General features: G+C 44.4%; 20 protein-coding genes and 5 long non-coding RNA genes across 130 annotated transcripts; 13 read left to right on the top strand and 12 right to left on the bottom strand.

Annotated features, from left to right (window-relative positions):
- The first annotated feature begins 12,669 nt into the window (after positions 1-12,669).
- On the top strand, positions 12,670-19,219 carry LOC125751727 (nicotinamide riboside kinase 2-like). Of its 5 annotated transcripts, none has more exons than XM_049030914.1 (8): positions 12,670-12,914; positions 13,167-13,257; positions 13,678-13,726; positions 13,882-14,062; positions 14,141-14,212; positions 14,585-14,691; positions 14,777-14,876; positions 17,570-19,219. In XM_049030914.1, the coding sequence occupies exons 1-7, from the start codon at positions 12,889-12,891 to the stop codon at positions 14,863-14,865; spliced, it is 615 nt and encodes a 204-aa protein (XP_048886871.1). In that variant the 5' UTR covers positions 12,670-12,888; the 3' UTR covers positions 14,866-14,876; positions 17,570-19,219. The 5 variants fall into 5 exon arrangements, with proteins under 5 accessions (XP_048886871.1, XP_048886872.1, XP_048886875.1 ...); XM_049030915.1 differs by having other exon boundaries at positions 14,777-14,871; XM_049030918.1 differs by lacking the exon at positions 17,570-19,219 and adding an exon at positions 15,051-15,269 and having other exon boundaries at positions 14,777-14,871.
- LOC125751728 (uncharacterized) lies at positions 15,513-19,788 on the bottom strand. 2 transcript variants are annotated; one of them, XR_007400784.1, is made up of 4 exons: positions 19,630-19,788; positions 18,645-18,758; positions 17,294-17,412; positions 15,513-15,588 (listed from the first exon to the last, which is right to left on the bottom strand). It is a non-coding gene; the product is annotated as an uncharacterized LOC125751728 (long non-coding RNA). The 2 variants fall into 2 exon arrangements; XR_007400783.1 differs by having other exon boundaries at positions 17,294-17,490.
- Positions 19,762-28,545, top strand: slc30a4 (solute carrier family 30 member 4). 50 transcript variants are annotated; one of them, XR_007400756.1, is made up of 10 exons: positions 19,762-20,395; positions 20,738-21,275; positions 21,881-22,027; positions 22,505-22,658; positions 23,726-23,903; positions 25,984-26,089; positions 26,174-26,308; positions 26,748-27,564; positions 27,661-27,692; positions 27,723-28,545. XR_007400756.1 is itself a non-coding variant. In XM_049030912.1 (8 exons), the coding sequence occupies exons 2-8, from the start codon at positions 20,879-20,881 to the stop codon at positions 26,894-26,896; spliced, it is 1,266 nt and encodes a 421-aa protein (XP_048886869.1). In that variant the 5' UTR covers positions 19,762-20,395; positions 20,738-20,878; the 3' UTR covers positions 26,897-28,545. The 50 variants fall into 50 exon arrangements, 3 of the variants coding, with proteins under 3 accessions (XP_048886869.1, XP_048886868.1, XP_048886867.1); XR_007400758.1 differs by lacking the exon at positions 27,661-27,692 and adding an exon at positions 27,565-27,596 and having other exon boundaries at positions 26,748-27,532; XR_007400767.1 differs by lacking the exon at positions 27,661-27,692 and adding an exon at positions 27,565-27,596 and having other exon boundaries at positions 26,748-27,532; positions 27,787-28,545.
- Positions 28,546-35,374: 6,829 nt separating this feature from the next.
- Positions 35,375-36,886, bottom strand: LOC125751770 (normal mucosa of esophagus-specific gene 1 protein-like). Its single transcript, XM_049031031.1, has 5 exons — positions 36,715-36,886; positions 36,458-36,533; positions 36,275-36,363; positions 35,964-36,024; positions 35,375-35,721 (listed from the first exon to the last, which is right to left on the bottom strand). The coding sequence occupies exons 2-5, from the start codon at positions 36,494-36,496 to the stop codon at positions 35,653-35,655; spliced, it is 258 nt and encodes an 85-aa protein (XP_048886988.1). The 5' UTR covers positions 36,497-36,533; positions 36,715-36,886; the 3' UTR covers positions 35,375-35,652.
- Positions 36,887-37,443: 557 nt separating this feature from the next.
- On the bottom strand, positions 37,444-41,709 carry spata5l1 (spermatogenesis associated 5-like 1). The gene is made up of 8 exons (XM_048969432.1): positions 40,465-41,709; positions 40,182-40,367; positions 39,898-40,056; positions 39,238-39,447; positions 38,848-39,075; positions 38,563-38,697; positions 38,321-38,446; positions 37,444-37,656 (listed from the first exon to the last, which is right to left on the bottom strand). The coding sequence occupies exons 1-8, from the start codon at positions 41,536-41,538 to the stop codon at positions 37,516-37,518; spliced, it is 2,259 nt and encodes a 752-aa protein (XP_048825389.1). The 5' UTR covers positions 41,539-41,709; the 3' UTR covers positions 37,444-37,515.
- A 4,094-nt stretch (positions 41,710-45,803) lies between these two features.
- Positions 45,804-77,674, top strand: atp8b4 (ATPase phospholipid transporting 8B4). 3 transcript variants are annotated; one of them, XM_048969286.1, is made up of 30 exons: positions 45,804-46,395; positions 46,953-47,030; positions 51,581-51,648; positions 55,671-55,765; positions 57,140-57,198; positions 59,977-60,090; positions 60,352-60,450; positions 61,547-61,608; positions 62,173-62,245; positions 62,449-62,519; positions 62,680-62,762; positions 63,995-64,153; positions 65,076-65,164; positions 65,491-65,687; positions 66,237-66,445; positions 66,564-66,607; positions 67,210-67,375; positions 67,775-67,963; positions 68,190-68,305; positions 68,863-69,027; positions 69,122-69,233; positions 69,345-69,450; positions 70,024-70,171; positions 70,772-70,955; positions 71,359-71,582; positions 71,912-71,995; positions 73,019-73,264; positions 73,991-74,129; positions 75,984-76,114; positions 76,522-77,674. In XM_048969286.1, exons 4-30 carry the CDS (start codon positions 55,672-55,674, stop codon positions 76,789-76,791), a joined length of 3,633 nt encoding a protein of 1,210 aa, XP_048825243.1. In that variant the 5' UTR covers positions 45,804-46,395; positions 46,953-47,030; positions 51,581-51,648; position 55,671; the 3' UTR covers positions 76,792-77,674. The 3 variants fall into 3 exon arrangements, with proteins under 3 accessions (XP_048825243.1, XP_048825244.1, XP_048825242.1); XM_048969287.1 differs by lacking the exon at positions 45,804-46,395 and adding an exon at positions 46,566-46,701; XM_048969285.1 differs by lacking the exons at positions 45,804-46,395; positions 46,953-47,030; positions 51,581-51,648 and adding an exon at positions 53,959-55,594.
- Positions 77,675-82,591: 4,917 nt separating this feature from the next.
- Positions 82,592-98,579, top strand: LOC125704016 (NAD(P) transhydrogenase, mitochondrial-like). The gene is made up of 22 exons (XM_048969289.1): positions 82,592-82,731; positions 83,290-83,459; positions 84,557-84,786; positions 86,158-86,375; positions 86,676-86,763; positions 86,956-87,044; positions 87,134-87,321; positions 87,401-87,534; positions 87,651-87,842; positions 88,260-88,413; positions 88,796-88,957; positions 89,323-89,433; positions 89,660-89,805; positions 89,934-90,129; positions 92,004-92,237; positions 94,319-94,479; positions 94,874-95,053; positions 95,148-95,307; positions 96,628-96,709; positions 97,233-97,351; positions 97,804-97,919; positions 98,295-98,579. The coding sequence occupies exons 2-22, from the start codon at positions 83,330-83,332 to the stop codon at positions 98,439-98,441; spliced, it is 3,237 nt and encodes a 1,078-aa protein (XP_048825246.1). The 5' UTR covers positions 82,592-82,731; positions 83,290-83,329; the 3' UTR covers positions 98,442-98,579.
- A 433-nt stretch (positions 98,580-99,012) lies between these two features.
- dtwd1 (DTW domain containing 1) lies at positions 99,013-101,399 on the bottom strand. The gene is made up of 4 exons (XM_048969294.1): positions 100,727-101,399; positions 100,215-100,358; positions 99,723-99,975; positions 99,013-99,560 (listed from the first exon to the last, which is right to left on the bottom strand). The coding sequence occupies exons 1-4, from the start codon at positions 100,967-100,969 to the stop codon at positions 99,331-99,333; spliced, it is 870 nt and encodes a 289-aa protein (XP_048825251.1). The 5' UTR covers positions 100,970-101,399; the 3' UTR covers positions 99,013-99,330.
- A 61-nt stretch (positions 101,400-101,460) lies between these two features.
- On the top strand, positions 101,461-140,268 carry LOC125704023 (uncharacterized). Of its 4 annotated transcripts, XR_007381014.1 has the most exons (4): positions 135,029-136,299; positions 137,361-137,457; positions 139,103-139,263; positions 139,642-140,268. It is a non-coding gene; the product is annotated as an uncharacterized LOC125704023 (long non-coding RNA). The 4 variants fall into 4 exon arrangements; XR_007381013.1 differs by lacking the exons at positions 135,029-136,299; positions 137,361-137,457 and adding an exon at positions 101,461-101,532; XR_007381012.1 differs by lacking the exon at positions 135,029-136,299 and having other exon boundaries at positions 136,669-137,457.
- Positions 107,573-118,228, bottom strand: fgf7 (fibroblast growth factor 7). 3 transcript variants are annotated; one of them, XM_048969297.1, is made up of 4 exons: positions 117,774-118,228; positions 116,720-117,284; positions 110,511-110,617; positions 107,573-110,344 (listed from the first exon to the last, which is right to left on the bottom strand). In XM_048969297.1, the coding sequence occupies exons 2-4, from the start codon at positions 117,003-117,005 to the stop codon at positions 110,126-110,128; spliced, it is 612 nt and encodes a 203-aa protein (XP_048825254.1). In that variant the 5' UTR covers positions 117,006-117,284; positions 117,774-118,228; the 3' UTR covers positions 107,573-110,125. The 3 variants fall into 3 exon arrangements, with proteins under 3 accessions (XP_048825254.1, XP_048825253.1, XP_048825255.1); XM_048969296.1 differs by lacking the exon at positions 117,774-118,228 and adding an exon at positions 117,502-117,759; XM_048969298.1 differs by lacking the exon at positions 117,774-118,228 and adding an exon at positions 117,435-117,759.
- Positions 140,269-145,830: 5,562 nt separating the features above from the next.
- Positions 145,831-153,333, top strand: LOC125704019 (COP9 signalosome complex subunit 2-like). The gene is made up of 13 exons (XM_048969293.1): positions 145,831-145,942; positions 147,634-147,747; positions 147,869-147,946; positions 148,044-148,169; positions 148,813-148,902; positions 149,008-149,085; positions 149,971-150,145; positions 150,746-150,924; positions 151,318-151,370; positions 151,929-152,026; positions 152,117-152,199; positions 152,298-152,356; positions 152,585-153,333. Exons 1-13 carry the CDS (start codon positions 145,889-145,891, stop codon positions 152,727-152,729), a joined length of 1,332 nt encoding a protein of 443 aa, XP_048825250.1. The 5' UTR covers positions 145,831-145,888; the 3' UTR covers positions 152,730-153,333.
- Positions 153,334-154,981: 1,648 nt separating this feature from the next.
- On the top strand, positions 154,982-169,654 carry secisbp2l (SECIS binding protein 2-like). Of its 2 annotated transcripts, XR_007381011.1 has the most exons (19): positions 154,982-155,167; positions 159,641-159,828; positions 160,617-160,938; positions 161,015-161,144; positions 161,224-161,444; positions 161,648-161,672; positions 161,766-161,875; positions 162,057-162,188; positions 163,433-163,531; positions 163,646-163,813; positions 164,286-164,427; positions 164,553-164,722; positions 164,827-164,959; positions 165,098-165,260; positions 166,670-166,890; positions 167,234-167,388; positions 167,460-167,679; positions 167,794-169,443; positions 169,480-169,654. XR_007381011.1 is itself a non-coding variant. In XM_048969288.1 (18 exons), exons 1-18 carry the CDS (start codon positions 155,147-155,149, stop codon positions 168,411-168,413), a joined length of 3,240 nt encoding a protein of 1,079 aa, XP_048825245.1. In that variant the 5' UTR covers positions 154,982-155,146; the 3' UTR covers positions 168,414-169,654. The 2 variants fall into 2 exon arrangements, 1 of the variants encoding a protein (XP_048825245.1); XM_048969288.1 differs by having other exon boundaries at positions 167,794-169,654.
- A 2,664-nt stretch (positions 169,655-172,318) lies between these two features.
- Positions 172,319-184,272, top strand: LOC125704018 (SHC-transforming protein 4-like). The gene is made up of 12 exons (XM_048969292.1): positions 172,319-172,530; positions 173,120-173,719; positions 176,090-176,160; positions 178,634-178,697; positions 178,941-179,060; positions 179,298-179,351; positions 180,205-180,256; positions 180,414-180,540; positions 181,558-181,735; positions 181,841-181,913; positions 182,582-182,835; positions 183,253-184,272. The coding sequence occupies exons 2-12, from the start codon at positions 173,165-173,167 to the stop codon at positions 183,382-183,384; spliced, it is 1,680 nt and encodes a 559-aa protein (XP_048825249.1). The 5' UTR covers positions 172,319-172,530; positions 173,120-173,164; the 3' UTR covers positions 183,385-184,272.
- Positions 184,273-202,050: 17,778 nt separating this feature from the next.
- Positions 202,051-263,814, top strand: LOC125704013 (fibrillin-1-like). Of its 4 annotated transcripts, none has more exons than XM_048969280.1 (66): positions 202,069-202,506; positions 202,766-203,049; positions 204,730-204,812; positions 205,402-205,500; positions 205,949-206,044; positions 206,240-206,335; positions 215,920-216,117; positions 217,687-217,812; positions 219,253-219,378; positions 220,677-220,829; positions 221,326-221,511; positions 221,914-222,054; positions 222,143-222,262; positions 222,423-222,548; positions 223,045-223,167; positions 223,973-224,095; positions 224,732-224,884; positions 226,705-226,758; positions 227,124-227,249; positions 227,350-227,475; positions 227,550-227,669; positions 228,408-228,545; positions 228,667-228,717; positions 229,046-229,171; positions 229,620-229,847; positions 231,317-231,442; positions 231,568-231,696; positions 232,254-232,379; positions 233,838-233,963; positions 234,050-234,172; positions 235,690-235,815; positions 237,848-237,973; positions 242,954-243,076; positions 243,440-243,562; positions 244,330-244,455; positions 244,628-244,750; positions 244,878-245,000; positions 245,300-245,467; positions 246,933-247,001; positions 247,115-247,240; positions 247,721-247,843; positions 247,998-248,156; positions 248,253-248,324; positions 248,449-248,574; positions 248,715-248,837; positions 249,500-249,625; positions 249,766-249,882; positions 250,017-250,142; positions 250,647-250,766; positions 251,898-252,023; positions 253,224-253,376; positions 253,517-253,579; positions 253,658-253,783; positions 253,869-253,988; positions 254,080-254,202; positions 254,723-254,854; positions 255,457-255,582; positions 255,838-256,044; positions 256,132-256,257; positions 256,779-256,901; positions 259,105-259,221; positions 260,039-260,167; positions 260,301-260,420; positions 261,126-261,357; positions 261,452-261,623; positions 262,218-263,814. In XM_048969280.1, the coding sequence occupies exons 2-66, from the start codon at positions 202,877-202,879 to the stop codon at positions 262,596-262,598; spliced, it is 8,622 nt and encodes a 2,873-aa protein (XP_048825237.1). In that variant the 5' UTR covers positions 202,069-202,506; positions 202,766-202,876; the 3' UTR covers positions 262,599-263,814. The 4 variants fall into 4 exon arrangements, with proteins under 4 accessions (XP_048825241.1, XP_048825237.1, XP_048825238.1 ...); XM_048969281.1 differs by having other exon boundaries at positions 202,069-202,326; XM_048969283.1 differs by lacking the exons at positions 234,050-234,172; positions 235,690-235,815; positions 237,848-237,973; ... (10 more) ...; positions 248,253-248,324; positions 248,449-248,574.
- A 1,499-nt stretch (positions 263,815-265,313) lies between these two features.
- Positions 265,314-268,097, bottom strand: dut (deoxyuridine triphosphatase). The gene is made up of 7 exons (XM_048969295.1): positions 267,827-268,097; positions 267,169-267,274; positions 266,731-266,822; positions 266,578-266,622; positions 265,973-266,047; positions 265,547-265,617; positions 265,314-265,453 (listed from the first exon to the last, which is right to left on the bottom strand). Exons 1-7 carry the CDS (start codon positions 267,975-267,977, stop codon positions 265,397-265,399), a joined length of 597 nt encoding a protein of 198 aa, XP_048825252.1. The 5' UTR covers positions 267,978-268,097; the 3' UTR covers positions 265,314-265,396.
- A 422-nt stretch (positions 268,098-268,519) lies between these two features.
- slc12a1 (solute carrier family 12 member 1) lies at positions 268,520-285,486 on the bottom strand. Its single transcript, XM_048969291.1, has 26 exons — positions 285,009-285,486; positions 283,666-283,797; positions 283,205-283,280; positions 281,905-282,000; positions 281,614-281,753; positions 280,785-280,895; positions 280,399-280,510; positions 279,937-280,064; positions 279,304-279,388; positions 277,228-277,379; positions 276,990-277,097; positions 276,662-276,785; positions 276,175-276,276; positions 275,691-275,846; positions 275,474-275,573; positions 275,165-275,276; positions 274,708-274,848; positions 274,363-274,469; positions 274,193-274,275; positions 273,741-273,857; positions 273,290-273,418; positions 270,959-271,070; positions 270,777-270,863; positions 270,557-270,692; positions 270,264-270,331; positions 268,520-269,483 (listed from the first exon to the last, which is right to left on the bottom strand). The coding sequence occupies exons 1-26, from the start codon at positions 285,297-285,299 to the stop codon at positions 269,348-269,350; spliced, it is 3,141 nt and encodes a 1,046-aa protein (XP_048825248.1). The 5' UTR covers positions 285,300-285,486; the 3' UTR covers positions 268,520-269,347.
- Positions 285,487-288,563: 3,077 nt separating this feature from the next.
- Positions 288,564-288,809, bottom strand: ctxn2 (cortexin 2). The gene has a single exon (XM_049031482.1). It carries the CDS (start codon positions 288,807-288,809, stop codon positions 288,564-288,566), a length of 246 nt encoding a protein of 81 aa, XP_048887439.1.
- Positions 288,810-293,544: 4,735 nt separating this feature from the next.
- Positions 293,545-300,522, top strand: myef2 (myelin expression factor 2). Of its 2 annotated transcripts, XM_049030521.1 has the most exons (18): positions 293,545-293,743; positions 294,440-294,636; positions 295,399-295,451; positions 296,440-296,447; positions 296,709-296,802; positions 296,934-297,125; positions 297,234-297,387; positions 297,464-297,513; positions 297,606-297,666; positions 297,770-297,874; positions 297,966-298,007; positions 298,102-298,197; positions 298,282-298,374; positions 298,773-298,859; positions 299,071-299,139; positions 299,413-299,591; positions 300,009-300,060; positions 300,156-300,522. In XM_049030521.1, exons 1-18 carry the CDS (start codon positions 293,640-293,642, stop codon positions 300,317-300,319), a joined length of 1,800 nt encoding a protein of 599 aa, XP_048886478.1. In that variant the 5' UTR covers positions 293,545-293,639; the 3' UTR covers positions 300,320-300,522. The 2 variants fall into 2 exon arrangements, with proteins under 2 accessions (XP_048886478.1, XP_048886477.1); XM_049030520.1 differs by lacking the exons at positions 293,545-293,743; positions 299,071-299,139 and having other exon boundaries at positions 294,495-296,447; positions 298,102-298,374.
- A 565-nt stretch (positions 300,523-301,087) lies between these two features.
- Positions 301,088-305,192, bottom strand: slc24a5 (solute carrier family 24 member 5). Its single transcript, XM_049030519.1, has 9 exons — positions 304,970-305,192; positions 304,559-304,738; positions 304,374-304,457; positions 304,178-304,281; positions 303,626-303,726; positions 302,940-303,223; positions 302,605-302,811; positions 301,746-301,847; positions 301,088-301,528 (listed from the first exon to the last, which is right to left on the bottom strand). Exons 1-9 carry the CDS (start codon positions 305,124-305,126, stop codon positions 301,206-301,208), a joined length of 1,542 nt encoding a protein of 513 aa, XP_048886476.1. The 5' UTR covers positions 305,127-305,192; the 3' UTR covers positions 301,088-301,205.
- A 1,630-nt stretch (positions 305,193-306,822) lies between these two features.
- Positions 306,823-370,323, top strand: LOC125751548 (uncharacterized). Its single transcript, XR_007400667.1, has 3 exons — positions 306,823-307,053; positions 369,108-369,184; positions 369,842-370,323. It is a non-coding gene; the product is annotated as an uncharacterized LOC125751548 (long non-coding RNA).
- sema6dl (sema domain, transmembrane domain (TM), and cytoplasmic domain, (semaphorin) 6D, like) lies at positions 321,885-338,442 on the bottom strand. Of its 9 annotated transcripts, none has more exons than XM_049030510.1 (19): positions 338,180-338,442; positions 334,078-334,216; positions 333,391-333,502; positions 333,145-333,205; positions 332,941-333,003; positions 332,711-332,812; positions 332,504-332,594; positions 332,088-332,207; positions 331,793-331,881; positions 330,965-331,182; positions 330,534-330,665; positions 330,230-330,385; positions 329,960-330,133; positions 328,566-328,706; positions 328,378-328,455; positions 328,155-328,216; positions 327,755-327,811; positions 326,900-327,067; positions 321,885-325,682 (listed from the first exon to the last, which is right to left on the bottom strand). In XM_049030510.1, exons 2-19 carry the CDS (start codon positions 334,187-334,189, stop codon positions 324,382-324,384), a joined length of 3,237 nt encoding a protein of 1,078 aa, XP_048886467.1. In that variant the 5' UTR covers positions 334,190-334,216; positions 338,180-338,442; the 3' UTR covers positions 321,885-324,381. The 9 variants fall into 9 exon arrangements, with proteins under 9 accessions (XP_048886467.1, XP_048886466.1, XP_048886468.1 ...); XM_049030509.1 differs by having other exon boundaries at positions 334,078-334,243; positions 338,180-338,439; XM_049030511.1 differs by having other exon boundaries at positions 328,155-328,213; positions 334,078-334,243; positions 338,180-338,438.
- Positions 370,324-371,943: 1,620 nt separating the features above from the next.
- On the top strand, positions 371,944-432,090 carry LOC125751549 (uncharacterized). Its single transcript, XR_007400668.1, has 3 exons — positions 371,944-372,328; positions 372,462-372,493; positions 431,827-432,090. It is a non-coding gene; the product is annotated as an uncharacterized LOC125751549 (long non-coding RNA).
- Positions 432,091-512,528: 80,438 nt separating this feature from the next.
- Positions 512,529-542,419, top strand: dmxl2 (Dmx-like 2). Of its 4 annotated transcripts, XM_049030673.1 has the most exons (45): positions 512,529-513,182; positions 516,527-516,652; positions 516,735-516,806; positions 517,367-517,445; positions 517,660-517,804; positions 518,259-518,325; positions 518,721-518,893; positions 519,130-519,310; positions 519,405-519,579; positions 519,777-519,986; positions 520,108-520,370; positions 520,524-521,205; positions 521,610-521,731; positions 521,826-521,915; positions 522,005-522,116; positions 522,203-522,322; positions 523,840-524,067; positions 524,555-526,210; positions 526,734-526,844; positions 527,131-527,300; positions 527,424-527,521; positions 527,622-527,787; positions 527,902-528,166; positions 528,499-529,571; positions 529,796-529,987; positions 530,125-530,201; positions 530,585-530,715; positions 530,991-531,239; positions 532,755-532,796; positions 533,692-533,876; positions 533,990-534,120; positions 534,243-534,328; positions 534,484-534,685; positions 534,786-534,903; positions 535,651-535,716; positions 536,274-536,360; positions 536,772-536,893; positions 536,984-537,122; positions 537,894-537,954; positions 538,314-538,441; positions 539,360-539,437; positions 539,573-539,664; positions 539,759-539,811; positions 540,159-540,376; positions 540,840-542,419. In XM_049030673.1, exons 1-45 carry the CDS (start codon positions 513,096-513,098, stop codon positions 541,047-541,049), a joined length of 9,138 nt encoding a protein of 3,045 aa, XP_048886630.1. In that variant the 5' UTR covers positions 512,529-513,095; the 3' UTR covers positions 541,050-542,419. The 4 variants fall into 4 exon arrangements, with proteins under 4 accessions (XP_048886630.1, XP_048886633.1, XP_048886634.1 ...); XM_049030676.1 differs by lacking the exon at positions 535,651-535,716; XM_049030674.1 differs by lacking the exon at positions 532,755-532,796 and having other exon boundaries at positions 512,530-513,182.
- On the bottom strand, positions 541,929-549,449 carry gldn (gliomedin). Of its 29 annotated transcripts, none has more exons than XM_049030707.1 (12): positions 548,961-549,433; positions 546,714-546,765; positions 546,494-546,511; positions 546,229-546,300; positions 545,573-545,662; positions 545,465-545,500; positions 545,285-545,356; positions 544,991-545,077; positions 544,456-544,533; positions 544,243-544,368; positions 544,009-544,159; positions 541,929-543,905 (listed from the first exon to the last, which is right to left on the bottom strand). In XM_049030707.1, the coding sequence occupies exons 1-12, from the start codon at positions 549,330-549,332 to the stop codon at positions 543,440-543,442; spliced, it is 1,620 nt and encodes a 539-aa protein (XP_048886664.1). In that variant the 5' UTR covers positions 549,333-549,433; the 3' UTR covers positions 541,929-543,439. The 29 variants fall into 29 exon arrangements, with proteins under 29 accessions (XP_048886664.1, XP_048886661.1, XP_048886658.1 ...); XM_049030704.1 differs by having other exon boundaries at positions 545,429-545,500; XM_049030701.1 differs by lacking the exon at positions 545,465-545,500 and adding an exon at positions 545,501-545,536 and having other exon boundaries at positions 545,285-545,392.
- Positions 549,450-552,491: 3,042 nt separating this feature from the next.
- Positions 552,492-555,729, bottom strand: LOC125751628 (uncharacterized). The gene is made up of 2 exons (XR_007400717.1): positions 555,167-555,729; positions 552,492-553,178 (listed from the first exon to the last, which is right to left on the bottom strand). It is a non-coding gene; the product is annotated as an uncharacterized LOC125751628 (long non-coding RNA).
- Between the last annotated feature and the right edge of the window lie 8,881 nt (positions 555,730-564,610).

A 564,610-nucleotide genomic window follows, 5' to 3' on the forward strand; every position in this document is an offset into this window, starting at 1 on the left:
CAACATTATAGAAACTGCAGCGCCATCTAGCGGTGCATATATTTATTGCCATGTAATCGCGTCACCTATGTTGATCTCGCCAGTAGTTTGAAATTAATATAAAAAGCAATTATTAATATTGTTTTGTAACGACTTTGCATGGCAACAGACACAATGTTGCAAGGTTTTAATTTATTTAAAGTTATAGGATGTTTATATTTTCATCAGTGACATAATTAAATTAAACTACAAATAATATACTGAACCAGAGAAATCAACTTTAGTGAATATTTTATGCTCATGAGTTAGCAATGACGTTTTCTCTATCGCCCCTTTGCGTTTGACGTCATGACCTGGTTTATCACTTATACATCACGGACTATGCGTTTGTTCTCATCACGTGCTGCGCAGGTGACGAAGACTGTCCTACGTTTATTATGACAGATTTCTCCCACCGTTCTTTGCAATACTAAGTAGTTCACAACCTCTGTTGTGGAGGAAGTTACTATATATGCACGGACAATTACACTATACCCAAAATGAACGTATGAAGTTCCCTCTTACGCACAAACAGGCTTATAAAACCAGACACGATTCAATGTTTGTATATTCATTAGCTGAGAGAACGTATGAAATGATATCTAAATATTTTTCACGTCGACTACATCTGTATCGTCACTAACTACCTTGCATCCATTATGTATACCGCATGCACGTTCCTGTTACATGTAGAGTTTCTAATTTAAAGTCATCGTGTGCCAGGGAGAAATCCATATTTAAAGGGATATTCGTTGCATATCAGGTCAGCTAAGGGTACATTTTAACCGAATATAAAATTCAGCAACAATACTGAACATTCAATCAAAAAATGAATGAATTCAAAATATATACATCCTGAAAGTGAGTTTTTTAACATCACTCACATATTGGATATATGCTTAAGAGCTTTCAGAATTACAGATTCCTAAAAATCTCCTAGACATAATTTTTTGTGCCGCTTCCTGTAGACACCCACTGTTCTCCCACTTGTCAGGAGAGGAACAGGGCAGTGTTTGTGCACCCTGACAGTACCTGTCTTTATTCCCGCGCACTCCAGAGACCACAGTCGTGCTGACACTGAATACAGCCAGCACCGGTGATCTCATGCAGAAATGTTCTCAGACTGGAGAGGCCGGTAACAAAAAGTTGTGTTGATGCTGAGTTTTGGAGCCAGACATCTAACTGTCTGAAAATACTGCCTAGTTCTAATGTCAGCTAGAGAAATACTTCATACAAGTGCTGCTTAATGTTTACGGTGGCCTATGATGTCATAAAAATATATGTAGAATATTTGACTGACTGAGAAACTAGACTGCCCTTATAAACATGCAAAGACACATTTATTTTTCTGTCTTGATGCTAATTCATAGTAAGGACCCAAACATGTGTAGGTTTGCCATTTAATTCTCTCTCAATCCTTTTTGGCTACATTTTTATATTTTACTTATCTTGCAGATGTTCATATCCAAAGTAACATTCATTCTGAGAAATCCTTAGAGCAATTGGGTTTAAGAGTCTCACTCGAAGGTCAAATGGCGAAGTCACACTGCTAACCCTGGGCTTTGAACCAGCAACCTTCTGATCTGCCCCTTATCCAACTCTTACTTTAATAGTTCTCATGGAAGTGTATTATATCCTATGAATGACAGTGACTGACAGCATATGAGGATCCCAACCACTATTTTCAAATATCCATTCCTGACAGCACCACTGGTATGGAATCACCTATACTGTACTATTCACTTTTCTCACTTATTTAGTAGATGGTCGTTATAATAGTATATCGTTCCACTTTCAACCATACCACCATATATAGTTACATACACTATACGGACAAAAATACAGACACACACCTCTCAATCACTGAATTCAATCGTTTCATTCAGACCCATTGTAACAGGTGTATAAAATCATGCACTTTGCCATGCAGTCAGGGTTACAAACATTTGTGAAAGAATGGGTCATTTTGAAGAGCTCAGTGAAATCAAGCTTCGTACTGTCATAGGCTGCCACCTTTGCAATAAATCCGTTTGTGAAATTTCTTCCCTGCTAGACATTCCGCGGGCAACTCAAAGTGGAAGTGTTTAAGAACAACAGAAACCCAGCCACAGAGTGACAGACCACATAAAGTAAGAGAGCGGGTCGCCGAGTGCCAGGGCACGCAGTGTGTAAAAGTCGTCAACACTCTGTTGACGCAATAACTGCAGAGTTCCAGACTTCCTCTGGCATTAACACCAGCACAACAACTGTGCACTGGGAGCTTCACGGAATGGGCTTCCATGGCCCAGCAGCTGTTTGCAAGCCTCTCAGTGTCAGGTGGAGTGGTGTAAAGCACGCTGCCACTGGACTCTGGAGCAGTGGAAACGTGTTCTGCGGAGTGACAAATCACGCGTCTCTGTCTGGCAGTGTGATGGATGAATCTGGGTGTGGCGGATGCCAGGAGAATTTTACCTGTCTGACTGCATTGTGCCAAGTGTAGTGTTTGGTGGGGGAGGGATAATGGTATGGGGTTGTTTTTCAGGGGTTGGGCTGGGCCCCTTGATTCATGAATGGAACTCTTAATGCTTAAGCACACCGAGGCATTTTGGATTCTATGCTTCCAACTTTTTGGGATCAGTTTGGGGGGGGGGTCCTTTTCTGCTCCAACATGACTGTGCCCCAGTGCACAAACCAAAGTCCAGAAAAAAATAACTAGGTGATTGGTTTGGTGTGGAAGAACTTGACTGGCCAGCATGGAGCCCTGAGCTCAACCCCACCAAACACCTTTGAGGTGAACTACAACACAGATTGCAAGCCAGGCCTTCCCGTCCAACATCTATTCTTGACCCTACAAATGCTCTTTTGGATGAATAGGCAAAAATTCTCACAGAAACACCCCAAAATCTTGTGTAAGGCCTTCCCAGAAGAGTGGCAGCTGTTATAGCTGCAAAGGGGGGGACCAAATTCATACTGATGCCTATGGATTTGGAATGGGATGTCATAAAAGTTCCTGTGGTTGTAATGGCCATGTGTCCCAATACATTTGCCCTTATGGTATATTTATCAAGTATTGCAGTTTTATAGTTTTTTCTAAAAGACAGCAGACTGCCAGCTTGCATCTTAATCTTCTCATCAAAGGCTAGAGGCCCATGATTTTACATACTTTTCCGATTTGATCGGTAGTATGGTACACAGAGAAGTATGTGATGAGATATGAACTTAACTAGCTTGAAAATCGATATACACAGCTGACATATTTAGAAATAAAGCCAATAAGAAAAATAAATTTTATTTAAAAAAAAGAAAATAAAAATATATCAAATGGATATCTACACCTGACACTCATCATTCCATCCACCCTTAGAATAAGCTGCTTATCCAAGAGAGGATCACAGCTGTAGAAATCACATGACAATAAAAAAAGCAAAGGATTATGGTCCCCATACCCACAGGCCCTGATTATTCCACAGAGCATCTCTGATGTAGATGATCTACAGACAAATCACTGGAACAGCCTAAATTTTGCATTAAAATGTACATTCAGCCAAGTTGAGTGCATTTTTGGAAACCAGGAAATACATGAAGAGTTTCATGGGAGGAAAACCTGATCTCTTACACACAGCAGTGTGCTTGTGTTTTGTTTCACTTTCATCTCTTTGGTGGCCTTTTCTCTTGCTTCAACAACCACGACAAAAATGGGCTGCGGCGACAGAAAGGCTGCGCTTTAATCATCCGGGTATTTACACGTGATCAGGCTGATTCCCGTTCCCCGCCGTGGCATGAGAAGAGCCACTTGTGGGAGGCAGCCATGGGAGCCCGAGCTGAAAAAGGAGAAGATAAACGGGGTCGTTAATGTAAACGGGGTCAGGGGTTGTTAAGGTAAACGGCGTTAAGGTTTTTAAATCATCAGAAACACATGTTTTTGTGTTGACATTGTCGTCACATAACTGAATACTAAAATAATTCGCTCTGTTGAGATAACCGCTATCCATTTTAAAGGCTATATTGTCTTTGTATGTTTTAATTGGTTTGTTTATGCGTTTCCTCCTACTGTGGATCTTGAAGCAGGAAATGACCTACGTACTCAGGCTGTCTTGACTGGTCAGCCTTGGACATCTTCTGCTACCCTGGTATTATAACCACCTTTTGATTTCATTTGGTTCTGAATGGAATCTACCTTCGAAAAGAAAAGAAAAAACGCAGGTAAAGGGAAAAGAATTTTACATTCAAATGGTTAATGCAAACCATCAGGTGCCACTAATTTTTTATTAAATCAAAAGTTGTTATATATAACATTATACTTGCATGCGCATTTAAATAATTTATCCAAAGGGTTACCGATAATTTAGCTACTGGGAAATGAGTTAAACCTGAGAGGGTAGGTGGTGAGGCTTCAGGTCACCAATGGTCTAGAAAGCATGACCTTCGAGTTGGTTGAGAGATGGATGGATGGATGGATGTGAGACTTACTGAAAAATCCAAACCCATATCCCCAGACCCCACATGCGTGGTGTGGATGAAGTTCGTGGGCTCGCCAATCATGGAGCGGTCTATTCGTCGCCTTCTCTTCTGCAAGTTGGAAAGGGAAGACACAAGATACGATGACTCGAATGATGTCTCCCCCCTTTTTTTTAAAGAAATGTATAATTTGAGGGAATACTGACAGGCTGGGGCTGTTCTGCGATACAGCAACTGAAGCACACCCAAAACTCCGTCATGCTGCCTGGGCCGGACCCCCGTCACTCCGCTGCCTCTTGCACAGTTGCCACGCAGGTTCCGCACACGAAGGTTCTGCACACGCAGGTCCCACGAGTGTCACTGGCCAGGGAAAGGGTACCCCAGACGTCTGCCACCCAGCAACTGTCCCACCCCGAGACCAGCGACTGACATAACAATGAATCCTGGAACCTGCAAGACATAAAAGATGGACACAGTGTTTCGAGAGTTACCCATAAAGTTACCTATAAATACATACATAAAGACACAAATTCAGCAGATATGACCTACGGAACATTTCTACACATACCTTTTGTGACTTTGGGGTTATAAATATTTACTCAGTTTTTACGATAAGTATATCTGTGTGACTGTTGCGATTAGCCTCATTCCACTGTCAAGCACTTTGTCACTGCCGTTTTCGATAGGGATTCCTATTTCAAGTGTTATGTCACTGCTATCGGGTCAGCCCCCTGTGTCCATAGTAACGGGCTGCCACACGATTCGGGATCACCGAAAATGGAAAGGAACATCTGCGCATAGCCCGAGGGGCTAATAGTGGACACATACGTCAGTAGAGTCAGCTCAGTCTCCATGAGCGTGTAACTGCATATCGCCATGGTGATGACAGTGTCTGACACTGCTCCACACTCCCACTTTCAAAATTAGCCGACGCAGGTCCCGAGCTAAACAGGATGATTCGGTTAAAGATATTTTTAGTCAAACTTATGCTTTTTTTCTCTTGTTGCTTTCAGCTATTTTGTCGTCTCTCATGCATGAATGCAAACCACTGAGTGGGTACAGATGTCAGAAGCCAGACGGAGAAAAATACGGCTGATGGACTCACTGAGGTGAGGAGCGATGGCCAAAACACCAACCAGCTCATCAAAACAAAGCTCTTCTGTCCAAACGTTTTAAATCTGTTTTTCTGACCTGTCAACATTCCATTGGTCTTTTTTTTTTTTTTGCCAAAATAAAACTCGAGGCCACTGCAAGAGAAACTGGACAAAACAGCACAATTTTTCAACTATTATTCTTTATGATTTTTACTATTCATGGGAAAATAGCTTCTACAAAAATGAAGATTACGAAGATGAAATGCCAACATTTAAACTTGAGAAATCAATTCCCCTGTAACCAAATGATTCTCATTAATTCACATTATAATGGGGAATTAATTCAACCCATCATCTGGATGAAGCATCATCAGCTAATATTGTGTTTTTAAGCATGTGTAGCTGTATACGTACAGGCACGGCTGCAGGGGCACCGTGGGACCTTTAGAACCCCCCAACAATTGTACCCTAGTGCAGTGTTTCTCAACCCGGTCCTCTGGGACCCTCAGACAGTCCACATGTTTGCTCCCTCCCAGCTTCTAGTAGGAGCAAAAACATGGACTGTCTGGGGAGGCCCAGAGGACTGGACTGGGAAACCTAGTACCCTAGAGCATGGGAAGAAATCCCCAAAACGTCGTACCGATCGCTCTGTAACCGTTAGTCTGATGGCAGGCCGCGAACACTTTCCTTACAAACAGGAAACCTAGACCACAAATTCTCATTTACAACTTTGCACCAGACATCAGCAACAGAGCACTTTAGTTTAAGATACACGGAGACAAACGCAACAGGTTCTCACATCAGACACTACAGAGACCCCTGAAAAAATACAAACAACGCAAGTGCAAAACAAAGCTCTGGTATGGGCTTGTGTGCAAGAAACTATCACAGCCTATTCTACACAGGTAACGTGTCAGAACAGATACACACAGAAAAAAAAAAATCAATGGAAATCAAAATCTTTCACTAATGCTGAGACTCACTTCTTGTATTAAAGAATGGCGTGCCTGATAGATTTACGGTCATTTATTCGAAAACAATGAACATTTGAAAACAGAGACCAGGCACTTCTTATGTAAATTAACTTATGTAAATGTTCTCTGTAAGCTTTACATCCTCTCCACCTCAATCCTGCTCTGCTCCCACAGTGAATGGCTTAAATGCTTAAATATAAGAAATCTAATTCCAAGACCATTTCAATCCCATCATACAGTCGAAATATGCAAGTTTAAAGAACTTCCGTAATAAACGTCTTTAAAAATCAAGTCACTCTACGCACAAGGAAAACTACGGCGAGCTTGGCTGTTTACTGAAGGGGTTTAGCCTGTTACACCAGCCACCCAAGACGTGGACAAGTGGCTATTATTCTATTTTCTTTAACTGACCAGTGAGAACACAGTTTGTGCTTTTAGAATATGGACACCGTGCAAACACCCTTATCTCACATTAGATATCAAGCAGGCAGTGTCTTTGTGCCAATGCCTGTCCGAGGTGTTTTTACTGAATGTCAGCGTCGAGCCTCATTAAATCTAATTCGTGTAAAGTGCTTCGTCGGAGAAATTGTCAGCAAAGTGGTAGCAAACCAACGTCTATAGGCCTATATATATTTCTATAATTTTTTGTAAGAGTTTCACATCAAGTTAGCATCAGCCCGAGTTTAGTTCCGGTCCCAACGACACTTAATAACGACTTAAATACTTTCTTTTCCGAAGGTCCCAGCCTAGCAAAAAAATAATAAAAAAATGGTAGAGATCGCAAAAATACAGGCTACTAGCATTCCAAATTTAACTAAGTCATTAAAACTTCGCACTTAAGTGTCGGTGTACGAAGAGCTTACATATAACGTCATACCACCTCCTGCCTTGGTGCAAGCAAAACGGCACATTCCTGCGCAATGGCAATAATAAAGTCAATAGTGGGGTAGATTTCTGCCTTAAGTGGGCCAGCTGTGCAGCGTGAGGGACCCCGAGCAGCAGATCGAGTCCCTAAAAGGCCATAATTATGGTGACCGGGAAGCTACAAAACTGGCAATAGCTCGTCATAACCTCCCTCCAGACAGGTGGATATGAAACAAAACAATGGATGAAGTCTACATTTCTGTTTCTGCTGATATTTTTTTAATCCGATTGCACGCCTCATACCACTAAATTTAAGTAAGATCAGTAATTAAGGTAAAACACACGTACCTGCTTCCAACTTCCGTGTGATGGTACTCGGTCCGGCTACCGCAACATCCGCTGTGAACTATGGCATTTAAAACTGTCAAAATGCGTCGGAGTCTGTCCACGTTTCAGTTTGTGCTAAAGTTCCACATTATATATATATGGAACAATTACAATGCATTATACCGTCTTTCTCTTTTTGTACTTGAATTATATGTTATTATTTTAAATGTGTTTTGTGTTTTAATGTTTTAAATGATACAGAACCAATTGACCACCCACTTAATTAAGCACTCAAGTTTTTCGACCTCAGCCTATTTTGATAAATGTCATCGTGAATGTAAAGAGTGTGAGACACTGGGAATTTCATAAAGAACGCTGAGATTGTGTCCTTGATGTAAGCCGGGTTGAGGGTTAAGTAATTACCCGTCATTCTACATTATCAGAGAATAAGTTGCGCAGTTCATTCCAGTAACGTCTGACGAACGTAGGTGGGTCGAGTAACATGCTTCTGTGTGCAAAAGTCAAATAAATTAATGATTAAGCTCGTTTTGATCAGTTTAATTTAAAGCAGCCGGAGGTCTTTTTGCATATAATGTGCTATAACAATGATTTAAAATGTGAAATGTAAAAATAATTGTAATTAAATTACATTCATATGTAACCTAGAACATGGCACAGGTTTACATTATGCCGTGTCTTGCTTATATGCAAGTAAATGGTACGTCATGTCCCCCCTTCAACCAAAAGAAATTCCTTGTACTTTTTGTACTTGGTGAATATTCTGACTCAACGATGCGCAGCGTTTATCGCCTACACTCATATGCATTACCCTGGACATTTCCTCCAGGGGGCAGTATTTGTGCAACTTCGGCCTCCAGGTAGTAAAGTTCTCTATTGCAAACAAAAGCATTGATTCATTGTTTTTAATCATTCACGGAAATTGACTTTGCTAATATCTTGAAATGCATTTTAATTCAAGACGAGTTTGGGTTACCAAAGAAAGCTTTCTGTTGTTTTATTCTTGGCGGTGTTCCTCTGGCTGCAGACCTCAGGATAGATTGCAGTTTACAGTTATAAGTATCGCACTGGATGGGGCAAACACAACCTCAAAGTGAACTCTGTGTTATTTTCACACGTCTGTCCTTCACGTAGATGGTAGCCACAACCTGTGTAATGAAACTGTGATGCCGGACAAGCAGTACTCATGAATGGGCATGTCTGTGTACAATATTTCCTCTTTTAATGACCCATTTTGCTGGTTGATTTGCATTTTACATCATAACTGAAGGGTGGTGTGGTAGTGCAGTGGTTAGTGCAGTGGTTAGCACTGTTGCCTTACACCACTGGGCCAAGGGTCTGAGTCTCCACAATGGCCCCGTGTGTGGACTTTGCATCTTCTCCCCATGTTGTTGTGGGGTTTCCTCTGGGTACTCCGGTTTCCCCCCACAGTCCAAAAACACACTGAGGTTAATCCATCCATCCATTTTCCAAACCGCTTATCCTACTGGGTCGCGGGGGGTCCGGAGCCTATCCCGGAAGCAATGAGCACGAGGCAGGGAACAACCCAGGATGGGGGGCCAGCCCATCGCAGGGCACACTCACACACCATTCACGCACACATGCACACCTATGGGCGATTCAGTAACTCCAATTAGCCTCAGCATGTTTTTGGACTGTGGGGGAAAACCGGAGTACCCGGAGGAAACCCCACGACGACATGGGGAGAACATGCAAACTCCACACACATGTGACCCAGGCGGAGACTCAAACTCGGGTCCCAGAGGTGTGAGACAACAGTGCTAACCACTGCACCACCATGCCGCCCCCACTGAGGTTAATTAGACTGCCAAATTGTAAATGCTGGGGGTGAGTGTGCCCTGCAATGGGTTTGCGTCCCATCCTGGGTCGTTCCCTGCCTTGCATTCCAGGATAGGATCTGGACCCCCCCGTGATCCCGAATTGAATATGTGGTTACTGGAAATGGATGATTGACAATTGAAAATTCCACGTATATTACTTTGTACAGACTTAAAATTAGTGATTTAAGTGACTGCAATGAACAACTGGTGAGGTTACTGTTAGGGTGTGAGAATAGCATGCTTTTTATATTCACTGACACAAATACATTACAGCTCTGCATTGATAATAATCATGATGTTATAATGGGGGGGGGGGGGGGCAAGCAGTAAAACAGCCACAAATAAGAGCCTTTTGAGAAACTGGGTGAATAGGACAAAAAATATACGTTAAATTACCCATATCCATCCATCCATCCATTTTCCAAACCGCTTATCCTACTGGGTCGCGGGGGGTCCGGAGCCTATCCCGGAAACAATGGGCATGAGGCAGGGAACAACCCAGGATGGGGGGCCAGCTCATCGCAGGGCACACTCACACACCATTCACTCACACACGCACACCTACGGGCAATAAATTACCCATATGTCACCTTATAATGTGATTGTGTTAAATGAAGGGAAATTTGCACCCAAAACATGTTTTCTAAATTACTTCTTTTTTGCGACTATTTCTGAATACGCTGCACAAGGAAATTGCAGTTTTACCAAAGCAATGGGAATTAATACACATTTGTGTTTTTTCATAAACTGCAAATTCTGTGCATTTTGCTAATATATACCAATATTTATATGACACTGACCTAGATCTTGCAGGATGATAAAAAAAAAAAGTTTTAAAGAAAGGTAGTTATTGTCTGTTGCTAAGTTTAAGGTGCCTTATTTAGCACCGGTTAAGAATGTTGAGTAATGGAGATCATATCATACGGATGTGAGTCCCATATTGTCTTTTTTTGGACCGAAAAACCGTAACTGTGGGCCGTAAACATGGGGCTGGCTGTTATTTTGGTTTTAGCCTCAAATGACAGCATCGCGGTTTTACTGAAATGCTTCAAAACAAAGAATAAACTGAGTTAGAATGGCTATAAAGAAAAGTTAAACATATAATATGAAGAAATAAAATATTTTCATGATATTTCCACATAAAAGATCTAACAAGAACAGCAAAAACAACAATAGTAATAATAATAATATATTTGATTCCTATAGTACTTTTCATAAACAAGACTCACAAAAACAATGTATTATGCTTATTGAAGATTAATCAACAAAAAAAGGTTTTAAAAAAATCTTGCTCTACTACATATAATATTCAGTACTCCTGCTTCAAATGACTGATGTATTGGTTCCTTGCTTATTCATTTTAAGTCGGTATTAGTCAGCTGACCAGAGTATTGCGGTGGCACAAAAGAGGGAGACGACACCTGTCTGAAAGACGATGTGCTTTATAAGATCAGCCCTTAAAATAATCATAAGCAAACAACAACCACCAGTCCATCACAGGTACCGGTGGAACACAAGGAGGCCTGATGCTGGATTGTCAGGCACACACACGGTAACAGTTTACAAAGGGCATGGAAACACGCGAGTCACTGGCACAGATCTGGCCACTCAGAGGCAAACACATTTACATAAACTAAAGACACAGTACAACTATTTACAACAACAATTACACATGGGGCTGTTTACACGACTCTTGAGCATGCTGGGAAATACTAATAGGCTCCGATATGTGAAGGGCACTACACTGCCCCCCCCTGAGGACCACCATACCCTGCCCCCCCCCTCAGCTCTGAAACGAGTCCTAGATGTCTGGTGGCAGCCTCTAGTGTGCCGTTTCCAGTGATGGGTGAGGCAGAGGAGACCGAGAAGCTGTCATGCGCTGGCCCTTCACCTTGCACGGCTTGGTGGGGCTCGTTGTCCTTCCTGCTCCTTGGATCAGGTGGCCTCGCGCAGCCGCTTCCTGCAGGCCATCTCCACCCGCAGCTTGTCCAGGGTGCGCTGCCCCTTCTCCACGTCCACCTGCATGCCGCCCGCCTGCTTGGCTGCCGCGCTCGCACTCCCGTCTAGCCAGCCCCTCCAGCCGCTGCTCATAGTCCTGTTGGTTCTACTGCATGCATCTACTCCATGCTGCTGCTCTTTGGGTTCCTGGTGCTCCTGAGCCAGCCAAGCATCCAGTGTGCAGCACGCCTGCTCGCGGCCAGCGAGCTGAGAGCCCCCCCCACCCCCCGGCCAGAGTCTCTGGAAGCTCCCGTCTCCCGCGTTCGCTGACATCGTCTCCAACGGGGGACCATTGAGCTGTTAATGGCAGCTTCAGGATGCCCTGGAGAGGACCAGGGTGATGCCTGCCTCACTGGACTGCTCTCAGCTCGTTTGCTGGTGTGGGCTTCTGGTCTCGATAGTGTTCCCAGTGCCCCTTCTCCCCTTAGCACCAACAAATAATAGCACCATGCCATCCAGTGCTGGCCTTGCAGCAAGGTGGTCGCCACTGCTTCTCCAGTGCCGCCCACAGGTTTGCCAGGTTGGAAAGGACTTCCAGAGTGAAATGCAAGTGGACTAGCTTCAGTAGCACCAGTGGGGCCACTTCTGGCATCTCACATCTGATACCAGTATAATAACTGGCAAACCCCAGCATCACATGGTAAGAACAAGAAAAACGTTTTTTAAGGCAAGAAACCTGTCTTTATGAAAATCACACATAAATAACCACAACTCTATGCTGGAACACATCTGACGTTGGACTGTAAGGCATACACATGGTAACTATTTACAAAGGGCACTGAAACACACGAGTCACTGGAACAGATCGAGACACACACTGGGAAACCCATAAAGCGAAGACAACTCTTCACAACAATAACTGTACACGGGGTAGTAAGCCCGGCTATGCGCAGCCATCTCACCGTCGAAATACATTCAACTTAAAAAGACGTGGAAAAAAATTAACACCACTTGACCCGCAGCCGTATAGCACTTCTGAAGCCTTCATTGGGTGGATATTCGGGAGGGGCAAAATATATTCCTCTCCTCCTGGTTGGCTGTAAATATGTCGTTTCCGCTGGGGGGCTACAGTTTATATAGCCAATCACGCACGAAGTTACATTGTGTGGGAAAAGTGACTTTTCCTCCGTTCGTCTTCAGCTGAGAGTTAGTAACAGATCTCGCCCTGCTTTCTCCGCAAAACACGCGATGGAGGAGCCGAGTAGCTGACGTTCTCCTTTCGCCTCTTCTTGCACGCTTTCGTCCGTCGCTGCGCTCCTCCACCCCGGCTCCATCAGCGGCTTCCTGGACTTTTGCGCTCGCTGTCTGACTTCAGGGATGAAGTTCGTCATCGGCATCGGCGGGTGAGTCGTAGAGAATGGGTTCGTAATTAAAGTAGGGGTAGAATTACCAGCCCGTTATACCAGACAGCAGATTTAATGTGCACGTGTGGCATTAACGGTATATGCAGACTTATGCACGTTTCTGAATTTCCCATCTGATGCTGCGCTGGTTCAAACTCAACATTTACTGCGCAGGAGCGGATTTAAACAATATTAGTGTAAATTAAAATGTCTTCCTGTTACCTAACGTAGTATGTCTTTCACACCTCACAGGGTAACAAACGGGGGTAAAACTACCCTTACTAACAAGTTAATGGAAAACTTGCCCCACTGCTGTGTCGTTCATCAAGACGACTTTTTCAAGGTGAGTTCTTTCAAACTGCTGGTTCACCCGATCAACTTAACCACAATTTAACCACATAAATAAAATAGGGCGAAAGTGAGCACACTGTAAATATATATTAGTTATTTAATCAATGGCAGTTTTTTTAAAAATCTAACTCCCCTATTCATAATAACGTAACAGCTTTTTACTCATTCGACCGTATTTCTATGTGAGTACTTCACCCATTTTGTATATTAGACGTCCCTTACAATTTATATCAGAAGTTTTTTTTATTTTTTTGCTGTAGCGCATTGCAGTGGGATATTTTAAACCTCGTTCCTCTTTATCTGGATCGTTTTGGGCTGGAAGGTTAAACCTGCCTGTTTAGTTGCACAGAACAGTCTTCAGGGCATTTGCCTTTTAGATTGTACAGGAGTATCTCATCCATGTATGTTTCAGCCCCAAGATCAGATTGAAGTGGGTGAAGATGGCTTTAAGCAGTATGATGGTAAGCTGGCCCCTCTTCAGAGGGGGTTTTGCCCGCACGCCTGTGTGTATGAGCGACACGGGCACCTCGATGCATTTGCATGGCCCACATGCAGGACGCCTGCTGAACATCTGTCCATGTTCCTTTCTCATTCTCCTGTTCCTCCCCCGCCTCAGTGATCGCCGCTCTGGACATGGAGGCGATGATGAGCACCATCCACGCCTGGCTTGAGAACCCGTCGAAGTTCGAGCGGTCACATGGCATCGGCAGCGCTTCAGAAAGGGAGGGGGCCCCGCAGACGTCGGACGCGGAGGTCCACATCCTTATCGTGGAGGGATTTCTGCTCTACACGCACGGGTAGGTTGTGGGCTCACTGCCCTGCTCTCCTTTAGCATGGAGCTCAAGTCCTTGAGTGTTCTTTGTGTTTCCTCCCAGACCTTTGATCGACGTTTTTGACCAGCGCTACTTCATTTACCTCCCGTATGAAGAGTGCAGGAAGAGGAGGGGGTGAGGTTATTACTAACATGCCACAGAATATTCTAGTGACGTTAATCTTGTAATTTTTAAATCTGTACATTTCTGACATTTTTTAGAGTGACTGTTTCTGCAAAGACCGGTGTTTTCCAATCTGGATCTTGGGGACCCACAGACAGTCCATGATTTTGCTCCCTGCCGGATGCCCCACATTTTCGCTCCCTTCCAGACAGTCCAAAATTTTGAGAACCAAGAATGTTGACTGTCTGCGGGTCCTCAAGGACTGGATTGGGAAACGTTGCTGGAGCCTGTCAAACAAGCGCTGAACAAAGGATGGATACCTGCTTTCAAAATGGGCAGGCGGGCTCTGCGTTGTTGAAATCTTCATCCATCTTCTTTCTGTAGGTCAAGGAAATACCTGGTGCCAGACCCACCAGGACTGTTTGATGGTCACGTGTGGCCCATGTATCTAAAACACAAGGCCATCATGGAGGAGACTGGGGTTGATGTTGGTAAGTTCATGGTCTCCTGAAATGCCTGATTTGGATTGTGTGCCATTTTAACAGTTGTCTAATTTTGAAATCTCATGTCCTACAGTGCAGCTGGATGGGACCATGGCAAGACAGCAGCTGTATAATGCAGTCTTTGGAGAGATACAAAATGCTATCCAAATGCGACTGCAGTGAACGAGGGTGAGGTGTGTGTGAGAGACTGGGGGGGGGGATAATTAAGAATATTATATATGTAATTCTGTTCAGTTACTGGTTACTCTTGCTAAAAGTTTCCTTATTTATCATTGCTTTATATTTAGTGCCTTTCCAAAGATAGGTTTGACAATAGAGCAAATAAGTGGCTGTTTTTTTTCCTTTAGGTCACATGATCTGCTGAGGGAATATATTCTACATGTGGGGGGAGACGGTGCTTTGCCTTAAGCTTTAAGTGGCAGCCGCTTATTAAGTTGGCTGAAACTTTTAATATTTATCTCGTGTCATTTACTGGTTCAGTTTTATATCTGCCGTATTTATTGCTTTGACACTTTGAAATGGTTTTATCTAAATTGACTTGTCAATAAACTCTGCCTCCTGCTCCAGTTTTGGATTTATTTTTATTATTCATTTCACTTAATGAACCGCTGAACGTTTCAGTCACTAGGCTGAAAAGGTTATGGAATTAAGGGGCACAGCGTCAGCCCTCCGGGAGCGTGAGTGCAAAGGTTTCAGATTCTAACTTCATTTCTCTAGCAGCTGTTGGTTTGTAAACGTTTTCTATCTGTGTGTGGGGCTGTGTGACTGTGTCCCAAAATAAAAATGGGTCACGCGTGGGCACTTACCTCAGCGCTCGACTTTAGACAGAAGTTCTTAGGATTAAGCCATTGCTCTCCTTTTGTTTTCTCTCTTTTCCCCCTCAACCTAAATGAAAACACAGATCATCTGGCCAATAAAACCATGTGTGGGAGTATGGTGGTAGGAAAGACCCCACCCAAATATTCCAGGGCAAACTGCTCATTTTGACTTTCTTTTATTAAATACTGACTCATTCGCTTCAGACTTGAGGTAAATTCCATTTCTCCATCCACCCCCACGTTACCCCGTCTGCCACCATGTTTTGTATGTATAATCGGCAGCATCCGGCCTTGTGGCGGCGTCTTCTGCCCTAGGAAAGGTGGTCCTTTTAAAAGATGGAATCTCATTCACGTTTCTAAAGGGAACACATTCGTAGGTCGTGTGTAACGGCATTGAAGGGTGTGTTTTCTTCTAAACTCTGAGTAACACTTGAAGATCTGGCACTTTCTATTCCTTGAATGTGCTGTAACATTTTTCAATTCATGGGAGTTTGATTTCCTTATTTTAAAGTCTATTATTGTGGATAGTCAAACATGCCCATGGACTAATAAAGGAGTGCTGGCAGTCACCTAGGGTAGGTGCATGAAGAGCTTTCGCTAAGCTGTTTTCAAGCAAATCTGTTCAGACCAATGTTGTGTAGCGAGGCCCCATTTATTTGTTAGGTGATGGCCAGGTCTGTCTGTCCCCCCCCCCACAATGCAAGGGGGCGGTCACCCCAATTCTGTGCTGGGAGTTCCCTGGGGGCTTTTGATCACATGCACACTTGCATGAATTTCAGCTTAGAAGAAGGAAGATATTTATTTCATGCTTTGTCGTATATTTAGCCACATTAATCAAACCTGGTCGTCATAATGTAAGAAAGGGACCCTGAAAAATAAAGGAAATTGCATTTCGTAGTGAACAGTGAGTTTTCACTTACAGCATCTAAAAATCAGTACTCAGATTGAAGTGACTCCAGGCCAAGGAGCAGAGTAATGCATCGTCCATTTGCAGTGACGTGATGTATTTCCAGTTAACAAATCTGATATATAAATATATTCTCTTAGAGTTCAAATCGTATTGAAGCAGAAAGGACACAGGTTTTTAAGATTAGTCATTATGCATGTCTGTGTCTTTAGAGCTGTATGCAACAGTATGCATGTCTTTCATTGTCTCTCAAATGTCTGATCTTACATGGCCCCCCCTGGTTCTGTGGCGTCCACCTACTTTTACTCTTGGGGTGTTGCTGAAAACTTTGGGCCCCATGAAAGCATAGCATATTGTCCCCCCCCCCCCCAGTCCAGACCAATCTAGTTACTGTCCAAATTTTTTAGGCCCCCAGTCACTCAGTGGCCCTTGGAATCATCCTAATCCCCCCCCCCTTACAGCACCCCTGTACACACTACTGTGTAGTATTTTTCTCTAGCCCCAGACTCACAGACTGAATATACTGCATCGAGTCGTGTCTGCACACATCTAACCAGGGACGTTACTCAAAGTGTCTCATTCGTATATTTAGCAGATACTTCTGTCCGAGGCCACATGCACGGAAGAAAAGCAGGATAAGCCAGCATCCATGGGGCAGTTAGGGTTAAGGGCCTTGAGCCCACGACCTTCTGGATACAGGCTGAGAGCCTCCCTAACCCAATGAGCTAATCACTGCCCCAACTAGACATGTTCCTTCAACTAACGGTTTGTGTGGTGACAGTATTTCAGCAACAGCAACTTCAAACAGGTTGTGGTTCAGACAAGTCTTAGGGCAAATGTCTCTGTATAGGAATGATTCACTTACTGAGTATTAAGTGAAAGAGCCTTCCTTTGTGGCGAGTGTGCAAGGTGACACCAGTCCTGGTACTGCAGCTCTTCTCGAGGGTTTCCATGGCGAAATGTGTTGGATAAACCGCCCACAGCCTGCTGAATGGCATGAAGGCGTCACTTTTGGCCCCCAAACGTGTGGTAGACAGTGGGCACACAACTCGCTCAGGCCTCCTGTGGTCGGGCCAGATATAAAATAAACAACACAATAAATCTTTACACAAGACATTTTTTTCTCCCCCATATGGTTAAGGCGGACGTGCTGGAGGGTCTCCACTGGAGAGATTCAGACAGCCTGCTGGAGAAAACAGCCACTAATCCACTCAAACCACCAGCAGTCCTATGGCTACTGAGGTAAGACTTGAAATGAGGGCAAAACATCTGTTTAAGAAAACAAAATTCCACCAACTACTTTCCTTCAGAAGTCAACAAAACAGTACCTTCCGCTCTCCCATATACATGCAAAACACAACCGCAAAGGCGGGCAAAAGTGGTTTAATTAAATTCTCCTTTTTCATTGAATGTGAAATGACATGTCAAATTAAAGTATTTTTTTGTGTCCCCCCATAAAATATAAATCATATTTAGGCGAAACTGACGACAGCTTTTCTGTGGACAGAAAATACAATCGGCAATAGCATGAGCCCATTTGGCTTAGTATTTGAAAACATTTTGTGTTGATTATTTACTTCTCATTTGTCACCCCTCTTTGTTGTGAAATAAAGATATTTTATATCAGGTCCAGAAATTAGTGGCTCCGTTACATTTCATTGATCAAAATGACGAGTATTAAAGCACTTCCACATATTAAAGACAATTATTTGCTTCACTCAAAACTCTTATATAAATAAATACATAAATATGGTGTTACCTTTTCGTCCGAAGTAACAAACCATATTTTATGGATATATAATTTGACTATGAATGCATCTGGAAGATTGCCTTCTGAAGGTTTTTTTTTTTTTAATGTATTTGGGTTATATGTTGATGAAATATTTCAGGTCCACTTCAGCTCTAAGGTTTGAGAAAAAATTACGGTGCAAGAATAGGCGGTCGAGAGACTGAAGCCATGCTCTTAGCTGGCCGTTTTTTTTATTGGAGAGTTCCTTCAGCTCCAGAGAGAGCCGAGGTCACCCTACTTGTCACCAGGGTGATTCATTGTTTACTTAGACAGAACGACAGCCGTCTTCTTCCACCGCTTGCTGCTGAATATCTGTGGAGTCGGTGGCTTGTTTTTCCCTCACAGCTGAAGCCATAAACGGAGAAGCAAGTTTAAATGAGAACCATGAATCGTGGGGGCGAGGAGGGGGGTGCGGAACAACACTGACCTCAAAATCCTCTGCTTCCGCAGTCCTGTCTGGCTTCTCAAATACTCCCTGTGCCCCCTGAACTCAAGTCTGGCGTGTCTGAGGTTTGAGTTCAGTCTCCCACAAGGGTAATTTCTAAATCCAAAAGAACGTAAACCAGAAGTACAGTAAATGGCATTGGCTGGGAGCCATTTCCTGTCTGTAGTAAGATTAAAAATAGACAGTTTATAGAAAGCTGAGAAGGGAGATGAGGTAGGCCAATAATATTTTTCTTCAAAAAAGAAATTCATCTTACATTTTGTCAACAAAAATGCCAGGATTGTTTAATCTTCAACGTTAAAATTATGTGGTATGTGCCCCAAAAATTGGAAAATTATTGGTATTTTGCAAAATGTGATGCTTTTTAAAGGTAATGTATACTCAAAGAAAATGTTTAATGACATTTCTCTTCTATGCCAACAGCTTTGGTCCTGGGTACTTATAGGATTTCAGCACTGCAACACCTTGATTGACAGACAATTAAAACTGATTTTTTTGTTTGAATCTCTGTGTTTATCGAGTGGAAACAACACTAATAAATGGAATAATAAAACATTCCTCTGAAGTCCTGCATCACCAAATCGAATAAATTACTGCTTTATACAAGTTATACACATTCACAAAATAAAACAATCCTTTTCAAAGCATATTCATCAGTTTCACAGTTGTAGAAAATGCAAACTTGAATTTGAAAATATTGGCAGTAATTTTAGGTCTCTGCTACCACCTAGTGTCAATTTGTCAAAACACATCGTTCACCAAAACTCCGTGTCTGCATTTTTCTAGTCTGCAGAGAAATTGCACCTCGAATTATTTATCTATAAATAATTTTTAATTTAAATTATATTGAATCCTGAAATAACCGCCTCCATACTGTGACAATGTATTCAAACATTTCTGCACCTAGTAATTTAACATTAAACAGCCACACAGCTTTCTTTACATCATGGGAAAAGTCATCACCTACGTGGCAAATTCGTCCGAATAAGAATTTTAAATATATCCTTGGTATACGCATTGAAAATAAAAGAACAAAAAAGTTATTTGCATTTTATCCGCCGTGTCTAATTCTTAAAAACCACTTTCTTTCAGACCTAAGAACTGTCAGCTTTTCGTCATACTGCGAACAACGTGTCTTGGAATGTATAGTTGAACTAGAGCGACGTCATGTGACCATACCAGCATCATGTGACCACACCAGCGTCATGTGACTCTGATTGTGTACAGTCGTAAAAATGTGTTTTATTAGTCTCAACGTATAGCTGGTAAGATACAATAATAGTAATAGTAGATAGTATCTGTTATTGGTGATTACTGGTGATTCGGAATCTGGTGTTTTATTTAGATAGTTTATACATAAATTATCATATTTATTCTTTCGTTTTCATTTTCTGAAACAGGAAAGTGCAAGTCAGGTAATACTGGATTCGGGCGCTGTGCTGTTTCGGCTATTTTATTATACGACGGCTGCTTTGCATTGGCTGCACTTTTGAGTCGCTTTGACATCGAATAAGTGAAAAAGGAGCGAATCGGTGTCCGCTAAGCTTTTTTGTATTTCCTGTCGCCCTCAGTCCGCACTTACGTTGTTGACTGTAGGCAGCCAGCTAACCGGGCTGTTCGTGTCAACGGGGCAGCTCGGTACCTTCGTCTCGTTGAGAGTAACCTGATAACTGCGGAATGACGAACGAACACGGGTAGCTAGCTGACTTTCCCCCTGTAATCGGAGAGTGGACGTGAGTACTTTAACGTCTTTATCATCTGCTGCCTATATTTTAATATATTGTGTTGTTGAAACGTTTGTTTAGAGTGTGGCTTAGATAATTGTACTACATTTAGATCTTTCTTCATACCTACAGATTTGACAGACGTTTGTGTGAGTTAGTTAATAATTACTGGACTTGTTATCATAATAAATTGTGACTTATTAGTTACTGCTGAGTGATGCTGAAAGAAATCGACTGCTTGCTTAATGATTTAGTCTGTGATCGATAGTGCCATGGCCGTTTTGTATAAATAACAGGCAGAGACACGTCTGTAATATACATAACAACTTACTTTTTTTTTTGGTCCTCTAGGATTCCACTAACTCGTAAGCCATTTTAAAGGGAGTGCAACGTTTTGCTACAGTATTCAAAACCCAACATATATGACAGCCAGCTGTCTGGGGAAGCAAAGTGTTTGACTCGTACTTTCAGGTGTGCTAGAGGTGTGAAGTCATGGCAGGTGCAAATTTTCTGGGAAAGATGAAGACCTTCTTTAAGAAGGAGCCCACTGAATGGGACCTTAGCGACACGGCTAGTTTTGATTTCTCACATGACCGGACTGAGGATGATGACGAGGACACCCCCACATTTAAGAAACTGAAAGTTGTCATTTCTGGGGAGCCGGATTGCCCAGCGGAGTCCCACGCCAATGGCTCGCTGGTAAACACGGTGGTGGATGATGACGAGTCGCTCCTGGATTCGTCGTCCCTCGGCGGCGGTCCGGGGGTGATCTTAGACCCTTGTGCGAACTGCACGAAGAGGAAAGAGAAGGTGAAGCGGAGCAGGGTGATGAAGAAGCTGGGCTGTGCTGCCCTGCTCTATTTCCTTTTTATGATAGGCGAGCTCATAGGTAAGGGAAGCCGTTCAGGTTCCAGCACACTGCAAGTAAAGCGTTGTGTTATGGAATATATGACCAAAGCATCCTGAAAATGAAATTAAGATGAGTGATGATAAGCACATTTATTTCAAATAAAAGATCTGTTGAGTATTACACTGAGTTAAGTGGACCGAGGGATAGATCAAACCGCAAACATCCAGATGTAGCTGTCTGTCTTGGACTGTAATAAATAACTGGCACATAATTTTTTTTAGGAATGTTGCCATTAAAATGCATACATGACTTCCACTGTAGGAAAACGTACTTGACAAGAAATGCATAACATCTGGTGTTGGGCTTCCAGAATCTGTTCTTTTGGGATGTATTCTCACTCTTCACTCTGTATCTGTGGTTGGTGTAGCAGATATTTAAGTCTGAGGAATCTGGCAAAACTGCTTTTTAGGAAGATAGTTGGTGGGTTTGCTCCTGTAAGAGGTAAGAGCGATATTTGTGCGTAGTTTAGATTCTGTTAATAGTGTTTGGTCAATGAGATACGAGATCTGTAAATGAAATGTGAATGTGTGTCGTGATTTTTCGTGCCACATTTTAACCAACTTCATCGTCTCTCTGTCTTTAAGGTGGCTATGTGGCCAATAGCCTAGCGATCATGACCGATGCGTTGCACATGCTGACGGACCTTATCGGTATTCTTGTGTCCCTGCTTGCACTCTGGTTGTCCTCAAAACCCCCAACCCAAAGGTTCACTTTCGGATTGCACCGTCTTGGTAAGACAATCACTCGACTGGTTTGACATTTGGTGATGTTTCGGGAAGTACCCTCATTCAGTGAGGACTGTTATTGTGAGTTACAGGAATGAGCACAAATGGACTTTTCGCATGGCTGCGATTGTAGGTGTGCTGTGCCAGATCTTGTTCTCCTTTCTGTGGAATAATGAACGACACATTGTCTGAGGTTCAGAGCGTGAAGTAGCACGGGTCTTTCCGCAGGGATATCCCATAACCACAGGTTGTCATTGTATTTTCCTAGCTGTCAGAAGCACATAGTTTTGTCTTTTTTTTTTGGCAATCAGTATGTTGCTGTATCGCTTAAGCCTTCTTTTAACTTGCTTTAATGGACTCTTAAGTACGCCTTCCTCTGTGGGGATGTTAATTGTCACCGAATGTGATGTACATGTTTGATGGCCTAAGAATGCTGGAGTATCCTTCCTACTCATTAACGGCATTCTTCATTTTATTTTACAGAGGTAGTCTCTGCCGCCATCAGCGTGCTGCTGATATACATCCTGACTGCCGTGCTTCTGAACGAGGCCGTCCAGAGGACCATCCATCAGGACTTTGACATCGATGGGGATGTCATGCTCATTACCGCGGCAGTCGGTGTGGCCGTCAACCTAATGTGAGCGGATTGTGCTGCAGCAAATTTTTATTGATTAAAGCTGTGAAGCCCTTTTCCTTCTCTTGGAGAGTCAGATGTTGGCCTGTACAGGTGAAGAGGTGGATCCTGAGCCTGATGTGCCTGATGTGTCTGAGCCTATCGAGTTAGATTTAGCCACTGAGCACAAATTGTGTTCCTATTAAGGGCACCAGGTGGCATAGCGGTTAAGGACTTGGGCTCTGAGATTGTTCATTCAAGTCAGCTGTAGTCTTTGTATTGGTGTTTAATCTGAATTGCTCCTGATTAATAATAGATATTTATTGGTTAATACTACATACTTACAACCTATGACTGAAGTTTTTTTATTATTATTATATTAAGAAAATGAATGTAAAAATAAATTTCAGGGAGCCATATGCCCATCGGCGATGCGGAACCTGTAGCGATTGACAAAATGACATTTCATGAACCATTTACTGTATTTTTTGATCCCACTAGATGGTGCTCTTGGTTTGCTTCGGCGCATGCTTCCTGCCATTTTTTTCCTGCCAATATAGAGCACCATCTAGTGGAGACAAAAAATACAGCAAATGATTCATGAAACATCATTTTGTCCATCACTACTACCTAGTGTACGCTGCATGACGTACAAAGGTTGCCGTGGGAAAGTTCTGTTTGTCATTTTCACACCTAAGTCAGTGTGACTTTATGTCATCAATTTCGATGGTGGAACCCAGTTGTAAGTCGGGGACTGTAAAGGTAATTTGAATTTGTATGATCACTATGCTGCCTGGTATCTCCTCGGCGGCCCGGAGCACAACCGGCCTGCCCAATTTGGCTCCAAAAGAGTGAACAAAAAATGAAATACAAATGTTTGCATTCTGTGACATTACAGTTATTTGATGTAGGCTTGATATTTTGCTACTTTTCTTGTTAGCAGCCTGATAACTTGTGCTACTGAAATTTGTTTTATGTAAATGAATTAATAAAACCTGTGTTCGGCTGCTATAGGGCCTGTGGTGCTCGGCAGGTACAGGTGTGGCGTGGCTGCTGTGGCGTTACTGTTCCGTGTTTTTCCTCTTGAGCAGAATGGGCTTCCTGTTGAACCAGTCGGGCCACGTCCATTCCCATGCTCACCATCAGACCTCGGGGCAGACAGCGCACAGCCACGGGAGCCTGGCGGTCAGGGCGGCTTTCGTGCACGCCCTGGGGGACCTGGTGCAGAGCGTCGGCGTGCTCGTGGCAGCTTACGTCGTGCGCTTTAAGGTACAGTGGGGTGGCTCCCGCTGCCGGGGATTGCACTGGTGCTCTGCATCACGGGCATTTAGGAATTCTAGGGAACAAGAAAGAAATAAAGTATCATCCAGAGTCTATGGGTCAGTCCTAAAAAGCATGGGTGTAATGACCATCTCAGGAGTCACACTGATATGCACATTGCATCATCCATCCCTCCGTTTTCCCCGGAACAGTACTGTGGGGGGGGCCTAGAGCCCGTACCTGGCGGGAAGATCAGGGTAGGATTCAAAACCCAAAACTTGGAGGTGGGAAGCAGCAGTGTGACAGTGAAAGTCCGGATGAAGTGTGAAATTCGCAGCGGCACTAACACAATCATTCTTAGGTGGAAGCGGCACCTATGGTAGCGGAAAGTTCAGCTTTACCATTCAGCTTTTCCCCTGGGTTAATTTCGTAGGCGTGACCATCTGCTGATGTTTGCCCACATTCTTAATGAAGATTTAACTTTTCCCGTGTCAAAAAAAAAAAACAATATGAAAGAAGCGACTGAATAATATGATGCCACTTGTCTATCTGAGTTAAAAAATAATCATGAGTTGCTACTAATTCTACACTTTCTCAGTATGAGTATTTAATATATTTGGAATTTTTTGTACATTCTAGAATCTTTGTAATTGTAGCCCTTTCCGGGAGTTATCCAGCAAACCAAAGAGACATGTTCAATTTAAATATGTATAATTGTACATACTCATACATTTACGGTTAACGTAGATGCAAATGTAGTGGAAAAGACGTCTTACATAAAGTCTTTTCCTGAGGTTTTAATTATTGTGAAATCCAGTCAAATATCCAGTCAAATGTCACATTTGTATGAGAGATTTAACTTCTATATCTGCCGGTGATTATCATCCGCTGAGTAATTAGCTAAAAGTGGGAATTGCCATAACTCAAAATACAAGGGAGGACAAAGTAAGGTCTTATCCCAGCCGTCCAGGAAGTTTGGTGTGATCTGCGGGTAGAACCTTCTCATGTGAAGCTTCTGCTGTATTTTTAGCCAGCTTATGTCAAATTGGAGCTGCTCGGGTGCTCAGAGGGGCCAGATATTGTGCTTCCGGTGGCTGTTGTATAGCCTGCAGAACGTGCCTGGACTTAGAGTGCCCTCTAGTGGTTGATTGTCATGAGCTACGTTATAGCATCCTGTGACCTCCCAGTGGTAAGTGGGCATGTGGCAGATGCGTCCAGGGCATCCTGTGGTATTTTTGGAGGGAGTTAAGAATACAGGCCGTGGGGCGTCCCTGGGGGGTGGGGGGTGGATTAGGCTGTCGTGGCAGCCGTAGTCCCCCTACTGTATTCTGGCATGTGAATAATCTGTTACTGTAGATATTATCGCTTTTGTCAAGAGCTGATTTCCACGGTGTCTAAATTCTTTTTTTATATAAACTGTATCTATCACCCTCCCCCTGGCCCCCCCACCAGTGCCACTAGCACACTTTTCGTTTCCAAAGTACCGGTGTGGGGGCTCAGTGTGTCGTTCTGCTGCATCTCTCCCGGATTCATTAGTCATTAGTTCAGAACTCTGGCCTGGTACAAACGTTTCGTTGCCATTTTTAACTGTTATTCTCCTTTTAAGAGTGTTACCTTAACTAAGGTAACATCCTTAAGGTCTTGCTATGGACTCTGTGACTCTGCATGCAGTTTCCCGTAGTGGGTATCCTGGACACGCTCACATCGAAACATAACATCATTTTTAGTTTTTTTGTGTTAAGTTTAATTTATTTTTATTAGAAAAGGAAAAAAAACAACACATTAAAAAAAGACATAATTAGGACTATAAAACATGTATAACCTACGCAATTCTTAATGGTGAACGATTTCATTTGAATGTATAGTTTTAATGCACATTACACTATTTTATTTGTATATTAGCACATTACTTCAAAAATGATGCATAGATTATGATCTGATGTTTAGCTATTTGTGCTCAGAAAAGGGTTACTGGTGTTAAAAATGTTGTAGGATTAACAAATATGCGATTCTGATGATTAATTTTAAAAATTCTTTCCCACTTAAGCCACAAGCGTCAGTTTTAAAAACGTTTTTCTTGGTCTTCCAGCCTGAATACAAGATCGCAGACCCGATTTGCACGTATATCTTCTCAGTGCTTGTCCTGTTTACCACAGTAAAAATAGTAAGAGACACTGGGATCATTGTACTTGAAGGTAAGCTGTCCGTTTCGTAATGCTGGCTTCAGTTGTTTACATGATGACGCATCTCATGCGTTGCACGTATCACCATAACTTCAGGGGTTCCACGGCATTTGGACGTGACGCGCATTAGAGAAGACCTGCTGAAACTGGCGGAGGTGCATTCGGTGGAGGATCTGAATGTGTGGGCTTTGGCGCCGGACAAGACGGCCGCGCTGGTCCACTTGTCCCTGGGTAAGTGCGGCGCGGACCTGCTGCTTCCGGGGCATCGGTTGAGACGCGGGCAGGTGGCACTGGCTGGACCTCAGCTGCCAAGTGCTGCATCCCTGGGGGTCATCGGCCGCGGTGTGGAAATTTCCAGAGCCGTGCATGTTTTGCTCACCCTGAGCTGTTAATTGCTTTGTGAGGTATGTATTTGGATGACGTGAGACCTCGCCCAGTGTTTGTCATTCGGGAGCTAATTATATGGTTCCCTGATACCCACAGGTCTCTCGACCTTGATGCCAAATACTATGCCAGGGCCTTGAGCTTAAGGGTTTTCAGAAGCAGGTTTTGCACTTGTTAGTACTTGTTGTCGGATGAACATCTGCGGATGTGCTGGAAGCGATCTCCCCCCTCCCCCGCCCCCTGCTGTGAGCTAAAGGTGTTCACTTCTCTCCCTCCCCATCCACAGTACCATCCAGCAGTAACGACTGGGAGGAAGTTCAAGCGAAGGCGCGACATCTGCTCACCAGCACGTACGGGATCTCCAGGTCCACTATCCAGCTGCAGCGTTACAGGGAGACGTCACACGTCACGTGCCTCAGCTGTCAGCTGACCTGAGTGCATGGGAACTCTTCCGGACCTGTTCCCCCCCCGCCCCCCCCAACCAGTCAGGCCCAGCTGCTCACAGCTAGTTGCTGTTCCTGTGTTCTGCGGTGTTAAACTCAACATGATTTATAAAGCGCACAAGATGCAGTAGTTTTACTAATGATTGCCAAAGGACATTGTTTTAATGTTAATTAATGCACATTCTGAGGCAGGATTTCTCTGGTCTTTAAAATCAAATGTCTGCATTTTTGAACATACTGACAAATGACAGCCTGAATGCCTGTAAAGTCTGCACAAACGTACAAGTTAGAGTTTCTCTGTTTTTTGGACACAATCAAAAGCAGTATTTGATGAACATGCCAGAAAATATTAAACGAGGATGGTGGACTCTTGACAGACTCTTTTAAAGACTGATTTCCAGCTATGTTTCCATACTCTGAGACGTTCAACTGTCCCAGGTCCGGGTGGATTTGTCAGTGACAATGTGCAGGTCTGGGTGGGTTTCTCGGTGACTATGCGCAGGTCCGGGTGGGTTTCTCGGTGACTATGCGCAGGTCCGGGTGGGTTTCTCAGTGACTATGCGCAGGTCCGGGTGGGTTTCTCAGTGACTGCGCAGGTCTGGGTGGGTTTCTCGGTGACGATGCACAGGTCCGGGTGGGTTTCTCGGTGACTATGCGCAGGTCCGGGTGGGTTTCTCGGTGGCGATGCGCAGGTCCGGGTGGGTTTCTTGGTGGCGATACGCACATCGGGGTTGGTTTCTCGGTGACTATGCGCAGGTCTGTGTGGGTTTCTCGGTGACGATGCACAGGTCTGGGTGGGTTTCTTGGTGACTGCGCAGGTCCGGGTGGGTTTCTCGGTGGCGATGCGCAAGTCCGGGTGGGTTTCTCGGTGACTATGCACAGGTCTGGGTGGGTTTCTCGTTGACAATGCGCATATCCATCCCCGTGTCGGATCCCTGTTGAGTTCGGCCAGCTTGTTATCAGGAGGAGTGACACGTGTTTGCTTATGTTTAATATTTTTGAATAACATGAACAGGGTATATTTGCAATAAAATTTATGGTGTAGGATAGAAATAGTTTTTTTGTGGATGAGCTTCCGTCTTCCAGGACGGTGCTCAAAACGCAGATTTACCACAGCTCTCCACTGAAGGAGATAACATGCATTTTTACTCACTCAACATTCAAAATATACGTTTTTTTTTAAACTGCTGTATGAAAACATCCTGGACGATACGTCCGTAAGCACTTATGCACTCTGTAAACATAACAGCAATGTCGATACACCAAGCATAGATATATTACATTTTGAGATACTTGGCAGTGTTGTATGTAACAGGTTGTTAAACCTGAGTATATACTTAAATGAAAAAGTATATAGAAAACTTGTCATCCTAACCATTGTGAAGACTGGCTTTTCTTTGGTTTTCTTTTTGCAAACTTAAACGTTTTTCATTATCTACCATAAGAAACAAAATGAGTCCTGTTTGAGATTCATAATGCAGTTTGAATGTTACTACTTTAAAGTTTATGTTTATTCTAAGAAATATTCATGTTGACATTTGTGTTATTCTGCCTTTTTTGCATAAATACAACTGACATACCGCTGAGCATAGAAATGAAGACTGTGATAAGTAATTTGAAATAAATGTTTTTTTTTCCATATTTTGTTTAGTCATTTTTACAAGGCTTTGAACATCCGCCTTCGTTTCCCCAACTGATTCTGAAATGGTAGCTCTTCTAAACCCCTTTAATGACCCCCGTTTACAAAATCTCAGTTAAAAAATTAGTACACGGATACTAATCTGCCAGTAGATGGCGCCAAGTCCTTGTAAACTAAGGTGTACATACTGTACTAACTTCTTGTACTGCCATGAGGAGTGTACTAGAATAGACTCTTTTTTTTTGCAGTAAACTAATTGAAGTTGAGTAAATTTGCTGGTAAATTATGTTGTTCTCATATTTAAAAGTTTACAATTTTAAGGACACGCACAATTAAACACCAGATTTTAAGACCATCCACATAAAGAATCCTCTTTAATTTCAGGTTGTATTCGTGCATTCAGAGAAGTCATGTGATGTTTTAGAAGGCATCATTTTTTTTGGCAGCGGTTTCTAAACAAACCCGTACGGGTTTTTCATCTCGTGCCTTCCTTCCTTATGATCACCAGGCCAGAACAGGCTCCTCCCTCTTGCCAGTAGTTACAATGAGTTAATCTTCGACTGCAGATGAACCTGAAGTTACAAGCAGACCATGAGGCGGTTCGGGACTGTTTAGTTTCTGGAAATGTGAAGCAACAGCAAAACATGAATTTTGCTCTTATTTTAAAGGATGGTGATAATTTGGTGCCTCAGTCTCATCATTAACTTGTACCTTGAGGGCTGGAGATTTGAGCCCCATATTAGACTCTCATCATAATCACCATGTAACTTACCTCCGTGTGCTTTTAACTATCCCCTTTAGTCGGTCATGATTTGCATAATAATCTTGACAGTTGCTTGGCACTGTAACTCAGTGAATAGCTCTCATGGTTTACACCTCGAGCTTTTGCAGTGTCTCTGAACTAATCAGAAAGTGTGTCTGATTGCCCCAGCCTTCTGCACTATGGTGCCTGTCTCTCACACACTAAATACTACATGGAAATTTTGTTTTACTGCTGCCATGCAGACAAGTGCACAATATTACAAGCAAAACACCCAAGTTTCAGCTGTTCACTCCGGTCCGTCTAGTGCGGTTCATGATATTCAGCTGCCATTGTCACCTGTTGCCCGAGTGACAAGCTGTGGCAAATAGTTGCATAGATTCAGAGTCTCAATAGATCCTAGATGGCTACAACCCTGAGGACAGTCAGGCTTAAAGGTCAGACATTAAAGGTGACATTCTTAAAATTTGGTTATAATTTACAATAAAATACTATACCAGGCCATAGATCAGAACTAATAACTAATGAGATTTCTGTCTATTCGCCTTCCAACCGCTTAACTTGGTCAGGGCACTGAGGAGTTATTAATGTTCATCACAGGGCACAAGACAGGCATTTTAGAGACGCCAGTTAGCCTGACTGCATGAAACAGTAGCTTTGTTGTACTAGCTGACAGATTAGCACCCTAAGTGAGAATTATGATGACGTGGTTCTGGATTGTTTAAAAAATAAAGCTCTTTATTGAGTTATAGGGCACTTTCTTGCTTTTAAAAATGAGCAACTTCTCATTCAATTTCTATAATTGAATTTTATTTTTCTAAAAATATCTAATTTCAAGTTCTTGTTTAGTTATAAAACAGCGGCCTGTTACTCCTTGTTCACAAAATAACTTACAGGGTGTGTCTATAACCATTTTTCTATGACAGGCAACATGACAGGCAGTTATGGTATGTGACTAAACTCTGTTTTAAAACTTTAGGTCATATTTTGACCTAGGAAATCCTGCTCAGAACAGAAACAGCCTAAACACAATGTAACTGTGAGTCCTGTTTTTGTGACTTTGCTGCCGATGAGGAAGTGGGTGTCTGGGCTGCGGCTTGCAGTCTGGGTCTGGTCACATGACTCGGAATGTGTGCCTATGAAAATGCTGTGCTACTTCAGCCAATCACGTAGGCAGCGTGGAAAAAGGGTTACATTTCATTTTCACCCGTTCGGTGTCAGAAGCGCTCAGTACATGAACGGCTGTTTCCATGGACATAAGCAAAGTGCCTCTCACCTTGTTTATATTTGGTTAAAAAAAAATCAGTTTTCAAAACCAACATACGTTTAGACTTTGTTTACATCCTCTGAGGTGCATCAGCACTGATATTTTCAGGATTTCAGGTGAATAAACCGCAAACATCAACACACACAACCTATGTTCATCTTTACTTATTACTTTACTTTAAGGAGTTTCTGTCGTACCTCCAAAATACCTGCTTGTCTTGTTTAAACTACAGAAGTGGGGAAAAAAACTGACTTCCTGGACACATTAAAACATTAAAGCTCTATGATCATATGAATTGGATAACAAATCTATAACAAACTGCCACACGGCAATTTAAATTAATCCTTTAAATAGGAGTTAAATACGCTATGTGGACAAATGTATTGGGACACCTGGCCATTACACCCGCAGGAACTTTTATGACATCACATTCTAAATCCATAGGCATCCATATGGCGTTGGTCCCTCTTTGCAGCTATAGCAACTGCCAATGTTCTGGAAAGGCTTTCCACAAGATTTTGGAGCGTGTCTGTGGGAATTTTTGCCGATTCATCCAGAATCCGATTTTTGCCGATTCATCCATTTGTGAAGTCAGGCACTGATGTTGGATGTGAAGGCCTGGCTCCCAATCTCTGTTCTAGCTCATCCCAAAGGTGTTCAGTGGGGTTGGGGTCTAGGCTCTGTTGGTATGCGGTCCAAGACATTTTAGATAATTCTATTTGTGGGATCAGTTTGGGGGAGACCCTTTTCTGCTCCAGCATGACTGTGCCCCAGTGCACAAAGCAAGGTCCATAAAGACATGGCTGAATGAGTTTGGTGTGGAAGAACTTAACTGGCTCACACCAAACCCTGACCTCAGCCCGCAGAAACACCCCAAAATCTTGTAGAAAGCCTTGGCAGAAGCTGTTATAGCTGCAATGAGGGACCAACTTCATACTGATGCCTATGGATTTGGCTCCTGTGGGTGTAATGGCCAGGTGTCCCAATACTTTTGTCTCTATAGTAAACATTACATTTACACACTCAGCAGATGCTTTTGTCAAAAGCGACGTATCAAGTGAGGCAAATAGCACATCGTAAGCATTTATGCTATCAAGGCGTCAACTAGATATCAGTGCAGCTAGGCTGAGCTTCCCAGTCAATGCCCAGGTGCAGGAATGAGCAGTTATTAGAGCAGGAACTACACAAAGAGCTGTGGAACTGCACATAACTCAATGGAGGAACCTAGTAAAACTATGTGCGAGCCAGTAAATGCTACATTCATGGAGTGTAAAGAGACGTCAGGCCAGCGGAGGAATCCGTGGAACAGATGGGTCCCAGGTTGTTTCATATAGATGGAGAGGGAGTCTGATGGCCAGATGCGATTAGCCAGCTCCTTCCCCCACCGGGAACCACACAAGAGAATTTGACGCGATGCTTCTCACATGGTGGAAGGAGCTCCAGGCATGGATGAATTGATCCAAGATGAACTGTGATGTCATGAAGACCACAAGGCTGGGATGTTGTTCTTTTTTAATGGATGGAATGGATCAGTAGTACAGTGTGGACCTCACTCCATAGTGGCACCCGAGACGGGAATGTATTTTTTTTGCTAAAGGTGTGTCGAGTGCCGCTTCTGTATCCTAAATGAATCGGCTCCGCCCCCAAGTCTTTCAGGTTTTCCTTCTTCCAAAAAAAAATGCAGAGTCATTATTAGTCAGTGGCATTAACATTAATGTGTAGGATAGGAAGTGCTTTAGCCCGTCTGAAGGCCAAAGAACCTGCTTCACAGGGGTCTGTTTCCCTTATGCCAGATAGAGAAACGGACAATTTTGTTATAATCATGGGCGTCGCTGCCATTAAATCTGAGGGGGACGTGCCCCCCTCACATTTCATAATTATTCGTTTGCCCCCCCAAGATTTAACATAAAATATTAGTTTTCTGCACCACCATGCCACCCCTGAAAATCCTTATAATATTTTTAATTTCCATACAAGCAGATGCACTGGGACACTACAGATTCTATTCCAAATCAAAACATTAAGAGAAATTCATCACATTTGTGTTATTCCTTTACAGGAAGTGAAGGAAAGGGAATATTAGGCTGCTCAAAAAAATAGCAGTATGAGTGGAAGAATGTTTTAAGATTTTATTTTCCTTTGAATCCTTGAACTAATATTTAGTTGTATAACCACAGTCTCTGAGAACTGCTGCGCATCTGTGCTGTATGGGGTGTATGGCACCTGCGAGCAGGTATTCCAGCCCAGGATGACTGGACCACATTCTACATTTCTTCTGCATTTCTTGGCTTTGCCTCAGAAACAGCATTTTTGATGTCAAACCACAAGTCTGCTATTGGATTAAGGTCCAGTGATTGGGCTGGCCACTCCGAAACGTCAATCTTGTTGGTCTGGAACCAAGATATTGCTCGTTTACCGGTGTGTTTGGGGTCGTTGTCTTATTGAAACACCCATTGGAAGGGCATTGCCTCTTCGGCATACGGCAACAGGACCTCTTCAGGTATTGTGAGGTATTCAAACTGATCCATGATCCCCGGTATGCGATAAATAGGCCTGCCACCGTAGCATGAGAGACACCCCCATATCGTGATGCTTGCACCACCATGCTTCACTGTCTTCACAGTGTACTGTGGCTTGATTTCAGTGTTTGGGGGACGTCTGACAAACTGTCTGCGGCCCCTAGACCCAAAAAGAACAATCTTGCTTTCATCAGACCACAAAATGTTGCGCCGTTTCTCTTTAGGCCAGTCAATGTGTTCTTTGGCAGATCGTAATCTCTTCAGCACGGCTTCCTTTCAGCAACGGGACTTTGCGGGGGCATCTTGCACATAGCTTGGCTTCACACAGGCGTCACCTGATTGTAACAGTACTTACAGGTAACCTTAGACCTACTTTGATCTTCCCGGAGCTGATCATTGGCTGAGTCTTTGCCACTTTGGCTTTTCTTCGATCCATTCGAATGGTACTTTTTCATTTTCTTCCACGTCTTTCAGGTTTTGGTTGCCGGTTTAAAGCATTTGCGATCATTTTAGCTGAGCAGCCTATCATTTTCTGCAGTTCTTTGTATGTTTTCCCCTCTCCAATCAACTTTTTAATCAAGGTACGCTGTTCTTCTGAACAATGTATGGAACGACCCATTTTACTCAGATTTTCAGAGAGACATGCACTATAACCAACATGTACAACATTTGCTGCCTTCCTTACTTAAATAAGGCCTATATTTGGCACCTGGTTTCTCACAGAACGAATGGCTTCACTAATTGAACTTCACAATGGTATTATTTTGAACACGCCCCTTTACACAGCCTGTAGTTAGAGTATGGAAGCCTGTAGTTAGAGTCTTCCTGTTCAAGTAGTGCAAATTATTTGCCATGTAGAAATATAATTTTTACCAAAAACAGTGATTTATCAGGTTCGCGATGTCGGACTGCTACTATTTTGAAAACTGAAATTTCTTATGAAGAATGCATGGGCATATTTTAAATAAAAATATAAACATAAATTAAATAAAACATTTTATTTCTGAACATTTTTGGAATTTTAATGAAGAGTGCTGTAATGAAGTGTGTTTTGCCCGAGTTTACAGGCTGTACCAGGCAGTAGCTGACATGTAGAGACAAGTTCCTGCCCTCTCACTGATATGGAAAAATGATTTTAAGGCCAGTGGAGTCCCAGTTTGCTGGCTGACTTCTGCTGAATGCTTAAGGGGGATGTTTCTGAGGCCAAGTGATACGCTTGATAAATTGTAAATAAGTCACTTGCAATATGGCACATATTGTATACTAGCATGATAGGTAAATTCTGTTTAGATATTTGAATTCAGCACAAACAACACTATAAGATCTTGATTTGTGAAACAGAAAGTAAAAATTTCTCGATCAGTGTAATAAAAAAGATTATATTTGAAATGATTAGAGATTTTTCATAATGTTACTTGGTTGAAGCTTTTACCCAAAACCACTCTTACTTTACCTAAGCAGTCTGATGTTTTTCTACATTAATTAAGGCTAGGATTCAACAGTAAGGACCTCGAACCAACAACCCTCAGGCTCCAACAATAATGACAACAGGTGACCCCTTCATCAGCATCACCCAGCAAACACTTTTTTTTTTTTACTTATTGGTAATTCTTACAGCTCTGTAACAAACAAACACACTAAATGTGAACTCAGTAAACTAGAAAGTGAGCGTTTCTTCACTGCAAGGTAACAACCCATTTTGTATATACTTCTGTTTATGGGAATGGTGATTAACTGAGGCAAATCACTTTAAAAATTGGTCCATATCCTCGTGTTGTATTCTAATTCAAAACACTTCCTTGATAAAAGTGAAAGGAAAAAATATGAGCATTATTATAGTGAATTTGGACTGCATCCCATAAGCAGAAAGCACGTTCATTACTCTTGTGCATTAGAGTAATTGAAAACACAACAGAGAGTGATATTTTAATCTGTCTGGGAGAATCAAGCTACGGCACAGTAAAGGAAAATTATAATTGCACTTAACAGATGGATGTTTGGCAGACATTACGACTCAATGCCATCTCTCTGTCTTACGTACGGTGAAATTTATATGAATGTTCTTTGCTTGGATGCCATAACTCTGACTGGAATCTGGATGTTTTCCACAGTGAAGATTTTGCCAAAAATGCAGTTTAATCACAATGAGGAGGACAGTGAAGGGAGGCTGCCCCTAGACAGACACTAGCAGACATGCATTTTATAATTTGTGAAGAGTAGTTTTGTTATTGCCTGAATGCCATTTAGTGATAAATCTGTTGCAACAGAAAAAAGAGGCAAAAATGTCAGGTAGAATAATTTATTTCACATTAATATTATCACGTCATTTGTGGAGTCATATTAAATAAGTACAGGAGAAGGTGCATATGTGTCCCAGGAGCTAATTTAAGCTCCTTGCTTGTCCTGCAGAGCAGAACTGAGCACGATTGGACCCCACCAATGCAGCAGAAGCATTTCCGCACACTGATTTACTGAGTTTAGTCTGTGCAGAGATGATTCCGATGGACTGATGGGGAGTTGGGGTGCAGCTCCGTGGCCCAAAGCCCTGTGGCGAGGGTAAATCTCACTTCGTCAAACTCTTCACCAGCTGCAATTCCTCTACTGGCTTCCACTGCTGATTGATGGTAATCAGCTACGTAACACCAGGAAGAGAGGCCAGTCAGGACACCGAGCTCCTAGCGGAGGACCTGCCCCTAAGTTACAATTCTGTATGCTTCTCTAGTAGAGCAAAGTCATTCAAGGTCGTTACTTATCGTCATGCTCATAGCATCACGTAGAGACATTTTGAGCACACAGTCATAAAGAAAACAAGCCTGAAAAAAACACTCGGCAAACAGGTGTTTAATTAAACGGCCATTACGTGCCCACATTTACCTTCTGAGGTTTGGAAGGATCCAGGCACTCCCAAGGCTCTGGGTTATTTTTCTTGTTTATGCTGAAAAAATGTTTTATCCGGTTATTTGTAAGGTCTATTCGACTCTGAAAACTGAATGTCATTTTACTAAAAGTTACAATTATTTTACAAACGCGAAAATCATTCACAGACAGTTATGGTTAATATGTAATGTACTCCGCAAGAATATATATTTTATTTATGGAATAAATAATTAATTATAAAACACCACTGAATACAACCGAAGGTTGAATTGTCTAAAAAAAGTTCCAGATTAAATGAGCGCTCTTACATTACATCTGGTTTTGTGAGTAAGAAGTAAATTGACGCGGATGTGGCTCCGGTCGCTGCAAACACCATACATCCAATCAGAGGGATCAACTAGGAAATAATTACATTCGATATAAATCAACATCAGCATCATCTCAACACTTGCGAAACCTCTAATTAAACACGATTATGGCAGAAAACTCACCTCTTTCTTTTTTCTCAACATGGCAAAAAATCCAGACATTTTGCTCCAGTGATGTGCTACAATATTCCAGTGATGTCTTTAGGGGAGAGGATTATTTTATTTAAAAAGTTAATGTCTGACAAGATGGATTTACTATAATTTAGCTCATCTGAAGATAAATACAATAACGCTTGCATTAGATATATTTTTACGAAATATTTCCTGATTTTAACAATTATTCTTAATAAATAGCTCAGGTCCCTCTAGCCACTACTTACCTACTGCTGCGTCAGGTGGCTGTGAGCGCTGCGTCCTGCTCGCGCCGCTTCCTGCTCGCGCGTGCTGATATACCGCGTCCCCGAGGTGATACGAGAGCAAAGGCACGTAGACAAGCTTCGCGTCGCATATCGAAACTTATCGGAGGAGACACATCCTCCTATTTTCAGTTAAGTCGGTCAGTGATGAACTGGTCCAGAATCGACCTCGAGCTCCCTCTTCTGGCGTCAAAGGGCACTGCACCCGAACCAGCCGCTGCGCTCATTAGCTGCATGTTTAATCACCTTACAGAAGCCTGACCGCTGTAGCAAGCATTAGTTCCGGACGGCAATTTTTTATTTTTTTTTAAATCCTTCAATCATTTCCCAATTAAAACTGCCAACTGCCGCCGATAAACTTTAAGAGAGTCCACCAAAAACAAGGTTTGTACACTACCACCTGTCAGATATGTTATAGATTTTTGTCCAAGATTTCCTTTGGTCGCCATAAATATAGTGGTGCCATAAAAGGGAATATATTTTTTATAATTTTACGTAATAACAACGAACGATCCAATTACCGTGACTTAACCAAATGTAACAAATTATTTAAAATATATTTTATGCCAATTATATTAAGGCAAAATATATGCTGGTCTCAGCGGTAAAAGTACCGTGTTATTTCATGAAGACAAAACCAACCAAATTACGCATACATGTATCATCCAACAAACATTTCGGCAGACAGAATCATAAGAGATAAAATCTTTATTATTATTATAAACATCTGCATACACCACAAATGTAAAAGGTAGCAAACGACACTCAACTCGTGAACAAATGTTTATAATGATCTAGCTGCTGGGCATTTAGGGAAGGTTTCATGCTTTGGAATGATCTCTGAAAGTATTCATGTTTTATTTTGGGGGCATCCATGCCCTCGTATTGCAAGGTCATCAGGGCTGCCTAAAAAGAACAGAAATACAAAAAAATGAGATAAATGGGTTAAAAGAACGACTAACAGCTTTTACATGAGCAAATATTTCAACCTCATCAACTAGGCGATTTAAGCTAGAACATGACTTTATAGATCCCTCATATGTAATATTAAAAAACAAATAAGCAAAGACAATAAAGATGAAGCACAGAGTGGAGTGTTGATGGTACAAACAAGGAAGAAGATGAATAATTTAGTGCAGGTGCGATTCAATACTGGTGAATCAAAGGGAGCAGGACCAGTGACCTCTAAAGTGGGTGGGGATGGGAACACAGAGCCTGTAAACATCCAAAGCAAAAGGTGACTGTGGAGGATTCCGTGAGGCCCATGGTGAATGAGATCATCATACACCGTCACGCAGGGACATGCTGCATCCCCAGGGTCTCTTTGGGTTACACTGGCCTGCGACTGGCAGTGCAGGATAAACATAAGCTCTGTGGGCATCTACACCTCATTTCTCAGATCATTAGTTGTCAATCTGAAAAATTACTTGTTTCTTTTTAAAACTATCCAACGTGAAACACCCCACAGGAAATATGCTTTTTGTAATTCTGCCCATTCGTCCATATTCTATACCCACTTGTCCTATGTCATTCTTCTGGGTTAAGTGGTCAGAAGCAAAGATTTCTTTACCTCCTTGCAAAGGTTCTCCAGGTCAGCGCCGGAAAATAAATGGGTGTGTTGAGCCAACTCTTCCAGAGACACGTCCGCCTCTAACGGCATCTTTTCCGTACAGATCTGCAGAATGGCTCGTCGTGCCTGTGAAATACACCCAGATCAACATCGGCAAAAGCCTCCCTTGAACCTGCAATCTGCTCGTATTAATCAACAAGCAGATACACTTTTAAAAGAAACATGTTGTTTGAACTGCCTACCTCCAGGTCAGGGGGTGGCACGAAGATGATCTTATCTAATCTGCCAGGTCGGAGCAGGGCAGTGTCCAAGACATCGGGTCTGTTTGACGCAGCAACTACTATGACGTCCTTGTTGCAAACTTCATGGAAGTCCATCTGAAACGTTTACAAGGTTGTACAAGGGGGACGTCAGTTTTGAAGAATGCATTGAGCAGGACCCTGCGTTACAGAAGGTAAATATCAAGAAGCTGTATTAGTGCGAAAGCATTCTTCTAATGGCACGTCTGGTGGAAGTCACACGGTCACCTGCTGCTCTGGGCAGAGATCGATGGAGCCTCCTGTGAGACACAGCTGCCGCTCTGAGCCCCTCCTCTCCACGGCCTTCAGCCCAACGCCATCCATCTCATTCAGAAGCACAGAGAGCACCCTTGCCTGGACACTGTGAGCTGTGCTGTCCTCTCGGGAGCCGAAGAGGGTGTCAATTTCATCCAGAAAAAGGATGGATGGGGCACAGGCTCTAGCTTGACGAAAAAGCTGTAGAGATATTAATTGTAGATATTACAGAGATATTACACATTGTTCACATTAACAGTAACCTAAGAAATGTAAACGTTAGCTACTACTTAATTGAATACGGTCAAAGATGCCCAGAAGGTCATCTGATGTCAGAGGTCAAAATTGTAAAGAGCAGCAGACCTGAGCCAGAATCTTTTCAGAATCCCCAACAAATGGGGAAAAGAGATCAGCGCCGCTGACAGACAGGAACGCGCAGTGGGTGGAGCTAGCCGCAGCCTTCACCAGTGTGGTCTTGGCACACCCTGGGGGGCCGTACAGCAGAATGCCTCGTGGGCGTGGCAGACCAAGTCGCACAAATGCCTCAGGAAACTTCATCGGCCATTCAATACTCTTCCAGAAGACAAGAGCATGCACATATGTAAGAATACAGTGCAACAATGTTAAACAGAGATTAACGCCTTCCAAGGACATTAATCATTCACAATTAATTTTAATTACCTAAACATTGTTTATTGATTAATTCATTTTATTAGCTTATATGTGCCCTTGAGAGGTAAACTGGGCTATCCCACAAAAACAAAGTTTTGAGAAAATGACCTCCAAAGTTGAAATTTTTTTTAGAAAAATCAGTGTGCCTATATCCTACAATTGATATATATCATAGGTAGCACAGAGGTATGACTTAGATAATAACAACTTATCCAATTGAAAATATTAAATAAAAAGGGGGTAGGGGTCAAAAATGTGGGATAGCCCACTTCACCTCTCAAGGGCACATATATAAACATTATATATTGTTTTAGCTTAAAGGGTTTCATGTAGAACATGCTGCTTCAATACCTGTTTCATTTTTAGTTTGACATCCTCCAAACCACCTATTTGGTCCCAGCTGAGAGGCTTAAACTCAGTCAGACCGATGCTGCTCCTCAGACAGGATGGCTGGACCTTTTTGAGGGCCTCCAGAAAGTGCTGCATGTCCAAAGAATAACTGTCAGCGCCCTGCAGAGGAAGATCAGAGGTCAGCAGCAGTCATATTCATAGCATCGTCATATTAACAACCCGTGCATCTGTTAAGGAGACAGAGCCTGTGTCCTCCTTGGCCTGCCTGGCAGTTTGCGTGGTACCTGCGAGCCCCGGAGGACGGCGTGCAAAGCTGCTTCCCTGCAGAGGGCGCTCAAGTCGGCTCCCACGAAACCTGTGGTCATCTCTGCTAACGTGACCAAATCCACATCGCTGGACAGGGTCATTTTTGAGCCCAGCAACTCTAAAATAGATTTTCTCTGATGAAGCGTAGGCACACCAATGATGACCTAGGCAATTAAAACAAAAAAACCCCGTCGCATCATAAAGTCATTTGTGAGAATGACAATATTTACAACATTGCAACAAAACAAAAAATGTTTTCACCTCTCTGTCAAATCTGCCAGGTCTCCTCAAGGCAGGATCTAAAGCATCTGGTTGGTTAGTTGCTCCAATGACAACAAAATGCTGTTCTCTGCCAATACCATCCATCAGAGTCAACAGCTGTGCCACAATTCTGTTCTCAGGTGCATTGCTTGAACTGGCCCTCTTTGGGCATAAGGAATCAATTTCATCAATGAACAGAACACACGGACCTTCAGAAGAAGCCTCTTTAGCTTGCAGAAACACACCCCTTAGATTTTCTTCACTCTCTCCCGGCCTTGAACCAAGAATCACAGGCCCACTTATTGTGACCAAGGAAGCACCGACCTCTTGAACCACGCTCCTTACCAGCATGGTCTTGCCAACCCCTGGAGGTCCAATAAGTAACACATTTTTAGGATGGGAAAGGCCCAGCTTCTGCAATGTCTTTGGATAGAGAAGTGGTAAATTAAGAATTTCCTTAAGTGAAGCAAACACTTCCTCCATCCCTCCTAAACTGATGCTAGACATCTTGAATTGCTGACTTTTATATCTATTGTGAGTCTGTACCTGCTGTATGCTGATGCTGGTTTTAGCGGTGATAAGACCTCCATCACTGGAGCTCGGATCTAAACACTCAATAACAACCAACTGAATTGGAGTTTCTAGATGACTCACGCTTACAATGTGCTTCTCCGACACGTAAGTGCCTTTGAGCATATCTTTAACCAGGTCGTGAATTAAATTGGGTGATAAGCTGTTCTTGAACTCCATCGTTTTAAGAACAATTTTAATTATCACATTCTTCAGTTTCGGGCAAGTTAGCGCTGTCATTTGGCTTCGGCTAACAGAGAAGTTTCTGTGAGAAAGCGGGATGAAGGCTGCTGTGGCACATTTATTGTCGAACTGCAAAAATCCCTCAGCAAGATCACTTCTTGGCCATGCCGTACACAAACAATCGCCTCCTGGAGTCGTAATTAGAACAGGAGATCCAATCTTCAGCCCTAGATATGCCATCAACATCGGCCCCATTCTGCATCTTTGTGTTCCTATGTCAGGTGGATCCAAAGGAAGAACCTTCAAACTGATGTCCTCCATGGAAAAAGGTTCACTGCATTAATTATGAAAAGAATGAATTACCCCCAAACATAGTGTTCTATAACCAAAATAATGCAAACCGCTACACGCGTTCATCTTTAAGCTATCCCTACTGACAACGTTTATGTACTAATGTAAACAGCCATGCGTTTCTAGCAGAATGAACTGGCCAACCATAAGCTTAACCATGATTTTTTGGTAAAATTTCACAATTGTATATTTATATTACAAAATTGCAAGCCAATTAAATACAATTTATATCACACTTACTGCGATATTACTGTTTAGGACCGTAAAGTTTGTACCGAAAAAGAAATATAATATAAAAAACAATACCTTGAAACCGTACAGTTATGGACGGCCAACTTTTTATTTCCGATTGGTCCTTCACTTCTCGCGATGTCTAATTTGAACCCCATTCACGTCTTCGCGCGGAATGTACAGTGGAGGTGATTGTAATGAAGGTTATTGTGGAAAGTATACTTCTTATTAAATGGCATTACTTTTTGTAACAGACTTCAACGAAATCGGAGCCCGTTTAATCAGTGAATATCATCGAAACCACTTCATGACAACCAAAAAGTTTTACAATATGAATAGTTAGGTAAATATGTAATTGTACTATTTAAGTTTTAAACACGAACACTACTTCAGGTAAAGAAAATTACAAAGATTACTGCCAACGACATATTTCTTTCCAGTGACTCCGAACTGAGCTGCGCTGTACTACATTCGAAAGGGAATTTTAATTTAAATACATATCCATACGACATGTTTCTAAACCGGTGGTGCAGTGGTTAACACTGTCGCCTCACACATCTGGGACCTGGTTCGAATCTCCCCCGGGTTACTGTGAGCGGAGTTCATATGTTTTCCCCGTGTCGTCGTGGGGACCCTAAATAGGACTAAGCAGTAGGAAGTGACATGATTTATATTTTGCAAACAAACAAGTATTTGAGAGTACAATATGTTGAAGTTACCAAAGCGTCACCTGCCTGGCAAGATTAGTTGTACATAGAGAAACATCTGGACTCTCAGGTTTCTCAGTCTGAAAATAAGACCGAATGACGAAAAGCTACATTCCCGTGGTACGTTGGCGCCATCTAACGGCTACTAGCAGTGTCGTTTTAGATAGAAAAAAGTATTGCAAGTAAATAAAAAAAATACATAAATAAATATAAACATTAGTATGACCACACACTTATTGAGATGACTGACCCACAATATTAGGAATAAGTTAGGTAAGAATTAGATACTATTATGACCATGTACTGTGATGACAGAATCATAAGCTAAATAGGTAATTAATAAGTACATAAATTAATCCAGGTTTTGCCTCTATACATTTACAGTTCCATCGGAACTCTCAAGAGAATTCCTCAGAAATCTAGGCACGTATTATTAAAATGCTTGCGGATCATACTTAGAATCATTTATTTATTTTATGTATAAATTCACAGTGTTCCTGTTATGTTTAATAAACCAATAAGTAAATGTACTTAAATAGAATTGCAAAAATAATATAGGTTTATTGTTACTGATGGACTGTTGGGGGGGGATGTTGGAATATAATTGGACTGGGCTGGGTTGGGGGCCCAGTGTGATCGGCCTTCATGGGGTCCAAAACCATGGGGTTTGCCATTAGATTTTTGTTTATTAACCATACTTATTTCACCTTTACTCCAGTACATATCGTCAAGGTTAAAACAGGACTGGCAGGACTGCAAATTACTGATTCGTGCAGTAACTGTCTGATTGCTTTACTTTCTTCACTTTCTGTCTCCAAAAGTGCCAAATCCCATCAAAGTGTGTGGATATTGTAATCAGGGACTGGGCGCATCAATAAACCAGGTCCTTCGCAGCTACAGAAACAAGGTGGTGTTACGGTAAAGAGGTTTGGGGTTTGGAAGAGAATGTCTGGGCAGGAAACCGAAATGCTTCACATTCTCTTCTTAGCGCTTTCTTGTGCAGGGTGAAAGTATCTAAGTCACTTGCAGTGTGGTATCAAAACAGGGTACTGACCACTGAAATTAATACTGAAACCAAATAAACTAAACTGAAACTAGAAAACAAGACTGAATCTATTTGTACATTCTTAAAAGAAACAAATTGAAGTAAAACTGAACAACAAAATGAAAAACCAAATAGTTATAAAAGACTAATGCAAATTTGAAAACTATTATAACCCTGGTACATGTGAGAAAATGTGATAAGATAATATACTGTCAAGGTGCTGCTATGTCTGGATCATCTCTAGTCGACAAAACAATAGCTGAATAGCCCAGCTGACTCATATGTTTTCCTTCTTTTTAATGGATCCTTGAGGTTAGGGTGGATTACATTGGGTTACATTTATTTAATATTAAAAGATAAAGTTGAAGATTGCCAGTGATGCCACAATATAATTTAGAATACTGATTTCCATTGTTATTCTTGCTGGTAGATAAACTTGTGTGTATAAAAACGTGCATCTATTCCAACCATTTAAGTTCTCTGTTATAGCCACATTCCCCCCAGAATGTTCAGATGCCAAGAGGGGCTGATTCAGTGTGAGCTGTAACCTGGACACCATACTAGTGGGTGAGGTAGGTAATACAACAGGTTTTCCATAAAGTTAGAAAGATTGAGTTTTATCAATGATGCATTACGAATTAATGTACATTGCACTTATATACTAGTGTAATTCTGGCAAGTGGTATCACATTGTAGTCTCGATGCCTAGATTAGCTGTCTATTGTAGTCATAGGCGTAAATTATGGGGGGATGGGGGGGTTATAGCCCCCCCCCCCCCCCCAATAAATCAAAACCATGGGGCCGTGGTTGTATTTTGTATTAGCTGCAGCTAATACAACCCCTGCCCCCCAAATCCAGCCAAAGTTACGTCCTTGAAAGTAGCAGACGTCCAAAAATACTTGCCCAAGGAAACAATTTTAGGATAATTGGTTCCGTTACCCTGCAAAAGGTGCTGCCTTTATTTTTTACCCCTGCCCTTATCTTCAGTGCCACATTTTACTCACTCACATAATTATTAAATGTTTAACTTCTTAAATAACTACATTTCTGTAGTCTACTGGTTAAAATACATAATAGGTTCAGTTGCCAGTTGCTTCCTCTACTCTCTTATTCACTTTTTGAGGTTGGGGATATTGAGTTTGTAATTATTAGGCTCACCATTAATAATAAAGTGCGAAAACCGACCGCACGAATTCAGGATCGCGTTTAAACACTGAGCTGCACTGTTTTTGACGTTTTCATAGCGTCAGATATCGTTTAAGCTGCAGTGAGACTCGCCATCGGACGAGGGCGATACACAAGTACATACAACCATGAACACGCCGCAACACTTTCAGTACTGAGATCTGAACGGAGAGAATAGAAACGGCCTATGACGCCAGTGTGATATTCTTAAGGACACATCTAGGCCACAGCAGAACGTAAAAATGTCACTTAGATAGAAAACTCATTTGCTGGTAAAAGGCATAACAAGATGGTTACTCTGCTGTTTCCGATATTAACTGTAATTTATATAATTAAATAATGATTATAAATAATGCGATGTCGAGGTGATAATCCACAGAGTGAAAATGCTTTATATCTTATATGTTCTTATTTGTGTCTGTAAGCATTTGAATGAATACATTTAGAGTTATTGATTTTTTTTTTTGCAAATCGCTTTAAGTGAAACGTCCCTGAAATAAAAAGACAACAACAATGCATCATAATATACATGTACTAAACCCATGTTTCTATGGCAACCAGGACATCTTAAAACTCATATAGAAGTCAAAGATTGCTGTCATTGTACAACTGCTCATGGGACGAATGCGAAATGCGTAGCGCACAGCTCACGTTACATTCGATCGCTTTCCTTTATGCTTCTGTTCTGATAACTGGAGCTTTGCGTATAGCTGATGAAAACACACTATGCTTATGCACGCGTGTATATGTACACTATGATCGATAAGCACTACATGTGAGACCACGGCCTCATAGTTATCTATCCAAAGCCGCATGTCGAATTACAGGCAAAGACTGGTGCGTTTTGGCCACGGTGACAGCAGACATCATTAGATGCAGACAATAAACTAAGGCTCTCTGCTTTGATATATTGTCTGGTTCATCAAACTATGTTGCTGCGGCTAGCGGTTACCATAGAAACCGTCTCTTCGCTATATGTACACCCAAAAACGGTCTTTGGCTGGGATGACTCCCGAACTGGGCGTCATGGTTCGCCAGTCCCAGAGTTTTGGGTTTTCTCAGACCCTATAGGGCACTTGGTGTCCTTAAGGTGATAAAACTATCAGGTTGAGCACGTTTGATTGAATGAATGGCGATCGAATTATAGCGCACCTTTGCTTATAAGATAGCGGGTGATATTTAACCAGGATAAATGTTGCAACAGATATGAATAAACATAAAGGCGAGTGTCTCGGAAATGCAATTATCCCTCTAAAGTATCAAAATTAATCCATAAAGACAAAAGTAACTATCCAGACTATCAGCAAGAAATGAAATGCGAGGAGGAGCCTTATGAGACACTTTCGCTTTAGTTTCGGAAAGACGCAAACGAAAGACGTGAACCTCGCGCACGTCAACGCACGTGTGTCTTGCGTGGAAATTGTGCTTTTTTTGCTGCGACTGGTTTTACTGCTCAGATACCAAGGTTGCCGCTGGTGAAGCACAGCCCATGGGCGCGGGTGGAAAGTGACCCGAGGACTGATTGCGGCGCAGTGATGGGTGAGGGAGTGCCGGGGCAGGGACGCCTTCTGCAGGGACGCGGCGCCGCTGCACTCCACTGCGGTCTGCTGCAGCCGCGGCTGTAGAATGGGACGGACGTCCACCTTTGCCTCTGATTTTGTAAGTATCAAAGTGTCGTGTTTTCACACCATAATCGACGCGCCTTTGCCCATCTGCTGGCCCTATTGCGGCGAATCTCTCCCCACTTTGCAGTACAGCGTTCTCATTTCTCCACATTAACGACAGATCTTGCGCTGGCGGTGAATTGTGCAACCGCTAAAGAGAATTTCTCATGACTTTTTATATTTAACAACACGGAACAAAAAGAAGAAGGAAAAAGACATTCCGTTAGTCGCATGATCTGGATGTGTGATATGATCTCAGATACTTGCACCCTAAACGTTACAGAGGAGACCAGCAACCGTGGTAATTGTAGATTGCTTGTTATTATCGACTAAGAATGTATTTCATTTCCAGTCGAGACGTATGTTTCATTCAATTTAGTACCTTAACATTTCGTAACTCACTCGTATTCGTTTTGTTCTGCCGATAACATTTACACCTGCGAGTTTTTTTCCCACGACCAACTTCCATGATGCAATCAGTGTTTGATTCGACTTAAAACTGAAGTGATGCTATTTGTACGTTTCTTTTAAACGCTGTATTTCCTGTTGCAGATATTGAACCATTTGTCACCGCTGCATGCGTTTGAACAACTGGAATGACATCTGTCCAGAGAAGGCGTATTCTTTCAGGTAAATGAATGGTTATACACCAAGTCTTTTATACTCGTTTATTTTTCAGGTTTTTGTTGCTATAAAAAATGGGTAAATGAAGTGTGCTGACGCCGTGACACCAGTGTACTGTAGGATAAGCAGATGAATGACATCGCTTTACACTTGCATCTAACGCATGAAGGCCTCTGCAAGCTCAGTTTGCTTCATGTGGGTATCAGCTTGTCATCTGTCATGGTGGTTAGCATCACTATACTGTTACCATACCATACAACGGACTGAGACCCCTGATTTTGAATCGCAAAACTGAGCAAGGTGATCAGGAGTTCCTTAACACTCAGTTATGTGGCATGACATTCTAAGGACAAGATGGTCATATTACTAAGAGAAACTAATGGACTGTCAGGATGCAGTAGGTGGGCAGTGTCTCTCAGGCACATCAAGGCACATGCAAGCGGTACTTGTATTAATATCCATCCATCCATCCATCCATAATCTGTTCGTTCATTCATTAATCTCCCAACCGCTCAGATATTTGTTTGTATTGAGTAACTGCAATTGAAAATCTAGTTATTTAATCTGCACATTCATTCCAAATACAGTAGTATTTTATTATTTGTCATTATTGGTCAAAAACTTTTGAAATAGCATTTTAAGGATGACAAAAGCTTTCTATGCGCCTTATTGGTTGCATTATCCTTTAGCGTGTTTCCTTTTTAATGGGCATCACATGTATACATTTGCAGACTTTAAAACCCACCAGAGATGCAGCGTGATGCACCGATAATGCAGATTGCAATCAGAAGCAATTTTTTTTTTTAGTGGTCATTGGGGATCTGTCCTGCTGCGGACGCAGTAGAACTGCGTGTAAAACTGTTATGCATGGCTGATTCCCCCCCCCCCCCATTATAATTATATAAGGTGTAAATGAACATGGAAAGATGTCATATGATAACCGTTGTTGGCCAGTCCTTGTAGGAGGCTGAGACCAAGTAACAGCTTCCAGCAGAATTCCCAGTTGAAGGAGCTGAGTTCTGAGCTCCTCTGGGTTTTAATTAAGGATGTTTGGAAAGTGCAGAGTGTGCGTGAGACTGCAGAGTGGATATTGGCTGTGCTGAAAGCACAGGGAGGGCAGCATTTAAGAACGACTAAGCGCAGTCTGGCCGTAAGCTGCATCACAGCTTCTACAACCAGAGGTGCTTTGGCGACATCAAAGTTGATAATGCTTATGAAATGTAATTTTTTATTATTGCGCTTTATAATGTAATATTTTGCTTATAAGATCTCCCTAAAATTTGATATATAGCATTGAAATACATGCAATGAATTTCTGTTTGTATGGCCAATAAGAAGGTTGGAGAAATGAGCAATGAGATAAACTTTCTTTAACCACGATAGAACAGGCTGTATATCTGAGTGTTATGGTTTATGGAGTAAAATTTTGCGAAGCCCGTTTAAGGGCCGGCTTGTGTATCTGTTGTGTTGTGGTGGTTAGTTAATGATGATGATAAATGAAATTCGGCGTGACATGGCTTTCACACCAGAAGCTGGATTCTGACTATGAATGATGGGTTGCTGTCCTGGATGAGAAGCTCAGTGGCATGATCTCACAACATGGTCTGTTTAGGCAGTCAGATGTAACCCTCAGCACAATCTACTGTAAACGCAAGTTCATGAGTGCCAGCTTGGCCATTTCAAAAGATCTCTTAATGTCACCACAGTAACCATCCCATAAACCAATGCATTTTGGGACTCAACCACTACCCACCTTGTTTTGCAAATGATTAATTAAGGTGAAATTTAACCTATAAATGGAATGACTGAGACGTCCCCGAGGAGAGCTTTGGGAACTGAAGCGGTGTTCATCTAGATTTCAGTAACTTTTTGGAGAAAACGAGGATTTCCATCCATCCATCCATCCATCCATCCATCCATCCATCCATCCATCCATCCATCCATTTTCTGTAACCTCCTGTCCTCTTCAGGGTTGCGGGGGGTCCTCCAGGTTTGGGGAGCCTAACCCGGAGGCTATGTGCACAAGAGAAGAATTTCTTATGACTTTTAATTGTGTTAATTTCCACATGTTCTAATGTTTTGGGTTTTTCTAAACAAATATACTCTTAATACTACATTAGCATTATTGGAACTATGCAAGTACGACGCAGGAGTTTCCGCAAACCATAGTTCAAACTACGGAGGTAACGACACTGCGAACTTACGTAGTACGATGCATCGTTAAGCTACACAGGTGTTTCCCAAAACCACTTTAGTAGAAGCTTTGTTCCGGGTGACAACGTCATTGATGGTGGAAAATGCAGTCGATGGAGGGTAGACGCCATCTAAGTAAGCTGAAAATATTAAATAATCTCGCTGTACAAACATCAGTAATGTCAAGTGCTTCGAAAATGTAGTTGTAAGAGTACTTTTTATCTACTTCTCTGTTCATGAGTATGAAACGATTTCAGAGGATGTTGTTTATCCAACTTGTTTGTGTTTTATGGTAGAATTCATTACATAAATAAATATATATTTAGGGTTGCATGATTATGACATCGCAATATCACAATATCAGAGTAATATTGCAATATTTATAAAACCGAATACAAGATTAAGTTACCTGAAATAAGCTATTGCCAAATAGAACTTACTGTATGTAACAGCAGAGTGTGTCTAGTTTATAAGCGCTTATAGTGTGATTAAAATAAAAATAAAATAAATGTTATTACAGATAGAGCCAATGTCACTAAATGCATTATAGCCTAAGACTCAATAGTCCCTGCTGTACATGAAGCATCATACAAGTATATTATGATTATATTACCTTCATGTATCCGTAGCTGCGAAGGACCTGGTTTATTGATGCGCCCAGTCACTAATTACAATATGCACACACCTGATGGGATTTGGCACTTTTGGAGAAAGTAAAGTCTACCTATGTGTCCCCCAGTGAAAAGCCCTAGGGGGGTAGTGGTTAGAGAGGGAGGGGGATTATTTATAAAAAAAGTAAAGTAAAGCAATGAGATGGTTATTGTCCAAAGAATGCTGAAACAAAATTCAGTAGACCAATTTCAAAAACTCCCATTACACTCAAAATGCCAAAATCGATAACTTTTCACTCAACACTGAATGTGTGACAGATTCTCGCAGTAGTTTGCGATTCCACCAGCCCCGATTTAACCTTGGCGATATGTACAGGAGTAAAGGAGAAATAAGTGTCATTAATAAACATAAATCTCACGGCAAACCATTAAACAAAGCTTGGTAACTGCAACAGTCTCATATTTTGACAAATGGAGTACATTTTCACTTACATATACTTACTTATAACCACACAGCACACGCGTGTGTCTTTGAAGAATGAAGAACGAAGAAAATGCACAGTGGCTCTCCCTAGAAAATACTTAATCTCTCCGTTCTGGATCACGGTTATTAATAATTTTTTGGGATCCTAATGAATCCTTTATGTTTGTCGTGAACACTGTTAGTGAAGCTAAAAACACCACACGCAGCCTTGACCGGCCCATAAAAACAGTTATACACGAGTACCTTGGTCAGACGAGAAATGCACCAACATGGCGGATAACAGTCTTGGCTTTCTGTGGGCGGTATGCTGTCATGTGAATTGCAACTCAACCGCAGTGCAAATTGAGGGCGTGAAAATGAAACCGAAGGCGATTTTACCAGCATTTCTATTTCGTTTTAGTTAGTGTTGCATTATTTATTTTAGTTTTTATTTAGCTTTCTTTTGTTTTGAAATTTAATATTTATTTTTTAGATATTTTAAAATATTCCGATTTAAGACATCATTTTTCCGCTCCTAGTTTCAGTTTTCGTTAAGTATAATAACCCTGGTTTGAATTTCCCAAAAAATGTTGTTTGGCATTTCAGTACTAGCACTATGTGGTAGCTAAATTTTTTTAAAACTTGTATTATCTTTCTTATAATCATAATCCATCTTCTAATCGCTTATCCTTCGTCACAGTATTGTGGGGGGGGGGGGTTTGCTAGAGTCTTTCCATGGCTGCATACGGCACAAGGCCATGGTACTTTCTCACAGTCAATGGGTGCATGTCAAAGGAAGCCTCCATGATGTAGGGAAAACATGTGGACTTCAGAGCTCAAACTCTGGAGGTGTCGTGTCAGCGCTTCCCACTGTGCCAGCCAGCTGTCAAGATATGGAGGCTAAAGGGCTACGCTAACATATCAGTAGACTGCGGTTAGTTCATTTTTAATGGGATTACTGCGATAAGAGCTCATCTTTTTAAGTTTTGACACTTGGGTGTTACTGAGGCTCCGTCGGAAGCACTGCTACCTCACACCTCTGCTGTTTGACCGTTGAATAGCCCTTCTGCACTCTGTGTGCAGTTTGCATGTTCTCCTGCTGTCGTGCGGATTCTCTCCCGGCATCCCGGCCAGGTCATCCCCCGGCCTTATACCATGTGCTCCCTGGGACGGCCCCCTCCACCAGGACCTGAAATGTGGATGGATTGATTCTAACGAATGTTACTGGTCTGTATGCTAACAGTTAATGAAGTATTCCGTGTGATTTTTTTTTTTGCTGATTTTTGCAGAGAGGCCCGTAGACTTCGCCAGGAGTCCCCTGGTGCTATGAGGCATTGTGAGAAGAGTCGACACGCTGGTAAGATCAAAGGTTTTACCTCTGTCTTCTTGTCGCTGAGCTGTGTGTCACAGCTTCAGTGTGGGACTTGAATTAAAAGGCCGGCAGTTGGAACCTCGCCTTACTTTTCTGCCGAGTGTGGCTGGGGTGTGAGGGCGTCGCACGGGGTCCATGGGAGCCACGGTGCAGAAAAGGGCCCGTTCTTATCGCCATGGCATTGTGGTCTGCGCACTCTGTGCAGGCTGACGACGCCCTCCTCTGTGTACGCTGCCATGCGAAAAAGGTGCAATTGGCTTTAAAACTACAAAATATAAAAATTGATATTCACGATTTAAATAGTTAAAGATAAAATTCACCTTTTTTGATTTGAACATGCCTTGATCATGTTTCAGATTTAATTAATCAGTGTGTCTAAAAAGCTATATTTTGTTTTTTTTTTCTGCAGTGCTTTGTGTAATTGATTTTGAAGAAATACACTCTCCAAAAGCAATACAGAATACACTATAAGCGTATGTCTGATGTGCATTTCTAAAAATGAGCTGACGTGATTAAGTACGTGAGAAGAATGTGACCGTTCACCTCACAGCTGTCCTACGTACAGCAGTAAGATGCGGAGTGGTAACGTCAAGTCACTTTTCATGCCCTGATGTTTATCTGATTTCCTGGAAGCAGACTTCTTTAACAGCGTTAACGTTTCTAAATCAATATTTGCGAAATACAATCTTGGAATAGGTGCCCTAAATTTAGTCTCCTAACCCTGTGTCAGAATTTGATAGCTGTTTCCAAAGACTGTGCCGAGATCTCGTTGCTTGGGGAGCTGCACAATATCATTCTTTCCAGGAGATCGAAGCTCTTGTTGTTTTGAGCCCCTGTCTCGTCTCAGAATAGCAGGACAGAAAGGTGGGAAAGTGATGCATCAGTGTTTGACAGGTGGGAGATGCTGAGTGACCTTTATTGGGCAGAAGTCAGGTCATACAAGCTGACCGGGGAAGACGTAGCCCTGGATATGTGACCTGACAGCTCTCCCCGCATGAGTTAATGGATGCAGATGAGTTCAAGAATACAAAGCACCTAGATTTTGTGTGTTTTTATTGAGTCGTGTAACGTGTCTCTTTAACTCCCCCGTGACTCTGTGTGCGTGTCTCGGATCGCTTCATCACAGGCCTCGCAGTGCTCCGAGTGACACGCATCCAAGCACTCCCTCTTTTCATTGGCTCTCATCTGCTGGCCGTTCAGTTCTCTGATATAGAAGACGCTTCCCTCATCCAGTCCTCCAGTGTATGGAGGTTCCGGTGGGCCCGAAGGAGCGACGTGACTGTGGTCCGTCTGGAATTTTCTTTTTTGCTTTAGCCGGGACTTTAGTGAGATTCTAATAATCTCCATTTGTCGGGTCAACAAGGCGACTTGCTGAACACTGGTGTGCATTTATGGTGCACTGGTGCTGTGACGTGTTCAGTTGCAGAGACGATATGACAGGTAAACGTTCACTGTTTCGCCAGTGGCTTTCGTTTGGTTTCTCTGCATTTGTCTGTTTGTTTTTCCCTATTATGCGTAAGTATCTTGCAGCTGGTGTTTTGGCAGGGAGCTGCTATTTATATCAGAAGTTGGGATTTGCAGTGTACAAGCCCCGTGGGTAGCGTGTTTTTGCATACTTAATTGCAGCTGCTCTCCTCTGAACCGCAAAAGTGAATGAGTAAACGGGAGGCTAACAACCAACACTTCAATTATTGGTCTGGCAGGGCAGGGGTAGTGCCACGAAAACACACAGTCAGAGCACTGTTATTTCACGGAGCTTTAAGGTTAATCATGCCTTATTCACCAAGAATCTTACCGCTGCCCTGTTTTCCTTGGCAGGCAGAATGTACACAGTAGAAATTAAGACAAGTTGAGCTGAGTTTTAGGGACAGACTCCTTCAGATGTTGCAAGATCTTGTGCAGGGAGATAAACTTTATCTAAAACAGCCCCCAGCTTACTCTGTCATTCACAAATTCTTCCACAGCATAAAGGATTTTCTCACCTCATGAATTCAGGCAGCTTATGTAGTAGGATACAGTGGCAGACCGAAAGCTTTCTAGGGGGTTGAATAGATGCAGAAACGGTAGGTTTATCACAAAGCTTATTTTAGGCCGTAACAGTTTGAATTGCGCCAAGCAGGACGATGAGGCCATCACGTTTTGGTGAATTGCGGGACCTCATATTCGATTGCAGCACAGTCTGTGTCAGTCGTATGTCTCTGTGGTTTGAGTTGGCTTTCTGTCCTGCTATTCTGAGACGAGACAGGGGCTTAAAACGGTATGAGATTCGATCTCCTGGAAAGAATGATATTTTGCAGCTCTCCAAGCGACAAGATCTCGGCACAGTTGTTTCCACTATATTGCCAATATTTCGATTGACTCGTTAAATGATGTCGCACCGAAATGTACTTCTGCTGGTAATGACAGAACCCCTGAATGAGGTGCAGTGACGTCAGTGCGTGGGGCCAAGCGGCTCAGCCTGACAGTGATCGATGGGCACTTTGTCATGCATTACTTTTCAGGAACTGGGAAGGAGTCATGTGACGTGACTGTGGGGTAAAAAGATCTAACAAATGATCCAATTAACTGTGTGGAAAGTCTTACCTTGCCAGGCTTGCTGTGGTGTGTGAGTCGCACGCATGGTGTGGGGGGATGTTAGGAGAGAGAGGCCTAATTGTCTGCAGTCACATATCCTATCTCTAGGTAGTCAGTGTCCATGGAGACTAACCATAGCTTGTAGGCTTTCATGTTCTTTTTTGTAACACATAGGCTTTACATTTCTTTCCAGTTTTGATTCAAAAATGCTGTCTGGCTTGTTGGTTAATGAATGATTGTTTCACTGCTGGCCGCTGGTTTGCTTTGACTTCCCCGGTCGTTTGTTTGCTTTGGTCACCGCTGGCCCGGCACAGCGGACCGGAACGAAGCCATCTAAGCGTGAATGCACGATTTCTCAGTCTTTCCGGCTGAAGTGGGTTCAGGCTGGGAAGGACCTTTAAGGAGGCCTTTGGAAAATCAACAGTAGGCTAATGTCAGTGTTATTTAAATGGAACTGATAAGTTACATTTATTTCTTTATTTGTTTACATAAATTATGCACCAGTCTCATTGAGTAGTCAGGTTACTACAGCCATCTGTGAGCGTCATTAAGTATATTATCCATTAACTTTGGTAATTCCCTAAGTCTTTAGCTCTCTTTGCTGTGGAAGGAATTAATGAATCTACAGCTCCCACATTTCATAAAGGTAATGAGTAATGGTGATATTTCAGATGGTGATATTTCCTAATGATATTTCCATACTTGTAGGTAAAATCACTAACGTTTTTGAGATGCTAAGCCCAGTTAAATGCCAGGTCAAAGGTCACACTGAGTGTCAGTTCCACCCTGTTGCTCGTACCACCAAAGTACACAGCTTTGCTGTAACGCAGTTGCAGTCGTAACAGGACATGCCTGAGCTTCCCCAGGTAAAAAGGAGAGGCTATTCCCGACTTTATGCATCAGAGAAACCTAAATGCCATGCAGGGAAATTGAGGGGGAGGGAACTAGATTTATGTTCAGGCTGGAAAATGATTAACTTCAGAGATGTCGGAAGACATCACTCTAAACCATTTCAGCCCATTGCTACTCTGCTGTCTTGCTGGGGGGAAGAACAGGCGCAGTTTCTGAGCAAATCAAAATCCGACTCGGTCAAGGTGTATGTACAGCGAGTGAAAGGGGGGGGCCCGGTTCCCCATTAAAAGCAGGGCAAGTACAGACACCTTCAGAATACCAGAACGACCTTCCAGCTCAGCGACCGCCTCGCAGAAACACATCACCTCAAAGCGTGGAAGAACACAGTTGTTCCTGAAATCTGCGGAACGCGAGCCATTTTCAGGGACGGCCGTCCCCGAGAGCTGAAGGGCATGTCGCTCCTCTGAAGTGGCTGGCTCGCCATGATGCGCCCCCGCCTCGCCGGGTAACGGCCTCGCCGGGTAACGGCCTCGCCGGGTAACGGCCTCGCTAACACTGACTTATCGCGTTGTTTACACAAGGATGACTGCACCAAAGGAAATGGCAGAGAAATGGCTGAGGGTGTTAATGCCCTGGAGAGGAGGCCAGTCGCCCCCAAGCAAAGACCCTAGACAAGGTAAGGCTTAAATACAAAATAATAATAATAAATTGTATGGTGCAGTAAGCTGGATGGTGGGGGGTTAGATTGGCACACTACTGGACACATATACTATAGGGCGGCGTTTCTCAATCCAGTCCTCAGGGACCCACAGACAGTCCATGTTTTTGGTCCTACCAGCTCCTGGTTGGAGGAGTAAAACTGTGGACTGCCTGGCAGGGAGCCGGGAGGGAGCAAAAACGTGGACCGTGTGTGGGTCCCAGAGGACTGGATTGGAAAACACGGCTATAGGCAATATTTTGGAAATACAATATTGCACAATCATGCACCTTAGGAGCACGGCTCAAACTGTGAGGAATATTTCAACTGAAAAGAAACAGCTGGAGTGCAATGAGAAAAAAAAATGGACAAGACTGATGGATTGTCTTGCAGTTTTACAGTTTCAGCACGATTCGTAGTTTATAGCCACGCTTAAGCTTAAATTATGTCCACAATTCGTGTTTTTTTCTGTTTCTTGCTGAAATACTTTCAAGAGAAACAGTGTCGTCTTTATTCTGGACTCTGTCCTCTGAGGGAAAACGTTTTGATGAATTAGTGGAATTGAAACTTTGATTCCAACATCGATTTTCTGTAAGATATGGGAAAAAACAAAGACCTTCGGTTTTTAAATGTATCTTTTTTTAAAATGCTCCCTGCCTTGCGCAGGCCTGAAAGCGTTAGAGTTTAGACTGAATAATTTAATTTGTAAAGATCCTGAAGTATTGTGTTTCACCTCAAAGGATGTATTGCAGAAAAACAAGTCAGCTGAACTGAATAAATGTCCTTTATAATCATATAAATTGCAAAAAAATGTATTAATTACAGCATCTTTGTCCTTGTCAGTCAATACCTGTAGAAAAGGACTGATCATCTGAACTCACTGCCTGCTGTTTTGAATTCAGTGTCAGTGACAAGAGAAGTAATTAAAATAATCATTCATACTCGCAGCGTGGAAAAGCTGCATTATATAAAAAGCTCTTGGGAAGTCTGTTCATCAGACAACATAAAATCTGGGCAGTAATGCTGCACTTGAATTTCAAAAGAATGTCTCTTATATGTAGGACTTATTCTTTATTGGCTGAATATACATCCATCGTTCATTCATTTTATATATGATTAGTATTGAACCTAAATGTATTCATATCCTGTTTCTGTGTGACCTTCTCTGTACCATTAGAATAAGTAGAGATTTGTGGCAGATTACACATCCAGTAATGGGGAGCAGATGGTATATTGCTGTTGATCTGCAAAGTAACTGTTCTCATTAAAATTCTCACTGTATAGACTGGCCTTTTGATCATATGGTATTTAAATTAAAGTTTTAGCTAATCCACTTTGTTGTCTGTCTTTCAGAGGAGGAACGGCGCGTGAAAGCCAATGACCGCGGCTACAATGAAAAGTTTCTGTACGCCGTAAGTACCTCTGTATTTGTTCTTGCTGAGGCGAAGGTGGGCCGGGCGATTCGGTCAAAAACCCGCGGTGAGGGTCGGCGTGGCGCCCTTAGAAGGAATGTGGGAATAACTTGATGTAGAAAAGAATCTTTGGGATAGAAAACGACGACGGCTCCAGGGCGGAACTTTGGGCTCAACACGGGACAGGATCGAGCTCTCCACCCATTTTGTGATTATTTGGGGGCTGGTTTTAATTACTGGGGGGATACAATCCCCGGCCCCCTGTAATTTATACCCATGCTTAAGCTTAAATTATGTCCACAGGCTCTACTCATATTCACAAATAAAATAATATGTGATATTTGATTACATGTTTTATGTGTGTTATTTAACATCAGGCCTTGTTTAATGTCATTACCAGTGATTTGAGCTTTGGTTGTAATGATGACCTTGTCTACAGTGTGATGTTCATGCACTGAATAAGGTTCCTTCAGTGAAACGAGCGGGAAAGTCAGTGATGATCACTTCTCCAGTCAGGAGGGCAGACAGAGTCACATGACACAGTGATGGGAAATGGGAAAGGGAATTTCCCCTGTGTGTGTTACGGGGAAAGACCCACATGGGCGTTTTGAGTAAGAGAGATAGCAAAACTTGCGGGGGGAATTGCACAGGGAAGCGGATGGGGCTGACTTATTATGTATGTACTTAGGCCTAGTGAAATGAGGGACATCTGGATTGACCAATCACAGCCCTCTGAGTGACTTGGCTCTGTCCCCTTCCTGGCATTTGCTGATTAGCCAGGAGTGTTTAGTGGAAATGCATATGATCAGGGATTCAATAAAAAAACCAGAGGAGAATCACAGGACAGTCAACAGTACAGAATGTATTGTTTGGATTACAACAGCTTGTGACAGTCAAGTTCTTTTTATTAAGATTCCGCCCACGCAAATCTTAGACCTTTATTCTCGGAAACATATTTGCACCGTTATTCCATCGTGACGGGTGTGCCGGCAGATCATTAAATGGAAGTGACCTTATATCAAATTAGATGACAGCAAAGCTGAAGCAGAGAGACTCGCAGCAAACTGCACGCACCCACTGTGCAGGTGTCTTAGTCTGTGGGTCGGAGAGGCTAAGACTCGAGTGACCGTAGTGGATATCCCACCCGCACGATCTGGGGAGTCTTTATTCAATTGCATGTCCTGATAATGGGTGGGGCAGCATGGTGGTCCTGTGGTCAGCACTGTCGCCTCACACCTCTGGGACCCGGGTTCGAGTACCTGCAATGGCTCCAGTGTGTGGAGTTTGCATGCTCTCCCTGTGTCGTCGTGGGGTTTCCTCCCAGTACTCCAGTTCCCCCCTCAGTCCAAAAATGGCCAAATTGCCAGTAGGTGTGTGAGTGTGCCCTGTGACACTTTGGCGTCCCACCCCCACTTTGCGTGTAGCCTTCAGGATAGGCTCCAGACCTCCTGCCACCCAGCAGTTACAGAAGATGGATGGATGGAAATGCTCAAACTTCGGTACTTATTCCAGCTATCCAGCTGTGAATATGGGTGATAATTGCTTTCTAGCTGTCCTGCCTTGTGCTCTCTGTTTCCCAGCACAGGCTTCACACTCTATTTGACCTGTACAGGATCCATGTACCGCACTTATTTCGTAGATTTGTTTTGTAGAAGGAATCTGGTTTGAACTCACGATTCTAAAAACATTCCAACTGCAACACTACATCCTGCCCAGCGGATCGCTCACTGGTGACTGCATTTAAAAAATTTCTGGATACTTATTTGATTTTGCCATATTTAGCATTTCTGAATTTATGTGTTGCTTTTGTGGGAAATGGCACTTTAATATCCATACCAGGCACTTGCGGTGGGGGGTGGGGTGGGGGGCTGGCAGTGCCTGGGCACCTGCCCTTTTTCGCCTGCAGTATTAGAAGTGGCTCTCTTTGAAGTTACTGACTGCCATTACTGTGCTTTTTCTGTTTGAGCACCGGCGACCACCGACTTAACAAACTGCCAGTACCCCCCCCCCCCCACCACCCTCTGGTGTACAACTTTAACCATCAGGCGCCTCCCCCTCAACACCACCCCAGACCGCGTGGTAAAGAACAAATAACCGTCTACGTTCGTGTAAATGACAGGAAATTCTCAAGGTTGGGAGGTTTCTGACCACAAGGGATTCAGCAAAGTAGGTCATTTGTTTTCCATGCTCTGTCCTTCTAAAGAACGCCTCACCTTGCTTTTTGGTGATCTAGGTCATCATATTACTCGTAGCTGCTGCATCTCACATGATATGCTGATCTTCAGTAACTCCAGAAAAAGTTCTCCCATCATCTACTCAGAGATCAGGTTATCCATAAATAATGTAGAACTAAGGGCCTCATTCTTTTAAACAACTGCATTGGAGCAGAAGTGCCGGTCATTGTCTTGAGATAAATTAATAATCACGATGTAGTAAGTATTCAGACAGCCTTAAATTCTAAGCAAAATAAGGCTTTTTGTTTTTAATTTAGTGACTCTCCACTCTTTGCAAAGAAAAGGCCCCATATTTTTATGGGACTGAACCCCCCCCGCATTTAAACTTAATAATTTGAGACGAACAGTGTGGCAGTCAGATCTTGAACTACCTTCTATCAAGACCATTTTCTGATATAAACTCAGTCACATCAATAGGTCAATAGGTCAGTGATCTTCCTAAAAATATTAATCTATATATCTGGCCTTACAAGATCAGGATTAGAGCTGCTAAAATATACTGCGAATTGTCGTATATTAAATTATAAACAATTTTCTTTTTTAGGACAATCGCATCAAAACATCAAAGTACAACATCTTCACCTTCCTGCCCGTCAATTTGTTCGAGCAATTCCAGCGTGTTGCCAATGCCTATTTCTTGTTTCTGCTCATATTACAGGTGAGTTTAGATTACGTGGATTCATAAATAAATAAGTGTGATGTGTCTACAAGCATGAGTCTGCTGTCTGCTCAGAAATCTTGGCTGCCTGACAGGCTGCCTTCGAAGCCACATGTCCACTGACCAAAATGCGTTATTATTCCTTCGTAAATTGGTGCACACACAGTAGGCCATTACCCACACCACGCATGTCTGCCGGCGGGTCCTTCGGTGACCATTTGGTGATGATCTTATGAGACTTCCCTGCCCGTGCGCTTGTAGCTCATCCCCCAGATCTCATCGCTGTCCTGGTTCACCACCATTGTGCCTTTGGTGTTAGTGCTGACCATCACGGCTGTGAAGGATGCTACGGATGACTACGTGAGTATGGCTGAAGGTCCCGTTTCAGGTCCCCCCTGTATTGACGTCTCGAATGTGTTTGACCGCCATTTGTCCCTGCACGATCGTAATGTTATCATAATGTTAATGTGCTCATGATGGGCTGAATGAACCGTGAAATGAATCTGTTGTGATGAATGTTGTTATGGCCTGCTTGTTGCATAGCTAGACCCCTCGACTCCATATTGATGCATGCATCGCTAAAATTGATAATATTTTGTCATTTATAGTCCTGCACTCTTCTAATGTAAACTATCTGAGGGTTTAAAGGGGTAGGAGATGCTTTCCGGGGGCGGCATGGTGGTACAGTGGTTAGCACTGTTGCCTCACACCTCTGGGACCTGGGTTCGAGTCTCCGCCTGGGTCACATGTGTGTGGAGTTTGCATGTTCTCCCCATGTCGTCGTGGGGTTTTCTCCGGGTACTCCGGTTTCCCCCCACAGTCCAAAAACATGCTGAGGCTAATTGGAGTTGCTAAATTGCCCATAGGTGTGCATGTGTGAGTGAATGATGTGTGAGTGTGCCCTGCAATGGGCTGGCCCCCCCATCCTGGGTTGTTCCCTGCCTTGTGTGCATTGCTTCCGGGACAGACTCCGGACCCCCCGCGATCCAGTAGGATATGCAGTTTGGAAAATGGATGGATGGATGGAAGGAGATGCTTTCCTTCTCATCTGTCGTTCGTTGTTCCCAAGTTCACCATCAAAAGCTCATAGACACTACACACGCTCATAGACACTACACACGCTTATAGACACTACACACGCTCATAGCAGAACTCATAGCTTTGGCAAGTCGGATGTAAAGATGGCTGCATTTGGCCAAAATATTACATGCTGTTTTTCTCATTTTCTTTAGAACTCATTAAAGGCAAAAAGCCAATGCAATAATCAACGTTCCCAGTAATATCAATTTAAATGAATCTCATTTACAGTATCATATGTTAATTAGTTGCGGAAAGGAACAGGATATGCCATAAACTCATGACACATGTTCAAAACAATATAATGTGAAACTCTTAGTGATATTTCTCATATTTTCATGTGCACAGTACCTCTCAATGACCTTTTTTTGGGTTTCAGTTCCGTCATAAAAGTGATCAGCAAGTGAACACTCGCCAGTCTCAGGTGCTCATCAAGGGAAAGTAAGTGTGGGATTTCTTCTGCAGTGTCACAAGTTTCTGCTTTTGTTCTACAACGCGGCCCATCTTTTAGGAACGCGGGTCACATCTACAACAGCATATCTGACCATGCCATCCTGTGGAATGGAACTGTGTGTTTTGTTATCTGCCAAATGATACTAAACTGTAACCAGAGGTGGATAGTTTAGCTCCAGAAAGTAAAAATCCAGACCAAGAATTTATTTCAACCAACCAGTTGAGCGTAAAGCATCACAGTCACTGAGTACTCAACTGGTTGGTTGAAACAAAAACTTGGTCTGGACTTTCACATTCTGGACCTTAACTGCCCGACCTCTGGCCCCCTGTGACCCTGCATATTTGATATAGAAATGGATATAGAAAATGGATGGATTTATGGTCAAATCAGTACTGTTACAGTATATTGTATTCCAGGTACAATGTCACACACATCATGACACACTATGAGTAACAGTAAGCATGGATGTTGAGGATGTTATGCTTTGACTGGCTGTAGTGGGCCATCAGACAGCCAGAACTTTATCATTCATTGCCTGGGCTCTTTTGCAGGCTGCAGAATGAGAAGTGGATGAATGTCCGTGTGGGAGACGTCATCAAGCTGGAGAATAATCAATTTGTGGCTGTAAGTGGGAACATCAGTCTGCATCCTGGTGGGGGGGGGGGGGCGGGGGGGGTGAGCGACTGCAGGATGTCCCAGAGTCTGAATATGACCATAATAACGTAGAATTTGACATCTTGTTTGGGTAAATAAGACCGTATTTATTGCTATGACTCTGATGAAGATTGGCTCAATCTGCTGAGAGTGCTTGTGTCTGAATCCAACAGGCTGACCTGCTTCTCCTGACCAGTAGTGAGCCTTATGGACTCTGCTACATAGAGACAGCTGAGCTGGACGGGTGAGAAGACAGGTCCACGCCGCGCCTTCTGGTCGCTGTAGCCCGTTTTCAGAGGCGGTCTGAAGAAAAGGAATACCGAGCTTGCGACTTGCAATAAACCGCCGCGCGTGGACAGTCGGCCATTCTGTTTTTGGACTAATGTGTGAATTTCTTTAACCAGGGAAACCAACCTGAAGGTGCGACAGGCTCTGTCAGTGACTTCAGAACTGGGAGCTGATATTAGCAAGCTGGCTGATTTTGATGGTAAATATTGTTTATTTGATTAGTTGTCCTGCAGAGGTCAACATCTCAACTTGGAACCAAGGCTGAATTTAATTATAGTGTTTTGTCTTTTTTTCCTGGCCCCTGGTTAATTGTATTTCTGGTGTTTGGTATAGAGATGAAGTTCTCAAAATGGTTGTGTAGCTAATCCTTGCATTTTAGTTTGAGGGAAGTTTGGAAAGTAATGATGGTGTCCATCGTGGCAGCAAGTGCAAGGCCTGTTTTCATTTCGGTGTTCAGGTTTGTGAAGCAAAATGACTGATCCTGGACCAGTTTGTGATGTTGGAGCTAGCCACCACTTTTCATCTTCCAAAAGCCCGGCCAACCTAAGAACACCAGGCTTCAGGAAAATATAACAGGAAAAACTAGGTGCCCTAGACACACCAGCAGCATGTCACAGGTCCCACACTCACACGTACACCAGACAGTTGCAGAAAACCAGTGTTCTAGCTAGCACCCAGCCCTCAGCCCACGAGGTGTGAGGCCACAGTGCCACCCACAGCGTGCGTCACCCCCGCCGAAGGAACTGAAGCTTGTTTGAAGTTTGAAAACACGACTAACAGCTCGACCAGCAGGTGTGAGGGCTCCTTGTTCATGGCCTGATGCAGTGATGCAGTGATGCAGTTGACATTTGCATCTCCTTCCCTGAGACAGAAATCTGTTTATAAGCTCGCATGCTTCCCAGAACGGCAGCGCTTAGTGGGAATTATTATGTTCTTTTTATTAGTGTAATGATAGATTTTAGGCCTAACAAAGTAAATCTACTCCGATTAAACATACGTTATTGTGACTCTCATTATTTTAAACGCAGAAGGGTAATAACTGCCGTACCACGCTTCCTTTTGCCTGACAAGGAAGCCAAGCAGCCATATGCTGAGACCAGCATTAAGGTCAGAGAGATCTCACCCCTGTAGTGTACATGCCTTTTGGCAGATGAGCCTGTAATTACTTTACGTGGCCTCCGCATTTATACCTGAGCCAAGTGAGTCAAAACAAAACTGTAGTCTGGCCTATAATGTATGATACTGCCCAACACTGTATGCCACCACGAGAATTGTGTAACATGTGATCTTTCTGTGATGCGACTAGGTCGTTTTTGGGTGTCATTAACACGTTTCATGTAAAAGGAGGAGTTCCCGGTTTGTGTGGCCCTTGTTGAAGCAGCATGACATTGTTCCCTGTGTGTGTGTGTGTGTGTGTGTGTGTCCCCACAGGGGAGGTTGTGTGTGAGCCACCCAACAACAAGCTGGACCGATTTGTGGGGACGCTCACCTGGAAGAACAACAAGTATTCCCTGGACAATGAGAAGCTGCTGCTGCGGGGGTGCGTGCTGCGCAACACTGAGTGGTGCTTTGGGCTGGTTGTCTTCGCAGGTACGCTGCCGCGCTCCACTGCGACGTTTACGCCAAATCCCCAGAAGGAGAACCCGCTAACACATGTGATTGGCTCAGCATAACAAGTGCCCTTCTCATGTCCCGTTCATCTTTCATTGGATAATGTGTAAATGGGCTTGTTCAAAAATGTCCTTTATTATTTTAGTCAGTGGGGGTTCAGAATCACTGTCATAGCAGATTCCCACAGAAATTTGCATGTGTGTATGTGTTTGTATGTGTGGTCCTGGTGTACATTACATTGTGGGGACCAAATGTTCCCACAATGTGATACAAACCTATTATTTTGACGTGGGGACCATTCTTTGGTCCCCACAAGAGGAAATTCAGTATAATAAAAATCTGTGACTGCAATCAAAAAAGTAACAATGCCAAAAGACTTTTGTTTTGTTTAGTATTTTGTTTGGTTACTTATGGTTATGGTTAGGGCTGGGTTATAGGTATATGTTGGGATTGGGGTTTTGCCCATAGGAATGAATGTAGGGTCCTCACAATGACATAATTACAAACCTGCGTGTGTGTGTGTGTTTTTGTATTTGTTTGTGTGTGTGTGTGTGTGTGTGAGAGAGAGAGAGAGAGGATTGTCTCATTTATTGTCATAAATGTTATATAACGTTCAAGTACACAGGTACGCAGTAAGTGAAAGTAATTACATTAGGATATTCATTTACATGTGCTTGACAAATGTTAGTAATCCATGTGTATATTTGTATGAATTTGTCTGCACAAGTAATTTTTTAAGGTCAGTCAGCACTAAATATCCTGTGCGTGTTCTTGACAGATTGTAGGCAGTTGTTGATTGGAGCTGTATGCTTACGGTCATGACGGGGGCGTGCGAGCAGAAGCGGGCCCCCAGAGTGGCACAAATGTCAGTGTCTGATTACCAGTTTCCTGGTTTTGTTAGGACCACAGACAAAGCTAATGCAGAACTGTGGGAGGACGGCGTTCAAAAGAACCAGCATCGAGAGACTGATGAACACTTTAGTGTTATGGGTGAGCCGATTTGCCTTTGCTTCTCCCCGGAGCTCTCCTCTATAACTACTGGTGGTAATTAACATGGCATGGTAAGTGTGGATTCATTAGCGGTAACTGGCAAAGCGAGCAGCCGGTTTTCGCAGTCCAGGGAGCAGTGGATCACACTTGCATACACTGGTTCTGTGTAGATGTTCGGCCTCAGGGCCACATAATCCAACTTACTATCAAGTCTTACAGGTCATTTTGTACTGATGTGTTACAAAGCCCAAATATTTATGCAAAAATAACAGATAGACCACAAAATGTGCAGTTCTGAGAACCTTCTTCCAACTGCCTGTTGTCAGATATTTGGGTTCCTTCTGTGCATGGGTGTCATACTTGCCATTGGGAACTCCATCTGGGAAGAAAAGGTGGGCGGAAAGTTCCGGGTGTACCTGCTGTGGGACGAAGTGCTGAACAACGCCGTCTTCTCTGGGTTTCTGACCTTTTGGTCTTACGTAATCATCCTCAACACAGTCGTTCCAATATCCCTCTACGTCAGGTAAGAAGAACGTGGCAGATGCAGGGGTGAGAGCCTGCTGTGTTATATAATATATACTGAGTATATAGTGTAATATATACTCAGGTATACATGTAAAAGCTTAAATGTGACTGACTTGGTGTGTCCTGTGTTCATATACTGGGTATATTGCGTATTATATATTAGCTAACTAGCAGAGGTGAATGTTTCAGGTCCAGAAAGTAAAATATACGGACCAAGATTTTGTCCGACTGTGACTCTTTATATTCAAAATCTTGGTCTGGATTTTTGCTTTCTGGACCTGAAATGCTTGCAGCACAAATGCTGCGGAAAGCGATTGAAAGTGTGCCAGTATGTCTGTTAAATTATTAACGTGCTTCTTTGCTAATTGAGCATTTGTTGGATGGCAAACTGGAATGTAATGGGTCTTAGGGCATGAAATATGTATTTAATGTGCATTGACATTAGGTGTTAGGTTAAAATAGTGAAATAGTGAATAATGTGTGTCTCTTGGTGGGGTTTGCGTAACTTGTGTCTGCGTTGCTCTGATTTGGGCGTTCGGCCCAAAAGCGTGGAGGTCATTCGGCTGGGCCACAGCTACTTCATCAACTGGGACCGGAGGATGTACTACAGTCGGCGGGACATGCCGGCGGAGGCGCGCACCACCACGCTGAACGAGGAGCTGGGCCAGGTCGAGTACATCTTCTCGGATAAGACCGGCACCCTCACGCAGAACATCATGGTCTTCAACAAGTGCTCCATTAACGGAAGAACCTATGGTACGTCCTACAAATGTCCGGCCTACAGTCTACGAAATAACAACCAAAAACGAAAAGAAATATAAAACCTGGCGAGAGCTTTAGCTTAGAAAATAATGATTTTTCTTCTTTTGTTAAGGTGACATTTACGATGAATTCGGGCATAAAGTGGAAATCACAGAGGTATGTCTTTGGGTGATTCATCCTGAAGCGGCCAGATCTCCTTATCTAGAGCTGGGCTGAACTGTTGCGAAGAGAGGGAATTGATGAACCTGAAAATAGAGTAAATGGAAAAAGCCCAGATAATGAGCAGATATGTTGCCCAGCAACTGAAGGGATTACATGAGACTATTACATGAGACACAAATCAAAGAATTTCTGGCCTCTTTTTTGAAGATAAAGTCTCTGAATTCCTGTATTAGTCAGCAGCTAGAATAGTTATTACTGATGAAATAACAGCATGACTTTATAGACATCGATATAATTTGTATAATGACTTGTTCTTGGTCATATGGCATGGTGCACTAAAGATATTTAGAACTGTTTTTGCCAAGATATTTGGTTCATTATGCATTGTGCCAGTAGGTGTTCAGGCTTGTCTTACTTTTAACAGTAAGAAACGCAGTTTAACATGCTTATTTTTACCCCAGACTTGCTAAAGCCTAAGATGTAATATGCTTCAGGCAGTCTGACACGTGTTTGGCTACGATCTTTTAACGCGGCTGGATTTGGTGCCCTGGACAGCAGGGGAATTATTCCTACACGTTTCTTTTTGGTAACTGTAGAAATCCCCCTGTGTCGACTTCTCCTTCAACCCCCTGAGAGACAAGAAGTTCCGATTCCATGACCACAGTCTGGTGGAAGCTGTCAAGCTGGGTGAGCCGGCAGTGGAGGAGTTCTTCAGGGTGCTGGCTCTGTGCCACACTGTCATGCCCGAGGAGAAGAATGAAGGTGAGATGTCAAACGAACGGCCACAAGTGTGGCGAGTGTCACTTCTCATCAGAGACACATGCTTCCTGATTGGAAGGTTGATGGAATGAAGGAGAAGAATGTTGATCTGTGATTGGAATGAGCTGGTTTCCATGAAATACTGTGATATCTTTGCATTTCAGAAACACGCCAACCTTCCTTTCTAGGCATTGCATTTATTTTGCGGACGTCCCAGGCTTTAAAAAAACATACATCTAAGAAATCAGGGTTAAGGGTTTTGCTCAACAGTGAAAAATCACTGTTGACCTGATGACCTTCCAGTCACAGACATGTAGCTCATTGTGCCACACATCGCCATAGTATGCAAGTATGTTGTTTGTAGATGGTATCTGTGAGCTGTGGCCTGTGGTTTCCTCTCAGGGGAGCTGATGTACCAGGCGCAGTCACCAGACGAGGGAGCCCTGGTGACTGCCGCTCGCAATTTCGGCTTCGTTTTCCGAGCCAGAACCCCGGAAACCATAACGCTGTGCGAAATGGGAAAGCACTCCACCTACCAGCTTCTGGCCATCTTGGACTTCAACAACTTCCGCAAGAGGATGAGCGTCATCGGTCAGTGAACCAGCATTCGCTTCTGGCCCAGGAGAGAGACGCTGGTATCTTTTATCCCCGTGTCGTCATTCCGTGAGGGCAAACGAGGTTCGGGGCATCCGCTGAGCTTTAGGGCGCTGTGCTTTGTTCTCTTGTCAGCTTTGAAATTGTTTCTTTTGACGCTCCTCTGCCTCCGAGCAAGAATTGAGCTCGAAGATAATGGCCACCCCCCTCTTCTGTGACTCAGTCAGGAACCCAAAGGGGCAGATCAAGCTGTATTCAAAGGGAGCTGACACCATCCTGTTCGACAGGCTGGCTCCGTCCACTGAAGACCTCATGTATACTACCTCAGAACACCTGAACGTAAGTCGCGGCAGCTCTCTGCTGCTCCCCCAGCTACTCTGATATATACACACACACACACATTTATATGCACACACTATGGTACTGTGCTGTTGTATAGTATACTACAGCCATACTCAGCTGTTTTTCCTGAAGCTGGGTTTCTTTATAAATTGTGTTTGTAGTTCCATTTAATAACTTCAGCTTACCTAAGGAGTACTACACCTAATGTTTTATTATTAGGTTGGCAGGTAATTTATCAAGATTGCTTTTTTTCTGCCCTCTGCTGCAGCAGGAAAGCTGGTTTAATTTACACCGAAACATACCGTGCATTCAACAACATCAGCAGTAAAGAGGCGTTCTCTGTCAAGTACGAAAACACTCCACTCTCTAACATAGACAGTGGCCGATCCGAGCATCCGTTTGTCCCAGAAGTTTATTTAATGTCTGCTGGGATTTGCAGGCTTTGTGAGATAAGCCACGTGTTGGTTTTGTGTCCTGTCATTGCGGTTCTATCATTGCAGAACGCAGATGTAGCTCTTTATGATGACTTTCCTGTGTCTCCTACTTGGCGATAGGAGTTTGCTGGAGAGGGCCTGAGAACGCTGGCTTTGGCCTACAAAGACCTGGAGGAAGACGTCTTTGCAGAGTGGATGGTGCAGCTGCACGAGGCGAGCACTGCGCTGGATAACCGCGAGGAACGCCTCGCTTTGCTCTACGAGGAGATCGAACAGGACATGACAGTGAGTTTCTGGTCGGTGCCTCGCGCTGTGGCCGAATATGACACCCCAGATCTTTTTGTTCCTCGAACCCAGACTCTGCCCTCTCCTTCCAAAGCTGTTAGGCGCCACAGCCATAGAGGACAAGCTTCAGGAAGGTGTAGCTGAGACCATCGCCTGCTTGACTCTGGCCAGCATTAAGATCTGGGTTCTCACAGGAGACAAATTAGGTAGGCTTTACGTGGTAATGGGAGGTCCCGTGAGCTTATGTGGTGTACTGTATGCCCTGAACCCATAATCTGTTAAGTCTAACTGCAACCTGCTTTACTGTTGCCACGCAGAGACAGCCATGAACATCGGATACTCCTGTAACATGCTAAGGGACGACATGAGCGACGTGTTCGTAATCACCGGGCACACGGCCCTGGAGGTCCAGCAGCAGCTCAGGTCGGCAGACGCTGAGGGCCAAACCTCTGTGAAGCAAATACTAAGGGCATGATCACATTAGGAAAGGGTGCATCTAATGTCCGTGTTTGAACTGTAGCTTGACTGCAGAAAAGCTAATTGCAAACCACGGAATTCTCCTCCACCGTAATTGTCCTCTTCATCTTTTATTTTGTAATGGAGGATCTATTTTTGCTAATAAAGGTGTCACACTTTCTGACTCTCACACTCACGTAAGAAATCTTACGGCAAATCAATATTATTCCATTATAAACTTAAAATTAGCTACATCAAAAGCGTTGGGGTAGTTTGCAAACCCTACAGACTATTCACAAGGTAATTAAACGGTTACATACACGTAAATGAGCGTGCAGACTCGTCTCGAATTGAAAATCTTGCGCCAGCCAGCTGACTAACGTCCTCAGACTAGAGGAAATGCCAAACTGCTCGGTAAATATTTAGCTTGTGTTTGTGGTAGCGAGCAGCGTCTCTCTATGAGCTAATCAAAGGGTTACGTATGTAGATATCTATGATATGGCCTGATCTACGCACTGCTCTCTGGGTTCCCACGTCAAGGTCAGCCAAGGAGAAGATTCTTGGCCCCACGCGGGAGATTGCTAATGGCGAGAAGGACTTGGAAAAAATGGACCTTTACAGGAATGACTCCGTCTTTGAAGAAACGATCACGTCGGAGTATGCATTAATCATAAATGGCCATAGCTTGGTAAGGTCTTTGACAGGTGGACAGTATTTCTAAATGTGAACAAAGAACTTCTTCACATTTATTTGTTTAGTCTGTTGGAGAAGGCTGTAGCCAAAGCAGCATTGCATAGTCACAGTCTAGCCATGGTACCCTTATCAGTGGATAAAATTGGATAAAATTGGGGAAATGTCACTTATTATGCAAGTAAACATAAACATAGATACAGATGGCGGCATTAGGCAAAAAGCATGAATATATTTTCAGCTGAGAAAACAAAGACAATGAATGTGTGCGCGACGTTTTCTCTGCCTGTGTGATGTGTGTGTTAATACTGCCGTTGCTTCTGCTTGTGGTTATCAGCTGAGAGGACTCTGATCTGCTGTTCTGGGAGTCCCTAATTCCCAAGGCTCTTAATTAAACTCACAGTCCCTGCTGGAGAAACAGCCTCCCTGTAGTGATCCTAGCAGACCCTGGGGGTGGCTGGAACTACCATGCAGTAACAGGACCCAGTGAATTCAAGCACATTTACTGCCATTGTAATGTCTCGATTTGAATCTCTCTGTGGTGATGTCATCATTGGGGCGGGGCTTGTGGAGCTTACCACTATGTGGCACCCAACAGGCCCACGCCCTCGAGGCTGATCTGGAGCGCCTCCTGCTGGACACAGCCTGCCTGTGCAAGACCGTAGTTTGTTGCCGTGTGACGCCCCTGCAAAAGGCCCAGGTGGTGGACTTGGTGAAGAGACACAAGAGGGCCGTCACGTTGGCCATCGGGGACGGCGCCAATGACGTTAGCATGATTAAAAGTAAGTGTGTTTCACGCCCCCTCAACCAGGCCCATCCCCCATCTCACTGGAGCCAGTATCCATCTGGTGTCTGGATCCCGTCAACATGACATACAGAAAAGCCTTATTGTTGTTTTACGTTCTAAATTAAATTTCAGGCGCGGTCATGTTAGGTGTGGACATTTGTATGAGCTTGTCCATTTCACAGTGAAGACAGGGTTGTATCATGTTATGTCTGTCCTGGAAATAGTTTAATCGCAAAGCAACTGACCTGCAAATGAGTGATAATAGCTTCAGTCAGTCCTATAGAAACAATTTCTGTTGTCTTAAAGAGACCCTGTGTGACAGAAAACGTGTTGCTCCTGTAGTTAAGGACTGGCAGCTGGTAATTCCTTGTTGAGGATGATGTATCTTGCCTCCACAGCGGCCCACATCGGCGTGGGCATCAGTGGACAGGAGGGCATGCAGGCCGTGCTGGCGTCAGACTACTCCTTCGCCCAATTCCGCTACCTGCAGCGCCTCCTGCTGGTCCACGGCCGCTGGTCCTACCTGCGCATGTGCCGCTTCCTTTGCTACTTTTTCTACAAGAACTTCGCTTTCACCCTGGTGCACTTCTGGTTTGGCTTCTTCTGCGGCTTCTCTGCACAGGTGAGGTCACTGACTGACAGTCACCCGTTGCATCCTAATATTGAGACAAGGTGTAACGTATGCAGCTATATAATAAAAGACATCGTTCGTGGAAAAATCTAAGCTTCGGTATTGATTATTGATTCATATTATACCTTCAGCTTAGGTATTGTTCAGCTGAGTGGAATACAGGTCTGTCTTATGCTCTCAGCTCATACTACGTACACAACCATGGCTGAATTCCTTAACTTCTGAAAAACTTGGCAAGATTGAATGGAATTACACATTTTTATTTGTGTAAGCATATCCATTACTGCTACAACCCCATATTTCTCCTTCTTTCGCTACAGACCGTATACGACCAGTGGTTTATCACACTCTTTAATATAGTCTACACATCCCTGCCAATTCTTGCTATGGGACTGTTTGATCAGGTATGCCTTACTACCTATTTGTTGTTCCAGTAAAGAGGAGAGATTGTTTGTGCATCTGTAGATCAATATTTTATTGAGTGCTTGAAGCTGTGTAGATACCTGTAAGAGGATATGGCATTACTAAGGAGTGTAGGGAATGTGATGTCAGACAGATGCATAGATCTTTCTGTTGATGTATCGATATACGTTAGATAGCATGTATCACACAGGTTTGAATGATTTGTTGTGAAATATGTCTACACCCTGGGGCTGGGAACCTCCTTTTAAAAAGGGCTTCGAAATTTAATAATATATCTGATATATCATTCGATGAAATTCGAATATTAAATATACAATTCTTGTACGAGTGCTGCCCTTCATCACACCGTAGTCAGTGTGCAAACAAGTATGAAAGGTGAAACCCGAAATCTACTGTTTTAAGTAAGGAAAACGATGAGCAGGCAGTAATATATAATAATAAGGGCTGTGAATTGAGTAAAAAAATTTACGAATTAATCTCACAGTGTGATTAATCGCGATTATTTGCGCTTAATCTTAAAACGTATTGTCATAAATATTTATACACTGAATCCCCGGATGAATGTAGAATGAACATAAAGGGGTATACAACTAGGAAGGAATATTATAGGTCTCTGTTAAATGCTATCCGCGTGTTAATCTCCGATTTGTGTAGCAAAATCCCGCATGTGTCAACGCGATCAAAAAAAAGAAAAGCATTATGACTTAAAAATTAATGCAACATGTTAACCCTATCCTTGCAGGATAGTTTCACCCATTCTAGTTAGTTGGATTAATTTACAGAAATCTGCTGCTAGTGGCAGATGCCTTATTCTACATCAAGAGACAAGGACTGTTAAGCAAAACAAAAATGAATAAATGTGTTTTAGATGATCAGTAGTCTACATGAATCTTCAAAAATTCAAAAGCCATTGGATATGTAAATGTTTTTGTATTTCGAATTTTATTCAAATAACAAAGTTCGACCTCCCAGGCCTGATGTATACACTGGTTAATATCCCAAAGGATGTGAACGAGCAGAACAGTCTCCGGCACCCCAAGCTGTATGAGCTGGGCCAGCTGAACGTGCTGTTCAACAAGCGTCAGTTCTTCATGTGCACCCTGCACGGCATCTACACCTCCTTCGTGCTGTTCTTCATTCCCTACGGGGCCTTCTCCAGCAACGTCAGGGATGATGGCTCCCACATCGCAGACCAGCAGTCATTTGCCGTCACCATAGCGACATCCCTGGTGATCGTTGTAAGCGTCCAGGTGAGCACACGCTACTCGGCTGGGGTGATGTTACTGCAGCTCTTGGGGTTTGCATCGTGCTGCATCTCCACCTACATGTGCCTTGTTTAACCACTAGGGGTGTGCATCTCCATCACTTATGCACCCTACTGCTCACACTAATGCAGTCAATGCATTTCGTTTACGATAAATATGAAGCAATTAATGCGATACAATGTGATTCACCCCTATTGCGATGCATTGAGATTTGATGCGATTTCATTCAACGCGATGTGATTCAACTCAACATGATGCGATGCGGAAGAATATGATGCGATGCAATTCAATATTGTAGAGATAGAGAAACAGTTTAGAGAGAGGGAATCAGTTTAAATATAAAATTATTGGTCAAAAATTATTGGTCACATTGTTAAATAAAGGAATAAGCCCTCGACCAAATAATTATATATTAATTAATCAGATTTTACCAAATCGGTTGATTCAAACTTGCCCTCTCTATTAACCGGCGGGTTCCAGCGGTTTTGGTTGGCAGAAGCAGCAGTTAGCACCCTTGAGCAAAGTACTTAACCTGAATCGCCGCACTAAAATATTCAGAGGTGCAAACAGTTTTTTTTAGACCGTTAAAAATTGCCAGTGGGAAAAGGGGTCAGCTAAGAGTTTACATGTAACAGCTTGAAAATGAAAATCCCTGTTTTGTCCTTGAAGGCCTGAAAAGTAACCACCTCTTCTGGATGCGTTTTTCTCCAGATTGGACTCGACACTAATTACTGGACTGCTGTGAATCATTTCTATGTGTGGGGGAGCCTGACTATTTACTTCTCTATATTGTTCGCTATGCACAGTAATGGTATTTTCACTATATTCCCAAGCCACTTCCCTTTTGTTGGTAAGTTGCATTTCTAATATTTTAACTTTCAGCTAAGATACAGTACAGGCCAAAAGTTTGGACACACCTTCTCATTCAATGTGTTGTCTTTATTTTCATTACCATTTACGTTGGTAGATTCTCACTGAAGGCATCAAAACTATGAATGAACACATGTGGAGTTATGTACTTAACAAAAAAAGGTGAAATAATTGAAAACATGTTTTATATTCTAGTTTCTTCAAAATAGCCACCATTTGCTCTGATTACTGCTTTGCACACTCTTGGCATTTTCTCAATGAGCTTCAAGATGTAGTCACCTGAAATGGTTTTCCAACAGTCTTGAAGGAGTTTCCAGAGGTGTTTAGCACTTGTTGGCCCTTTTACCTTCACTCTGCGGTCCAGGTCACCCCAAACCATCTCCATTGGGTTCAGGTCCGGTGACTATAGAGGCCAGATCATCTGCCACAGCACTCCATCACTCTCCTTCTTGGTCAAATAGCCCTTACACAGCCTGGAGGTGTGTTTGGGGTCATTGTCCTGTTGAAAAATAAATGATCGTCCAACTAAACGCAAACCGGATGGGATGGCATGTCGCTGCAGGATGCTGTGGTAGCCATGCTGGTTCAGTGTGCCTTCAATTTTGAATAAATCCTCAACAGTGTCACCAGCAAAACACCCCCACACCATCACACCTCCTCCTCCATGCTTCACAGTGGGAACCAGGCATGTGGAATCCATCCGTTCACCTTTTCTGCGTCTCACAAAGACACGGCGGTTGGAACCAAAGATCTCAAATTTGGACTCATCAGACCAAAGCACAGATTTCCACTGGTCTAATGTCCATTCCTTGTGTTGCTTGGGCCAAACAAATCTCTTCTGCTTGTTGCCTCTCCTTAGCAGTGGTTTCCTGGCAGCTATTTGACCATGAAGGCCTGATTCGCGCAGTCTCCTCTTAACAGTTGTTCTAGAGATGGGTCTGCTGCTAGAACTCTGTGTGGCTTTTATCTGGTCTCTGATCTGAACTGCTGATAACTTGCGATTTCTGAGGCTGGTGACTCGGATGAACTTGTCTTCAGAAGCAGAGGTTGCTCTTGGTCTTCCTTTCCTGGGTCGGTCCTCATCTGTGCCAGTTTCGTTGTAGCGCTTGATGGTTTTTGCGACTCCACTTGGGGACATAATTAAAGTTTTTGCAATTTTCCGGACTGACTGACCTTCATTTCTTAAAGAAAATGATGGCCACTCGTTTTTCTTTAGTTAGCTGATTGGTCCTTGCCAAAATATGAATTTTAACAGTTGTCCAAAAGGGCTGTCGGCTGTGTAGTAACCTGACCTCTGCACAACACAACTGATGGTCCCAACCCCATTGATAAAGCAAGAAATTCCACTAATTAACCCTGATAAGGCACACCTGTGAAGTGAAAACCATTTCAGGTGACTACATCTTGAAGCTCATCGAGAGAATGCCAAGAGTGTGCAAAGCAGTAATCAGAGCAAAGGGTGGCTATTTTGAAGAAACTAGAATATAAAACATGTTTTCAGTTATTTCACCTTTTTTTGTTAAGTACATAACTCCACATGTGTTCATTCATAGTTTTGATGCCTTCAGTGAGAATCTACCAACGTAAATGGTAATGAAAATAAAGAAAACACATTGAATGAGAAGGTGTGTCCAAACTTTTGGCCTGTACTGTATATTCTCTTAAAATTTTGCTGCTCTTAAGATGATCTCTACAAAGGATTTATAATGATCTCAGGTGCTCTTGAGCTACGTGTTGGTTGATGTCAATGTATTAAGGGTTTTTTTTGGTGTCCTCAGTGTTTGAGTTCCAAATTGTGCTAGCTGACCCCAGCTTTGCTATGATTGGCTCCCAGGCACTGCACGCAACACCCTGACCCAGACGGGCGTCTGGTTGGTTATTCTCCTCACCACTACAGTGTGTGTCATGCCTGTTCTGGCTGTGCGATTCCTGAGAACTGATCTCTACCCAACTATGACTGACAAGGTACGATGCAGCGCGTTTTCTATGCGCACAGAGGAAGCATGGCGCATAACCGCGGGACGCAAGCAATGCGAGAATTAAATGCGGACTGGAAACAACCACCTTTAACTGTTGAGAAGAGCCACAAATGTTAAAGCGTCCATGAATGTTATTCTGCAAAATGCTTTTTGGAAAATTTTCTCTAAATGTATGTTCTTGCACTTCACTGATTTTTGTTTTGGAATTCTAAAAAAACTATTTGCACAGCAATTTACACAGTCAAACAAAATACGATAAAAATCCCTGTTTCTTTGAGTGAGATTTACTGCCAGCTTTGACCATGTTGTTTTTCACTTTCTTCACATTTTGGCGTTTCCTGCCACACTGACATTTTTCTGGGCTTCTTAGCATATTTTCACTTTGACTTCCAGGTGCGCCACACTCAGCAGGCCAGCAGGAGGCAGCGTCCACAGGAGCAGAACCTGAAGCGCGTGCGGCGGACCAGCTCGCGCCGGTCGGCCTACGCCTTCTCCCACCAGGAAGGCTACGGGGAGCTGATCACGTCGGGGAGGAACATGAAGGTGGCCGTTCCCGTCTTCAGTCTTCTGAGGAAGAGGGGGGAGCCGGCCACTGGCGCTACTGTGGTGCCCTGGAGCAGTGGCTCAGGAACCAGGGAAGGCGAGAACACGCAGGGCCAGTAAGGGAGCACTCACACCCCTGGAGGCGCCATCCAGATGGAAACACTGACTCCAGCTCAGTTTCTGAGGAGTATTTGGGCAGTACTTTAACTCCTTCTGGCCACTGTGTTTTTACTATTGCAAGTGCTGCACAAATAGCCCAGCATCCCTTTTTAAAGGCAGCATTTGAACCAGGTGTTGCACTGTAAAATACTGGCAAGATTATTGCCACACTCTCAAAACAATGCGTTTTTAGTACAGTGAATGGTGTCATACTGGTGGTTCTCCTACGCGAGGCTAAATGGCCATAAAGTGTGTGCGGCCAGTTCAGTTTTATTTGGTCATGTGACCACTGGTGTGACATTTTTGCTGGGTATTGCAGTTGGCAGACAGCAGAGTGTACTGTAAATAATTTTCACCAACCTCAGCTAATGAGCTACAGTTGTCAGACTGGGTACTTCAGGGGAACACACTAAACATCTGGAAAGACTTAAGAGTTAAGTCGTTACAACCGAAAGTTAGAGGATACCACTTAAAGAAGGCCTCTTTCAGCACAACTAATATAATAAATTGCCTTTGTAAACATTTTTATCTTCAAAAATACACAATTTTGTCAGCTTTTGCAGATGGCCAGTGTTGTCGGCGTAAAATTTTTACTCCATGCCAATCGGTTTGGCTTGCTGCTTCCTGCCTCCTACCCCGGTGATAAATGAACAATCGGCGAGTATCATTACGGTGCACAGAGATCCGAATCAGCAAAAACGCAAGAAGGATCTCGAAGGGACTGCAGGCTGCTTCAAGACACGCCTTCAGCTGATTCCCGAAAGCTCCTGGGAAAGTCACTGGAAAGTCCCACTGTGTGAACATCGGTGAGAAGCTGCTCCCTGCACGTGTGTGTGGGGGTGGGGGGGGGGGGGGTTCATATGCTGCGTGTCACTGCATCACATGGGGAAAGTCATTTTTTACCCTGTACTATGAGCCTTACTAAAGAGCATAGATCTCCGCCTGTGAGTATCTCACATGTGACGATGGCTTATTCTCTCAGTGTTTTACAAAGCATTGTGTAACGTTCTGTTGCCCTGATACTGTCCCTTGTGAACGGAAAATGTCAGCTAATTGCAGATTGACCATTGATTGTACATACCTGCATGGGTTTATATATTTATACATAAAGTGCCACTTTTTATAACATGATGGAAAATGTATGTAATTTCTTTATTTTTTTTTAAATGATTTATTTGAACTGAGGCCTTCCCTGTTTAAATGGAATATATGTGTGTATAATCAGAATTCACATCCCTGTGTTTATTTGCCTCCACAAGCCGTAGAGATGTTCACCTCCCGTCACACGTACACCCTGGGTAAAGGCTCTACTACTGTAAATCTGCCTGTCTCAGCCCCACAGTTGCTCCTCTTCAGGTAAACACAACTCCTGCCATCATCGCACTTCGCCTGGGACTATTTACAGATTTACAGATCTCCTCCTCGCCTTTTTTGGATTTTTTATTTTTTTTTTAATTCCTCTTGTGCAATAGTGCTCTGACTCATTCGATGACTCATTCAGCCTCTGATAAAGTCACATCTCTAACATGCTTTTTAAGCCACGCCGTTTCAGACGTGACCTGATTTTCTACCGCGCCACGTGGTCAGTGAACCGCGAGAACTTCCAGCGATGCCTGCGTTTTCTAACCGCCTGTCATACTCAGGGTCACCTCTCTTAACTGCGGAAGGAAGCCAGGGTACCTGGATGGAACCCCACATGGCCTACAATACGCATGCACAGAGGTTTTTGGTCCGATGACAGTGTATCATTTTGGGCCCTCAACCCAGACCAATCCAGCTGTGTGAACATTTTTGGGGCCCCAGTCTGTCGGGGGCCCATGGGGTCGCCCTAACTTTCCCCCAAGTATGGAGCCTACCCCAGAAGCTACAGGGGCATGACAGGGACTAAGCAAGGATGCCGACCCATCGCAGGGCACATACACACACACACACACTATTTGGTAATTGACCTCAGCATGTTTTTTGGACTGTGGGGAGAAACCAAAATACCAATGGAAAACCCCGCAATGACATGGGGAGAACATGCAAACATCACACACATGGAACCATGGCAGAGACTAGAACCCAAGTACCAGACACATCAGAGCTAACCACTGTGCAAACACGCTGCTACATAAGAAATGCTATTCAACACATCAGCTTATAAACTGAATTAAAATAAAAGTCTTGGTGCTCCCATTAACAGTGCTTGGCACACAGCCTCACCTGGGACCTCATTTATCAAACTTAATGTGAAGTTCAGTGTGAAAGTATATGCACACCAAAAGCCACAAAACAGCGTGCGTAAACAATAAAAGGTCTGATTTATTAAACCTGGCAAACATGTGTAGGGCTGCACCTAAAAATTATTTTTTGTGTTGATTAAAGTCGACTATGACTAATTTGTGGAATAACCAAATAAAAATTGACTACTATGTTAAAAACAATAATTAAATACCAAATGCAAAAATTTAACACCATCAGCATGTCAACAATTTATTGTCTAATTACAAGGTACAACAAGGCATGCATACTAAAAACCTTTCCAAATGAATTGAAATAATTCCAGTAAACAACTAAAGGGCTGATAGCAAAAGTAGGGCAATTAAACAGATGTAGTGCAGTTGAAGCAACTTGTAAGCTTTGACTGGATATCAGTCCAGTCAGGGCTGTTTCCAGAAAGCTACTGATCCTAGTGAATGACAAGCAAGATAACAAAGATAGGTGCAGAACAAGTGAAATCTATGAGTATTTCCCATAACTTAGTGTCATGCGAGGCATCCTCTCCTGCTGGAAATTGTATGTCGTTGTAAGCATGATGCAACAGAAATGTGATCAACGCACAGATTTGGACACAGCAGCCTCGCTGAGGCCATGTGTATCACTGATGGCCTGCAGGAGTCCACCAGTGGTGTAGAAACTGCACATATGTGAGGTAAGGTATGGAGCGTGCGCTGACACCCACCACACGATGAACCACCAGCCGTGTGGCGGGCGATACCTCATTTTTTTTCCCCAATGCCTGGATTACCAATCCCCCACATTTTCTCTGAAAGTGTATTTCTATATGAATTGTTTATTGTTTACCATCAGGGAACCACACAAGAAAACTATCTGCAGTGACACTTCTCCCACGACGGAAGGAGCTCCAGGCGTTGTTGATTTGCTGACCAGAGGTGGCGAGATGGGACATAGGTCTCGAGGAGCCTTTTTATGAAGATGAGTGCCAGCCCGTTGATGCACCAAGCACTTGAACTTAATGCGAGCGCCAATAGGGAGCCACTGAAGAGAAACAAGGAGAGGTGTCACATGAAAACGTTTAGTCTGAATGAATATTAAACATGCTGCCATGTTTTGAATCATGATCATCTATAGTGGACTGACAGCACAAACCGGTAGACCTGCCAGCAGAAAGTTCCAATAGTCTAATCATTAGTGACAAGTGCCTGGGCTAGGAGCTGAACTGCATACTCAGAAAGAAAAGACCTGATCTTCTTGATGTTCTACAGGGTAAACCTGTAAGATTGGGACAATGCTCTTATGTGCTCAGCAGAAGATAATTGGTCGTGTGTCATTAACTCTAGTTTCCTGGTAGACCTTGAATAATCAAGTCATTATGAATTGTAGTGCTGGCAGGGAAGACGAGAAGCTCATTCTGAGAGAGATTAAGTGGAGGTGATGGTCCCTCATCCAGGCTGCGATTTCAACTTAGCGTGGACCGACAGAGACTATGGTGTCGTCAAGAATGAAGATCAAGTAGATCTGGATGTCATCAGCATAGCAGTGGTAGTAGAAGCCATGTGACTGGATCATCTGGCCTAGACAGGAAACATACACAGAGAAGAGGTGAGAACCAAGATCAGGGCCTTGGGGAACACCGCTTGTTACCTGATGTGATTTGGACACATCTGTACCTTAAGCCACCTGTCAGTTACGAGGTATTAGTCAAACCAGCACTGAGCAGTCACTCTGATGCCAACCAGCATAGAGTCACCATGATGGCAAGTTACGAAAGGGTAGCCAGAAGACTTAAGGGGGGCATTAAAAGTGGAATTAAGGATTAGTTCTGGGATTGGGTAGACTGGAGGAAATAAGAAAGTATGCAATACTGAGTTCTCTTACCCACAAGCTATCCATCACACATAGTGATGGGGCCCAAGGCTTCCATTGACCCTGCCGTGTTTCCAAGCGAATCATGAATTGACCCAGACCATCGAGCTATTACACATGTCAATTTCATATTAGCATCATAGATAATTTGTGTACTAATAGAATTACACTCCTTTTTACTGACAAACTCTTCATTACCAATAAGTGGCCATATTGCATTGGGAATACAGTTGATTGGTCCAGGGATTTACATTAGGGAACCCGGACTGAAAATTTAGCTTTTATACGCTTCCCTGTTCAGGGACAGCATATGGAAACATACCAACTGAGATCGTGCCCAATGCAATCTGGACTTCAATCGCTTAGTGGAATTAGTGCCAATTACTAACAATCCATGGGAAGAGGTGATAAGACTTGGCAGCTGAAATAGCTAATTAAATTCTCCTAGGCAACTACATAGTCTCTGGGTTACAAATGAACAGAAAATCGATAAATCCCACTTAACGTTTTACACTTACTGTTTGTCACGTCATACGTGATAAATGTAGCAACATGAGTTATTTGCAGGCGTACGATCAATCACCTGGTTTTCCTGCATTTTCCTGCTTTTCCTACTTCATCCAAAATACTGTAGACACAGTTTTTGTAAACATACAGGTTTTCCCATCTAATATTGTTGAATAAATCCCGGGTTTTGGCTGAGAAGTTGCGTATGTACATTTTGGGGTTCTTTTAGTGCGTAGCTACTGGCCGCCATAATGGCACTGAGCCTATTTGTATGATAGAGACAGGGGACGTATTGAGTTAGACAAGCTGTTCAAACCTCACTAGCTCAAACTCACTAAAAGCACCGTTATGGAAGAGAACCTTCCATATGTTGTGCCTTGACATTCTGTGCTCCCTGCAGAACATAAGTGCCTACCTCCATAAGATTCATAAAGTATAGTGTCATCACAGCTCCGCTCCGTTTCCTTCCAAGATATCATTTATACAGGCAATTTACCGTGATCTAACTATCATCAAGAATCTCTGTAACCAAAGTTTAATTTACCTCAGTGCTGGGACACGTAAGTCTTGGGCTAGTTTGTTGGTTAAATAGGCCTGTCTCTTTGTATTGGCGGATAACACCTATGCGGTAGGTCACAAGTAACGAGGAAACCTTTAAGAACATAGTTTCTTCGGGTGCTAGACATCTACACATCAGGCGAAAGCGCTTTAAATCATATATTTGCATCTCTATTGCTCTTCCACTAGTAGTTATAGTTCATTATTGTGACCAGAAGGTGGCACCAAATTTCAAAGTATAGTCTAAAAAAAATTCAAAATCAAGCGAAAAGTTAGTTGGATAACTCTTAAGTGCTTTGTGGAGAATATAAATAAAGCTATCTTTTTTTTACCAGTTATACTTTAAAAAATGGCTTCAGATACACGCTTTTTCTTTTTTAAGCGGGCTGTAATATTTAAAGCTCAATTACTGTAATTTATATTTGTAAAATAAATCCTGCGTGTGTTACCTTTATACAATAATGAACGGGGCAACGTTTTTGTTTGAAGACCGTATGGAAGTCGGTCTAACGCGGTGTTTGAATTACGCCGAACTTGTGTCTGTTTTCGGCCGCGGACGGCATGTGAATCACGTGGTTCCACTATTTATAGAGGTAAAACTAGCTACCGAAACCCGAAGGGGGCACCTTGACGTCAAGGTCACTATGGACCATAAAATCTGCATTTACGCGTATCTGTATTGACAAAAAACCCACCACGGGGCCCCACGGGGGTCATTTACATTAACAGAAGACACACTGGACCGAGGTTAGTGAGATTTGAAATGCTTCCTTGTCGCTGTTAAACTTTTTTTCTTACTACTCCAAGTTGCTCGAGGTTCTGTTTGTGATAAACATCAGAAAATACTGAAGTTGAAAAAAGAGATAATTAAATTGCCACTCATTTTTTCCCCCCACTAACATTAAATCACAGTTTCCATGTATTTCGCTGCAAAACCTTCGCCTTTTTGAAATATTTTTCATTCTACTATAAAATTCTTATCTTTACTAAGCCCGTTAATGTTTTCTGCAGCAGACTTTATGTGTAGATATGATCTAAGTGCATATTCCAGGCTGAAGTAGAGTAGAGTTTCTTGGCTCCGTGTCACCCTGCTACAGTCGTCACATTTCCAGTTCTCGCGAATCTGGAGTGACCCACATGACTGGCTGGCACTGTGTCCTGGAGAACTATAGTGTCACACTGCAGTTCCTGGGCCTGTGAGCCGACAGTGTGCGCAGGGTGACTGGGACAGCTTTCTGCCTGAGAAAATATGCCTTTTGACATCTGATTGCGAGCTCCGTCTCAGATATCGCGCCTCTCCTGTAGCACACCTGCACCTGTAAAGAGCAGGACAGACGCATGAAACATGTCCTCCCTGCTGCGATGTGTGTCCTGCTGCTCGGTGCCCTTGCTACATCCCGGTGCCTTGCAGAGGACCTCTGGAATAAGATACTTCAGAACTTTCCCCGTCCTGTGGAACCAGCAAGCTTCCAAAGGTATGGAACAGATACCCTTGGCAAATACCCTGTTTATTCCATTTTCGGTATGAAGTCTTCCTGCTGAGTGCTGTTTACTTTCATTCCACTTCTTTGTGTTTATTTCAAAAGTTTATTAACAAATGTTGTCTAGATCTTGAACAAGTTAAATCAGTATAAAGCGTAACAGAGAATTTTGAAAAGTTGTGGATGATGTTAATTTAACGCTGTGGGATTAGACCCCCACCCCATCCACGGAGAAACTGGCTGCTGCTTGCTGGTGTTTACTTAAGTTTATATTCAAGAGAGGTCGCATAAAGGTGACAGCCACATTCCAGCCTTTTGTGTTTTTTTTTCGTTCTGGTCCAGAGCACCGTTGTGTCGTAGGAACCTTGAGGCAAGGTCACAGCCCTTCCGCCTGTGTGAGACTCCCGGTCTGTCTCTAGATCCTCCGCACGTTAGTTAAGGACAGGGACTTGTAAGCTGGCCAGGCAGGGGAGGCCCGGTCCGGGGCTGTGGGAGGGGCAGGCTGCCAAGCAGCTGCTAATAATGTCTAGCTGGCGCTGGAAGTTCACCATGCCAATTAAGGACAGATATGTGAAACTGGACCCTGCATGGAATATATCAGCAGGCTGAGCGAGGCCTGTGAAACAGGGATTGCGTTCGTCTTGTCGTCTTTTGCTGTACTTTTTTTGAGGTAGAGCTTAAAACAAGAAGCGTTTTAGAGCAGGTGGTGGAAGACTTTGTTTTGGAACCATTCTTCTACATTTAGCGCTTCTTTATATTGTGAACCCACCCCCAGCTTTTGAGTGGTTTCTTCCAATTCAGTGTTTGCTGTCCACACAGCACCCCCCCCCCCCCCCATCATCATGGTATAGTCAAGTACTACTTCCATTCAGTCATTCTTTAGATAATCTGGGTTCGCTGCTGTGGTGGAATGGAGTTGTGACCTTTTGCTGTTGCAGTCAAGATTCAGGAAGTGACTCGTTACTGAATGGGGCTATTAGTAACTGCCATCTAATCTTCAGTGTCATCTTCCCAAATACACTGGTATTTCTTGGTAGGTGGGCCTCAGAGTGGGACCTTAGTATGAACGTTGCCACGTGTCTGCTTCCCAGGTGTTCGATACTCAGACGTCCTTGTGGGCATCCCCAAGGAAATCTTCAAGAATGAGCGGAGAGTGGCGGTGTCCCCGGCCGGCGTGCAGGCGCTGGTCAAGCAGGGCTTCAGGGTGCAGGTGGAGACAGGAGCTGGGGAGGAGTCAAAGTTCTCGGATGAGCATTACAGGGAAGCTGGAGCCACCATAGTTGACACGCAGAGTAGCTTCGATTCAGATCTTGTCCTGAAGGTGAGTATTATGTGCATCTAGTTTGACATAATTAAAGTGTGACATTGCTCGAGATAAAAGGATTCCCATGTGGATCCATCCATCCATCCATTCATCCCTCTCACCAGCATGTCCTCTAGCCCCACTGGGGGAATTCCAAGACAATTGCAGGCCAGCCAAAAGATATAATTTCTCTAGCGTGTCCTGGATCTGCCCCGGGATTTCCTCCTGGTTGGACGTGCCCGAAACACCTCCGCAAAGAGCCGTCCAGGAGGCATCCTAGATCGATGCCCGAACCACCTCAACTGACTCCTTTTGATGCAGAGGAGCAGCGACTTTGAGCTCCTCCTGAATCTCTGAGCCCCTCACCCCATCTCTAAGGCTGAGCCCAAACACCCTACAAAGGAAAAGCATTTCTGCCGCTTGTATCTGCAATCTTATTCTTCTGGTCACTACACAAAACCCGTTAGGTGAGGGTAGGAACGTAGATTGATTGGTAAGTCGAAAGCTGCGCTAATCCACCTGTCGATCTCCATTGTACCCTCATTCTTAAACAAGACCCTGAGATACATAAACTTCTCCATTTGAGGGAGGCTGGAACTCAACCCCATCCTGGAGGGGGCAGTACACCCTCTGACTCCCAGGATTCTCATGGCCCAATCAGTAGTCAGCGTCTTGATCCCTCACACGTCCTGTTCCCTGTGTCTGAGTGGCTCCCTTCAGGGCGCAGGCCTTCCTGTCCAGGTTGCAGGACACAGAGGAGAAGGACAACCGTTATCCTCAGGACTGTCCAGCTACTAAAGTCTCAATGTCAGTGATTTGGCGTCACATTAAAGGAACTTTTAATCGAAGTTTTTAATGGAGCTTTATCAGAACACACAGCATTACGTTTGCCTAACAGAGGTGCGCCTTACCTTTTATGTGTGTCCTTTTTATTCTGTATTTATTGTCATGTGTGAATGGCTGCTGTGCTACCTCATGCACCTTTTTAATTGCCCCTTGGGGATAAATTGAATTGAATTGAATTGAATTGAGACAAGTCAAGATGAGATCAGACGAAACTACGCCAGTGTATGCTGGAGGTTACTGCTCTTTGAAGTCAACAGGAAAACATATGCAAAAGGCAAAGATGAGATCCTGAGGTCACCAAGGTGAACACCCTACACCCCTTGACTGTGCTGAAACATACTATCCATAGAAATTATGAACTAAATCGGTGACAAAGTGCAGCCCTTTCAAAGTCCAGCACCCACCAAAAGCAAGTCCCGTTTGTTGCAGACAATGTGAACCAAACCATTGCTTCAGTTATGCAGGGTCTTAATGGCTGGTAATAGACCCACGTGGGTCTGTAATGGAAATATCTTTATGTTTTCATTTTGCCTCTGGTTGCAGGTACGAGCACCAGTGTTTAATGACGCCATGGGGAGGCACGAGGCTGAATTGCTCAGGCCCAGGTCCACGCTCGTGAGCTTCATCTACCCAGCACAAAATTCTGACCTCATGGAGCAGCTCTCCGGCCAGAAGTGTACCGTCCTGGCCATGGACCAGGTGCCGAGGGTCACAATAGCTCAAGGTTACGATGCACTGAGCTCCATGGCCAACATTGCAGGGTGAGATAATGTATCTTTATGGGAGGACCAGCAGGAGATGCCGCCTGACATAGTTACATCTCCAGAATGTTTGTGCAGGTTTCCCCAGGCACTCCAGTCCAAAAACGTGTGATCTGATGAGTCAATGTCTCTAAATTGCCCATATTGTTTGAGCGAGTGCCCAGCCTTGGACTTGCATCTCATCCAGGGTATCTTGAGCCCTGTGCCTCCAGGGATAGGTTTCAGGTGTGACCCCCTACTGCATACATTGTTATGGATAGATGGAAGATTGCTGCCTTGATTGGGCTTTATTTTGTTTAGGTACAAGGCTGTTGTCCTGGCAGCCAATCATTTTGGAAGATTTTTCACTGGCCAGATCACTGCTGCTGGGAAAGTACCACCAGCCAAGGTATGGACCCTCCACTCCTGTGTCACGTCTAACCGTAATGTGGGATCATGCACAGGAACCTCTATAACATCAAAGGCAAATTCGGATTATCACTGTGTCTGGAGCACGTATGAGGTTGAGATCTTGGTCAATTTGTCACTTTATGTTGGCATCTTGGTCTCTTTCTGTTGACCCCTTGGTCCCTCTGTGCAGGTCCTGGTGATCGGTGGTGGGGTTGCAGGTCTGGCTGCAGCTGGAGCTGCCAAATCGATGGGTGCCATTGTGAGGGGATTTGACACCAGGTGACCAAGGCGTGACTTTTTTGAACTACCTTGCAAACAAGGTTTCCCCTCTTCTGAGTATGTACTGTGCTTCATATTCCTGCTCCCAGACCTGCTGCCCTGGAGCAGTTTAAGTCATTTGGGGCGGAGCCCCTGGAGGTGGATATGAAGGAATCTGGGGAGGGCGTCGGCGGCTACGCCAAGGAGATGTCCAAGGAGTTCATCGAGGCAGAGATGGTGCTGTTCGCCAAACAGTGTAAAGACGTGGACATCATCATTAGCACTGCGCTCATTCCAGGTGAGCACCACGACGCATCATGACACCATCCATTCCTCTCCCAACGGCATGCTCCACGTCTGACATTCCCCTCCCGCAGGAAAGAGAGCTCCCGTCCTTATCAAGACCGAAATGGTTGAGTCCATGAAAGATGGTTCCGTGGTGGTAGATCTAGCTGCTGAGGCTGGGGGCAACATAGAGACCACAAAGCCTGGAGAGCTGTACGTTCACAAGGTGAGCATCTCTTAAATATCTCCTCATATCTGGCAGGAAGAAGGAGAGGAGTGAGATCTGGAGGATGTGGTTGCAAGTTGTCTGCATTGTGTGACTTTTTTTTCGTCTATTGTCAGGGCGTGACACACGTTGGGTACACAGATTTGCCAAGTCGGATGGCCACGCAAGCCAGCTCACTGTACTCAAATAATATTTTGAAGTTACTGAAGGCCATCAGTCCCGACAAGGAATACTTTTACTTTGAGCCCAAGGATGATTTTGATTATGGAACAGTTGACCATGTCATTCGGGGCACTGTGGTCATGAAGGTAGGTCTGCTGTGTTTTTACAGCAGGGGGCGACATTAAGTCCCTTTTTCAACTATAAAATTCCTTGTCGGTTTGCCCACCTCAAGCCCTGTTTCTCTTTGTTTCTGAATGGGCTAAACCATCCAAACCGCAAAATGTGCTTCTTTTATTACCAAAACAAGGCAACTGGCAAGGCACCTGGGAATGTAGTTATAACTCAGAAAACAGAAATTAATAATACATTAACTGTTTTTAAATGTAATTTTCAATTATTTTTATTGTACTTTAATGTGTTAATTATGTTTTCCAAGCAAGCTCCCCACTGTGAAACAATGATAGATAATGGGATTGTCTAACAGCCTGTGCTAGATGAACAGGAATAATGTTCTGAAATGTCTTCTGAATTTAATGACTTTGTTTTGATGTTGCACTTTCTAGGATGGCAAAAATCTTTTCCCATCTCCATTGCCAAAGACTTCCCCTCCCCCAGCGCCGCTCAAACAGAAAACGGTGGCAGAACTCGAAGCCGAGAAGCTGGCTGAGATCTCCCCCTTCAGGCGAACAATGACGTCTGCCTGCATCTACACGGCAGGTCGGTGGTGCTGCGCCCACCCTCCGCCGCCAGGGCCTGTGTGCAGGGTCGGTAAATAGCGTCATAATGCCCATGTGGTCTCAGTAACTGGGGCCTGGAGGGGGATCCTCAAGAAAGCCAGATACTGCTGTTTCTAAATCGTTTGGTCTCTAGGTACTTTCTTGTTTTTTAGGACCAGGCATCCAGGTTTTTTTTTTTTTTTTGCTGTTCACCTTGACTGTGGGTATGAAAAAGTAAACAAAATACAAAATGTACACGTGATGTTGTTGTTAGATGCAGCTCGCAGAGAGCACTGCCAGGCCAATTTTGGCCCTTGTTAGGAACCTCAGGGTCCAGGACAGGAGACGGGGCTCACGCTTAGGCCCCCTCCTCTGCTCCCCAGGTCTCTCCGGAGTGCTTGGACTTGGTGTTGTCTCCCCCAACGCTGCCTTTACACAGATGGTGACCACATTCGGCCTGGCCGGGATCGTGGGCTACCACACCGTCTGGGGGGTCACCCCTGCCCTGCACTCTCCGCTGATGTCTGTTACCAATGCCATCTCAGGTCAGGGACTGCGCTCCCGTGTGTGTGTGTGTGTGAGAGTCTGTGTGTGTGGATTAGGTTTATATTACATTGTGGGGTCCTGCACAATGTGATGAAATTTTGTTATTTTGACGTTATGGGGACCATTTCTGAGATCTCCACAAAGATATGTGAATGTAGTCAAAAAGGGAAAAATGCCAAAAGTATTGCGTTTTGTTTGATTACTTATGGTTAAGGTTAGGGCTGGGTAGAGGGTGGTCGTCATTAGAGTTTCCCCCATAGAAATGAATGGAGAGTCCCCACAAAGAATCAATTGCAAACCTGTGTGTGTGCATTTGATTTGGATGCAGACGAATAAATTTGAAAGGCCACATTTCTCTCTGCAGGCCTGACTGCGGTGGGTGGTTTGGCACTAATGGGTGGGGGTCTCACCCCCTCCAGCATCCCGGAGACCCTGGCCCTGTTGGCAGCCTTCGTCTCCTCCATAAACATTGCGGGTAAGTGTCCCCTGCAGGGCTGACAGCCTTACTGCGAGGCCTGCCGCGTTTCCCAGCCATTTGCTTAGGTTATCAGCACACTACACTTTCACTCTCTTCACATGTGACTCCACACCATGTGACCGCATATCATGTGACTCCATTGTGTATCTCCGTCTCATGTCCCCACATAAAGTATAGTACCTCCATATCACATATCTTGCCTTTTGTCACTGTCTGCCTACAGGGGGCTTCCTCATCACTCAGAGGATGCTGGACATGTTCAAAAGGCCCACAGACCCCCCCGAGTATAACTACCTGTACGCCATCCCTGGCGCTGCCTTCGTAGGTGGATACGGCGCTAGCATGCTGGGAGGCTACAGCATCGAGCAGGTGGGATAATACATCAATAGGTAAAAGAGTGACACAGCTGACCAGAAACATGGATTCAGTGGAGTAAATACTGTATGTGAGTAACAGACATGAGACAGGTAGTGATGGCTGTGCGTCCCCCTCTGCAGATGATGTATCTCGGCTCTGGGCTGTGCTGCGTGGGGGCGCTGGCGGGTCTGTCCGCACAGGGCACCTCCAGGCTGGGAAACGCCCTCGGCATCATCGGAGTGACTGGGGGCCTCGCCGCCACCCTGGGGGCCCTCAAACCCTCCCCCGAGCTGCTGTCTCAGATGTCCCTGGCAATGGCCAGTGGGGGAACGATCGGTGGGTACAGCGGCTGTTTGATTCGCTGCCGCCCGACGACGGTCAGGTGTTTAAACTGCTGTCATTATTGAAAACTGAAATTTTAAAGCAGGACAACATCAAAGGACAGACCTGACACTTTATCACTGCACACTTAAGGAAAACCTCAAAATCGCAAGACATCGCTGGATTACATTAACGATGCCTCAGATATGAGCACGACCAGTCAGACTGATTAAATGCGGCATTCAGCGACATCGTAGTAAACAGTCAGTGCAAATTTCACAGGCATTTATGGCATTTCTACATTCATAAGGGTTACATTACATTAAAAACTTAAAGATAGGGGATAAAAGAGGGCATTACCACTCGTAATGCTTTAAAAGCTCAGTTAATCTCCTGCCTTCAATGTATTTAGGTCATAAATATCACAGCCTTTGATGTTAATCTCGTAATTTTCTTGCTGTTCTTGTTCCTAGGAATGATGAAAGATGGAAAATACTATATTTTAGCATTAATCACCTGGGTTGGCCTGCAGTGTAGCTGATGTAACAAATGAGCATTTAATTCTCTGATGAATGTAAGCAGCTGGTAGAAATCAGTGGGTGCCCACAGATACCTTCAGATGATTAAGCCTAGTGCGTTCTTACACTTTATGATGTTTGCATTTGCCTTAAGTCCACATCGTATGCCGGTCTGTGGCCTTTGATGTTTGTAATTCTCTGTCATGTTCATTGCTAATTGAGTGTCTTCACCATGCACTGTGTGGTAATATAGTAGTAATCTTCAAAGCAGTGTCTTTAAGGAAGTTTTTGTACCTACCACTTTAGGGATGTGTTACAACATAAAGGTAAAAAAAATAAAAATAATAACGACAAAGGTGAAGATGTGGAGGAGAGATGGCGTGTTGGAGACGAGTATTTTATACCTTCAGACTCCGTGTTTCTTATCTTAAGAGGCTGTACGTTGAGAGGCAGGTGACTTTTTGTGTTTACGTAGCTGGCAGGAACGGAAAGGAACACATTTTTTTATCTTACTGCTTGGCTTGTCTTCTCCACTTAATCAGGGGCCTGAAAGAGGTTCTCCTGGAGAACCAGGCAAAAAACGTTTATTTTTTTTTTATATTGATTAAAACTTTGATTTGTCGGGAAGAGGAGGTTGACAAAGTCACACCCCAAACATGTGATGTCACCTTAAAGCCTCTTAAAGGAACAGCATGACTTAATAGAGCCGCATGTATTGTATGAAAGATATCAGCAAGAACATAATGTCTTCTACGGAGGACGCACCTTAACTAGTATTGTGTCATTGTCCAGCAGAGTCCAGTTTAGGGTCTGGTACAATGGAAACTTTACATTTTTTTATTTTTTATTGGGTTTTCCAAGTCGACTGACTTTTTAAAAGCAGGAATTCATGCACCAAAGTGTACTGTATGCACAGCAAAAAATGTTCAGTATCACTGGACAGTGTTTTCCAAACCGCTCCTCCAGGAACCCCAGTCCAAATTTTTCTTTCCAATATAGACCTGTTTGGTCTCGGATAACAGGAAGCTTAAAAGACGCTTTACATTTACATGTGGACTGGCTTTTTAAAACTGGGACTTAACATGCCAGAATATTCTCTATATTAGAAAATGTTCAGTTTCATAGAACACAGTTCTTCCCAACCCAGCGCTCAGGGACCCCCAGACAGTCCATGGTTTTTCACAAAAATGTGGATTGTCTATTAGAGAGCTGGGAGGGAGCAAAAACATGGACCATCTAGGGGTCCCAGTGGACCGGGTTTGGAAATCATAGGATATTTGGAAATTCAAATGCATTTACCTATTTTTTTCCCTTGTCCCTATGCTAAGTAATTATAATTCTGTCATTCTGTTTTATTGTTCTGGTCGTCAGGCCTGACAGTCGCCAAACGCATTGAGATCTCCGACCTGCCCCAGCTGGTAGCTGCCTTCCACAGCCTGGTGGGACTGGCAGCTGTGCTCACCTGCATTGCCGAGTTCATGATCGAGCACCCCCACCTGGACACGCACCCTGCCGCCAACATGGTGAAGACTGTGGCCTACCTGGGCACCTACATCGGGGGTGTCACCTTCAGCGGCTCCCTGGTGGCATATGGCAAGCTTCAGGGTGCGTTTCTCTCCACAGCTAGCCAGCTTTCATAACTGCACATCCAGTAGAGGGCGACAGTGAGGATGGGAGCACAGGGCAGGGACACCTTGGATGGGGTGCTGGTCTGTTGCAGGGCAGACAGACAATCACACGTTCTGGGAATTTTAGAGCCAATAATATCTATGTGCTTTCGATAACTGTGCAAATTATCAGGTTAATACAAACAAATTAGTTTGTATATATAGTTACAGTGCTGTTTAAAGGGCAAGTAAAACCCATTTCTTTAACGGATTGAGTTCAAATCAAGATCGAGTCCAGTGGGGGGGCAAGTCCGAGACATGAACGAGTCCAATTTGAGAAAAACAAAAGTTCAGTTCTAGGCCATAAATCTAAAGTCAAAGACCATAAACTGAAAATTTAAACAAATAGCTCACATTTTTATATTTAAATGATTTTACTTTAAATGGCCACCAACTAAGAAACAATTGTTTTCAGCTAAAAAGTATTTGTCAAACAGAAATACAATAGAATCCCACCTCCACTACATCCTGTAGCAATTATTAATTACATGCTTACAAAACTCCATCCTGCTGAACTGTGGCTAAAACTGATTAAGATTCGGTGCATAAAACAATACAAAGTTATTTTGAACTTATTAACGTTTCGCAGTTTCTTAAAACTTCACGTAATATAGATAAAGTATTCACACGATGTTCAGCGGCAGGTGTGTTATGTGTGATATTGCTATGACTGGGAGTCTGCACACTACAATGACATGTTACTTTTGATAATAACAAGTGCTGTGAGCTTTACAGCTCCTGTGTCAGAACAATGGCTGGTTTGATTCCTGCTCTCAGCAGATCAATCGCATCACCATTAGGCCCTTGAGTAAGACCTTCAGATATAATTACTGCAGGTGTTCTGAACACTGGATGAAGCTGTGATGTGAGATCTGATACCTCACTTCACTCTCAACTGTGTCTCTCTGGAGACCAAGGTGGGCGCTGTGAAAAAGGGATTAATTAGGTAAAACAATAATTATTATTACGGGATATTGGCTTACTAGCTGGATAGCTATCACTGGAGTGCTATATCCCTGCCGGCCCCTTGAGGATGGGCTCCCCCTTTGAGTCTGGTCCCTCCCAAGGTTTCTTCCTTCTAGGGAGTTTTTCCTTGCCACTGTCGCCTATGGCTTACTCACTGGGGGCTTAGGGTGAGGATGCTGTAAAGCGCTTTGAGACAATGTAATGTTGTGATAATGCGCTATATAAAAATAAATTTGTTGTTATTGTTGTTATATAAAACAAATGTCGGCTGGACATTTACTACAACTGAGCTTGCTAGAAGTATGTACCTGTCTGTGTGTTTCCTTTCCAGAAGTGGGTAGAAATTCGCACCTCAGTAATTGACGATAATCATGAGTGTTCAAGTGTTAGTGAACATCGAGCAATAATTCACTCGAGTGCATGACAAAACCAAATCAATTCATATGTGGACTCGAGACTGTACTCAAGTTCCACAACTCCATGTGTTTATATATTCGTTTTGCTCTGTTTTAACTGCTTACGGTAGGAGAGGCCTGAGTTGAATGTTATTGATTTGTGAGAAGTCAAATCTGGAAAATTTCTGTGATTTTATTGGCAGTCCTACGCTCTTCAATTGGGCTGAAAAGGTCAGTTGTATTAAAAAAAACCTGTAAAGGAAAGTCTGAGATTGCGAGCTCAGAAAGATGGCTTGAAACAATGTTCATGTAATTTCCGGGACCCCAGAGGAAATAACAAAGTAATTTTTCTACGAAGAGCAGACTTTGGAATGCCTCTAGGTATTTGGTCTTCCAGTCTGATGACTGACTTGGGTTTTTATGACAAATTTGGGTCATATTAGTGGGATCGATAATGCAAAGCAGACCTTCTGGTGCATCTCCACGCTGTTGTCTGTTATCAATACCGGCCCTCGCGGAGTTCCCCTTTCCTGGGAAACGCGCACATGTAGGCCGATTGAAATTCCATCACTGATCTTGAGTCTTGAGGGCCACATCTCCCCCGCTTTCATCTCCTACCGTGTGTTTTGAGATCCTTGTCTTGTGCTTATGCCTCTAGGCATCCTGGACTCAGCCCCACTGATGCTTCCTGGCCGGCACATGCTGAACGCTGGTCTGATGGCGGCCTCCGTGGGTGGCCTGGTGCCCTACATGCTGAGCTCCAGCTACGCAACGGGCATGAGCTGCCTGGTAGGCGTGTCTGGGCTCTCTACCATCATGGTAAGACCGCGGGAGGTTCTCCGAAATACTTTACATCTTTCTCATAAACATGTTTTCCTAGAACATTAAAATGCAGTAAGGTGGTGTGTGTACCTTGTGGTATTCAGCCGTTGATGGAGATAAACAAAGTCCCAGGTTCTACAGACTGGGCCATCAGAGATTCAGCGTCTTCAGAGCATGTACCGGGGCACCTCTGCCAGCAGGACCTGGGTCGGGTCCGTAGATGCCTATGGATGGAGATCCTGGAGCTGGCAGTCCACTTTGTTTGCTAGAGCTTGTTCTGACTGAGCTGTTTAATTATCCTTGAATGCACTCTAAATTGAGTGAACCAAATGTTTTTAAATCTGTCATTGCTTAAAGTCCTGTCCTAGCCAATGTGCCATGCTGTCCTCAGGGTGTCACTCTGACTGCGGCCATCGGGGGTGCCGACATGCCTGTGGTCATCACAGTTCTCAACAGCTATTCGGGTTGGGCGCTATGCGCGGAGGGCTTCCTGCTGGACAATAACCTCATGACCATCGTTGGGGCACTCATTGGCTCTTCTGGCGCCATCTTGTCGTACATTATGTGTGTGGTGAGTGCATTCACTCCAGGATAGTGCATCTTCGCTGAGAATGGGGGAAGCCTTGGCGCGTGAACTGTGACACTAACTACGCATCTCAATACAGGCCATGAATCGCTCCCTTCCCAACGTGATTCTGGGAGGGTATGGCACAACGTCCACGGCCGGTGGGAAGCCAATGGAGATTGTGGGCACTCATACGGAGGTCAATGTGGATCAGTCCATTGAGATGATTAAAGAAGCAAACAGCATCATCATCACGCCTGGTAAGAGACCTAACCAGAAAGCTTCTGTCATGTTCAACCAGGATGGTGGTGGAGAGATGACAAAGTACTCTGTGACCACTAGGCGGGAGTATTTTCAAGCGCAAACGCTTTGTGTTTCACTCAAGTGCGTGATGAATATATGGGTAAATCCGTCACATGCAGCCTGCAAAAATGGTCAGAGATGGTCAAAGCGGATGTCAAAGCCAGATGATCGTTTTCAGAACTGCATGATTAATGTGGGTGCTGTTTGCGGTGGCATCCTGAAACAGCAGTTGGTCGAGGTTTCCTCTATTAGTGCTGCTTCGGTTCCTTTTGGTTGTTTTTAATAAGAGGGAAGAATTAGACAGCGGAGAAGCCCCTCGTGGAAAGTTCACAAGCGAAAGTTCAAGTGCACAGCAGGAAACATGTGGCTCAAGTTTGCTTTTCTTGCTCTTGTTTGTAACAACACTGCAAAAGAGTCAGGGCCAGTTCAAACGTGTTGAATCAATTAGCGAAGGGAGGCAGCTGAAGGAAAGACCTAAAGCGTCAATCCCAGTTTTCTGCTTTATCACGGAAAGAGCGCAGCAAGGCACAAGCAGCTCATTACAAACAGGGAATGGAGAAATGGAAGGATATGGCTGCTTCACTGGCAGGTGACTGCCCCAAGGGGATCTCCTTAAGAATTAACCTGCCGTTCCCCCTGTATCTGGCAGTAGTGGTCACCCTGACAAAGTGAGCAGTTAGCATCTTGCACGCAAGCTTGCGTAAGGCTTTGGATATGTTGCCATCAAGGATTGGGGACAGGAAAAGTCTAGAAACAATTCATGAAGAGAGGCGCTCCGATTGGGCTGCATGTGTTTATATATGACCATGTTATTTGCTGTATTTTAACAGCATTCAGAGTGTAGATATTTGATCAGGACTATGACAGTGCTTGCATTCTGCCCTAGATGTAGGTAAACACAAAATCAGTGCAGATCCAGAACCACAAAACAGAACTCTTTAAACGTGGCCAAAAATTAATATTATTTGCGGAAAATTGCAGTATAAACACTATAATTATTTTTCTTCTTTCCAAAAATCTAAATCAGCTGAATGTGGAGACATGAAAGAGATATTTCCAGTTCCAACTCAAAATCAGAGTAAAATGCAACCAACTTGCAGCTCTGGTGACGGCATGTCAGTGCAATAATATGTGGTCTAAAATGTATTGAATGCTTTATGACCACATGTAAATACAAAATATTAAGCAGTTGTGGAAAATAAATGGATGGATGGAAGGATGGATGGATGGTCATAATTATACACAAGTGTAACAAACTCCTTCTGACATTCTGATAGGCTGGGGTTTGTGTGCTGCCAAGGCTCAGTATCCAATCGCTGACATGGTGAAGATGCTCAGAGAGCAGGGGAAGACGGTCAGGTAGGATGGCTGGTAAAATAAACACTGGGAAGATCTGAGAAAGATTCTATGACCGATTACAAGAAAAAATGTGATCAGAAACATCCCGTTTTACTGAAATTGATATTTTCAGGTCTTTGACCACAGCTTGATATATTTTATGCCCGTGCCGTTTAAGGCATGTAGTCGCATATGACAGACATTTTTATACTTTCACACTACAGATTCAAACCAAGAATCACTACTTTGTGCCATCATAATTTATAAGTAAGGGCGTTAAAATACTCTGTTATAAAATTAGATGGTGCTTGTTCAGTTCACAAAGTGATTAATGACTTTTTTATGTGCAGAATATTTGTCCAGATTTATGTAAGAAAATTATCGAAGTGAGACAAAAGCTTTGGAAAAGCTCCTATGAATATAACAAACAAACGCTGTATCTATGGGCTGGACCACATCTACCAGACTACGCGTGACGTCAAAGGTATTCTTGGCCTCACTATCAGTAATGTTGTGGAACTGAATGTGGCCTTTTTTGACCCAGGTTTGGCATTCACCCCGTAGCTGGTCGCATGCCGGGCCAGCTGAATGTGCTTCTGGCCGAGGCAGGAGTCCCGTACGATGTCGTGCTGGAGATGGACGAGATCAACGAAGACTTTCCAGGTTGACAGAATAAGCTTGTGTCTCGCACTCTCTCACGGACCCAGAAAGGGCAGAAAAACAGATCGGCTGGGATGGCTGTAGTGTCTCATTTTTGACAAGCTGCACGGCCCCGTGCAGAAATTAGTGCAAGCATTTCAGATAAACGGGGTTTTTCATGTGGAGCGAACCAGCAGAAAAACAACTCTAATACTTGTATTATCCAGGCACATTTTCAGGTTAAAGTCGTGTAATTCAGATTACACATGTGAGGCCAGCAGGCAGCTGAATATTAAGGTAGTTTGGAGTGAACTGCCCTGCAGTGTAAAGCTTACATGTGGTTTCATTCATGTTGCATACAGCTAGCTGGGTGACGGTAAATCGCTGCCTCTTGGCTGTTTCTCTTTGATTGTGCCTGTTGGGGTCCTAAGTTACTGCAGCTCCGTCGAGATTAAAGGTCTCTTTTGTTGGTGCAGAAACGGATCTCGCACTGGTCATCGGTGCAAATGACACTGTAAACTCGGCGGCCCAGGAAGACCCCAACTCCATCATAGCAGGCATGCCCGTGCTGGAAGTCTGGAAGTCCAAGCAGGTAAAGGACTGGCAACCCTTCTCAGCTTGAGTGATTAAGTTGTTCCTTAATTACAATGCTCTGGTCAGCGGCCGATTTCAGGGGAGCTGGTGCCAACCTGGCAACCCCACTGGCTCTGATACTGGCCCTATTGTCATTAATACAGGTACCCATCGTAACTGCTATTAGACAATCATTCACCTATCATTCCTTACATCCTCTCCATCAGAAGATTGTGGCTATTCACTGCTCAGAAAACAGCATAATAACATTTTTAATAAATGCACTGAACAAAGTGTGTAGTACCGCTCAGTAATATGCAACACAGAGCTGGTACAATCTGACAGCATCTTGCCTAAGTGCACCGAATTAACGGTTACCATCCTCCTGACACAGGTGATCGTGATGAAGCGCACACTCGGAGTGGGATATGCTGCGGTGGACAACCCCATTTTCTACAAAGCCAACACCGCCATGCTGCTTGGAGATGCCAAGAAGACCTGCGATAGCCTGCAGGCCAAAATCAGAGAGGCCTACTACTAGGCGCTGGACTGACTCCAAGTCAATTATACATTTATATATATATTTATTTCCCTTTTCTTGATCACATGTTGATTTATGGCAGTGTTAAGCTGATTCCAATATGCAAGTTTTAAATGTAATAAACTTAACTTCTCCTGATGCTGTATGCCTGTCTCTGTAAGCCACAAAAATATGGGGACCTTGTAGGGCAGGAATCGAACTCACAACCCTAGCGGTGTGGAACCACTGCGCTGCGCTCTGATCCAGAGAAAATCAGATAGACGACGAGGAAAAAGACGATACCTCCGAGTCATTAAACATGCATGAGGACACAGCAGGCAGCATTGCTGATGACCTACCTACTTCACTATTTTATCATCCATCTTCTGTAACCGCTTATCCTATTCAGGATCGGGGAGGGTCCGGAGCCTATCCTGGAGGCTACGGGGGCAAGGCAGCGAACGACCCAGGATGGGGTGCCAGCCCATTGCAGGGCACACTCACTATTATTTATCATACATTTCATTAATCTATTATACTGAAGGGCAACGTCGTGGATTAATAAGGGGTATCTACTTTATACAGAAAGATTCCTAAATGAATGTTTTTTTTTTTACTTTTTATTTCCAGATTTGCATTCCCTAGAGAAATGAAAAGCATGTTCTGTGCAGCGCTGATCGCACTCCATTTCTCAGCTCCAAAATGAAATCAGAATTACAATCTATTAGTGACGCATTTGTAAAAACTTAATGTAAAAAAAAATACATTAAATATAACAATCAGGACAGTATGTACAGTCATATCTACAACAGGACAAGTATTCTGCAGATCTTACGGCCAATGTCTGCCTGCACAATAAAGAAAAATGCAGGAGTACAGCACATCCCACTTTGGGACACGTAGGCTCGCCTTACAGCCTCCCTGCAGCGTGCTTAGCACTGTTAATCAGCTTGTGCAGATACGCAAAGAAGTACAGGAGGTTGTCGTAGTCTCCTTGATAGTCCTGTGACAGGCAGAGCACATGGTAATCCTTCAGGAAGTAATAGATGGCCTCAATTGTTGCCAGGTATGTGTCTGGGGACCCCTTCTGGTGACGCCAAAAACAGGTTTTCCTTGTCTTCAGTTCAACTCGCAGCAAGGCTGAGGAAAATGAGCAAAGACTTTACTTTCCCCGTGGTCTGAACAAGCACAGCCCAGTACTTTGCTGTGCATTTGCCCTCACAACTCAATAACTTGGTAAGACTAAAAGACAACACTGCAGCTAGGAATATCTGAAATTCTGCCACAGTTATATATCGTTACCTTGAAGCCGCTCATCTGAGATTATTTTATTTGTTTGATTCCATGTGCTATCGATGAAGATGACCTTTTGGAGCACACAGTCTCGCTGTTGCAATTTTGTGCTCTCTCTCTCTTCAGACTCATCATCTCTCTTCACCCTCTTTGGGGAGGGCTCCCCAGCAGAAGGGGCCCCACCTTTACCAGGGACCCTAAGTAGTTCCTCCATCATTTCCTCTACGGTCACTGAACCCGGACCAGGAAAGACCAAGACAACCTGGGGACACACCAAGAATGAGTGCCGCACAAAGATGGCCCAGGACCGGGCCATCATGCAGTGCCACTCAGCAAAATTTATTTAAAACTGCTTCAATCAAATGAGGCACTTAAAGCAGAATACGTTGAATGAATAAAAGTACTTGAGATACTAATGCAACGTTTCAGTTTCTTAACTATTGTAATAAATGTATATATCCAGCATTTTACTGCGTAAGTATTGCGAAGGAAAAAACGTACTTTATATTTTTCATTCTCGTACTCCGGGATGCAGGGGTAGGTGTAAACGGTGACGTCATCAGGCGCAATAAGTTTGGCGTGTACCGCGGTGCTCTTTCCGTCAGTTTCATGAGGATGCTTAATGATGTCTATTTTAACTGGAAGCTGATGGGGGGTTAAATGCTCCTTTTAACTGACAATACTGATTATTAAATCATACATTTGAAATATTTAAAATAGTCTGTACATCGCAGGCACCTGAGACTGCCATTACTTCATTCATTTTGGGTGCGATTTATGTTTTACAATTTAACCAAGTGCCTTTTCTTTTTAGAGTTCAGTACAGTATTCCCACAAACAATTCAACGGTTAGGTAAAGGAATATCTGACAGGCAAGAATATCTATAAATGATAAATATCAAAGATATTGCACTGAAAATAATCCAATACACGGCACCGTAGATCGCAAACGATTCTGCCTACATCTACGCTGCTCTTCCTCATTCATTGGTGAGGCATATCTTCATACTGACCTTGATTTTGGGTACGTCATCTTGGCTCACACCTACTAATGAGAAACATGTGTAACAATAAAACATCCTTGAACCGTTACACTTGGGGCACTTCGACCTGCCCGTCATCTGGGCTTTTTCCAAAACTTCATGAGATGCCAGTTTCAAGCCATCGAAAGGCTTTCCCTTCATTTCAGATGCATCACCTAAGTGACTACACTCATTTTTCTCCTTCTGTTTCGTCGACATCCCAGATTTTTCCATGATGTCCAACAGTTTTATGGCTAATAGCTGGCGTACCCAAGTGTGTAAGATTAACAAATGGATCTAGAAAATATCTGGCTTCTTTTGCTGGCGAAAAATAAAGCGGCATATGCAGCCCCCTTCACTCATGAGTTCGTGATTCTAAATCTACACTAAGGCAACATGCATGCGTAACCTGATTAAATACATCTTCCACATTTCCAGTACTACTCTGCCCTTGCGGGTAGCCACACAGTCATCACGTACACCAACTAAGCCAGCTCGGTCACAACTTGTCTTACGTCCAGTAAGACAATGCCAATGGTTGACATAGCTAAATAAAACAAGCCAAATGTAGTAGATTATTTTAGTCCCAGAAAATCAACGGCTATACAGATCAAACGCAAACTCCACGCGCGCTGTCGGAAGTGCTTCCTCTCGTTAACGGAAGTACAATGTGGTTGGCTGTTGCCTAGCAACGGACACACGCCGGCGCTTATCATGTGACTTACGTTAAACAGTTTTCGACATCCGATGTTCTTTTACTGGAGCCAAGCTAATTAATAACAGAACACGCTAAATGGGTAAGAGTCTGAGATACACCTTTATATTGCGTAACAACGATTATCTATATTTTAGTATCTCATGTAAATAGCGGTGATGCACTTCTGTTCTAAGATTGTTTGGTTATTGACTCTTGCGTTTATTGTATGCGCTCGCTAGTAGGGTGGAAGTAAATGTCTTTCCGACAGCTGTGTTAAATAAAGCCACAAACCACAGACGTTGTGTACGCCGTAAATGAAAAAGTCATGGTTAGATTACAGCTTCGTTGTAATGTGCCCGAAGAGTTTTACAATACAAACATGGTCATAGCTAACTATTGTGATGGTATTGCAAAATACGTTGAGGTGAGACACTGGAGTTTATAGAGACAATTCATACTGACAGGAAAAATATGTGGCGTAATATGCTCCTCTAAAAAAGTAAGCCGTGGGTCCTGCCTCTCATAACTGACTGGTTCCTGTACTTGTTAAACTAAACACAAGAACATCCACTGTGAAATGTCCCATACTGTGTGAAAGATAAACTTTCAGTATTTCAGACCCCGAGCCGTGTATGTCCAGGTGCGATTGCAGATCTAAAATAAATCAACGGTGTTTGTGCGTTTGTTTCTGTAAATGCTGTGCGTAGGCGTTTTCTTTCAGTTTTGTAGAAATAAAAATGGTATTCCGCTTTTCTGTTGTGTCCAGTTGATCGCTCAAGATCTCTGTAAACCTAATTACATGAATTTAATCTGAAAATGTGTCTGCTTGATGTTAGTATTAGTATGAAGTATTAGAGTCTTGTCCCATTGCAAAGTGTAACCGTTACATCTTTTTGTCTGGGGAGCCTTATGCAACAGCGACTCAAAGGAAGATAATTAAAGTTATTGACTAAATACAAACACATGATTTTGCTTCCCTTATTCCTCTAATTTCATACTCTGGGGGAAATACATGTAATTAATAACTCTAAAACCAGCTGAGAAAAAAGGTGGATAATTACAGTTTGGTATGTGATAATGTCCCTCCAGTGTAATCAGTATGATTTAGACATATATATATTGGTCTACTGACATATTAATATCCAGTTTTCTTTTAATGTTAGCTGTTGTTAGCTTGATGTTAATCAGAGTTCCCTGTTGAAATGTTATATTGAATAAATATGGGTTTTGGGCCAGCTGTCCACTACCTTCTCCAGGTAGCGGAGTTTAATGTGTAGAGCGTACAATGTTAGAACTTATACACACACATGTTTGAATTCATAGAAATTTTATATGAGGAAAACCCCAATCCCATCAATGACTCCCTTAACCCCTAACCCAGCCCTAACCTTAACCCCCACCCAGCCCTAACCTTAACCATAAGTAACCAAAGTACAAGTTTTTTTTAGTTCTTTGATTGCATTCAGAGATTTTTTATAATAAAATTGAGTTTCCTCTTGTGGGGACCATGTGAAAGTAACAGGTTATAATCACATTGTGGGGATATTTGGTCCCTACAATGTATTATATACATGACCACACACACACACACACAGTGGGGTCTCAAAGCGTGAGTCACCTGATTGTCTCCTGTGGTGACACTGTGGAAAACCAACTTTGTTATTTACACACATTGAGCTTATTTAATAATTCCTGTATGGCCTAGATTCCTTTGTCATACCTAACAATAGTATGAATTTGTAAGGTATATTATTATGCTTAAACCTGCTTGTTGTTCAATCATTTTGACTATACATTATGAAACAGATAAAATATATCAGTGGTATGATGTGATAAATGGTACATACAGAATTACAGCAAAATGCCAATCTGCTGAATGATCTTGAGAATATTTAATGCATTACTGCCCACACTGATGGATTTGCACAATTCACAGCACATTTGTAATGAGTCCCGATGTCTAAAATTAACTGCTGTGGTCCTGGAAGCCAAAACACACACTGATGTTACAACCTATTATGAAAATTTAACTGAAGCAAACGCAAATATTATCTTCACTTCAATTAGAGGACTCTATCAGTCAAGAAAATTAAACATCTGGTTTAATTTCTATGTTATCATTTGCAACAAAACATGGAGCTGCCTGTGAGGGAGAGTGACTGGAAAAAAACAGCCTAAAATGAAAGATCTGGGGGTTATTATGGGGTGTCTCTGGGTCTGCTGCTTCCGTGTGGTCAATAACACGCAGTCTTCTCAGAGTGATGTGATCCATTAGGACTCAGTCCAGATGTGTTGCTTGGGTAATGAGTCTTACGTGTGGTTTTGGGAAATTGTACCCAAGTGACCTTTCTAATTCGTCTTTAAGGCAGTTGCATTTTTGTTTTTAACAAAAATTGTTTATGCTTAAAAGGCAAAACAAATCATCAGTGCACAGTTTGTGTCTGGGCTTGGGTGAATAAGATTAAAGAGGCCTTTTACTTTCAATACATGATGATAATTTTTTCTTGAGGGGAAGTGAATTCAACATCTTTCGAGCATCAGAGAACAGCTGACTATAAAAGCCATCTTAAGAAAGTGACAGAAAGGGCTGTCGGTGTGTTGTGATTGATCAGTTGTTGACTGAAATACTATGTGTAGATTCTGCAACATTTGTCAAAGCCTGTATAAGATAAATTTTCCCATCTGAAACGAATGATAGTAATTGCATCCAGAGAGCCATTCCAGCACACTGTATAGATATAAGATGCGATCCTAACTCTCTGTACTGCTCCTTGGCCTGATTTATGATTATAGAGCAAATGTGCTTTTTATCTGAAGTTTTCCTAAAGGTAAAAGACATGCACAAAGATGATCTCTAAAATTTCAGTTTCCCAACCCGGTCCTCTGGGTCTCACAGAGGGTCCATGTTTTCTCCCACTTCCAGCTCCCTGCCAGACAGCCCATATTTTTGCTCCCTACCAGGAGCTGGGAGGAACCAAAAACGTGGACTGTCTGTGGGTCCCTGAGGATCGGATTTGGAAACACTGGTGCGAATGATGACCAACCCCTCAGCATACAAATATTAACAAAAACAGCTTCTCTATCTATCAGATGGGAATTTGTGGCAAGAACCCTGCTCATGGAATTACTGACACTCTACATGCATTTAACCATTAAAATGCAGATTCTATATCATCTACCAAATCATGCTCTTATAGATCAAAGGAACAGATCCTATCAGATTGAAAACAATCCTGATATCTTGTCTGAACCTTGTTGTGTACAGGGGTGACTTACGACAGGGGTAGCCCGGAATGTAAACCTGATATTAGCCATGAATAATAATGTCTAAATATCAGGCTTTTTAACTTAAAGTGGCCTAAAAATGACCTACCATATATCAACCTTAATCCAAGGTACAGTATATGTTATTCACTGATTACACACCAGCCTCATCTGTTTTAATATATTAGGTAAAATATATACTGTATTTTACTGAATGATATGTGGGATATCTTTTTATCCTTGTAATCCGATAGATAATGCTGTTATATCCATGGAAACGTAACACCAGACATAACGCGGAGCTGCAGCTGGAAAGTTGCCAATATCTATTCAAAAATCTTGTATGGGGAGGGAGTTGATATACGGCTAAGGAAGTGTTTGGTTGTATAAGTGAAACACATTGCATTAAGATGTTGCATAACATTAACATGCTAATAATAGATGGATATGTCAGTTGCCTTGTCACATGTAGCTATACTATGTTACGCCTGCGTCACCTTGCTCTGGAGTGGAAGTAGAACTTTGCACATCTATTTGTGATGTCACATTCTAGGTTTAAATAAGGACTGCTGAACTAACTTTGGTAGTATCTGTGTATTGGCCTACAACCTAAATATCCTTTCCATGGTTTGTTTATTATGTTTTGTAGACATGAACAAAGAAGAACTAAAAATGAACAACAAAACAATTAAGCTTTACATGCAAATCCAATTTTTATCTTTGGGTTTCAAAAATATTATCTAGGCAAGTTTGCACTCATCCAAGGCAGGTTTAGCTTCACAGTCTCTCCATGGAAGACCTTTCATTCCTGACAAGCCGTTCAGCGTACCAGGAGTGCTTGGGGATAACCTTTGGATGTAAGGCTGAATCGCAGCCAGGGTGAGACATGCTCCCTGTTGGATTACCAGCATCAGTTTCAACAACAAGCTGATGTGACTGGAAGGTTGCCATTGCAAATATACCTTGGCCCAGACCTGCCTTAGCTTCTGCACTTTTGGGCATTGAGTTACTGATTGTAGCTCACATATTCCTGACATTCACACATGCTTACTCATGCTTACTCTGCTTACTCATAGTTACAACGCATCACTCTGTTGATTACAATTTCATAAAAAAAAAATAATGTATAGATTTTAAGACATTTGTTTAAATTTAATAAATGGCTAAAAGAGATCATTTTTGAATATAGTGGTAAAAACGTTACCATTTAAAGCATTAAAAAAAATGTAAGACATTTTAATTAATTAGCTACACAGTAGTTATAATGAAACTGGTGTAGGACTATAATAATAAATCTGTATATCCATTAAACTGTACTAGCTTCTGTTCCTGTTTTCAAATGTATCTCATATATCTGCAGAAGATTCAAGTCTTTAGCCCAGAGCTGAAAATGATGTGTTTACATTTCGAGTATGTTCCGAATTATCTGCTCAGACAAACGTTGCGTGACTTGGCAAAAGCCTTCACCTTATTCAGACATTGTTTAGGTCAAACTGATTCAGAAGTTTGCACTCACAATTTTAGACTTTCTATCTGTCATTTCTCTGTGATCCAGATGTGAACTCTAACAGGAGGCAAGGCTCTCGTCCGATGTGCTTCTCCATGTGTGTGGCCGTCTGCCAGCGTTCCCCTATGGTCATTCTTAAATTTCATGTATCATATTTCATTTAGCGAAATATGCGCACTTCTGCCCAGCACAAAAAGAAAAGGATTTAAAAATGACATTTGGTGAGCATCTTACCTACTGAAGTATCTAGGAATATATTGTGGGCTTATAGTAATTAAGACAATAAAATGAATTGTATAAGGCTCAACAAAGTAAACAAAACGAACTGCAAACGAACATGTGGAGGAGCTGTGCATATTTAATGCATATTTTAGAATCTCATATTTAACCTCATACAAATGCATGGGATCTGATTAAAAATGGAATGGAATCCAATAACTGAAAATAAACCATTTGCGGGGGGAGTTAAGCTACCTGGGAGACGGGCTGTGGTCCCTTGGTTAACACAATGATTGCGCTGTTTGTCAGCGCTTGGCTCGCGTTTTGTTATCACTGTGTGTGGTAACCTCAAATGACTTTATTATGGTTTGTACAGTCAAACAGATAGCAGGGTGGCATCAATCACATCATGGCTATAGACGGAGGTTTTAAATAGCTTTATAACCACGCTGTAATGTTGATGCCATTCTTTGTTAACAGGCGGCTGCATTTTGGGGAATCGACTTTGTTTTTCCACCCACACTTATACATTCCATAAATGTCTTTTTCCTTTCGGTGTTGTCATTCGAGGTGATTAATTGTTTATTGTTGACCATTCTATTCAGTACATCCAGTGGAAAATCCTGACACCATTTTTAAAAGATCATCTTCTTAAGCTACTTCCAGGACTGAGGTTTTCGGTAATGGATTTCAGAACGCAAATCTGTTTGTAGGGTAATAGTGTGTAAATGACCACACCATAAAAAGATACAGAGACGAGGGCAGGAAAGGTAAATTACCCTGCTGAAAAAAACAGCACAGACCATCCCAATCTCCATGCTGATTCGGTGCTGGTTAGTTGCTGGTGTAGCTGGTGGACCAGCATAGCTATGCTAGTCTACCTGCAGAAGAAGCTGATCCATCCGCAATGTTTTATTAACGAGGCTGGTCCACCAGCAACAAAACACAACATATGCTGGTGATTAGCTATGCTGCTTTTTGCTGTTTTTTTCCTTTATTTGCATCTTTGTACCTTTTAAGTACATCAGAATTATTCTTTTTTATTATTATTGCAACTCTGTTGTCGTGGTTTGAACCTTCAGCTGCTTCCTTTAACGGTAGGGTGGAGCCTACATGTAAGCGATATCAGGAAAAACAAAAACCAGGCATGTTTCAAACATCTTACGCATTTTATAATATATAAATTATATAAATAATGTAAAACAATAAAGAAGAACACGGATGTATTACCATCGTCAGGAGAAAATGCAGCATTGTATTATACACTGAGCATATAATGTCTTTGAAGGATTTCAAGGTGTGAGAAGCATTTCTTTGCATTATTATGAATGAGATAAACCCAAAAATATAATATAAAGAATGCAGGAACATGATGAATAATGTATGGTGAATCTTTATAAATACCATGTAAGCTAAATTGTGATTGGTGAGATCACTGATAGACATCACTTCAGAACATATTTGGATGATATTCACTAGGAAGTCTGTGAGAATGAGAAGCGGGATGCACAGAGGGCTTGAATGAGCAGTGCTCATTCTGTGAGAATGAGAAGCGGGATGCACAGAGGGCTTGAATGAGCAGTGCTCTTTCTGTGAGAATGAGAAGCGGGATGCCAGAGAGGGCTTGAATGAGCAGTGCTCATTCTGTGAGAATGAGAAGCGGGATGCAGAGAGGGCTTGAATGAGCAGTGCTCTTTCTGTGAGAATGAGAAGCGGGATGCACAGAGGGTTTGAATGAGCAGTGCTCTTTCTGTGAGAATGAGAAGCGGGATGCACAGAGGGCTTGAATGAGCAGTGCTCATTCTGTGAGAATGAGAAGCGGGATGCACAGAGGGCTTGACTGAGCAGTGCTCATTCTGTGAGAATGAGAAGCGGGATGCAGAGAGGGCTTGACTGAGCAGTGCTCATTCTGTGAGAATGAGAAGCGGGATGCACAGAGGGCTTGAATGAGCAGTGCTCATTCTGTGAGAATGAGAAGCGGGATGCACAGAGGGCTTGACTGAGCAGTGCTCATTCTGTGAGAATGAGAAGCGGGATGCACAGAGGGCTTGACTGAGCAGTGCTCATTCTGTGAGAATGAGAAGCGGGATGCACAGAGGGCTTGAATGAGCAGTGCTCATTCTGTGAGAATGAGAAGCGGGATGCACAGAGGGCTTGACTGAGCAGTGCTCTTTCTGTGAGAATGAGAAGCGGGATGCACAGAGGGCTTGACTGAGCAGTGCTCTTTCTGTGAGAATGAGAAGCGGGATGCACAGAGGGCTTGAATGAGCAGTGCTCATTCTGTGAGAATGAGAAGCGGGATGCACAGAGGGCTTGACTGAACAGTGCTCTTTCTGTGAGAATGAGAAGCGGGATGCACAGAGGGCTTGACTGAGCAGTGCTCATTCATGGAACCTTATCAACAGCTTCAGGCTCTAATGCGGTAGAACTTAACCACAGCTGAGTTAATAGGGCTAGCAGCTATTAAAAAGGCATTACACGTTTATTATGAAACAAAAAAGCAGGTTTTGCTTATGTTTATAAATAGGGTTACATCTGTTTTGCTGTTATGATCCAATTTTGACCATTATCTTTATATATATCAATATATATTCTTTCACTTTAAATGTTGAGTTCAGAATGCACATTTTATGAAAAAGCAAGTCCAGCTTGTTTACTTTTCAGTAGTTCCTGCAGCCAACCATTATATAACAAACCATTATAGAGTCAATTAATCAAAACCATTATAGAGTCATTGGATGTTGCTTGACTAGCGCAGTATAATAATTTTGTCCAGTGATGGACAAAATGTTAAAAATATTAACTGCTGTGTCTCACTGTTGGTGTGTTTCAATTTTGTTTAATTTCTGAAAATCTAGTAATGGAAATAATAGGACTAATAAAGAAAATAAAATTGTAACTTTACAATACTTATAATTGTCAGTGCATTGTCTCCTTTTGAATTTAGTACTGCAGTGAAATTTCGGCTTAGTAGTACCTAATATATAGAAAAATAGTCATATGTTTTGAATTTACTTCCATGCATATTCTCTTAGATAAAAGCACAGCTTGCATTCATTCATACAGGTACAGCTGTCGTTTGTATAATGATGGTTCAATAAATGCTAGACAAAATATCTGATGTTTACAAAATACCTGTCTTAACTCCAAATTAGTGCAGATACATATAATATTGAGTGACTTGGCAAACCCATAATAATATTTGAATCATGATTATATGTGTGTTTGTAGATTTTATTTTACACGTCTGCTCCTGTCACATGCCCCTGGAACAGACCATGCTGGTGGATAAGCCGTTACCTGAAATGCAACTGGGTGGACCCTGTCTAGCATTATTATACCTCTATTATGTATATATTGTATCATAATTTATCTTATATTTGTTACATATAGCGACTTGTAAACAGGGTGCTATGGTTTTCATTTGGTTGTTTATAATAATAATAATAATATAAGTAATCTATAACATTTGAAATGAATAAGGGTCTATTTTCAATGAATCTGTCTAAAATCTGTGAAATGTGTTATCTGTAATGAATTAGTATTCTTCTTATAGCATTAATGTTTATTAATGTTTATTTAGCAGGTTGGGGTTAATGGGATGGAATCGTGCATCAGCACTGACATTCAGACCAGCTGGGTAGCCATGTACTGTATCCCTTATTCGCCGCCAGCATTGAGTCCGCTAGACGCCTCATTGGCTCTAGTCCGCTCGCTTGTCCTCTTCTCTGCACTTCATGGGGATGAAATGAGATGATATGTTCTCTTTCCTCGTCTTCCTACCTTTCAGGGGCTTCCCCTTCTGGGATAAAGCGATGAACATTTCTTTGCCATTTTGTTTAGTCCACTTTGCTGAAGAATAAGCGTTGAAATAGTTTTCTAGAAAGACCTCCTTAAAGTTGCAGTTTTCATTGTATGTTTTCTGAAAAGGTAAATAATCGCAGTAAGTTAGGTACTGTCTGACTTTAAAACACGAAAAAACGATTTATCGAAATTTCACAGTGAAATTCTGGGTTGCACACTAGAAAGATACACCATGTGAGACGTATTGTAACAAAGTATGTATAGAAGTAGCGAATGTTTCTGACCTTGCCTTGTAATACTCCTGTCTTGTTCATAGATATGTAATACTGACTTTTCACCCCTTTGATGGCGAGGATACCACCTTCGGAGACTGTGCGTATTTCAAGGATACCTGCAATGCCGTCAAAGCAAAGTCAGTAATCAGACAGACGAAAAAACTCGCTAATAAAATGCGTCGCGCCCTTTGAGATCAGAAACCATCCACTTCATCAGAACAAGTTGAGGTCTAATGAAGTTAATCAGTTGCTGGTTTTATTTCAGAGTTGTTAAATGGTTTGGGTGGCCATCCCAGAATGCAGTGCTCGTGAAGCTGCACATATGGACAGCAGATTAAACGCTGTATCCTGAGGGTAAAAAAAAAAAAAAAATGTCTGTTCCCATTAGCTTTGCACGCTACATTTCAAAACAGACGCTGAGTGGCTCCATTTATGGAGAAAATAAAACAATATCTTTTGGTCTATTAGTCCAGTCATAGTCCAGCTATTGAAGAAAAATAAGGCCTGTGGTATACTGCCATTTATTGGAAAATATGTCTACAAATTTATGAAGGATTGATTTGTTAACAAGGGGTTTTTTATTATTATTATTATTATTAATATTATTAATCCAGATATAAGCAGCTGCCTATTCACATGACCTTTGGCTGCTGTACTTAAGCTGGTATCAGTTATTCAAAGGTATTAACCTCAATGATGTTTGATAGGAAACACAAATGCTCTAAGCCATTTATTACTTCTTGAATGAATGACAACAAAACAACTTTCTTAATAACTGAAAACATGGCTTTTGGGATTGACACAAAAATTGGGGTATTTTAGAAATTCTTGTTTATATTTATTCTCGGGGATTTTCTGGAATTTCTTTATCACCGCAACTGTTTTTAGCTGTCCCTAGAAACTAGAGGCTATAATTAGGCTTGTATTAAACAACTCAAAATCTGTCCTTGTACATTGTCTCTGCAAACCGAATTTATGATCAGTGTAACACATATTTTAAACATGTAACTCCTGCTGTAAAGGGAAATTGTTTGCACACATTATACCTCTGAGTCAGACACAGTTTATTCTGAACTGCTATTAGAAATGTAGATTGGGTGAGTTTCACCCCCAGGTCTAAAAGAACTTCCAGCGATGGTTTCTGGGCTTTTATGTCTGATCGTGATTTATGTGCAGTACTTGTTCCTTTACATTGGCCAGCTGCACAGATTTACACTGCAAGATACTACAGGGCCTGTAGTTAGTTATAATTAGTTGTTTGTTTGGTCTTATTCTGTATAATGGGTTCTGCCCCATTTAGATGATGTACTGGTTTGTGGATGTTGCTTCTCGCTTGAGTGGAGGTGTGACACTGAGCTGAATTATGGAGTTTCGGATTCATACAGTAGTTCTGAAATGCCGTATAACGCAGATGACTGTCTAGTACTGTTGTCTTATACCTCAAGGGTTGGGGGTTCAAATCCACCTGGAGGATTTCATTGGCATCTGTAAATTGCCCATAGCAGTGAGTGTAGGCCTGTCTGTGCCCTGCAATGTACTGGGATCACGTTAGGGCGATTATTTGGCAACCGGAGGGTTGTAGGTTCGAGCCTCGGCTCCTCCTGACCCCATCGAAGTGCCCTTGAGCAAGACACTGAACCCTAAATTGCTCCCGGCGTGCAGGTTGGCGCCTTGCTCGGCAGCCTCCGCCACCGGTGTGTGAACGTATGTGTGGATGGGTGTGTGAACGTGTGTGTGGATGGGTGTGTGAACGTGTGTGTGGATGGGTGCGTGAATGTGAGGCAAACTGTAAAGTGCTTCGAGTGGGGAAAAATGTGCTATATAAATGCAATACATTTACCATTTGATTTTATGTCTAGAGTGTTCCCCTGACTTGTGCCCTCACTGTCTGGGATAGGCTTCAGAACCTCATGTGACCTTTTCTGGAGTGAGTGATTGGAAGATGGATGGATGGATGGATAAAAGAACAAACCTATGAACTCCTTTAAGAGAGTAAATGTTTCCTGCTAACACTGATGTCCAGATTACCCTGTGGATGGTTAGCAGAACACACAGTTCAGTAACGTGTAGCAGCAGAGGTTGCTTGCCTGCTTCGTGCCTCAGTAAAAGCTTAAGGTCCATCTAAGGTCACTGTCTTTAAATGCTGTCTAAACTTATAACATTTTGAATTAAGTAATGAAAAGATCCAGATGCGTGGTACCTTTTTTGGCACTGACTCTTTTGCAAAATTACTTTGGAACCATGGATCAGCCAACATCCGTCCTTCTGTATAAACTGTTTCAGATTAAAAAGCAGGTTTAACAGCCATGTAATTTGCTATAATCTCAACGGCATATTATGAGCATCAGTGTCAGGTTCATGTTTTGTTCTTCAGTTAAAACAACCTGCTGTTGTGATGTTTATGAGAGAAGCATAAACGTGAGAAGAAACAACACTGTTTGAAACGGCCGAATTTATATATTTCCCGTTTTTATGTCAATTTTCAGAGTTTTAAAATATGTTATTAAAATAATAATTCAAGATTTTGGTTCATATATTAGTGTTAACACTATTAAAACATTAAGATATAGGGATGGCATTATGTTCGCACACCTCGAAAGCCTTGAGTTTAATTGCTATCCAGGCTCTGCGGTTGTGAATCTTGCATGTCCTCCCTGTATTTGTGTGCGTTTCCTGTCACAGTCCACAAACATGTGGTGTAGATTGGTTAGTGTCTTTAAATTGCCCTTAGTGTGGAACTCGGGGTGAATATGGATCCAATGATGGATGGGCGTCCTGCCCAGGGTGCCTCACATGTGTATTGCAATTAGCTCCATGTTCACTGAAAGGCCGATTTGGATGAACAGTTATGGGAAATGCATGGATTATAGCGTAATAATCACCGACTTTCAATTTAAAAGGCAATATGAAAACATTAGGCCAAATGATCCAATAAATAAAAGGACTGCACAAAAACAAGCAAAAAATATATATAATTTTCTTCTTTGTCTCTATTCCTGAAACTGCATTTTTTCTGTAATTTCATCAAGACGAGGATGAAAGTTCCAGGAGAGAATATGGTTACCGCTGCAGATGTTTCAGGCCAGCCAACGCGATGTTGTACAAAATTCGGGCCCTGAACAGCGGCACAGTACCGCTCTGTTTTAGCAACTGTAACTGTTTAGCTGATACGAGGAGACACTAATGCACACACGGGGCGCAAATGGCATTCGGGGAGCCCTAATAAGGTTTTCCCCAGCTTGAACAAATTTAGCTTAGTGTGCTGTGCTGCCCCAGCCTTCGGCTGAATCTGCTATTTGTGGCTGGTTCATCATTTTCTGTTGCCCGAGTGAAGGTGATATTGTTTACATTTTTTATATTGGTGAGATAGTAGTGAAAAACCATAACTGTAACTGTGTAGTATGCGTGCTATTCTTCTTATTATTATTATTTTGCTCAATTCTTTGGAATGGTGTTCCTGTTCATCTTCAGTGTTATAGGCCTATCAAATTAACCAGAAAGCCTCTATATATATATATATATATATATATATATATATATATATATATATATATATATATATATATATATATATATATATATATATTTCAGATACTTAGAAGGTGTCATCTTTAATATGGCGACAGTGCGAGTTTTCGTAAATCACCTTGTGTTTTTACTATATTTGCTATGTATGCCTTTCCCAGACAGAAACACATGTTTGTAATTCAGCACATAAATCAGAACAGACATTTTAATTGGTAACTGAAACCCAGTTCATTACCTACAACACATCATGGCTACATGTCAGCTTGTTTTAAAATGATTGTTTTCGCGCTCTTGATCTCGTCTGGCTGGTATTTCCCATGAAAATTCATTCTGTTTTTTTGACAACAGTTTTTAGTTAAGGTGAGAAGTGATTTGTTTGACTGACTTATATAATCTGACGATATAATTTAGTACAATGCAAAAAGATACTTCATTGTCGAAAAAAAGGGTACAGCCCAGGTATAATTTTTTTTCCCGAGGTACAAACAACATTAATGTACCCCCAATGGCAGAAAAATGCTCCTCAGGGTCTATACCTTAAAATTTACAATTACATACAGCTAGGGTACAGTTGGCAGACCCTTGAGGGTACAGCCCCAGGGACAAGTAATTGTACCCTCAGAGGTACAAATTGGTACTTTTTTTCCTGACAGTATACAGACTGGCTGTGCACTTGTACAACATTACATACGCTGATAGTAAACCCAACCCCCTTTTCAGTTAATTGATGACAAAGAAATGCGTTTCTGGAATCCCCAATTCTCTGGAACGCTGCAATGACTCAATCTTTTCCCCATGTTTTTCATTTGGAAAAGAACTTCCCCAGAAAATGTGGACGGGCAGATATTAATAATCCCACCATTCCTTCAGCAGTTTAACCAGGAAATATTGAATGTTTCTGATAGTTGAACATCGGCACTTTTTACATGTGTCCATCGATTTAATACTAGCCAATTCTTCATTTACCAGTGTATAAAATGAACTCGGCCCTAAATTTAAACGTCGACTACTAATTCTAATTCATTATTTCTCATTTTAGTAATTTTCACTGGACAGTGTATTTATTTATATAGAAACAATCGCTGAAATATGACACTTCTTACAAATAGCCCTACGTATCACTGGTAATTTTGAAGTTATACGAGAGTTTTTGGCTCATTGCTTACTAAAACTCGATTGCTTATTAACAGAAACAGAAATTCACTTTGATAATTTTTGATGATTAAATACAAGTAGTTGTAGATGTAAATGTAATACTTAATCCCATTCGCCTGGTATTTTAGTTTAACATTATAATCCTGCGCGCAGTTATCTGATCTCAGACGTGCTTTTTCTGTGTTTTTCATACCTGCACGTGCTCGAATTGTAAGAGCATTTACGCGTTTAGCTGATTTTCAACAGTAATTTCCAGTTTTGTCCCTCTGCACTGCGTAATCGTAATATATTGGGAAGCTTAGAATGGCGAGACGAGAGTATATAGGTGATGATAGCCGTGTTAGCTTTTTTTAATTTGTACTTGAGTAATTACAATGCCCCGTGATGTGTAGTAGTCTGTAGAAAGGCCATATACGCTCTTACTCCCCCCCCCCACTTTTCTGCAACATTTTAAAGTTATGAAAATGCGGTCCACTTATCCAGTTATTTTAATACTGTGCTTCTTTTTAGGTATTATTGTTATTTGGACATGCATAATGATTGCCGTTTGTCAGAATTAACACAGGAGGTATAATGAGCCAGGTCGTAGAACTACGTTAATGAAGCTATAATTGAAGTACTCCAATTGTATGTGTTTTTTGCTATGGTGAATTCACTAATGATTTTCACAGAAATGCATATATTGAACTTATATTTAAAATTTATTTTGAACTTCATAGATCTACATGCAACCTACTCCTAGCAGCCTAAGTAATTTGACGCGATTACGACATTTATCATGAAGAGACAACGAAGATGAATGTGGCGGTTGGAAATTGCAGATGCTACGCATTCTCTTGCATACTCAGGCAGCAGTTACGACCTTCGTATGGTTTTTATCAAAACCAAAATCCTCAAAATCAACCCTAAGGCTAATATTGTGTCATGGTCTGGACACGTGACTCGGCGGTTTAACTCGATCTTCACTGACACTTGCAAATATGACACAATCTGTTAGAGTTGGAACTTGCGGCTTTACAGACTTGTTTAACTTATTGGGAGCTTTGTTTAGATTGTAAAACTAATACTTTGCCAAGCGAGACACCTGTTTTCTTTAACCGCTGTCGTTTTTCTTGCCTGCGATTAAGTTAAGAACATCGTACTACAACTGTATCAAGTATATATAGGACTTAGTATTAAAATGTCTGTAAGCAAGGCAAGTCGAAGAATGCATTCAAACTGAACTACAGCTATTTACGCATTCAGTTAGATTGATGCATAACACAGCCAAACATAACACAAATTGAAAAATTAAGCAGTTGGCATAACGTATTAGTAATCAAGAGCTTGAAATGTGGGTGCCTGGTAACTCTGGACGGTCTGATATATAAGTAAAACAACGTTGTTATGTTATTGATGGAGTTCTATTGTTCTTTATGTAGTTTTGCAAGCAACATATATAAGAAACCATGACTGACAAAGGCTACCAGTCTGTAACTATGATGACATTTTTCTTACAGTATTGCAAAATGAGAAAGCTTTGGTTCGATACTCACTGTAGCAGTTGGTTGGATCTTGAGTTCCGTTGATGTTGCCATAGTCATCGATTGTGAGAAACCATTGTGTTCCGCTGAAGAGTTGCCTGACTCTTACATCCCCTCCCTCCATATAATCGTAATTTCTCGTGTGCCTCTCATGTTTGGAACAGTTCATAATTGCAGCCAGTTGCTCCGGAGTCCGATCACTGCAAGCTAGACACATACCGCTCAGAAGAAACATGATGTGCAAGTACAGTTTGGAGAGCAGAGTCGGCAGCTTCCATTTCAGCATCCATTTGTGCATTATAATGCAACGCAGCGGGTGTTTATGAACAACATGCTGAAACGTACGAGGAATCTCAGGCCAAAGGGTCCTCGACCCAGCTTCCTCGATTTACAATCTCCTCACGAGTGAAACTGCGAATGGCGCTCTTGCTGTCTCGGTGTGTTTTTTCATACATGCAGTTCGGAGGAGTCACTCGCATGTAATTCTCTTCTGTCCAGAGTCCTAGGACATTGCAGCCGCTGCCACTGCAGGCTGAATGATGCACCTTTTGGGTCGACAGTCTCAGGAACGAAGGCTCTGCAGGATATAGGAAAAAAAAACAGAAGAGCAGGTTTGGTTGACTTGTTCAGACCCAGGAAATCTCCCCTGCAGGTGCTACAAGTTTAACGGGTACAAAAGTGGAATCAGCCCGACCGATTGTAATGAATTTAAACCACTGTGACTTACTAAAATATCAGATAGATATGAACAGGGAAACATTGGATTTAAATCTCTTCTGTCCTGGTTTGCTCACCTCATACTTGTAGTCTAGCCTTTATAAACATAGACACTTTTGCGGTGAACTAAACACTCTTCTTAGAACTGCCCACATTTGTCCTGTTTAGCGGTCTGGACTGACTTGAGGCGGCCAGCACCTCCCTCTTTTGCTTGCATGCATGCAGACCTCTCTGCGTCTCACTAGCAATTCTCTTCGCTCGTGAACCACCCTACTAGAGCATTTTAAATAAGCCTTGGAATGTCTTCCCGGCTTGGGAACAGCCTTTCGGGAGTTTTTGAGTGACTTACATGCAGTAAAGGATGAGAGCTGTGCACATTGATATCCGTTTCCCCCTCCCAAAAAAAAAAAGTTGCACTTCACAAAAGCATTGAGTATATAAAGCTTCCTGTGAGCTGAGGAACCACACCAGCAGGGCTGTAATTACCCTCACAGTTGAATCGCTAACTTGGGAAGCATTGCTCTGCATGTCCTCACCCTGTGCGTAGATAAATGCCTTGTGATGACCTCACTTCAGACCAATTACTTCTTAGCCAGTCAGCTGTCACTTGGATCGAGTATGGAGAAAAAAAATCATTTGTAAGCCTGCCAACAGTCATCAGAGGGAGCAAAAACTTGTGAAATAGCTGTTAGCGCTACGTTGTGTATTAAGTCTGTCATTCAATTGCTTAAATACACTTTCAGGCAGTAAAAATCAGCCACACTTGACTCTTATAGCAATTATGGATTGTGTCTCCTTTTTAGTATGAGGTAAAGATATTCATCTGTATGAAATAAGAAAGAAAACTAGCTGGAAAAACAGTTTCATTGTGCCTAAAATCTGTGTTGTGTTTTAAAGATCGGTCACGTGCCACAGCTGTCAAATATAGTCTAGTTTCTGGTTTGTTGGGATCATTGTTTGGTCACTTCACAAGTATTCAACAGGAATGACAACACAGAGCTATTAAGATAAAAGAAAATGCTGAAGATTTATCAGGAAGCGCTAGAAAGGTCACAACGAGGTCTCCAACTGCTGCCAGCCAAGAGTTGCGAGAAAACTTTTCTTGAACTTATTTTTGCCTTTAAACTTGTCATTCGGTGACCAGAAAACCCGACTCTCCGATACAATCAACACTTCAAAAATTCCTTCCCACAGAAATGTGAGGACGTTACCCTGGAGTGGCACAGTTTGTCTCCAATGTCATGACATAAACCTGTTGAATTGATACTGATGGCTACAATGTTTAAAGAATCCTGCAGACGTCTTCAACCCATTTGTATTAAATAACAGAAACTGAAACAAAGAACGACATTGTTTTCGAGAATGTGTTTATATATATTTTTTTCAATTTAAAGTTCCCTTTCATCTCACAAGTATGAAACTCACCTCACTATGCCTGCAGTAATACCCAGGCGAAGTGTTCAGAGGAAAGGACATATTATTCACAAAGAGGTAAATATAGTATTATTCATAGAAGAAAATATATAGTGCAGAGAATCAAACTATGCCTGATATATTCCATTTTTTTTATCAGTGTCTCTCAATCCGCTCCTCAGGGACCCACAGCCAGTCCACATTTTTGCTTCCTCCGAGCTCCCTGCCAGACAGTCCACATTTTTGCTCCCTGCTGGGAGTTTGGAGAGGGAAAAACCATGGACTGTCTGTGGGTCCCTAAGGATTGGTGTGGGAAATGCTGTTTTATATGAACAAAGCCAAAAAAGTCATTCATTTCAATTGCACTTGTATATAAAAGCTTGTCTGAGTTCCCATCCAACACCATAACTTATTTTGTGATATTTTCTATTAAGTAAATATTTGCACAGGGCTTTACAATAATGTCACTTAGGTCATTCATTTTGTAATATTTCTCTAATAGATTTAGTTGGAGGAATGATGCACTTGGTACAAGAAGGACAGTGTTTAAACTATTAGCGAAAGACAGATAAGATGGCGAGTATATTTCTTGGAAACAATCTTTTGCAATGCTGTGGAAATGAGTGCAGGGATTATGATGCGTCACCTCATTGCCAGGACAATATGAATAAAGTCGATACTTGTGAAAATATACATGAAAGAGTATTTAAATGGCAACCAACAAATATACAGTATATTCGTCTCTTGTTTGAATGATGAAACTATAAAGCAGCATACTGCTAATTGCTGCTGACAAATAAGTTATTGAGGCTTCTAACGAACCCACTGTCAAACAGACGGCATCTCCCTCTCTCTTTTAAAACCCTAAAGGTTTTGTTTTCTTCACTCGTCCGCTGCGTCACTGTAATATTTCCCTAGTAAGATTACTTACATGTGAATCTGTCTGGGACAGAACCGCGAGGAATGTATTCTGAAATCAAATGTTTCAAATTTACTTAGTTATTTGAATTGCTAGAGAGAAATGTAAAATCCAATTATCTTGACAACTGAAATATAGCCAGTTTATCTGATCTGCCAAGTTAATTTAAGATATGCCTACTTCAAATGCACCGTTTATAACTGGAACCGAGACATATATTAGAGAAGTATGTATTTTCTCCTTTTTAAAATGATCAAATTGGTTGCATATATTTATGCACAATAATATAAAGCAAACATAGCCTGAACACTCTGTTTTAATGCCAGATGTTGACTCCCTTTTTGGCAGAATATGTCTTATAATTAACTTGCAAAACTCGGATGTCAACACAGTAAGTTAATGCAAGAATTCTGACTATGTCTACCAAGACTAGATGATAAGTTGCCCACAAAAGCAAAACAATGTAGGCAATATATTTAAAAGTATGGTGGCATGCATTGAATTCTGATCGTTTAATCACTCTAGTATCATATTCTCATACATTTTTAATAAACAGGCAAAATGACTTCTTCTGTCACGCCTTGGGCATGATCCCGTATTTCTCGCATTCGTTGTTGATAGAGACTAGAATTTTAAAACTTCGTTTTTTTTTCTTTTAATTGACTGCCGTTGTTAAACCGGCCCACGAGATTAAATACTGAGCGCAGTATTTCCACGGAATCCCAGCCGTAGTGCTGGCTGCTTCTGCGGAGAGCCGGACATCTCCTTCAACTCTCTGTTAATCTGAGAAATTCCCGGTCCTATCAGTCGATTATATGCTATTGCTTTAAAAATAAATAAATAAATAAATAAATAAATAAATAATGAAAACAGAACTGCCCGTTTTGTGTACCGTGATATTATTGCAGGTGTAGCCGCTGTTTTGCATGGTAGCCTGTATCTTAGCGGTGGTGTTAAAGGACTTCACTGTTTACATCTGTCCTTGTTTAAGTAAACTTGCACAAGTTTTCGGTTATGCTGTCATGGTTTAACTGTAGGTATCGCTTCTATTATTTATTTTTTTTGAATAAATATTCTTTATTTTGTTTCACCACGTATGTTAATGTTTCAAGCAAAATGCTCTTTCAGCAAATAAGTATATAGACCTAAACATTCATTTATTAAATAGAACGGTTCACTTAAGCACAATGCCAACCGAATCATGTTTAAGGTCAACCTATTCTTAGACCTCGGTCTTAAACTGATGTTTTCCAAATGCCAGACTAATTGGTGTGTGCTGGTTTATATTTCACCTCATTTTAGCGATAGGTAATTACGCGTAATTGTGCTATAATTAATGAGTAAACACAAACCAATACCTACCAAGGAAAGCCCTGTTTCAGGAAGCAGTGTTTGTGGGTTAGCAAGAAAACTTTGTCGCATTTAAGGTAGTTCATGCTAAATGTAAGTGAACAAAAGTAAAGTCGATTTAAACTACGCTTTTTCTAGGGTAAAAATTTGTATTGCTTGTTACTGGGGCTGTACCCTTGTAATTGTACCATTTAAGGTATAGAAGTGGACTCTGAGGAACATCCCCAAGGTACAAACAGTATTAATGTACCATCAATAGTACAGAAATGTTCCTCAGAGTCCATTTCTGTACCTTAAAAGTTACAATTACCTCTAGCTAAGGGTACAAATGGTAGACCCTTGAGAGTACAGCCCCAGGGACAAGCCGAAGTACACATTTTTATTTTTTTTTTCCCTAAGAGTTTAGGATACCCTAAATACAATAGGTTGTGAAGCTAACCAAGAAATCCTGCTTTGTGATACAGGCCCCAGGTTTTTAGACGTGTGACTATGAGATACCTGGATAGCTTCTCCAGTTTGCTTCATCTGTCCCAGATCATTACCACTTAAGCTAGAGGAAGCAGCACATCATTCCAGGCGATAAAAGGCAGTGACATTGTGCTCTGAATTAGCTCGACATAGCTAATCTGTTTTAATACGCAGCACTACGTTTTACTTACGTACTTGCTGTCAGAATTTCCGGTGTAAAACTTATTTCAGCCTGAGTCACCAGCATTTTTAAACGTCTTAGTAAAAGTTACAACCACCTGCACTCTCCTTTTCCCTAAACACACTTTTAATGTCCTCTAAATAAGGTCTTTGTTTCCTGGCGACAGCTTTGTGGAGGGAAATTATAGACAGACTTACCTTGCAGGAGAAAAGCTCTGCGATAAGATCAGTCTTAAGCGTAACCTTTAGCGAGCTGATGTGCTGGACTTGGGGGTGACGCTGATAATGTCTCCCCCGATGACCAGATCTCTTCTGGTTGGTTGTCTTTCAGACTAATGAGGGCCACTGCTTTGAAGCTGTCTTTCCCGAATCGCAAAGAAAAGTATGTGTGAAAGCAACAAAAGGCGACAGATTGTAATAGCTCACCAACGAGAGTGAGGTGTGAGGGGCCATTCGGCGTGACAGCCCCAAACTGGAAACATCTCGGTCTCCTTTTTCTTGTCTCTGCATCGTTACCCTCAGAGCGACACTCGATTCTCATGGCTGTTTTTAGTAGATTTTTATTTGGGTAATTTCAACTGCATCTCAAAACAAGTTATCCTGGAGAAGAAAATAGGCCTCGATTTGAAAGAATGTCAACAAGCATCAGCTGTTAGAGATCAATATTGTAGTACACGTTGTTATGGGAAAACATGAAATTAGAATTAGAACAAACATTTCTTTTGGATTTTATGTTTGTGCTACTATACTAATATATTTCACATACAATGTCTGTTCTGAGCAACACTCAGCACTCTGACTTTCCTTATAAACTTAGAAAATTCGTACGTATGATTTTTGTTTCCATCTCTGCCTTAGGTACTTGGGTACTTGAGTACTTAGGTACTTGGGTACTTAGGTACTTGGGTACTTGGTTACGCTGTTCATGAATAAATTCCTGGCTACGTTGTTGGGTTTTTTTTTGGTGCTGAGCATCTCACAGATAGATATGTGCTTATTTCCAAACCCAGGCTTCCTTTGCAAGATGAGAACCAAATATTCCAATGAGTGATTACCGAGGGCACATGGATGGTCGCACTGCAGGTTACCTCTGTATCTGGTGCTTATAATCTGATACCATCTTTAATGTTACACAAAGACTAAGTCCTGTACACAAGTGTAGTACATTTAAGATACTGCAGATGTAGTTCCCTATTCCTGATACCCCATCCCCAAGGGCACTGGTGAGGCATGGAGACCCTGGCAGATTCAGGGGACCCAACATTTCATTCCCCCACCCCCTGGATATACCTATAAAGCATTAATTTAGGTTGTACGGTTGTTGAACCATGCAGAAAGCATGTATTTAGAGCAGCACGAGTAAAGAACAATTACTCAAGACCATTTTTTAACATTGTGTTTAATACAAGAGAAACGTAAAATCCAATTACATTGTGTTTAATAATACACTGGGGCATTCACCTCCTCACATTTTGGTCTGTGGAGACTGAACAACACAGTCGACGATGCGACGTCAGGGTAACTCAGCCGTACAAGCTTAAGATAATAATCTTTAAAAGCATCTTTGAAGCGAGCGATATGAAGAGCTTCTGCATATGAGAACATTTTGATAAGTGATTAGAGATCGAAATTCAATTTGTTCTTTTAACTGGGATTGTAGATTGGGCTTTCTGTTTGTTTTGTTTTTTAATGGAGTCATATGAGGAGGCTGGACTGCATTACGGACAGATTTAAACTGAGGTGAATGCAATAGGGCTTAGTTAAAAATATGAACATGCATTCAGTCCTCAAGTCACCTGAGAATTCTAGATAGATCCTAGATAATACTTGCGCAGCTGTTCAGGGTCACTGTTTTGGCTGCTGTAACTAAAATCAAATATACGCCGATGTATAAAAAACAAGAGCAGTTCTTAAATAAACATTACAGTGCCTTAGGGTTTTAAAAAGAGTCTAATCCTAAAATAACCAGTAGAATGGTAATCCAGGAGAGCTTTGTTATGTATAAAACAATCCCTTCAAATGGTTTGGTTGCTTTGGTCATGCTAAGACCCAAACAGCACCCCTGGAATTATCTTCCAGCTGAGGATTGTGTGGTCGTAGCCTTTTCCTTTAGCGTTTACACATTATCTGGAGCTAGTGGACTGGAGAGTCTTGTGCACATGTATCGTGTGATTGAATGAGGGCCATGTGAGGTGGGAGTGGCTAAAAAGGTGAAATTACCTTCAAGTGCCTCAAATCAAATCACCAAAATAACCAATCACGATTGCAATAAATATCCCACGTAAGGTGGTGGAACAAAGGGTTCTGTTACCTCCAAGATGAAATATTAGATTTCAGGTGGTAATAATCCATGCAGCAGGGTGGCTCAGATGATAGTGCTGTTGCCCCATACCAGCACCATCCCACCCATACTCTGTGAGTGTGGAGTTCTCATGTTCTGGGTTCTGATTGGCATAGGAGTCAAGCAAAGCATTCACTTATGCCTGTGTTGGGGTGACTTGTAGCTCTGTGGGTTGGCTGTCTGTGCCTGTGTCAGGAAGGTCGCTGATCTGAATCCCCCTTAATCTCCTTAGCACTGTATGTCACTGTTGGGCTCCTAAGCCCTAAAATCTGCTCCTGGAGCACCCGAGAAATGGACCCCAGGCTTTGCTCTTACCTGGATTTGTCTATGATATCCTCCTAGTAAGATTGGATATGCAGTGATTGAATTTCATACTTGCTATCTAAAAATGACAGTAAATTCATTCCATTTCCAAATTTCCATTCCCAGTCCAAAGATGGGCAATTGGATGAATCTAAATAGTCTCTAAATTGTCCATTATGTATGCTATAACATGCATGCCCTGCCTTATAACCTTTGCTACCTGTGATAGGCTCTGAGACCTCCCTTCCAGTTAACCCATCCTGGATAACTGGATGGAAGATGAATGGACGGGTTTAATAATCCATGTGCACATCAGCATCATGTGTACAAGCGTAAGATTTATAAAAGTTCAACTACATTCCCATCAGAATCAAATTTGCACACAAAGCAAATTTGCAGCAGGAGATATACTGATGTCCGGTAGAAATACTCCATCTCATTTTCACGGGTGATCCAACAAGCCTCTTTGTTAAGGTCTCTACAGTCCTCAGATGTTACTGAGCTGGCAGTTTATCAGTCAGTGATTTTATTTCCTGCATTCGTTCATTAATTTTAACAATAAAGGGTGCCAGGCAGGCTCACAGCCTGATGCGATTATGTTAATCGCGTACAATGTTTTTCTGTTAATACACAAAGGCGTTTTAATGTCATTATCAATGTGAAGCTGGTTTGTCAGCCACTCAAAATACCGGAATTTCGGTACTAATTAGATAGTGCCGAACACAGCGCGGTAACTGTACATGCTCTACAAACATTCCAGTTAACATTTTTACAGATTGCAACCAATCAGGTTTTATGAGTCTTTCCAGTAAAAGCAATGAAAAGGTTAAGTTGAAATTTTAGCTGAAGCGCAAGTAAACGAACAAGGATAATGGGCTAAAGGACCCGTGTCAGGTGTTTTGTTTTTTATACAAGTATATGACAATTACTATGGAGTAAGAATTAAACAGTGTTCTGTTCTTTATTAGCCTGACGTCACATCTGTAGATGTTTGCTTGTCTTAGCAATTTGTTCATTTATCATCCAGGCTCTTTGATGTTTCCGCAAATGAATACGCTGTAAGGCTTTTAAAAAGTTTGTATTGTGTTATGCAACTTTTAATTTCATTTAAAACATGCTTTTGTTTTTTTTTTTAATCCCGCCATAATTAATAGATCCAAAAGCATTGATTAAACAGATTTTCTTTTCTTCGGTTTGTCTCGGAGTTATAGTAATTTCAACACATCCGCCCAGATCAGGGATTTCAGACTGTTTCGTATAAGAGTTGTTGCCAGATGCTGTTTAGGGCTGTATAACACCAAATACTTCTCAGCAGAGTGTCTGGTACACAGAGATTTTTCTCTGTCAGTCTAAAAGCTGTTAGAATAGAAGCAGACATCAAGTACCGTATTTGCGTGCTCAGATTCATAACGATGCCAGTGAGCTGCCGCAGTTTTTTGACCACCAGCTTGGTCACCTCCTCCATAAATGATGAAATATGGGGGTAAAATTTCAACAATTACCAGGGGATATAATACCAAAGGGATAAATGATAATTAACTAAATTAGGCAATAACTTGTAGAACTGGGTCTGCCATTCCACGTTTGTCTTCGTTTAACGCTTAAATACTTCCTGCAGACTTATTTTGAAAATGATGTGATAGTGAACCGCTCAGAACAAACTCATCGTTTTTGTGTCTTCCTCGTAACTATTATCGTTAATGTGACCGTCATCTTCCTCTGCAGGCCAAAGTGCTTCCAGATGAAGGCTTAAGGGAGGCCGGCACTGCGATTGTTTTAGAGCTTGTTATTTTGCTAGCCTGTAGAGAATTTGACTAACACGCTATGAAAACAATTTAAAGGAACGTTGTACTTTTCCACAACACAGTGCTGCTTTGAAATCAAGGTAGCCTCCAAAAGAAAGACCCTGTCTGCCATGAACTGGCCCCACTAGACTCCACACCACGCTGGTATCCCATTGAGGTCTATTTACACCACATCAATATATATCACTTCTACCTGTTGGAGACTTCTGTAATGGCATGTGGACAGATATTTTTGTATAGATTTTATCCTCCCATAATTACCCTGTATGTGCATGGAGTATCATATACAGTAAGTTAAAATCTAGACTATAATATTTTGCTTAAAGCACCCTCATATTCAAGTTTAAAAATGCAGCACATTTTATCTTGAAAAGATTGGCTGAATGAATTGAATGTGACTCTCCGGCAAAGCAGGCATGTCTATTTTGAAGATCTACGGAGTAAAAGATGATCAGATTTTTCTTACTACCGGTGCAAAAACCTGCCACGTCTCTTTCTGGTAGTCCTCTGTCAGTGTGTTTATAACTTTTTTTGTAGCAGCAGTTTTATATAGTGATTTATTTACTTTAAAAGACACAGGGTGCACCTCATTTGACACTGAACTGTCTGTCTGCCACATTACGTCACGTCCCAAATGGTGGGAATGCTAGATTGCATCCACTTCACAGGATTTATTTGAGCTGAATTTGAAAGGGACGTAAAATGTATCCCCAGTTGTTTAGGCTATACTGGGTCTCTTTGCAGGATTCATTTATTCCATGAACACGGGGCTCTTTGGTGTCTTTCTTGTGAATTAATTTTCATCTGCTCCGTGAATAAACAACGAAAAGACGTTTCCTTGACAGGAGTATTTCCCATTTACACCCAAATAATTTCAAAGAGTGAAAATAACCGGGTTTTCATGTCAATTCCTATCGAAAAGACAGATTAGCAAAGCTGAGTTTGGTGGAAATGGAAAGAATTACTCCTCAGTTTCACTTTAGGTACAGTATGTGATGATCCAGATAGAATAGGTGTACAGCATAATCCCATTTCAGAAACATCCTGCATTAGATCTTTAAGTGTCTTGCTCGAAGGTAACAGAGAAGATCCCCCTTCTGGATTTAAAGTTGGTTGAGTTTCTCTTCTGCATCTCTTACCTGGGTATGTTTCATATCAGCCACATGCCACTTACCGTCCAGCTGAACAGAAATCCCAGTCACAGCTGAAGTTTGAATCTAAAGTGCTTTTTTGGTACAAACTTTAATTTCATAAACTCATAGGAATGGTGTTGGAGAGCAGAGCTGGGCACCTAAAGCAGACCCTAACAGTCATATCCGGCCCCGGAAAAAAATGAATCGTAAGATGACATCAGGTGACCTTCAAAGGGACTGGAAAACATTAAGTGGTGTGAAGTGCACTGCTAGAACAGTTCGTATCAGGCTCTTAGAAGCAGGACTGAAGTCCCCTAAAACAAGGAAGAAGCCCTTTATTAATGAGAAACAGAGAAGAACCAGGCTGCAGTTTGCAAAAAAATATATATATTACTCACAGATGCACACCCATAAATTCAGAAATGAGTGAACCAAAAAATTATGCTGTGGTGCAATATATATCTGACTTGTTTACCTGGCAGACCATTTGACTACCATCAATGGTCACTAGTAGCTGCAGAGTGGAGAAAATGCTGTTTTCTGTAACATTTCATTGTTTTTTCCTATCGGCTCACATATATCACAAGCTACACTGAACAGGTTTTGCCACAAGGCATCCTGAGTACTGCGGGTTCACCGGAACCCTGGGAAAAACCTTATCACTCATTACTTCCGCAGTGTCAGTTCGTGCTTTGATTTCAGCATGACATACATTCATGTACGCTGGAAAAATAAGACTTCCCTTTAAACATTAAAGTGAAACCCATCCATTTAATGTCAGGTATGATATTAATTAATCACCAACTATATAATGTGTTGGAATATTATGAATATAAGTAAGAAAATAAACAATGCACACTTTTTTTACAGTAATATGTGGGATTGGGAAGTTTAGCAGAATGTGTCAGTGCACTGCAGCTTGCCCCGAAAATCCGTTCCTAATATGTCCTCTCCAGTGCTACATATGGTTTCTGTTTCAGGTCGATCCGTGCAACGTTGTCCAAATGTCAGTTTGGGGGAAACGATGCCCAGCGATTGCACCAGAAGAGGGGACAAAACACGCCCCGCGGCTGTGAATTTCTCCAAGCGGTGCCGTGGGGAGGGCTGTTCTTGCTTTCCAACAGGGCGCATAATTTAAACGCCTCACTACAGCCATTCTACCGGCGGAGGGCACATACCATACAGTGGAAAGGATTGTCCGGACTCTAAGTAAACAACAGCGTCTTTTGTATACATGATCATGCGTTTGTAAATCCTGAAGTAATGCCTCAACATCACTCAAATATGCAAATTTATACGCCTCGAATCAAAACACTCGGTCTCTCCGATGAGCAAAGATTTTTTTGTTACTTAAAGCTGTACGGCGGTACAAGTGCAAAAAAGGAAATCGCAGCTTTTTGGTAATTACTCGTGACGAAGTGCAGTCCGCGTCACTCGGCCCGGCTCCAGTAGGACTGGATGCTGCAGCTCCCCGCTGGCGGAGAAGCGAGCAGCTCCGCCGTAACCTCTAATAAGGGGTAAAGCGGGAAACGGTTTGCCGCGGTCTTCCGAGACACCCCCGCCTCCGGTTTTTATGACTCTACTTCACAGGAAACGATGGATTGACGGTCGTAAAAAGACGTCCCTTCGCAAGTGCCCGACCCATCGTCAGATGCTGGTTTCGCTGGAGCGACACTTCCATGCTTTACGCACCTTTCCTTTGGCGAGAGATGTCAAGTTTGTAAAGTCAGTCCAAACCACCTGATGAAATATTTATTAGAGACGTTCTTGCCGAAAGCCAGAGACGTAAATGAGTCAGTTGCTTAAGTACCGGCGTCAGCACCATGGCAACATCTGACGGACGGAATGAGTTGTTTTTTATCGCGGACATAATATTTAAAACCATAACCAATAACTTTTTTTTTCTTTTTTAAAATAAAATTTACGAACACAGTTGAGTCTAATTGCCACGACGATCAAAGCCGTTCCTTCTGTCTAAATAACTGATTCAATAGATAATTTGTCAAAAGAAATAAAATGAAGATTGTGGTCCACACCTCCATGGAAATAGGATGACAATTTATCAGAGCAAGAAACAAGCTTTTAAATAGCCTTTTTGGGATAGTTTGAAAACCGAATCATTATGGTATCTAAATGTTTGCGTGATTTCATAGCCTCATCATCTGTTCTGTTCTTTTTGTTTACAAATATAAGTATGACTCATATAACGTGATTGCTTTCACCATTTCTCTGTTTTTCATAGAATTTCTTAAAAGTGTCTGGCATGTCGGTTCATTCCCACTCAGTGGACGAGGCGGTCAGGATGAATTAATATATGGACGCGCATATCCCCCAAAGACCTGCTCTCACCGAGTTCAGCAGTCACAGTCGTTGATGTTTAACAATAGTAGGAAAGGGGCCAGGGGGGGCTGTTTTGACAATAAACTGGGTGGATTTCCACAGACATGTCCTGCAGGTCTCACGTCTGGGCCCAGGCAGGTACCCCTGTGGTGGGGGATTTCTAAGGGGCTGTCAGTGTGGACTGGGGCAGATGGGAAACAGGACTGACAAGTGACACACTAGGGTTGTCACCTCAGTCTGGAAAAATTTCTGGACGCTCAGTTATTGACCAAAGATTTTGCACGTTGTGACACCATTCCAAAGGTTGTTTCGGTCTGCTGGATAGCAGAATGGATAGGGGTTATTATTCCCTGCCACAGAATGACCAGGATCCGAGGTGAGCCTGGGAAATCCGGGCTGGGTGGTAACCCTATGGCAGAGGTAATAAGCAGATGAGTTTAGTGACTTTCTTCTAGTGAGTGGCTACTTCCAGGTTTTGAATTGTATGAATTTCTAATCCAATAATTTCATCTATCAATGAACTACCTATGCGACGGGTCTCAAAGGGAAGAAAGGATTTACTTTTCCTGTTCCCTGTGAAACTGCCGTGAAGATGCAGAATTTTGAGGCTTCCCTTGAGGAGATGACAAGCATTTAATCTGGTGGATTTTAATGATACGATAGTGATGCGTGACCTCACAATGTTCAGGATGTTTAACACCTGCCAGGTGCTGTGATGTGGGCTTCTTTATGATGTCTGGTGATGTGTAGCTGGCTGCAGAGACCCCAGAGCACACCTGGCGGGCAAATATCCGTAACGGAAAATGTATATACCGCTAGAGTCAAGATGAGATGCCATATGATGTTAGGACTGTTAGAGGGCGGAAGACGGAGGTAATCAGCAGCAGTCCAATGCAGAGTTTTTAAACCACTTGATTCATTTACATGTTACCGGCCTGAACAAGATCACCAGCGTGAGTGTAAACTTCACAGCAAACATGGAAAAATGTGCAGAACGGGTGGCAGGCTGCTGCATTGAAGGTACAGTCTAGGGCCGGGGGGGGTTTGCTGATATATATGCATCGGAGGAGCAGGGACCTAGACGACTGAGACTGTTGTTGTAATCAGTTATGTTGCAAGTATTTCCGGTTTATAACTGGAGAACAAGGCTATCAAAATATACTTAAAAAAACAATCATTATAAAACACTGATTATGGCTAAACTTTTCCACCTTTTCCCAATTATTGTAGGTTGATAACATCCTTTTAACGGAAACTTATCTACCATCCACTCATCAATCTTCCATAACTGCTTATTCTCTGCAAGGTGCTGGTGAGCCTAGGGTCCATCCCACGGAGTAGAAGGTACGAGATAGGTGCAGCTTTCACTCCGCAGGATGTCGCAAAGCATATCTGATATTAAAAAATGCGGATTGATTTCTCAGCAGTAAAGGGAGATGATGAGATGGAAGTTTAGGAAAATGTGTAAACAGAATATTCAATCTGAGTAGAATGAAGTGGGCGGATTTCGCAATGTGCTTTCACTCATAGCATATCTGGAGTTGCGTGAGAGGTTTCTATATCTCACACACTCTTGTAAATCACAGTCGAACAGTAGTAACTCATAGAACGAACTCCAAACACGTATGTTTTCAATTTCAGTGCTTGGGTCTTGCCAAGACTGGGCCTGATTCAGAGACCACCCTTTGGGTTGGGCTGTACTTTACTAGCCAAATCAGCTCCGAACCCTGCATGACTGGGCTGCCCTCCCCACGCTACAGCCAGACGGTGTCTTCGGTGTCACTCTTTCTCACAGATGCTGAAATCTCCGTTGTCACTCTCTTGTTACTCTGCTGTGACTGTCATTGGTCAATATTGAGGTTGTAGATTTGGAAATGGATGGTCACATGTCGTCATTAATACCGAGGGAGAACTGTGTGTGTTTAGGTGTGTGTGTTGGGGGGGGGGGGGGGGTTTCAGGGTTGATTCGCTCCCTACCAGTATTTACCTATGCTCTTGGTCAATATGGAACAAATATCCTTTATTTCTGGCAATGTGTCATTCATTGACAGACATTCCATATATAGAGAAGGCATTCCTGAATTTACAAGATATACCGCACTCAGTGAAGTAATTTAAAACACAATGTAAAATGTTTTATGTTGTTAAAAGGTAAAATTGTGTAAATCAATTTTTCTAATGCAAAATCTCTGACAGGAACTATACAAAATGTAGTTTAAACTGAATATAGAAAATATTTTCTTAAGTGTGACTTGATGACAGGTATTTCTGGTTTTTATCGGTTATCACTGTCTATATGCTACCTGGTACGCATGGAACGTACAAACGGTGTATGTCACGTGAGCAGGCGATGAACAACAGCGCCTCCCTCAGGAAGTTCATAACCCTCTACAAATGGCGAGTTTCTCATCCAGTGGCATTCGTTCAAAATAAGGAATCCATCACGATTTCTGAGTCAGTATATAGTTAGAACATGCGACTTACCTCCTGATACAGAAACAAGCCGATAAGGACATTGGACCTTTCCAGTGTAACAAACATATCTGTGATACCTCAGTGGATGAGAGTTATGTTGTGGCGCTCATGTTTGCTGTGCTGCATCAGGTCAGTTACTTGTTCTGCAAAAGAAATGCTTGCTTTTGCTTCAAACGATACCTCAGTCATCTGTTTATAGTGCAAATAGGTGTCACCTATAAATATGCAGTTCAGTAATAACACTGTGATTCCCTGGACTTTGTTGTGTCACCTGCTTCTAAAAGCGCAGAACGTGATGCTCAATCGAGATGCAAAGAAATTATAATAATGTGTCCCTGAGAGCTGCAAGATGCTAATGCAGATTCCCTCGTATCCAGAAAACACTTGAATCATAAGCGATTTAGCATCAATATGGAAATTGAATCGAAAAATAAAAATTCAGATTCAGACCGAATGGCCAGGTTAATAAATTAACTAACTTCACTTAAAAAAGAAAAAAGTTAGCATAGGTACACTTCTTTAAAGACATATATACATATTCAATATTCAATGAATAGTTGGTGCAGGTGGCATTTATGCCGGGGGGGCTTTTCGATTCGGAGCAAAGGTTGATATAGCTATAATATAATTACGATTTTAAAAGAGAAAATGTGTGTAGTCCTTTCCCCAAACCCCCCTGACTCATTTGGTGCATGAACACCCAGCCCTGCTTTTAGCTGTCGGCCCTGTTAGCCTGTAGCACCATCAAGCACAACGTGCGTGTTTAATATGTATAAATATAATCCACAGCTGGGCAGCTGCACCCTGTTAGCCTATTAACACCTAAATGTCTGACATCAAATACGCTCTTTTATGAAACCCAAATGAATCAGTACCATGTAAGCATATTTTTCCCCCAATATTATCTCTGTTGGTAATTATATATTTACAACATTTGAATGACTCAAAGAAAGCAGTTTTAACAAGCACAGTGTGATAAGAAAAACACGAAGGATTCAGACGGACCTGGAACAAAATGTATTTTGTGTAATAGTGCCATATGACATATTGCCCTACCTTTTTAAGTTTTCTTTTTTTTTGACATATCAAAATTATAAATGTCAATGTATTGCCAGTTACAAAGCAAAGTTATGAATGTCCGCAGTATTCAACATCTAACAAAATACTTCGTTTTTTGCGTAATCAGCTTGCATTTTGTTTTCATTTAAGTCTGGCAATGGTTCACGTTACCTTGAAGAATATGAAGCCAGTTCTCTACGTGTCATGACCTGCTCGTACGATTTTGGTCAAGCGTGCAAAAAATATAAGTTATTGCACAGTAGGATCTGTCATTTAGAGACGGGACTTTCGATAGTGAAAAGTAAAAAGATACCGCGCAAGCATGATTCCCGCGCTCGGAATGACGGACCCACGGAGTGCAAAATTTAGATTTAAATCGTTTGGTGTCACCCACACGGGACGGCTGCTTGTACCATATGCAGATTGCAAAGAGAGGACATGATGCCCCGCTCCACCCAGGCGCTGGAACGAAAGGCCGAAGTCTGGTTCATTTCAACGAAGTAATAATTAGCAATCGCCAGAACTTCTCCATCTGCGACTGTCGTGCGCTGAGTTATACAAATGTCCCATTAAAACAAGATTAAGTCAGTCATTTCAAATGACAACATAATAGCTTTATGAGCAGATGCAACCGCTTACATATCACCGACATATATTTGATATGAAAATGAATGTTACTTTTAAAAAGCCAGTTTATTTTGACTTGCTACGGTGGTGTTTTACAATAACAAATGGGATATATAAATGAAACCAGATATTTGATGTTCGTTATTTTTTATGTTTGAGGGTGTGTTACAAGCTGAATTGTTTGCTAATAAGATAACATAAACGAAGTGAAACATTTTAAGTTTAATGAATATTTGTAAGTCTTTGATCTGTAACATTATAATTCACTATTTAATTTTGAAATGTCAGATGAACTCTCAGCTTCCTGGAGGGAATAGGAAGAATATAGGCGGCCCCGTAGTACTGGGTCTGATCGACGCGAGAAGAGTCGCTCCGGTAGATCAGGTTCATTTGTGGGTGACTGTAGACTACAGACGATGCCAGGTAGGTGGGCCGCCCCTTCCCACCTCAGAGGAGAGACTGAAAGCTGTAGCGTGATGCGCAAACTGGCCGCTCACGTGCACCTGCGTGTTACTTTTTGCTGCATGTTGCCATTAAGACAATTAAACAAATCAAATGCAGACCCATACCGCTAGGTTTCGAAGAAAAAACCACGCAACCCAAATGAGAGTACAGCAGAATACTCTCATTACACTGTACAAACCTATAATTAGCGTCCCCATCTGCTTATAGTTTGCATGCAAAGTTGCAATTTGTAGAATTTCTCGTGTGTTTCGTATGACAGCCTCGGGCACATGTCTGTTGGACTAATATAACTAATAATTGTCGGATAATCGGGACTTCGTCGCAACCACAAAAATCTAGGAAAGATGCCACCTTTTCGCCATCCCAAAGCCTGGATCTCATGTCGCGACACGAAGAAAGAAGCTCGGGACCACACAGATCTAACCCTCCCCTTCTTAAACGCTCGAATAGCTATGGTGGATTGTATAAGGTAAAGGGGGGGGGGGGGGGGGGGGCTTCAATGCATTCTTTAACGTCATAAAACATTTCATTTAGCCTTGGGGATACTCCATAATGCTGATTAATTACATTTAATAAAAGTAAAAAGCTAGAAAGGTCCTAATGTCCATAAACTTAACTGCATGGTTTTTGGTAACACGGCCTTAAAACAACTTTAAAAAATCTATACCTTTTACGCGAAATCTTGTATGCCTACTATGCGCACTTTGATTACCTTTAATTGACTGGTATCTTAGTATTTCTGTTTGATGATAAATTGTACTGCAAGTACATAATCGCAAAACATGCAGCACTGGGAAGTGTTCCTATTACGTGAAACTGACAGAAACATTTCAGCTTGATCAGCAATTGGCCCCGGTAGTGGGAAAAGAATTAAGCATCTGTAGACACAAACAGCTAGAGAAAAAAAGGATTACACTCGTCCCCTGCGTACGAACAACCTGTTACGAGATTACGTTGTTACGTTGGAAACGCACCACGTGTTCTCTATATTAACCTCGTCAATTAAACTCCGTCTTCTTTTTTTTATTGTTGACAGATTGCTCCCTGGAAATTTTAAACATTCATCTAAGCACAAACTAACATATTTAAAAGATGAAAATATCCTGCAAAGTTTATTCTGTTATGAAAAAAATAATAACCATACAACTAACCAGCCACTGACAGAAGATAAATCTGCTCAGAGAAATCCGGCGGAGTGAATAGCTCCATCTCATGCCTCCAGGCCGGGAGGTGTGATGTTCCCATCCTGGCCATGTGCATGTTGCTGTGGGGATTTTTCTGGGTTTTCATCTCCAACCCAAAAACACACAGGTAGCTGAATTAGTGTCTCTGTGCTCATGTTTCTGTGAGTTTCTGTCCAAGGCATCCCCTGTCTAGGGCCAGGAGGTGTTCTGGGGAGGCGACAGGGGCATTTTACCCCAATGACAACATGCATGCCCCCCCCATGACCTCCCTAAATGCACATGCTGCTTGAGTCTGAAATAAATATATTAATATTACTATTTGCATTTATATGTGTGGAACAAAATTTTGTGTTCTGGGAAAAGACAGAACACAAACATAAGCAAATATTCTGGACGGACTCTTGCTGCGGGTTCTCCGGGTGGTCGAGTCGCTCCACTCGGTTGAAAAGCGAAGTTAACAACAGAAAAAAAACATATTCAAGGTTGTGGATTCAAGACAGACTAAACAAGAAATCGGAGTGAGTCACATATTTGTGAAAAATGCAACTGTTGCATTGGCGATGCATGATGCAAGCAGGAAGGGAACGTCGCAGTCAACTTGCGACTCCGAGACGAGACAGAGGGGTTTATTAAGAAAATGGAACACGACGCGGAAGGTGTAAAATACAAAGGACACAACAAATGGGGAGAAATAACGGAGAAATGTCATAAACCAAAAGGGAACAAGGCAACACCAGGAGCGAGAACAGGCAAGGGACCAGAGCAACATGCAAGAACATAGCATGCCGTTGCTAACTAAGGAAGGGAACACAGGTAAGCACTTAAATACAAACAGACAACTGGCTAATGAGGGGACAGGTGTGGAACACGAGGCAATTAGCCAATAGCAAGGGTGCAGGGAAAACAGGCAACAGGTGGGATAAGAAAACACACTAGGAGCTAGTAGGAAGACAGAGGAGGAAACAGGACGGCCAGCGACACCTGCTGGCCAAATGGGGAAGAGATACGAAGGACAGGGATGGATGAGCACTGACCCCAACGGCAAGATGTGACTGCAAAGCATTGCATAAATAACATCGCTTTTCAAGATTGTCCTTTGTTTCTTAATGTAAGTAATACTTGCAGGACATCAAGGTCAAATGCATCTGACTCCCCTAACAAAATAACTGCCCCCAGCCCCCCCCCCCCCCCCCCCCCGCAGTTAAAATGGTCTGGAACCGTCACTGCCTGGGGTTTTGCTCTTGCTGGGTAGACTTCAAAGCCCACGACTACAATTAATATGTATTTATGCAAAATGGATGCTAATAAGATAAGAATATAAGAAATTTGCATACGAGAGGAGACCATTCTCAGGACAGGTTATTCATGATGATGGTAGATCTTATGTAACTAAAGTTATGTTCTTTTGCTGTTAGTTCATTTATCATCATTAATTTATTTGCTGGATTATTACAGGCCTCACCATGACCTAAATTGCAAACTTAATGTGATTAAGACTTAATCAATTGTTATAATTTATCCACTTCATACTCATGCACCACACTTTTTTTAAAACTATGTTGCGTATCTCTGATCTTTTTTCTTTTCCTGTTTTTTTGTTTTTACTTTCTCTTCAGTGTAAATTTCTGTTCCATTGCTACTTTTTACGTCTTTATTGCGTTTACTATTTTTTTTACGGCAGAGTTAACCACCTTTGGTTTAATTGCAGGTTGTAGTCTGACTGTACACCTTGCATGTGACAATCCTTGATAAGTGATTCGAAGATGGATGGATGGATGGATGGATGGATGGATGGACGATGGATGGATGGATGGATGGATGGATGGACGGCCCTTGGCTATGTCTCGGCTGGAAGGTTCACTTCCATGTTTCAGCACATCGTGGAGCCCCCATCGGGACGACTTAAAGAGGGAAAAGTTGCAGATGAGCTGAAGGAGGGATTCCCTGACCAGCTGAGGCGAATCCCTCAAGGTCTGTGGCTGTTTCAATAGTCATATGGAATCAGTTCTGCAACGTACTTGCTTAAGGGCGGCCTGAACGTTTCACTCCAAAATGCTTCGTATTAAACATCTCTTGATAAACTATATTTAAGTACGTGGTTTTCTGGGAAGTTCGTTAACTAGAGTTTGGTGGTAGACTATAAAAACTGGGATATAAACAAACTGATTGAAAATACCAGATTAAAGGTAATGAAACATAACAGTGACAGACTGGTGACCTCACATTCTTGCTGTGTATGATGTGGCGTGAAAACTGCTGATGGGCATCTTCACGGCATGTTTAACCCCTACGCTCCCTTTTTGGGATTCAGCCCCTAGGAGGTGAACGATACCGCAGAAGTCAATAATTACTCTCAGTCTGTTCATTAGCCGCACCGTTCGCTGTAGTGGAACTGCGACATTCCTTCCGTTGCGGGTGTGTACCGTATGCTCAGGTCCTGACAAAAGCTTCATGCAGATGTTTGGAGGACGGACTGGGCTCGCACGATATGCGATGTCAATATAGACATCGCATGCAATGCACATGCATTTGTTGCATTTCAAGGACCGCGGCAGTCATCTGGTGTTTACTCTGTCATAGGTAACAAAACTTAGCAAGATAGCAATTTCAACTTTTCATTTTCAAGATGACGTAGTGCACGTTACAAAAATCGGTGTGCGGTTTATTGCCGCTGCTTTTGCACGAGGTCCGTCAGCGCTCTCCAGTCCAGTCGGTCATTTTCGTCCGTGCTGTCAGACTCATAGACAGTCTGGTGTGCTTGTGAGAAACGCCACAAAAATGAGTGAAGAGGAGAGATGTGAACAAGAACTGGTCACCACAGGACATTCGTCTTCCCCTATATGGAAATGTTTTGAATTCTAATGATAATAATTGATACTTTATCGATCCCTGTGGGGAAATTCTCTTTACACCTCCCTCGGCTTGCTCTCTTTCGATGAAAGGAAGCTGGCTGTGAAGGGCAGCCACCTGTCGCGGTCCCCAGAGAGCTGGGCTTTAAGGGCCCATGCAGACATACTGTGGTAGGACCTGAACTGGCCACCTTCTGATTACAGGCATGGAGGCTTAGCGCACTGGGCCCTCATGATATTTAGCAAATCCACTGTTTTGTGTCTGTTGGAACAACCCAAAGCAGCAGCACCTGCTGATCGGACAAACTATTGAGAGAGCTTGTTATTAGGCTGTTTAATTTTGGGTACATTTTCAACTTACTGCAATATATATATATTTTTTTATTTATTGCAAATAAATAAATATCCCAATATTCATTCTTTCCAATATTGCGCAGCCCTGGGTCGACCGGGGGTTTCCATCACAGTTCCTGTCCTCAAATAGCTCACATGCACAGACAAACATTGACCTTTAATGCTGAAACTGTCAGGTGCATTCATAAACGAAGGACCACGCACGGCATCTTCATTGTTATTCATTTATTAATTACTTGGGTGATTAATATGTATCATGTATAGAAACAATATATATATAATAATCTTACCGATCAAATCATTGCTAATTGTAGTGTTACTAATAATGTCATTATGCCTGAGCTTCCTCTGTAATGTATGTAGTTACATAGAAAGGCTCATTCCTCAGGCTCAGTTTCTAATATCCCTTTCAGTGACTGTATTTCAGCAGAAATTAAACTTGAGAGCGGAATAAGCAGCAGCCTGGACCGGAGGAGCCTCTGAGACACCGTGATTGAAACCGCGTCTACAGACAGTCTGACATCAACTCCACACTTAAGCGCTTATGCAGAATTTTTCGCCACACCATCCTCAGGTTCATCTGACATTACTACTGTTTGTCCGCCGGATTTAATTGAGCACAGTTTCGGAAACATCTGATTGCTGTTATTGTTTTTGGAGGTCTCCTTTTGTTCATGCCTTTCTGAAACCACTGAAAAGTGGCTGGAATTTAAGTGTATTTGCCAGAACCTATTTTTGGGACACAGACTTTTTTTTTTCATTTAAACTGCCTGTTTAAAAAATCTAAAGAATACTTTTTTAAAATAAAGATTTTCCATAGAAATATATGTCTGACAGCTACCTATGCTATGCATGTTTTTCTACGTGGAAGTGTCTGTGCTTAAAGGATTTGGACTTTGGAGTTGGGTGGCCTTTGTATTTTGAGATTGTATGTTTTTCTTTGTTTCAAAAGGAGCGGAAAAAACAGTTTTATCTGGCTTTAACCAATGAGGGGGGAAAAACAGACCTCACTGAAGCAGGACCACCAGGCTTCACCGCTGAAGTTGTACATCTGGAATTAACAGAGGCATTATGACCAGACCCTTCTGCTGTGGCTCACAGTGGCCAGTGAGAAATTCTACTCATAGTGACCCCTTTGGTCTAGAATGCAGCAGAACCCCTGTTCTTATACACATCAGCACCGCGTCCGCCTGAGATGCTGCTTTCGTGCTTTAGGGTTACGCTCCAGTGACTGGTGCCATGGGGCCTTCTGAACGTGGTGATGAGGAAAGTCCGAAAACTCAGGAATCGCACCGGGAAAGATGAAGGAGAAGACCGACAAGCGTCAAATAGCTGACGTCTGCCTCTTTCATACTGACAGGCCTTTAAAAAGCGGACAGCTGTTTGAATCGAATAGGAGAGGACTACTGTGATCCAAGCAAGAAGGCTCAACCCAGCCGATCTCAGAGGGATGGTGCGTGATGGGGACGAGGCAGCACTTCACAAAGGGCACCTGCTGTGCCACGAGTTCCAAGAGGACAGCCGATTGTTACAGAGTATATAGTGTTGCTGGGACATCCTTATAAATCATATATCTGATGCTGTATTCTGATTTCTTATAAATAGCCAAAGAATGTTTGTCCATTGAAACTCACAGTTATCCAGCCATTTGCCCCCAAAGCACATAATTGAAAAAGGACGAAAGAGAAATGATCATGTAATAGAAATTTCAGCCTGAAATATTCTGTTGTTATTTTAGATATTTTAAGTAATTTGGATATTATGCTGGATAGGACATTGTGGGGCAGTAGAATTTTATATTGGCTAAGCAATCCCACAGCAAAACTATTAGCCTTAGTGAGGTGTTTATTGGGGGGTTTATGAAATGGCGGTCAATTAAATGAAGTTTATTATAATGCACATTTAATTCTAATGGCATATAAAACAAAATTTAGCAGAGAAAATATAAAAATAAGAATGGTAATTGCAGAGTTTTTAAGCAGTCATTGTGGCACGAAACACTCCTAATGGGGATTTTCATCTTTGTAAACCTCATAACGGTGGAAATGTGGCTTTGCGTTGAAGTGACTAAAATAGCAGTTGGTTTGAATGCAGGGTGCGGCCTTTGCCACAAAGATCTTATCGATGAACCTCTCATTTGGCCAAGTCAGTAGTAGCGCCTTGACATGACTTGTGTCTATGCCTTTCACATCGCCGGTTTGTCTTTTCACAATGAGCTGCGGCCCCCACCCTCCCGGAGCTACGGACCCTCCTCCCACTGTGGAACTTGCACCTTGGCTTTCTCCCTGTCAGCTGGCCCACCATCAATCATCTCCTGCACTCTGCTTTCGGGAACTTGCATAAATCAGCCCTTTTTAAACAGTAACATGCAAAGCGAGGCAAGAAGGTTGGGTGGGTATTGGTGATGCATCACACCTCCTGGGTTGGGGGGTTAGGCGGCAAAATGTGAGCCCTGCGTCTGAATGCTGTGATGGGCTTGGGCTGAGAGGTGGGGGCCTCTTTACCCTGGGTGGGGGGCCGTTCTGACTTCATTAGGCGGCAGCAATAAAACATCTGGAGTGGAGAACAACAGTGTAGTCACAGGTCAAGGTAACAGCTGCTCTGGGTAGCGTCACCGTGGTCCCCCCACTCCTCCCGCCCAATATGCGCAGCCTCCCACAAGCACAGGCTACCCACGGACTGCCAGTTTGCATGCTTGTTTGCGTGCGAGACTGCAGCGATGCGTGCATACCGCGTGAGAAGGGCAGAGATTTGTGTGTAAAAAAAATTATGTTGTAAAATGGGGAAAAAAAGAAGTGGGGAATGCCAAAAGTGAAATGTTTAGTCACGCATCATTTATGGGCTGAGGTAAGAGCACAGCCCGACTCTGCACATATAACCCCGAGCCATTTCTGGCGCGGCGCTGTGGTAAGTCAGCAGTCTTGTGTGAGCACTTAATTGAAAAACAAATTTAGAGATACATAAAATCAAGTAACATGCTGAGAAATGCACACAGAACCTCGTTTGCCAAATGCCATGCTGGAAACATCTAAAATGTTCTGGTAATGTTTAAGTAACTGTCAAAAACAAGATTAGTTTAACTGTATTACGGTCATTAGGTTCCGCATAAAACAGTTTTTGGCAAAGAAAAATTAAACGGCAAATAAAGCCATGTGTATAAATTTCTGACAAGGGAATAATATTAATATGCAAAGTTTTTCATAATGAATCACAAAATAACTTCTGACAACACAACTTGAAAGGATAGCCCCGTAATGTTTATGAGCTCTGACGCAGAGCGATTGGGACTTCAAAGATGCACTGAGCTTTGCTAGAGGAGAGGAGCGAGGCATCGGGGTTAGTTATACTAATGCAACCAAGAGACAAACTCCAAATGCAAGGAAATACAGGCTGATTACCCTGAGCTGATAGCTTTACTGTGTGATTATATGCCCCGACATTGAGAAAACAGTCGTTTTCCCATGTCTCCAATTTATTAATGACATTGTCATAATACAGCTTTATCTTCCAGATGGGTTCCGTTTGTCTGATTAGACAGATTCATGAGGACTCCAATGTTAAAGACGGAACTGAAATTACTCCCTCCAAAAAAATAAATGCAGGCATTCCGCAGCCACTTATCTGGTCTTTGTGTTGACAGGCGATGATGAACTGGAATCGAAAAGCAAAATTACAGCGTAATCAGGATCAATCAGTAACCACCGAATGTCTTACAAGAACCGTCTGTGTGCAACAACATTGTTAACACAGAGGTCAATTTTATATAATGCATACAAAAAAAAATTGTTGTGATTTGTGGCTATTAAAAGCTTTGCAGAATGTTTAGAATTCCAAACGAATTGATATTAATGCATGAAAATATGTATTTCCCAAACTAACAAACATGAAGTACAGACGGTCTACTTTCAGAATGAAACTTAAAGACTAGCATGGTGGCACGGAGGTCAGTGTTTACTCCAGGGTACAGCTCCTTGTGTCTGTTCCTCATTTCCGCTGAGCGGTTCCCGCATCGTGCACGGGGATCCATGGCTCGCGTGTCTGCGTGCATTGGTGCTCTTATGGACGTCTGGCCTTGAGCGATGCAGGAAGAAAGAAGGAGATAAATGGGGGGCCTCTGCAACGTGTCGGCTTTGAGGGGCTCGCCGGGATTGAGCTGGCAGGGAGCTTTCAAACAGCACCGCTGCAGGAGCGATCAGGTCCGAGCGATCTGCTGATGAAAACAGCACCGTTAATGGGGACGTGACCGAAAAAATATGTCCATTTGGCTTTGCGCTGATAGATGACAGCGACCCCATTGCGGTTACGCTATGAAAACAGGATACGCTCTCGTTATACACTACGATCTGAACATGGTTCCAAATTTCATTCATTTTATTTATTTAGGCTATGCAGGCGCGCCTTCCGGGCGGCACGGTGGCTCTGAGAGTTGTTGCCTCACACCTCCGGATCTGTGGCGTTGACTCTAGACCCAGCTCTGCGTGTGCAAGTTCTCCTTCGGGAATGTATTTTTTTTTCTCCTGAATACTTAGGTATATTTGCATCATTAAATTCCGTGATATCCAAGGGAATCAGTGACCTAATTTACCCCCATATATGCGTACTCGTGTACTCTAAGCGTTCACGATGCAAAGGGTCACTGCTGAGAACATAATTATACTAATAGCAGTTTAAAACAGTGATTGTCATTAGCTTACCATTTTCTCTTACATACATATGACGTTACAATGTATACCTCATACAAACATACACATATTTAAGTAGTCGAATGGATGATCACCCCTCTTTGAAATAAAAGCAGGTGCGTTGTCAGACAACAAATTTCTTAGCAATTAAGTTGTTCACCGCAAATCTAACATTTCAAGCAATTGAATCAAATAATGGTCTAAATTGATGCCAATAAAACGGAAATATAGCAGCCAAACCTATAAAAACATATACAAAGAAACTGAAAGAGTAACCTACATCTACGCTGAACCAGACCCTAGAGGGTTAAATCTGATTTGGGCTCTTAGCGTTGTAAGAAACGTGCACTAGTTTCTTAGAAATAAATTGTTTGTGCCAAAATATGCTCCAGTTGCATTCCAAAAGAATGACTTGCATGGTAAAACTGATATAACCAGACCATCCCACTGGACCCTGTCAGAAATTAAACTCATATTCCTAATGTGATAGGGAAAAGCTGTTGCTAAAAAAACAGCTTTATGGTATCGAACAAGCACGTATTTGTAAAGGAAAAATCCACTCCTTTTAAATACGCTATACAATGGCAGGTAAGCTGAAATTAACAAGTGGAAAATTTATTTAAACAGTTACAAGTTTTATATGTTGAAATAAACACTTAACGATAAACACCTGTAAACTATGTAGGCCTATCATTAAATTTTATACGCTTAATTTATCAGACCTATTACTATGCATCAATTAGCTCTACAAGAAATACGACTAGAAATAGTTTACATATAACACATATATTTCACAAAAGACGTGCCTTCCCCTTTAAAGATTGTTTATCGATATTATTTTACAGAACCGTAATGTAATGGTGTAAGAGCGCCACCTAACGGCTAGTGATATTGTCGATTGCAAAACAACAGGTGCTTTTCAACATCCAGGACTCTGTCCTTTCTTTCATACTTGTGTTTGGCAGAAGTGAAATAACATTCTAATTGGTCAAGATGCTGTACCAGGTCACATACATTAAACCCCTGTGACCCTGTATTAGATCGGCAGTACGGAAGATGGATGTAGAGTTGTCAACTCTCACATAACTGGTGTGACACTCACGCTTTCAGGCTGTCGTGGTCACACAAGAAACCTTGCGGCAAATCTATATTATTCCATTATAAACCTAAAATTAGCTACATTAAAGCATTGGGGTAGTTTGTAAACCCTACAGACTGTTTACAAGGTACTAAAACTGTTACATGCATACATGTAAATGCGTGTGCATGTTTGTGCAAACTGGTCTTGAATTGAAAATCTCGCTCCAACCAGCTGACTAAAGTTGGCAACCCTGTCAATGGATGAATGAATTAATGAACAAACACAATAACATGTATAAAATAAAAATAGTTATACTTAAATAATATACCTGAAGGTACTCTAAAATCGTTTTTAATATAAAACTGATAAAAATGGTAGTATGTTGACATATACATTTGAATCGTTTATAAATCGCCGAACAAATTAAATGTAATTTTAAATAAATAGATCTGGTGTCATAGTCCTATATTCAGAGGTGGAAATTTCAGGTCCAGGAAGTAATAATCCAGACCGTGGTTTTGTTTCAACCTACCCGTTGAGTACCCTGTATGTAACTGTGATTCCTTGCGCTCAATTTGTTGGTTGTTACTAAATAATAATATGGATTTTTTTTATTTTCTGGACCTGAAATTTCCACTTCTGTCTATATCAGAAAAAAACTATATTGTGCAACTGTGTACACTGAACGTTTCCGGAGTTTGTGAATGAAATATTCTACTACATGCTTCAGTTTGATTTAGCAGGTGAACAGGTAAACAAGAACAGCAAGATACCCATGGCTGTAGTCGTCAATTCTGAGCAATATCATCCTCTAGTCAATGTATTTTTCAGTAGGCAGAGGACTTAACGCGGATGACTACTGAGTATGCCGAGTAAATGGGTCCCAGACACGTTTCGGGAGCTAGGCTTGCGGAGAAAGATAATCATCTGAAGTGTGCATCGCTTTTAAATGGTAACTAAATTAACTAAACCAATAGATAGCTTCATCAGAACTACGATGACCTGTTAGATATAATGAAATGTATGAATTTGCATGCATAAAAAAACGAAGCAGACCAAACAGTGCTGCGTAAACAAATGTCACAATAACAATAATTCAAAAAGTACACGCACTGCAAATTTGTCAGTTTTGATATTTTGCCATCCATCCAATTTAAATACATTAGTATATTAGATGTTATCCCAGCGCAAACTTTTAACCATCTAGCCACCTGCCTTATTATTTTAGGCATATTTTTTCATTTCTTGTCGTGGACAACTATCTGAGGCCGGTTCGCTTATTTGGATATACCGGTGTTAATGGACATGTCTCACATAATTGCTGTTATAATGCAACCTAGGACGAGTTTGGAAGCTGTATGGATGGATTGATGGATAAATGGCTGGATAAAAATAGTTTGCTTATCGCAGAGGATTCTGGGAAGTGTTGGAGCAAGATGTCTGACATGGAGGATGATTTTATGTGCGACGATGAGGAGGATTATGATCTGGTAAGGAATGACTAACGTGACATTTTGTCATGTTTTTTCTCACCCTTCTTTAATGGTTTTGCTTTTTCAGAAGGTACACTTTTGCAATTTAATTGTCACGCATGTTTTATGCGAGCCGCAGTTCATTGACACTTCAGTGAAATGAAACATCCAGGCTGAACGTCCCTAAGTTGCCAAGCTTTCGAGTCAGTGAGTAACTGTCACATTTTACCATAATCAGAAAACATTTACACCAGGTGTTTGACGAACAAGTGAGTGCTTCTTAGTGTAATTTACCAGTTAGTTAGCAAACGCTAAACGCGGCTTGCTAACCGGAGGGGCCTTTGCAGTGATGCTGGTTTCTGTATTTAATTTGGAGATTTTTTTAGGGGTTTTACACATTGCTTTCTTTTGAAGAGCGTTAGATTTTCCCCTGTTTCCTAATGTATCTGTTTATTTGGCTATTATAAGTCCACAAGCCGCTGAAAGGGGGATAAACAGAGCTCTCTGGTTAGGTATTTACATTTATTTAGCGGGTACTTTTATCCAGAGCTAAGCGAGAAAAGCCTGGGGTGAGGAGAAGCCGCGTCCCGGTGACCAACAGTAATATAATATCAATACGGACCACGGGATTCGAACCAGTGTTTTTATCAGGGTTGCCAACTTCGGTCAGCTGGCAGCAGTGAAATTTCTACTTCGAGACAAGTCTGCACACACATGCACACGCATTTATATCAATGTAACCGTTTTATTACCTTGTAAATAGTCTGTACCCCCAAGCTTTTCATTCAGTTATTTTAAGGCTTGTAATGGAATAATACAGATTTGCCGTCAGATTTCTTGCCTGAGAGCTGGCAGCCCTGATTTACGGGCAAAGGCGCAGATTGCCAACCCACTGAGCTGCACAGCCACCCATTTATGTGGGTTATGATCTCTGCCCGATATGTGCCGTAGTTTATATTTACAAGTTTAAAGTGCAGTATGACGTTATCTCAGCCCAGCTATGCTCCAAGCCTGGAATTCTTAATGTCAGGGAAGTTCGAAAGTTCTTATTTACGCATTAACCTCTATCCACTTTGGAGCTTAAGGATGAATGAATGAATGAATGAATTAATTAATTAATTAATTAATTAATTATCTGTGTTGTCATTATGCTTAACAGTGTAACTAGGAGCATTTTGCTACTCTCAGTGCTTAACAAAAAATAAACTGTAATAACAATAAACCAGACAGAACGAGAGTGAGTACACGATATATTTAGTATCTATAATAAATTATGAGAGATACAAAATGCGGATGGTGACTGAGGTAAGTTATGGATACAGACAGTAGCAGAAAAAGAAACGGTAATTTATATGTAGGAAGTTTACAAAGCAGTGAATCCATACAGATATTGCAGATTTGGTACATGGACAATATTGCACATTTTTTTGCTGTGTTAGCAAGACATGGCTATTGATCAGACAAGGTATGCATAAGGGTGAGAACATCAACAGCTCTGGGAGCTGTAAAGTCTGGAATCTCTTCCCAGATGGCAGAGGGACAAGCGGGCGATGCTTTGGGTGTTTGCTGCCTCTGATGATGCAATACAAAAAAATTCATACAAGTCAGTATTTGACTTGCGGGGACAGAAATATTTGCTTTCACATAATGTGACGTTCTGGGTTATTTTTAATTTTAATCTCTTTTTCCTCTTTCTTCTTTTCTTGTAGGAATACTCGGAAGACAGCAATTCCGAGCCAAATGTTGACTTGGAGAACCAGTACTACAACTCCAAAGCTTTGAAAGAAGATGACCCCAAAGCAGCTCTCAGTAGCTTCCAGAAGGTGAAATGCAAACCCTCTCAAATTCTTATCTTACCTTCTTATACTGTGCAATTTTTAAATTGCAACAGTCACTTCCACTGTTAAGATTATATCAATGGAGTGATGTTTCTCTATTTTGTAGGTGTTGGAGCTTGAGGGGGAAAAGGGAGAATGGGGATTTAAAGCACTTAAACAGATGATTAAAATTAACTTCAAACTGGTAAGTGCACAGAAATCCCAGTAACACTGCTTCATGTTTCTTTTCAGAGGTTGATTATCGTTTACCTTTCTGAAGTTTGATTATCTCCCCTCCCCAGACCAACTTTCCTGAAATGATGAATCGATACAAGCAGCTGCTCACATATATTCGGAGTGCTGTCACCAGGAATTACTCTGAGAAATCCATTAATTCCATTCTGGATTATATTTCCACATCTAAGCAGGTATGGACTGCAACCGAATGCAGTAGATTGACTTGTAAATCTGGCAAAATCCTGGTGGTTATTGAGGTTTTCACGCCTCTCGTTCTTATTGTTTTCTGAATATGTGTGGACCGTTTGTTATTTTCATCTGATAATATAGATGTTATCTATAATATAATATTTCCCCAACAAACCATGTTTGCAATTGTGGTTAATAAGAGGCAGCTTAGAGGACTTGGAAAGAAGCCGAAATTGTGGGAATTAACAACGTATGGGAGCAGTAGAAGCTTTCATGTGTGACGTATCGGTCACATCCTACAGTGTGTGGCAGTGAAAGTCCCACTTAGCGACGTGCGGCTTCCGCCTTTTCAAATCACTCCATAAGATGTTTCGTCCTTTTTAATAATTGTAGAATAAAACTGACTTTTACTTAGTAGCTGTTTTTATTCAAGGTGATGTACAAGTGAGGAAAGTTTGGGGTCAGGGATCTGGGAAGCCAGCGTCCCTCGTTAGGGTTATTGGCTTTGCCTAAGGGTCCACCAGTGATACAGTTACTCTGGTAACTATGGGATTTCCAGTCCAGACACAGGTACTGATTCTTACTGTAACCTGGCCAGTGGGTTATGAAAATATGTTTGACGTAATAGCACTGGTTTATTCACAGATGGATTTATTGCAAGAGTTTTATGAAACTACTCTGGATGCATTAAAGGATGCAAAAAACGACAGACTGTGGTTCAAAACGAACACAAAGGTACGCTCCCATTTTGAAAACGGACATTATGTTTTCTTTAAAGAATTGCTTCAAAACGGTCTTATTAGCTCGCCTTTTGTTTCTGTTCCGCCCGTCTGTTTTTAGCTTGGAAAGCTGTACCTGGAGAGAGAGGAGTACGGAAAACTTCAGAAGATCCTCCGACAGCTACACCTGTCATGTCAGGTAAAGGGATTTGAACCCACACCGTTTGCCTTCAGAGCCCACAGTGTGGCCTTTGACCCTCCGAATCCGCAGGTTCCGCATCCGCCGATTCAGCCAACCAAATTGGAAAAAAAAATTCCAGAATTTCCAAAAAGCAAAACTTGAATTTGCCATGTGCCAAGCAGTATACTTAATCCTCGCCATTTAAGTAATGTGTAAGATTCCCCACTCTGGCCTGCATCTGCAATGAACATTAACCCTCTGGAGCCGACAGTATCGTGCTCGATGCCACGTATCTCTCTCATGCATTTCAGTTCATAACTCGCTGAAATCATATTGTAGAAACATGGAAAAAAAACACTGACTAAATCCGCAATCTGTCTTCTTTTCAAAACGTCCATTTTTGGAAGTATTAAAGATTTTAAAATTAGGTTAAATCGGCAAAAAAGTTCTCCAGGAGCAGGATTGGGCAGCCCTACTCTAAACAATACAGCATAACAATTATTTACATAGCATTTGCATTGCATTAGGTATTATTAAGTAACTAGAGATTTAAATCTCTATATGGGAGGTTGTGTGTAGGTTTAATAGGTTATATGCCCGAGCTCCCCAGTTCCGGTCCTGGGGGGCCAATTTGCGACACAGTTTGCAGGTTTCCCTGCTCCTTATTCAGCTGACCAGTAGGGAAATCAGCAAACTGTGTCACAGACTAGCCCTCCAGGAACTGAACTGGGGAACTCCGTTATATGCAAATACAGCACCATTTTATATAAGGGACTTGGGCATCTGCGGATTTTGGTATCTGTAGGGGGACCTGGAACCGGTCCCCTGCAGATACCCAGGGATGACTGTCATTCTGTGGCCTATTGCATTGCATTGAATGTACTGAACCACACTGTGGTTTAGACTGACGACGGAGAAGACGACCTGAAGAAAGGAACACAGCTTCTGGAAATCTATGCTCTTGAAATTCAAATGTACACGGCGCAGAAGAACAACAAGAAGCTGAAAGCCCTCTATGAGCAGTCGTTACACATCAAATCTGCCATCCCTCATCCCCTTATTATGGGCGTCATCAGAGGTACAGTCTCCATAACGGCCCGTGACTTACATCCGTCATGCAAGTTATACTGAAACATTCTAGCTGCCGTCATTTACTTTGATATTGTGCATGTAATGTTTTAACATTTACGTGAGACGTGTTGTATAACTTAGGCAGGATTTTACAAGTATGGCTGTTTTCCAGGCTACAAATGAATAGCCCATCTCTTTGGGGTCTTGGTGCTTGTTTTACCGGTCAGTTTATTTTTCCACTTTCTGAGACCTCTTGACATTACTCACTATGTGTCCTGGAGAAACTATAGCTTTGTACTATGAAGATTGCATTTTGCTACCTCCGGATGTCAGTTATGCATCGTCAGTCAGGGGTATGATGGGAAACGGTTTGGTTACTGGCATATTTCCTCATAAACATGACCTGCTACTTCAGCTTTGTGAGATGCTTCTGTCTCATAGCTTTTCTTTTCTGCAAATGCCACCTGAAACCAGCAGGTGGAGCCACTGAGTTAATCTAAATGAGGGAGAGACTGTCATAGTTTGTGTTTGCACATAGTATCTGGTGTCTTCGTAAGTGACACATGATTCCGGTGAATAATTTTTTTTTATTTCCTGCCCTCCCTAGAGTGTGGGGGTAAAATGCACCTGCGAGAAGGGGAGTTCGAAAAGGCTCACACAGACTTCTTTGAAGCTTTCAAGAACTATGATGAATCAGGGAGTCCCAGGAGAACCACCTGTCTGAAATATTTGGTTTTAGCCAACATGCTGATGAAGTCAGGAATTAACCCGTTTGACTCTCAGGAGGTATGGATTCTCCTCCTTACATTTATCATAATTTGTATCCTCCCACTTGTCAAGGCTTGTTATTGGTCATCCTCACATTTTTTCTTCTATTAATGATGTTTCACAGCTCTGTCTGGATTTGATCCCGTTTTTTTGTTCGCTCTAAAACATCACCTTTTTTTCTAAAATCCATCCAGTGCCGCTCGGTTCCATTACATTCTCCTCAATTCCCAAAACTGACTTAACATTACAAATATTTCCTGGTGAGCTGTGACAGCCTGTGGAGCAGAGGGATAGGTTAGATCGCCCAGGATGATCTAGTTTGTGGAGCGTGGGGTGGAACAACATTTTGGGATGTTAAAGCTTGGGGGGAAAAAAAGGTTTTTGTTTCTTCTGTGTGTATTTTCTGTGCAGGCTAAGCCCTATAAAAATGACCCAGAGATTCTTGCAGTGACAAACCTAGTAAGGTAAGAATTTTTTATTTTTTATTTTTTTTACTTTAGTATTTTTAGTATTTATTTAGCGTGACCATTGATAAAATATAATTCTGTGATGAAACTGAATATGGTGGAAACATCACAGAGATCCTTTTTTTAATTGAATGACAGTTTTGGAAATAAATAATATTAGATATTATTTTAAAGAGGATTTTTAAATTCCAATTCCACCCTTTGAAATCTGACATCTTTTTCAGTTTTGGCGTTCCTTTATAAATCAGTACTTGGTCATATCAACTGAGAAATTTAAGGTCCTAAACCTTTTGTCAAATGTCATTGCTTGAAAGAAAAGAGCTGACAAGTATATCACACATTTTAATCTTGATATCAAATGCAGATGCATTTTTTTGTCACTCTGTTTTTACATCTAAAAAAATCTTGTAGTTTCCTTTCATGCATTTCACACATTGTTTTAACTGCACTAAAAAAGTAGGTTACTTTTTAGTTTTTAGAAAGTGATTTAATTTTTTGATTTTTCAAAATGGCAGCATTTTGTGTTTTGAAAAGCTTTTTTTTTCCTTCCACAAGTGCCTATCAGAATAATGACATCACAGAATTTGAGAAAATATTGAGAACGAATCACAGTAATATAATGGAGGATCCCTTCATAAGGGAGCACATCGAGGGTAAGTTTACACAGGCTTTCACATTTTATTTGTGCATCTCTCACATTTGATGTTGGAATTTAACATTTTTAAATGACACCTGTCTTTCAGAGCTCTTACGCAACATCAGAACGCAAGTGCTAATAAAATTAATAAAACCTTACACAAGAATACACATCCCTTTTATTTCAAAGGTAAGTTAACTACGTTTTCAGCTTTGTTTACTTGTATGATCCATTGTTTGTTTTGTTTTGTTTGTTTTTCCCTTCTCATGGTTTGTCTTTTAACCCAGGAGCTGAACATTGATGTTGCAGATGTAGAAAGTTTGCTTGTTCAGTGTATATTGGACAAGTAAGTTCACCGTCACTGTCTGTCGAGCCAGAACCTTCATGCATCTTTCTTTGACATTGTGATAGAGTGAATAGGCTCTTCAGCTTTATAGGATTTAGCTCTTCAGTTGCATGTTTCTTCTTAGGGTGAATTAAAATAATGTGGGACAGTGATTCTGCTCTTGTCACTTTTATTCCAAGTTCTGTCTTTTTAAATCTTTTGTAAAACACGTGTTATGTTCTCTTGTAGCACGATCCATGGACGCATTGACCAAGTCAACCAGCTACTGGAATTGGATCATCAGAAAAGGGGAGGCGCACGATATTCAGCGTTAGACAAATGGACGAATCAGCTGAACACCCTCAACCAGGCCATTGTCAGCAAGCTGGCCTGAGTGACAGTGGCTGAGAAGAATGGGTCCGAGTCGCAAGGCACCGATGCTGAACTGCAGACACAGGAAAGAGCAGTTTCGCTGTCTGCTAGCATTGTCCTGCTAAGTGGAGCTTGACGGCAGTTTCTCTAATCAGCTCATTTATGTTGGCGACTATGACTTTTCAAGACCGACAGCTTTAATGCTCATCAGAAAACCAAAACTCGTTGGGATTGATGTTGTTTTGATATCAAGTCCTTTTAATTTATAATATTTAGTATAACACTTTAGGCCAGTGTTTCCCAGTCTGGTCCTGGGGGTCCCACAGACAGTCCACGTTTTTACCGGGAGCTGGGGGCGACCAAAAATGTGGGCCAACTGTAGGTCCCTGAGGAGCGGATTGGGAAACACTGCCTTAGGCTATGAAATGACCGAAAGTCGAAATGTAAACCTGTTCTGAGCACTTATTTCCATGCATGGACCAACTTAGTGGCTGTTCTCTGCAAAATGTCAGATGTCTAAGGGTTTCATGCCTGAGAATGTGGATGTACTTAACAGGATGCTTGATGTTGTGATTACCTGGCAAATAGAGATTTCATACTACAAAATAAAGTTGGTGTGGTTTTTACATGTATGTCTCATGGAGAGAAAAATGCAAGTCGCTAGTTTCTACCTCTTACTGTGACCTTCCTAAACTGTGCCAGAGATGATTCATGTGAGAAGCTGACTGGATATTTTTGGCCAGAGTGACTAGCAGCCCCTGAGCGAAGCAAAGCTAGTCCAGAATTAGTTCTGTGTATCCATATGAATGACAGTCCTACAATTGAGCAAAATATAAAGCAGATGCATTCTGGGTGACTGTACTGTCTCTTGGACAACTTATACTTTCAACCGATGGTTTTTAGGCTTTTTATCGAACATTTTTAAGGTAAGTTGAGGAAGACTCTTTCTCCAGTAGAGAGCTATGATGTTACAGCTATGATGTTGTATTGGCATGCAATGAAGGGTGGGTATATCGTGCGATGAAATCCGGAAGCATGGTGTTGTTCGTTACCTTTACTTGCCAGTGACAAGGCCTGGAACTCGATACAAGCTGCAGATGGAAGCTGTGGGGGGGGGGGGGGGGGGGTACTGACAACACAGTATGTAGGAAGAGTTTAATACTAGGAGACATCCATCCATCCATTTTCCAAACCGCTTATCTTACTGGGTTGCGGGGGGTCCGGAGCCTATTCTGGAAGTAATGTGCACGAGGCAGGGAATAACCCAGGACAGGGGGGCCAGCCCATTGCAGGGCACACACACACACCAGTCAGTCACACATGCACACCTACGGGCAATTTAGCAAGTCCAATTAGCCTCGGCATGTCTTTTGACTGTGGGGGGGAAACCCCACATATATTTTATGAATACATGTTTCAATCTTTATTGATTTATGAATGATACGTCCCTTTGGAATTTGAGGTGTGTGTATTTGTTTTTACAATGAAAACATCTGTTTCTCAACTGCATATTCAGTAATAGGAAATGGTAGCATAAGGCACAAGGCAGGGGACTCCCTGGGTGGGACGCCTGTCCATTGCAGAGCACATAAATACCCTTGATACAATACAATATGAACACAAAATATGTTTAAGTGGATTAAGTTGCATTAATATTAGTTGTGGTAATGACAGTAAAGCTGAGTCTAGACGTTTTCCAGTTATCTACAGCAGTGGAAGTGCCAGTGACAGGATCAGTGAGGAAAGCCCCCAGTCATTTTTGGGCGTGTTTTCTTTATACGTATGATGTGGTTTTGTGGTCATGAGTCACCAAATTCAGAACCGCGATGGAATTAGTGTTTTTTGAACGGAAGAGATGGACAGAATTTCTCATCGCTGTTGATTGCTCCTTACTGAAGAACAGGGGTGTAAAACTCCAGTCCTGGGGGGTCGGAGCCCTGCGGAACTCCGGCCCCTCAGGACTTGAGTTTGACACCCCTGCCCTACAACCACCCCTGACCTACAGTGGCTAAATTTGGGACAAATGTGAAGAAATACAGCTGAGAGGAACAGAACTCACAGTTGAGCACATTATCTTCTGTTCTGCTAGTTTTAACCTCTTCTTTCCGATTCCTCTTTTGGCTCGAGCCGAAATAACCCAGGCTACGGCTCAACAGATCACAATCCTAGGCAATCCAGCTCTCCATTCAGAAACGCTGGGACGGTTCCCGCTTTTTGGGCCAGTGGGGCTTCCGTTACGACTTACACGCTCCTATTTTTTTGACCATAGAAACGCGAGCGGCACAGGAAGCCGAATAGTTGTTGCGACTGCGGCGAAAAGGGCAGCTGGGTGTGTTTTTGCACGGGCGGCGGAGCGCCGACCATGACTGAAACAACGACGTCCCTTTGACATTCGCGGTCTGTCTGTCAGTCAGTCAGTGTCGCGGCGCCACCGGGGTCATGGACTGTAGCGACATTAAGGTAAACGGGCTCTTTTTAAGGTGTTGCCTGGTTTTGTGTTCGGTCCGCGAAACTGCCTGCTTGGCTAGGCCGTCAAAATGCACGGTCGCGTCGGGACGTTAAATTCGAGAGTAATGCCGGTGTCTTGTCACCTTGCATAGGAACTAGCGAACTCCTCAGAATTACCAGGAAGTCATTATAAAATATTCTTTTTTTTCCAACTAACTTTCTCGAAACGTTAGCAGTACTGCTAACTAGTTGTTCCTGTAGTCGTTCGCCTGACACTGAGTGCTACGAAAAAATAACTGTGGTTATATACGTTTGATCTTTAAATTGCCCTTTTCCAGCCTCAAGACTCCTGTCTTCTCATTTGCAATAGTGTCTGATTCTAAGCCTAACCTCAACCTTAACCCTAACCCTAACCGCACCTGTCACCTCTGCGATGCTTCTCAAACACCCTTCACTCTCCTTTGGACGTTAAGCCTTGAGGCGATTAAATGCAGCTTTAACTTTATCACCCGGATTGTTGACGTGAATCCTAAGTACGCATTTGTCGATCTAACACACATGTTCTATAAGAGCCACCTGTTGTCAAAGTCGCCGTACATCGTATATTCCAGCGATTTTTAAAATTTATTTTCAAACACGATCGTTTTCCATTTTAATAGAATGCATCCATCTGCAAATTTGTTGTTGCTATTCTGTCAGATATATGGACTAAAATTAAGTTGTTGCTAGTTAAATTGCTGTTTTCTTTAGCAGTGTTTTTTCTTAAAATAAATGCCAGTAATTACATGTAAAATCGCCCATATGCCTTACCATATTGTAGACTTAAATTTAAACATTAAACAAATTTGTTTACTGGGTTAATTAGGGACAATTTCTGTAACAAAAATGTTGTGCTGATACAGTTGGAGTGACAGTTTGGTTATGTGCTATTCTTGTTTTTCTTTAGCTGTGTGAAACATTCCGTCTGTTATGATGTCTGTTTTCCTGGAGTCTCTCTCGTAGATTTGGAAATGACACATGGAGATATGCAAGCAAAAAAAAAAAAAAAAAGCTGAATAGCGATCCTCGGAGGTTATATTTGTGTATTGTGAGCATTTTATAGTTTGTTTAGTTGCACATTGATGAAACTTAATAACTTGTTGTAAGCCCCGCATAACGAAAACTGGTTTACAGAAAGCTTGGCATGTGTAACTGGTGTGGAAAATCTACCTTTTAATTGTTCAAATCGTAGGATGTAATATAATCGATTAACTTTCTGTTGCACCACTAAAATGTAATGTGGTAACTTTAACCTAACGCCAGATTTGTTGTGCTTTTCAAAAGCAAAAAAGGTGTTTCAATGCATTAGTCTTTTTCCATATTCAGATGTTACAAGTCTTTCTCTTGAAGTCGTTTTTTTAGAGGACAGTCAAATGGTCTGTTCAGTGTGTGAGTCCTGCAGCTGGAGCCGGCATTGTCTCTGCATCCCACGGACTGTGCTGCCTCGTTCGATTCGAACCTTGTGCTGTAAGCATAAGGGGTGGCTGCCCAGTGCGTCCGTACCGGTGTCAGCATTGCTCCGGGGCCCTTGCACATCTGGGGCTGACCTCAGTGGCAGACGTACAATTGCCTCTTTTCACTCGCATGCTGGTCTTCTTCTGCCCCCGGGGACTAAAACAATAGTCTAATGTCGACCAAACTGAGATCAAAATAACAGGCATTTTTGTAGCTGTGGTTGTCCAGCCTTTGGCCAGGGTACACCTTGGCACTCAAGCATTCAAAATGCATGAAGTGTACTGTACTGTAAATAGAGTAGCCATTTATTCCGTTTTTTTTTTTTTTTTTTAGGTTAATTCCATATATTAGTTAACGGTCCTGGTAATTTATTTTAACAATGTCTCATTTGTTGTATGTCCATTTTAAATAGTGAGGAATTTGTTTCTAGATGTCTGCATTGCTGATTTCAACCCCAGGTTCATGAAAAAAACAGGCACCAAGAGCCATCTAGACTCACTGGCACAACACCTTTCTGGGTTTTAGGAGGAAATTGGTAAAAACTCGCATCATCATGAGGAGAACATGCAGATTCTACATGGAGAAAGTCAGATTTCAGCCTGCATCTCTGCAGCCATGCAGTTTCCCACTGAGTGAACTTCCCAACACAAATCTGTCCAGAGGTGCTTTGCTACATACGGATTCGTCTGAGCTGGCATTTATGTAAACCCTGACTTGATGTTAGTCAGATGCCAGTTTGTCCCGTGTGTCTTATAAGCACTGAAACATGGAGGGTTTAAATGCTTCCTGTCCGTTGAATGCTCTATCAACAGTCAGCAGGATGTGGGGACAATTGCTGGCTGTCTCTGTGCTCACTGGCAGTTATACAGCTTATGCATTCAAGTTTACTTGGCTTGTTTGTTTGCCTTTGGCTGTGAGCAGCAGGGATGGTCACCAAGGAGTAGTAACGCAGGGCTTGTTTTCCACTTTTGTCCTCTGTGCCATTGACAAAGGGGCGCAAAGTGATCTTTAAACACATAATAGAAGACTCTGAGAAGCTTTACCTTTGCTGTCTTTCACTGTTCCGCTATCCCTGTCTGAGCTGGAGGTCATATCTCTGCATTTCGCATTTCTTTCAAACATTGATGTCCATTGTCTTAAAGCAGTGGTTTTTGGCTATTTCATCGGTTGCTTGTGTATCTCTATCAAGGACTCTGGAAAGTAATGACTCGTGACCACATGGCATCCTGTCCAACCATGTTCAAAGCTTCTTCAGAGTGATCCTCCTGCAGTGCGTGTTTGCCTTTCAGTTCTGCAAAGCACAGTTCACTCTGTGTCAGTGTCTTTCTAATATTATATATGTGTGAGTATTATTATAACTAAATCCGATGCTTTTTTTTTTTTTGTGATTTATCACTACACACTCCAGATGAGACAAATGGTTCTAGTGGCATAATCAGTTAATCCTACTGGAATGTTATGTCAATGTCAATCACTTGAAGAACCATAGTGCCCAGAGTATGGGAACATCATTTCTGTTGTGATGTTCTTTAATAAACAGAGCTGACCATGCAATCCTCAGGTTCCTCACCTTATGTCAGGTCACCCTAACCCCCTGAGCACGTGTCGAAAGTGGAATTTGGGTATGTCAGCGAAGGTGCCACCATGGATCGTGTCTAAGAGGGAGGCTTTTGAGAATCAGGTGCTGCACAGTGCAGTGCCTAACATGTCGATCATCGGAGAAGCTGCAGAGTGGAGGGTGGACTGGTCAGGAGCAGCTCTGCTCCAAGCTGACTGAGGACGCTTATGAATTGTTCAGGCTGACATTTTTATCTGAACCCGGAAGCAGTGTTTGCCTTCTGTCACATGCTCATTTGGGGAAAGAAGCTTCTCTGACTTTTTCATGTTTGAAACCACCCTACCCTGTTGTCAGCACGTTCCTCAAAGTGACCTGTCATAAATTTGCACCGGCTTCTTTTCATACAAGAGTCTGCGTAAAAACACGAACTGAAAATGGCTTCCGGAAAATGGACTTGATGCCTGATTCAAATTTGTGCAAATATTACCTCCCCCTTCCACAAGCTATGGTTTTATCTCACCACATGTTGGGTTTTGGCGTGGAAAATCTTGATTTACATTTAATTAACGGTTGAATAGAATAACTGACAGGCTTTCACTCTTTAGTTAACTTGTTTTGCCCCAAAGTGATGACTTTTGCTGGTACAGTATGACCTTTCCAGGATGGGCCATTCAGTTTTATAACTGCACCTTCTTGAATGATGTCACTGAAATGCAGTACGCCACTCAAGTCTGGGTGAGGCTGGTGGGTCTAAGTCATTCTGTGTAAATTCTCAGCAAGCAGCCTCTGCCATACCTCACCCCCTCCCCGGCCACAGACGGCTGCTGACTGTGCTGGTAGAGCGAGGGTGAGGGAGCACTTTGTTTATCTGATGTTTCCATGACGGTCGTCTTTCACTGTCGCAATTTAATGCCGAGAATGAAAACCATTCTCAGAAGACGTTGGCAATCCAGCCACTCGGCGTTTGTCCTTTTGCACACAAAGCAATGCTGCCGGTATGAATGTGAGAATGGGGAAGATCCCTAGGAACGCTGATGGCATCATCACCCTGTCACTTTCTCATATGTGTCTGATTTCCCTGAACTTTTCCACCATAAGTAGACAAAGCTTCCTGCTGTAAAATCCCCTGTTATTGCACGAATAGGGATTGAAACAGTGTGATGATTTTATTATTTTTTTTTCCCCCTCCATAATTTTCTCGATAAACATTGAATATGCTGGTATACTGGCATAATTTTGAGAAGATCACCTATAGTTTCAGAAGTTGTGTCCACTGCGTTAGGAGATGGCATACTTCTCATGTACCGGTAATGCCAGTTTCCGTAAATATTTGTCGCAGGCATGACAGTCTCTGAAATAGGAGGTTAGTAGGTTGTTTTTCGGTGCGGCTGTTTGAATCTTCGAATCACGGCTGACCTCCTTTGTTCGGTCAGGATGTGAAGCTCTCGGCAGAGGTGGAGCCCTTCATCCCGCAGAAGAAAGGCCCCGAGGGCTCGGCCCTGGTGGGGATCGGTCTGCCTGTGGAAGCGGCGGTGGGGCCGGGCAGTGGGGCCGAAGCCACCCCCATTCCCAGCTATCTCATCACCTGCTACCCATTTGTCCAGGAGAGCCAGCCTAACAGGTACCCAGCCCTCTGCCTGGGTATGAGTGATGGTGTCCTTTGGCTCGGTCTGGAGGGGTCTGGTTGAGGGGGTGTGTCCAAGCCTCTCTTTACCCTTCTCTGTAATATCCTACATCTACTGTGTTTTTAGAGTGCCTGTTTATCACATTATTTTAAATTGGCTTCTTCTTTTTTTAATACGAGGCAAGTAAGTCTACAGGCCAGGGAGATGTTTTCCGTCACAAAGATTAAAAGCAGCCGCACAGTTTTAGTGGAAGTCATATGGAGAGTGCGAGCGTCTGCCGACGTCCTGCACATGGTCCCTCGCGGTCCACCGCTTTCCCAGGACCTCCCTCCCCTCATTTCCTTCCTTCCCGTTTTCTCAATGCAAGGAAACGCTGGCTGCAACGGAATAAAACTCCAAAAGAGCACGAGCCTCATCCTTCCGTCGAGAGGCACGGTTCAAACCCAGGCCACAGTCTCTCTAGCAAATTGGGGGGGGGGGGGGTCTTGGTCCTCCGCGCTTAGTGGCGTGCAGGCATCCCCTCTCAGGCTGGGCCAAAAAAATCCTCTGAGCCATGCATATTCTACACCCATATAGCCAGTGAGTGGAAAACAATGGGCAGTCCCGACAATACCTCGAGGGGAAGGGTGTCAGCGGCATGAAAATAGCCATTAAAATGGCCTCCTGTTCTTAACTCTTGACTGCTCTGTGTCAGACACAAGGCAGCTTACAGTATGTGAGATTAGAGTATTTTCTTGTCTTCTAACGGATCCTCTGTCTTCACTCTGGTCCTCTTCCCTTACAGGCAACTCCCTGTGTATAATGGGGACTTGCGGTGGCATGCGGCGGCCCCCACCCCGAATGGGCCGTACCTGGCCTACCCCATCTTGTCCTCGCCCCAGCCTCCCGTGTCTGACTACGCCTATTACCAGATCTTGCCTGCCCCCTGTCCCCCCGTCATGGGCTTCTACCAGCAGTTCGCTGGCCCGTACGGTGCCCCCGCGCAGCCCGGGATGGTGGGCACACTCTCCGCTGACCTTGGAGAACGGTCCCCGGGTCCAGGGCAGGTATTTGGAACCCTGGCCCACAGAGGGAGGGGTGTCGTCCGGAGCCCTGCACCGCTCAAGGTGATGGAGGGGCCACGCCCGGGTGGGGGGGCCCCTGCGGGTCGGCTCGGGTGTCTGACCGTTTCTGTCCCTGCAGCTGGTTCCTCAGGCAGGCAGGGCTAAGAGACCCCCCATGCGGAGCGTGGCAGTCCAGAAGGAGGTCAGTTCCTCTGGCCCCGATGGCAGGTCCAAGACGGTGGTGCTGGTGGATGCGGCCCAGCAGACAGGTATTACCAGAACTCTGTTGGGTCGTGCTGTAGAATTCAGCCCTGGTTAGACACAGGTGACACTCCCAATCCCCCTTAGACTTCCCGGGAGATGTTTCCGGAAAGCCCGTGATGGAGAGGGCCAGCCCGCTGGCGTGGAAGAACCGGGCACGGCGACGACGGCCCTCCCACCCGGCGGAGTCGTCCAGCGAGCATGGGGCCAGCGAGGCCGACATCGACAGTGACAGCGGCTACTGCAGTCCCAAGCACAACCAGGCCTGCGGCACCACCCTGCGCACCTCGGATCCCTCGGCTACTACGGTACGGCCCAACGCCGCTTGGGGGCTTGGGAGGGGGGGGCTCCTTTATTACATTGCAGTTCCATCTGCAGTGGGTCTGTTTTAGGTTTCATGTCCTTTCTACACATTCTGTCCCTCTATATTTAGTAAACGGTAAGCTTTTATGGAAATATGTGGTTATTTATTTTAAATCAAAGTAATTCTATATATTTTTCCATTGTGCAGGCTGGTGAATCTAGAGCAGCAACAGGTTGGTGTTTTTTTTGCTTTTATATGCGCCTTTAGAGAGGAGGCCTCTAAGCACAGGCCTCATGTTTCTCAGCTGTGACGTTTGTGGTTTCAGCCGCAAGTTGGGTCAATGTTGCCTCCCAGGCCACTCAGAAGTCCTGGGGTGAGAGAAGCTCCTCCTTTTATCAAACGGGAGCAGCAGCATCTCAGAGGAGCTACATGCAGGTGCTCTGCACGCAGCCTTCCCCATAGACGCTTCTCGAAATAACGGAATAAGTGCAGTATTGTTTGCGTAATTAATTGCACCGAATGTTTTGGGCGATGTGTCTTCTTGTGAGATCTGTAAGATGTTGTTGGCGGATGTGTGGGGTGTGGAGCTTCACTCTGAGGCTCGTCTCTCCTCTAGACCGAGCTCCCGACAGGCTTCCGTGGACGTGGCAGCACCTCCTCAGATAGGGGTGGCCCCCAGCAGAGGAGGCTGCAGGAGGGCACCGTGCAGGCCGGTACTCAGCTTACCACAGAACCACTTTATTTTGAGGTGAGAGTGTAGAAGAGGAGACTCCTGCTTTCCTCACCAGGTGCCAGATGTTTATCGTGGTATGATAACTCTGCTGGTTGCTTGATCCAAACTCACGTTCTGGACATAGGTTCCTAACTTACTGAGCTGTGCGCTGCCTCCATGTAAATGTAGCGCTGTTTTCTAATGCATGTTGTGTCGGAGGGTTAAGGCCGTTTCACACTGAGCGGAGCCAGAAGACATGGCACGGATTTGGTAAATGTTTGCATGTGATATTTTTTGATGCGTCAGATTCGCAATATGAAATATAAGCAACTGATTGAGAAGTTTGCATCCCGAAAAGATCATGCTAATAAAAAATTTAATTTTTAAATCATGGCAACATCTATTATTAGTTACATAACAGGAATACAGAGAACAGCTCATTTAAAAAAATATTTATATTGTATATTGATTGTATACAGAAGTCTATAAGTCATATTAAATAATAATATTGTTTATTATTATTTTTAATTATTATTAAATTATTTAATATAATCAGCCATGTTATAAGGCCTTACAAAATTAAGTGAAAATCAAGATAGACACAAGGTACCAGGACAGCCGCAGAGGGGATGCCGCCCAGCCACTGCAGGAAAATGGAACAATGGATCCGCCAACAAGATCCCCCCTCACGCTCAGCTGCGTTTTATCGTTAGGGTTTCACCGGCACTGAATTACGATACCGGCGCCGTCATCCTTGGATTTAATCAAAACTGGACCGAAAAGAAAATATGTAGTATCGTCCAAGACTGCAGGCCAGTGTTGTAAAGCAAAAGAGAGGTTTTATTCCTGTTCAAAAGAACACACACCTAATATACTATTGTTCTCGTTTTTTTTAACGCATCCAATAACTGCTGAAATGGGGCTCTCGCTGAAAGACAAAAAAATATGGAACACGACAGTGCAAATTAGTCAGGCTTAGTTTGAAAGTCTTCATAGAAATACGTCTGTTGGTTTCGGAATAATGTATTTTGGTTTTTGCATGTGAAAAAAATCTTACTTGTTGTGAAATGGCCTTTAGATTGGAAATCTGGGAAATGAGACGAAGAAAACAAAGAGAAAAGAAAAGTGGCCCTTTATTAATCCCCATGGGGAAATTCATTTTTTGTTGCCTACCCCATCTTGCTCTCCATGAGAGAGAGAGATATATGGTATAGGTGTAATAATATTAATTAATATTAATGTTAGTAATTGATGTGGGATATGGTGGAATCCCTCTGTAGGATGAAGAGGAGTTTCCTGAGCTTGTTTCCGGTGGAAGCGGAGGGTCTGTGTCACGAAATAAACTGGAGCAAGTCCAGGCCAAGATCCCCAAAAACCTGGTGCGTGACTGGAGATTCCTAAGCTGAAAAACGAAAAGCCTCGCAGGGTCTCAGCCAGGCACCCCCTCTCAGAGCTCTGACGCCTGCCTGCCACGTGCCTCTCTGTCCCCTCAGCTGGAGAACCTGCCGGAGAACTCGCCCATCAACATCGTGCAAACGCCGATCCCCATCACCACGTCCGTCCCCAAGAGGGCCAAGAGCCAGAGGAAGAAAGCACTGGCAGCTGCCCTGGCCACAGCCCAGGAATACTCCGAGATCAGCATGGAGCAGAAGAAGCTGCAGGTCAGCCTCGCTTGCATCCTGCCGCCTTCTGTCTGGTACAACTTAACCGTTTGTCCACTCAATCTTGATATGTACACTTAGCCAAGCTTGTGTTCTCGTGTACCAGTGTCATGTCATCTTCCATTGCCGAAGACCAGTTCCAATATTTATGAAATAAGTACAGAGGACGGTAAAAATCCCCAGATGTCATTCTTGCGCCACCCCCAAATATCAAGGATGCATCAGTTGCATCCTCATCAAACAGGACCAATCCCATGATTCATTGCATCTCAAGTTCCTTCTTGGGAGGCAAGTCAGCAAGACCGGTCTTGCCAAGACCACAAGTACAATCTTTTACGTTCTTTGTACTCAGAAACTCCCTGTGCTTCAAGGAAAATGTAACAGTGCTGCAAGTGGCAGTACAGGATCCCAGTGTTTGTGTCTGAATGTGCAGTTCCGTGTTTCAGCTGCATGTCACCCATGTGCCCTGCAGGAGGCCCTGACCAAGGCAGCAGGGAAGAAGAGCAAGACCCCGGTGCAGCTGGACCTGGGCGATATGCTGGCGGCTCTGGAGCGGCAGCAGCAGGCCATGAAAGCGCGGCAGCTGACCAACACCAAGCCCCTCTCCTACACAGGTGCTCAGCACGCCGCTGGGCTGTGGGTTCACAACTAAAGCTTTATAAGGAATCCCACATACAGGCTCTTAAATTGAGGTCCGTCTGTGACCACTCCCCTTACTGTGCCCTGTCTCTTATGCTAGTTGGCACAACAGCTCTGTATCATACCAAGGAGTCAGGGAGGATGGGGTCAGGACAGAAGAGCCAGTCGCACCTCGGACCCCACAACAGCCTGGACTCCACTGCTCCAAGGGTGAAGAGGGGCAAGGAAAGGGAGGTGCTCAAGGTGAAGAGACCTACAGCTCTGAAAAAGGTGAGCTCTCCGACAAGGTGACGCTTTGTGCGGTTCCCGCTTTTGCTCTGGTCTCCTGCTTGACGCCCATGAGACACCCGCCACTCTGCCCTTCCTGTGCTCAGATCATTTTGAAAGAGAGGGAGGTGAAGAAAGGCAAGTATTCCCTGGATCCCACTGCGCTGAGAGCGGACGAGCAGGTGGACGACGAGCTGATTTTTACAGATGACCCCTCCCGAGAAGTAGTGTCCCAAGACGGTAGGCACTGGGGGGGGGGGCCTTAAACAGTGACATGAGTAAACGGTGCATGCATGTTTATCAGAAATCTGACAACAAAGCTCAGATAAGTAACAATAACAGGGAAGTCTTGTCTCTTGTGGTTATGATGCTATGCAGAGAATGGTCTGAGCGTGCCCAGTGACACCTCGCTGTCGCCGGCCAGTCAGAACTCCCCGTACAGCATCACGCCCGTCTCCCAGGGTTCCCCCGCCAGCTCCGGGATCGGGAGCCCCATGGCCACCTCTGCCATCACCAAAATCCACAGCCGCAGATTCCGAGAGTAAGTGCGGTTCTCACCATCACCCCCGTAGCGCAGATTTTCATCTCTAAATTAGAGGTGGATGAAATGAGATCCCGCCTATCTTTTCCTGCATCCATCGATTTTCAGTAATCGCTTATCCATTTAGGGACACGGTAATCTCAATCCTTTATGCAGCTCTCTCACACACAGACACACTCGCACGATAACACACAAATGGCAGTTAGGTGGCAGTTTTGCTGACTGCTCTTGGTTGATGATGAAATCGCATTATGGGAAAAACCTAGAACAATCGATCGCGGAGTAATTCGCAATCGATCGCGAAGTGCGTGGCAAGCGTCCGTGCACTTGCACGCGCCCATTTCTCAGCGTGCAGCTAACCGTGTACTTTAAACATTTAGCACGCAAACACGTCTGAAGCCAAAACATCAAAAACGTATCGTTTGCATTCAGAGTGGGAGGAGGATTATTTTTTGTTTACTCAAATTCGAAGTCCGTATGTCTAACATGCGACGCAAGCGCAGCTTTGCAGAAGAAGGGTGGTTTGGAGCGGCATTTCAAAACGGTGCACAAAAGCTACGAGACCGAGTTCCCCGCTAAAACAGCCACACGCAGCCGAAAGGTGCGAGAACTGAAAAGTCAGTCAGCAGCACAGCAGTCAGTTTTTACCAGCTGCATCTTCCCAGTGCAAGCGGTCCCACTAAGGTAGAGAAATACATTTATTTACACTTTTTCAATTTGAAGAATTACCTGGATTTGCTGTGTGCATGTTAATTATGTCGAAAGGCAATAGCTAGAGAAATAGAAGAGTAATAGCTATGACTCCCTCTTTTGAACTGGTAGATATCGGCACACTGGCCACTTGAAAAGTAGAGTTGAGTTAAAAAAGGTTGGGCACCCCTGACCTAAACTGATTAGAATTATTTTTGTACAGGCCAGTGTCTTTGCAGTAATTTGCTGGTGAAGCATTATAACCAAACAAAGATTTCCTACATGCAGCTGAAATGTCACAGGAATGGGTTAGTTGCCTGAATTCTTAACCCACCCAGCATATTGGGGCTAAAAGTCCATCCCAGAAATGGAAAGTGTCCTCTGGGAATGTAAATGCGGCCTTTTGAAGAGCGACTATACAATAACGGATTGTACATTGTATGGTGCCAGGCCTGCATCCTCTGTACAAAGTACAATGTATGCCACCCTTTACAGATAGGCCTTTGTTGTGTGAGGAGTCGGCAGCACTGAGCACATTGTCCCAGCCTCCCGCGTCGTACACATTCTGCATTCGGGTCCACTCCTCTGCGTTTATGCATCGCCGTGGGATTTCAGGGACATGTTAACCACGGTCTTATCACACTGCAGTGTTTCCTGGGATGGGGTGAGGCTCGATCACATCTCTTAGTTCGCTCGACCTCTCTGTGTTCCTGCCGCAGGTACTGTAACCAGGTGCTGAATAAGGAGATTGACGAGAGCGCCACCTTGCTGCTGCAAGAGCTGGTGCGCTTCCAGGAGCGCGTCTATCAGCGGGACCCCGGGAAGGCTAAAGCCAAGCGCCGGCTGGTCATGGGGTTACGCGAGGTGACCAAGCACATGAAGCTCCTGAAAATCAAGTGCGTAATCATCTCCCCCAACTGCGAGAAGATTCAGTCCAAAGGTGAGGCTCTGCCTCCTCCAGGAGGAGCTGATGTCTGCCGGTGTGGTTGCCTCTTCCAAACCATTTCTGCCCCCCCCCCTTTATTGTATTGTTAAAGCCATGTCATTCTTTGGTGCCTAATTTTTAGATTTTATTAATATCTGTGACTTTATGCTGTCCAGTCCAGCATTTTAGATCATTCTTAACTGACTTTATCGAAATTCATCCTTGTCATTTTAGATCTTTCCACTAGAGGGATATTAATACATTCTTGATTTTGATCATGACATTGACAATGTTGCGTTAAAATGGATAAAAGGCTTGTGGACACATGGACAGTGACTCTCTTGATGTGCTTGATCAGGGGGTCTGGATGAAGCCCTTTACAATGTCATCGCCATGGCCCGCGAACAGGAAATCCCCTTCGTGTTCGCTTTGGGCCGTAAGGCACTCGGCCGCTGCGTCAACAAACTGGTGCCGGTCAGTGTGGTGGGAATCTTCAACTACTCCGGGGCAGAGGTAAGTGGGACCGAGCCCGTCTGCTCATTCCCGTGAATCTCTGGTTTTCACACACCGTCGTCCCCATTCAGGAACTCTTCAACAGGCTGGTGTCTCTAACGGAAGAAGCCAGGAAGGCCTACAAAGATATGGTGTCCGCGTTGGAGCAGGAGCAGGCTGAGGAGGCCCTGAAGAACGTCAAGAAGGTTCCTCACCACATGGGACACTCCAGAAACCCTTCCGCCGCCAGTGCCATCTCCTTCTGCAGCGTAATCTCGGAACCCATATCCGAAGTCAACGAGAAGGAATATGGTAAGACCTTGATTTTATATTTCTGGCAGGAATGCAGATATCTTCCCGTTTGGGTTGTTTCTCTTTGCATGTGCATTAAACTCTCTATGTCTTGCCCCCCCCTTTACTTTTCAGAAACCAACTGGAGGAACATGGTAGAGAACTCAGATGGCCTAGAGGCAGCAGAGAGTGACAGGGAGCCAAGCAGCAGGGTGACTTCTGTTGGGGGCGAGGCGAGAGCCGTGCCCCAAAAGAGCATTCCTCATGTGGCCCCTATGCCGCCAGCTCCTCCTGGGGCGGCGCAGGCCCTGGGGAGAGCTGGGGCCTGTCTGGATCGGGAGGAGGCTAAGACGGACGACAGGCTGGAGTGGGCATCCCAGCAGAGCACGGAGACTGGTTCACTGGACGGCAGCTGCAGAGACCTGCTCAACTCCTCCATCACCAGCACCACCAGCACGCTGGTACCCGGCATGCTAGAGGAAGGTGAGGAGGAAGAGGATGATGAAGATGAAGAAGAGGACTACGTCCCCGAACCCATCTCTGTAGAAGTCCCACCCCTTAGTAGCCGGATTGAGTCCTGGGTCTCGGAGACCTTGGAAAACCTGCAGCTGGGTAAGAGCAGGGATAACGTAGACGATGAGGTGGAGGAGGAGGAAGAAGAAGAAGGGGGTGGGCACAGTGAGGACGACGAGCTGCCTGAGCCAGGATTGGACCACAAAGACCCAGCAGCGGAGCCTAAAAGCATCGCATGTTAATTGGCCTGTCACCCCCGAGCTCCTTCCAACTATCCCAGCAACCAACCAGCAACTGGCTTCCACACAGCGCAAGTGGAGCAATGTATGTGCTGCCAGAGGACGACTGGAAACTCAGGAATCCCACCCTGTCCAGCTCGCTTGCAGGACGGACACCGGTGCCCCTATAGACCACACTCTCCGTTATACTTAACATTTCCGTCTTAAGTTATTTCCAGAATGCCATTCCATTGAGGACCATCTTCTGTACAAACAATGCAGAGAATTTCAAATAACTTCACCTTTTTTCCTTTGATTTCTAAAACAGAACCCAGAGCTGGGAATTTACAGAAGTATGTTTAGAATTGTTCCATATGAATATGAACAAAAGATTCTTGTTTAGGTTTTTGCGGTAGTTTGTAACATCATACAAAGTTCTCTACTCTCAGTTGCAGGTAAACCTGCAGTCCTCCCGTGTGGTTAGGAGAGAGAGTGAACGCTGCCTTTTTCATGCCCAGAATCATGTTAGAATGGGTTCTGCTCAAGCAGTGCAGATTTGCGTTTGTCCAGGGTTTTCTGTTTTACGGTTGCTAAGCAGAGGTACTTTTCAAAGCATTGGAAATTAATCCTCTCAAATCTGGAAAGGTCTTTATGCCACTTTTTTGGTGCTCTAAGATTTAAAAAGCTGAAATTACAGAACAAATCTTATTTTTTCTAATTTCTTCTGAATGTGTATATGTGACGTGAATATCCTTTTTAATCTATAATTTTTGTGTTGCTTAGATCAAGCTTACGGGAGGGGTGTTGTCTAATGCAGTGTTTGTAATTAGGTTAATTAATGTGTGTATGTGTTTATATAATCTTGGTACTCATGGCTGAGTCCTACATGGCAGTTTTAGCAGTAAATTTCTGTAAATTTGCCATGAATACCAGGTCTAATTACAATTTATATTTCCTTTTTCTGGTTAGTTCAAGCTGTCGGGTGAAAACTAAAAGACCTTTTGAATCTGAGAGACTCCACACCTCCCTCAGTCCGCTTTTGTCTGACTGCCAGGTGGGCACTGAGGTGGGCACTGAGGTGGGCACTGAGGTGGGCACTGAGGTGGGCACTCACAGGCCATGTGTGGTCACATCTGTCACGTTTCTCTTTGGTCACCGTCAATCTGGGGAGGTCTCCTTTACCCAGGTCCCCCTCCCTCCTTTCGGTTTCTTCAGTTCAGTGTTGCTCTTGCCTACTTTGTTCTTTTAGTGACTGCCCACCCCCCCCCCCCCCTCCACCTGCCCCTTTTAAAATCCTTGTTCCTTCAGCTGTGTCGAAATGTTATATAATGACCGTAAGTATTATGTATGGTGGTATTAACTTTGATTAATGTTGGTTTATGTGGTTTGAGTGCTAAACTCAACCTGGAAGCTCTGTGATCTTCACTTGTAGTTTCCAGCTAAGGGTCTGGGGAAGGCAAACTGCTAGGCGTCATTTCACCGCGACCCTCGACCGTATAAGCAGCTGGATGATCGATTTAACGAGTGGATTTATTCACTTGCATAAACTGTTTAATGACGGAGCTAATGGCTTTTTGCATTTTTAAATAATTTTCTTAAAATCCAATTTGTGACGAGCACCATTACTGTATAGTAACTGGTTACCGTGGCATATGTGACGGAGGTGAGCACGAGGAATCGCGGCTTGGTTTGTTCCTGAGCGGTGCCATGGAAAGGAAGCGACTCGTTGTACATTTGTGAATGAATAATGAAGGTCTTTTTTTTGGACGTGCTGTACTGTAGATATAAAGCTTCATGTCCGCTCTTATTGTTTTTTTTTTTTTGTCTTTGCAGTTTGTGTGGATTAATAATAGCAAACGCATCATTTGCACTCTGTACATACTAGTAAAATTCTTGTATCTAATGTTAAAGGTTTGGTTGTATGAAGATCCCATCTGGTGTGTCAGTCCTCTCTGTCGTACTTTTTTGGGGGTCGCTCTTTGAGACTGTCCAGCACTGGCAAACCTGAGTGCTTCTCATATCTGTGTAAGTGTGACTACACGACTAAATGTTAATATGATTAAAACGTTTTAAGTAACCTTTCATGTCTTCAAATTAAACTGGAGAAAATGTATGCAATGGCTAAATGTTATCAATCTGTACGTCAAAGGAGATGAATATTCTGACGCTTGTTCTCTATTTTGAAAGTTGCGGGAAAGTCACAGTGCAATGTATCTGTGTGGCTTAAAGCTCAATCGAATAATTATATCCTCTACAAAGTTGTTCCCCCGGATCGAGGGGAGAGAGTTTTAAATAAAAATTAGCGCAGTTAATTCTCGCGGACAGTTGCTGGAGAAGCCTGGAAATATAAGCCGCTTTGAGCCCCAGCAGGACAACTTTTGTTTTCTGGACACCGTAGAGGAACTAATCTACATTCCGTATGAATAAAATTACACGCCCGGCTTTTGCAGGTATGCACAATTTTATGACCCTCCTCCTCCGTTTGTGCATGTGGCCGCCGATACTTCTAATAATCACAGAAAACAGTAATGCCATATTTAATCATTTTTCTTATTATTTAATGGTCATTTATACAGGAGTGCGACATACGAGTTAACGTTATGGTGAAATAACACGTCGAAACGAGTAACGCAGCGTGTCTGTATACTTGTGGTTTGCCGCTACAGCCACTAGATGGACTCGGTGTTCCAGTGGTAGGGAGCCTTTGCTGAGCCAGTTGCATGTAAATGTTAGTTAACTAATCCTGTGTTAAAATGAATTTGGTTCTCAGCTTAAATCAGCGAGGAAAAAACGCAGCAAGATGACACGTGATTCTTTCGCTTCAGTGTGTAACATTGGCTGGTTTTGTGGTGTAAAAAACGGCACAGATAACGGCTCGTGCAGTGTGAATGCAAATTCTCGCACTATCATCGCTTCCCATCAGGTTCCATCAATGCAGCAGTTTGAATATCCACGTTTGCTCTGGATGCCCTAATTGTTTCATCTTCATGAGTCATATGCTCTCCTGTGGTCATAAGACTCTTGTTTGCCACATTAGGATACAGGGGCTTTGCTAGACTTAGATGGGACACTTGCATACGCATGGCTTCAGGTAAAACTACAAAATACACCGCAGACACGAAATAGGATTAACACACGCTTCTGATCCCCAGCAGCTAGGCAGCTTCATTTCGAATTAAAAAATATGCAGGTCAATCTGCTACTTAACTACCATTGGATTTCGCATATTTTAATTAATGTGTATGTTATTACGTAGCCTACGATTTTTAAGTAGGCCTATGATATTTTGAAACAGATCTCAAGTTCAAAAATATAACGACCCTCATAAATAACAGCATGTTTTTTTTTATCAATACAGTTGCACGACTGGATTATTTTCTTCTTGATCGTGTTTTCATTTTAAACATTTAAGTTCGAGCTATCTTTTACTCAAACATTTCTGCTGGTCCGTATGCAGTTCCTCTTTAGCATATGAATTTACGGTGGGGGAGTGAAATTATGTGGAGCATATAGCTTCGATTATCCCCTTAAGTCTTTTTCTTGGGGCTGGCGTGAGAGGCTCCCGGTTCATTTGAATGGGACCAACAAATTCAGGCGGACAAAAAATTGAATTGTAAGAAAGAAGCATACCGTTCCCTTGGGAAAATACCATATGTCGCGGTGTCCACGGTAACATAGATTCGCAATTTCCCCATTGCTTCCCCCCACCTATCTTTTCGAAAGCACATCACTGAACGTCTTTCCCCTCTGCAAAATCTATCTTTTCGTTTGAACGCTGCGACAGCTTTCACATGCGATGGTTACATACGGCACAGCAAAACCAGATAATGATAAAAGAGGACATTCAAATGGTTTCTGCTTTGGTGTATTTATGGTGCATGAGTCACCCTGCCTTTTTGCGATTGGACGGTAGCATAAGAGAGAAAAAAACACCCTCAAGCACTGTCAGTCAATTACAGGCATCGTCTGCTTCATTCACACGTTTATCAGCATGCGCAGTGAGAGAGGAACTCATTCATAAAAAAGGAAAAGTTCATTCATGAAAATCGTAGCATCCTGCGCTTCCACTCGCGAGCTCCGAGTCCAGGACGCTACGTAGCGGAGGGGGAGCAGTCAGCCGGACCCGGGAGGATGACCGAGGGTGAGTCTTGGCTTATCTATATGCATGGAAGAAATTGTGTGTGTGTAGGGGGGGCACTTTATTTCAAGACCACACCGTATGCCATGATCTGGATGAAGAGGAAATAAAGGAGCAGGGCAGTGCAGCAAAAGGGAATAAAAATCAGGCGCTGACACATTACCGCGCGCAGCCGGAGCAGCGCGTGCCGACCTCGTGCGGACCAAACTAGCGCAACAACTAAGTATCTGCGTGCCGTCGGCGGCACGGATCATATACATACTTATATATAACAACTCTACTGTTTAATTTCGTTTTTATTTTATTATTGCTCTTACCTTATGTGTACGACCTAATTATTACTTCAGAGTCCATAAGTTTATACTCCATAAATCACAAGATGAATTACAGTATTAAGCCAGGGAAGTGCTGTTTGCATAGAGCCTGTATGAAAAGTTGGATAAAGGAAATATTTTACTTATGAGTATATTATAAAAAATCTATCGTGTATTTCTGAAAATAAGCATATGTGTGCGGTTGTATATTATAACAATTTATAATATACAACGTGTTTCATCTCCTGCTCTCCCTCCATCCGCCGATGTCCTGCCAGTCAGCGTGTGCGTCTGGCTCCGTCAGTCTCACACAGTCTCCGGCTATGAGAGAAGGTAACCAGCCCAGGCTCAGGGGAAACGCGCTGCATGTAGGATTCTTCGGACAGGCAGACATGCTGCACCGGAGCAAGTACAGCCGCTTCCGCAACGACTCGGTTACGTCCCTGGAGGACAGCGCGCCCGGTGGTAAATCGGCCCCTTGCGCTGACCGCGCTCCGCTGCCCTGCCTGGCCCCCCTGCCACCCCCCTTCCACCACTCAGCCTCATCCCCGGACAAGGATCCCACCACTCTCTGCACTCTGATCCCCAAGATGGCTGCCGTCAAGCTGTCCAACCCAGCAGGCTTGCTTGGCCTCAGGGGACTGGCCCTGTCCTCCAAGCAGACGCCCCGTGGAAAGCTGGGCGCGGACTGCAGCCCCACCAAACCCCACGTCCGCCTGGCCGGGTACCTGCCAGCCTCCTCCCAGCTGACGCCACACCCCGACGACGACAAGGGTCCCTCCTGTTCTGAGGGGCTGCTGTCCGCTGCCAGGACTACAGCGCTTACGGAGTGTCCCAGCCCAGAGGTCCTGATGACAGGGACGTCGTACAACATCAAGGTACCAGTACGAGTGCATAACTACCACACGGGTGTCCGGATTTGTCTGGGTTTATAAGGGTGTGTGTTTTGTTTATGAACTGGCCACAGGTGTGACCTGTCATCATCTGGGCTGCTGTTTGAATGGTGGAAGCTGAACACATCTTAGCATTAATGTAGACAGAACCTTTATGTGTAAAAAGGTCTAAACAACGTTCTAATGAGAAATGTATGTTGTGGAGGAGGGCGGATTTCTAGCGGAGTTCTTGAACTTCCCAGTCAACCTTCCAGCAAAATCTGGATAATCCAGCAGAGTCTCAAGCACTGTGTGATGTAAACCTTCTCCTGCAGAACCTCTCCATGGCCTTGCTCATGGTGCCGGGCCTCCAAAGGCCTGGAGAAAACACCCCCATTCTTCACAGCCATCTTACAGCAGTGGTCCATCCTAATGAAACCACTTGTCTGTGTGCAGCGCTCTGCTTAATTCTCCTACACTATACTGACGTTAGAAAAATGTATTTTTATGACACAGTATTACGCACTGTGCCACATCGAAGGTGATGCTGTCGAATACTGAACACTGATTGATGTTGTGTCTGGGTAGGGGAACGTCACCAAGCAGCTAATTGGTCGTTTCTCTGGTTCACTGGCTCCACCCTCTGCCAGGGAATCTTGCTGTATATTTAGCCTCATATGCTTTGCTGTATTCGTTTAAAAGAATCGAGTTTTACTCGTACACCCTTCTTAGCTTAAGATCTTATAAGTTGCACCAGGATACCTACAGTTTTTGAACAGCAACTCATGTTAAATAACTTATACCTGCATTACGCTTGTGAGATACACAGTGGGACAGCCTCCTAGGATTTTGACCATCAGTCTTCAGGTTGTGGTCTGTTGCTGTTGTCACCACTTCCTGCCGTTACCACGGCGCCGGGCGCATGTCACTGGAGGAAGCGAGCCCACACGATGTGAGCCTGCATCGCAGTGTCCCTTTAAGCGGGGGGGAGACCAAGATGCGAGGCAGGAAGAGAGAATAGCTGTGGAAGTGTTACACCCCCACACGCACACCCCCCCCCCCCCCCCCCATCCCACCCACACGCTCAGCCACTACTTCCTGTGCTAACAGAAATGACTCATCTCCTCTTAATATTCCAGTTTGGATCTGCTGGATCAGAAACGTTCTGAGCCGGGTGACATGTCCGTGGTTAGGCGGGCGGCCGCCAGCTTCCGCGGGCTTGCCGCATGGTTGAGTCTCAGGCCACAGAGACATAGCCCCGCAGCGGGGGGTGGGGGGAGGGGGGCAGGCATGACTTAACGAGTGCCCACGGCCACATGGTCCTCGAGCTGCAGGAAGGCACCCAGCCCAAATTGTGCTCTCGGCAGTAGTCGTATTACTGACTTAAGGACATTATAGGCGGGGTGCGTGGGGGGTGTTAGCCGGAAATGATCTAATGGCTCCGTGCTGATCGGTGCGTGATCTCGCCACGTGCTCTTCTTCCCACAGCCTCAAAAACAGATAAACAGGTGCAGAGGTGCCGGGTGCCTCTCTGATGTCTTGCCTTACTGAATGACTCACTTTCACGTGCCCAGCAGCTCTGACAGGCAGCTCGCGCTACGCTGGCTGTTTGTGCTCGACATGCACCAGTTTGTGTGAATTTGTCTGAAAATCCCTAAAGACCAGGGACACTTGGAATGAACAGGCAGAAGTGAGCTTCGATGCCCCTCCGTTTAACGTGCTATTTGAAGTCCGAATTCCTTAACTAATCGCTAAAACTGACCATCTCATCGTGTACTTTTTCCTCAGTTGGTATTTTGGCAGATGATATGAGGTAATCATTAATTTGGTTCTGTCCATCAAGCATGCAGATATATATAAACACAGACGGGTGTGCAGTCACACCCACGAGCACGGTATTGATTTTTACACTGCGCTTTGTAGCCTCCTGTATCCTGACCGGGGAAAAGGCAGGGGACTTATTCATCCTGGCGAGAGCTCCCACGATGACTCACCTACTCTTGTGAAGGTTCTGTCCTATCAAGGTTGGAATAGTAAGACGGCGTTTCAGAATTCAGTGGGGCTGCTCGAGTGGGTGTGCTACACTCCTTCCAGGCAGAGGACTCATCCTGCTGATGGTTCTGCGTTCTTCCTTCAAAGCCACTCCAGAGTGTGATCCACATTAAAACCTGTTTGCACATGCAATATAGAAAAAATCAGATCAGACCAAAACCAGAGATTTTTGGCTCGGTGTGCACCTGAGCTTCTTGTAGCTTCCTGCTGGGGAGACAGGGTCACGTCACACAGAGCCCCCCCCCCCCCCCCCCTTGCCACGGAAGTAGGCCCCATTGCTCAAATTCTGATCTTCTGTTTTGTCTCCACTTGCTCCATCCGCAGTATATGGGCTGCTTGGAGGTGATCCAGTCCATGAGGCTCTTGGACTTCGAGACAAGAACACAAGTCACACGGTGAGGCTCCTGAGCGGGGAAATAAACGGACATCTGTGCTTGTAGTGAAACTAGGTTTCGCTCCCAACCATTGTCTCATCTTATTCTAAAAACATATCAGCAATAATAATACCAGAGGTGGAAAGATCGTGTACAGAAAGTAAAATCCAGACCAAGATTTTCCTTCAACCAGCCAGCTGAGTGCTCTGTGACTCCTTATACTTCACTGCTTGGTTGAAACAAAATTTTGGTCTGGATTTTTACTTTCTGGACTTGAACTACCCACCTCTGAATAATTAATACTAGTGAACTCAAGATTACAGAGGAAAACCAGCCGCATCGTCGTTGCAAGATGGCAGGAGGTCGTTATGGTGAAAGATTTTCCAGGAACCAAAGACACTCAGAATAGGAGAGATCCACATTTACTGATTAATGCCACATTTTCTGGCTGTGTGCCCATCAAGTCGTTATTTACGCCATGATCTGTGATCCTTGTGTTACTGGCTGCCACTGCTGTGCATTTAAATCCGGCAGACCTTAGTCTCAAACGGAGGTGTTTTATTATCTTGGGAATAACTTCAAAGTGTCGATATTTGGAAGGGATTTTGGAAGGAAAGTATAGAATGGAACATCTGTTTGTACCATCACTGAGCCCAAAGAATAATTTATTGGAAAATTAAATTTCCTGCTAATAGCGTTTCATAAAATTTAAAGATGAATGGTGGTCCACAATTTGTAATTTGTTCTTTAACAGAAGAACAGAAGTTTTATGGCCTATTAGGGCATGTTTGCTTGCTCTTATTGAAGTGGGTTCTGTCCCTGCCGGGCTCTTGGAGCCCATTGTAATTTAATGAATCAGGCCAGCAACATAGTTTTTCTCTTCTTTTTTCTTAATTCTGCCTCTGATTCTTAGGCACTTTTGACTATTTATACAGATTAAATAGAACTCGATCTTCCAGCATCCAATTATTACGCTAATTTGCTGTAATGTGCTATAATATGTAGGATATTAAAGACCGGTGCTGATGCCCCATTGATAAGAACCCCTGATCTGGAGGTGGTGTCTTGCATACATGCATGTTTGCGTGTGTATATGTGGACACGGGGGCTTTGTTCCTCCTGGGGGGTGTTGCCTGTACTTCCCGTACTCCTGAACCCAAGACCCCTTCTTTCACTAAGTATTCGCTCATCCCTGCTGTCACTCCTAGCTGCCTCAGCAATAAGGCACACTCTGAGCATACAATCTGAGGCATTGTAGAACAGCCATCTCACCCGTTCAGGGTGACCAGCAGGGGGTGCATTTCTGTTCAACAGTGTCCTACATAACCCTATCCAGAAGCGGTATCGAATCATCGGAGTCTAACTTATTTTTTATGTCTGTCTATTTCTAGCTGGTGTGTGTATGTGTGTGTGTGTGTGTGTGTGTGTGTGTGTGGTCCAAATGTCCTCACAATGTGATGAAAACCTGTTATTTTGACGTTGGGGGGGGGGGGGGGGGCATTTTTTCCATCCCCACAAGAGGAAATTCAGAAAGTGCAATCAAAAAACTAAAAATGCCAACAGTCTTGTGTTTTGTTCAATTACATAAAGTTACGGGCTGGGTGGGGGTTAAGGCTGCTGTTGCTGGGATTAGGGTTTTTTCCATAGAAACGAATGTACGGTCCCCACAAAGATATGAGTACAGGTTTGTTTGTGTGTGTGTGTGTGTGCGCGCGCGTATGTGTTTTGTGTGTGTGTGTGTGTGTGTGTATATATATATATGTGTGTGTGTGTGTGTGCTTGGCATGTGTCCCTTGATCTGCCTTCATCCCCCACCCAGTCCATTTCCCTTTTGTCCGCAATGTATTGAGTCGAGGTTCCTGACATGTGAGGGAACACGCACACACCTGTAGCTCACGCACACACCTGTAGCTCACGCACACACCTGTAGCTCACGCACGTGTGCATGGTAAGTGTGACTGCTGCAGAAGGGGAGTGTCTCCTGACCGTTGGCGCCTCCTACAGGAGTGAGTTTTGCGCTGGCATCCCAAACGGCCACCACCTGGACCCTCCCCCCACCTCTGTCCCCCCATCCCCCACCACCTGGACCCACCCCCCACCACCTTCGCCCGTCTTGCAAGGCCCAGTCATGTCCTGCTGCTTACACTCCTGGGTATTACGTGACTCACCATGAGAAGCACGGGAGTAGCTCTGGCCCAGAAACCATTGGCTGGCTGCTTGCATCTTTGCTACAAAGATGGCACAGATTTTTGTCTGTGATGTCACGTCAGTTATGGCACCGGTGACGTTACACTAATGTTAAATAAGGCTGTTGCTCTAATGGGGAGAGAAGGTGAGCGAGCTTACGGTATGGCTTGCGATTCACTCGCAGAAGGTAACGCAATTGGAGCCCCAATGAACAGCATTGGTTGGGGTCAGCTATCTCCAGGTGGTGTGGGACCTAATCTGTGACTCACCGCCATCTTCCTCTATGCGTTTTGTCCCATGTCTCTAGGGAAGCCATAAGTCGCCTGTGTGACTGTGCCCCGGGAGCTACGACAGCATCCAAGCACAGGAGGGTAAGCCAAGCAGGGCACTCTCTGCGCGCACACTCTCACACGGAGACGGCAGGGTATGCTGCGCGGGGCACTCTCTGTGCACAGGCCATGGGTGCCAGGAGTTGGTTTATGTTGTCGATTCCTATAATTACTGCGGGTGTCCCAATACTTTTGTCCATATAGTGTATGTAAACAGTGTCTGTGATATTTGTATTATAATTTTTTTTTTTTTTTTTTTTTTTTTTTTTTTTTTTTTATCTTTAGCCTCCAAATAAAGAACTTTCCGCCATTTTGGGCAAGAGCAACCTGCAGTTTTCCGGAACTAACATCAGACTAAGCATCTCCACAGAGAGTATGAGTCTAACCACTCTGGACTCACAGCAGGTAACGCTGGATCCTTCAACTGAAACCCCACAGCCAAAACATGCATGTGCAACATTATTATCGCCATGGTAATGAGGGACACGACAGTCAGTTTTGTGATGCCAGCTACCGACATTTGCAGGCGTACGTGTTTACAGGCGAGCTGGTGTGGCTGATGGTTTATGGTCTGATGTTCACGTTGCCACGACGATCTCCCGTCATGGCTTCCTTGCTAATGTCTGTTCATTTCCTCTCCAGACTATTGCCCATCACCACATGCAGTCCATCTCGTTTGCTTCTGGAGGGGATCCTGTACGTTGTCCTGCATCGTTGAGTATGACATTATGGGGGTATGATGTGGGGGTGGAGTGCATGTGTAAGGCGTAGGATATGATACAGGGTGCATGGAGATGCTGGTCGTGCAGATGGAAAAGGCTGTTTCACACGTGATGTGAGCGCGCAGCCAGAGGTCGTCCTTTTCATCATCCTCTTATCGGCGTGACGGCGGGTCTTCCTGTTTCCCGCTGTGGGCCACGCGGAGCAGCGCAGGGTTCATGTTCCTGCGTAGTAGCCAGTTTTTCTATTTTATAGCCGAGTCTGACGAAAGAAGCCAGTGAATTTATAAACGCTGATTACCCCGAGTTGCACTGTGCAGACGAGCGAAGGGGAGGGGCCGACTGAGGACGGGGTGATTTCATTAACGTGGCGTTCTCACCGCCCCCAAGCATCATCCACTTCCTGATTCTGCTCCCGTATTAATCATCGTCCCAGCAGTGTACGTGGCACGCACCGTGTCATTAAATTACTGCTAATTACTTCTCTGCCAGCGGTAGCAAATGGGGAGGTTGGCTTCCTGTTGACTCATGGAGAACGTCCCGCATCCCGCCACCCGGGGGAGTCGTCTCGCGCGTGCGCACACCACCCGAAAGGTCACGTAGGGCCACCAGTGTGAACCCAGGTAGTTCTGGGCTCTGGGACCGATCTCCGTGGGAGGTGACCTCACTCTCACATGACTCACCTGAGATGAGCCGGACTAGACATCCAGGCCGGGCTGTTCATTCCTCTTCCAAGCAGCTGTCCTAATTCCTGCTTTGGGGTGGGTACGTTTTCAGCATGGTCCATTCTCTGATTGTGGGTCTCCTCTTGCTTCCATCGTGTTTTACAGGAAATAACAAATTACGTTGCTTACGTCGCCAAAGACCCAGTAAATCAGCGGGGTGAGTACAATTTGTACACTATTTAGGGTAGGTGCTGTGCACCTGTAGTATTTCAGTTATTTTTGTTTTACAGATTAGCTCTGGTGAGTAGGCGGCGTGGATTTGCTGCAGGTGCATTTACGTTCGCGTGACCACGTGTCCGTGTGCCGTTTCCCAGCATGCCACATCCTGGACTGCCCAGAGGGAGTCGCTCAGGAGGTCATAAGTGCCATCGGACGGGCATTCGAGCTGCGCTTCCGGCAGTTTTTGAATAATCCCTCCTGCCTTATTGCAGCCCCTCAAAGGTCAGTATCAGTGCGTCCCCGCCCCCCCCACCCCCAAATAAAAGCCCTTCCGAAAGCCATCCTTATCAGTCCTGCACATCTTGCAATGAAATCGGGTGAACCTGTCTGGGGAAAAAAAGAGTGAACTGATCTGACTGCCCTAACATCACAGAAGGGTCAGCGTTCAGTGAGTGCAGTAAGACCCCCTTATCTGCGGGGCATGGGCTTCACAACCCCCAGCAGAAGCCAGACACCTCATGTACATTGGTCAAAAGGACCATTCGCATCCCTGGCGGGACGTCGCAAGATTTCTCACGCTACTGAAAACTGCACGTGATTTGAAACTTATGAATAATTTCTGAAATTTTCCATTTAATATTTTCGGAAGGCAGTTGACGGCAGGTGACTGAAATTACGGATGAGGAGGGACCACTATACAGTACGACCTCTTGAATAGAAATGGCTGCTGTGCTGTGACATGGGGGATGGACATAATTTCTGTCCAGGATAGATGCACATCTGGCCCACATTAAAAAAAAAATCTGTGTAGGCCATGACCCGACAACCAAGCCGGCCGCTTGCTGACTGATGTGGTGAATTAGCAGGAAGAGACAGATCTTTGAGTCATTAACTGATCTTTCCAGCGTGTCTCGGGTTTCAAGTGCATATCTTTGAAGTTAACTCATCTGAAACTCGGTTCCTCATTGAAGAAGAATTGCATGGAGCCTTAAAATGCATGTGAAATTATTCACCTGTGTTGTAGTCATCTTCACTTTTATGCTACTGTAGAACCTTTCTCCTCCTTTTTCTCAGTTCCCCCGCAGTGGCCCATCAGCTTGCTGGTGCCCATTTTGTTTATTTCGGGCTCCTCACAGAGATGTTTCGCGGCATGCTTTCCAATTAATTCCATCGTCATACGAATGGCAGTGACTGGAAGTTGGTCTACAGTGTGTTCACTGAGCTCGTCCAGCTTGTAGACCCGAGAAAGAGTCAGAGTTCATTGTCGGCCTCTTGTTCCTTTGGCCATGTTCCGGGCAGGACGCTAGACGCTGACGGCAACAGCTGGCTTCAAGAGGGCAACGAGATGCACGAGTATTACAACGAGATTCCCGGCAAGCAGCCGCCTCCCGGTGGCCTCTTAGACATGCGGGTAAAAGCAGAATTACTGCAGGCGTCCCTCGGTGGAGGTCAGGGGGAGGAAGAGATGCTCCGATGGGTGAGCCCCTACCTCCGTTAATCCACACATAATCTGTCCCATAATGCACAGCCCACAGCTTCCTTGGACGACTCACTGCCGCTACTTATACTTGCCGTCTTCCAGATTGGCTGCCCGCAGCACCCCGGCACATACGAGAACTGCGCTCTGACCGAAAGACATGCACCTCCCTCTGCAGGTGAGCGAGCGAGAGCCAGGGGCTGGGCGTCATTGTCGTCACCGGGCGGGTAGGGAGGCAAAAACAAAGTGCCCTGCAGGCTGCCACTTCTGTCTCCACGTGTTGCTTTTAAACCAGACTGGTGCCCCAGTGCGTCCTGCCCACATAATTAAATTATTCCATAAGCACTGACTACGCCGACTGTTTTCCTAACAGGACGGCCACTGTTTCGTAAGTTAATTGAATAAATTAGGTGCCTATTAAAGGCAGAGAACATGTGATGTGCAGTTTTGTTGTAACCATCCCTTTTAAAAAAGATGGATTAAAGATTAAGTCTAACCAATTTTTCATTCATGTGCCTCCGATCTTTTTTAAGCAATAAGCCTCTTCAGGCTATTGGGTGCACAGCAACTTCACTGGACATTGATATTTAATACATAAAGGATATATAGTCACCAAGAGTGAAGAAAGCTCTGTCAAACATGGCAGTGGCTCTTCCTGAAAGTAAAATGGATACATCCGTAAAGGACTGACTGGGGAATATTATCAGAGCACTTACCAGGATATCGCGTTTCTTCCTTAATTTCAAATCAATGTTAACCTTATGAAAAATTAGGTCAGGTAACCTAAGAGTTCACCTTCCGCACGTATGTCATATATGGAGCAAATCCTGGCGCCTGTCCTTCCAGAGAGCACTGAGCAAACGTACAGCTCACTGGAAGAGGATACCGGCCCGCCAGGTGTCCTGCAGGAGATCCAGGAGCACCTTCACCAGGAGGCCTGGTATCACGGACGGATGAGCAGGCGTGATGCGGAGAGACTGCTGACGGACAGCGGGGATTTCCTGGTCCGTGAGAGCAGCTCCTCTCCTGGGCGGTATGTGCTGAGTGGCCTGCAGGGGGCGACGGCTAAGCACCTGCTGCTGGTGGACCCTGAAGGAATGGTAAGCCAAGGAGGCAGTATTCATCTGCGGTGCCGTCTAGAGCACAAGTCTCTATTTGTTTGTAAGCTGACTGCATATATCAGCAAGGTACACTGACGATATCAAATCAAATCAAACTTTATTTGTCCCCAAGGGGCAGTTTGAGGCACGCAGAGCAGTGTTGCACAGACACAGAACCAGACATTAAGAAAATAGAACAAAATTTTTTTTTAATAATCAGAATAAAAGTAATAATAATAATAGTAAAGAAATAGTGATAAATGGTTCTCAGTATCTACAAAAAGTGCAAAACTGCAGTTGCAAGTAAGTGAATTAACAGACTAACATAAGATGCAAAATTGGGGAGGTCAGTATTTCACTGTCAGTGAACTCGCCATTCCTGAAGATGTAATCGATGTGATTTTTTTCTTTTCAAAGGTGCGAACAAAGGATCACATTTTTAGGAGTGTGGGGCACCTGATTCGCTATCATATGGACAACCAAAGACCAATAGTATCGTGCGGCGGCGAGCTGTGTCTGAAACAGCCTGTACTTCAAAAGCAGCAGTGATCAGACGGCGGTCGGTGGCGCTCACAGCTCGGAGTGTTCTGGAATTTTCCACGCAGAGAACGACCTGCTCCAATATGTCGCGATACCTGCATGATCATCACACTAGAGCTTTGGGTCATGGCTTACTAACCGTCAGTATATTGGGACGAACCAATATACACGATTTGTCACCTGCATTTTGTACCAGCATATCAAAGCACAACTTTTAGGCTGCGAAGCAAATGAGTGACTATTGTCTCTGTGTGTGTGAACTGTTTTTTTTAAACTGTGCCTTGATTAGTTAAAAGAGGTTTTTGACCACATTTTGTTAAGAATTGTATAGTGCATTTTGTAGTCTCTGATGGTTCAAGTCACTTTATTTGCCTGATTTATATAGTTCTATATAAGAGAATGATAAGCCTTGATTCGCATTGTGTATTAATGAAGGAACTTAAAAAAGTATGTTTTTTAAATATTCACTATAGATATATTGATGATAAATACGCATAAAAATTACAGGCAGCTTGTATTTTATTCGTTTCTTGTCCGCAGTTTAAGAGGAAAGCGAGAACACTAGTTTCCGATATATGCAAGACATCTAGGGTTTACTTCCTGACATAAAATTAACGGAGTATCCTTCGCCATGCATTAGCGTTGTCCGAATCGATCCACTCTCACTTTTAAAGCGAAATGCTTTCAGACAGGGCATGCATGCAAAGCAATGTCAGATGCATCTTTTAATACAATGAACTGCACATATCTTGTGGTGGGGTCTTTTCTGTCCTGTCCTGAAATATGTGGTAATTAAATAAGTTCATCGACCAGCTACGTTCAAGTGTCGGTTTTTGAGAAATAAAACGCACATGTTGCACGTACATTTTTGAAATAATGACATGACTATGTGTTACCATAGCTGTAGCCATATATTACAGGGTATATATAATATTTTATATGCAATCTTGTGTATGATTTCTGTAGTTTTACAAAGCTTATTCGATACTGTTTCCTCTATGGCTTTCCCAAATCCACTTTTCAAGCTTAATAAGGAATTGGTCCCCTTAAACATTTCAGCACTGGGCTGCATTGTATCAGCTGATTGCATTACCTGGGTCATTTAGCCTTCAGGAGGACTAGTTGATTAGGTGGGGAACCAGAACACCGTTAAGGTATCAGTATTAAAGATTTAATTTTTCCAAGTATTTATGTTATTTTTCAAGGGGCACTGGCTTTTCGGCAGGTTAACTGGCCAGTTATACCAAATATGAACCTCGTTATTCGACGTTTAGAAGGACGTCGGCCCTCCAAACCGGCACCATATTAAGTTATAATTCAGTATAAATTTATTATAATAAATAGAATTAACTAAAGTATTATGTCACTAACTGACATATATAACTGTGCAATCAAAACGGTAAATACCAATTAAATCGCAAAAAGTATTTTTGAAGCAAAATACAAGCGCTGAAAACGCCCACGCACAGCATTAAACGGTCATGCGCAAACCAGGCAGCCGAATCGTACAGACGATGATCTCAGGCCAACAGGTAAGCGGACTGTGAGATCCACTTATGATCACAAGGTGGCGCCATTGTACGCATTTAGAGTATTGGCCTTTGGAGATGGACTCAAGCAGCCGTTTTCAGGAAATTCACAAACTCGTGAGCCAACTCTGTGGTGCCATTTTGTAGAATGTGTTCTTCATATTGCTTCAAACAAACTTACATTTATGTGCTGTTTATATACTTCGCTAAATTTATATAGTTTCAGTCGTTTTTCTTTTCTTTTAATATCACGGTGCATTGTGTTTTTATTGGTGTGCTAGAAGATAATTGTGCATTTTACGGTTTATGGGTAGAATAGAAAATTAGTATTTGTATTTTGCTATTCTTGTCAGAGTCCTGACCTCAACCCATCAAACACCTTTGGGATGAGTTAGAAGGGAGATTGTGAGCCAGGTCTTTGCATCCAACATCTGTGCCTGACCTCACAAATGCCCTTCTGGATGAATCGGCAAAAATTCCCGCAAACACACTCCAAAATCTTGTGCAAACCTTTTCCAGAACATTGGCAGTTGCTATAGCTGCAAAGAGGGACCAACGCCATATGGATGCCTATGGATTTAGAATGTGATGTCATAAAAGTTCCTGCGGGTGTAATGGCCAGGTGTCCCAATACATTTGTCCATATAATGTATCTAGAAGAAGATCGCCCAGTGTCACGGTTTCTAGCTCAGGCCCAACGGCCCACATAGCGTCAGATCTAGGGGAGAGTTTAACTGCAGTGATATCAGCCCTTTGAGTGCAGGATTTCCTAGGATAAAGTGAGATCAGAGTGCTGTACGCTTTGGGTGTCTCTCCATCAGGTGTCAAGCTATAGCTGCATCTGGATGGGCGAGCAGGGCTGCGACATAGAGCTTAGCAGTGCCGCTAATCTCCTTCTGCTGCACCGTTGCCATGTCACCACCTCGAATACCATAAACTGCGGCTTTTTTTAAGGGATTATTTTTCACCCTCCGTCCTTTCCAGCTCTGCTTGGCGCTCTCGCATCTGGAGGAGCAGTTTGAAACGAATCGCTTTTTCACGTGTCAGGCCAGTCATCGAACTGGCACCGGCTGACTGAAAGCGAGGCCATCTGATTTTCCAGATTCCTTCCATTAGGTTTGACACAATTGGCTCGTCAGGCCATCCCTGGAAATTAAATGGGTCGGACCTGTGCTTTTCTGGGGTGCCTTGTGGAAATGAATAGGTTGGGATGATGACATGGATCTCGCATTTGAAGAAAAAAAAGAAAAAAGTAATTTTACTCTTCTTCATCCAAGACTTTACTGCAGCTCATTTTCAGATGTTTTGGTAAAGTTATGTGCAAGTGTTTTTATTTAACGAGCAGATAGGCCTATGGGAAATATCCTTCACCTTACCTTTGGTCGTCTTCTCAAAATAAAAGTCTGTTTTCAGAAACATTATCTTATTTTTAAAGCCATGTACAATTTACAGCACTCCAGCAGTCCCTTGAAAGAATTCATATATGGTTTATATGGAGAGAATTTTAAAGCATGCTTTTAATTAAGGCTAAGATTTTAATTTCTCACATGATTCAAGTTTAAGTACAGAAGTGTGTTGGTACAAAATATGCATCAATCAATTCTTCAAGTAGAAAACCTCACTTGTAATTAATTCATTAAACAAACTGGAAGTTCGCCTTCAGCGTGGGACACCTCTGTGTTCCAATGTGATTTGTGTTAAATAGCTATTTAAGAAGAGGGCATTTCTCTAACATCCACTTTAAAATCCTAAAACCTTTTTCAGTCTGCAGAGGTTAATGGTGCTCTGGTCCAGAGAGCTTATGTTGACGTGTTATGTAAATTCCGGAAGATGGTTGTCACCTGTAAAAACCTTTAATCTTATGTAAATCTCTGAGGCTGTGGAGCTTAAAAAATATTGTATGCAAATCACCTGCTCCTATTATGAAGGTGATGGCATTGTCTTACTAACAAAGTCCTTTTGTGCTTTTGTTATAAGTTTATGCGAATATGCAGACAGTCAGTCATGTGTAAAGCCCTTTTGCGCTGATAAACAGTAATGCTTCTGCTCCAGTTAACAGCAATAAGAAAACTGGATCCTCTGCAGTTGAACTGTCTCAAACCAAAACATGAAGTGACTGGCGGGAATGTATGTGATTGGCAGAGGTGGAAAGTTCAGGTCGAGAAAGTACAAATCCAGACCAAGGTTTTGTTTCAACCAACCAGTTGAGCGTAAGGAGTCACAGTCACAGAGTACTCAACTGATTGGTTGAAATGAAACCCTGATATAGATTTCTATCTCTTTTGATTGGTCCTGATAGACTCTGTGGTCAGGTATGAGGCCATAGTGAGCAGCAGCCAGCCCCTGTGTCAATAGCTGGCAGAGGTGGGCAGGGCAGTTGTTTTGGCTTTGGAAGGTACCCTGCCTAGTGCTGATTGGTGGAACTCTGTGTTTCTGGCCCAGATGGGGGTTTCTGCCTGTGTAACTGGTACTGGGCAGCCTGATGGCAACAGGGTCACAATCGGTACCAGCTCTGGTGGTGCACGACATACTAATAAATCCTTATCCGTCGTCCGTGAAGAAGCTTCAGCCGAGAAAAGATATTAAAATGTCACACTGTCAGATTTGGTAGATGTCTGCTATTCTGTGAGGTTCATTGGCCAATGCTCCTTCAGTATGGTTTCCTTCAGAAAGAGGGAACGAGCGTGTGACCTTCTTCAGTCCCATGGAAAGGTGACCCTGTGGATGTGACCCTGTGGATGTGACACCGTGGGTGCAGCTTTCAGTCTGCCACTCTACACGCACTGACGTGGGGATCTGACTCATTGATGGATTTTGGCTTTGACCTTAATTACAGTTTACATCTTACCTTTAGCAAGCAAGTCCAGTCTCTTCTGTGTTCAGTAATGTTACATTGCCCTGGGGGGGGGGGGGGGGGGGGGCAGCCAGTTGCGATACAGCTCTGCAGGCGGCTCTCCATGCCTGAGCTCTTCATAGGGCTGTAGGCATTCAAAAAACATCTCACCAAAAAAACAACAATATATGGCATGTTTCACCCATGTACATTTATTTATGGGTTGTGAGTGACCACCTTTGCGGAAGGTGACACACAGCATTAATCTTAGCAAGCCACAATTGGTACTGTATGTTATCATTGTATATTTTATTTACTGGGTTGTTCATCATTGCATTATGGAGACCTTCTCGCTTTACATGCCTAATACTCTTATTACACTGTTTCAGGCCTTCCTCATTTCGCACGTTTCTGATGCACTTCGCTATATGTAATTACTGAGATTATTGCTGTATATTCCGACTGTTCTTTTATTTTGAATTGTTGTTTTGATGGTTGGCGTGGTGGTGCAGTGCTTTGCAGTGTTGCCTCGCGCCTTTGGGACCTGGGTTCGAGTCTCTGGCATGGCCCCATGTATGTAGAGTTTGCATGCTCTCCCCTTGTTGTCGTGGGGATTCTTCTGGGTGCTTTGGTTGCCCCTCCCTCAGTTCAAAAACAAGCTGCGGTTAACTGGAGTTGCTTGTAGGTGTCCATGGTGTGTGCCCTGTGATGGGTTGGTGTCCCACCCTGGGTTGTTCCCTCCGTAGCTCCCAGTATAGGCTCTGGACCCCCGGTGACCCTGAATAGGACAAGCGGCCGCAGGAAATGGATGGATTGTGATTTTAATCTCATTTCTTTTAATGATATCTTTCTTTGCTTGCATTAGTTCTGTCCTTTTTCAGCACAGTCCAGGGACATATGGAAGAAGCATTTCACCGCATGTGTGTCTATTTGTGTATGTGATGATAAAATTTGAAACGTGCAACTTGAACTTGAATAAAGTGGGAGATCAACCATTGGAAAAACAAGGAGGCTGTGTAGGGAGGCAGGGGGCAGGTGTAGAATGGGTGGCTGGCAACCAGCCGGCTGTGGACTTGCATCGCCTGCTAGCCCGGGCCTACAGATGATGCAGAAAATGGATCCCAGCTGACTCCTATTAGGCTGATCACCTTGGCTGACTTTTGATAGGGTTGACCGGCCCAGTTTGAGAGTGATGAATTAGTCTGAGGCACATGCCCATGGACGTGGATGGTGGGGTCTTATGCAGGGGCCTCTATCACGAAACCTGATTTCGAGCTTAGTCGGAGAGCTTGTCACATTTAAGGTTATCTGGGCTGCACCTAAATGAACAAAGTTAAACTGGGGCACCTTAAATCTCACAAGTTATCTGGCTAAGCACAAAATCCGGCTTCATGATACAGACCCCAGGTTTGTAGATCTCAATGTTTCTTGCATTCCTGTTGGAGCCTTTTCCCGTTGGTCTACCTCCACCCAAAAGCCTATGATTAGTGAATTTTGAATCCTCTGTTAACTATTATTGTTATTTTTATTATTCGCCACAAGGCATTGGTCCCAACTGTTTTCCATGGTGCATCATTAGTTGTTATAACAGTGTCATTAATGCAGGGCGCATCGTACAAAAATCATGATGAATATTTCAAAACGGTGACACGTCTCGACTATTCGTTCATAAAAGCGAATAAATGGTCTGTGCTGGGGTCGTTTTATGGGGGACATACTGCAGAATTATCACACATCAGCCATAAATCGTAGTGAGAGTGAGATCCTGCTTTTATGGTATGTAGACAGATGTGAGCTGAGGAGGGCAGGAGAACGCCACTGCTATTCCTGTCAGGGCGAGAGTGCTGACGTGGAATCAGGATCCCGAACTGGCCTCCGCACGGCATGTGGAAGGAGAGCGGTGTCACACATTTTACAGTCACACCATCTTATCTTCTGTCTTTGGGATTTAAGTTCTGGGACATTCTTAAGGAAAACAAAATATATCTTCATTGAAGCCCTTTGTTTGAATTTTTTTACGGAACTGATCGGGTCGGGGGTGGGGGGGGGCTCTCGTCTGTTTGTGCTACAATTGTATGGAGGTTTCTTCTTCTGATACTCAGAAATTAGCAGGTATTGTCATGTTTAGCACTGCTGTGCAGATGGTCTTTGGAGAGTGCTGGGTTTCGGGTGTACAGCCCCTCCCACAGTCTGAGAAACACCACCTCCTAGAGATCTGATGTCGCAAATTCCCTGACACAGCTCAAGAAGGAATGCAGGATCCAGTGGTTTGATGGATTGCATGTTAAGTGCAGCTAATGGGCTGAATTTGTGTCTGGTTATTATGTATATTTAGTGCATTGCGGTGTTACAATAGACTTTTGTGTAAAGTTCATTCTGTGCTACAATTCCAGGTTATTTAATTGGTTTAAGCAAGTTAGCGCCACTTTGAAATTCTGCTTTTTCTCATCTTCTGCCAAAGTAGTTTTCTGCTAAAATTGATTAGACTCTGCTGTTCACAACTAACACCTATGACCAAAATAGGGGATGTGACCCCCCCAGTCCTGCTGGATGATGTCACTCTCTGTACAGTAGTTTCACTACAGTACACCAGCACCGTCTGCAGTGGGTGTGATTAATCTTATGCAGAGGTGGATAATTCAGATCCAGAGAGAAAAAATCCAGACCAAGATTTTGTTTCAACCAGCCAGTTGAGCATAAAGAGTCACAGTCACAGAGGACTCAGCTGGTTGGGAGAAACAAAATCGTGGACTGAACTTACTCTCTGAACCTGAACTGCCCACTTCCGATCACATGAAGGCTTACATGAAGGTCTCTCAGAGGCATTTTTGGTGCCCCCACCATCATACATGTTTAATTAAAGCTGCAATCTTAGTGGAGGGAGAGGTTGGTTTAATTGGTGCATAACAAACATGGGTGGAGTTTGGAAGGCAGCGTGGGGGGGGGGGGGGGTGTATCCTTGATGTTTAGGGTGGAACGGGAATAACATCCGGGGATTTTTACTGTTCTCTGTTCTTTTGTTCTTGAGTATTGGAACTGGTGTTCAGCAGTGGAAGACGATGAAAAATGGGTGGGTGAATGCGCAGATACGGTCAAGTAGGCATATTGAGAAACGCCTATGGCTCTGCTTGCTGCTCACTGAGAGAAAAACACATCAGTCATGGCGTCTGTTCCAGTCACTTGACACTGACATTTTACAGTGGAAGGCATCCATCATGCTCAGGGTGGAGGACTGGAGTCATGGGGCTGGCTCGGGGCCGGGGCCACACTGCCCTGGAGGGTTTCAGCCCTATTTGTGGTTTGTGCAGCGACATGGAGAAAAAGAAGGGTACCCCTTCCAAAATTTTTATACACATGAAAATCAGTTTATGGTCCTGGTTTATTCATTAAATGATTAAAGCAGGTTTCTTAAGCCAATGCAAGCAGCTGCCCTGATTTTTTATTCATTCATTTATTTATTTATTTTGCTTTACCGTGGTCTGGGCTGGGTGGGGGTGGCAATGTAAAGGCTTCTGATGATGGGTGTGGCTCTACATCAGTGTTTCCCCAGTGTTTCTGCCACAAAGTTCACTTTTTTGCTCCCTGCGAGGAAGCAAAAATGTGGACTGTCTGCGGGTTCCCAAGGACCAAGTCGGGAAATGCTGCTCTACATGATGGGGAGCCCGTAGCTCTAGATTTGCAATTTATGCAAAACCGGTCCATTAAAAATAAATTGAAACTTGTAGCCAGCACTCTGTGGTAGTTAATGGTTCCCATTGAACCATGAGACTCCTTGGTTCGGCATGTATGTTCCACCAGAGTGACACGTAAGTAGCCTGTCACTGTGCTCCGCTTGAAAAAACCCGTCAGCCTGAGGCCTGTAAAGACAGAAACATGGCGTACTTCAGGGACAACAAATCTCCTGTAGTCACAAACATTACGTGCGAGCGTTAGCATGACGTGCTATGTATATGTTAGCATACACACTGTTAGGTGTTTATCAACCAGGCGCGTTAACATCAGTTTGGACCAGGGATCATCCTAAATATTTACACACTGGGCTGCTTTATTACAAGATCATGGGTCACTAAGTGAAATATGCAAAGACAGAAATGTGTGGGAGCCTCACACTGTGTCCTACAGATGCATCACCATGATCCCAAGAGAGTAGAGGTGTGGACCAGCACTGGGGGAGCCTGATTTGTCCGATGGGACCCCCTCCACACCCTCGGACATAAGGTCTGCTGAAGGCAACGGCTGGTACCAAGGAAACGACCCAGAGCACCATCAGAAGTTTCTCTCCCTTCACCAAACCTTTCATTCTTTCTCTGCCAAGTTTTAGTTAATAAAAATGGCCGTTGCTGATGTGAACCAGTTATATTAAGCCATGTCCGTCACACCTCCTCTGCCACGGCCAGATGATACTGGTCAGAAAAACCAGCCATGATGCCCTTTGTCCCTCGCCGGTGTATTAAATACAGCTCATGCTTGTCACCACTCTCACTGATGCTGGGGCCGCTTGGCTGAGTAACCCGCTTCTCAGTGTCTGTGTCGGTTTCAGCCTCGATTTTTGTGTCACGCTTTAGTCATACTCATGCACACGCACACGCCGAGTCACATCCGAGGGCCCGTGCCGGAGCCGGGCATAAACGTGGAACAGCGCCGCATCATTTCCTGTGAGACAGAGAATGTAAACAGAAGCAGACAAACAGATCTGTTTTTGGTAAAGGATTGGGGGGGGGGGGGGGCGGATTACAGGTCAGAGCGAGTCATTAAAGTTCCAGTAAGGAGCCTCGACTCCCACATCTGCGAATACTCCATTAGCCAGGCAGCCACTGCTGTACGTCAGGTCTGAGAGGAGGTAGATGGCTGCAGATACACCATTACGGTGGCTGCAACCTGCGGCTTGACTGGTAGGAGCGTATCGCAGCTGATTACAGCTTGCCCTGCCTCGCTCACCCACCTCGTTTGCTTCATTGGCCGGGGCTGCCCTCTCCTTCCAGCTTTTGAACACTTTTACCAGTAGCAAGGCTCCTCCAGGGAGCCCGGAATCACATTAATGAGAGCAGCAGCGGCCGTAGCCCTGAGGGACGCCGGTAGCGATACTCGGGACGTATCGCTCGCTTCTTCAGGGCCTGCAGACGGTCCCACTCAAGCTGCATTCTGGCTCCGCATATGCTGGCAGTCGGAGACAGGAAACCAGGCCGCTCAGGTGCCTGCTGCCACGCAGCCAAAATTTCCCATAATGCCTCCCTGACTCGGGGAAACTGTGTCCTCACAGCTTCCAAGACAACATGGCCTCAAAGGCCCCCACTTACTGCATCGTAGGAAATTAGGTCAGCTCTCCTGTTACGAAATCCCCTGAAATAGCTGTTATTTGTATAAGGGTGTATAAAGCTCTTTATGTTGTTATTTTGAAACTTGTCTCTATGTACCTAAGATGACGTTTTCTGTTGGATTCTACATTAATTGGGCTTGAAACCCTTGTCAGTGTTATGGTGGATATAATGCAAAATAGATTATCGCCAAAAACCGAGGTGTCCCATCAATCCGCTAGGTCTTACACCCACAGTCCATTGAAAGGAGGTACACGCCAACAGGTTAAAAATAGCAACACAGGAGTTGGCCAGGAGATGGACTCCGTCTAACTTGGAACTATGAAACACTCTGTCAGAGGAAAAACAGGAACATGAGATCCAATATTTGAACGGTAGACTAAGGGCAGCTTCGCAAGACTTACACAGCGTTATATACCCCATCTTGTCAGGAAAACACCAAACAGAACAGAGCAAAGGTAACTGCTGTCATTGTACAGCTACTGGACCCCTCCGGAAGTTCTGGGTTGGAGCGTGGGGTCACATGACAGTCAGGTACTCGGCCCGAATGATCATTGTCAGTATAAGATGCACATTTTTATACAGTTTTATAGATGCATTAATGTTGACTCATATTGAACTTTTCAATACTGCATGAAACACAAGGTTTACTGTAACTGCTGTAGTGATCCACTGTTACCAGAGAGGGCAGCATTGAGATGAAAAGTTATTAAAGACCCCCAGTTTCAGAGTGAAGCCCTGACAATAGGGTTTTTCCTCAATAGCGAGAAAGCAAAGGTCGTATTTGTGGTCTTGGCAAGACCGGTCTTGCTAATTTGCCTCCAAGGACTTGGGTTGGGATCTTTGACATTGGGGGTGATGCATGAATGACATCAGGGGATTTTTACCGTCCTCTGTACTTCTGTTGTGGAGTATTGGAATTGGTCTTCAGCATTGGAAAATTTTGTAAAATCAGTACATGAGAACACAAGTACGGTGAAGTATGAATTTTTGAGAAATGCGGTCTTCAGTGCGCTTCCTGTCTCCTCTTGTTTCTGATATGTCCTTCATGCTCCATTTATGCCCTTTGCTTGGACCTGTTTGCATCGAGGAAATGGTATGGACAAGCCATTGAGTTTTTTGAAAACGAATGGGTTGTTTGCGAGTGCAAAGCCCTTGGGGGTGTGTATGGGGCTGGGTCAAGTTTAGGGGTGTGGAGGAGTCATTTGTGGAGCACATTACCTGTTCATACTGGTGATGATGTCAGGGGTGCAGTGAACCGTCAATTTTACGGAAACGTGGCCCCTGCGACAGCCTGCTGCCCGCCCTAGGGGTCGGTCCCGGGGGCCTAGCTACATTCATGCCAGAGGGGTCAACGCACAGCAGACTGTGACCACGAGGTCTAACCGCTGATAAGACCCCGGCTCCGGAACGGTTCCAATTGCACACTCCCTGTCACATGACACAGGAAGAGTGCAGCCTCGTGTCAAAGCCTCACCCCTCCCTGACCTGTGTTAAACAAAGTGGCCTCTTGCCATCTCTTTATTTGCTCATTTAAAATAAAGTGCACAAGCTCTTCCGCTGCTCTTTACTCGCGTTTGCCTTTCAGGGCTACCAAAAAATGTAGCCTTTCGTTTTCTGCAGGCTGTCTGGCAAAGGACGAAGAAAACAATGAATAGATGTGTTCATGTGAAAAAAAGAAAAATCCTAGCCAGACAGACCTCCTTACTTTGACTCTTGGAACGTCTCACTCGAGAGCCTAGACAAGGGGGGGGGGATTCCTGGATCTGGTGCAAACTTCAGATACTGGAGTGGGAAAATAAATCCACATATTTCCTGATGTAAACCTGAAAAAAGAAAAGCCCAACAACCATTCCATTGAACGTCTCCGTCTTTATTATACTTTGGCTACTTCCACGAAACTTTCTCAGGGTTTCTGATGAGGAGACGGAGCCTGCAGCTGAGATCTTTGATTTTTTTTTGCAGTAAGTAATCAGGGGTGTGGCCATGAATTTGTCTGTCCTGTTTCTCATGCCTATAGCCATCTTAATGTTTTGTTTGAGCTTGCGAATGCTGCTCTTGGATGGAGAAACGTGAGAGGTGGCACAAGGTGCTAACAAATTGTTTTGCTATAACTTAGAGCCCAATCATATCTCCTACAAGACAGATGGCGTTCGTGAATTTCTCTCCGGGTTAACTGCATATTTTCCATTCCAAAGGTGCCGAAATATGTGAAAAGGACACTTTGCTAATTTAAATCAAGTGTTTTGTCTGTGTAACAGTTTTGAAAACTTGCCGACTGCAGACAAGTGAAAAATGACTAAGTGCACTGACTAACTCCTGGGAAGTTAGTTCAGTTTCCAAATGAATTCATCTAAGAATTCCAGAGAATTTGGATAAATAAATATGAATAACAGGTGTGGAACCAACTGAGGATGGCATCTGAACCACTGCAACCAGCAAAATTTAGCAGGCAAGAGGATTAGTCTCTTAAATTAAAGACCCCAATTCAGGGAACCAATCAGTCTTTGGGAACTGCTGTCATCATCATGGCCGACATGTATGGCCCAATACATGTTCAGGGTTATAGCAAAGATGGATAAGAATATGCCAGTATTTCATCCTTCTCGGCACATCCCATACTTTCTTCATATATAATATGGTACATGTTAATGTCATTAAATATTATGGGTGTCATAAGTCGATTATGGGTGGACAGTAAAGTTATGGAATAGAAGTGACTAGTCATATGGATCCCTTAATACTTTTTGGATGGTTCATAAAATCCCCGTTCGCATCTTCCTTGCATTAATCTTCTCTAATGGGTGAACGGAGCTGATTAGCTTGAATTGCAGTGTGTATGTTTAACCTGCCCATGCCATGCCTTTGTACTGAAGGGCTGCTTTTATTATTGCTACTACGCCTATAGCTGAAGCAATTTTCTTGATGGATGAAAGTGATTTAACTCTAGCCTTCAGAGACTGATTGTGAGCTTACATGAAACATTCATCCTCGGTCCTCCCCAAGGGGCAGAAGGGGCTGATTCAGAGGCAGGGGCATCACTAGAAATTCAGAGCCCCTTGGCAACATGCCCCCCACCCATTATTACATATCATTTTATTATTTAAGGGTAAGTGTAAAGTGCTGGGCCTGCTGAATCTGCCAGGGTACCCACGCCCCTACTGCACCTGGGTTCTAAGGTTCCACTTCACGGTTCTGGTCCTCTGTCAGCAGTAATGTAGCACCATTGAACTCAGCTACAGCGTCTGGCCACAGTAATGCCCCCTAAGAATTGTATGTAAGAAAGTGAAGTGGTCTTAGGCCAGTCACTATGCAGTCCCAGCCTGGAGAAACTGAGAAAGCCACAAGTAAAAATGGTTAGAGATGTCTGCAATAGATACACAACAGCAGAGGGAGAAGAATTATACCTCTGTGCTTAGCATTTGAACTGCATTTTGTAGTAAGTGATGTGACACTGAGCTTTTAAAGTTCAGGTGAGGGACAGGCTGGGGAACTTCCAGACGTCCATCTCCTGACTTTCTCTCTCCATCCACTCCAAGTGTTTGATGAATGGGATTAATCTAAACATGATTCATTCCCATCTATCTCCTCTCTCTTGGCTGGAAACCGCAGCAGTCCATATTGCTGGAGCTTGGAAGGTTGGTTTTGGCAACGAGTCACCTGGCCTCGCACTGTACCTACTCAGCGTGACGATCTGGGGGCATGAGGAAGTAACTGCACCTGTTGGACTCTCAGAACGCTTGGGTTAGTGCTCGGCGAGCAGGGCTGACACACAAACCGGGCCGCTTCTCCTGAAACCCAGCAGGAGACTAAGTCTATGTGCAAAAAAGCAACACACTCATCTTCACCCTATCCCAGAACTTCCTGTTTACTCTTGAATGTGTGCCTTATCGATATAAGATAACTGGCAAGACATGCCACAAACGCGTCACTTAAAACAGTAGCTGAATAGCCAGGTAGAGTTGGTTTGCTTCAGAGGCAACCGCAGAGTGTGTCACGCGGAGTGAGCTTAGCGGGTCCAGACCATGCAGATGGAAAAAACAAAGATGAACCTAATATGAAAAATATACTGAAGGAGATGACGTTGAGGAAGAGTGCGGAGCAGAGAAGCCCTGAGGGTTTACAAGGAGATCCCTGCCAATGTCTGCAGCAGAGGATGGCGCAGGGGAAGCAGCCCGTACATCTGAGGGCTAGATTATCCCTGCAGCTGATCCTGCAGGCCTCTGCATTCTCATGGTGCAGAGGACAGGCGAGGGATTAAGATGGATTTCGGAGAGCACAGACCCTTCCTTATGGCCCCTTTTATTCTCCTCTGACACTTGACACATGAATGACTAGAAAGAGAGGGAGAGATGGTTTTTATCCTCCCTAATCCTACTTTGGATGCTTTAAGTATGAATTTCAATGCCGGGGTGTCTACCTCCGGTTGCATGAGCATACATAGAGTACAGCATACTAATATTGCCTGTTGATGGAAGAGCTAATGATTCATCAATAGGTCATTCGTGGGTTTTTCTGGGCTGCCCTTAGTTTTTGTTTCTCGTGATGACTGTGGAAAATGCACACCTGCTTTGTAGGTGTAAAGTGATAAGATAAGATGTTTGTGGACCACAGGCCATGACTGGGTGCATTTACTAGGGTGCATTTTGTCACCATGCAACTTAAACGTTGCATGTAACAAAGGCTCATGGGAAAAAGAGAAATACAAGTACCTAGGTTGTATGAAGAAATTCCGCTTCTATTGTAAATAAGTGCAATACAGATGACCACCCATCCAGCACTCCGTCTGTCCAACCATCCATCCATCTCTCCGTCCATCCATCCATCCGTCCATCCATTTATCATCTGTCCATCCATCCATCTCTCCGTGTGCCCATCCATCCATCCGTCTGTCCATCCACCCATCCATCCATCCGTCCGTCTGTCCATCCATCCATCTCTCCATCCATCCGTCCGTCCGTCTGTCCGTCCATCCATCCATCCATTTATCCATCTGTCCATCCATCCATCTTCTCCTTTACAAGGTAGCTGGGGGCCGGGACCCTCTTCCTTGCCTCGCAGGGCTCACGACAGACAGACAGACACCCTGAAGGGATGCCTGTCTATCGCAGGGCAGACATGTGAATAATTTCACAACTTGGCTTGCAAAAGGGAACCAGGAATATACAGTCTGTGACAATAGTGGATACAGAGATTTGATAAATGTCAGTTTGTCTGCCAGTGTTCAGTGTGCAGTGTGCAGTGTGCAGGAAGTCCACTCTGAATATGCTTCAAATAAAACCTAGTCCAGATATTTCTCTCTATGATGTCAGAGGGTTTGTGAAAAAATAAAAGTCCAGCCCTCTGTGTAAGGTACACGCAAAATGATCTTTTGGATGGTCAGGATCGATATGATTTTCTTGTTTTTAGGTCAAGAAATGCTTTCGTTTTTCAAATCAGGGTATTGTTTGATATTAGACACTTTACAGGCAAGCTTTAAGCAAAAACGCCTTTTCCACTATGGCAGCCTCTCTCAGTGTCTTGAGGATGTTTGGCAGCTTGTGTGGAAGTTTGCTAAACAGCTCCACAGTGCAGAGAAGACAAAGGGAAAGCCTATAGAAGCCAAAGACAACAAATAATGTGGGGAAGTCTGAGAGAAATGACCGGTTTGAAGGACATTGATGTGAGTCTCTGCAGTTAAGCTGATTTCGTGAGATACGCAGATGATCGTATTTATTTGGGTAGTGCGTTAAAAGGGAAATGCCGAAAAGGCAGTAAAAATCAGAGCATAACTAGGTCATGCTATTCTGGCTGCTGTTTTATTCTGACTATTAAAAGCCCAACTTGGTTCCCAATGCAATTTCAGTAATGGGATAAATATTCTGACAGAATAAACAAAAAGCTGAAAATAGAGCTACAAGTAAAACAGTTTTTATTTGACCATAGCTAATATATAGTACGGTGGTCAGACTAATGTGTCAGTGCATTGGCTTTGGATGGACACACAGATTTTTCTTTTCCTCTCTCGCTCTGAGCAGAACGAGATACTACCTTGAAATTCTATACTATTGTAGAAAGTGTTTATATTAGCAAGCAAAAATGGCGGATGGAAATAGTTTACAGGGTCCGTGGCAGAATGTACCTCAAACTGCTCATCAAACAGATACAAACATACAGTGGGTACTCCTACATATACAGTTATATGTATTCAGCACTGCCCAGTTGCATAATTAAAAATGCTATGTAGTTACATAGCTCTACTCTCCATTGTGTCATTATTATCCTGTGTAATATTCAGAGCTATACTCTCTGTTGTGTTATTCTTATCCTGGGGTATTTTCTTACAGATATATAGTCTCTTCTGCATCATTATCATCCAAGGGTAATTTCTACAGAGATACTGTATATGGTCGAGTATTAGTATCATCTATGGTTTTTTCCACAGCTGTGCTCTCCATTGTGTCATTATTGTCCAAATGTGTTTTCGGCATTTGAGAGGGGGAAAGTTGCAATTCTGTTACTTAGATGCAGCTTTTGCTTACTGTAGGGTGTCTGATTAACATTCTTTTAGCCATATCTGCACCACACCAATGACAAATCTCAGGCAGCAGGACGTCTGAATGTGCAGAACTTCATCCAAACAGAAATGCCACAGCGTGGTTGTGAGGGTGTATACATTTACACACTCAGCAGATGCTTTTGTCAAAAGCGACGTATCAAGTGAGGCAAATAGCACATCGTAAGCATTCATGCTATCGAGGCGTCAACTAGATATCAGTGCAGCTGGGCTGAGCTTCCTAGTCAATTCCCAGGTGCAGGAATGAGCAGTTAGTAGAGCAGGAGCTACACAAAGAGCTGTGGAACTGCACATAACCAAATGGAGGAACCTAGTAAAACTATGTGCGAGCCAGTAAATGCTACATTCATGGAGTGTAAAGAGACATCAGGCCAGCGGAGGAATCCATGAAACAGATCTTTAGGCGGCTCTAGAAGGTGGAGAGGGATGTAGTTCAGCAGCTCATTCCACCATGGGGAAACACAGAAGAGAATCTGGTTTGACTCTTCTCACGTGGTGGGGGGAGCTCCAGACAGCGTTGGTCTGCTGACCAGAGGGGACGAGATGGGACATAGGTGAGGAGCCTTTTGATGAAGATGGGTGCCTGTCCATTGATGCGCAATGACTGCGTCAAGGACTTGAATGTGAGCACCAATAGGGAGCCAGTGAAGAGAGGCAGGAAAACATTTGGACTGCCGGAGTACCAGAGGTGCTGTGGCGTTCTGAGTCGTCTGCAGCGGTCTGACGACACAAGCTGGTATACTTGCCAGTGCAGTGCTGCAGTAGTCAAGTTGGATAAGCTGGATATATGCCTGATCTTCCTGTTGCCATATGAACTTTCAAGTCTCTTTACCGTAAGACAACAAATAAATATAATTTTATCGAATTGATACTAGCAAGCTGCCGGCTCGTGTTTGCAGAGGAAATCACGGAGCAGTCCAAATATTTGAATATGGGATTTGTTATGACATTACTCATACCACATGTCAAAAATAGAAGTTTTAAGTGACATTGATGGGTCCCTTGACCGCTGCTAATGACGACTGTGGTCTAGCAGTCATGGTCACATGATCTGGCTGCTGCAAGCAGATTACTGTGAGAGATATGACGTGTTAACCTGCAGTCCATGCTGAGCACACAATACGATATGAGCGAACACAATGATAAAGGGTAATACCAGCTTTGTTAGTGCTGCATATATACATGTAGTATATGTTGATATTGGTGAAGTGCTGTACTTATCTGCTGTCTCTCAGATGTCTCACCTGACAGAGAACAAAGAATAGATCCCAGCCCCCCCAATAAGACTCTGCATTCCTCCAACTGGAACGAACCTTAGATTTCCAGCCCTTTCAAACTCTTTCAAGGCAGCGTAGAAGAAATTGGCTCAGTCGTCCAGGAATCACTCCACCAAGAATTGGGTGTGTCTCACAAAACAAATTATTCCCATGCTCTGCAAAATCCCCCCCCCCCCCCATCTATTTTTCTGACCCAAATATCTCTGTGGCTGATTGTCCTGCTAGTAGCATTTTGGCGGATCAGTCTGAATATTTAACAACACAGCAGGTCACTTCGTGTGATTTCACAACATCTCAAGGAAACTCGGAGCCCATGTGTGTGTTTCTCTTTTAACTTCTTCATGTGGGTAAGAGCTGTGGCAGTCATGTAGTAGGAACAGCGCACTCCCACTGGGAATGCGGGGATGAAATGTACTTCAGCACCGTCCACAGAGGTCTGTGCGCGCGAGAGTGTGTCTCTGTTTTCTGTCACCATTGAGCTGCTTATATTATCTATAGATTTAATCAACAGTTATTTGTAAGAGTGGGGGCCAGTTACTCATGTCATGAGGTATCTCAGTGAGCTGCAGGCTTACGGGGTATATTTATGGATTTTGTAGACCTAGGGAAGGTATACACTCTGTGTCCCGTTTTTACAATCCAAAGCCATTTTCAATTCTCAGCGCAGCGGATGAGTATCGCTTGGCTTCCCTTCAAAATGGCGGAAAATACGTCAAGGCACGGAAGCAGGACATGTTTCGGGCGTAGGACCAAGCGATGATCTAAAATATTATGGTGATGTAATGTCAGAGCACATTTGTTGTCTTTCTTTGGGAATACAGTGAATTATAACATATACAGACCGTCTGGTACAAGTAACTCAAATCTAAACGTTAAACGCCAAGCTCCCCGGCCCCAAGCCAGGCAGCCTGACACTGGATAAGGATGGAGATGGGGGGAGCTGTCGCCTGTGTTATGCTGCTATTCCAAAATCTACATGTATAATACAGAGAGCAGCAGTATTCTGATTCTGACAAGAATAGGCAATTGTTATTGTTTTATTACAATTAAGTTTTAAAATAATGGAAAAGGAAGAGTTAAAATACTGTTTTTTTTTATGTTTTGTTGCATGTTTTAATATAGGTCATTTAACAGCGGGTGTCTGCCATTAAACGTTCCGAAAATCTGACATTTGTCAAATTGACGGTTTTGCTTACACGCCTCGCATTGAAGTTAACGCAGGAATCCTACCATCTGTGTATCGCGAGAATGAGAGCAAAAAGTTACTGAAACGAAAAGGGACGAGAGAGAGATACGGGAAAGCGGCGAACAGGGAGGCTGAGTGGGGGAAAGGGAAGGTGCTCACCACCCATCAGACACAAAAGTGCCAGCACTTTCAATATTGTTCATATTGGAAACTGATAGCACGACAAGACATTTCCTGCCGAGAAGAATCAGGCTGGTAAACTTTAAAAAGTGTTCAGAACACTGCCTTATCGTTTTGCATGGGTGGATTTTTAATAATTTTGTATTTTCATCTGTTTTCTTTGGTAAAAACGTTTATCCAGTACTGTACAGACTGTAAAAAAACATCTGCTTATTTTCTGGGGTGTGTGGAAGATTTTCTCCTATTGGAGAGAAGGTACCGTGCAGTTCTCTTTATTGTTTATATATTAAAGTTCAGTTGATATTTGTAATATTTATTCCGTGTATCAACCAAATATGTTTTTCATTTATATAGGTATTTGAACGATGAAGTGCGTTTAATTCCTTATTTAATGTTCTGTTAACGGGAGGCTTCATGTAATACGACATCATTTCTTTGCAGTTTTGGAACATGACTGGGAACCTTAAAGCATATTCTTTTCTTTGCTCTTAAATAATTTTTTTCTCTCTCGCAGATTTTCTTTTGAGGCCGCGCGAAAGTTTTGGATAGAGAAGAGGACTTGATCTCATATTAAAACTTTTTTTAACGTGGAGTTACTGCCCTATAAGAAGAAAATCTGCAAAGTATGTGGCAGGGAGGAGTGCTGAAGCTTGCATTGGGACTTGGAGCGGTTGTATTGCTGATCGCCGAGACCACGGGGAGTGCAACTGGAGATGTGGAAGCTGACAAACAAGCAGAATTCCAAGTGAAACGGAGATCAAAGCGGAGAGGAGGGGGTGCTCATGATGTTCTTAAGGGGTAATGTGTGAACGTATACCATCTGACTGCTTTAATACAGCGTTTCATGTGTGATTAATGCATTAATGACATACAAGATACAAATCCGACTGTTGGCGTTTCATTAGAATGCCAGGCTTGACCAGACGTTAATTAAAACTCACGGCAGACTGGCAGAAATTATGTTTCAGTCAGGTTGAGAAAAAAAAAATCGTTAGGTCTGCAGTTGTTCAAAGGATATTTTTTTCGTGACACCCATGTTAAACGGGGTACAGACCACTCATCAGACGCCGCGCTGAAGCTGAGAGGTATTTTAATTAAAGATGACTGACGCATTAACATCTGTCCCATTGCGCCCATATTCTGCCAGATAGCACAGAAACATACAGCAACGCGTGGCAACTACAATAAGTTTTCGATCAGCGTTTTAACCGAGTGCTGTGTTGACTGTGATACTTCGTTTTTTTTATTGTAGGAAAATGCATGAACCGATAACAAAATTCTCCTGAAGGGTAGCTTGGACTTCTGTAATTAAATTTTGGCAAGGATAGAACATTCCTTTTGGGCTGCAGAAAATAAATTATCCTCTAAACAAAGACCTCCTTTAGAAATTTGTGCCATTCGGAATGTTTGGGGATGTACTATACAACCATTTTACTTCTTTCTTGTGGACATTTTTCCTCCGATTCTGACACCCCATATATGGATATAATGACCTTCGGCATAACATGTGCCACAGAAACCGGTTTACTTGAGAGTGGACCACAAAGCTAACGGCAAGGTCAAAATGGTCTGAGAAACGGCACTACTGTGTAATTAAAAGAGGACAAATTATTCACTTGTATTAAAGGATTTGGGGCATTAAAGTCTATGAAAAATACAAACAACCTTCGTACTACGATGGGGGGGGGGGGGGGCTGCATCCCTGTAGAAATTAGGCTATAATTATAACAGATTTCAAAGTGATCAAATCTTTTTGCCTAGAAGCGCGTATGAAAGTTTTATTTCTGTCACTAAATACCGCTCTCTGCTTTATTCTTCGAAATGCTCCCCTCTTTTTCACAATCGCAATTCACCACCAGGTGTCACTGTTTTCAGCACAACAATGTGTCTGGATCACTGACCTTGCCCTAGGTCAGTGGTTCTCAAATCCGGTCCTCGGGCCCCACTGCCCTGCTTGTTTTCCTGCTATCCCATCCCCACACACAAGTCCCAGCTGTCTTTCAGCTTCTGACTGACTGAACACACCTGATCCAGGTAATCAGCAGTGTGTAGGGCAGGGATAGCTGGAAAACAAGCAGGGCAGTGGGTCCCGGGGACCGAGTTTGAGAACCACTCACCTAGGTGGTCCACCGGGGAACAGAAATTCTCAAACGTTCTGCATTTAGTTTGCTTATAAAAATGTTCAAATATATCTTTTCACCTTGCTCCAGAAGGAGCCTTTTAAAGCTTTTAAGCCCTTTATGTGAACAAACTTTAATGCATCATTAATGTCGTGTCAACCCAGATAAAACAGATTTCTAAACATTGATTTAATTCAGTATAAATGTGGATTGAGTTTTGAGCTGCTGAGGGTGGAGAAGGTCGGAAAATTACAATTTTACATGTATGATGCTGAATCTCACTGCACCCGCACATACATATGCAGTGATAAAAGCAAATACTGCACTGCATACTTCATCATGTGTTTCTTTTCCTCAGGCCAAATGTTTGTGGATCACGATCCAGTGCATACTGCTGCCCAGGATGGAAGACTCTTTCTGGGGGAAACCAATGCATTGTTCGTAAGTGTTTCTGATTGGCCAGTTGTCTGATGGGTCTTACTCCTGATTGGATAACGTTAATGAGAGTAGAAATGTTTGTGTATATTTTCACTTTGTAAAAAAATGAAATGTACTTTCACCTTGTCAAGTATTAGATATAATATCTGGACCAAAACCAACCTGATTAGCAGCCACGCCCCCGGGGAATCGCTAGGATCAGACAGGCAGGGTGAAGAGCTTCAGGCGTTGCTGATTAGAAGCCACACCCCCGGGGAACCGCTGGGATCAGACAGGCAGGGTGAAGAGCTTCAGGCGTGGCTGATTAACAGCCACACCCCCAGGGAACTCACACGCTGTCTTTGTGGATATTTTCCCACTGACTCACCTTATAATGATTTCTAACCTCAATAAAATGGACAAACAAATGTAAACTGATATACAAAAACAAAAGTAGCATTTGTATAGTTTTCTTTTCAAATCTGACAAAACAAAAAAAAAAAAAAAAACAGATGCTTGGGCATCAGATCTTTGTGGAGCAGGTTTATCGAAAAGTATTTTTTTCTCCCTCCCCCGTCCACCTGCGGTTACATTGTGACCGACGCACCCGCAGCGATCTGCAGGAGCTCTTGTGGAGATGGGTTTTGCTCCAGGCCCAACATGTGCACTTGTCCTAATGGTCAGATTTCTCCTTCCTGTGGCACGACGTCAGGTATGCAAGCATCATGGGAAGCAGAACATTCATACAGATGTTAAATGAACTGCATGTCTCCTTTTTTTTAGCATGTCCATTATATATTACTTAGATTGTAGAAAATTGTTAAAAATAAGGCTTGCAAAATTAGTGCTTATACCAGTGTTTACTGACCGGTCCTTTGGGGACCCACAGTCGGTCCATGTTTTTGCTCCCTCCCAGCTCCCTTCCAGACAGTCCACATTTTCGCTCCCTAAGCTTCTCCCAGTAGGAGCAAAAACATGGACTGTCTGTGGGTCCCCAAGGACTGGATAGGGAAATATTGTCTTATATGTAAGCTTAAGACTTCTCTGTACAAGCAGATTAGTGGGCATGTTCTCTGGTCTCAAGGAGTGTGCGTGTGGCAGCTTGGCAGCGGCTGTGCACTCGCTCGCTTACACTCTGCTGTCCCTCCCTCCTGGAACAGTCCAGCACTGTAACATCCGCTGCATGAATGGAGGCACATGTGCGGAAGACAGCTGTCGTTGCCAGAAAGGATACAACGGTGCTCACTGCGGCCAGCGTAAGCAGCCCCATCTGTCTCTCAGCGAGCCTGTGAGGCCAGGCAAGCTGTTGTACTCTTGAATCCAGTACTCAGAGCTGGTCTGGTAAAAAACATGCGAAAGTCACATGTCACGTTACGCGAAAGTGCCGAGTCAGCGGATGTTGACAACGCCCCGCAGAACCCTCAGCCGAATTCCCCTCTCTCGCCACACAGCTATCTGCGAATCGGGATGCCTGAACGGAGGAAGGTGTGTGGCCCCAAACCGCTGTGCCTGTACTTATGGCTTCACTGGGGCCCAGTGCGAAAGAGGTAAGCTGTCCTCATCCTGTCTTTTGCCCGAACTGCTTAAACCTTTGATCCGCTGGTTGATTACAGCAATCTCTCTTGACGAGCAAGTGTGGAATTTCGTCTAAACAAATGAAAGTCCAGGTGCTCTCTCATCACCCCATCGGGATACTCGCCTCCACCTTACCAAAAAGGGATTGTCAATTTGCATCTGTTCCATGTTGTTTGTCTGCAATTGGACTTATGTCCATATATGCACGTGTACGGATATCTGAGTGCTTAACCATGCAGCCAATGGGAATGCAGATCGTTAAGATGCAGCTGCTACGAAAATTAATAAAAAAATTGGTATGTTAGGGTATATTCTGCGTATTACGACTCAATGACATCACAAAGGTGGGACAATGAAATGGCGATTTGCATGTTCGTAGCAGGTTTGGATATTTAAGGATGCAGCATATGAAACTGGTCAGGATGGCGCTAGGGACTGGGCACTGTGGTCCGGTTAACAAGGTGCCCTGTTATTGCGTGCTTAAATAAAACGATCTAGCTGTATCAATGGCCAAACCTTCGGTTTGAATGAAAAGCATCAGCTTGACTGTAAATCGGTGGAATTGTCTTGGTCTCCATGGCGTTTCAGGACTTTTGTAGCATCTGGGTTGTAGCGCGTCGGCGGCTTCTGTAACAGTGTTTCCAGTTATCACTTGTCACTTTCCCTTTACTCGCATGTGCTGTGGTCTTTCGTTTTGCTTTCATTTTCCTTTCATACCCCTATAGATCACTTGATTGTGACTAAGTACGGTTGTATGAAAGACACTGCGTTGGAGTATTTATGGACAGTTTGGACGATAATGCTATTTTACAGTTTAATATATATGTCATGCAGCTTGTATTTTTTGCTGACATGTGACCACACTGGTAACCTGTATGTGGCTTGCAGTTCCGTAACCACAGCAAAATGACTTATTTTTCTTCATTTATCCGAGGTACAACTTACAATGTAATGCAGCTTAATAAATCATCAAAATGTCAGTTCAAGGTGGATAATTATGATCCGTTTGTTTATCAGTAGTAGTTAGTGGTGTCCCAATGTGGAAATCTTTCTTTGGTCTGATGTGGCCAATACTGGTAACTGGCTGACCTCTGAGGCACTTATAGAGTGACCAATTTTACATGTTTAATTGCTTAAAATGATGTCATGGTCTGTGTAAAACTGTCTCACGCCTGTCACTTTGAAACCATATTTTGGTGGTGAATAAGCCAACAGAATCCATCATCCACCATTATGGAAAATAGCTGGCAATCCAGTGCAATCATCTCCATTGTTTTAGCAATGAGTGCTTGTGATGCTAATTCTAAATATTGATGAAGACTATATATCAGGCACCAGTATTAGCCAAGATGAAGACATCAGACCAATGGGCCATGAATATGGGCCAGTGCTGATATGTTAAGCGATATCGTCCTGCATCTCTGTCAGTGGTGTTCTCTGGTGTTATATAGTCCGGCTGACAGGATAGCACTTGTGTGGAGAAAAAAACAAAAATTTGGAATTTTGATTTCGTACATGTGTATTTCAATAAAAACGCAGCCTGACTGATTAAAAAGGTTGGTCCTGACATCGACAGTGTGGTACCGACAAGATGAAGGTATACGAGAATGAAATTAAAGAGGAGCATTTTAATTAATAGGCTAGTGTGATAGTTCACACCAAGAAGGCGTGGGTTTGAATCCCACCCGCCTTTGCTCCATTTCTGTGGAGTTGGCACATTCTCCCATGTTTTCTCTGGGTCCTCCAGTTTCCTCCCACAGTCCAACATCCTGCTTTAAGGTTAATTGTCATCTCCAAGTTGCTTGTCCTATGAGCAATTTACCTGTGCCTTGTTCCCTGTACTTCTGTGGGTAGAGCGCAGGCCTGCCCACACGTAGGAATAGGATAAGCAGTGGGAAGATGGATAGAAAAGTTTTAATTTGATACTTCAATATCTTGAAAAGGGAAGGTTTTTAACCTTGTGGTGTGTTAGGGTATTTAGTAATTGGATCTTACTTAAGTAAATGGTCTTGAATAGGCTGGCATTCTGTTTAATATTTATCATGAACATTTAACGGCTGTTCTGGTACCTGCGATGTTCTCCGTCAAGCAGAAGCATTCAAGACAGTAAGCAGCCTCTAGGATGTAGCCAGGCTTTGCAGCACCCATGTAGGTGACTGTTAAACGTTCATTTTTTTAAATGTCGAAGTGTTTACATCTCACGGACGTGGTTAATAGATACGCCCCTCTGCTTTGTTCGTCTCTGCTGGAGTGCATGCAGTGCCGTGTTCGGCCATCCGTTATCGCCACAGACCCGAATTCCACCCCGAAAACTCTCTCATGCCACTTATACAATACAGACTGAAGTTAGCTGGCTATATTTGTAAGTGTCCAGCACTGGAGTTACGAGCAGCAACTTATCGGCAACGATGGAAAAACAATCCTGTAACCAAGGGGTTCTTTGAGACTTGCAAATTATAGGTTTATTTATATGTTATAGTTACATGCTCATTTATATGGCTTATATTTATTTTTCTTAAATGTCGTGTGATTTCGGCAATAAGAATATTATTTTGAGCGGGGTCCGGCGGCCTATTTTACAGCGAGAACTACATTTGCCACAAAAATTATCCAGGGAGTCACCACTTCTGCAAAAATGCCGTGCTGTTCACGAATACGGTTGTAAACAATGTATGAAAATGACTTGAGCGTAGCTGATGGCAACTGCTGATGGTCAGGTGACAGAGCAGCTGGAGACGGGGGGGGGGGCTGAGCGAGGGCTGGTGCAGATCGCTGTGTCAGTACACAGGGTTATAGCAACACGCGGCCTCATTCCCGCTGTTGCAGGCCGGATGTCTGGGTCTGGTTGATGGTCTGGTAACTTACGGCCAGGTGGCTCCATGTGGGAGGCAGCAAGAAAAGCAGCAAAACTATTTTGCTTTTGCTGATAATTATTTTAAAATAATAGAGACAACCAAGTTCAGCACAGAGCAGCTACAGGCAGTAGACAGCATAATGATGTATGCGAACGCAATACGGACGTGACAGAGTACAAACATACATGGTGAGGATGTAATCACTGCAAGCACTGACTGCTTGTCTCACAAACGGTCCTGTGGTTAGAATATATCCTGCACTCAGCTCCTGTAGCAAACGAAACAGTTTAAGCAGTTGAAGACCCTCAGGGAAAGAATTTGTGCAGTCAAATAGCACAAGATTACGACAATTTGGTCAAGAGCTAATGAACGTTGGGTGAGTTTGTCTGCATCATTCGAAGGCAGCATTTTCTCACCTAGCCGATATTCCATGGATAAAACAAAGACACTTTGTGTGTATTGACATTGTAAGAATTAAAGTCAAATGTTTAATTGCAGGAACTTTGCGTCGTCCAATCTCCAAACAACATTCAAATTTGAAGTTAAAACATTTTACTTTGATTGACAGATACATGTAAATGTGTTTCATCAAAACAGCAAAGGGTAATGAAAATGATGGTAGTGGATACTATCAACACGGAAATACACATACACACAAACGAGTAACAGACCCTCTGTGAGCCCTATGGAACAGCGAATCTGACCAGAGAGTATTTGAACAGTCCGTCGTATTGTCAAGCATATGAGAGTCTCATAGATAAAACCTAATTGCGAAAGGAGGCTTTATTGTCTGCTTGTCATCTATAGTGTCAAAGTTGCACGTAAATCCAGGATTAAAGGAACATAGACATTAACACAATCAGAGGAGAAAGGCAAGTCATTCATCACTCTGCCAAGTTCTGCTTCAGTGTTATTCTGTTGTCTAAACTCAGACTGAAACATGTCGTGGACGTTATCGGAGGACAGGCAGCTGTTGGGTAACACATTTCTCTAAAATCGTGGATAAAAATGGTTTCAGCCAGGCCTGTACCTAGATAGATCACTCAGAACTAGATTAGGCTTCTTGAATGGGGGCTTAATTACAGCTCTCTTAGAACTTGGAACAAATCCAGGAGATAAGGGTGTATTTGTATCATCTAACATGAGCTCTCAGATTACAGTCAGAAGCTTCTTCATTAACTTTGTAGGTAATGAAGCCAGTAAACAAAGGGATGGTTTACAAACTCTAACTATTGTAACTTTGTCCCTTTGTTTAAACGAAACAAATGACTGGACATGCTGAGAATGCTGTAAGGCTGTAAGGACCGGTCAAGACACCTTGGATCTTATCCGTGATGTTCAAACGTCGTGATCCTTCCAATCATCATTTATAATCTCTTGTCCAGTTGAGGGTCATGATAAAGAAGTTAATTATTTGTTCTTTGAGGTGATTATTAATAAAGACATATGCAAAGATCTATTCTGAATCCATCAGTTAGACTGGAGAATTATACTGACCAACCTAATTGTCTAATTGTTTGTTTTATTAGGTAAGATGAAAGGCCCGGAATTTTGCACACTACCATTGGTGCTCTGAGTTTTGAGAAATGTGATTGATGCCGGGCTGGTTGTGTGTTTGAAGTGTGACCATTTTAGGGGTATCTCTGCATTTATGGTAATGATACCGGTCAGTTTTACGTGATGCCATACATGCTGGATGAGATGCCTGTCCTGTGCAGGGCACACACACACTCTTTATAATGCCTTACTCTGTTAACATATTAACAGAATCAAAATGAATGGCGTGTTGTATATTATTTTTACTTTTTAAATTAATTCCATTCCTATATCGTTGTCAATATATCGATTTAAATTTTGTAAAAAATAGTTTATTTTGGACAGAATTCTGTGCGCGCTCGATCACACCCAGGAAACGCATACTGTTGGCCGTCTGAAGCCTCGCTCAGGACATGTTCCAAACTGCATACTTCTTTTGGTATTTAACCAAGGGTGGAGGAGGCTGGCAGTCTCAAACCCAAGGGGGTGTCCGGTTTTTATGGGCCTGCACCCTTGAACTCTTAATTGTGTCTTTCATGTCAATGCTGCAAAACATATACAACTGTAAAAGAATCATTTTCAAATGAAATATTACTGGAATGTGTTGCCTTTACTGCATGATAATCAGGGAGCATGTAGAAGCTTTGGGTTCTGGGAATAGCACAAGTGTGCAGGAGCTCAGGTCAGACTAAAAACAGCAGTTTACTTGAAAACTGATTTTAATAACAATGCTGCTGCACTATTGGTCCCGGCAGAGAAATTCTCCCTTTGCCTTTCCCGCCTTGCTCTCTGTAGCATACACACAGGTGAGAGCAAGCTTGGCGCTGAAAGGCAGCCCGCTGCAGCGGCACCCATGCAGCTGAGGGTTGCGTCTTTGCTCATGGACCCACAGACACGACGATTTAGCTGAGGTCAGGCTTGAACCAGCAACCTTCCAGTCACAGGCTTAGGGTTAGGGTTAGGGTTAGGCTTAGAGTTTGGGTTAGCCCACTGAGCCAAGTTCTAAACCCTGGTCTTGTAGTTCTAGATAGCAGACTGCGGTCAGTTTGGAGCCTGGTTTTCTACGTCATACAGCTGCCTCCTTATATTCAGCTAAGGTCTCATTCTTGGGCTAATATTTCCTTCCAGCAGAAGAAAATGTGACCTCGACTTATTTGAGTTTTCTCATCGGCTTGTTGGTTTTTTTTTTATCTGAACTTGTTGGAGCACAAACTGTTATGCCCCAAGGAATTAAGATTTTTGGATTTTTTCTCATGGTATTTTCTTATGTTTATTCTTGAACAGAGTTATGTGAGGACATGGATCTAATTAGTAAATGTTTGCCATTCCCTGTTGCACGCCATACTTTTCAGATGTGATTTGTTTTCGACACCTCTCCCTTGTGATTTGCTCCGGGATTCCCCTGGTTGTGCTTAATCTTCTCGGGTATCACACGATGTCATATTACATTAATTATATATGCTTTTCACAGTTGTCTGACCAGTGGCGTTTTCTATGTTCCGTTCCTGTTCCGTCTGTTGCAAGCGGGGTTAGAAAACATGCTGTGTGACTGATATTATGACTGATACCAGTGAAATCGTGCCCTGAGTTCATGGCTTATGTTCATGTCGTGTGAGCCGTTATCGATTGACACGCTTCAGGATGTGTCCCTCACGGGCTTTTCCTCATTAAAGCAGCGATTTCACACCAAGCACTGAAAACGCAGAATGCCAAGACATCCAGTCACATTTCAGTGGCTTCTAGGCTCGTATATTTTTAAACTGGCATACCAGGACATTTACTCACTAAAATATGCTCAGACCTACTCAATCGTACGTTAACCTAACTGAGATCAGCCTAATGAAGCTGTTTAAGGGTGGAAATTTCTGAAAATAGTAACTGACGTGATGTATTCAAACACATTATTTATATTTAAGCTTAAGTCTGAGATTGGACCTGCGCAACACAACTGTTCCTTGTCTGTCAAATTGAATGGGTGATTCAGCTCTGATACAACTCACTGCAAAAGGCAATAAATAATCCCAACTCCTTATCTTGCCCCATTGAGTCAGATTTGCCTTCACTGGACTTTGCGGGTTTATCTGCATGCTAGATTAGTGCCGTGTCCCGTGATTCAGGGCAAAAACAGCATGATGTAACGAGGTTGGGTTTCATAAATGCAGATTGAATGTTTGTTACTGTTTCATGTGGTTTCTGACAAAGGTACATGGTAATTAAAACTGTGGGGAAAGGTAATGCTGCCCGTAAGAAGTTTGTATATTTGCCATTCGGCAACTGGAACGGTCTTGGTTTGAACTATCTGGGTTTTTGGACACGGAGATAAATGATCTCATTCATTCTTTGGTCTTCATCCTTCACATTATGTGTAATTTGCCGTTTTGGGTCAGAACTCCAAACGTGTTCCGATTACAAACGAGGGAATAAACCAGAATGGCCTCACAGTCTAATTATTTACAGAGAATCAAAGTGTAATGGAGACCTAGAGCGTCCAGTGAAGCGACTCGTGTCAGACTGCGCTCCAGCGGATATGGGCTCCAGCGGATATGGGCTCCAGCGGATATGGGCTCCAGCGGATATGGGCTCCAGCGAGCACAGGACACTAGGCAGCTTGTTAGTAGGACAGATGTAACCAGTAGCACGACGACTCCAGAGCTACAGTATTAAAGTATCGACCTGCTGGTATTCGAGTGATGAGGACTGCTGAACTGCGGCTGCTTCTGGAAGGTTCTGCAGTATGATGTTGCTCTGGTGCCCTGCAGCACTAAACTCCCATACTCATATAAATAATCTCTGCCACGCTCATAGTAAAAATTGCTGCCACAAGTGGTTTCCTGGAAAGTGTTATTACGTTTTTCATTTGTTCTTATTTTCTGTCAAGGGTAATTACAGGCTTGCTGTGAGGAACATAAAGCCCAAAGGCGTCATACACACAAATGTTTGCAATATGCAAAAAAAAAAAAGACTGATCAGACGATAAGGGAAGGGAAAAGAAGGGGATTTCTGCCTTTAAGAAATGGGGATAAAGCTGGCGTGGAAAAAGCAGCAATACTTTTCTTAATAATGCACAACCTCAGAAAGATATTCAGAGGGTGCATCTATTGACTATATGAAACACAGATTAATGGGTATTATGAAACTTTAAGCGACTGGTTAAATGAAGCATCGTTATAAAAAAAATGCTAGTAATGTACAATCAATTGTCAATCATGAAAGAATGGTTCAGAGACCATGAATTCAGGGAGGTGTAGCAGACATGCGGAGTCAAAGCAAAGAAGGCAGGTTCTGTTTGTCTCACAATATAGTTGTTTGGGGTGGAGTGCTTGTTTTCTATGTTGTCTGCTGTAAAATGTGCTAACAATTCCTGAAGCTGGATAATCGCCACTCGTAATTAGGAGCAATGTAGCTTACATGCCGATGTGTATCTTGTGTTTTTACTTCGATGGACCAGATCTTGTGTTTGTAGCCGAGCTGGATGTTTTGAATTACAGTGCCATTTTCACCGCTGCTTAACCACGAGTCAAAATACCATCATGGCAAAAACCGTGACGCAAATATAACATGGGTTCGGATGATAAGGCAACACAGAGGCGTCGGCGTCTGTTGACACCGAAAAGCGGCGATGGTGTTCTGTTGTGGTACATAAATCAAGAAGCTTACAGCGGAAAGCCGAACATGGTGCTTTGAATGTGAATTGGCCAAAACGTATGTAGCCTTATTTATTCATTCAGTCTGAGACACGGACATTCTGACCTTACAATGTACTGCTTAATGGCTCTCTACACATCTGCCCATACAATCTTTCCTCATTATTGGCTCTTTAAATGGGTGGCAGAGTGGTGCAGTGATTAGCCCTGTTGCCTCATCCTTCTGGGACCAGCGTTCAAGCCTCTGCCATGGCTTCATGAGTGAGGAACATGTCTCCACATGTTGCATGTTCTCCACATGTCATCATGGGGTTTCTCCACCCCCCCCCCCCCTCCCTCCCCCGGACCGAAAACATGCCCAGGTTAATTTGAATTGCCAAATCGCCCAACAGGGAGACTGTGCCCTGTTATGGGTTGGCACCCCATCCTGGGTTGTTCCCTGCCTTCTACTCATAAGCTCTGGACCCCCTGTGAGACTGAGTAAGGCAAGTGGTTACAGAAAATGGATGGACAGGTTCTTAAACACGACTGCATTCCTACATGCCATTGTCCTTAATAATGTTCGGGTAGCTGAACCTAACATGTTCAGACGTCTCGCTTGAGTAATTCGAATGAAATTGTAATTGAAATAATCCTTTCATTGCGATTATGCAAATGACACATGCTATGAACTGAGACTTTCATGTCTTGTGGTCTTGGTTCCTGCTCCGGTTCCCTGTGTGTTTCTTCATGTGATCCTCATGTCCATGTTCCTCTGGCTCTTACAGTACAGGTTCCTCCCACAGTTCAAAGACGTGCTCATTAGGTGTCTTTCTATTGTTCGAGGTGCACATGCGAGTAACCAGTGATGAGCTGGCGTCCCATTTACGATCACCTCCCTCGGGCATTTCCCCTGCTGGAGCTGATATGTTATACGAAGAAATTATCTAAGAAAATAATTTATGATCAGTTTATTCAAACCGCCTGGAGCACAATGAAAACTTTGAAACAACAGACTTTGTTTTTGTGTGGGATCTTTCTGCGGTCGGATTTCTGCCAGAAAATTTTACTATGTAATTTTACCAAAAGAACATGATGAATAAATTGCCAGAGTTTTATTGCTGAGAAGCACATTGTGAGCAAAGATGTATTCAGTTCGGCAAACAAAGTATGCGAACGTGTATTAAACTCTGATGTGAATGAATGGTCTTATCCACAGCAGTTACCAAAGATCATAACCTGTTTAGGGAACGCTGCCCATGATCTTGGAAATAAATGTAAATATAGTGAGACTGTAAGTACAGTTTTATGGAAATAGGCTGTGTGGGTGAGCAGTGCGTGCTGGAAGTCAGTGTTTTGGTTGTGCATATGTTTGCATCACAGTTAACGGGAGGTTTCCTTGGCGATTGCCGCCTGTTGCAGCTCTGATTTTCCTATCGGCTCGCAAAGCCGGATTCCTTATCAGCCACTGCAGGCTGGTAGCGAAGTGGAGCGTAAGTATCAGGTCGTCCTCATAGTGGCCTCACCTTCGCCGCTCCTCAGATTACAGGACCGGGCCCTGCTTTGCTTCCGTGAGCAACCAGATGTGCCAGGGCCAGCTGACGGGCATCGTCTGCACCAAGACGCTGTGCTGCGCCACCGTGGGTCGGGCCTGGGGGCATCCCTGCGAGATGTGCCCTGCCCAGCCCCACCCCTGTCGTCGAGGTTTCATCCCCAACCACCGAACTGGAGCCTGTCAAGGTATCTTGTAGGGGGGGGGGGTGGGGGCATCTATTTTTCGCTAGCTGTACCATTAAAGAGCGTCAGTTTCAGGAAATTTTCAGCGAGATTGCTTTAGCAGTGATCTGAAATTTTATAATTTCCTGTCGAGTACATTATACAATTAATGCAAAGGTGTGCTGTGATATGGCTCCTCATGTCTCAGAGTTACCTTAATGGGTGACACCAGAAAATGTACATAAACATCTGCTTTTCCTCTCTGGTGTTTTTTTTTTGGAGGATGTAAGTCGGGAAGCTGCTATGAGACGTGAATAATACCGCGAGGGCGGCGTAATTAACGGCGTGCAGGCTGTGTAAGAAGTGTATGCTTTACAGGGGCATCAGGAATTAAATAGTGGTCTTTTACCTTGACGGGAAAAGCCATTTTTTAATAGGTTGAGAGTGGAAGCCACGCCTACAGCTCTCCAGAGTCTGTATAAATAAGCGCAGGCAGATTGCGGAGCTGACAAAATCACAGGTTACCCATGGTGCACTGCTGCCAACGTCATGCCAGCCCGCTGTTCCCCCTCCTGGCCGACGGCTTCAGGCTGGGCTTTATTTATGGCTTGGTGACACACAGTGCCCCCAGCAACCCCTGCAGGGATGGACTCAGCCCCCCCATTGCACTTCCCATTGCACACACTGGGTCTTTTGTTCCGTCTTCTGATATCGAGGAGAATCACTGTTTGCTACTGACTCCAAGACAAGCTATTTAAGTTTGCTGAGGTGCCTGTTCACTGCATGTTTTTTAGTGGTGGGTCCTTCAGATGAAGGACTGGACGTCTCCAAAGTCATTTAGCTGCAGCCCCTGCAGTCTGGCCACCTCCTCCGATTCCTCCAGCTGTTCAAACTCTTTAATTATGTCAGGGATGGAGGGAGGGGCGTCCAGGGACCACATAATTTAATTGAGCTACTCTGCCTGCCCTCCGGTTCACCCGCCTCAGTGCACCTGCAGCCTCGGGAAGGACCCTCTCACTGCGCCAGTGTTCACTGGTGTCCTCCTCATCATCTGGGTTCAGGCAGCACTTCTTCTGCTTCAGAAACTGGCCCAGGATCTGAGCCGGGACCTGCGCAGGGTTTGAGCTGCCAGTGAAAATGTGACTGTGCTGGGGTTTTTCGGGAGGAGTTGAGGGACCGGTGGTTCGGGTCCTCTGAGGCCGAGCTTGTGTGTTCGGTTCGGAGGAGACCAGCGACAGCGATTACCCCCGAACTGCTGTCCTCAGGCATCCAGCTGCACTTACAATATACTTTATGAAGAGTGTCAGCTGTCCTGCTGCACGGAGCCATACAGATATTCAGGCAAAAAAACATTCAAGTTCTCGTTATTTTAACCGTGATGGCATGGCTTTGTTTTATCTAGTTCTAGTGCAGGACAATGAGCAGAGTCGGTGTTCACTGTGTGAACTTTGCAGTTTACATGTTTGTACGCATTACAGCTTTTTGGTTGGCCCTGAATCTCAAAGGCAGAGTGATGTGGTGTAACTTTCTACAGCTGAACCATTTTGTCGCATGCAGCTTAATTGCGTAATAACTTTTTTTTTTCCTCGGCAGATGTGGACGAATGCCAGGCCATTCCTGGACTCTGTCAGGGGGGATCCTGTATTAACACGGTGGGATCCTTTGAGTGCAAATGTCCTGCTGGCCACAAATTCAACGAGATCACACAGAAATGTGAAGGTGAGACGCAACAGACTCAAATTCTAAAAATGCCATTAAAATTTTAGGTTTTCTGTTGAACGTAATAAAACACAGGGTCTTTTTTTTTTTAACAAATTAAAATAAACAATGTCATTTTTTAATGGCTGCCTAGTTCTGCACGAGTTCCCCTACGTCAGTGACCCAGAATAAGCTGGGATGAGCCTCAGAAGGGCCGCCATTGTCATGCTCTCGCTCACCACGTTACATCGTCTCCCTAGAGCAGAGCTCGGGGGCCCTGACACACACCAGCTGTGGGCTGCGGGGTGGGGGTGCTGTAGTGCTGGCCTCCATCACTCACCAGTCCCGCAGGGTGACATCAGGTCCTCTCAGGAGTCCCAGATCCCTGACGGGGAGTCCTCTGGCAGGCTGTCTTCCCAGGATTGGGGTCGGGGGGAGGGGGGATCATTGGTCTGTAAACATTGTGTGAGAGCAGACAGCATTCAGATGGCTGTTCATGTCCATTTGCTCTGTTGAGACATTCTCAAATCTCATCCTTTGCTAAAAGTAAGTGAGTGGCTCTGTGGGCTAAGTCTAAATGTGTCTGTGAACAGAAGATCGCTGGTTCAAGCCCCAGCAGAAGAATCACATGTCTGTGGGTCCTTGAGCAAGGCCGTTAATCCTCAGCTCCATGGGCACTGCATATTAGCTGTGCCATGACACCCCCAAGCAATGGAGAGCACAATGGGGTCAGCAAAGAGAAGAATTCCAATGTACATGTACAAATGGCTAATAAAGGAAATGCAATTATCTCTTTATAAAATGAACAGTAACCCTACCAGCTTCTCCACCTGCATGTTGAAATTGGACCTGAATTGCACCTGAAATTGGCATTGATACATGGTGTGGTTTTCAGTTTAATGGCATTAAGATATTTTAAGATTTATTTGGCCAGGGAAGTGAGAGTTTTCATTTTAAAATCCAACCTCAGCATCTCTAAAATTACACAGAAATAAAAGTTCTGTTTGACTGGATGTTTTAAGTGTAAAGAACGCTGGCTTGTTAAGAAGGTTATGTGACAAATTCCAGGCCAGCAATAACTGTACAAGTCTGATTTGCTAAAACAGTAAAAGACATATTTGCGGTTGTCGTGTGCAGGAAAAATTCTTAGGTACATTTTGCCAAGAAATAACAAGCGAAATCTTTGAACATTTCTAAAGTCTGAGGTTTCTGATCTGCCTTATTTTTTAAGCTCTCGTTAGCTTGATATACTGGTTCTCCTGTTGCCATGGCATTGAAATGGTTTCTCAGATTATTACCACGTACCATGGCTTTTCACGTTAACCACTTTAGATCGTGTTTCCTCAGTGTTTCACTTTACCGAAACATTATTTGAGCATCTCTTCCGTGTCCTGGCCTTTAGTTTTTGTTTTGCTGATATCTCTTTGTGTTTTTAAATGATGCTTATTTATCCATTGGCAGATATCGATGAGTGTGCCAACATCCCAGGCCTTTGTATTGCTGGTGAATGTTCCAATACAGTTGGCAGCTACTTCTGCAAGTGTCCCCAGGGTTACTACACCCCCCCGGATGGCTCCAGGTGCATAGGTACGGCAGATTCCATCCATCTGTTCTTTGGCTCATATTTGGATACCGTCAATGGCAAAGCGACAGGTGTCAATGGGGGCTGAACTCACTTGGTACAAAATGGCACCGTGTGACTTTGTGATGCAAATACAGAAGATGTCTTCAGCTTGTTCAGGTTAAATGGACTGGGGAAGTCTGGATGAGCTTCTTCTGTAAGGTTTTTATACTCCTGGAGCTCTGTGGGAACATGTTCTAGTGCAAATCCAAACAGACGGAAGATCCGACTCACAGGGGTGACTTCGTGGTTGGGGATGGTGTAATACACAAATCAGCTTTAAGGGTTTTCGTGATTAGCCATGGCGTTCCCACACAACCCCGGAAGTCACAAACAGGGATGCCAGCCCCGTGCTCTTATCAGTGACCTCTGCTTTCCCCGTTTTCTGTAAAGCCACACAGAGAAAGATGCCATTTGTCATGTAAGCTCCAGAGCAAGGCCTTAGGTCTGTTTCCTTTAGCAGCTGTGAATGGTCAGATACGGTTAGCTTGACGTCACAATGTGCTTATGGAGGTTATGGAAGTGTACCAGTTCTCCTCCATCATGGTTTGGGGGGACACCCAAGCTGACGCTGCTCAGTAGAGACAGGCCTTCCCCAGGCATGTAGTGATGTAGTATCTTCTACTATAGCCCCATCCCAGATGAAAAGGTATTAAAACGTGGAAAGATGGAGCCTTTTTCTTCTGCGAGAATCAAAGATGTTTTTAATACTCAAAAGTGTGTTAAGTAGAGTTATTGGTATATGTCACATGGCTGCGTGGGCACCTCCCTGTGGATGTGTTAGGAAGCACGGGAGGGGACCAGCCCCGGGTATACTGGCTGGTTATGGAAACCGGAGTTGGCCATTAGGATTGACCTCCATAGCAATGACACATCGACCCAATCTCGACCCAAACAATGGCCAGAAAACCCCCAGAAATGAATGGAGTCGAGGTCTCATGCAGCACAGGGAAGAATCTGGGTCAGAGATCTCCAGCTGATCCACGCTGCCCCCAGCCTCAGGAGGATGATTATTTGGAAAGAATGTCCGCTATGAGCTTTTTTTCCTTCTAAAAAGGGTGTTTTGCCAAACATTTCTATGTCTCCCATGCAGCACATGCGGGGTCAAAATCCACTACTAGCAATGTTTAGATTTTTTCCCCCTGCTTTTCCTGGATCTGTGCTCAGTTTGGAAGGCAGTAAATAGCTGTCACGAATGCGAATGTCACACTGTCCTCCGCGCAGTTCATGTGGAACGTGACGCCACCAGGCCTTCCTTCCACAGATAGCCGACCCGGATACTGCTTCTCCAGTATCCTGAGTGGTCGCTGTGCCAACCAGCTCTCCCAGCCGCTGACCAGGATGCAGTGCTGCTGTGCCAGTGGCCAGTGCTGGTCGGACGGCTCCACTCCAGAGATGTGCCCCATTCCCGGGACAGGTCTGCGTGCCGTCTTGGCTTGCGACACTGTGGGAGTGTCACTGGCATTCCGTTAATGCCTTTGACTGCAGTAATGTGAATTCTTCCCGTTCTCTCTGCAGTGGGCTGACTATCCTTGCTTCTCCTGAGCTGTCGCCAAGGCCCGTGCTCCTTCTTCTTTGTGCCGCCGGACACTTCATGCTGTTTACACTCTTCATTCTGTCAGTACTCTTTACTCTGCTTGTAGTACTTGCTCTGTTTACACTGTCCATACTTTCTGCTCATGCTGTTTATTTGCTTTCTTTTTTTTGTGCCGGTTCTGATGCTGCTTTCATTACTTATCTATGACTTTTTTTATCTCCGCGCTCTACTTTTAATTTATTAGCAGTAATAATGTGAAGTATGGAAGCTGCAGACGAAATCTCACTGTACCAGTGCAGTGACAGTTGTACTTATGCAATAACAAAAGTATTCTATTCTATTCTATTCTATTCTATTCTATTCTATTCTATTCCAGAGGACTACCACAAACTTTGCTTACAAATCCTGCCCATCGATCCCATTGGTCCACATGTTCCGCTTGATCCTTTGGGTCCAGTCAGGCCAGACCTGGTTTATCCTCTACAGCCACAACCCCAACCAGTGCCATTTCAGCCTGTCCCGCCAGTTCACATCCCAATTCCTCCTCCAATTGAACCTCCAAGTATGTCCATCTAATGCATTAGCCATGCATTGTGCATGCAGTCTTATAAGGCATTTGATAATATGATGGTGTTGGAGAATTTACTCACAAAAGTAACATTGCAGGCAGAGGTGGAAAGTTCAGGTCCAGAAAGTAGAAATCCAGACCAAGGTTTTGTTTTAACCAAGAAGTTGAGTCCTCTGTGACTGTGACTCTTTATATTCAGCTGGTTGGTGGAAACAAAACCTTGATCTGGATTTTTACTTTCTGGACCTGAACTTTCCACCTCTGTCTGTAACGGATTACGTTTGTGAGTAACTTTCCCATCACGGTTGTATAAAACCTTTTTTGTTTTCTTTTCTCGATAGTATGATACAATCAGATCGTTAACATCGAGATAAATAACAGTATGTTGTCATGCAGTTATTGTGACCCAAAACATCACCGACATCTGCCAGGCGTACCGCAACCTGTGTCTCAATGGCCAGTGCGTCCCTACACCAGGAAGCTACCGTTGCCAGTGCAATATGGGCTTCAAGCTGGACAGGCGCGGGGAGTGTGTCGGTAAGTCTGTAAGACTGTCACTCAGGCTGCTTGGTAGGCCCAACATCTGGGCAGGCCTCCCAAACGTCCACTTTGCCTCGCTGTCCAGATGAAGACGAGTGCGAGAGGAGCCCCTGCCTGCACGGCGAGTGCGTCAACATGGCCGGATCATACTTCTGCCACTGTCCTGCCGGCTTCCAGAGCACTGCCACCCGAACTGAATGTCGAGGTGAGCAGGAAGGCTGGGTCCGGTTACGGGGGTCCCGCCCGGTCAGGTCATTAAGTGACTGGAGGGAACCACTAAGGAAAAGTGTGAAGGAATAAACCGTAAACCTGAGAGTCTCGATAATGTGATGCGTTGTGCCTTTCTGAGCATGTGTGTCATGCAGATCTGGACGAGTGCGTGGCCAATGGACGCATCTGCAACAACGGCCGCTGCGTCAACACCGACGGCAGCTTCCACTGTGTGTGCAACGCCGGCTTTGAGCTCACCACCGACAGGAGGAACTGCCAAGGTGAAATTTCCCTTTTAAGGGATATCTCTTGAGTTGCCTTTCTGGGATTAGTCAGATAACTTAAGCTAAATGTCCAATAGAAAAATCACTAACTTGTCTTCTAGGGGCAGTTTTCACGTTTGGCTTAAGTTATCCAGTTAACTGGGAAACTCTGCTTTGTAAAACACCCCCCCAGGTCACAAATGTACATCTCTAAGTTGCAATATGACCCTACACCTAGAGATTGGTAGTTGATGTTCTGAGAAACAGAAAACGGCAGGTCCTGGAAATGACTTCTAGACCCAAATTAATCTGGACATCTTTTGTTAAATCCAACACATTGATTGTAAGCTTAAGATGAGGATGAGAGTCCTCGTGAGTCTCTGGCAGCTGCTGCTGCCTCCAGGCTGTATGGAGGCGGCTTCGAGCCATCCAGCTGCGTGCTGGAGAACATACCATGCGCGGGAAGTGTGAAGTATCGAACGTGACGGACACACGAGTGGCTGTTCCCTTACAGATCAGGACGAGTGTCTCCTCACCAACATCTGCCTCAATGGCATGTGCATTAACGATGATGGCAGCTTCAAATGCATCTGCAAGTCTGGCTTCCAACTGGATTCCACAGGTCGACACTGCCTAGGTACGAACCCAAATGCCTGATTCCTCTTCCAGTGAAACGGCGAAATGTTCCTTTCTTTCTAGAAGTACACCTTTGCCAAAATCCCCTGGAAGTCGTTAGCGGGGGAGAGAGCACAAGTCTCTGCCCATGGTTTGGAAATTACCACCTGTAAACTCATTAACATTTTAGTTTCACCAAAAAATGAACCTTAACATTGACGCAATTGTGTGTTGAATAACTGAAGGATTGTAATTTTTGTATCATTTTAATTCATTCATGTGAACAGATTCCTGCTTTGTGTGACATAAATGACATAATTACAGTTCAGGTCTCAAAGTATTTTCTCAGGTACTTTATGTGGGAGGCGGAGCAGCCAAATCCATTCTGCGGTAGTTAGTTCATTCTTAGCGAGTGATGGGGGATCTTTCACCTCTGCTGCCTTTAAATGGTTTGTAGCAGTGCTTTCACGGTTTGGGAAAAACTAAAGCAGTCGTATTGCTTTGGGACCTAGGCTTCCCGTTTCGGAAGGCCAGATACATGGAAAAATACAGATGGATGAAAGACTAATGAATTACAAATGCTCGATGGTATGCTAAAAAGAATTACATTAAACCTCACAAAGATGACATGGAGATCATTAGTATGTTCTTAAAGCAGTCAGGAGGCTGCAGGTTATAAAATCTCAATAATTGCCGTGTGGAATTATAGTAATTTCCTTCAAGTTTGGGTATCCTCACTAGTTTTTGAACATGTTTTTTTTGTGTTTTTTCAATGGCCTGGAGGTTTAACGTAGTTCTGCTTTGCTGAGAAACTGTCCTCCCCCTAGACATCGACGAGTGTGAAACTCAGGGCATATGCATGAACGGCCAGTGCGTCAACACAGCGGGCTCCTTCCGGTGTGACTGCATGCCAGGCCTGGCTGTTGGCCTGGGTGGCCGAGTCTGTGTGGGTGAGTCTCTCTACATCCAGCACGCCCAAGACCAGTTATTCATCCCATGAAAAAACTCCTACCCTGGGTGTTGGGTGAAAAAAAACAGCTTATGCTGGTAACTGGTTTTAGCTAGTCTAATATGGTCTTAGATGGTCCTACATGGTCTTAGATGGTCTTAGATGGTCTAAGATGGTCTTAGATGGTCATTTCCCAGCTTTTTCTCCTCTTTGTTGGTTCAGCTGGGTGAGAAACCAGTTGGTCATGCTGGTATAGCCAGCTTATCAATCTAACCCAACTAGAATGACCATCAGAAGTGGCTATGTCCAGCTAAACCATCAAACCTCCATGAGAAAACACCTTAAGCTGGTCAATTATCATAAATTGGCCAACCAGCTTAAGCTGTGTTTCAGCAGGAAACTCTTCGAAATTCAGGTATAATGGTAATTATCTCACACTTCAGTTGGTATAATTTCCTTGAATTCTGCTATTGGATTGTTTTGTAATATCTCCTTTTCACTGGTGATTCTAACTAGCATGCAATCAATGCAAGTATGTTATTCAGGCAGTGCTTGGATACTTCCTGCCTGCCTGTTGTTCTTCCTGAATGGGAAGACGCGACTGTCCCTTTTCCCTTTATCTCCTGCTCTGACTTAGACACACACATGCGCAGCACGTGTTACGGAGGTTACAAGAGGGGACAGTGCGTGAAGCCGTTTATTGGCGCCGTGACCAAGTCCGAGTGTTGCTGCGCCAACCCTGAGTACGGTTTTGGCGAGCCGTGCCAGCCGTGCCCATCGCAGAGCTCAGGTGAGGTCAATCTCTGTCTTTTTTTTTATCATGAAAGGTGTGGCTTCAAAACTGGTGACGTTAATGGCTCCCTACTGCATCGGGATGGCGAGTGTTAGTTAGGAAAGCCAGCTGAGTGCCATTTACGCGCTGACATTCGCATGGTGTGGTGAGCGTGCTTGGGGTGAGCGTGGACCCCGAAAGGTTTTTTTTATTTTTTTTATCTCTATTGGTATTTGTCTTTTGGTTTTTTATGTTTGCATAGTTTACCTTGTGTGTTTATATATATGAATTTGAAGTGTTTTGGGTGGGGGGGCAGATTAATGGTGGCGCAGGAGGTAGTGCAACCGGAGGGTTGCAGGTTTGAGCCCTGGTTCCTCCTGACCCCATCAAAGTGTCCGTGAGCAAAATTGCCCCCGGTGAGCAGGTTGGTGCCTTGCATGGCAGCCTCCGCCACCGGTGTGTTGATGGGTGAATGTGAGGCATAAAATGTAAAGCGCTTTGAGTACTCGTAGGAGTAGAAAAGCGCTATATAAATGCAGTCCATTTACCATTTAATGCATAGGCTGTCCTGTCATACCCAATCAATCTTTACCTCCAGCACTCCGCTTGCTGATTGGCCGAAAACTGATTACACATTGTTTTTTGTTCTCTTTCAGCTGATAAATTAGCTTCAGTTTCCCACTTGGAAGTAGATCTCTTAGCAGTTTTCAGGTCATTTAAGTTTGAGACCCCTGGGCCAGACTGCCAATACTTGACTGTCCATGCTATTGTCAGCTTATTAAGTTAACCCCTGATAAGTTAATCTAAAGTTAAGTTAATCCCCTGGTTTTGGGGGGAAAAATATATATAATTGAATCGAATTGAATCAAATTGAATCGGTCTGCAGTTTGTAAACAGCTTCTAAAGTCTATAAAAAAATGTGTTGCATTCTGACAAATTCTTAACTCTTAACTGGAAACTGGCCTAAACGTGACCTACTTTCCATGTGAAAGACCTTTTTCTTCTATTTACTGTAGAGGAGTTAAAGAACCAGCTTTCCTCAATAGTCAGAGCAGAGTGAGGCAGATTTAGCCTGCCCTGCAATTACATGCACATACCGCAGCAAAATAGCTGTCTAGTGCCAAACCCCAGTCGGATGTAATAATTAAGACACCCCAGGCCTTCTGCAGGTCAGGTTCTAACACCCGGCTTCGCAGGGTGCAGTGTGTCACTGCCCTGATATGTCTTGTTGACTCTGTGTTGGGCGTCATTCCGCCAAAGTCATTAAAACACCGAACTTGAAAACTCCTAATAAAGGCTTAATTTACCCTATTTACACAAGTTGTAATTTGGCTTAATTGGTTGCAGAAGACTGTCCTATTGATCTGAAAATGCGGGCAGTATCTACAGTTGTCTGTTCTTTGCTGGACTGGAGTGTTAGACCAATTACAAAAAAAAAATAACATGAATTTATCAACTGCTCAAAACAAACAGCTTTAAAAAGTGAAAAATTTAATTGAGATTCTTTGTATTCAACTTTGTAATTTGCCTGTTGGAGAAATAATTCCCGGCTGTCTGACACTGAGCCGAATTGAAGTGTTAGAATATGAAATCTGCAATTCTTGTTTATGTTTCAATCTACAAATGTCTTTTAAATACCACTTTTCAGCTTTTCTTCTGGCACATTAAGAAACCAGTTTTATGTGTCATATAAGCGTAATGAGAAAGAACAGAAATAGGTAATAACATAGTATTTAGTCTGCTGGCGTAAGGTTTTCAAACACCTGACGTTTTAGGACAAACTGTTTGTGTATGTTTCAGGCTCTTGAAAGCAAATATGTTGTTTGTGTGTTTTCCAGCTGAATTTTTGGCACTGTGCAACCACGGAATAGGAAGCAGTACTGATGGCAGGGGTATGTACCTAAGAAATACAACATTCACTGCATAAAATTCACTGTGTGAAATGCGACATGTAAAATGCACTGTGCGAAATGCGACATGTAAAATGCACTGTGTGAAATGCGACATGTAAAATGCACTGTGCGAAATGTGACGTAAAATTCACTGTGTGAAATGCGACATGTAAAATTCACTGTGTGAAATGCGACATGTAAAATGCACTGTGTGAAATGCGACATGTAAAATTCACTGTGTGAAATGCGACATGTAAAATTCACTGTGTGAAATGCGTTCCATGACCTGTAAGGGGGGTATGTCTCTTTTCCTCTTTGTGATGTCTCACAGAAGCACACACAAGTTCTATAATCTTTCCTTTCAGATATAAACGAGTGCGCTTTGGACCCTGACATATGCCAAAATGGCGTCTGTGAGAACATGCTACGCACTTATAAATGTAACTGCAACACTGGATTTGAAGTCGACACAACCGGCAAAAATTGTTTTGGTGGGTTCTTTGTTTTTTTGAACCACTTTCCTGGCTCCTGTCTCTCGCCCGCCGTTAGCCATGACGGGTGATTAATGGACCCTTGTGCGTCATTTCGCAGATATCGACGAGTGTGCTATCAACCGGTTGCTGTGCGATAACGGCCTGTGCCGAAATACCCCAGGCAGCTTCACCTGTCATTGCCAGAAAGGCTTCGCCTTCAACGCGGAGACCGACGTGTGTGAGGGTGAGTGCTGTCGCCATGGCGTTTCCCGGGGAAACCAGCTCCTTCTTCTCCTGACGTTGAGGCTCTCCCCACAGACATCGATGAATGCGCGTCCAAGCCTTGCGTGAACGCTGAGTGCAGGAACACGGCGGGGTCCTTCTTTTGCCAGTGCTCGACAGGCAGTGTTCTAGACGACTCTGGCCTTCTGTGTGTCGGTAAGTGGGACCTGGCACTAGCGAGGCAGAATCTGTGAGGAAGCTGTGCATGGAACAGCAGTACCGGAAAAAGCTATGCGTGGGGTAATAGCTAAAGTCTCCGTGTGTGGTAACAGCAAGGACAAACCCGACAAGGCTGCGTGTGAGGTTACGTCGAGTGGGAAGGGATGTGGTGATTATTTTCTCGCAAGGCCGGGCTTGTGTTGTAAATGATTAAGGAACGGCAGCTTTGTGTGCAGTGGCAAAAATACATTTAATTTGCATAATTACCTCCAGAGCACATGGTTACGTCGACCACAACAACACAGGCGGCAGACAGCAGACCATCTGAGAGGGTCATTAAAACAAACGATGTAATTCGACAGCTCAGAAGTGTCATGCAAATTTGTTGATTTTGGGGTTGGGCATGTGTTTGATATAGCTGGTAAACTGCAATCACTGAAATTATTTCATTTACTTAAATGCTGGCATTTAGGTTTATATGGAAACTGCACGGGGCCAGAAAGTCTCAGTTTCTAATTCCTGGTGAGACAGTTACTGTTAATTGATTCAGTAAAAACAAGCAACTGTACTGTAAATAGGTATTCCTGTCTGCTTAGCATCAGTAGCTCCTGACAGTAATGATTTTTTTTCGTAAAATATGATGGCCTGTTTGTTAACTCGCTCAAAACTTTGGAGCGCAGGCAAAACACGTGTGTGTTTCCTTTCTGAATGGGCAGAACTGTCTTCCCTTGGCAGAAAAAAGCAAAGGCACGTGCTGGCTGAAAGCTATCAACGGCCGGTGCGAGGTCAACATCAATGGGGCCACGCTGAAGTCTCACTGTTGCGCCACGCTGGGGGAGGCCTGGGGCAGCCCGTGTAGCCGGTGTGAGGCAGGTGAGGGCAGAGGCCGAGCGCCGATGCACTGGGGCACCGAGGTCACCGCGCACCGTAAGGCCGTCCCACTCAGGCTGGCATTGTGACACTGTGGAAAAAAATGGCTCTCCTCTGTTTTCAGATCCCTTTTGTCCTAAGGGACATGCCCGCATTAGAGGGACAGTGTGTGAAGGTAAGTCTGCGTCTGAGCCGGGAGAGAAAATCCCCCCAGGGGTTAATGATGCGCTGTTAAACTGATCAATATGCACTGATCACAGTATAATTATATGATGTGCTTGAAGGTTTTGATGTGTTATTATTTAATCATGTGTTTAGCCAGGGACTCTTCTGTATTTTTAGATGCTGAACATGTTGCTTCATATTAAACCCATTGATGTAGGAGTTTACATGTTGAATTTAGAGTAACCCGGCATGTAAATGTGCATATTCAGCGATTGGCCATGTTGGTGCTGTGGATAGTGCTGTTAGGGTGTGTTGTTAACTTTTTTTTCCGGTGATAGATGTGAATGAGTGTGAAGTGTTTCCTGGAGTTTGCATCAACGGAAAGTGTGTAAATACCGTGGGATCTTTTGTTTGCCAGTGTCCCAGTGGGATGACAGTGGATGCCACTGGTAGAACGTGTATTGGTACGTAGCCCCCCCCAGTCTCGCCAGTCTTCTCCCTCGTTGGGGGCGATGGACCAGGATGCTTAGCGTGTGCATCATACTGTTTGTCCCTGAGAATGTCATTCGTAAGACGCTTTACTTGGGCTCCAAGATGTAATTCTGACCTTGTGCTGTCTGACCTTGGGCCTGCTGTCAGTGATTTGAGAGTCTCGCTTGTGTGTGTCTGTCTGGGTGGCCATGTATACCTTGCAAATGTCCCCACAATGTCATAAAGATGTCATATAAAAATCTGTAACTGCAGTCAAAAACTAAAAAGTCTTGTCTTTTCTTTTGGTTACTTATGGTTGAGGTTAGGGTTGGGTGGGGTTAAGGTCGTCATTGCTGGGATTAGGGTTTTTCCCATAGAAGTGAATGGACAGTCCCCACAAAGATATGAATATAAACATGTGTGTGTGTGCGTGCCCCGCAGACTTACGCACTGAGCTGTGCTACCTGAGCCACGAGGACGAGCGCTGCGGTGCCTCCATCCCAGGCCGGCACCGCGTGGACGCCTGCTGCTGCTCGGTGGGCGTAGCCTGGGGTCCCGAATGCGACGAGTGCCCTGAGAAGGGCAGCCCCGAGTTCAGCCAGCTCTGCCCCCGTGGCCCTGGCTTCTCCAACAGGGGCGACTTCATCAACGGGAAGCCCTTCCTGAAAGGTGCCATTCCACTGCCTACGCACCTAACAGGCGCCACTCCGCCTCCTTATGCACCTAGTGGGTGCTGCTCCGCCCCCTTACACACCTGGCGGGCGCCCCTCCGCCTCCTTACGCACCTAGCAGGCCCTGCTGTGCTGCCTTACACACCTAGCGGGCGCCACTCCGCCTCTTTACGCACCTAGCAGGCGCAGCTCCGCCTCCTCATACACCTAGCAGGCCCTGCAGTGCCACCTTACGCACCTAGAGGGCGCCTTGCCACCTTACGCGCCTAGCGGGTGCCGCTCCGCCTCCTTACACACCTAGCGGGCGCCGCTCCGCCTCCTTACGCACCTAGCGGGCGCCGCTCCGCCTCCTTACGCACCTAGCGGGCGCCGCTCCGCCTCCTTACGCACCTAGCGGGCACTGCTTTGCCGCCTTTCACACCCAATGGCCGCCGCTCCGCCTCCCTACACACCTAGTGGCCCCTGCTGTGCCGCCTTATGCACCTAGCGGGCGCCGCTCCATCTCCTTACACACCTAGCGGGTGCCGCTCCGCCTGTTTACGCACCTAGTGGTCCCTGCTATGCCGACTTACACACCCAGTGGCCGCCGCTCCGCCTCCCTACGCACCTAGTGGCCCCTGCTGTGCCGCCTTATGCACCTAGCGGGCGCCGCTCCATCTCCTTACACACCTAGCGGGCGCCGCTCCATCTCCTTACACACCTAGCGGACGCCGCTCCGCCGCCTTACGCGCCTAGCGGGTGCCGCTCCGCCTGTTTACGCACCTAGTGGTCCCTGCTATGCCGCCTTACACACCCAGTGGCCGCCGCTCCGCCTCCCTACGCACCTAGTGGCCCCTGCTGTGCCGCCTTATGCACCTAGCGGGCGCCGCTCCATCTCCTTACACACCTAGCGGACGCCGCTCTGCCGCCTTACGCACCTAACGGGTGCCGCTCCGCCTGTTTACGCACCTAGTGGTCCCTGCTGTGCCGCCTTATGCACCTAGCGGGCGCCACTCCGCCTGTTTACGCACCTAGCGGGTACTGCTGTGCCGCCTTACACACCCAATGGCCGCCGCTCCGCCTCCCTACGCACCTAGTGGCCCCTGCTGTGCCGCCTTATGCACCTAGCGGGCGCCGCTCCATCTCCTTACACACCTAGCGGACGCCGCTCCGCCGCCTTACGCACCTAACGGGTGCCGCTCCGCCTGTTTACACACCTAGTGGTCCCTGCTATGCCGCCTTACACACCCAGTGGCCGCCGCTCCGCCTCCCTACGCACCTAGTGGCCCCTGCTGTGCCGCCTTACACACCCAATGGCCGCCGCTCCGCCACCTTACGCACCTAGCAGGCACCGCTCCGCCACCTTACGCGCCTAGCGGGTGCCGCTCCGCCTGTTTACGCACCTAGTGGCCCCTGCTGTGCCACCTTACGCACCTAGAAGGCGCAGTTCCAGTCGGGGTTCGCTCACGTTCCTGTTGTCACCCCCAGATATCAATGAGTGCAAGATGATCCATAGCCTGTGCACCAACGGAAAATGCCGGAACACCATCGGCAGCTTCAGATGCAGGTGCAATAGCGGATTTGCCCTGGATTCAGATGAAAGGAACTGCACTGGTAAATATCCAACCCCCCAGCAGTCTCTGGATGGCCTTTGAGTCTGAAGTTCACATTTTGTAGTTGCTGTCCCATATCCCACACAATGCTCTATTTTTTTGTGACAATGTCCCATGTCCATGCAGACATTGACGAGTGTCGGATCTCGCCCGACCTCTGTGGCCAGGGCACCTGTGTCAACACAGCGGGGGACTTTGAGTGCGAGTGTTTCTCCGGCTACGAGAGCGGCTTCATGATGATGAAGAACTGCATGGGTGGGTGTCGGCGATGGGAAACCTAGGATCCGTTCCTGGGCCAGCTTCTGCGGAGGGAAGCTCATTTCCTACAGGAATGAGAAGCCCCACCCCACTCGCTCCTGGAGGTTCAGGCACAGCTATGTCATAACCGCAGATATTTTAAGGGTTACAAATGAACTGCGGGAGGAGAAGCTGGCTACACTCGTAACTGAACTCCGCTTGGAAGGCTGTTGGGCCAATTTCCTTTAAAGGCTGTGCACCATGTAGAATCCGCTTTATGGGAATCGGGGCGATGTGATTTACATGCTCACTGTATTTCCAGCTGTAGGAGCGACTTGGGTGCTGGCTGCTCCCAGAAGCCATCATTTACTGGGCCTCCTGAAGTATTTTAACGTGCAATTATTTCTTTTTATGTCTCCCCATCTGCAAAAATGGGAGTTTATTTATTTATAGATCCGCATGGTTACTTTTCCTTCTTGAGTGCTGCTGTTCGAGATTTCATCTTTTTTAAATCCGTCCACATGCCTTCGACCTCTCACCTGTGCACCTGGGCGGACGCGTGTGTCTCCCTGCAGACATCGATGAGTGTGAGAGGAACCCGTTGCTGTGCCGAGGTGGGGAGTGCGTCAACACCGAGGGCAGCTTCACCTGTATCTGCCCCGAGGGCCATGAGATCGCCCTGGATGGGTCTGCCTGTCTGGGTGAGAATGGGGGGATGTCTGGGATTGGGAATGGGGGGGACCGACTGAGCATACATAGGGATAGTAATGCTAGAAAAAGCAATACCATTGGCTGGTGTGGAGTGATGGTACAGCACAACGAGTAACAACGTTCTAACGTCTCCAGTTAGAGTCAAAGACCATCATGCCCTCTCAGTTCCTGACTTTCTGCAGGAAAAACATCCAGCTGTATAAATAAAAAAAGCTGATTTGGATAAAGGTGTTGGCTAAGCAATGAAATAACAGTACTGGTCCAGAATGCAGAAACCAGGTTGGGAACAGAACTGCCCCGAGTGCGGATTCCTGCCTGGTGCCAAACCACGCCATGTCCCTGTGGACGTCCTGAGCTCAGAGGCATGTGTCTGTACTGCTAAAGACAGGATGTCAGTTCACATTAATAGATTTGGGATCCCATCAGCTTGGCCACCTTACGTCATAATACTAAACACACCTGGTCACATGACACTTTTATGTATTGTGCCGCCCCCCCCCCCCCCCCCAATATAAAATTTTATTCTGATTTTATATTGGCAAATAAAACATTTTCAAAAAGGAATGACTCTCTAATGAATATATGCCATAATTATTCATCTCTCAATTTCTAATATTTGCTGTTTTTTACAGGATAAGTTGTGCATTGTTGATAAACCTTTTTACACTATATATCAGTGGTAATATTCCGAATGTGGTTAACAGTAACACAGGGCCCTTGTAAACAGTCTGTGATTAATGTGCAGACAGATAAATAGCGATATCTTTGGTCAGTGGCTTTGTGTGCAAGTTGTACTGCGGTCAAATTCTGCCAGACCGCAGCTCAGTATACACTCCAGTTTGCTACAATTCATAGTGAAAGCTTAACAACTGTATTAGACGGGATTATCCTCACATTTGAAATGGGAAGGGGGGCTTGACCTACGGTCCCCATATGTTCAGGCAGACAGACCCCTGGGTAGCGAAGAACCGTCAGTGCTCCCCTTCTGCTGGCCGCCTGTTGTAAATCGGCCATGGAGACCAGCTTTCTTCTCTCAGGGTTCCAATCTTCAGGGCAGACCAGAGATGCATATTATGGGATTAAATGTAGCATTAAAGAAGAATCTTTCTTGGTGAATCCTGAGCATCCATGTAAGCTATGATGTCCCAGTCCTGTACTGTTCAGGGTTTATTATGGTAATCGTTGGTCAGGACTCACCCAGCCTCTGGGGTCTCCCCTGTGAATGTAACACCCACGCAACACCAATATATCAGTGGGTCATTTCTGAAAAATGCTCATTTTCACTAGGCAACATGCATCTGAATGAAATTACGGCACTGGATGCTTTTATGCAGCTCATGCAAATTTATTGCCAAATCAGAGTGAGTAAATGCAAAAAAAAAAAAAAAAAGATTTACAGCTGCTGAAAGTTAAAGTGATTTATTTTATTTTTTTTTTGTCCCGTCCAGATATCAATGAGTGTGAACTAAGCGACAAGCTGTGCAGGAACGGCCAGTGTGTGAACGTGATTGGTGGTTACCAGTGCTCATGCAACATGGGCTACAAATCTACAGAGGACAGGCTGTCCTGCGTCGGTAAGCGCGTCACTGGGCCCAGGGATGACTGCTGCATGCGTTTATGTGCGCTGGGCCGGCTGGGTGACGTTCGGCTGCATTTGCAGACATCGACGAGTGCACCATCCAAAATGGCGGCTGCGATAACTTCTGCACCAACTCAGAGGGCAGCTACGAGTGCAGCTGCCACAGCGGCTACGCCCTAATGCCGGATCACAGGAGCTGCACAGGTGAGGCATCAGAATCTCAGAAACAGACGGAACCTCCTTGCCAGACAGCTGGGCTTAGTCACCTGCAAGATGTGCTGCAGTGCATGCTGTAGGGAACCCTATTAAATCACCTGACAAGACCCGATTGCGACCGTTACCTGGAAGTCGAACTCCATCTTAATTTATACTTTTCAGGAGATAACTGCTGGATGATTTATAAAGATCCGTTTACATTTCAGCCTTTTCCCAAGAAAGTCATGAGCTTCTAACAGATGGTCTTGACAGATGGATTGTTACGAGCAATACCGAACATGAAAGGGGCAAGAATTAAAGCACACTATTAGTTACCTGCCAGAATTAAAACACGCTATTGGGTACCCTTCAGTATTAAAGCGTGTCATTGGCTACCAGCCAGTATGAAAACACATGAGCATGATTATATCGTTTCATGGTTTATTAGTTAGTATCACAGTGGGCTAAATGTTCCACCCATCCAGGAATGTCAGTATTTCATGCCCAATAAAACCAAATCTAAAACATTTCTATCTCTGGGCAGTCAAACATACATTAGAATCTTTCAGTAGATGAAGTATAGTATATGATATCATTAAATGTCAGTTTGGCTTTGTTAATCATTTCAGTCTAAGTGTTTGACTCATTTTAGGTTAACCACATGAATTGATATAATATCGTACAGCAGGCTTAGTTACAGCAGTTTTAGGCTTACATCTATAATAGGCTAACATCTGTAAAGGAAACCACATCAGACCTTGATGACAGTTAGCAAGTCCAACTGACAGACCCATTCTGACAGGAGAGAAGATGCTGGAGCTGGTGACCAGCACCGACGATGAATCGTTACATCCGTTAGCTTCATGGCTGGCATGATTACTCCCTGACAATCATTTAAGATTTCCCGGTATGCATAAAAGATTAGTAATTGTTTTAAAAAGAAGACTGAGCACTATTTTGCATCCAGCATAAATCGTCGTTAGGTGTGAGGCGAATGTTTTTCCTGGCATGAACATTTTTTCGGTCCAACGCCCACGTCATTTAAGTAGCCAATCTGAGCACCAGTGGGTGTGTCCGTCTTAATATGAGGCGGAGTCAGGGGCATTGTTGGTGAATCGCTATCTTGCGATTGTGCTATTGACCAATTAAAAACTGGTGTAAAGTAGATGGCTCAGTATTTTACTGTTATCAAAATACTACCACGGGCCTACTCATGCACACAGGCATGCAAAAGATTTTAAGAAAGATTACAATGTGCAATGATTAATCTGTACATCAAAATATGGTAAGAATTATATGTCATAATATTCATAGTTAGCTAATCAGAATTAAATTACTACAGTGGGACCCCTGTATCCGAGGTTTACCATGGTCCAAAAAACAGTTTCCGAATTCCAGAAAGGGTTCGTAAGTTTCAAACCGGTTTCAAAGTTTCAAACGGTCACAGTGGCAACACTGAAGTGGCGCTTGCTCTCCTGATGCTGAGTTAAAAACCACAGAGCCTTTATAGCCTGTTTTCTCTCCAGATATCGATGAGTGTGAAGACAGTCCAGACATCTGTGAAGGAGGCCAGTGCACAAACATCCCTGGCGAATACCAGTGCCTGTGCTTCGATGGGTTCATGTCCTCGGATGACATGAAGACCTGTCTGGGTAATTTATTTCGTAATTATTTCTGTGAAATGCTTTTTATTTATTGTGTTATTATTTTATTATTATTGTGTTCAATTATGTTATTATTATTATTATTGTTGTTGTTGTTGCTGTTATTACCTCAAGATTGTCGATTCAAATCTCATATATCTCAAAAACATATATCTGTGTGTGTAAAGTCAGCTCTTTTGAATCATCTGTATTTCCGCCTGCATGATTCCTGAAACATGGCATGATCTTCATCCGAGTCATGATTAGCAATGACCAAGCTTGCTGAGCAGAACTTAATCAGCCTAAGTCATCGATGGAAAAAAATGTGAAACTCAAGGATAATGACCTCTTGAAAGTCAGGTGTTCCAATTAATCCAGACGTGGGTTTGAACTGCCGTCTCACATGGAAACACTGCACAGTGCCAGTTATCTGCTCCGCAGAACACAGTTCTGCTCAAGGGCAATATGGCATGATTACAAATGTGCCCTTGAGAGGTAAAGTGGGCTATCCCACAAAACCAAAGTTTTGAGAAAATGAGCCCCAAAGTTGAATTTTTTTCAAAAGAATCAGTGTGCCTATACCCTACAATTGATATATACTGTATATCATAGGTAGCACAGAGGTATGACTTAGATAATAACAACTTATCCAATTGAAAATATTCAATAAAAAGGGAGTAGGGGTCAAAAATGTGGGATAGCCCACTTTACCTCTCAAGGGCACAAATGATTTCAGAGGACCTCAGGAGAAGAGTTATTGAAGCCTGTCAAGTAATTGGACCTCCACTAACTCTGGCAAATAGCACTGATGGCCAAATGAAGCTTCTTGAACCATTTGCTGTATTTTTTGAGCCCACTAGATGGCGCTCTTGGTTTGTTTTTGGGCATGCTTTAAGTCCTTTATTGGAACAGAGAGCACCATCTCGTGGGGTCAGAAGATACAGCAAATGGTTCATGATGCTTCATTTGGCCAACCGTATACTTTACATGAAGAGAATGAAGTGGGACCCGTTGCTACTGTCTGTGGGAACAGGCATGCAAGGATGCACGGTAAGGGTACACTGTGGCCTCCCACAAGCGACAACGAAGCCTCGGGTGACGGCCAGGGATCTGTAGGTATCTCTTTCGCTAGATAACGTCATCGTCTATGAGTTTAGCATAAGAAAAACGGTGAACAAGAGTGGTGTTCAAGTGAGGTTACCAAGGTAACAGGCACTGTGTGCCAAAAAAAGCATTCAGGGCGCCTGAAGTGTGTTCCAGACCGCCTGGACACTCCGCCACACTCCAGAAACTAAGACTGGTGGAGAGGTAAAGCAAAAGCTGAAACTTTTAGTAAAACTAAAAACTAAAACTACATACATGGACTTAAACCGCATCCCATCTGTGATGCATGGTAGGAGAGGGTATATGGTGTGGGGCTGTTTTACTGCCTTAGGAGTTGAACAGCTTGCAAGCATCGAGGGACCGAAAAATTCCAAGTCGCAGCAAGAAATTCTACAGCAGGGTGCTTGCCTGTGACATACATCTCAAATGAAACTGGGTCATGCGAGACGACAATGATCCAAAACACAATCAGCACCGGAGTGGATCAAACGGAAGAAATTACGTATTTTAGAAAGTCCTGACTTCATTCCGATTTAAATGTTGTGGCGTGATCAGAAGCAAGCTGTTCGAGACATCCCAAAACTACACAGGGACAGAGACCAAAACGCGTCCGAAACCTTCCACAGGTCCAGTCAGCAGCTACAGAAAGAGACTGAGACTATTGCCAACAAAGGAGTTTTCTCTAGTTAATGTAAGAATGTAAGAATTCACATAGTTTTTCCATCAAAGAGCCTACTTGTTTAAACTGTTTGTTCAATTAAGATATGGCAATGTAAGTGGTGTGTGTTGTTTGATAAATAAGACAGGGTTGTTTGATAAGTAAATGACAGTCCTTTCAGGTATATAGCAGACTGAGACATTTATTTGCTCTTTATTTTTAGGTGAAAATGGATGAAAGCCAGGTGAAAACCTGTCACTCCTCTCTTTGTTTTTTAAGATGTCGACGAGTGCCATCTCAATCCCAACATCTGCTTGAATGGGAACTGCGAAAACACGAAGGGCTCGTTCATATGTCACTGCGACCTGGGCTACTCAGTGAGGAAAGGCTCGACGGGCTGCACAGGTAGGCCTGTCCCCATACGGCAAATATCTATGCCCATCCTGTCCCCAATGGTCAAACTGCCCACACAAAATAAGTAGCCAATCAAACAATGTGAGTTAAAATAGTGACCAATCAAACTGTGTCCTGTAAAGCTAACTAACAATTGAACTGCTACTATTTTGACAGTGTCTGCTCATGCTGTGTCCAGCGACCTGGCATTCAGCCAAAACATGTCCAGTTAAATTGGTGCCCCGATTTCAGGGAGCCGTTTGATGTGAGACGTGGAATAAAAAGCAGCCAGGGAACTCCGTAAAAATGTGAATAGTGCAAATTCAGGTTGTTACGGGATGTTTTTAAAGAACTTATGGTGAGTCAGTGAAACCAAACAGGTTGGCCTGAGCTGCCCGTCCACCGCAGACTATTCCTAGGTCACATCGTTCTTCCTTTGATGTTTTCAAACTCCTTTTCAAATGATTCATCGAGCAAAGTGAGCAACAATTTACAAAGGGAATTAAAATACACTTATCATTGGCCTCTGTGCTGTGATACATCGTTCCTTTAATAAAGTAATTATTGTGCCATGCGCTCAGCATCAGACAGGCTTCTGAATTACCCCAGTGAATCATAAATCTGACCTGTGTGATTCAGCTACACAAAAACAGACAAACCGCCTAGTACTACGATGTGGTCAGAGTCTTACCGCTGGTGTCAGGAGCTGAAATTGGCAGATTCTGGTGGCTTGTGTGGTGTGTGGATTCTGCTGATGTTTCGCAGAAACAGACGTCTTCGTTTTCAAACATTTCAAATTAAACGTCAGGGAGAATTTTACTCAAAATAGGTGAAACGTCAGGGCCGTTTTCGGTTAATATGAGTGGAACAGCGGAAAATCAAACGTGTTGGACTAAAGGCAGGATACTGGATCCAGGAAAGGGGGTTTCCATGGGTAGTTTCAGGCTCTTTGGAGTTTTGCCATCCTAACTGGGCAGAACATGGCAGCGATTAAGGGCAAGCATGGGCTTGGATCTAAATGCCTACTGGTTTAGGGTTTTGAGGAGCCCAACTGTTCTGTACTTGAATCCGAGATCCATCTCCGTCTCCCTCTACCACCAGACCCAATCGCCAGAACAACAAGGCTAACGTTTCTGGGAATATGTGAAGATCACAGACTGTAATGGTGGTACAATAGTCATGAATGGGAGTGAACAGTCAGCTGTTTTTAGTTAGGGCCCTTTGATTGTTACTTGGTGTAACCAGTATGGTGTAACAGTTCACTACATTACCAGCATGACTGGGGAGGGAACATGATTAAGAATTCCTCTTTTTAGAGTGTGTGTCCACTGTAGTTACAGTATATGATGATATTTGTTTTAGTAATTAGGTTACGCCATGCCAGTAAATCAAACGAAATCGTCCAAAACAAATAAATATGGGGGTTAAGCAGACTTAAGTTCTCATCACTCGTCCGTATGAGTCGCTAAATTATTTAGCGTGGGAAAGCTGGTGCATCTGGATGGCAGAACGAAAGATGAAACGGACTGGGGCTTTATTCGGGGGAATCCCCTATTCTGAACAAAAAGTCGAGGGGATGGCGGAACTGTACAACAAAGAAAATACTTTGGAATAAACACACTCGCCGTCTTGGCAGGGAAGAACTGAGTAGAAAAAAATAAAAAGCAAAACAGGACACAGAACGCTTTCCTGGGAAAATTCGGGAATGAAAATCAGGTGCAAGGCCGGTCACATGACTTCTCCGCCAAGGTGGATGCTGGCCCCTGTCTGACACATTTAGTGAAAATCTCCCTTGTGGCTCGATGTTGATGAGGGCTTCCTCGGTGCCAGTGATGTCACAGGCCCAGCCGTACGAAGGGGCTGCTTTGGGAGGTGTGAGAGGTACACAGAGATCTGTGAAGCCTGCTGGAGGACAGCTCCCCACATGCCAAGATGTTCAGTACACGTCGCCAGTAAGCTGCTAGTTTCAGAACACTTCTGCTTTTGATGTTATCCATACCCCTGGAACCAGTTAGCTAGTTATACTTGATTAATCAGTGGAATGACACGCTTTACTGCTCGCAGAGTCTGAGAAAAGCTGTCCAGCTGGAGGTAATTCCAGGACAAGTCGTGCATGCTACTTTCTGTCGCTTGTTGGAGGTGTCATCGCTGAGGGCATTGTCGTTGTGACGTCGCCACGCAGCGGCTCAGCTTCTGTCCAGAGTAGGGAGCCGAGTGCCACATTCGGAATGCAGCAATTTGTCTTTGTCGTCAGACGGGCCATAGGGCAGCTATCGTAAATGTGCGCAGCCCAGTTTTCAGCAGACCCGCTAAGGTGGCTGCCCGCTGCTTTTAATTAACTTCCAGACCACGTGACTTGTCATCTGTGATTTATTTCCCCGTTGATAAACGGACAGATCTTCCCTAATTGGGAAGGCTTCGGAGAATCCTGCTTCCCACGCAGATGTCTATATTGTGCCTGTTTGAAGAAGTGATATTGCAATGGGGATCGTGTGGAAATACACAGAGATATGAGTCTTCACATCTTGGCACATTTTGACACATGGATTTATCTGGCAGCTCGGTGTCTCAGTGGTATTGCTGCTTCATACGTCCAGCGGGAGTTTGGATACCCTCCCTTGGTCTTTCTGTGGAGTATGCCCATAGGGGGGGCTGTAGGATCTCCATGACTCAGTAGTGCATTTATGGTATGGACAGTGAATTTAAAACATTAATGTCAAATTTAATGATTTACTGTACCATTTGTCATGGAATTATACTGCCATACCTATCCATTGTTCAGCTGGTCAGGGTCCCTCGTGCCACAAAGCCTGTCCCAGGCAGCAGAGCCCCCCCCCCCACTGAGCCACCCCAATACTGCAGTGCCTCACATGCTACAAAACTCACATCACCTGAAATAACTTCTCAGTGGCTGAAGTATGCTTACATATAAATGACTGGTAACAATATCATTTCCGTTTTTGCCTTTAAACGTATATTAACTGTGGACACTGATGGCGACAAAACAGTTTGTGACATTATTTTAGGATTTTTGTACTTTTACAGGTTTTACTTGAAGCATTTGTAAACCTGCAGAACAGTGACGTAGCAAAGTGGTGCTGGGTTCAGGGTCATTTTCAGCATTAGCTAAAGCCTTTGCTCAGTCACAGGCCTGATCCGGCCAGATCGTTTGCCTATGGGGAATAATTACCCTTTTATGTAGCATTACTTGAGTGCATAAAGATAGGGTGGGAATATATTTGTGCAGCAGAAAGTTTTAGGAGAGGCTCTGTGAGGGTCACACTAAATCACTTCTTTGTAACAGGGATGGAAAGTCCACAGCAAGCAGTGAAAATGCTTTAAATCACATTCGGTGATGCCTGAAGTCATTCTCTTCTTTTCTGCCTTGACAGATAGAATCATCCCCCATCATATGAGAAGCATTAGCCTCTAAAACAGTCCAAACCCGTCTTTATCGTTACCATGGCCCGGCTGCACGGGTCCGCGACAGCCCCTCGCATGCGATGGGGACCTCGCTTTTCCAAGCGGAGTTCCTGCATTCTTTGCAAGATGTACATATTTTTCCTCATGAGGCTTCCAGGCACCATGTGCGATATCTTTAAATCGCAGGCATCCTGTACTCAGACAGAGTATAATGTGTTCTGTAAACCCCATATTAAGAATCATTTTATGGGCTGGGAATTTAAAACAGTCGGTGTGAAAATGAAGAGAGGAGCTGTGCGAGATTCTGGGGCAGCCTGTAATTTTGGGGTTACTAAGTAGATGCACTGAGAAATAAGTACATACCGCATTCTGTGAAGCTTGGTATGGCTGCTTTTACGGTCGCCACCTATTCTGTTCAGCATAACCGGTTTCATTCCGCTAGGGAGGATCCTTTCCAGATACTGTTTTTGTCATGTGGCTGGGCACAGAATTTTTTTTCAATACCACATCATTATAACATTTGGTTAAAAACAGATGGGCTTCAAATTATGGCGTATTATTAGGACTTCATGACAAAACAAGGCTTTGACCTCTCTGGAGGTTGGGATAGGACTTCTGAGCTGGATGTAGATGGTTCTCCAACACCTTTGGAGCTTCAGGAATCCTGGGTCCCTCTCTGCTCAGTAGGACCCTGCACTGGTTCTTTTGGACCCTCCAGGGGAACCATCGAGAAAAAAGGGCCCCGATACATCCGCTGAAGCGTGATCTGGACTCATAAGCAGGAGCTTAATTCTAGTGGTTAATAGCAAAGCCTGTAATCCTCATTTTCTTGAGAGACTGTGATTTAATTATAATTGGAAAGGCCTTTAAAAGCATATTAAGTTTCGTTTTAGGTTAGGCATGATTTGACTCATCTGGTTTATTTTTCGATATTTTCGATATCTGGAGTTTCCAATTAAACATCTGGACATGTACATTTGCCAAGTGGGAACATATAAAAGAATTCAGCTAAGAAGCACTAAGAGCCCATAATACTCTCTCTGTTTATTTGTCCATCTGCCTGTCTCGCAGAGTGTCGTGAAGCGTGCCAGCGTGCGCAGATCTAACACCCCTGCAGGGAGCTTTTGCCCCACTGCCACTGCACACCATGTTCAGCTTTTTCGCCTTTTCTCCTCGACGTTATTTTCCCCCTGCTCTCCGCATCCGTAGCATCCTAGTCACCGGAAAACAGGAAACTGTGGCTACAGGGCCTGTTAATTTGGGGCTTAATTTTTGGTCGGGCCTAGAATGCCCCGGAGCCGACTGCATGCACAGTGTGTCGGCACGCAGCAAGTCCGGCGCACTGAAAATTGGGGGAAAAGTATGATTTTGTAATGTTTGTAATCTTTGTGATCTTTATGCAGCTGTGGTGGGCAGTGCCTCATTCCTCAGGATAGGTAGCCAGTTATGTGTAGCAGTCAGATCGTTCTGGTAGCTTCTATTTTACTTTGACTTTGTGACTTTACTGGGTCGCCCTGCTTGTGACGGACAGCGTATTTATTCCCGCCTGTGTGGATGGTTTCTCCACAGATATTAACGAGTGTGAGATCGGCGCTCACAACTGTGACCGGCATGCCTCGTGCACCAACACGGCAGGGAGCTTCAAGTGCAGCTGTGGGCCCGGCTGGTTCGGCGATGGCATAACCTGCACCGGTAGGAGCGGCGTGCCGGCCCCCCACCAGGGGGCATTTCTGGTTTGCCTCAGTCAACGACTCTGGCTGGAAGTGAGGATGCCTGAGCTCTGCTGTGTAGCTCACGCATTCTGACCCTCCATACACTTCTTACCGGGTATTTATCTGTCACAAGCCAGGCTGCACTTATACCTAGTCGACTTGACAGCTGTCATGTACCATCTACCTTGCTTGTACATGGGATTTGGAGAACAGTATATGCTAAATGAAAAAAATAAATAAACAGATGTGAATGTTAGCTGAACTGTTGTATGTCTGAGACCCCCCCTCCACGTTGTTGTACATCTGGAACCCCTTGTGAACCCCACCTACCTATACGTTGCAGACCTGGACGAGTGCTCCACCGACACCAACCAATGCAACCACAACGCAGAGTGCAGGAACACCCTGGGCTCCTACCGCTGTGTCTGCAAGGAGGGCTTCACCGGGAACGGCTTCTTCTGCACAGGTCTCTGCGGCCCCCACGCTGTCCACCCACCCCCCAACACACGCTAACACAGCTCTGGCCCTGTGCTTTCATGCTCGCAGGTTAATTCAGGGCGTCTGAGTGGAGAAGTCATTTCATGTCCCTGATGAAAACGTATCTCTTACAGTCCAAACTCTGGTGGTATTTCTTGTTATGTCTAGGAAAGTTCTGGTGGATGATGTCGCTGTTTTATACGTATTTTTGTTACTGGCTTGACCCATTACAGTGAACCCAGAACCCGAATGCTTTGCTAATTTCTCACATGAACACGAATTACAATTAAAATGCAAAGCTCGTTGCATTTGAAAACCACTTCCCAATTCTCCAAATATAGTCACTGCAGATTACAGTAAAGTTCGAATGGTTATTACTGGAAATATATGGACGTGACTAAATGGATCCAGCATGTGTTAGTGCTGACGTTCCGTGTGCACTGACCGCCATCCGCTTGGGAGATTTCATCACAGCACTACTGCTAATCTTACCGGCGTTGCCGCATTAGGGCTGCAGGGTAAAACTCGGCAGCCAGTGAAAATGCGGCCCGCAATTTGTTACCAAGCACGAGTGGGATCTCGGTCAAGGTCGCTGAAGCGTGGATTTACAAAAGAGGCAGTAATTGTGCTCCTGTGATATATGTGACGCCTGGTTCTGTTTCAGTAGCTCGGCACTGGCAGCTTTCAGCTGGATCAGTTCTGAAACTGCGAACGTCTGTTTCTTTTTGTGTTCCGCCTCGCCGGGTTCGGAGACAGACGTCGACGAGTGTGCAGAGAATGTCAACCTGTGCGAGAACGGCCACTGCCTGAATGTGCCGGGCGGCTACCGTTGCGAGTGCGACATGGCCTTCATCCCAACTCCAGATGGGAAGGCGTGTGAGGGTAAGCTTGCACCTCCGTGCCGAGAACCAGCTCCATCCAGCTGTACACCATCCACTTATTGTCTCCCAAGTCTGCTATTGGCCATGAGAAGACAAGTCAACTGGATCGTTGTGAGCTCGATTTCTGCATCACCATGGCTGGTTAAGTGTCTGCCCCATCTTCCTGTCCACAGACATAGACGAGTGCACCTTTGAAGATATCTGCCTCAACGGGAGGTGTAGGAATACACCAGGCTTTTTCCATTGTGAATGCGACACAGGGTACGAGCTGGACAAGAGCAGGGTTAACTGCACAGGTAGGGGCTGCTCCCACGGCCACCCGGTGCCATTTTTGGACCCAGAATCTCTGCCTGTCAAACTGAGAGTCTGTCAAACTGAGAGTCTCTCACAAAGGCACTCATTAATTCCGGGTATATTTTCCAGATATAAACGAATGCTCCATTCCAACCATGTGCATCAGCGGCATCTGCACCAACACTCACGGCAGCTACATGTGCACCTGTCCACCGGGCTTCACACCGAACCCGACGAGGGTCGGCTGCGTAGGTGAGACGCTTAGCTGGGGCCTCACGGCACAGGAACCCTCTTGGGTTCCTGCGCCCACTGTAAACTCCAAATTTCAGCTTGTGTGCAATTTAACACAGTTATTTCTTAAGGCTAACAGGTGTGTCTGGGCAGAGAAACGTCCAGAATGGCCTTATGGAAATTTATGAATGATGCAGGAAAGCACTTCAACGAGAGTCCAGTCAGAAGGACCATATTGAATTGCTTTTTTTGTTCAGTTAAGGAAGAGATTACCATATACTGAAGACTCATCTTCCATTAATATGTGCATTGTTTCCTAGACAAGCGATCTGGCAACTGCTACCTGGATGTGATTCTGAGAGGCGACGCCTCTGAGAATCTGGACTGTTCCAACGAGATCGGTGTGGGGGTGTCCAAGGCCTCATGCTGCTGCTCGCAGGGCCGCGCTTGGGGAAGCCCGTGTGAGGTCTGCCCCCCTGTCAACTCTAGTGAGTCTTGCTGTTGTTGGATAATTCTCTAATCAGTTACCAAAATTCCGGTTTAGTAGGGATCTGCAGAACACATATAACAAATACAGAATGTTCCAGAAAGCACATCTCATTCAGGCAATTACTGTAAGTACTTATCAAGGCCTTTATTATTTGAAACACAGGCTTCAGTAATGTAGACTTATTGAGACAATGTAGAATTAGATGTGTGTGTTTATTATGGGTGTAACGGTAAAGAAAGGTCACCGTTCAAAGGTCACACCTGTGGTCCTTTGCAGAGCATCTTCGCTCAGCCTTAGAGGTAGGGTGTGGAGATTGGACGTTCAGGAGGCCTCAAAGTAGAGCTGCTCTTCCTCCACATAGAAAGGAGTCAGTTAAAGTGGCAGAACCAGAACACGCTGGAGAGATTATATCTCTCAGCTGGCCTCAGAGCACCTTGGTATTCCCCTGGGGGGGCTGGAGGAGGTGGCTGGACGAAGAGGTATGGGCATCCCTGCTTAGATTGCTGCCCCTGTGACCCAACCCCAGATGAGCAACACAAACTGAATGGGCAGATGGATAGATGGATGGATGTATTATTATTAAAACTGCAAGCACAATTAGGAACACTTGTACACCAAAGACAATGAGTTTGCTGACGTGTCTGAATAACAAAGCCTAACAGTAGCTTATTTACGCATTGTAAAAATAAATATGTAAAATAAATAGCAAAAACAAAATGCAGCATCCCAACAGTCAAAATGAATCAAATCCCATATTCTGTACTACCTGTCATGTTGCAAGGGATGAAGGTTTTGAGGGCAGGCATTCAGGAAAACAAAAGGGGCTTTATTATCAAAACCGGAGCAGGAAAGAAGCAGGACTGCGAGGGGTCAAAATGGGAAGGCTGGGACTGGGAAGGGCACAAACAACAGGACTGACATTAATAACTGGACTGGGGAACACCGGACTGGGAAGCACGTATATACGGGACTAATGAGGGACTGAACAGAACGGGATGCAGCTGGGACAAAACAGGAGGGTTCTGGAGGACCAGCAGTGACCCCTGCTGGTCATACCGGGTGATGGACAGGGCGGGTCATGACACTACCGTGAAGGACAGCCACCTGTAGCAGCACTGGGGGTTAAGGGCCTTGCTCAAGGACATGTGGACGTGCTGAGGCTGGGTTTGAACCAGCGACGTTGTGATTACAGGCACGCAGGCTTAGCCCACCAAACCGCACACTGCCCCTTCTGGGTCCACCTGTCTCAATAAATATTTTCATTTATTTCATTGCGTACCGAACTGAAAATGGTGTACTAAACAGTAGACGACAGATATGTGTACCATGTAGCATTAGTACCATGCTGTTTTTCTCTTGTATTTGACATATTTTATTTTGGCTGTTGATAAATAACATGAAATAAGGATTAGGTGACTAGGGGAACAGCCCCAATTAAGCTAAATTTTCATGCTCTCCTTTAGCCGGATACAAAACCCTATGTCCCGGCGGGGAAGGATTCCGACCCAACCCCGTCACTGTCATTTTGGAAGGTGAGACTCGACTTCATTGGCTTTGCTCTCATAATGAAGTTATAGGGGATCAATTTTAAGGTGCAGTAGAGTGTAGCCCTTGGAGATTGTCCTCCTCATCTTGTTTTTGACAGACATCGAGGAGTGTAAGGAACTTCCAGGCCTGTGCCAAGGAGGAAACTGCATCAACACCTTCGGGAGTTTCTATTGCGAATGTCCCAAGGGTTTCGAGCTGAATGAGGAGACCAGAATTTGTGAAGGTAAAAAAAATATGGGGTCATTAACTGAAATGAAATTGAGAACAGGTCTGTCATGCGGCCCGTCTTGACAGAAACCAATGCCTTTCACTTGGGTTTTTACTGCCAGACCTGCACCGACATGTCACACAAGCTGAGGAATCGTGGCCGTGTGGTTGAATTTGTCCTTGTGCTGAGCCCAAGGCAACCCGAACCAGTCTCAGGGCCTTGTGTTGTGGTCCCAAGCCTGGGCAAGGGCAAGCTCTGCTAAATACATAGTTTAGAATTCAGAAAACCGAGTATACTGTCAAGAAAGACAGAGCTCACTGTACTTAAGTCTTTTCAGTGGAATGTTCTTACTGGAGGGGAATCAAAAATCTGGATTCACCTGCTTATGTGTCCCAAGTTTCACAATCAACAAGCAGAACGGTTTTTTGTTGTTTTTAATGTGCTTGGTCAGTAGTGTAGGGAATGAATTCGCTTTTTTTTCCACTGTTTCTGTAGATGTTGATGAATGTAAGAGACCGGGGATCTGTGGACCGGGCCAGTGTTACAACACTATTGGAAACTACACTTGCATCTGTCCACCGGACTACATGCAGGTCAACGGTGGAAACAACTGCATGGGTAAGATGGGCGCTCTTCAAACCAGCTTCAGTCAGTCTGGACACCATATTTATAGGCAGGCGGTGCTGTCGAAGACCTCAAGAAGTCCTCCATGTTGACAGCGTCTGCATGTCTCCTACTTTGGGTATTTTTCTTCTTTGTTTTTTGACTCCAGACATGAGAAAGAGCCTGTGTTATCGGCACTTCCACTCGGAAAATGGCACCTGCGTTGGCGAGCTGGCCTTCAACATGACCAAGAAGATGTGCTGCTGCTCGTACAACATCGGCCGGGCCTGGAACAAGCCGTGCGAACAGTGCCCTGTCCCCAGCACCAGTGAGTCATGGACCCGGGAGGGTGTCGGGGCGACCAGCAGGAGGCGCTGAAGTCCCAAGCCCCCACTAATCCACTGCTGGCTCTCTCGCTCTGTAGATGACTTCGCCATCCTGTGTGGCAGTGAGAGGCCTGGATATTACATTGACATTTACACCGGACAGGTCATTGGTAAAGAAAACGCTTATAAACTTCACCTAATATAAACTAATGCTACTCATAACAGTTATCATTGTATCATTGATAGGTGTAGAGTGTATAGTATGCCTGTGAGAAATCCGTTGTTGTTTGTCAGATATTGACGAGTGCAGGGAGATTCCAGGTGTGTGTGAGAACGGGGTCTGCATCAACCTGATTGGCAGCTTCAGGTGCGAGTGTCCGGCAGGCTTCATCTACAATGATAAGCTACTCATCTGCGAAGGTCCGTTCCTGCTTTTTGGTGCCCATGTCCATCGCGTTCACTGGGAACCGCACAATTCTGAACTGTTGGCAAAATCCGACTCGCTTGTCACATGACTGTGACCTGATTTTTTTTTTTGTCTCGCTGTGTGTCCTGTGAAGACATCGACGAGTGCCAGAACGGGCCGGTGTGTCAGCACAACGCAGAGTGCCTGAACCTGCCGGGGAGCTTCCGCTGCGAATGCAAGCAGGGTTATCGTCTCACCTCCACCGGACAGTGCCTGGGTGCGTCCTTAGCCTAGAGGAGGCTCTCCATCTTCCACTGTCCTGCTGAGCAGAGCAGAGAGACCTGAAAATAAGAAATATTTATTGTGGATGTGGTTCCTTGGTCTAATGCTGGACCGACAGAAAATACGAATTGCAATGACAGAGTTTGTAATGATAGAGTTTCAACAACAAATTTTCATAATCCTGAAGATTTTAGTAGTGCATCGAGCAAAACACTTCATTTCTTGTCTCCTATGCATACAGAAGTGTAGTGATGTAGTGATTAGTCTAGATTTTCCGAAAAGATCACATCTACTAGGCTAACTAATATTTTAGAAATTGCCTGTTGGCTGAGGTTGTTTAAATGTCACTTGTTCGGGAAATTGGAAACATGGGAACATTGGTTATTTAGCTAGAGAAAAATGTAAGTTATTTTGAGCACTGGATATTATTCATAACTGTTATTCATCGATTTGTTGCTCGTTACTAAGTAAGAGTTTTATGTATGAAACTTTGCTTCAGTATGTTGAGTGTGTGTGTGTGTGTGTGCATGTGTGTGAGTGACTGAGTGTGAGTCTGGCTGTAATAGTTTCCTTTGTTGTTGCTAAATTGTTCAGTCACGTCACATTGGACCAGGGTTTCCTATCCCCCAAAGACTAAACATTCTCCTCCCCTTTCAGATCGCAATGAATGCATTGAGAACCCCAGCGTCTGTAATCCTGGGAAGTGTTATGACACTGACGGCAGTTACAAATGCGTTTGTCCAAACGGCTTCAAGGCCACTCCAGATCTGTCTATGTGTATAGGTGAGTTTCTCTGTCATGAACAGTGAACATAGATATATATGTGTATAGAGGGGAGGAAACGCAGGCCTACAGCACCGATGCTGGAGGCCTGTGATACTGGGAGGTTGGGCCACGTGACACGTGTGTGCTGTCGGATACAGATGTGGACGAGTGCGAAAGGCTGCCGTGTGCAAACGGGATCTGCAAGAACACAGTGGGCTCCTATAACTGCCTGTGCTACCCCGGCTTTGAGCTGTCCCACAACAACGACTGCATCGGTGAGTGTGACCCCAGCGCTCCCTCTCTGTTTGCCATCTCCTGTGCGGTCGGTGGTCTGACCTGCCGTATCGCCGGCTCTCCCCTGCCCATCCTTGCTGTCACTGCCCCCATGTAACCACGCCTCGTTTCTCAGACATGGATGAATGCTCCTCGCAGAGGTCCCTCTGCCTAAACGGGCGCTGCATCAACACGCTGGGCTCCTTCACGTGCGTCTGCCGCAACGGTTACGAGCTGACAGCCGACGGCAGGATCTGTGTAGGTGAGGAACCTTTCTGTCTGCGTCTCTGTGCCTCTCAGCAGAAACATGGAGCATCACAAAGAAGCAGGTACATCTAGGACCAAACTGAACACCTTTGGTACAAAGGTTCATTTCAGGTCCTGACCTGGATTTAAAGAGGTATCTGTGTCTGGATCATCACGGGTGGGTAAAAACTGTAAGCAAATGGTAAATGTATCAACCAAGCAGTTAAATGTAATTTGTAGACTTACAGAATAACACATTGAACTGATTGATTTTATGGCTAATTTTATGGTTTGTTGCGCCATGTAATAAAAATGGTTTTACTTGCAAGTTCCGTCATGTGTTGTGCTCTGAAACCTAGATTTATTTACACTTTAGTGGTTCATTGTTTATCTGTGCAAAGGTCAGCGGGCTCCTTGGAAGCGGAGGAAGGACGAGGCTTTACAACAAACAGGGTTGCATGTATTCCAGTCAGGACTGTCGATGGAAAAGTGTAACGACTGGATCATCTTTCTCATACAGACATAAATGAGTGCCTGGTGAATCCAGGGACATGCAGTCCAGGAACCTGTCAGAATCTCGATGGCACCTATCGGTGCATCTGCCCATCCGGGTACTACGTGACTGATGAGAGATGTGAAGGTAGGTGTGCTTGGTGCGCGTCACTCCGCTTGGTGTGCGTCACTCCGCTTGGTGCGCGTCACTCCGCTTGGTGTGCGTCACTCCGCTTTACAGCCACAGCTGCCTGTTTGATGCTCCTGGCTGTGCTTAGTGTGCTAAACATTCACTTAGCAACCTGTCCCGTAAAACGTGGTCCCCCTTTAAATTATAAAACAAACAACCCTGTAGGTCAAAGCCGATACTTTCTGGAAGCTCAAATTCTTGCATACGTGGCTTTTAGACCTTCCAGTGTGTTTCTTAAGCAAATCCAAAAAATCTGTTTGAAAAGTAAAAAAAATAAATAAACAAACTTCCCTTTTCGACAAATGTGCTCTGGCCCGTGCTGACAAGCTAAATACCACACATATGAAACCCTTCTCAGACAGGAAGGTCTGCTAGACATGCACCTGTTGGGATTAAATTGCAGCTAGACGCGACCGTAGCTGTAAATGCTGAAATCGCATCTGATTTCTGAAGGGTGCCAGGCTCTGCTGACGCAGGCAGGAAATGCACACCTGCTGACTGCCTGCGCGCAGAGCCACGCATGAGCAGTATTATTATTAGCGATGCGGGAAAGCAGATTAATAGCACCTGGGTTCTTTACTGATGTAAAATTATGCCATTACTGTGCTGAAAAGGTAGCACTTAACATTCATCCATCCATCCATCCAGCTGTCTTCCATAACCACATATCCAGGGAAGGGTTGTGGAGCCAGTCCATCACAGGGCACATACAGTAACACTAATGCCAGTTCACCTACCCGCATGTTGGACAGTGGGAAGAACCCAGATCACCTACAGGAAACCAAACCCTCCCAAGCACAGGGGGGACCACCCACGTATATAATATATACACTGTAATATAATATGTAGAGTATCACAAACACTGGAGTGAATTCTCTTTACATTTATGTATTCTTGTAGCTACGGTTTATTTTATTAATATGTACCTTTATCTGTATTCTTATGTATTCTGCCTCTTTTCCTTTGTGCGTCTCAGTTTTTGTTACCAGAATGTCCTCATTTCCTTCCAGGGATAAATAAAGTACCGTATGTCTTTGAAGACGGGGTTAGTCGTGTACGCCGGACTGAGATACTCTTTTCCCGTTGCAGACATTGATGAGTGTGCGCAGAGCGCCGACTTCTGCGTGTTGGGGACCTGCTCGAACACAGAAGGCAGCTTCCGTTGCCTCTGTCCAGATGGCTTCCTTCTCTCCCCTTCTGGAAGGAGATGCCTTGGTAAGCCAGCCTCACCTCTCTAATCGTGGTCACCTGACATGGTCACCTGACATGGTCACCTGACACGTTCCAGGATTCTGTCTAGATTACTTAAGGATGGACGTAGAACCTTCCCCGTCAAACATATCACCCATTTCATACGTATATTTTTTATTTTACGCTGAATGGATTAGTAATAAAATAAATTAATTTCTATGACATTCAGCAGTGTAGGGAATAGTAGTATAGATAAAGCTTGCAGAGAAAACAGTGAAAAAGTGATATGAAAAATGATATGATGATATAGAGTTTTTTCTCTCTCACACATGCAGTCAAATCTTAGCCATCTGTTAGTAGAAAAATAGCCTATAACATTTGATTTGTACAATAGGAGGGTTTCATCTTGTTCTCAGGGCTGTGAGGCAGCTAACGTTGCCCAGATGTGTCGGTCTGAGGCTCCGTATCGCTCTTGGGTCTCAGCATGCCGCGGTTTTTCCATTTCCTCACCTTTCGAGCTGAAGGGGCCGTTCACTCACACGGCTGGGAGTTCCCCGCCAAAGCTTGCGATGATGTCATCAGCTAAAAGTGGGGAAATGTTTACGTTTCCTGGTTTACCCTGACACAGATGGACTGCGAGAGGGTGGGAGAGCGCAGCTTAGAAAATGAGAAGCAGGCCGTAGACATTAGGAGAGTAACGAGCTAATAAACAGCTTCAGAGAGCCATTTCCAGTCCTTCAGGCTGCGTTATTTAGGTTTTGTTATCATAAGGTATGACATCTCTTTGAGCGACGCTACATTTCATGGCTAAACATGCAATTCTGCTTCCATGGAGCCGTCATGAAAGACGGTGTGGGATATAAATCTCTTTTACGTAGGGAATGCTGACCAATCGATGAGAAGGGAAACATAACACGACATTTTTCCGTTGAGTCTCTGAGCCAGATGAATGTATTTTATGGCCTGTAGAGGTCATAGGTCATCTGTGTGGGAAGTGTAGCAAAGGTACAAGCACAGAAAAAAAAAACGAATTATTTCCCTTAACAACTGGAAAAGTATTTAGCTACTGAAATTAACGGTAAATGTATTTAGCTACTTAATTTATCAGTAAAGCGTTGAACTGAACAAATTGGAACGATTGTAATTGTTCATCGTGCCGGACGGAGTATCAGCAGTTCATTGAGCAGTAACTAACATGTAGTAACTGCTCCTTTGCCCACCCAGATCTCCGCGTTAACTACTGCTTCACCAAGTTCGAAAATGGTATTTGCCAGGCACCCAAACCCCACAACACCACCAAAGGAGACTGTTGCTGCAGTGCCATGCCAGGGCAGGGCTGGGGACAGCCCTGTGAAATTTGTCCCGACATGAATGATGGTGAGTGGTGGACAGGGAAGGTGTGGCAGTGAAGAGAGCAGGGGAAAGTGATTAGCTACTGCTCCGGGCTCGTCTGTATGTCATGAATGATGAATGATCAGCAGATATTTAGATATAAAGTCTGATATTTTTGCTTTCAGAGGCATTTGCTTTGCTGTGCCCCGCAGTTGGTCAGACCTTCGACAAAGACAACAATCCAATAGGTAAGGGGTCTTTCATGGCCCATGATACAGACTGACCACAAGGGGGTACTGCCATGCCTCATTCCCTCTCTGTTTCAGACATAGATGAGTGCACAGCAAACCCTAACATATGCAACAACGGGCAGTGCATCAACACAGACCGGTCTTACCGCTGCGAATGTCCCTTTGGATACCGGCTGGACTACAGCGGCGTCAGATGTGAAGGTAAGGGGCAGGTGAGAGTCGTCCTGATCTCGCCGGAAAGGTTGCTTCAACGTTACCCATGAAACGGAACATATATTCCCCCAAGATATCAACGAGTGTGACGTGGGCAACCCTTGCGGTAACGGGACATGCACCAACGTGGTCGGGGCCTTTGAGTGCAGCTGTGACGATGGCTTTGAGCCTGGCCCCATGGTCACCTGTGAAGGTGAGTCAGGGAGAAGTTTCAGATTTTCACAAAGCAGCTTGTGACGACAGAGACTGAATGGTCTGTACACCTTCTGTCTTGCTCCCTCCAGATGTGAACGAATGCTCCCAGAATCCCCTGCTCTGTGCGTTCCGCTGCATCAACACTGTGGGCTCGTACGAGTGCATGTGCCCCGCAGGCTACATCCTGCGTGAAGACGGGAGGATGTGCAAAGGTACAACAGCTCAGTGCTTTACAGGGTTCGTGGTGCTGTGTCTGGACGGACAAACACGAACTAAAGGTGTCCGATATTAATATGGACACAGAGTGTTTTTTCTGTCTATAAAGGGAGAGAAATGAGGAGCTCTGGGCACGTGTGATGTCTGAAGGACGTCTAAAGACGTCTCCCAGGCAGTACATTTCCTTGCGGACCTGAAAAGGCCGTGGATGTAAACAGATAACGTTTAAAAACCACAGCTGGTCCAGTCTGGAGCTATACCGCTTTTATTTATGTCTGATTATAAACAGAACATTAGCTCGACTTTTAAACATGTCAGCCAAGAACAATCTGTGCATGAAGTGGGTTACGTGACTCTTCTGACTTTATAAAGGATTGCGTTGCATCTAATGTCATGCCTTGAATTTCCTCACGATAAGGCGGTCAGGCCTTCTAGGCCAGTGCCAGCGCCTTACCCAAACAGGAAACCGTGAACCATGGATTAGTATGAATACAAACAAATGTCTCTCTCTTCCAGATCAAAATGAGTGTGAGGATGGGATTGATGACTGTGGAAGCAGAGGAATGATCTGCAAGAACCTGATTGGCACTTACATGTGCATCTGTGTCCCTGGCTACGTCCGGCAGCCCAACGGTGACAGCTGCGTAGGTGAGGCGGACGGCCCATATCTTTCCTGAAGCATATTCCCATTTGTACTTCCATATTTGCAGGTATGGCTCTGTTTTCCTTGGATCTACATTCCATGCAGCGACAGAAAATCGAATCTGTTCAAAGTCCCAGAACGCATAAAACTGTCATGACGTCTGCTAACGTCTGTATCTTCTCCCCGTAACAAATAAATGCAGACTCTTGGCAACTAAACCTTTCTCACCCACCCCCAGACCTGTCTGTTCAGTTTAAGGTCACTAAAGTACAGTAAGTCTTTAATAGTGTGGTCTTTCTGTTTTATTGTCTCCTATTTGTGAAGGGATTTTTCAGCAATATTACTTGATATGACTGAAATCCTGTAAAAGCTCAGCATTGCATCTCAATGAAAGAATGCGAGTCTCCTTGCCAGTCGTTCTGTGACACCGTACAGAAACCATGCTTTGCCTTTTGCACGATTCTTCACGTAATCGGGTAGAAAAGTAGTTCAGTTCGCTTCATTCACATGGACGCTCCTCCCGGGGTGCCTATTGTTGACATCCCCTTGTGTCAGCGATAGCAGCACACATATCTGACTTACTCCTCTGTGGTTCTTCCCACCCCAGACCTGAATGAGTGCTCAGCCAGACCGGGTATCTGTGAAAACGGCCGCTGCGAGAACACGATAGGGAGTTACCGCTGCAGGTGTGACTCGGGCTTCGCTCCAGGCCCCTCGCACACGGAGTGCATTGGTACGTTCCAAATGCCTTCAGTGTTTTTTCGAGATAAGTATCATCTTATTTATTTCACTTGTTGAAGTGACGTTTAGGACAATATTTGTTTTTTAAAAAATGAAATAATGCTGCTAGCATTTCTTTGGGGGGGGGGAGGGGGGTTGCATTAGTAACACGGCACCATGGCATTATGGGAAATATGGACGCCATGGACACGGTTGTCTTTGTGGAGGGTGTCATGGCCGTTCAGGGCTTCACCGGGTCTCCCCACAGACAACAGGCAGGGATTCTGCTTCACGGAAGTGTTGCAGACTTTGTGCCAGATGACGTCCACCAGCCGCACCAGCGTCACCAAGTCTGAGTGCTGCTGCGACGGCGGGCGAGGCTGGGGCCACAACTGCGAGCTCTGCCCCCTACCGGGCACCGCACAGTATAAGAAGATGTGCCCGCTGGGCCCTGGGTACACCACCGACCGCAGAGGTACCGCCGCGGACAGCCTGTGCCACGCCGCCAATGCCGGATCATTCTTGCAGACGATTTCCCAGCCTGCTTTCTGTTCTCGTTAAGATATCGACGAGTGTCACGTCATGGGGAACTTGTGCCGTAACGGGCAGTGCGTCAACACTCAGGGCTCCTACAGATGCATCTGCAATCCCGGCTACACCACAGACATTGCTTTGACCACCTGCGTGGGTAGGTGCCTTCGCTAAAAACAAACATGCATAGCGTGACATACTTTCCCTGCCAAATGTTTCCTGTTTGTATATTTGTTTTCTTAGCTGCTTGAAATCAAAGCCCATTAAGTGGCCAGTTCACTCCATCTGTATGCATGAGAGCAGGTCAACCAAGTGGGATTTGGTTGCTTGTACAATCCCCTTTGCCAGTGGCCGAGGCAGGACCAGAGGTCATTCATAAATCTAAATATGAATATAAGGCATCTAGAAAATAAGGGAATATTTAATGTACTTGGACGCTATAACTCTACATTGTTTATAATTCAGACACTGTCTTGCGGCTGCAGAGCAAAGTTCCACCTTCCAGAGAAACGTAATTCAGGGCAAGAAAAAAAATGCCACAAAAATGACAGGGGTGATTAATGGGGGGGGGAGGGGCAGGTTTCGGTCTAGGGTGGCCATGGCCGCCGCTTACCACCCCCCTGATCTGCGTATGCCCTTAGCATCTCCCTGAACCGTCTCTCTCTGTCGGAAGCGCAGATGTGGATGAGTGTATCCAGGCGCCCAAGCCATGCAACTTCATCTGCAAGAACACAGACGGAGGCTTCCTGTGCTCCTGCCCGAGGGGATACATCCTCCAGGAGGATAGGAAGAGCTGCAGAGGTAACAAGGAAACCCAGTCCTGGAGCTGGGGTCTGCTCGTACCCCCAAGCAGTCATATCGCTGTGCAGAAGATGTTGCCGGGGAGCTCGTGCTCGCATCTTCTGCGCAGTGATACGATTGGTGTGTGGAGTTCAGTAGAAGAAAATACTGTCGTCCCTACATCAGACTGCTCACTACAAAGCCTGTGGTAAAGTCTGTGAGTAACTGCACCGTGATTTCTGGTAAAAGACATCGCTGTGAAATTTTTCAGATGTATTTTTTGGTGCCTTAATTATCACAGAAAGAAAGGCATTCAGTCCTACAGTATTATGTTTGGAAGAACACCCACATTTCTACGGCCGACATCTCCAAAACTAGTCAACAGCTGCAGAAAACCCTAGGCAGATGGATAGCGCCTCTAAAAGATATCTTTTTCAGTCGCCACCTAATGGTCACTCTGAAAACCACTGAAGTTCTGTTCCATTATTTGCAGTAGTGTTCCTGGATGTTTAACAAAGAGTGCAAAATTACTAGGAATGAACACCATCCACAGCCGTGGAAGATAACTAGGGTGACCACCTAATCTATGTCGGGAGGGGGGGGGGGACACTGAGCTAGGACAGAAATTGTAAACTACCATTTCAATTAAAAAGAGCTGGATTTCACTTTAGCACTGAGCTCTTGCTGCGTGCTGATTGGTCAGTCTCCTGTAATCATGTGTGTGTCACTAATGTTAATGTGAAACAGCTGGATGAGTCTCTCAATGAAAGGGACAAACTAGTCGAAGCACGAGACGATAATTAGTCAAACACAGGAGCCTTTCAGTTGTAAAGTAGTTTGTAAAACCTGGAGTAGCTCATAGAGTCTGATTGGATGGTTACTCTAAAGATAACAGAAGGTAAAGTTACATGATATGAAACTATTGTGGCAAAGAAATGCTAATAGACAACAGGAGTGTAGAAACACCTATGGCTGTAGGAGAAAACTGATGATAATATTCTGCTGGGCTCATTAACCTTAACCAGGTTTTGTGTGAACAATAATAAATATCTGGGTGAGTGTTCAGGAGGGTTAACTAGCAGGGTTAAACAGGCCAGACTGTGGGGGCATTGTGGGATTTGCTGCGTAGCTCACAGTGTGTTATTCACTGTGTAGTTTGCGCTGTGTCATCCACCACAAAGATCGCGGTGTGTCATTTACCGCTTGTGGTGTGGTACAAGCCTCACGGCGTGCATTCAGTCAGTGGTCACCAGGGGTGGAGTAGACAGAGCATAAAATAACTGGTGAAGTGATATTAACGTAACAGAGACACTTCAGCCAGTCAGTCGGTTTCTAGGTTAGTATTTGGCAAGCTGAGCGCTGGGCGTGTTGCCCAGTGAGGCCTGTAGTTTGTAAATCACACTCCTAAGTTCTCCAGGGGCGTAGCGACTGTCTAGTACACAGTCCTGATGAATACAGCCCACTTTGAATTAGCCATGCCGTTTACAATGAACTAGTAACTTTGCACCACCCTCATTATTTTTCATCTTTTAAAATCTTTATTTACATATTTCTAGGCTGATTTCTCTCCGGTTTTCCCCGAAGTCCAGTTCACTTGCAGGGCAGTGGCTTTGGACAGGAAAATAATGAATAATTAGCGTCTGCCCCGCCCAACACGGCCTGTGAAAGCCAGGGGCTTTGATGAGTGGCTGGAGCAGGGGGGTGCGGGCCCTCACTCAGGCAGCACTTTGTGTTGTTTGGCAGCAGATGTCTCTCACTTCCTGGATTAGGCAGGTCTAGTTTGCAGTTTTCCTCCTGTGCTGGAGGGAGCTGGTCTCCATGAATGCACACACACACACACACACATACACATGCACACACACATTTTTATTCATATCTTTGTGGGGACTGTTCATTAAATTTTATGGGCAAAACCCTAATCCCAGCAATGATAACCATAAGTAGCCAAACAAAATACAAGACTTTTGGCATTTTCAGATTTTTGATTGCAATCACAGAAGTTTACAAAAATTGAGCTTCCCCTTGTGGGGACTGAAAAAATTATCCTCACGACGTCAAATTAACAGGTTTGTATAACATTGTGGGAACAGCACATACATAACACACACAGCTCCACACCAACAATCTGCCTTCTTTCACTGTGTAAGCCCTTCGAAGGCTCGGGGGTAACTCTGACCCCAAATTATGTTCGCCCCTGTGTTCATGTGCCCCCACCCTGCCTCAGATCTGGACGAGTGCTCAACCAAACAGCACAACTGCCAGTTCCTGTGTGTCAACACCATCGGGGGCTTCACCTGCAAGTGCCCCCCCGGCTTCAGCCAGCACCACACGGCCTGCATCGGTGAGTCATCCACGCAGCCGCTCCTTTGCGAGGTAGCTGAGCTGAACTAATGAATCCATTTAGCTTTCATCATACGCCGTAAAATAACTCTCTTCGGGATATCTCAGACTTAATGGTTTCGGTATTATATCTAAGAATCAAATTAAGTCTGACTGATTTGTAGTTATGCTAACTTAACTATGACTTGTTATGGAGCATTGAGCCGTCTGTTGCCAAGGATACAGCGGTATTAGCCAGCTCCTGCTCAAACTCCCATGACCTCAGCCTTAAACACTTGAAATTAAGTAAACTCTTTCAGCCAGCCTACTGGGCACTTTTAATAGGCATGGGGCACTGCAGAGATACCCTTTAATGCACCAAATGAATGCCTGTGACATAATAACTATGTGTAACATTTTTGTAAGACCATATCGATGAGGACAAATCATGAACAGAAACATGACTCCTCAAACTGAGTAGTTACCAAGAATAGTGAGCAGCAGTAATTTGTCATAGGGATTGTTTTACTGGTTACAACCAAAGTTTTCGAGCCAGGGAGGAATCAGAGTGTATCCAGTCAGCCCCGTCACACTGATCTTCATAGGTGGAAAGTTCAGGTCCAGAAAGTACAAATCCAGACCAAGATTTTGTTTTAACCAAGAAGTTGAGTCCTCTGTGACTGTGACTCTTTATGCTTAACTGGTCGGTTGAAACAAAACCTTGGTCTGGATTTGTACTTTCTGCACCTGAACTTTCCACCTCTGCTGTTCTTAGGACTACAGTTCAGTCATTCGAGGACAGCAGTGTGGGACTGAGGCTTGTCGTCTTGTTCCCGCAGACAAGAATGAGTGCGCGATGGACCCCGGGCTTTGTGGCTCAGACGGCGTGTGCCAAAACAGTCCCGGCAGCTTCAGCTGTGAGTGTCAGCGCGGATACATCCTGGACCAGAGTGGACAGAAGTGCGAAGGTCAGCCGCGTCTCCAGACGAGCACTTTCCGTATCTCGGTGTGACTCGTGGTTCAGCCTGGATGAGTCCCATTAAACTTTGGCCGCTTGTTTCCTGCTGTCCTGCGCTGTGTCCTACAAACGTCTCCCGACAGACGTGAACGAGTGCGAGGAGAACCATCGCTGCCAGCACGGCTGTCAGAACCTGGTGGGCGGATATCGGTGCAGCTGTCCCCAGGGATACCTCCAGCACTACCAGTGGAACCAGTGCATAGGTGGGGCCACTTGTCTCATTCTACCGGACTCCGCATCGCGATGTGCACCAAGACCGCCTGCTTGCTCATTCTCTTTCTAGAAGGACCTCCCTTCAAAGATAACTTTGAGGGTAAAGACTACAGGAACTAGCTCTAAGAAAGGAGGCTTTAATAAAATTTCGGTTGCCCCTCGTTTTACCTAAATCAGAAGATTTACCTTAGCTCATAGGTATGGCAGCCATTCTCTCAGAAGGAGGTGGGCCTGCCCCAGTTCAGATGACAGTGTGATGTAACACATGGAAACATTCATAAAAGGACTCGATTTACAGTTAGTCTTCATCTTTAATATAAATAATTTATTTTGGGCTACTCATTCAGTATTTACAGTACCATACTTTTAAGGTCCATGAGAATGTCCTCTTCAATATATATAAATATATATTGTGTGTGTGTGTGTTTAGTTTAGGAGACAGATTGTTTCGTCGTTATGGCACGGGTGGAGTTGGGGGTGCCTGAACACTTGCAACTTTTGCCTGGACAAATGAACATGCCCCCCCCCCCCACCCCCTGATGTCACATGTGCCTGCCGTTGAGGCAACACCGGTGATGTCACTAGTCAGCCGCACCCCCTCCCTTGGAGCACCTGGCCCTCAGAAAGTCAGTGTCCGTCACTGGCTCACTGCACCACGTTGTTTCTTCATCTGTCCGTTTTCGTTTCGCACTCAGATGAAAACGAGTGCCAGAACAGCCAGGTGTGTGGCGACGCTTCCTGCCACAACACGCTGGGCAGTTTCCGCTGCCTCTGCCCCACCGGCTACGACTACCAGGCGTTCAGTGGGGCCTGCGAGGACGTCAACGAGTGCTCGTCCTCCCAGAAACCCTGCAGCCATGGCTGCTCCAACACTGAAGGGGGCTACCTGTGTGGTTGCCCACCAGGCTACTACCGAGCAGGACAAGGGTTAGCGCCCTCCGGTGGCACGTCGAAACATTAGCATCCATGCCTGCCGGATGTCTCTCCAAATCATGTGTAATTTTGTCCCTCTTCGTTACAGGCACTGCGTCACTGGTCTGGGCTTTGGGAGCGGAGTCCAGGGTACCGACAGTGACGACAACGCCCTCTCCCCTGAGGCCTGCTATGAATGCAAAATCAACGGTTACCCCAAAAAAGGCAGAAAACGCAGGAGCGCCAATGTAACAGACGATGGAGTTCTTAGCGGCTCACAAGTAAGCTTCAAGGCCTGTTTAGCATCCCTAAAATCACATGCAGCGGAAGTGAACTATGATTTCCTACCTTCAAGTTGCACAGTACACAGATATGTAGCTCAATTCCCAGAAAAACAGACTTTACGTCTGTGACCTGTCACCTAATGCAAGAAAGATCACTGAAGTGAAAAACCGTCATTGTTGACACACCACAGCACAACAATGAAACCTGTCCTCTGGATTTAATCCATATGTGACATAACAGGGGGCAGCTATTATTTATTGCCCGGGGAGCAGTGCAAGTGGGAGGTACGTTGCTGGTTGGGGATTCGAGCCAGCTACCTTTCGATCAAAAGCACATGTTGCGAACCATCAGGCTACCACTGACCCAAAATTCAGCTTCCACTGAAGTTTGAGCTCGGGTCACTAGATTCAGAGTGCTAACCATTGCTCCCAGGAACCACACTGGAAATACATCCCACTGTCATGGGAGATTAACTATTAATCCCTGAGGGGAAAATTTAAAAAAATGCTTGTGTTTTTTATTTACTGAGTTTTTTGTTTACTGTTTTTTGAGTCTTCAGCTGATTGCACAATGGTTTGTTATATTTTCAGGATGAGCAAGAGATGGTGAGCCTTGCGAGCGTGGATCTGGAAAACACTTTCCTGCTCAACCTCAGCATCAGCAATATGAGCAGCAAACAACGCATCCTAGAGTTCACACCCGCTCTGTCCGCCCTCAGCAACCACATCCGTTACCTGATTGACTTTGGGAATGAGGAGGGCCTCTTCAGGATCAACCAGAAGGAAGGAATAAGCTACCTTCACTTAGCCAAGATGAAACTTCAGCCCGGAGCGCATTATTTACAAATCAGCAGTATTCCGCTGTACGGAAAGAGAGAACTGGCCCAGCTGGAAGACAAGAATGACAAAGACTACCTCACCGGGCAGCTGGGGGACACGCTGAAAATGAAAGTGCAGATCATTCTCCAATAACAGCACAAGGAAACGGAGAAATTACGTGCAACCAAAGAGACAGAAGAACAGCACAGTTGATTCCCAAAGACGATTCCACATATCATGGATTCAATCTCTTATTGCCTGCAGCGAGTGCAGAAAAGCGGCCTCTTCCGGAGCAGACGCGGGGCGGGGTGGGGTGGGGGGGTAGAATCAGCCCCATGGTTTGTCATCTTCTCAGGCTTTTGTGCAGAAAGCTCCTCGTTGAATAAGGGTTTGCATAATGATATGTTGAATCTTGCGACAATCCGTGGGACACAAATTTCAGAAAGGCACTGATGCTAAGACTGTTTATTTTGATTTATTTTTATTTTTTTTTTAAGAAAACCGCATAGCTGATGTTGAGGATTTGGATCGGCCTTGAAGGACTTTTTCATACTTCTGCTTTTCCATCTTTTCAGCTGACTAGATTGGTATTCTATTACGTATTAACTTCTGCTGGCAACGTGACATCCTAGGATTAAAAAAATAAACCGTAAAATGTCAGATTGCCCAAGTCTGGGGTATGGAGACCCAAAAGTGGCAAAAAGGGGAAGGTTTGCGGCTGTACAGTAACGGCCACCGTGGTGGTACCAAGAGACTCTTTATTTCATTATGTTTTGGGTTTGAATTTTGCGTCGTGTCAGTAAATCGTGGCATTTTATTATTTCAGTGACGAGACTGAAGTCACTGTTTTCCGGTCGAGGATGAAATTCTTTTAAGCAGGTTCCTGTGAATGTTTCTCTGGATCGCTAAGGAAAATACTTGGGCCTTCTTAAGTTTTACAGACCAGATAGCCAAAAAAAAACAACTTTACTGTCTGAAAATTAAATCTGCAACCAACCAAAGTTTAGCTCAGTAGCCTCTTTGTTTTCAGTTATATCTATATTACATGTAAATGAAGTGTTTTATACTGTAACCATACCACTGTTTTAATAATCAAAGCAATTGTTAACTACATAAAGCCCTGGAAGGAAGGGTTTTGTAATGGTGCTTATAATGACCAACTACTTAATTGTATACACCATTCTGATGAGGTAATATCTGTGACTGAACATTATGCACTGAGGCCTGGTTGGCCACACCCACTCCCGCAAGTACAATCAGTGCTGTCGTCAAAGATGATGCAACCACCTTTCACTACCAGTGTTTGTTCACATCGGTGAGGGATTAGTTTCTGTAAATTCACAATAAAAACATTTTTTTTTTGGTTTAACGGGGCTTGGTTATACTTAAATGTGAAATGTGCCATTATCAACATGACTTGACATTTAAGGGGCTACAGCAGGATCGTTTAGACCAGATTCCAGTGAAACATCCTGTTTTTTTTCCCACTTATCAGGTTCACTGAGTGATAAGTGATAGTCTGCAGCCTGTGACATTCACCATTACATTCGAAAGAAAAATACTGTTCTGCTCATAGGAAAACAGAGATCATAGGGTAGTTACTGGGTGTACTGCCAACGTAACGAGTGTTGATTATGTGCACATGTGTGGTAAGGAGGTATCACAGCCAATGAGACAGACCACCCTACTGTAGTTCCTTTGGCTACCTACATGTTTGTCCCACCTCTACACTCACCCAGCGTTCAGTTCAGAAGATGTGAGAACATTCTGGTATGTGGCTGTTGCTCTTAATGGGTGAGGGGGTGTAAAAAGGTACTGAAAGCTGTGATTAAATGCATCTTTGTCTCCCGGCCAAATACGAGCAATCAGTGTTTAATGGGCAAGGGCCCCCCCCATGCATTTTTGAAATCTGTAGGAAAAACTCTGCCTTGAAATGATTGCATCTTTAGCCAATAAATCACAGAAAGGACTGCTTAGCTGCATTTATGTCAGAGGATCAGTATTACCAGTTAACAGGGACAGAAAATCGATGGATTTCTAAATGTCTGATGCATTCCTGAAGCACCAGGTGAGAAGACTTACTTTCAAGGTAATTAGTGCAGTCGCTGGCTGAGGTGTAGCTGAAGCAGCGAAGCCTGTGGCCTGCTGGCATCACATCTGAATTCTAGGTTGTTTCTTGATGCACAAGTTTTAGAATATATTTTGTATGCGATTAATCCCCTCCATTCGAGGGGGTGGTACAACGATTAGGCTGGAACCAGGGTTTGAGTCTCCGCCAGGATTCCATGTATGGCGTTTGCACGTTGTCGTGTTTGCATACCTTCAGGTGCTCGGGTCCCCCCCCCCCACCCCGCAATGGTCCATAAGGATGGATGGATAATTCCAGAAGTGTATTTTTCAGCAAGCATGCCTGGATAACTAGCTTCATAATGAGTCCACTCCATATTCTGAATTTCAGCTATGAAAGAGTTCTGGCCTATTGGACATTAGAGTTATGCCGCTTTTGTTCTCCAAAAGCATATTATACATGAGTTTGGCAAATTCATTGTCTCAGTTCATATCATTACAGTTAGTTATGAGCACAAGTTCTATGTTTAGACAGGAACTGGTGGTTGGAAAACTAATGGTATTAATTTACAACCTACAAATATGCAATGGACTCACATTGCTTAATACTCGGCAACTACAAGAGCATTGTGGAATGTAAAGGTATGTTTAGGGAACCAAATCGGTAATATACTGCTGTGATATTCTAAGATATGATATTAAGATGTTCACTTTATGACCGTATGACTGTAGTTGTGCTGCATCTTCTCATGACGTTAACATACGTCGGTAATTTAAGGAAATAAATGAGGAGACAAGATGTTCCAAAGCTGTTACACTTTATGTAAGAAGATAAAAATCCAAATAAAGTTCAAGTATCCAAATAACATTTAAAGTAGAGTCAGTCAGCTTCGGCCAGTCGATCCAAAACCATCAGTCCCGCGTTCTGTTTCATCAAGTGCCTGGATAAGATAATTATTTAAGTTGGGGGCGGGGGGAAACGGTCATAAAGGAGTGGGGTTGTTTTCATACTGTCAGCTGCACAGGCAGGTTACCTCACACTGCTCCAGGTCGGGATGGCAGATTCTCTCACAGATCAGCTGGGCGATGCGTTCCCCTTTGCGGACTAAGGTTACAACCACAGCATTGTCGTGCAATCGCACGCACATACCACCATACCCAAAAACAAATCCAAAAGACTGTATATTCTATTAACCGTACAGAAGAGTAGGTGATGAAATAAAAGCTTACTCTGGGACTGCATTGTTTCACAAATGACGTGCAATAATGGCTTCTGCATAATGAATACTTTGTGTTTTACCAGAATATTTTTAGGCCAGCTGGTGACCTACGAATTTCATTGTGAGCTGCACTACAAAATACCGCATTATAGGGTTAGTTGTCTACTCCAGAGAGCTGAAAAAGGTAATCTATTCCACTTAATAGTATATGAGTAATAAACATTTCAAAACAAGTCTTACCTTGAAATGTTTCTTTGCCGAAATTGAAAAGGACAACACCGACATTCCCTCTGTAATCCTCATCTACAACTCCCGCTTAGAGAAAAAAACGTATTAGAAATCTGCTTAGAAATCCACAAACTGCATGTCCTAGGTCAGGGGTAGGGAACCTGATCCATGGAGAGCCGCTGTGGGTTTTTGGGATGACCTCTCTCAGTCAGCCAATAATAAAGTAGCGATTCTCAAGTCCAGTCCTTGGAATCCACTGTTATTGGCTGATTGAGAGGCCATCCCAAAAACCCACACCGGCTCTCCATGGATCAGGTTCCCGACCCCTGTCCTAGGTCAATGGTTCTCAAACTCGGCCCTCGGGCCCCACTGCCCTGCTTGTTTTCCAGCTATCCCTGCCCCACACACAAGTCCCAGCTGTCTTTCAGTGTCTGATTGACTGAACACACCTGATCCAGGTAATCAGCAGTGTGTAGGGCAGGAATAGCTGGAAAACAAGCAGGGCAGAGTTTGAGAACCACTGCCCTAGGGTGACAAATCTGTCAGTGACACAGCCCAGTCCGAGATCTGAATTAATATCAGAAAGATGGACACTGAATGTTTAAAAATGTTATTACCTCCGACGTCTATGAAGTGATTTACAGCTAATCCGGATCGTGGTGCTTAAAAACAAAAATGAGTTAAATTTATTCATTTGTTTTTACACGTTTACACGTCTGAATCAGGGAATGAAACATGCAATAAAGTAAATGGCTCTTCCTAGAACATACCCAGTCTACCGTAGCATCCAGGGGGTACGGCGATCTGGATATCAGTATTCACTACGGCTTTTTCCATTGGGGCTATAGAGTAGTCATAAGCACTGTCAAAAAAGAAATAGGTACTTACTGTAATTTTAATGTTACTTCGTTTTATAAATACTGGCATATTTCTATTTCGGGTTGAATGTGAGGAAAACTTAAATTGACTTAAAATTCTGCCTCATTTTAACCGCACCTTGTTTAAATTTAAACCCACAGCTCCTACCTGGACTTATATATAAATCAAAATCGCGTTTGCGATTTAAAAACTTCCTAATTGCTTAATATTAAAACATGTGGCAATAAATAAGAAAGTTTTTTTTTTTCGTTTAATTTGATATTTGTAGCATCATTGAATGTAGATAGATGTCAGTATAACACCGCTGATGTACTAGAAATGTAACCAACCTGTACAGATCATAACCGGCGGCGTTCGCTGATGCCTTCGTCGGGATCGTAGCGTTTCCCGAAAGCCTGGCGACCTTCAGGACCGGCTTGACTTGGTCAGGAACGGCTGTTCGGGGAACCACCGTGCAGACCAGGGCTTACTGCCAGACAGTACCGGACTCCCTTCAACTACGCTTTTGTTCCATGCCGATCAGTATATTTTGCAGCTATTTATCCGATATAGGGTCGCGGGGCTTTTATAACACTAACATGTCATTTAAAAGAGCATCAACTATTCATTTTTGAAATTATCGTTTTTTTTTTTTTTTACCTACGATCGGTTAATTGTGAAGGAATTAAACTCAATAATGTAATACTTGAAATAGATTTTACTTGGGTGTTTTCGTTTTGTGCAAACAAAATATAAAATACTTGTACGGCGGTCCTCGAAACAGTGTTACATTTGAATAGTCGGTTTACTGTCAGATCATGGTGCGCAGCTCGCCGCAATATGCATGCGCCGTTTGTGACTAAACATATCGAATGTCTGCTTAGCTAATTTATGATAAGCTACTATAAATACACTGGTAAGCCAGAAAACGAAGCTACAGTTATGCAGTGACCGCCTTAGTATGCTAAGCTCACGCTCAGTCAGGAGTATTTAAGTATGCTAAAATACCTGGGTTAAATATGTCTCCGTTTTTCCTTGTAGCGATGGCGCATTTCTGAAAGTGAGGAGAAGGTCTTCTTTGTAATAACCGTACGTCCAGATGACAGTGTACCGAAACACTACTGCAGATATGTCTGGTTTTGTAAAAGTGACACGCCATTTCTTGAAACTGAGCTAATTTCTGCAGCCCACGGAACGATGAATGATGGGAAATTTTGAAACAAAGTTTTGTCGTTGTGAGCGTCGGCGCAGTAAGCCTGCTGCGCAACTGATTTCGCAGATAAGGGAAGATCATGCCAGACGCAGCAGAGGAAAATACTCGGGTGTAACTTATGGGTGTTCTAGGCACAGAAGATGTAGCCTTAGTACGTTTTATCGTTGCATTGTTGATTTCAAATTTTTTTGTAACATTGTATTAAGTAACATTGTATTAAGTATTAGTAAGCCTGTTTCTAGCTACAGGTAATGTCAACTGTCATCCAGCCATCCACGCATCCATCCATCCATTTGAGTTGACTGCTTTTTCCTCATTTTATATCGCTATATGATTTTGTTCATTAGATCATTAAAAGAAACCAATACAGTGTTTCTGTAGAACTTGAAAATGAACACATTGTATGCCAAAATCAAACAGTAATATTTCACTTGCATTTAAAACATAATACATTTACGACAACCAGCAACAAAATACATGAGTTGAAATTGCAGCCTGAAAAGTGTTTTTATTTGCAAACTAAGTGCCTAAAAATGATATAAGCGCAATTTAAACTGAAGTCCATACAAAGAACAATACAGCAATAAATTAAGATGATTTAAAAATAAAGTTTACAACCCCAATAGGTTTTAGATGAAGTATGTATGTGTATGATATTGTAACGTCCAAGCGGTTGCTTGAATAACAGATTCCGCTCAAACCTAAATGACTGGGTACGTAGGGTTATTCAGCAGGATGGGCTGCTGTTTCGGTTATCTCGCGCCTTACAGGTAGTGTCATCGCCATCAACAGACCACCCAGAGCTTTCGAACTGCATACGAAATCTCCATTAACTCTACTTTATAACCACTATAAAAAACTTTGACTGTGTACCGCCTCTGCCTCCATCCATACATTGCAGTAATTGGGCAATTACGGAGGGATTTATCTCCCACTAACATTAAGAATGCGTGATTTACATTGACTTATTAATATGTATTTATGTCTAATTCAATTTAAATGGGGCACTGTACTGTAAAACATGTTTATTTCAGCAATGTAGCAAATATGAAAAAAGCTTATATGTCGTTTAAATAATGTACAAGATGGGAGGCTTGTGATATGTCTAACCTAATTTACTGTAAATTCATAACATTTATACAATATTTTCTGCATCTTCATCCTGCAAAGACAGTACATGGACTAACTGCTGTTGAATGTGGTATTAAATGGGTATTTCCACTAGAGGGCAGCAGAAGAGCTACACATGTAACCGTTTTCTGCATTGGATGTCATATTACGGAAGCTGTTGTGGTGTTTGGCCGTGAGGGAGCCACTTAAGAGTAGAAGGTTAGCACACTCTTATGGTTTCCTCTGATAAGCAAGACTGGTGGGAGATTTTTGGTTAGGACATCCAGCCAAGCCATATAGAGGTGGTCGGAGACGGCCCCTTTCCGAGCTATAGGTGTGCTCCTGCAAGAAAGGTACAGTCCATGTAAGGGTTGATATAGTAGCTGCACAAGACAGAGTACTGAACATGTTCAATATAATTTAAGCCTAAAACTGCACAAAAAGGCCGCAGTTCAATCCAGGTCAGCCTTAGGTCTGACGGACCATTAACCAGGTGATTGATACATTTTAATTGCACGTTATAAACATTGTGGCAATTTGTAAGCCTTCATGTCATATAACATGATCCTGCGTGCTTCAAGCATGTCATTAGCGCCAAACTGATTTTGGGAATACAGTTGACCCCATAAAAAATTCAATGGGAAATTTTTGGGAGTTTTTGGGGGTTTTACGAAAGCCACGGATGACGTACAAAATGTTTTATAAGCGATAAATGCATAAAATATATGTACAGTGCTGGTTTGGAAGAGGTCAACCGTCTTTACGGCATCCTCTCAAGGGATCTCGCAGTGATCTTGCAGTGGTCTTTGTATCTCACGTTTTCTCGCATTTTTCTGTTTTGCTTGGCTCGCCAAGGGGACCAAAGAATTTTATGCAGTTTTTCCAGATCACAGGGAGTCAGCATCCCTAAGCCATTCTGTGTGGAAATGTCAACTGTACTTTCAATGATAGCATTACTGTAAAAATGCCAGTCCATCACTGGGCATACAAACATTCACTATGGCCTATATAGAGATGAACGACTATGATGATTATTGATTTTCTGTAGGTAAGTGCTAATTAAATGTACATAATTCTTGGCATAATTAAAATCAAGAGGCTGTATGGGTCCTGTGTACTTACACAATGATAAGGTTGGCCGCCCTTGAATTCTCTTGCAGCAGTTCATTCAGGCGAACTTGCAGGTATGTCTGTGTAGGGAAAAGTACCCACTGTTTACGTCTTGGTTAAAGAATGCAGTGATGTGTCCATTTTAGTTATTTGCTGTTTCCACACTTCCAGCTGTGAGTTAATTCTGAACTGGGGACGCCTCATGTCTCTTCCCCCTTCTCTTTGCATTTTGCTGACCTGAATCTAAACCAATGTGGCAGTAAAGATTTTCTAATCTTTCTTCAGCTACTAAGAACTTGAGTTACCTTCTCCTCATGCATTTCCAGCTCGGCATCTGTGATCTTCCACGAGTTCTCCTTCTTCTGTGCATCAGAAATGGCTGTCTCCTTTGTGCCATCGCGAAGGCGGAAAGGCTCAATCATGTCCTCAAAGTTTTTCCAGCTGAGAAAAGTAGGCGCATGTAGTCGCATCAAATTGGACCGGAGTGAGAAAAGCTTAGTTCATGCGAGCTAAATGTTTGTTTACCTCTCGGAGCTTGGCTTGGAGGTGATGTCAGTGATGACGCTGATGTTTACGTACTTGATCCTAAATTGTCTCAGAAGGCCCTCCATCCTACGCAACAAACAGAAAGTCTGCTAGCTACACATTTTCTTACAAACACGATGCCCTTTGTTGTCATGCATTCAGTGGGTTTTCCCCCCTCATACTCTGCCCAGTCTTGCTCTATGCGGTCAGTCTGCCCCGCGATGAAGATCCTCAACTTGCAGTCCTTCCACTTCTTTCGTGTGGTTAGGATGTAGGGGATGAGCAGTGTCAGGCCTCGGGTAGAGAGATTGTCCATCACTATTTCATATTATTATTGCCAGGGCCAGTCAACTCAATACACAAAATAGGAGGCAACCAAGGATTCCAGCGTCTGTGGTCGCACATCCTCCAAGACATGAAACTGACCAGCTGAGCAGAAGTACTCTGCAGTGCTCATAGTATTTTCCTGTTGGTGCACCAAAATTAACACAAGTAAAATTATCATGATAAGAGAAATAATAATGCGTTATAATTTGACTTTGGACTCCGGTTTCCCCCCACAGTCCAAAAACATGCTGAGGCTAATTGGAGTTGCTAAATTGCCCGTAGGTGTGCATGTGTGAGTGAATGGTGTGTGAGTGTGCCCTGCGATGGGCTGGCCCCCCATCCTGGGTTGTTCCCTGCCTCGTGCCCATTGCTTCTGGGATAGGCTCTGGACCCCCCCCCCCCCCCCCCCCCCGACCCAGTAGGATAAGCGGTTTGGAAAATGGATGGATGGATGGATTTGACTTTGGACCTAACGGTAACAATTCATCACCCGCCTCTCACCTATATTCACGCTCCAGGGACTCAAAGTATGATACACTTTGATGGTATCCTTAGGTACGGACTGAACCTAGACACTAATGACATCATCTGTGTCAACAACAATTGTCTCTGTCTTAAACATATTCCGATCAACCATAACATTAAAGCCACCTGCTTGATATTGTGTAGGTCCCCCTCATGCTGCCAGAACAAGCTCTGACCCATCGCGGCCTGGACTCCACAAGACGTCTGAAGGTGCCCTGTGGTATCTGACACCAAGACATTAGCAGCAAATCCTTTAAGAACTATAAGTGGCGAGGTGAGGGCTCCACGGATCAGACTTGTTTGTACAGTACATCCCACAGATGCTGGATTGGATTGAGATCTGGGGAATTTGGAGGCCAAGTCAACACCTCGAACTATTTTTCATGTTCCTCAAACCATTCCAGAACAATTTTTTTTCAGTGTGGAAGGTCGCATTATCCTGCTGGAAGAGGCCAGTGCCATCAGGGATTACCGCTGCCATGAAAGGATGTACTGTACTTGGCCTGCAACAATGTTAGGTGGTTCGTGTCAAAGTAACATCCACATGAATGCCAGGACCCACGGTTTCCCAGCAGAACATCGCCCAGAGCATCACACTGCCTCTGCTGGCTTGCCTTCTTCCCGTAGTGCGTCCTGGTGCCATCTCTTTGTCAGGTTAATGACACATATGCACCAAGCCATCTGCATAACATAATGGAAAATGTAACTCATCAGACCAGGCCACCTTCTTCCATTGCTCCATGGTCCAGTTCTGACGCTCCCGTGCCCATTGTTGGTATTTTTGGTGATGGACAGGGGTCAGCATGGCAGCTACGCAGCCCCATACACAGCAAAATGCGATGGACTGTGTGTTCTGACACCTTTCTATCACAGCCAGCATTACTTTTCAGCTGTTTGTGCTACAGTAGCTCTCTTGTGGGATCCGAACAGATGGACTAGCCTCGATCCCCATGCGCATCAATGAGCCTTGGGCGGCCATGATCCCATCGCCGCAGTCACCCTTCTTTGGACTGCTTTGGGTAGGTACTTAGATGTTGACCACTGCATACTGTTGACATCCCATAAGACCTGTCGCTATGGAGATGCCCTGACCGAGTCGTCTATCATCACAATTTGGCCCTTGTGAAAGTCACTCACATCTTTACTTTTGGAATTTTTCCTGCTTCCATCACATCAAGTTCAAGAACTGACTGTTCACTTTCCTAACATGTAATGGCACCATTCAGCGACTTTAATGTCATGGCTGCTCAGTGTATATCATTAACTTCAATATGCCTGTTTTGTATAAAGAACTTGGCTGGATATTGCTGATTTCCAGAAGTGTGTATGAGTTAATATCAAGATTACTTTTAACCTAGATAACAGATTGCATATGCAGTGTATGGCGTAAGATCAGTGTTTAGCTCGGAGAACAGATCACGCAACCTGGATCTGGCCAATAGGAAACGAAATGATGAAAGGTACATGCTTAGTATGAAAATAAAATAAATAAATCTTGTGTGATGTTAATTCCAGGATGAAGGTGTGTAGTCCAGCAACCCATCCATCTTCCAAGCTTTTATGCAAACCAGGAAAGCGAGAAAGTCATAAAATGCAACACACAATGACTAATGCAGTTAAACCTAACAGTGACTAACGCCATGTAAGTAACATGCTTTTACCTCCGTCGTCAAACAGCCACCACACGTCAATCGTGCCTTTGTTTTGTTTCTTCTGGAACTGAGTGCTTGCTTCCATTAACCTCTGATTAACTTTTGGTACCTGAGACGTTTGTGGGCTATTCACAGACACTGCAGGGGTGGGGAAATATGGAGAGGGAGATGTGGAGGGAGATGGAGAGGGAGATGTGGAGGGGAGATGTGGAGGGAGATGGAGAGGGAGTGGAGTCAATGGCAGGAAATGGAATTGATTTATGAATTTTTTTACTTCACACCGATTTTGCTAACCTACAGAATTGAATGCAACTATCATTAATGTAAACAATAAACAAAAACGTAGAAATTGTGTTTGTTATAGATGAATGACCTTTTCATGTACATTTCTCATTTTGCAAGTTCTCATAAGAAAACTTGGTAATATCAGTTCAATAACCCTATAAATGAATTCCGGTACCTTGTGGTGTTAGCATTTGTTTAGATGTTTTCCTGGACCAGAAGGGGCCCTTTCCAGCCGGCTGAAACTCCTCAGCCTCCATAGCCTGCTGTTCTAGGGCCAACCTCTCCATCTCCTCTGCAGCCCAACACAGATGCTACCGAATTACCCTCAGCTGAAAACCGTCGGGCTCTATGGTATTTAACTTGGCTTCAACCATCAAATTACTACCCCCGATATGGAAGGAAAACATTCACCAAGTCACATGTACGCGGATCGGTTGCTTTGATGATAAGTATTTTAAACCTGGAGAGTTTAAATTCCATCATAAACCATCTATATATGTAATGAAGGCACAATACGCTGTATGGCCTCGTAACTGATTATATCGCCATCGTGTCACGTTTGTTATGAATGCTCTGCAGATGATTACGCCCTTTTCAGGCTGTGCGTGTTTAGCACTGCATACCGACCTTCTGCCTCGATGATGGAGGAGATGTCCAGGCCCTGACTGACTCGCAGTATCACAAGGCCGTATTCGAAGTCGAACGCATCGCTGCCACAAACGGGACCAGAGCAGACAATTAAGGCCCAGACCCACTTCGGCATCAGTGTTGGTGGCAGTAGAGCCAGAGCCACTTACTGCAACACACCAACGTAGCTCTGCACGTCCTCTCTGGTTGCTGTCCTCCAGTCTTTCTTAAACCCAATGACGACAGTGTTGGGCCTCAGTCGGCCCAGTCCGGATGCCTATTAACCAATAACCAATAGGTACGTGTTTTATGGTCTGCAAATTAGTTGTTTAAATCAGCTGAACATGGTAAACTCTACACATGAAGTGTAATGATTGTATTAGGACGGTCCATTTGGATATTTAAAATCCTGATAACATATCAGTAGCTTGAGCTGCTTTTCCGATAGTGAAAGCTGTAACGGCCTCTTGCCCCGTCATCAACTTTACGTGCGGCATTGTCCTGACCGCGCTTACCTGTAGGAGATTTTCCACGCCTTCCCTGAAGGAATCGCTCGCTACCGCTGTGTAGAAAGCTTTGCGTTTTTTCGTGTTCAGCCATGCCTGGTTCGGCTCTATCCCCGCATTCATCTCTTGGAGCATCTTTAACCGTGGTCCCTGGTTGAATTGAATCCGTGTCACAAAAGTGGCGTCCCCGTCTTTCTCCGTGAGTGTAGTGTCATTTGAACGTAAATTTCAACTTGTGTTTGGGGTTTCAGTTTGACTCGCGTTTCATTCCCGTTGTTATGGGATGTACTCAGGCAGGCCGCGAATTAATGACTGAATGAAGTCACCAGGTGAGGTTTAACTGCTGGCGTATAAAATCCCTAATCTATCTGAAGAAAAGTCAAGTTTTATTGACCCTCTACAAAGACCATGAACATCTGAATGCCATCCAAGTTCAGGTTTACAGCACTATAAAGTGTGTCCTCACCACAAACACTTGGCAGGTGAGACAAAGCCCATAGCCCTTGGTGATGGAGTGGGCCAAGTCAAGGAGCGCAGGGCGGAATCTGGGGGCTCCAGTCAGCACGATGCACTGGGGTCTGAGGGCAACAGGAGATTAAAGGTGCCTTCATTTTTATTACTGTAATAAATGATGCATCATTTCCAATTCTAAATAATAGTCACAGTGATGAAAACATGCTCTAGCAAGAAAACTTCAACAATTTCATTAAAACTTTAGAATAGTTTAACATGTCTTTTTTTCCCCCTGAATGCCTCCATCTTTTTTTCACAGCACCTGAAATTTTTGATGTGGTCATCCACTCCAGATAAGGTCAAAGCATTGTTTACAGCGTTGACAAATGTCACTGCCTGTGTCGAGGAACCCCAGTTCACGTCTGCAGGGCAAAAACGAAATGAAAACAGACAAGAAATGGTGCTCTGTGAAAGGTCACGTGGTCCAGCTAACAAGAGGCTAACAATGACAGTGTTATAGGACTGTGTTTTTCGGTCACCTGGCTTTTTCACCGTAACGTAGATGTACAGGAAGATCTCAATGCCGTAGGTCAGCAGTGCAGCCCACCAGTTGATGACGAACATCACGGAGCAACACAATATGGCACCCAGCAGAGAGAGCCACATGTTGTAGTATTTGTAAGCCGGTCTCCATCCTGCCAGACCAAATCTCTCCAATTATACCACGTAGAGACGGGAGACTCAAGCATTTTGGCCATTGCCTTAATAAAATGCATCGTCTAATGTAAATTTACATGACACTGCAAAATGGCACTTGCTTGGAAATATAGGTTCTGTTGTGTGTCTCTTGGGTTGTTTCACAGAAAAACACATTTTTCTGACTAACAATTTCTTTTGCATCTCATTGAGGAGTACATCAGGGCTCCATATTGGGACTTATAATTTTAGTTCAGTCCTACAATTGAATACGAGGCTTTGTATTCTTCTTAGCACAGTTTGCATAAGAATTAAGAAGTGAATTACCTGGTGACTTTGCATAGGAAGCGTGGAAGCAGGAGAAGTTGATGAGGGCATAAGAGGCTAGGAAGAAGTTCGAAATGATGGGAGCGATTACGTTGAGCTCCGCTGAGAAACAGAGATGAAAACATAAATGTCAAGGGGATCCTGGTAAAACCTTCTGCAGGAGAGTTTCTGAGTTACGCCGATGCATGTTCTATTCGGGGGATATGATATATTATTTGGATTTAGTTTTTTTTCCCCCACACTTTACCCAGTTTCATCACTGAAAATTGGTTGAACTACTTTAGGTGCATAATTTCAGGACACAGGAACAGGCAATTTTCAGGAAGTAGGAACCTTTTTGTCATGTACAGTACCTTGATACCAGTTTTGTTATCAAGTGTCAAAATGTTGTTTTTTTATGTAAAATCGGGGCAGATTTATATTTTATGTTGATGTGTGACTTGTGTTGGATGTCAGGCTGGGTTTTTCCAGTTTCGGATATATTCACCGATAAGGATGAATGCCACGGCGATGGCGAAGGTGAGGACGTAGCCGCGGATGGGCTCCTTATTTTTGCCGTGTCCCTTGGCGAAGAAATGTAGCGCTGTGTAGATGTTATCTTTGCATAGTGCCTGTGAGTGGAGAATTTTTTAAGGTCTCATGACGGAAATGAGACAACAACAACCATATTCAGAAAACCAGGCGTTCTTCATCCGTTTTATAAATAGCTGAAGCTGTATGTCGTGCAGTGATTTGAAACTCAGTTTCCCCAGAACTTAAAAGTGAACAGCTCGGTTCAAATGAACGTCAGTGTGTGAAAAGGTCACAGCACCTACCTGGAAGACTTTGGGGGCGCTAACGAGAGAGGCAAGGGCTGATGAGAGAGTAGCTGAGAAGGTTCCTGCTGTTATAAGAGGGCCAAAGCCAGACACCATGGTCATGACCTGGGCGAGATGGGACACAGACTGACTCAGCACCACCGAGACTCCCACTCATTCCAAGCAATACTAAAATGAATCCTTATTTCAAGTCACCAGTTTCATTTAAGTGTTGGAGCTGCATGTGTCTGGCTACCTGGAAATTGTTCATGAGGCCGAATCTGCAGGACTCGATTTTGCAGGATGTAAAGTTGTAGCCGAGTTCGCAGGCTGCCGAGCCGTTGCAGCTCACCGGCCCTGAGAAGGTGCTGTTGACACTGCCAGTTGCATCCCGCACAACTGTAGAGGCTAAAGGGAAAGTGACGAGACAACAGGGTCACTCATTGTTCATGGGGTGATGAATCCAAATAAAAATCACAATTTCAAACCCTATTCACCAATACGGTGGCCTAAGGGAGGAAATCTGGGTAACTTTTAGGAGTCATTGTGTAGATGGATATAAAAATGTATTTATATAATTTGTTGACTTGGCCACTCAACAATGATACCGGGCATAAAATTTCAAGTACCTCCTTGTTTCTGAGACACCTCGTTATGGAGACAATGTGACTTGAATCCAACATATATCAAGAACATTCAACCACAAGTTTACCATCTGGTCCAGGATGGTTGTAAGCATGTGACTACCTGGCCAATTCTGGATGGGACTCTACAAACTGCTCACTGACAAAGGGCTGCATGGAATGCAGTAACATGGATGACTAACAAGTCAGGCTGCAGAGTATGCCTTCTTAAAGAAATATTTAACGTGGCATATTGGATAGGCTGTACTGTGGGAGTACATCTCGCGCCATTGTAGGACTGCCAGAATTCCATGATTCGGGGACCAGGTGCTGCTTCAGATTGTATTACGTTCCTCTATATCATGGGTGACCAATTTTATCCAGAAAGGGTTGATTGTGCCGGTTTTCACTGCAATTCCCTAATTTAGATGACTAATTAGAGGGCTGATTGGCTGAAGAGTCCTCACACCTGGGTTTGAACAGCTGACCTAAAGGTTATCCCAAAATCCTGCATAGACGCTGGCCTTTTGCGGATAAGACTGGCCACCCCTGGTCTATAACCTTCACTGTCTGTTTGGGGAAACCGGATGTAGAGCTTTCTGATGTTGCTTTTTGCAGATACATGACACTGGATTTGTCAGTCGCCGCCATGGTTTGGGACCATGGACTTTCACCTTGTGTCACTGATATAACTTTTAGCGCAGTTCACTACTGTTCCATATGTTATTGCTTTTTGTTGTCTTTGATAGTGGAGCACATGCTAAGCACGACACACAGATCTGCCCCCTCAAAGTCATGAATACCAGTTCTCCCCCCCCTAAAGACATTTGACTATTTCATATGCAAGTTGAATGATATAGCAGGTGCCATATAATTTTTAAATGAATTCTGACTGCATTTATAGTCCTGCATTTGAGTCCATGGATTTGATATTTAATTTGATATGCAGATTATGCAGTCAGATTTATGTTATTACAGCAGTGATTTCCAACTCTAGTCCTTGCAGAATATTGTGCATGCTGAGCTCTTAATTAAGCCTCATTGAGCTATTTATTGAATTAATCCTTGGAATTAAAAATGGTAAAGACTTTAAAATCATGTTAAACTGAATCCATTAACTGAAGACCTGATTCTCCTGTTATACTAAGTCAAAGTGTCGTTTGCTATAATATGAGATTAAGAACTGAATGGACTGAATGTATACCATACTTAGTATATTTCAGGGATTGTGGTTGAGAAATGATGTGGTACGCACATTTATCTGGATGTGTAAAATCACTATTAATATAATAATATTCCACTAGGTAGTGTGGAGGCACTGAGGAGAAACGCGAATGCATGTGTTGTGACAGGCAGGCTTTTTCGTCCCAGTCTGCTGTCTCAATGGGTCTTTAAAAGGGGAAGCTGTCAATTGATTTTAAACTTTGCTGAAAAAGACTCACAGCGGCATCAAGCCAGGTTTTTGATTAGACCAGGGATTCTGTAAGCCATAATGTACATTGATTTTCAAGCAAGCTTTTGTGCCATTTCAATTAATATTCAAACACCAGTGTACTTAAGCATCCCCAAGCATCCCTAATTAATTTGTAGGCACTGCAAGGGAAGCTATGAAATAACTCATAATTCTCAAAGAGTGACAATTTGACGAAATGAAAGTTTTGAAGGTCGAAGGTACAGTACGTGCCCTTAACGCGGGATTGTTCACTTACACACACAAATGGCTACAACCAGATACGTCATTCCTGTAATGAAAATAGCCAGCAGAGTCCCCTTCGGAATTGCAGCTTGGGGGTCCTTTACAAAAGAAATCCAATTATGTGTTAAAGTAGGACGACACGTAAATCATAGCAACATTTTCCCCTGAATGGTCTGGAATCACCTGTCACACATTTTAATAAGACATTCTGAATATAAGCGTTAGGTAATTCAATTCTGTTAAATGAATGATGTACAGTGTGGCAGTTTAACAGATAAATGTTAAGCTTTTGTGAGTCTTTCTGAGTGTTAGTGCCCCATAGAGCAAAGTCATTTAGTTTGTGTTCTTTGGGCTGCATTGTATGCAAAGACTAAAACTGTACCAATTTCGGTCTATCTGGCTAGTTGCAAAGCCAGTACTATTCTTTTGGGAGTTGCTGATTCAGGCTTCTTTTTTTTCAGCTGTATATTTTGCTTAAAGATACTAAAACCTAGATCCTGATCCAGGAAGCTTCATTACTTGGGTCTGAAAATGATTGAAGTAAGTTTTTGAACATAAAGGCAAAAAATTCAACACTGTTGAGAAAAACAACAGCTATATGCGCCCTTCTGGCACTCTGGGGTCGTCCCTGACCCCCGGCACCTACCTTCAGATCTCCAGAAATATTGGCACCTGCCAGAATGCCTGTGGCTGCAGGGAAGAAGATGGCAAAGACGGAGAAAAAGGTCTCTCCGTCTCGAAAATTGGGGATGAAGTTTTCCGCAAATATGGATGCTGCAACAGATGGAAACGTTTATTTGACACAAGGCACCTCTAGAGATTTTGGGCCACATTAAAGGGCCCCCTACCCAGACCAATCCAATTATACTCCAAAATTTTGGGCCCCTGGAATCATCCTAAATCCCCCCCCCCACCCCAGGACACCCTTAATTTCACATCCTGTGGAGTTTGCCTGTTGCACAAGAGCACAGAACTCACACAGGTCTGGTTGCAGTAAATTATATCATTATCATGATTATCATGATATATTATCCTGTGCAATTGACCTACTGCAGCACATGGAGGTGCAGTTTGAGCCGCTGGTGGAACACCTTCATCTTTCTCTCACCTTGGTAATTGAAAAAGCCTTTAGATCTCTTTTCCTTGGTCGCAGGGATAACTGATCCTACGAAGAAATTTGCGATGGCCACCAGCAAGATAACCAACAGGATGATTTGAGCCTGAAGTAAAAAAAACAATAAGTTAATTGGGGAAAATATGGGGAAGAACATGTTTATATATCAGGTGAGGGGAAAAAAAATAGTGGGCGTGTCGGAAAACCCGAGAGCAAATCCAGGAAGTGATGTAACAGGAAGGTGGGTCATGAATATGGCACACGGCATTGTGGGGGGAGTGGGGGAGGGGTGTCTGCTCATACATTCAAATTACCCACTTTGGAAATGGGGAGTCCCACCAGAAATAAAAACCAGGGCTTGCATTTCATTTTGGTCTCACCTTGGCCTCCCACTCCATTCCGGCCAATGAAATCCCCAGGAGCAGCACCACTGTGATGCAGCCAACAATTCTGATGTCATTGACCTCATCCACCATGATGGCATTGCTGTCCTATGAAGCATCACGGTAGATGACATCATTAAGACAAATGGTACTGCCATTTTCCTGCTGAATAATGAGTTGGTCACGAGACAATCATTACAAATTAAATTCAGACAAATGTCTTGTCCTTTCCCCCTTTGGTTAGGAATGAAATATTTTAGCGCATGCCTGTGTGTGTGTGTGTTGTTCTCAGTGTGTTTGCTGCTTGAGGTTGGCTTAGAGCCCAAAGCTGGCTGCTTTGCTCTGTCCCCAAACCCTTGAAAAGGAGAGCTTGGGCCGGCAGTCCTACTGCATGACTGTGAAGCTATGTTGTGTTTGCAATGCTTCCTGCTAAAGCCGATAATATCTATTTGACCCTGCATTTTATTTGTTTGTTTTTTACGTATTTTGTTTGACTTTCTTGTGAAACGATTTGCTATTATTTAATGTTTTATTTCCACTTTGAAAAGTGTTTAAGATAACAATAGATTATTCGTAATGCTATACATCACACATGTCCCTACCAGGGACTGGTGCCCGGTTCATTCCAACCCTGATGTTCTGGAAGATAGGTGGATGGATGGATTTTTTAAGTAATGATAGTTTAATTATATTATGTGACAGCTCTTATAAAATATACTGCCATTATATGATAGCAGTATATTTTTAACTTGAAATAACGCAAGGTAAGAAAAAAGACGTGACAACAATACTATAGCAACACTGTGGCAAAAAAATGCATCTATACCTGAAGGAGATCCACGACTGTCTCAGCAAAGCCCACCACATACATGGCCACAGCCACTGCATTGGCAAAGGCAAAAATCAAGCCGATGGAGCCGCCAAACTCGGGCCCCAGGCTGCGGGAGATCAGATAGTAAGCACCCCCTGAAAGAGACACGGAGAAAGACAGGGATCTAGAGGCGAATCCACAATCGAATGAACAAAACACTGTTTGAAACATGGGAGAAAATATATCTATTTATCTGTATAAATAATCATCATGCATTCCCTGTTTCCCCCCCCTACCAATACCTACCTCCCCGAACCACGCCATTGGTGCAGATTGCAGACATGGAGAGACCAGTGACAGTGGTCACCACAAGGCTCAGGAGGATGATGACGATCCCTAGACCTTGAAAGCAAAAGCTGTCTGTCAGAGCAGCTGGGCTGTTCTCGCAACACTAAGAATCAAAACCCCTCATGCAGATGCCAGTGAGTTACTATTATATTTAAAATCACTAAACTCTTTAAAGCCACACTTCATAGCAGTGTGATCTTGGGGCAGATCTAAGGGGTGGCCAAGCCCACCCCCCCAGTAAATATGTGCCCCCCCCCCCCCCAACAGCCACCCATTCCTCAAGGTCTGGCTCCGCCCCTGTTCAGGATCTGGCCCCGCCCCTGTTATAGGTCTGGCTCCGCCCCTGTTCAGGATCTGGCTCTGCCCCTGGTATGATACACTGCCGCCCGTATGTGGGGATCTAATTCTCTTTATTGAGCTGTACCTCTATAAGGATTAAGCAATATGCTTTCTATTGCAAAGGTGCACAGTGAGCTCTTGTTGGCTATAAAGAACGATGGCACGCAGCTCTCCTTAACACCTCGAAAGGCAAAATAAAACAGCAATAAGTCACAAATTGCCCACTTGAAAGAGTAATTGAGCTGCAAGGCTTAAGGCCACGTCTTAACTCAAGAATCTTTTGTATGTTTTTTTTCCCCACCTGGAGCTTACGACTTTTAATCATCATTAGTTACGCATCATAAAACCTCTAATTCCAGTATGTCAGGCCCAAAAGAATAAGGGACACACATGAGCAATGGCTGCATTGTTGGCTAATGGTCTTTGTAATATTCCACTAGGCCCAGTTTGGACTCCAGCAGTAATTTCCAGCTTGGTGACTGACATGCCCAATGTCTGTTACTGACTTTCACCCGAAGGACAGAGGGAACACGTAATGATTAGCTCTCTGTTGGCTTCCATGAGTGGCACAGGTGCTCCTTAACATTGTCACACAATCCCCATCGTTTCATGTTAGCCTCCCTAATCAATGGGGTTTAGGTCTGAGTAGCACCGACTTTAGTGACTCTACTTGTTATAGTAACCAGAGAGCAAAAGAAACGGTGCTAGAAAAAGGTGTCTTAACTGCACATTTTTGCACATTGTTGAACGGGCATTTTTGGATGAAATGAAATGCAGTCTGCTATATGCAGTGTGACTCATGTCAATATACCATTCTGGTGATTTCGTAGCATAAATATGTACACACAAAAAACACAAAAGAAACAGCAGACAAGCCCGCATGTCTAATGGAGACTGGAGATACATTCGATCCACTCACCGATGCCAGCTTGACCGAACACCCATGAAAGACGGATGAAAAGCATCACTCCCCAGATGTTCAGCATGCATCGTACCTGGGAAGGCAGGGGTCAAGGTGGGAATCAAGGCAAGGATCAAGTCAGGGGTCAAGGTGGGAATCAAGGCAAGGATCAAGTTAGGGATCAAGGCAGGAATCAAGGCAGGGATCAAGATAGGGATCAAGGCAGGGGTCAAGGTGGGAATCAAGTTAGGGATCAAGGTTGGGGTCAAGGTAGGGATCAAGGCGGGGTCGTGGCAGGGGTATAGTCCTGTCAAATACTATGATGCCTGATTTGAGAGACTCTTAGCATTGAAGGGGCTTTAGAGTGAATGACAATGGGCCACACAGATACATTCCTCATGGTTTAAACAATATGAAAGTTAAATGGGATTTCATCTGTGCCTTCAAACTTTCATTGGTGGGGACATTCTCACACTCACCAATACACCCTTTATCCAGCCAAATTTGACTAATCCTCCTGTGTCCTCGGCCGGTGAGACCGACTCCACGTCGACCGGCGTTCCATCACTCCCAGTTGTCTCGTCCACTATGTCATTAATGGGTCCACCATTCTGTGGGGGGAGAAGGTTGAATTATAAATGAATAATGTCACTGAGTAATGCCAAATCTTAACATTAGAGAAGAGAAGAGATGTTGAATCGAGTTCACGTTTCTGCTGTGGCTGTGTTACCCCTCCCCACAACGGTACAGCTGGCCTGCTGATTTTCTCTGAGTTCTCTGAGCTCATTTCCATTAATTACTCAATTTAAAGACAAACAGATCAATGCATTTGCTCAAAGGGGCCGTTTTTCACCAGCTAAATGCGGACGAAATGGTTTCCTGGCCGACGTCCATTGCCGAGCGTGACCCCCATTTCGGGCAGGCCGATGATGTTCGGCGTGTCGTCTGTTCGGCCCGGCCTGCCTGTTCCGCTTCATTTCCGGTGCAAAGATGTGTTACTGGAAGATGCCAGACCTCCTGGCGCTAACGGGTGCCAGCGGTCAAGGTGTAGGAGCAGAGAGGCCCGGTCTGACAAGCTGCTACAGTAAAAACGGCACAGCATGCTTTATGTTCCCTGCTCCTGCCGACCTGCTCAAACAATAATTGAATAGAAGCTTTGGTCTGTACTTCTTCGACAGTAACCTACTCCCTCATTGCACAAAAATCGGTACAAAGAGCTTTACGTTATGAAGGCTTCTCCTGCTTGACAATAGCAGGACACAGAGAGTCATACTCTGATTGTTGTTTCTCATTGATTTAAGTGGAGCTTTTCATTATATTGAATATGAACATCCGAAGCGCTGATGGAGACTTGAATGACTTGGAATGGGTTCTGTTGCTTGGTGCTATTCATTTCAATTTTCCTTGAAAGAGGAATCCCGCTCCACTAAAAGGCTTTAAATTTTAACTTCAGACTGTCACTGGTATTCATACAGCTAGCTACTGCAGATATCGTTAATTTTATGTCTTTGAAGCTATGGCTAAGTAGGAGACTTGCATGTTTATTTGCAGCCTGATGCACTAGAACAGTCCCAATCTGATCCTCGGGGACCCACAGACAGTCCACGTTTTTGTTCCCTCTCTGGTCCTAGTAGAGAGTTGGGAGGTAGCAAAAATGTGGACTGTCTGGCAAGGAACTGGGAGGGAGCAAAAACGTGGACTGGCTGTGGGTCCCTGAGGACCAGATTTGGAGACACTGCACTAGAATAATGACAATCCTTCTCCTGCAGGGGGTGAATTAACTTCTACACCTTTGTATAGGGGCTGCCAGATGGACACTCACCTGGAAGATGCTGTGAAGCTCCTGCAGGGAGGGCCGGATTGCGCGGTGCCCGCTGACACTGCCCGGGTTGCGGTAGAAGTCTATGTTGGGCACCCTGTCCAGTGTGCTGTGGCCAAAGGCACTGACGACCGAGTGTCGGACCTCCCTGGCTTTGCCCTTGTCTCCGGCTACGTAGCCGTTCCCCGCCGTGCCGGAGAAGGACGACTCCTCGTAATGTGGCGGCTCGTCAAGGGACGCGTCGTATCCCGGGTTCACCCTCTCGCCTCCAGTTGCAGAGTAGTCCTCCATCATCGTGCCTCGGTGCTTCACACCCTGAGTCGGTCAGGATCAGTCGGTAATATGCAATAGACTAAAATCCTCCAATCAGTTATGCATCAAGTAAAATCACCCTGCGTTGCTGTTTCTTATTTAAACATCAGTGTCAACGTGTCCAACAAATAATCTTAGAAAACACAAGCCCTTCACGTGCAGTGGCAATTTAGCATCTACTTTTATACTTGGTTCTGTTCTTAGGGTGTGACCATTGGCTTCTACCCTATTGGTTCAACCAAAGAACTTTAAACGGCAGAGGGACAAGGCTTCCTCCATAAAGAGGACAAATAGGGGATGGTTAATAATTAATCAAGCCATAAACACCACAAAGACTTGTCCTTTAAATCAAGGATCCTCCTGGAGATTTTCCAGCTCCCATACCAATTAATACCAAGAGAAGACTTTTTAAATTAAATTACCAATTAAGACAGCCAGAGTCTCAGAAAGACAATTAAAATTGCAAGAAGTAGCACCCCATGGTAGTGATAAGCATTTTTAATTTATTATAATATACTAAGACTTATTGTAGCTTGAATGAGTGTTGCTTTACAGATTTTCTCAACATTTCTATAGATCTACAAGTGGACCTTGACCTTTTGTTGCTGATGGAATTTGGCCCTCAGGGATAAAATAGTTGGGGACCTCAGAGGTGCACGATCTGCAGTAAAGAACCGCATCAGACTGAGCAAGAAGGCAGTTCAGGATTGGGCCTGCAGAAACATCCTGGCTTTATTTGTACTTAGTCATGTGAAAAATAGCAGAATTGAAATGAGCCCAGAAGGTTCTTGAGAAATTTATTACATTTTATTAGGTTTTCAACATCCAGTAGTGTTTCAGAGATTGCTAAGAATCGGCATGTTTTATTCGGAAGCGTGATAAGTACTTATCCACATGTCAGATCTTTCATGTGCGTAAGGGCTTTGATAAGTGAACAGATGATAATATTAATTACACATGTCAGTGCTATCTTGCTTGAAAGGAATAGAGTAGCACTTAATGCCAAGTGTTTGTAAAAGTTAATATGCGACCACAATTAACCAGAGCTGCCCCGAGGCGATCCTTTACGGACACATGACTTATTTCCCTCACTTTTCCAGAAGTCATTATGAAAATGTTTCCTTATTACTCAGACATTACTGTTGCTTTGTGTTCACTGTGAATTTCAGCAGGAGTCTTGTTACCTGACCTTGAAAAAGCATTCAGAACATTCATCCAGTATTTGTAATGTACTGAACGTTTAATTAAATAGCCAATTCTGTACTGGGATTCGAAATTTACTGAATAATTAAATTCCCCCATATAAATTCTGTATAGCGTGGCTCCCTATTGAAAATGAACAGTAGGAAGTTATACAATCGAATCATTTCCCACAGCCAATGTAAACTGTTTCTCTAGATCCGCTGTGTTTGTGGTTGTGTGTGAATTTCCTGGATCTTAAAATCGTCTCAGTTCAGCACAGGCAGCCTGACATTAGAATTTCTTTGTGAAATTACATCAGCCTGGATCCCCAGCAGCTGATATCTGGATGCCTTTGGGCAGAACAGCCAGGTAAAGCCGAATCACTGTCTGTCTTGCAGGTTGTCTATCTGAATAAGGGCATAAGAACAGCAACAGGTGAGGCTGCACACCTGACAGATCTTCATGTATCTGTGTCATTCCTTGTGTCATCCTCCGGCTGACTCGTACTTCTACACAATTAAGAGAAAAATTAAATGGAATTTTTACTTCTTTAGAGCAGGAAAGAAGCTGTACAAAATCCCTGTTTGCTTTGACACAAAAATCTTCTCAGTTTTTCATGAACTGTTTATCCAAAATGCTGTTTATCTGTGTTTCTGCATGTGGGTATCTTTGAGCTGCACAAAGATGCGTCATGTTGTAATTCATACAACGGCTTCCCAGAGGGTGGTGCAGCCTTTGGATGATGTAATGCGTGTTTCTGTGATGCTGTGTGTGTCTGAGTGATGTCACGCATGTTTGTGTGTGCGCGGTGTGCGAGATGAGTGTGTACATGCAGCACACGTGCTGAGTTCAGACAGCAGGGCTGGCCTGTGGGCTGCCACCGAGTCCTTTGTGAGCCACTTCAGTTCAGTGCTCAGACTCCCAGATCCCAATTCCCTGCTTCACTCACATATTAGCTCGCCGCTATTGTTGCTTGTCTTTTCTGAGAACCGAAGAACCAGACGTAGTGCTGATGGGAATTTTTAAGCAAGAGGACATTTTATTCAGCAGAGAACACCACTGATATGACCTTCTCCCGTCCTTCCCTCTCAACCAGCTCCTTCTTGGCACTTATAGGCTTTTTAGCCATGCCTTAGGAGGGAATACCGATTAATCATCACAGATTGCACTCACAGACAGGCAGACACAGACACACACCTAGTACTTTGTTTCTTTGGAAAGCACTGACACCCCAATCGAAGGCACAGTAACCCACTCAAGGTTATAGTAAGGCAAATTCACAGAATACGTACATTTGCAAACAGTACGTGGCATTTCTCAGGTGGCAGAGTACCTGGGTGCCCAGTGGATCCCAGACGATGAAGGACCATCTGCTTTTCTTTTGTCCTTTTCATCACCATTTATGAATCAAGATTCATAAGACTATTTTGGGTCAGATGGAGTGATAGAGGTTTATCACTTTGTCACTCTGAAACACAACGAACTTGGCACTAACTTTGTCTTCTACAGAAAACACCTTTTTCCTAAAAAAAAGTTTTGTTTCATTGAAAGCTTAAAGAAACTGATGCTTTACAATTTTTCTTTAAACTATCACATATCCATAGAGATTTGTCATTTTGAGCCGTACTTCTTGCCCCAGTGATATTTAATTGCTCCAGGTGCATCATGGGAGTCCAGAAGGGGCAACTCGTGATGGGACTCATGCCACACTCTCCCACCCAAGGGGAAAACCACAGTGAGGCTACTGGGATAAACTGCAGTATATTACATTGTTTGGGAACAACCTGTATCCTCACGGCACGAAAAGCGGGCCTCTACACAGCCTGCTTGTAGCGTTCCCATCCGTGATCGTGTGAAATTGAGAACAAGGCGCGACCCGCAATTCATTTCATGCTTTTCCTTTTATTTTTCTTAATAAATCTATTTATTTTCCCTGAGATTTCCATCCATCCTTCAAATTTCCAGCACAACAGACCTGTGCCAACAAAGTACTCAAGGTTTCGGGTGATCACAGATGGACGGACCCAGCCTCTTTCTGTGTAAATTGCAATCAATTCGTATGACTCAGGCCAAGGCGTACTCGAAGGTTCCTTTTTCCAGCCCCTCCACGCCATCTGCCCAGGTTGAGGAGGGCATACTGCTGTAGGGGTCGAGCAGGATCCTGAAGCACCTGACGATCAGCAGCCCCAAGAAGACCAGCAGCATGCCGACGAAGGCGAACGCCGTCTTCTGCTCCAGGCTTAGCGAGTGGCCCGCTGTGTCGTCCCCGTCCATGGCCGCCAGGGAATGGTTGAAGTGGACGTTACACATGATGAAAGCCATATTTCAGTATCAGGCTCATGTTAGGTCCAGCTGGCTGGTAAGTAAGCTGGGATGGGAGAAGAGAAAAGCTGCGATTAATGAAGGTCGTTCAGAGAATAAACGTATCGGGTAGGGAGACATCAGTCAGAAAGGGTCGGACACCTTGTCGTTACGTCGCAGCTCTGTGGGCTGATGAACAGGAAAATGAATTCTTATGGAATAAGCGTGTTTGTTTTTTTTTTTACAAACAAAAATAAAAGAAAAAAGAATTTCTCCTCTCCTCGATTTCACATCATACTGCGTTTAGCATACATTTCCTTACAATGGACACTGATCAGTTTGCTTTTATGTCTTATTTTTCAATTGAATGCAATGTGTGTGCGTACTGCATTAAATAGAGAGAGGGAGATAAATGTACGTTTAATACAGTGCAAACTAAAACTAACTAACATTAACGCATACCAAGACAGGCATTTCATGCTAAATAACATTTTGAAGATAAATGACTTTCATTCTAGCTTACTGTACTATTTTTATGCATGAAATTAAATATCCAACTAATTTTTAAATTAAGGAGGCAAAATTTAAGACAAACACCCCCAGACTGTAAACATGTTTACAGACCCTTGGAAACATGGTGCGTGATGTAGAATAGCATGCTGCTCACCTTCATTCCAGCCTCATTCTCCCAGACCTGTTGCTAGGAATCCTACTGGAGTGCCCACAGTAGTCTCTTAGCAGAAATCTCAGCTCCTTATATTGACTCCTAAAGCCTTGTCAGTAGGTGGAGAGCACTGGGCTCTGGCCCGATTCTGTGCCAGGTTTGAACTTCCTGGGTCTCGGCTTCAGTGATTTTGAAAAGGGGTGAGAGGAATTAGCTTTTTTTTTTGTCCGCTGATGAGAGCGCAGCCTGCCGCCCATCTCGAGGTGCGACTTGCCAGCCTGTGATTCTTCGCGGAGGGATGCGCCGCTTCTCACTGGCTGGTGCTTCATTATCATTCCAACCCCCCCGTCCATACCTCAAAGCGGGGGCACACCCTGCCTGACAGTCGCGCCTTCAGTCCCAGCCAGCCAGTCTGCCCCCAGTCACACGCGCCGGTGGTGGATGTAGATCCTAAGAGGAGGGTGGGGGCTCCACTAAATGGCATCACCCGTTTTCCCACAACGTCTCCCCCTTAAATGTCAAATGTGTGCTTGTCCTGCCAGTCTTCCTCATCACTTAGCACTGGAATACTAGGCTGCCTCTCCGTGCACTTAGGCTAATATAAATATGGCACTATCTTTAACCAGGCCGCTAATTATCACAGGCTGCTTTTTGAAAATTGAATTACAATCTCTACTTATAGGCTCATTAGCAGACACCTGCCTTGAAGTACTGATAATGCACAGCCTACACAGAATACTAATAAAAATAAATTTTATATGAATTACTCACACAGTCGCTTAACGTGAAACTAGCACTGTGTTTAGATTATGGATATAAGGGGCATATTTTCAGATTTTATTCTAGATTTCTGTCACTGATAACTTCGGTATAATTTAGATTATTTAATTGGGGGGTGGCATGGTGGTGCAGTGGTTAGCACTGTTGCCTCACACCACTGGGACCCAGCTTTAAGCCTGGGTTTCATGCGGAGTTTGCATGTTCTCCCCATGTCATCGTGGGGTTTCCTCCAGGTACTCTGGTTTCCCCCCACAGTCCAAAGACATTCTAAATCTAATTGGAGTTACTAAATTGCCTGTAGGTGTGCATGTGTGTGTGTGAATGGTATGTGAGTGTGCCCTGCGATGGGCTGGCCCCCCATCCTGGGTTGTTTCCTGCCTCGTGCCCATTGCTTCCGGGATAGGCTCCGGACCCCCCGCGACCCAGTAGAATAAGCGGTTTGGAAAATGGATGGATGGACAGTTTAATTGTCTCCTCATTGTTCTAAATATATTTTCCAGATATATTTCTCAAATGAGACTGGCTACATTACCTGCAAACTTTCAATAAGAGTATGAAATAAAATAATAAATAAAAATTATTAATAGGCAAAACTGTATGTTTATAGTGTATTTTGAAATAGAAAAAAAATGTAAAATATATTATTTTCCCATCATCTAATATGAACTCTTTGGAAATAGGTTATTATATTTACTGTTTTTCGAGTTCATGGCAAAATAAATTACTGTTAAAGAATTACAGTGAAAGATCACTTGAGTTTTTTTATGTAATGAAAATGAATGAGCTGACAGTGAAGCAAATTCTCATTTATTGACATAATAGATTAGATTAAAAACAACCAAGGAAGCAGCAGGCCCCATCCAAAAGACATTTAATTCCCATCGCTAAAAATGAAAGCAGTGTCTTCCTGATGAAGCCGAATGACCAGAACCATCCCATACCGCACTGCTGTCCACAGCAAAATATCCTTTTTCCTCCTATCCCGAGCTTCTATCACTATTTAGCAATTACTGATTCCTGCTGAGCAGTACAAGACTGCGCCCAGAGCCTCAAACGATCCAGAGGTGTGAGAACAGAATCGCGATACCATCCTCTCTCGTCTGTAATTCTGTACTGGCACAGCCGGGCCTTGGAAAGCAAGAACAGACTTCAGGTTTCAGCTTGTCTTTCGTATTCTGACCTAGATAAATAAATGTTCTTTTCAGGGAAAATCTCCCCGCTAAATCTCCCCGCTAAAGTTCTCCCAGACACCTTGACGTGTTTCTTGTGAAATTAAATAACGTTTTACTGGAATATGTCCCAGGCTGCCATTACAGAAATGCTTCAAGTAATAGTTATTGACTGCGAAAAGGAATGAGATTCATAAAAGTCCGGCCTGCAAGAGCTCCAATTAGGTCCATGCTGAGACATCATTATCATTTAATCTTAAAAAGTGCCCCTTAGCTACCCGTGTAGCCTGTTCAGCTACTTGCTTTCGCATTTAACATTATTTATCATTATTTCATAGTCTTTATTAGAGGGTGCGGATGACAGCAGGGCCACTCAGACCCTGGATTGCCAGTGTTACAAATGTTCATTTTCTTGCCCATTGGGCATCGTGGTTTTATATAAACTAGTATGATATAAGTTTTTTTTTGGGATACTGATTGTTGAACATGGACTGGATTTCTGCCTCATTCAAAAAACATATTGATGAGCTAAAACATTATGACCACTCCCATATGATGCAGATGTCTGAGACTGAGATCTCGTAAAAAACAGTGCATGTCGAAGTGTGGCATACATTACATGGTAAGCCAACTTTTGGTACTCTTAGCTGACATACTGAATTCAGAAGAACGAAGTTTGTGGGCTATGGGGTGTCTGGGAGGGAAAAACCATAATCTGCCGACAGGGTGTTGGGTGGCTAAGGCTTGTCGATGAGCGATGTGAACAAACCCAGATGACGGGGTTCCCCAATTCAGGTTATCCCATATGACGGGGTTCCCCAATTCAGGTTATCCCATTTAACAGGGTTCCCCAATTCAGGTTATCCCATATGACGGGGTTCCCCAATTCAGGTTATCCCATTTAACAGGGTTCCCCAATTCAGGTTATCCCATATGACGGGGTTCCCCAATTCAGGTTATCCCATTTAACAGGGTTCCCCAATTCAGGTTATCCCATATGACGGGGTTCCCCAATTCAGGTTATCCCATTTAACAGGGTTCCCCAATTCAGGTTATCCCATTTGACGGGGTTCCCCAATTCAGGTTATCCCATATGACGGGGTTTCCCAATTCAGGTTATCCCATATGACGGGGTTCCCCAATTCAGGTTATCCCATATGACAGGGTTCCCCAATTCAGGTCCTGGCTATCCTATATGACAGGGTTCCCCAGTCTACAACACAGTTTGCAGATTTCCCTGCTTAAAACACAATAACATACTGTAAGAAACATAAGAAATTTACAAATGAGAGGAGGCCATTCAGCTCATCAATTCAACTAATAGCTCAGAGTTGTTAAAATCTTGTCTAGTTCTGATTTAAAGGAACCCAGGGTTTTAGCTTGCGTTACACTAACAGGAAGACTATTCCATACTCTAACTACACGCTGTGTAAAGAAGTGCTTTCTCAAGTCCTGGATCATGTTCCACCATAGTCTCCTTTGCTCAAGGCTGAGCAGATTCAGCTCAGCTAGCCTCTCCACATAAGACATTCCTCTAAGACCAGAATCATTCTTGTAGCCCTACGTTGAACCCTTTCTAAGGCAGCAATGTCCTTTTTAAGGTAAGGTGACCTTATTCAGCTCACCAGCAAATTGCAAGGTTTAGTAGGTGAGGCACAAATCACAGAAAATTGTAATGATGGTTGTGGGAGTAATATCGTGTATCACGTCCTGCTGTGTATGGGGCTTGGTAGTTGTGGATTGGACTAGTTGGTCCAATGAATTCCACAATTTAATTATTATCAATATTAATGTACTGGCATCCTGTCCAGTGTGTACCCCAGCTTTACACTGCCTGGGATATACTGTAGGCTCTTCTGCAACTATGACCAGGTTAAGGGGCCGGAAAATGCAAGACATATTCATATTACTAAATATCACAGCTGGAACACCACAGCCGATTATCTTTGGAAGAACACGAAATCTTTCCACGCACTATCACATACTTCTAAGAAAGCACTATCGTTACACTTTGAACCATCGTATCCACAAATCATTTCCCATACATTTTTTCTCCAATAGATGCATAGCTTAGGTGCACCATAGTGAACGCCCACAGTGCAGCCTTCCGTGACGTTCTCGCGCCTTCTCTCGCGATACCGAGCGCGGCGGCGACCAGCTTCGGCTGATTTGAGCTGCGCAGTGCAGCCGGGGCGTCTGGACTCTTCCTTCGGAAACCTGACAATTATGGCTGGAATATCGCAGGAAGTCGATGACAAGCAAGAGGATGCGGGCGCCGCGAGTGAGACCGAGAGTGTCCCCCAGCAGGAAAACACCAATGGCGTGAAAACGTAACCGTACTTTAAAACAGTGATTCTGGTCTGTGTGATGCATAGGTTTATGCTATTTAAAATGGAGGCTAACGTTATGCAGGACTAAATCAAGCCGACACGACTAAATATGAATAGAAACCAACGCTTTTAAAGCCATTACACGTCGTAAAAGCAGTTCAGTTACTTGGAGCAGGTTTTCAGTCCTTGGTATTTTACCCGACCCCCACAAACTTTGATAGCTTTGTCTTTGCTAGCTAGAGGGTTATCTGGTACACAGCAGAGAATGTAGCATGAGCTGGTCTTGCAGATGCCCACCGTCCCTGGATGCTGTCAGTGGCTGCTTCAGCATCACTGAAGCTCATCGCACGTGTGTCAGGACCGTGACCCGGGTCCCGCAGGTTTACTCATTCAGCTGTGTCACTGATGCTGCGTCTGCACCTTCCAGCTAACTAGCTAGTCAGATTGCGGTTTATAAAAATTATCTGTTCTAGGGGAAAAAATACAATGATATGCCAGGTACCTAGCTAGCAGTCTGCAGTAATATTTATCTAAGAAAAACATTTTTGTCCCATATGAGTCCAGCTTGCTGTGTTGGTCCCATATTGTGGACCTATTATGAAATGCATGATTTGCGGTAATATGACTTTTTAGTGTGTGTTTTTTTTTGTCTCACATACTGATGCCGCATTTTAAATTCATTATTTCTCGTTGCAGAGACTCAGATGAAACCCCGAAGGAAAAATTGGAGCTGAAAGAGAAATCATCTGGAGGCAGGAAATCCAGCCGATTCCAGCCCTATTCCAAAGACAAGAATGGAGACAAGAAGGGTGTCCATCGAAACCGAGTGTTCATTAGCAATATCCCATATGACATGAAGTGGCAGGCAATCAAAGATCTCATGAGAGAAAAAGGTAACGATGAGTGTGACAAATGGAATTTACATGTTGGGCTGCCCTGACTCCCCAACAAACTCTCCTTCAAATACGGAAGCCATGTCTGAAATCCCACGGTCTTACAGACAGTCTTATCTCTTGCTAATAGAGTCTGATTCCAGCTTTCTCTGAACATTTTAAATTTGTGTTCTGGGTCTCAATTGGGTTTCTAAATAGGGTTGGAAAGAAGCTTATACTTTGGGCAGGAATGATCTATAATTGTGAAATTGTTCAGAGCTTTGTTACAGTACTGATGAATATTCTTTAAAACCTGTTAATTGATGATATAACGTGTGTGTTTTCGTATCTGTTGTAAGGTGACACGTATGTTATTGAAATCATGCCCCGGCGCACACTGGTTTAGAACTATTGGATTTCTGATTCTTAAACATTCTTAGACATGCTTTTGAAAACTGGAAGGCTTTGAAAAGGTGGATGGTCACCTTAAAACAGTTCAGTGTTATTGGTTTGGTCATTTGTTTGCAACTGTACAGCTAACATTAGCTAATTTTGAAGTGTTTGCATACTTTAGGTTGAATACAGCTCCTTAATGGCCGGATTGGTGTGTCTGTAACTGAACAGAATGGCATGGTATTTTGTCTGGTGGTATGTTGGTCTGGACATATTGCCAATTGAGGATTTCTGCCTGTAGTCTTGTACCAAGGCCAACAGTGAAGTGAAGACTGGTGTTTTTTAAATGCATTGTTTTCTTGGTATTTTCCCTTTGCATGTCTCATGTAGTTGGTGAGGTTACATACGTGGAACTCTTTAAGGATGCAGAAGGAAAATCGAGGGTAAGTCATGTGGACAACTGGCTGTGCAAGGTTTTAAATTCCCTCGCCAGTTCTCACTTTATCAGGTGCCCTACCAGGTAACGAGCCTTCAGGCTACACTCATGTGAATTGCTACTAAATTGGTTTTGTGGATTGAGCCAGTTACAACTGGCTGTGGCTTGTGACATTCTCTGTCTGAGGGTCAGTTAGTTGATTCTACTTAATATGACTGGGAAAAACTAACACTGTGCTATAACTTTTTTAGTGACTTTTGTTTTCGTTAAAGCTTACTTTTCGTTGCAGTGTTTAACTGGTTGGTAGTTATGGTTATTAAATATTTCAAAGGAAACATGCGTTTCAGTAACTGAACATTTTCTAAATCTTGCTTTTAGATTGATCGGTTGTTTTGTTTTCTTTTTGGATGGTAGAAATTGCAGATCTAGGTAAACTCCACTTTTGTTTTGGCAATTAAGATCGTCCTTATTTTTGACTAAACACATGCTTCTTTCTGCTATTACACATATACCATTAATCCCTGAAAAAACAGTTGAGAATGGTTCATCCAGTGTTTTACCATACATGTTGTTTTCTTTATTTGTGTAGCCACTTTCTGAAGTTACCGTTTTGGGCCAGACGTTATACCTTTGTTCTTGAATAAAATGGAGTAAACCTAACTGTGTATGTATAGATATATTAGTTTGTGTATATCATTCATATACACACACATATTATGGCTTATCTTCAAATGTCTAGATTTTGCTAATAATAAAACTCAGTGGCCCAACTCATTTTACAATGAAAACTACCCTGCGAAAGACCTCTGTAGAGTCTATAATTGCTTTGGCATTTCAGAAATAACCATACCATTCTGATTCATGTTTATTGTTTAGAGCTAAAACCAAACTGAATGTGTACCAGCTATCATGTTTAAGATAGCATTAATTATTTTTAATCTTTGTCTATTTTTCCCCTTTGGCACATCTCGACTTGCGGCATGTTGACACTCCAGGGATGTGGGTATGTGCCCCCCCCCCCCCCCATTGCTTAATTAAGGTTCTGTCTAGCTCATTGGTTCACAGACCACTTTGTAACATCCCTGCCAGTGCATGTTTATGTTCTACCCCATCACACAGCTCATGAGCTTGTTACATAGTTCAGGTATTCTTGTGTCATGTAGGATGGCTTATGGCCCTTGAGAAGATGTCTGAGAATCACTGGTGTGTGGGTGTGTGTGGCCTTTTAAATCCTAATACCATTTTACCTGAATCTTGTTTCCAGTGTTGTGGAATTTAAAGATGAGGAATTTGTGAAGAAAGCTTTGGAAGTCATGAATAAGCATGATCTAAATGGCAGACCATTAAACATCAAGGAGGTAGGGCCATCAGTGACCCATGGAGGCTCTGATTTATTTATTTTTTTGTTTGTGTTAAACGTTGGCGGTTGGATCTCTTGTGTTCTCACCGTGTAGCTAATTCACAGGCGTTTCACCAAAATGCTTTTCAGGATCCTGATGGTGAGCATGCCCGTAGAGTGCTACAGCGCACTGCGGGTATGTATCCTGGAGGGCGAGGCCAAGATGGTGGTCCAGGAACAGTGAACCTTCCTCCCTGTATTACCAACAATCCAAATATTCTTCCTGAGGTTATTAATTTCCTCCAGGCCGGCCGGTTGGGCTCAACAGTGTTTGTCGCCAATGTAAGGTTAACCCCCATTTTCCCTTCTGCCTTATCAGCGCTGTTGAACATTACCAGGTTACAGGGTATCTGTGTGTCTGATTCTTATATTTTATCCTGCCTCCTGCAGCTTGACTATAAAGTAGGCTGGAAGAAACTTAAGGAAGTTTTTAGCATGGCTGGGACTGTGAAAAGGGCGGATGTCAAAGAAGATAAAGACGGGAAGAGCCGCGGGATGGGAACCGTTACCTTCGAGCAGCCGCTGGAAGCCGTCCAGGCCATCTGTATCCTCACCTTCTTTATCTGAAATATCCCTGTGAAGTGTACATTCCGGTTAATTTCCTTGACGACTGCTCTAAGCAATGTTTAATGGTCAGATGCTGTTTGACAGACCCATGCACGTAAAGATGGTAAGGTTGGTTTATTTATTTATGAAGTCGTTTTGGTTTTGGGCACGTTTGTTGGTGATATGGTGTGTGAGGACCTGTGGGTTTCGTTGTAGGATGACAAATCCATTCCCCCTGATGATTTTTGGCCGGTTGAGAAGTCTGCTCAGTTGCCAAGTTGGTCCTTTTCGTGTTTTTTCTTGCTCCAGTGATCTAAAAATGGCCGTGCTGCCGCGTTAGAACACTTTCTCGGCAATTATGATGGTTTATATTTTTGCAGGGGGTCTCGGTGGAATCGGAATGGGCCTTGGGCCCGGAGGTCAGCCGATTAACGCCACCCGCCTCAGTGCGGGAGGAGGAGGGATGGGAAGCATGAATCCTGGAGGTTAATGAACTTTGATGTTTCGTTTACCTGGATGGTGGCGGGGTGTTTGTTTTTGGTGATGACTTAAGTAAATATAACTTACTCTACCTAGGGATGGATGGCCCTGGATATGGTGGTATGGGCCGAATGGGAGGTGAGTTCTGCGTTAAATGGATTACGTCTTCATTATGATTAAGGGAGCAGAGTTTGTATTGGCGTTCAAACCTTTTTTGCATCCTTGATCTCAGGAATGGGCAGTGGAGGCGGATACAGTGGTATGGATGGTATGGGCAGCATGGGGGGCTATGCTGGCAGAGACATGACACCCATGGGCAGAATGGGAGGTAATGGCGGGTCACATGCCCACACATGTGAATCCATCCGCTTAGCTCCAGAGCAACTCAATGGCCCTGAAATGGTTTCTGCAGGAATGGATGATTATAGAGGGAACCTTGGCTCTGGCATGGGATCGATGGGGCTGGGCGGGGGAATGCCGTCAGGAATGGGCAGTAACATGGGAGGTAGGCTGCTCTTCTATCTCAGAAAAAATACTCCATTCAGTTATTATAGCATTGCACCAAGATGGCAGCCATTGTGGCACGCGCTACCTGTCTTTAACACTGCATGACATGTGACATTGCGCCATGTCTACATATTTATTTTGATAATTGTTGCATCTTAATCTGTACTTCTGATCTGTGTTTCCTGTTCATTTGTGCTTAGTGGAAGGGCAAATAAAGGTTTTCATTGCATAGTGGAACTGACTGCGGCAAACTCTTGAATTTTGAATGCACCGTAACTGTCGTCTAAAATATGAAAGTTTTCTTTGTGAAGTATTTTGGTGGTGCTTTGGCAGAGTGCATTGTGCAGTGCTGACAGTGGGTAAAGGATTTCATTGGTGTGTGTGTGATTCTTGCAGACATGTATCGCTCCGGTATAGGAGGGGACCTGGGAAGGAACGAGCTGCCCATGAATCGTGGCTTTGGGGAGACGTTCGGTGGAATGGGTAAGGCGGTCCCATCTTTGCTCGTGTGCGTGCCTGAGTGTGCGTGCGCTTAACAACATTGTCCATCTCATGAAACCACGTGACCAAGTGCAAATATGTCGATCGTTAGTTCTTGTTTCTGCCTGTGAAGTTGTTGGGCTGTTTGCAGCTGAGCCTAATGCTTGTGTGGGTGTTGGTCTTGGCCTGACTGCTAGTGAATTCTCTTCATCAGGAGCAGGGTTGGGAGTCTTTGCAGCAGGCATGGCTAGTGCTGGCATTGGGCCGCTCAGCCCTGCAATAGGTACTTTTTTCTCCTCCCAGCATCTTTGTATTTGTACGGCACAAGGGCGAGTGCATGAGTTCTGCTTGTGTGGTCACGTGTGGAAGAGGCAGTGTCGTGGTCTGGGGTTAAGGTCGCTCTTCCAGTGAGTCGGGGAAGAAGGAAAAAAAAATGTCACGCAAGTATCCTCAAACTTCTGTCTGGTGCTGTGGGTGTTACTGAAAGCGTGGCTGCAAATGTGGGTTTTCAACCAGTGCAGGAACTCTCTGGCTTAATGACGCTGCTTTTCTGTAGGTGGCAGGATGGGCAGCATGGGCATGGATCGCATGGGCCCCGGCATTGAGCGGATGGCAAGTGGCATAGATATGAACCGTGGGTACAGGGGCTATGGAGGTGGCTCGAGTCACATGGGCAGCGGGACGTCTGACAGAGGCTCGGGCTCCAAGGCAGGCTGCCAGATATTCGTACGAAATGTGAGTAGTAAAAACTTCACTTAATGTTCTCTTTTGGTCTGAGAAGTTGGTAACTCTTTGCTTGACGGGGCACAGATAATGTAGCATTATGCTATTACTTTATGTTATGTTAAATTCATTATTAATGGATCGTGACAAGTTTTTTTCTTAAAGTTGCTATATTTACTATTTGTGTTTAATTTTGTAAACCTTTGTGAATTACGGAAGGAACTACAGAAGGAACAAGTCATGAATGACACAAGTCAATTATTGATCTCATATTTTTTCATCATTAATGAATCGTGATGCATGTCATCTCAAGCAGCGACTGTATTTGTTCTTGACTTGTTCATGATTTGTACTTCAGTAGTAACTGAGTTATTACTAAGTACTTGTGCCCTGTCACATGGAGTGTTACCATTGACTTTTGCATTGCAGCTTTCCTATGATCTCACATGGCAAAAACTGAAGGAGAAATTCAGCCACTGTGGTAAGGCCTTCGGCTATTTACTTTTTCAATTTAATTATTCCAGCTGGAGTGCTGGGTCCCATTTTTTTATGAATTATTATTTTTTTTTTTATCAGGTCAAGTGATGTTTGCTGAAATAAAGATGGAAAACGGCAAGTCCAAGGGGTGTGGGACCGTGCGCTTTGATTGCCCAGACAGTGCAGAACAGGCTTGCCGAATGATGAACGGCACAAAGATCAATGGACGAGAAGTGGATGTTCGCATCGACCGCAATGCTTAGCCTTGAAGTCGTTATCAATAGCCTTCTGCAGTTTTTGTTTTGTTTTAAAAACATTTTGTGTACCGTCATACCATGAACGCAGTGATAATCACCAGCTTAACTCCATGTGTATAGGGTTTGTTTAAACACGGTATCTTCAATCTCCTTTTTTATTAATTATATTAATTGTAGCACATTTTTACAAGTAAATTTGTCACAAAGTGTGGTGCGGTGATTTGTAGTGATTTTCCCCAATGAAAATGGTAAAACGAGTGAGACGGAGCCTGGATTGGATTGGTGATCGAAAGCTGAAACATGGATAGGAACTGGAGCCAAAAACATTGAAAAAAAGAGAAAGTTATTCCTTGACCCCTTGAAAGGTGAGTGAATAGTACTAAAGAAGGGAAAAATGATAAATATATATGGGTACTACCACCGTGTGGAAGATAAGTGATTGGTCAGGTGGTTCTGCTGTGGGAGACAAGTATGTTTGTGTAAGAGTGTGTGTGTTTGTTCTGAATATAAAGCTGCCTTTCAGCTCTCATTACAATTTCGGATTAGACAGCACCGTAACACTGGAGCAGTATTTGTCATAGTAGTGACTGAATTGCCTACGATTTATGCTTTTTTAAAAAGTCGTAATCCTACCTACGCAGGTCCTGAAGGTACAAATCATCTCGTGCGCATGAGAAAGTAAAAGCATCTTATTTTTTGTACAGGTCCCTTCCGGGACTCCGTACATAACTAACTGCTCTCTCTAAATGAGCGAGACGTTTATTTTTCCACTAATTCTGGCTTTTTTTTTAGACTTGGTAAATTAGTCAGCTGGAAAATGAGACATCAGGCAAAATGCTCTAAATCCTTTAATACGTCCATTAATTCCTGAGTTCAGTGTGTGTTCTGTGGATCAGTCGTTGCACCTTCTTATTGGGCTGTTGCCAATAATTCCAAGCTCATACAGGATGGACAAAACTGCAAAGAGAATGTACAGGAATAAGCACACGAGGCCAAGCTTCCAGTCCAGCCTCCACCTGTTCAGGTGCACAGCCACGAAGAGGAGAATGACGGACAGGAGCAGAGTGGAGGTCGTGTATATCAGCCCTGCACTGTTGACTTCCACGGGAGACGATGTGTCCACAAACACTGTCTTTATAAACCATGGTAGTCCAAGGCATAGCATGTCAAACACGTTGGATCCCACAATGTTGGACATGGCCATGTCTGCTTTCCCTGAATGAAGGACAATACATATTGTGTAATATCTGTTAGGGTGCCACCACTTTCCCCTCATATCTGTTTAAATGTCCTGAGAATATATGTGCATTTATTCCTGCGCATTTTCACTGCTCACAGCTGTGAAAAACTGCTTCATTTTCTTGCTACATTGAATACTAAATATTTGAAAGCTAAACTGATGTAATGCAATGGTGACCATAAATACCAGTACCTTCTCTGGCCACCATAACACTGGCGACTGTGTCCGGGATGCTTGTACCAGCAGCCAGCAGTGTGAGACCCATCACAGTGTCTGGAATTTGCAGCGTTTCCCCTGAAGACCAAAAGAATAATGAATTCAGTTTCAGAGAAGTAAATCTGTGGCCTAGAGTGCATTCATGCAGTTTAGTACTTCTGAGTATATCAGTCTGCGTCATTCTGCAGCCAGCTGACTATTTGAGAAGTTAAGCCTCCACTGAAAGGGCTGAAAGGCTCTTCCCACTGTTTCTGTTCTAAGAAACCAGCCTTCACATTGTGACGGAACTGCTGGGCTGAAAGCTGCTCAAAGAAAGCACTGTTCCTTCAAAGGTTACAGATATTCAGCGAAGCATTATTACAACTGTGTATCGGGTTGTTCTGCCTTGACAGTATGGTCCACGTTCTTTAAACCTGTCATTTCCCTTATCCGTGTGAGTGCATGATTACTGCCAGGATAATAGCCCAATTATACTCTATGATGCCTGTTGGTATCACATGATTTCTCATGGTATCCCAGAGGGCAAATCCATAATCCTGTGTTGGCCAGGAGCTAAATTTGACCTCAGAGGCTGCAGCAATTCCTCAGGATATAACAATGGAATTTCAGGAATTAAGAATGAAACATGTGATTGTGCTCGTCTGCAGGTCTGACTCCCATTCTGCTCTCACAGTTGTGTGAATCATTCAAACAATGTGTTCCTTTTAAATGTAAGCATCGAGATCTACATGGATCTTTTTATCCTACGATTAAAGAAATTATTATTGTACTTTTCCAGTATACTGCTTTTCACACTTCAGTAGATTCAATACAGAATGAAGGGAACACGTTTTACCGACTACTGTGACCATCCACACCAGTACGTAAGTGAAGGCCGAGATCCAAACTGCAGACATCAAGAATGTAATCATGAAGCATCTTCTCCAGAAAGGCTTTCTGCAGTCTGGTATGGTCAAATAAAGCAGCAGGATGGTGGGCAATGACAGCACCCACAGGATTCGCTTCAGTGCGTTTTCTGGCATCGAAAACACACTTCGGTGATCTTTAAGATGAAGAGAAAGGCCATAAATATGTCTTCAGAGCAACGTACTGGAACATGCAGGCCTACATATTTTTTTAAGTAGTACGGTAAATCGAAGTTTGCTAAGTTGCGGAGGCTCTACGTCATACCCTCTTGGATTTCGTTCAGACCGTGCAGACTAAGGGAGAGGTGGGAATATCCCGAGTCATCCTGAAAGATCCCACTGTCAGTTCTGGAGCGGCTGTGGACCAGGAGACTTCCTCTCTCATTCCAGCCAACAAGGGGCTGCTGCTCGCTCTGCTCCTCCTGGTCCTTTGTCAGGCAGTGACAGCAGGGGCTGAACTTCTTCATAAAGTACTCGCTGATGCGAATGTCGAAGCCCAGCACCACAACATACACGCTATAAATAAGTAGCAGGCAGGCAGCGTCATACCTTAAAAGTGAGAAAAAGTCGGCAGGGCAGCCATAAAAAAGAAAGCACGACTGATACTGCAATCTATAACAGCACTTGAATGTTACTGTAAATCAAACTGAAGTATAAAAATCAGGTACACTAGTGGCCGAAATTGTGGAATAACTTCAGAGATTGCATAACTGTATTTAGCTGTCGCTCCAGTTACTCATTTAATCGTCCAATGTATATTTGTAACATTCTTTGATTGTTTATAAACATTACCACCAATAATCAGGCAGTAATTTTTTAAGTGTAATACCAAAGATATAGGTGTTTACACAATTTAGGTTGTATCTAAAACGCTGATTTATTTTTTCTTTTTTCAGTGAAAAACACCGTTGATTAATTATCACAACGGGTCCCTAGACAGCATATACTTACCAATAAACCTTGTTATCATAGATAATAGCAATAACAGCTGCAACGCTTAAGGCATAAGCCACACAGTCCCTGAACAAAGGCCAGCAGCTGAGCTGTCCCACCTGAAAGCAGAATTAAGCCAGTTACAGTATCAGCGTGGCCAACTTTGATCGGCTGGCTGGCATGAGAGTTTCAATTCGAGACAAGTCTGCACGCACTTTTACGTGTTTGTAAGAGTCGCATTACCATGAAAATAATCTATAAGGTTTGCAAACTACCCCAACGCTTTTGATGTTGCTAATTTTAGGTTTATAATAGAATAATGTAGATTTGGCGTAAGATTTCTTGCGTGAGCGTCTAAAAGCGTGTCACGCCGGATGTGCGGATGTGTTTTCCATGCTGAAGACTTCCAAGGCCCCAGGAGCTTCATAAATTCAGCCGTAGATCCTTCAATAACTGACTTCAAATAACAAGTACATTAAAGTGCAACACGATTCTTAATTCAGGTGTAACTTCGCAGAAGTTCAGTTTATTTCACGGGAGAAACGACCAGACAGGATTAATGTTACTTGCCAGAGAGGTTAGAAGTCCACAAGCAGCACAAATTCCAAGGAGGTTATACACTGCAGATCCGACTATGGTACTTAAACCGATGTCTCCCTTTGTTACAAAAACACCTAATGAAATAATACGCACGTTGTTATCGTTACTAAACTTTTAGCGCAGTGTGTATTTATCACGGTAAGATAGCAGAAATAAATAGGCCTACCGAGAAATGCCGTAACTAGTTCAGGTGCAGAGCTGCCCGCTGCCATAAAAGTAGCGCCAGCGACGTCTTGAGAAAGCCCAAGACCTAGGAAAAAAGTGCAGTTTTGTTGTATTGTACTGTATTCTGTACAATTCTATAACAATTTCTGATTTATAAATGCAACAAAAACATCGCCGGTCACTCACGTTCGCTGATAACTTCAAGCGATGGTAAGAAATAATCCTCACATATTATTGACACTGCTAGCAGCATGTAAAAAATAATTATAAAATAAATGACAATGCCACCATCTTTCCGTTCTTGCATTGTGAAAAAACCATCTGGAAATTCCGAGGAAATTGGAGATATACACTGGGACTCATTTTCTGTAATAAAAGTTAAGAGCATTAATCTTTGGTGCAGTATTTACCTGAAAATGAGTAACATATGCATAATCTCGATATTGTTTTCTGCTTCCAGATTTTTAGAGATTTATTCCCACTTCAGTCATTTTTTAAGTAGGAAATGCATAACAGTCATTATGAATTCTGACCATAATTTCTAAAGAACAGAAGCTCGAATGCAAAACCCTGAATGCAACATATATGGATACTTACCGACATCCCTTCGTAATCTTGCAGAATGTGTGCCTGCTGAAGTTACGGACACACTGAACAATAACTGGACCGAACAATATAAAAGTACAACAATTCCCAATATATAAAATAAGACTTCTCTTCTTTTCTTTCTCTTATATAGAAAAGTAGATTTCATTGTTCACTGGTTTAAAAACACTGGACACTGACTCATGCAATGTAGTTTGCGGGAGCTTCTGAGAAATTCAGCACTTCAAAAGTGAAGTGAGGCTTGGTTAGTTGGAAACCATCGCATTTAACCCGGGACTAGAAATCACGAGATTAAACGTGAATGGGCATTTTGCCTTGGGCTTAGCAGGTGACCCACTACGTTACAGAAAATAGTAGGGTATAGAAAGGAATAGTTTTACTTATCGCAGTAATAACTGGTACAGAAAAAGACCAGGGGTGAGCTTTCCGAAGCTTTCTTAACGCTCTGTTGTTCGTAAGTTCGGTCTTTTAACATAGAGGCTGAAGAGGGCTTTGGGAAACTCACCCCAGAAGTTTAGAGCACCGTGGCTTAAACATATGATTGGTTTTACTGATGAGGACAAGCGTATATAGAAGATGGATGGATGGATGGATGGATGGATAAGTGCTACCATTTACAGTGAATGTTACTAATTAGATGTTTTGTTTCACATGAACTACTGTGAAAAATATACATTGTTGATTAAAATTAACCTACCCCCCCCCCCACACACACACACACACACACCTTTTTCTGTCGCCATTGAATGAATGGATGGGTGGGTGGATAGATTGGAATTTACTTTTTAAAATAGATGCTCCCTTTAGCTTAGGTTTTGAGCCTGCAACCAATACATTTTAAATCGGCATGAAATGTTGTTTTGACAGAATCCCCAGTTGATGACTCTTATCTTGTAAATGTCAATATGTCTGCCAGAAAGCCCCACCCCCCAAAATGCATTTTCTCCCGTAATGATGGCAGTTTATGTGGTCAATGTCAATTCTTCTGTTAGAAAGCTAGGTACCATGTGATATATTTACATATAACTGTTACAGTTACTGTATCCTGAGATTGAAAACAATGTATGTTCTGTCATAGTGGCAGAAATTTATTCACGCACACAATCACGCTTACGGACGGCTTCCCACCTCCTATTTACCTTAGCGTGTTTTAGACTGTGGGGGGACACCGGTGATCTCAGAGCAGGGCTGAAGATCCACCACCCTGCAGAGCTTAACTTTAACATAACTGGCTGTAATACTGAGATGCTACTGAAGAGCGTGATTTTCTGTATCAGGCGTGTTGAATTATGGCTGAACCTAAACTGCACATTTCCAAAAGCAGGAATGAGCAGCCATCACCCAGAGAAAACTCAAAACTGATATTTAGCTTTCCTGTGGTGACATCTTGTGTTTTGTTTTTGAACGACAACGTCCTCCGTCCTCCTTTTTTTACATTTAGTTTCAGAAGTGCTGTGATGCACACCGAGATAAAACAGGTCAGAGATTATCGATATTTTCCTTATGAATGACGAGAAATCAATGTCGGCGTGCATAAATATATGCATCATGTCAGTTCATACAGTTACATCTTTTCATAACACACCCCTATAATCACTATCGTGCTGGCCTTTGTGTTTTGATCACTGAAAAACTGAAGCTAGTAGCCCAAGGTGTTTAATAGTGATGGGCAAATTAAGAGTCATGAACCATATGTTGTATTTTCTGACTTCAGTAGAGGGAGCGCTCTATTTAAGAAGAGCTCAAAGCATCTTCATTATTCTCTTTATTGGCCACGCGAATGATTCTCATTGGACTAAAAAGGCGAGAATTGACAGCGCGTGCTGGTCTCGTGACACCGCGGGTGTCAAGCGTTCGTTTCGCCCCTTGTTGCCTAAAAACGGCTGATATAGATGTTAACTTTACAAACCCCAGAACGCTTTAGCTGGCGAACATCACAAGGTTATTAAAAAAATTCACGGTCCTGGGCAAAACGTTGAGTCTCGAACTACAGGCCCTGGCAATTTCTTCAAAAAAGTCGGAAACACTTTTACGAAGATGTGCATTTTGGCCTGGCGCGTAACAAAACCGCAGCGGTGAGTAGGAATCGTTTTGGTGCCAGTTAACCGAATATGATTTTTATTGCACTGTCGCAGTATATATTTGCACAAAACTAATTTCCTGCAGTGCATTGGATGGTGTGTACTCATACAAGTTTCAGTTACTAATGTACCGACTTCATGTATTAAGAATGACCGGAAAATCAGCGGCGAGGGAAAAGAAGTCACATGCTTCTCGGGTTATTATGAGAGAATTTATTCATGTACAGTCAAATTAGCGGGACAATTATCTAGCCCATAATGCTTCTTCTGTTGGAGAAATGAGTTGAAGAGCAAAGGACAGGATAGGGAAGGACCTTGTATAATTGTAAGTGTTGGTCCGAGGGACTAACTTCCTATCATGGGTTTTTCCCCCCAAATGGTCTTATTAGTTAATTAGCACTGAGACCAGAGTATTGGAGAGCGTCCTTCAAAAGATTGTGTTACATTGCGTGTCTTGTGGGAGAAACCACATTAGACTCAGGTTCGCATTGCTTGGTTGCCTTAGCTCTGCCTACAGTATATACTGGCCATCTATAGAGAAATTCATACTGTAGAAATATATAACTACTTAGACTGCAATAAACAAACTGTGAGCTTGTACATCTGGGAATGGCATTTGCGTGATTGAAGGAGAAGGAATTAACTGTGTAGACCAGCGTCTTTGAGATTTGGTCTAGCAGTGTTGCTGTTTTCACTTGACCACAGATCACTTGTTCACAGGCTAATACAGCTGATGTCCTTAATTATATTCTGGGATGTAATACAGGAGTATCTGCATAAGCCTGGGGTGAATTCCAATTATGCAGCTGCATTCTCTAATATCGTTTTCTGGAACTTGTCACAGAAGCAGTTTGATAATACGCACAGTCTATAGTCCAGGAAAGGGAACTGGGAACATTGAGTGGTAGTTACACGAGTCGCTGGAATTCAAGAAGGTTATTCATAAAATTGGAGTGCAAATGAATGTGTAAATTTACCTCCTGTCGCGGTAGATTCTGTAATCAGTAAAGTTATTCAATTTCACCAGAAGATGGCAGTAAATACATGTTTCTAGTTTTTGTTTACCTGAGACAACCCCAACAGTAATGAAACTTGCGCTTGCATTCTGTATGTGGTGAGTATCATATAGTGCAATGATTGAGGGTGTAGACTTACAAATCTGGACCCAAGAGGAGCCTTGCTCTACTAGTCCAGATCAGGTTACTCAGTTTTAGGTACTCGAGGGAAATATCCAACTAGATAAACTGGTAAAAAATTGTAACATCTTATATAAAAAGCAAAGTAAGCAGCTGATTTTAACTTTTCCTTATTTGTGAGTCCCCATGCGCTGCCAATTTTTTTTTTATTATTTTTTTGCTTTTTTGTTTTGTTTTTTAATTTAAAATAATGTGTGTGGCTTCGTGGGTTAGGTCTATGACTGGAAAGTAACTGCTTTGAGTCCTGTCCTTGGCAAAATAGTCACATTTTCATTAGGTCTGTAGTTATGAACTGCCCGAAATGTTTCAGGGCTGTCGGATAAGTGACTGACCCCGTGCCCGTGTATATGTGTGCCTCAAAGGGGAGCAGGAAGGGATACGTGAAAAGAAGCACTTCTGTGTACTTGTACTATGTGCAAATGGCAAATAATGAGCAGTTTCATTTACTTTAAATGTACAGTAAGCTTTACATCACCGCTGCAAAATTACGAAACAAAGGTTGTGCATCCTTTTTATGTTACAGGAATGCAGGTAGGTTAACTTCTGTGGCATTAAAAATGTAAAACTTTTATTTCGTAAATAAAACACAAATGCACCGGAGTGACAACACATGCATGCTGCTCCTCTGCTGTGTGTACTGTGCTCCAGGCTCCCAGTAACACCACTAATATGTAACTGGAAGATGGATGCAATTAAAAATCATTAAAAAAAAAAAATCATCAGTAGGAACTGTTCAAAAGAGCACATAATTGGTAATAGTTTTTCATTGAAATAGGCTGTGAGAGGGCATTTGTGCTACGTTCGTTTGCATTTCATTAATACAGACAAGCAAATGCTGTCCTTGTTTTTGTGTTTTCAAGGTAAATGAGTTAAATAATGTAATATCGGATTACCTGTGATTATTTTCCAGTGCTACCGAAGCCATGTGTTCAGACTCAAACTTGTGCTTTACCCTGTGCAAACGACAAACATAGGGAGACAGGGGGAAGAAGCAGAAATTGGCAAATTGTTTAGGTTTCCTATTTTTGAGACTTGCATAATGACGCGACAGGGTGAACGTGCTGTTCCTGTAAACCCATTTTGTCGAAGCAGCTGGCATTTGGTCAGTATCTCTGGAAGGACAGAAGCATAAAGAAAGAAAAAATGTAAATGAATCTGATATGTTAAGGACCAGTTTTACTCAGCGTGATAAAATAGACGGCTATATGCAGTTAGAAGATGTTCTCTTTAAAAATTAAGACCTTCCATTACCTTTTGAAAATGGGATTTTTTTTATTCTAGAACTATATTCTCTATTGCTAGTGTAACTAGATTTCAGAATTGTTACTTGCATGAGATTTACAATGATGTGACTTTTTTTTAATGGGGTACAATGTAATGTATTGTTTGCTGCCTATTCTGGTGAGGTGGAAGTATCTTGTACTAAAAATCAACCACTCTATTGAAAGCGGTTTTCTATTGGGGGGAAAAAAAGGGTCAAAACTGCAGGTGTCTTTTATTTATATATATATATATATATATATATATATATATATATATATATATATATATATATATATATGAATGATATCCAACTTTCTCTTTTTTTTAGGCGGAAAACATTTTTGTTGAGTCCTAAGCTTTTGATTTGTATAGTAAATGTATGACATTTACAACAAACAGAAATTTAACTGGACTAGTTACAGCTGTATAAGAATATCTTTCTCATTAATCTTTAGAATTTTACTATGAATAGGGTATTGAGATTGAGGATGGTGGTGCTTGCCCTGCTTGAAACTCGGCTGGAACGCATTCAGATCTACAGCTGTTGTCTCCGTGTCATTTGTTCATTGCGTGAGTCAACCAGTACGCAGTAAATGGGATCCTACAGGTTTCCTAGAGTCACCTTCGTAGAATGGGTACTAAAATTGCCATTTCAATAGATGTCTTCGTTAAGGTCATATGCGACCACCGTGTCAGCTGACTGGGGCACCAAGGCATTGGATGGAAATGAGCACATAAGGCCCCGCCTTATTCTCCCTGGCCGTCTCGATCCCAGCTGTGCCAGAAGCTGCCCCATCACTACTGGATATTGATGTTGTTTTGGACGAGGGGAATAGATCCCTTTCTCTGTATATCAAGGATCTGTTAAATAGCTTTAAAAATGACCTGTTCTTTTGTTGCACTATTTAATGAACTGCTTCAGAACACATTTAGGGCCTTTACAGACAAGGCTTTTGCAGATCTGTGCCTCTGTATTGGCCAGTGAAGAACAGAGGATCTGGACGTGTTGGATTCGGGTAACTGCTGGGACTTTTGTTAGGTGTTACTAAAGCTGTTGTTTACCACAAGTTTGTAGTGTTTGCTTTTAGCTCTGGTGTAACACATAATATAGTGTAAAATACTGTGCTATCATTATTATTATTATTATTTTATTATTATCAGTGTTAGGAGTTCATTGAATTTTTATGTTGGCCCTGACAGCTGGCAGTGGAGTCTGTCAAAAAACATGCTTGGATGAGCAGGTGGTATTTGCGTTTTCTTTACGCCTTAAGTTATCTGTGAAACGTGCACCACCCTACCACCATGTCAGGCATAAACATTCGGCACAGAAATAACAGCCCCTGGGGCACGGGGGTCCAAAAATAAAAGACAGTAAATAATTATTTAGTTTATCTGTCAGGAGCACACACATTAGTTCCTGGTAGGATGTTTTCATTACTGCTGATAGTAAATTCTTACATTTAATCAGGGGTGTTTGGTTTCTGTATCCATTAACTGTTTTTCTTAAGCTGGTTTTGATTTTTTTTTGTGTTGATGCATGATGAACTGTGGCCTGTGCGTTTGTTTTGGCTTGATTTGACTGCCAAAGCATTTGCATTTAAACATTTAAGCTGGAGGAATTTCTGTATTGCAAAGCATTGTTTGTCTGAAAGTATCACCATAATATGAGTTTGCTGCCTGTTTTTACTTGCATAAAAGAAATAGGTATTCAAATACCTTAAAAAACCTTGTTGCACTTTTGCTGATAATTCCCCTACTTAAGACATTTAGTTTGAAATGTCAGTGGAAAGGAAAACGACCTGTCCTGCTCAGGGTCCCATCGATTTGTACTGGTGCTGCTTCAGGGCTGATAATTAATTGCATCTTTTCTTAATTGCAAGTCCCCCCCCCCCTCTTTTGGACACTATGAAAATGCTGAGAGATAGGGTATTGCTGTGAGTCTGAGGTACTCCATATGTCAGATTAGCTCAGTGCCAGCTGTCCACACTGTGAGGAGAGAGCGCATTTAAATCCTGAAGGAATTTGTGGCCTAATGCAAATGAGTGCACTGATTAAACTGAGTGCCCACTGGCCAGATATATTCCTTGTGGTCACTGCGTGGATCGGAGTGGGGGTCTGGTTTTTAGCTGCAGCTATCGTTACAGTTGTCAGTAATTTTGATAAGGTTACAGTGAGTTTCCTGCAGCAATTATTGCTTCTTTTCACTTTCAGAAGCATTGCTCTGGAATATGGGCCATTTTTTTACAAACTCATTACCATCGCATATCAATTTTCTCTAATTTTAAGAAATTAAAAAAACAGACTCAAATTATACAACTTCATTATTTAAACTGTTGATTGATGGTAGATACTCAGTTTTTTATTACCGTTTATTTCTGTAATAAACAGAAGTGTTTCGTCAAACCCAGAGCAAGAGATGAGGGGGAAACAAATGACAAAACTGCTGAAAATATCGAGCAAAAAAAGCATATTTTATTAAAGAATTCACTGTTTGTTGTGGGTTACATGCAAAAAAAGTTGAAACGTTTAAAAAGTTTGGTGCTATTTGATATTAAAACTGTTACGGTAATGAGGAAGCTTATGGTATTTGAGGGAAAATTATTAAATCTGAGCAAGAAATTACTTTTTTAATATACCTAAAATATTACGGTGACGTCAGTTGCTCTGCACAAAAATAAGCACTTTTTTTGTAGCTTTATTTTTCTTTTAAAAAAATTCTCCATTTTCTCAGAATGACCCATATTATAGTTTTCTGAGTGTCAGTAATTACTTGATGAATTATATCTTCACATTATGCTTTCCTGTTGACTGTGTCTTTGTGCTGAGGTAGACGTTTGCGTCAGAAAGGTTTTGGTTTATCTTTTTGTTTTGCATTGGTCCCCTCTTTACGTCTTAAGTAATTGACCCATCGCTAGGGTCAGAGCAGACAAAAGCCAAGCGACCCTGCATGTGGTGAACAGGGCAGGCGGCGAACAGACGGAGACCCGCTTTGTGTCCGCGTGTGGAGCGTAGGGGATGAAGGGTACCTCCCTGGGGCTTGGCTCAATGGCTGTGGCCAGCAGGGAACTGTGACTCTGCCGGAGCTCGGAACTGGCTGCACTGTTTGTGTTGGCAGGCCGGTCTGAGGGAGGGATGTGGGTTGTGCCCCCTGCATTGTCTGTCCAGGGTAAGCACCGCATCCTCCACTCACTCATAACAACCCGGCCACCCGTCTTGTTTTGTTTGTTTTTGTGATGTGTTTCTTTTATCCTGCTGAATAAGCAAAAAGGCTTTCACTGTTTTTTTTTTTTTTTTAATCAATTCTCATTGTGCTGAATCAGCTGCCCTGTCACACTTGAGCCAGTGGCCACCTGTATGGTGCAGCCATCTGTCTGAAGGGGACATGGTTTTATCTTCAGGAGCTCATACTTTATGGCAATTGACTATATTTATGAATATATTAATTACCATTTAAAAACTGTGACAAACTACGGAGCAATAGTTTATTTTGTTCAATTTAGGAGCAAACTCCGCTTGCATATTGCAGAATGCCATCTGTTATAGGGCAAGAAAAATTATGCAGGTGAGTGTTGGTGGTATGCTTAATTTTAAATTTTGTTTTTTTTCCCCTGGCTTTTTTTAATAAATTGAATTGCAACGCATTTAGTGCTGATCGATTTACAAGCAGATGTTACAATTGGAGTCAGGTGTTTGATTATTCATAATTGAAATCCCTCCTCGTCTTTGTCTGCATCTAAATCTGGTATCTTATACCCAGAGAAGAGAAGACTGGAGTGGAACTTAAACAGCCTCTTCTGATTTTCCATTTTCCTGGCTCAGATACAGTAGATAGATTATCAGAACCCATATGTTAAAAAAATCTTGTAAATTAATGTAAGAAACGCTGATAATTCCGCTTGTGTTCCCCAAAAGAGTGAGAGAACTGATGGTAGCGGATTACATGCAAGTCTGCTGAATTAAACACAAACCTTTATTATACATAGACAGGCCATATTAAAATACCCTAGGACGAGGTGAAGTGATAGCCTGGTCTTTACGTAGTGCTGTCTCGGAAAGTGTTTACAGGTGCTTATAGAGTATGAAAACAAATTTTCATTCTTGTGTGGCTTTCTATGTATAATTTATTAAGAGATGTGCTGTATCTGAAATGCAAATATGCAGGCATGTTTGAATTAAGTCTGTCAGGAAGGAGCAAATATTCATGCATTTTCAGAGGAAAGATTCAAAATAAGGGCCTGACCAAAATGTTAGCCAGTGAAATGTCTGGGATTGAATGAGCTTGTCTTAAGTTAAAAAGTAATGGGAACCTGAGCCAGGTTAATGCTATAGCCTGCCTGTGCTGTGTCCACCTCTGGGGTCTCCAAGGGGTCTCCAACTCTGGTCCTGGAGGGCTACCATCCAGTAGGTTTTCTATCCTACTCGGCTTCTGATGAGCCACACCTGTTCCTGATATTTACCTGAGAACAGGTGTGGCTTATCAGAAGGCAGGTAGGATAGAAAACCTACTGGACGGTAGCCCTCCAGGACTGGAGTTGGAGACCCCTGCGTTATGGCGTGTATTGGTGTCTAGCTGGCGAACAAAGGAATCCAAAGGCTGTTATCCCAAAGCACGTTGCTTCGTTTTTAGAAGTAAACATTTAAGGGTAGTCCTTTTTGGTCCACAACAAAAAAAAGCAGACTCGCTCTTTTCTGATCCCATCTTTGCTAGCTTTTTTTTTCTTATGCTTTTCCTTTGAGCTTTTATGTGGTCTTTTTCTGAAGCCTAGCTTCATGGTCCAGTCTGTTGTGCCTTTTTCCTCCTTGTGGCTGAATGGCAGAAACCTCGTCGGCATGGTGCGAGTTCACTTCAGTGGGTCACAGCCAGACAACCATCCCGCCAAGTTCAAAAGGCTGCTGTTCAAATTCATGACCTTCTCATCCATAAAGTCGAAATGGCAGAGCATGGATGGGTCTCTCAGTCAGTGACTGGGACTCTGCTGTCATGTCCTTGACAACAAAAGACCGCACCCAAGTACCTCGAATATTTACTTTTCATTTCTCTCTCATATCTTGGAGGTCTTTTCTGAAATCTGAAATGGATTTTCTTAGCAGGTAATTTTTATTATTTTTTATTTTTTATTTTTAACTGAAGTAAATGACTTCCATATGAAAGGTTTAGCTTAGTTTGTTTTTCTTTGCCTTCCACAGGATCATTGACTAATCGAAATTGTTTGCAAATTTCTTTTTTTCCAGTGTTGTCGGGACTGGTAATATCTTTCTTCTTCTGCTAAATAGTTTTTAAACTTTAATTTTTGAAAGGTGCATAACTACAGTTCTGACTGGCATAGGTATATCTCACTGGTATAGGTTTTTTGACTATATTAAGCTCTTGGCTGAGTTTTCGATTGAGTGTTTGTTTCTCCTGCCTTCTTGTAGTAATTATGCTTATTTTGTGTTGCATAAGTGGTGTATGATCATAGTCATGCATTTCTGGGGTCTGTGCCAAAGTCATCACACTGACAGTGGACTGAAATGAGCAAATGTGGAATTCCTTCAAATCTTTAATGGCAGAGGGCTATTATTACTTTAATTTATCCTTCCTGTTTTTATATGATCATATGCTTACAGTGGTTTGTATATAACTAGTTCCCCTCTCCATGAGGATCCCAATAAGAAGCCTTTCGTTAGACCAGGCAGTACCATCCACATAGGACACTGACACAATCCTTTGAGCTTTCATTTAAATAGGGGCATTGCCAGTCTGACTAGACATTAAAAACCGCTTGGTGTAAATTAAGTCACACCGAGAACACAAAACCAGATGTATGAAATTTGTTTACTTGCACTTTATTTGAATGAAAGTTCTGTGCTGCCGGGTGTCTTGGGACTGGCAATGTCCCATTCTTCGTCCGTCAAGCTCTGACGCTGGGTCGACCCTTGGTATGACACAAAAGAACAGTGTTCAGAGAATGAATATAGTGAGTGAAATCATCTTTGCTGTGGCAGCACTTTCATGTCAGACTTGGCAAAGGGAGCTTGCAAATACGGTGGGATGAGAAGCAAAGTTAGGCCCAGTTCTTCAGTACAGTATCTTCTGTACCAGTTAATTCCAGTCAGTACCTCCTGGGCTCAACAAGCCTTTCGAAATGAAATGCCGTTATCCATGTGCAGAAACATTGTTTGCTGCGTACATGTAAAATGTTGACTTGGGGCTTGCAGGATTAAATGGGTGCAGTGGTTTTGCATTTAAAGCCCAGGAGACGGTAGCTTGAATGATGTCGGTGAAAGACCCAGCTGCATAAACTGTGCAGTAGCTTAGAATTCGAAAGATGTGCGCAACACTTGATAAGCGTCTGCATTGCAGCTAAATAACAGGAGTGGTGATATTTGTCAGGGGCAGCAGGCAGCCTAGTGGTTTCTTGTTTACCTCCCAGGCAAAGCCATGCTGTAGTATTACCTTGAATTGCAATTGTAACTAGATGTTGTCGGAACAACAACAGTGTATTCCCTGGATGGCTCCTTCATCCCCCCCCCCCCCCATCTAATCCCTACACCCCCACCCTCTCCAATCTCTACAATAACCCCCATACACTTTCCCCACATCTCCAAAAAAATGTTATTAAAAGCCAAACTTTCAGCTTCATCTCAGTGTAATAGGTTCACCAGATTGAGCTAAAGGGATGAGTGTCTGAGGCTGTCTCTCCTTGTTATCACTATGTGGTGCTTCTTGAGTTTTGGTCCAGTTTATTTCAAAATCTGCTCAGTTCAAGATCTTCACCCATACAATCTGTGTGCATCGTTTGAAAAAGATCCATGAAATACTTTTTGAGTTGTTGCGCTAACAAACAAGTGTCAACCCCTAGTGTCTGCCAGTTGGTTTCTACTGCCCCAGAACACCTGTAAATCAATACAATTACTCGAGTAAAACTTTCTTAATGGATTGACATGATTTAGTTTGAATAAAGGTGATGGTGGCCAAATTAAGCTTTATGAACCATTTGCTGTTTGCAGGTTTGAATCCCTGACCAGAAAGGCACCACTGGGGTACCCTGAGCAAGGCCCCCAAGCCCTGCTCCCCGGGCACTGAATTAGCTGCCCCCTGCTATGTCACATAGTCACATATGGGTTAAATGCAGAGGACACATTTCGTTGTGTGCTGTGGTGTGTCAACAATGACCATTGATCACTAAATTCTTACTGTAAATTCTCAATAAAAGCATCTAAGTAACTGAAAAATACAGTAGTTCGAGTTAGCCAGGTTAAACACTGCATTTTTTGTCCCTTACAGTGAAGTGTATGGCTGTGGAGGAAGCAGTTTGTATATTTCAAAAATGACCTTATTTGTTTGTGTCATTGAGGGTGTGTGGTATTTCTTCATGGAAAACGTGTGTGTGCAGCAAACATCTAAAATGCCAGCATCTGGTTTAGAGTCCCAGACGATTTTGCAGGTTGATGTAGGGATATAGCTCTTAACCAGGTGAGGAATGAAGCAAACATTGTGATTTGTATGCCCCCGAGGCCTGTGCATAGGACTCTTTTTGGAAGAAAATAAATGTTATAACGGCAATAAAGATGCAATAGAATTTCTGCAAGAGCAACATGCCCACTCCGTCATAAGTGACGAATGGGTGCCCTCTCCTCGGGTACCTCTCTTTCATTCAAGGCGGATGATGGTAAAGGTGTGTCTTGTGCCTCAGTTAGTGATGGGCAGAGCAGGCTGCTTGGTTTTGTTTTTCTTTTGGGGTGATTTCCTATGATGAATGTGGCCATACTAGCCACAGGGGTGCCCAGTGTAGCCCTTCTTGAGTCTATACTCTTAACTATTGCCTGTCTCTGTGGAATTTGTACTGGATATACAAGTAGCAATTAGCCTGCTGGGAACAATAAGCTTCTTGTTGGCCTTGTAGAGTTAGAGACACAAGAATAGGCTTAGCCTGAGGTAGACACTTATCAGGAACCTTCTTTTTTAACTCTTGCTTGTACCCTGGTTTGGATTGCAACAGATTTCGGTAGGCATCTCCAAACATGTTACGCACGTATATAATATTTTGTATATACTGTGTGTTTATATACATGTATGGAGTGAAAAAAGCAAACGCACATTCCAGACATAAATTTGGGGAAAAGTTGTATCTCTCTTTGATGAACTGCACATCCATCCCAGGCAGAATTTTGGCTCTAATCCCAGTTTGTATACCTGCTCTGATATCACTTGGATGTAATTTTTTTATGGGATATAGTGAAACCTGGAGAGCTATGCTTTATCCACGACAGTGTCCTGCTCCTCTTCGGAAATGCACTCATCAAGCAGGAGCAAGGCCTAATATAATGAATATGTAAGGGAAACATATATTTGTGTCAGACGCTAAGATTTAAGAGCATCAGTTAAGTGTTACAGGGTTTCAGAAAACAAAAAGGAGGAGCCAAATATTATTATTATTGTTATTATTTATTTTAGCAGGCATAATCTCCATCACATGCCAAATGTAAAATAAATAAAAAATACTTCCATGGTACATTTTGTCTCCAGTCTACCTCACACTGCCATTTCTTTCCCCTATCTGAGCTGTCTGCCTACTATTGTCTTCTGCATTGTTTTGTACATAAGAACAGAAGAATACATGACACACAAACATTCCACGCAAGGATGGCCTCAACAGGAATAGACACAGACTTGTGTTAATACATATGAAAATGCATAATATGGAAGTTACATGGTGTGTGTTGTCCCCTATAGTTTAATGCTTAAAGCACATTTTACTGGACATGCCAGTTGTTTAGGGTTATACTTTATTAGTCCATAAATAAATTCTGTCTTTTGTACCTTAAATGGATACAGTCCATTTAATGGGGGGGGGAAGTAGTTGCTAAATAAAAAAAAAAAAAAATCACACTGGTGACCATTTTAGTCGCCATCTGGGGCCCTGTGTTAGGGCAGAGGTTCAGAATGGTCTAAACCACCCTGTAGCAATGGTGACTGGGAATCCCACAGCTGTGCTGGAAATAAGAATCAAGACACAGACTAATTTCTGTGCTCTTAATTATCTACAATACTGCAGTCATTTTTAAAACATGATGATTCATAACCTGACCCTTTCAGATGTGGAAAACTGGATTGTAATTTACCAATGGGGGGGGATGTGCAATGCATGTTGTATTGTTATTCAAATAAAATCTGCAAAACTCAATTGTTTTCACTCTGCTCTGCCTCCAGGATTCCCTGGTATGGTGTACCTTGGTTTTGAAGGGTATGATGAAGCTACACATATGGATATTCCACAGTTTCGTTAGCTCGGAGACTCTCTGGTCTTTATGTTTAGTCTTTACTACTTGAAAAACAACACAGAGTGGCCCCTTGGATAACTTTGTGCACCTTAATTATCTTTTTTTCTCACAGACCCTTAATCCTTACTGTGCTGAAGTTTTCAATTAAATATTAACTGCAACTATGTCCTGATTTGCAATCTAAATGCTTCTCCAGCTACGGAATTCTAATGTTTAGGAGGTCTTAAAGTGGTTAAGTGGAATAAAGCTGGTAAAGGTACACGTTTCGGGATAGACTCCCTGCTGCCACACCATAAGAGGCTTAGAAAAATTGTCACTTGACGCAGTGATTTCACTCCAGTTTGTTAAAGAATTTTTTTTCTTACATCAGTCTTCTACTTCTTATGTCTGGAATAAAATATTTAGCAAATTTTATTATTTAATTTTTTTCCCACTTTTAAGTGGATATTAAACTCATTTTGTTGAAAGTCTTGACAGCTGAAATGCAGAAAACATGTTCTGTCCAAGTGCTCTCTTCAAAGCTCCCCTCAGACACCGTTTTATAATCAGCATGTCAAATTGTAATTAAAGGTTTCAGATACGAAGTACTTTCAGACAGAACAGAACTTGTGCGGCACAAATTTCGAGATAATTGCTACCTTTTAATCTCCTGGAAGAAAGTCATTAAGGAGGTTTTTAAAGCAAAATGGAGCTGGGAGAGACAGCCCTGGCAGCTATGGTGTGATCTTTGTGACCATTGTCACTTTAAAGATTGGGAAATGGATAGTACAGAGAGTGACAGCACTACGTTGCTCCACCAGCTCCTCTGATGTATACATTCTGCACCCCAGCTTAATTTGTTTTTTTTTTCTGTAACACTGACTCCATTATTTTATTTATTTAAATGAATGATTCAGTGGCTTGGGCTGCTTCTATTTGAAATCCACTTGAAATTTCTTTAAATGAACCTTAAGCTATTTAGCTCTGGACATCCATTCTCTCACCTCTCTTGTTTTTGAGCAAACAGAACGTCTTTTTCAGTGTTTAAAGCAATCATGGTGAAACAATAAAGCGAGAGGACCACTGAGTGCTTGGACTGTTTGCTCTACCCCCCCCCCCCCCCTCCCGGTATTGGTATATCTGATGGGGGGGCGGTTGGGACGGGGGGAATGAGGGCATTGGGCCTCGCAGCCTGCATGCGAATCAGATGACGGCACTGTGACAAGCATCCACAATGGACAGCGGTCATGTGAATGCCCAGAGGGGCAGGAGGGGGTGGGGCGGGGGGCTAGTTACCTCGAGGTGTGATTTCTCAAAACCTCTTGGATAAAGTAAATGAAGGGCCACTTGTGTCACTAGGGAGCCACTGATTGAGGGGGGACAAAGGTGGTTTTGCATGGCAGGCTTGAACAGAGTGGCGGCTATTCTTAGGAGAGTCCTCCACTTTATCGGTAGGTGACTGAGGTGTGTGGATTTACTTTTCTCTTGTGCTGGTGCTCGTTGCCTAACGGAGTGCTTTGTTGTTCATTTTACTTAGTTTTTTTTCTTCTTAATATCGCTATCTTTTTCATTTAGACTGAATTTGCGTTTACATTTTCCTCCTCGGAATCCTTATTATTCATAAAGGGTGTTAATTCATGTTGCGTGCAGTATGTCCAGACTTTACAAAGTTGTACAATAAATAAATAAAGAATAGTCTTAACAATACATGGTGATCACATGAATTATGCTATTAATCTCTTTGATATAAGCGTCTCTGAAAACTGCGCGGCGTTTTAACAGGCTGCAGATGCTTATTAAAGCCCCACTTGTGGTTTGTCCACCTGCCATGTTTGTTTATGTCATTAAAATAAATGAAACATAGTGATTGATTGCAGCATCACAGGCGTGTTATTTTAATGCTGAACAGTGAAAAATGCGGTGATGTGGAATTCAGAGTTTGGTGGCTAATTACTGACGTGGATTGGCTGGAGGAGCCGAGAACCTCCTAAACTTTCATTCTTGACTGGCCAGAATGGTCTCCGTATGTTCTGTGTGTGGGGTGTTTCTTCGGCCCCACCCTCTAGTCCTTGTCTAAATGCCAAATCACAACTTTGCCAAGTGTTAAGCCCCTGGCAAACAGAGAACATGGACCAGATGCAGTCGGAGCCTGCCTCAGAGGTTTGCCCGGCCTTGTCTATAAAGGGTTGGTCTGTGAAACACTCCCAGTTCATGTTTGAGTGGTGCTCCATCGACGTCCGAGGGGCGTGTATTATTTTCGGTGTCGTCATCGTATTTGGAAAGATGCAGTGCAGATGGTTTGCCTTTTGCAAATTTTGATAATTACGTGCATCTTTGTTTTTGTTTATCGGAATGCTTTCATGCTCTATTTTTAGCTGTGCAGTCAGTTGGCCTCAAATGCTTGTTATGGCAGACATTTAATTTTCCCCGTTTCCATCCCTAGGAAATAGCTTTCTTGATTGACTTGGTTTGTACTCGAAGGACAGGGAAACTCACACTGACCCTGCTGGGGGGGGGGGGGGGCAAGGTCTGGGAGACTGGTGCAGATGTCTCTAAATTACTGCTATATAGCAAAGGTTGCCGCTGTTCCATTAGCTGTGATTTCTCAGACGGTGTATCGGGAAAAGACTAAAAGATTCTTGAAGCTTCATGTGCGTCGAGGCTGTGAGGATAAAGAGGGTTCCCTTGGCTGGTACACTTGATTAGTCTAGCAGATCTGAGTCAGTACTACTAGGAAATACACTTGTGTGTTCACACCAATGGAGCACGTTGTAAATACGGTGTAGGGCCATATTGTCAGAGCCTTATAAAACCAATAACTGACAGCTTATCTTTTTTCCGTATATTGGCACTTCATTGCTGTGAATTCGTAGTTCGGCTTTAAATGCATTTCTCAGCTTTAATGTGGATTCATTACAACATGCCTTAACAAGAAACTTGTAAGTGAAATGTACAGGCATGGAGCAGAAAAACCCATAGTTACGTGTGTGTGTGTGTGTGTGTGTGTGTGTGTGTGTGTGTGTGTGTGTGTGTGTGTGTGTGTGTGTGTGTGTGTGTGTATACACATACATACTACCTACAAAGGGAACCAGAAGTAATGCATTAACTAAAAATCTTTCAGAATTAAATTATGTGCAGTAGTGTTTTATTTCAACTATACATGCTGTGTTAAAAAAAATCAATGAACATAATTATTTACACATTCACAGTACAGGTTTACAACATATCTACACATTAAAATACTCTGCAAAACATACAACTTTATCTCGTCTGCCGATTTAGACAGTATTAGAAATTAAACTGACAACTGGTTTATCTGCACACAAAAGCGGTGTTTGTGAATGAAATGTAAAGATTGGGAGAAATCAAACTGCAACATATGGAATCCATACTGCAAAATACAAGGCAGCTCAACATTACAGAAGTTCTGGGAATGGAATACTTGTACAGCACTCACTGTGTACAGAAACTGATCAGCAGATGGTGATGGCTGAATTGAAAGAATAGGCGATTATTAATTACAGTCGCTTGTTGTAAAGACAATGTACCTTTGGGCTTATATAGACAAACCAATCACTCTTGAAGTACAAGGTAATGAAAGTTTAAGTACATTGTTTAAGTTCGAACATTCCTTTAAAAAACCGCTAAGGTTACGTGTATCCAAGTGGAATAATTTCCACTGTTGGAATTGGTCTGTCTTTCACATTAATGAAATGTTCCTTTTTAGCAGTGTTATCTCTCTGAAAGATTTCACTTGATCGTTATTCTTGTTTTAGAGAGATACCAGGCCAAACTGATTTATTTATTTTTTTTGCTTTTGAGCTGAAACTTGCGTTGAAGCAAACATTTTCATTTGAAAGAACATTTCTTTGTAATATATATGGTAAATTTAAGGGTTAACAGCCTGGGGTGAGTTGAGAACAAGTCTGTCTTCCATCCTGTTATCATAACATGTTTAATGCATGGCACTTTAGTGTTGCAAATTAGCACCATCCTGAAGAACAGACCTAATACATAAAATTACGTTTTTGAAAGCAGAGGAAGCTAGTGAAATAGTACACAGATCTTTAAGCTAACCGGTTTTTACCCTGAAATGGAATGTTTTGTCAATTAATGTTTTTTTTCTGTTTTTAATAACTCCAGGATGGGGTTTGGACTGGTCCTGACACACCTCACATCTCTGGCAAAACACACCCTTTGATCTTCGTGAGAAATCCAATATCCATGGTTATTCTTTGAATAAGGCACAAAATGCACAGATCCAGGTAAACTTGCCAAAAAATATTTATATTATATATACATATATTTATACACACACAAAATGGTCATTACCGGCATGACTCTTTAGGATAAGTTGGTTATTTTATTTATTTTTTGTGATTGCACAATAACCTTACACAGGGTAATTGTTAGCAGTTCATTCTGATTGTGTATAGAACACTTGTGTGTAAAAATAAAAAAATAAAAAAATGCAGTTGAATGATTAGAGACCTATCTTTTTGTTTGTAGTGTTGCATGAGAAATGGGGAAAACTTGGGGAGAGTTGTAACTTGGCATGCATAGCTACAGTGTTATGCTCCTCGAGGATTGTTACCAGTGCCAATAATTCATAGCTAATTAATTTAAAGGCATTGTTCAGACAGGCTACTAGAAACCCTTCCATCCGACCTGTTCCTATAGTTGTTCCCTAATGAATCATCACCTGCCTTTGTGTTTAAGATGACACATTAATTTTGCTACATTAGCCCGCTCCCCTGGCCACCATGAACACCCAAGACGGATGGTGCATAAACGTTCATTTAATTTGGCATCAAAGCCTCCACTTAAGAGACTGCTTCGAAAAACCAAAACGCAAACACAGGTCAGAAATAAGCATGAGAAATGCTCCCTAGTCTGAAACTCATAGCAGCAAGTACGTTTACTGTAATGCACCTTGAGCAGCAGCTTTGCCTGGCAACTACAAGTTGTTCCCTTTTTGACGGACTGCACATCCAATAGCGCAAGTGCCTCTTATTTTCAGAGTGCTTTAAAATGTGGATAAGAATCTGCTCATTAAGTTATGTCCAAAATTCAGCATCTGTCAGTACTCCACAGGTACATCTCTAAGACAAGGTCATACTTTTATGTACAGCATTACATTAGATCTTCACCATTTCTCCTGGGGCACTTGACTAAGCCATACGTCTTTTCTCATTTAGCAAAGTTCACATTTTAATGGGAAGACAGTGCTCAGTGGCAGTGTAATGGAACCCATTCTTCAAGTATATCCATGTTGCGAATCTCCCGACCTGGGAATGGCGACGCTGCAGGAAGCTATTGGTCTGGCTCCTCCATGCAGCGTGTCCTCCCCCCAGACACAGTGGTGTGACAGATGCCACGACCACCCATGGCCTGAAGCTCTTAAGGAAAACCTCCATTACGCCGTAAGGTGTATGTTTCAAGAGATGTTCAACAAAACAAGTAGTACTGCTGGAAAGTAGCTCTCTCGGCCACTGCTAAAATTTCCCTTTTCAAATACTCCAGGTCGGTTGGGTGTCCCAACGACATTAGGACAACCCTGTTTAGGTCCATATTATAACATCCATCATTCTTTAGAATGCAAGGAATCGTCCAGTGGTCCTCAGTAGCTGTATTTGTGCACAACTCTCGTCTGTGTAGTCTGTTGCACAAAACCACTGGGCTTTGGAGGAACGTCTGGTTTTAAAGATGGGGTCCTTTTGACCCCCATTTGGGGCAGAGAGCCCTGCCCGCTGTAGCTGCTCTGTCTAGACACGGAGGGCTGAGGGTGGGCCGCTACCGTTGCAGCATGCGAGTCCAATCTGGAAGGAGGGGTGGGGGGCATATAACCCCCCCTGTTGATACTGGACTGCCGTGACACAGCAACTCCATTGGAGTTCATGTTTTTTGGAGGCGCTGATATAGAGTGTCTCTGTGACGAATTCCGATGGTAAACCCTCTGTCTCTCTAAGGTGTTCATTTGTCCTGGTGGGCTGGTTGGTGTGGTGGGCACATCCACCCGTTTTGTTGGACTATTCCTGGGGAGGGATGAGGATGGCGAGTACAGAGATGCTTCTCTGCTGGGGACTTTCGGAGGGATCTCCGTCATGCTCATGGCATCGATCGCGTTCTGCCGAGACTTGGGCACGTCTGCGAGAATCGCTTTCATGTTAGTGCCTTCGTTTTCATTCAGGTGCTTCAGGAGTTCATTCAGGGTGTTCCTTGCATCCACTGAGCGCCGGTGCTCTTTCCGGCTGGACCTGGAGCTGGCACCGTGCTCGGCATGTTGGACTTTTCGCTCCGAGTGTGGCACATCCGCACCGGCGAAAGGGGCCTGGTAGCTGTGGGTGGCGTTCGGAAGAACAACTGCACTGGGAATGTGGGCCTGCCCGACAGCTGAGTGGGGGGGCGGGCTGGATGAGAAGTACTGGGGGCTTTTGGCTGCAGTGTCCTTCCGAGGTGTGCTGATCTTGCAGTGGGCCTTGTCCCATTGACTTTTTGTTGGCTGCAGGCCCTTCTGCTGAAGAACGGGTGTGGATTCAGGGGTCGGGAGGGCAGCCAGTTCTGGGGGTTGACCTTGACTACTTAGTATAATTGTCTTTGTGTCGCCAGTTGCTGTATCTTTCCCGTTACTCAACAGGTTTGTGTAAAGTTTAGGGGAGTCGATACTTTGCTGGTACTCCTTCACAGGACTATCAAACAGCCCATTAAGTTTCGCAAAGCTGCCTGCCGAGTCCGTGCAGGACTGGGCAGACTCTGCATCTTTATGGACCCTCCTGGGCTTCCGTAGGAAAGCGTCCCGATAGCAGTACACCACCATTCCAGCTATGAAGGCCCCGAGCAGAAAGGCAGCGAACACACAGGTTATCACCACATTCATGTGGACCATTTGGTTTGATTCCCCAGACTGAATCTCCCACATACCTGAAAAAGAAATGGTGGAATTTAATTGATTTAAATTTAAACGGAGCCTTATGGTTTATTCTGTTTAATATGTGAGATTCCTATAAGTTCTGGCTGTCCAGTGTCCTATCTGCATTTTCCTGGCTTTTACCCATCTACCTAAATCCAAATCATATGAACTGTGTGGGGGGGGGGGGGGGAAGCTAAACAATATACAGATCTGTTACTGCCATTACCTTTTGAAAGGGATAAGCAGATCACTGTGGTATTTGAAGGAGCACACAGTATAGCATTAGGTAGTAACATGCAGATTGTATGGAGATGTTTTCAAATTATGTAGAAAGTCTTAAAATAAGTGAAACGGTGAACCAGAAACTATAAGTAACTTTCCGTGACGTATTCTAGTCATGCAGGTGAGTCGCTGTGTATGTGGATTAGTGAATACATACACCGTTGTGAAATAACTAATTTCCTCAAGTGGTGTGCGGTTTTCTGAATGACGTGCAGTTTTTAAAATCTACCGCAATTTTACCCCTGTTAGGTTCAAGAGCCTGCCAAACAGCTGCTTTCATAATTTTTAAACTGCATTTTTTAGAAATGGTTCGAAAACTGGGGAGAAACCTTGAACGTTATCTAATTGAGATTTGTTAGTTTCCACAGACGCGAAGAGTTATTTAACGATGCAGTGTGTTATACAGACCTCAAAGCTAAAACAGAATGTATATCATAGGCCTTTGGGAATTTTCTACAATTGTGGGTTAGAGGCGTCTACTGGCAGTGAGGGGGAAGGAAGACCAAAGAAAAGAAAGTTTAAGGGAGATCGTTTCCCATTAAGTAACTCCGGAGTGATTCGCATAAAACACGGACAGAAAACAGAAGCAGCAGACATAAATCATAAACGCAAGCACGAAAAGAAAATTGCAAAAACAAAACCACTGCCATATCAGCTGATGGAAATCCTGGATCACGAAATACTTGATGCACTTGATTAAAATCCTCCAGCGTATGGCATTCCTTTGTGAAAGAACACCTTGTATTTCACATAATTACAAATGAATGTCTAGCAAATGCTGTGTGACTATCACACGTATTCCAGTGTCCTTCACCCCCACCCGGCCCTGGTTTAGATGGGGTGGCGTGCTGTCCTGGATTCTGGCTCCCTTTCAAAGGCTTGCTAATGGCAGCTATTATTCCAGGATTTCCATTCAGCTGCAGAGCTCCCCCAGCAAAGGCCTTACCCTGCAGGACACCTGGTAATGATTCAAAAGAATGTGAAGTGGCTGGGTCATCTCGAAGCACGAATTTCCTTGAACCAAACAGTTCAGGTTTCTGAGTGGCAATGATCTGAGGTGATTCTATGGGGTCAGATGCCACAGAGGTGACTGAGGGTGAAACCAACTCCATGTCTGTGGTGACAAACAAACGGTCAACAAACGTAAAAAAACAAAAGGCAAAAAATAAAACGAAACAAAAAAACAGTCCATGCACGGGAGACACAGAGCAGCGTTAAGTGCCAACTTAGTTGATGTGGTCAGTAAGCAGTGGGTTAGTTCACTTAGAACAAAGCACGGTTTTTCATTTTCATTTTCAGATTTTCATTAGGACAATTTGTCACTATAATATTTTCAGTGACCTAGCCTAATATGTTATTGCACAGGCCTAGTCCCCCACCTAGTATTTAACTGCCCCTAAAAACAACATACGTTAGTTGGGTAGTGAATATGTTACACTTCTCTGCTGACAATACCAGACACCATGTCAGGTAGCAAGAGAAAAGATTAGGGAGTCTGTCTTCGTTTAATGACTACGTTTGCATGGTGCAAGAAGGGCCGAAGAGGAGCAGAAAGGAGAAAAGGAGCCGGATGGGAAGCCATGCAGAAGATGCACATACACAGGGGGGTGGAAATGCTGCTGGTGTCAGTAGAGATGGAGCGTATCGCGCTTGGTGTGCAATGAGGCTGTTCGCCCACCTGCTGCTACAGTTATGATGGCCAAGAGATGGGCGACCAACGGTTGAAGATGGAGTGGAGAGGGCAGAAACAGACTCAACTTAAGGAAAGAAATCAATTGGGGGGGAAAAAAGTAAAACTAACCAGATGTTGGATCACCAAATGATTTGTAATCTGGCGAGGATGTAGTAGCCAAAAATTCTAAAAGAATTAAAGGAACAAGAAATCAGTATAAAGTAATCAAAAAAAGCTCAAAACTAAAAGCCTGAAAACCCAACAGCATTTGTATTTTAAGATTCAAAAGTAATTATGCGTTTGCAAAGCCAGTTGGGTACACAAGAAAAGGATTTTATTTTTTTTTAAACTAGAAACCATTTACTTGAAATAGGTCATCCTTGTGAGTCTGCTGATAGCTTTGCATGGCATGTTATGAGTAATTACTATGATGTTAGTTGTAAATTAGGTGCATAAAGGGTTCCACAAAAAAATGTAACGGGGAGTTCCTAGGGCATCTCTGCAAGGTAAAGCATGGTTTGACTCTCACCGTGACAGTCACCCAGCTGTGCTGTATTCCCATACTCCACATCTTGTTCATAACCTGAGCTGCTTAGAGGAAACAAGATATTAAAATATTAGGGGACTGTATCACAGATGTGTTCTCTTTCAAATACTGGGCACAGTGATGAAGCAACGGGACTTTCATATAGCTGTTTTTACGGCAGTTGAAAGGAGCGAAGGTCTCCAGAATAAATCCAGAAGGAACTTACAGCCCACCAGGCTGGACCTTCTCACAGGAGCCATGAGTTGTCCAAGCACAGTAGGGGTCCCGCGATGCGATACAAGACCTGAATTGGCGATATCAAGTAAAACTCGCGGTTACTTTAGAAGGAGGGAGTTTTGGAATCTCTTATCACGGTAAAGCAGCATCAGTTATGATGAAGCTCAGTGGACTCACTTATGACATGAGCCATGGCGTCCGCAGCGGCTAAGGGGCAGTCGGATGACGCAGCTGGAGAATGCCACAAAGATGCCGTGGTTCTCTTTATCAAGATGCAGAGAGAGAATGCGCCGATCATCCTCGCTGTTTGATAGGCACCTAGACAAAGGCGGAGTAAAGAGAGCGACTAAGGTGGGATATTAATCATCCTATGGGATTCCTTGTGGTAAATGTCCATCAACAGGCAGCTCTATTGTAGAAAAATATCTTCTGGAAGTGTTGTTTAGCAGTATCTAACACACAGTTTACATGCACACTAAGGAAATTTGAATTGTGTTAGTCCGACTGAAATTGTAATAATTTGAATTTCTCAAAGTCACTGACGCCCAGATAATGCAATTGGGAGTCGATTCACTCCTGTATCTATACAATCGGACTCAAGCTGTACATCGTACAGCACATACGTAAAGTATAGCGCTGTAAAGCTGTCTAATCCACCGCTCAACTAAAGGGCGTTTTTCTACTGCACCAGGTACCGTACTTTCTGAAGGTACCAAAAGTACAGTATATAAAGATGGTGGTTTTCCACTGGTGTAAAAACTGGTACCGGTGCCGAATGACGTTAGAACGCGAGGCGGGTATTTTGTACTGAATTCGAAAAACGACTGTAGTAAGACTGGATGACGTGTAGTATTAGTACCAATACGGCATGTGTGCACATTCAGTTCTTACATTGCTAGACAGATTATGATCCGACTTTTTCTTACCTTCAGTTTGGTATGGAAATTATACCGCAGGAAGTTTAAGTCTCAGTGTAAAAACTTAGCAAGCTTTTGCATGAGCGCTGCATGCGTTCTTCGAGACGGTCATGATCATTCTCATCCTTGCTGCTTAAATCAAATTTTGCACAAACCCATCTAGAAGTATGTTGAACCCCTTTTTTGCTTTATAAATGCCCCAATATTTATTACAACAAAACCACATTGCAGTATTCGAAAATTTTCCAATATCTTGCCGTCATACTATATTATACAAAACTTCTTGTTCTGCAATCCTGATCTTGTTGTATCTGACCTTCTGACCAGACTGCAATTATAGCTTGTGTCACTTCACTTGTCCACGCATCCGTTATTTATTTATTTTTTTTTTAATCTGTGACGTAATATGTCAACTGGAAAAAGCCCAATACTAACAAGCTGGAAGCAGCCATATCACCATGGAGTCGGACATACTTCGGTTAATAAAATGATTCTCCTCCCGTGCATGTATCCTGGGACAAGGACAGTAGTCCAATTAAATGGCGTAGTTGAGCTGTAACCTCAGCTCGACTTAGCTGTGCATGTAAACGTACTGACACATGCGTTGCCCATTCTTGAGACCATTTTGACGATGTGCAGGAAGTGCCAGCATACTTTGCTCGGTTGAAGACATCAATCTCCTCCAGAAGCACACTGCTGTTCAGTGAGAATGTGGAGGACTTCGCCAGGACCTTCAGGAGGATGCCAGCTTCGGAGCCGATAAAAACCACGGTGTAGTTATGATGGAGCCCAGCGGAGTTGTCAACTGCTAAAGCAGTCATCCTGTACCTACAAACAGCCTTTTGTTAGCTCTTCCAAATGATGTTTTTACTCCAAGAAATTTAGTGTCACCGTCTTCCTGCTGGAAGAGAGGGGTTTACTGACCTGACACGGGTTTTGGTGAACCAGGGCTCGTCCCTGACTGACGGCACAGCGGAATCCATCAAAGGATGGGATTTGATGAAAAGCAGAGTTTCATCTGGAAAGTCGATGGAGGATTTGTAAGCTTCGGCTGGCCCTCGTCCTGCACAACAGCCTGGCCTGAGGGGAGCACAAGAAGGGATGCGTTTTCTTTTAGATCCTTGGGGCCTTTTGGTGTTAGCAGACTACTAAGGGCAGTCTGGGGTTAAACTAAGAGTTTCAGTGCCCAGACCACAAACAAACCGTTTCGTATTAGTGTTTTATCTACCGTGGCTTTGGTAGTCTTTCCTCAGGAAAAGCTGTCCAGACTGAGTCAGGCGTCTTCTGTTCTTTAAATCTACCCCGAAAGACCTTCTCTATATCAGCCATGGAAAACGCACAAACTGCTGATCCTGGGATACTGCATTTATAAGACAAAGAAAGTGAAAATTCAAATGATGGATACATACAGGCTTTAAAATGATTTCTACTGAACCAATTGGGTGCCGAATATCATATTTTACAGCAGTCAATCCCAACCCAGTCCTTGGGGACCCCAGACAGTCCACGTTTTTGCTTCCTCTCAGCTCCTAGCACACGTGTACCAGGTATTCGATGTTCCTGATTGGCCGGGAGGGAGCAAAAACGTGGACTCTTCGGGGTCCCCGAGGACCGGGTTGGGAAACACTGCATTAAAGGTAGGAATCACAGTGCTGGTACCTGTTTAGCTGTGTGGTGAAGACACCAACCACCGTGGGGACCCCATTTATATCTATTATATCTGTAATGGACTGCAGGACATCAAAGTAGAAGAAGGATTCTCCTGGGACAGAGCAATTGAGGCGGGCCTTCACGAAGGAGGTCCAGTGCTTCTCCAGGACTCGCTGGGATCCACCCACGTCATTCTTGCATATGCGTGCCACACGGGAGAAGACAGCCTTCAAAACCAGAGGAAAATGAGAGTAGAGGTGGACTGTCAATCTTCCAGCTTTGAAATAATCAATTAAGCAGAGAGGCCAATCCTACCAACATCACTGGGTCTCTAAGGTTTGACAGTCTGGGCGGCGTCACTGGCTTGTGCCACAACTCAGAGCTAAGTACTCACTAATGAAACACTGGTGCTCTAATTTGCTAAACGAGTTGGGTTAAAGCAAAGGAAGACACTACGGCTTTAAGGCCTTAAATTAACCGCGTGCAACAAGTTTAATAATTCAACACAGCAAATCTCCACCCCTCTGCAGGTACTGTTCAGAGCATTAGCTAGACTGAAATATTTATTGCTCTGTGGTTAAGAGAGAGTGCTTAAAACCACCTGGCAATTTCCTCAGTGATCTATTGGTAAATTTCAACCAGACTGCAGTAAGTGGAGTGCATACTAATACCTATTGGGGACAATCTGTTATCACTGAACAGAGGGTTGTGAAAAAGGCTGAAGTAGGCATACAAAGCTTGTGTTTATGGTTGTACTTTAGAGGCATGTAATAAATTTTATACGACAGTACCGGGTTGATGTGCGTAAAACGCCAAAACACAACATTCAACACGTACCTTTCCCAGGCTGTTGTGCTCTGTTGCTATCTCTCTGAAGAAGATGTAGACGTAATGCCCATAGTCTACAGCGTGTAAGAAGTGTGGTTCTGAAAAACAGTGTCTAGTTTCAGTCTTGTTTCAAACAGGAAAATGCACATAAGGAATATTAACCTGCAAGGTAAAACAGTTTCAACTTTTGAGGTACGATTACGTGTCTAAGCTTTCCGAGGCCGCAGTCCAGAGGTTCAGCGATATAAATTACAAAAATGAGTAAGAGGACCAGCTCGGCACGTTCTGTCCTGCAGCACCGTACCTTTTAACCACTTGGAGTCATACTTGATGGTCCTGAGGGCTGAGCCGTCCCCCATGCTGCGGTAGATCACTGCGTCACTGGCCAGGAAGTCTGCCACAGTGGCTGAGTATAACTTCCCATCTAAGACAACACGTGGGAGAGGTCATGGCATTACTTAAGTGGAACACTGAGTTGTGTCTGCTACCGTGGGCCTTCAAAAGACGATAAAACAACTGCGTATTTACTAGCTTTGACACCATGAGGCTGTGGTTGCTATGGCCACCGCTGTGCTCTGATCATTGTAATAAAATGATGATTAATGCCTGCGGTGGGGGCCAGGCCCCTCACAGAGTCTCCAGCATTTTTATCCCAGACCCCCACGACCCTTGAAAGAGCCATTCATCATGCTGACTTATTATTTGGGGGGCTTTTCATACCAGCAAATAGCGCGACGTTGGTCTGCTTGGCATCAAATGGGCATCTTGCCAAGCCACTGATTTCTTCGCCGTCAAACTCCAGGTTGTCTAGCTGAAGGACAAAGAGAGGCAGGAAGCATGATTAAGCGGCGGGTTCCCCAGTTTGTGGGGCGATGGCGCGCGCACACACACACACACACACAATGTTAAGGCTGAGCAGAGACTTACTCTGTAGTATCTGCACATAGGGTTAAAGCCATTTGTGCCACAGATGAACACTAGGTCTTCGTTTCGGGGAACTAACACTTTGATGAAATTATGGCACTCGTCCTGAGAGGTGAACATAGAGACAAAGGAAAGGCAGGAATATTGTAAAGTCATAGGGAGCAAAGCAGGTTCAACGCCGCCAAGTCGGAACGGGGAGAGCGGGAGAGCGGGTCAGTGGCTGCGAAACTTACCCGGTGTTTGCCCTTCATAGCACAGGTTTCTCGGTCTGCCTGGCCTGACCGCCATGTCAGTTTCTGTGTGGGGGGGGCGGAGAAAGAACTACTTTGGCTTCTGCTACATGTCCGATCTAGTCACAAGCTCATCATGGATCATTTCTGTGATTTAATTGGAAATTTCTTAGATATGGGTTAATAGGTAGCAGTGTCTGCACTTACCCTGTAGGGGATAATCTCATTCCTGTAGGACTCTCGTAGACTTACTAAATAAACCTGGTCTCTGTCGAAAGAAAAATGTAGGGCGAAGGGTAAAAAGGGGCTTTTTAATACAAAAACCTGCCAAGAACTAATGGTTCTGAACACGGGTATCAGCCTTAAAGCACTGTCAGCTGTATAATAGCCGTAAACTTTACAGCACAGAAGTACCAATGCCCAATATAATTAAGAGGTCTCTCAAAGATTTACCTGCCAGCAATGAAAAGTGTGTCTTGAATTTTTGTCATCAACTGAAAGTCTAGCCTGTGCAAAGATTCGTTCCCAATGGGCCGTCCTCGGAATACTGGATACTGTCTGGAATCTGTGAAACGGATCAGCAGATGCATTATTTGCCGTGATAGAGTAGCTTACGAAAACATTACAGGCTACATTACAATACAGACTAAGGGAGTTGACTTTAATATGTGACAAACATGATAACTTTAACAATGTCAGGTGATGAATGATGACAGGAATCAGGTTGCTAAGCTCACAGTGGTCATTATTTTCATGGGTGTCATCAACCAGTTTAACTGACCACCCATTGGTTACTTTACTGGTTCCCCTTGGATCAGTTTAGGGATAGACATCATGAGGCTGATTTCTGCCACCATTGTTCTCAAGACACCTGATGTCAAAGACCATGTTGGGAACACCCTGCACACTCTCATTCTGTTATTGTAAATGTGCGCAAATACACATTTAAATTAGTCCAAATCAATTTGTCTGCTCCTTTGTCAAACCATACCTATTTGCTTTTAGCCAGTGGGACCATTTATAAATAGTTTTATTCTGATTTTTCACTTGAGCAGCAATATGCAAAGCAAAGGGTTTCGAAATGTGGGCAGAATTGGTGGAGAGCAGCCTGGGTACCTGTGGCCTACAGGGAGAACTTACAGTGGTAGTCTATAGAGTCAATGGGAATGTCATCTTCCGGAAAGCTGATTGCCCAGAGGCATGAGGTCATCAGTGACACCAGACAGGGTAGGAGGAGTCCGCTGGGCCTCATGGTCAACGCAGAGAGAGCGGAGGCTTCCTGTTTCGGGGGAAATGCGGACGTTACCTGCAAAACACAGAGGCAGCACAGAGCATTCAGCATCTGTGCTACGTTTGCCTCCGTTGGCCTGACCTGCCCATCACCTCTGAAAGCTGTTCCATCTGCTACACGCAGCACAAATCGGGCCACTGGTTTCACTTGCCATGTTGAGCGGTTCTAATTTTATGCCAGGTTTCCCGTGTCATGAGCTGGCAAACATATATTGTTACAGCTGTGCTGTGCTACCCTGGAAGATCGAGGGAGCCGGTGACACGGCCCCCTGTGAATACTGTGCAGATGCACAGATACACGTCAGCGTGCACGACGTCATCTAATCTGCCAGCACCCTTCCTAAAAACCCATCTCTCTCCTGAGGGACTTTGTGTAACATGGCTCACATTGCAGCAACAGTGATGACAACACCGCCACGATGGACAAGGGCTGATCGCAAACCTAGAGGATCCTCTGTAGCATGAGTGTCTCTATCCAGCCTGTAAGGGTTAACAAACATGACATGTTGGGCTCTGCCATGTTCTGAGGGTAACGGCAACTGGAGGCTAACCGTACGCATATTAATGAATGTTGTACAGTAAAATATTTATGAGGCAAACAAATTATTCATGTGGGCAGAGTCTGGATAGATATAAACAATTTACAGGGAGACAACAAACAGCTCATGAAATGGATTAGCCAGTGGGAAGCAGAGCAGCGGATAGAACTCTGGCATACTGTTTGATGAAAGCTTCCCCCCTCTACAGCCACACATCAGCATTGACAATTTTTCAATTAGTCCCAACGCACACCTGCTCCACACTTATGAGCGACATTGACTGCTGATCCATTTAGAGTTTTGACAGATTGTGGCGGCAGACACAGCAGCGAGGAATATTATAGATCTAACTCAAGCATTAACTGCTCTTCATCGTGCCGGATGCAACAGCGAGCATTCTGGGATGAGTAAGTCAAAGGGGTCATCCTGCTGGAAGTGGGACTGCACCCCCCTGGGTGACCATCCCTCCCACTTCATTTTTAATTCAAATTTGGAAGTCTTACGTTTTTCAGAAAAGTATACACTTTTTTTTTTGTTTTTTTTTTTTTTTTACACCCACGTTTTAACACACTGAGGACAGGAAATGATGCCACAACAGCCGTTGCTACAGATTTAAATGAAGCCAAACCATTTTTTTTTTTTAAATAGCCACGATACTAAAAGGTTAGGTGTTGCCTGCTGTATATACATTTTCCCCCAGGGGATATTTTATACAGCATTCATTATTAAAGACACATTAAGGCTTTGATTTAGAGGTGTTGCAGATTCAGGGTGGATCTGAGAAAGAAGAACTAGTACCATGCAACATATCCCCATTTAGATTTTACCCGCACACTAACTATGAAAACCGTTCTGTACTTATGACAGGGGTTTCCGTATACAGAGCTCACGGTATTTTTCAGCTGATGATGATGGGGAAAGGTGAGGTGGTGAGAACAGCAATGCAACCTTCAAAGTCCTAGTGGAAATTTGTTGGTTTTCTACACTGTCCGGTTTGTTGCCCTAAATCCTTCGCCTGCATCAAAGGGCTTCTGAAGTCTGTGTTATGTGAACTACTGCAATAAGAAAACAAGCCGACGCTCGTGCACATTTCATACCTTGTCACAACACGCTACACTGCCAGCAGCTATACTGCTAAACGGCAACGTGAAATCTGATAAAATAAACAGTGTTTGGGGGTCTGTTTTGTGATGCAATACAAAAATTGAGGCACTGGCGTTTATTCCACACAGATTTTTCAAGAGTTAGAATCTGGGACGTTTGCAACTAGGGTGAACTTCTGTAGATTGTGGCAGCATCCCTACTCCTCTGCTTGCATAGTAAGAACGTGTGATCTTGCAGTATTTGCGTGCGGATTATACCGGTGTTTGTTCTCTGTCAAAGAGACGGAGGGCTGCGGCTCTGCCGCCGGCGGCATTACGCCCTCCCGTAGACGTGGGAACGCGAGGTACGGAAGGAGGCGCGGTGCTATGGCTTTTATAGGCGCAGTTTGCACTTTAATGATCCACGAAAACCCATAGCCGCAGCTGTGATGTCCGGCTCCCCCTCGACCATCAACCTCCGCCGGCAGGTCGGGACGATAGAAACTTCATGTTCCGAGTGTTAAGTTTAGTTACCGAGGACTGCCGCGTACTGTCCGCATGAATAAAGCGCGGCCGGCTGCAGCGTTAACACTCCACCGACTACGGCTGTCTTCGGCTGCCTCGCTTATCCGCAAGATTGCAGATACCGTTTGGATATGGAAGGGAACTTTGCTCCGGTGCTGTAAAAAATGCAAGTCTTGTCAGGTTAACAATAGACGGAGCAAACTAACAATTGCAATAAATAAAACATAACTCACGTTGTGTACCTGCTTTTAATAATAATTCCGTTTTTAACAAAAATGTGCATGACCTCTGTACCCTTCGTATTATTTATATGGCTGTCAAACAGGTATCGGTCCAAGTATCTCGTCGTCGGAAATGTATAATAAGGTATTTAGAGTTCGTTACGCATTAACATTATGTGCATAATAGGAAAAAGTACACGTAAATACTACAGAAAATGACTACTGATTTTAGTCGCAACTATCTTAAAATTTTAAACTGCATATGCATGTAAGCACTGATAATACCTTGCTGTATATTTAGAATGCAAGTAGCAGAAAGAGTGGCTGTGAAAGTGACAAAGGGCAATTATCCGACGAGCAAAGGGAAGCTGCTGCTCCTGCTAGACGTCGGGAACGGGCCAAGAGTGATGCAATAGCAAACTGGACCGACATCTACTGCTTTAAACGCATTAAAACGTTGTTAAGGCACAATTGTATGCTTTTCATATATAGGTAATTATATTCCCAGCGATCACATATGTAAAATGTATGTGCGATAGCTGAGTTGACAAAAACTAGGTATGGCCACCCAGATATGATGGATATCGCCCAACACGCCAGTAAGTACTTAGCGAAAACGCATATAATGGCTGTACTGTATTTTCTTATGTTGATATGCGGTTTAAAATATCTCCGGGAGAGTTAATATTTGCGATGGCGTAATGTCTAAAGATAAGATTACAGAATTTATTTTATACCCGTGCTCGAAATTATACACCATAAGAATCGGGACAGGGGAAGGATGATAAACTTGGTATCATTTATAAGCAAAAACACTCTATAATACATGTAAAATTATAAATAGTAAACTATATCGAGTCATGATACAGCTTCCAAGCATAACTAAAATTGACTTACATGTACAGGACGTCCAACCGAAATACAAAACAAAAACAGTAGGAACCCACCTGGAGGTTTCCAAACATTCATGAAATCTAACACCGGCTCGTCCACAGCTATTCCGCAGCATTTGCTATTTTTATGAATCCGTTCAATTTCGCGTAAAAATCTTGAGAATCAATCCTTTGTCCCGGGGGTTTCTTCGCTTGTGTCTTTATCCAGTACAAGTCAACTTCAACAATGATTCCGATGCCAAGAAAGACAAAAAATTTCCTCCTGAGTAGTCCATCTATCCGGTCTCGCATTAAAGCTTTCTGATCATTAAAGCTGAAGACCGATTTTACGGCGTAACTGTGCCCCAATCCCACTGACTTTATCGTCCTTTTCGTAAATAAGTTCACCACTTCAGTAACAGAGAGAAAAACGCAGAGGAGAGGTGTGCACTTTTGTACAATAAGCTATATCAGTTAAAATAAATCATGATGTTTCACTACATAATTTAGGCATTTCACATGTTTTGCAAGTGAAAGTACTACATGCCTGGATATAGCGTGCATAAAAATAGCTCATCCAGCGCTATTTTTGTACTTCACAGAGTCGCTAAATGAGTTGGCTGTACTGTATTCTACACTGGCAGGCGGAATCTTTTCCCTTTCGGCTTTCCTCCTCGGTTAAAACAATGCAATTTTCTCAGCGCGTAACTCACCTCATCGGAACAGAAATTGTGGTCGTTTTATATCCTCGGGTATCGCAAGAAAAATCCAAGATGCGAACTCTCCCAACTTCTCGCAGTGCGAACTCCACCAGCGCAAAAACAAACTGATACCCTGCAAGGGTGTAATACGATCTATTCTGAGTCGCTCCATGGAGAGAGTCGCCCTGCCGCCTACCAATAAGCGGTGCTCTGCTCTACATCCCTCCTCCAACCATTTCTTCATCGCTTTCTCCTGAGAGGTGGGTTTGGGTAGTGCTGCTTTCATTCTCAATATTTACAGCATGGACGGCAGATGAAAACGATCGTCTATCATTTCATTTTACACCTAGAACCAGCTACGTCAAAAATAGAGTCCGCGGTTGCAATGATTTGCAATCGTTCCAAAGGACCCACGTTGTTAGGTTATAAATATCTTGAGATGTAACCTTTACCTTGATCAGCGCAACCAAACAAGCAGGGACTTCAAGCAGTTAAATATGAACAGTTATTCGATTATACCATAGTACTGTAATGTGAATCACGGTTTTGTTTTTAGACAGAACATTTGTTCTTCAAAAGGAATATGCCTTATTTGATTTCCACTTAAGTGGACTTAAATACTGGCAATTGTTTTTTCATAAATAACGCTAAACTATAAAGGAATTGTGTGTCCCTTGTGATGGGCCGAGAAATCTGGATCAGTTGGACGCCAGTACGGTAGAAAGGTTGCAGACTAATCTCGTTAAATGTAATTGACTGCGATGTGGAAGCCGCGCGTGCAAAGGAAGGAAACCGTCCGCCAACTGGCACCTCCGTGCGGGGACCTATTGTTTGCATAAGATTAAGCATTTATCTCGTGGTTAACCCCGTAACAAAGCAATTGATATTTGTATTCGTTCGATACGAGGCAACGAAAATGAAAAGAAAAGAGAAATAGTAAGTTGTCATAATTTCATTTGCACGTTGGTTCACCCGCACAAAGCATCTTGTTAAAAGATTTCTTGCTGAGTTCTTTCCTTTTAAATATTAATAACGTTGACATAAGTTCTGTCCCTGCGACCTTACCGGTAAGGCACTTGGATTAAAGAAGGGCAGAGGGCCTGCGTAGGCATTTGTCAGCGCTGTCCAGCATCCCCACCTTGTTGGTGGAAATGACATCATTATGCCTGCATGTCTGCCCAAAGACTGTATATTTGAAACATGGCTCGGCTGTGTGGCTATCCTCTGGTGAACTGGCACCTTTCCCTGGATGTGCCCGTGAATATTCTAAATGCTCGATTGTCAGTGACCACTAGCTTGGAAATGATAAAGAAAAGAAAGGTAATTTCCTTAAATTGTTCCAGATTCTTTCATTATTGTACTTTGAATAAAAGTGAGGTGTCAACAGTGATTTTTTTCCCCTCTTTGGCACTCCTTAATGAGAAGCATACAGATGACTTTTTAAGACTGCAATCCAAACTACGGCCCTTTGCCTCCTCTACATTCTTGCTCACTTGTGTAGATCTTGACTTGTGTGTCAAGCCCTTCTCACTCGGTACAGGGTAGAACCCACTAGGGACACTGGGATATTCATGACCGTTAACATTCAGAGCCTGTCGATTTGCACCTTAAGCCAGCTGCCAGATGTGTGAACCTTCCAACGAATCCAATCTCAAACCCGCAACGACAAGGCAAAGTCTAATTGGCGTTAAGGAAGAGAGAACCAGTGCAATTGCTTTAATTGCTATGCTGCACACAACTTGTACAAGTGGGATGTAGTCAGTTAGCAGGCGTGTTCTTTTAGGCGAGATGAATGACCGTTGAGAGGGTCCTGTGCATTGACACGGCATGGTAAGAGAGGGGTATTGGTGAACCTAGTCCCTCATTTGCCTCCTGAGGCAGAGAGACCAGTCTGTTTCCCGGCTACATGCAGAACTGGCATGCTTCAGCCTGATTTGCGGACAGGAATATCTCCGCAGATGGTCAAGCCACAGAGTCCCTGCCGCCTTGTACACTTCTGTGACAAATGGGGGACGAGTGCTGGTGTTGTGCAGAAACAGACATTTAATCTGTCAGTTGATTCTTTTGTGGTTGGGGGGGGGGGGGGGTGATTATGATAAAATGTCACTCTAAAACCTGCGTATATGTTTAATTGGTGATGATTTGACATAAAATTCAACTTTGATCAAAGTTGGAAGCCATCTTGTCTATTAAATACATAGATTTAACCTAATTCTTGATATCTCTATGGAATAAACCACCATCTGGTCCAATGAACGAGAAAGAAAGTCACCATCACTTAAACCTGGGCACGTTTTAATGTTATGGAGGGGTCTTGGCTGCAGACGTTATTACATTAGTCCCCCCAAAGTGGACGGGGAAGCGCAGGCACGTCTGAAAGGGCTGCCGTGTCACACGCCTCTGCTGTCTTGCTCTTCTTCTGGAGGATCTTTAAGAGTGGCTGTGACCCTGAGGTTTCTGCGGGTAATTATTTCAGGAGGTTTGTGATCCTCTGCACTACTGTCTGTTAGTCTCGTGTGAGAAAATGTGCAGCCTTTAGGTATGAAATCAAGACGCTTTCTTCCCCCCAGTATATAATGAGAGCCATGACCGGAAGGCACCCGGGTGGCATGGGGAGGCAGTGGAAGGCGATCGGACCAGCCATCCATTACTCTGACAGAAATCAAATTAGCTGTCATTTATCTAGTCAATATTTTACACAGCAATACTATGCAGTCTGTTTGTTTATATACGTAATTGATGGGGTACACTCTCAGGCATTTCATGACAATTACTTTCTTATTTAGTCATGGAAATGAATTGAGAATTAATTATTTTCCCCAGTAATTGCCCAGCCAAGAGGATCATAATTTGTGGGGGGAGAGATGGGATTCTTTTTTAAATTGTTTTTTAGTTTTCAGTGTTTACAACTAACATCAGATAAATATGGAGTAATTACTGTATGAAAAAAAAATCAACTGAGTGAATTGAAACATTATTTAATAATGCATGCAACATTTTCAAGTTACTAGCAAGTAATCAGTTACATCATGGGGTGAGTTTGTGTGGTACCTGTAAGCAGAAAATATTGCTTGCACTATAATTGCTAGGCGTTACTATTAGTTGTAGCTATTGCCATTAACAAACAGCTAAAACTCCAGTGGGATCTGCATATCTCAAATGGTTTATGTACTTTATGCAGTTACTCTATATGTGACCCGTCGCCACGAAATGAGTCTTAAGTTGCACTGGTAGAACTGCACCCATAAGACTCATTTCGTGGTGATGGGTCGCATATATGGTTTTGGAAATGACTTTTCTCCAAAATAAATGATACCATGCATAAAGGTCGTAAAGATGCATTGAGGCGTCGCGACGAATCGATTATTAAGGTGGCGATTTCACTGCATTGTCATGTAACGTCAGAATCAATTTTTTGGAGCAAAATAAAGATGCTTCTTGGTTGCACGCTCTACATTAATGCACTGCAGGTAGGCACGCAAATCAGTGCCACCCACATGCAGCTTTCCGCAACAAAAGATGGCAGGGAAGGTTAATTTATATTTCTAAAGAGAGTGCTGCTTGGTCATCATAGCACTACGGTGGTGATATTTGCACCACGATACCTTGGGGAAGCTAACCAGCATTGTGGCACAGAACGCTATCATTCATAATCTTTGAGCTGCGATGCTTTTGGTAAACAACTATCATTTATACCACAATAAAATACTTTTGATTATTGGTGCCGTAGTTAGCAAAGTGTCTGAGGTAGCTTCTAACTAGCCAAATAAAAAGTAATGTTAGACTTATAGATGCGTGATATTGTTTAACGTATCGGTATCGGCCGATTGTCCGTTAAAAATCAAGATGTCGGCATTGATCCGATGGGTTGATCTTGGCCGATATTTAAACTTTACCAGTATTTCAAGGTAGAGACACCAGAGCCAGAGGCATAGCTACTAAAATAATGGTGCTGATTGCACTATCAGCCATTTCATGTAGCGGGGGTGACGGATTTCTTTTGCACATTCACCACTTGGCCCATGTCGCTTGTAATTAATTATTAAATCTGGCCCACAGATTGATCTTTTGTTTTCCACAGAATCAAAAACAATGTAACGTAATTCTGCAGAATTTGCTCCTGCAAGCTCAGTGAGTCTCACTGTTGCCCCCCCACCTCCATGAGGTAGCGTTTCATTTAATCTGTTAGTTCTTTTTTTTCTGTGCGGTTCAGTAGTTGGCCTTTTTGACTATTTACACTGGCTTGTTCTCCCGGTTTAATAATAACAATAAAAATGAATTCCGTGATTTGACTTTCTTTGTATTCCATAAATAGTGTGTAATCAAGTTGCCATGGTAATATCTTTCCAGTGGGGTTAAAAAGGCCTGAATTTAGGTAATCAGAATAACTGATCAATTTTATTTGTATAATGCATTTTCACAGTATTACATTGTCTCGAAGCACTTTACAATATTCTTGGCCAAATCCCCCAGTGAGCCAGCCAGAGGCAACAGTGGCAAGGAAAATCTCCTCAGTAGGAAGAAACTTTGGGAGGAACCAGACTCAAAGGGGGAGCCGATCCTCCAGGGGCCGGCAGAAGAAGTCAAATGGAAAAAAAAAAAACTGATTTATGCAATTCAGATTTTAAGGTTCAAGTGTAAATGCGGAGGGCAGGCTGCTTCTGGTGGCACGACGGCAAGGGAGGGGGCAGAGATCCACAGGCGGGAGGGTGAGCAATCGAATTGTGATACAAATTAAAGATTAATGATGCATTGAATAATTTCTTCAATAATCATAATCGAATCAAAATGCCTTGCGGCCCGCAATTTACAACCTTACAATGGAGTTGAATTTCTGTATGTGTCTGGTGCCGACGAAAGCAGCGTGTGTGTTGATGTGGACGCTTCCCCTTCCTTTGGGGCCGCAGACAGAAGGACAGGTGCAGATTACACTTGTGTTGACCGGACCCCTGAGCTGCACTGGGTGCACTGGGCCACTGTGACAGTGTCAGACCGCCTGCGCAGCACATGCCCTCCCAGAGCAGCTGTGATTTGCCCATGTAGACGAACGCGACCATGTCGCCTTGCTGGGCCAGAGTGGCCCCACCCTGCCGAAGTCAATGGTCCCTCCTCAAACTGCACGCTGGGTAGGGTCTGCTCCCAGATAAGTGCCTCACGGATATGGGCCTTGGCAACATCAGGCCTTCCGAAGCCCCTTTATGCCAGTGCTTTTTGTCCGAGTGTTCAGAGAAGTCCCTAATGTGCAGCGTGTAGGCTCTTACTCGGGCAGAAACTCACAATAATAGAGGTTATCAAACTAATTATTTTGACATGGGAAAAAGTTAGTTTTCACAGATTTACTGTTTCCATGGTTTTGTTGAAGAACTTTTTTCCTGTGATTTTGAGCGCTTGCTGCAGTAGCTATATGCATGGGGTCTCTTTGGTTTAACAGCAGTCGAATAAAGGAAAATTGAAGGCGTCACTCAAAAATAAAATTTTAGAAATCGCACTGGTGGTGGCTGAGCTCTCGTTCCGGCCGCGGGTAGTCGACTGTGAGACAGCTGCCTCTCCTGTTGGCTAGGAGGTCTGACGCTTCATAGGGATTAACATTCGCAGACTCTGAATGCCTGTAACTCTGGACAGGTGCGAACAGCAGTGCCTTCAGAATAAAAAGCTGCAGACTCAATGTCCAGGATGAGTATTGCAAGCACTGGAATTTATCAGTGATTTATATGCATCTTCTTGTCCATTAAAAATCCGCCCCTGCCTTTTCCCCAGGACACACATCAGAGCCAGCAATGACACATTAAACCAGGTGCTGGGACCCAAATACAGCAGGTCCTCGCCCCTACTCACATGCTTACAGTTTCTCAGGACAATAAATGCTGTTCCCATTACGTAGAACTGCAACAAGAGTGCAGGGTGTTCTTTAAGCTTTGCAGATGGGTAGACGGGTCCTTTTTATTACATAGATACTAGGGGAGCCAAGAGCAGCTGGAGAGTGTAATCCTGTCTCAACAGGTCACACCGTTCGACAAGCTGCGGCAAGTTTTTATTGTAAGATTCCTAATTAAGCGAGACCAGTAGGGAAATCAATTAATCTGGTATCAGGGAGGGTTAAAAAAAACACGAATGCTTTCCTCTACAACAGTTTTTAAGTCTTTTTACTAGCTGCAATGTGCTTAAACTAGCCTCAAGCTTTAAACATATACATTTATTATTTTTTATATAATGCATACAGTGAGCCAAGGATAATGTCAAGGGAGATTTAAACAGAAGCAGCAGTCAGCACTGAGGTTTCTGGCTTTGTTAAGGCATGGAACGGAATGTGTCCTTCATTAAAACGTTGCCTGTTATTGAACCGCCAACTTCCTAACTGGACAGTGTAAAAACGGTGCGTTTTTAAAATGAAGTCTGTAGGAAACCTGACACTGCAGGTAACTGTGATGCAACAGTAACAGAAATGAAAACACTGTGTGTTTTATGGTTAAACGGCTTTTGGAAAATGTGTTCTAGTGTGGTTTGTAGATGAAAGAAATCAAGAGGGTCTGCTATAGTCATAACCCACATTTTAATTATTTCAGACCCTCCTGGCAAATGAGGAACCACCTTCCTTAACAGCCTAGTGCCCGTGAAATTGGGGCAGTGTCAGGGAATACGAAAGCCTAGGGGGTAGTGGGGGCGTAATTGCACTGAATGATCATGAAGTGCATTCCTGAAAAACCACACTTCTATTAACAAACCCCTGTTGGCTGATGGTTTGGCTGGGCAACATCAAAGGAGATGAAAGGATGAGCATGATAGGTACGAGCTTCTTGCAAGCTCAATATGTGATCACTTAAATCTACAGTTAATCGTCCTCTGAATAGTGCACGTCATTGACAAATATGGTTTTCACACTCCTTATGCAAACAAACAAACCTTTTTGTTGTTTTCATCAGTGAGAATATAACCAGACAAACTGAAATGCAGGGATCCCCTGAACTGGGATGGGGTTGTATAAAATCTAGTTATAGAAGACAGAGGAATCATTGCTGAAAAACCTCTGGCATTGCCAGAGCAATTGCAGTTATTGTAATCCTATCATTGTTTTGATTGCCTGCACAGGTCCAGCTCGGGAACCTAATCACAGAACCAGTCAAAACTTGCTTTGCAGCTCAGATGAGACTCATAGTTTCCTGTAAGCCGCTCTTCCTGGAAGAAGAGTGATAATCTTTAGAATTAAGGGTTAGAGTGATAGTTATTGTTCAAATTAAAGCATTGATATGCCTTAGCAGCAGACCTGAGAGACGCCGAGATCCAACGAGAGCGGGGAGATGAGCAGCTAAATTAGATAATGTGGTGCCACCTTGGACAGATCAATTTCCACATTCAATTGATCTAAGAGGCTGTTCCCAGACTGGATGAAGATTATCGTGAACAATGGCTGCATAAGAAATGAGTTGAGAATTTGATACATATTCAGTGAGGAAAAAATGTTAAATTAATGTACGTGCAGAGACATCTGTTCCATTTCATCGGTTCCGGCCTGAATTAACAGTTTCCCCAATCAGGAGCATCACACAAGTCCAGCCTTGGTCTTTTTATCTTTGAAATGAAGTGTCATGCTGTACATGCGGCCGGACTGATAAAAGCATTCAGTGTTATAATGGCTGCCATAGCCCGTATCCTGTCTTATTTCTGTCACGTCATTCAGTTACATAGAAATATAGGTTCTAGAATGGTTACCTATACATAAGAGAAGACACTGCTATGTCATTATTCCATTTCCCAGTAGAAGGTAGTAATGTGGTTCTTGGTAAGTCTGTAAGTAACGGTTTTGACAGAATTCTGCTTTGTGGGGCTGAGAGAGCAGGATGCACAGTGCACGCCATTAAACTCATCCGGTGAGTAGCTTAGGTTGAGCTGTATCAAATGTCAATAGAGTGGCATTTCGGCAGCTGTTGAAAAGAAAGGGTGATTTTACTGAGCCTTAACAGATCAGTTCTTTTTAGAGGTTTCTGCTGAATCATCATACTGTTCAAGGTGCTTTAATTAGGTTGAGAAGTATCAGGCTCTAGGTTTCTGCAGCATTGATTTGTTTTATTTCCAGAGTTTTTTTTTTTTTTTTAATAAATTTTTTTTAAAATAGATTTTTAGAAACTTTTTGGTAAAAAAAAAAACTACAGCGAAGTACAATTTCACTGAAAACATGGAGAGACTCAGGCCAGCTAAGAAAGGTGAAGCTAAATGAACAAGAGGGGTTATGAGGGGCAGAGGCATTATAATAGTGTGGGGTGGGCGCGGGGGGGCAGAGCAGCCTGATCTCCGCAGCTTTAGAAGGACAGAGGAAGGCGCACCGAAAGCTTCATGACTTCTGACAAAGGCCACATGGACAGTTCACATTCATGACCAGATCTGTTTTTAACTCATTCACATGCTAATTGATGTCAAATTGATTTAACGATGGGCCAGCGTCCCGGAAAGACACGTACGGCACACCCGCCTTCGAGGCTCTCTTCTAATGGCCTTTATGATACGAATGATGAGTTATTTTATCTGTTAGCGGCAGTAGTGAAATGAGAAGGTAGTATTTTATTCATTGGTGTGTCTTTGTGTGATGAATGTGTTTTTTGGGAGCACTGTAAACATTCAGAAGCAGCCGATAATAGCGCCCGAGCAGCTCTGACATCGGCTTGGCGCAGTGGCTCACTGATTTCGGCAGGCTACAGGCAAGCTCCAGCTTGTATGCTAGAAGTCTAACACACTTTTTCTCTCTCTTCTTATTTGGCAAAATGATCCAAGTGAGTGGCATTCTAAGCTGTTTATATGAAATTGCCAAAATAAACTAAAATCTGAGTGTGGCATATATTTGGCTGCCTCTTCAGGCTGTTAGCCGCCATGCCTCGCAGGCTCTTTGGAAGCTTACACTGAAGCATGAAGCACCCTTCACCATATCGGTAACGTGAGGATCAGGGCTTCCCTTCACTCTTTGAAGCTAAAATTCTCCTGAAGCACTACAAGCCTTTTAAAATCTTTTTTTTTTGTTTTCCTAGTTGAAATGCATCGTACCTTTTAAAGTAATCATCTTTCAAATATGGCCCATAATTCAGACATCTCTATCATAAAATGAGAATTTTTCTGCTTCAAGTTTCATTATAGGCATCTGTTCCAGTCTCCTAGAAGAATTTGCCTAATTTACTTTGTAATATATTTCCGTCATTATACAGAATTTCTGCCAGTTGTGCGAAAAGAGCAGAGCTGGGCGACAAAAGGCTCCGAAGGCAGACGTACAAGTTCAGTGTCCAGGATGGTTCCTGCTGAGTGCTTGCTGCTTTTTTGGGTAAAAACTGGTTTATTTATGTTTAAAATTGCACAGGTACTAAGTACATCACTAAGTATAAGGAAAGGATTTGGTTAAATAAACAACCCTGGGTTACTCTGGGAACCAAATGTGCTGAATTAATTACAGCATACAGGACATTACTGAAGCCTTGTTAAATAAAGGGTCTTATTAGGAAACTGAAAACCCGAAAACTATAATTTCTGGCTTTCATTTAATTCATACAGTAATGTTCTAATAAGAAGGTTGCTGAAATTTACAAGTTATCCCTTGTAAATTTGCGCTATAAGGGAAGGCTTGTGCACACACACACACACACACACACCACACGGCCAGAGAGAGACACACACACATTGTCTGGGGCTTATTTCCTACAAGCAGCTATTTTTGTGTTTTTGTGTGCAGGGTCTTGGGTTGAATGGACCCCTTTATGCCTTCTGTGCCAAAGTAAAGCATAACACCCTTTGTGGAGGGTGGGGGGCAGTTTGTTATGGAGTTCAGCTGACAGGAGAGCTTGTCTTGTGATTTGGGGGCTGGGTGGAGAGTTCAGTGGCCTGGTGGTAGCCCTCATGCACCACCCTTACGCGCTTCTCACCGAGTCGGCTGTTTGCGTGGTTGCAGTGCGTATCCGGGGGCAGGTGGCCCCTGTGACACTGCAGTGGGGATATAATGCTACAGTATCTGCTGGCAGCCAGTTACTGGTCACGCCGCTGTAGAAAAATGTATTTGTTTCTTTTTGTTCCAGCATAAATAGTCCCTGAGATTCAGCTGTTTGATGCAGTGTTTAGGACATATGGAATAGAGATTCTTAGTTCATCCCAGTGCGGAAATTCTCTCTTCGCCTGCCTAATCTCACTCTTCAAGAGACACGCAGGCGCACATGCAGGTGAGAGCAAGCTTGGGGGGTCACAGCGCAGGGTCAGCCAATGTGCAGTGACCCTGGAGCTGGGGGTTAAGGGCCGTGCTCAGAGGGCTGCAGGCAGCATCAGTCTGCCAGCCCTGGGATTCAATACGGTAACCTTCCGATCACGGGCACAGCCCCAGTCCTCATGTTACCGACACACGGACGGGAGCATCATGCTTCACAGCGTAAGCTCCCAAAGAATCTGCAAGGGATAGTCACTTCTTAAGCTAATTAGCTGAGCACAGTGCAATTCGGTTGCAGTGTTATTTAAAGACATTTTAACCAGAAGTGGAAAGTTCAGGTCCAGAAAGTAGAAATCCAGACCAAGGTTTTGTTCCAACCAACCAGTTGAGTCCTCTGTGACTGTGACTCTTTATACTCAACTGGTAGGTTGAAACAAAACCTCGGTCTGGATTTATAATTTCTGGAACTGAACTTTCCACCTCTAATTTTAACATTTATTTTTGATTTTGAGAATACATTAAGGCTAATGCAGGAACCCGCAGGGTGTGCTTCAAAACACTGACAGGCTCCAATGTGTCACAAAGGCGAGACACTCACCATTCTTATTTACAAGTAGACCCTAGAATGACACATTCTGATTTCCAGACAAAGACATTAAAAATATTAGATGTTTGTGGTAAAAGCGAACCCAGACTTGTGTGTGTGATTCACAGTGTGTGTCTGTGTCGGGAAGATTCGCCCCTGGCTGGGACGGTGGAGAGGGGCCAGACCGACGACACAGTTTGAAGTCGTCAGGCTGTATTTGATGTGGTCACCAGTGCTCAGCAGATTAAGGACCCGGTCTGACTGCTCCTCGGCTACAGCTGCAAGCTTCTAACAAAGTCTCTGCTGGAATAAAGGGCAGAGAGGAAAAACAAAGTGCTGGAAGCCATTGAAAGGGAAGGCAGCAAACTTGCAGGGTGTGGGAAGGGAACGTTTAGGCTGACACTTGGTGACTCAGTCCGCACACCTGTGCCTGCGCGTGCATCACGACTTGTAAGGCTGGGCTTCCCATATGCCCACTTGGCGAATTCGGCTGTTCCATGTTTGTTTATTTTTTTACTTGGCTGCCATGTTGCAGGACCCTGTCTTTCTGGTAATGCTACCTTTCAAGGGGGTCTTGGCCTCTACCCTGTCTCCATTTGCTTATGCAGCCCAAATAAAGGTGTGAACCGCGTTAGCTTATAAATCACGTCTAACGCAAACATTGCCAGGAGGCGATTTGTGTCAGAAGTTCAGCAGTAAAAACGCAGTCATCAGTAATTAAGGTGACGTCAATTAACTTGTCGTATTACATGATTTGAGTTTTGAACAGAAGGGAAGAAATTATATCTGAACGACTGATAAGTGTTTTTTGTGTTTTTTTTCCCCCCCATTTATTTTGCTTCAGCACGTTATGTGGGAAGCCCCCCCGACTGGCCGCTTTTGAGTGGGGGGGGGTGCCCCTCATTTAATGTGTGCTGACACTCTGACATCATCTGCTGAGTTCTTTATCTGGGACCTGTTGTGTCCACAAGACAGAATTATGGTGGACGCCAGCCACCACTGCAACTCCAGCAGAACACCAGCACCCCAAAGACCCTCTAACCTCAGGCAGAGTGACTTTGATTTCCATGTGAAAGGAAAGAGGCAGTTTGCCTTTATGGGCTGTTTGCTCACGCCGCACCAAGCCCTCCCTTGGAAGCTGAACTTCCCCCTACAGATGGCCCTGTATGGGAATTACTCCTATGCGGCTGTTCAAACAATTACTGCACTCCCCTGTGATTTGTATTTGGGTGGATGTTTTAAATATGTCCTTTTTTGTCAAAAGTCAAAGGGCAGCCCATAAGGGAATCGCACCGGCGAACTCATCTGGTTTGTGGTCGTGCGTCACTCGACGGGCCTATCAGATACGCCAGTTCTCGTGCTGCACTAATGGCTGTGTGTAATTGGCCCTGGGACTGGAAATCGATGCTTCCTGTGCAAAGGTTTTTTTTTTGCGTTTTTTTTTCTTTGGCTCGCTGTGCATATGCATTTTGGAAAAGCCTGCTTGAAACAGGGTTAATTGGCCGGGGAGCATCAAAGTGGGACACCAGGAAACGCCGCTCCATTCATTTTGTACTTTGTGAAAGCGTCTGCACCGTCAACATGGTGCTATGATTTTACACCGAGTGAATATGGATTAACTTTTAAAACACAAACCAGAAACTATAAGTGGTATTTCCTGACAGATCCACCCATTTGCTATGAGCCTTTTGCAGGGTTGCCAGCGTGAGATTCACGCTTTCAGACTTGCACGCTCACGCAAGAAATCTTACTGCAAATATATATTATCCTATTATAAACCTAAAATCAGCTACATTAAAAGCGCTGGGGCAGTTTGCAAAAACCTACAGACTAATTACAAGGTGATGAAACTTTTACATACATGTAAATGCGTGTGCAGACTGGTCTCGAATTGAAAATCTCGCTCCCGCCAGCTCACCAAAGTTGGCAACCCTATTTGTGTCCTCTTTTGTCCAGCCCCTCCCCCATGTACTAGGAGCCCAGGAAAGTTTCTCAGAGGATAACTGCAGACTCTACTTATTGTAAAAGTCAGGTGCAATCCAAGGATTGCTTTTATAGAATGCATCTAACCTGAGTCAGTGGTGTGTGTTTGCCAGGCACAACCATGGCAGGATTCAAGGTGGGCAATCGGTCAAAGTGACACTGTGAGGGACACTCCAACGGCAGCAGAAACCCAGAGCGCATCTAGATGTACATCTTCGCTACGGAAAAGGCTTTTGTGATTAGGTGATTGTCATGTTGAAATCTGTTCATGTTATATGCAAAGAGTCCTGAAACTGTTTCTGCTGATTACGGAAGAGGCATAAATTCCTCTGGGGGAATGAGTCACGCTCAAATTAGATCAAGCAAGGACGTGCAAATCGGAATAAATTGTGTACCACACCTGACGGTGAGGCGGGGCCGCAGTTAGCAGTGCTTGCTCACGTCATGTCGTGCGTGCTAGTCCGCATTCCCAGCTTCCCCTTATCAGTGAGCAGGAATCACCTGACCAGAGCCACAACGAAAGCAGCACAACACCTGGATGTCGTCTTTCCCTTATTCCTGTTTATGAATCACCTTGTGCTGTACTGTCGTGTACCTTTTATGGTACGTGTCTACGTCCCATTCAGCGTGTTCCCCTGCTTCATGCTTTGGGCTTCCTGGAATGGGCCTTTATATTTGCCAGCCTGATTTAACTTATCAACCGGTGAGGCCTTCACATAGCTTTGTGTGGGCATTGCAAGTCAGCGGGCTAAGCCTCGGTGCCTGTGGTCGGAAGGTTGCCGGTTTGAGTCCAGCCTGGCTGGAATAGTCACATCTGTGGCCCCTTCAGCAGGGCCCTTAACCCTGAGCTTCATGGCTGCCACTGCAGGTGGCTGCCCTGTGCTGCCAAGCTTGCTCTCGTCTGCATGTGTGTCATGAGGAGCGGGGGGGGGGGGGGTAGGCGATTGAGAGAATTTCCCTCTGGTGATCAATAAAGTGTCGTCATTATTATTATTTTTTATTTATTTATTGATAAGAAAGTTGGCTTTCTTAGGTTACAGCTTCCCAACATCACGCATGTAAATAGGCGACATTCATTAGCCCCCCCCCACCCCCGTGCTAAGCGGCAGAGTCCTGTGTAACAGATCTCTGTCCTTAGTTTTCATTGGGTCTGTCGGTTCTCTTCCCACTTGCCTCGCTGCCAAAGACGAAACAGTAAATACTCAGTTTGAAAAACGAGGGGTGTTCCGTTAGTGCTTTTGGTGAGGGGTCCTGTGGAAAGGCCATAGAAATGGATCTTTACTGAATCTTCTTTACTGGGATAATTTTGTTATTTAGTCAATACTTTCACTCATTTCCATAGCCAGTTATTTTGACTGCATAATTCAGATGAAATATTTTGTAGAAGGAAGTCCGGATGCTGAACCTTCAAGTTACATATTTGTGTCTTTAACCTCCATGCCACCCCATGGAAGTGAGAACTGTTGTTCCCGAGCCTGATGAACTCCAGAGTGGAAGCCACAGTAAATACAGTCGTCTTTACACGTTCCCATGGGGACACGTTGACAAATATTCCTCAATGGAGCGTGAATCTTGTGTTTCGCTTGGGACACAGTGAAGTGTCTCCTCTTTGCTTCCAGGCTGGAAATTGATTCTACATACGCTCTGTAACCTTGTAAACAAGATCCCCGCTATGACCAGACATGCCAGTGAGTCTGCGGGGAAACATGATGGTTTGCAGCTCAGAGACACTGAGTGAGCGTGGCGTTCTGAGAAGTCACTTTGAAGGATATGTCAGAAAACCATTTAACCATAGAAGGAAGCCAGATCTGTCCGCTGTCAGCATTGTGACGCGCTTATAAAACCGCGCGGTGGTGCCTGCCTGTCATTAATTCTGCTTAACACAGGCCGCAACATGCTGCCTTCTGTTCGTGAGAAAACCAATCACAGGGTTGCTAGAAAAAGTGATCTGTCACCTGGAACTTGCCTAACACTCCAACTATGGCCTCTTCTTCTAATTCCAGCATAACCCTTTTTTCCATCCCTTGTAAACACGTGGCATGTCATGCACTCGATGTTGGTGCGCCCATCGTGTTACACAGGCGGCTGCTTAGGGTGCCATCTTCTGAGGGGGTGCTGACTTATGTAGGGTGCCGTTTGAAACAAAGTGAAATTGCTGGGGGGCAGGAGGGTTGAAGCTTGCCTAGGGCGCCACTGGGGCCCCGACCAGCACTGAATGCACGCCACGTCAACAAGCAAGCACAATGGCCATTAATTCTTTAATCTGTGCTGTTTTAGGTGCTGTGTGCTGAGCAATCAGCACCACCCTTGCATTGCAATAGCTGTAGGACATCAGTAAAATAGCCGTCGCTTAATTGTAAATGACTTTTTGAGTTGAAGGTGTGGCGGGTAATAAGCGATTGCATATGTCTGTGCAGTTATTACTGGCTTTTGGCAAGTGTGTGAAAGTTCCATTTGCACATCGCCTCTTGTGTTGTCATTTATGTGCATCTTCTTCAGAAAATAAAGCAAAGATTTTCATGTGTTGAGCTTTGTGTCGGAGCCTTAGTTTAGATAAGGGAGCAGTGGCCAGCTTCCTACATGCAAGGTCCAGTCTATAGAGTAATCCTTGTTCTCAGTATGATACCCAAAGATCCACAGTGAGGATTCTGCATGGTAGGGTTAGTCACCCTAGTGGCCCGGTGGAGTTACTGGTCTGGGTTAATGGGATAGTTGGTGACAACTGCATTTAGCGAAGTTGAGGCTGCCTGTATTGTGATTACAGTGGAAATCTAAGAGCAGGTTAACCTGTAAACACAACAGCAAGGATTCTGTTGAGAGTGGGTCTGCCTCTGAAGGACATTGGATGTGTTTTGTCACTGATGTGTAGGACTTTGATTGTCTGATCATGGTAACAGATTGATCATGGGGGCCGTATTGTGTGACGAGTGCTTTTGCATGCATCAGCACCGGAAAGTCACATTTCTCAATTTTTTTTACCCCCAAGATCTACAACAGTTATTCAGTGTAAAATTACAGATGATTAAAAAGAACTAGACATTTCCCCATAACTGCCACAATTGTATCTGTAAATACAAAAACATTTTCCATAGCTTGTTTCTAACCAATTCAATTTTTGCCCTTTCGGCACAAATGAAGAACTAGATGGTAATTGTCATGAGGCTTCTTAATTAGGAAGACTGTAGATGTTAAATCAACCTTTAGATATGTCAAGTGTGTTTGTTTTTTTTTCATATTAATTGATAGTTTAGCATCTATTTCCATGCTTTGCATGTAATTCTGCCAAATTATTAAACATTATTTTTTTTTAAAAAGTATGAAAGATTAGTGCAGCAATTGGAGAGCAAATCTCTAAAACTCATTCATGAAAATGATTGTGGACTTATTGAGTTCTGGAAATTTAACTAAAGTTCTTCATTGGATTAAGAAAGGACTGGGTGAGTTTTGGTCTAATCTTAAAAACAACAAAAATGGCCTGAGTATTGAAGCTTGTTTTTCAGTAAGTTTTCAGTTTTTTTTTTCCAACATTAAATATTTTTTATTTCATACTCATTTACAGTCTCCACCTGGGTCACATGTGTGTGGAGTTTAATGTTGATTGAGGATATTACAGCCCTTCTTGGGCCTCAAACCTAGAAACTATGGGTTACAAGTTCATGCCCTTAAGCTCTGTTACCAGCTATCTACAATAAATAAGAAGGCACACCTGAAATGGCGCTGCATCCTGAGTCTTCCACAAGGGCGTGAGAGAGCCCCCACATTGATGGGATGCAGCAAAGACGAACCTAGATGCTCTGTTTAAAGAGCTATGAGAGGGCAGTATGCATTATTCTGATTGAAGGCAGGAGCGCCTGAACAGCCTTTGCAGGGGCAGAGATGTGGCACTGTAGCACTGATTTGTCACTACTTGTAGACTAAAGGGCAAAATGATTTATTTTATATCGGAATGGGAATAGATACCACAAGCAGAAGATGAACTAAAGCTGCAAATGTTGTCCCTGCTAGAGGTAGACCACTGAGGAGCTGGAGGTGGTGGATGGAGCAGAGTGAGGCACACATCCCGCATCACATGACCTGCGTTCACAGGGGAACTCTTTCAGGCCAATAAAGGGATTAATCTGACTTTCAATCCAAAGACAAAAATGCGGATTTCTGCCACTGAAAGATCCAAGCCACAAGGAAGTGTGGACAATTTTCAATGGGCAGCTCTTGGCTGCTGAAACTAGGCTAAGTCCACAGAGCGGGTTTGTGTGGTCCTCAGCCATTCAGCAAACAACCCTGCAAGCTGCTAATCGGACCAGAACGCCGTATCTGTTACAATAGCAAAGGCAGCCTTTCAAGGTCCATTTTCTCTCCTCCATGAACAGAGTGAATGCAGCTAATTTTTTAACCAGCTCCTTTGAATCTCTCAATCATAAGATACCCCTGTTCCCAGCTCAGTGCTGGGGGTCACTTGCTTATGTTTCAATCTGAGATTTGCTGCTCCCGGATCCGCTGCGTTATCTTTACACGTAACACACTCTGGATTTCGCTCCTTGATTTACACCAAGTCGGCTTTTTACATCAAACTAATTCATCAAGTGTTGCTAAAGAAGCAAGCGGGCAATGATTAACGGTAACAATGATCAATTTGCTTTTTTTTTGTAATTAATCACTGTCACGATATTCTTGATCGAAAATATACTTTACAATGATAACATTACCAAATAACGTTTTGTAGGAGGTAAAAAGGACAAAGAAATATTCCTTTGTCACCAAGATCCCTCCATGCCCATTGTTACAGCCATATGCTTGCTCTGTGGCCAGTTGTGGGTGTGCTGTGTCTCTTTTCATTGCGTCAAATGAATCCTTTCATCTCTATCTTCCACTGCTGCTTTAAATGTGGAAATACGAGATGGGGAGCCCCCCCCCCCCATCCATTCTTATAGGGGCTCTCTGAAGTCTGTGTTAGATGTCAGCGACAGGTCAACCAAAAGGTATAGAGCTTTGTTTAAGATTTTAGCCAGGACAAATGGTTTGTTTGGTGAGGGGTTTAAAACCACAGACTACCATCTAAACACTGGCTTAATGCCGTCAGAAGTTGCCAGCATCTTAAAACCAGCACCAATGACTTGGAACCATGGAAACGCACAATTTGTAAAACACACTTGAGAGCTGCAGAAAGAAAATAAACGCTGAGGAAGTTACAAAAGGTGAAACGCTCATTGGGAAAGTCCGCCTGGATTATTGTCGTTGTTGTGTTGTGCGATGGGAATAAACCCAGATCAAAGTACTTTGAGTTGCTCCCGTTTAGCCTTTTTTTGTGTCAGTGAAGGTGCCACTTTGCAGCTCTCTCTGAATTGAGAGCTGATAAGGTGACTGTTTTTCAATGTATGGCCGTTTCTTTCGACCTGAATGGTAATGGACTGTGACGCAGCACCCACTGAAATGTAAATCTGGGTGAAAAAGCTGCCTGAAATCAACATGGTGCAGTAATTACTTTGCGCCCCAGGAAAAAACAAAACACCAACATTATCACCCGGGAAAGTTGCTAATTCGTGGGGCATATCCTTCACTAAACGTTTTACTGCACTTTCCCATTGACCCTCTGAGGCTAGCAGCTAGCTTGTACAGGGGCCACGACTCAATTCCTATTTGCTGGCTTTGTATTAAGAGGTCAGTTGCTGTGGTACAATACAGTATGTGATTGATCTCTTCTAAGCAACCTGCCTGAGAAATAGGGACCAGGGAGCAGGTCATGTGCCACAGCTGGATTGCAGGTGGACTGGTGTTGCCTAAAGCTATTAAGAAAAGCTGAAAAGGTTCTTCAGGAAAGTACACTCTGCCTTTCCCTTAGCTTGTGTTCTGCGCTCTGTCTCACATATTGTTCCAAATTTCATACATTTCACTTTGTAACTGAAATGGATCTATTTTTCCTTCCCCCATTCAATGGTTCTAATGGCCAGCTGACTAAAGGGTCTTCTTCGCATGCTTTCCAGATAGGCCCATGGGGGCTGTGCGTAGGGGGTTGGTCAGCCTTTTCAGTACTGCCAGTGAATTCAGAATTAGAACCTGGGCAGAAGAGGTACCTGGATTACAACCCAGAGAGCCTGAAAACATGACACTAGTGGAAAGCCGGTTGTTTTATCAGCCAGGTTTTGTATGCAAAGTAAGTGCTTCGCAAATGAATGTGATGTATTGATTAGTTAATCCATTACAGAGATAATGAATAATCTTCACCCTTATCTCTTGATTTTTAAACAGAACACCTCTGCTGGACGTCAAAGGTAAATGGGTGATAGATGAAAGTTTCTTGAATTATAAATGAAGTAAGAGGCATGCCTGCTACTGTCCCTAGAGTGTCTTTCAAGGCTGCTCTGCTGGGGATGTTCATTGACAAGATGTTTTTGAAGGTGAAACGGAACACACATTTTTCACTTCTTTATACAGCTGGAGCTGTAGCTGTCCAAGGGTAGGTCAGTGCTGTCCTGCAGTTAGCACCATCAGCTTGGGAGGTCATGCTACACACTGCCATGTCGCTGATGTGCCATGTAAATATAATGCAGCCATAAACAGAACAGACGGTTAGCTACAGGTTTGTCCTTGGATTCACATCTGATAATCTATACAGGGCATTTGGCCTGCAATACCTGCTATTTCCCCAGATACCCACCTACTAATTATTTGGTTTTGCTCCAAATTCATTATTCATCTGTTCATTTGTTCAGTTGTCTTTGTCCCACACTATAGCCTGATTTATATATACTGTAAGCAATCTTTTTAAATTTATACCATGCAAATACAAGCTGATCTGCGTATATCTTTATAACTGTATAGTTTTCTTCCTTTACACCGTGTTAATGAATTAATATGCAAATCTGTATTCTAATTGCAATAACGGGCGAGTGCAGGCTCCATATATTGGATTACCAAAGCATTTGTTGTAAGTCGTAAGATGATTTTCTGGCCGAGTTAATCTTTCCTTTCTGTTTTATATGGGTTAACTTTAGCACTCCACACTTCAGCGATAAGATGCTATTGGCACTGATAAGGTGGCTTTGTCAGATTTTTAATTGTTTCACTGTGCTGACTGACTGTCAGTAAAATGTGTCACGTTAAAGCATAAGGTCGCGGTTCCAGGAACAGGAGTGCATGTTATCTAAAAGGTGAGCGTAGTTCCACGATGTTTCGGTTTCCCCGACTCCATTTATGATGCCGAGGCATAGGGGTGTTTGTGTGTGATATATTTCATGGCTTTATGTAGCCCTCCCCATGCTCTTTCCACGTCTCACAGTCAAGTCTTTTTTTTGATTTTGAGGTTTGAATTTGACAAAAATATAATCTGCCTAGAGTCTCCGCCTGGGTCACATGTGTGTGGAGTTTGCATGTTCTCCCCATGTCATCCTGGGGTTTCCTCCGGGTACTCCGGTTTCCCCCCACAGTCCAAAAACATGCTGAGGCTAATTGGACATGCAAAATTGCCCGTAGGTGTGCATGTGTGAGTGACTGGTGTGTGAGTGTGCCCTGCGATGGGCTGGCCCCCCATCCTGGGTTGTTCCCTGCCTCATGCCCATTGCTTCCGGGATAGGCTCCGGACCCCCCGCGACCCAGTAGGATAAGCGGTTTGAAAAATGGATGGATGGATGGATAATCTGCCTATAATGTGACCTGCTAAGCTAATGGTTGTCGAGTCAAGTCTCAAGAAGGGTCGTGCTGCTAACTGTTAAGTGACAGACGCCACTGAAATATCCAGGTGGGTTTAAAAAAAGCTTTTCTGGATCAAACCTTGATAAAAATATAAACCTATTATTCCTTTAAAGTGGGAAAGGTGCTAAAAATTCTCACGGTGTCCTCATAAACCTTCTAAAATGCTAGCGATGAGGTGACGTGTGTGGATCTGAAGGTAACGGTGTCAGGCCCTGTGAACGTGTAGCTTTTTAGTGACCTTTCTGTGGTTTCCATGACTGCCAAGCTAACGCAAACAGGGATGTCGACACAAGAGGGCAAGCAGGCAATCGGAAAGCAAGAATACAGCACAGGCAGTATATAGTGTATTTACATCATGGAAGGGTTCGGGGTGCAGGCAGACTATTCCTATCATGATATTCACATGGGCTGTACAGAAAAGCCAAAGGAAATAAAATTGATATCTATATAAGGAAGTTTTTTTTTTCCTCTGGGAGGAATGAATCGGTCCTGATTCCACCTCTTTGTTTTCTCTCCAGTGATGTGAAGTTATTGGCTGTTTATTATTATTATTATTATTCAACCCAAATGAAATTGCAATGGAGAATTTAGCATTCGTGATAACTATTCAGTTGTTATCATTCATTTGATAAGCATTTAATAAGTCAGCCTGGTTTAGCACACCGCGTGCATTAAATTTCAGCCTAATTTTATTCAAATGCGTTCTGTGACAATAAAGGCATCACTTCCAGAATATGATTCCTAAATCTGGTAGAGGCAGAAATCTATACACTACAATGAAATGAATCTAAAGAAAGTTGAAATTTGCCTTGAATTAGGAGTGTGTCGCCCACTTAAGTAAAGATTCGCATTATGAAGCGTAAGATCAATTTGTTCTTACGACGTCATCATCATCAGCGCCGCCATCACCATCATCGTCAGTTAAAAAGGACATTGAGCTAATGGTTTGTTTTGTTTTCTGTGCCATTTCTACCAAACAAAATGGATATGTTAAAGCACTTCTCCATCAGACAGAAGCCTCATTAGTGTCTTGATGGGTTTTCCCCCCAGACAAATTGGTGCTCGCGCGTGCATTGTGATTTTTTTCGGTTCATAATGTGACTTCGGGACACTGACATTTGGAGGCAGCGCTGATGTCTGAGGACAGAAATTATAACCGACGTGCAGCGCATGCCTTCCGTTTGCGAAAATGAGGCTCATTCTGCTCGCGCTATAGTTTTCACAAAGCGACCGAACGTTATGAGGCGTAAGTTTTTTGTTAAAAAAAAACGGAACCAAATTAAGGACAGCTGCTTTTTTCTTTGTTTAAATTCATATTAAAGCAACATAAAACTGATTACAACAACTATATCCTACATTTTAAATCCTTGGGAGTGTTTTGAAATGAAGTAATGAAAGAAGTCTTCAAACCGTCAAAAACGTCGTTATGTCTGAACTGCTTTATTATTACCAGTCAATGATGAGGGTAAGGCGAAGTAATTCAGGCAAGATGGAGACAAACATTGACTTCAAAAATTAGATAAAATTTAAGACCATCTGTCTTTGGACCAGAAAAAGACAGAAATTTTAAAAATCCTTTCACATCCTGACTAAATCCTGTCGAGCTCATTAATGAAAACAAAGCGTTCTTCGTTTAGCGCACTGCCCCCCTTGCTGTCGAAAGAATGCCATGTTTTTGGGCGAGAGGAACAGTCCTATGGGTGCAGTTTTCCCCGTTCTCATTAGTGAACGCATCCTTGGGTATCGGGTTTGGGAATACATCCCGCCATTCTACCCCAATGCGCTTTCTGTCTCACAAGACTTCGCTACAGATGTATTGTAACACAATGCCAATTTAACACACATGACTGCTTCCCTGTGACACGCAGGCAGGACAAATGCAGCTACAGTTCTCTGTGTCAAATGGGTAGTCTGCCACCACTCCCTTTAAAGCCAGAGCTCTGTTACAATAGCTCCAGATCAGTGTAGTGAGACAGCCCATTTTGACTGCGGCACCAAACACTATTCCATTATCCCAGTATGTTCTCCTATCACTCACACGTCTCCATTTCTCCAGAAGCTTTTCTGAATTCTTGCAGTGTTGTGACACAAGCTTAATATTAGCTTGTATTATGGTGACATGAATAGTTTTTATATAAATAAAGCATTTAATTTATAGCTGTCCCCTTTTTCCATTCTTTTGGCCTTTAATATTTATTGATGAAGGTAAAGATTTTTTTTCCTGAAAGATCAAATTAGCAGACCGTTACTGTCACGATCGCTGGCGGACAAAGCGGCGATCGTGCGAGGCGAACGGGTAGGAAGCAGGCAGACAGGCGGAAGTCGGGGTAAACCAGGGATTTAATAAGGACAGGGAGCATGGGACATGTAACGCCAACTAACATCAATGACAGACAACGGGTTAGTACAAAACAGGAACTTAAATACATGGAACAAGGCAGCAGGAAACAAGACACGACTGGGCACGATCAGGAAATCACACGTGGGTAATTAGGGGGCGTGGCACACACGAGGAGCGGACGAGCCGGGCATGACAGTTACATTTACTTTAAAGTATATCAAAAATATGGAACCATGGTTATTTTCAGCTCAGCGGCCTACAGGTGCATATTTGGTTGTCAGTTCAAAGAGTAAAGGACAACTGATTCACATGATCAGTCTTCAGGCCTCGTTGGCAGGGTTAGGCTAATTGCTTTGATAACTCTGCAATTGCAGACTCCTTCAGGAATTTTCAGGTTCTGTTTTATTGTACGCAGTGCAAACTCAGATAAGATCACGCTGCACACATCCAGAAGCACAATTACCTTGCCATGAATGTGTTGTTTATTTTATATTAAGTTTTGTGTTTAACAAGATAACATTTGTGTAGATGCAAAACAGGATTCACTCATGACGTGAACATTGCCCCTGTAAGGTACATTTTCAGTTCGCCTGTGGTTTTATGTCCCTTAAATCACTCCTGGACAATCTCGATTGATCATCAGGATGTCTGCTGATAAAGGTATTTTCAGGTTTTGCATAAAACTGGGACTTCACAGTGGTGGATTAACATGCCTGTGTTTATTCTGGTACGAGGAAACCTCATAACAGTATATATTACAATCTAACAGTAAGTACTGCTGTACATGATAGTACACCGATTTTCACTCTCCAGAAGGTAGGGCTGTGCGATATTACCAAAATCTCATATCCCAATATAAGTCATCTAATATCCCGATAATGAGAGATACCGCAGCTGCACCTCATATTTATGGATTTTTTTTTTCTACAAATCATCTGTGATACTAACTAGACAAAAATCCGCAAATGAAAAGGAGTGAGGTAACAAACGTAACGCAATTCACAAATAGGAAGTGATCCAGAAATATGCAAAACCCTTTTCACGTGTACAAATCACCCCGTATTTTGGTGGATATGATTTTACACAACACAAATAAAAATATATATTTGTGGATAGTGATGTATTTGTGATTTATTTTTTTCTTCTACAGAGCACCTGCGGTATACAGAGCCCCTAAGAGGTCTGGGTGGGAAAATATTTCTCTCGCAATAGTTTTGCGTTCCCTCACAAACTTAAATATCACTGTGCAGAAAGTGAATTATTGTTATATTGACCTGATATTATTGATAACATTTGATAATTAACTTGGTCAAAGGTGCATGTGGCAAAGTTCAAGGTAAATTCAATCGTTTTCTCAAATATTACCCTTTTAAATTACTGTGAATTGTACCTCATTAAATAGGTTGGTGAAACCTAACCACCTCCCAGCTTTTCTGGGGCCCATGTCTGCTTTGGGAAAACATTAAATAAGACGAATTAATGACTTCCACCCCATTGTGCATTTCACATTGGCTCTTATTTCCGGTAAATGAATTCTGGGGTAATTAATAAGACACCCCCCTTACTAGGTGGTCAAAAACAAACTGCATGATCAGCTCTGCCTTTTAATGCAATCCACAGTACAATGCTTGAATTCACTGAGCTCTTCAGAATGACCCATTCTTTCACAAATGTGTGTAAACCTGACTGCATGGCTAAGTGCTTAATTTTATACGCCTGTGCAACGGTTTGAATGATACACCTGAATGCAATGATTAAGAGGCGTGTCCCAGTACTTTTGTTCATATAGTGTATTTCTGTGAAGGGCCTGGGAACATCTCATGATTTCTTCCATTAAGGCAAATACTTTCCCACCCCTTCTTGCTGAACTTCTATTTTAACGTTAAAATTTGTCTTCAGCGAGTTTCTTTCTTGAGAGTAAGCACGGTTATCTACTAGAAGTTGCACCGATTTGAACATTTCAAAAAGAACAGTATTGTAATAAAATGTTGTTCTGTCGTCACTTGTAAGGTTTCGGCTACAGAGCACTCATGGATTGCAGGAAGCTTTAAAGAGTTATCCATATGCAACAAAACAATTTTAATAGGTACTAGGTGTATCGACTGATTATATAGAGCAATGCTAGCTGATTAGTTTAAGGATAATTTAACTTCAGTAGCATCTGTTTCCTATCTGGAAGGATTTGTACAGTTAAGTGAAACTGAACCCTTAATCAGAGCTAAATCCAGTTCCCAGCAAGTTTAAAGCTTTCTCTTTACATTATAACTCTTGTCTTGTGAGAAAGGGTTTATATAGGCCTATGTGTCGTGATTACTGGCAAGTGAATGACATTACTTATTTAAGCTATAAAATGACTACATGGAAATTGCAAAGTATGGCTGTCTCATGATAGTCAATTGGTAACCATTTGGAATTCATCTAAAATATTTAACATTCAAATTTTGTGCCATATGCCCCAGTGTTTTGCAAATATTGGAAAATGAAGGATTACGTCAATGGAATGAAAATTGCAGTGTTATTTATTGCATACATCAGCTTTTTTTTTTGGAATTATTTCTTTGTCGTAGATAATTCCAGTTTCCAAAATGCTGATGTCAAGATCATGATGTATTACATTATCGACGTCGAGAAACTGCAGGTTATAAATATACTCTACCAAGCAGATGTATCCGTCAGAGTAGCTTAGCTGAGGAAATCATCTAATTGTAGAATTTCACAATTAGCTTTAAAGTCTAATATGGGAGTGGGCTGCCTTCGCATACGGTAATAGCATTTGTCACAGACCAAAGTTGATTGTTTAAGTAATTCACCCAGGACAGACTTCCAAACACTGAATGTAATCCTCTGCAGGAAAACTACAACAACCTTATTACTGAAAGTACTGAGCTGCAATTTCTGGCACTGTGCTGTATTTGTGATTCTGGTTGTCTCTCTACTTGGTGTTCGATAGAGGTGTCATGTGGCGTAACTGAAATCTCTCAACCAACTTGCTGTCTGAGGTTTGCTTAATTTGCTGTGACCTCCGGCTCAAGGAAATGAAATTATATGTAAAAATCTGCATCTGGATCTCCCACAGCTTCTGCTTAGTAGCAACCATATTGCGCACGAGGGAAAACCAACCCTATGAAATTTAAATGGCCAAGTGGAACTGGGGCCCCTTTCCATGCCTTATAACACTCTTCCTAACCATTAATGAGCTGGAAGGGAGTGCAAACTGGTAAAACCTTGTGCTGCACTGTAGGGCCGCAGTAGGCCAATAGCGGTGGCAGGAAGCAAACGGGATTCCCTCACCATGTATACGACATGTGAACAGCTGCTGTCCCGCCAGGTCAGAAGTTTCACTAATATGCCGAGGGCCTTGCATATTTAAGAATATCGTTATTAGCCTGCTGTAAACCAGCTTGGTGAAAGGTTTTTACATGTCAGATTTATTTGGTGTGCATATATAGACCATGTCTGAGATGGATTTACATCCTCACCTCTCTCTTCTCGTCATATCCTCTCTTTCCGGTGCCCTACCACGGTTATAACATGTTGTTTTTCCCCCGTTTGGGGTGTTGAGCAGATGGATCCATTTAAGGGGAACGGCTTACGAATCTTTATGGTGACACTGGCAGTTGTGGTAGTGGCTCAGCAAGAGCGGAGAACCCAGATGAATCCACTGATGTGTGCTACTGAATGCTGACAGGCCTCTTCCCATGTGCTGTTTGTTTGGCCACAGCGGTTTTGTTTCCCTGCTTTGTCCTAGATATAAGAACATCTTAGGATGCTGGAGCCTTTGTCAACCCCGCAGTGCTTCATTTCTGGGGGAATCCAGGGCTGTCTGCTGTAACGAAACAGTGTAAAAGGAGCCGATGGGACGCTGTCCCGTTTCATGATGTGCAGATATTGATTCTGCAGATGTGCAGCTAGCTGAGATGTTGCACTGAACGGGGCCTAGTGCATGACCCAGCTCACCACAGCCGGGGTCTCCACCAACAAAATGCTCCATCACCCATTGCTTCTTTGCCATGTAATCCATAGTTTTCAGATAATCGTTAGCATATGGCGTGTCTACAGCAAGTTCTACACACACACACACATGGTGTGCATATATATATGATTACCCATAAAATATCTGCAGGGTGTTAAGTCTGATATTAAGTGGTCACTGGTCACCTGCTGAATACTGTTGTGTTAATCTTGCACACACTGGTTACCTTTAAACTGCCCTGCTTGACTGAAGAACTATAATTTTTGTCTATATAAACATGTGTGTTAGACAGGAAAAGGGAAAAGCATGAAGTGGCTTTTTGCTCATGGAAGAGTAAATATTTCACACTAACAATGTGCCCCAAGTCCTACACCTAAGGAACAATCAGCCTTTTGCACAGAGCCTTCCAGCCATCTTCTATGATGACTGATGAACCAATGACCCAAACAGCACCCAGACAACACAAAGCTGGTACCTGGTCACTGGGGGCTGCCCAGGTGATCCTGTTTTCATGTAGAAAGGAAGGGCATATTCTCTGACTTCTCTGTAAAACGCAAGGATACACACTTCTTTCCCTGGCAATCAACAGCATGGTACCTAAAAGCTTTAATTTGATGCAAATTACTGCAATCCTTCCTGTCTGGGGAATAATTTAAAAAAAGAACAAGACAGATATGCCAATTCAAGGTTTTTCCGCATTTTTCAATTCAAAGATGTATAGTCATACAAAAATTAAGTGCTCTGGGTTATATGCCTAGCCTTTGTTGAAAACAAATTATGAAAAAATACTTCCCAAGTTCTCATGTTTATTGTCAGTCAGTGTCACAGTCATAATGTAGCATAGAACATAGTGTTATATCGGTATGATGTCGCTGGAATTCAATATGTTTCCACAGATATAAACCCTAGACAAGCTGCCACAACTTGCACGTATTTTTAAAATACAAACTATCATCCACTTTGAACCACAACAGTAATGAAACAGCACTTATCTAAATAGCAAAAGGTAAATTGTAATCTGAGTTCCTGTGGAAAAAATATGCATGCATATATATATATATATATATATATATATATATATATATATATATATATATATATATATATATATATATATATATATATATATATATATATGCACACACACACACATACACACACACACAGCTCTGTATTATTGATTATGTCTTTTTAAAGCTGATTTTATTTAATGATGGGATTAAATATTTATCAATCCAGTGTTTATAGCCAGCTGTCATTAAATCTTTTACTTTTGTATTTTTTTCTTTTGTGTGTTTTAGTGATGTGGTAAACCATGGCACTGATTGTCAGCTGGTATGTGTCAATTAAATGCATGAAATGAGGTGAATGTTTCACTACATGCTTTACAAGGACCATCACTCTGATTTCAGGCTAATATTGGCTAGGCTAATATTGGCTAGGCTAACGTTGGCTAGGCTAACGTTGGCTTGGCTAATGTTGGCTTGGCTAATGTTGACTCTGCTAACGCTGGCTAGGCTAACGCTGGCTAGGCTAACGCTGGCTAGGCTAACGTTGGCTAAATAAATAAATGGCACCATTTATTTGAATATGAATGACCATATTCCTGTAAGCATCTTGTACTTTAAATATTTTAAACATTTGTATTGGGTATATTAATTACGAAGATCAGGAGCCCTACCTGAAACTAGGAATAGGTATAGGGAGTTTGTTTATTTGTTTGTTTTGTCATTCGTGTTGCTCAGTAATGATTGAGAATCCGTAGAGGGCAGTAATGTTGTCACATAATTCTGTTTTTTTTGCCCATCTTGGCTTTATTTGCCAATGCTACCGTTTTGAAACTTGTTCAGAGGACGCACAGGAACTGAGCTCCTTCGCTGTCACATGACATATTAGTTAAAGCCCCGCCGCATGCTAGGCTGATTGAAGGGTTGCCAAATCCCTCTGACCGCATTCCCCAGTCACCCAGTGTAAAATCCCCCATTGAGAGCAGCTTTTAATGCTTTTCAGTTCTAACTTTAAGGATTCTGCACTGTTCTCTTCCTGTAGAATGGAGAGAGTTATTAGAGAAAAATTAGCTTAACAGTAAAACCAGTTCTTTGCTTAATTATGGAGAAAATGGATTTTTTTTTCTACAACACACACAACTGCAATGTGTAACACTATCTGTATAAGAAGATGGTATTTAATTTTATTATAATCCAAGGCATAACAATAAGAGCATTTTGATTAGATTGAGTATCACCAGTTTGCTACAATTTATAATCCTGTTGTGTTGTGCTTTCATTAAATGATTTTCATTATTTTAGTATAGGTTTTTGTATTGCCTGTTTTGAATATTTCATTGTAGATATGGGTGCAAGATCCACTTCTGTCCATAGATTGAAAGTTAAATCTCAGTTAAATGTCAGTCATGCTGTTACATTAGAAACCACTGACATTACAAGTAGATGAAAGGTAAACTAGATATTTCCAAATCAACGTTTCCCTCACTTTCCATCAGACATCTATTTGATCAGTGTCTTCAGACAAGTGTCAGATCACTGGATCACGTCACTGGAGTTCGGAAGCTAACCTGCTGCTCGACGTTAACGAAAAATGAAGCTCTCCAGCCTCAGGAAGCTGCCGCGGATCTGGCTTTTTGCTGCAGCATTCGACGATAAATTAAATGTTTACCTGAATATCATATAATGCTAGACGAGAGAACTAGTTAACCCCTACCTAGCCCTAACCTTAACCATAAGTAACTTGTGGCATTTTGACTTTTTTTTATTGCATTCACAGATTTTTGTGGGGACCTGAGAAATGATCCCCACAACGTCAAAACAAGCAGGTTTTTATTACATTGTGGGGGCCATTTGTATGACGTTTAATTAAGACATATTATAGAGATTTAATTGTTATTAACAACATATAATTACACAATAATACAAATAAAGGAATAATACTAAGTCTGGCTAACTATAGATAAGATTATGGCAGGAAAGTTAGTTAAACAGTGAGGAGGAGCGGACAGGTACAGCGATCAGACAAACCCGGCCCGTCACACTCCTTTACTTGTTCCGGAAACCTCCCCTGCTGCATTTAGTACACAGAGTCTTAACAGGCAATACAAAGAGGAGTGACGTCCATTTCACAATGCAAAGCTTTGTGTTTGGAGATGGGTGACGAGTCCTATACCAGACTGAACTTTGTTTTGAGCCTTACCCATTACACCACTTTAAAGTTGTCATGTTGGGATTAGAGTTTTCCCCATGGAAGAGTGTGTGTGTGTGTGTGTGTGTGTGTGTGTGTGTGCGTGTGTATCGAAAGCAGCATGTGGCTCAGTGACAGTGCCTGTGATCGGAAGGTCGCCAGTCTGAGCCCGGCTTCGGCAGAATAGTCGCACGTTTGTGGCCCTTTGAGCGAGGCCCTTCCCACCAGCTCCATGGGCGCCTCCGGAGGTGGCTGCCCTTTTGGTGCCAAGCATGCTCTCACCTGTCTGAGTGTCATGCAGAGCAAGATGGATGGGGTAGGTGGAAAGAGAATTTCCTCTCGGAATCGATAAGGGGATCAGTAAAGTCTCAATATTACATAAGAACTTATGGAAGATAAATATACTTATGTAGTACAGGTTACCGTACAGAGCCTATCAGAAGAGGCACAGGGTATAAAACGAGGCCGAGACACTCCAAACAGGGTCCCAGTCCCCTGCAGGGTACATACAAGAGTCCCGTACGGACCTGAAATTAAGGCCCGAGCCCAGCTGTAACTGAGACCTTAGGCCCAATCCTATCCTGGCCTGAATAGTACTAAGAAATCTAAAACCCAAACCCGACCTGAACCCGAAATTGTGGAAATACTAGTCATATATGTGTACGGAGAGATTTGCAAGCTTTTCCCGTATTTCTTCCATTGGTAGTTGGATGCTTGCTAGGTAGCTGGTAGACAAGAAGGAAAGAGAGGGGTGGCTGGTGTTGGGGGCGGTATGGAAAGTGAGCAAAGGACCCAACAAGTGCAAAAAGTGATTTGCACATTTTGTTTTTTAAAAAAAAACATTCCACACCCAATGTAAACAACATAAAAGCTGACCCAAACCCAACGGCAAACCTGGAACATTGTCGCGGCTCGTCGGGCTTGGGTCCAGTCGCAGACCTCTGGCACAAACTCACATACGATAGTCAGATTTATCAATTCAGCTATCCACATTTTTTGGGACTGCAGGAGGACACCCATGAAAACATCTAGACACATGACTGGGAGCTGGGATGGAAGTGCTAGTGCTGTAGGTTTGAATCCAGGTACGTGCAAAATCTGCCGCTTCCAGATTATCCGGAACCCCGGATTATCCTGCATGTTCTCTTCTCGCTGTTGTTGCTGGAAATTCTGAAAATAACTCAGGGGTGTTTTCACTTACCAGTAGATAGTTAAATATGGAGACGGTGTGCTACGTTTTAGTTATTTAAATTAATTCAGTCTGCTTTACGCATATACCTTTGATTTAATTTTAGGAGGGTACAATCAGTGAATTTTTATTTGTGTTCTATCACTGTTACTTATTCATCAATTAAATTAGCTAATAAAGCACCAGTCCATAAAAAATTCATTCCTTTGTTGATGTAGATAAAATTTCAACCGAGAACACATTTGACTTTATCACCAAGAAAGTGTATATTGCGGTAGACATATATAATATAGAGTGGGCAACGATAACTTTCAAGACAATGACATCCTGCAGTTTTTTTCTGTATTCATGGTGTATTAAACCTGACCCAGTGATTACTGACTCTCTCACTGTAAAGTTTAGCTACACAAAATATACGTCTGTACTAGGGTGCCTTCTAAATCAATATCCTGTTTTATCGCTTAAACTATAAATATTTGCACTTAATAGACTAATTTAAAAAACGGTGGGAGCAGATTGCTGATGTGGCTTTGTGGTATTCCTTGCTAAACAGAAGATTTCCTCTTGGAAGACCTTTTCCTGGAGCAGATATGGATGATTCATTGTGTCATTTACGGGGTATGAAGTACAGGAGTGGTGATGACGACAGAAAGACCTGTGGGAGTGTGCCCAGAGTCACGCACTCAAGGAAAAGTACCCTGTCAAAAGAAAAAAACTCACGAGGCGTTCCATTGTTCTTTATAGTCTTATGTCACAATGATTGATGGGACAATGGACTCTGACCCTAATAGCAACTAAGGTGCACTAAAGACATCGGTGTACGTGGCACTGCCTAGGCCCAGTTGTCCAGTTCAGCTTGGGGAACCGCTGTTAAACTTTAGGCCAGCATGAGCTCTGACTTGAAGGTCCCATCGTTGGTTTGTTTCGTGTATTACTGCTTACTTTTAAAGTGATGGAAAGCAAATGAGTCTGCATGCCTGACTGGACATGGCGCAGAGCCTGGGTAATGTTTAACATGGGAACTTATGAGGGAAGTCAAAGTTCAAGTTCAAAACTGCATTTGACAGCAAGTTGTTTCGTTTTAAAAGCAAAATGGATAATAGAAGACATTTAGGTCACAGATGGCTTGATTTCTGTCTATAGAAGCAAGTAAATGTGTTGTATGTATCTAATAAATTCTCATTATTAAGCTGATTTTCGGTTTCTTCCTTTTGACAGACTAACCCTAAGCACACTTTCAGAACGCGGTGGTGCTGGTTAATGATTTTGACACATTCATTGATAATGTAAACCTAATTCACACTCACTGGCTAATATTAAAAAGAAAGACCAATGATGGGTGAATGGATATCATTGAAAAATCGTTGGGACTTGGGTTGCCGCCAATAATTTTAGTGCCAGTGGATCTTATTAAAACTTTGATTAAATCAAACATTTTTATGCTACTTTATGATCGCACATCATCCCTGATCGCTTCCAAGATGCATCACTTTCTCTCAGGAGTCCTGTAACACTAAGACTTAGTGCCACATTATATGCAACTCTGAGCAACGGTCATGTTCTGCTGCGACCATTGTGACAACGGGGAGGGGGGAAAAAAAACGATACGATGTAAAAGCTTACCTAAAATCATACAGCTGGGAATTGGACTAATAAGCTGCACTCTGAGCTTTGATCATTACCTTGCAAACCGGCTTTTAAAGTCATGGAAACCTGATAATAGTAAAGTGCGTAAGAGCCTTTTGCTCAGTGACTGTGGTTCGGTTTTTAGCTACTTGCATTCTGTGATCTAATCAAAACCTTTTAAATGTATAGCGTTAGAAGAGCCGCAACCTGCAGAACAAGTGGCCGGAAAGACGTACCGCTGAGCGTCCGCCAAAGCCCCTCTGAGGCCTACGCTGTTCCCAGGCTCTGCTCCGGTCGCCCGTCGCATTTCACTGCTGAATGGATTTGCATCACGTTTTCTCTAATTCCACATTCGGATTTTGCCTGAGACCCGACAGCCCAGCATTAGCGGAAGACAATTATGGAGTTTAATGATGCCATTGTTGGAAAAGGCAGGATAAAATATTAAATTAAACTACTGGAGGCAGATGAAGATCTGAGGGAATCTCCGTTTTACAGAGACGATGTCTGCTCATGCTCGTTATTCCATTCTTAGCATTTTCTACTTATACATTTTGATGTCGTAATTATATAAAAGAAGGTTATTTTTAGGGGGTGGATCAATCTAAAGGGTCCAGATATTATTTTGAGTTGATTTTGCTCACTTCCTGAGCTCATTTTAATTGTGTCAGCACTGTTGGAATTTGTAATATGAAGAAATCGCATCATGTTAATCGTATTGCTGTACAGACCACTGTCAGTGTAAAATGCCCACTCAGATGAAAAAGACCATTCCTGGTAGGGTTACATTACATTAAGCCACGCTGACATTTCATTGAGCAAATCAAATACGACAAGATGTTAGTTTCTCTGCTCTTCTCTTTCAAACCCTGTCTATTCCCATATTATTTAAACCGAACCTTTGACTGATTCTGTAATTTATATTTTTTCCATGTAAACATGCTCCGTCAAGTTGCATGGCTTTATAAACAATTCACTAATGACCTGTCATATATATGGATTGCTCTGCATATGATCCCTTTACACTATTTTTGATTGCAAATCCAATAGCCATGTCTATGGAGCAGGGTCTGCCGAACGATGACAGAGCCTTGTGTGTGCATCTCATTCGGATGACAGATAATAATGGTGTTTTCCCGCTCATAAATAAGCTTCATGTCTTTAGAACAGTGCATGGAAGTTCACAGTCATCTAAATGAGACTAATTACATTTTAGCTAGGTCCATTATAATCACAAGATCTAATTTATCTGGAAATTCATCAAGTCTTTCCGTGTTGTTGCTCTGGTTTGTGGGTTAATAATCCCAAGAACAGTGCAGGCGTGGAATAGCAAGCGGCCAGCTGCCCAGTGAGGCCCTCATTACCGCTGGTATCATAACTTCCGACACAATCTGAACAATAAAGCAGCGGGAAGGTAAGTTTGGAATACAGCTCTCCCTTATTCGATAACTTGTGTAAGTGCAGTGCTTGCTCCAGTCACGCATGATGTCATTCTTCCTATCGGCAGCTTGCCGTCATTACAGCACCTCCTTGTGTTTTACTTTCAGGTGCTGTCTATCGAATGACATCATGGCCCATGGTGATTTTATTTGGCCTAACTGCTTGCCAATGTGTGGGTGTCTGCTGGCTGGTTACAACTTTGTCCTTACCTTCGCAAGCAGTGGTGGCCGCCTCTGCTCATTTCACGTATGACTAGTTGACAGAGTCTGTAAACATTTTCACAGCGTCTGTAATACGTCCAAATGTCCTAGAAAAGAAATACAATCTGTGTAAGTTGCCTGTTGTCCTTTTTTCCCCCAAACGTGTTAAGATGCGTAAAATGAATTCCTGTGTCCCACATCTTAAGCTGCTCAGACCAAAGCACAGCACATCTGTATTTGATGTCTCACTCTATTCGCTCCTTATCGGTTCCATAATAACTTTTCTGCAGACTAATCTTTGCCCATGTGATGCGCTATAATCTTGTGTTTTTTATGTGCATGGTGTCCTCAGAGGAGCTGGGATATACTTGAAGATGAATGAACCCAATTTGCTTAAATGACCTTTTTGCACTACAAAACTGTTCATATGCTAAGCTCCTTACTACATCTATTATAACTATGGTGCTTTAATACAATAAGCTAGATAAGTAAAAATTTAATTGAAGTTAAAATTATTCAAATTTAAGTTTTCATATGTAATTAACATGTTAAGTTTACAGACCAAACAAACAAGGGAAAGGTTAGGATGCTGAGGACTATGTTGTCTTGATGAAGGACTGCTATTCCGGACCGCCCCGTCTCCCGAACTGCCAGCATGAAGGGAGGAACCAGGAAAGGTTGTGCGTTTTCGGCGTAAAGCTGAGGAAATCCACTAAGTGAATGACTCCCCTGAAAAAGGAACTAATTTAACCTACAGCAGCTGTCAGCTTTAAGTTGTTTGATATGAGAGACGAGAGGCACATGGCTCTTAATGCACCCCTAACATACACGCTGAAAATGCCGATTCGCCGACTCGTACTGCTGCTAGTTACCCATAATGCATCATGGAGTGCACAAGCAGTTTTGCACATGTGAATTCTGTTTCTTCTACAGGAGTGCAAGTTTGAGGGAAATTGAGAATATCATTTACACTGAAACGTTCCCATTTCTCAGTCATTTCGGTTCCTTTTTGGTTGCTTAATAGCATCAAGATGAATACATTATCACAACGCCAAATGGGGAAGTGGAAACCTTGCTGCGAGCCGAATACCCTATTGAGTTAGCGGGCTGATTTAGCATTCCCATTGATGTACAATAACAGGCTGAGAAAATAGGCTGGCCCATGCTATTGTCGTTGACGCTGGCAGTAGGCGAAAGATTGATTGGGGCGAGAAATAAAAAAGCATGTGGCGAAGATGCCCTATCATCCTTGTTGGGGCACCGCTGATGGTTCTATCTGGTGTCAGTGTGTGGGAATCATGCCTTTTGGTGATTAATCCTGGGAGTCGCAGACTAAGAGCCTGTCGTTTGACTGTGACTGAGGTGCCGAGAACGGTGCCGTATTGCGTCACGCTGATGCGAGCGCGTTCCCCAGCTCTGCTCCCCGTCATCCAACCTGTCTGCGAGCTCACATATGTCTATTTTGGCGCAGGCTTGCGTATGTTCCTTTGCTGTGTTGAGGTTATGAAGGACTCAGGACGGGAGAAGTGTTCAGTGTAAGCAGGTATGCTTGCTAAGCTAACAAATGTCAAAATTTGGCATTAGTTTTAATAGGTTTTACTGTAATTTATGTTTTAAGTAATTTTATGCAAATGTCTTTCTGTGGTCTGTCAGACAGGGTGAAAAGACTGACCAGCTGACACTGTTTAGTGTAAGGAGTGTATCATTGTAAGCTGGGTTATTGTGATTCCTCTTGTGGTTTTGCTCTTTGACATCCCACTGAATGCCCTGTTTGTGCAAAGCCCTGTGGGAATTACATCATCTAAATCTCACTGCAAACAGCCTTTCAATAGAGCAGGCTCAATCTAAAAGGTGACACAACTGCCCCCCCCCACCAACCCCCACCTCCAGCATGTCAGTACTCACTGCTGACTCCAACATACTGTGGGGAAAGCCTCCATTTCTCATTGATTGCAGAGTGTCTAGATTCAGCGAGGCCATACAAGGGGCTGCACCAATCGTGTACTGTTTTTTTTAAAGACACGAAATGCATTGTAATAAAAAGACAATGAACAAGTAGACGTGTTTCGGTGGAGTTTTGCAGAAAGTCATTCTGACGCAAATCTAATTCCTGTCTCCTCAGAATCTGTTCTGGTTTGCTTGTGTGATGCTTTAATTGTAAATGACAATTTATGAAGGTTATGAATTTTAATTTTATGCATTTTGCATGGAATTTTCATTTGATTGCATTTGTTTTGTTTTTTTTCCTGTCAGTAAATTTTTTTTCAGTGCACATTTACAAGAAATTAAGCTAAGTATTCGACAATAACTCTTCAGGAAAAAAATGCAGACAAAAACAAATGTTTACATTTTGGTTGTACAGAGTGTAGTTCTGTCTACATGCATTAGGAATTAAGCAAATAAATGTTACTTTTTTGTAATATATGTTTTCTAATTGCTTAAGAAAAGCTTTTACTTCTAAGAATTCACCAGTTGGAAAAGGCCATACTGTCTCACTGCAGCAGCTACTTTGAAGTAACAAAAACTGTTGCATAGCAACCTATGGTTTGAATTAAATGTTATTTAATAGACTTATTTATGTCTGTGGCCAGTCATGCATCTGTCTTACTGGGTCTTCTAAGAAATGTTTCCAGCACTGATACTGGATGCCGACTAATAGATAAATAGGGTACATCCAAGAGTAAAGGCTTAATGTGTCAGGTGACTTAATTTACGGTGTTAAACCTTCCAATTCAAGGTCCACATTTATCCATCTGAACAATAGAAAGTCAAGCACAAAAACCTTGCCTTGTTGTTGATTGCTGTCAATTTTAAAAAAAGAAAGTTTGCCTTTTTTCTGCCTGAGAAGAGAAATCAATGCATTCCAAAGAGCCAATGAAGAGACATGGTTTATGGGGGGGAGGGGGGAGGGGGAGGCCCCAGTGGACCCATTCAGCTCTGTGCATAATCTCCATAACCTGTTTGCACACAGTTAAATTTCAGTGACAATTTCACAGGCCTCTTTTCAGCCGCTAATGAAAGGGGCCCGTCTTCCTTCCTGGTTACGGGACCTATGCACTGAGGTAGCCAATCATGGGAAAATCCGAACCTTTGGCATCCTCACCCCGGTACCTTTCCACGCTGGGCATTAGCTCCCCCCCCGCAAACGCCAGGCCTGAGTAATGTGTGTGAAATTCACGGGCTGGTGGGGGGGGGGGGTCACGGCTCATCTCGGAGATTAGAAGAGTGGATCGCATTCAACCCCTTCAGGCGCTGTGACGCATCACCCATCCCAGTGTTTGCTTTCTTTCTGCACAATGCGTACACGTATTGTTCCGTCTGCCGCGACCCAGGAGCCAGATGCGGCGTGCATGACCCGCCCCTTCTCCTTAATCGCGCGAGTGGCCTCACAGGCCAGCGATGGCCCTCCGCCCCCAGCCGTGGCAGCGCCATGAGACCTGCTGCGGCACGCCAAGATAGCCCAGCGCCCGTGCCAAGCAAAGCCACACCAGTAACCAGTAGCATAATGCTGCCCTATGCAATAAACTGGGCGTGTTTTTATAGGGCCTTTTTAAATCCCACAAAATGCATTTCAGGCTCGAGTTGCTTTAAGGACAAAAAAACATTTCATTTGTTTTTTCGGGCCCAGGTGTTTAATTGCACCGGTTTTAATGTACCGCTTACGGACTATATTGAATTATATTGCATACTGTTGGTTTGAGTTCAAAGCTTTAATGACATTAGGCTGAGGCATCACGGACACCACAGTCTTTCCGAGGAGCCGTACTCTCACTAAAAGGCCATTTAAAGTGATTTCCTCCTTGGCTTCTCAAGAAATTGAATTTAGGACGCAGGTTGTTTTAGCACTTTTCCCGGAGACATGCCAGACTGTTTAGCTTGTGTAATTCTCTTAAGGATTGCCTGTGTTTACTGCAATCATTCATATGGCCTCATGTCTTCTTTTCACAGTCTCTGAATTAAATTAAATCTGTACTTATTAAAATCAGATGGATGATTTTGTTTTGATGGATGATTTTAATTGAATTGAGCCGGGCCTCGGCAGGAACAATAGACGAAAATAAACAAGGCGAGCCCCTAATTGGATTCTGGGTGTTTCTGGACAGCCGGGCACATTGCGTGCCGCCCCGCTTTTAGCCCGGCTACATATTCCTGGGAGATCATATTCATTACCTTTGTGGCCCAATGAGAAATATCCCCATCCGTGACATCAAAAGGTCCCGGCAGCTGGGTTTCTGTGCCTGTGCACAGCAGAGCAGCACCGGTCTTTACAGCTTCCTTTCGTTTTGCCTCGGTCGACCTCAACTGTTTGATTTTAATCCAGGCTTGGTATTAACTGCCTGAAAGCCATCACAGCCGGAGAAATGGAAAGTCCAGTGAATTTCCAGCATTGAGGAGCACCGACTGTGGACCAAAGAGAAATAAAGGGGAAAGGCCTCCGTCTGCAGGAGCTACTAAGTAGCTCGTTTGGCAAGCTGCTTCTTTCCTGTGGATGAAAAGAGTGGAAGTGTAAGGCAGGCCGCTGGGGGAGGAACCCAACTCCTAACAACTGTGTCTCAACTACTGTACGACTTGAAAGCAGTCCATTATCCCTGTGTGCGCTCTGCATGTCAATGGACGATTACCTCGGAAAACCACGGCACCTTTATGGGCGCCTCAACTGAACGCAAGACAAAAAGGCACCCCTCGCATTCCAGCAGCATTTGAATTGCACGGAAATTACCGTGCTTTATCTCGCCTCATTTGCATTTTGATTGCAACAATGCAGCATGTTTGGCAAGTGCAACTTCACATTCCTGTGCATATTCCTGCAGTCATTTTCACAGTTCGGTTTTCTCTCTGCTTTGTCTGCTGCGAATTCTAATAGATGTGACCCATTAAGAAAAAGGATATTTATACATGGCTAATGTCTTGCCAACTATGTTGGCCTTGATTTTGAGTTACAGGGTACACCTGGTATTATGTGGATGTGTTATTCTGATGAACACTGAAAAGTTAAAGGCAGCACTGACTCAGTCAGTGGCATCTTGTTTGGGTGGTTCAAACCCCTCTGCATTGTCTTTGAGATTTGCATGTTCTCCTCACATTTGTGTGGGTTTCCTCTTGCAGTTGAAAAACTGGGGTCCCATTGTGTATCTTTGCATGTGTCTGGGCCCTGCAGCGCACTGGCTTCCTCTCTAGGGGGCGCCTCTGTCTGGGATAGGCTTCAGGCTCAGGCCCACCACGATTCCAGGTACCGGACATGGGTTCCCAAACCTTTCAGCCCACAACCCCAAAAATAACCGTGCCACAGGCTTGAAACCCCCATTTTGCCAAGTGGGGAGGCCCTTGGTAGCTTCCCACAATCCGGGGGGGTGTCCCCCTCGGTTAATTATGCAGCCCCCCCCCTTGCGGTGCAACACCCACTTTGGGAATCCCTGGTGTAAGAGATGGATGGGTTGAAAAGCGTACTTGTTCCACATATGAAAACAGTATAGCTCATTTACCCATGTGTAGTGGGATTGTTGGAGTCGTTGACTTACACCTGCAGACCGACTTGACTGACAACAACGCAGTTTGAAGTGAATAGCTGCTTTTAGCGTAGCCTGATAGACTAGCCAGCAAACCTCTAAATGCTTGTAACCTTGGATTGAATGTGAATTGTATGGATCTGACTTCAGCCAGCATTCAGTCTTTTTTCAGTTGCAGCTGTTTCTGCAGTCCGCGAGTTGCCCCCCTCCCCCCTCATGGACCGCGTGGTGCCGGGGCTGGGCCTGACCACTCGCTGTCCATCCATGATGTCGTGCATTAGAGTGGGGGAGTGGAAACCTCCATTAACATTCACCACAGTTGGCTATTTGTTCAATGAGGCCATGATTAAAGTGGCTTTACACTGAGAGATCCAACACAACTTCAAGTGCATTGAATAAATGTCCATCTCAGCAATGAGCCCAGTGGGCAGGACCCTTTGCATTTATGTGTGCACGCCTCTGTGTATCTGGGTACTGTGTACACGTGCAAATAATGTCTCATATGATGAGTGAACCTATATTAAATCTGACAGCGGAAGTCAATCTGTTTTGTCACTTAAGGAGTCCATTCACATTTTAACCAGCAATGGACAACCAAGCAAATATTTTCTTGCCATTGAAATTTACTTCAGACGGTGGTGAATATGAAGCCTTTGCCCGCAGTTAAAGTTCAGGGATACTAAATGACCCCACCCCAATTTTGGCATTGCCGGTGTGTTATAATTGCTGGCCTTGTGCTTTTAGCCACTGGCTGCCTGGAGGAGGGTGGTTGCTAAGTGGGAGCCATTTTACTGCTCTACCTCTGGCTGATCGGCAGCAGCTCAGCCTCGCTGCCCTTATACCCAAGCTGGCTCCTCTACAGCTGTAGGCTGGTGATGGATTAGGTTCCTTGCTCGTGCGTCGCTTTGGAGGAAGCATCTGCTAAATAAATTAGCGTAATAACTGCAAAATGCTTGAAGTAGTAAGTGCATGGAAAATTTTCCAACTCCAGCAGTTGGATAAGCAAAAAGGGTCCTTTTTCCCTTGTGTGTTGACAACGTACGGCTTAGGTCACTTTAAAAACACTCTAAAGAATATTTAATGCTCCAGTGAACCACTTCAGAAATTCATGTCAGTTCATTTTTTTGCTTACAATAAAAAAAAAAATCCACTTCATAAATGTTTTATGAACTGCAGACACCGTAAACACCTTTACTCTGAAAAAATACTTCCCAAAGTTCAGGTAAGCAGGTACAGTTTTATGTTATGGATGCAATGCTGAAAATATTTCCCATCTTGTGTACGATTTTGAATACTTTTGCATCCTTTCTAATAGCTAAATGTAGGTAGACAGTCCTTCTTTACATTTATAGGGTGTAACCACAGTATTTTTAGCTGACATGTAATTTAAACAATGTTAACGTAGCACAGTGTTATGTTAAGGTAACCCAGTTTGGTTCCCCATGATGTACATCCCTAACAGTATGTTCCCTTGGGACTTCCTTTGTTTTTACTTGCATGCTATTATTTTCGTTAAAATGCCGTATTATCGAGTTGCCGCAGGTGACATTCTGGTTTTAAGAGCCTGACCGCCGGTGCTGGGCACTGAGGTGATGTGACGGACCGGAGGCCGGTTGAAGGCCGTCTGTGTTTGCTGATGCCGGAGGATGGGGCAGACATCGCCCAGCAGACCGAAACCCCGTCACACGCAAGAAGAGACGCGAGCAGCTACACTGTATCATCGTTTATAAACTCGCATCACTCATGCCATTGTAACACAGAGTGATTTTCATGATACATAAAAGCAGGTCGGTATTTCAGAGGGTTATGGGAGACGGTGTATTAAATGTTTCCTGCAGTGTCCACTTGAGACTGGGGGAGGGTGGGCAGGCGATGGGGGAGAATTGAGATTATTGCCTTCATTTTTTTTTCCTGGAGATTGAGTTTACTGCTCACGGTGGCACTATCTTTTTGTCTCCAGCCAGTTTCACAAACCTGTAGTCCCAGTTAAATATCTCCAGCTGAGTGTAGACACAAAGCAGTCCTCTCCACGCACTGCGCTACAGGATCTATTGTGCTTAGCTATCAAAAGCTTGACATCATACATTACTAGAGGGAGAATATTGTGGTCCCTGTAAACAAAATGAGACGGCATAACCTACAGTAATAGTAAAACAAAAAAAAACAAAATGCGAGAAATATGGTAGGAACCTTCTCGGCCTGGTCTTTCCCTATCAGCGAGTGCAATTAATCTACCAGGAGTTAGTTACAATGCTGAATACGCCATCAGACCCATGAAGCATAAACACAATTTCACAGAATTCATTAGAATGCAGAGATACAATCTCACCATTATGATGGAGAGGAGCCGTGTAGCTTGTGTTTGCTATTAAGGCCAGTGAAAGGTGTAAGGTGGATATAATGGTGCATATTTCCCGCATTTCAGCGGCACCTGGCCGGGTGCCGCCTCTGCCTGAGCCCTGGATCTGAGACGTAGGCTACTTCAGGAGACCCAAAAACGGCTCTCCAAGTGGCTGGGTGCACTGCGAATATCGATTAGCCCCGTAGTGGTGGGGGGTGCACTTAATATTCCCCCCCGCCATTTGTCACGGATACAGCCCTGCTCTGTGAAGCGCTCCGCTCTCTGCTGCTTTTTCCTGCTCTGAAGAAGAACTGGGGAGACGATTCGTCAGTCGCGGGTGGGGCGGCTCTGAGAAGGAGAGCCAGTCAGGAGCTGGAAAGGCATTTATGCATGGGGGGGGGGGGGGGTTGTAAACACCGTCACCTAAGCCCAGGTACAGTTTTCTTTTTCTTTTTAATTAAAGTTTGCAGAGGAGAAAGACGAAGCGCAGCCCTGGTCGCTAATGGATATTAATTATTTATGACAGTATTAACCTCGATACATCATCTCTCTCTGCTGCCATGCAGGCAAAGAAAACAAAATAGGAATAAAACAGAATGTGTACAGCAGCTTGTCCCCGAGATGAAAAATTACGTTTTACATTTTATTTATCGCCATCCACCGTTACCCCCAGAAGTGATGTTTGGCTGGAAATGTCAGCAGACAAAGGGTCCTGTACCGAAATTCCTACAAAGTTGTATATTCCCCTCCAGGCAGGAGGCCACAGAACGTCAGCAGAAAGGGACATGATGCATGGAAGCGAGAGGTGACGGCACTGACTGACTTATTACACATACTCATGTATTTGATGGAAGTCATCAATAATCGTAGTTTGATTCAAGGGACTGTTGCACATTTTTTTTAAATAATGATAACACGTTATGCAAAGAACACACATTACTTCCTATATGAAAAGAAACTGAATAAAGTCTGTATGTAGTTTAGCATTTCTGGCACTTCTAATCTCCCTGGAGTGTGTGCTTGATGTGAGAATGTGTTTGCTGCACAGGGCTAACTTCCTGTCTGGGGTGATACCCGACAACGCTCCCTAAGCTTGGTGGGATAGGCTCCAGGCTCTTCGTGGTCGTTTTTGATTGGAGGACAGGTGGTCGAGTATTTCTAAGGTTATTTATTGCTAGTACATTACAGAAACGTTTCACTTATTATTGCAATTATGCAATATGCATCAGTTAAAACTGAACATAGTTTTCATTCTCCCCTGTCCTGTGCTTGTATTTTATGAACCTGCTGATTTATTCCAGGCTGGTTACTTAAAGTTGCAGCACTTTCCAAATAAAAGGTCTTTAGTAGCTACATTTTAGGCAACTAGACAATGGCACCGTGCTTAAACGGCCTTCACATTTTCTTTTTGTTTCAGCGTAGTTTATAACCGCTTCCTGCATGCAGCAGAACAGGCCTGCCTGAATTAATGGCTTTTTCCAGCCTTCACGCTCATCCATAATTTTAAACACGCTGAAATTCCAGAGTAATGTTTTATTGGTGATCCTTCTCCTTGCGGGCATGCCCTCACCAGATCATTTATTTTTATTTGTAGCGCGTTAGCTAAATGCCTGCACTCTGCCCTTAAGTGGCACTACTCTGTGCTCTACTGAATTGCTTCCTAGTTCCTTTGTAGCCCTTTCTAAACATTCCCATATGAACATGCGGTTTGCGTGATGCTGACTTGGCTGACTGGTGAGCCAGTGATCAGGTATAAAATCCCCGTTGCCGCCAAAAGTACAGCTGTCAGACGCGAGGGTCAAGTTCCTGTGCTGAGGACGCAAATCCCCAGCTTAGGGAACATGCTGCACTTGCTTCAGCTTATAGGGGTCACAGTGCAGCCCCTGGTGGCCTCCCTCATTCCCGTACACTCTCCCTTTCTAAAAACTCATCAGCGGCCTCAGCAGACTCCGGCCTGTAGGCGTGGGCCTTTGGCCCACTGCACATGGGGGCTGTGATTTGTCCTGCCAGGCAGCAACACTAAGACCCCCTGAACTGGCAGGATTAGTCTGAGAAAGACCCCAATGTAGGGCAGCACTGGAGCACTTCCCCCGTCTCCAGAGAGTGTCGTCATTTCTCCATATGTACCTTAGAGTTCCCAACCCTTTTGGCTGAGTGGGTGACAAAACGACATCCCGTCAGCGAGGGAAAAACTGAAATTATTATTGAGCGATTCGGTTTTAGTATAGATCCATTATTCATATCCGTTGTATGTCTTGGTTTGTTTTGATTCAGTTAGATCTTAGTTTATTATTCAAAAACATCACTGCTGTCTTGGGGGTGATCAATAGGCTTCAGTGATGATGTTCTTCAGAGGGACTATGACTCAAACTGACAGTGAGAGATGGTTATTCTTTTGGTCAATACTGTTTCATTTTAATGTAACTTTATTCAATTTGTATATTGACTCATCATGAACATTCCATTTGCAGTAAAATATAAAATATTAGAAGATATTCAAATTTGCTAAAATTTTGCATGCATTAAAATGTTGTCTTTAAAGATGGTCGGACAAATTGGAGGTACAATTATTCATGCAGAAACAGTCTTACAGGCAGGACAGACAGGAGTATTCTGTCTTTGACACCAGTGTTGAGCACCTGAAAGACTCGATCTAATATGATGTGTTCCGAAACTGGAGTAGAATGAATCAGTTGGTTGAAATATGTACATTACCGTGCAAATGTCATAGGCAGTCAAATGTGAAAAACCATTTATTTTGGTAGGAAGTGTATATTTGCTCAGAAATACCACAGTTTCACATTAGAATATGTGCAAAGAATATGGCTCGATAAAGTCTAGTAAGAATTTCTTCCGTTCTCAAAAAAGTCACTGATATCTGGTTGGATGGATAGATGAACATCAGGGGCACTCCAGACATTCCATGTATTTATTACAATTACCACCAGATTACTAATTTAACTTAAATAGTTAAATACTTTTATGAGCAAAACAAAGTGCGCTGCTGGTCAGGTCAAAAATACACGAGTGTTTTGGACGGTTGCGGCAAACACTGGGGTGACATTAAGGGATGATTTGAAATGACTGAGCTGTCAAACTTTGGCAGACATGATATCATAGTTTCACACCAGCATGGTGATCATCTAAACATCATTTTCTTTGACTGCCTATGACTTTTGTACAGGACGATATTGTGCTATGTTCCCTGACACATTAGTCCGATTTTGCGGTTAAGTACCATAAGTGAATATAAACTCTTCTGATACCACCAGTAACAAGTCCCTCCATAAACTCCAACTCCTTCAGACCGCTGCAGCTTGGGTAGTAACTCGTACCCCCTCCAGGAAACATACCACCCCAGTTCTACAACATCTTCACTGGTTGCCCATAGAAACTAGAATAATATTCAAAATTCTATTTCTCAATTTCAAATGCATTTACAGTCTCGCCCCTCCCTATTTATGTGGCCTGCTTCACATCGCCACTCCATCCTGATCTCTCAGATCTTCATCTGCCACCCATTTAATTGTTCCCTCTGCCCGCCTCGTCACCATGGGACACAGAGCTTTCAGTTGCTCTGCTCCCCAACTCTGAAACTCACTTCCGCCGGATGTCACAAATATCGATTCTCTTCCATTGTTTAAGTTAAAACTCAAAACCCATCTGTTTAAATTGGCTTACTCGCTCGAACCCAATTGTTGTCTGATTATGTAAATAACTCTTTTTAATGATTTGTTTTTATTGTTTGACTTTTATGGGCTATGTAAGGTGACCTTGGGTTTTAGAAAGGCGCTGGCAAATAAAATGCATTATTATTATTACCAGTAATCTGTGTCTTTACCTGGGACTTGAAGTTAAAGCCAGAATCTCTGAACTGACACTTCACTGGAATATTGGGCTGGATGCGCAGCTTGAGAAATGGTTTTCAGACCTTGAGGCTTGACTCATCACTGCATGTTGATAAATGCCCCGGGCAAATCAGCTTCATCACAGCATTACAGGAAATGCTGTGATCATAAACAACCATTAATCTATTTCTGTCAGTCCTCCAGTGCTCTCCTTATTAAATCAGATCAAATGTGAGCTTGAATAAAACTGGACACCCATGCATTTTATTTCCCACTATTGATTTAGTGGATTCTCCAGAAAGTTATATGAATGGCAAGACCTCAGTTGGTTGTGATGGTTAAGATCATTTAAAATCTGGTTTTTCATATTTTATTGAATTCTTTATTTCTGTTCCTGGCACCCAAATGCCACAGCGACCGGTTGATGTTTCCCATTCTAGTCTTTTCTGTTTAACAATGACATGTTCTTAATGTGTTGTCATACTTCGCCGCCTCACTTGTGTCTCACTTCAAACGTCATGCTGAGTTCTACAAGACCATTTCCTGTGGTATACGCATGCCAATCCCTGGTCTCCAGGTCAACAACACATCTTCGCACATCATATTTCTGTTAAAGCAGAGAATAAAGACAAGATATGTTCTTACTGAAAAAGTCAAAAGGTCAGTGATCGACAGACCCTAATCTTTCCTAATCTCCGTTATCACTTTCCAGGGAATACCAGCATGTACCACAAAATGAAGCAAAACCAAACAAGAAGCACAGAAACCAAACATATTCATTAGGTGGTGAAGACATAGTTTGTTGTGAATGCTAAGACATGATGTGTCGTAGGAACTTGCTTCACAGACATTGTTCCATCGCTGTAAGCGTGCATGCACACTGAATGAACGAGTCTGCAGGACAACAAGTCTGGACGCTAATGGAATGCTGTGTTGGTTTGTTTCTTTGTCTTGCGCTGTGGGGCAGACCGCTTTTTCCAAAGATGGCTGCTTTGTTTACTACATGCCTGTTTTCAATTAATGAGCCATGACAGGGGGCCTGTAAACATGGCAGGAAATGAGGGAACTTTATTGGCTCATACCCAGCGAGGATGTTGTGCGCAAACGTGGGTCTGACACATCCGGCTGCTTGCTAAGTGATTTAATTTACTTGGTGAATTAATGCAATTGCCATTGCTGTAATTTACATGGGCAACAGGACACTCTCTGTGCTTAATGTTTTGTGTGATTAGGTATGTGAGACTTTTCTGTCCCAGAACCCTGGAGAGCAGAGCGGTTGTCAAGATGTTTTCTTTTCTTTCTGTCCTCATGGTTTTTTTTTTTTTTTTTTAAAGAATTTCTTTTGGATGCAATCTGCCTGTTACTGAGAAACAGGAATCGCAAATCACCCATCAGGACCCATTTCAGAAAGCAGATGATCAGTCGTTTGGCCGCCATGTTGCAGATTGGATTAAAGCCGGATCCCTGGCCTCCCCATTTTATAATCACAGAAACATCAACGCTGCCCATTATGTAAAATTCAAGTGAGTGTTGTTGGCTGAGAGCTGATTGTCAGCACCATTTGCAGCAGTATTGCCAGGGCCTGTAAATCCTATAGATGACATAGGTAGCCGCCTAGGGCACCACCTGAGGGGGCGTCGACTTGCCAGCCAATTTCACTTTGCCTCAGATAGGGGGCGCCGGTGGTGATGCTCGCCTGTGGTGCCATATTGGTTAAGACCGGTACTGAATAATGCTGCGCCTCTGCAGTTGAGCTGTGGCAGTTTCAGTTAGCACCTTGTGACCTGGGGGCTTAGGAGCATGATCCCCCCCAGGCACGTGCCCAACTATTAGCCTTGAGCCATGAGACATGATGTCTTGTGAGCGCATCAGGGTCACAGCACGATTCCGGGTCACCGGATGCGGCTCCTTTGAGCAGCACTTTGAAACTTTGCACACCGGAGCCTTTGGCCTGAGCCATTCATTGAGCAGGACATAGCAAGCCGCTTACCTCTTCAGTGGCTTAACGACAGAAGGGTAACAGGCTCTGATCAGAGACCCCAGAGGGGGCAACTGGGAAACTGAAATACTGCCCCGCAAAGCCAGACAGACCTTTAACTATATAAATACTAATCTAGCTGGATATTTTCCTACTACAGTAATTTAAGTACTGTGGCCAAGGACATAACGGCAAGCCCCGCCCCGGGAAGCTGAACCAATGAGTTATCAGTAACCAAGTTGTCACTATAGGTACTGAACCACAACCCCACCTATAGCCCAGTGCCCAGGTTCTGCAGCATTATTGCCATTGTAACAGGGAAATATTGTATGCTTTCTAAAATCGAGAAATCTTGTATTTTTCTGCTGGAATAAACTTTAGATTTACAAACTGAACAAGAAGACAAACACTCTAGAACTGATTAGTGTCCACCACCTTTGCCTCTTTACACAACCTGGTCCAATGCACTGTCCCAAAGGCTCCCGGTTATCTTGCAGGGCATGAGGCAAGCGGGGGCCCCTGATTAATTTGAGAAAAACCAACTTATTGATCATGCAAAGTTTAAAAGAGTGTTCAGAATAGCAATTTAGTCCTAACTACAGTGCTACTTGTGGCCAAACAACGTTATTACACTTTTCAAATGCAAAAATCGTTGTCTGAAGATTTATTTAGTATTAAATTGCTTCGCTGACACTTTAATCCAGGGCGACTTACAGCTGGCAATTTTACACTTTAAGTAATTTAGTGAGAAGATAAATATTGAAGTAGGTGAGTTTGAGCACCGCGGGTAGGACACCAGTTTGACTACAGGACCATCGTCTTAACGATTACATCACCAGCTCTGCTTTATTGTCTGCTGTCATAAACGCAGCACTCTGGTCATCACTGCCATGACCCCAAGCCTAATAAATGACCCATAATGTTGATACGATGTTCTCGCTAAGGCCACATTTCGGAGCATTTCATTTCCTTCCATGTCTGTCATCCTGTCGTGCAGCTGGTGTTTTAGAAGAGGAAGGGGTTACTAGAACCCCATTGCCCCCCCCCCCCCCAAAAAAAAACACTCCCAGGACTTACAGCCCCCTTAAGACTCTATTTTAACTCTGCCCAGACTGGGGAAAATAGGTCAGCCAGATTCACCTAAAAGGCTGAGCCATTTGCTCAGGTTTGGTGGGTTCCATGAAACCCAGAAGGGCGAGGATTCCAGCTGCCCCGTCGTCACGCTGGGACCCTGTGCATGTGCAGCCATGCTGCCCTGTGCATGTGCAGCCATGCTGCCCTGTGCATATGCAGTGCCCCCGTGTGATACGGCTCGCTGGATGGCATGTTCCGTTCGCTCTGACCGGGCACTCCTGTTTCCCAGGCCACATGCGGCTGTCTGGACCCGCTAGCACCGGCAGCACTACACTATGGTCCTGGTCGTACCGGGCAGCGCTGACTCTGATGTGGGAAGAAAAGTACACAAAGTTGGACTTCAGAATGAGTGCGAGTGCTCTGGCGCGGAGAAAGTCCTCCTGTGAAAGCTGCTGTTTGCATCCTTCACTTTTATTTTAATCCCTCATGATCATGTATGGCTGATGGAAATGCAAAAGAATTCCTCACAGTATTAAACAAACACATTTTTTGCATTATTAAATAGATTATAGATTATTGCGTATCATTATCTGCTTATTTAGCCAATTTTGACTGACTCTTCTCATTTTTCTTGGTCTTTTTAGTCTGATAACAATTTTTCTCTGAAACTTAGAGTAAATTTGAAAAAAAAAAAAGTCCTTTCAGATAGGAGTGAGTAGTACCCTTCACAAAAATGAAAAGGATTTGACCAGGATTTACCGTTATTATTTGATCTCTGCAAAGCGGTTCAGTGGGCCTGCCGTTTGATGTGTGCATCCTCATGCACAGCACGAAAGTGGCCTGAGTGACTGCAGACCCTTTAAGCTCAATGAGAGCACCGAGGAAATGTGTCCATGCCAGGTGACAGTGGCCTGGTGATCCTGTTGCAGCTTGGGACTCTGAGATTAATGAGCTGTTGGGGAGGGGGGTCTGTACAGACACACTCTGACGACAGACCGAGACGACGAGAGATTACACATGCTTGCCATCATGACCCTCACCTTCTGCATGAGAGGGCTCCTGCCTGCTCTGAACTGGTACAGCGCCACCTTCAGGCCTGGAGCTGCACTTCAAATGAAATCACTGCTTCCTGAAACTGCAGTGAGGGAATGTGCGATGAAGATAAACATTACAGACTACAAAGTGTGTATGGAGGGAGGCTGCTGGTTCCTGTTCAGAGAGAATCCCATTCCAGTCCTGATGAGAAATCAGCCCCCAATCAGATTTGGGTTATGGGGTTCCGTTGAGCTGCCGGGGGCCGGGGTGCTTCTGTGAAGATGATCCAGAATGATGACATGGCTGTCTCTATGTCTGGCGGCATCTCTCTTCCAGTCGAAAATTGCCATCTCTCTGTTCCGCGTCTGATGAATTACGGCAATACTTCATTTGCTTACTGCCTGAGCGTTAATAGAGGATTTTTTTTTCCTGTTCTAAATTTATGTTTTTTTAACTTTCATGTGGATTATCGCACATAACAGCAAGTTAACATTGTCAGTTAGGGGAAGTATCCCAAGAAGAGTAGTGGGAACTTCCTCATGCCGCTGTATGCCGTGCCCCAGTTACCCTGATTAAGGCTTTGTGGGCGAAACACTGGAAGAAGCCCAAGAAGGCTGTGCTGGCCGGCCGTTAAGGGGTCATGCGGTGAGGTGACGGGCTGCTTAGCACAGTTAGTGCAGCAGCTGAAGATGGGGGCCGGCCCCGAGCACGCAGCAGGTGTAGCACCAACAGCAGGGTGCGTCTGTTTATTTCTGTGCACGTGGGGGAGGCTGTATGTGTGAGTCTGCACATATGTGAGCAGCTGTGGCTGCAGCAGGAGTAGCTGTCGATGCATGAGTGTCTGTCTGGGCTGATTTTTTTTGTTTGTTGCTGGGGGGGGGGGGTTGTATTTGTGTGTGTGTGAGCGTGGGTGTGTGAGTGTATGTGTGTTTGTATGTGTACGTGTTGAAGCAACACGCCCCCACACATATAAACCCACCCATTTCAACCCCCACCCCCATATGTACACACACACACACACACACACACATTTCCTTGCCTGGGGGGCAGGGGGACTGTAGGTGTCTGTGTGTGTGTCTTTGTGCATGTGGATTATGTTTATATTAAAATGTGGGGACCAAATGCCCCCACAATGTAATAAAAACCTGTTATTTTGACATTGCGGGATTGTGGAGACCATTTTTTCAGGTCCCCACAAAGATCTGTGAATGCAATCAAAAAACTAAAAATGACTAAAGTCTCGTATTTTCTTCAATTACTTATGGTAAAGGTTAGGGTTAGGGCTGGGTGGGGGTATTGTGCTGGGATTAGAGTTTAGAGTGTGTGTGCGTGACATATGCGTGTGTCTGTGTGTCTGTGTGCGTGCATAGGGGAGGGGGTATGAGAGGGCTTATGTGTGTGGAGGTGTGTTTGTCGAGGGAGGGGCCTGTAGATATGTGTGTGTGCATAGGGGAGGAGGTGTGGGTGGGTTTATATGTGGGGGGTGTTTCTCCAGGAGGGGGGGAGCTGTAGATGTGTGTGCATATAAAGGGTAATATGTGCGGAGGTGTGTTTCTTCGGGGGGGGGGGGAGTGTAGATGTGTGTGTGTGTGTGTGTGTGTGTGTGTGTGTGTGTGTGTGTGTGCGCATAGGGGAGGAGGTGTGAGTGGATTAATATGAGCGGAGGTGTGTTTCTCGTGGGGGGGTAGATGTGTGTGGATATGGGGGGGGGTGTGCTGTGGTGGGGGTCACTATGTACAGATGGATAGCAGTTCAGCAGGTAGGATGGGCAGCGGCGACTTGTGATAATAGCAGCCAGACTTGGGAAGCGCTTTATTTGGGGAGGGGGTCAGCTATTATTTGAGCAGGCTTGGACAGTCTTCTGAGCATCAGTATACAGAAAAAAAATCCCCCAACTCTCCTCTGTACAGTATTCTGCTGTGAAAGAGCCTGTGACTCTCTGACCAGCCCTTTGTTCTTCCAAGCAACTGTTTCAATGCCCCACTCAAATCCAACTGTTCTTTAAGGGAGTTGCCTTTCCCAGCAAGCGGCTCTTCCACGGGTGGCCAAGCTGCAGTTGTATCCTTACATCTTAAAAAAAAAAATCCCAGTCCAGCGTGTGTTGAAATTAATCCATGCAGCTGTCTTCTGTCCTGTCTTGAATCAAAATGTGTTTTCATTGTGAATGAGTGTTCCGTGGGCTGACAAAATGGCACGTCCGTCTCTCCATGTTCGGAATGGCGAATCCAAGATGCATATTTGCCGTGCATGCCTGAGACATTGACACGATTCCGGTTATCCTAGTTCGATAATGTAATTTGGCGAAGGTGTTTGAATAATGTGATTTTGCTCTTCTGGTGTTTCATTATATAGATGAAAATAGCACAAGTAACCTTCCTTCAGGAAGAGAACATTTCCTGCTGCATAACTAGATTATGTAAGGAGGCAGACTGTCTGAGGAAAGAGCTTTTAACCTTGGGCGATGAAGGTGCGTAGCTCCTGGGGCTTCAAATCTTTATCATTCTCTGTCCGGGAGCGCTTCCTCTATGGCTCTTTGATTGGGTCATATAATTCTGCATTCCATTTGAGCTGGGAAGTCGAAATTTCAACTGGAACGCCCCCCGAAGTTGGAATTCCAACTTGGAAAGTTGTAGGAACTTCTGCATCCCCTCCTGACCTCAGAATTCAAGATGGCTGCCGCCTCCATCAACAGAGCTGAAAGCTGTAGTTATATACTGTGTGTTAGTACTCATGTTTTATTTGTGTCTCATAAAATCGGTTGTACGCACAGAGCTGTCCGGCCGCTATCTGTGGACATGTTGCTGCGGTGTTTGCATGTGCATAATGCATTATTACCAGCTGCAGTCGCCAGCAATGGCTAACAATGAACCTGACTAGAACTGCGAGTTTCAGAAAGCCGGATGTCTTGCTTACCCGAATAACTTCTGGGATTTAAGGTAGTCTGGGCGAAATGCAAGTGAAAGGAAATAAAGGCCATTTAAACTGGGGCATCTTAAATACAAGAAGTTATCCAGCTAAGCAAGAAATCTTGCTTTTCGAAACGGGTCCCTGGTATTGCTAAATGACTTTCCCACTTGCTGTACTGCGACGCGGTTAACTCGGGTGTGACGTCATTCTCGGCTTCCAGCATCTGGGGTAAGTGGCACGCAGCATAATTGCTGCAGGTCTCATTCCACCGCAGCCTACAGTGGTCCAGTAAAGGAATGCGAGTCCCTCAGAAGCAGCATTCGGGGGACCAGTGGTTCATCTTGGATGCAGTTCCATCGCTTCAGTGACATGCATATAAACGGTGACGCCGTAGTGGTGCTATCCCGCGCCTGTCTGCGCCGCTCGCGTCACATAGTCACGCTCTCGTGGAGTTCGAGTCTTTCCTTGGCACAGTTGTTTTCTTCCCAGGAGATTAATTAGATGACAATCAGATGGAACATGTGTACTTCTCTAGTGCCACTAATTAACATTGTATTATTTTTGTGTACTTTAGTTGATTTTTTTTTTCTTATCGTCGCGTTTGTTTGATTCCGTCTGCATGCTCTTTTCTCCGTTTGCCCTGAATTGACTCGTGAGTGCTGTGTTTCTTCCCGTTCTGCTAAAAGCATCCACTCGCTCTCTTCATTTCAGCCTTTGAGCTACGTGGCCCATAATGACTAATGATGTCATTACTCCAGACGGTCCAGAGAGATGGCTCCGCTGTGTTGAATAACGCAAAGATACTCACTTTAGCACTGAGCCGTTTCAGTCCTTAACCCTTTCCTGTCGCCAGCCTGTGTCCATATACCCAGCGAAGAGAACGTGTGCAAACTCCACACACTTGGAGCTGTGGCAGAGACTCAAACCCCAGTCCAGAGGTGTGAGGTGACAGTGTGAACCACTGCGCCTCCCCTTTAATTGGCTGATTTTCACCCAGAATAGCATTTGACATTTAGTCATTACTTCTACAGATGTCAGATTACCAACCAATAAAAAACAAACAGAAAGCTGCTTAGAAAATCAGGTTATTCCTAATATTCACCTTCGAATGGGTTTGTGGGCAGGTTCCTGCCATGTGACCAACGCCCATCAGTAGAGCGTCGACTGAGACGTTAGTCAGTTTAGCACCTTCCAGGAGCCAGCGACTCACACTTTGACCTCATCATTTCTGGTGCCAGCTCCAGGAACCTCATCCTCTTTCTTCTCCGTCTGCTGCTTTGCAGGGCACTGCACAGTCTAACTTCTCTTGTCGTTTGTCTGCAGGACAGTGCTCTTTCTACTCATCTGCGCGCACATATGTAGGACGAGAATGAGGCAGCGCAGATAGCCTAGCTGGTCCTCAAATTCCCTTTTGGAGATCTGCCTCTAAAGGCCAGCTCTTTGAGGATTATTTGTTGCATTACAACAGCCACCCCACGCCGGTGTTCCTGCCGCATGACATTTAGCTAATCGGCTCGCCGCGCCTCAGTTAATGCTGCCGGAGCTGGACCCGCCATTCCCGCTCTGTTGGTACTCGCCGGCGTTTCCACAGACCCCGTAAGCCCTGGCCGCCTCACTTTCAGCAGGGGAGTCCCCCGCTCTGTGAGGGAGCCGTTTTAAAAGCCTCTTGTGGTTCTTTAGCCGACTTTTGGCATGTAGGTTGCTTTGTCAAGATAAAAGCACAGGTGCAGCATCTGCGTATTGTGATTATGCTATTTAATTAACACTGGTAAGTGGGTATTTGACTAATGCAATGTCCTGTAAAGTTTATAGCAAATATTATTTATCCATCCACTAAGGGTGTAACGATATACTCGGCCCACGAGACGAGACACGATATTGGGTTCGCGAGAATGAGACGAGACGATATTTTAACAATATTTTAAGTAAAACTTCAAAGAGGAAACATATTACTGGAAAGCAGCCTTTTATTTAATTAATTCAAACGACAAATTAATGCTAAATAATGCAGATTTAAAAGCTGCGATCTGTAGCTCTGTCTCCAGGCTGATATCAGCATACCTTTGCCCCCGCTCCCAATATCACGGCCTCTGGAAATGCCACCAGCTGCAGAAAGAATCCAGGCGAGGGCCACTCCATCCCGGCCTGCACCCCTGGGCTGATTTAAAGATTTAAAAGTGTCTGGGGTATCTACTGTGGCAATTTTGTCAGACGCAGACATGCTTACAGCAGCTGATTTGCAGCGCCTTCGCACGACCGCTTTTCACTCCGACGAGAAATCTTCGTCATGTTGTAATATCGCGAGATCTCATGACACCCCCTACCACCCACCCATTTTCTGTAGTTACTTGTCATGTGCAGGGTCGAGGGGGGGGTTTGGACTCTGGATGGGGCGCCAACCCATCACTGGGCGCGTGTGCTCACACACACACACACACCATTCACTCACTCACGCACACCATTATTTAGCTTAAACAGTGTTTTTTTTCTTTTTGATAAACATAGAATAATTGGCTTCTGATATACATCAGAGTTATAGCAATTAAGTACTCTTTACAAGTCTGAAGGGTAATAGGAGGACATTTGTTAGGACATGCAGTGTCATTCTGCTTAAACTATCCCTAAATTCTGGAAGACTGATGAAGTGGAGAGTTACAAATGAGCAGGTCAACTGCCTGGACCGACAGTGTTATTCATTAAGAAATTCAGAAATTAAAGAAAATGTTTCTGGTAAATTGTTACACTTGTTTTTTTCCCTTTTTATTTTGTGTTCATTTTCGGTGGCATTTGCCCCTGATGTTGTGGTTCCGAAACAAAAACTCCAATCAGAAAAATTAATTTTATTAATGTTATTTTGTGACCCAGTCCCACTAAACCATTTGTCAAGTTTTCTTATGAAACCCACAGAAATATAGAAACACACAAAAGACCCCAGCATGCACCAAACACACGTCTCCATGTTCCATTATGAAATTAAGGCTCAATTAACTCCTGCGCGCTCCTACAATAATTATGTTGCTATGAGTAGTCACCTGCCATGCGCCTTTGTGGTCACTTTCACCCCGGAGTAGGTGTGAGAGTTAAGGGGCACTGAGTGAATGGCAGCTGATTGGTGGCTTCTTCTAAGGCTGGGTACTGCTTCAGTAGGAGCTTTTCACAGTGAGCCGGCAATTCAGCTTCTGTGTCCTTTTAATGGAAATCTGACTATCAAGAGGTCCATCTGCGGAGTAATTGATGGTGGTTCTGGAGAGAAGCCCCGGACAGGGTGCTTGTGGTTGATGGATCGAAGAGTGGACAAAAACACACGGTGAAATCCATCCAGAGATTGATGGAGAGCTATTTTCGGGGTAGTCTCCAGTAATGAAGTGCTTGAAAGAGTCTGGAGAACAGTGCGTACAGAACAAGCAAACTCGCACCTTGAGAGTCAATTCTTTAGCTCTGGAAATGAGAGGTGGAAAAAGTCAACAAGAAAAATGAAAATTTCGTGATATTTTCCTTTGTCTCCATGTAGTGGAAACATAGGTGATTCTGTCATTTAAAGCTAATTATCCTGTTTTGTTGCAGTTGCTGGGTCCTTTTCTTAGAAACGAATTTCGAGGGAATACAGAACATGTGAACCATTAGCAACGGGTTGCTACCCTTGTTTTAATGTTGACTGTCTATGCTTGTTAGGTAACTAACCAAGGTGACTGCTCATGTCTCCATTAATGGGGCCTTCTGACTCTGCCACAGATCATGCACTTGTTTCCCAGAATCAATGTGCAGGTATACGGGCTGGAGGAAGCGAATAACCAGGCCTGAGCCCCAAAGAGAATAAAAGTACTTTTTTTTTTGCGAAAATTCTCGCTGTGTTTTCCCACAAGAGCACAGCACACCAGGGGACAGAGCTGCTTCCACTACTTGCAGAAGAGAGAGGGAGAGAGTGAGAGAGAGAGAGAGGGAGGGTACATTCTAGGGGGGCATCAGCACGATGGCCACCGACGTATTGTCCAAGTTTCCAACTCCAGAAAGGATGCTCATCAACAGACACGTGGGGGGGCTTCATCACGCCAACCCACATTAGCCACCCTCTCTACCGGCCCTCGAGCATAACACTCACATGCTTTATTAATTGGATGGGCAAAGTGGGCGGAGTCTCCGAAACACCAAGCCCTGGCACGGAGAACAAAGGAGCACGAGGCGAGGGTTTGCAATGAAAGGGGAGTCAAAGGAAGCCTCTTAAGACCTTCTTTTTGGCAGAGTGTGGGACAGAGTCCGGTGCAGCAGACAGCCACATCCATCTCCCCAGACAGCAATTCGCAAGAGCTGTCATTGCCGTTCGACAAAAGAAGCAAAACCATCATTCACTGCCAAATACAAGACACGTGTTCAGCCTGCGCTGTGTAGGGAAATCTTACCTCAAACCGAAGGCGTTTGCTCTTACTAAACTCTATCAACCTGTCTGCGGCTCCTGCAGGCGGGACACCGGGGCTGAAGTCGCCTCTCTGATTCCTTTCAGTTTCAAGTCAGCCTGAACCATTATTGCAACACCAATCACTGGTCGCCCAGCCGTCTGCGGCTCTCTTCTTTATGATGAAATATTGCCTGTGCTTTCAGGAGATCGGGCTTTTTCAGCTTCAGGAGGGCTTTAAATTATTCAGCCAGTCTGCGGTCTTTGTAATTAGACTCTACTGGGGCACTGCCAGGACCTGAGCTCCGAAGCCAGAGGAAAAGGGAACAAGGAGCGCGCAGCCGCCTTCAGTCGCAACTTAATAACTTTTCTCTCCCTAAGCGAAGACGCAGAGACAAAGGCTGGCGGGAGGCACACGCGCCGATCAGGCATCCGAGAGCGCGTACGGGAGCCTGCCGAGCTGGTACCTCCGCACTGTCCCCGTCTTAGAGGTGTCACTGGCAGTTTTATCGAAAACTAGATGAACATCAGGACTCTCCAGAAGCCCCTTAGGTGCCGAATGCTGCCATCCTCTGCTGCATCTCCCAGCCTTCATCCGCCCCCCCCACCCTTCTTCATACAAATCCCAGGCAGACCCCCACGAACGTGGACCACCAGGACACCAAGGAGACCCCCCCCCCTCCTGTGGACATCAGCGAGAGCCGAGCGAGTCGCAGGCACCTCCGGAGCGAGCAGACGGAGCACGAGAAAAGCCAGACTTACTTCTCAGACAGTCGTCACCGGAAACCAGCGAGCGGGGCTGGGCGAATGTGCTGGTGTGGGGGGGCGTGTTCGCGGGAGCGGTCTCCCCAGAGATGTGGACCGGACCCTTTTGTGTCTGTCGCGTGCCTCTGTAGGTTCCTGCGTGGATGTGCTTCCCGTTTGCACGATTCCTGGCGGGTGCTGTTCCGAGTGGATAGAAACAGACTCTACCCATTTCTTAAACTCCGGGGAGTTGAGCGCGCACCCCCACCCCCCACCACTGCCCCCTCCCCGGCAGAGACCAACTCCCAAATTACACAGCGACGGTGTTTAGCTCTCGCCGAATAATATTCTGTCTCCTTCTCTGCGATTGAAAAGGGCTTTTTTTTCAGCAGGGCTTATGTGTTCTGTGCTGATAAGCATTTTTCACCCAGACAATTGTGATTTTGTGATGCAAACTCATCTCTGTCATCATTCATACTTTGTAAACAAAAACACTGATAAACAAAAGCTGCAGAAAAATAGACACACCTGTCGATACTGAAGGATAACAAGTCTGTTTGCATTCATTTGCTTTGTCGGACTCTCATGTGATATTGGATTTTTCAGTTTTTTTTTTTTGCATATTTTGGCGGTTCATACATAATGCCTTGCTTTGAAAAGGTCACTTCACTCTGTAATTTTGTAAAACCTGGCTCTAATCCTTTATCCTGTTAGACGTCCCAGTTGAGATCCAAGCAGGTGGTAATATGTGAGGTTCTGTGCGAGACTCACACCTCCACCTGCAGCCGCCTGCAGCTGCTTGCCTTCCGTTTCAAATGCCGCCACGTCTGTTTTAATCTCTGTTTACGGGGGATGTTTTTTCATCCAACAGCATTATGATGTTCTTGTTAGGGCAGGTTTTTAAATGGCTTTTTAAATGACAGCCTATACAGGATGCAAGTGATTCGCCAACAATACTCGCCGCCTGCTCTTTCCACCATTTTTTATGGGTGGTGGGACAGTAGGTACGATCCATGCAGGGGCTCTAAGACAGATCATACAGGACTGCGCATACTGAACATCATTCACATGCGCCTGCAGTTTGAAAAGATGCGACTGTGTTAATGACAGAACCGTCCCACACGGTACCACCTTCACAGCTTCTGTAACATAACCTCAATGAAGCGAAGCTGATCGAATTTGACTGGGCCTCCACCAGCTGGGTTTTTTTTGCACGGTCTAGGCTGTGGATTCTGCTTGAGGGGGCCCCTCCCAGCCTGTGAATGGTGGCAGACAGAAGTGGGCTGCCGATGTCAGTGATGTGAGGTCCATTATCATCCCCTCCCCCGCCAGAAAGCCCAGGGGTGCAGGCCGGGATGGAGTGGCCCTCGCCTGGATTCTTTCTGCAGCTGGTGGCATTTCCAATGAAATGGTGGCTGGTGGCCGTGATATTGGGGGCGGGGGCAAAGGTATGCTGATATCAGCTGGGAGACAGAGGTACAGATCGAAACCCTCACCAAGAATTCGTGCTCTTCCCATGCTGACAGCTGCTGGCCCAGGTCTCAGCCATACTGTCAGCAGGCCCGGAGGTGGGCAAAACCCCCCCAGAGGTTCTGGGACCTCCTGTCGGAACCGTAAAGTTCATTAGCGGTCGAGGGGTTTGGCTGTTTGCACACACATGAAAGGACTCAGCGGACTGCGGTCTATCATAACAATGGCTGTCTGCTCTGTAGGGTTATTAATAGCTCAGTCTCCGCGTATCGTCCTACGAGGGCCGTGGCGGAGGAGGGAAACTAGCCCCATTTAAATAAATCCTGTCATTTGCATGCAGTAAAACGCATTAATGATTTTAGAGCAGAGCGGACCTCTGCTCCTCTCGCATTGATGGTCGGCCTTGTCTCCAGAGGCAGCACATCACTGCAGGCATGACGTGCGACCTCCTTCCGTGGGTTCAGACCACCGCAGATCCAAACCCCCCAGACCCCAACGCGTCACCCCGCGCCTCCGCCCCCCCCCTCAGTCTGCTCCCACGGGTGCTCCCTCCATCCTATCTCGGCCTTTTTTTCTTTTCCCGCGCGGTTGTCCGCCAGGCGCTGAGGATGACAAAAGGATGAGCGGCGCTAACTAGCGCCCGGTTCGGTGATCCGTCACCCAGCTGGGCGAGTTAAGCGCGGCTATTCGTTAGCCGGCTGACAACGCCACGTCTGAATGAGGCATGAGCTACCTGCCTGCGCATCTCAAACATATATTATGTCAGCTGGGATTTATGGAAACCATTTGCGTTCATTTACTTTGCCCAGCTTCCGTTATTTATCTCACGATGACTTTCATTTTGTATGCTTCTTAATATAGATTTACAGCAAATACATGCATGTTCTTTTAATAAATTTAATTGTGACTTTTTAAATAATATTGTGCTTGTAATGAAATCAAGCATAATAAATCTACTTGGTGTTTACATTTGTTTTGCGGTATAATTAATGACTTGACAGCATGTGCTGTGATGAGCCTTTAACAATGCAGCTGGTGTCAGTTGACAGTATTATATTTTATCCGCGCCCAGGTCAGTTAAAATGGTGTTTTAACTGCATATTTATTTTTACCACGTTTTGAGGAAACGTACTGAATTGTGCCACTGGTGCGCAATGTTCAGTAATTTTAAGTCAAGCAGATGGGTGCGGTGGGCGGAGCTTCTGGAATATAGGTGAGGGAGGATGGGGGGGGCACGCGAGAGCGGTTCAGTGTGATGAGTGAGGTGGTCCGGCGGGCCTGTGCTGTCTCGCCGGGTGCTGCTGCAACCTCACTTCTCATGGGTATTTAAACAGGGAGCATTGGGTCGGCGCCTATGAGGCATCACCCCTGCTGAGGGGGGAGAGCGCTGGGTCTGGGCTGGGTGCCGGTGGGGCGTCCAACATCCACCTAGAGATGACTCCCCCATAGTGACGCATTTGCGTCTGATGACCGTCTACCACAGCCCATTGTTCCTCGGCAATGCTCCCCCCCCTCTGTCTGGGTGGGGCCTTGGCTCTGCAGTTGCTCTCGGTTTGGGCCACTTGGGGGCAGACAGCGGGACGAGTCCCAGCCCAATTCTGCCCGGGAAATCTGTGTAATACTTTGTAATCCTTAATGCTTCCGTAAACTGTCTGTCCCACCTCAGTTCGGGATCTACAGGAACACGCTACACTAAGTGCATTTAGTGTGAAATCTTGACCTATTTAGTTACACATTCTGGCCTATTTTTCAGTAGGATGAGACTGGATTGTATCTGTATCTGAAAATAGTATTTTGTAATATCATTTTTATTTTACATATCTTAGCTTGGCTGGGGTCAGTGTTTAATTATTTATACACCATAGTCCATTATACTTACAGTGACTTGGTCTCGGAGGCCCAGTGAGCTGACAGTTATAAAGGGTAATGGTTTGAGTACAGAGAGATGGAGGACCAAAGGCTGTGACATACGTGTGTCACAGGCAACCGCTGAATTGTCATTTACATTTTAGTAATCAAGCCACGCCTTTAATCCAGAGTACCTCTGCGTATGTGACCGGCCTGATACCCTAAGTGGCATTAAACAGACAGCAGGTGGCATGATGGTTAAAGGACTCAGGCTTGTAAGGGAGACGTTGCTGGTTTAAGTTCTAGTATCCCTGAGCAGTGGATCCAGTCTGCACCAAGTCAAGAGAACATCCAGTTGTGTCAGTGGGTAAAATCTCGCTTGCCAGCTGAGCAATGAAACGTGTGAACATGCCACAGAAATAAGACGTGTCGTATTCACAATAAGCACATCTATCACGCATGTGGGAAGGCAAGGGCAGTGAAGGCTGAGGAGCTATTAAAAGAACAAGCATGGATAAACATGGATGACCTACAGAGGTTAATCCGTGAGAGCCACATGTAGCGAACACCTTCCCGGAGATGCTTTGAGTACTTAGTACAAACAAGGTCACAAAGCACAAAAAAATAAAAATAAATAAATAAAAAAGATGAGCTAGATCATAGTTGCCAAGTGATTTATACAATAATACCGAGAATGTAGATGGAAACAGGGAGATTAATAAAAGGAGGAACAATTAAAACATACTGACGTTAAAGAAACGTAAAATAGATGGAAGTAAACAAACACACAGACAATTAGCTGTCTGCAGTAAATCTTCGTGCCATTTAGTCCTCCTGTAATATCCTGCGATTTTTCAGTGCTTCACAAACGGGTTTTCGGTCCTATTACAGAGCCGGGTGATTAAGAGGGCAATTCGAATGCTGAGCGACTGGCGACACGCTACGGTGTGCAGCGTTATCCGTTTTACGGTTTGCCCGCAGGCTTTCATGCAGCGGCGGCAGAATAATCTTAGTCTCATCATTCAGCTGTGTCTTATTAAGCGGGGAGTTCTTTGTTTCAAATTCAGGAGAACTTAAGTTCGCTCACATGAAAGACAATAATGATTATCAAAAGGCAGCTGATTCTTTTAGAGTTTAGGGGATTATGGCAGCTCAGAAAATTGGTCCGTCCAGTATGATTTCTGCTGTATTACCATTTGATTTTAATACTGTTTTGTGTATTGGCAGCTTGATTCTCTGCAGTTCCTATGCTTTGGATTTTTGTCAGGTTTACGGGGAAATGCTATATAAGCTTTTCATTGCACTTCAGTGCAAATGTCAGGATAAACCATGCAATTGCTTTCAATCTCATACGTTTTCATTTAGAGCAAATGTACAGTATTGATTCTGATGGTCTTTTGCCGTCTGAAGTGCAAAATAAATTCAAAATCCCTGCATGGCACTGCAGGTTCAAATGCTAATTAACACTCTTTATTACACATTTTTGCTATGTGTGTGTTTATTTAATGTAAGCATGTACATTTGGGTTGTTGGAGCTGAATGGGCAGTGAAGTCCAGTACTGCTGAGACAGCAAAGATCAGTCACTGCAGATTCTGACACCATAACCCAAGTCCCCTCTTAGCCATAAGCTCTGAAACATGGTTTGCACATGTCGACTGATACTGAAGAATAGTTTCTTTGAGCTTCATTTTCCGCTGCCTGGCCAAAGCCTCATATTTTTGAAAGGCATCCAGTTCTCCCTCCAGTGGGGCCATAAGTGTGGTTAGCTTGTTTATTGGTGGTCATGATGGTTGAATGTCTACAATGAACTAAACAGCACTATACTGGCAGCAGCCCTTATACTGACTTGTATACAAATGCGCTGTGTGGGGGGAGTGTTTTGCAATGTCCTACATGCGAATCCAGCTGTCCAAATATGGTTGACACTGTAGGCTAAATTTTGAGTTGGCATCTGAAAACCAAAACTAGTTTTGTGGGTTTTTAAAATCCTCCCTCTTTGTTTACCTATTTTTATTGACATTTGAGCAACATGTTGACTTGCAAATAAATAAATTCAGTAAAAACCACCCCATGATCTCCATGTACACACCCTCTTAGCATTAATTAATTTCAGGGACGACCACAAACGCAAGGAAGAAAGTCTTAAAAAAAGATTCAAAATACAGTAAGGAACTATCAAGTGTCCCTTACACTTAATGCATGATAGGCGTTGTCCTAAAGTCATTGTGGATGATCTTCTTTGGTGAAACATGTGCTGATATTGTGTAGCGAAGTGAAGGTCATGTAAGAAGTGTTCTGTTTTGCTGTGGCAGCTCCCGGAGCCGCCTTAACTGTGGTGTGGTCTGCGGTGGTTGCTGGGACAAATTAACCCTGGTGTTTTTCTTCCTGCTGACTACAGAGGCCAATCCCCCACTTCAGAACACGGGGAGTAGAAAAATAGTTTCTTTTTGGTAAGCCACTACGATTTCAAAAAACCTTTATACTAGCCTCTGTGCAGTGTTTGTGTTTCGTTTGAGTATCTGTGCGAGCACCATCCAGGAATGATAGCGATCCATCATATCTGTCAAGCTCTGCAGTACGTCTCTCTAAAGGTCTCTATGCAGAGATCTGGGTAAGGGGTAGATTATTGTTATGATTTATTCATCTTCTGTTGCCTGACCTTTGCCCAAATCCTCTCGTCGTAAAACTTACACGTTACACACAGTTTAAAGAGGACATTGGAAAAACTGCATGTGAAAATAAATCCGTGTGCTTATGCTGTACCCAGCTTCCTCAGCCTCTCCGGGAGGAGCGGGTGCCAGGCCCCTGCTTTTGGCTGGACTCTCTTTTGTGCTCTTCACTTTCGCTCGAGAGGCTGGCTCCAGGTCCCGACTGTCATTCATGGCTCTCCGCCCCCCCGTCACATTTTTCTACAAGCTGCCAGCCCTACCCCCTCCCAAGCAGGTCTCCCGTGTGGGGGCGGCTTTAAAGAAACACCCTGGAAAGGTGCATTTACTACGCAGCCTAAATTTATGTTAATCTTGCAGTGTAATCACATTATAAAGGGGCGACAGGAGAGACTGGTGACATGGCAGCTGTTGCCAAAGGACAATAAAATCCGAACAGAAGAGGGGACCTGAGACGCCCACGGCTGCCCACAGTGGTGATGAGGCCAGGCACGCTCACGCCGATTGTGGTCACCTGTGTGACGGCGTAAGCGAGTCATTAAATTAGCACATGTAAGTAGCGGAGATAGACAGAGTGTACTTGGGGGGTCAGAAACCCTCCGTGGAATCACCTGGAACGTGTTGAATTAATCTTTCGGGACACATTTGGATTGGTAAACAGCTTCCTTGTACTGTGTCTTTCCTGCTGCCAAAATGAGTCACGCCAAGCTGAAGATGCTGCCAGGGCTCTCCTCACTCATTCATATTATAATTTTGTTTGCTTCCTAGCCATAAATGGCATTTTAAAAGAGCTCATCCCTCCCCCACCCCCCATAGTCCCCCCAAGATAAGTTATTTCAGTAGGCGTCGTCATCATCCGATCAGGGGTTTGTGCAGAATGGGCTGTGAGCTAGCAGGAGTGTCACAGATCGATACTGAGCCGAATCTGTACTGCATCACTGTACCATGAAGTCCCTCTTCCTCCTTTGCCTTGTCTCTCTTCCCCTCTTGCCCGGTCTCTCTTCCTCCTTCATCCTGTCTCTCTTTCCCCCCTTGCCAGGTCCCTCTTCCCTCTCACCAGGTCTCTCTTCCCCCTTTGCCTTGTCTCTCTTTCCCTCTCACCCATTCTCTCTTGCCCCCTCACCAGGTCTCACTTCCCCTCTTGCCCTGTCTCTCTTCCCCTCATCCTGTCGCTTTCCCTCTCACCCATTCGCTCCTACCTCCTAACCTCGTCTGGCTTGCCCTGGCTTTTGCTCTCACCCCATCTCCTTCCCTCTTGCTCGTTCTCTCTTGCCGCCTCGCCCTGTCTCTCTATCCCTCCCGCATTCCTCGCTTAGCATGATGTTTTTTGTTCCTCTCACCTGATCATATCTGTACAATTCTTTGCCAAGCAATTCTTTGTCTAACTTTATAATTAGTTACTAATTGCTGCAGTCGTCGTTTAGATGCCAGTGCCTCAGCATCATGGTTGTAAGGAAGACATTTTGCTCTTTGTCGCTTAATATATTAAGAGACCCCCCAACCTTTTAATGAAAGATGAGTTCATCTTTGCCTTCTTTCCTGGACTCTGTCTCAAAGGCCCCAGGCAACAGCACCATGCAAATTCAAATTGACTTTTTACAGCAAAGGTTGGCCAGAGGATACGAGATGGACGCTCTCCATGATAAGTCAGTTACCATTTAACATGCTCATCTCTGCACACAGCTTTTAGATGCTAATGTGATTTAAGTCATTTGGACGTTCCATGGTCATCTGGCATTATGGTAATAGTATGCTGATGAAGATGCGTATCATAACAAATACATTATTATCTTTATCATTATCATTAACAACACTAATAATAATAATAATAATAATAATAATAATTTTCCAAAGAAGGAAAGGCACATTTTTCACTACAGGCAATCTTAAAATTACTACAGTGGTTTAATGAGGTGTTTATGAAAAATATTCAGTTACTTTTAAAATTCTGCACATCCTGTCACTCATGAGCTCACTCGTTAGCGGTGCCACGTTGTCACACAAGTGCAGTGCAGTGAGTTACACGTACGTCAGCTGGGTGGACAGCTGCTCCGAGAGGCCTTCGTCTGTGTTCTACTGTCATACTCGAGTCCCAGCCCGCTTTCCATGGGTAATTCCCATGTGCTTCTAACATTATTCATAACTTTACTATTACACAACATGAAGGATTTGATTTGAATGTTCCCTCTTGGTCATTGTTTGTTGAGATTTGACAGTGATTTTAATTAGTACAATTTTCCAACTGACATAGGTGAAATGTGGCAAATGCAGACTGCTGAAAGACTTATTTTTATACCCTGAACTCTCATAGTGTAGGTCTCAGAGCAGCTGAAGGAGACCAAATGAATGTGACCCATGTGTCACGTGCAGTTGGGGTGCCGTCGCTGGGACAGTGTGCGTCTGAGGGTGGCTGGACATAACAGCATCTGATTTGCTGCAGCTGTGAAGCTCTGAAGGGGCTCCAAGGAAGCCAAATGTGTGCACTTTGCGCGCCATGGCAGATGGGAAAATGTCAGGCTCCAGGAGTGGGAGGAGCTTGGAGGTGTGCTCGTTAACCACCAACCTGAGGAGGCACAGGGGTGAGGACCAATTCACGGGGGAGCTGGAGGAGAACAGATCTCCTTGCTGGCTCTGAGCAGTGCTGTTATGTAGCTGAGCCCAGCCCCCCCCGGGCTGTCTCTTTATAGTTTCCAGGCCCTTTTTGAGTACACACATGCAGCTGCCGCGCAACAGGCCTGCACAACAGCTGCGGAGCAACTGCGCCACTGGAGGGTCACACCTGCAACTGCTGAACACCCACATTCAAGCTGCAGCCCATTGCAGAAGCGCACCCCTGCATACCCCTGTGCACCCTTTGGTACCTCTGCATACCCCTGTGCACCCTTTGGTACCTCTGCATACCCCTGTGCACCCTTTGGTACCCCTGCATACCCCTGTGCACCCCGGCGTACCCTTGTGCACCCCTGCATACTCCTGCGTACCCCTGTGTACCCCTGTGCACCCCTGCATACTCCTGCGTACCCCCGTGCACCCCTGCGTACCCCCGTGCACCCCTGCGTACCCCCGTGCACCCCTGCGTACCCCTGTGCACCCCAGTGCACCCCTGTGTACCCCTGTGCACCCTAGTGCACCCCTGCGTACCCCTGCCGTAAGAGAACTCTGCAGTCAAGTCCCGGTGCACAGCCACTTTTATCAAAGGTCTCATGTCCTGATTTTTAAACAAGATGGACCTGAAAATCGCACGCTTGCTTCATCCCCCGAGGATCCCGATGCTCATTGTAAAGCCAGTCGTCTTAGTGCTTTGTGAATTTCCAGGAACCGGATTAAGTTTCCTGCCATGCTAAAGCTCGCAAATGAAAAGCGGTTTGGCTAGGAAAAGGGGAAAAAAATTATTCATGGTTTAAAAGCCTGGAAGAGAACTAGTACATCCATTAAAAAAAAAGATCCTTGAAAGTTTTCGCGTTTTATTTTTGCCTGTTGACCCCTTGCAGTCATGTGATGTTTAGCTACACTGACTCCGCTGTGCAGAGTGGCCGTCATTTTGGAGAAGGTCCCTGGCGGAGGCATGTTCCTTTTACTTGCCCTTACTTTCACCTGCCACCATTGGAAAGCATGTGTCAGTTTGAACTACCTTCCCACTGTATTCACATTGTGATTACGTCGTTTTCTCTTTGCTTTCCATCAACACGTCGGTCCTTCCCTTGAACTGTTGCTTTCAAGCATCTGCAACCCTGAAATTGTGCACCAGCAGATGCTCTCGTTGTCCTGCACATCAAAAACAAACAAAAAAAAGTCTCCTTCCCTTTGTAATTTTAACGATAACACTTTCCTTAAAGCAGTCATCATGATGCATTATGAAGGTATCTATAGTGTATTATAATGGTCAAAATAAAGCATTATAATGCATTGTGTAGGTATTTATAGTGCAATATAGATGAGAGTCTCATAGAGCATTCATAATGCATAATAAACATGGGCTTAATGTGTATTCCCTTTTCATAGAGTTATAACTGTGCTTATAATGTGCAATAACCTGCTCTGTTATATATTACTTTTTTTGTACATAAGAAAATTATTTTAATTAATTTATTTTTTTTTGCTCGTAATATTCTATTATTTTTGCACTGCAAGGAATTGCACACAGTTTTCGTTATACCCTTGTATAATGACAATAACGTTTCTGATTCTGATAATACTTTATGGATGCACTGCAGTGGATTATGAAGATATCTATAATGCATTGTGCATGACTGCTTTAAGCGTTACCATTTTAACCCGAGGGCGATATCTTCACCTCTTCAGTAAGCCCTCTCCATTCACAACAACATTCACGTTATGCTTCCCTGAACTCGTGTGAACAGCTAGGTGGCGCTGCAGCCCCCAGGGGGGGGTGCACAGGAACAAGCCCCCTAGGCAGAGCTATTGATTCCCAGCAACTTTCACTTTGGGACATTTACATTTTATCTATTTAGCAAACACTTTCATCCAAAGTGACATAGATCTTTTTTGAGATAGCAGGGCAGCCAGTTCCTGGGGTAACTAGGTGTTAATGACCTTGCTCAGGGGCCCAACAGTTAAGGGTCTTGCTCAGGGGCCCTGCTCGGGGTGGGGGGGGGGGCAATGGTGAAATCTCTCTGCTCACTATTGTATTTGGACCAGCATCATCTGATCACAGCCAAAGCGCCCAAACTCACTGAGCTACATGCCATTATTACCTCCCTGATTTTCAGATTTTTTTTTTTTAAAGATGAAAGCTAGAACTTCGGGTTTTGCTAATTCGCTGCTTCCCGCTCTCTGTCTGCCTGCTTCGCGCGTGCTTTCATACTGCAGCTTCAAAGTGCAGGACTCCCCATGCATCTCACATCCCCAAGAGCTCTCTTGATTTCCCGCGACTTTCCCATCGGGTCCCCTTGAAATTATGCTGCCCCAATTTTATGCAAATTTTTAAAGACCCCTGTTTTTTTTATCGATTTCTTTAAAAACTGGCAGCTCTTTGCGGAGGTGAAACTTTCTTGTGAATCTTAGAGTAAAATCTAGAAAATGACGCACTGTTGTTGCATCGTACCGCATGATGCACATCCGGCATTGGGGAGCCAATGTGAAGGCGGGACGAAGCGTGACGTCAGCTGCAAGTGGCCAGCGTGTTTGCTTTGCCTTTTCCGCTAACTGTTGGTAACAACAATGACACATGAAACCCAGAGTCTGGGTGGCTGCGAGGCAGCTGGCCTACTTAGTGTAGCAACAGAACCGTGAGGTCTGTCCTTTTTAGTCCCCGTGCAACGTGGGCCAGCGGGTAGTGGACCTTATAAACCCAATTATGAAGAGTGGCCGATATACAGTATTTGGGTATCATTCTACAATTAGATTGTGCCATGGTGTGCTGTATTAATAAGGTGACTAGTTAATTGTTATATATTGGCTATAGATTAATTATGGTTTTCAAAACAGAAGGATGGATTAATTAAAGTTCTGAAATGTCACCAGCAGTGGCCTTTTTGTATGTTGTGCAATAATACCAGGGCAGAATGTGAATCGAGGCCAGACCGAAGGGGGAAGAGACTTTTACGGTGACTAGGTTTAATACGCTTTTGCGGAGAATGTGGGTGTTAATTACAGTATTTTTCATTCATTGATTCGGCCGGCTGGGTTTGACTCTCATAGATACATCACCGGTGTGAGTCACGCTGAGCTGCGCTTTATGCGAATCCGCTGCGATTATCTCATTATAGCAAAGGGTACCTTTCGAACGAGACGGAATCATGTCTAGATTAAAGACAGATTTGCTTAAAGAGATGCCTTTTTTAAATCGGACTGCGGATGTCGGCTATACGAAGCAAAGCAGGTTATTTTCCTCCGGCTGCCATTTTAGGCGTGCCGTTCGACATTCGAGTCACGGGCACATTTAAATTAAGGATTGCCCTTTTCGCGCCCATACTTCGGTAATCAAGTGACAGGCGTCAGTTTGCGGAATTAAAAACTGCGGAACCTGTGGATCAGCAACTCGTGGAGGATATGCGACTTATTAATCACCTCAGGTAGCGGCACCCGTATGCATCTTAAGGGAGGATTAAGAAACGTGCAAATGATGGCTGTTAGAAGTATTGAAATGGGTTGGAAGAGCGGCGATCCTCCCCTCGTGAAGCTGCATGTTTTCGAATAAAGCTGATTAGGTGGCACTCGGACCACTGCTGTGGAACAGATGATGAATCATTATTAACCACCACCCCCCCCCTTTCTCTGCTCTCCACTTTCATTAAAGCACAAATAACATAAAGGTCTGTAGTGTTTTTCACAAACTCATCTGGGATTTTAATTGAATGTAAGAGAACGCCGTTTGTCTTCTTGACTCGCTCATGGCTGGAAACATGCTCGTTCATGCATGTTGTTGACAGAAGTTATGTGTTGGAGGAGGACCGAGTGCCTGTGTGCCATTTGTTAGGCCACATTAAAAGCGTAATGACACGGCGATATTCGGAGGCTGAAACATGGCTGCGATTCCCCCTCGTGAAGCCTCCTCCCCCCACCCACGGAGACCGCTGCCTGTACGGCCGTTCCCTGGGTAGATTAATGTTGGCGTGATGCTGTGGGGTCACCAGGTTCTGCATCCATCTCCAACGGCAGCACAGCTGACTTCACAGTTTCAATCTCACGCTAACAGCGATCTGTCTGCGGCCCGCGTAGCTACTGTAGGCTAGCAAGCGTGCGTTTGCCTCGAAGTCACGGCACACTGTTTTTGAGAAGTTGAACTGCTTGAACTCAGACCAATCATGATGACTTGCCGGGTTTTTCAGGAACATACTTTTGTGTTGATGTTTTATTTGGTTTGTAAAGCAGCCTTCTTTGTCTTGTCCTTCAGCAGTTGCACAGAGAGGATATAAAGTGCATCGTATGATGAAGAACAGTGAAGAACTTCACCACCTTGAATTTACAGCAACTACTCTGCATTTACCCTCCAAATAACCTTCTCTTATATTTGTTTATGACCAAAAAAAGGGCTGAGATATTAATCCTTAATCAAAGCAGGGGTATTTTTTTCCATTGCCACTGTTGCACATACATTTTCCATGTAGATTAGAGAATGTCTGTTTTCTAGGTGAAGTCTGATTGGCCGGATCCACGCACATGGGCTCCAGGGCACCGCCTGACGCTACGGACGGCACGTTGAAGGAGCTTAGAAGAAAGGCTTCACAATACTTTATTTGAACATTAGTTACCACAAGATGCTCTTATTAAGATCGCCATCATGCGTACAGTACGTTCAAATAAATATTCATACTCGTATGGTTTGGGTAGCAGTGGAACATATGGTGGATGCGTTCAGAAAAACAGAATGTTCTAGAAAGCCTGGGACTGGGACTTACTACAAGTGCTTTTTTTTGTCCAGCTCATGACCAATTAGTACAAGGACAAAGAAACGCTAAAGCCGGTTTACCTACCGTCACGCTGTGGACACAGTGATCATTGGTGTTTTGACCCATTTATTCCCATTATGAACCCTAGACTAATTCCGGTCATAAAGCCAGCATGGCACATATGGATCACAATCCCCTCTGACGAAGCCTTGAAAAGTCTGAAGTCACTGTTCATCTGCTGTCGTTTTAGTGGGAAAACGACCCTGGTCCTCCATTAGTTGTTCTTCCCGATTGAAGAACCGATTGAAGCCATTTGGTGTGCGAACATTGATCTCAAAAAATAAACTGTGAAAAGTTTATTTTTTTTGTCGCTTTCTCTTTGAACTGTAGTTTAAAAATGGCTGTGTATCTCATCTGCACAAAACAAGTAATCAGGCGTTTGATGATGTGCATGCCAGCTGTGGCGTGTGGTGTTTTCTTACGTATGCTACTATTTATTTGTGTGCTGGAAAGGTTTGGAAAACGTCAACATCAAAAGTATTCTCCCGAGGCTGTCAGTACTCAAACGTAACACTTAACGGACTGTCATCCTTACAGTCACCAGGATGTTCTCCAGGATGTTTAAAGAAAGGTCCTGCAAGCCTTTCCTCTTGTGCCATTTTTAACGGATGCTGACATATTCCCACCTGTGAAGGATGGCATGCCCAGGGAAACTGACAAGAGAAGCTAAATCTTCCCTTTTTATGAGCTATTTTCATTTAGGCTAAGGCTTTGAGACAAAGCGGTCGCTTAGTTTCTCTAATGGGGTTTTTGTCTTCCCGATACTTTAGTACACTGGCATAAAAAACAGGAAATTTCCTCTGCACAGTGAATGGGGGATGGTGAATGGGACCTTTGGGGTGCTCACTGAGGTGCCCATGTTTAATAATCTGACAGGGCAGGGGCCTCCGCCCGTCCCATGATGGAGGCTGCTGGTGGCTGGAGGTTGATTCCAATATGGGGCAGATGATGCACCTGGGGACCTTCTGGATAACGGGGTGCCCCTGGAAGCAGGAAGAAGCTTTGTTTGTGTGTTCAGTGGTTGATCTTCACGAGACCTTCTGTTAGGTGAGCAGTGTTTACAAAGATTACCCATCTATCCATGCATCCATTCATCGACTGTTTTGCCTGTCCGATTGAGGGTTGCGGTGAACATTACTCATGTTTATGGAAATCGAGCAATGTGAGACCTAGAGTAACTCTGTGATGTTTTCCTCAGGAATGAACAAATTGTATTTATTTAAATCTCCCAGAGCTGGGACTATGAAGTGGGGGGGGTGGTAGCTAAGCTGAGTGTATCATTTCTGCGTTGTGTTTAATGCAGCCACTTGAATTTCTTATGGTTATATTCTAGCAACGAGTTGCTAACACAAACTTTTGCATGCTTTATTTGTGACATTTTTTACTTACAAAAGTACCACTGGATGTGAGGATCATGTGAGGTTTTGTGTTTAGACGCTGCTCTTTCTTGTTTGGTAAAGGTTTTTCTTTAATGTGGTGCTTGTTTAAGTGCTCACATTTTGCATTTGAAATTCTTCTTGAAATTTGCACAACATGACTACTGTGACCTTTGTAAACTCATCCGCAGAATATTCCGCTCCGTAGCCAAGCAGCGTGCTATGCATGTTAGCGTCATTAGAACCAGCATCGCTCTGCCGTTTCCAGTTTGGATGAGTGTGGTTAGCTGGTCGCTCTGTAGACTCTGCCATGCCCCAAAAACACGCCACTAATTGCATGTTAGTTGTAAGTCTAATTTACGCTCATATTTTGCTTCACAAAAGATGGAAAATATCGACGGAGAAGCTTCCTCAGTGCTTGGCTAGCTAAACTTGTTTATGACAAGGGATTCTGAGGCATTAACCGGCAGCACTTTGAACCACCTTCTAAGTGCTTCTGCAAATGCTTTTTTTACCCAGATTCCTTCCCTTGGGTCAGGCAGAGCCGTCGATTGCTCCTCGTCTAAAACATTAGCACCGTCAGATCCGGCCTGACTCGTTATCTCTGCCTCCACAGCCGAGATCGATGCCGCGCTGACAGCCGGCCCTGCCGCCGTAGCAGACGCGTGCTGCGGCGGGTAAAGATCGGCTGGGCACGACATCGTGATTCATGGCACGGCCATCAGCGCAAGGCGAAAACCGCCACTCTGTCCTTTTCTGCCTTGAGTTCCTGTGATAGATAATCAGCACGAAACTGGCCTGTGAGTGACGCGAGCTTGTCCCTGATGCCCACAGAAGGCCCGGTGAGCCGTACAGCTCAGACCACAGTAGCTGTCATCATCCATCTCAATCTATATCTTCCTGCCTCTCAGCTCTTCACTTGACCCATAAAGGGAGTGGCTCACGTAGGTCTAACCTGAGGGCCAGAAATGCCCTAATGAACCCAGGATCTTCAGAGGGTAAAACTCCTGTTGTAGGGAGGCTGGAATGAGGCTGCAGTCACAAGACGAGCATCTACTTGTCATCCTTCCTTTCCAGCTCTTCTGGATAAAAAAACCCCCATCATTTCCACACATTTTCTGCTTGGTGAGCTGTTCCTCCTTTCGCCTCATTTTCTTCTATTTTTAAACGGGCTGATAGAAATATAATTACTTTCAGTCTGCTAAGCACATGTCGTGGCTGCCGTCAGCACAGGCCTGCCAGTTAAGGTAGCCACACTGTTTGACTCAGCAGCTTTCCAGAGTGACATATACTCTGTATGGTGCCGTGTGTCACTGGAGTTGTAGGAATTCTGTCGCCTTTATCAAGAGCCTTTTGGCTGAAATATAATGTCTGAGGAAACCTGAATGTGGCATATTTAATTTCACAGTTTGCATATTCCATCAATATGCAGGCACAGTGTGTGATTACAATCAATCACTGTGCCAGTGTGCAGGTAATAAATATGGTTGTCCGGGTTGATGCATGTTTTCATGCGCTATTCCACTGGCTGTGGGCCAGATTTTTTGCGGGGTGTGGGGGACTGAATCAACTGCCCCATTCTGATCTCCTTTGTCATGAAACTGAGCTGGACCTTGGCTTCCCGGCAGAGGCATTGGAGCTCCCCTCCAACCCCACCCCCCCCCTTATCCCAGCCCCCCAGAACCCCGCTGTTTCATACGACCTTGGACTACGCTTGTGTGAACAGCAGAGTTAGCCGGCACAGATGGGAGCGATTGCCCCCACCCCTCCCAGACAGAAGGGGAACCATCAGCTTCTGAACGGGCACAAGGACCAAGATGGTCTGGAAATCGGCTCGTAAACAACCACAGAAACCTGCCACCCAGCAGAGTAACTGACGTGGGTGGAGCTGGTGTGTAGATGGGCACCAGCCGGCCCTCTGGGCAGGGGTATCGGGGTCGCCCTTGGACAAAGACACGGCTGCTGCCTCCGGGTATCCCGAAAGAGAGAGCTAGCTTAATGCCACTTTTAGACAGTGTGCCATGTCATTAAGCGGACTGGCAGCCTATACATAGTTTGACAGCAGTTCCAGGTTGGCCTGCCTCCCCCTGCTCTACCGGCTCTCCTGCTCCCAGCCTGGCTGGCTTCCAGCCCTGTGGGTTCTGTTCTACTTTAATATTTAATAAAAAAAACCATTTAAAGCGACATGTTGCCTCTCTTTTTACAGAGGCCGGGCGGCATAGCAAACTGCCCACTTCTGCTGAAACAATAACAAAGGCGTGAACAAAGGCCCGTTCTGGGGACGCCGGACCGTTCTGCGGACGCCGGACCGTTCTGCGGAAGCCGGACCGTTCTGCGGAAGCCGGCCCGTTCTGCAGACGTCGGACCGTTCTGCGGACGCCGGACCGTTTTGCAGACGCCGGACCGTTTTGCAGACGCCGGACCGTTTTGCAGACGCCGGACCGTTCTGCGGACGCTGGCATTTCTGCGGACGCCGGACCGTTTTGCAGACGCCGGACCGTTTTGCGGACGCCGGACCGTTCTGCGGACGCCGGCCCGTTCTGCGGACGCCGGCCCGTTCTGTGGACGCCGGCATTTCTGCGGACGCCGGACCGTTTTGCAGACGCCGGACCGTTTTGCAGACGCCGGACCGTTTTGCAGACGCCGGCCCGTTCTGCGGACGCCGGCATTTCTGCGGACGCCGGACCGTTTTGCAGACGCCGGACCGTTTTGCAGACGCCGGCCCGTTCTGCGGACGCTGGCATTTCTGCGGACGCCGGACCGTTTTGCGGACGCCGGACCGTTTTGCAGACGCCGGACCGTTTTGCAGACGCCGGACCGTTTTGCAGACGCCGGACCGTTCTGCGGACGTCGGCCTCTTCTGCGGATGCTGGTTTCTCGTTCCGTCCCTTCCTGCTCGCGGCCTATTCCTCCTGTATTTCCAACATATTTCACAGTAGTTTAATGAGGGTGTTAATGTATTATTGTAAGAGATGGGGAGGGTCTTTATGAACCCCATGTGTAATAATAACCGTAACATAACTAATATACTGCATGGTGGCACGTTATACAGCCACTGCAATCAATAACATACCTAAAATGGCACGAAGCTTCCTCTGAAAATGACAGAGCTGTAACAGTCAGTTTGCTTACACCTCAGCTACATTATTCCTACAGTATGTGCCGCATGTCTTTCTCAACTGGGCAGGACTGTCCCTTGCATGTAAAGGGACCTGTGAAACCATGAGGCGGATTTCTCAGTTTGGCTCTAACACGGTGAGGGGTGTGGCGATATGTCCTGGTAAAATGTTACTGAGTCAGACATCGGAAAAATCTCACCGAAGTGGTGCAAGGAACTCGTGCAGACCAGATACCGGTAAATGTTCAGTACCGTTATTTCCATTGTTGCGTAACGATGACCCAATTGTTACGTTATTGTGGGTTACCCCTGACGGCCCTTAAATGGTCACAATGACTGTTAGCATATTTATAACCTGTTACTGCACCATGCTAATGCGTACACCTGTACCCTGTGGACCTACGAGCTGCTTCGGACAAAAGTGTCTATTAAAAGGATATGTAAATGTCCTAACTTCGGTAAAACCCACTGCCATACAGAGTCTGGCACCATTGATAATTTCCCCTGTGAGAACTTCAAAGCTGTGAGTCCCTGTTGCAGACTTCCTGCAGGGAGCGAAAAGTGAGGGCAAGCAATTATCTGCGCGGAGGCCCATAGATGGGCCTGCAGAGCCGGCAATCCAGGCCTTTATTCCTCCCTTTCAGCTCACGGCCCCACCTGAGCAGACCTGGGCAGCTTTTCGCGAACATCTGCCCTAATTAAATGAAATCATCTCTCTCACATCAAACGGAGCTCTGCACAAGATAACTTTCTAGGTGTGCTGCGATTACGGGGGAGGCAGGTGCATCTTAATCCCTGTGCTTTGCCGGGACCTCTACGCGCATTACTCTGTGTTCTGCTCAGCTCCCCCTGGTGGCATTGTGCCGGCCCAGTTTGGCCTACCTGATAGTGCTTTTCCACCAACAAAGAACTGGCTCTGTTCTGGTTCATGAAACAGTACAATTCGGAACCAGGTGCCCAACCAGGAACCAGCCAGCGTCTCCACTAATCAAACCCCAGCCTGACTGTGCCCCCCCCCCCCCCCCCCGCCCCAATGTAGTTTACATTCATTTCCATGCAGAGGTGTAAAGTAACAAAGTTTCGAATTTGTATGTAACTTGAGTATTTTAAGTTGTTGAGACTTCCACATTTCCGAGCCACAACGAGTTTTCCGAGTTTTTACTCCAAAACATTCTGTACGCATTACACACCCAATAATAATAAAAAAAGAACTGGAGTGCAAAATTCAGAATAAATTGTGAAGCACGAGATCTTTATTTTCTCTCAGCAACTGCATTCAAAAATAGGTTCACAAACCATAACGGAGCTGGTACTCTGTCTGTGGAAAAGTGCTATAAGAGATGTCCTGAGAGAACAAGTTGGTAAGGAAAGCTAATTCTTACCTCAGAAGTACAGGTTTCATGAAACATTTTATTCGTCATAGCACCCACCCTAAGCGGGCCAGAATTAACAACTTCTACAAAAACAAAAACTTTGACTACTTTGACTTATGTCGCTGTGACAGAAGGGGGAAGAAGGACATATAACTTCAAATGAACATACCGGCCATTTTATACCTGCTGCAACTTAGGACTCTGGCTTTTGCAGTCTGTATATAATTTACGTGTCTCTGGATCCTTCAGCTGAATGGCACATTAAACAAAAGGTGTTTCTATGGAAACACGTCCAAGCATCCCTTTGCTGCCCAGTTCAGTGATGCTGAAGGAGCAGACAGCAGCCGTGGTTACGCTCTTCACCGATGACCGTAAGAAAGCAGCCCGACGGGCCCCTGGAGATGCCACACACCAAACGTTGGTGGGTAAACAATCTTTTCTGCTTTCCGCCTGTCTACCCGCACGGCGGAGACGTCGCATTCTCCCTCCACGAGAGGCAGGGCCAGCATTTTCATCTCTGAGCGGGCAGTGTGTCTGCGACAGGGCCTCTCATGATCCCTGTCATGGGGAATTGTGTATGTGGACAAGATGCAGCCGTGTTCTGCGGCTAAGAGGAGCAGCGAAGCCAACTGCGGGCTTTTCGCTGAATCTTCTCTTTGTGTGACTAGCACTATTGCTTTACACCTCCAGAATGGGGGTTTGAATCCCACCCCTACCTGGCCTGTTGAGTTTTCCCTGTGTCACGTGGGTGTATGAATGTGTGTGTGATGAACTGCCATCCCATCCAGGGTGTCCCATGCTGTTACATGTGCTGCCATGTTTCCTGTATGACGCTCCGGACCCCATATATGACTTTCTCTTCGTGTAATCATGACTGGAGGGCACCTTGTTTGCCTTTAGGATGCTGTGGGGGGGCACTCAGGGGTGGGCTCTTTTTTTTTTGTCAGTCCGGCTGGACTCGCTGTGACCCGCATTTGCGGCGAGCTCGCCATAAGCTCTGTGTCGTTCCTGGAGCTGCGGGCAACGGAGTTAAGAAACCAATGTCCTGTTCCCTGCCCTTAGAGGGTCGCCAGCCCGAGGGCTGTGGCAGCAGACGGACGCCCCCTCGCCCCAGCTTTTGCAGAGATCACCCTGGGGAGGCTGTGTTTACGCCAGCAGCACATGGACCTGACCTTGCTTACCTCCAGGGAAAGTGCATTTTCTCGTTCGCTTTCCAGGTGACGTAGCTGTGGCTGTGCTCTGCTGTATGCTTAAAAGCACATCCGATGTACATAATGTACACAGCATGCAACCGCTCGCTAATGCGATGGAAATCTCCAGCAGTCAATCAATGTCAGGCTTTTAAAAAGCTACATTTCCCTCAATATCACTGGTTGCAAGCGCTATGGAGGATAAAAGGATGGATAAGATGCCATGTCGCTGTACGATGAAATTACACACAGACCGGTGGCACTCTTAAAGGCGTGCTGCTTAATTCTCTTCATTCTACAGATTTTATTAAATACATCGGCACTTGCAAAGAGATTTTGAGCCGAGCGTTTTTTCACATCCAGCGCACTGTTTCCTGGGTGATAATGTCTAGTAGCAACCAGCACTGGTCGCTGCCTGGTTGCTGCCCAGACTGTTTGCGCTAACTTGTAGCATTTAGCATGTTTAGACGATGGGTATGAAGCAGCTTGGAGTTCACTGAGCATAAGTGACAACTCCTGGGGTCTCTGTGAGAGGCTGGAGAGCTCACTAAGCTGGGAAATCTGTGTGTTTTGTTGGGCTGCCGAATCCTCCTACCTAGTAAGTTGTGCAGAGCACGGAGATGCTAGCCAGAAATCAGATTGGTGCCACTTCCTGATAATATCGTAATCTGGATAATACGACTGAACTAGAAAAGACGAGGACTGAGTAATACGCGCGAACCCTAAGGCTTGGTCACCGCAAACACATGCTAACGTACACTGGAGACAAACTGCACGCCCACTGTGTGGCTTCCGGCCCCCTCGACCGCCTAGATGCCCGTTAAATATTTGATGAAGCCAGTGACGGCTTCTGAAGGATGCATTGTGCACATGGCACTTTGCATTATGTGGGAATTACCATACGCTACGGAATCACGATTAATTTGGCTCTGCGTGAGAACACTGAGAAAAATAATATAATATATAAAAAAGACAAGAAAAGAAAGAGAAAAAACAACATTCACCCACATTCTTGTTTTCCAACAAAAGGAGGTATTAAAGGAGCACCTGTGCTTTGAGCGAATGAGGGGCAGCAGTGCCCACCCCTCAGACCCTCCCACCACCAGGCTGTGGCAACTGGCCTGGGGTATAATCTCTTCAATACTGCTACAAGAAGGATAAGGCTGACATTTAATAAAGTCTGAAAATCAGACTATGCTATTGTGTTGGATGTATCGGCCTCTCTTCTGGGAATCCAAATTATTTTCTTATTTGAAATGAAAAATAGTGACAAGGCCGATAATGGACGTGTTGACAGCCCATCTGCGTTCGGCTTGGGCACGGGGAGCAGCACTGATTATCGGCGGCGAGGCCGACAGGGGAGCCCCCATCGTGTTGCGTTGTTCCTTTGAGCCACAGCTCCTCGTACTGTTTCTACGGCAACCTTTGATTGCTTCTGACATCCACTCCTGGGCGGGGCGGAGTTGGGGAGGGCAAGCCTTTCATCCGGTTTAGTGGGCTAAGTAAACTGGAATACTGCTGTGTGTTATGTTCCTGAGAGACAGCCGCCGACGTGCGAGAGACCGATCGGCGTGCTTTGGCGGCGGTAAGGGACCCCACATGGCAGCAGAGTATCTGCTCATTTGAGGCACGTCTTTTAGTTCTTGGACATCTTTCATCCATTAGCGAACATGTATTGTTAATGGTATGGATTTTTGAAGAGATCAGTATTTTTTTTGGAGAGAGATTCTGGTCTGGATAATCCAGTGTCTCCCTTCTCTGCCAAGCTCGTCTACTGTCTCTAAGCTGCATACAGTGAGTTTAGCTTGTCATCCATCAGACCCCAGCCATATTTTGGTACCCCCCGCCCCATTCTGGCTGTTTACGTCACTGCTCCCCAGGTGGGTATGACTGTCAAAATTTGCAGGCTCAGACAATGGGCAAGGTCTCGGAGCCACTGAGAGTGGAATGTTAACCAAACTCCTTTCACTAAGTGCCCGATTCTCCATGTAAGTGAAATCACGAGCTAGGCTCTCCTGCGTGTGATCATACTCTTATAGAAGGCTCTAGACCTCTCTTAATTTGGTACCATCAAGTTTGCCCATAAACACCGGCAGCAGATTGAGCGTGTCTATGGGAATCAACCCCAAAAGCAGAACTCGACTCAACTACCTAGTGGGTGACGATGCCGTCCGCGGCAGCCTCCCTGCTTGGAGAAGTGCCGAGTGTTAACAGCAGCGTTTGTCTGCCACTAATGTTCCTGTCAGAGTGTAATTTGTGGTTCTGTTGCAAGTCCCGAGGACTCGTCTGTTTCTGTTAATGACCTAGTGGGCGCAGTGGGACGGTTATGCAACTGCCATTGTTTATACTGGGAGTGAAAATAGAAAAGATAATAAAATGCCGGCAAGGGTCTGGCAGAGCCAGAGTCATGATACCCACAGCACAAACGGCAGACTGTTTGAAAGACAGCATGTCTGACTGTAAGCCGGCTAACGCTAACGCGGGCTCCTATACATCTGATTGGCTGAGCTGAGCTGTCACATGACCGACACTCCCGATGACTGCTGAGTGTTACAATCAGTGAGGTGCAGTGTTTATGTTACGGTAGCTTCCAAATATAAAGCAAACTCTCTCAAAACTTTCAGAAATGGGACTATTACAAGGAAACTGTTGTGATGCTGGAATTTACTGTTAATAGGTGAGACATTTTTTTGCATATTAAAAAAAATATATATCTCAATTTATTTTATGAGCAGCTGTGTTTTCATATTATTGTTAGAGTGGGAGTGAGATCCAAGACCTAAAGCTTCGAAGTGAAAACGCACTGTTTGTGTTTTGCCCAATTATAGAATAATTGCAAATAAAATTTTTACTACTCTGCGCCTTCTGTGCAGAAAGTTAGCGGTGCCTGTTATTTCTCTTGCCAGGTATGGACTGTCAGGTGCCCTGGATGGTTCAATGCAGGTTAGCTGTCACAGATTCAAGTCCTTGGAGACTGAGTGCTGCAGCTTTGGTGTGTTTATGCTCTGATAAATGAGGGCGACGTCTCGCGTGGAGACTGAAGCAGGGTGGCGTGATGGTTAAGGCTCTCTCTGCACCCCCAGGACCGCTGGTCTCAATCCAGCATTTCAACAGAAAGCTATTTAACCTGAATTACTGCAATAGATATTCCCAGCGTTTATCAATTCCTGCTTATTAATATTTAGATTTACTCATTCAGAGGTGTTCCGCTTGCTCGTCCCGGCTTGGTTAACATATATGCGTTTGCAGTTGAGAGGGAGATGCATGCAATGCCTTTCCCTAAGTTCTGACTCCAATAGTGATGTGGTATTAATCCAGTGAATAAGGAAATGCCTGCATCACTCTCTGTACACATGGTGTATCAGTGATGTGGTATTAATCCAGTGAATAAGGAAATGCCTGCATTACTCTCCGTACACATGGTGTATCAGTGATGTGGTATTAATCCAGTGAATAAGGAAATGCCTGCATCACTCTCTGTACACATGGTGTATCAGTGATGTGGTATTAATCCAGTGAATAAGGAAATGCCTGCATTACTCTCCGTACACATGGTGTATCAGTGATGTGGTATTAATCCAGTGAATAAGGAAATGCCTGCATCACTCTCTGTACACATAATGTATCTTTTGCATGTTCAGTAGCCTGCAGCATCCATAAAACCCCACCCACATCTTATGACCCCAGGCCATCGTTACCAGATCACTCAACACCAGGGCCTTAGATTAGTTTATTATGAGTCTAATTATCCGGTTTGTGGTTAACCTACACATCAATGATCCATTTGTACAGTCATGGTCTGACACCTTTAAAGCAGATGCATGGTGCTGCATTTAATCACCAGTGACAGTGTTTGCCTGCTAGATTAAAGGGACAATTCACCCCAAAACTGTAAAATATGTTGGGAGGGGCTTTAGTGCTATCTGTTCGTCTAGGTCGCTCTGCCTGGAGTTGCCTAGTGTTGGAGATTTCGGCGGTAGAAATGTCGGGCTTCTCTCGAATGTAACGGCACTGAATGCCGTTCATTATGTGGTGATTAAAGTGCCAAAAATAAACATTATAAAAATTCAACTGCAACGTCTCTTACCAGAAATCATGACCTAGTTACTTAAGAAAACCCACACTTTGTAGTGAGTGGTTTGATGTAGGAACTGTTGTCTTCTACCGAACTCCACACACCGATCATATACAAGCTACAGTACAAGCACGCATACCCTGGTGCTATCTTCTGCGCAGAGATAGATGGTTTGATTGCACTCAAGCCCCTTTAAAACATATCTATCTTTTTTTCAGTTTTGGGGTGAACTGCCCCTTAAAGAGATGAAATTATTATTATTATTAATTTTTTTTTTCAGTTTAAGTCACAGCTCACTTTTTCTGTGCCGGTACTGATGAAACATCCAGAGATATGTACATTAGGGGATCATGCACATTGCCGTGCTGCACCTTTGCACAGGATCGATTGCCTGTTAGTGGCCGAGCTGCTCGTAGGCTCGAGTCAGCATTAAAAATGAATGACACCCATTCTCCCCGTGTCAGGCAGAGCTCCTGGGGGAGACAGGCGTCTTGCAGCACTCTGACCGCCTTGGCCACATTCCAGGCGACCCTGGAGTCTCTGCAATGCTAACTGGCTTGGAGCTTCTTTTCTTCCAGGGAACGGAGACCTTCCAAAATCCAATTTCTCAGCTTCAGTCCCCAAGGGAGCTTCGCCCTCCTGCTAGATATATTTTCGAGGAACCACGCCAAGTGGCCCCTGCCACGGCCATTTTTCACTACCGGTGACATTCACACCTCGACACCCATGCACGTCCGCTCAACACCAGTCTGAGCATCTTGGCGCTGCCGTTTGTCAAAATTGTCTTGAATTTGCTGGGTAGCATATATGAGGATGACATTGCTGTTGGTTAGAAGTTGTCGGTAAATTCACATCCTTGGCGACTAAGATTGATTTCTCAAGTGCTTGTGCATTCAGACGGCAAGAAACTCTGGAACATCTAGTCAATCACTCAGTGATGAGCTTTAATCAGATTACGGACAGATGAATCAATTGTTTTCGCGAGGAGAAAAAAAGCATGATCATTCTGCATTTATTTTAAGTGAGGGATGTGTTTGTCCAATTGTCATTCCCTCCTGCTTTCCCGTCTCCATTCAGATAAAAAGAAAACGCTCTATTCCGAAGATCATAGCTGAGTAGCAGAATGCAGAGGATTGCTTTGAAAAATGGATGGTCCAAACTCTATTAAGTTTGATTTATACTCGGCAGTTGAAACAGTAATGCAGTGTCTCAGGACACATCAGAGCAGCAGGAATGCAGGGCTGGAAATTAAAACCAAGCCCTTCTGTTGTGCGATTGGGTTCTGTGTCCTATGGGAAAATTCAGCAGCATCTTCACCAAGGCATTGGTGGGTCATCTGAGGGGTGTCCAGCAAACCAGCGATGCGGAAAATGTGAGGTTCTGGGGGCAAGCCCCTACAGTCATGCAGAGTGTAATGTAGTTAGGGTAAATTATGCATGGGTGTGACATGTAAATGCATTTGTTAAGTAAAATATAGGGTGTTTGAAATAAAACTGTGATGTTACTTTATATTAAGAATCAATGTAGGAGTTTTTTTTTCCCTCCCAGAATCCCCTGTTAGATTTCTTCCATTAACTCAACAGTGTTCCCTCCATCGCCCTAACTAGCTGCGTCTCTAGTGCTCACCACTGCAGCCCCGAGAGACCCAGTATGCACCTTGTACCGTTCTTCCTACTGGCCTGAATGGTCCCTCTGTGTTTGATTAATGCTCCCCCAGGCTGGGGAGACCCCCCGCTGCTCGGGCCGCCGAAAATAAAAAGCAAGGAAGGCGGAGAGCTTGGGACAATAACAGTTTCGTGCCAGGGATTTACTTTGCCTTGTTGCCCTTGAGAGAAATCGCCACGCCGCCCCTCATCCGGCGTTAATTAAAGTGCCCTGACGTCCGTGGCAGTGCCGCGCTCGATGGTCCGCTGGGGAACCGGGCCAGGCTCCGCCGTCCACATCCCACACGCCCTCAGCAGGCTAAAGAGATGGAAACCTGCGATGGCCAAAAACAATAAAAAAGAATGACTGCATAATAAAATCTACAAACACACAGGATAATGCCTGGTGCAAACAGGGAAGGCGAAGCCTCTGTAAATATGGAGGACTGTGTCACTGCCGGCAGGAAAAGGAAGCATCACCTTCAGATTTACTGCATACGGCAGTAACACCCATATACGGTCCTCAGGCTTTTTAAAGTACTGGGCAAATGTGTTTCAATTTAATGTTTTTATTTATGTTCTAAGGACCCAATAAACATATTCAAGCAGCGCTATCTACTAATTTGCAACAGCTGTTAAGTGAATCCGTGTTGAAATTCTGACTTCAGGTACTTGCCTAATCAGGGACAGCGTCTGTCACAGGTTTGCTGTTAAAAATCCACGGTGAGCCCAGTGTCTGGAGCTGGTCTTGCCGGGCTTCGTGGGGTCCGAATAGCTAATGCTATCCTTCAGTATAGGCGCCCCCCAGCTTACGATGGTCCGTCTTACTTACGGACTTTACCATTGGTAAAGGTTTTTCACTTTCAGTACATTAATAATAAGTTATATGAGATATTCAGCACTTTCTTATAAAACAGGCTTTGTATTAATGATTTTTGCCGAACTGTAGGCTAATGTAAGTGTTCTAAGCATGTTTAAGGTAGGCTAGGCTAGGCTATGGCGTTTGCTCGGTTAGGTGTACTGTATTAAAAGTCATTTTCGCCTTATGATATTTTTGTCTTACGATAGATTTATCGGAACATAACCCCACCGTTACCTGTGGAGAGGCTGTAGTTTGCATGTTAGTCAGGCTGTTTATTAATATTATTATTATGCTAAATCAGTCCAAAGCTTCAGCGTTAGCTTCTCGCTGTCCTGTATTGTACTCCATGTAATATTGGCTTCTCTGTAATTTGTACCAAGTATAGCTGAACGCTGGATACGTTCCAGGCTCTGCTGATTAACGAGCCTCCTATGCCTGTTCACCTTCTGGCAAAACTTCTGTCGGGACGTGTGCTGTGTGAAAGAATGATTCTCGAGGCTCCGGATTTTTCTTTCTTTTGCCCTGCCACTACATGATCTTTTTACTACGTTTTACATATTTAGTACGTTTTAGGCGGTGTGTGGGGAGCTCAGTCACCGCAAACCCCCGTGTTTGGGAGCTCATGTCCCACCCCTGCTGTACTCTATGTGTGTCTCATCACATTTGAATGAATTTGAGTAACAGAACTCAAACACGTGTGTGTGTGTGTGTGTGTGTGTGTGTGTGTGTGTGTGTGTGTGTGTGTGCACGTGCCCTGCACTGGGCTGCCATCCCATCCAGGGTGTCCCTCTGCCCTCTGACCTAAGCTGCCTGGCACAGGCTCCTGTCTCTCCCCCCTCCAGCCCTCCTGACTCCATTGAGGAAAGGAGACCCTGTACAGTCGCCACAAAAGGACATCCTCTGCTTCTTACAGAGATCAATCGAAACCTCACTGAAATACATCCGTTTTGTCTCAGTGTGAAATATGTAAACAAACAGACACATTTGACTGCTGCAGTTACATGATGTTTCCAGCGAAAAGGCACTTCCTCCGAAGCTCCTTTTCAGGGCCAGCAGTGAAATCTAAACCTGGCTCCCTAGCATGGTCTTCCAGCCAGCATTCGTCTCCCTGTGCCAGTCCTCTCACAGTGACATCTTCTAAATGAAAGGTAACACTGGGCTTCCTCTGACCATGTGACTGCAAAACGGCTATAAGTTTGACTGCGCCTTTAAAAGCTCCGCAAGTCAGTCAGGGAACTGTGGTCTTGGTCACGATTTTAATTTCAAAGTGAGCCTGTTTTCACTTCATCAGCAATTCAGATGCGATGCACTGTGTGCGCATAGCAGCGCTGGGAGGAGTGATATGGGGGAGCACGCTGTAATTAACATTATTTAATTCCAGCAGTACGTTTCTACATCTGCTCTAAGCACCAGAGGTTAGTTTTCTGAAAGTAGCACAGGATTTGAAAGAGCTGAAATGTGTTACTAGCAGATGCACATTAATGCCATGTGTGGATTTCAGATGGTGGCTCTGGTTTTATGCCAGAGGATTGAAGCAGGTATCCTTTATACTGGAGTCTGGCATTAGTAAAATACTTGTGCATCATCCCAGAACACCTGCCTGATATGTCCTGATAGGCTGTTCTGCTTCCCGTGTGCAAAGTGTATCTTGAAATATCTGTTGTTTAATCTAGCATTCCCCAAACAAGGCCTGTTGTTGACATTAATCACTCCCAGTCTGTAACCCAGTGGTGTACTACTGCAAACATGCAACAGTACATTTGCGTTTTTAATGAGCTGTGCTGTCCCAAAGCCCCGACTTTAAAGAAAGGTTAGGATGTTTTCTGAGGAAATCTCGGGCTGCTGCAGAAGGACTGTCATTTTCATTCATGTATGCTGCCGTTCAGCCATTAGCTGTAGAGGTAAGTTCACTGTTCTTTTACGTTATCCGTGGCTAATTGTTAATTTAATATCAGTTAAGTGTAGACACGGCTAATTGCATAATTTCTGTCCTCCGAGCATGTTAGGCAGTATAAACACTGTCATGGTATAAACACTTGCAGATTTACTATTTATTTCCGTCGAGTGGTCTTAAATGATGACTTTGCATTGTCGTGATTACTACTTGCGTTATTAATGGACAAAAGCTTTCATTGGCAGAATTGGGGTGGGTTCAATCCAAAGGCCCCAAAACTGACAATTACCTTTGAATGCAGGTTTTGCTTCGGGTTAAGCAGGGTCAGCTTTCAGGACTAAACCATCAGATGCTAATGATGGTAATCAGCACTGTCTCTCGCTTTTGAGATGCCGTCACTCGTCTCCTGTGCTTTGTGCTGTGCTCCCCCCCGCTTGGGAGGGGGGCCTTAATGAGCACCCACTACCCCAGTAGATGAGGTTGGTAAAAGACCAATCGCTGTCCTTTTTTAGCAGACTTCCACTCCACTGCAGGTTTCAAAGAAGCACTATAAGCTTGAATTCCACATGCAGTCTTAAGTGACCTGCCCCCCCCCCCCCCGCCTCCCCCGCCATGTCACCACCAATCAAATTTCAATCCAGTGTGACTGAGTCAAGTGTTAGAATACAAATTCTGCCCGTTTAGTGATGTTTTCTCTTTCAAAATTAAACGCTTCATTTTTAATCTAAAGTCCTACCAGATTGTCAAAATGTTTATATACCCAATGGCTTCCTGGGAAATATTGCTGCTTCTTGCTTCCAGAATTGGGGGTTTGAATCCTGTCTCGTGTGTGTGTGTGGTCATGTGCATCTTACATTGTGGGGACCGAATGTCCCCACAATGTGATTAAAAACCTGTTATTTTGACCTTGTGGGGACATTTTTTGGTCCTCAAGGGGAACCTCCTGTGATCCAAAGTGGTAAAGTGTCATGTCAGCATTTGTGTGGGCATGTCCCCTGTGACGGATCCTGATCGGGGGGCAGCATGCGACAGCCTGCAGATCCCCCCGCCCCCATGACCATGACCATGACCATGACCAGGATAAATAGCAGTATTATGAATGGATGTATTTATGCATTACTTTGTCTCCTTACTGTCTCCTTACAGTTTACTGCCCTTATCTATATTGTGTGATACTGCATTCTGTTTTTTTTTTGCCTTTCTGTCTAACTTTTTTATTAACCTTGAGAAGCTTTAAATAAGCATTTCAGCTCTTCACCTAATATGATTATACTTGTCCTTACCATATTACTGTGATATACACTACCAGTCAGAACTTGGGTAGACCTGCTAGAAGGCAGTTACTGTGTCTATGCTTTTAGGTGCACATACTGTCTGTTCGCAGTCAATCCTGTGGGCTGGATTGGAAGGTGAAATTGCATCATAAACACCTTGTATTAGTAAGACAGAGAGAGGGTGGGTGTCTGGGTGCACGTGTGGGTCTTGCTGTCAGGCACGTAGAAGAGAGTGACATCATCGGAGCCTGTTTTGCTGGTGATTTTCCCCAAATCCTTGGCAATCTCATCTAGCATGGTTTTCATGACATACTTCAAAAGCACACCATTCTATCAAGATTACGGTTGATCGAATGGTCATTCATTGTTTTTTTGGCAAGACTATGGCCTCAAAAACTGCGAAAGAAGAATTTAGCAAAGTAAGAAAATGAAGGGTAACTTGGCCCAAAGTATTTGCCCTGCCCAGCCTCTGGACCCTAGTCACACGGAACTTTTTGGATGAACTGGACAGAAGAATGAAAGTCAAACTCCATCCAAGCCCCCATTGAAAAGAGCAGCAGTAACATGTTGGTAATGATCTACTGAAACTTGTTATCCAGATGCCTCCTGTTTTTGAAGCTGTTATCAAGACAATCAGGGATGATTTCAAGGAATCCAAGATTCCGCGACAAATTTTAGCGAAATTTGTTTTGCAGATTGTGATGCGATTTTGTTAGGTATATATACTTATACAACATTTGAATGATATTGTAGCCCTGAGTACAGATATTGCAGCAGAAGGCATCTTCCATTAGCAACCCCATGATATGCAACCATTAACTCGGATACCAAATTCCTGCTGAAGTTCAGTTAGTCTGGGGATGCTTCACAGCACTCCGAGTCGCATTGCCTGCACGGCTCTAACATTTGTATACGGTCCGGTATCATACACCTGCAGCCCGGACCCAGATTCCATTGGAGGCGGCATTTTTCACTCGGCATCCATGCACACGGAATAGCAGATGAAGGAGTTGGGCGTTATTTATAATGGGGGTGAAGGGAAAGTTCATTTCTTGTTGCGCTGTGGTGGATTTGACGGTTGCCGCCGTTGATGAATGATGCTGAAATCGCACTTCGGTGCCAGAATAGCTAACTGTGCGTCAGCTTCAGGATGGGGGCTGAGCCGGGGCGGCGGAAAACATGACAATTAAACCCTAAATATGCTATAATTGTCGTTTCCCCCCTTGTTGGCTGCCTATAATATAATAAGCAGTTTCTGATGCAAGAGGACTGAAAATCAGGCTGCACTGAGTTATTACAGTTTTTTTTTTTTTTAAGCGTGCATAAATTGCACCGTAAATATCATGGACGAAAATGAACTGTTAAGCGATCATAATAATGGTTAATTATTTCTTTTTTAAGTTACAAAAGTGTTTGTTGGAGGCAAAAATGGTGATGAAATGGGAGGCTCTGAGCAGGTTTCCCCTTCAACGTCAAGACAAGGGCAGCAGTAATTCACTTCTCATGAATTACCCTTTAAAGAGAAAAAAAAAAGATAAAAAAAAGTATGTCGCCCACAGTAGCCCAGAACAAATGAGTCATCCAGCAGCACCAGTGTATGATGGACATGCTATTATTTCTGCCTCGGTAAGCCTTGATAAATCCAATGCATTTTCCCCCGGTTATAAAAGTGCAGATCTGCCCATGTACGCCGGGTGTTGGTGTCCGACCAGCCTGGGGGGCCAGCAAAGGGCCCCTGAGGGGTCCCGGGAGTCTCCAGAAGGACGTGTCACACGGCACGGGAAGCTGGGTACCCGCCTGCCTGCTGGAGGACACACTTTTGTTGGGCCGCGCGCTTGATTACTCAGCCGTTTTTAGAACAGGAGTGTTTGATGTCTGTCCAGCACAAACATTTCTTACAAATGACAGCAGATTGTGTAGATCCAGCTGTATGTGCAATTACTGACCTGCGGGGGCAGAACTGAAAGCAGGGCTGGCTTTTTATATATATATATATATATATTTAGTTCAAAGTGTTTTCTGAAGGTAACTCTGCCTGAATAATGTTTGCCCTACAATCAGGTCTGAAGCGCATTGTTGATAACTGCTGATGATGGAACATCCCAGACATTGCTTCAGTTAGATTCCGCCTTAACGACACATCATGAGTGACTTGCTAATCCAGTATGAGTGAGCGGGGGGGTTCCACAGGAAAATGACTCCTCATTGCACGCTGAGCAAAGCCTTGCTGATCTGCATTCTCTGTCAGCTGTCGCTAGAGTACATAATGACTAATCCATATTTCAGCTATACCCTGGAGTTCCGTACAGCTCCCATATGCTTTTAATTGCTATCCAGTGTCTATTGTTGGATTGTATATTTCATGGAAACCATAAACAAGATAATTATGCATCCATCCATTCATCCTCCGCCTGCTTATCCAGTACAGGGTGGCCAGGCAAGGTAATTAAAGCTTAAAACATGATAAAAATGACATTGTTTTTATTTAACTGCATAGAAATGCATCTTGCTTTTCTACGAGAAAATGTTGACTATATATATATATATATATATATATATATATATATATATGGGGCGGCATGGTGGTGCAGTGGTTAGCACTGTCGCCTCACACCTCTGGGACCCGGGTTGGAGTCTCCGCCTGGGTCACATGTGTGCGGAGTTTGCATGTTCTCCCCGTGTCGTCGTGGGGTTTCCTCCGGGTACTCCGGTTTCCCCCCACGGTCCAAAAACATGCTGAGGCTAATTGGAGTTGCTGAATTGCCCGTAGGTGTGCATGTGTGAGTGAATGGTGTGTGAGTGTGCCCTGCGATGGGCTGGCCCCCCATCCTGGGTTGTTCCCTGCCTCGTGCCCATTGATTCCGGGATAGGCTCCGGACCCCCCGCGACCCAATAGGATAAGCGGTTTGGAAAATGGATGGATGGATGGATATATATATATATATATATATATATATATATACACACACACACACATATGTGCATGTACATATGTAAAAATATATATAGTAAATAATAAATATATATGGTGATTATTGTATATTCTTGGTTTGCATTGAATATACAGTAATGGATGGTTATAGTCACATGTGTAAGGGAAGCACATACTGCCTGTGTGCAGTGACTGGGAACAAAACAGCAGGCCTGTGCAAACAGGCCTGATGGGTGCAGGCAGAGAGGCAGTGCTGCTGCCTACCCTGCTCTCACGAAACGGGCAGGGAGGGAGCGCAGTGTTACAAAGCCGCCTGTGGCTGGTGTCATGGGGCTGCCCGCAGGGATGACCTCCCGCACGGCCCTCGTTTGGTCAGCCACGTGATTCTGTCCTCCATCCGGAAGGCTCTACATTGTCGTCGTTCCCCCGGGAAGGCTGGGCGACTGTAACTGCCCCTCGGATTGTGCAGTAAAGCCACTCCATCAAACGCATTTACAGGCGAGTGGGATTGGTCCAGCCTTCCAAAAAAGAGTTTCACAAAGCTGTCGTCTGTCTTGGTTTGGTGCATGTATTTTTATTCGAGACGACACAGTATAATTCTTTCTGATCCAGATACCGATATGAAAATGTTGAGTATTTGCTGAAACCAATACCAATCCGAGGGGCGGCATGGTGGTGCAGTGGTTAGCACTGTTGCCTCACACCTCTGGTACCTGGGTTCGAATCTCCGCCTGGGTCACATGTGTGTGGAGTTTGCATGTTCTCCCCATGTCATCGTGGGGTTTCCTCCAGGTACTCCGGTTTCCCCCCACAGTCCAAAAACATGCTGAGGCTAATTGGAGTTGCAAAATTGCCCATAGGTGTGTATGTGTGAGTGAATGGTGTGTGAGTGTGCCCTGCGATGGGCTGGCCCCCCATCCTGGGTTGTTCCCAGCCTCGTGCCCATTGCTTCCGGGATAGGCTCCGGACCCCCCGCGACCCAATAGGATAAGCGGTTTGGAAAATGGATGGATGGATGGAATACCAATCCGATATTTTTAAATAAGCATTAAATAAGATATTTTTATGAGTGCATTTCAATTAACGGGGCAGCTGTATTTAGTGTTGCGGTGGCATTGTTTGAGTTAAGAATCGGAAAATGTAATGGTCACATTGCTTAAACAAAAGCTACGCTACAGGAATTTATCCACGGCCACTGTGATCTACACAAACCTGCTCATGCAGAAAAATAACAAATGACTCTTATGTGTTTTACCTGAGTCATATAAGCTCGTTATATGACACTCAAAATGAATATACGACCCATATTAACTTCATGTGTCATTAGACATGTATGTTCTCATGTAAAATTCATTTGTAATTAATGTACTGCCAAACATATAATCATACATTCACATACAATCCATATTAAATGAATGTATCATTAGTCATAAATGTCTTTATTCATGTAAAATGCATATCAAATTAATGTTTTGTCAAACATTGGTATACAATGCATAATAAACGTCTTAGTTTATTATGTTTTAGTATTAGCTTTTATGCTTTATTCATTAAATGAACTCAATTGAATAATGGACAGTGGTGGTTCCACACAACTAGAATGAGTAATTTGATAAGGAAACATCTTTTTTCAGTTGATGCATTCGATTTCTGTTCTGAGAACCAGAGGTAGAGATTTCAGGTTCAGAGTACAAATCCAGACCAAGATTTTGTTTCAGCCAACCAGTTGAGTATAAAGAGTCACAGTCACAACAACAATCTTGGTCTGGATTTGTACTCTCTGGACCTGAAATCTCCACCTCTGCTGAGAATATAACATGCAATTTTTGTCTTGTCTAATTAAACCAACTGAATGTGGAGAGATGTATGTCTTTCCTTCGAATGATATAAAAGCAGTACAAATTTTTAAGGAACAGCAAGCAATAAACAAATATTTCCTACTAAAGCCGTACATGTTATGTATGTTATCAAGGTATGAATGTGGCCATAATCATACAAGAAAAACTACTGACTTGCAGTGAACATAAAAATCATCACGCGTTGTGATATATAATTGAAATAAAAATGCTCGATAGTTTAATATAAACCATAGTTTTTTCATATGGGTGTTTCTTCTTTTAAGCTAACGTTATATGGAATACAAGTCTGAAGACACTGAGGTGAAACATCAATGACGTGCAGATATCAAACCCTTATCCTAAATCCCCACAGTACCTGCTTTTCCTGCCCCAGTAGTCGGGATCGGTTTCCTAACAGTGCTCATGTGTGAGGTGAGCATGACATCTAAAAGCTCACGTCACGTTTGCCGGTGCAGGGAGCAGCCTGGGAAGGTGGAGGGACACCTCACGGGCGCAAGGGACCCAAAGCTCCCCTCGCTCGGCGGAACGGCTGCGGATCCGGCTGCCGTGTTCAGCTCAGCCAAGGAATGACTTTGGCAGAATGCCCTGCTTGGAGAAACGGTGAGGAAGCCAGTGAGGCCCCCGGCTCCCCCGTTCCTTCTGCCGATTAACCTACGGCTGCCTCCCGTGGAGGCGGGAAGATGGCAGACGGGGTGGAAAGCAGGCGACAGCACAGAGGAGAAGAGGGAACTTTGGAGCGCGTTCCTCGCGAAGCCCATGGAGGAGCATCCATCTAGGCCCCGTCGATCATTTTTACGCGTTGGTAGTGCGGAGGCAAGCTTGCTCCATTGCTGGTGGGATGATGCAAATTACAGAGACACTGGAGAACCTCACCAAAGATAAGGAATTTTCCAGAATTAGTCCTATACGGGGAAAATGAGAAAATCAATAGCGAAAGCACAATTGGCATCAGTTTTGACTTGTTGTGCACTAATCCATTTGTACTTAGTGCTACCAGTAACCGGGCCCTTTTTGGCACATTTGATGCACTTTGTAGATAAACATGTTCATGCACTGTTCCTCTTAGTCGATCGGCTGGCTACATGCTAATGACAAACTGTAGGGAGCGACTTTTCTGCAGGCTTCATCTCTACCCACCTTAGCATCTACTCCCAGTGGATCCAGCTCCTGTTTTCACGGCACTTAAATGGCCAAACACTGCAAGCTTTTTCCTCTCAGAACAGACGAGGTGACAGTACGGGCTCCCCTCCCAACATTCGCCTGTAAATCAGATGTTTCCTTGGCGTGGCGTCGGGCAAACATATTGTTGTTGCTGATTTGCGTCGAAAACCAACTGGATAAAATGAGATAACTGCATAGGGAGAGGCACCGAACAGATGGTTGTCAGGGGGAGCATAAAAATCCGCTGCAGCATGGGGGAAGTTGCGAAGCCCTTGGAGGAGGGCCCTTTGCAGTTTGCCCATGGTGGAGCACAGCACCAGTACGGGAGGCTGCCAGTAGAGAGGCTGTGAATGAGGGGGAGCCCTCCCTGCTCTAGACCCAGGCCTCTCTCTGCTGGCCTGGAGGAGAGATTTGGCTGACTGGGAGTGGACTCTTACTGGGAGTGGACTCTTACTGGGAGTGGACTCGCAGCCCCTAGAACAGCTTCTGAAAGCTGTAAAGTGACTCATTTCGATAGGAGGAACCTGCGGCATGTCCATGTTTGTGGACGATGACAGATAAAAAAAAGTGTCTGTAGAGAGACACGTCTTTGTACTGCCAAGTTTGAAATCTTCGTTCCCCTCCTAATTCACGTGGGTCAGCTTCAGCCCCATCAGTCTCACCAAACATCTCTGTGATGTTGTACTTATCTTCTGAAGTACCTCCTGCTGATAACAGAATCTGCTTCGAGAACATTTATTTATCCCTGCTAATTAGCTATGCATGTTGTTATTGAAAACACCTGGATAGAGAACCATGTTTATATGGTTGTTTCAGTGAGTAGATTCTTAAATTTTGTTGTTTTCTCTTAAATTAATTGCCACTTTAGAAACGAGATGCAAACATTGATTAAAATGGAAGATTTCAATACTGCAAGGCCTTGCCTGTTTGGTCACGCTGGAATTCAGAGTGAACCTTTCGGAGATGTTTATGTTATGGAGCTGGTTAATAACATTTGAAAAGACTTTGATCAGAAGTTATTATATTCCACAACAAATCTATAACGGCCAGCAAAACCCATTAAAAGGATACAGTGCCCCATACAAGAGCCCAGACTTTTAATAAAACCGTCATCTCTCTTGGGCGTTCTTTGGCTCCCACAGATCATAACCATTAAGAAATCCGATCAGGTATGAAGCCACCGATCAATTGATAAGCGGGAGGTGTAGAATCAACACATGTACACAAGAGGCGGTTCACAGGGGTGTTACTCACAGTTTGCTAGCAGCTGTTTTGAGGTTTGAGGGATTATCGACAGTGAGATTCCTTCTAAAGCACAAAACTAAGGGAAGAGCTATGATAGCAAGAGTGCAGAATCAGCATCTTTACATTTCAGCTCTACGTTGGTAAAGAGGTATGGGGCAGCCGCGTCCTTACGGAGGGTGGACAAAATAATGTAAATAACGATATATTAATTTCCTGGATTTAATGAGAAGTAAGTCCAACTTCACAACAGCTACAGTGTAGTTCTTCTGGGAATCCAGTCTGCACCAGTTGGAAAAAGAGACGTCTTCTACATTAGTTAAATTGCGTTTTTAAGTGTTTTGCCTGGCTAGCTAACAGAAGATATTATGCATGGATTTGGCAGCTGTTTGTTTCGGTTAGTTGTTTGAGTGCAGTTGTTTACAGTCACAGCTCAGTGAATCGATGCTGTTGAGAGGTTATGATTGTGTCCTATGCTGGCAACCAACCTACTTAGCACATTTGCATAAGCAGCTTGATGCTCAGAGGTCTAGGTTTTGTGTTCCTTTACCAGGCTATGTGTCTTTGATAGTCCATAGGCTCATAGAAGTTTTTGTATGGACAGAACGAAAAATGATTGGTTCAGAGAGATAACCAATCAGATTGTAGAGAAGGAGGGACCAAGGTATCTGTTTGGCTGATCCTTTTTTTCCTTTATGCCCTCAGAACATTTTTGGGAGTAAAACTCCCGTGGGCTGTCCAGAGATACAAGTGGTTTCAGAATGGCGGCCCCACTATAAATCGCCAGGATGTACTGTTCTTTTGGAGTGGGTAAGAGGTTCTGATTCAGTTCTGAGGCAGTTCTTTGTACTTTTTCAGCAGCTATTCTGTAAGTGTCTGTCTATCGGTAAGCGACCGCTGTTCCTCTTTGCCAGTGGAGTCAGCCTGAGTTCGAAATTTGCTTTCATGATTTTTGAGACCGTCTCCCCTGACACATTAAACTGTTCTGCAGTTTTTGTACTTAAACTTTGTACAATAATCTTTTGGTCCAGTTGGCCCTGTCCCTTTCCTCCTGTTCTGCCCATCCATCTTCCAACCATTTATTCTGGGTCACTGACTGCAAGATCTCTTTTATGACTGACTTATTCTGCTAGTTGGCATTCAGACTAATACTGCATGACTCACCTTGGTAGCTGCATTTGTATTTGTGATTAGTTACCTCAAAGTCCTTTTTCATGTGGTCTTTTTCTCATGTTGTCCACCTCCTGTAGCCCCGAGTTATTAATCTTTCTTAATGAGACACTGAAGTCAGTTGTCAAACAGAAACCACATCAACTGAAAACGTATCTGTTTAATGAAAAGCACTCCAGAGCTGCGGTGTAAAGAGTGATGTGGTTTAATTTCAGTGACTCAGTCAGCCATCAAGACAGCCATCAGTGGTGACATGTGCTGCGGATTTCTGGTTGGCGTTCATGTCGTGCGCTGACTCCGTCGTAGTCATGAGTATCGATGCACACAGCTGTGTTGCAGTTCGCTGGGGGCTGCGGCACTGCAGTTGAGCCTGGCCAGCTTCACTCTGCTCATTTTCCGGCCCTCGGGTTACTGCCGAGAGGGTGTGGGGTGACAGCCCATCTCACCGTGCCTCTTAATACAGCCAAGATCAAGGGAATCCCTTTAATAAGGCTACTTTCTTGTTATCTGCCCCACCTGGATGTAGTCTGACAGGAAGTGGCCTTCTCACCCAGTTAGCTAGCCTGTCATTAAAGGGGGATGCGTGGATAGAGGGGTGGGAATTGGGGTGACTGCCGGCCAATTAGACTGATGTATTCATTATTCCTTTTTCTAACAAGAACAAGACACTGTAGGGGGAAAAACAGAACTCTTTTGACGTTGTGATTAAAGTGAGTGTTACGATTTCGAAATCTAGCTGACAGCAAAATAGTAGAGAGACAAATACCTGAGGTGATTCCATGTATCTTGACATCAGTAATCTACTTCATTTAAATTACACCCCCTTTCTTTTTAAATGGCATCACGCTTTGAATGCTAATGAAACAAAATTGCAGAATAGAGTGCACGTTCTCTCACTCTAAACAGCTTCATTACCCATGTGAGAGTGGACACATGTTTTTATTAATGTTGCTTAATTGTCCAGAAAATGAGCATGAGTGTTCTTATGTAACAAAGCTGGGTGGGACACAACGCATCATATTCATGAGTCCCGCGCTCAGACAGTCGTACCTTCATCTGCGCTACTTTACGAAAGCAGCCGTTTCCGTCCCGCAGTACTGGCTAGTACTTCCTTGCTGGTTTGTATTTCTTTGTAATGTTTATATTTTCTTGTTGTTTGAACATGTCCACTTACAATCTGCTGTTGGCTGTAATTATAATCAGATTCTCCTGCTGTATTTCAGTGTACCGTACTTCATTATATATTCAGTACACACACACAGACACACACACAGACACAGACACACACACACACATATATCCAGATGCCCTGTGGCATGGACTGCTGTCAGACAGACCTTTGAGGGAACTTTACTCTTTTTTTTATACGTTCTTGTAGCTTTTCTGTGATAAACCCATTTAGCATTAAATAAATAAAAAAAAAACCCAGTACAAACAAGACGTTCCACGTAGCTTCCTGTCACCATAATGGCTAAATATGTCGTGTTTATTCATCTTTTAACCTAAAAGCATGCTTTTTGAGTCAACTTTAATGTGTCTTTTTTTAGTTAGTGGTATTTTTGTTAATGTCAGAAAAGACTGCAAGGGATGTTTAGATCTCAAATGAGCTCTTTATCTTTGAAAAAAATGTATATGACATCAATACACTCTTATGTAAGCAATTCACTTCTGATATAACATGCTGCTGTCTGTATAATTCATTCTCTTTCGTGGCTTTGAAATCGCGTCCTTTTGAGCGATTGCATGAGCACCCCTATTAAATGAATCTTTACAAAAACACACGAGGACGCCGTTAGAATCCCATAAATCTGATAACAACACGTCTGCTGTCGATGACTGCACGGTTTAGCTAGCACCAAGGGATATGGACCTGCGCCACAATCGTTTTCTGGTAGGTTATTTTGTACTGTGTGTGGTTAACAACTTCCTTACAAAACAGAGAGACCTTGGATATTTACAGGCAAACCATTAATTTTCAAAAGACATTTTGGAGATTTTTATGTATTGCACTCAAGGGAACATATTAACATATTTTCAATTTGGCCATAAAAACGGTCAGAGATGACCGTATGTGTCTGAATTCCGCACAGGAAGCATGGTGTGGGACAGTGAGGACAGTGAATGAGTCGGTCACTGCGCACCACAGTCTGCAATCTGCAGTGACATCACTCCAAGCTCCTCAGGAAAGCGTCACCATGAGAAACCCTATGTGAGAAGTTTTGGTTTGCCTGTGTTATTCCCGGGTAATGATTTACTTTCGCAAAGTTCAGATATTTTTTTAAAGGGCATTTCAAAATCACTTCCTTTATTTTTGTTCTCCTCACTGGAGGACTGATCCTAACAATCCAGCTCTCCAGCAGTGGAATTAACAGTCTGCCAGCCTGCTGGAGTCCCACACTGTCAGTTCAGACGTGTCTTGGAATGTTACTTTCACCTTTTCTTCCTTGTTTCTGTCATTCCTCGCTTATTAACCTTCGTTGTGTTTTATATTAAAACTTATCTATAATATCTTATCTTTTTTTCTCCACAACACCAAACAGAAATGGTGACTTTGGCACGCGGCGATCAACCTACTTAGCATGAGAAAAGCAGCCTGGACCCGACTGTCCTTCAGCAGAAAGCCGACCTTGGGGATTTGATTCCAAGGGCGTCCTGCCATCGATCCAAGCGGCATTGACAGACGGTCAATTTCAGGCTACAGAGTAACAAGCCCGGAGGTGCCCTGACAGAGAGTTTTGATTTACTTTCAGTCAGAAGCCTTAGTGATAATTGATCTTTTGATTCTGATAATTACTGAGATGTGAAGTGGTAAGCGAGGCGGTATGGCAAAAAATACCATCTTAAGCAGTTTTTCTGCATCTTAAAACCATTTCATTATATGAACCTTAATTTAAATGATATCATTAAGTGGTTAAGTGTGGCTTTAGAAAATTGGAACATGGCTGCCAGCATTAAATTGCCTTTTTACATTGTAATAAAAGCTTTTATACTGTAATACAAACAGCAGCTCTGCAGGTATGTGATATGCGTCACGTATGTGATATGCGTCACGTATGTGATATGCGTCACGTATGTGATATGCGTCACGTATGTGATATGCGTCACGTATGTGATACGCGTCACGTATGTGGTATGCGTCACGTATGTGATATGCGTCACGTATGTGGTATGCGTCACGTATGTGATATGCGTCACGTATGTGGTATGCGTCACGTATGTGATATGCGTCACGTATGTGGTATGCGTCACGTATGTGATATGCGTCACGTATGTGATATGCGTCACGTATGTGATATGCGTCACGTATGTGGTATGCGTCACGTATGTGATATGCGTCACGTATGTGGTATGCGTCACGTATGTGATATGCGTCACGTATGTGGTATGTGATATGCGTCACGTATGTGATATGCGTCACGTATGTGATATGCGTCACGTATGTGGTATGTGATATGCGTCACGTATGTGGTATGCGTCACGTATGTGGTATGTGATATGCGTCACGTATGTGATATGCGTCACGTATGTGGTATGTGATATGCGTCACGTATGTGATATGCGTCACGTATGTGATATGCGTCACGTATGTGATATGCGTCACGTATGTGGTATGTGATATGCGTCACGTATGTGGTATGCGTCACGTATGTGATACGCGTCACGTATGTGATATGCGTCACGTATGTGATATGCGTCACGTATGTGACACGAGTTTCCTTTAATCTTGAATAATGAAGCATGGAGCATGAAAATTGGACAGAAAATAAGTCCAGAGATGCCCCCCCCCCCCCCCATTTTTGTTTGGCAGGTTGTCTTTAAAGTGACCGTCCTTTCATCTGGGGAGGATTTGAAACCCGGTTGTTACCCCCCCCCCCCAAAAATGGTCCAGAGGGAAGGGAATGCAGGATGGAGGGGGGGTCCAGGCAGGACGTGGGCTGAGCAGCAGGGGGGCAGCCGGCCTGCCACCCAGCCCGCCATGTCGCTTCTGCCAGACCCCCCCGGTGTCTCACACATGCCGCATGTCACCCCCCCCCCATCAGCTGCAGCTCCCAGCATGTTTCCTTCATTAAAAAAAGTCCTTGGCCTAAGCATCATCCACCCCCCTCCCCCATTTCGGTTACGGATCACTGGATTTCTTCTTCATTACAGCCAAACACTCCTGTGTTTTTTTCACTTAAAGCTTTGGGCTGTTTCTAGGAAACGGACAGAGGCGACGCGAAGAGCCCTTTCCACGAAAACACAGGTCCACTCATCAAAGCCCCCCGGTTTTGGAGATGTGCCGTACGCTGGAAACAGACCAAGGCCCTCACTCTGATCTTCTGATTACTTTTAATACAAAAGAATTTCTCTAAAAGGGCATGAGTGCTGAAAAATATGAAAAGGCTTGTAGCATTTAATGCTGGCGTTTGCTTCTGACCGATGTATTCACACCTCTGCTTTTTGTTTCACTTCTCAAAGGTAACATGCGCTGAACTGCACAGCTGCTCGGTTCGTGTTAATTATCATATGCAGAGCGGGGCACTCGTGTGTCGGAGGAAGCATCCGGAATCTCTTTGTTCTCTGCTGCTTTATTTATAAAGTCTCTGCTGCAGGCGTCCGCTGGGGAGCTCGCTCCAGTCGGAGTGCATCTCCGTGGCAAAAAGGCGAACGTTCAAGGCCCTCGTCTTAAAAACCAACACGGAAAGCGCAACTTACCCTGAGGACAATTTAAGCGTAGCTTGGCCCTCAACGTTCCCCTTAAATGCAGCCAGAAATAGGCCCATTTTCCCGCACACGTGACGTTAGAGAGCAGGCAAGGGGATGTTGATGTTACTTGCTGCGACGGTGAGTCTAGCCATCTCAGCGCTGACGCCCTCAACCTTCTGACGGTTTTTGCAGGCCCGCCCACACCTCCGTGCCCCCGGTGCAGTTTGCCTGTCACGCAGGCCCTGCGTCCGCGGATGAGCGACATTAGCATTTTCCACACACTTGGCCCCTTTGAGGGAAGTGGCTCTGTGGGCCCCGCTTGTGCCAGGCTGCCCATAATGGCGTCATTGACGTGAAGCACAAAAAAAGCAGCCCTCTCCTTTCACTAGGCTGTGTCACGCTTCTCCTTTCGGGGCCCATAATGGTGGATAATAACCGTAAAGGGAGCAAACGCAGCACGTCACCTCAGGAGAGGCTCTTTAAAATGCCCGGCGCTCAGCAGAGGGGCTGCTGCCAGCACTCTGGGGGCGTCCTGGTGGCTCTGTGAACCCGAAATGTGGCTCGCAATGGCCGCCGAAAGCTTTCCTCATCGAGTTCGCGGCTTATGGAGGCCTGTCTCACTACTGGCAAAATCACAAGTTCTTTTTTTCACGTAGGATAATTTTATCATGCATACAAAATTTATATTTTATGTATTTTTTGTTTTACTTTATTACTTTGTTTGTAATTCGAAGCACAGAATTACAGATGTCATGCTTTGACTGTGTTTGTGACTGTGTGTAATATTGTGGTAATTTCATTCTATAAATAATAATGCACAAGCAAAAATAATTGTATGGTATGTTTCACATCAGACCTCACTGATGGAGTTTGCCTTCCCTGCCCAGAGATTTTCCCCCTGAATGCATAATATTTTGGCTCCCTTAACCAAAGCCAATACAAATTTTTTAGGGCCCGTGTCACTCAGGGGCCCTTGGAATCGACCTAATTTTCCTGACCTTTACAGAGCCCCTACATGCTGGCCCTGTTGGCCTCTCTTCCATCACAACCTATCACATCCCACCCCAACATATTTCATCCCATCACATTCCACCCCAAGACATCGAATCACATCCCATCCCATTCCATCCCCCTGTCAGACTCCATGTTTCCACACGGCCCCCAGTCACCCTCACCTTGCTCCTGTGCTGTCGGGTCACACTGTATTTGAAACCTAGCAGCATTGCTTTACATGTATATTCATATATTTAACGTTTTAATTTTTTTGTTATTGCCTTAGGTTTATGGTGACTCAGTGGGTAGCCCTGCTGCCCCGCCCTCACTGTGTGCGTGTGGAGTCTCCTTCCTCCCCCCATCCCAACAGATGCAGTTCATTGGCTAATTGGTGCCCTTAAATTGCCTGTTGTCTGTGCGTGAGTCCCAGTGATTGACTGGTCAGGCTCTGCCCCAGTGTCCCATGGAAAGCAGATCCCAGTCATGACGTTTATTACAGAATATCTTTCCTTTAAAAACATAACAAATGCGGGCAAATTCCAGAGCATATTGATTTCATTTTCATATTAATTTTTTTGGTATTTTAAATATAATTACTTCCTATTCATTTAAGTTTTCATTCTGTGCTAAAACTGAACAACTTTTTCTCTCCATGGTTAATGTTCATGTGCATCACTGAGTGCATACTTCATTCATTTGCTGAATTAATTAAATAAATGAAATGTACAGGGTCCAGTCTGCCGGTGAGATGCTTATCTGCTATTTATATTAATGCTGTAATATATTTTCCCATTTATCAACCCTTTTTGTGGGAAATTACCATTTGTAGTGGTTTGCTAATTAAAATGAATAACACTTGAGCATCTTTACATAATTTATATAATGGCATTCATTTACTAATGGCAAAACCTGAAACCACAGATGTCATGTGCTTCTAACAGTGTTTTAGAATGATAAGGTTGTGGACAGTGAAAATGTTATTATATTTGCCTTGCTGATAGACCTTTTAAAGCAGGCGTGGCCAATCTTATCCACAAAGGGCCATGCAGTGTGTGTGCGGGTTTTTTGGGGTAACCTTTAGGTCAGCTGTTCAAACCCAGGTGTGAGGACTCGTCAGCCAGTCGGTCCTCTAATTAGTAACCTAATTAGGGAGTCGCAGCAAAAACTTACACACATAATGACCCTTTCTGGATAAGACTGGCCACCCCTGTTTTAAACGGTCAGCTTCAACACAGCTAGGTCCTTCTGAATGACCTAAGCTAGCATTCAACAAATGTAAATCTGTATATAAACAAGTGATCGTGCTTTCAGAACGCAATCAAGGGTCCGTTTTAATGTTCTGTTTATAATTCATGAGGACTGAAGGACTCCTCAAGGTGCTTTTTGATTTTTTTTAATCAGTTTAACTACATTTTATTGACACTGTGCATTATGTGCAATTAATTTTACAGGTACCACCCATCTATCATTCCATCCATTCTCCATCACCTCTTGTCGAGGTCTGGGTTCTGGGGTGCGGGGTGTCTGGGACCTGTCAAGGGCAGAATACGCCCTAGACAGGATCCACAGCTACAGTAATGCACAGAGAAGATGTTTGTACTGTTTAGTTCCTGCAGAAAACAAACTGTAAACAAAAACAAAAGTAACAAGCCTGGATTAAAACATGCTGCCGGCCTTTACGCTTCCTCTGTGTGATACAGCTTAGGCCCTGTGTGCAGTTTGCATGTTCTCCATGTGTCACCGTGCGGTTGCCCCCCAGAGTCATGTTAAGGTGAATTATAGCAGCAAAATTGTCTGTAGATATCAATATGTGTGTGTGTGTGTGTGTGTGTGTGTGTGTGTGTGTGTGGTCCTGGTTATGGTTAGGGATATGGTTAGGGCTGGGTAGAGGTTAAAGTTAAGGTTGTCATTGTTAGCATTAGCATTAGCATTTTTCCCATAGAAATGAATGAGCGGTCCCCAAAAAGATATGATTGCACGACTGTGGGTGTGTGTGTGTCTGTGTGTGTGTATGTGTGTGTGTGTGTGTGTGTGTGTGTGTGTGTGTGTGTTTGTGGCACGTATGCCCTGCCATGGGCTGGCACCCCATCCTGGGTTATTCCCTGCTTTGGGCGTGTTACTTCTAAAATAGGCTCCAGACCTTCATGATTCAGTGTAGGACAAGCGGACATGGAAACTGGATTGATGGATGGACACAGCTTAAGGTACAACAGATGGCTCCTCAAGGGATTCTGGACATGAAACTGGATTCCACAAATACAGTACATGCCACCTGTCACCTGCATGAGCTTGTAGGGGCACAAAATAATAAGTCTCGAGGTGAGGCTGGTGACATTATGGTCAAGGACATAGGAATTATACCCTGCCTTTTGCTACAGTAAAATACCCAGTTTTATGAATACATTGAAATTTTCTGTGTGGATCACAGCATTGGATGAGTAACTAAACATTACAAAAATATGTGGAGTATTAGACTCACATATTACGATGTGCTATTCTTATATGGGACCTTTTCAAAGTAACAGGCCTTATTCACGTATTACATACTTAATCATAGCATGCAAATAGTAACTTGCCCTCTGAAGTACCTGTGGATCACATTACTTCAGCCCCCACAGGTGCTGCCCATCCCGTGACGTACCAGAGGGTATGTCCAGACCTGTTCCCTCAGACAGGATCATCCTGCGATAGGGCCCCAGTTCAGGGGGGACCCAGGACACAGAGGAATCCAGGTACACAAAGGAACCGATCGGTTTTTTCCCCCCACAGTATAAGTACCAAAATCAAACCCAAAATCTCGGATACCTACCCATCAGAAGTGTGCATTAATATTTCAGCTGCATCCGGCTGATGTTCCGCTCAGATCTAGCAAGTAGGCTTCGTGAAAACCATGGTGCCATCAAAAGGTCAACCTGTTTGCTTAACTCAGTCCAGACGGCAAGTGCTGTGTTGCAGGGGATTTCAGATCATGTAATTTAAAGCACCTGGTCTCATCAGCATCTGAAATTCCAGGGGGGTCTGTAGTATATTTTATTTGAAGTTTTTCAGTTGGATCCTATTATTCCAGGGACAAAGTTATACACACTGTATTTATTTTATTTATTTTTTTGCTGTACTACTACAGCTTGATTTGGGAATATAAAAAGGATTAACAAAGGTTTATAATCTGTAAAGCATGTAATTATAATCTGTGCAGAGTATGTAACTGCAAGCTTTGAATTAGCTTTGGTGCATAGCTAATTAAACATGATTTCAGTCGCACCTTACCTACTGTTAGCTGTAGAAATTCCACATAAAACTAAACGGGTCTTTATTTTGCTGCTCAAATAACATGTATAACACCGGTAGCATGCAGTGTGTCAACAGACATAGACTCTGAACACTAATGTGTGGTGACTACCAACAAAAATCCCTGCTAAATACTTGCAAAGTGACCCAGTGAAGCATGACCATGTAGATGTGACTCTTTGCAGAAGAGCCAGTTTTCTCAGTTCCAGCCTTTGCATGAAACGTGTTCTCATTCGGTGATACTAGCATTTGTGTCTGGTGCTAAAGCATCACAGGTTGGCCGAAAAACTACAGTCGCTAAGCATATGAGTTTCAAATGAGAACTGCCGCGCTTTTGTGGTTAAATGTGGGCAGGAGATGTTTCCAGATGTTTCACTCGTTCCAGATACAGCTTTTGGAGAAGTTGCTCAGGCTCTTTGATTGTCAGCCCCGTCAGAGGAAAGTAGCATTTAATTTTAAAAACCGCGTGATGGGAGAGGTGGTCCTACCTCATTGTGTGTTTGTCCCTCCAAAGATTTTTTTTAACTGTTCACTAAAGGAAAGTGAACAACAGGACTGTTGAAGGCTATTGAATTCCTCAAATGTCAAGTTCCCTTTGCTGCATTGCAATATTGATAGAATTTCTGAGCATGAAAACATTTGATCAAAGTTATTGCAATTTCTCTGAACCGAAGGATATATTACATTAAATGACGACTCCCAAAACTCTATCTGCAATGACACAATATGCTTTTAGTTGAATCATTTAATCAAGGCAGTTAAATATGTTTTTGTTTTTGACATCTGTGTTGATGTAATTCTTTATAAAAAAAAAAGAATTAGCTACTTTTTACACTCTGTCATTTGGATGGCATTCATTGTGTACTGTATTGTGTACAAAGTTTCACCCTACCTAAATTTTTGTGTGATGTAGGACAAAAACCTAAACAGACAAGATATTGTTGAAATGAGGACTTTTTCTGACACGGTCTTTAATCACTCCAAGGTAACTGTAGAACAATCCGATTCTGTAACAATTGGCTCAAATATTAGGTCCTGACCTGAGTTATTGCAGCACAGCTTGGGACAAATTGAAAATATAAATGGATTCATTTTATCAGTCTGTGTTTCATGGTAATGAAGACAAAGTCCCCACACCTGCCCTCACCAGAATTACAACAAAGAAAAGACTGATCACTCAGAAGAGAACAACACACACTCAGACCCCCGTATCTGCACGTTCCGCATCCGTGGATTCAGTGGTTGAACAACTGTACACTGGGCCCTGGGGCTAGAATGGAGCATGCCACCCCCCCCCCCTTCCAAATTCACAGCTAGGGTCTGTCTCTGCCAGTTGCAGCAGTTGCATATGATGAAATTTAAGTAGCCTTCAAGTATCATACCCATCATGCACTGCAGTAGTTAGCAAATTCCACAAACATGATTTTTTTTGTTAAATACGTGCCTGAAAAACATAGTTTGACTACAAAACATTACATATAATTACATTTCAATGACGTTTTAAGTTTTGTATCAATTATATTTTGTGTTATGACTCCCACCATAATGAGATTGTATACATAAATAGGAGAGATATAAATGAAGTATGTTATGTATACATGTGCAATATGTGTGATATCAGCACCTCAATCTTCCCTCAGTCGGAGGGGGGCCCTTGTTATCACTGGCTGGGCCCTGGGGGAGCTGCCTACCAGTCTATACCTGTGTAGATTCCACCAAACATAAATAGGAAAATTTTCCAAAAGAAAAATCTAGAAAGTTCTGAAATTTGAATTTCCTGCACACCGAGCACTACAGTAAATTTTCATGATTGAAGTAATGCATAGTTTGGGGTCTTGGTGAGTGTTAACACTATGTGTGTGTGTGTGTGTGTGTGTGTGTGTGTGTGTGTGTCTGTGTAATTATTACACTGTGGAGACCCTATTTCCACGCAGTATGATAAAATACCTGTAACGTTTTACCTTGGGGGACAGTTTCGGTCTGGACTGTATGTGTTTGTGTGTGTTTGAAAGAATTGGACAGAGATAGATAATACATTTTTATTTTCTTTATTTATGGTAATATTTTCTATATGTACTACAATGACTACCTCTGTACTGAACATGTACAGACTTTTTTGTCTACATAATAATACAGTATAACAGCTATTTACATGGAATTTAATTTGTATTTAGTATCATAAGTAATCTCGAGATGATTTAAGGTCCATGGGTGGATTTTTGCAGATTATATGCAAATATGATGCCATTTTATATAAGGAAGTTGAGCATATGCGGATTGTGGTATCCATGGGGGGTCCGGGAAGCCGCCCCCTGCGGGTATCGAGGGACGGCTGTATTTCATTAGTCTGCAGTGCAGCTGGATGCCGACTTTGGGTTTGGCCGCCGTCCTGAAGTGGAGTGCAGAGAAAAGCCCATGGACCTGCTTGGGCCATATGGGGTCTGCTGGAAGCTGTGGAGATGTGAGCGAAAATGGGCTCCGTACAAACCAGGCAGAGAATCAGAGAGTGGCACCCTGACTGGAACGGGATGGAGATCCCGCCTTCAGGCTCAGCTGCATGCTGAACACAGCAGACCCAGAAACCTGCGGCCTTCCTGAGCTCAGAAACAAAGAGGGGGAAGCGCTTAAAAAAGGTTTGCTTAATAATCATGAGGATGGAAATAAAAATGCTGCCTTACCATGCAGAGGCACATCATTAAACATGCCGTTAAATTTATTCGCCTTTCGCTTGAAATTAGTCATAATACCATATCATTACCGTCATTAAGTCTTGGACCGGACCTTAGCGCGGCAGGATAATATTCCTCTACATTCATGCCCTTCTTTCTCCTATTATAACAGGCTTGTAAATTAAGATTCACAGTTTAAAACTTTTTAAAATGAACAATCAGTCACAAATGCATAATGTGGCTTCATAAAAACTGCTTCCTTCTGAGCTGCTAGGAAAGGATGACATCAGTAGCTCCAGCCGTTAATGGAAAACTGTAAAATAAAGTAGCTTGGAATGACGGACCAGCAGTGGTATGGAGTAATGTAAAAGTATCGTGGCTTTTTAAAAAAAAAAAAAAGTAAATAAATAAATTTAAAAAAATAAATAAAAAGTAAAAAGTAGCGTGGGTCCGGGTAACAGTAGTAGATTGCGGTGAAGTAACAGAGTAATGTGGGTGAGGTAGACTGTAGCAGACAGTAAGGTAACAGCAGTGTGGGGCAATTAGTGAGTAATATGTATTACTGTAACACTAGACTAGTGTGAATTAGTGAGGTATTGTGACTCTAATAGTGTAGAGTGTTGTAACCATCAGTATCCTATTGTTACTCTCTGCACCTGGGAATCTTTAATCATCTTATTTACACCTTTAGAGTGAAGAGTTGGGACTGTTCTTCCGCTCATTATCGGTGGATCTATTGTACACTTTTGTTAGCTTTAACTGTGGTTTAGTATTTCTCTTAAAGCGCCTTTCTGAAGTGTCTTATTTCACAGCACTTAAGAAACAGCTCTCCAGAGGCGCAAGGCTGGTAATCTGCTCGGCCTTCAAAAAAGTCCACTGGAATCACGGAGAACTGCTTTTTTCTGGCCAGTTCAATTTGTTCTATTAAGAACCGGGCAGAATTTACTGAGGCTTGAAAATGAATCTGGCCCATTGTGCCTCGAGAGTTTATGACTGTGCTGTTTTTAAATGGAGTTTGTTTATGGAGCAGAGAAGTCACTTATTTTAAGCCTGCCGAAGTACAGTGCGTCTTGAAGGGCTGTATCAAATGCATTCTGGTGGTTGTCATTATTTATATGTAGTGGCCCTGTTGAGCTATGAGACACTGCTTTCACAGGACGATGCAAATAAAATTTTTAAATAAAGGTCTAGGGATGACCATGCATCATTAGAAAAGGACGCCTTTGTGCGCTGGGCTGTTTCTTGTCCAGTCCTGCGCTGCCTGTTTCATTCCAGGCCTGTTTTGGTGCTGACATCTCTTACTGCTGTTCTTATAACATGCCTGTCTGAAGGTAATCTTTTTTTTCCCAGAACTGAAGAATGTCTCGCTTTCTATAGAATGACTGCCATGTGCGGGCTGTGGCATAAAAGACTAACACGCTGTGCGTTTCACATGGGAAAAACTCTTTGTATGCGACGAGAAACGCCAAAGGTCTCTGGTGAAGAGGATGAGAGGGTACTGGCGTATCTTCATTGATGACCTTATGTGGCCACACACAGGTGTACTGATCCGGTCTGCCCTTTCTTTGATGAACAATTGCTCCTTGGCAACACCAAGCCTGAAGTGCATTTCCAGATGGGCCCCATTACACTGGGAAACCCATAACCTCCTTTTTATTAACCATGTCTCTACATAAAAGGGGGTGTTAATGTCCCCCACAGTATCCCATCACCCTGAACCCACATCGGCGTGATTGTCAAGGAGCTCCTCAAACGTATTTAACAGGCAGCACATCTGTTGCAGGCTTCGCGAACGACACTGAGACTTTGTTGTCCGGTTACTTTAGTTTCTGCCGCCCTCTTTGGTGTCATTGATCGGTCGTGTTAGAGAAATGGGCCTTTTAGTCAGGCTTAATTAATTGGGGATCTAAAGTAAACTCTGTGGCCTTAAATGCTTTAGGAAGGTTACGAGCAACCGAATGTGTAATATGTGGTTAAGATCGTAACGCAATAGCATGACTTTCTCTACATAAAATAGATTTCCCCCTTTTTTAAACAGTACACAGAAAATCGATTTTACAAATTTGTTGAAAAGCTTCAAGGAAATAGTCTTGGCCCACATATCCTTCCAGAACTCTGGTTTTGATTCTTGCAAGCAGAGTTTTCAGTCAGCAGGCAATTAGCCTTGAGGGAAGCGTGGCAGGACTCGGCTGGGGTGCCTGGCGTCTCAGGCGGCAGCTGCATGGCACGGAGTAGCTGTCAGACAGACGCATTTCAGCGGCAGCCTGCTCAGAGGTCACCGCTGCGCGTCGCTGCTATTGATAAATCCTGCGTCCCCTCAGAGCGACAGGAAGCTCTGGAGCATTAGAATTCCTCTGTCAAGCATCATCCGTATCCACCCACCGCTTTCGGAAGACAGAACGAATCAGTGGCTTTAAATCTTAAAAGTAATTCCAGCGAGGACCCTTTTAAGTGGATATAACTCAATCTCAAATGGCCTGTCAATGTGGTTTTTTTGTGATGCAGATTCAAGTAGGAAACAAATGGAGATCTCATTCATTATGACCTCCATCCAAGTGCTTCAACTAACATCCAACTGTATATGGCTCTTTGAAACCGGAGCAAAGACAGAGGGAGTCCGCCCACCCAGAGCGGTGGTGGGATTCAAACCCCATACCCTGGAGGTGTGACATCGTTATGGAATGACATCATACAAGCTCAGTCCAAAGGACTTGATTTCAGAAACTCTTGAAGGATGCACTGTTGACTGATTTCTGCTTCGGGAACCTTCTTGTCACAAGTCCAGTCCCAGAAATGCCACAGCAGATTCTGAGAGCATACGGCACCAGGGTAACAGCTCATCCTACACAGGCTCCCTGTGGTTTGGCTGTGTGCTGTTGTCTGTATTATGTGTGACGCCATTATTAGTCTTTTGAGGTACATTAGATCCATTTTTGTATAATGAACTCTGGAAGTGAACTGCAGTGCGGGGTTCAGTGTAATTCTCCGATGATCAGTCTGCTCCACAGTACGAGCCCAGCAATACTGGGTATAATATTACACTGCGGTAGCACTGTGCTTAATGGACAATAACATTGCAGATCTACTCTGGGCTTTACCGGCTAATGGAATCACCATGGGTAGAACCGAAATACAAGGTGAGCCAAGAGTTAGCCCATCAGATCGCCTCGTTTAATGGGGAAAGGCTCCTAACGATCTTTGGCTCCACATTGCAGGTAACCTGGAAGTTAGCCTGGTTGGCTTTTAAGGATGCCCGGACGCGTAACTATGCAAAGCATGTTTCAGTTCACAAATGGCTGGTTTTGGCTCCTGCCAGCTGAAAACTTTTGGAAGATTGGATTGGAGCTTTTCTATTGTCCTAGATGCCACGCTCGCACAAAGATAATTTGTTTTTTTAGCTGAGCTGCCCCTGGGTTAGATATTTACTCATCTGTCCGCCATCCCATCTACTTCCTTGATCATGGCTTGGTTATTCTCCTGGCCTCATTGCCTTGACAACTTCATCAGACCAAATAGCATGATGTGGTGATAGAGGCAGATGGAATTCTTGGTCCCTGCTTTCCCTCCTCCCGAATACGCACCCTCTTCCTGGATGAGGCAGAGAGATGAATATGCTATAAAAAAAAAGACGACAGCGTTCGAAAAACGATCACGCCTTCGTAAGTGTCGGGGGGGGTGGGGGTGCGTAGGGGAGCGACGGAGGCATTAGCCTGAAAAACGGGCAGCGGGAGAGGCGGCCCTGTGATGGCAGATGGGAAAGCAGCAGGTGCCGCGCCGTGATGGGACTTCGCATCCCATCATGCACGTTCTGCAGTGATGCAGCCTGACAGGGAAGGGAATTAATGTGTCGCAGAATGTGCTCGCAGTGCATTAGCCAATTCTCAGTGTCTGCACTCTGCTGTTCTGAGCTCTCTTTGTGACTAACGTCCTGTTCGAGTACAACAACGTCTTGTATGGGGGGGCAAAAAAAGGGGAGGGGGTGGCTGTGTGGCAGTTTGGTCCTCCTGTCACTCCGTAGGTCTATCAGAGGCTAAATGACGCCCCCCCCCCCATCCCCAGGACGATGTGATTATGTGACTGTCCTGATGCAGATGTTTGGAATATTAGGATAAGCGCAGTATCCCGAGCTCGCTGGGGGAATTAGCTCCAATGAATTGAATTTTCAGAAGAAAATTACCAGTGGTAAACAGACACAGGCGCTGTGCGACCACTGATAATGTGTGCGCACCTGCCAGGGTCTGGGGGGAGGACGGAGAGCCTGCCAACCCCCTTCCAGAATGAGCCCAGAGTTCGCTGGGATTTTTTTTTTTAACCGCACCCAGCTTGGCTCGGACGTTTACATCAGAAACATTGGCAGCCGCTCAACACAAGCCGTTATGAGTGTGAAAGCTTCCCGGCCAGAGAGAGATACCCGGGCCGCTCACCCGTATCCTGTTACACACAGGAAGTCTGCAGAGGGTGGGGGGCTTGCAGTGCAGTGCTGCTCTCCACGGGCCCGGCGGGTCACACAGCAGCCTCACACCTCGCCACCTGCCCCGGCTCTGCGTGCACCTGCAGTTTGTACGTCCACCCTCTGATTCCCTGGCTTTCCTTCCGCAATCAAAAAACATGCAGGTTAAGGTGAAGTGGTGTCGCTAATTTACACATATTGGCTGAGTGTTTGCCCAGTGATGCACTGGTATCCTGTCCCCTGCCTTTGCCCTGGGCTTACTGAGGGGGTGCCCAGGGTCACTGGGACCCCCCCCCCCCCCCCACGATGGCTGCCGGAGCATTTTCCTCAGTTCTCAGTATTTATTCTTTTCATGCCACATTCCGGAGAAATATGAGGTATTTCTCTCGAGAGCCCACTCTCACTCTTTTTTTTCCCCCCGATTTTGCGATCTTTGTTTTCTGACAGATCTTTACTTCAAGCACTTAACAAACTGATCTCCACTCAGATTGTGCTGATGAGTGGGACCATCTAGATACATTTCCAGTGGTTAAAAATGGGCTCCCATGGTAATTATCCGCCTTTATCTACAGTGAGTCAGCATATCAGGTGCAGAGCCCTACATCTGATTTAGGACAATGATGCAATCAGACACAATTAATATATGTCCTTTAAATGGAATGTTCTGCTGAACTGGGATACTTTGGGGGTGCAGTGTCAATGCTGCGTTTGTGCAGTGGGTGCAGTGAAGAGGCGTGTGCCAAGGTTAATGAGCATTCTGTGCGATTTTTGTGAAACATTAAATCGTATTCGTCAAATGTGCCTCAGTCCACTTTCAAATCACTTTAGAGGTGGAATGAATCACCCAGGAGGACCTGGGCAGGTGGCCTGCCTTTGAGTGACACGCAAAAGAAAAAAATTAAAAGCCGCAAAAAGTTGGATCACGGGGTCTAATAACAGATTAAAGCTTCGCATGTTCGGGAACATTTGAAATGATCTTTCATTTAATGAAAATACCTTTGCAAGTCACACGTTGGCCTGAATCTACTGCATTCTTAATGTGCTGCCGTCTGTTAATTAACGACAGGCAAAGTTCAAAATATCCATTATAGGCGTTTACCAGTCAGGGTGAGTGTTTGTGGCAGTCACAGAGGGAAACAAAATGGAGACGGCCGGTACTTACAGCCTCTCAGTTTTCACCTGCGCTTGTCAGCGCCTGAATGCTACAGACACACGTGTTTTGCCTGCAGAAAGTTCTGCAAGGACATGTTTGGTTCTGCCCTTCCAGCAAACTGGAGGCGAAGAGCCCAGTGCCTGTAGCTACGTCGAAATAAAGCACGATAAACATTTTCTACAATGTTCTAAGACCCCAGGGAGTATGGCCTTTTCCAAATGCAGATGTTTCATATTTCGAAATGGAAGAGGTTCTCTTTTTTTGAGATCACAGTGTTTATCCAGCTGGGTGTTTCTGATCTTGTCAGTGATGGTGACCCTCTGCCAGCCTGAGCCTCCTGTTTTGATCAGCACATATGAGTCCGCCACTAGTTCCACTGTAATGCGTTGGGCGTAGTCCACACTGCGTTGGGCGTACCCCAGGTGTGGCAGCGAAGCTCACGCCATCTCCAGCGACTATCATACTTTTCATTAACTGGACCGCTGTCCTTTCACTAAAGCCATTTAGTCGTCCTTTGTTCCGATTAGAAATCGTTTGACCAAAAACGAAAAAAAAAAAAAAAAACACACACACAACAGCTTTGATCGTGGTACGACATACGACAAAAAGGAATTACCGTTGTCAGGATTAAGTCTAATCCATTTTATTAATTAAACTTCCTTGTGCAGTCTTTCCTCATAGAAATGATGAAAATAGCTTACGATTTACTTACTGTGTCTCGTCAACGTGCAATTTTTATCATGGCAGATAATAGACCCAACATCTAATTAGAGTGTTCAGGAGTGCAAGTTACAATAGACGTTCCCTAGAGATGGATCCCAGAGCCTCGTATCATTTAAAGATAGCCCACGTTCCCTCATATTTTTAATTGAACTCCTACAAAAGTTAATAGCTTTCTCTGAGGCATTCAGCCGTTCGGGTAGACAGGAAACGTGCGCTGACTTCCTGTCATTATTTTTGAAACATCACTTGTTAAATTATTAGAATTTTATTTGTGGTTATATGCATTATGTTTTTTTTTTACTCATACACAGTATATTACACTTATAATGGTATGAATATTCTTTTGTGTATCAGCTGTGGGCTGAAAGTATTAATCAATGTTCATTTTTTTTTTCGTGGTAATTTAATTGAAAGGGGACAGAGTTGGATGAAAAATGAGTCATCTCAAAGTCAGGTGTTGTGCGTAAAGGTGAATTACGGTTGGCGGTAAGTTAATTTGTCATTGATGACATCCTGTCTGGCGAAGGCATCCGTTGCCTTTTCTGAAATGGACATATTGCTGGCAGATTTTCAGTGGCTTTGACAAGCATCACTTCAAGGGTTTTTCCATAACATGCATACATGTGATTTATGGATTTTTGGTTGTGTGACTAGCTAATGCAGAATCCCATCATAGGCAGGCAACCATTAAACCCGATGACTGTTTACAAGGAGCGATCTTTATATTTGGGATATTTTAAAGAAATTGCGTGTTTTGTTTTTTTTACCCCCACATAAGACTCACTGATCCAGGTCACCGGCATGACTGTGAAGCTCTGCAGAGGGGAATGTTCTTTAAAAAGTCAAAGAATCTTGTTATCCTTTTTTAACTTTTCATTTAGTCTTTAATTGTGTACTGTCAGTGCCTCAGGATTGGGCTTTTTAAGATTGTGAGATTTTATCAGCTTTATCTGAGAACAATTTCCAGGAGCGAAGAGCGCAGTCAGTTTATGGAGGAGACGAGGTCCCTGTCAGCTAATGTTCTTCCAGCAGGTAACAACGAGCAATGCTTTGGGGAAGATCTCACAGTACCAGCCCAAGTCTTTTTATTCCACTTTAAACAGCCGTGGGTATTTACTGTATGAACTCTCTCTCCAGTCTGACTCTCTCTCCCAGGTGTGAACTAGGGGCGAACACAGCCGTGCCGGTCACAGGGGGAACCTGCTCTTACTGTCCTTCTGGGCTCTGCTGCCATATATTTTATTCACGGCTGCTGTGTTTGCGAGAATGCTGCTTGTCGACGTCAGTTCAGCGTTCGGTTGCATCGTCCCTCAGAAGCTGACAGAGAAGCTCGAGCTGCTGAGCTTCACCACCCCTTTGTGCAGCTGGATCCTGAACTTCCAGAACGAGGGACCCCAGACTCTACCCTCGGGTGACCACCTCTCGCACCACCAGGCTAAGCACTGGCGCTCCCCCAAGACTGCAGCCCATTTCTGGTCACCCTGCTAACTCAGGTCTGTACTGCAAAGTAGAGTTCCAACACCATCATCAAGATTGCCGACCATTCGACAATAGTGGGTCCGATCTGCCGTGACGGTGACTCAACATACCGACCGGAGGTCAATCTGTCTCTCAATGTGGAGACATGAGTGTCAACTTCGGGAAGGTCCAAGTTCTCCACCCGCCGATCATACATCGTCGGATAGTGCATATAGTCGAAAAAATTATCATGACTTTTCGTTCCTACATCAAGGACATTAGCATGGACTGTTTCTCCTGCTACTGTCTGGCAGAAGATGCAGGAGCATCTGAGGAGGTTCTGCCAGGTTCAGCAAGAGCTTCTTCCCCATGGGGTCAGGGCATTAAACACCCAGCTGCCCCTCTTAGCTCCCGCCCATTCCTGAGGGTAAACACCCCCACCCCCACCCCCGGCCCTTTAACTTATTATTATTTATCTATTTATTGTCAGACACTATATTCCACACCATCATGTTGCTGCTGTGCTATGTATTCCTGACGTGTGCATTTATAAAGGACTTAAGTGCAAAACACAGGTCAGCACAAAAGCAGGGGGGCTGGACACAAGGGTATGTGTGTATATATTTCCTCCTGCCTATTTGCACCCCAGGGCAGGGATGAAGCCAGGTGACATTGTGGTGGAGACTTGATTATACACACACACACACACACTCACACATACCCTTGTGTCCAGCCCTCCTGTTTTTGTGCTCTCCTGCATTCTGCACTTTAAGTCCTGTAAAAACCCTCCCTCTGTCACTGATATTATATGTCGCTCTGTGGTCCTGGGGGGGGATGCTATTCTGTGGTGCTTGATACCTCTTTATGGATGATATGGTAGTGAAGCGCGCTTGACTGTTTGGGTTTTTTTTTTTGAGCTCCTGGAGGTTGTGACTCCTGCCCGCTAACAGGAAGTGACACGTTTGACACAAGGTGTAGCCAGGACACTCAGTCCAGTGTTATCGGTTATTTTCTGCTCTGCGCCCTAAGCCCCGTGCTGGAGTTCAGCTGCGGCTTTTGGTCGCTCTTATTGCCCGCTCCCTTATTTCATCACAAGTCCTAAATGTCTCTCAGCAATGCTTTTCTAACACCTCATAATTAAGGTCTGTCCTTCATGCAGATTTTCACCCAGGTGCGCCCAACGTGCTGCCCTCGAAGAACTGCGCGTCTGCAGACCACTCTATTTATATTTACCAAACCTTCATTCATTAAGGTTCAGAGGTCAGTTGCATAGTATCACCACAGAAAATGGCAGAATGCTACACAGAAAGCCTTTATTGTCATTGCAATAGTAGGAAGCACAATAAGATTTGATTGTTCACATACTATCTTGCTCTCCGGTGAGACACAAGGGTTGTGTCCAAATTCAGGGGCTGCATCCTACTAAGACTGCATTCGAAGACTGAGTCCGTCACAGCAGTGCAACAAGGCTGTCCCATCACGAAGGCTCTTTCAAATGCGGCCTAGATATATGTCTTCCCTTTGCCGAGTCCCTGGGTGTAGTCCGAGTTCAGGGAGCAGGGTCAACCACTTACCTGGCAACCCTGGAGCAGCTTAGGTCAAGGCCCTTGCTTAAGGGCTTAATGGTTGTAAGATTACCCTGTGGGCCATGGGACTAGAACCAGCAACCTTCTGGGACATACTGCTGCATGTTACTCGTGTGTTTACTGAAAGCAGAACATTTTTATTCATGTGCCTCATCCTCAGGAAGCATGGGGCAACTTGTGAAGGATGACTGAGGGGGGGGCACACCTTTGCAGTAATGAGAGAGGAATTCAACAGACAGTTGTAAAATACCCATTCTGACTTATAAAATAAAAGACTCCTTTTACCAAAATTATATTTTGATGCTAAGTAGGGTTCTGCTGGAGTATGGTTAGGAAACTGTCAGTTATGGCATGGAACGTGTGAGGGAATCATGCATGATGGCCTTCATTTAACCTCCTTAGAAACCAGGCAGCTTCCAGAACACATGTCATTGTCATTGAGCTGACAAGTGTGGTCACCAAACACATCGCCCACAGCCGCCACCTCTGCTTGCACATTGGTCTTTTGTTAGAGAAATCAATACGGCCACATAATGAGTTCCGGCATCAAAGGACTGTGTGAGGGCCAGCGCTGTGAAAATCAACTGTTAATTTGCTCTGCAACGTCTGATTGGAGGAGCCTCCAGTTCCCTACTGACTGTCACCATGCTAATGGTGACATTTTGCGGCGGTTTCCACCTTGAGCCCGCCTCTCAGCAGATGTGGTCCTGGATTGATGCTGTCACCTTGCGATGGCACCTTTGAGCTTTTAAGACCGAAGCAGAGCGACAAGAAAATCTGCAGTTTGGGAATTTAAAACAGACGGAGGTGCAAATCTGGGGGGTGGGGGGGGTGGCTTCTGCTTAATGTTCTCCGATAAATCAAAGAAGTTAAGTGTGGAATTATACAAGAAGTGAAAAATATATAATGTCCACCGACATCTGCTGTGTTCCAAGCTCGCTCTGGAGCTGGAACCCACATGCGACGTTCTTGCGGTTAGAAATCGTACTGTACAGCGGCCTACCTTAGGGGCCAGCTGACAGTTATTAATTAATCACGACCACGTACTGAATGTACGCAATGTTCCGCATCGCAGTGTTTTTCCTTTTTTAGTCATCTGTTTAATCTCGGGCCAAAGCGGGTGCCGGACTTCGGGTTACCTGTCTGTTAGCAGCCTGCACTGTCAGGTCAACTTATCTCCCATTCTAATAATGGCATGACTAATGCAATTAGGAACTGAAGTAGAGCGAGAAGCAGCATCACGCAAGCCCTTGGTGGATAAGGGTTTTCCGTCGTCGCTTTAATCAGCACCGGATTCTCTGGACATGACCTCGGCTCGGACTGTTCGCAGGCATTTGGTAAACACCTGTGACCACGGAAAGCTGGTCATTACTCTTCAGATTATTATTATTTTTTTTTTTTTGGCTTAACTTGCTGGAATGGAGGCCAGTTTCACTTGGCCACTCGCATGCAAACCGCTGCCTGTTCTTCTCCTCTCCCGGCCAGTGATGACTCCAAATACCTAGACTGGGAGTGGTGGAGACGGCCCCAGCCAGCAACCCCCGTTATTTGTTTGTGACTTTCTTGCTTTGATCTGTTCTGAGCTACTGGGAAACCCCCCACCGAGTCGAACCCATGATTTTTTCTTTCCTGTTATTAATCATTTCTGCTTGTGGGACATTGTTACATTTGCTCATATATATTTGCATTTTCTTCTGGTTATCACTTTTGATTTAATCGTATTATTTTGTATTCCCTGAAATTATTCTGTACTCTACCTGCCCTTTAATCCTAGAGATTAATATCTGCCATTGTTTTATTTGCTAATGTTTCATATTCATTTGTTCTCTTTTTTCACCTTCATGGCATATAGATTAGATGTATACATAACACTGTCGTTGCTATGGTTACGATACTGCAAATTCCCAACTCACTGAATGGCCATGACAAGAAAAAAAATGTGATTTTTCTTTAGATAAACACTGAATGTCCTGAGCTAGGCTTTAAATATCTGTGCATTGCATGTTTTTTTTTTTAGTAAAAGCAAAGTCTGTTCGTTTTATAACCAAGTTACGAAAAGCGAGGCACAGCTTGCCCTGACTTACAGTGACTTACAGTGCACAGTGACTTACAGTGCACGCCAGGCCCATTTAGCCCTTGTGTGAGTCGTCCTGTGTTTTGCCTGTGGGACATGGCAGCACTGTCACAGGAAGCGTGATGTTAACGGCCACAGTCACTCAAAGTGCTTCCTCCGAAGCAGATGACTCTGGCTGCGTTCCGTGATTAATTCTCATCGCTTGGACTCCAAGGGTCTGTCTCTCTGGCCGCGAGGCGTCCTCATGCAGCTGAAACAGCACAAGACGACAAACAGATGGAGCCGCTCGTCCCTGGATGTACTGCTGCACTAGAGGGTTTCTGAAATGGGAAGTTTTGGAAATGTGTCACCGTTTGGATGGGTACGGCGGTCACAGCCGATGCGGTGAGAGGAGGGAAGACTCACTCCCGTACCAAAAACTGCTTGCATGTTGGGTGACCTCTCTTCATACTTGCTAAGTGTTAATCCGCCTCTTTGAGCCAATGACGCCGTTTGAATTTTGTCTGAGAGGGAGCGCATTTGTGATTGTTGGAATGGCGCAGGCCGCAGCAATTGGTGCTCGAAAAACGGAAGATGGAATTGGGCACCGCAGTCGGAAGCTCCTGTCGCAGACGTGTGCCCTGCCTGAGACGTTCCAGGCACAGAAGCTCTGCCTGCAAGCCCATCTCTCTTCTACCCACCCCCTCCACGCCAAGGAGATGATGAAACAATGCTCCCAGCAACTGCTAAACAAAAGGAGAATATGACAAAATCACACTGGGTTCCGTGGGCTTTGACTCACCCCACGCTCTTGGCACCAGCTGAAGGCGGAACCTGTTGATCTAGTACAGACCAGTAAGTGGCACCAAGGTCCTGGAACCAGGAACTTAGCTGGTTTTACGTAGCACTGTTTGTGACTGAGAATTTTAACAGACCATTAACCTCAGTAAGAAAAGAACACATCTCTTATCATTAGCATTAGCCGGAATACCAATTTAAATTTCAGGAACAACTCTCTGCATGCAAATGGTTTGAACCATTAAACTGTTTGCACCTTTACTGTCACAGCAATAAATTTTCATTAGCGTAGCCACAGCCATAGTAAACAGTATGGCTCTGGCATTTATCTCTTTTTTCCTCCTTGATGTGAAATAATGACTGGATTTAATACCGTTCATTCAGAGTTAAAGCCTATAACTTCTTATTAAGATGGTATACTGTAACGGCTTAATTGATCTGTAGCGTTCTTGTCAAAATGTCCTTAGTGCTGACACATCAGTACTGAAGTGATGGTGTCACTTTTGTGCTTGTGAAGCAACAGTATGTTGATGTGCAGTGGAAATTTCATTCGCTCAAACTGCATCTTAATTAAATTAACTTTTTTGTCGCCTCTCCCAATTAAGAGGCGGTGGATGTGCAGATTGCTCTGGCAGGTATGTGTGAGGAGCACGTCCAGGAGCCCATCAACCAGCAAGACACCGGCATCCAAAGATGCCACGCTTTGGAAAATTATATATACGAATAACTAAACGAATCAATGAAATTGGTAATTCTCCATCACCTGGAGTCCGTCCACTGAAATTCAGAGATCTGCGCTTAAGACTAAGTGTGTAGAATCTTAGAAATCTCCTTGTTGTTCCTATACTGCAATCTATTCAAGGACCTGTCGCGGGAGTGGCTGGTCATCAAATAAAAGCACAAGAAGAGTATTTCACTGACATTTTCTTCATTGAACTGGCATGGAATGGAGAAAGTAAGAGCCGGCTGGGGCATGGAGAGAATGGAGGCAGAAGCGGAGGTGTTAATTCTGAACTCAATATGTCAAGGTTACAAGCTTTGCCTTCTAATGATTCTACAACTGCGAGGGAGGCTGACTGAGGCTCACCATCAATCTTCAAAGCCGTTCGAATTTTGTCACGAGTTATATGGCATATATATTTTATGGCCTCCTGCTGACAGAAACCAAATTAGATGAATTTAGGAGTGTACTTCAGCACATTTCTTCAGCTTTGGTACAATGATGAATTTTTCTCCCCGCACTGCTCTCTGCCACGTCTTTTTCCATTGGCGAGGCTAAATGCTAGCAAATTAGCCCCCAGCATTCTGCTGAAAAATCCCGCAATTCGTCCCGCCCTCACCGGGATCTGGATCATGAGCTTGCTGGTGCCCCAGTTCGTGCCTCTGCTTTTTTCGTGTGGTTGTGGCACGCCACCGTAAACCCGATTCAGACCCGCTGGGACGCAGCGGGGCTGTCAGACAGGTATAGCTGGGGCGAACTATCCCTTTCTGTTGTAAACCAATTAGTCCCGCCGCGCACAAAGGAATGAAATTATTCACGCATTAGCGGCTCCTCCATCCAGCCTTGGTCGGGACCCACAAGCACTGAAGTGCTGCAGTGCCAATCCTATCAAATGTCAAGCCAGAGAAGAGCGGTCAACGAACACGGAAGGGCAGTGCAGACTATCTCCTGTGTGCCATCGCACGGCTCTTCTGTGTGAAAAACAAGGTCACACCGTATCTCTGTGTATCTCTCCAGAGCTTATGATCACCTTTGGACCCTGATCTTCGGCTCATGACTGGGCCACCGAGATCTCATCCATCCATCTCCTGTAACCACTTGTCCTATTCAGGGTGGTTGGGGGTCCAGAGCCTCTTATAAATACAATTTTATTTCACGATCTTTTCCTGCACTTTAGAAAAGAGTGACATTTTTTTTTCTTTTAAATTGGAGTGGAATTCATTGCAAAACTCTGTTGACCGAGCAGCTGACAGCGTTTCAGTCCACATTCTTCTCTCTGGCTGCTTTTAAACTCTTTTCCCTGAGATACACAGATAATTTCCTCCCGTAAGACGGTAATTAAGTTTGTGACGGAGACAGTGCACAGACGCCTGACGAGGGCTAATTCTAACTTCCCGTTTGAAATGAAAGTGCACCTCTGAGCTACAGAGCGCAGCGCGGCCCCCCCCCCCCCCCCCCCCCCCAAAACGCTCATTTTTATATGGTTTCTCAGTTTTCCGGAGCCCACAGATTCAGATGGAGTGCCGGAGCCGAAATGAATTATTGATTGAAGCACAGACCTGAGAGAGGCAAATGAACCGGTCCCCATGGTGTACTTGTGCTGTTATCTATTAATTTAATTCACCGTAAGCCTTCGTTTGTGTGCACATAATTATAGCAGGAAAGCTTCACATCCCCATTTTCTCTGCTTTTCCTGCTGTCCCACAAGGACTGCTGTGGTTACAGTGAAATAGAGATGAGTATGATGGGAGAACTTTTTAATGCGCCTCATGTCAGTATTCTGTGCTTTAGAATATGGCCTTTTAGATATAAAAAGACATTTTCAGCTTTATAACAGGTTCAGCTTACGATATTCTGACTTGTGAGTAAATGTGAGTGATGCAGATTCAGACAGTAGTAATCAACTTTGAATTTCGGGCTGTTCCCCCCCCCCCCCCCCCAGCTAGCAATATGCAGTACGATACTTTCCACTGCTATCAACCACGCAGTACAGTCTCTGTAGTGATCACCAGAAGTGGGAAGTTCAGGTTCAGAAAGGACAAATCCAGACCGAGACTTTGTTTCAACCAACCAGCTGAGTCCTCTGTAACTGTGACTCTTTATACTCAACTGGGTCTGGATTTGTCCTTTCTGAACCCGAGCTTTTCAAACCTGGCAATTGCAATCATAAACAGTCTTTAACAATGTTTTGTACAGTAATTTTTTGCGTTTATGCAAATAAATTAGTATTAATTCATTTACTTTTCACTTACTGGCTTTTAGTTAGTTGCAGTAATTATATATTTACTTATTCTGTAACAGTAGCTATTTATCTACTTATTTACTTATATCATATTCGACGATGGGTTCATGGGAACATAACGTAATTTGCCTACATCGAGGTGCTCCTGTACACAGTTGTGAGCAGAAGTCTTCGAACCTATTGCAGTGCTTCAGTTTCTACACACATGGCTCTTAAAATGTATAAAATAATCCAACCTCCAAGTGACAGTAATAAATGACGGATCCAAAGATCTCGTATATGCGTAGTATGGACCAGCCAAGATGTAACCAAATGACTGATGGTCTAACCTTGGCTGGTTGCACAATGATAGTATTCATTTATGAAGCCTGTTGTCAGGGTCAGTGCCCGTCCAACCCGGTCTTATGTGTCTTGTCCCCTTTTGCCCAGCAGGTGTCGCTGGTCATCCTGCTTCCCCCGTTCTGTCTTGTGGTCCATCATCCCCTACAGTGTGTTTCCCTGTCACCTGGGCTGCTATGTAGCTCTGTGGGTTGAGTGGCGGCTCAGAGGCTGTACCCCTCCAGTCATGAGTTCCACTGCTAATGAACTGCTAACTACTGTGTCATTATAATTGGTTTTTCCTTAGTGTCTGTCCCTGTTCAGGTTCCCTTGCTTGGGCCTTGTTTTATTTTATTCTGTCTGTACTTACAGTATGTTCCTAGTCTTTTCCTAGTGTTATTAGTCTCTGTAGCTGGTAATGGTCTTAGTTTTTTTGTTGGTTGATTGTGAGATATTCCACCTATTTCTTGTTGTCCCATGCCTGTGTGATTGGTTCATTTTGTTATGGTCCACACCTACCCCTTGTTAGCCCTTGTTATCTCTGTTGATTTAAAGCTTCTACCCACACTCCGTTCGTTGGTTAGTCATTAGACCTGTAACCTGTAGTTTGTATTGTTCTGGAGTGTGTCATTGTTATTCTGTGTCAGTAGCTGTAGTTCTCTCCCAGTCTAGCTCCCAGTTTTACTCTGTCTCCTGTGCGTTATTTTACGCTTCGCCCTTTATGTTCTGTTTCGTTAATAGAGTCCTTAGTTTGCTGCGAGCTGCTCCATGGATCGTTACTCTTTTTCCACCCATGCCAAGCACCCCCATAATACCTGGTGTGTAAGTAGCTACATAATACTGTCGGTATTCATTAGTATTACTCATATATACGTAGGTCAGATCACATTTTAGGACTTATTCATGCAGAAATCCAGATAATTCTAAAAACTCTTTTCACAAATTTTATTTCTAAAATATAAATATAAATGCATGTGCACATGCATAATCTGTTAAGTTATTATTTAATGACCAGTTATACTGACATTAGGTAGTTGGGTCATGGCTGGGGATCCAGACATTATCTAGGTTGCCTTTAACATTTCATTGGACATGGAAAACAGGACTCGAAACCAAAATGAAAAGAGACAAACCGTAAATTGTCATCGAAATGTTACTAGATAAGAACGTTACTCTAAAAAAAAGAGATAGATACTGATAAAAGGCAGGTATATGCATGACAGGTTTCTCCATAAATTCTATAAAAATCCAGATGATTTTCAACATTGATTTCATTCTCTGCAGAGATTGAAATCAGAACAAAAATATCTCCTGGTGATGTTATGTGGTGAGATTCTTGGAGAACAGCTTGTTCGCTGATAAGAAAGCATGTGCTCTATGTGATAATAAACAAAAATTTCCTTTATAATAATCGGAAATTTAGTGCCCCGTTGCTTACTAATAAAAAATCCTATAATTACATTTAAAAAATAATATGCGTAATAATATATATTAAAGATAAGACATTATGGACAAGCATCCTTCATCAGCTGTATTAGATCAAATTATTTTCATTGTCTGGTATGTTCTGTTATCTGTTTATCACAATGTGCTGTGTACAGTATAGTTCTGTTAACTCTGCCTTGCCATATGAATTATGCGTCTTGTTTGCATACTAAATCACTTTGTTCCTAGCTTTGCTGATCATTTCTGAATCATTAATGTGCAAACCCATAGAAAATAGAGGCTATAGGACAGCAGTTTCAGCATAATAGTTAGCAGAGCTAGCAATTCTAGTTGGAATGGCCGTTTCTGGATTCCGTCCTGGTGACTGATGGCTCTCTGATATGCTGATCTCGGAGTGAGCCAGTAGGCACAGCGGCGATGACCAGCTCCGGGGCAGCGAACGCAGAGGCACTGTGCTCCATTCTCAGCCCTGGCCCCAGTTCGTAGGTCCTGCACCAGCAGCCACGGGATGAGTCACCATTGCGTCCCCTCAGTCCAGGTCCACGGGCCAGTCAGGTGGGAAATTCTGCGGTAACATCTCATTCTCACCTAAGCTGTAACGGTGCCACCCTCCTCACCCACCCCATCTCCTCTCTCCAGATGGAAGGCGGTGGAAGGCTGAGGTCAGATGCGTAACTCCCAGCTGCTGTAATTGTGTTGGCTCATAATACAGTTTTATGGCCATAATCATTTGGGACTAATCGACAGACTGATTCAGCTTAACCACACAGCAGAAAGACCTTTACGTTTAATAGCATAATTAAACAATCCTTCTTTTTATCAACTCATTTGCATAATGTGGTACAAGTCAAGTACATGTCAATGCTGCACAATGTAAGGAAGTAATAACATGTATATTATAAATTATAACCTATATTGAATGCTGTAGACAAATACAGTAAAAATGGAGTTTGTTTGCGTCATGAAGTTTTTTATGCACAATGAATGTGACTGTTTTGTAAATAGGATCCAATGACATCTGATTTATAACGATATATTACAAATATCAGATTACATTTCAGATTATAGGTTTCAATATAGGACCTTGAAAATGATGTTTTCTTCTTAATGTAATACATCTGTAATTGGTATTTTGTCGGTGACTACATTCCCAGCGATGCTGGTGCCTTGCTCTCTCTGGAGGTGACAGCCCTCGTGACTATAGCCCAACCCCAGGGGCTACATCACGAGAGCATCAACCTTCGCCTGGGACTCGGTCCGGCTTGGTATTTTCCATGGTCCAGCTTCCTGGTTTTGAATCTGTTTCTTATCTCTCAGTTTTCTGGCTCTGTTTGGTTCTGCGATATTTATACGTTTCATAAGCTCTGAGTCTGACTTTCAGTTCATTGTCAGATATCTGGTTTTGCTTAGAGCCTTGGGTCTTGCTTGCCAATGGCCTGGTCATGTTTAGTTAATTGCCCTCGTCTTTCTGCATTTCTTGCTTACCTTGCAGTCAGCTGCCCCTCTCCCCCATCCTCTTTCGTGAAATACTGATTGAATCCCCCTCCTTCCATTCGAGATTAAAACTTACATGTGTGGTTGGAACCAACCCTATAAGATTTTTTTTTAATCTGTCTACATAACCATACCAATGGCAGAAAACCACTTGTACGTCAACAATGACAACCACCTCGTTTGAAAAGACCAAAGGTTTGATTTCGGCTCTTGTTACTTCAGAAATTCTTATGAAGTACTTGTGCTGTTGAAGAGAGATGAAGAGATTTCTGCAGCAAATGAACGCAGTCATTTTATAAAGCAATTAACTTCTGATGGAAAGTGCGCTATCCATTAGGCTGGGCCAGGAAAGACAGAACCTCATTAACTGGTAGCTATTAAATTAATGAGATCTACTTCTGCCAGTCACTCTGGTGGGCAAAAGAGTTATTCAGACAGGATCCTGTCTCATTCTGGAGATCCTTCAGCCAGTAGGATTTTCCATTTACACTGATGTGTTGCCCTCAAGAGCAGATTAATGCTTTTAAGGAGGCAGTTTGGTTTAAATACTGGAAGGGAGTTTGTACTGGAGGGCTGGGCTCATGGTGATAAAAAAGGTCAGAGAAAATGAAGGCATACAAAATGTTAAGGGTATGATACTTCTGTGGAGAAAAACATTTTAAATTTCATGCAGAAAATAAATATTATCCATGCATGAATGCTCACTTGGTAAACATTTTTGAAAATCACCCCTAAAAAGGCTGTGGTTTAGTCTTAAACTGCATGTCTGTGATATACAGTTGGCGAATACATTGAAAACTGTACAAAAGATATGAAAAGACCGAGGATCACAACAAAGATGTTTACTTTGACAGGCAGGCAAGACCCCAGACCCAGGCTGAGGCCTGATGTTTGGAAAAGAAGTGAAAACAGAGACAAATGCTATTGAAAAGAAACAATGTGGGTCTTGTACCGTCACAAATATTTATGCATATACAACATTAAAATTACTAAGATTATTATATCAAGTTTTTCTACATTTTTAGTGTATTATTTTAGATGTCAAGACGCTGAGGCATGAAGGTTTGTAGAACGCTAATTCCTGCCTGGTTTTGGAGGATTTAAACATGCCAGTGGTTATGAATGTCGGCGTTCCCCGTTATTCCGAGCGTGAGGTCTGGTCGGCATGCGCCCGCCTTGCATTTTATTCCGAGTCTCTTCTTCCGGAGCGGAAGCTTGTTTTGAGTCACGCTATACTTCAGAGCTTTGCCTCGCCGTCTTGTGACTCACTCAAAATCCTCTGACAAACCCGTGGGTGGTCGAAAAGGGATAAGAAAGCATCTTGTGTTAAAAATGGGTTTTACTCTAGTAAATAATTCAACAGTTAAATTTCAGCGCGTTTTAAATAGAAGCCGTTGGTATAGTCAAAGTTACACCTCAACATGTTGTCTCCTTTAAGAAATTCACCTTATTACTAAAACATCTTAACCACGCTCAGCTTAACTAGGCTGTTAGCTGTAATATATTGTATGTGTTTCATTTTCATCTTCTGTGCGAGTCAGTTTATATTCAGAACACTAGGATATCCTTGTAAAAGAAGTGGCCTCTTCCTGATGCAAACTTTGCTCACACTTTGCAAGCTTAAAATGTAATAATTATTTTATGGAACTAAAACATCCACGGTCTAGTATTACACCAAATTAAATGTTAGAGCTACAGGCAAAACATATGTTCATTTGCATATGCAATAGTAATTGAGACTCTTAAAATCTCAAATGCATTTTGGCAATCCTAGCTAATTCCCAGTCCTTCTCATTCTCAGTATATTTTAATGGGATTTTGTAGGAGCGCTTCAGTATTCATCGGTACAAATTCGTTTTCTCTCTTCCAGCTCAGATCTGATATTTGAAAGATAAACTTGTAAACAAGTTTATTTTAAAAAAGAGTGCGTTCCTGTTTTCCCAACCAAATGCTGACTTTCCCATGCCCTTAAACAGATAGTACTTCATTAGATACACTTCATTTTATTATGAAGCCTTCATTGGATACACGCCTCCAATTAAATGGCACTTTTTGGCATTTAATAAGTGTCCATTAAGTCTAAATGTATAAAAGCAGCTGTGAGTCAGCAAGGTGCATTGCTGGCTATCGAGTCTGCTTCTGACGTGACGGGTGTACTGTACCAAAAAGATTACATTCAGGGCACATCACTGCTTTGCTTCCTTATTCTTTTCCCCTTTTCATTCCCAGCCTTTGTGTGCCGTGACCATTGAGCGAGGCAACAGGATACGGCGGAATCAGTTTTCCCAGCTCCGATCTCCGTGACGCGCCGGGGAGGCCGGGCGGCTGGCCGCACCTCCTCCAGGAAGCGAGGCCGCGGCCGTCCTCGGTTTCAGGGTAGAGTCACCGAGTCCAGCTCGATGCTCTGAATTATTTAGGAGCAGTGCCTCTGTCTCCAGCCGTCTTTCTTTCGAAGTTTGGGGACAGTGCGCCCGGCCTCCACTGTCTGCCTGCGCAGTGAACAGCTACATTTAGTCAGGTCCCTGGGAGCCTTGAAAGTGCTTTGAAAGGTTAGTTTTGCCAGATATAATGGCCACTGGCAGGTGGTACTTCTTTAAAAAAAAATGCAGAGTCCCAGAAGAACAGAATTTTCCAAAAGATAAAAAAAACAAAGTAGATAAAAAATATTAGCAGGAAAACAGGTCTAACTGTGCCACAGACGAGGTAAAAATGGCGGCTTTCATGTGTTCTTGTGTTGTGTGTATCGTCTGATCCGGTATATAACTGCTCCCATACGCTGAAATTTCTAACTGAAATCTTTTTACAATTAAAATATCTTTACAATGTATCCTTCTTGTGAACGGTTTTTCAGTGGCATGTGTCTGTGTGGGATGCGGGAAAGTGGGCTGAGACGTGGTTCCCGTGAGCAGCTGTGTGAGAGGATGTCTCCCTGCGTGATCGCAGCCCACTTACCCTGGGAACAGGAAATTAATGATTTACCTAAGCCAGGCCTCACCTGGGCCGGCGCTGCTGGAAGCGAAAACGAGCTCCTGTCTCCATCTTGTCACCCGGGCCAAGCATTTGAAAAGAGCCGCGTGTCTCTCGCCGCCCTGTGGGCCGACTCGGAGGGACACGGGGCGCCCGCCACAGACGTCACTCGCGCGCGCCGTTTTCCATCCCAGGGCCCAGATCTGGAACAGCTACGCTTAGCTTTTTTTCCATTGCGCAGAGACTCTCGCTGGCACGGCCCTCGTGGGAGGGGTGCGGGCAGTGCCAAGGCCCCACGCCCATGCCCAGACGCCCCCCATACACTCAAACTGTTTAACCAGCTGACATGAGGGCGGAGCCACGTCCTGGGCAGCCTGCACTCAACGCTGGCGTGCAAGAAGTTTGAGATGACTATAATTTAGAATATGAATATAAAATATGAATATTACATTTCTGCAGCCCGGATTTTTTTTTTGGAATCACATAAGACATCGTATTTATATACGCAGTTATAAATATGTCATGAGCCATTTACTAACGTGAATTTTAATCGATGCTGGGGAGTCACTGCTGTCCTAATTAATCAACAAAGCAGAGGTCTGGGGCAGGGCAGAGCATGGCATGGTAAAATTACAGGGATGTGTGCTCCGAGCACTGCCGGTACCCTTGTCACACAGCCAGCAGTCCCTTCTGTCCCCAGAGAGGGCGGGTCAGCAGGGAGCAAGGCCGGGGGCGGCTGAGACGCTCAGGGGTCACGCAGACAGGCGCTAAACCCCCCCTCCCCCACCGGAGCGGCAACAGCAAGGTCGCCGGGGACAGTCGCCCTTCACACAGGAGGGGCAGGGTGGAGGGCGGACGGGAAAAGCTCCAATTAAGATCAGCCACCAGATAAAATGGTGCCAGAGTGACTGAACGTCAGCTGACATGGCACAGTGTTGTAATTAATAGCACACTTGTGGGGGGGGGGGTGGCAGTCGTCATGACAATAGCAACAATAAGCCAGCTGAGCGGGAGCAGTCCGTAGCCTGTCATGTGGGGTGAGAGATCCATCGAGCTCTCAAGTCTCTCTGCTCGGGCCATCGCAAATCTAAGACAGATTTTAATTTTATAATTATCCCCCCCCATCTTGGTGCCGAGGAAACGGGGTGAATTATTTAAAAATTGTCACCAATCAGGCGAAGTACCACCTGTTCACTGCTAATCTGTGGTGTTTCTGTGGTAATGATGATTTCAAGGATTTTACTATTCAGACTGTAACTGTGGGTAACATTCCTCCGCGTTATGAATAATTAAATATGGTGGCCTTGCGTAGGCAAAGCACAAGGAAAATAACGTCCCACGGTTTCGGGGCTCTGCGGAATGAGAGAGATTGTGCTTCTGTCTGTCTCCTGTGGCTGAGGAGCAAGGCGTGTATTTGCAGCAGGTTCTGATCCGGCGTTCCAGGCAGCTCGGCAAACGAAAATGTCCAGCCTCCTGTACTTGAAAAAGTACTATGGGATGGCCGTCGACGTTGAGGCTCTGACTTTCACACACACCCGACCTCACCGAGAAATGGGTCTGACAACATGTGAGCAGTTAAATGGGATGATATTAAGTGACGGCCATAAAGAGTCTTCTTTCCTGCTGAAGTAAGAACACTTTAAGTAAAACAAAACCAATTATGTATGTTGTCAAAATGAATGACAGATATGACTAACTATACAGCTATAGGGGTTAGGGATAGCAGTCCGTAGCTATATGTAGCCTATAGCTTAGAGAAATTGAAGTTCTCTGCACAAACAGGGCTGAATGTATGATTTTTAGTCAGTGGGGTCACCATGCTTATGCTGCTGAACAGTAATGTATTACATCATGAATTGACACTCCAGCGGTCAGCCTTGCCGGTTCCTTACATTTAGCTCTAGCTCAGAGTTTGGGGTTTTTTTCAGCTTGGTAATTCTGAGCTCCACCTGAACTGGAACGCAGCGTGCAGCTCTGCTATTTCTCTCGACACTGTGACTCAGAGCATTGTGGGAATAAATCCTGTGACGCGGTCTTACTTACTGCACCGTGAATTATTTGTCGTATTTCACGCTAAGGGATGGAGAAGGTCCCCGAACCTTCAGACCATCAACGGTCCACATAAAACATTCAGAGCTAGTCCGCGACTGAGTCCAGTGATATGTTTTACGTCAATGGGATGCTGTAGTCTTAATGGAGAATGTCGAAGGATATCAGCTCTGTGTGGATATTAAGTGGGGTCAGTCTCTTTATTTTATCCCCTGCAGGATGAATACTGAGCTTTAGCATGCTCCATTTGCATGAGCTGTGAGCCCCCCCCACCCCACCCCACCCCCCCGGACCCATTGCCACTGGCGCGGATGACTCAAGCTGTTGTTGTGACTGTGGTTGGCTTTGTTTGTGTTTCTCCTCAATCAGATTAATAAGCACTAACTTAATAGGAATCCAAGCTATGGGAAAAGGCACCAGGACTTCCCTCTGTCACTGGGAATCTCGAGCTTGAGTTCTGTTTGAACATCTCAGCAGCAAAACTTCTTTAGCAATTGTGCCAGTGCTACATAGTTTTAACACAACTTTTAATGCATTGTTAATATTCTCAGTAATGATTTCCAGATGTTTTCGGTAATGACTGCATCTTACTCTACATGTCATTAGCAACACGTCCTCGCCTTTCAAAAGAACAGAAGAGGCAGCTCCATTTCTGTACCAGTGACACACTGGATCTTCCTGAAATGCTATCACACTCTCTCACCTGTTTTCTGGTCATTTCTGATGACTAGAAATTAGCGGCAGTGTCAGGTCTGCCTGCTGTTTCTCAAGTCACCTGTCAAATCATTTGGCTGTAATTGTGTGTTATTGATCGAAATATAAACACATACTTGTTTCTTTTTTCCTCGGAGAAAAGCTGTCTGGCTGGTCTGATCTATCAAATATTCATCCTCATGAAATTTACAAAAGCAAACCATGAATTACATGTTAAAGATCATTCATTGTGCTCCTACTGTGAGAATAGTAATTACCCATGAATCCCCACAGAAAGGGGATAGTAGGTTTAACACTTAAGTTACATTGTGATGCATTCTGCTTTTCTATTCTGTAATGTTCTGTTTTTACAGAGATGTTCCTGAACGCAGGGCGTTGAATCGACACGGATCCACGGATAAAGCCAAACAATGATCCAAATCAGACTTTACCCCCCCCCCCACCACGAGCTGTCTTGAACACGGCTTTACTTACTTGGATACCTGCACAGCGGACCCAGACCCCAGTCCTGCTGGTTCAGAGAGCCCCCGCTTCTTCAGATCCGTTGTTGTAAGGCGCGCAGTGCAACACACCCATAAGGGCCCTTACAGCCGCGCGGTTTGTCTTCCCGGCTCGCCAGGAGTCCGACGCCCCTTTCCTGCCTGCCCACTCACCCTCAGCTAATCTAAAGAGGCGTGATACTTCATGTTTACACGCATACCGCAAAAGCACGAATATGGAGGGCTGCTGCGTCGAGTACTTTGGCCCTTTTGACTTCAAAGCAAGGTAACCATATTTGTTTTCGCTTAAAATCGCTCCGGGACCTGCTGTTTGCCGCTATTACAATTACCGTTGTTACTGTGCACGCTCCAGTGTTCTATCGGCGAAAAACACAAAGAAATTCAATAAGTCTTTTGATTAAGACAGATAAACGGCCCGAGGTGGCAATGCACTTTACAGTCAATGCTGTTGACAATGCCTGAGAGCCCCGCAAGGGAGTGTCTGTGAAGTGCGGCAAAAACACAACGGAAAGGCACATTGGTAACAGAAGGCATTCAGGGGATTATTCAGGCGACTTTACGGATATTCTGAGCGTTTCAATTGTTGGAACGTAGTGTAGATGTGAGGTTTAAATACATTGTGTCCAAATCGAAAAGGTATTGATAGAATTTTAAAGGATTAGCTTGCAAATGCTCAGCCTTTGTTCCCTTTAGCGCTTCCTTTTTCCAGTTTTTTTGTGTTTGCTGGAGCTTGTTGGCTCTTCACACAGCAGCTCTGCTCATGTAACATCATAACCGCTCCTTCCCCCAGATACTGCTGTCCTCGCCTGATGAAAAATCACAACAATTTCGCGGGTAGCGGCCACATTCGGTGCACCGGCGACACGCATCTTCTGGGGACACGGTATCGCGCTCCCTCCGCACGAGGAGCTCGGCGCGTTTGAGGGCTAATGATCTATCTGCTTTCAGGCGATACGAATGCATCCGATTGGCCAGGAAGCCTTGGAATGGTGCTGTCCGCCTGTCAGCTTGACAAATACACAAGGATTGGGTCTCCCAGACAGAACATCTTGTCTGACTCGCCGGGGAAATCCGGCCTCTTCCGGATTTCCTCCAGCGGGAGCAAAGGGAATCGGGTACCAACCCCCCCCCCCCCCCCCCAGGCCGCAGGCACTAATAATAAAGGGGTTGTGTTGAATTTAAAAAAAAGCAGGAACAAAACTGACAAGCCTTGGCATCGGGGGCATGAGATATCACTGCTGTGGCTCGTCTCCCACTGCTGATTTTGCCCTTGACTTCCCTCAAAAGCCGATTTTGTCCGGGTCGCCCCTTCAAACCTCCGCAGACACCAAACAAACCTTTCTGCCAAGTCGGCTGCTTTTCCAGCGCCTGGTTATGCACAGCTCATTTCACATGAATCCAAAGATATGTTCTTCTGAGAAAGGGCAGTTCACAGTCTACTGAATGGTATTTAAATAAAAAGAATACATGAATGGCTATACTCTATTCCCCTCTCTCTGTTTTAATCAAGAAGAGATTTTTTCCCCTGCAGTGAATTGATTGTAGCACTCCCCTTTTAATTAAGAACACTTTATTGACCAGGGAGGAGCATGAAAGGATTTTTAAATGAAAAGATTTGCGGTGATGTTACAGGTTATATCAATCTGGAGTCAGCGCAGGCTTTCCTAGCACACGGCGCTAATAGGCTACATCTGCCAGACAGCGGCAGCCTGCGCCGTCGCAGCATAACATCTCCATGCATCTGGTGGGATTAAAAAGAAAGGAGCGATTTCTCTTTATCTTCTGACGTAGGCCTGCAGGTGTCGACGTCATGTGAGGATGCAGAGCCGCGCGCCAGGCAGCTTCTCAGTTTTCCCCGTGAGACACGCCTTCCCCTCTCTCCAAATTTGGCACATGGTTCTGTATGTCTAGGTAATGGATCAGAACACATCAGAAGTCGAGCATTTTCGGTCATGCAGGCATGCATCCTTGGCGGGGTGGGGGGGGAAGGTTAACCGTCACATGACCTGTACCTCGCATGAGACGGGACATGGGGCAACTGCTTCGGCACGTGCTTCTGCTATTTTTATTTTTTTTTGGGGGGAGGGGGACATGGTCCGGGGCTCCTCCTCTGCCCCTTGTCTGTTGTTTGGCTCGCTGATCCCATCTAAATAATAATGTGCCCGGTCTCAGCAACCTCTCCTGCTTTTTAACGCAGTAGCCTAAATGCACCAGGCGGTCCTTCATCATAACATTCCGACAAGTGAATTAGAAAGCATAATAATCATTATAATTAAAGTGAATTGAACTAAATTCCATTTGGAAGGCTTTAAAAGTGTGACCTTTTTAACTCGGCACGAGCCCTCTCCAGTGGGCAGGTCCACCCCGTAATTAATTACATTGCTGTGTGGACATACAGTTCTTTAGACTGGCCTTGGTTAGACATTGAGGCTTTTATCATGAGGCAAGGTAGACCAGGAGGAAGTGTTCACAGCCAGCGGGATGAAGAGGTGAAGTAATTGAGATTGTGCCAGAGAAAGAAACCTCAGACACCAGAAGAAAAGCATTTACCGTTTCTAGCCGAACGTGGTCTGCTGTGTCTCTGCAAAACACTTCTTAATGCAAGCCGGTCTTCGGGAATCCGCCCTTGTTGCGTGTCAGTGGGCGGTTGAGAACTACTCATGGATTAAGAGCAAAACACATCCCGCTTGCAAGACAAGGACCATATCTGGGGTGAACTGTGTGCCAAACCTAAAAGGTCCTATTATTAAACTAATACTGATGACTGTTATGTTGCCATAGTGTGCATTAAAAGAGACCTGCAACGTATTGAGCGGTTTTAAAAGCTGGCTGGTCTTTTGGGCCGGCATTTCTGACAGACAGCTCAGATGGTGACTCATCCACTCGTTAAGTCGATTTCTTGATTGTTACCCTTTTTACTGCCTCTGTCTCAGACTTGACTGTAAGGTAATCACTGTAAAAGGAGAAGCAGAGAGTGTCTGCTCAGGGAAGCTTGTTAATAAATAACCCACTGCTCAATTAGCTGGTCTGCTTTGGCCACTGTTATGAAGAATCTAAGTGTGACGGAAAACCGATATAAAGAAAACTTCCAGTTTTTCTCTCCATTTCCTGGCTTTGAAAACGCTCAGCACCGACTCGCTCAGTCATTCTTTCCTCGTTTCTAATATTTCGCCACCCGACCACAGCAGGGGGGAACCAGACAGTAAGCGAAGCTCCTTGGCAGATGGTATCTTCTGCCGCCTTTTCGAATCTGTCCTGCCAGATATGGGAGGGACGCGGCCCCGTGCCGCGCCAGTCCTGGCTGGATGAGGCTGTACCCCAGTCCTCGCCCAAATGGTTTTATGCGTCTTTTTTGTGGTTCTCATTTAGTCAGAGAGGCCAGCCCCCCCGAGGCCAGGCAGGTGGCACAGCGAAGGGGCCAGCTGCAAGCCCCCCCCCCCCACGCTCTGCCATACTGCCAAGAGCACCTGCCGAGAGTCCCAGAGGTGCTCAGAGCTTCAAGGCATTTACAGCTGTAATCTCTGAGTCCTAATTAGACCCAGGTCTTCTTCAGGACGCAGCTCTGGCCTAAAGCATCGGTCAAGCGAAAGGAGATGTTTCACGGTAATAAACCTGTCTTCTGATGTCATGCTGCTCCAAAACTTCTCATGTTCATTGGGGAGCGTATGTTTGTGCAGCCTGCAGTTTCCACACAGAGCCGTGACCTCGTGTAGATTAGTGAGTATCTGTGGATGTAAACGCTAAGCTATTTGACAGATGTATCTTTTTGTGAAGCGGTTGAAAACCCCACCGTCGTAAGGCGCCGAACCTGCATCTGGGGCCCAGGTGGGAAAAAGAGACCAGTGGAATCACTGATTAATGGCCTGGCGCGACTCAGAGCAGCGCTGATGTCATCTCGAAATCTGCGGCAGCCGCACCTGTAAGCCAGCGAGAGCGAGCTGACAGAGGGGCCACGGATGGTCGCTCGGTGTCACAGACCCGTGCGACCGACTGGACGCCCATATGAGAGGATTGGTCACTGGGCACTGTGGGGAAAAGGGGGGGGGTGTGTGTGTGTTTTTTTCCCACATATTTTTCCTTTTCCTTTTTTCTTTAAGGGCTATTTAGGGCTATTTTTTTAAGCTGAAGGTCTGAGGTGATGGACAGGCTGCTGTAGGAGCGAACGTAATCCATCCACTGGCCTCGAAGACAAGCCAAGGCCGCGCACTGCCGATGTCACCTGCAAATTGTCACCTGCCGATGTCACCTGCAAATTGTCACCTGCCCATGTCACCTGCAAATTGTCACCTGCAAATTGTCACCTGCCGATGTCACCTGCCCATGTCACCTGCAAATTGTCACCTGCCGATGTCACCTGCAAATTGTCACCTGCAAATTGTCACCTGCCGATGTTACCTGCCGATGTCACCTGCCGATGTCACCTGCCGATTGTCACCTGCCGATAGTCACCTGCCGATGTCGCCTGCTGATTGTCACCTCCTGATTGTCACCTCCTGATTGTCACCTCCTGATTGTCACCTGCCGATTGTGACCTGCCCATGTCACCTGCCGATTGTCACCTCCTGATTGTCACCTCCTGATTGTCACCTGCCGATTGTCACCTGCCGATGTTACCTGCCGATGACACCCGCCGACACGCCTCCATCACCTCGGATTGCGTACCGCGTACCGCGTAGCTCGTCCTCATTGGATTTACCCCCTGCCTCAAGTAGGAGGGATGAACTCGAGGGAAGAAATGAACAGAGAAAGAACAGCTGTCAAAGCAACCCTCGTGAAATATTTATACTGAGTATAAATGGAAGCTTTTTAATGTTATATATGTTTAAGGTGGTATATGTCTAAAGCAGGAAAGGTTTAAAGTGCTGCATGTTTAATGTGGCATACTGCACATTCACAGCCGTACATCTTACCGATGTCATTCCCTCTAAAGTCGCTGCCTCTCGTGGCTGTTGGCACAATAACATACGGTAAGTGACCGGAGACGTCAGTTACACCCACACAGACGCAAATGTATCAGCAGTGGGGGCAAGGCCCACCATTTTGTCAGCAAAGAACCTGAGCACACTTCGAAGTCTTTCATCAATTAAACGGCTCCGATTTATCGCCGGTGTCTAACGTGCCGCTGAATGGGACCGATTTTGTGGACCAGAGAATGTCTGAGACTTTTCTTGATATGTTGAAGGTTCAAAGGTATAAAGTTTATTATTACTTTCATCTGTCAAGCTTTTCCAGTGAGATAATGAAAACGATATGGATCTCTGAATGCAATACTTCCTTTTTCATTCTATTTTTTAATCCAGTCCCCAATCAGACCTCCTGGATTCTTCTAGAACTCTACTGACCTCATAGCTGTTCTCTTTGCCAGTCCCGTCTAACGGAGTGTGATAATATACCTCTGTATCACAGCAAAACAAAATAAAATAATCTCCCGCCCTTGGCTAACCTTGTTTCATTTCGTATTACTTTTTTTTTGCCAGACTGAGGTACTTCCGGACGGTGTGCTTCTCGGGTTCGACGTGGGTGATTCACGTTATAACGGTCGTCCTGCGCCGCCTATCATTGGAAGAGAGCGGACGGGGGGTCACAGACAGGCCACGTTTTAGCGGAATCCGGCAGTAGCGCATGAGAACATGGCCGACGCATTTCAGGAAATGATGAGCGACCCCCCCGCTCCCGCCAGAGCGCTCCCTCCCACGCTGCGACATCCACAGCCATTTCTCACTTCATTTCAGCCGTGTCCAAATAATGGAATGAGAGGGGAGAGTGGGTGCCAGGTCGGGGGCCCCCAGCCTCTGGGCCCAGGGCAGGGCAGCTGGGCCATCCTCTCACCTTGTTATCCATTTGCATGCTCTGTAAATGTTTTCTTCCCCCTAAAATTTCTGCAGCTTCCCCGGGTTCTGGCTCCTCTTCACATGTGCTCAGTCGTTCTCCCCGCATGTCCGCCAGCCTGCCTGTTAGGGGGGGCGGGGCTTGTGTACGCATCCGCCTGTTGGGGGGGGGGGGGTGGAGCTTTTGCACTTGCTTTTCAGGATTCACATCTAATTAATGACCTAATTAAGGGGAGACTCCAGAGCCGAGGTAATGCGATGGCCACCCGCAGGAGCGTGTCACTGGATGGGGTTAAGATAACAGGGTCCCTGGCTCATTCTGCTATCTGGCAGGACCACGCCTGATAGAGCTGTGCAGGAATTAGCAGGACCCGGCCATGCTGGTCCCACTCATTCATCATGTGGCATTTCTCAATTCGTGCTGGATGTTTCATTCTGCTCTGCGGCATTTTAGCGGGACCCGACGGAAAATAATAAATATGACAGGTCGGGTTTCTCTGCCCACCTGTTTTTTTTTAATTACATCATGCAGCTCCCCCTCACCTCGCTGCCCCCCCCGTTAACGCACTGGTGACAGCAGAACACGAACGGCCCTGTCAGTCGACAGGTGATAAGCCCCCCCCCCCCTCGCTGTGACACACAGTCCCTGTCTGAAAATTACCCAGTAGCGACAGTTCCCCCCTCGCACAGATATGAATACAGAGAGGGGCTGTGATCGGGGGACCGGTGCATTTATGCAGCCTCTGAGTGTTTACCGGTGTCTTATCTCCAAGTGCAACAGCAGGCCGGGCACTGCTCACTCTGCCCCGACGTCTTCCCCTCTTTACTGCACACTGAGGGGAATCAGGGGGGCTGTTTAGCCAGCGTCAGCACATCCAGGCAGCAGAGGAGGTCTGTTGCCTATCAGGGAAGGATTTACCCTCATTATAAATCAAGGGCACGGCTTGGAAAAAGATGTAAACAAGGGCCTGCATTTCCTTTTTGTGCTATGCTGCATTATTTAATATGAATATGGGAGAGGGCTGTACTTTCAGTTTACCCTGAATAGCCTTTCTGGAGAAGCTTAGAAATTAATTGGGATAACATCTGGCTGTTACTGAATGAGTAATTAGCATCCTAATTAAGCGCATCAGAATTATTGACCTTTTGACCAAACTAAGCGTCTTGCTAAAGATGTGCTATGCTGAATTCTGGCTTCTGCAGACTCTCTTGTCTGGATTTCCGTGAGGCTTTTGCATGGAACCGCTTTGTTGCCATTATTCTTGTAATCCGATAAAAATGTGTGATGCCATTTTGGCTAAGTGAGCCTCAAGCCAGCAAGCACGCACTTTCAGTTCCCCCGTCGTTATGGAAATGTTTGCCAATTATTAAAGTAGCACACGGAAAATTAAGTATGCCTTGTTTAGCATCCTGCATGAAGATTAATTGGGGCATGATATTTAAGGAAATGTCTCCAAAATTGTATATTTTTATAAAATAATAAACCTGGATTTGCTTTAACAAGGCTAAATAAATATTACTGCAACCTTGATAATGGGCTGACCTAGAACCAAGAACACTACGACCCAAAAGCAGGACTCCGGGACCAGGACAGCGGTGCTCTGGTGAACAGAAAACCTTGTCACAGGGTATCAGTCAGACCTTTGCTGAGACTGAGCCCCACTTAAGGCTGCATTCAATTTGAACCTGGAAGTCAGAATTTCCGAGTCCCTAGTAATTTCAACTGAAACACCCCTGACGTCAGAATTACGACTCAGAAAGTCGGAGGGACCTCTGCATCCCTGACCTCAGAATTCACCCTTTATCAACAGAAGTGAATGTTGTAGCTGTTACAGTATACTGTTTATTAGCACTTACGTCTTATTTTTGTCTCATTAAATCGGTCATACACACAGTGCTGTCCAACCGCTATCTGTGGACGTGTTGCTACAGTGTTTGTATGTGCAAACTACCACATAATGCATTGTTACCAACTGATATTGCAAACAATGAACCTGGGGCCTGTTTCAGAAAGCAGGATTACTTGCTTAGCTGGATAACTTGTCAGATTTAAGGTAGTCTAATCTAAATGTAAGTGAATAAAGATAAAGACCATTTGAACTGTAGTACCTTAAATATGACAAGTTGTCCGGTCTAAGCAAGAAATTCTGCTGTTTGAAACAGGTCCCTGATATTGCTAACTGGCCATTCCTTCTAACTTGTACTTGTTGTACTGGAATGTAGTTAACTAAGTATAGACATCATTCCCAACTCTGACATCCAACCTTCAGAAATTGTCAGAGACAGAAAGTTCAGGTCCAGAAAGTACAAATACAGACTAAGGTTTAGTTTCAACCAACCAGTTGAGAACTCTGTGACTGTGACGCTTTATACTTTCCACAGTGAACTTGTTTGTTGAAGCAAATTCTTGATCTGTACTTCTACTTTTTGGACCTGAACTTTTCACCTCTTCAAAATTGTCACTGACAACAACCATGCTGAGGGCAGCTGGGCTGCTGAGAACAGTCCTCCCGACTGCTAACCCTGGGTCTCCCAGCTGCTAACCCTGGATCTCCCGGAAACTAACCCTCGGGTCTCCCGGCTGCTAACCCTGGGTCTCCCGGCTGCTAACCCTGGGTCTCCCGGCGGCTAACCCTGGGTCTCCCGGCTGCTAACCCTGGGTCTCCCAGCGGCTAACCCTGGGTCTCACGGCTGCTAACCCTGGGTCTCCCGGCTGCTAACCCTGGGTCTCCCGGCTGCTAACCCTGGGTCTCCCGGCGGCTAACCCTGGGTCTCCCGGCGGCTAAGCCTGAATTCAGCCATCCTCTTCACCCTTCAGTGGGACCTTTATGGCACAGCGTGTATCTTTTAAAAGGAGGCCAATGGGAAGTGTTCTGTGCGTCTTGTCTGAGTGGAAGAACGCCGCTGTCTTCGTTCCCGTTCTCTCCGCATGCTAAATGGCGGCATAGCTGAGGTGGGCAGGGCTATAATTATACCAAGGGCCTTCACTGCCGCTGGAAACGCCGACTGCTTGAAGGCTTGTGGTATGCCTTGCTCACCCCCCCCCCCAAACCTCCACCACGAGACTTCCCGCAGTGTAAATGCCTTATCCTGCGCCTGAGTACAGCTCAGACCACGGTGACTGTCCTCCCATCTGAGGGAAGCCCCGATAAACGTGTCAGACAGGATGACAGACAAGATGGCTGCTCACTGGCATCTCCTGTAAGACAGCATTCCCGTAGGACGTTATTCTATCTGGTTATTTATTTATTCCTTTATATCTAAATGGCGGAGGATGAGTGAACAAGTTCTGAGCAGCAAGCAGTAAATCACACCTCCGCATGGACAGCTAGTCAGCCTGGCAGGGCGTCCTCTAGACAGAGAGGCTAGCGTGAACCCGCCGTGGCCCAGAGCGGGTAATGGAGCCGTCTGGCAGCGATGCGGCAGCCCGCCTACCCCTCCCGCTCAGCCGGCCCCCGCTTTTGCCGTGTCCCTTGCCTTCACACTGAGTGCACAAGGTGTACAGCTCATATGGGTTCCAGAGTTTCCCTTGTCCTCAGTTTGACTCTACACTCTCAGTCTAAAAGATGCAGATTTAAAGTCAGACAATGTTACCGTGGCCTAGGATCCGTATGAAGGCCTGTGTGTATCTGTGAGGTGCGTGTGTGTACATTCCTGTGTACCTGTGTGTATCTGTGAGTGTCAGTACATTTTTGTGTACCTGTGTGTATCTGTGAGGTGCGTGTGTGTACATTCCTGTGTACCTGTGTGTATCTATGAGTGTCAGTACATTTTTGTGTACCTTAGTGTATCTGTGAGTGCATGTGACTACATTCCTGTGTATCTGTGAGTGCGTGTGATTACATTCCTGTGTATCTGTGAGGTGCGTGTGTGTACATTCCTGTGTACCTGAGTGTATCTGTGAGTGCATGTGATTACATTCCTGTGTACCTGAGTGTTTCTGTGAGTGCGTGTGATTACATTCCTGTGTATCTGTGAGTGCGTGTGATTACATTCCTGTGTACCTGAGTGTATCTGTGAGTGCATGTGATTACATTCCTGTGTATCTGTGAGTGCGTGTGATTACATTCCTGTGTACCTGAGTGTATCTGTGAGTGCGTGTGATTACATTCCTGTGTATCTGTGAGTGCGTGATTACATTCCTGTGTTCCTGAGTGTATCTGTGAGTGCGTGTGATTACATTCCTGTGTACCTGAGTGTATCTGTGAGGTGCATGTGTGTACATTCCTGTGTATCTGTGAGTGCGTGTGATTACATTCCTGTGTACCTGAGTGTATCTGTGAGTGCGTGTGATTACATTCCTGTGTACCTGAGTGTATCTGTGAGGTGCATGTGTGTACATTCCTGTGTACCTGTGTGTGTAAGTCTGTCTTTAGGGCTAATAAACAGGCGTTTATTCCAGTCGCCGGTAGGTATTTGTATTGGGAACAGAAGAAAGATGGAGGAAACGTTGCCAAGTAGAACTGAACGGGCTCAGTGTAAAGAGGGGGAGTTGAGCAGAACTGTTAGATCAATTTCCTTGACTGGAAGGTGTGTTAGATGACAGATGACAGTTAAAGAGGACTTTCAGCTCTGAGGTGCAGCATGTACCATTTTCCTGAATCTCTCATCCAGCACAGAACACATCACCAAGTCTGGTTGACCCCAAGTCGTCTTCATTAACTCAGAAACGAGAGCCCTGGTCTCTGCTAAACCTACTATCCTGTATGTTTATCGGCCGTATGCTGTCACAGTTGGTGCTGTTGGTTATGATGTAATAAATGATTCCTGGCGTTCTCAGACAATTCGTGTGAGAAGCTGTCATGTTTCTTGGCAAGGTGGGTTTTTGTTGAGGTTGTCTTTTTATTTGTTTTATAATTGAGCTTTGATAAATGGCTTGTTTTGCAATGCTAATTCAGTGAACACGGATATGTGTCAGACTGATTATGCTGAGATGGCTGCTTGCAGTCTTGAAGGCATGTTAGGAAGTTTATTTGTTTTGTTTTTTTTACTTTGAGCAATAGAAGACTTGTTAAATTATTAACATTTTTTTTTATTCAACAACTAGTTTGTAAAGTATCAATGCCACACTAAGTACTGAACTCTTTAATGCTTTGTATTTTACAGAACTATTACATTTTATTACTATTCATGACGGAGACGTGATTTTTAGAGATTAAATGACTGTCAGGCTCTTTGAAAATGGTATTAATATCAGCACTGGATCTGTTCTCCATAGTGAAGAGCCATTTGTGGGTCTCATTTTCCATGAGGGTAATTTCCATAGCTCCCGCTGTGACAATGCTAGTATTTCAGCCCTGGACTTAGTACAAGGGAAATGAAATCTTAGAGCATAATTATTATGGTGAGATGGCACTTGTTGCTAACAGGACAGAATTGCCTCTTACAATGTGGTTATTGAAATGGCCAGATTGGGGGGGATGAAATCTGACCTTCTTGCTTAGAATGACCAGCACTAGGTAGATTAGTGTGGGATTATCAGGGATGCAAAATGGAGAGATGTGGGCCAGGGCAGACCAGACCAAGGCAGACCAGACCAGACCAGAGCAGACCAAGGCAGACCAGACCAGACCAGAGCAGGCCAGAGTAGACCCGGGCAGGCCAGAGCAAACCAGGGCAGACCAGGGCAGGCCAAGGCAGACCAGAGCAGACCAGAGCAAACCAGGGCAGACCAGAACAGACCAGGGCAGGCCAAGGCAGACCAGGGCAGACCAGAGCATACTTTATCAGTAGAATTCCTAATTTTTCTGCATTCCCGCTGGATCTCTGCAGAATGGACGGGAGATCACTGGACAACTACTTGGCAGAAGCAGAACCCTACCGAATAAGCACCGAATGTCACCAGCATGTAGGCCACTCCCTCACATCCAACCCCCTTCCTTACCTGCAGGCTGCCTGAACAGCCAGCAACCGTGACTTTACTTCTGTAAAACGTCTGTCAGTGTCAGACTCAGCTTCATGCAACGGAAGCTTTATGAACTTTAAGAACTTTTCTGCCCTGTGACTAGTAAAAAAATCACTGCCTGTGCTCCTTTTTTCTGAGCCAGTGGCTGCTGCTTCATCATATTGTCGGTTAAGATCATTTCATATCGCAGAGAGCTTGTAGGCTCCGGTTACTGCCATGCACAGCCTGTACCTGCTTTACAGCTGTGTCACTGAGGAGGAGAACAGTCTATCCTGCCTCGCAATTCTGCAGTTAGTGCCTGCAGTGTTATTAAAAAGAGGCATGGTGTATTTATGCATTATATCTATCTATCTATCTATCTGAATGTCTAAGTGCTAATTAATTTGCTTGCTTGTTCATTTATCTGGCTTTTTTCCAACCTAAAATATAGCTTGGATTCATACTTCATCGGTCATTGTCAATGTCTTTAATGCAGTAACATTTGTAAAATAAGCTCCATCTATCTATCAATGCATTTCTGTAGCAGCTTATACAGTGTGCGGTTGCGGGAAGCCTGGAGCCCGTTCAAGAGGGCAGAAGGCACGTGTCAGGGGTAAGCATCGCAGTGGCCATACTCACGCATGAACTATGGGTGATTTTTTTCGACTAAAGCACACCCATTAAAAAAAAAATTATTTGTGAATGAATCCATTAGCACTAAAATTTGCATTTGTCTTGCCTGTGAATCCACATGGCCAAACACGTTTGAATATGATAATCAGGAGCTCAGTAGTGCCAGGAAATGTACATCTCCATTACATTCTTCGCTCACAGGTCCACACCATATCAGAGCCGTCAGGCGATTCATGTAAACCGGAACGCAGCCATTACAGTACGCTATGGAAGGCTGCATTCGCTCCTCTCCCTCGATGTTGTGGTCCCCGCAAAAGGGGACATCAGGATGAGTGCCGGGTCTTAACGCAGGCAGGTGCCAGACCGAATAACCTTGGTAACTGCGGCCTGTGAGTCAAAAGGCCCCAGCAGTAGTAATGACCCCTCACTACGTATCTCATCACCTGCCAGACTTACCTCTTACTCACCTGTTTCATCACACTGTTATTCTCAATAGCACTGCAAAAAGGCTAGTCCAATCCGAACACATTATCTACCTGTAGTGGTGCCATTAAAGCATATATGCATTATGTCTTGTTTCACAGTCTCCATGGGGACACTGAATAATTGAAAACTGCTCACTGGTTTTCACCCGACTCGGTTCCCCGTTGAAGGGGAACTCTGTCCTCCTGCACCCCCCCCATTTCCCAGTTTGACTCAGGTGTCATTTAGCAATACGTCTATGTCTGGATACAAGGTGGCGGAGCTTGAGGTGGCCTGAATTCCACTGCATCCCACGTTAGCCCCTAACGACAGACTAATCCCAGTGGTTGGCCCAAGCACGTCCTGGGATCTATCACATACCAGCTTCATAGACATCAAGTTCTGCCATTTTGAATCAAGTGATCAATACTTGTTTTCAGAGTGTCTTGGTTTCAGACCAGGTATAGCATGACAAATCTGCCCTTCAAATGGATTAAAATATTGACCGTCACCTACTGGAGCTAGATGAGATAATCCATGAAGACCTACTACAATTACAGGCAGACTGTGATTCTTGTTTCATTCTTTTGATTTGGACATCACACCTTCGAACGTCTTGTAGATAATCAGTCATTGTGAATTTTAGTTAACGGATGTCTAGAACAGGAGAGGAAATCAAATTCAATGCTCGTCTAACTTTAATAAAATGTGGAATCTTACAAGGCTCATGTCGCGTGAGAATGACTTCAGCCATTAATCAGCCAGACAGTCCTTCCCGACTGGATATTACATTAAACACATTAAACACATTAAACACTACTGTACTTATTTGGCATGTTTCCATGGTACCGAACAGTGTACCACCTGACCAGATTTCATTATGATTCTGTTCATTGTTAGTCTTGAAATAACCGAGTTAAACCTCTTCTCTTAGCAGATTGAATAGTTAACCATAGTAGTTTTTTTATCCTAAAATATTGTATACAGTGTTTCAAGAAATAAGCATTTATTCAGTAGCAGTGTGCAGACAAAAACATTTTAATGACAATAATTCAAGTATCCATTAGAAAGTATTAAATCTTTATTTTACCTTGAAATTGCTGCAATAACTTAACATAATATGTGTCCCTGGCATTAGCAGGGAAAATCATCATTTGTAATGATTCTCGCGAAAATGGGGGGTGTCATTTTTCATAAGTCTTCAGATTTAACCTCATTACTAAAACATTAATGTACACGAATCTGTTAATCTGTCTATGGATAATGTATAACCTCTGTTAATGGGCATCTGTGTAACGGTTGGCCTAGATGGGGCGTCGTCCTTTCTGGGAGTTGCGGTTCTACTCGCCACTGCACAGAAACAGCTGAGCGGTTAATGCGCTGAGAATGAACACTGTCGGGGGGGGGCGCACCCGTCACTCGCCCGCTAACGGGCTGCAAAAGGCTGGCCCAGCTGACCTGTGGCCTTTCCCGTGACGGCGCGTGAATGCGAGCGACGCCTCGCAGGTATGGTTCCCTGACAGGGAATTACTGCGAAGCAGGTGTCCGGAGCTCAGCACTCAGCTCAAACGTCATGAATCCGGGACGGGGCCACCTGCTCAGCTCACGCCCTGATACGTAAATATGGCTCTGGATTGAGGCTATCTGAGTGCCTGTGTCATATTTTCAGCAAATGAACAATTGCTACAATTAGTACTGTTGATCATTAGTCAGACATATATCAGCAAATGCTGGTATTGATGATTTCTGCTTGCAATGCATTTCTGGGCTACAGGTATTGATGGTTTTGGGTTATGATGTTTTTCTGGAATACAGGTACTGGTCATTTCTACCTGTCATGTGTTTCTGGCATACAGGTACTGGTAATTTCTACCTGTCATGTGTTTCTGGAATACAGGTACTGGTCATTTCTACCTGTCATGTGTTTCTGGAATACAGGTACTGGTCATTTCTACCTGTGATATGTTTCTGGAATACAGGTACTGGTCATTTCTACCTGCCATGTGTTTCTGGAATACAGGTACTGGTAATTTCTACCTGTCATGTGTTTCTGGAATACAGGTACTGGTCATTTCTACCTGTCATTTGCTTCTGGAATACAGGTACTGGTCATTTCTACCTGTCATGTGCTTCTAACCGCTGTCTTGCCTTATTTTTTAAAATAGAATAACAGGTGTTGAGCTTCCGGCATTTTTCTGTTATCACTTTCACTTGCAATGCCGATTTAGAGTATAGAAATGACAACTAGCCCTAGAAAATTCCTTTGCGTGGGTAATTTTAGTTTCATCCCTGTCTTCATAGCTGAAGCAGATACTCTTCCATGCAGCATCACGGTGATCTGGAGGAAACATGTAAGCTGGAAAGTTCAGTGCACGTCATCCACACTCACAGTGTCGCATCGCCGTTTCCCGGAACATCATGTGCAGTGTAACGTGAGGAGAACATGCCGGCTACACGCAGGCACATGGATCTGTGGAGAGCCGGTGAGGCTCCTCCAGCCAGGGATAATCACCTCGTAAACCCTGCTTGGGTTAGCTAGCCATCGCACCTGGGTCAGTATGGATTTGCACATTCCTGCCTTGCTAATGTCTTTTCATCATTTCCTCATCTAGTTCTTGTAAAACTGAGAATCACCATCACGCCTGGTGTGGAGGCTGCTCCTTCCTGGAAGTCTGCCCTCATTAAGTACCACAGCTGCTTCTAACATTCACTCAGAGCTACTCACCTCCTTCCCGCTGCCCATCCGCGGATGCGACAGCTTCCAGGAATCAGGCGGCTTCTTCCCGTTTGCACCGCAGGACCAAAAGCCACATAAACACTACAAATTAGACCCTATTAGACACTCCCTCTGACTGAGTCAACACTTTGCTGCTGGTTTAATTCCAGTCCAGCATACTGGTTTTAAAGGTAAACACTAAAATATTTCCAGAAGAATGCTGAGAGTATTTGGCTGCTAACCACGGCCACGTATAATGAGTAATTAAAGAAGCACTACGGCGATCGGTTTAGCGTTTCTAATATCGTTATTAGCACTTCAGTCGCGGTGGTGGAGTGCCACACTTCTGCTTAGCGAGTTGGCGATGGCCTGAGCTCGGTCACAGATGAGCCGCCGCTGGATGGATTTATGTAAGCTTTGCAAGCCTCGGTGCCTCACAAAAGGATAGGGGGTGTCGTTCTGGGTGGCATTTGTTGACCCCCCCCTCTGTCAGCGAGGAAGATGAAAAACTCCAGATAAATGTCACACCCTCCCTACTAGAAAAAGGCTACATGACACCCATTCGATTACGGAGACTCCCTCCACCGGAGTCTCACACCCGCTAGTTAATGTCACTGCTTACAGGTTTAATCTGATACTTGATGCGGGACGGACGCCAGGGTCAATGTGACTTCTGCCGGTCCGCCATCATCCATCAAACCCCCCACCACTACTCAGAAAGCGTGCTTTTGACATCGCCCCCGCACCCCTTAGTCATTTCCCTAATGAAGCCTCTGGAAGAATGACTGCAGTGAGGCCCCTCGAGGACCCCCAGACAGGCCACATTTTTGAAGTTGGGAGGGAGCAAAAACGTGGACCGTCTGGGGGTCTGGGGGTCCCCGAGGGGCGGGTAGAGAAACGCTCCGTCGATTAATTTTTGAGACAAGGTGAGACCGGAATTCCAGCCCAGCTTGGCTCCTATCTGCTGCTCCCTCTTCGGATCATTTGGGGTTTGGAAAGGGCCGGTCTAGTATAAGGTGATGCCTGAAATAATTGGACCAAAGATGGGTGGGGATCTGTTTGACTGCTTTCGGCAAATTCCGAGGAGAAGCTGAGACGCTGGATATTCTGCTGCTGGGTGGCTTTTAATTTACCTGCTTATCTTCTGACGGCTGAGGTCACGATAAATCGGGTGGAAGGAAAAGCAACCAAAGAACTAGGCGGCAGCAAGGCGTTGCCCGCCGGGCGCAGCTGGGCCGTGGGGGAGGTGGCAGCCGGGAATGGAATCCTACGGGTCACATGGGTTTCCTATGGGTCACATGAGCCAAGGTTACGAAAAGGTGGGGCCACGCCTCTTTGTCTCATCCTGAAGGAGGGGGGGGCCCTGAGCACCGTTTCATTAGACTGGGGGTCCATGAAACTGCCTTGTGGAATTCTGTATAGGCAGAATGTATTGGCATGTGGCATATGGGTAGATTTCCACACTGGGAATTGGCAGGAGAGGAGGAATCCACTGACACAGAAAAAGGTCAACTAGAAGTAGATGACAGATTAGCCTCATGATCATAAGTCAGCTCCAGTTACAGCACAGGCCTATTTTTCAGTCAACAAAGCCCGTAATTGGGGACACAAATCAAAAGGCATTGATACGTCCTACGAGCCGACACTGTCCCCGCCTCTGACGCACATGCTCGTTACTGACCATTACGCCGTAAAACCGGGGGTCTCAACGCCCCGACGCCGACAGCAACCGTGCTGCTACAGCACCAGCTGGTGTTTGGAAACACCGGATGAAAAATTTGAGGGGAAAAAAAAAATAAAAAAATTTTTATATTTCCTGGCAAACATGTACACTGTATTACATAAACCAGAAAAACAAATCTACGGAGGGGAAGAAAAAGCTTTCTCACACTGCTTATATTTCCCATTGTTTCAGGGTGCTTTTCGTAAACCAAACACCTGCTGTTTCCAAACACGGCTCACAGCAGACGTACGTCCCTTTTAACGCCCTGGTAGCTGAGCCTCTGCTGGACCCCGTCCTCTCAGCATGCTGGGTGAGCGGGAACTAGCACAGGGAGGGTATGGGGCTGCCAGAGAGTCAGCCAAACCCCCCCTAGTCGTGCGGCAACCCCCCACCCCCTTCAGGGGCCCAAGATGCAGGTGAGAATCAATTTCTACCACCAGAGCTGCCTTGGACAGGGCCTGTGGGGGGCTGACAGTGACCCTATCATCAGACACACCCACATTCAGAACAGAAATAGCATTTTGAATAGGAGACAGAGTGAACTCTGTCACATTAAAGGATTGATGGAACTCCGCGTACCTCTAGCCCTGCTCCTCAGCTCTTTATCGCTCCACCATGACAGATAGAGCCCCTGGCGGAGTTTGCGACTGGAATGCGAGTGGAAGACAGTTATTCTTTCAGCAAAGGTGAAGGATGATGTTTATTGTTTTGATGTCGTTACTGATCACAGACATTACTACCTTCAGTTTTTCCACCAAATGTTAATTATTTCAGCGAATCTGTGCACAGTAATTAGCAAGATGACCTCTGTCTTAAAAAATTGCAACTGTATAATATTATGACTTAATCTTTATAATGGCATTCCGTTGAGAAACCATCTGTAAAGTGAATTTTTAAAAAAACTTATAACAACTCTTGGGCGGAATTAATGAAGGCAACATTAATTAACTTTGCAAAGCAAATGCATCCCGCGACTTGCAGGCAGGTGGCTCCATGCGGCTCCATGCGGCTCCATGCGGCCCCATTCGGCTCCATTCAGCTCCATGCGGCAGAGCCCTGGCTATGTGAACCTGTCTAGGCCCTGCGTTTCATTACCTTTACATTCATTTAGCAGACACTTTCGTCCAAAGCGACGTGCAGTGAGGGAGGCTGTACATCAGCAGCGTGAACCTGCTAAGGAGCCATTTTAGGTGGGGATGAAATGGCTGCCTCATCCAAAGGCAGCCTGACCTACACGCTTCATTCTCCTGAACAGGAATGTCCGGTGCACAAAAAGGTCTCGTCAGCCACCCTCCCCGAAAAATATGTCTGCGATAAAGGCAGGAGAGCAGGAGAGGGCCAAGGGGGGACACAGAGGTGATGTATGCTTGGGTGCCTTGATCGTTTGTGTGGGGGGATTGGGGGGGGGGGAGGGGGTCGTGCTTACCTGGGATTACTGAGTGATCGAGGTATGTGTCACACCCGTAACACCAGGTAAACGTGGTGTAAGTTTATGGAAGATGAATGGTTCTTCAAATATCATACTTCTCCCCTTAAACAAATGTCTAGCATACAGCTGGTTAGAAAATCTGTGTAGGCCACATTTAAGGGGGGGGGGGTAGGCCTGCCAATAAATTGAGGCAGAGGACAAAAAAAGTAAAATAATCCCAGAAATGAGGATTTGGCTTGTTGCAGCTTTCACCTCCATGCCATCTCCAGCCGCACTGCCCAGGTTGTTATGTCATAATGCAGAGAATCAGCCATGACATCTCTAGCAATGTCTCCATGCCAAAGAACATGCCAACAACTGGTTGCGCAAGGTATGTCCTTGGGGGAGGCAGGAGCAATTTAACACTGAACCCAATCTGTACCCAGTGTGAGCCAGAGAGAGCGAGAGAAAAACTAACAACACCAGGCAGGTTAGATGATCTCCGTCCTGGTGCCCACAGCTCAGTTAGATAATGAAGCCCAGCTGGCCCTAATTGAACTAATTGCCTTGTTAGGGTTTTTATAGGGTCATATGTGGAGATTTTGGAGGAAGGTGAAACGTCTGTACTGACAGAGAAAGGTTTCATGACCGCGGATTCCACAATGGCACAAATTGGACCTATCAGTCCAAAGCAACTGCTCCCTATCAGACAATGAATACGACATTTGGTTTGTTGAATTTTAATTTTGTGACGCACAATTTCCAGAGCATTAGTGCTTCTTTTCAGGCTTTTTAACTTTAGGTGACAAGCCAATAGCCTGAATAGACCTCATTCTCACGTTTGGCTGCTTGGCTGACATCTTTATTTGATACCTGCAATTTTTGGCCATTTATACTTTTACTGGTATAATTTAGCGTAAGTGCTTAGCTTAGTGGTATAAGTGACTGAAGCCAGAATCTTCCGATTATGAGTTTCCATCTCCCTCCTTTTGTTTTAGGGGGAATGAAACATGGCCTCAAAGCCGACGCGTTGATTTTTTTAAAACATTGCTATCCATAATTGTACTGAAGACATCTGACACAAGTGTCTTCAAAATGACATTGGATCTTCATTCTTTGGGTGCCTTGTTTATGGATGTGAAGTCTGAGGTTTTCTTAAGTGTCTTTTAATGAAGATCTGACTGAATTTCAGGGTCAAAGAATGCTGCCCTTCCAGTCCCCTCAGGCGTTTTGTTTAGAATCCTAAATGCACAGGGAGACAATCCCTTCTACTCGCTTAGCAATCCTGGTGCCCCAGGCCTGCGTTGGGACATGCAGACACTGACATCTTTGATGTGACTGCTTGTCAGCCAGTGATCACGCATGTACCCTGTGTTGCATAAATACAGCTGCATCTTCGCTTCTGAAAAGTATTGCCTTTTCAATGTCTTTGCCCCAGAAAGACTGCATGCCTTCATCTAACTTATTTTCGGGTCAGCATTCGAGCATTAACCTTCATATTTTAAATCGCTGTACTTTCTGTCCGGCAAATTAATGTATGAAACTTTGCAGTGCGGCAGTGATAGCGGCTCGACCAGATGAACATCTGTTTTGGTCTCCCCACTGCGCCGCGCTCAAGTCCTGTGGAGTCGGCATGTGAGCGCATCGTTTAAACTTCCGGTGAGATGGTCAAATGTAGCACAAACTTCGCGTGGTTCGGGAGCAAAAACCATGCTGGTGTCAGGATTCCTCGAGCGGACTGGAGGAGAAACACGAGTCACTGTTGTGGAGCAGCAGCTATGGAAGATGGATGGATCTTTGAGTGCAGAAGGTCATGACATAGTTGACAACAAGACTTGCATTTTGATGGATTATCTCTCATTACTGACCTCTGACCCCCCCCCCCCCCCCCCCCCCCAGAAGCCATGCCAGTCCCTCCAGTGATATCTAGCCAAGCTTATTTTAAGCAACAGTCAGCACTATGGTCCTGTAAGACATCTTGCCCCCCCCCCCCCCCCCCCCCCGCCTTGAGACCTGTGGTACATTTGTTTAATGTAAATGACTCCAGCTGGTAATGGTATTGTTACATTCCTGCTGTAAATTTCAGCCCAATGTTAAACATATGGTTGGGGGGGGGATTTCCTCTGGGTCCGATGGCTTTATTGGCAAAGAAAAGGGGGAATGGATTTGTGGCAACAGAAAGCCTGCTGTGGGAAATAATAGATGACTGGGGGGTCAGTGGGGACCAGCAGAAATGCGGGTGGTTGAGTTGGGGGGGGGGGGGGGGGGGGGGGGGCTGTTCTTTGTCATCAGGCACATCTCTTGTGGAGCAGCCAGGTATTTTCCTCTGGTAAACTTGCACTGAACCGGAAAGGCGCACGGCGTGTAACCTGAGGAGCGGCGGCCAGGAAGCGTGCAGCGCTTCGAATGTGAGGTAGGAGGCGCTCTCCCTCCAAATGTTTGTGCCCCCCCCTCCACGGCAGGCAGAATCGGCGTGGAGGGACGTTGGCTCCCACAGGCCTGGGTAACGTTGGGCAGTGTGTTGGGGGTGGTCCAGGTGCCTGTCCAGCCTGACATGCCCCAGCAGTCACACCTCCACGCTGCGTTGGTGGCGTAAAGACCCACATCTACATAATCAGGGTTTTTTTTTTTATATATCCATTCATTAAAACACATGTAACATATGTAACAACATACTCCTGCTTGAATTCCCTCTGTTTACAGCAGTTAGGCGGCAGATAAACATGCAGCACTGCGCTAGTGGAGGCTCCTGTTTCGATAAATTGTTGCTGGGCTCCACTCTGACAAGTGTGAAAAGAGAGATGTAGGAAAGTACGGGCTTTGTCAGCAGGGGGCGCCACCCCCAGCGTCTCATTCATTTTCTCACAAGGATTTTGTGCAGGTTTTTAAAAACGCACAACCTGTTTGCCACAGTCCTCCATACCGCCGTTTTACAATGAAATATGATTTTCTCCAAAATTCCATTACTTCAGAAGTGGGGGAGAAAAAAAAAAAGTAGATTTCTCAGAAACTCCTTCGCAAAATCGACCTAAATATAATGAGACGCCTTTAGCACCACAAATACAAAGCCATCTCTAAACAGCCGCCAGTGAATGGTTTCATGTGTTAAGTGGACTTACGGTATGTGAATTGGTGACGGTGAGGCAAATATGTCCGTGTCAACAAGATACAAACTGGTCTCGCTTTATACTCACAATTAACAGTGATGTTAGCTATTCGGCTAACAGTGTTACGTTAAAATTAGGAATATAAAATAATCCATGCAAACAACCATCGTGAATAAAGATGTTAACTAGTTCAAACGTAATAGTAAAATAGATGATGTTAACATCCTTTCATTTGTCAGCTGGCTGTCAGACACTATCAGTAGACAGAGAATAGGTGTATTCCATCTACATCAGTGTTTCCCAATACGGTTTACGGGGACCTGCAGGCAGTGCATGTTTTTGCTCCCTCCCAGCTCTCAGAGCAAAAACGTGGACTGTTTGGCTGGGAGGGGAAAAAAATGTGAGCCGTCTGTGGGCCCCCGAGGACCGACTTGGGAAACACTGATGAATAGTAAAAAGTCATGATCATGGACGAAGCAGACCAAGCCCTGCCCCAGCACCTCTCAACATTGTGTGTTACCTTCCGCTCATAACCAGAATCCTGTAGGGGGCGCACTTGTGCAGCACGTAGCAGAAATACTCCAAGGACTTCATACCGCAGCAGGAATTAAGTTCTGTTGCTTCTGCCACCACCAGCAGATGGCATCATTCATCTCAAACTGCAGGACTGAGGAGGACGCCTTTACTCAAGAGCACCACCAGTATTAATATTTTCAAAGGAGCAGAAAATTGTTGTGATCATTGTTTATTGCCTTAGGGCGGGCAGGAGCATGGAAAACGGTTTGCTGTCAAGAGCATTTACCCACAAGCTGCCATCAGTGACAGGAGCACAGACATCCCTCTCCGCTTAATTGTTTTATGGTAGCCTAGGTTACAGTACAGAAGACCTGACAGTCATCCAAACCAAATCAACCACAACCAAACTCGCGTTCCTCTCTCTCGCTTTCTGTCCTTCGATTATTCCGCCCATTTAAAATGTGATTTGCAATGTTTACTTCCTCCCCGGAGAGGCACTGCATGTCATCCTTTTCCCTCAAGCCGCAATAACTCAGACCATCTTTCTTCTTCCAGTGTGCAACCAGAATTTTTTAAAGGAGCAGACATTTAATACATGTATTTTACCCACATGCTGCTGGAAAGTTCAATCGACGTTACTCGACTGAAGGAAAAACTATGCATGTAGTTTGACTCTGCAGCAGAAAAACGAGAAGCAAATAACAGGCCACGCTGCATATCTTCTACACGGGGAAAGAATTGCACTGAACGGGGTGCAGCAGTATTGATTAATCGCCGCAGAGACGCATTGGCAGCTAATGTTTCTCGCAAGAGAGACTGGTGGCAACGTGATGGGAGAGGGGAAGTTGGCTGAACTTGATGAAGTGCACAAAAAATACAAGCGGCGAACGACGAATGTTACTAGCTTCACGGCAGTGCGTGTGAGTTGGGGAGCGGAATGAGAATGTCGGCGGTAATTTTGTAGATCGGGCTGGGGGGGGCTGCCTGGAAAGACAGGAAGGGGCCGGCTGGAGCTACCTGTAATAAGAGGCCTGACGGAAAGCCACACTGCCGTCTTCTGTCATCCGCAATCGCAATCATGAGCCTTACACGCTGCCTCTCCCTGCTTGTGGGGTGGAAAACCTGTCCTGCTGGGGAAATTTTTGACTTCTTCCCCTGCCCATATGTGTTGACCCCGCCCTCTGTGATACATTCCTCCCCCGACCCTGTACTGCAGTGTTTCCTAATTCCGGTGCTGAAGAGCCAGTCTGCAACAGTTTGCAGATTTCCCCACTCAGACCCACCTTATTCAGCTCCCCAACAAAGACCTTCTTAGGGTCAATGCAAATTCTGAAGTGATTTTCTGAGAGTATCAGTTAGGGACAGTTGGGGTAACGTATGTTGAAGGTCCCTCCCACAGCGCTGAATCCGCGCCGTGTTGTATTTTGCCGAGCCCTTTTCTGCAGTGCAGCTGGGAATCTGCCACCTGGCTCTATCGCATTCATGTGAGAACTGCGGCTTCGTGTGATCAGACTTCCGCAGGGGCATCATGCAAAGCGACTGTCAGTTTCGCGCTGTCCTTATCTGTTCCAGATGCGGTCGTTCCTGCCATTAATTCACTTGGATTCCCACAAGGACTTTTTATTTGACAAAAGAGAAATTACAAGCACATTAACAAGTCCTCATTAAGGGAACGTTTGAGTAGGTCTTACTGATTAATTGCTTCCAGAAACTGAAAAACAATCACCTCCCAAAAACAATTGATTAAGTCTGGCATCACAGTATTTTGCCTGTCAGTTTGCTATCAGTCACAGAAGGGGGGGCGAGAGTATACTTCCGATCCAGCAGGTGGCGACCTCTTCATCTGTAACAGAATAATCTAAACAGGGTGACCACAAGCCCACAGGTCCGCACGCCCAGTGCAGCTAGCCTTCTGCTGTCGTCCCCACACTAATGTCTCACAGGCCCCGAAGCACCAGGAGAACCCATCTGCTTGCTATCAGGGCTCATTTAGCATGTACGGTTTCGTTCTGCTTTTAAACGTGAAAAATGTCTTTGCCGAGGTACTTCTGGGAGACGACAGCGGCGATGACGCTCGCGGTGGCGAGTGTCGGAAGCAAGTGAGTCACGGCAACCCCTAGCGTTTCCGCGCGGCGGCGGCGCACTCTTCAGAAAGTTTTCGCGAGGAGGCAGCCGGTGGGCTCAGAAGATTCTGCTGTTCTTTGTCCAAATCCACACGGAAGCAGATGCTTGAGGGCACGCGGGACCAGTGCTCACCACCGTACACGTGCCTTCCTCTCCGCTGTAGGCCTTCCAGGGACGCTGGCGGGGGAGGCATCGCCGCCCTGCGAATGCTTGGCGGGCCTGCGTCCTGGAGGAGCCCTCCCTACCAGCGGGGGCGTGCATGGGCAGGAAATAAAGTCATCCATCCATTGTAATAACCGCTTATCCAGTCAGGGTCAGAGATCAACTGGAACCAGTCCCAGGAAGGCAAGCGCACACCCTGGGCGGGAAACATGGTACAAACAGGCGGAGAAGGAATCGGACGCCTACTGCACCAGCAAGCTAAAATAACACAGCGCTGTTTAATCCAAAACTGGTGTACATACTATATCTCGCCTTTATCTCCTCTGTGTGTGCTATTCCAATCATTTACATAAACACACACAAAATATATGTAGTAATATGTGTATATACAGCATAGACAGATTCTGTCAGAATGTATGTTTTTTGCAGCTTCTACAACCTGCTTTGAGAAGCGCGTTTTCGGTTTTTTTTTTTTGCATATATAACCCGAGGCGACATAGCCGGCGGTTCTGAGACAGTCCATGAGCTGGACCTTCCTGACCGGGCTACGACCCAGAAGCATATGTAACGGTCAGTGTTTCACCGACGGGATGCAGGACTGCAGAGGGGGAGGCAGATTGTCGTGTCGCTGAGAATGGAGTCCGTGGGTAATCGTCAAGAGCAGCAGCGATACTGGTATTCCACCATCTACACCCGTGTAACAGTTGACCGTTTCTGATAATCAACCCGTTCCCACAACATGATCGAATAGTTATTAATATGCTCAATAAATAACATTCCCTGTGTAACAAAGGTCAAGACAAATCTGTACTGGAGACCTGTGTTTTCGGCAGGGTCATTGTCACGGGTGAATAGGACTCCGGAGTCGTTCCTTTGTGCGGTGCTGTGTTAAAATGAGAAGGGCCTCCTTCTGCAGGGTCTCCTCTCCCCTTCCTGGTGTCCTTTGTCAAGATCCGCCGTCCGGGAGCATCAGCGGACATCGTTCTCCTTTGCTCTCCACACTCAGCCTTGAGTGATGTATCACAAAGAGACGACCCAGCCAAAATACAATAGCAGCAACAAAGGTAATGCTCAGTTTCATTATTCGAGAAGCGGCACAGACGAGCAAAATCAGACGCGTCGCACATCCCGCTTTCCCGCGTATCTCTCACCTACGACTGCGACGGCTTTAGTGACACGACTTATATACCCTGGTATTCTAGCTGAGCTCTCAATTACTGTTCCTTTAATTAATTCCAATGAATTAAATCTACTAATAGTGAACAGATTAGAAAACAGTTACAGGTACATTTTAATGCAAATAAAATACATTCCATTTAATTTATCGTTTGTGAAACTTTAACAAAGTGGAATAAATTGTACTCAAGTTTAATTTTAAGTAATTGCTCTAGGGATCAAGGTGGCAAATAAAAGCTTAACTAAATGACGCTATGAAGGTTCGTGCTGTAAAAATGTCTCACCAATAAACGGCAAATACAGAAGGGGCTTAAGCTAATGATATGATTCAGTTCAACAGTTCAACCAAAGGTATTTAAGGGCTTATCATGAATTAAAAACAGTGAATAACTACCAATGTCCTACTAAAACTTGGGTATTTTATGGATGCTACTTTAGGATAAAAGAATCTTGAGTGAAACATGGCATTTGAAATTCAAATTCCTAAAAACAACCATTGCACTCCTGTTCCAGCTGGCTTCCTCATCGACCCTGCAGAGCAGCAACATCACGTTTGGATGTTCTGCTGAACTTGCACTAACGGTCAGCTTTCAGTAGTTTCTAACCCTAACCCCTAACCTCTTAGACTTTCTATTTTATGTGAAATCTGTATGCCAGTAATGAAAATGAAAAGCTTAAAATCCATATTTGACTATTTGCCAAAACAAGGGAATATTCCACAACACAGAAAGCAAGGAAGCGTGCATTTTAATACAAATTACAGCCATAAAACTTCATAACCAAGCCTAATTGCTGGGAACACGAAAGAGCAATTACATTTGTTTATTAATGCTGTAATTAGAAAATAGATGTTACATATTACCAGATGTCTTTTGTTTGTTCGCAATGTAATGTCTACTTGTGCGACAAACTGCAGCACAAACTCTGCACAGATTGTGTCAACGTGTCGAGCTGAGACCAATCTAAAGATAGGAAGGATATGTTTGCATGGCCTGCTTTCCATTTCCATGAAAAACCTCCTTGATTTTTAGAGAATCGCTTCAGTTCTGTTTTTTATGCATAGCACTTTACATTTTACATTTTATATTTATATTTTGGCTGAAGTTTTCCAAAATAAAAGTCTTCCGTTGTGTTTGAGCAATTTATTTTAGGCTGAAAATTTAAATTTAACGTGTTGGAACGACAACATTGGAGTCAGACCTTGAGGGGTTTTAATATTTATTCCTGAACTGGGATTTAGTAACCTGTCCTTGTGATAAAAAATTCTGTTTGAATCTGTTTACTAGAACAGCCATGCGGCCCTCAGTTATTTTGTAATTGGACTTCAGTAACCAGTCAACCGAGTCTGCAGAGCAGAGGAATCACATCGCCGAACAACAGGTCCCAACACCCCCCTGCCCAAACTCGAGGCTTGCCCGCAAAGGAGGGCCACATCACCGGCATTTTTACCAGCCTGATTCATTTAGGGATGGCAGCCATTGTGCCGTGATCTCAACACACCGTAGGCTGCTGTTAACTGTCCCAGCGGCCAAGATGGAGTCAGCAGACCGAGATTGTGATGAACATCACAGAGCCTCTGTTTCAAAGCACAACATCCCTTCCCTCCAAATCCGGCCCCCATCCTTTATAGAAATACAGACTGTCGGTGTGGCTCACAGGAGGCGATCCTGTTCTTTGAGAGCCATCGTGAATTAGTCAGGTAGCTACTGTTTGCACTTTGATTAGCGGTGGCCTTTGTTAGCATAGCTGTGTAGGGGCTCGGATCAGACTGTCCTTTGACCTGCACTGACCCAAGCAGCTATGCTTCGATCCCTGTGACTTTTTCTCTGCTTGGATATCCTGAGAGGTTAATTAAAATATATCTGGTGACCTGGGTAGGGGCTTGCTTTCAGGGTGGTGAGCCATGATGTAATTTAATGAGAACAAAAGGCACGAGCGACACAAATACATCATGCCCTCATTATATCTGCTTGGGGGGGGCATAGAGTGTTTAACAACCATAGCACCAGCTCCTAGTACTGGGATAATTGCAATTAGTGAGTGTCATATATGGCCAAGACGTTACCCGCTGCGCACAGAGCATTTGGGGGGGGGGGGGGGCACCACTATTGGAGCACGCCCAGCTCCCTGAATATGGGAGAGGTGACAGCACCACCCTGTGGTGAACTGGGAGAGCTGCAAGCAGCCTTGCGGGCCCCGGTAGGGGGGACCTGGGAGTTCAGCTGCGTTGGCAGGGCACAGCGGGGCATTCCCAGCTGTCCACGGAGATGTCTGGTGTTATGAACGATGCCCACGATGCCATCTTCTGGAGCAAAGTCAATCTGGAAATGTTCCAACCAATCACTGACAATGGTCAATTAAGCTTTTCCTACACGGGGAGTGTGTGCTGCCCTTGAGTCTAAAAAACCTAATATGTGAAAACATTTAACAAAAACAGTGAAGATTGCTTTACAAGGTTTTCAGACTTTTTCTACATTTTCTATGTGTGTGGGGGGGGATATCCTAAGCATTTTAGAAGGAACTGCAGATGACCTGACTGTGGAGCTCTGATCTTTCCCCGCTGAGGGCTAATTATGATCCACAAAGGAAGGCTGCAGAACTCAGGCCGGTATCGTCCCCTCACTTGAGTCACTTGAGCTGGAGTGGATTTGGGGAGTTCATAAAGACGGAGCCAGCGGCAGCGGACCTGTAAACTCCAAGCTGCTGCTCGGGCCGCACATGCCTTTGGTCTTACAGCAATAGTCGCTTTCCAGGAACAGCCTGCTGAAGGCGTGGGCAGAATGGGGGGAAGACAGAGCTCAATGTGACTGATTCGAGCTGGCAAGTGCCCAACAGCATAATGCAGTCTTGAAACTGAAGGGCTTCTGTGCTCGATAGATGGCCTTGTGGTATTGAAGGCACGAGTGAGCATTAAAATCCTCCAAAGAATGATCAGGAATCATTCCGGAGGAATTCTGTGAGCCTTGGCTTAAGTTATCAATATCTATCACTAGGGCGGTTTTATTTAAAAAATATATATGTGGTCTTTGTCTCCCCCTGTTGGCAGAGCGATGCACTTCAAATTCACATTTTAAAAATGTAAACAAAAACTATGAATTCACATATAGTTTATATATTTGGGCGTTTGCATTTCAATATAATAATTTCTTTTGTATACTTTACTATTAAGCTGACCAGCTGAGAACCTATTTACATTCTCTTTTCAGTGTCTGTATTCCAAACCATGTTACTATTCTAAAGAGAGCTTTCGGAAAGATATAGCAGGAAGTTTAAATCTTAGGTCCTCTGTGGTCTGCTGACAGGCATCTGCTGTTCATTCAGCAGCCCCGTAGGCTGAAATGGATCCCTGCCTTCGCCGGTGTTCGGGTAATCAGGGCAATTGCTGCGTATCGATCTGCTTTGCACAGCACAAAGTCTGAGATGTTTTTTTTCCTCGGGTCATCGTCTAAAACGCTCTTGCTGCCCGGTAATGAATATCTCCTTAAGGGATGTCGACAGCGTCCTGCAAGCGGTCGTTTAAATACAAACGTGTTGTTTTACGGGAGATGTGACTACACAAGAGGCCACGGCCAATACATTCTTGAAGGAAAATTGTCATTCTTTGCTTTTTTTTTACCTTTTTGAGAAAATAAACACGAAGCAAGTGTGGAAAAATAAAATGCATTAGATGCTTTGCGGGGACATGATAAGGCATACGGTAGGATTATTGCCACTCCTGCTGGTAGATGCTGAAGGTCTGTGGCTTTGCCGCCTGCCTCCCACAATGACCCCCGCAGGGGTACATCGGCATCAAACGCGCTGTGTCCCTTTTAATGCTGTTATTTAGATCCAAAGCATTTAGCATTCTGTACTTGAATGGAAAATTGCAAAGCGGTAGCATTTCATCGCCAGCTCCGAACAGAGCTGCTTGTTAGTATCAGACTGACCTTTCTGTCTAAGGTTTAAAATCAAACTAATAAATAATTAAGAAACTATGTATGAACTACTCTTATTCAAATAGCATGTTTTCATTGATTAACTTATTACATTTTTCAGAAACAACTTTAAAACCTCTGTGTGTACGTGGTAGACTCCATTCTCCGCAGGACTAGCTACAGGCCACGTTAATGAATCTGGACCAAGTGATTATCGTATATGTGAAGCATTTGCGCCACCTGCTGTCCATTACAGGAAACAAAAATCTAATGAGCTTGGAGTCAGGAAGCCCTGTGTTGAGGAAGACCAGTTCATGGGCGTGTTGTTTTATCAGACTTTTAAAATGCCAGCTGAGTGCCTTTCTAATGACAAACCCCGGACTCTGGAGAATCATAAATAACCGCCCAGCATGTGGTTAGATGTCTGCACAGTAGGAGATCCGGCCGATGCTGCCTGGTAGTCATTTAAATCCTTTTATTGTCGCTGCAGGATGCACTGATACACGTCGCCGTGGGATTTTCATCTGTCACTTTTTCCTCATAGCGCAGCTGAGGAAAAAGTAAGGAAAACGTAATAGCAAATGACTCAGTTGCAGGTTTTCAGCGAGAATCGATCAAAGATATTGGTGGGAAATGTCAGCGGGTTGCCAGCGGTGCGGAGTCATAAAGCACAGAAAGTGTCAGCCCTCGCTATTCGGAGGCTGCCCACCTGTACGAAGATTTATGGAGAGCTCATCTAATATGTATAAAATGAAATCTTTTTTTTGTAAGCCAAGCCTACAACCGAAGAGATTTTCCCCACGGGGATCAATATAGAGTCATTATTATGAATGTCTCTAAATTTATATAGGTAAAATATAGTCAAATCTTCAAGCACTGACCATCATCCTACATTGCTGACACTTTTCCCCCCAAAGCAACAATATCCTAATGCTTTTATGCATATGAATATTTTCCTGGAGCAGTTCTCATCTCTTTTTAAGGCTGCTACACTAGTATTTCATCATGGCATTTGATCTAATAACCTTATGTTTAAACGGCTGGTTTTGTATTCTAAACCACTATTCCAGTTATGAATGTGGACAGGCTGTTCAGGCGACCATTATCCTGTGACAAAGAGCATAAAGGCAGCTGGCTGGTGCGTGGCTGAAGTGTTGGGTTGGGGGGGGGCGCGTGGGGGGTGGATCCTCACCTATACAAAAGCCGGCATGATGACTTATGCCCCAGGAAAGCCAACACTGCTGTTCGCCCTGGGCTGGTTATAGCTCATAAGGCTCACCTTCAGTGTCAAGCTGACAACCTTTCCCTGTAGCCGACCTTTTCTCCTTGCTTTCCTTAAGGATAACATTACCCTGCCTGCCAGTTTATCTGGGGCCACCCAAACGCAAGATTAAAACACCTCTGACTGTCATGTGACTGGGGTTCAATACAAATTAAAAAAAAAAAAAAAAACAGACAAACCGTGCAGCACAAATTTTTTTTCCAGCTGCTTTTAAATGAGATTTAGGCCATCTTGGATACAGTAGAATCTTAATTTAATGAGATTTTTTTTGCAGGGGAATTGAGGCAGTTTGAGATGTGAGGAGAATTCAAAGGAGTTTAGTAACTGCTGGATTTTAGAAGAGAGTACAGACCGGCTGTAAATTCCCTTTGGATGGATGCTGTATCTCTCGTGCTGTGAATGCGTGGCTGGCGCTATTGAAGTCTGAAATGTATGCCAGGATTTGTTGTGGATGAGGACAGGGGGGAAGGGGGAGGGGGGCTGTTTGAACTGGAGTGGCAGTCTCTGGGGGGCTGTTTTTGTGTTTATTAGTGGTTTATCCCTAAAGGCGGGGCTCCGAGAGGAAGCGGATGATTTCTGACACCCTCATCTGAGTTTCAGAATTAATTTCATGCTGTAAACCATCAGGTCAATTATGAAAATGGTCTTTTTGATGATTTCACCTTATAATAGCCTGTTACATAAGCAAGTTTTTCCATTTTAATGACTGATTAAATACACCATAAAAATGTAGGCGGGCCGTTAAACCACATAGCTGAATTAGAACCCGTTGCAGACTTAAGATAAGGCTTTAAAATCCGAAAGGACGAAAAATAAACATCATCTCAAAACCAAATAGACATGGGTGAAAAAACGGTGACTGTGGATGATAACAATGAAATGCCTTGTCTGTTTGGAAGCATCTGTTTTCTGACATGCAAGGTCAAAAAAGGTTTGGAATAATATGGAAGACATTTTCATGTTGGGAAGTGTATCTGTGTCGCGCTATACAGTATTTGTGTGCTCACACAGTCCTCTGCAAAGTCTTTCCATTGTGTCGAATGCTGCATTCCATTTGAACACCAAGTTGGAATTCCCAATTTCCTGTTTGGAAATTTCAATTGGAAGGTTCCCTGAAATCGGAGTTCATACAAGCCTCACATCTCCAACCACACTGCCTAGTGTCAGATGGAGTGGTGTAAAGCACACCAACACTGGACTCTGGACCAGTGGAAATGTGTTCTGTGGAGTGACGAATCACACTTCTCTGTCTGGCAGTCTGATGGAGGAGTCTGGGATTGGCGGATGCCAGGAGAACGTTACCTGTCTGACTGCATTGTGTCAGCTGTAAAGTTCAGTGGAGGAGGGATAATGGTATGGGGTTGTTTTTCAGTGGCTGAGCTGGACCCCTTAATTCCAGTGAAGGAAACTCTTAATGCTTCAACATACCAAGACATTTTGGACAATTCTATGCTTCCAACTTTGAGGGAACAGTTTGGGGAAGGCCCTTTTCTGTTCCAGCATGAATGTGCCCCAGTGCACAAAGCAAGGTCCATAAAGACATGGTTGGGTGACTATGGTGTGAAAGAACTTGACTGGCCTGCACAGAGCCCTGACCTCAATGCCATAAAACACCTTGGGGATGAACTAGAACGGAGATCGCGAGCCAGGCCTTCACGTCCAACATCAGTGCTTGACCTCACAAATGCTCTTCTGGTTGAACGGGCAAAAATTCCCACAGAAACACCCCAAAATCTTGTGTAAGGCCTTCCCAGAAGAGTGGCAGCTGTTATAGCTGCAAAGGGGGGACTAGCTTCATGTTGATGCCTATGGATATAGAATGAGATGTCATAAAAGGTCCTGTGGGTGTAATGGCCAGGTGTCCCAATACTTTTGTCCATATAGTGCATGAACAGTTTATTAGCACTTATGTCATATCTGTGTTTCATTAAATCAGTCCTACACACAGTACGTTCCACCCTCTGTCTGTGTACGTTTTACTATGGCGTTTGTATGTGCAATATTCCACATAATGGGTTATCAACTGGTAAAAATGACTAACAATGAACCAGTCTAGATCAGGTTTTGCTAAATGGCTTTCTGACTTACCGTACTGGAACGCAGTTAACTCGAGTGTGACATCATTCCCAGCTCCAGCTTCCAAGGTAAATGGAATGCAACTTATCTATACTTTGGAGAGGAGGTAGTGGCCTGAGAAATCATGGAACACAAGGCTGAGAGCAGCTCTGCAGACTGCGGTGCTGATTAAATAGAGTCTGAAACGTATGTGAGGGAAGCTCACCCAGGAGGGGCAGTCTTGGTATGTGGGCTACGAGGCTTTCAAGCACACTGGATCTAGGTATGTTAGCAGTTGCAGCAGTGGTGGCTGGTGATATATATCAGTGGTGGGACTGACGTACCAATAGATTTCCCTTCCTAGTCCAGTATAAACATTCAAACGAACAGTCAGAAAATGACAACAATTTCACAATCATCATTTAATTTCCTTAGTTGGTTGGGTGATATTTATTTCGGGCTTGTTGGGTCCCAGATTTTTTCCACCATCACCCTTCTCTCAAAAGGGTAATTCAATAACGATCTCACGGAACTTGCTGGAAGCTGCCCCTCAGCTGTCGTCGTCACCATCATCTCTCTCTGACTGACTGACCTGAGCGATCCAAAACTTTCCCACATTTTCTGTAGCAGGGGCAAAATTTCCAGCACCCCAAAACCATTTAATTCGGAATTAAATGGAAATGTTGTTTAAATAATTCAGATTGCATGTAGACACTGTCAGGTACGCAGGTGGACGGGCAAGCAGGAAGCGGGGAAGGATGAGGCAGGTAGGCAGGATTACGGGAAAACGAGGGTTTAATAAAGGCACCAGAAGGACAGGGCAGATGGCGATAAACTAACATCAATGACAAGTCTGGGGGACTCAGACGCGGACTAAATACAAAAGACAAGCCGAAAATAACAGGAAACAGCTGGGCACAATCGGAGAAGCACACGTGGATGATCAGGGGGCGTGGCACACACGAGGATCGGACGAGCTGGGCGTGACAGACACACACTATTAAATAAAACTGATATTGATTAAAAAAAAATATATATTTTTTTTTTATTTTATATATTTTATATCCCCCCCCATCACAAGGGAGGCGGCGCCTGAGCGCTCCCTATGAGCCAGCCGCCAATGGGTTGCAGGATATTAAAGATACAGCATTATGTGGCATGATGTGCAGTGTCTTCCAAAACAGAGACCTCTAGAGGAGTCTCCATCAACATATGTTCAAATCCACAGAGATTCTCAACTGATGAGCCTAGCTTTGACTCATGTTACAGCTCGGGAATTCACTGTGATCCTGTGTCGAGGTAGAAAACAAGACAGCCAAGGGCCGAGAAAATGGCACAGGAGTGGGGAAAGGCTGTTTAATAATCACAAGAACTGAATGAGATACACTAGAGCACTCCAAGACACCGTGAGATGAAAATATTGTTAACCAGAAGGTAAACTGCTTAGGGGCCGTGATGTATTGGTGCAACAGAGATTAGATATTACCTTTTGCGGTCTTCTTTCCCCAGTGAAAATCTTCACCGGTAATGCGATCATTGTCGGACCTAACTGATGTGTCAAGCTGAGCTTACATTGCAGCGGAATGTGCTTTGTTGCCCGTCGGGCATGTGAGGCTGGTATTAACGGGTCGGATTATTTGAAAGTGCCTCCCTGACTGACTCTTTGTCCTGTAGGACGACGTCTTGGTTTGGCAGGTGGACAGATGCAATTTTTTACAGCTACATAAATGTTAGTTTTCTTTATTTGATGTATTTATCGGTTGATACCATAATAAAGATATAGGTGCCAGTGCACACTCAGTGGTCACATTTATGGCCTTCAAGATATAACACTGTGCCAAAAGTGTGTATGATGTGGGGCCGAAGAGAGTGAGATGTAGGGATGTAAACAGGTAAAGGGGAGGTGCAGTAAAACGGAAATAGGACCGACTGTCTTACAGTGCCTACTGAACAGGAGTGTAAACAAACAGGTAATAAAAAAGGCAAGCAACAATAAATGGGATTGTGTTGGTAATAAACCACGGCGAGTCTTCCTGGACGCGTTCGCACAGTGATGGATGCCATTGTTTGAGGACGAAACACCGCAGACTGACTGCTTTAACGGTGAGGATGAGCAGAAGAGCGTTCGAGAGATGGGCGAAGATTCCGGGAAATGAGCATCATCAATCTGCCCTTTCTGCGGGAGACAGGCGGATCACTGGATATGTGAACTGAATTTGATTATGGATCCGTGGCAGGGGAGTGAACGGCTGATGAATGTCCTGGGAATAGGGACGTTTATTAGGAGGAAGTCCTTGAGTACAGGGAAGATATGCAAATCCCAGATAAAACACAAAGAAAATGCGATGACGTGCATATGGATGCTGTAATACTCCATATTACACAAAATTGAAGATGATGTAAAGAGTCAGTATTACCTCCAAATCAGAAATATACTGTGAATGAATATCTTGGCTTTGACTTCTTACTCAGTTTAGTGTGAATAAAACCTGTGCATGATAAGAGCCGAGGCACTAAAATGGCAACAGAAATGTCTAAAAAGACAGAGCTCATGTCAGAGGCCCTTCCTGAGTCAAAGCAGTTTCTATAACGGGCCCCTCTGCACTAAATTAGTGCGTGTAGCAGGTCCTTTCTGGATTAAAGTGATTTCTATAACAGGATTTCATGTTTGCATCTCTACTGACACTAAGATCTGCAGAGCATTTCACAGAAAGACACATGGCCTCAGTTTTTAACCATGCGCAGTGCAAAATAAACACTGACTGGCTTACGTTGCTCACTGGACAAGCCGGAGAAAAAAATTTAGATCCTGTAGATGGTGTGTCCACCCCAAGTTTAATGTGAAACCATTTTTAATTCTCATTCCATCTGTCCTGAGTTCCTAAACATCAGTTCTGTTCACAAGCGGAAACTCAATTTCTGAATTTCTGAAAATCTGTGACTGCAATTAAGAAAATCAAAATGCCAAAAATAACTGTATTTTGTTTGGTTACTTAATGTATGGTTAAGGTTGTCATAGTTAGCGTTAGCATTTTTCCCATTGAAGTGAATGAGAAGTGGCCCATTCCTTCATCCCGTCACACATCACATCATACAGTCTGGAGCAGACCTTTCAAACGTTATTGTGAAACACTACACATTCAATAACTGGACAAAGAGAAACACTTTGCTGTGTATGTATGTCTATGCATGATATTTCGTATTTCTCTTTAAGAATCGTCCTTTTAAATGAACATTTTCCTGCTGCCTTAACAACAACAGAGAGGTTTGGTGCAACTTTGGTGAGCTGCCTGGAGTGAGATTTTCAGTTCGAGATGAGTCTGCACACACACGCACACGTATTTACATGTATGTAACAGTTTTATTACCAATTAAATGGTCTTTAGGGTCTGAAAACTATCCCACCATTTCTGATGTAGCTATTTTTAGGTTAATAATGGTATAATTTAGATTTTCATATGAAATTTCTTGTATGTGCATGAGAGTCTGGAGGCACGAGTGTCACACCAGAGCCTGCTGGCGTTGTCAGCCCACGATAACTGAGGGATGCCATGCTGTACTGCTGAAGGCCTGTCTGAAGGTTTGTTTTCAGTCACAATATTCCTGAAGGTTTATTGATCTAATTAGCAGCCGCATGCTATTTTTTATCTGTCTCTCCCAAAAGGACGCATGCCACAGATACCTACAATATTCGGATGAATCACAGCTCACGATAAATAAAGCATGTAAAATAGTGATATATTTAAACTATTTTCAAAATAACAGTCACCAAACAGAGCCTGATGGTCAGAGAAGGAGAACTTTAACAGCTTAGACCTGGTAACCACCAAGAAGGAGAATCTCTGCTGCGTACACATTCCCCCCCCCCCGGCTCAGCATGATAAGGGGCCTTTGGCATTCTCTCCTCTCTCTATCGCAACATGTTCCGAGTGAGAAGTTACATAACGCTGGAACTTCAGTAATCTGGTTCAGTATCTGTACTTTCACAATTATTGTGCCGCCGAATATATTTTCAATCAAGAGTTGCAGGAGCTATAGAGATGCGATTCTGGTGTTAAGACTTTTCTGTGATAAAGCTGCATAAACGCCATGTAGCAAGACAGCAAACTGAAAGGTTCCATCGCAGGGTCAGTCCAGAAAGAATTTCTTCAGTGCCCCATATATGTTCTAAAAATGCATATTTTGCAGAGTCTACAGACCACGTTGTTTCTATATTTGTTGCTGTTACTCATCCCCTTGTGAAAAAGATCCGTGCAAATCATATGTCCATTTGACTACTAAGGAAAATGCTGGAAAACAATCATTAACAACTTACACAGTTGCAACACTAATACGTTTCATGAAACATAGGAAAAACTGTTGTTTTCATTTAATAAAAACAAAAACACTCAACTGAGAAAATGAATGGTGAATTGAGAAAACAGGATGTAGAATTTAGAACCTTTTAAGATTCTGTTTCCTAGTATGGAGATGAGCGGCAGAATAATATTTCTTGGCATCATTATCACTCCGTAGGTGTTCTGGTTATATAAAAATCTTTTCCTTGAGCTCTTTTTCTTTCTTTGAAGGAATAAAACATTTTGTAAACGGCATGCATTGCAGCGATAAATATGACAGAATCCAGCCCATTTCACCTTGATTAGTTATTTCCAGCATGCAATATGATAGTGGCATTTAAAAAAATAATATAAAATAAATGTAATGACTTAAAAACGTAAAACCCATCTATGTTTTCTTGGTTCACAAACGTATTGATCTGTGTTGGTTTATTTCATTCCCATGTTTCATATGCAGCCAGTGGTGTTATGGTTAGCACACTCGCCTCACACCTCTGGGAGTTGGGTTCAAGTCTCCGATGGGATTCCACGTGTGTGGAGTTTGCATGCTCTCCCCAGGTCATCGTGGGGTTTTCTCCAGATGCTTTGGTTCCCCCCCCCCCACAGTCCAAAAACATGCTGAGTCTGATTGGAGTGTGAATGTGCCCTGCGATGGGTTGGTGCCCCATCCTGGGTTGTTCCCTGCCTTGTGCCCTGCGATGGGTTGGTGCCCCACCCTGGGTTGCTCCCTGTCTTGCACCCATAGGCTCCAAATCTCAATTGGCCATTGGTTTTAAATAATGGATAGATTTGCAGCCAGCTAAGTAATGTAATGTAATACAGTGTTTTCCAGTCTAATTGGTACCCAGACAAATTATTTTGATTACTAAATTCCAGAGTAGTGCAAAGAACTAGACAGTTATACTCGTAGGTCATGATAGAAATATGTATGCCACTTAATCAATAATAATAGTAATAATAATAATCATAAGTATTATTATTCATTGTACTTTATGATGATGATTATTTTGTGTTATTACTGTTGTGGGGTATTGAGGGCATTATTGATGCTTAATATGGCAGGCAGATGGTACTATGGTCTTCCTCCGTGGTATTCAGGCGTGGATAAACTGCTGTTGGAGAGCATGCGCACCTCGCAGGAGTGTGTAGGCGGGGGAGGTTCGTCTCACATGGCCTGTACGCGCTCACCAACTGGGGCAGCCTGATCACATGCGGTGACTGCGAGCTGTGCGGTGCATCTGCTGCGGAGGCCAGCGTGCACGTACCCCCCCCCCCCCCCCCCGTGCTGCAGCTACCCTTGTCTGTAAGGCCACTGCACCTAGCTCGGATACTGAATGCGTGCTGATGGAAAGCTTATACGATGATGAGGCCTCAAGACCGAAATATTAACCAATTTCTCATTAAAATATTAGAAAATATAATTAGAAATTATTAAAAAGGATTATGATATACTATTTGTCATTGCAGCAGTAATGGCAGTGCGGCTGATGCAGCCCGATAATTAGGGACACTCTGAAATTTGCACTGATCCATGAAATGAGAAAATCTATACTAAGCCTACATTTTAGACCAGCATATTTGCTTCAACTGCCAGCACAATAGCACTTCGCAGTACACCCCTGCAAAAAGGATTTTTTAAATTCACAGTGAACATTAGCCTATTCTCCTTTAATCTTTACCTTGTTCATAGGAAATGGAGTCTAATTGTGAACACAGAAACTGAAAGGGAATTGATTATTACCGAAAACCAAACTCTAAGAACATTTAACACACATTTAACCTTTTCTTAAATAAGTTTTTTCACGGAATGTGTTGTGTTAACATAGCCGAATGCTTTTTTCGCCCTGTTATTTCTTCCGTCGGCTTTACTCTGTGTGTGTGTCTGTGTGTGTGTGTTGGCACACCCCCTGATGTAATTTGGGCTCACTGATTAAATGGAGCAGTCTAATATCTCCAGCCAAGGTGTGCATCAGAATAAAGTACAGTAACCATTAGATTCTTTAAATTTATTAGCTTACCCTTAAAACACCTTGCTCTAAATTGTATTATAGAACATCAAAGTCCTTGAAAATACTGGTGTATTTTGCAAAGATCTTGTTACATGTATTTATGTTACATGTATGTATTTATTTCTGAATTCAAGTAAATGTGGAAAAACATATTGCAGATGTGGAAACTGTTTATTGTACAGTATAAGTTAACATTAATATATTTAGAAGAAATAATCAATAGCTGAAAATAACAAATTTAGTGCAGGGTCTTTTGAAGCATAAGGCACACAGGTGGGTAGGTGCTGCAGCAGGCTACAGTCAAACAATGATTATAATCAACTTGGTTAATGTCAACTGACCTTCATCATTAATTACAGGAATGAACTGAATTAAAATCAAAGCATTCAAACAGGTGCTGGACTGTTATCTTTAAACCTCTGGAACCTGCTGGATCTCCAGGATACCTACAGCAGTAGATGCTTCAACCCTGAAGAAGGCCAGGTCCATCCTGGAGAAACCCAGCCGTCCCAAATGGCACCAGAGCCTGGGAGCCCGACAAACAGGCTCCACGGCATCTTCTGTCTGCAAAGGAGGATATTCAACAGCTGATCAGATCATTTACATGGACAGTTTGCACATTCACTGTTACTTATTACTGTTATTATTGTTATTATTTATTTTTCTTAATTCAAATTCAAAATAACTTTATTTGTCCCCGAGGGGCAATTAAAGGCACACAGGGCAGTTTAACAAGGACACAATCACATAATGTGCAACAGTATTTGAAAGATGCTGTGCAAAATTGCAGTCAATCAGATAGATAAGAACTGATAAATATGTAAAGGGAGGGATTGTTAGTGGGCACGGGGGGGCTCAAGTGCAGACAGAATGACGGGTTCTAGTGCAGGGAGGCGGAAGAGAAGTCTGTGAATTGAGGAGTTAAACGGGCCTGGGAACAAGGATCGTTCTCCTCGTCTGTGTCCTGCGGCCGGGACAGCAGAGCCGTCATCCTGAGGGGAGCCACGCAAACTCTTACTCCCTTACTATTTCTATTTACTATTCTGCCGTTTGTACTTTATTTCTCTTATATATTAGTTCTTGTAGGGGGCTCACGGGTTAACTCATTTCATTCCGTACATTTACCGTTGTTTGCTGTGCTGTTGTGCTTTTGATAAACAAACATTGATTTCATTTTTAAACCTCATAATATAAAAATACCAACGCCAATATCTATCATCCGATGCACATATATTGTATTGATATATATTTAATGAGTCCAAATCGGTTCAGAGGAAGTCTATGGTTGGTGTGTATTTTGTGAGGGACAACCCGATGGATCTTGTGTCCTTTTTCACCCTTGCTCGCAGGACAAAGCTTATCGTTTCATTTGTGTTCAGCTACCGCCCACTGCACCCCTTTAGGTCAGACAGCACGCTTTTGCTGACTTAATTTCTCTCTATATATGCGTATAGATATTGGTAATAGGAAATCTCCATTAACTTTTGTAGCGCACAGGCTAATACGTTCTCTTTACGTTATGTAGTCAAGTGCTTTAATTAATACTATGTTAATTTACAAATATTAACGTATGTTCCTGCTGTCCTTTTCGGCATATGTGCGATTGAAATTCCAGGAGGAATTACAGACTGCACCAAAACACCATCATTGAGGGGAGGGTCGGGGATTCCCTCTTAACGTCGCCTACCTACGCTTCGTAGGTACTTAACTATACCTGTGTTTCTGTAATTTGCCATCCTTTGTAAATACAATTAAACATGGCAAGGTTCATTTTTAAAACCTTCTAATGATGCGCTTATTTCCAATTACGTTATAATTTCGCCGGCAGCTTCGAGTTTTTTAATGATCAACGAAGGCATGAGTCGTCATAGCTGGGGCGCGCGCACCGCCAGCTTCTCGGTGCGCGTGCCTGTAGATATAAAGCTACTAGACGAGACGCAGCATCGTGACTGTAAAAGCAATTCCCGACTGAGGCGTCTCTGACGGGAGCGCAGACAATTATCCTGGCCGCGTAAAATACGCTGTTGATGGTGTATTTAAATGATTTTATATATCCGGAATTTCAACACAACTCGCAGGCGTTTGACTGCTGATTTTCGGTTGCATTGTTGTGCTGGCTCTAGAAATCGTACATCTATGGCCGAGGTCGGAGGCGCCGTGCCTGGGAATGCCGTGCGCGCGCATGCTAACGCCGCTGCAGAGATCCGTTTGTCCACGGAGGGGAAGCGATAATCCGACTGTTTGTTGATACGGCACGGAGGCAAGACGACAGTAAGGTACATCCGAGTTTCGGGACGGGCAGCAGTCGAGCTGTCCAACATTTATCTACGTCGGCATGAAATAAAAGCGGAGAGGAGCCTGCTTTTTCGGCGAGCTTGCACCGTGACAGGCCAGAGACCGATGGGATTGCTCTCTAACAGCGCACCTAGATGGGGAGACGGGAAGGGTGGACGGGAGTCGGCGTTGTGAATTATTAAAGACCCACCTCCGGCTAGAAGAAGGGGAAAATGCATCTCCACCAGGTGCTGACCGGCGCGGTAAATCCCGGGGACAGCTGTTACTCGGTGGGAAGCGTCAGCGACATCCCGTTTACGGTAAGTGTTGTTTTTACCGTTCCGGGGGGGGTGATCGCTGCGAAGCGCAACACGACACGACCCGGCATCTGTGAGGCATCGGCTTGGCAAAGGTGTCCCCCTCCGCATATTCAGCCCAGCGTCACTCAGGCTCCTGTATGGCTGAGGTCTGCTGTTCGTGTTTGCCTTGTGGATGCTCAAGGTTATCGCAGCTCGGCTTGGGTTTGGTGCGGCTGGTGTGCGGATACTTAGTTGCATTAGCAATTCTGGGGCGAAGATCGGGTTCAGCAAATGACCTTTAACCAGCCGCCTGGTATAGTGGTGATGCCGGAGCGACGCGTTATGTTTAAGGGCCGTGCACTGAGGTGAGGGATTGGGGGGGGGGAGATGTCAGGTCCTCTTATCCAGTCCAATCCGATTCAACCCAGTCCCGTCATGTGAAGCACGGTTTTTTTGCTTTTTTGGGTTTTTTTGCGGCCTCCTCCCGATCGCCGGAGTGGGTGGGCATCTCACCTCATGTGTTTGCCTGCATGAAAATGATTCATGGCCCCGGGGGGGGGGGGGGGGGGCATGTCATTCTTAAAATACCCGAATCCACAGACGTCAGATGAGTTGGTGGGTGTCAGAGCAACATGGGTCGTCCTTGTCTATAATGTATCCTTCAGTCTTCATGGGTTATAAAGTTATTATTTTTAAATAACATATTATTCCTTTACACTTGTGGCCGGTAGTTTATTCATAGTTGTGGATTATTGAGTAGCATGCAGTACAGTAGGTTGATGGTTTATATTTTATCATTATTAAAAAATAACTGAGTCATGCATGTAATTAGCAAGCGGTATCACACCTTTATTTGCATTATGAAATGGATTATCAGTTTTGAATGTGATGTCTGATTTGTTTTGTCATATGAAGCTTTTGAAATGTGCTTGTCATTCAGTGAGCTGGAATTAAAAAAAAAAAAAAATGTTTGAGGGAGAAGTGAAAGTCTGAGAAACTGTCCTGAAAGCGCCAGGTTTTGCTGTGTCAGAGGATGCGGTGAGAATTGCAAATTCACCGCTTGAATTCCGGGATGCCGGCCCCGCAGGGACAGGATTTACGTGCGTCGATGAGCTTGAGTGGTTTGTCCTGTGCGGGGGCTGTTATGGGATTGGACAGAGCGCTGTCCTCATTAATTAAGACGGGGTGTTGGGTGACCGCTGCCCTCGCCATCTTCTCATTATCCCTGCTGCTGGTGACTCGTGCGACAGCAGTGTCCAGCTTTATGGAAGCTGACAGGGGCCTCACGGCTGGCTGCAGCTTGCTGTCGGTGGGGTTCATGACGTCCCAGACACGGTGCCTGAATGATGAGACCCTCGGTCCCTGACGTGGCATGCAGTAGGTTTAACGACCGAAGCTCTGCCATCCACTTTAGCAAGGTGTCGCTGCAACCAGTCGCAGTGCCGAAAGCCTTTCAAAGATTAAGGTGAGCTTTCCACTGCTGTCCCTTGAAACGTTTCCCTGGATCTTACTCCTAGCAGCCTTCTGTTTAATGTGTGACTGTCCAGCTGGTCCACGTATTCGGACATAGGAACGGCTCCGTGGAGTAAGGGCCTTTCCCCAGGGCGCTGTGAGAATCCTGGCAGATCTGGGCAATGCTGGTGGGCAGTGCTGGTGTTAAAGGTCAGGCCTGAGATGGGATATTTAAGTTGGGACACAGTTAGGCAAAAAAAAAAGCTTTGTCTTACATTATTTATGGAATTGAGGCAGGGAATGTCCAAAGCGAGGAATGTCTTAATTCTGTGGAAGTGACAATATGAGGTTTAACAGAAGGTAAGGCGTTGGTCTCTGAAATCAGACAAGCCCTGACACATTTTTCCCTGAAGTGGCTTTTTTCGTGGTTTAAGCACGTGCTCATTGTGGGAGGGAACCTGAATGCACATTAGCCATGGAAAATCTGCAGCTGATTCAACATGCAAATATGAGTTGAGTGTAGCAGCTTATTTATGCTTGATCCTGGTGGATTTTCGTGATTTTCAGCGTTTGTTGTCATGTTGAGCTTCTGATAAGCAAGGGAGCAAGTTGTTCGTATGCCGGAAGATTCCTGAAAAAAATACTTGTCTTGTGCAAAACACTGTAAATCCAAAGCAAAAGCACTTGTAAGTTATGCTGTCATCTGCCTGTCAGGTTTTGCCAGACTGGTGAGCTCCGGTCAGGGCTGGGTAGGTCACATGACACACGACACAGGAACAGAGTGGAGGTAGTATGCCAGCGGTCATAATTTAGGGGCCGCCATGCCCCTGAGGGTGTCCATCTGGCATTGATGCTCAGGGTTTATACAGAAATAAGCACAGTGTCGCCCTGGTTAGCAGCAAGAGAAGAGGCCAATGCAGAACTGTTTTGTCCACGTTAGACAGTAAAATGAGACCTGCGCCTTTAAGAGTGGGAAAGAAGCAGGTTGGTCGCTGATAGCCAAATTGTTTTTGTTTTTTTTGCCTGCTTCCCCATTCCTTAGCGACACGCACCAATAGAGTGAAAGATTTATGAGCTTATGAGCACGAAAAATATGGCGGGGATGGGATGAGCACAAGCCCCACCCATGACGGAGGTCATTCGGAGGTATTCTGGACGGCCGTCCTGCGTGTGACGGTGACCGGGCTTAATTCCCGCGATAATGTGCGGCGGCGATGACGAGATCCGCAGAGGCTCTCCCCGTCTCTGCCTCCGCACCCGGCGGTGCCGGAGAGGGACTCCGGTTGGGGAGGGGGAGGCTCACCCATGTGACGAGCACACGGCATGAAGTGCCGGATGGTTGCCGTGGCGGATGCTGTCGCCGGACCCGGCCGGCTGGCCGACTTGTCACGCAGTTTGCTGAGCGTACGCAGTGCTTCCCCGCTTCTCGTGTTTCCATGAATTAATCACGCCGCAGGCGCCTTCGCTCACGACGTTCTGCGGATTGGGTGACGGCAGGACTCTGCATCGTGCGCCGTCTTGGCTCGTTAGCGGTGTATTGGGGGGGGGGGGCACTCGCTGCGATGGAGAGGCTCACATCACGGTTGGGGCTGTAAGGAGGCTCACTGCCGTCCACGGCGCTGTGCACGACCTGTCACCCCCCCAGCCCCCCCCCCCCGGAAATCACGAACGTGTATCGATCCGAGCCTCGTCTAGACACTGACACAGGCCCGCGGGATACGCAAGGGCAGAGTGACAGAGCAGAACACGAAAACCTTCCGGCACGTGGCTGGCGGAGGGAGCCTTGGCAGAGGGCGGGGCATTATTATTGTGTCATCATCACCATCGTGTCATCATCATGCAAAAGCATGCCTTTATATGCCACATGCAGTTGTTTTTATGTGTTAATATTCCCCTTTCACTCTTTGCCGCAGGCCTATGGTTCTGGCTGTGACATCGTCATATTGGCCAGCGACTTTGAGTGTGTACAGATCGTCCCCGGAGCTCAGCATGGGAATATCCAAGTGGGCTGTGTGGAGTGCTCTCACCATCTGGGCAGAGTGAGTGCCTTCCCAGCAGATCTCAGCCTGCATTCCCCCCTCGCCCATGACCTCCCCCCCTGACCCGCTCCCTCTTTTCCAGATTGCCGCGTCCTACGGAAACACCGTGTGCATCTTTGAGCCGCTGGCCACGGCCCTGAATAAAAGGCACAGCGTGAGTGCAGCCTTGCGTTCCTCCTCCTTCCTCGGGCCCCGTTCTGGGCAGGCGTTGCCCTGTCGGCGTGGTTAATTACTGACGATCATTGACGCCTCATCAGATTCCTCGGCAGCCCATTGGTCGCTGGCCGTCTGAGTGACGGGGACAACGTGCTGTCACAACAAATGAAAATATTTGTTTTTGGGGGTGGGGGGAAAACAGCAGCTTGATGTGAAATCACGAGATGGCAGCTGATTGTTAGGCACCGGGGCAAAGTTCGGCTTTAAGTAATGATAAGTAAAAGTGATGCCCTGTGCTTTAATTAAAATGCTTTGTGTTTCTCAGAAAAAAGACTTTTTCTATAAGCAGTTGAAATGTATATGTTACCATGAGCCTGTTTTAGATGTTTAGATGTTTAAGCAGTTAGGATGGATGGATGGATGGATGGAAATATCAGTCATGTTTCCTAGCTCATTGCTACCTGATTTTCAGCATTACAACACCCATGCAGGCAGGAAGTCTGTTATCAGGATGTTGCCTGTTGATTTGAACAGTGTCCCCTATTTCTTTCTTAACAGCAACTAAACTATCAGTGGCAAAAGACGGGGCAGTTTTTCCTAAATGCCATGACCTACAACTTGGCGTGGGACCCACAAGGTAACAGATCTCCTTCCCAATCTTTGCTGGGCTTTTAATTGCATGAAGTGGAAGACCCACAGATAATTCCCTACACCGAGCTATGGAGGCCGTTTGAGTTTGGGTAAATGGAGGAGCTGATTCCGATAAAGACCCGCATTGGATGTTACTCATCACCCGCAGCCCTCATCTTTAATGGCATTCTGTGTTTAATGCACAAACCTGCCACCCTCAGGTAACCGGATCCTTGCTGCGACAGAATGCCTGCAGCTGTGGGCCCCACCCACCAGTGACACCCTCCTGGAGGAGGAGGATAGCCAGGTGGCGGAGGAGAAAATGCACCCGGTGCTTAATGACTGGAACTGTGTCTGGTACTGCAAGTGAGTGTCTTTGCTCTGGCCTTTATCATGATAAATGCTAATGAAAATAGCGCAGCAGACGGATTCTAAAGCCCCACAACGTGTTTGACTTTGTACCTGGTTAGGAAAACTAGGGCCCGAGGGCATTGGGGCATCCTGCTAATCAGGGGTAAATCTCTGGGTTACTAGTTACTGGATAGGTGACCTGGATCTCCTGGTGACTAGTTCCCAGTTAGGCGACCGGTCTCTGCTGGTTCACTCATTGCTGACTAGGTGACCTAGATCTCTTCCTCCTTACACTGTCTTCACCTCAGAGCTCATGTCCCACCTTAAAGTGCGCTGGTGTGTTTCTCACTGACTGAAACGTCAATATTCCTGTCATCTGGAGAAGATCATTAACCTCGCTGCAATCCTGTTTTTTTTTTTATTATTATTATTCTTCTTCTTCCTTCCCACTCGCTCTCCCGGACCCAAGGACGGCCGTGCCCGTGAACATAATGAAGTGGTCACCTGATGGGGAGTACTTCGCTACCGCCGGAAAGGTGCAGAGTTACAGCCGCCATAAGCAGGAATGGGAAAGGCAGAGCTTCACCACACACCTCTATTCTGCGCATTTCCCGCCCTGACCTTCACATTTAATGGAATGTAACGTATAAGAAACTCCATCTGTACGTTGTAAGACGGAGGTGTTTATAGAGAGGGGTTATATTTGCAGTTTTTACATTAATGGTATATTTGCTATGCGTGAGACATGATTGATTTGAAGCATGGTTATAAATCATTTCACTGGGAATTGTCACCTTCCAGTTAGACGTTTAGTGTATGAATGGTTTTGCGTGTTCTGCGACGCGTCCTTCAGCTGGGGAAATCGAGGTGTTTGCCTGGCGATATGTTGGCTTGGGACTGCGTTGCATCACCGCATCTCTCTCTCGTGCAGGACGACTGCCTGTTGAAGGTGTGGTATCCCACTACGGCCTGGAGGTCCGCCGTGGTGGTCCCGGACTTGCCCGACAGGAAGATGGCTGCTGTCCACTTCTCTTTTGTGTACCTGGCTCACCCTCGTGCCGTCACGGGCTTGTCTTGGAGGAAGACGAGCAAGTTCATGGCCAAGTAAGTCGCTTGAGAGTGTCAGGGTGCACAAAGCAAGTGTTGTTTCTGAGATGTGGAAAATACAGATTCTTTGGTATGTAATTTATATTCTAGCAGAAATGCCTCGTGGAATTATGGGAAATCTGCCAGCTGTCAAGTTAGAGTACAAGTAATATGAGTGCGTTTGGTGCTGTGAGGACTTGTCCTGTCCTGCCGAACACGGCCGGTGCCTCCCATTTTCGTGCATCGCCGCACAGGGGCTCGGTCTGCAACGTGCTGCTCACCTCGTGTCAGGACGGCATCTGCCGCCTGTGGTCGGAGACGCTGCTTCCGGAGGACAGCCTGCTGGGGGGGCACATCTCGGAGAACGCCACCAGCTTCAGCAGCAGCCTGCCCAACGCCGGGGGCCAGAAGGATAAGATCCAGCACGCTCTGGAGGTCGGCAGCACCGCTGACCACGTCTCTCACCGATGATTCGCTCCTGGTTCAGTTCGGTTCAGTTCTAATAGGCGTTTTTTTTGCGCTGTGACAGTCCATCCACCACCTGAAACACCTACGCCGAGGCCGCAGAAGATCCTCTGCCTTAGCAGCCCACACAGAGCTCCTGCCCAGCCAGCTAGGGTCGCACGAAGTCCACCGGCACATCTCTCACCATGCCAACGCTCTCTGCCACTTCCACATCTCCGCGAGCATCAATCCCAACACTGGTAACCAGAATGGGCTGTTTTATTTCTGGGGCGGTCCAGTAACATCAACACACGCGTCACTTATTGTGGGGGCCGTTTCATGGGTTAATGAGTCTCTCACGGTTTTGCACTGTGAGCCTCTACTTATTTGATGTTCCCTAATCGACACGCCACCTAATGTTGTTTGTCTGCCGTGCGTACGTTCTTCTCATCTTCAGACGTTCCATCAGTGTTGGCCGGGTCGGCCTTCTCTGCCGATGAGGCCAACGGTGGCTTTGTGGTCCATTGGCTAAACAACAAGGACCTGAGCTTCACCACCTCCATGGACCTCTTCATGCAGCAGCTCCGGAAGGTGTCCGAGCATCACCTGGAACAGGGCGCCTCCGAAGACATGGAGCAGGACACCCCCCAGGCCAAGTTTGATTTTGGTACGACCCATCCACACTATGATGTGGTCTGAAGGGGCTTGTTCACAGCTTGATAGCTAATGATGTTATAGGAGTGTATTTGAAAAATGCCCCATTTGATGTATCAAAATGTCTGATTCAGACCTCGATGAGATGTCCGACAAAGGTTCCTCTGAGCACGAGGAAGGGGAACTGGATGGGAGCACCAAGGCTTCCTCACCTGGGTCCAGCAGTAGCGCTCCATTACCTGCGGTGCTTCTGGACAGGAAGATGGAGGCTCTCAATCAGGAGTGGAACAAGAGTCCAGACATGCTTTTCACCATCCACCCTATTGATGGCTCCTTCCTGGTTTGGCATGTTAAGTACCTGGATGAGTACATCCCTGGGATTTTCAGGCAGGTCCAGGTATGATGCAGCTATGTATCTGTATATTGTGGTTTTTATTTGTGCAATGAGCAGACCCAATTTGATGGTGCGGATTGATGTTGTAGATGTTGACTTGTTTGAATTGACCACTACCTGTAATGAGTTGGACGGCATCTCTTGTTCTGCCATCAGGTGTCCTTCTCGTCCCGCATTCCCGTGGCATTTCCCACCGGTGACGCCAACTCCCTCAGCAAGAACATCATGATGTATGCCTGCACCTTCTCGGAGCTCGAGAGCAATGGTGCACTGGACCAAAATAGGCAGGCCAAACGCATCCCCGGCGGTCCCTCCGCCACGGGCTGCTCCCCGGCCCCCATCATCGGGCCAGCCGTCATGATGGTGTCCAAGCACGTCGATGGCTCCCTCAACCAGTGGGCAGTCACCTTCGCTGAGAGGTCGGCCTTTGCCTCAGTCATGACCGTGTCGCACAAGTTCCGCTACTGTGGGCACCGATTCCACCTGAACGACCAGGCGTGCCACACGGTGCTGCCCCTGCTGCTGACGTCTTCGCACCACAATGCCCTGCGCACGCCCACCACAGACAGCTCCTGGGACTCCGAGAAAGATCTGGACGTCCTTCCGGCCGTCAAGCCTGCGAAGGGTTTCCCCAGAAAACAGCTGAAGAATGCGGCTACGCGCACTTTCCACGACCCTGACGCCATCTACAGCGAGCTGATACTGTGGCGCGTAGACCACATCGGGCCGCTGTCCTGCACGGGCGGCGTGTCAGAGCTGGCCAGGATCAACTCGCTTCATACTTCCGCTTTCTCCAATGTGGCCTGGCTGCCTACGCTCATCCCCAGCACCGTCCTCGGTGAGCACGGCCTGTGTCCTGTTGTGGACCATGACGATTGTGAAATAAATATGTGGAGAGTGTGTGATTGTTGCAGGAGGCAGGCCTCTCCCTCAGTCATAACTCTATGGAGAGTATAAACAAGTTCATTCTATGTTAGGAGAGAGAGAGAAGGGGGAAGAGAGGGAGGGAGGGTGGTAGAGAGAGAGAGAGAGAGAGAGCAGGTGCTATGGCCCACTTCTTGCTTTTTGGTTTTGCTGATTTTAAGACTAAGCAGTTGTTGGTATGTCGCTTAGTTCACCTTTCTGACTCATGACAAAGGTGCCAATAATCATTTCATAATCTAGTCCCCACATCCTCTTTGCCACAAGCCTCCTTGACTGTAAATACTCTTTGTTTTGCACCCATAAAACTGTCACTATCAGGCACCTACTGCAATTCAGCGAGTGCCTGCTTTGTGGCCTCAGACGGGACCAATCTAAGGCTCTACCAAGCCGTGGTAGACGCACGCAAGCTACTTGACGAGCTGTCGGATCCCGAGACCTCCGTAAGTCCGCGGGGCTAGCCCCTACCTCCTCCTGTTCCTATTTGCTCACTCCTCCGAATCAACCACCCCCACCCACCTGTCCCCCACCCTCCAGAAGCTCGTCGGCGAGGTGTTCAACATTGTCAGCCAGCAGTCCACCGCCCGGCCCGGCTGCATCATTGAGCTTGACGCCATCACCAATCAGGTGAGTAGCTCCTCCGGCGTCCGCACTGGTGGGCTACCCTCCCCCCCCGCGGCGTCCTTCTGATGGTCTCCTGCTCTCCTCCACCCCAGTGCGGGTCCAACACCCAGCTGCTGCACGTCTTCCAGGAGGATTTCATTCTGGGGTACAAGCCTCATGACGATGATGCCCCTGACATGTACCCATGCTTTCCATCGTCCAACGGTACCAGCATAAAATTTTAATAGCTGAGAAAAAAAATCCATTTTGACAAATCGTTATTTCTGACGGCATGCTTTTTTGCGAGACAGGATACCTGCCCCCTCCTTTCTCAGAAAAGTTCTTCCTGGTGGTTATCGAGAAGGACGAAAACCGTGACTCGGTGCTACAGATGTGGCACCTGCATCTGAAGTCCATTCAGGCCTGCGTAGGTGCGTGTCCTGCATGCGTCTCTACTCATCCTGTGTGCTGCCGGTTGCAATATAAGGATGCATCTACACATTATGATGCATCGATTATTAAGGCTGCGATTTAGCTGCATCGATCTGTAATGTCGGAATCAATTATAATGGATATTTGGGATCTATATCCTTAAAGAGACTCCAGCTTTGAAGTTGTGCATTCTCACATTCACTTACTGCAGGTACATGTGCAAAGTAACAGCACTGTCATGGCAATTTCCAGAACATAAGTTGGCACAGGATGGGTCACACTCAAATAAGAAACTATACCGGATGATCTTTGTGCTTTTGGGAAAGTAACGACTGATTTGTGGCACAGAACGCGCACTCTAGTGGCTAAGAGTTTCTGCCACAGTGCTTTTTGGGAAATATAGCTTAAAAAAAATTTCTTTAGTGGCTACAGTAGCAATGGTCAAGCCTGTGAGGCGGCTAACTAGCTAGCGTAGAAAAAAGTAATGTTAGCCCTAGAGATGCACAATATATTGGTTAAAACATAACTATCGATCGATACTCATTAAAAATCAAGATTCTGGCATCGATCTAATGTGTCAGTCTTGGCAGATATTACCAGCCGATATTTAAACTTCATTAGTATTCAAAGTTGGCCACACGAGAGCTAAAGACACAACTTGGACACAAGGGATGATTACATTGGACTATCAGACATTTCCTGTAGTGGAGAATGAAGGATTTTATTGGCCAATTCACCTCTTATAAGAGGTCTCAACGTACAGGCCTGTGACATAATAATTTATTATTAAATCAAATGGAATCAAATTGTGGGAGAAATGAGGCATTTCCGATACATTTAATTGCTCTTTAAATCAAATTGTTGGCCCCAATTAATTCACACCCCTAGTTGCAGGCACTGCTCGTGTCATGGTTCGCCCGCCATTTGAGGCGTGATGGTGGACGTGTGGGTTTTTCGGCGATTTATGACACAGTGGGGCAGCGTGTGTTGCAGATGATCTGTCCCGGGGGTCTGACAAGGCCCCTCGCTTGCAAATCCCAGAGAATCCCAACGTCACTAAACTCCATTATCGCTTTCACTGTTGGACTCTCAGGTGCCATTTGTGACAGATTACAAATGGGCTTCTCTTATAAATAACACGGGAGAATGCCAGGCAGCCATGTGGTGACTCGAGTTTTAAAGGATACGATTAGTTTGTCTCAAGTCGTTGGAGCATTAGAGCATCATTCTACAAGAGTGTAATGTAGATTGTACCCTGAAATAAATCGTGCGAAGCCCCCGTGGTTAAATGGAAACATGAAACGACTTTCCTCTGAGGAAGTGGTTGTACTGGCAGCAGGACAGTCATGGAGGAGAGGAATCAGTGATGGATAGTTTCCTGCTAGTGGAGATGTTTAAGAATAAATGATCCAAATGTAAAATGAGCTGAAGACGCTGGTGGTTAGATTGTGCTGATGAAGACGGACAAGCACAGACAGATGCGTGTTTAAGGGGAGACGACCCTTTTTTTTTTCAGAAAACACCAAGCCCCAGACATTCCAGAACCAGCTGATGGTTCCCCAGCAGCAGGGCGTCATGGACTCCTCTCCGGAGACATCCCCTGGACAGAGTCCACTGCCCCGTTCCTCCTCTACTGCCAACCTGCAGTCCGCCAGCAAGCTGATCCTGGACTCCAGGCTGGTGTACAGCCAGCGGCTGGACCTGCCCGCCGGGGTGGAGGTCATCCGTACCACGCCCTCCGCAGGTCAGCTGGCATCTCCAATATGGGTGACGCCTTTACTAAACCAGGCAGAAATTCACATACGTTATGTGTCTTAAGTGGTGTCTTAATGACTTGTTTTTCTTTATATGGTCTTTGTTTACATGTATTGTGTCCAGGAACCCTGAACTAATTAAATCTTGTAAACAAAGGCTTGCGGGTGTTTTACTTACGCAATACTGTAATGAAGGCAGAAGGAGGCAGGACCGAGACATCTGATTGGTCCCACCGTTTCTAGTTGCTTAGATCCACTTCTGACAATATGATTGGTTATCTATCTAAACCAATTATTTTTCCTTCTGCCCTCAGAACATTTTTGTCTAAGTAAAGCTGTACAGAGCTTTGTTTTTTTTGTAAACTTGTGTCGAATAATTGGAGAGTCCACTGTGAAATAGAGTAGGAAGTGCTCATGGCCCTGAAAGGTTGGTGTCGCAGATGTACTCTCCTAAGATGCTGCTTTTTCGGTTTAAAGGGCACCTCAGCTCCTCGTCGATTTACCCGGTGTGTCTGGCTCCGTACCTGATTGTGACCGCCTGCTCAGACAGCCGCGTACGCTTCTGGCGCTGTGTCCCAGAGGCGAGCCCAGCGGCAGGGGAGCCCGAGGCGAGCCGCACGTACCGCTGGGAACCCTGGCTGCTCCTGAACGAGGAGGAGGACGACGACAGCGCCGTGTGCGTAACTGGCCGCCCTGTGGCTGTCAGTTGCTCGTACACAGGCCGCCTGGCGGTGGCCTTCAAGCAGCGAAGCGATGGCTGCGTACCCACAGAGTTCTCCATGCACGTGTCCATCTATGAGTGTGAGTCCACGGGCGGCTCCGAGTGGGTGCTGGAGCAGACCATCAACCTGGACGACTTTACCAGGGTAGGCAGCGTGTTGGGTCCCAAGGTCAGTGTGGACAGCAACCTGTTTGTGTACAGCAAGGCCGACCCGTACGCCTGCCGGGACATCCTTCAGAGCCCGAATATCAAACACTTTGTCCACCTGGACTGGCTGTCAAAGGAAGACGGATCCCACATCCTTACGGTGGGCGTGGGCTCTAATATACTCATGTACGGTCGCATCTCGGGCATCGTCAATGAGCAGCCAAGCGGCAAGGATGGCATGGCCGTCATCACACTGCCACTGGGCGGCAGCATCAAGCAGGGCGTCAAGTCCCGGTGGGTGCTGCTTCGCTCCGTGGACCTGGTGTCCTCCGTGGACGGCACACCCTCGCTGCCCGTCTCTCTGTCCTGGGTGCGAGATGGCATCCTGGTTGTGGGCATGGACTGTGAGATGCATGTCTATGCCCAGTGGAGGCAAGACAAGAAGCCCAGCGATGCAGAGGAAGACAGCCCGTCGGACAGCATCTTCACCGGGCCCGAGGCCCGATCCAGGTCCAGGAGCGTTGTGGAGGGCAGCGCGGGCATTGACGATGCTTTCCGGACGCCCGCCGTCATCCAGGACGGGGGTCTTTTTGAGGCTGCCCACGCACTGTCTCCTACGCTGCCCCAGTACCACCCCACCCAGCTCCTGGAGCTGATGGACCTCGGGAAAGTGCGTCGCGCCAAGGCCATCTTGTCCCACCTCGTCAAGTGTATCGCGGGGGAGGTGGCGGTGGTGAGGGACGTGGAGGCAGGAGAGGGCGGGACCAGACGCCACCTGTCCCGCACCATCAGCGTCAGCGGCAGCACAGCCAAGGACATCATTCTTGCTGGCCGGGAGGGGGGGCGTGACTACACGGAGATTAGTTCCATTCCTCCGCTGCCCCTGTACGCCCTGCTCTCCGCCGACCTAGACACCTCCTATAAGAGCGTCGAGGAGGCTGCCAAAGGTGCCAAGGGCTCCGACGGCGATGCCCAGAAAGCACCCGAGGACCAATACGCTGACCTGTTCCAGGTGCCTGCTGTCACCACCGATGACTTTGTTAGTTTTGCATCCGAGAAGAAGGAAAAGTCTAGGGTCATCAACCTGTCCCAGTATGGCCCAACCTACTTCGGGCCGGAACATGCCCAGGTACTGTCCAGCCACCTGATGCATTCCAGCCTGCCGGGCCTCACCCCTCTGGAGCAGATGTTCCTAGTGGGGCTGGCGGACACTGTGGCCACCACCAGCGCCGAAGTCAGCGGCACCTCGGACAAGCGGTATGCCGGTGAGTTTGGAGCCGCAAACTGCTGCTTTGCTTTGCTAGACGGCGAGAATTTGAGCGCTTTGGGTTCCCGAACTCCCTGGCCTCAAAGTGACACACTGTTGGCAGGAGACCTGGAACCTGAATGACATTCCAGCTACTGAGGCAGCCAAGATGCCACATTGCTGCAGAAACAGACCAAGGGTTTTATCGGGAAGGGGGACCTGTGCCTCCGGGCCTTTTAGGTAGCCTAGCCCAATTTCTGGCATGAGCCGTAACGTTAAATAAGGTTACCGTGATTACCTTGGCCCTAGAACATGGTGTCCTGTCTGCTGATGCAGGATTGTAATGTTCAGACATCCCAGCCTTCAGACGCTGCTATCTCGGTACAAACCCAGTGCTTCGTTTGCTGAATGAGGTGATTTGTAGCAGCGATTAGGACTCTGGTCCAATACGACCGGAGATTGGGTTTGACCCTGGGGAGGCGGCCAGCGTTATGGGTTCAAGAGTCGTCCTGAGCCTCCCTTTCCATGCGTTTGACGCGCAGGCGCCGAGGCCCTGGATGAGTGCGGTCTGCGGTACCTGTTAGCCATGCGGCTGCACACCTGCCTGCTGACGTCCCTCCCGCCTCTCTACAGGATGCAGCTTCTACACCAAGGTAGGAAAGATGGATTTTTCATATGTATTTTTCTGGCGTTCGTCGATCCGCCAAAGAAAGAATGCCGTTCAGTCCATTCAGTTATATTTGAGAGAAGCTCGATGTTTCTATGGCCTGTATCTCCAAAACTAGGTAACTCCCAGCAGAACAACCTAGATGGATAGATAGCCACAAATCCTCCTTTTCAGTTTTGGGGCGAACTGTCTTTTTAAGTGTACATGATTTAGAAAAGGGTCCATCCAGCCTGAATCTGTGCTTGTGTATGTGTGGGCGGGTGTGTATGCAGGTCTGTCCACGTGCCACTTCGCCTGGGCCTTCCACTCGGAAGCGGAGGAGGAGCTCCTGAACATGATCCCTGCCATGCAGAGGGGCGACCCCCAGTGGTCAGAGCTGCGCGCTGTGGGCGTGGGCTGGTGGATTCGCAACATCAACACCCTGCGCAGGATGGTGGAGAAGGTCCGCAGCCCCCTTCTGATGCACCCTCACATAGCACACCATTTCACTGCTTCTCTCACCTATTATTCTGTAAAGCAAAATGCACACTTTGCTGTGGCCCACTTCCTCGTTATCGCACTGCAGGTGGGCAAGGCTGCATTCCAGCGGAACAACGATCCCTTGGACGCTGCTATTTTTTACTTGGCCATGAAGAAGAAGGCCGTCTTGTGGGGCTTGTTCAGGTATGGACCTCAATTTGTGTGGCTGATAATTGAAAGTCAACCAGGTTGCTTAGTTCTGTGCGGCCAGGTGAGGGTCACACACCCATGTCTCGCCCTCCAGGTCCCAGCACGATGAGAAGATGACCCAGTTCTTCAGTCACAACTTTGCGGAGGACCGGTGGCGAAAGGCGGCCCTGAAGAACGCCTTCTCACTGCTTGGCAAGCAGCGTTTCGAGCAGTCCGCCGCCTTCTTCCTTCTGGCCGGCTCACTGAAAGATGCCATTGAGGTGAGAAGGGCAAGCGTGCCAGGAAGTCCTGTAATAGTGGGCTATCAGCAAGTCCTGCACCCTGACACGCCGTACCAGGCTCATTTGAAAGCCCCAAATTCTGGCCTCTCCTAGGTTTGCCTGGAGAAGATGGAGGATATCCAGCTGGCCATGGTCGTAGCCCGTCTGTACGAGTCTGACTTCGAGAGTTCCTCAACCTGCAAGGGCATTTTGTACGAGAGGGTCCTTGGCTGCCAGAGAGATGGTTCTGGGTTCTCCTCCACCAAGCTACACCCCGACCCGTTTCTGCGAAGCATAGCATTCTGGATCATGAAGGACTACACAAGAGCCCTGGACACACTGCTGGAGCAGGTTCCAAAGGAGGGCGACGAAAACCAGGGTAAGCAGCACCTCAGCACCATGTAACGTAGGAGAACTAAATGCCATCCTTCCACCTTCCAACCACTTATCTAGTATAGGGAACCAGTGAGCCTGGCGCTTATCCTAGAAAGCACTGGAACAGGGCAGGAGACACACTGACACTGCCAGTCCGTCACAAGGGCACAGACCTCCCCAATGGGCAATTTAGAGATTCCACCATGAGACACTGTGCTCCACTGATCATGTTACATTTTGCACCATTTCTTGTAGCTCTTATAGCTTTTTTTTTTTTGGCTCTCATTCCTACCCAACACTCAGAATTCACACCTCCTCTGCTCTCCCTCCTCTCAGACGTGTTGGTGAAGTCCTGCAACCCTGTGGTCTTCAGCTTCTATAACTACCTTCGCACGCATCCTCTGCTGATTCGGCGCCATTTCGCCTCCCCCGAAGGCACCGTGGCCACTGTGGGCTTGACCTCCGAGAAGAGCGTCGTGGATGAAATCAACCTCATTGAGCGGAAGCTGTTCTTCACCACAGCCAACGCCCATTTCAAAGTGGGCTGCCCTGTGCTGGCCCTGGAAGTGCTCTCGAAAATCCCCAAAGTGACCAAGAAGGCGGGGTCCTCCCTCAGTAAAGGAGCATCCACGGTGAACGTCAGCTCTGCCCAGGCCAAGGAGAACGGCGGAAAATCCAGCGAGGAGGACTGGTCTACGCCTGCTTCTGCAGCCCACGGCTTAGACTGGGGGAGCGGTCTCGATACCTCGGCTAGCCTGGACTGGAGCCAGCCATCGGCTGTGGTCGAGGATAAGGGTCTGCAGTTGGATTGGGGGGACGACAAGGATGACGAGGATGAGGATGAGGATGGCCTAATGATGAAGCCAAAGGCTGAGAAGAGCGCTGATGAGTCCAAGGTGACGCAGGCGATGAGGCCCCCCAGCCTTCAGCGGGAAGACTTAGCCGGGGAGTCTGAGGTGGATGTTATCGCGGAGCAGCTAAAGTTCCGAGCATGCCTGAAGATCCTGATGACAGAGCTGCGGACTCTGGCCACAGGCTACGAGGTGGACGGCGGCAAGCTGCGCTTCCAGCTCTACAGCTGGCTGGAGAAGGAGATTGGTGCCATGCACCGTATCTGCAACTATAAGGTCGAGGCGTCCAGTGAGCTGGAGAAAGTGCGGGAGGGCGAGGGGGTGGAGCCCGAGGAGGCGGCGGAGCGGATCGACGCGGGCGCCTACGAGCGCCACCAGCTGGAGCGACGCCGGCTGCAGGCTAAGCAGCAGCACGCCGAGAGACGCAAGGCCTGGCTGCAGAAGAACCAGGCGCTGCTCCGCATCTTCCTCAGCTACTGCAGCCTGCACGGGGCCAAGGGCGGAGGAGTCACCTCCGTCAGGATGGAGCTTTTGTTCCTGCTGCAGGAGTCCCAGCAGGTCAGCATCACCCTAACAAGACCTGCAGTTTAGCTGTGAGCTAGATTTGCTGTTCTACTCAAGTTGATTTAGTTGTTTTGCTTAACGAGTTGGGAGGACCCTGTCACTGGGTGATTAATCATGATGAATTTTTGTTCTCCGCCTTTTGATGCTTTGGTGTTTGTCCCTTGCAAGCTCGCATCTCTCAACCCTCACACTGCTGTTTGGATTTGCCTTGGTGTTAGGAGACCACGGTGAAGCAGCTACAGTCGCCCCTGCCATTGCCCACCACGCTGCCCCTGCTCTCGGCCAGCATTGCTCCCACCAAGACGGTCATCGCCAACCCCGTGCTGCACCTCTGCAACCACATCCACGACATCCTGTACACTGTGGCGCAGATGGATATGCCTCCACACCCCGACGTCTCCGACGACCGGGTTAGCCTCCCCCCTTCTCCAGGGGGGTCGTGCCAGCCCTCCCGTCCTTCACGGTGGAGGCATCGCATGGGAAGCAGGAGAGACTGGGGATGGAGCGTGTTTGCCTGTCTTGCTAACTGTGGTGCTAACCGTTGCAGGTTAATGCGCTGCACACCCTGGCGGCCTCCCTATCTGCCTGCGTCTATCAGGCACTGTGTGACAGCCACAGTTACAGGTACTACCGAGTCTGCCAGTGGCGGTTACTGGGGCAAAGCCTGAAATGACACCAGGTTTGATGTCACAAAGGCTGACGGAGAGTTAGGCCCTGCTCGGGTTGCTATATGACCGCATTGTGCTGAAAAGTCCAGTTAAAAATAGATTGCGGCTTCTAAGGATTGCGAGATTCCTGCACTCGCGTTTTGCTCTCATGCATGCATGGAAATTCATGCTTCTCGCAGACCATAGTTGAGTATTGATTTGTTTTTCTTGATCCTGAAATTGTTTTGCCAGATTTTGTGCTTTACCCTCAGAAATCGGAACGCCGAGTGACCCTCTTGCGCTCTGCTAATTGTTTGTTTGTGTGTGTGTGTGTGTGTGTGTGTGTGTTTGTCCTTGCAGCAGCCAGACGGAGGCCAACCAGTTCACGGGGATGGTGTACCAGGGCCTGCTGCTGAGCGACAGGCGACGGCTTCGTACCGAGAGCATTGAGGAGCACGCCACACCCAACTCTCCCCCCGCCCAGTGGCCGGGTGCGTGGTGATCTGCCGCTGTAGGGGTTTAGGTCTCCTACCGGGAATGTGGGTGGTTGAAGTCCTGCGTTTTTGGTGATATTATTATTTCATGTATTTTTCCAATAGACCAAATTTTTTTAAAGATTGATTGACTGATTGATCTCCGGCACCTCCTTCTGTTGGAGGGTAATCTGATCTGGAAATATGCTTCTTATATTGGTGGAAATTTCCAAAGGCTGACTGCCGTGCTCATAATCCTGCGGCCCTCCGACCCTGTATCTCGTCCCCTGCAGGCGTGTCGTCCCTGATCAACCTGCTGGCATCAGCGCAGGGCGAAGAGCAGCCGCGGCTGAACGTGATGCTCTGCGAGGCGGTGGTGGCTGTATACCTCAGCCTGCTCATTCACGGCCTGGGAACGCACTCGGCCAACGAGCTCTTCCGCCTGGCCGCGCACCCGCTCAACAACCGCATGTGGGCTGCAGTCTTTGGGGGCGGAGCCAAACTCATCATCAAGCCCAAGAGGCCCCCGGACCCCGCCCCAGGTACTGTGACTACCTCGCCTCGCGCCGTGTGCCATCGTCAATGAGAGCAAGAAGGTCTACCGCCAACCGCTTCTTGGGACCTTACTGAAGTTTGGTCCTGGTCTGCCTCCGACAGCTGTGTCTAAGGGGGCTGGTAGGGAAGGAGTACAGATTGTTCCGGGGCCTCACGAGCCCGAGCACGCCTCGCCTCTCGATGTCCCCGACATCGCAGAGGAAGTCACACCCCAGGCCAGCTGTGAGTAACTGGCAGGCGGATTTGCAGTGCGGTTGCCGTGGGAACGGTTCGTTTGACTTCCCCATTTTCTGTACGAGATTCTGCTTTTATTCCCCGCAAGAAGATTTTTTTGAGACACATTTTTTTGGAGTGGGGGGGAACAATGCATGTGTTTGCGTGTGTGTGTCCCATGTGCCAACTGTCGGTGTGACTGTGCGTGTCATTTTTTTTCATTTTTGTTTTTGTTTTGTTTTAAACCATTCTCATGCGTCAACAACACAGCCACTAATATTAATTTGGAGTCTGAGGAAGAAGATTGCGCAGAGCCTGACTCAGGTACGCGCGCCCCCAACTCCCAGCTCCTGCTGTTTCTGCCGTGACTGTAGAGTAGAGCTTGACACGGGTGTAGATCAGACCCCCTCCTCTAGGTAGCGTGAATGATGACTCCCATCCCTTTGAGCTGGTCTGTGTTCCAGTTTCTCCTGACCACATGCAGTGTTAACGCTAGCCATGATCATTTTGTGGTGTTAAGGAGTACCTACGGTGACTGAACACATGATGAGTTACGATAAACAAAATAATGCGGAGAGCCAGGATCTATCCATCTGTATGTCTGTGCCTATTTTACTTTGAGTACATTTTAAGAATAAAGTTGCATTTTACAAATTGTCAGGGTTTTAAAGCCTTGTAGCTTTTACCACATCTCTGTATCCCTTTGAACATACCCTGCTCTGGGATTCTATACTCTCATTCCTCATGTTTTACGCACAGTGTGGTTGTAAGCTGACTTCTCAGTCCTTGTTTCTGCTAGTCCTGTTCCCTTCCTCTGTGTCCTACAACCACAAAGGGTCCTTTTTAAAGTGCAGGGGATGGATGACCTATGAGAGCTTGGGGGGGGGGCATTGCGCTGTCCTCCTGCGAGGTCGGCGGCAGCGGCACCATCCCCCTGTTCACGTGACGTACCTACACTGGGGGCTCAGCACCATCGTTGGCCTAATGAGATCTCACTGGGTGCAGCCTGGGCTCTCGTGAGGGCGTCATACATATAATATTTATGAAAAGTACGTTCTGTCCTGTTGGAGGTGCTGACTTCACTCTTCGTGCCAAATCGGATGGCATGTCATCCACACTGAGGAGGATTTAAGGGGCGTAGCATTTTAAGCCGTTCTGGCGATTTTTTTTTAATTTTTTTCCATCCACTCTACTTGCTGTTGGATTTACTGGCACTGTTCCCGTTCCGCTTGTTTCTGTCCTACCTGTGCTGTCGTTGGCTGAGCTGTCACTCTGTTTGTCTGTGTCAGTCGCAGCGGTTCCTGACATCGTGACCCCGGATAACCGTAAAGGTTTGTGGATGCCCGTTTTGCGTGTGCATTGCTCTGTGTGTCTTGTCTGCCTGGCCTGGGGAGGGGTGGGGTGAATCGGGAAGAGGAGCGAGATCCCAGTGGAATGTGGTTCTTCTCTGCGCACTGCCAGGTGGCTGCTGGAGTGGCATGCTTGAATAATTTTCATCCTTGCACATCATGGCCGACACGCTTCTCAGCAGGGGAGTTGCTGATCATGTCTTACTCGGGATGCAAGTGCTTCCTCCTTCCAGTTCCTCTTGGGTTTCTGATCGTGGCGAAAGGTCTTTGTTCTCAAAACCTTTTTAAATGGTCACGCTTGCAAGCTGATTGTTCCTTCAAGATGCAGACATGAATATATAATCTGCAGCTTCTGTCTCTAAAGGAGAGCCCCTGTGAGACTCCTATATCTGAAGTTTTGAATATCATTCAGTTTTGTCCTCCGTCTGACAGAAAATGTCAGATTAGCCACTGCAGCTTTCACTGCAGTCCTCGAAGCAGAGAGCGCACCTCTCCAGCACACGTAGGTCCATCGATGAGCGGAGGACAGATCGGACCTAAATCCTGTAATCTGGCCCATGTCCTTCGTTGGTCACCCTCGTGTGTCATGGGAGATGGAGCACAGCTGTTTCATGAGGGGTTGTGGCTCAAGTCATAGGCCTTGAGTGCATGTTATAGAGCTTCTCTGATTGACAGGTTTTCACCAGAGAGCCAGAAATGACCTCTCTGCTCTTGGTTTTGTGTGGTTTACCTGCTGTGATGGTTCTTTCTTCTCTTGGGCTCTCAGCTCAGCTGGACTCTGGCCACCCATATTACATCTGTATCTTGTTCTCACCTCCGTCTGCGTGATGCCGTGAGTATCCCCTGCTCTGTGACACTCCTGTACGGGTTTCCACAGTGCCCCCGCCCCCAGCGGAGGACGTGGACAAGCAACGGCGCAGGTTCAACATGCGGATGCTGGTCCCTGGTCGGCCCGTCAAGGAGACGCCCGCCACGCCGCCTCCGGTGCCGGCTGAGCGGCCCACTTACCGGGAGAAGTTCATCCCTCCAGAGCTCAGCATGTGGGATTACTTTGTGGCTAAGGTAGGAGGCCGTCACCCTGTCCTGCCCTGCCCTTCCTGTCCACGTCCACTGCGGCGTTAGCTCTCCTTATTTTAAGCGACACTAAACCGTCCGTATCATCCCCCCCGATGCAGCCCTTCCTGCCCCTGTCCGACAGCGGCGCTCTGTACGATTCCGACGAAAGCGTGGCCAGCGACGACGAAGATGACGACGCCTTCCTGTCCAACACGCAGATGACGGAACACTCCGATCCCAATTCATACAGGTCTGCCGTGTCTCCTCTTGTCTCCGTCCATTTTCCCCTCAGTTGCTCATGGGCGGGTAACATTACCCATGAATCACGTGTGGAGGCAGCAAAGTGACGGATTGATTTGCTCTCCTCTGTAGTTGGGCCCTCATCCGGTTGGTTATGGTCAAGTTGGCTCTGCATAACATCAAGAGCTTCCTCCCACTAACAGGCCTGGATTTCACAGGTACTGCACAACCACTGTAATTCAGAGATTCAGTGGACACCCCCCTCCCCCCCCCCGGCCCCATCCAGCATGGAAGAGTGGTTTCGTGATGCAGCTTGTTTGTTTACCCCGGTGCCCATTTCTGAGTTTCAGCTTCTTTGCGGTCATTTGTGCAGATTTGCCCGTGACGTCACCTTTGGTGAACGCGATCCTGAAGACGCTGGAGAACTGGGAGCAGCTGCTTCTGGAGAGGATGAATAAGTTCGATGGGCCTCCACCCAATTACATCAACACCTACCCGGCTGACATCAGCGTGGGGGGCAGTCCGGCCGTCCTCCGGCACAAGGCCATGCTGGAGCCCGATAACACACCTTTTAAGTATGTCCACCCCTCTCACCCCCCTCAGCGCTTTACACCGACCCTTTGCAGAGCGCCAACCGTTTAATTTGCAGCTATCTGTGACCCCTGCCCTCCCCAGGACGAAACACCACTTATCGTTTCCTGTAAGGCGTCTGTGGCACTTCTTGGTCAAACAGGAAATCCTCCAGGAGATTCTGATCCGATACATCTTCACCAAGAAGCGGAAGCAGACTGAGGTAACGAGGCAGAGCTGAGTCTGTCCCCCCACGCCTGGAAACACCTTTCATAATCATCCCGGGGAAGTTGCATTTGGCCTTGATACCTGTATTATCTTCCGTTGCTACTATATACTGCAGTAAATCTCATACATGCCTGTCACTTGTCTTAGTGAGTGTAAGCATTGCCCCTCGTTGGCCTGCTGCTTTTGGGTGAAATTGGGGGTAACATTCCAAAAATACACCAGTGATTGCATAGATACCGCTCTAGAGTGTAACTCAGCAATATGTTTTCTTGTCTGACGTGAACAAATCCTCCCGTATCTTCCGGTCGCTGTTAACTTCCCCGGTTTTGGTTGTTTTGCGTTTGTCATTGTTCTGGTGTGGTACCGCATTGTGAAACAGTCTGGCTGAAGACTACCGACACACCTACCGCTGTTGTGGTATTTTAACTCGTTTGTTCCGGATTTCGTTGACAAGTCAAGGTATGTCATGCATGTATTTCATCTGGACACCATCAAGTGATGTGCCATGAGGAATTAGCTCAGTCGGTAAGCGATCTTAACTGGTCGGAGATCAGTTAAGATGACGCATCTGTGTGAAATGATGACCATTCATTACATCTTTTCTACCTCGATAAACCGTCTTTTTTATCATTTGATGTTTTTTTTTTCGTTGTTTGTGCATGTTTTTGTCGTTTGTGACTGTGTGGCGTGTATATGTGTGTCTTTGTGTGTGTGTGTGTGTGTGTGTGTTTGTGTCGTGTAGTTTTTAGAAGACCATGTGGACCAACTCACACAAAACTGCATAACAGGAGGTCGAAAACCCAGCAAGGTAGCGTGCTCCCGCTGCGGCCCCCCGCCGGCAGCTTTCCGCTATGCCCTCCCAAGCCGCGGCGACTGCTGGCAGACCTTTTCTAACATGAGTTCTCTCCACTCCCAGCCCCTAACAAAGATAATAAACGATAAATCCTCTATTTGCCATTTGCAAGTACAGGGACATTGGAATGCTTCTCTTTGCCAACGCCATCTTGCTCTCCATAGCTTGGGGGGGAGGGGGGGGGTCACAGCATAGGGTCAGCTAACGTGCAGCGCCCCTGGTATTGGGGGGTTAAGGGCCTCGCTCAACGGACATGTGACTGTTCCGCTGAGGCCAGCGCTTAAAACCAGCAATCTTCTGATCATGGGCTCAGAGACGTAGCTCACCGGTGCTGCTCATGTTGTAGCAGTAACACCTTGAGAAAACACTAATAATAAAGCACAACCGATTTGCCTTAAGTGCTCCTCGCGCCCTGGCAGGGACTCCCAGAGTTCCCTGCTGGGCGTACAGTTTAATACACAGGGTGTCTCCTTCAGAGCGATGGACGACTGATCTGCACCCCCTCTCTTCAGGTGGAGGCAGATCTCGGCTACCCTGGGGGCAAAGCTAAAGTTATTCACAAAGAGTCTGACATCATCATGGCGTTCGCTATCAACAAGGTGAGTCTCACACATACCAGCCTTTACTGGCATCAAATCATGAACAGATGTCAGTTGATCACAAAAAAAGAACAAAAAACTCACTGGATGTTCTTCATTGTACTAGTCTACAATTTTGAGGATTAAATGTACTAATATCAAACTATGGATGCTCTTTTTTTTTTTTTTTTTTTTTTTTTTTTTTTAAATAAATTTGTATGCTGTGAGTCAATGGTATGAAACGGCAAAAATGGCTGCCTCTCTAGAACTTCTCCCAGCAGGCAATGGGGCAGTCAGTTGACCAATCGCATGCTTTTCGGTTCCACTTTGCCAGCTCATGTTAGACCATGAATCTGATGGACAGTTTGGGTAGCATTTTTGGTATTTTGTTGGGGTAGTAATCTGCCACTCTTTGATTTCGCTTTTTGGTAGGCCAACACCAATGAAATCGTGCTGGCCTCCACTCACGACGTGCAGGAGGTAGACGTCTCCACCCTCTTGGCGGCCCAGCCCTTCACCTGGATTGGGGAGGAGTTTGACAAAGAGTCCCGTAGGTCTGTATGGGCACCTGGGGTCAGGCAGAGCTCAACTGACGTGTGTGGGGGGGTTGTGACTGTTTCTGGGACCTTCTGTGTCGCCCTCAGCTCTGACGACCTGGATTACCGCTCCTCCCACACCAACATCGCCCAGGCCAGCTCGGCTCCCTTTGCCCCAGCTCAGGTGCCTGTCTCTTCCTCCATGCCGTGGCTGGGCAGCGGCCAGACCAGCACCGGCGGCAGCGTGGTACGTGGGGCCTGAGGGGCCGCCAACCGGCCAGGGGATCTAACCCACGTTGCGAGAGACAGGCAGCCAGCAGATGGAGCCCCCTGTCAGACTCCCCTACTGCAGAGCTCTGACCTTTCCATGAGCTTCTTCCCCTTGGGCATTGGCTTAGCAGACTGTATGTCCTCCTTAAAGGGGCAGTTCACCCCAAAACTGAAAAAGATATGCTTTAGAGGGGCTTTGGTGATTTCTACCCAACTAGTAGATGTTAGATCCGCTGTGAGTTGCCTAGTTTTAGACAGATCGGCCGTAGAAATGTCGGGCTTCTCTTGCATATAATAATTCAACACCAGTGTCTCTTACCAGAAATTATGACCCAGTTACTCAAGACAATCCAGATAATCCACTGACTTTGTAGTCAACAGGTTAATATAGGAGATATTTTCTTCTAGGGAATCCCACACACCAGTCGTATCACTGCACAGTGGCATGATTGGTGTGTGGAGTTCGGAAGAAGAAAATAGTTCCAAGTTTAAGATTATTTGTTGGGTGTTTCATATAAACCACGCCTTCTTGTGTTACAATAAACAGCTGTGGTAAAGCATGTGATGCCTGTTACAGGGAACAAGGTTTTTTCTCCATGATTCATGTCTGCCAACTTTAAAGGGAAATTATGTTGGAAAATAAATAAGTGGCAGGAAAGCGGGAAATAGGCAATTGATGGTTCCAGGATAATGTGGGTCTTGCTGTAACTGCGACAGAAGCTCAGTGGTGGCACTTTGCTTTCTGCAGATCATGAAGAGGAACCTGAACAATGTGAAACGGATGACCTCGCACCCAATCTATCAGTACTGTAAGTCTGCTGCCCGCTCAGACTCCAGCGAGAGAAGGCATCTCAGGCCGTCAAACCACTGTGTTTTATTTCGAAGGCTCTGTCTCCTGCTGCATGTATTATGGTAAATTCTTTTTGGGAACGGTTTAACGGAAAAATCAGAGGCATTTTAAGCTAAAATTCATCATATCTTGGTCTGTTTATCGCGCTTGGCGCTGGGGTCAGTGCTTCCCTCTGATGTTGCAGTTTTAATTGCATTCCCTTTGCGCAGTACTTGACATACAAAATCAGGCCCATAGCTTCCGGTGTTTAATCCGCTGAAACGAGTGCACCGGCACCCCCTGGTGGCCTGACGCCGATTTACTGTGGCCTGCCTTCAGACATGACCGGCGCTCAGGATGGCAGCGTGCGCATGTTCGAGTGGAGTCGGCCCCAGCAGCTGCTGTGCTTCCGGCAGGCGGGAAACGCCAGGGTCACACGGCTCTACTTCAACTCCCAGGGTAACAAGGTGAGCGACGCCGAGAAGCAATTTGACGTCCACCCCCTGGCTGTCTGTCTATGCTTAACTTTACCACTTTGACTGTAATCTTTTACATGTCTGCCTGTTTTTAATTGTATTTGCATTTTATTTCCTATTTTATGTCCGTGTTTCAAGTGTGGTGATGCATATCCGTTACATAATTGACATCATAATTATGGCCGACGTGCCCACAGTGTGCATGATCTGCTGAGAATCTGGTGACTCACTTGGCCGGATTTAGTTAGCCGTGAAGTGTGTCGAGCGCAGGGCTGTTTGGTTGTATGATGTAGAGATGGTGTTGGCGGCACCTTCTGGGTTCGGTGCTGTCGGGAATGAAGTGATTGGGAGGGAGGGGGTGTGGCTTGTTGTGGAGGCCTTGGGGTGCCCATAATGCACTGGGTTTGTTTTTTGCCACTGGGGCTGGGTCTTGTATCATATCCGGTGAATAGCAGCGGTTTGCTGTTAGTGCTGTTCATTGTGGAGCTCAGGTAATGACAACCATATTTGCTTCACACAGATGTCATTCAGGTCTGGCTGAAAGGAACAAAATTGTATTTACTTTGTTCCCTTTGAGCTGATGAATAGTTGTGTCATTTGTTGGGGGAAGAGTTCGCCCACAATCCTGGGGGGGAGGTTCAGCTTGGAAGGTTTTGCAGTCCCCTTTCTACGTCTGACGTCATTGCCTTTGAGAGACTTACATTTATTGAATCAGATTAACCATTATTTCAGTCAAGTGCTGCGAGCTGTAATGAAGACCTCAAACTACCTTCCTGTCCCAGAAGTAGGAGCCCTCATGTGAATTACTGCTCACTCAACATCTTATCGCGCCATTAATCTGATTCCCCGACGGCTACGGCTACCTGTCGAAATGTTGTCCTGTTTTATTAAGTAAAATCATCTCTCCAGTGTGGAGTCGCAGATGGCGAAGGGTGTCTGAGTCTTTGGCAAGTCAACCAGACGTCTTCAAATCCCAAACCTTATTTGGTAAGTCGTGCAAAAAAGATGAAGAGAAATTCTTAGGGATTCATAGTCCAGTGTTTAGGACGGACTAAGTACAGTGTTAATAATTGAGTGTGTGCCTCACCCAGTCCCTAATGTTCCTCTTCTCCATGCGCACAGACCTGGCAGTGCCACTCCAAAGCCTGTGGTGACTTCGCCTTTATAACCTCATCCAGCCTCATTGCCACCGCCGGCCAATCCAACGACAACAGGTGATCACATGTTTCCTTCTGTTTGATTCTGTATTGTGTGGACTTGCATTGAACTGGATGCCATTCTTAGTTTCTTATTTTTTCCCCCCAACAGAAACGTGTGCTTGTGGGATACTCTTATCTCGCCCAGTAATTCCTTGATCCACGGTAAGTGCACAGGTAGATCTTCAGCCAGCAAGAATTAGACCCGTATTAATGTAAAAGTGGCCCGACTTCAAATGCATTGACAGTGTCCTGCTACGTTTGGCAAAATGCGATGCCCGTGTGGATAATGCTGCAGGTGTGTGAGGGAAAAGAGCCATTTGACGCTGTAATTGGAGCAGGAATGGGGCCTTAATTTGGGTTTGGGAGTGGAGGTCAGTTTAAATATTTCATGGGGAAGAAGACAATAGGCAGTTGCTTCAGTGTCAGCGCAGGGGAATTAGCACGCCCTCCATTTTAGCCCAAAACCTATCTACGTGAAAATGGCTGAGTCCGCTTTGCCTGCTACCCAGCATTCCCCTGTCACGAGAACGGCGCCACAGTCCTGCAGTACGCCTCCAAGCAGCAGCTCATCATTTCCGGCGGACGGAAGGGCTTTATCTGCATCTTCGACATCCGGCAGAGGCATCTGCTCCACACCTTCCAGGCCCACGACTCGGCCATCAAGGCCCTGGCCATGGATGCCACCGAGGACTACTTTGTCACGGGGTCGGCGGAGGGCAACATGAAGGTTCGTCCAGAGATCCGTGTCTGAGGAGAGGCGTGACTCTCTGCATTGTTCAGAATTCTCTCTCCTCAAGTGTCTGTGTGTCTGTGTGTGAGAGTGTGGTCCAGGTATACCTTACATTGTGGGGACCAAATGTCCCCACAATGTGATAAAAACCTATTTTTTCATCGTGGGGACCATCTTTCTAGTCCCCATAAGGAAAACCACAGTTCTCTAAAAATCAGTGACTGCCATCAAAAAACAAAAAATGCCAAAGGTCTTGTCTTTTGTTTGGTTACTTATGATTAAGGTTAGGGCTGGTTTGCGATTATCATAGTTGGAATTGGAGTTTTTCCCAAAGAAGTGAATGAACAGTCCCCACTGAGATATGAATGCAAACGTGCGTGCGTGTGCGCGTGTGAGCGTGTGCGTGCGTGTGTTTACGATTCTCTAGCATCTCATCGCTCCCCTCCCTCTGCACGGCCAGGTGTGGAAGTTGACGGGTCACGGGCTGCTTCACTCCTTCAGCACGGAACACGCCAAGCAGTCCATCTTCCGCAACATCGGGGCCGGCGTCATGAAGATCGAGACGAGTCCCGGCAACCGCATCTTCACCTGCGGCGCTGACGGCACGCTGAAGATGCGCGTGCTGCCAGACCGATACAACATCCCGGCTAGTATATTTGATATCTTGTAAATTGCAAACAAAGTGACAATGACAGGAGTCTAATGGGGTAAAACCTGGAAAAAGACACATTCTGCAGCTGTGATGTCTTATCGCCTGCGGATCGTAACAAAGTGAAGCTCACACTAAGTGTTTTTTCCCCACAGCCTAAACACTGAGGCTATTACACTTGATTTTAAAGAGGAATTGCTGCAGTAAAAATAAAAAATTAAAAGCTGAATTTGTTCCAATCTCTCATAGAGTGTATTCATAGGACAGCTATGCATGTACTGTAATTGTAAATGCGGTGCAATCGCAGGTTATTGATAGTGCTGTAAATGTACTCCAAGCAAAAATGTAAAAAAAAAAGTGTGTATCTGTCATTTTGTGCCCACAGCGTCTGTTACCGGCACTGTGGTTCTGTTCAGTGGTTTCCAGTGTGAATCGAGTTGTCGGATCTTCATTTTATTTCGTTTTTATTTATTATGTATTTATTTGCTGCTCAGGCTTCAGAGTTTAGAGGGGGGGGAAAATGACATGTGACCCCTTTACCCCTGTGGAGTAGCCGGTGGTTCTAATCTAGAGACTGTCGTGTTCCTGCACTACCAGAGCTGCTGTCATGGGGCTCCCAGGCGAGCGGCGCTGCTTTGTAAGAGCGCCCTCTACTGTAAGTCTGCCTCCTATGTTTCAAAGGCAACAAGAGAGACACGTTTGTGTTCATTTTGCTGCAATAGATTTTTTTTTTTTTTCCCTCTTTCCTCTGGTTCATTTCCTTCCACTGTTTATGTTTAACTTATTTGGATATGCTGTGTGTTGCATAGCTAAGTGGGACAGCGCAACAATATGTAGGCTGGATGGCTTTTTTATTTTTATTTTTAATTTATCCATAACGAAGGAACCTTTGCACTCAAATCTTGGGACATTATAAAACTTTATTTAAAAATGCAAACTATTACAGCAGAAACTGTTACATTTGCAAATGAATGTCTGGCTCTCTTAGGCCAAGTAGTAAATAATTTGAAATAGTTTTAATATACATATATAAATATATATAAAGTACCAAGACAGCTTGTACAAACATTAAAGCATTTTCTTTATTTTTATTTGTATCATACCAGCTGAACTAGTTGTACTTTTTGGTTAAATGTATGGTACTTGTTGAACAGGTTTGTGTTTGTCGAGGACTGTTGGAAGCCGTGGCCCAAGCTGTGTTTAATTGTTCAACCAAAATGTTCTCTCCCTTCCTGTCTGTGTCGTGCACCTTGACCTCCTACTGCTCTCGCCCATGGGGAAGAATCGCACGAAAGTCGGGAGGACCTCAGTGGTCTCTGAACCTGCTGGTAGTTCTATCACCATAAATGTTTTACCTTTGTAAGTTGAATAAATTCTTTTTATCTCATGAAGCTAATTTTGTACTTTAGGTCTTTTTTTTTCTCCACCTTGTAGAAAGACAGACATGCTGACAGGCTTGAGGAACCCAGCTGACGTTTTGGAGATCTTCCCGTCCCACACAAGTTTCTTTTGAGTAATTTTAATTATAAACTGAGTGATGATTGCTAAGGCGGGAAATTTCAGTCATCGGCTCTTAGTCACTGATTTTGTTCCTGAAGCATTGAGTCTTTAGGTCATTATTTTGATTCCCGGCCACAGACAGTGGACACCCAGTGCGCCATGATGGTCACCCAGTGCGCCATGATGGTCACCCAGTGCGCCATGATGGTCACCCAGTGCGCCATGATGCAGGTCTATGTACATATTACCACCTAAATCCAATTTTTAAATTATGCTTGTTTCCTTTCACTGGTAAAAAGTACAAACGCATGGGGCAGCTGTTTTATTAAATATAACGACATAGTCCAAGTACGACCCGTCTTTTGTCTCTGGGACAACAGTAAGTGAGCTCGCTCTTCACTATTGTACTGAGCTGTTGCGTGTGTTTATAGCCTGTTAGCTTTAGCAAGCGTGGCTAATGTCCTTTGACTTCTCACTTAAGTGTTTTCGCCTGCAGAGCTGCCCCTGAGCGGGTGCTTGTCTGTAAACCCCTGCATACTGATGTGTGTGAAAGTACCAGGATGACTGGAACCGCCATGTATGGTATCAGTTACACCACATGTTAAATCACTCGGACCACAGTTTAGTGATTCTGATGTTTAGCCGCCCATTAAATGAAATGCTTGATCCTGTCTGCACGCTGTACATGTTCACACAGCCACGAGTGGCTTTTCGTCGGAGCTGGATGTTTGGATAAATGAGCAGCACTGATGTTCTTGACCCTGGGCTCATTCCTGTTCTTCCACAGACATTAACACTTAGGCAAGAAATGGTTAAAAAATTTTAAAAAAATTCTTCCTGCTGTAGCTGTATTTTGCACAAAAGTTCTATTGAAGCTTGAGAAATATTTATCTATGACCCTGCAAAAAAACCTAATCATCAGACAGAAAAACTACATCATAAGTTTGCACGTAACCATTGTCCCAAACGTAGAGAGTTTGGTTCTTCGGACTGTAGGACACCATGGTCAGGATGCCAGTAGGCGCCCGAAATTCGACGCTCACGCTGAGGGGTTCCCGTTTAAACAGATCGAATGCATACGTGATTTTCGCGTCTTTTGCATCGGTGATGTAGAGCACCCCACGGGCGATGAAGGCATTACCAGCCTTTGTCCTTGGGTAGGAGGCATTGATATAGGTGGTGATCGAGAAGGTGGTCTCCTCCAGCTGAGCAACGATAATGTTTTCATCTACGCTAGAAGCAAATATGAGCCACAGGCCGTGTTCATCCACAGCTAACTTGAAGTACGTCTTAGAGTTGTGGAGGAAATAGATCAAGTTGTGGTACAGGGCTTTCTCAATGGCCAATGTATGTAACTGTTGGGTTTGCAAATTGAATCTGTAAAATAACACAGAATAACCATAGATGGCAAATGAGAGTTATCTGTTAATTTTACTAGCTTAATTTTACTAATTTTTTAGCTGATGACCCCTGTACTTACTTCGCAACCTTGAAGGTTCCAGCTATATGGTAGTAGAAGGACCCATTGTGAACAGCATGACCACAGCCCTGGAAGAACTTCTTGACGTCGATGCTGTTGGCGCTTCCATTCTGGAATGATTCCATGTTCTTGTATTCCTTCACTGTTCGGCCTAGAAGAGGGCGGATTTAAGCAAACTCACTCACACTTGGTGCAAAGCAAACCAGTTTCAAAACAAAGCGATGAGACACGTACCAGAGAAATGTTCAACCACCCAAATGCGAGGGTCGTTTTCCATTGCCGTGTCTTGCATCCATGTTCCAAATGTACTCTCCATTTTAGTGACATTTGTAGGGCCAAGTAAAGCTTTTATTATGTTCTCTGCAGGATTGAAACAAATGATGCATTTTACTAAGTGAACATTCATTGAATTGACAGAGAAACTATGCAACACACAGGACATGTTACCAGTTTTCGTTAAAATTGTGTCCGTCTTTGCCATTCTTTCCGCCAAGGTGTCATCATTTGGGTTGGCAAGTACCACCCCTGGAACAGAAATCCATGAGAATTACTGTGGGAGGGTGTGGGGAGGTGGCCTGGTGGTGTAGTGCTTACATCCTTGGGACCCAGGTTCAAGCCACTTTCCCCCTAATAGACACCACCACCACCCCCAAAATACCAAGGCCAGGCTTGAACCAACAACCTTCTAATCACAGGTAGAGAGGTTTAGCCCACTAAGCTATTCAAGCAAGCACTGAACTAGAAGAGAAAGTATAAAACCAAGAGGAAATTGGGTTCACACATATCACCCCTGGAAAAGAAAATCTATGGGAATTTCTGCAGTGGGGAGGCCTGGTAGTGTAGTGGTTAGCACTGCTGTCTCACACATCTGGGACTTGGGTTCAGATCCCAACCTGCACATATACCCCCATTTCTCTACCCCATCCTAAAAACATGCTGAGGCTAACTGGAGTTATTAAATTGTCATGTTGCCCAGTCTCACCCTGATTTTTGCTCCTTGCTACTCTAGGGGGAGCAGAAGGCCCAGGAGGACCCGGAATTCCCAGAGGACCATCAGTACCAGGGGGACCTTAGGAAAAACAAAACGCACAAACCTATAATGCAAATCCAAACCATCTTCACCCCTGCACGGATGTTTGATAAATATTTGTTGAAAATGTTCAGTTTTGAACAAATTATTGAAAAAAATGCTTTGATATAAAATATTCCACAATGTGCACTGTAACTGCTGTCCTCCGACCTTCTATAACAACAGTAAAACTCTGTCCTTTTTTACCTGGAGGACCTGGAACTCCCACGTGTCCTTTTTCACCTGGAGGACCAGGAACTCCCAAGTCTCCTTTTACACCTGGAGGACCAGGAACTCCCACTTCTCCTTTTACACCTGGAGGACCAGGAACTCCCACTTCTCCTTTTACACCTGGAGGACCAGGAACTCCCACTTCTCCTTTTACACCTGGAGGACCAGGAACTCCCAAGTCTCCTTTTACACCTGGAGGACCATGAACTCCCACGTCTCCTTTTACACCTGGAGGACCAGGAACTCCCACGTCTCCTATTTCACCTGGAAGACCAGGAACTCCCACGTCTCCTTTTTCACCTGGAAGACCAGGAACTCCCACATCTCCCTTGTCTCCAAGATCCCCCTTTTCACCTAGTTGACATGGAAAATAAAGATCTTATATCACTATATTATGAGCTTTGCAAAGGACATCTTTATGGCCAGTAATGTAAAATGTTAAATCCAAGGTACCATACCACACCCATAAACACTACGCTAAGCATTTCCCCGATTTCCAAATCGACACGTCATTTGCTCTTCTAAGCTGAGCTTCTGAAGAACATTTGGTTTTGTTGCAGGCTGTTAGTTTCTTAGCAACTACATTCAAGAACAGGCGTTTGTATAAAATTTCGTGCATGTACAGTGGATGCATGATGGGAGAATATTCTCACATTTCTTACTAAGTTTCTTGTGAAAAGGAACAACAAAGTCAAATCTACAATCACCAAATAACGTCCAGGCCTGCCTCGCAGCCTTCTTCAGTTCTTCGTGATTACTGAGAAGTGATGTTGTTTTATGAGTATTTTTTTAACACATGCATATTAATCTGGACAGCAACTGATCTTGTAAAAGATAAGGGATGCAATAAACCAGGCACTGTAATACACATTATGAATCACCAACAGCCGACGGGGTAGCTGCGTTTGGAAGCCTCTCACCTCTTTTTCCTCGCCTGCCCTGCACTCCCGGGTCCCCCTTAAGGCCCGGTAACCCGTCCGTTCCATTGTGTCCTGTGATCCCATGAAAGCCAGGCAAGTCTTAAGTGCCCACACACAGTCCACGTGCTCGTTTGTGCAAATGAAACGATGTGTACATTCACCAGAATTTCATATTGCTTTGCACGGGACCAGATGCTGCGGCAATAATGTTAAGAAGATGAACTTTAAATAATAATGGATAAGCTTTTTCTTATTTATGTCTTACCAGGGAGGCCTGGAGGTCCTGTGACAGAAAGCAGAGGTTTGGTTAAAGGCAGCGGCGTCAGAGGCATCATATCACAGCTGGATATTACCAAGATGAATGTAGCTGGTTTACATGACGGCACGATGGCCCGTGCCCTGGTCCTATTTCTTAGATCACAGGCAGCTGGAAAGTAACTGTCCTAGGCTATTATCCTGCTGGTAGTTAGGGTCATGTGACGTACCTGTTAAGCAGATTCCTTTCGTGCTGTTACAGAGCTCCACCAAGATTCTGACCTACAAAAAAGGGTGAGAATTGTTTCAGTTCTGTCCAAGGTTGGTCTGATCACCCTTATCACCTCCCAGTAACTGAGAATATACGAAGACAGATTCTCAAAACAATGCACATGAACTAACAGACACCAGCTAAAAAAACAACAAATATTACAGGTGGGGAGGGGAAAAACTACAGCCAGTCCTGTTACCAGTGTCAAATCACACCACGAGTTTGTTCTGACATATTAGTACCCTGCTCCAATAATTTATCCCTCTGAATCAACATCTTGACGTCTTGAGACATTTGGGCCATAAAAGCCTCTACACTATTGGCTGCTGTCACATACCGACCTCATTGTGACATAGGAGCTGCGGTGGGTTGTACGTCAGCCTGGGTTATGCCCACGCCAGCTCCATCTTCTGGTTATGTTGGCTCTGCGTTTGGCCACATGCCTGTCATGTGTAAATGTGGTGTAGTAGATGAAAGAGTCCATTTGTGCGGGTAATTTTGAACTCTGTTGGATGAGATATGATGCCCAAAAACTTCACTCACACAGGCACTAAGATATATACAGTACAGGACAAAAGTTTGGACACACCTTCTCATTAAATGTGTTATTTTCATGAACATTTACATTGGTAGATTCTCACTGAAGGCATCAAAACTATGAATGAACACATGTGGAGTTACGTACTTAACAAAAAAAGGTGACATAACTGAAAACATATTTTAAATTCTAGTTTCTGCACACTTGCTAAACACCTCTGGGAACTCCTTCAAGACTGTTGGATAACCATTTCAGGTGACTACCTCTTGAAGCTCATCGAGAGAATGCCAAGAGTGTGCAAAGCAGTAATCAGAGCAAAGGGTGGCTATTTTGAAGAAACTAGAATATAAAACATGTTTTCAGTTATGTCACATTATTTTGTTAAGTACATAACTCCACATGTGTTCATTCATAGTTTTGATGCCTTCAGTGAGAATCTACCAATTGGTCATGAAAATGAAGACAACACATTAAATGAGAAGGTGTGTCCAAACTTTTGGCCTGTACTGTATATATATATATATATATATATACACATATATATATATATACACATTGATTTTGTTTGCCGCAAGTTACTAAGTTTTAGACTCACATTCCATGACTCCCATTGGATGTGTGTATTTTAGTATGTGATTTTAGTGAATGCAAGGTTTTTCAGGAGCGCACTAGTCACGTTGTAGCAGGACTGTATTTAAATGTAGCATTAAAATACAGGACTGACTTAAAATACAAAATCCCTCCAGTACAGATCATCCTCTTTTGTTTACCTTATGGTCTCCTGAGATAAGCAGATCGGCTTTTTGCAATGTTTACAGCTTCTCAAAACTCCTACCTTCAAATCCCGAGATGAGACCACATGCTCTATCGAAAAAACCGCTACAGACACTGACGTCAAAGGCCCATGTAACTCTTAATGCGTCATGCTGTAAGACCGTTAATGACTGACATATTGAATGACAATTAATATTGATGACATTTATGCAATAAAAAAGGATGCATGAATTATAGATACCAGTAACACTGCCCTATGAACAAAATGGCTATGAATTTAAATGTGTGGACATATTTCATTCATAACAAACTCATACTAAAGAACCATTGAAACCAGATAATACTGTACTCCCACATCTCACTCTATTCATTGGTTCCACAGCCCACTGTGATATTCAAAAACCGTTCAAGAACGTTATACAAAAGATGTCTGGTTACTCTGTATACACTTACTCCCAGCCTTTTGTATACTTTAAATCATATCTAGATTACAGAACTGCACCTATACGATGTAAATTCTGTGCAAGAACGGTACAGTAGTTTTTGTATTTTAAGGGAGAAATTACAAAAAACATTGTACATGTAAAGTACAATACGGTACAGAATACAACCACAACTGTTCAAAACTGCACTAAAAACTGCGTAAGATGCAGGCTGATTGCATCACTCAAACACTGTATGTTTTCATCACATTAAGGTACAAAAACCTTTCATTTGTTTAAACATCGTCTAACTCCTGATCTTGGTCGGTGTTACAGTGGGGCCTGAAACCTACGTAAATTTTATGCAAATTTATATAATATTCCCGATGTAAAGTATTAAAACTGCCAAAGTGGCATTCCATTATTCGTCTCTACGTGTGGCATTAATTCTTTTGAGTTGTAGCGTTCTCACCGGCACCATGGAGTAGGTCATCATCATCATCATCTCCTGCTGCTCGCCCCTCTGGGTGCCCGCTGGAGGCCCGTCGTCCTGGCTCCTCTTGTCACGGGAGTACTGGGAATGCGCGATGAGCTGCTCAGGGTCACTGGTCACCCCAGCGGGCAGCGGCGCCACCGGCTCCCCCAGGAGCTCCCGCAGGCGGACGTCCGTCTGTGCCAGGCGCTCGGACAGCTGGGCGTGCTGGAGGAGCAGCAGTATCAGGCCTGCCGAGTTGAGAGCGGTCAGGACGCTCACCCCGAACAGCAGGGCCCACAGGCCATTGGAGAGCGCAGGGGCGCCCCCCGCCCCCCGCCATCGCCATGTTCCCGATCCCAGCTTCAGCATGCCGTCCAAGCAGCAGCGCAGCACTGTGTGCAGGGCCAAAGCCGGAAGGGATTCCTTTATGGGCGACGGCAGCACGGCCTGCTAAATATGCCCGTTGTTCCCTGGAAAGGTCACGCAAAACTCACTGTTGCGCAAAGCAGACCGAGTGGCGGACTGCCTGCAACGTCACACACATTTACAATACAGCTGAGATGGAGGAAGTTAAGTGGGTGGGGAAGGGGGGGGGGGGGCAGTGGCGGTTTGTTGGACGGTGGTCATAAGCGGAGTAACAAGCTCTCCTTCAGGAGGGGTCCCAGGAGAACAGCGTCAACCTCAGTCTGCCGGCTGCTGCCTCAAAACCAGAATGTACTGGTTTCATGCTGTTTCATTTTTATCATATTTATTCAGATGCGTAATCCAAGGATCCAAGGAATCGCACATATTCACACAGAAATCCATCCATTTTCCAAGCTTATCCTACTGGGTCGCGGGGGGTCCGGAGCCTTTTTCATTTTTTTTTTTTTCATTTACCTTTATTTAACCAGGCAAGACAGATTAAGAACATGTTTCTTATTTACAACTGTGGCCTGGAACTATCCCGGAAGCAATGGGCACGAGGCAGGGAACAACCCAGGATGGGGGGCCAGCCCATCACAGGGCACACTCACACACCATTCACTCACACATGCACACCTACGGGCAATTTAGTAACTCCAATTAGCCTCAGCATGTTTTTGGACTGTGGGGGGAAACCGGAGTACCCGGAGGAAACCCCACGACGACATGGGGAGAACATGCAAACTCCGCACACATGTGACCCAGGCGGAGACTCGAACCCGGGTCCCAGAGGTGTGAGGCGACAGTGCTAATCACTGCACCACCATGCCGCCCCCCTAACCCTAACCACTGCATCACCATGCCACCCCCCACACAGAAATCAATTCACTACAATTCAAAATGTATATCGCAGATTTTTACAATACTACATCATCTGAAAGTGCTTCAAATTATCCCTGCCCAGAGCACCCAGAAGGCAAGTCAGTGGTGACAAGGGGCAAAGAAAAACTCCCTAGTAGGAAGAAAGCTTGGGAGGAACCGACTCAAAGGGGGGGGGGGGGGCAACCTCCAGGGGCTAGCAGAGGAAGCCCAAAATAGCCCAGTCCCAGTTTATGAAGTAACATCGTATATAGTCCAGGTCTAAATGCAGAAGGTTCAGCTGATGTCAGGACAGGATGTACAAGGATGGAGGAACCGCATGCAAGCAGGGAGGCATGCAGACATTATACTAAACTGACATGGAATCTCAGTCCTGGCCCCCAAATACTCTAATTCCACCCAAACTGAAAGGCATCGCCACGATAGACTGATAATGAACTCGAAACAAAATGACAATTGACCAAATAAAAATAGAATTACTCTCGTCTTAATAAAAAGTAGAACACAGTGACTTAACTTCACTTGGTTAATTGCTCCCCACATACATTTTCACCTACATTAGTATTACAATTAAAATTCTTTTACCTAGTAGTTATCTTTAACAACCATTATATGGTTTAATATTATAAACGAAGATTTAAGTGAATCGCTAAACAGACCGTGTTGTACAGCATGTGAGCGTTAATAAAACAATGCAGAAAATGAATAAGTGAAACCTGAGAATGAGTCGGTTCTGAAGGCTCCATGGAGCTGTGTGTGAATGACTGGGCACTCGGCGCCCAAAGTCGGGCCCTTTGACCTGCTCTCCTGGTCAGCATGTGACATTTCATGCTAGCAGCCGTCTCAGATATGTCTGATTTCAGTTCCTCAGGCTTATTCTTGATCTGACCCTGCCAGGAAGATGTCTGTGGAAATATGGATTTCTAAGCCTCACAGAATGTAACAGCTAATTTGATACGTCGATATACGCTATGAAAGAGGTGATCAAAAATTTAAGCAAAAACTAAACACTCTATTACTCTGTTAGAGGACTTCCTGCCTTTATCAGGGTCCTTTGTAAGAAATCCACAGTCCTGGTACCCATATAATTCACTGAGCCCAGCCTGGTTAAGATGGGACTTGGGGTATCTCTCTGATGCCTGTCAGGCTCCTGCCTGCAACTTCCACAGCTCCTTGTCAGAGAACAACTGCTTGAACAAGCGCCAAGTCACTCCAAACAGCTCCGCAGTCAGCTCGTGGCAGATGGCCTTTGGAATCTGCTATGCGTTTCCACCAGGGTGGGGGCACTGAGGTACTAAACACCAGCAGTAGCCGGGATTTTATTTTATGAATCCATGTCAGCTGACATGCGCCTAGAAATTATGGCCCCCTTGACAAAATATCACTCCGGGCCCCGGATTTTACATATAATTGTACTTATGCAAGGCCCCCTGTTAAGCACTGGGGCCCCTGAATCTGTCAGGGTATCCATGCCCCTCCCACGCCCTGTATGTCAGTCCAAGCTGTGAGTCATGGAGTACAGCCGGGCCCAGACATGGTGGCCACATCTCGGACACCAAGCCACCTGTCCTGTTGGAATGAACAGCTGACTAACGGATTTATCTTTCAAAGTTGAGACTCTCAGAGGGCAAGTGCCTTCGGGGTAACAGTCAGCGAAGTCGGACAGCACAAGCTAACAAAGCAAACACTAACGCGGCCCTGACTCCTCGGAGATTTCTCTTTAGACGATTGTGTGTAGGGGAAACTCACTCTTTCCATTAACGGCAGGACCTCTGAACCAGTCTGGGACATTAACCTAAAGTCGTTTGACCCATAAAGTTCACCCGTACATGTCTGGAAAATGCATCTCATATTCCCCGAATAGCTGACAACCGACCATATCCTGAACACATATACGCCAATCAAAGTTACGAAATCGGGATTTCGCAAAAAGTATTTTTTTTTTTTTATTGAAATACTATGGGCACTGACAGTTCCTCTGCAAAGGCAAGTCATGTACTTGAAATCGATCCAAACATGGTGTCTACAGGGGAGGCTAACCCTGCCTGTCGAACAATCACGCCTCAGTTCTGAGTGGGCCTATATTCCATTCTTGGCTGGATCAGCGATTCAGCCTCCCCCCGCCCCCCCCCCCAGCTCCCCTCAGGCGAATGAACACAGCACAGAGTAGCATCGCTCCGTGTGACGGAAGTATTATGACCGCGTTTGAAAAAGACAGGCTTTGCTGAAAATAAAAAGCCTAGATGATCAAACCATCTAAAGGACATTTTATTATTTGATATGTTAATACCGGCTCTTCTCCTATGCAGGGTTTCTGATGCGATTCACAAACAACCTGTTCAAAGCACCTATCAAGCCAAAAAGTCTGGAACTTTTAGAAACCTTCATCTACCTCCGTTATTCCTCTCATTAATCAGATTACAAGGAAAAAAATATATATTGCAAAAGTAAATGGCATGCAAATTAAATATTGTGAAAACAGAATATTGTGCAACTAAAAATAAAGAACAGTCAATTGTGTGCAAATAAATTATGTGCAATTAGAACAGGAATCTGACAATTAAGTGACACAGATTTTCAGTGATTAATGCCAAGCCCAGTTCATGGCACTGCCGTTCGCCGGGGTGCGCTGGGCTCTCAGTGGGGCTCACTGCGCGAGATCACTGCAGCCACCTACACTCGCGGGCACATCCGTCCCTCCAGCTGGCCTCCTCATGAGTTTGACAGTCACCGACGGACAGTAAGAGCCTTCCTCGGCGGTCGAGGCGGCGTGGCAGGTGGGCGGCGCCTCTGGGGGGGGCTCACGAAACAGGAAAGAGGTCTCAATCGCTATCTCATCTGAGCTGCTGGGGTGGATGCAGTAGGCGGTGATGTTTCAAAAAGGCTGACGTTTCCCTCAGAAGACCAGGAGAAGGTGCTGTGTAATATATACTGTGAGAATAACATGCACTCATTAGTGACCTTTACTGTTCAGGACAGGCATCTCATGTATATTTCATAGTATTCAAACAGTCAGGAGCGTAGATCTGTATTAATTACTTTCCCATCTGTATTTTGATTCCTCTTACTGCTACCATCAAACAGCACCACTGAATTGCATCTTTTTCGGTCTACTTTCTGACACTGACTCTGGGACTGGCGACCTGACAGGTGCCGTCCAAGTACATTTGAAAATACTTCAGTTGCTAGTGCAGCATTTGAAATGAAAGGAGTCGTAGCTGAGAGGATTACATTAATTAACATAATCCTTTTAACAACTGATATGAAAGCGAAGCGTATCAAGTTATAAAAAGTAAAAGACGGTTTTCGATCCAGATTTCGCAACCGTATCACTTTGTTCTGGCATTATACTGAAGAAATGATGCTATAGTTATCCCTCCTACGTATCCATCTCTAACAAAACAAGAATTGAGTCAAGAAAGTATGTCTAAGCACTGGTTGGGCAAGTGAAGGCATCATGGGTACCACATAAGTCTACAACAAAATATGACACTCCAGACGTCGTGTGGATTTGACACAGCGCTGGCTGCCGTTAGCTGATGCGATGTTCCAGGGTGCTGTGTGGGAACGCTGTAACAGAGCACGATTCAAGCATCGCCGACACAAATCCACGGCGCTGGAGCTGCCTGCTTGTTCAGGCCAAGGAATCCAAGTCTTTAGAACGATGTGGGGAGAAGCCGGCCAAGCTGCCGCTTGCACACAAAGATGCCCAGTTCAACGCCCCAAATACTTTCACGGGGGATGTGGGCGCTGAGTGAATTCACAAGTTCCCCATTACAGATTAAACAACACAAAGATTCTCTGGCCACACAGAAAAAGCTTTTTGTGCCGGGAATAACTCCAAGTCATAAGAGAAATTGTCAGCTTTCAGGAAGGTACATTCAGACTGCCTGTTTATGCCTAATGCAGAGCGTACAGGCCATAATATTCTCTGTAGTATGCAGCATGTCCTGAACGCACAGCTCTGTAGACTTGGTGGGCACGGCATCGCAGTGTGTGACACTAGGTGTCGCTAAATTGCCCCAGATGTCGCATGCGGGGTGTCCCTACTCTGTGCCCCCTAGGACGGGTTCCAGGCACACCTAGATAATGCACTGGATGAGCAGTTATTAGAGAAAGATGGACAAATTACAGAAACCTTCTAATTGTTCTGCTCTCAGCAAATTGTTCCTTCCACATCTGTAACACCATCTATGCTCTTCCTTATGTTGCTTCACATTGCACCACGATGGAAACAGACCTTGCTCAGCTCTGCCATCTACTGAGCCAACCGGAGCCTCTTTACAGACTGAATATTTAGACGTTACAAAATAAATAAAATCACAACAATACAAATCCTAAGAGAGTATATTTACACTGAATGTGACTATACTTAGTAAATATTAAATATAGAATTTACTGCTTAAGTAAATGTTGCCTTATATACAGTAATGTATTACACTAAAACCCATAACATCATTAGGTACTTCTGCACAGCAGCAGGTAAGACCCCCTTTTGTCTCCAGAACCATTCCAAAGGTTGTCAGGTTAGGAGGTGCCACTGTTGTATTGCAGTTATTTTTGGGCAGTTTCTGCCAGTTTTATCCAGTTATTTCTAGGCATGCAGCACGTTGACCATTTACAATTCTGCATAACAAACACGCACATTCAGACAGCGGTTGATAAAGAATTGTACACGTGTAAAGTTCAACGTGTAAAGCTAAATGATTCGTGCATGACTAAATAAAACCCCTTAATTTACATTTTTACAAAGACCAACTTTTAGAGAATTATATGGTGGGAGGAACAAGCAAAAACATTGTTTCGTTGGTACGGCGCCAGGAAAATGTGAAACGGCAATTTGAGCTTAAAAAGAAGGAAGTGTCATAAAATGTAATAAAATGGTTATTTTCAGATTTGATGAAAAAAGATGTTTTTACCAAATATAGACGTCCGCAGTGCTGTGTATGAAACGCTAAGCCATTTAAGCCCCATATAGATCACTGTTGTTCTCTGTTCCTTACTATTAATGCCGATGTGTACGACGGGTAAAAGGAGGCTGCTGTCCTGACAGGGCACAAGACACGTGACCAGATTTTCGTCATGTTCCAGTTCCCTTAAAACCGCATCTGTCCTGCTTTGTTAAATAAACAATCAAACGAATAAACAAGCAAACAACTGTTACTCCGGATAAGAATTTCAACCCCAGGGATTGCAAGATGTAAGACAAAGTATTTCCATGGTGGGACGCCAGTCCACTGCAAGACACGAACATTCACTTAAGTAGTAATACATCAAAACAATCTGAACGTACCAATTCACATACACAGCATGTGTCCCTGCAGTCACGGGGAGTCAGATTATCTGGAGAAAAGGAGTGTGTCAGTGTATTAAAGTCTCTAAACTGCTTCGAATCATGTCTGGTTTCCACCTACAGTATGTATGCATTGAAAAGCAGGTCAGTTTTACTATGTATATATGCTTCGTTCACTTTGAACGAAAAAGTAGTAATTTCCAGCTTCCCAATCTGGCTGGAATGATCCCTTAAATCGGAATTCCGACCTCTGCAACCCTGACCTCAAAATTCAAGGTAGCTGCCCCCATCATAAGGGAAGGAAAAGCTGTCGTTACATACCGTTTGCTAGTACTTATGTCTTATTTGTGTCTCATTAAATAAGTCGTACACAAAGCACTAGGGATACGCATCTCGATGCATTGCCAGCGATCCGATACATTAAGGACACACATGAAGCAGCTACTATTGCGATACGATAAAAACCCACTGCGATACAGCGCCTCCGACTCGCGCGGGATTTGCCCTAAATCTGAAATGTTTTTATTTTAAGAAAAAAATATCAAAGCAAAAACCAAACTCCTGACTCTATTAAAGACTCTTCCATAAACATAAGACCGAGCTGCTGGTTCTTCTCCCTTCCGACACAAATGGGACCAATGCGCAACTTTTATGCCGGTGGATCTTACTGTCCCTACTCAGTGCTGGCCAGCCTCTATCTGTGGACGTATTAGCTAACCACTGCTAATAATGAACCTGGCTAGAACTAGATCTTGTTTCAGAAAGCAGAAAGCTTAGCCGGATAACTTGTCGGATTTAAGGTAGTCTGGGCTAAATGCAAGTGAATAAAAATGAAGGCAAATTGTACTGGGGTACCTTAAATTCGGTTAAAGTTATCCTACTTTTTGAAGCAGGTCCCAGGTATTGCTAAATCGCTTTCCAGTTTGCTGTACTGGGACGCAGTTAACTCAGGTCTGATGTCATGCCCAGGTACATTAAACACAGTAATAGAATATGAAGAAATGACTTATGTTTCTAAGTCTGCTCATTGCAGTCATTACCAGTTAATTATATTATTATTATTATATTTATCAGTGCATTTATATGAATATTCAGAATTGTAACGTGTAAAATCAAATAATTTCATTTCTAGAAGAAACATTTTCTAAGTTGCTTTCGTCTCTCGTCACGAATGGGCCGCATCCGCTCTCCCCCAGCTGTCTGAGATCAGTCTGTGCTGCACCGACTGGAATCTCCATGGTGACGGGAACCATCCTGTTGCCCCGGCTGTCCCAGCTCACCATCTGCCCCCCGCGGCAACTGCGTCACACCCGTTACCTCCTGCAACATGTTGCCCGTTACACCTCATATTTCTCACATAGCGTGTGACTGACTCTCACATAATGACATTATAGGTTTATCAAGAGTTTTTTTTTTTTTTACAGTGGTGGTTTGAATAATGTGGATTGGAGATGTCATTTATGGCCAACAAGGCTGTCAATAACGTGGGAAAAGAAAGACGAAGAGTGCGCTTCACCGATTGTCCAGCAGAGGGCGCATCAACACAGTCGGCACAGCTTTGAGAAAGGGCACTGAGGTGGCTGTGACTGGGGCCACAGACATGCAGCGAGTTTAAATGACTGTCTTCCGTTTGAAATTGAGACATTTTGAAATCCGCCCCCCACCTCCCCGCCCACGGACCTCTGGGCAACTAGCAGCGCGGATACACCAGTCTGGCACGAGACTGCACCAAAATGCCAAGCCCTTGTGCAGTCTGGACTAGCAGTCTCCCAGGACAGCGTTATCACAGATGGGTCCCAGCTCCCCAGCTCTGCTAATTTTTACACTATGACGCGACACTCAAGCTTAAATGGACCCAGGAACACAAAAGAAGCAGGGTGCATCCTTTTTTTGTGCAGATACAAAATATCGTGACTGGCAGCAGTGTGAATTAACTGCTTAATAAACGTCAATCTGTCAAGCAGTACGGGTGAAGTCGACGTTCTATATATATTATTTCTAAATAAAGACGGAAGCAGGCCTGTCAATATGCCAGCACTGAAGCATTGGAAAAACTGTGATATTTTTACTCAGAATGAGGTGAAAGTTAACAGCAACATTAACTTCCCTTTACTCAAAAGTTGTTTTGATGAGGCACAAATGCTTCCTTCAGGGCTCCTGGGTTTGCAGCTTGACATTTCGGAGGAAACTGGACCAGCCTCATTGAAAGGAATGAGCAGAGGTGGAAAGTTCAGGTCCAGAAAGTACAAATCCAGACCAAGGTTTTGTTTCAACTAACCAGTTAAGTCCTCTGTGACAGTGACTCTTTAAGCTCCACTGGTTGGTTGAAACAAAACCTTGGTCTGGATTTAGACTTTATGGACCTGGACTTTCCACCTCTGGGGATGTGGTATCTGAGATGACAAGAGGGACTCTGCTTCCCCTTACTTTCAATTTCCATGCTCAGCTTTTAAAGGTTTAAAATGATTTTAGACAGAACTAGTCACGAAAGCCTTTTCTCTGACAAACCAAGCTTTCATTATGCTTTATTTTATCAAAAGCCGGCTTTACTATGTGGTTGGATGAGGAGGAAAGCTCTGTAAAATTCTTATTTAAAAAATTCATCAAAGGAAAACTTTTTTTTTGCCATTTCCGGTTTCATGCATGATTGGACATGGGTAAAAGCTCACAGTTATAATGTATTTTTGCCGGAATACTTAAAAATTCCACAGTATGGGTTTCGAATCGGCATCATACTCATCGCAAGAGACATTTAGCAACAGCCTGCTTTACGACGCTGAATAAGTCATGAAGTGACCAAACGGACCGGCACCGATCCAGCCAGCGCCTGACTCAGTACGCACTCGTGACGCATTACATGCGCGTAAAAATGCCAAATGAGGCACCAAATTCAAGAGAAAGGAAGCATTCTGTGTCGTAACTCCAGATTCTCTTTTAGGGGGGGGGATTTCTATCTGCTCGTCACACTACGTGTCTGACTCCGGTACCCTGAGATGAAGCAGACAGTACAATACTCTATACAATGAGGAGACAGTCCTACCCTCATGTTTAAAGCTTTCACCATCTAACTGGAGAAGTCTGCTGCACTCCTGCACTGCAAGGCAAGGCTCATTTTTCTAGTAACTGAGCATAAAGACGATAAGACAAGAATCTAGTCACCTCCTATTCTGCTGGTAAACCCTAATGTATCCACAAATGATGAAATGAAGATAACGCTTAAATACTTATTACACTCTCAATGTAATATACACCAGTCTTTTGTGCGATGTCTTCAGTAAATAAGCTCCCTGAGCTCCAGCCCAGCCAGTCCAGTAAATCCCTTCCACGTAATACCCAGCATAATGAGCTCCTTTTTGGAACCAGCTAAGAGATGCACTGGGTTAGAAAGCTAAGGCCAAATTATACGCGTCAAACTGCACATGTAACCCCGAAGCTCGTAATTAAAATAGCTCATAATCAAAGCCAGTTATCAGAGTTAAATCTCAGTCTCCTGACACAGAGCCACAAGGCCCCGGCACCAGCCCCCTCCTCGTGGGGACCAGCTTACACCCCCTCTGCAATAATCACCTCGCAGGCTGTTCCCAGTCCCTCACAGCACCTGCATTTGGAGTTTAAGAAAATGGGCCAAATAATCAGGGACTTCACAGGATTCAGCCTGGCTCATGCTGCTTGGCACTCACAATATTTATGCCACTTACTTTGAACCAACAGTAAAACAGGCTTTTCTTAAAAAAAAAGAAAGTTTAATGCTAGATGACACATTTCGTCGTCGTGCACTCTGTACCGTGCTGCGCTACCAATGACAATTTATCACTTTTTCAATGCACGTTTCATTTTCTTTTTTTTAAACAAGTAAAAAAAACTGGTATTTTAATAAAAACATTATTTTTGGAGACAGACTTGACTAAAGTGTCCAATTTTCAATGGAAATTATACTTAAAAGAAACCAAGGAGTGTTAATTAAGTAAGGACCTCTGAGCATCAGAGATATGGAGACTCCGTGCTGTTTGAGCTCGGACACAGACAGCAGCATCGTTTGCACCCATTATCAAACACAGACCTTCTGCAGAAGGAAGACTGATCGCCATCAGCAGTTATGGCAGGTTGGCCAGCTCTCACGCTTTCTGGTGCTCATGCTCACACAGGAAATCTTATGGGAAATCTATATTATTCCATTGCAAACCGAAAATCAGCTACATGAAAAGTGTTGCGGTAGTTTGCAAACCCTATAGACTGTTTACAAAGTAATAAAACTCTTACATACATATAAATGTATGTGCAGACTTGTCTCAAATTGATAATCTCACTCCAGCCAGCTGATCAAAGTAATGTCTCCAAATAACTTTCTTCAAGCTCGATCCAAGATATTAACCCAGACCAGTAGAATACAGGCATGTTTCCTCTCAATGGCCTTTTGTCATTTATTTGGTCTACAATAACCCATCCATCCATTCATCCATTTTCCAAACCGCTTATCCTACTGGGTCGCGGGGGGTCCGGAGCCTATCCCGGAAGCAATGGGCATGAGGCAGGGAACAACCCAGGACGGGGGGCCAGCCCATCGCAGGGCACACTCACACACCATTCACTCACACATGCACACCTACGGGCAATTTAGCAAGTCCAATTAGCCTCAGCATGTATTTGGACTGTGGGGGGAAACCGGAGTACCCAGAGGAAACCCCACGACGACATGGGGAGAACATGCAAACTCCACACACATGTAACCCAGGCAGAGACTCAAACCTGGGTCTCAGAGGTGTGAGGCAACAGTGCTAACCACTGCACCACCATGCCGCCCCGGTCTACAATAACATACCATAAAAAAGTAAAACAATTTCATTTAGATATGGATGCATAAGTTTGCACACAGACGATTCACAGCAAGAAAAAGGTTCAATGGGGTTTTTTGAAACCTCTTCAAATATCCATATCAATAATTTCCACAAACAGCAGGATAAACCATACAACTGTAGTGACATCTGCAGACACAAAGAACCTATTTCAGAAAACATGGTTTATTTTTATTTAATTAATTTTTTTTAGTCCACAATCCATACTGTGGGCATTGAACAGGACACAGTGGGTGTTTGGTAACAAGCTCAGTGTCATATAAACGCTTAATGATGACGATTATGCGATTTGATTGTCTTATATCTCAGCAGTCATGTCTGTCCTGGGTGCAGTGCAACGCTGCCTTTTGCAAAACGCTGTTTACCAGTATTCCAGTGCACTTCTTATTTTCCTTTCTTTCTTGAAAAGCTTAATATCATTCTTTTGCTTTTAACACTCAGGGAAAAATGAGAAGATTTATTATGCTGCTATGTGACAAATCTTTTGCCAGTCTGCTTGCCTCTGAAACAGGATTTGCAAGCGAAAGGCAGATCCAGCGAGTTCAAATACAGACTATTTGCCAAAACCAGAAATACTTATCATCAAGAATCCCAAGCTCTTCAGTAGCTCGAAGTGTAAGCTGCAAATCCTTCACTTTATACATTTATAGATAGAGATATTTATACACATAGATATTTATAGATACGAAGTGTTAACGTGTCGGTGAATCGATAAGGGTGTTGTCACAGTCTGCTCTCTTTTTTCTACGTTCTGTAATCCTGATTTTTGAACCACTACATTTTTTAGCTGATTATACAAGACATGCACGCCCAACCTAGAAGTAAACATGGGGATTTTTTTGCCTTTGTTGTGCAACGTCAATGCAGCTGTACAGTCCAAGCAGCCGTCATCGGACCCAGAGATGCAGCCACGCACCTTTAATGCCGACTCCTGTGCGCATTTTCAGTCGCAATTTTTCTAAATCAACAGAAACTGAGAAACATCACTTTCTAACGTCACTGGGCTGAGTAAAATGGGAAGAGAAACTGGGAGAGAGGGAATTATTTTTAAAAATTAGTTCTCGCTTTTTTGGTTTCATGCATGTGTGTTTGCAGATATTGCAGAAACAATGCTAACAGATTAGCATTAGCACGGTAAATGTTGCCCCCTTAATAAATGCGGCACTCGTGGTGTGACCCAAATTAAAACAAAGAATAACCCAAGTAGATCTTTCCTCTAGCTGCACTAGGGCCTGTCAATATGCTCCAGACAGAGAATAGGGCCTCGAACTGTGGTCACTTGATTTCAATGAACATACACAATGCGATCTTGTAGTGGAGAAGCGTATGAACCACGCATGGATTAAAAAAAAAACATACAACCATATTCCAAATAACTCGCTTGGCCTTGGAATTCACTGCTTATCGAGCACCGCTGGTATCTGCAGACCTGTGACCAGAACAGCCCTGGAATGCAGGGGATTTTGGGCGTCTGTGGGCCTCACGCATACCTGAACGCAGCTGAAGGTGCTCCTCAAACAAGTGTAAACGTGTGAGAATGTAGATTTAATCTGCTTGTTATTACTGGAATAAGAACAGCACCTGATTCATTTTCATAATTCACTGCACTAAGATGCTCATGCAGTACGATGGACTCAAGCTCCCACAGAAACGCCAAAGGTTCCGTACAGTTATAGTAGAACCTGGGAAAAGTTCTTCTGCTCAAAGCTCAACCATTTCAGCAGCAATACAATGGATACAATATTACAACTATATAGTTTTACCACTGCGATGGGCTGGCCCCCCATCCTGGGTTGTTCCCTGCCTCATGCCCATTGCTTCCGGGATAGGCTCCGGACCCCCCATGACCCAGAAGGATAAGCAGTTTGGAAAATGGATGGATGGATAGCTTTACCATACAGAATAAACCCATTTCCACACGTCTTGCATTTATCACCAACCTTTTCTGACAATACAGAACATTAAGTAGTAGCAGTGAGAGTATAGAAAATCCACAGGAGGAAACTAGAGCTGAACCGAATTACAGAGTGTTATTGGAATAGAAGTCTGACTTTTATATAATTTATGAGACACTGCAGTTGAGACACACACTAGCAAACCCAGTTAAATATGTTAAACACAAACAGCACTCAGTGATGACATGTAAAGGCTAAGGGGAGCTATCTTAATGTCCGAAAGGCGACGCCATACTGAGAGAGTCACTTTCATTACCTGCAAACATGTCAGGCATCACTCTGAATTCATGAGGCAATACTAACCAATTTAATTTTCGCGGCAGTACAAAAGAAAGAACACAAGAAAAGTGATTTGTCATGCATGTGTGCACGAAAGGAAACTTTCGTCTGGTTCGCCGAGTTACGCCAGGGCAACGACGCGAGGGAACGAGGTGATTGTGCGCATCGGAAGGGCAGCATAGCATGTTACAAACACTCTGGAGGCCTTGAGACAATAATTATCTGATACAGTTCCAAGCTGGCAGCTGAATTTCCAGCTTTTGCTGCCATGGCAACGCCATCTGAATGAGAATATCATTAATTGCTCGGAGTTGCTGTTTCGCATAGACCGACTCTGTTAGCATTAGCATTTATTAGCTTATGCTTGTGTTGGTATAAGTGCATTCTGCGGGCCACTGAGTAGTTTTATAAGTATGTGACCCTTCAAGAATGAGGTTTAGCATTGACTCTAAATTAAGTTATCATATGCAAAGCAGTATCGTTACTTGTGAAAATAACATTCCATGTATATGTGTATAAGTATGTCATCCTAATTATTGTTATTATCCAACCAATTGCATGCATTTACAACCAAATTTCATACACCTGACAACAAAGCATGCAGGAGTGGAAGAGATCTTTGCAATACAATATAAAAAATTTTGCTAAAAATGTCCACTTCATGAAGGAGATTGAGCATGGAAAGCCGTAAGCTGAGTCATGGTCTCACCTGAGCTGATTTTCACTTAGCTATCATCTCGCTAAACGACCTGGTCGTTGGAATGGAACTCAGCCGCTAAATGGTCGTGTATATTGGAATTTCCTAGTGACAGAAACTTTGCTGCAACATAGATACGAATGAACATACAATTAAATGTACTGTCAAAGCTCATTAGCTAACATAGAGGACAAGCCAGGACTTCATGCCAAAGTTGCAGGAAGGTCTGAGCATCACTAGATTTCCAGAGAAATCACATCGTAAGGAGTCCAGGCAGAAATATGCCATAAGAAATGGCTTTTTTGTTAGAAGCCGGGTAATTAACTCTGCAGTCAGTGTGCGCAGGGATTCATGGAATGTCATTTATCAGTTACTGGACTGTCGTTTGTCACCATAAAGCTATGCTTGAGTTCCAGTTTGGGGACGATGCCGACCTAAACCTCCTAACCAGGAGAAAGTCACTGTCGCTAAATGACACTCGTTTTACTTCTCTGTGATGACTGATTTACAGTAAAATTTGGTTTGTATTTTGTCTTTGTTCTCCATCAGGTAAAATATTAATATTCTAAGTTGTAAAGCAAGACTCCTTCAATCTATAATAGAGAGGAAACGAAATTTGCACGCAGAGTCAACTCGAATGTGCCCTGGTATCAGCACTTGCTCTCTGCAGTAATTTACTTATGTAATCCTATACTTCTATAGGACGTTTCCCTGACTGGGGTTCTTTAACGATGATTGGATACTCCAATCGCCAGTATTAAGTACATTAAAATGGCATGTGAGCCAAGGCAGAAAGCTACATTAATCACATAAACTCTGTTTGCCGTACGAAGTCACTTCAGGTGATGAGGACTGGAGGGAAAATGGCGATATTGTAAACAGCTCATTGATAATCAAAGTGACATTTCCTTGGTTGTACAGTATGCACACCACCTGCTACTGCGACAGCATTGTAACACCATATGGTCCAGGCCTGGACAATGTGGCTTACTGCTGGTTGGGCTGTAACATTACAGAGGCAGCTGGTCGGAGAGCATCCTGAGGATCAGAGAACCTCAGATACATCAGGTCCATCATCCTCACCACCAAACATTTGCAGTTAGAAGCCAGAACCTCCATAAAACCTGGAGGTGGATTAAAACCTCAGCGGCTTTTAGCAACAACACAGAAGTGACCTGATTCAGGTGAGACGCTTTTAAATACAAGGAACAAAGGATGCACCATTATTTGGCAAAAGGTATCACGAAAAATGAACTAAAGGACTGTCAAAATGTTTTCAAAAAAGT

The sequence above is a fragment of the Brienomyrus brachyistius genome, chromosome 11 (assembly GCF_023856365.1).
Source record: "Brienomyrus brachyistius isolate T26 chromosome 11, BBRACH_0.4, whole genome shotgun sequence".
In the NCBI taxonomy this organism is placed as follows: domain Eukaryota; kingdom Metazoa; phylum Chordata; class Actinopteri; order Osteoglossiformes; family Mormyridae; genus Brienomyrus; species Brienomyrus brachyistius.

Coding starts and splice junctions, on each gene's coding strand:
- dtwd1 (XM_048969294.1), bottom strand. CDS start 100,969: ATGGAAAAATCTGGGATGTCGACGAAACAGAAGGAGAAAAATGAGTGT. Junction 100,359..100,726: donor ATGACGTACCCAAAATCAAG/GTCAGTATGAAG, acceptor ACCCCCCATCAG/CTTCCAGTTAAAATAGACAT. Junction 99,976..100,214: donor ACGAGAATGAAAAATATAAA/GTACGTTTTTTC, acceptor GTGTGTCCCCAG/GTTGTCTTGGTCTTTCCTGG.
- LOC125704016 (XM_048969289.1), top strand. CDS start 83,330: ATGTCCTCCCTGCTGCGATGTGTGTCCTGCTGCTCGGTGCCCTTGCTA. Junction 88,414..88,795: donor TGCCTGCATCTACACGGCAG/GTCGGTGGTGCT, acceptor TCTGCTCCCCAG/GTCTCTCCGGAGTGCTTGGA. Junction 90,130..92,003: donor GGCCAGTGGGGGAACGATCG/GTGGGTACAGCG, acceptor TCTGGTCGTCAG/GCCTGACAGTCGCCAAACGC.
- slc24a5 (XM_049030519.1), bottom strand. CDS start 305,126: ATGAAATCTACTTTTCTATATAAGAGAAAGAAAAGAAGAGAAGTCTTA. Junction 303,224..303,625: donor TATGATAACAAGGTTTATTG/GTAAGTATATGC, acceptor CTCACTTTTAAG/GTATGACGCTGCCTGCCTGC. Junction 301,529..301,745: donor TGTTATGGTGGCCAGAGAAG/GTACTGGTATTT, acceptor TCCTTCATTCAG/GGAAAGCAGACATGGCCATG.
- dmxl2 (XM_049030673.1), top strand. CDS start 513,096: ATGCATCTCCACCAGGTGCTGACCGGCGCGGTAAATCCCGGGGACAGC. Junction 524,068..524,554: donor CCGTACCACGCCCTCCGCAG/GTCAGCTGGCAT, acceptor TTCGGTTTAAAG/GGCACCTCAGCTCCTCGTCG. Junction 529,572..529,795: donor TGCTGCAGGAGTCCCAGCAG/GTCAGCATCACC, acceptor CCTTGGTGTTAG/GAGACCACGGTGAAGCAGCT.
- secisbp2l (XM_048969288.1), top strand. CDS start 155,147: ATGGACTGTAGCGACATTAAG. Junction 159,829..160,616: donor CAGGAGAGCCAGCCTAACAG/GTACCCAGCCCT, acceptor CTTCCCTTACAG/GCAACTCCCTGTGTATAATG. Junction 164,428..164,552: donor CAAGCCCCTCTCCTACACAG/GTGCTCAGCACG, acceptor CTCTTATGCTAG/TTGGCACAACAGCTCTGTAT.
- slc12a1 (XM_048969291.1), bottom strand. CDS start 285,299: ATGATGGAGGACTACTCTGCAACTGGAGGCGAGAGGGTGAACCCGGGA. Junction 283,281..283,665: donor GCTGGATAAAGGGTGTATTG/GTGAGTGTGAGA, acceptor CTGCCTTCCCAG/GTACGATGCATGCTGAACAT. Junction 269,484..270,263: donor GCGGCCAACCTTATCATTGT/GTAAGTACACAG, acceptor CCTTTCTTGCAG/GAGCACACCTATAGCTCGGA.
- spata5l1 (XM_048969432.1), bottom strand. CDS start 41,538: ATGGAGGACATCAGTTTGAAGGTTCTTCCTTTGGATCCACCTGACATA. Junction 40,057..40,181: donor CCGTCCTCCGGGGCTCGCAG/GTACCACGCAAA, acceptor CTTCCTCTGCAG/GGCGCTGACAGTTATTCTTT. Junction 39,448..39,897: donor TCAAACTAAAAATGAAACAG/GTATTGAAGCAG, acceptor GTCTTCTGGAAG/AGTATTGAATGGCCGATGAA.
- slc30a4 (XM_049030911.1), top strand. CDS start 20,879: ATGGCAGGTGCAAATTTTCTGGGAAAGATGAAGACCTTCTTTAAGAAG. Junction 23,904..25,983: donor CTTACGTCGTGCGCTTTAAG/GTACAGTGGGGT, acceptor TTGGTCTTCCAG/CCTGAATACAAGATCGCAGA. Junction 26,090..26,173: donor TGGGATCATTGTACTTGAAG/GTAAGCTGTCCG, acceptor CCATAACTTCAG/GGGTTCCACGGCATTTGGAC.
- sema6dl (XM_049030510.1), bottom strand. CDS start 334,189: ATGAGGCCCAGCGGACTCCTCCTACCCTGTCTGGTGTCACTGATGACC. Junction 328,456..328,565: donor CGCCATGGCTCATGTCATAA/GTGAGTCCACTG, acceptor TCGCCAATTCAG/GTCTTGTATCGCATCGCGGG. Junction 327,812..328,154: donor ACAGCTGGGTGACTGTCACG/GTGAGAGTCAAA, acceptor TAATTCTTTTAG/AATTTTTGGCTACTACATCC.
- fgf7 (XM_048969297.1), bottom strand. CDS start 117,005: ATGCACAAATGGATGCTGAAATGGAAGCTGCCGACTCTGCTCTCCAAA. Junction 110,618..116,719: donor AGATCCAACCAACTGCTACA/GTGAGTATCGAA, acceptor ACGGCATTGCAG/GTATCCTTGAAATACGCACA. Junction 110,345..110,510: donor CAGGAGTATTACAAGGCAAG/GTCAGAAACATT, acceptor TTACCTTTTCAG/AAAACATACAATGAAAACTG.
- atp8b4 (XM_048969285.1), top strand. CDS start 55,572: ATGATGCGCCCCCGCCTCGCCGG. Junction 61,609..62,172: donor CAGGTGCTCATCAAGGGAAA/GTAAGTGTGGGA, acceptor GCTCTTTTGCAG/GCTGCAGAATGAGAAGTGGA. Junction 65,165..65,490: donor TGAACACTTTAGTGTTATGG/GTGAGCCGATTT, acceptor GCCTGTTGTCAG/ATATTTGGGTTCCTTCTGTG.
- gldn (XM_049030678.1), bottom strand. CDS start 549,332: ATGCTGAAGCTGGGATCGGGAACATGGCGATGGCGGGGGGCGGGGGGC. Junction 545,663..546,228: donor GGGCAGGCGAGGAAAAAGAG/GTGAGAGGCTTC, acceptor CATGTCAACTAG/GTGAAAAGGGGGATCTTGGA. Junction 543,906..544,008: donor GGAACCTTCAAGGTTGCGAA/GTAAGTACAGGG, acceptor GTTATTTTACAG/ATTCAATTTGCAAACCCAAC.
- LOC125751770 (XM_049031031.1), bottom strand. CDS start 36,496: ATGTCTGGATTTTTTGCCATGTTGAGAAAAAAGAAAGAG. Junction 36,364..36,457: donor TGTTGAGAAAAAAGAAAGAG/GTGAGTTTTCTG, acceptor ATTATTTCCTAG/TTGATCCCTCTGATTGGATG. Junction 35,722..35,963: donor ATCCTTCCAAACCTCAGAAG/GTAAATGTGGGC, acceptor GGTGTTACGTAG/CTGATTACCATCAATCAGCA.
- LOC125704019 (XM_048969293.1), top strand. CDS start 145,889: ATGTCTGACATGGAGGATGATTTTATGTGCGACGATGAGGAGGATTAT. Junction 145,943..147,633: donor ATGAGGAGGATTATGATCTG/GTAAGGAATGAC, acceptor CTTTTCTTGTAG/GAATACTCGGAAGACAGCAA. Junction 150,925..151,317: donor ACCCGTTTGACTCTCAGGAG/GTATGGATTCTC, acceptor TTTTCTGTGCAG/GCTAAGCCCTATAAAAATGA.
- dut (XM_048969295.1), bottom strand. CDS start 267,977: ATGGCGTGTCACTTTTACAAAACCAGACATATCTGCAGTAGTGTTTCG. Junction 265,618..265,972: donor CGGCAAAGAAACATTTCAAG/GTAAGACTTGTT, acceptor TTGTAACCTTAG/TCCGCAAAGGGGAACGCATC. Junction 265,454..265,546: donor CCGACCTGGAGCAGTGTGAG/GTAACCTGCCTG, acceptor TATCTTATCCAG/GCACTTGATGAAACAGAACG.
- LOC125704018 (XM_048969292.1), top strand. CDS start 173,165: ATGAGAGAAGGTAACCAGCCCAGGCTCAGGGGAAACGCGCTGCATGTA. Junction 176,161..178,633: donor ACAAGAACACAAGTCACACG/GTGAGGCTCCTG, acceptor CCATGTCTCTAG/GGAAGCCATAAGTCGCCTGT. Junction 181,914..182,581: donor ACATGCACCTCCCTCTGCAG/GTGAGCGAGCGA, acceptor CTGTCCTTCCAG/AGAGCACTGAGCAAACGTAC.
- LOC125704013 (XM_048969280.1), top strand. CDS start 202,877: ATGTGGCAGGGAGGAGTGCTGAAGCTTGCATTGGGACTTGGAGCGGTT. Junction 234,173..235,689: donor GGATCACAGGAGCTGCACAG/GTGAGGCATCAG, acceptor TTTTCTCTCCAG/ATATCGATGAGTGTGAAGAC. Junction 248,325..248,448: donor TTACACCGGACAGGTCATTG/GTAAAGAAAACG, acceptor GTTGTTTGTCAG/ATATTGACGAGTGCAGGGAG.
- LOC125751727 (XM_049030914.1), top strand. CDS start 12,889: ATGAAGTTCGTCATCGGCATCGGCGG. Junction 12,915..13,166: donor TTCGTCATCGGCATCGGCGG/GTGAGTCGTAGA, acceptor CACACCTCACAG/GGTAACAAACGGGGGTAAAA. Junction 13,258..13,677: donor ATCAAGACGACTTTTTCAAG/GTGAGTTCTTTC, acceptor TGTATGTTTCAG/CCCCAAGATCAGATTGAAGT.
- ctxn2 (XM_049031482.1), bottom strand. CDS start 288,809: ATGTGTAACGTCCACTTCAACCATTCCCTGGCGGCCATGGACGGGGAC.
- myef2 (XM_049030521.1), top strand. CDS start 293,640: ATGGCTGGAATATCGCAGGAAGTCGATGACAAGCAAGAGGATGCGGGC. Junction 297,388..297,463: donor GGAAGCCGTCCAGGCCATCT/GTATCCTCACCT, acceptor GACTGCTCTAAG/CAATGTTTAATGGTCAGATG. Junction 297,667..297,769: donor GAAGTCTGCTCAGTTGCCAA/GTTGGTCCTTTT, acceptor ATATTTTTGCAG/GGGGTCTCGGTGGAATCGGA.